The 562,042-nt window shown below is 42.0% G+C and overlaps 2 protein-coding genes and 7 non-coding genes across 10 annotated transcripts; 5 read left to right on the plus strand and 4 right to left on the minus strand.

Moving 5' to 3' along the window:
- Positions 1-57,122: 57,122 nt before the first annotated feature.
- LOC119940486 lies at positions 57,123-57,259 on the minus strand. Its single transcript, XR_005454964.1, has one exon. It is a non-coding gene; the product is annotated as a small nucleolar RNA SNORA7 (small nucleolar RNA).
- Positions 57,260-57,998: 739 nt separating this feature from the next.
- LOC119940468 lies at positions 57,999-58,136 on the plus strand. Its single transcript, XR_005454946.1, has one exon. It is a non-coding gene; the product is annotated as a small nucleolar RNA SNORA7 (small nucleolar RNA).
- A 23,171-nt stretch (positions 58,137-81,307) lies between these two features.
- LOC119940482 lies at positions 81,308-81,443 on the minus strand. Its single transcript, XR_005454960.1, has one exon. It is a non-coding gene; the product is annotated as a small nucleolar RNA SNORA7 (small nucleolar RNA).
- A 55,481-nt stretch (positions 81,444-136,924) lies between these two features.
- LOC119940526 lies at positions 136,925-137,062 on the plus strand. The gene has a single exon (XR_005454999.1). It is a non-coding gene; the product is annotated as a small nucleolar RNA SNORA7 (small nucleolar RNA).
- Positions 137,063-199,002: 61,940 nt separating this feature from the next.
- On the minus strand, positions 199,003-470,716 carry CFAP47 (cilia and flagella associated protein 47). Its single transcript, XM_038760124.1, has 64 exons — positions 470,564-470,716; positions 467,268-467,419; positions 465,389-465,504; positions 462,590-462,728; positions 453,629-453,857; positions 451,308-451,468; positions 449,245-449,375; positions 448,438-448,667; positions 447,471-447,663; positions 444,384-444,594; positions 441,388-441,540; positions 440,295-440,484; positions 440,079-440,175; positions 436,348-436,564; positions 434,898-435,142; positions 432,152-432,282; positions 429,128-429,250; positions 428,220-428,351; positions 426,862-426,939; positions 424,943-425,087; positions 424,018-424,112; positions 420,462-420,630; positions 415,788-415,888; positions 414,272-414,431; positions 411,744-411,939; positions 409,377-409,586; positions 400,818-400,918; positions 398,130-398,264; positions 395,020-395,272; positions 393,889-394,101; positions 387,714-387,795; positions 384,914-385,045; positions 383,361-383,556; positions 370,794-370,891; positions 370,341-370,457; positions 364,235-364,369; positions 362,049-362,161; positions 360,337-360,487; positions 354,253-354,341; positions 344,696-344,782; positions 339,059-339,129; positions 337,839-337,984; positions 330,006-330,114; positions 326,453-326,679; positions 323,023-323,206; positions 308,919-309,115; positions 306,570-306,713; positions 305,729-305,902; positions 303,517-303,628; positions 295,661-295,798; positions 289,274-289,377; positions 285,238-285,413; positions 282,015-282,122; positions 281,036-281,141; positions 279,238-279,342; positions 276,939-277,095; positions 260,153-260,248; positions 239,524-239,683; positions 236,883-236,977; positions 233,872-234,039; positions 224,230-224,401; positions 222,204-222,365; positions 216,545-216,713; positions 199,003-199,275 (listed from the first exon to the last, which is right to left on the minus strand). The coding sequence occupies exons 1-64, from the start codon at positions 470,714-470,716 to the stop codon at positions 199,063-199,065; spliced, it is 9,552 nt and encodes a 3,183-aa protein (XP_038616052.1). The 3' UTR covers positions 199,003-199,062.
- LOC119940519 lies at positions 200,120-200,257 on the minus strand. The gene has a single exon (XR_005454992.1). It is a non-coding gene; the product is annotated as a small nucleolar RNA SNORA7 (small nucleolar RNA).
- LOC119940540 lies at positions 215,935-216,072 on the plus strand. Its single transcript, XR_005455012.1, has one exon. It is a non-coding gene; the product is annotated as a small nucleolar RNA SNORA7 (small nucleolar RNA).
- LOC119940445 lies at positions 383,639-383,776 on the plus strand. Its single transcript, XR_005454922.1, has one exon. It is a non-coding gene; the product is annotated as a small nucleolar RNA SNORA7 (small nucleolar RNA).
- Positions 470,717-501,586: 30,870 nt separating the features above from the next.
- On the plus strand, positions 501,587-553,712 carry PRRG1 (proline rich and Gla domain 1). Of its 2 annotated transcripts, none has more exons than XM_038760319.1 (4): positions 501,587-501,617; positions 525,009-525,058; positions 535,615-535,775; positions 550,241-553,712. In XM_038760319.1, the coding sequence occupies exons 2-4, from the start codon at positions 525,049-525,051 to the stop codon at positions 550,763-550,765; spliced, it is 696 nt and encodes a 231-aa protein (XP_038616247.1). In that variant the 5' UTR covers positions 501,587-501,617; positions 525,009-525,048; the 3' UTR covers positions 550,766-553,712. The 2 variants fall into 2 exon arrangements, with proteins under 2 accessions (XP_038616247.1, XP_038616248.1); XM_038760320.1 differs by lacking the exon at positions 501,587-501,617 and adding an exon at positions 510,886-510,923.
- The last annotated feature ends 8,330 nt before the right edge of the window (positions 553,713-562,042 follow it).

Here is a 562,042-nt window from a genome sequence, read left to right on the forward strand (position 1 = left end):
TTGCTGCTTGGAGAAGGGGTTGGAAAGTTACCTTGCCCTTTCGTTCTGCGTCACTTTTAACACAGCCTAAGTAAACTCTCCACTCAAGATGGGCACTCTGACGTTTTTATCTGCCATCTTCCTGCCTCATCAACCCCTTATACTCCCCTCCTTCCAGGCATTAGTTCATGCTAAAATAGCTGGCACCCTCTCTGACGTTTACCTTGCATGCCTTGTGTTCTTTATTTATTTGCATACCCAAAGCTGACCCTACTTGTGAATGTATGTAAACTCGCTATGGGTAGGGAAATGTCTGCTAATTCTGTTGTCCTGTACTCTCCCAAGCACTGAGTACAGTGCTCTGCACATACATGATTGTTGGTTGATATGTGTACGTTTGTAGTTTTTCACGCTTGCCTCTCTTTCCATCTTTCTTCTTTTTTCTTTTCGTCTCCTTCCTATCTTTTTTCCTCTGTTTCCCTCTTCCTCTCTCTTTTTCTTTATCTCTTTCTCCTGCTCTCTCTGTCTCTGTCTCTATTCATTTCTTCTTGTCTACCTCTCTGTTTTGCTTCTTCTGTTTGCCTCTTCTCCCTCTGTAAGCCGCAGAAAATATGGGCCACACTAATGATGCTTCCTAACCTCTTGAAAAAGGAAGAAAAAGTGCTAAGTAGCACCTAATTTTGATTCTCTTGCCTAAAACTATATCCCAAGTGAATAAAATGCCCGATGATAAAAATTGCCTCTGCCTGTTAGATCTGTAACTTACAAAAATGGAGATAAAAATAGAACAGCAATAAAGCAACACACCCGAGTTTTAGGAACTATTTGCTGTCATTTTGCCTCACATTCGGCTCTCACCAGGGGCCACGTAAATTCTCGTCTTGGGATTTTTAGTTGGTGAGTGCCTCGAAAAGCATAAACCCGAAGACAAACAGAGATTAGGCTGTCACTAAAGCATCGTGAACTGTTTTTGGAAACTCAGAATGGTTCTAGCAGACTATTATTTTCTTCTGCTTCAAAGATTCAGGATGTTTTAGACATGCCGAAACCTGGACCTACTGATTTCATACACCATTTGGTGAACGTAGTTTACAACTGACATCAGCTGAACATTATCTGCCATAAGAACCAGGCCATTCGGATAAGAAATAACAAACCACAGATATTTTGGCCTTGTACCTATCACTTCACCTGCTCCTTTAGAAGAAAAGGTGCTTATTTCCCAGAGACCTCTTTCTTTCTGGTACTCTTAAATTACCCACTGCAGAGGCAGCGAACAATCTAAATCTAAAGAGACAGTGGAGCAGAAAAGTGAATTTACTGCAAATCATCCAAAAGCTGTAGCACCGAATCAATGAACAAGAGAAATAACACTTGACCTCTTTCCAATTTCCTTTTCATGATGACAGGAAGCTTTGGAGGGTGATCTAAAATGAAGCAAGCCATGTAAGCAAATACCGTCGTAGGATTTCTTTCTATCACTGCTCTCCCATTTAGGAAGTCCCATTCAAGCAAACAGTTTTATAACTCTTGAGGAAGAGGGGCACAGAAAAGTTTTGCATCACAGAGCGAAGAGTTTGCGATCTAGTCAGTGCTTAGAGGTTATCAGGATGTCTCTTCTCATTGGGACCTTTCGATTCAATCATACAGATGAGGTAACTGGGCCTCATTTACAGAGAAGTTAAGCGACTTGCCCAAGGTCTCATAGCAGACAGAGTCAGGATTAGAACCCATATCCTAGGACTAGGTTCCACTAGGCCATACTGCTTCCCCAGCTTGGGTTATTTATGATACTCACAAGTCAGCAGGCTTCTTTGCATACCTAACTGGTGTTTGGAAAGTGTGGTAATGTGTTGTAATTTACTCTGCAAAAATTATTAGCCTCGGATACTAGTTAGAGTCCAATTGCCTAGCCATTATAAATGGTCCGATTCTTCCATTTTGCATTATTCATATTCTCAGCACTTTCTCACTAATAATTTAAGGATTCAACATTCCTTAGCCTTCATTTAATAATCCCTCAATCCATCAAAGTGAGAAGTTATCTATCGTATCTTCTATAAATCTATAATAATATTGTGTCATTAAATCTATTCAATGGTAATGATAAAGATTATTGTTATTAATGATACCAAGCATCAATAATATATTGAAAAAGATGCTCTTAATTCCGACTGCACTATAAAATTAAACATGCATAAGCTGCTGAATAGGAGAGATGGCAACCTTCTTACATCATATCTGCTTCGTATTTGTGAAGCATAATTACCATCACTGGCTAGCTGATACCTATACACTATCCACTCAGGAGGGTTTTTGTTTCCCCCTTTTCTTCCGCTGTCTCCCTCCTTCTCATCTCTTCCTCTCCTCTACTCCCTCCCTTCAGTCTTCCATCTGAATACAACCGGAAACTCCATCTTCACTTCTCCCCTGGTCTGGGGATCTTGACCTCCATTCCTTCCCAACCCTGGTTTGACCTGCTTCAGTTTCCCTTGCCCCCTAAGTACCTCTGTCAGCCCATAGTGCTTCAGGGCAACCCAGCTGCTGCCCCACACACTTTCAGACTTCCTTGACTCCAGTTCATGCCGACTCTAGGCCTAGTTTTCCACACTCACAAACCACATTTTCTCCATTCTGTTCCACCCCACTGCCCTGACCACTCTCCGTTTGTGATTGTCCCAGTTTCAGTTGACTCAGCTGTCCCAAGTTCTAACTGCCTTCATACCTTCCGAACTCCCTTCCCTGTCACCCACATGCAAGACCTACCACTTATCTGGTTCCTGCAACTTTAGAAATACAAAGCATATCCCCGTGAGCTGGGAGAAGGGTAACTAGTATGACCTGTCATATTGGACTGAGACAAGGCATCCACTCTTTCTTACCTAATCTCCCTGGAACGAATAGCACATGTTTTGAGGCATCTGTTTTAAGGGTGTAGTTTGTGACTGTGGAAAATGCTATTTTTGTTTTTAAATGGTGTTTGTTAGGTGCCTGCTATGTGCCAGGCACTGTTCTAAACGCTTGGGGTAGATACAAAGTAATCAGGTTGGACACAGTCCATGTCCCTTGTGAGGCTCAGTCTTAATTCCCATTTTACAGATGAGGTAACTGAGGCACAGAAATGAAATGACTTTCCCAAGGTCATACAGCAGACACGTGGCAGAGCCAGAATTAGAACTCAGGTCCTTCTGACTCACAGGCCTGTGCTCTATCCATTAGGACACACTGCTTCCTAAATAGCAATCACCCCTTCATCCTCATCTACTTCATGTATTGTTACTAAGCATAGCACCTCTACTAGGGGAATTATTCAAATTTTTGAGGTAACCTGTTTACATAAGACTAGAAATATGGTTAATATGGTTACTAATAATGAGATTTGAGAGGAAGGAAAAATAAAGGAAGAAAGCTGGTGTTTTCTTCCTGAATGGAAATTTTTGGAACAATTATCCTTCACTCCCCATATTTCCCTTCCCCTACAACTTTATGAGCTACTAGGAATGCCATGAAAAATAAATAATTTCACAGTACTCTGTGGCGCTAATCTTTTTGTATGTGAAAAGTACTTTATGAAGATTTATTTCCATTTCAGTAACTGGGAGAAGGTAATTCAAGAGTATTCTTTTCAGTTCTTAATGGAGGTTTCCAGTGCTGATAGTCAGTTACAGTTTTCTAAAGCCATGAATAGTTTTAAAGTAGACATTTTTAGAATGTTTCTTGCTAAATGTATAGCAAGAGATTTCTATTCTGGTGTTCAAATGCAATTTATTTCTTTGCTGTCATCAATTACAGGTATTTCATGTTATGATTAAAAACATAAAACATGGAAAAGCAGCGCAGCCTAGTGGAAAGGAGCAGGGGCCTTGGTTCTAATCCTGGAGCAGGGGCCTTGGTTCTAATCCTGGTTCCACAGTTTACCTGCTGTGTGATCTTGGGTGAGTCCCTTAACTTCTCTGTGCCTCAGTTCCCTATTCTCCTTCCTCCTTACTCTGTGAGTTCCATGTGGGATCTGATTACCTTGTGTCTATCTCCGCGCTTAGTACATTACTTGGTATCTAATGAGCATTTAGCAAATACCACTGTTAGTAGTAGCAGTATTAAAACATCAACAAAAAGAATGAAGATAATAATAACTTTATTTGTTAAGCAATTACTCTTTGCCAAACCCCTGGGAGAGATGCCAGATAATCAGATCAGAAACATCCCATGTGGTGCAAGGGCTTACTGACAAAAGGGGAAAGATGACAAGCATTTTCTCCCAATTTTACAGATGAGGAAATGAGACACAGAGAAGATAAGTGACTTGCCTAAGGTCACACAGCCAACAGGTGGCCAAGCTGGGTTTCATATCCAGGCCACCCGACTCCAATTCCTCTGCTCTCCATTGGATGTAGTTGATAATGTGAGATCGTCCATAAATTCACTCAACACTCGATACTTCCCAAAAAGAAATTATTAAAGACCTATCCACTAATGTAAATTAGCATCAGAAACATAGGATAGGTAGCTTAATTATGTCTGAGGCTGTTAGAATCTTATTGTCTTTATGATGTCTTTGGCATCATAAGCAAAGTACAAGAGCAAACTGAGGGAAAAATACAGATAAGAATCATATAGAAAAATATGGTAGCACATTAAAAGGCAAGATTTGGGTATAAGGCTGGAATTCATGAGCTCAGCTACACAGAATTACCGGGAATTCAATTATATGCAGTGCTAGACAAATAGGTTCTTTTAATTTTCACTTCAAACAGGAGTTGATGGATGTAAAGAAAACAAAATAGAGTTGATCTGTAGAGTGGTGAAACGGATTCTGTTTGGATTTCTGGGCTATTAAAGTCAGCTTCCAAAAACATTAGCATTAGTAGACTCAAGTCCTCAGAATGCAAGTGGAAACTTGTTTTTTAGATATTTGCTAGCTCTACTGAAACTAAGGAACTATTGCAAACTAAGATTTTTTGGCAGTTTTTCAAAACTTTATGAAATATTATATTGACCGAGCAGCTTAAGTTCTGGAAGTGGGATTCTGGAAGGAGACTATCTTCAAACAAAGGTTATAATATAAAAAGATTTTGAAGTTGACTATGTGACTATAGGATAATGTTTCCCTGCTCCAAAAAACATATGATAATTAAAAAGTGCCGAGTAGTCTGGTTACTTTTTCTTAACGATCTTATAGAACCCATCAACTCTGGCAAAATAAGTGTCACTAGTATCATAAAGACATTGGCAGAAACAAGGATGCAGGAGGTAAACAGCACTGTGAAAGCTGAGTTATTGTCAGATAACAAAAATCACAGGCAATTCAATTAGGATTCTGATGCCCTCCATCCCCCCATTATTTACTATTTCTGGGTCTTAGTTTCTGCCTGAAATTACTGGTAAATGTGGCCCTTTAAGGAATTAAATTATTCCCAGATTGGTTCTTTGGCTCCTGGGAACTCAAGATTTATATTTCACGCATCTATATATACATCTATACATATGTATAGGTATGCACTTATATACATGTTTTTAAAGGTGGAGAGATTCTGAAGTCCACTTTAAAAATGAATTCATAGGTTATTTTCCCTATATGCACTACTATTGTGATAGCTGAATGTTTCAAAAAGCTACACTGTTTAATCATTTTCTTAATCATTTGAGGTAGCTTCCTAGATTTTTCAACATGGAAAATGAACATTTACATGGGCAGGAGCTGATAGATATTGTTAATCTGAGACACGTTAAACTGTGTAACAGCATGAGTCTTATAATAACGTATCTAGTATTTCCCCCAAAAGGACATATTCAGTCTTTGGGCTTGAATTGGGTCATAGAATCTGTCTTAGTTCAGTTTTAATCTACAGCTATCTAAATTAACTTTGAAAAAGGAGCTGTGATATTTCAAACAGTGCTTTTGTTGGCTAGAAACTGTTCTGTGTTTCACAGTAAACATTTTATTTCAGCTTGGACCCTGATTGGAGGCCACAAGAAGCGCTTAGTACAGTGCTCTGTACACAGTAAGTGCTCAATAAATAGGATTGAATGAATGGTGTGCTTGATCTATAATGCCTTTGTATATCTCTTTAGATCTAGCCTGAGTGGTAAATGTATGAAGTTTTGCCAAACTCTATTCCCATTTTATAAGCCTGGTTATTTTTTTATGTTCTTTGGAACCACTTTAAACCAAACACTCACCATTCCTTTTACATATTGTCCCAAAAGATCATTGAAATGTTCCTTCATGCCACTTGGAATATCAAATATTTATTAATGACACTAAGGGAATCTTCCAAATTCAATTCACCTGTAATTTCGAATAGCAGTTTGGGGAAATATAATTGGTTTTCACAATTGTTTTCAAACCAAATTCATTAGCATTAAGTATTATTGGTTGAGAAGTAATCTGTTTAACTATCCTAAAATGAGGCTAATAAACATCTCACCCACCATCCTATAAGGCAGAAGCACATTATTGAAGATTTTTGAGGTTCCTAGCAAATTATAAAATCACAAAATGTTTTATAAAACAAAAAATATTACTAGCGAGATTGTGGAAGCGAGGAATATTCACTGACTTTTGTCCTAGATTCAGTCCTGAGAGGCCAGATTTAGTGGATCTGGAAAAAACCTGGCAGAGAATAAAGTTTATTCAAAAAGAAAAAAAAAGAGCCTAAATTTTGGCTTGCAGGTCTTGCTGGACATTGCTTTCTGCTCGAGCAGAAGGTGCATTTGAGAGCGCCTCAGGGATCGTTCTTGTGCATAGCTACTGCTGCTAATGTGTTTTATCAGCGCTTAGAACTGTGCTCAGCACATAGTAAGCGCTGAGCAAATACCATTATTATTACCCAAAGTGCCTTCATGCTGTCCTGGTGGGTGATAAAAATAACTGGAAACTAAGTGCTTAGCACAGTGCTCTGCACACAGTGAGTGCTCAATAAATGTGACTGATTGATTGGAAATTTGGGGGCTTTTCAAATGAGGTTTATTTGCCTTTTCAACAGCCCTTGGATAGAGGGATATCAGCTTTTTCTGTTTACCTCAGGAGCAAAAACCTTCAATGGTTGCCCACCCATCTCCAAATCAAACAGAAACTCCTCCCCATTGATTTTAAAGCACTCAATCAGCTCCCCAACTCCGACCTTACGTCACCGATCTACTACAATCCAACTACTACAACGATTACAACAACAACAAACAGCTTGGCCTAGTGGAAAGAGCACGGCCATGGGAGTCAGAAGTAAGTGGGTTCTACTCCTGGCTCTTGCTTGCTGTGTGGCCTTGGGCAAGTCTCTTAACATCTCTGTGCCTCAGTTTCCTCAACTGTAAAATGGAGACACCTGTTCTTCCTCCTACTTAGACTGTGAGCCCTATGCGGAACAAGGACTGTGTCTAACCTAATTAACTTGTACGTACCCCAGCACTTAGAATAGTGTTTGCCACATTCCGTGCCTCCAGCAGGCTCATGGTATAGAGGGGGAGGCAGACATTAATATTAATAAATAAATGAGGGATAGGTACGTAAGTGCTGTGGGGCTGAGGGAGGGGTGAATAAAGCGAGGAAATCCAAATACAAGGGTGATGCAGAAGGGAGTCAGAGAAGGTGAAATGAGGGCTGAGCCAGACAGCCAGATATAAATAAGGACAGTGGCTGGAGAGAGGATGTGGACAAGGAATTGGCAATGAGACAGGTGAAATGGAGGTACAGAGGGTAAGTTAGTGTTAGAAAAGTGAAGCGTGCAGGCTGGGTTGCAGTAAGAAATCAGCGAGGTCAAGTAAGAGGGAGAGAGAACTTGGTTGAGTGCTTTAAAAAGCCAATGGAAAGGAGTTTCTCTTTGATGCGGAGCTGTTTGGGCAACCATTTAGGTTTTCAAGTCTGCTTTGGGGTTCTTATCAAGGAGCTGCAGACGGATGGAGAGAGACTTGGAAAAACTGTTGGGATTGTGGAGGCTAGTCCTCCCTTTGGTTCCTTAAATTGAGTTTCTGTCCAGTCCTCTGGGCTCCTCTCCCCTAAGCTACCCCTGTCCAGCAATTCCTGGTTGTCTTTCCTACCCACTTTGTAGTCACCACTGCCTCTGTCTGTCCATTCCCATTGCCAGTTCGAACAATTGTGGTATTCATGAAGCATTTACTGCGTGCCAAGCACTGTACCAAGTGCTAGGATAGACGCAAAATAATCTGATCAGATACAGTCCTATCCCACAAAGGGATCTGGGGAGGGAGAACAGGTATGAAATCCTCATTTTACAGACAAGGAAACTGAATAATAATAATATGGTACTTGCAAAGGACTTACTGGGTGCCAAGCACTGTTCTAAGTGCTGAGGTAGATATAAGTTAATTGGGTTGGACACAGTCCCTGTCCCACATGGGGCTCACACTCTTAATCCCCATTTTATAGATGGGGTCATTGAGGCCCAGGGAAGTTAAGTGATTTACCCAAGGTCACCCAGCAGTTACGTGGAGGAGCCGGAATTAGAACCCAGCTCCTTCTGACTCCCGGGCCCGTGCCCGATCCATTAAGCCAAGCTGCTTCTAGTGACTTGCCCCTGACCACACAATGGGCAAATTGCATAGTGAGATTCAAACCCAGATCTTCCGATTCCAAGCCCATACTTTTTCCAGTAGGCCACATTGTCTCCTCTACTGTTGTTCCATCTTTCTCCTGCTCCTTTCTCTGCCGCCACCACCCTCTGTCATTAGTTGGACGCTTAAGAATATCACACTAAATAGTTGCCTCTTGGCCCTATTGAATTATCGGGCCTCACTAAGAACTTGCCTTATTATCATGGAGTTACTTAGATATTAGCGGTATGGCATAGTCGATAGAGCATGGGCCTTGGAATCAGAAGGTCCTGGGTTCAAATTCCACTCTGCCACATGTCTGTTGTGTGACCTTGGGCAAGTCACTTCACTTCCTTGTTCCACAGTTGCCTCATCTGGAAAATGGGGATTGGGACTATGAGGGGACAGGGACTGTGTCCAACTCCATCTGCTTGTATCCACTCCGGCGCTTAGTACAGTGCCTGGCACATAAAAAGCACTTAACAAATACTATCATTATTATTATTATTAGAGGTTAATACTCCTTGGGAGATAATTGAATTTCTTTCTCCTAAAAGGGCCTTCCCCAGGGGACTCCAGAAAATCTGGAACAAAGTGCTTAAAACAAACAATAAATCCAAGTTATTTTCTCTACTCTCAGTCAACTCCCATCCCTCTCTCTTGTCGTAAGAAATAGACTTGAAAGACAAAATATCCATTTCTGCTCCCTGGAATACACTCTCTGTCATTTCGGCTGCTCATTGTACCATTCACTTTTCTCTTTATCGGAAACTGTTGTAGATTAAAGCGATTTGGGCCAGAGAGTATTGTATTAACTCCAGTAATCCAACTGAGAAGCCCAACTGTTTTATCTGATACAGAATCTGAGCTCTCGGAACCCAAGCTTAATTGTGGCTCAGTGGAAAGAGCATGGGCTTGGGAGTCAGTGGTCATGGGTTCAAATCCCAGCTCCACTGCATGTTAGCTGTGTGACTTTGGGCAAGTCACTTACCTTTATGTGCCTCAGTTACCTCATCTGTAAAATGTGGATTAAGACTGTGGGACAACTTGATCACTTTGTATCCTCCCCAGCTCTTAGAACAGTGCTTTGCACATAGTAAGCCCTTAACAAATGCCATCATTATTATTATTATTTTCATGAGAAATGCAAGGGAAAGCTTTCTGGGAGATGGGATTGGGGCATACAGTAAAACTACTGTTGAAAAACTGTCACCAGTTCGCTTCCTTTGTTGCTCTCGATCTAATAATAATAATAATAACAAATACAATAATAATTATCTGCAAAAAGATGTATTTTGCTTACTTCTCTGTGGGTTTTATACCTTCCACAATAATTTCATTTTCATAATGTTTACTACTTGCTATAGAGTAGCAAAGAGAACAGCAGAGAAGCAGTGTGGCTTAATGGCAGGATCATGAGCTTGGGAGTCAGAAGTCTTGGGTTCTAATCCTGACTCCACCACTTATCAGCTGTGGGACTTTGGGCAAGTCACATAACTTCTCTATGCCACAGTTACCACATCTGTAAAATGGGGATTAAGACTGTGAGCCCCAGGTGGGACATTATCTTGTATCTACCCCAGCACTTAGAACAGCGCTTGGCACATAGTAAGGGCTTAACAAATGCCATTATTATTACTATTATTATTATTACTTACTGTGAACCAAAGAGGTATGGTAAGTAGATAAAAGATACCAGATGAAAATCAATCTGGCCTACATGAGATTCACAATCTAAGATCATAGAAGAGCATGCATTTTATTGCCATTTTAGGCATAAGGAAAAGACCCCTTGTCATTAAATAGCTTTCACAAGGTGATACACCAGACTGGTGACAGAGCCAAGATTAGAATTCAGGTGTCCTTGTCCCTAGGTGTTCACTCTTTTAAATACCATCATTATTATTAAACTTTGTTTCCTTTTCTCAAAGCATCTATAGGTTGGTAATGCATAAATTCATATAAATATAAAAATGTTATGGTAGATTAAAAAACTGGGTGTTCCATGAGTTTGGAACACAGGGAGATAACATATGAACTAAACTGCTCACTACACTGTCCTTGTGAGAGGAATCTTCATCTGGGAGATCTTATTAGGAAGAATAATAGTTCTCATTGCTTAATTTGCCTGGACGATTTTCACATAACTGGTCTTACCGTCAATTGGCAAATCTGCTGGAGACATAAAATTGTTCCATTAGTGGAAAATATCTGCACCAAACATAGATATTCCAAATGTGCCATACTTAGGAAGTCATTTCTCCTAATTCTTTAAACATTCTGCCTGAATCATCTCTTTCGTGTCTAATGATTTGAAAGATTTAGTAAAAAGCGGCAACGATTCATTCCGATTGAACCATGTTTATTGTGATTGTGAAGCATCCTACCTGATGAAATTGATACCCTCCTCAGAGAGATTCCAAAAACTCACAGTCCTGCTTTAGTTTAGAAAATGTCAGCATTTTCATTAGAAGCCCCCATGAACTGGGAGATTAATTTGACTTTGGAAATCCAAAGATTTTTAAACTCTGAAAAGTGTTCTACATGTGTGCATGTCTTTGTGAGTGTATAACTTAGTGGAAAGACCTTGGGCCTGGGAGTTAAAGGACCTGGGTTCTAATCCTGGCTCTGTCCCCGTGTGACCTTGAGCAAGTCTCATAACTTCTCCATGCCTCAATTATCTCATATGCAAAATGGGGATTCAGTACCTGTTCTTGCCCAAAGTCACACAGCAAACAAGCGATGGAACCGGGATTAGAACCCAGGTCCTCTGACTCCCAGGCCCCTGCTCTATCCACTAGGCAACACTGCTTCCGTGGTTCACGGTTTCCACCTGGAAATTCATTCTCTACCCATTTTTACAGCTTGGATAAGAAAGACGTAATGGCCCCAGGAGTGATGAGCAGAGGAGCCTGAAGGAGTCGTGTTTTGAATGCAGTAAGCGCTCAGTAAATACGATTGAATGAATGAATGAGGACACACACTTCTTGACAACAGGTAAGGCAGGTTTTCCAAACCCTGGAAAGTCACAGAGTACATTTCTGCACACTGCATACAGCTAACCTTGTTGTGGGCAGGGAATGTGTTTGTTTATTTTTCTGTTGTACTCTCCCAAGTATTTAATACAGTGTTCTGCACATAGCAAGAGCTCAATAAATATGGTTGCCTGCCTGACTGACTAAGCTTTTTTAGCCCTCTTCCTTCAAAAGACACATGGAAAAGCTTAGGAAAGTTTCTGAATTACCCTTCCTCTTTGTGCCCCCTCAAGAAACAAGTCCCTGGGGTGAATAAAATTGAGGAATATGAGTTTCAACCATTGTTAGAACAAAGAATCAATATTTCAGAAAAAAATATTCAATCTTGAGGGCTATTAAAATATCACACTTGGGCTTCTTCTGTTTAACTCCTGTCCTTGGTCAAATTTTGGGAACAAATTTTTCTTTTCTTTTGTTTAAATGGTATTTGTTAAGTGCTTACTATGTACCAGGAAGAAGAAGCAGTACCAAGAAGCAGCACCAAGTACCAAGAAAAGCAGCATGGTTCAAAGGAAAGAGCACGGGCTTGGGAGTCAGAGGTCATGGGTTCTAATCCCGACTCTGCCGCTTGTCAGCTGTGTGACTTTGGGCAAATCACTTAACTTCTCTGGGCCTCAGTTGCCTCCTCTGTTAAATGGGGATTAAAACTGTGAGCCCCATGTGGGGCAACCTGATTACCTTTTATCTCCCCTAGTGCTTAGAACAGTGCTTGGCACATAGTAAGCGCTTGACAAATGCCATTATTATTATTATTATTATTACCAGACACTGTCCTAAGCCCTGAGATAGATGCAAAATAATCACGTTGGACACATCCCTGATGCACATAGGGCTCACAGTCTTAATCCCCATTCTACAGATGAGGTAACTGAGGCACAGAGAAGTGAAGTGATTTGCCCAAGGTCACACAGCAGACAAGTGGTGGAAATGGGATTAGAACTCAGGCCCCATGACTCCTAGACCTGTCCTCTTCCACTCAGCCACGTTGCTGCTCATAGTTTTAGGTGACTATACTGTTGGAGATGCATAAAGGTAGTTATCTACTCGGTTTGCAGCATTCAAATAATACCTGCAGGATAGAGGAATATTTCTGATAATACCTGGCCATCTGCTTCTCTTCTTAGGCTATTTTGGAACAGAGAAACAGTGGTATTGAAAGACACAGTTTTCTCTTGGCTCCGTATAAGAATGTGTCCCCAGAGGCTTTACCAACTCTATTGCTCTCCCAAGTGCTCAGTACAGCGCTCCACACGCAGTAAGTACTCAATAAATACCACTGACCGATTGATTGATTGATACTTAGGATTATCAGGAGTCCCAAGTTCAGCAAGGCAGTACCAGATTCAAAAAGCTAGCCCAAATGTTACTCACTGGCTTCCTGCTCAATCAATCAATCAGTCAATCGTATTTATTGCTCACTACCCTGATGTCCACCGCCACCTCATCTTTCAGATTCGTTCTGCCTACGCTGCTTGATATTCTTCGGCTAGGAAGAAGCAGTGTGGCTTAGTGGGTAGAGCAGAGGCCTGGGAGTCAGAAGGACCTGGGTTCTAATCCCGGTTCCACCACTTGTCTGCTGTGTGACCCTGGGTAAGTCACGTCCCTTCTCCGTGCCTCAGTTACCTCAACTCTAAAATGGGGATTAAGACTGTGAGCCTCACGTGGGACGGGGCCTATGTCCAACCTGATAATCTAGTATCTACCCCAGCGCTTAGTACAGTGCTTGGCACAGAGTAAGCCCTTAAGAAATACCATTAAAAAATAGGAAGTGTTCTGTGAGTGCAATAAATGATGAATTATAGTCTAACTATTGGTGATAAAATTCACTGATCCTCCCACTTTGTCTTCAAGTCTGCTTTACATTTCCAATGGCCGGGGTGAGGATGTTAATTTTTCATGAAGTTCTCATTGCACATTCAATTAAAAATACAATTTCATACCGACTACTTCTGCCTAGCATAGATTTAAACAGGAAGTGAAGAAGACCATAGTCTTTTAAAACTATAGCATTTCTAATAGAATACAAATGCCAAAAAATGATTCAAATGTTGTAGTCTCATTAACACATCTATTCTTGCAAAAAATATTTTTGGAAATTCTAATTAACAAATATGATAAGGAATGTTTTATAAAGTTGACTCAAACTCTCGGTCTTAAAAATGAGCCGTCTTTATGAAACACATTCAAATAGTTGGGAATAATATAGGGGATTGTAACTATATGTCATTGTCTTCATTAAATTGCTAATACAGTAAAGCAACCAGAAATTATAAACTCTCTAAAGCGATTTTAGTTCTTTTTTGAAAAAAAAGAATCAAGTAATAATGTTGTTTCTTTTAGCAGTTCAATCATTTCTTCACTTTATATGGCTTATAATATTGGATTTTTCATGGGTTAATATCTCAACTTTGTGAAGTCCATTTATTTCAAATATTGAAAACACATCCAAATTTCTGTTTTTATGCTTCTTCCAAGTGAGCAAAACAAGAACCTCAAAAAGGAATGAACCCATAGAAAGGCTATTTGTTTTCTTTCTAAAAGCAAAAATAAATTTTCATTTAAATCCTGAAAAGAAAATGAAGTGTTGTTTGCTGCCAACGTTCATCAATAAATTAGGTTTAAGAAAGGTAGTCATCCCAGAGAAATCACTACAAAATTAAAATATTCAAAATTCTAGCAAGGAGCCCCATAAGACTGAAATTCTTTTGTCAATCACTTAATCTTGTCCTTCACTTCTTTCAATATGTTTTATCACTCTTCCTTTTGTTTTCCCTCACTGAAGTAGAAACAAGGTAATTGGGTTGGACACAGTCCCTGTCCCACACAGGGTTCATAGTCTTTATCCCCAGTTTACAGATGAGTTAACTGAGGCACAGAGAGGTTAAGTGACTTGTCCAAGGTCACACAGTAGAGAGGTGGGAGAGCCGGAATTAGAACCCAGGTCCTTCTGACTCCCAGGCCCCTGCTCTATCCACAAGGCCACACTGAAGTCTGCCTACTAGGAGCTTACAGTGTACTTCTGTGGTTGCCACTTCAGGATTAATTCGGTCAGACCCGTGGTAGGAGTAGATGAACTCGCAGTGGCAGAAACACATCTGAATTCCAAAGAAGGCGATGTGAATGAGAGAGGACTTTTGGCCTTTTCTGGACCCTTTTCCCAATCCTGTCAATCTATCCTTAAGCTCTCCCTTTTTGAAAGCAGGAATTTAATGGAATCCATTTGCTGAAACCCACTCCATAATTGAAAACATCCCGGCAACAGGATGAAATAAAAGTTCCACATTTAGCATGAAGACTTCTTATGAGGCAGAAATTCACTTTTCTCCCCTTGTACCTTTCCATTCTCTCCTTGTGGGCAAGGAACGTGTCTGTTTATTGTTATGTCGTACTCTCCCAAGCGCTTAGTACAGTACTTTGCACACAGTAAGTGCTCAATAAATATGATTGAATGAATAAATGAGATACCTCACTGCATTCTCATCAGAACATTGGTTGTCTGGTTTTGGTAGTTGCTCTAGAAAAGCAGTGATTGTATGGGCAGCTTTTGCAAATGGCAAACACATTGCATTTTAGAAACAGATATTTACATCTTCCTTTTTTTATAGGCTCTGTCCATCTCCTCCAAAAATACCATGTTCTGGGAAGGCAGTGAAGTTTTTGATATGGGACAAAGTTTTTCTCAGAAACGTTAGTGAAGTCAGGAATGAGAACACGTTCTGGGGGAGAAAATCCTGATATTCACCCTGCCAAATACCAAGATTAGATCTGGCTTCCCCAGCAGCTACCATTTCCAATCTCAGAGGTTGAAGCAATTGGAATGGCCACTGAAGTATGCTTTGGTTCTGGTCTGTCAGTGGAGGGAGTGAATGTTCCATTATAGTCTCCTCCCTTAAGGGGTTTTAAATAAAAAACGACAACTGATCTCATGCTCACATAGAAAACTGTGTTATGGTTTGTACCTTCCAAACCACTATAAAATGATAAGGTCAGAGTACAGAAAAGTGCAAAGAATTCTGCTGTTCCAGATTTATTTCTGGACAATCTATCGAATCTCTTAAGAAAACATTACCTAGAAAAGGCAAAGTCTTTGTAACAGAGCTCAAGTTGGATTTGACGAGATCATATATATTGAGCACTTGCTGTGTGCTGAGCACTGTACTAAGCACTTGGGAGAGTACAATATAACAATAGACACATTCCCTGTCCACGACAAGCAACTCAGGCCACTATGAAAGATCTAAACACAAAACAATAATGACATGAAACTCAGAAAACAATAGCTTAAAGCCTGTTAAAACTATTTGGTTTATGTGGTTTTTTGTAATCTCTGACCTTGCATTTAAAATCAGCATCACCCGCTAACATTCCAAAGGAAACACAACACATTATCTATCAGTAATCTTTGTAAGTACATCACGTTTTTCTTTACTTTGTAGCAGAAGTTACTCCTTCAGAAACAGCATTGCTTTTTTCCCTGCCCTTCAGGGGGCTCGCAGTCTGAAAGGACCCTCAAACATAGAGAGACGGTGAAGAGACTGATAAATTGAGGATTTTTGTCATCAATTCCATCCAGGTACAGATGAGCCCATTACATTTGTAGTTGGGATGTGATAGTGCATTTTAAGGTATATAGTATATCTAGATTAGATATTCCTTCATTCATTCAATTGTATGTATTGAGCGCTTACTGTGTGCAGAGCATTGTATTTAGTGCTTGGAAAGTACAATTTGGCAACAAATAGAGACAATCCCTACCCAACAATGGGCTCACAATCTAAGAAGGGGGGAGACAGATAACAAAGCAAAACAAAACAAAGTAGACAGATAAAACTGCCTTCCTGGGTAGGTGACCATTGTTTGTTTAATTTTTATTTTTGTGGAGTGGTGTGCCATACCTATTGGTAGCATCAAAAATTAATGTGGTTGACCAAACCAATCCTTTCCATATTTCGTACTTCTTTTGTATTATTTAACTTTTAAAAACTTAATGTATTGACTATAGATATATTAATAAAAATGACAGTATTGAAATGGGCTATGTTACCCCTCAAACTTGAGCCTTTCTTCTTAGACTGTGAGCTCATTGTGGGCATAGAAACTCTCTACCAGACGCTTAGTAGAGTGCACTGCACACAGTAAGCGCTCAATTAATACGATTGGGTGATTCCTCTTTCCTTACCTTGAAACCTCAATGCGAAAATATAGTCTCTCCCACCAAATGGTGAACTCTGTGAGGGCAGAGCTAATAATAATAATGATAATGATGGTATTTGTTAAGAGTTTACTATATGTCAGGCTCTGTACTAAGTGCTGGGATGGACACAGGCAATTGAATTGGACATGGTCCCTGCCCCAGATGTGGTTCACAGTTTCAATCCCCATTTTACAGACGAGGTAGCTGAGGCACAGTGAAGTGACTTTCCCAAGGTCACACAGGAAACAAGGAGTACCTATGAAGATTGAAATTCTTTTGTCAATCAACCTTGTCTTTCACATCTTTCAGTGTGTTTTAACACTTTTATTCTCCCACCAAATGCTTTAACTTTTATTTCTAGTCCCAATTAGAAGTGCAAGGGAATATTCTCCCCACCATAAATGAAACAGAACATGAAAAGAACAGGAACAGGGTGATAGAGAAACCAGGCTAGAAGAGATTGCATTTTCCCAGACTTTGTGTCTTGTTGCAGTTTGAGAGTATGTACAGAGCTTGGTTGGATTCAGAACTGCACAGAGAAGGTAATGATGATAATAATAATTGTGGTGTTTGTTAAGCGCTAACTATGTGCCAGGCACTGTACTAAGTGCTGGGATGGATACGGGCAAATCAGGTTGGACACAGTCTGTGTCCCATGTGGGGCTCACAGTATCTATCCCCATTTTACAGATGAGGTAACTGAGCACAGATAAGTGAAGTGACTTGCCTAAGGTCACATAGGAGACAAGTGGCGCTTACTTCCTCCCTTTTATTGTCTTCTCGCAAGTTCTCAGTGCAATGTACCACAAAAGGCAAATTCTCAATAAATATTTATTGATTGCTGGAAGGTGGATGGAAAAGTGCTCTTCACACAGTAAGTGCTCAATAAATACGACTGAACCAATGAAGTACAGGAAAGAAGAAGCCAGATCGGCCTTAGTGCCCTTTCCTGCTGCATTTCATGATTCATTCAATCGTATTTATTGAGGGTTACTGTGTGCAGAGCCTTACTATGTGCATGATATGGTCAGTGTCCCCAAAAGCAGGGACAAGAAATGAGGTTGGGGCCAGAGGATATGGTGGCCAAAAAGAAGTAATTGTAGGAGCTATCAGCAAAGCATAATGGATAATACCCGGGCTTGGTAGTCAGAAGGTCGAGGGTTCTAATCCCAGCTCTGCCACTTGTCTGTTGGATGGCCTTTTCGGGCTGTCCATGGTATTCATGAAAGCCTTCTCCAACACCACATTTCAAAAGAATCAATGTTCTTTCTATCCTGTTTTTTCACTGTCCAGCTTTCAGATCCATACATTGTCGCTGGAAACACCATAGAGTTGAAAATTTGTATTTTTGTGGTAATTGTTACATCAGCACGTTTCATGACTTTTTCCAAGCTCTTCGTAGTAAGCCTTCCTAACATTAATCTTCAGCGTATTTCTTGGCTACTAGTTCTTTTATTATTGATAATCCATCCCAGGAGAGAAAAATAGTCAACTATTTCAATCTTCTCTCCATCTACTACAATTTGTGTTTGATACTAGAAAATATTATTGGGCAGGAAAGCTGCATAGTACTCTCCCAAATGCTTAGTACAGTAAGTGCTCAATAAATATGATTGATAGATTGATGATGATGGTGATTAATATGGTATTTATTAAGCACTCACTGTATTCCCAGCACTGAGCTAAGCATGGTGGTGAATACAGTATAGCCAGGACAGACACAGTCCCTGTCCCTCATAGGGCTCACTGTCCAAGGGGGTGGGAGGACAGGTATTAATCCTCCTTTTAAAGATAAGGAAACTGAGGCACAGAGAAGTGAAGCGACTTGGTCAGGGTCACACAGCAGGCAAGTGGTGGTGCAGGGATTAGAACCCAGGTCTTCTGACTTGCAGGTCTGTTTTTTTTCCACTAGGCCACACTGCTTCTCAGTTGACTGATTGATTGAGAACTACTGGAAAGAGTGCAAGGCTGGGAATCAGGAGACCTGGATTCTACTCCCCGCTCTGCCACTTGCCTGCTGTATGACCCTGGGTAAGTCACTTAACTTCTCTGTGCCTCAGTTTCCTCAGCTGTGAAATGGGGATCAAAGGCTTAAAATGTGAGCCCTTTGTGGGACCAGGATTGGATATAATCTGATTTCATGGTATCTACCCCAGAGCTTGGCACATGGAAAATGCCTAGCAAATATCACAATTATTATTTTTCTTCTAAGCACAACCGAAAACATGCTGGGTGAGAAATTGTGACCAACATCTTGACCTCCCCTTCTCTTTCTCTCTAATGATGTCTTCAGCACTTCTGCCCCACTGTTTTTTCCACTAGGCCACACTGCTTCTCAGTTGACTGATTAATCAGTCGATTGATTAATTGATTGGGACCTAGTGGAGAGAAGGCACCTGATATCCTTACAGCCAATCATAGCACACCTGTACCTAGTGATTTACACACCTTATCATTCCAGCCTTTAGCTCATATTGCTATCACTTCTCCTTCTCCTTCCTATCTAAAGGATTTTGGCTCCTGCCTCCCCATCCAGAACGTAAGAGAGAATGGAGAGGGAGGAATTTTCCTCCCATCAGGTTTGTGTAGAGAACACAGCGATCAGCATTCTCCAAGAATTTCCTGAGTTCACTTTATATAATAATGTTCAATTAAGGAAGACAACAAACAAGCTGAAGGAAAAAGAAAAGGAAGAAAATTATAGCCTCGGAAATTTCCAGCCAATTTGTTTCTAAATAGCTTTTACAGAAGCCTGTCACCTTGGGGTTGTCCTTGACTCCTTACAGTGCTTCAGCTTCCACGGACTTCCTCCTGAATATTTCACAGATTTTCCTCTTGCTCTCCACTGAAACAGGTAGCACCCTAGTCCAACTCCTTGTCACATCCTGGTTCATTCATTCATTCAGTTGTATTTATTGAGCACTTACTGTGTGTAGAGCACTGTACTAAGCACTTGGAAAGCCTCCACTTTGGACTTCTAGCCCTTATTCTCTTCCCTCTTCTACATTGCTGCAATGGATCATCTTCTTGCAGCATAACTCAATATGTATCTTTCCATTCCTCACATGTCTCCAGTTTTCCCTCCACATCAAGGAGAATCTCCTTACCATCTGCTTCAAGTCTCTCCAAAATAATAATAATAATAGTTGTGGTATTCATTAAGCACTTACTATGTGCCAGGCATTGTATTAAATGCTGAGGTGGATACAAGCAGTTCAGGTTGGACGTAGTCCCTATCCCACATGGGGCTCACTGTCTTAATCTCCATTTTACAGATGGGAACTGAGGCCCAGAGAAGTGAAGTGACTTGTCTAAGGCCATACAACAGACAAGTGGCGGAGCCGGGATTAGAACTCATGACTTCTGACTCCTAGGCCCCTGCTCTATCCACTATGCCATGCCGCGTGGACAGCTCCAACAGCTCCCTCCTTCTAATATAGAGGCTCTTGACATCCGCTATTTCCCAGTTCACTGTCCACACATCCCAAGTTGCCTTTGGAAATGCTCCTCACTCCCTCCTCTCCAAACATCCCAAGGCTCTTGCAGTTCCATAAGCCTGGAATTCAAGCCTTCCAACCTTTGAAGCCCTCCAACACTCCTACGTCCTTAATAATTCACAATACCTTAAATAGGACCAGTTCAAAACACACCCTCACTGGTTTCATTCAGTGGCATTTATTGAGCACTTATTTTGTGGGGAGCACTGTACTAAGCCTCTCTCAGGGTCGCCCCTGGAGAGTTTCCAGGACTCCACCAGTCTTGACTACGGGAGGGAGAGTCAAGCAGAGGCCTGTCCATTTCATTCCCTTCCTAGCTTGGCCAGTGGCTAGCAAGAGGAAGGTAATCTGCTCCCATCAAAACTCCCCCATGCTGGGCAGCAGTGGCACCAGAGAGAGTCGAGGGTGGAGACTCAAGTTGACTGCACGGAAGGAGGCAATGGTAAACCACTTCCGGATTTTTACCAAGAAAACTCTGGATACACTACCGGAGCGATTGCTGTTGGAGGTGGGGCGTTCTGGGAGAGTTGTGTCCACGGAGTCACTATGGGTCAGAAAAGACTCAGCGACATAAGACTGTACTAAGAGTTTGGGGAAGTACAATAGAGTTTGGTAGACACAATCCCTGCTCATAGGAGGAAAGCAGCATGGCAGAAGGGAAAGAGCAAAGACCTGGGTGTTAGAGGATGTGGGTTCTAATCCCAGCTCTATCACTTGTCTGCTTGTGACCTTGGGCCAGTCAGGTATCTTTTCTGTGCCTCATTTTCAACTATAAAATGATGTTCTAATCTCTGTTCTTCCTATTTAGACTACAAGCCCCATGAGGAACAGAGATTACATCCAACCTAATTAACTTGTATCTACCACAATGCTTAGAACTGTGTTTGATGCATAGAAAGCAATTTAACAAATACCACTACAAAAATAAAGACTTTACAGTCTACATCGTTCATGTTTTATCCCTAACCTCAGTACTGATGAACGTGTGTGTACTTTCACTTATTTATATATTGATTTCTATCTTCAGTTATTTGTTCAACTATTTCATTGTCATGTATTTGGACTTTTGCTGCTCTACCTTGTTATTCTTCAAGCTTTCATTTTCTGCATATTATTTTTGTCTGCCTCCCTCGTCAATTCATCAATCAATCAATCATTTATTTAGCATTTACTGTGCAGAGAACTATACTAAGCACTTGGCAAAGTACAGTATAACAGAGTTGGTAGACCGTTCCCCATGATTATCATTTAGTTATAGTTGGGAGGATTTGGTCAGAGCCTGAAAATAGAACTGAACCTAGAATCCTAGGAAGAGTGCCAAATCTAGGGGTAATGGAGATGATCACCCTGAGAAGCAGTGTGGGCTAATGGAAAGAGCATGGGCCTGGGAGACAGAGGATCTGGGTTCTAATCCACTTGCTTGAGTGAGTCACTTAACTTCTCGGTGACTCAGTTTCTTCATCTGTAAATGGGTATTAAGTACCTGTTGTCCTTCCTTCTTAGATGGCGAACTCCACCTGGGACGTGGAAGTGACTTGCCCATGGTCACATAGCAGACAGGTGGCAGAGCTGGGATTAGAACCCAGGTCTTCTGATTCCCAGGCCCCATGATGTTTCCACTAGGTCATGCTAGTTTGCTCAAAACCTAAGCAGCTCAGGGATCACCATTCATGAGAGCCTGGGAGCCAAGGGCGAATGTCCTCCGATCAATTTCACTGTGTTCCGATAACTAAGATTTCAATTTTATTTGCCTCCCGGAAATGTGCTACCCACGGTAAAGTTTTAAAAATAGAATCTAACAAATCACTTCTGTTTCTCAGAATATCCTCCTCCACAAGGGAGACAAGGCCAACCTTTGGCTTCAAACCACGTGAATTGAAGGATTAGTGCTAGTTTAATGCATGATTTATTGTGGACCTTTTGCCCCCTTCTGAATAGATCAGATTGCTGCCAAAAGAATATTAAGTGGTAGGAGCAAAAAGAGAGAATAATAAACACTAGTTCTTATTAATTCTTCCCCAAGATGAAGTTACCTGTGAAAACTTAAGTATTGTCATTTCCGTTCACTTTCAAAGGCCATGACTGGAGTTAATCTGTTATGTTCTTCGGCACTATTGTGCCTCTTTCTGACGTGAAAACGGTGCCAGGATAATGGGCTTTGTTTACTGGGGATACGGATGGAGTTGCAATACTTTGGGGCTTTTGGAAATCTTCTAAAAACAGTTTAGCAAAGAATAAGGGTGTCAACACATCATTATCACCTGCTATGCTATTTTAACTATTTTAAGGGTCACATGTAATTAGCCCTCTCTCCACTGTTAACGAATACTCCAGGTCCACAGAACCGTGAAGTCCTTGGTAGGAGGAGGCTGCTGACAAGTGATAACAAATGAACAGTTTGTTTTTTTCATCTGGACAAATAGAACCAGCACTCTCTGGAGAATTGCATTGTCTTTCCAGAAGCCAATCGGAAAGCAACCAAGTTCTTCCACACCATCTTTTCTCATTAATCCAGTTCCAACTTTAAAGCACTCTAGAGAACTCCAGTTCAGCTTTAAAGCACTCGATCAGCTCCTCCTACCTCACCTCACGGATTTCCAGTATAACCCAGTCAGCACACTTTGCTCCTCTAATGCCAACCTTGCTCTTTATCCCTCTTGCCGGCAACCCCTTGACCTTGTCTTCCCTCTGGCTTGTAACTCACTCTCCCTTCATATATGACAAAGCACTAATCGCCCCGCCTTCTAAGCCTTTTTAAAATCACATCCCCTCCAAGAGGCCTTCCCTAACTATGCCCTTATTTCCCCTATTACCTCTCCTTCTGAATCACCTATGCACTTGGATCTGTCCTGTTTAAGCTCTTGATGCTTACCTCAGCCTGGCTGTGGCTCTTGATTTCCTTTGTAAAAGGAAAAGGTACGTTGCTTCGTGATGACAGAGAAAGCTTGAATTTAGCAACGAGATCCTGGTCTTTTTTGCAAAGCAAATCACCTTCACTGAGACTTCTTTATACTACCAGTGATGGCATTTGTTAAGCACTTCCTAAGTGTCAAGCACTGTTCAAAACGCTGGGGTAGATACAAGTTAATCAGTTTGGACACAAGTCCCTGCCCCACGTGGGGTTACCAATCTCAGTAGGAGGGAGATGGAGTATTGAATCCCCATTTTACAGATAAGAAAACTGAGGCACAGAGTAGTTAATGGACTAGTCCAATGTCACACGGTAGGCAAGTGGCAGTGCCAGAATTAAGAACCCAGGTCGTCTGACTCCCAGGCCCTTTGCTCTTTCCATTAGGCCATTCTGCTTCAGAATCCATGCGTACCATGAAGAAATGAGCTCATTGCACCTGTTTTCATATATCTAGCCAAAGATACAGTTTAGCAATTAAGTAAAAATCTGGAGAACAGTGAAATAGTTCCATTAGGTCATTAAGATTAGAAAACAATAATTCAATCCAGAAAAAAAGGTTTTCACTAAATAAAATGACTGTATAAAATGTGATAGATTTTACCCACATTAAAATAAGAGCTCCTTATGTGTTCATGAAAGGCGGAAAGAAAGAAAGGAGAGCAGAAACTTAAACGGTCATGCCATCTCCAAACAAGACAAGGTTGAGACATACTCAACAATAACAGCATTTGCCTGAGGAATTAAACCTTGAAATAGTGTATGACCAAGATCAGCCCTACATATCAAGCAATCAAATTTAACTATATTAGTAATTCTGTGTTCTTCACGATTCTGTGCAATCGTGTTATTGCATGTCATCTAGAAAAAGAAGCAGAAATAGCAGTGTTCAACCCAGAGGATGAATGTTCGGAGAAGTGCAGACTGTTAGGGAGGCAGGAAGAGAAAGGCATCATGGGAAGTATTAATCATTTTCATCATCCTCTATCTTCATATAAACAGATTTCCATCAATCAATCTGTCCTCTGTACCTTCTTACCGAACCTCCATCTTGTCTATTTTGCCTCTGATCCCTCACCCGTGTCTTGTCTCTGGCCTGGAATGCCCTCCCTCCTCAAATCTGACAGTCAGATCTCTTCCATCTCCTCCAAGAGGCCTGACTAAGCCCCCTCTTCTCTTCTGCATCGCCCTGACTTGCTCCCTTTGTTCTTCCTCCCCTCCCACCCCCACAGCACTTCTGACCCTATCTGCCATTTACTTATTTATATTAATGGCGTCTCCCCCACCTCTAGACTGTAAGCTCTTTATGGACAGGGAATGTTCCTGTTTATTGTTGTATTATACACTCCCAAATGCTTAGTACAGTGCTCTGCCCACAGTAAGCATGCAATAAATCTGATTGAATGAATGAATTGTCCCTTGACAATTGTCCTTGAATGAATTGTCCTTGAACGAGTTGTCTACACGCGCTGCCTAGAATTCCTCAACAACAACTCTCCCCTCGACCCCCTCCTGTCTGGCTTCCGTCCCCTTCATTCCACGGAAACTGCCCTCTCAAAGGTCACCAATGACCTCCTGCTTGCCAAATCCAACGGCTCATATTCTGTCCTAATCCTCCTCGACCTCTCGGCTGCCTTTGACACTGTAGACCACCCCCTTCTCCTCAACACGCTATCTGACCTTGGCTTCACAGACTCCGTCCTCTCCTGGTTCTCCTCTTATCTCTCCGGTCGTTCTTTCTCAGTCTCTTTTGCAGGCTCCTCCTCCCGCTCCCATCCTCTTACTGTGGGGGTTCCCCAAGGTTCAGTGCTTGGTCCCCTTCTGTTCTCAATCTACACTAACTCCCTTGGTGACCTCATTTGCTCCCACGGCTTCAACTATCATCTCTACGCTGATGACACCCAGATCTACATCTCTGCCCCTGCTCTCTCCCCCTCCCTCCAGGCTCGCATCTCCTCCTGCCTTCAGGACATCTCCATCTGGATGTCCGCCCGCCACCTAAAGCTCAACATGTCGAAGACTGAGCTCCTTGTCTTCCCTCCCAAACCTTGTCCTCTCCCTGACTTTCCCATCTCTGTTGACGGCACTACCATCCTTCCTGTCTCACAAGCCCGCAACCTTGGTGTCATCCTCGACTCCGCTCTCTCATTCACCCCTCACATCCAAGCCGTCACCAAAACCTGCCGGTCTCAGCTCCGCAACATTGCCAAGATCCGCCCTTTCCTCTCCATCCAAACTGCTACCCTGCTCATTCAAGCTCTCATCCTATCCCGTCTGGACTACTGCACCAGCCTTCTCTCTGATCTCCCATCCTCGTGTCTCTCTCCACTTCAATCCATACTTCATGCTGCTGCCCAGATTATCTTTGTCCAGAAACGCTCTGAGCATATTACTCCCCTCCTCAAAAATCTCCAGTGGCTACCAATCAATCTGCGCATCAGGCAGAAACTCCTCACCCTGGGCTTCAAGGCTCTCCATCACCTCGCCCCCTCCTACCTCACCTCCCTTCTCTCCTACTACTGCCCAGCCCGCACCCTCCGCTCCTCTGCCGCTAATCTCCTCACTGTACCTCGTTCTCGCCTGTCCCGCCGTCGACCCCCGGCCCACGTCATCCCCCGGGCCTGGAATGCCCTCCCTCTGCCCCTCCGCCAAGCTAGCTCTCTTCCTCCCTTCAAGGCCCTACTGAGAGCTCACCTCCTCCAGGAGGCCTTTCCAGACTGAGCCCCTTCCTTCCTCTCCCCCTCGCCCCCCTCTCCATCCCCCCATCTTACCTCCTTCCCTTCCCCACAGCACCTGTATATATGTATATATGGTTGTACATATTTATTACTCTATTTATTTATTTATTTATTTATTTTACTTGTACATTTCTATCCTATTTATTTAATTTTGTTGGTATGTTTGGTTCTGTTCTCTGTCTCCCCCTTTTAGACTGTGAGCCCACTGTTGGGTAGGGACTGTCTCTATGTGTTGCCAATTTGTACTTCCCAAGCGCTTAGTACAGTGCTCTGCACATAGTAAGTGCTCAATAAATACGATTGATTGATTGATTGATTGATTGAATATTTATTGAATGTCATCAGTGGTGCATTCCACAGCTGAAGCTCACCAGAAAGGCTTTACTTGAGGACGACATTGGAAATAGTGGAAGATGAGATTTATATTGTGAATCTCCTTAAGGGAGGACCGCACGGTCTAGAGGGGTAGGCAGACATTAAAATAAATTACAGAAATGCACCTAGGTGCTGTGGGCTGAGGGTGGGGTGAATATTGTCTTCTTGCTTCTTTTTTTTCCCCCCCCCTCACTAAAATTTGAGAAATGGATCAGCCCCTCCACTAGATGGTAAGCTCCATGAGGACTGGTTTATGTCTAAAAATTCTGTGGCTTTGGGCTTTCTCAAGTCCTAGTACAGTGCTCTACACACATAGTAATAATAATAATGATGGCATTTATTAAGCGCTTACTATGTGCAAAGCATTGTTCTAAGTGCTGGGGAGGTTACAAGATGATCAGGTTGTCCCACGGGGGGCTCACAGTCTTAATCCCCATTTTACAGATAAGGAAACTGAGGCACAGAGAAGTTAAGTGACTTGCCCAAAGTCACACAGCTGACAATTGGCAGAGCTGGGATTTGAACCCATGATCTCTGACTCCAAAGCCCGTGCTGTTTCCAATGAGCCACGCTGCACTGAGTAAATACTATTTTTTTACAATTCTCTTTGTCTCCAGGAATGAAAGCTAATGTGGTTTTTTTTTTTTTGGAGGCTTAAACTTCCTTTCTGGCATGGGACTAGTAATTGTGGTATTTGCTGAATGTTTACTAAGTACCAGGCTCTGTACTAAGCGCTGGGGTGGATACAAGCAAATTGGGTTGGACGCAAGTGACAGAGCCGGAATTAGAACCCAGGTCTTTGTGACTCCCAGGCTTGTGCTCTATCGCTGGAGATAATTTGCAGGTGGCCGAATCTTCTCCGCTTTTCTATTTTTCTTCTCCCTTCAAGGTTGTTTGGAAAAAAACAAATGCATACCAGAGACTCAAATCATGAATATTAGGGTTGAAACATTGTTTTCCTCCCATTTTGTTCATGAGCCCATGTGGGACAGGGACTGTGTCGGGTTTTATTGCACTGGATCTAATAATAATAATGATGGTATTTGTTATGCGCTTACTATGTGCCAAGCACTGTGCTAAGCACTAGGGAAGATACAAGGTTATCAGGTTGTCCCACACAGGGCTCACAGTCTTAATCCCCATTTAACAGATGAGGTAACTGAGGCACAGAGAGGTTAAGTGACTTGCCCAAAGTCACACAGCTGACAAGTGGTGGAGCCGGAATTAGAACCCATGACCTCATACTCCCAAACCCATGCTCTTTCCACTGTCACACTGCTTCTCTATAACAGTGCTTAGTAATAATAATAATAATGATGATGATGATATTTATTAAGCGTTTACTATGTGCCAAGCACTGTTCAAAGCACTGGGGGGGATACACGGTAATAGGTTGTCCCACATGGGGCTCACAGTCTTAATTCCCATTTTACAGATGAGGGAACTGAGGCACAGAGAAGTTAAGTGACTTGCCCAAAGTCACACAACTTACAAGTGGCAGAGCCGGCATTAGAACCCATGACCTCTGAATCCCAAGCCCGTGCTCTTTCCATTGAGCCATGCTGCTTCTCTCATACAAATACCACAAGCATTATTGATCATGATTATGACTGTGATGATTATTCATATTAGCAGTAATAATAGTAGTGGCGTTAGTAGTTGTAGTAATGGACTGATAAAAAGCTTGGGAGTCCTCCTGAAATGAACTGATCTAAACTGATAAATGGTTTAGGAAGTGGGCCTTAGAGATGGTCTGAGCTCACTGAAGCCAGAGGAATTTTACTTTTCCTAAACATTATATTGCAGAATCTAGATAATTTTATTCCTTGGGCTGTAAGATCCAGACCTAGGGTAGCAGGGATCATTACTTCTGTCATCTCAGTGGTCTCTGAAATGTTTATCTCCTGCCTAAAAAATTCACAAAATGGCATAAACATTAGGAAATTGAGAATAATTTTGGAGTCCAGGCAGAATCATTTCACTCCAGTCGAGTATGCATCTGTCAGAGGTCACTCAGTGAAGCCACTGATGTATATTAGCTTATGACATCTAGACATTTCACTGGGGGAAAATGCGGGTGTCAGGGAGAAATGAAATAAAGCGATGACACTGTAGATGAAAAAAATCAAGAAAAACACAAATGATAGATGCTTATGTGGTTCCGTGCTCTTTTCCAGTCCAGAAATATGTTATATCCTTAAGCGATGCTCTAGGCAAGCATATTTTGTTCATGTGCATTCTAGGCAAGTCTGTGAGGTACAGATGGTTATATGCCAATAAGAAAGCTGCCAATGGAAATTGGAAGTGAGAAAGAAAAAAATGTAAATAAGAGTTCACACTGGGAACACTTAAAAAGAAGATAAGGATGGCATAAAAGGTAAAGGGAACAGGAGGGAAAATATTTGCTCTAGCTACACACAATTAGCATGCAAACATTATCCACAGGCAAACTCCTGGATCTATTTTGCTCCTCCTAGTTATCTGACAGTTAGGCATGAGATGTTAGAGTCTCCCCCACCTGATTTTAATCCGATTGCCCCATTTGCCTCTCATGTGACCTTGGGAAAGTTACTTAGTCTCTCTGTGCCTCAGCTTTCTCATCCATAAAATGGGGATTAAACACTTGTTCTTCCTCCGCTTTGGATTGCAACCCCAGGTAGGACAGGGATTGTAGCTGAGATTATTGTAATGTGTCTTCCCCAGTGCTTGGCATGTGGAAGGGGCTTAGTGAATATTGTTATTATTGTCTTTATTGTTATCTTTTCAAAATCAGGAGTAGGTATGAATGGAGTATCTAGGTGCCATTTTTCATGTAGAGGTGACAGTGACAGGCCAGGGAACAGAGGCAAGATATCCCAGGTAGAGGTAAAAAGGTGAGAGGCAGTGTGGCCCAGTGGAAAGAATGTAGGCCTGGGAGTCAGGGGGCCTGGGTTCTAATCCCAGCTTGGCCAAGTGGCTACTATGTGCCTTGGGAAAGTCACTTCACTTTTCCCTGCTTCAGTGGGAACTAAATCATCCTTCCTCCTACTTAGACCTTAAGCACGCAGATCCAGAGAGTTTTCTTGTTAAAAATTCAGAAGTGGCTTACCATTGCTGCCTTCCATGCAGTAAACTCGAGTCTCCACCCTCGAACTCTCTCCCAGGCTGCTACTGCCCAACATGGGTGAGTTTTGACTTGTAGCAGATTGCCTTCTGCTCGCTAGCCACTGGCCAAGCTAGGAATGGAATGGGTAGGCCTCTGCTTGACTCTCCCTCCCGAAGCCAAGACTGGTAGAGGACTGGAAACTCTGCAGGTGCTACTCTGAGAGGGGGCTTGACTCATAGTTGGGGATTAATAAATTCCTTAAAGAAAAGAAAAAAAAAGAAAGGCTGAAAAGAAAAAAAATGCCACCATGTGCCCCACCATAGGAAACAAAGCCCAAAGCTAGAATGATAACCACAGCAAACCCCACCCCTAGAGACATTTACAGCCCCAAAGACCCAGTAGGAGATGGGGCACAAATGCCAGCTGGAGAAAGAAGAGAATAACAAAGATATAAAAATAAAGAGAGAGAGAAAGAGACATAGAACAGAGGCAGACTTAGCTGCTCTTCCTTGTCGCATCCACATGCAGATTGGGCAGAATGTGTGTGCTTATTGTTATGTTGTATTCATTCAATCATATTTACTAAGCACTTACTGTGTGCAGAGCACTGTACTAAGCGCTTGGGAAAGTACAATAAAACAATAAAAAGTGACAATCCCTGCCCACAACGAGCTCACAGTCTAGAGGCCGGGAGACAGACATCAATACAATTGTACTCTCCCAAGCGCTTAGTACAGTGCTTTGCACACAGTAAGTGCTCAATAAATTTGACTTACTGAATGAATGAGTCATTTAAGCTCGTTGTGTGTAGGAAGCACTTCTTTCGATTTTATTGTATTGTACTCTCCCAAGCACTTAGGACAGTGCTCTGCACACATTAAGACAGTCAGCTTTTACTAAATAGCAGTGATTGATTGGGAAGGGGGCTTAATACCATTATTATTAATTATTATTATTACTCTCCCAAGTGTTTAGTACAGTACTCTGCACATAGTAAGCATTCATTAAATACCATTGATTGATTCCTTTATTGGAGTTCTATATCCTGCTTCTAACTACTAAAAAAAAATCAAAAACTGATGAGAAGGGAGAGTCAGTACATCTAACTGAGGAACAGATATGCTGATTTTAATAATAATAATGATCATTATGATATTTGTTAAGTGCTTACTATGTGCCAAGCACTGTTCTAACCACCGGGGTAGGTACTAGGTAGTTAGCTGTCCCATGTGGAGCTCACAGTCTTAAACCCTATTTTACAGATGAGGTAACTGAGGCACAGAGAAGTTAAGTGCCTTGCCCAAGGTCACATAGCAGACAAGTGGCAGAGCCAGGATTAGAACTCACATTCTGTGATTCCCAAGCCCATGCTGTTGTCACTAGGCTATGCTGTGTCTCGTAATTCATGAGGCTCAACTTTGCTTAATGTAAAAACTAAAGGAAGAGTCCCCCAAATTCATCCTCAAACTTTCTGGCATCTATATGTTGAACTACCTGGTTCATTTGCATCTTTTCAATAATAGTGATAATACTTATGGTATTTCCTAAGCACTTATTATGTGCCAAGCACTATACCAAGTGCTGGGGTGGATACAAGCAAATCGGGTTGGACATAGTCCCTGTCCCAGGTGGGTCTCACAGTCTCAATCCCCGTTTTCCAGATGAGGTAACTGAGGCCCAGAAAAGTGAAGTGACTTGCCCAAGGTCACAGAGCAGATGAGTGGCTGAGTCAGGATTAGAACCTGTGACCTTCTAACTCCCAGGCCCGGGCTCTATCCCCTCTGTCATGCTCTATAATAGATCCTCTGCACTGAATCCTATGTGTTGAGAGATCCTAATTAAGATAAATGTTACCTACAGCTATAATTACAGAAAAGAACAAACTTGTTGAGGGACAGTGCTTTTACTTCAGTAATTAATTAGTCATGGATTGATCTGGCCTAATAACTGCAGCCAACCTCCAATTTTTTTCCTAATCACTGATTCAGATAGTAATTTGCATCATTAGTTGTAATTTATTGAAAAACAAATATCCTGCTGTACCTTTTTTTCCTAGGTGGTATTGTGTTTATATGGGACTTCTTTACATGGGACATTTTGACATGGGACTGGGAGTCAGAAGGGTTTGGGTTCTAATGCTGCCTGCCCCACTTGTCTGCTGTGTGACCTTGGAGAAGTCACTTTACTCCTCCGTGCCTCAGTTCCCTCATCTGGAAAATGGGAATTGAGATGGTGAGCCCCATGTGAGACAGGAACTGTGTCCAACCCAATTTGCTTGTACCCACCCCAGCGCTTAGTACAGTGCCTGGTACATAGTAAGTGCTTAACAAATGCCATTGTTATTATTATTATTATTATTAAGGGAGAGATTTGGGATTAGAACCCAGGTCTTCTGATTCTCAGTCCTGTGTTCTTTCCTCTACATGCTGCTTCTCCAGATTTCAGTGATGAGGGTCAAGCAGAGGGGAATCTGAAATTGGCTGCAGACCCTGGCTATGGCAAAGGGAGAAGAAACATCCCCACAAAATGAGAAAAACCTATTTTTATCTTTAGTACTAGTTATAGGAGGAGTGGTATTTATCCAGAACCTCCTGAAGGCAGCACACCATGGTATTTGTTAAGCCCTTACTATGTGCCAGGCACTGTACTAAGCGCTGGGATGGACACAAGTAAATCAAGTTGGACACAGTCCCTGTCCCACATGGGGCTCACAGTCTCAATCCCCATTTTACAGATGAGGTAAATGAGGCACAGAGAAGTGCAGTGGCTTGCCCAAGATCACACAGCAGGCAAGTGGCAGAGCTGGGATTAGAACCCGTGACCTTCTGACTCCCAGGCCTGTGCTCTATCCACTATGCCATGCTGAAACACAAGGCTTGTTCCCTGCTCATAAGGGACTTATTCTCCAGTGAGACTTAGATTCAAAAAATACCCTTTAAAGCATACATTTAGTGCAGTCCTCCTTGAAAGCAGAGAAGAAATGGATTTTCCTGAGGACATCTTCAGACTTATGATGCTATGATACAGCTCTTTTTTCTCATATTGGGCTGTAGTTAAAAGGGATATGTATTCATCAGTTGAGTAATCTTTTTTCTAAGGAGTCTTAGACACGAGCACACAGCAGGAAAAAAAATTAGGGTGCCGCGAAGACTGCATTCCCCAGCTTTACTGCACCCTGGAATTCATGGTTGCTCAGTGCATTCTCTGCTGATTGCCAAGGACTAGATAGAGGACGCTGAAAAGCGGGAGTCTTATATTTCACTCCATTCTGCATTTACAACCGTTGACAAAATAAAAAGCTGTGAAATGGCTGTCAGGCGATCAATCGCAATAATGGTATTTTCAGATCTGCAAACCTGCCCCTCGCTGAAGCGGCCTTGACCTTTGCATATTTGCATTCCTTCTGCTTCACGCTCTGATGTGCTCCAGGACGGAGAATAACCCCGTCCCATCAATTAAGGTAGATTTTCCCGGCTCCCAATCTGCCTCCCCGTTTCCCTGCTTGAATGCGATACATTTTCATTTTATGCAACATGCCAGTTCGCATTAGTTCAGATGTCCTCGTGACACAATTTGACTTGAATCTATGCAAATAGCTTTTTACCAGCTACCTCTGATTAGCCGGAGAAAACACTTCCTAATTAGTTCTGAGATCATCAGTGAAAAGAAAAATCATACTTGATTATATCCCTAGCACTGTCTTCCCCAAGATGAACCCCAGCATTTCCCACTACGGGATTATGGAAGCAGTGAGATGTCTTTCTCCTTCTGCCCCCATTCTTCCTCTCCTTGCAAAACATGTCAACTCTCCACTCTCCGATGCTCCAAATCATAGCTTCCCAGTAACATCCGTAGCCTTATCGACAGCTAGTGATCTCACTTGGCATTATAAGTAGAATGCCCACCAGGCGAAGGACTGATGCTGAACCTTCCTAGAGATGCAAAATACTCAGTGTAAATGTGTAGGTGTCAGGGCGCTTTAAATGGCTTCATTGGATGGTGTCACCAGTAGAGATGTTATGATTAAAGGGGCACTTTGAATGAGTGGTGAAGAGAAAATTATGTCAGGTGACATATGGTGCATTATTTATAGGGGACTGGAGCTTAATTGAGCTGGAGAGAGAAATGCTGTGATAATGAACACTTTATCCTAAATGCTAGATCCCCCTTTACACCCCTCTCTGTGCTTATTTTACTCGTTTTTCTCCATTCTCAGAGTGTAATTATTTGACCCTAATAATAATAATGATGGTATTTGTTAAGCGCTTACTAAGTGCCAAACTCTGTTCTAAGAGCTGGTAGATGCAAGGTGATCAGGTTGTCCCTCATGGGGTTCACGGTCTTAATCCCCATTTTACAGATGAGGGAACTGGACACAGAGAAGTGAAGTGACTTGCTCAAGGTCACACAGCAGTCAAGCGGCGGAGCCAGGATTAGTACTAAGCGTGCGGGAGAGCAGAGGAGAGTTAGAGGACACATTTTCTTCCCTTAGGGACCTGACAATCTAATGGGAGAGACAAATAATATAATTTGTAGATAGAAGAGAAAGAAAAATGGAGAAGTAGATGAGTAAAGGCGTAAATGGAAGGGGATGTAAGATGCTGTGTACAAAAATTCTATGGGTGAGTGTGTTTTAGGGCCTTTTTGACTCCAAATGGGACACTTCTGGGTTTAAAAATAATAGTAATTGTGGCATTTGTTAAGCACTTACTATGTGCCAAGCACTATACTAAGCACTGGAGTAGATACAGGGTAATTGAGTTGGATACAGTCCCCATCCCACATAAGGCTCACAGTCTTAATACCCATTTTACAGATGAGGTAACCGAGGCACATAGAAGCAAAGTGACTCACCCAAGTTCACACAGCAGACAGTTGATTTATACTGATGCCTGTTTACTTGTTTTGCTATCTGTCTCCCCCCTTCTAGACTGTAAGCCCAGTGTGGACAGGGATTGTCTCTGTTTATTGCTGTATTGTACTCCCTAATCACTTCCTACAGTGCTCTGCCCAAAGTGAGCGCTCAATAAATACGACCGAATGAATGAATGAAGTGGCGGAGCCAGGTTTAGAAACCTGGTCCTTCTGACTCCCAGGCCTGTGCTCTATCCACTAGGTCGTGATTCTGAGTTATTTCCTCCTCCCCAGATTAACCCTTAGAGTGGTCTTAGAGAGTCCTTTACAAAACTTCCTTCTTCCCATCCCCTAAGTAAGATTGGCTTGCAGTTTGGCCTTGCCTCTGTGCAACGAGGTAGCAAAAACAATAAGGAAAGTCTTCAGGGGATTTCACAAGCTGTTGTTTCCCAGTTCTTTACGTCGAATCATAAGGCCTTCAAAATAAGATCCAAGGTTCTGCAATCCAATACAGTCTCTGGGATCCTCCAAAACTGAAGTGAGGCCAGGGGTTTTGTGGAGTTAACTACCAGTAGGGCTAGCAACACAGAAAAAAAGAATATGCAACTTCCACTCAGGGTGGCCTGTCAATTAAATCAGAGGGTCGGGGTTAAGCTGTGAATTTGGATAGCCGTGGCTCTCTGGAATTTGGATAATTCGACTAAAATAAAATCTGCTTTCGCATCTTTCAACTGGATTGGTTTTCCAGACAGACTCACATTTACTGGAAAAATATATGACCTTCTGCCATACTTTGGCTGTGTCTGAATGATTACTGCCAAATATGTCAGTTTTATTCTGAATGAGTTACTAGTATCCAAAAGCGAACCACTGTTTAGATTTGAAAATCTCTAAAATAAGTTCTAAATTGGATTGTTTTTAAATGAGTCTGTAGCTAAAATAAAGCACAGGCCATGTTCATTTGAGGAGAGAAGGAACAAAAGAATGGAAAGATTATCAATCTGAAGCTCCACTAATCCTTTCTGCTTAGAACTTGATAAAAGTAATTGTCTTTCATAAATATCACCCATCTAGGATTCAAAAGGATAAATTCAGTAGTGTTTATTTGGGAAATTTGAATATGCTTTAGAACTCTTACAAGGACCGACTATTTAAAACCGAATGCATCTGGCTTTCAAGTTATTCAGGAAGACTTAATTTTCAACTTAATTTTAGTTTCATTTCAAAATCCTATCGTGACTGTAGACACCCTCATTTTTCTTCTATAGAGTAGAAAGAACCCCTCTGTCTGAAATAGCACGGAAGAAAGCAAATGATTCAGGGAGTAGCCAAAATATAATTATCGGTAGCACGACTGTGGGAAAGCTGGTCATGAAATTAAACTCTTTCCCTCAGCCCTGCCTTGGTGTGTGTTTTCACTATGGTATTTTGGCAGAACATTATTGGGGGATTAGAAGGAGCATCAGTGCTTAACTGTGTAGTCATGGGTAGGGAAGAAGTAGCACCAGAACAGGTGAGTAAAACAAGCAGAAATTTTCCCCAACACTGGATTTTCCAAGATCTCAACCCCTCCATTATTGTGTGCTCCTTGAGGGCAGAGATATTGCCTCTCTACTCTATTGTGCTCTCCCAAGCACTTAGTACAGTGCTCCATGTAGAGTAAGCACTCAGTAAATACCATTAATTGATTGGTTGACAGCAAGAGAATGGGATATACTGTTCAAAGAGGTGAGTAATTCACCAGTATTCCCAGGAAGCAGCATGGCCGGGTAGCAGCATGGCCAGGAAGCTGCATGGCCTAGAGGACAGAGCATGGGCCCGGGAGTCAGAACGACCTGGGTTCTAGTTCTGGCTCCTCCACGTGTCTGCTTGTGTGACCTTGGGCAAATCACTTAACTTCTCTGGGCCTCAGTCACCTCATCTGTTAAGTGGGGATTAAGAGTGTGAGCCCCATTTGGGACGTGGACTCTGTCCAACCTGAATATCTTCTTGGCTCAGTGGAAATAGCACAGGTTTGGGAGTCAGAGGACGAGGGTTCTAAGCCCAACTCCACCACTTGTCTGCTGTGTGACCTTGGACAAGCCACTTAACTTCTCTGTGCCTCAGTTACCTCATCTGTAAAATGGGGATTAAGATGGTGAGGCCCACGTGGGACAAACTGGTTACCTTGTATCTACCCCAGCACTTAAAATAATGTTTAATAATAATAATAATGGCATTTATTAAGCGCTTACTATGTACAAAGCACTGTTCTATGCTCTGGGGAGGGTACAAGGTGATCAGGTCATCCCAGGTGGGGCTCACAGTCTTAATCCCCATTTTACAGATGAGGTAACTGAGGCACAGTGAAGTTAAGTGACTTGCCCAAAGTCACACAGCTGACAAGTGGCGGAGCTGGGATTTGAACCCATGACCTCTGACTCCAAAACCCGTGCTCTTTCCACTGAGCCATGCTGCTTGGCACATAGTAAGTGCTTAACAAATACCATAATTATTATTATTCTTATGATTATCTTGTATCTACTCCAGCACTTAGAAGGGTGCTTGACACACAGTAAATGCTTAACAAATAGCATCGTCATCAATATTATTCATAAAGTTTGGGAAATGTAAACGCATATCAGAATTCCTCTTCCCGTCCAAATCCTATCCTCATCCTGAATTTCCCATCACAACACCATCTTCTCCGCCTCTAAAACTCACAATTTAGTATCGTCCTTGACTTCTCCCTCTCTTTCAACTCTCACATCCCCCGCTCTTGCCAAATTCCGATCCAAATTCTTGCCAAATGAGCAGGTGCCCTTTGGAACCAAAATGATGCTGCCCTCCTTCATTGGACAAATGAGAGTGTGCCGGACTCTTAAAATAATAAAATGTTCTTTCTAGGATCCACCCAGTTTCTCTCCATTCCAACAGCCACTATGCTGGTCTGGGCATTTTTCACGTCCTGTCTTGATGACTTCCTCATCCACCTCTCTGATCTCTCTGCCTACAATCTTTCCCTTCTCCAGTTCATGCTTCTCCCAGCTGCCCATGTCATTTTTCTAAAATGTCCTTCTACTACACATCTCTCCGTTCTCTAAAAACCCTAATATGGTTACCCATTCCTCTCTGCCCTCGATCAGTTCTCTCCTTCCTATCCACTGTCTTCTCCCACTGCATCACAGCTCTCACTCTTCACTCCCTTCAGCCCACATCAAAGGATGCATTAAGACTTTATTTTAAAGGGCCAAGTCCTGGTATCAATCTTTTTATTCCCAAGAAAATTTTATTGGCTCAAGTTTAAATAGTCCCACCAAATGATGTAATATCATTAATGAATAAATTCTAAATCATAGGTTCTTGGTATTTACAATGAACAGTACTTAGTCTTTGCACGAGTGGATTGTCAGAACCGTGAAATGTAGGCCATTAAAGTTAAACTCTCAAATCTTCTCTTCCTCCATTCTCTCCCCTCACCGGTTCATACTTCACAGGTTAGGATTGTTTGGTATTCCAGCTTGTTTCCTGCATTTCTATTTCAAACTCTGTAAAATGAACCACATTATTTTCTACTGTAATAGCAGTAGTTTCAGCTTAGGGAAGTGCCTCAATTTACTTTCCAAGTGCTTCTATTCAGTCAGTACTTGACCAGATGAAACATTTAATAGACACCCAAGATTACCCATCAGAGTTATGGATTACCTGGCTGGTTTTAGAATGAGTTAAGGATTCCTTGGAACCAGCATGGCTTAGTGGTAGAACCTGGGCCTGAGAGTCAGAAGGACCTAGGTTCTAATTCCTGCTCTGCCATATGTCTGTTGTGTGACCCTGAGCAAGTCACTTCCCTTCTCTGGGTCTCAGTTACCTCATCTGTAAAATGAGGATTAAGACTGTGAGTCCTATGTGGGACAGGGACTGTGTTCAACCTGATTAACTTGAATCTCCCCTGGTGCTTAGAATGGTGCTCGGCACATAGTAAGCTCTTAACAAGTACCATAATTATTATTATTTTACGAGTCCAACACACTCTTGTTTATCCAGTGAAGGAGAGCAGCATCATTTTGCTTCCAAAGGGCACCTGATCATCGTCCAAAAAAGGCAAAATGGGAAAGTTGGGTGCTTGTTAAATAGGCAAACTTTGCAAACCTCTGTGTCTGCAAAACTGGGCTGGAAATGGTGCAAAAATAAGAGAATTGTGAAATTTCCTGACGCTGGAAATACTAGGAGGATGATGTAGTCTGATTCTTACACTTCGGGCCAAAAAGAGAACTGCAGAGGTATGTGAAATGTCAGCTAGAGTGAGGGCTAAAATATACAGAATGAACTTTAGCAATTTCAAACATGATTCAAAAAGCATCTGTTTAAATTGTTGTATAAAACGGAGCTTGCTCGTCTATTATTAAGGCTGCTTGCTGTTTTAGAGATGGAGGATGGTCAGAGGGGCTGACCAAGACTGTTTCTACCTTGGCAAAGTGAAGCACATTATTCAAAATCTCCGGCTGTAAAACCAACCATTTGGGCTTCTGCATTCGCAGCAGTGTAGAATTTCAGGGTATTTTTTTTTTTACCTCATTTTGGCAGCCCCCGTGCTGTATTCATTCATTCAATCATATTTATTGAGTGCTTACTGTGTGCTGCTTTGGGGGTGCAACCCTAGCCCACCCAAATGCTGTCCCATATCCAACATCAAACACACTGCCTTCTCTCCAGATCCAGACAGTTTCAAATGCCCTGACTCCCAATTGACATAAAATTTCAAGTAAAAAGACTCCGCAGTGCGAAACCGAACATCTCCGGAAACATTTTACAAAATCGTACACTACCCTTGGCCAATTTGCAAATAGTTTCAGGGCTAGAATTCTTGTATCTGATCTCAGTGTTGGACGCAGAAGTGACTATTTAACCATCAGTCTTCTCTGTAACTTCTGGGCAACAAGACCTGGAGAGTAGATGCATTAAGTACCATGTGCTTTAGCCAGTGGGCCATTCCAGTATAAATCCACTTTCAGTGACAATTCTTGATCCATAGATTCGGTTCTGAGGAGCGATGGTTGGATTAAAGGCCTGGGAAACGAGACAAGCTATGAATAGGGCAGGGTTTAAGCACGCAGGCTCCTCTCAGATGTAGCTCCGTTTGACGGATCCCACTAATAATAATAATTGTGGTATTTGTTAAGCACTTACTGGACTGTGAAGCTCGCTGTTGGGTAGGGATTGTCTCTGTTGCCGAATTCTACTTTCCAAGTGCCCTGCACACAGTAAGCGCTCAATAACTACGATTGAATGAACGAATGAATGTGTCAGGCACTGCAATCGATGCTATTTATTGAATGCTTTCTATGTGCAGAGCAATGTACTAAGCACTTGGAAGAGCACAATCCAACAGAATTAGTAGATGCATTCCCTGCGCATAATGATCTTACGGTCAAGTAATCCATCATTTGATCAGTGGTGTTTAATTAGAGGCTTGCTTTGAGCAGGCGATTGTGCTCAGCACTTGGGAGAGTACAGTACGATTGGTAGACGTGAGCCCTATCCACCAGGAACTTACTGTATATTTGGAGATTGTGGGATTACCAGAAAGAGATGGAAAGATGGGGTGAGTGAAAGCAATGGAGACATCATTCTTAATAAGCTATAACTACTTTCACAACTTTCTACCCATCTTAATTACTTTTAATGCCTTAATTCCTCTTAATCAAATTTCCGTTTCCCTTTGAAACGCCTTAAGTGTCCGGCCTAGTGTTTTTTGCTTTTGCCCTCACGTAATTATGTCGAAATTCAGCTGCAGGTAAAGTAGCGGGTTAATTCTTTCAATTGTCAGCTCGGTCAAGTTTTCCCAATTTTCAACCTTGGAAGTTGACCCAGACTATCACTGCCCTCGACACACAGATGAGCAAAGTCAACAGTGCAGTCACGATGTGGGTTTCTGTAAGCCATTCTGCTAATGTCCTAAAGCCCTCACGCGTTGGGATCGCTTCCAAAGGGCCTGAGGATACTGCATCATATCCCGTTTCCGGAAGCTGTCAGTGAGGTGCCAGTTGGAATTGCCGCTCTGGGGATCGACTGCGTTAGCCACACAGAACAAAATTTATAAGGGCTTCCCAGCAGCTAATGAACACCTGTTGTAGGTTAGAGAAAGGATTCTTTTCAGGAATAGGAGAAAGCTAACTGTGTTGGAAAAACAGAAGGGAAAGGTTAAATGAGCTGTGAAGGGGGGAATTCTCCCGAATCCTGCTTCATGTTCCATGCTAAAGCTACGCAAGACACCCACATTCCCACTGCTGGCCTAAGAAATCTCCAGCTCCTGAGGGGTCCCAGCAGGCTGTCACCCAACCACTCACCTCCCCTTGCTGTCCAGCCTCTACTCTCCACCCTGAACCCCCTACTCTATATGACCCCGGGAGATGACAAGGAAGTCGGTGTGGAAGGAGGGAAACTGGTATCAGATCAAAAGAAGCTGCATGGCCTAGTGGATAGAGCCCGGGCCTGGGAGTCAGAAGGACCTGCGTTCTAATCCCTCTGTGCCACTTGTCTGCCGTGTGACCTTGGGCAAGGCACTTCACTTCTCTGTGCCTCAGGTTCCTCATCCGTAAAATGGGGATGAAGACTGTGAGCCTACGTGGGGCATGGACTGTGCTCATATCTACCCCAGGACCTGATACACTGCCTAGCATGTAATAAGTGCTTAACAAATGCCATAAAAAGATCATCAATTTGTTTCTTATTTGTTGCTATGCTGTTGAGTCCAGTGTTTGAAATGCTTCTGAGTTGAGCAAGCCAACATGACTACTTAACAGCTTGTCTGAAAAGATTTCAAAAAATTATTTACTAAGAGCTTTCTGAAGCTAGTTCTTTATTTTCATTGAAACCATCAGAATAATATTTTTCTTCAGTTGCTTAAATGGTTTCAGATGCTTCCTGCGAAGAAGAATGAACTTTACCTTTATTTGCTATTGGTGGCAATGGCTTTGTTTGTAATTCTTCTAATTCACATTAGAATTGGCCAAATTAGAATCTGGCAAATCTGATGCCAAATCTGATAGCCTCTACATTATCCTAAATCTCCTAGACCTCTCAGCTTCCTTTGACACTGTAGACCATCCCCTTCTCCTGGAAAGATTATTCAAAATTGGATTCACTGCCACTGTCCTCTCATGAGTTTCTTCCTATCTCTTTGATTGCTTCTTCTCAGTTACTTTTGCAGGCTCCTTCTCTCCCTCCCACCCTCTGATTGTTGAGGTCCCTCAAGGTTAAATTCTAGTTCCCCTTCTATTCTCCATCTACGCCCCTTGTCCACTGGGAGAGTACAACAGATTTTATTGGCACACATTCATTCAGTCAATCATATTTATTGAGTGCTGACAGTGTGCAAAGCAGTGTACTAAGTGCTTGGGAGAGTATACTATAGCAACAGACACACTCCTGCCCACAGTGAGCTCTCAGTCTAGAGAGGGAGACTGACATAAATATAAATGAATAAATAACAGATATATATATATATATATATATAAATATATATATATATATATATATATATATATATATATATATATATACATATATATGTGCTGTGGGGATGGGAGGGAGGATTTTCAAGGAACACATCAGACCACCTTGGCACACAGAAATGGCATCTTAGGGCAGAGACATTGGGAAGATTATGATCCTGGTAAACCAAAACAAATTTAGCAAATAACAGCACACCAAAGGTTGACCTGTGTATAGTGTAGAAGGATAATCAGTTTAAGCCTCACCTGCCCTGAGGGAGAAAAAGCTCATCGTCTTTATCCCCAAAGATCAGTCATAGATGTAGTTGTCGTTGGTGAAAACCCAAGGAACTTTCTCATGGTTTCTAATGGACCTGATTGTATGGCGAATCAAAGGATTCTAGGATGAACTCTCTCTCTTTGGAGGTAAAGTATGTTTTTCTGGGCTTTACATCACACATCACTATAACTACAAGAGGTATTTTAATTGAGGATCTGAAACACTTTTATGGTAAGATTAGCTCAGTCACAGAAGAATCAGTAGTATTAATGGAGGAAGGGAAAATCACGGTTAGTTTTAGGCTGTAAAATCCCTTCCTTGCCCGAAATTTCAACACAATCTGTTACATTTTAATTGAATATCAAACGTGGATAATGTCAATTTCGCTAGTCAAGCATACCTGCTTCATGAGAGACTAATGTACCTAAGGAAAGATTATCAGTACATCTTTATCTTTTTAATGGTATTTGTTAAATGCTTACTATGTGCCAGGCACCATTCTAAGCGCTGAGGTACATACAAGCTAATCTGGTTGGACACAGTCCATGTCCCACATGGGGCTCAGAGTCCTAGCCCCACTTTACGTCTGAGGCCCAGAGAAGTAAAGTGATTTACCCAAGGTTACATGGCAGATAAGTGGCAGGGTAGGGATTAGAACCCAGATTCTTCTGACTCCCAGGACTGTGTTTTATCCTTCTCTCTATCCCCACCCCCACCCCCACAAATGAACTGTTAGACCGAAAATTAATTACCAAAGGATCTAACAATAAGCTTGAATGCCCTAAGTCTCTGTAGTTCTGACCATTAATTTTCAAACAGATCATCTTGGGGTCTTCCAGCCTAAATGACACACAAACCTTGGTCCTCTCGCAAAGACGTGGGGATTGAGAACTAGTAGTTAATCCTTTTTAAAAAGTCACCATGTATGTCTGCAGGTGAATTTGTTTCCTTGGCAGAATCTCTCCAAACATTATTTTGTGTAGAGTGGGAAAACTGAATTCTCATAGGGTTGATCACTATAAGGAAACAACAGTAGACATGTTGAAGTCATGATAGAGTGTTATTAAAAATACACCAGGGAAGGTGATTTCTTAGCTGCATAAATTGTGCCCTCTGCCCTCCTGTATTTTTTACTTTAAGCATTGAAAATATTTTGTGTGGAGACATGGTAAACCACCTTTGTGTAGCTCTCTTTTAGTGCAGATGTCATTAATCGTGTAATGAACCAATTCAGAATAAAAATCTCCTCTGGAAATGGCCAAGCTCCTTTTCCACTTGGTGGGAGAATAAAGACTTTCTGAAAAACTGTATCACTGAAAGCAAACACCCAGCTTGATTTGTTCTTTAACCAATCAATCAATCAATAGTGTTTATTGAGCATTCACTGTGCACAGAGCACTGTACTAAGCACTTGGGAGAGTACAGTACAACGAAAGATGGTAGACACATTTCCTGCCCACAACAAGCATAGAGTGTAGAGCTTACGGGTAGGGAATGTGTCTACCAATTCTGTTATGTTGTTTTATTTACTCTCCCAAGCACTTAGTATAGTCAGAGCTCAATAAATACCTTTGATGCATATGGCAACTTTTCTGTGGAAAAATAAAGCAATATCCAACTTTTTGGGTATCTTTTGTGTTAAAATTGTAAGCATTTAATCCACAGTGTAGATTCTACCAGTCAGTCAGTCAATCACATTTATTGAGCACTCACTGTTTGCAAAGCACTGTTCTAAGTGCTTGGGAGAGTACATTATAACAATGAACAGACACATTCCCTGCCCACATTAAGCTTACAGTCTAGAAGGGGAGACAGACATTAATATAAATAAATAAATGACAGATATGAAGCAGCGTGGCTCAGTGGAAAGATCCCGGGCTCTGGAGTCAGAAGTCATGGGTTCACATGGCGGCTCGGCCAATTGTCAGCTGTGTGACTTTGGGCAAGTCGCTTAACTTCTCTGTGCCTCAGTTACCTCATCTGTAAAATGGAGATTAAAACTGTGAGCCCTCTGTGGGACAACCTGATCACCTGTAACCTCGCAAGTGCTTAGAACAGTGCTTTGCACATAGTAAATGCTCAACAAATACCATTATTATCGTTATTATTATTATTATAAGTGCTGTGGGGGTGGGAAGGGGGGATGAATAAAGGGAGCAAGTCAGGGTGACACAGAAGTGAGTGGGAGAAGAGGAAAAGAGGGTTTCGTCAGGGAAGACCTCTTGGAGGAGATGCAAAATGCCTTGAAGTTGGGGAGAGTAATTGTTTGTCGGTTATGAGGCAGGAGGGAGTTTCAGGCCAGAGGCCCGACATGGGTCAGAGGCAAGAGAGGTGAGATCGAGGTACAAATGAGAAGGTTAGCTTTTGAGGAGCGAAGTGCACAGGTTGGGTTGTAATAGGAGAGTAGTGAGGTGAGGTAGGAGAGGGCAAGGTGATTGAGTCCTGCCAACGGTGAGGAGTTCCTGTTTGACACGGAGGTGAATGGGCAGCCACTGGAGGTTCTAGAGGAGTGGGAGATCAGCAAGGAGGTGTTACAATAATCAAATCAGGATAGGATAAGTGGTTGGATTAACATGGTAGCAGTGTAGATCAAGAAGAGAAGGTGGATTGCATATCAGGCAACTTTAGGGTGGCATAACAAGAACATTTACAACAACAACTAAGTTTTCAGGTATTCGTTTCAAATGGACTAGCAAAGGCACAACAAGTTTATGAAGCCAGCATGGTTTTTTTTTTTTAAATGGGAACACATGAACAATTGAATGAGTGTTACTTGAACAGGCCTAAATACGCATTATAGTAAATGTCCATATTCATTGTTGTATTTATTGAGCGCTTACTGTGTGCATAGCACTGTACTAAGCACTTGGAAAGTACAGTTCAGCAACAAATAGAGACATTCCCTACTTAACAATGGGCATAAACATTCAGATTCACTTTGAGATTTACTTTTGGAAGGTCAATCTGAGTGTGCAGTTCTCAGAAGTGATGCTAAAAATACAGTGTTTAAAACAGTGCTCTGCACACAGTAAGCACTCAATAAATACGATTGAATGAATGAAAGAATGAACATATATAAATACATATATTACCTGAATGTGATCTCTTCTGTGATCACAGATACCCATTTAAATATTTGGATTCAAGACTTATGAAAGGTAGTAACAGTAGCATTAGTAATAGTCCTAATTGCTATTAGTAATTACTATTACAGGTCAATCTTCCACTTGACATGCCCCCTACTCACAAGGAGGTTACACTCTAATGGGTTGAGACAAACATTAATTCATTCATTCAATCATATTTATTAAATGCCTATTGTGTGTAGATCACTGTACTAAGCAGTTGGGGAAGTACAATACAACATTAAAGAGTGACAGTCCCTGCCCACAATCAGCTCACAGTCTAGAGGGGACACAAACATATTCACAACTTGTAAATAGTTCACAACACAAAACAGTAAACCTTGAAGTGGATTATTCAAAAAACAAAAATCAACTAATGGAATGACTTTTGTTCTATTCTATTTGAATACCTGATGCTGTATTTACAAAAAAGTGCCCTTCCACCATTTCAGGTTTTTGATCTGACATCTTTCTGGGGGATGAAAATAATGATCCAAATTCCCTTACGGACTACATTACTCCCTATTCATGTTATGTTGTATAATTCATCTTCCAAATATAGCTCACACCTATGTCACATCAGCCTGACACAATATGCATAGTTGGAGGCTGGGAGGTGTACTCAATGCAGGTGGCTAGACCAGAGAGACAAAACTACATGTTGCTCATTCTTGGCAGTGAAATTTTATAAAGCTCTGAAACTCAAAAGACAGGGAAGGCATGATTCTCTCAGGAAATGGCTGACAGAAAAGTCATCCAAAAGTCTGATTCCCAAGTTTTAACCAGTCTAGCTTCCTTTCTTTTCTCCCCATTCTAATTTTCACATCATTAAAAAAGAACTGGTTCACATTATTAAAAAGACAACTGGAAAAATCCATGATTATGCTCAGAAATAGGTTTGCAGAGAGGTACTTATAGACACAGAAACAACCAGTGAGAAATAGATTTAATTATGAAGTGGTTAGGAAAAAATTTGTATACCCCGTAAACCACTGATTGTTTTACTGCCTAATTTATTTATTTATTTATAATTATTCTACAAGCAAACTATTACTATATGCTTTGGTGAAGATAGTAACTCTTCATTCCCCCTTTCCAGCCCCACAGTACTTTTACACATATCTGTAATTTATTTATTTATATTAATGTCTGTATCCCCTCTACACTGTAAGTTCATTATGGGCAAAGAATGTGCATGTTTATTGTTTTACTGTACTCTCCCAAGTGCTTAGTACAGTGCTCTGCACACAGTAAGCACTCAATAAATACAATTGATTGATTGATTGATTGAATAAATGCAACTGAATGAATGAATAGTACAGTGTACCCTGAGTACATTGTACAGCACTTAGTGCAGTGCCTGGCACATAGTGAGTGTTTAACAAATACCATAAAAACCCTCCCTCTGGTAAATAAGAGAAGCAATAATTTACTGGTTGCTATCTTCACACCTCTACTTTAAAAGTAAATGATTAATAAAACCTCCAAATTAAATCTCTTTCAGTAATATACTTCATTAAATCGGTAGTCCAGATCCCAGGGTTTAGCACAGGGCTTGGCACATAGTAAGCACTTAATAAATACCACACTTACCATTAGTAAGAAAAGTGACAACCTAAGAGACCAGCAAAGTTTGGAGCATAATTAGGAAGGACATAAGAATCAAAAGAAAAATACAGTTTTGCCTCTCTACAAAGCCAAAGAGTCCCTGCATTTGGAATACTGCCTGTAATTTTGGTCTTCATGTTTTAAGGAAGACGCAATAGAGCCGGAGAAAATACGGAGAAGGATAACCAGGAAGATCGAAGTAATGGAGGCAATTCCATATCTAGATAGATTGAAAACATTAGTATCTGAGTGAAGTTTATAAAATCATGAGGCTGTGATTAGGGCAAACATCAAATTATTGTTCACGAAGTCTCAAGAGAGGAAAAAGAGGCAGCCATTGATTGAAAAATGCAGGAGATTGGTTGAAAATGCTAAAAAGTAAAACGCAGCTGTCTGAAATGTAATTCTTCATCATGAGGCAGAAGGCACAGTGCAAAGAATTCAGGTTTGCGAGTGAGGAGAACCACATAGTATGCATCCAAGAAATACGATTGATTGAGAAACAGCCTGGCTTAGTGGCAAGAGAATGGTCTTGGGAGTCAGAGAACGTGGGTTCTAATCCCTGCTCCTCACTTGTCTGCTGTGTGACTTTGAGAAAGTCACTTAACTCCTCTGGGCCTCAGTTACCTCATCTGTAAAATGGGGACTAAGGCTGTGAGCCCCATGTGGGACAGGGACGGTGCCCAACTCAATTTACCTGTATCCACCTCAGTGCTTAGTACGGTGCCTGGCACATAGTAAGTACTTAACATATGCCATTATTATAATTATTATTATTATTGGGCTCACAATCTAAGGAAAAGGACAAACAGGAATTTAGTGTCCATTTTACAGGTGTGGAAACTGTGGTACAGAGGAGTTAAGTGACTTGCAAAAAGTCACACAACAGACAAGTGGCAGAGCTGGGATTAAAACCCAGGTTCTCTGACTCCCTGGTCTGTGGTTCTTTCCACTGAGCCAAGCTGCTTCACAGTTGCATTTAGCGGGTGGAATCTAGTGCAAAATCGTCCATGAATTGAACATTCATTCTGTCAGGGATCTGACAAATCTCTTTCATAAAGAGAAGTAAAAATAACAAAGTAAAACTAATTAAGAGGAGTAAAACTAGGAGGATTTAAACCGTTGGGCTGAGAAAAGATTCCATGCAACAATCACACCTTAGATTCAGAGTGAAAAAGTTAAGGAAAGTGTGCTAGAGCATTAAGGTTTGCCAGTGTTTTAGAGTAACTCTTTAGTCAGCTTCCTGTAAGTAGGATATTTTTATGTAATGCTGAGCAAACAGAATTTCTGAACTATTTACATTTTGCTTTTCATGACAGATTAGTCATAACACCAACATTAAAATGGAAAAGACTACCCAAATGAAATTAAATCCAACAAAAGAAAAAACCATTTCTGTTTGCAGTTTGTTGTCATGAGTTGTTTGAAGCATAACAGTTTTGGGTAAGAGGACTATATTGAAATTCTAGGAGCCAGCGGCAAATCAAAATAAGCAAGGATAGAAAATATAATATCTTATACTTAAAAACAGAGCAATGGCAGCAGACATCTATTTATCACATTCAGTCCCCCTCCCGAAAGTAAAATGTACCCATATTATTCCTTTCCCTTCCTCCTCTGAAAACGAAGTCAGAAAGAAATATCATATAGCAAGATTTCATTGCTATTGCTAAGTATTTTTTTAAAAAACTGAAATTTCAGAGCTCAGCCAAAAGTTGTTGATCATTCTGTCAATCAGTTTCAAGGGGTAGATGTCACTGAGAAGATCAGGCTGGAAAGGAAATCTGAATGACCCTCTTCATATCTGCATTTCCCTTTCTTCCTTGCAGCCGCTAGACCTGGACTGAGCTAATGAGACCTTAGATTCTAGAAATTTCACTTTTCCAGAAGGAAAACTCTTTTTTGGACAACTTTTCAAGCCTACTAAAACAATCTTTTTCTAGATTTGCATTTGGATCTGAAGTCAAACCTTACAGAGGGCTCAAAAATCCCAAATAAACCCCACGGACAAATCTTGCCAGTCTAATGCATATTTCATTCCACTTGCCTGGCCACATGCCGTGGAAAACAACATATCCTGTGGAAAAAAATTAAAATATATTTTTGAACGGCACGAGGTTTACTGCTTCCTTTCTAAATTTCCTGTCAGAGAAATGTTTTAATACTTTTGTGGACCGTGGCCACTATTAACTTCCTGAGTATGAAATGTGAAGGGCCTACAACTATTAACCTCTTTTTCATTTGTTCCACCTCTGATACGTCAGCCTTGTTCACAGAGTTGACAGGACCGGTTCTGGAAATAGCTAAGCATAACCCAAGGCTTTGGCAGCAAACCTTTCAACAAGGAATTGGCTCCCTCAGCTTCCTTTCCTTCTACTGATATTACTTGCATGCCTTTTTTACACAGTCCTTCTTTGTTGTACACCACGATGGTTACGTTGAGTTTCCACTCAGTAGTCAGGCTTAGAGAGGAAGTGTTATGTTTTCCGTCATTGTCCAGTTGGTATTATAGGCACAGCAATGCAGGGCATGAACTCTGACCTTCTGATGCCACTCGGGTGGGCAAAATGATATCATTTGCCTGGAAAGCAAATGATAATAATCGTAATTATGGTACTTGTTAAGCACTTACTATGTGCCAACCACTGTTCTAAGCCCTGGGGTAGCTACAAGTTAATCAGGTTGGACGCAGTCCCTGTCCCACTTAGGGCTTGTAGACTTATCCCCACTTTACAGATGAGGGAACTGAGGCACAGAGAAGTGAACTGACCTGCCCAAGGTCACAAAGCGGACATGTGACAGAATGGGAATTAGAACATAGGTCCTTCTGCCTCTCAGGCTGTGGTCTATCCACTAAGCCATGCTGCTTCTGGTAGATATGAGGTAATTGGGGTGGACACAGTCCATGGCCCATGCGGTGCTCACAGACTTAATCCCCTGGGGCAGGGAAGCAATGTGGCCTGGTAGAAAAGGCAAAGCCCCAGATGCTAGAGGATCTGGATTCTAATCCTGCTGTGCCATTTTTCCCGCTGTGTGACCTTTGGATAGTCACTTAACTTCTCTGGGCCTCAGTTTCCTCACCTATTAAATAAGGATTAAATACCTGTTCTTCCTCCCCCTTAGACTGGAAACCCTGTTGGGATGGGAACTGTGTCAGATCTGCTTGAAATGTAAATACCCCAGCTCTTAGTACAGTTCCTTCCACTTGGTAAGCATTTACCTCAGCAGGTTCTGTCCATCAAATCCTAATTAGCCTAATCATGACAATCCCATTCTTCCCTGATTATCTTATACGTATCACTGTGCTTGGTACATAGTAAGCACTTAACAAATGCCACAATTATTACTTGAACCTGAGATCACACATAGAGTTTCAAACTTACTCTTAGAATTGAAGGCAAAAGAGGGTTTTCATGAAAGTAACAATAATAATGATCATCATTGTTATTGTGGCATTGGTTAAGCACAGGTATTATGTGTCAAGCACTGTACAAATATTCTCTTCTGACACGGACTCGCTGATTTAAGATTTTTATCTTTTCTGGTTGAGGCCAGGAAAATGCTTCATGGTAATGTTGGGCTGCTAATTTCTCTTGATTCTATTGTCTACGAAGCTGTCAAAAACAAATGCTAGTAAATGAGATGTCAGATAATCATAGGCCAATGTCTGCATACTTGCACATGCTCAGTTATGAATTTGAGAAAATACGGGAATAAACCTCCTATTAAATAAGAAAAGATTTCTGATTCTAAGCCAAGGTAGCAGCAGGAGACAGACAAACTGTCCTGTTTAAGGAATAAAAAGGAGAAAGTCTTAAAAGTTAATAACCCTCTCCCAATCCCATCCATGTAAATTGATCAAGCTACTCAAGGCTAGCAACTACGCTAGTCATAGCATGTTTCCGTAGTGCAGTGGCTATCACGTTCACCTCACTCTCAGAAAGTACCCGGAGAAGTAACCTGACTTGGAAAAGAGCACAGACCTGGCAGTTAGAAGACCTGGGTTCTAATCCCAGCTCTACCATGTGTCTGCTGTGTGACCTTGGGTAAATTACTTAACTTCTCTGGGCCTCAGTTATTTCATCTGTAAAATGTAGATTAAGACTATGAGCCCTGCATGGGACATGGACTGTCCAACCTTGTATCTCTCCCAGTGCTTATTACAGTGCCTGGCACATACATAGTAAGCATTTAACAAATACCAGAAAAAAAGCATGAACAATTATTTCTGGTTGCTTTGTCCTTTGTAAAAAAAAAAAAAAACAACAAACAAAAAAACACATTTCTGTAACAAAAACTTAATTCCTTTCTGTTCCCATTTCTAGGCTTCTCCTGGGTTAATCTGGAGTTAAATAATAATAATAATAATAATGATAGCATTTATTAAGTGCTTACTATGTGCAAAGCACTGTTCTAAGTGCTGAGTTTGTAACCTAACCTCAAAGTGTCCATCCAACAAATCACCTTCCTTCCTTTCTCCTGCAGATTCCTCATTAAATGGGATTTCTTCACAAGGGGCTTCCTAAACCATCTGAGCTCCTGTGTTTATTCTGTTTTTATCCAGAACAGGAGGACAGTCCAGACCTCTCTTTCCACTGCTGTATTTGCACCCTCCTTCATATCTTGTTCTCTAACTTAAATTTTGAGATACTCTCTAGTTATCACCTCTAGACTTTACGCTCGTTATGGGCAGGGAACGTGTCTGTTAATTCTGTTGTGTTGCACTCTCCCTAAAGCATAGTACAGGGCTCTGCACATAGTAAGCGCTCAATAAACACCACTGACTGATTGATTGACCTATCCTTGAAAATATGACTGGTAAGTAAATCATCTTTCCTAACATTTCTCCCACTGATAACTGCAGGTCACTAATAATATTGTCCTGTCAAATTACATGGAAGCAAATAACCAGTACATCACCTAAGAGTTCAGAGGAAAGGGCTATATTTTCATTAGCAGGATATTAATCAGCCTCCTGGAAGCTTGAAGTTAGCATTTTCCACATACTGATAATGTTTTTTTGACAGGGATGGTGGACTCAATTAATGAATAACTTTTAATTTAGATTGGAAGTAAAAAGTCCTTAAAGTCAGGGCAGAATCCAAGCATCTGTTAAGATAGAGGATGTACTAAGCACTTAATACAGTGCTCTGCACACAATAAGCACCCAATAATTGTCATCGGTTGATTGATATGGGAGAGACAGACATTAATATAAATAAATGAATTAGAGATATGTACATTAAGTGCTGTGGGGCTGGGAGGTGGGGGGGGGGGGTGTTGGGCAATGAAGGGAGTAACAGCAATGCGGAAGGGAGTGGTAGAAGAGGAAAGGGGGGCTTAGTCAGAGAAAGCCTGTTGGAGGAAATCGGCATTCAATAAGGCTTTGAAGGCAGGTAGAGTAACTGTCTGTCTGATTTGAGGAGGGAGGGCATTCCAGGCAAGAGGCAGGAAGTGGGTGAGGGGTTGGCGGCGTGACAGGAGTGATTGAGGCCCAGTGAGATGAGTAAGATAGTATAACATCATACACGGATCATATTTAGTAAGGGATTGGGGAATGAAATGTTTTTAACACTCATTTTCAGCAAAGAAACAATGATTTTGAAAATGAAATTCCTGTAATTATTCAGAAGCCATTAGTCTTTCCTAAATTCAGTATAATTAGGAAATAGAGGACTTCTTTTGTCAAATCACAAAATTACTCAATAGCAATATGTTAGGGTCCATCTTCGCCATTCATTCTTGCAACTTTAGACCTATAGCTGTGATACTGGCACCTTTTTCTGATCATTCACCCAGAGGCATGAATTTTAATGCCATTGTCCAGGAGATAAATAAATGAGTACTTTCAAAAACTAGAAAGTGATCGCCAGTAGCTCATTGGAGAAGCTAAAAATATATTTCCAGGAATGTGTAATGGAGAAATTAACTCTGTCAGCAGAGTTAAATTAAGAGAAATGTAATCACCCTGCACCTGCAGATAATAGTATTTAACTGGCTGTCATTCCATTTCTGTGACACAGAAGGTCAATTCTCGTAGAACAGTGCTTGGCACATAGTAAGCGCTTAACAAATACCATCATTATTATTATTCTCAGGATCAACCTAACATTAGCAGAAATTGTCCAGAAAAGGGAAAGAGGGCTAAGTCAGAGAAGGCCTCTTGGAGGAGATGTGCCTTCGATATGGTTTTGAAGGTGGGGAGAGTCATTGTCTGTAGGCTATGAGGAGGGATTGGCATTCCAGGTCAGAGGCAGGATGTGGGCGGGAGGTCGGCGACGAGATAGGCGAGATCGAGGTACAGTAAGAAGGTTAGCATTAGAGGTATACGTTACTATAGCTGGGAAGTTAGGACCAAGAGGCCAGGAGAAAACAATGGAGTTTTCTTTCTACATATGGTTCTTTCATCCCTTGGCATATGGGAAAAGAACACTAGAAGGTCTGAAAGTGAAAATGGAGTCTACAGTTATGTCAGCTCTGGCCTTTAAGCTCCGTGTGGGCAGGTAAAGTGCCTTTTACATTATATTGCAATCTCCCAAACGCTTAGCATAGTGCTCTGCACACAGGAAACACTCAGTAGATTGATAGATTCCATTGATAGATTGATATGAAATTCCTAAACATAAATGTGACCTTTGGACATTTGATATTCGCCTTATCCTTAGCGCCATAGTTCTTCTGTAAATATCTTTCAATTATACATTATAAATTACTTATTTATATTAATGTCTGTCTCCCCCTCTAGATGGTAAACTCTTTGTGAGTAGAGTACATGTCTGTCAACTTTGTTGTACTCTCCCCAGTGCTTAGAACAGTGGTCTGCACATAGTAAGCACTGAATAAATACCACTGATGTTGATGATGATGATGATATGTATGCCCTAATAAATGCAGCCTGAAACTGAAGTGTGAAAATCCTAGGAAGATCAATTGTCTACTCCCAAATTAAACTGAGAAATTCATTTACAAAATTGACTGAGCTTCCTGGGAAGAAATTCAGAGTCTGGCTCTGATCCGAACTCCCTAAAATGTTCAATGAATATATCTATCAATCAATCATATTAATTGAGCACTTACTGTGTGCAGAGCACTGTATTCAGCGTTTAGGGTAATTCAATATAGCAGAGTTGGTAGACATGTTCCCTGCCCACAGTGAAATTACAGTCTGGGGGAGTGAGGGTGGACAGACGTTAATATAAATAAATAAAAGTTTTGATGAGTAACAATCACGCCTACTTAATCTATTCTATTCTACTACCCCAATCACTTAGTTCTCTGCACACAGCCCATGTTCAATAAATACTATGGTTTTATTTATTATAATAATAATGGGATTTGTTGAGCCCTTAAATGTGTCAAGCACTGTTCTAATTTCTGGGAGAGACATAAATTAATTAGGTTGGACATGATCTCTGTCCCACGTGGGGCTCACAGCTTAAATAGGAACGAGAACAAGTATTGAATCCCCACTTTACAGTTTAGGAAGCTGAGGTACAGAGGTGTTGAGTGACTTGCCCAAGGTCACACAGGAGGCAGGTGACAGGGTTGAGATTAGAATCCCCTAGGCCACGCTACTTTTCTCCAAATTTGAATGATGCCTCAAATTTACACAAAGATGAAAACACTCTGATGTGTGGGGTTTTCAGAAAATCCTTATCAACTGGATTGTCGCATTTTTTCGTGGCATACTTCCATTTTCTCAGGAAGGTCTGGGAAGAGACTCCTAATTATTTCACAGTTGAATGACATAAGCTTTGCCACTTTGGAGTAGCAGAGGATGTGAGGACCAAGACTAGAGCCAGAGTTTTGAACTCTCCAAATTGAAATATTAATATATGCAAGTGTGTATTTTATTATAAGCTTCATATTTTTTTCTGTAAAAATCTCAAATTGTTGAGATTGTACTCCTTGACGAGGAACATATTCACCAAACTCTAAAATGCGTTTTCCTCTGTAAATGCACTTTACAAGCGAGGGATAGAAATGTGACAATAACACAACATCCCTATGACATTATTCTATAAGAAAATGGGTAATATTTCCTTAAATGCTCACCTATCAAGGAGATGGTAAAATATGAAAATAGACGATTTAAAAGAATGTACTCCTGAAAAGGGACACTTGGACTATTTTTCAGTAAAAAAAGACATGTTATTCATTCTACTTTTGAAGATATTTTCCTTAACAAATTTCACCTTACCATAAATAGGGTTCAACACATGAATTTAAATGGGATTGTTTTCCTATTTAATTTTGGGAGTTTATATCTCCAAGGTCAAGGACCGACAAATAATAATAATAGTAATAATAATAATGGTATTTGTTAAGCTCTCACTGTGTGCCAAGCACCATTCTAAGTTGCAGGAGTAGATACAGGATAATCAAGTTGTCCCACTTGGGGCTCACACTTTTAATCCCCATTTTACAGATGAGGTAACTGAAGCACAGAGAAGTTAAATGACTTGCTCAAGGGCACACAGCAGACAAATGGCAGAACCGGGATTAGAACCCACATCCTCTGACTCCCAAGCCAGGGCTCTTTCCACTAAGCCTCACTGCTTCTAATTTATAGTAAAGTAGAATCTATGAGGAAAGTCTAAAGGACCTAGGGAATTATTTAGCTAGAGAACAGATAGCTAAGAGGAGTTTTAATAACAGGATCTAAGTATATTAAGGGTTATTGTTAAAAGGTTACTGTTGCATCCTTCCCCAGGTACACTGAGGACAGAATGAGTTATGATACTTGAACTGTGGCTAGAGTGATTTAGATGAAATATAAGGCTAAAATTGCTGTCAGCCATCAAGGTTGGAAACTGGAATGTGTTACTGATGGTATCGCACTCTCTGGAAGTCTTTTAAAATAGTTTAGGTGTAGTATCTGTCATGGTTGATGTCTGCTCTTGCGAAAGACAGGAGGATGGAAAAGATGACCTCTCGTGATTCCATTTTTCCACATCTGTTATTCTACTGATCAACCCTCTGGGCCACTGTAATGTAATACTCTGTGGTATATTTAGTATACTATATGTTAAAATCAAGGAGTAATGTGGTTCCCAAGAGTATCATTTTTGCTTTTAAATACTCTTCTCCTTGTTTCCTCCCCTGAGAGGCGGCCTGCTCTGATGCAAATCTGAAAGGCGGGCAGAACTACTTAAAAGTTATTCGTTGTAGGCAGGAAATGTTTCTACCAACTCTGTTACCTTGAACTCTCCCAAGCGCTTGGTATAGTGTTCTGTACACAGTAAGAGCTCAATAAATATGACTGAAAGATCGATCATGTGTATCAATCAATCGAGCAGTGAACCGTATTTATTGAGCACTTACTGTGTGCAGAGAACTGCAGTAAGCACTTGGGAGAGTACAAAACAATATAACAGATGCATTCCCTGCCCACAACAAGCTGACAGTCTAGAAGGGAGCTTCCAGCCTACCTAGCTTGCTGGCAGCAGAATCCCTAAGAATTTAGGAATGTTCTCTTTGCATAACACTGGCAGGTAAGCTGATGCCAGAAGGAGGAATTTATCACCCACAGGTGTTTTAAATATGCTCACCATGGCCAACTGAGGGCTCCATTTCCACACACAAAAATGAGATCTGATCCAGACCAGAGAATATCAATTTCCTTCTTCTTCCTTTCTCAGAACCTGGTTCATAACTCTACTGTCATTTGATGGGTTGGTTTTCTGTTTTTTTCTATTTTATAATCTCCTAGCTAGAGAAAAAAAATTGACCACCAAGTAATTAAAATAATACTTTTTTGCACATATATTGATGTAAAAACATGAGGCTGTACCTAGAAGTAGAACTAGGACTCACTTTCCAGTGATAGGGTCCATTTTGCATAGTTTTCCTGTTATTTCCTCCATTTTCCTCCGAGTGGTGAATAGAGGACTCTATAATGATTGTTCCTACAACCTCTTAGATTGTAGGACTCTAAGTCCCCTTTTAGATAAGGACTACATTTTATCTCATTATCCCGTGTCCACCCCAGCACTTAGCACAAAGCTTGGCACCTAGCGAAATGTTTAATTAGTGACCATAATTAATCGCTCAGCTAAAAGTGCCTCATTAGTGTAGCAGTATTAGTAGTTGCAGTAATTGTATTTTTTAAGTGCTTTCTCTGATCAGAGCACTGTGCTGAATTCTGGGAGAATAACGACAGTGTTTAGTGCTTATTGTTTCCAAGCACTGTTCTAAACACTGGAGGCTTATCTTATGCCATTGTTTCTGATCCACAGCGATGCCACGGACACATCTCTCCCAGAACGCCCCTCTCTCCATCTGCAGTCGTTCTGGTAGTGGATCCAGAGAGTTTTCTTGGTAAAAATCCAGAAGCGGTTTACCATCGCCACCTTCCGCACAGTCAACTTGAGTTTCCGCCCTCGACTCTCCCATGCCGCTGCTGCCCAGCACAGGTGAGTTTTGACTGGTAGCAGATTGCCTTCCACTCACTAGCCACTGGCCAAACTAGGAATGGAATGAGTAGGACCCTGCTTGACTCTCCCTCCCATACCAAGACTGGAAGAGGACTAGAAACCCTCCAGGGGCGACCCTGAGAGGGGAAGCACTTGAGTAGATACAAGTGAGTCCAGTTTGATACAGTCCCTGTCCTACATGGGGCTCACACTCTTAATCCCCATTTTACAGATGAGGTAACTGAGGTACAGATAAGTGACTTGCCCAAGGTCACACAGCAGACAAGAACATGAACAGTTGGAAATTTGGGTCCCTCTCACTCAGGGGCTTACAATCTAAGAATAGAAGTGGGTAAAAGCAGCGAAACAGCCCTCCATTGAAGCAGCGTGACTCAGTGGAAAGAGCACGGGCTTGGGAGTCAGAGGTCATGGGTTCTAATCCCGGCTCCACCACTTGTCAGCTGTGTGACTTTGGGCAAGTCGCTTAACTTCTCTGTGCCTCAGTTTCCTCATCTGTAAAATGGGGATTAAGACTGTGAGCCCCATGTAGGACAACCTGATTACCTTGTCCATTGTTGGGTAGGGACCATCTCTATATGTTGCCAATTTGTACTTCCCAAGCGCCTAGTACATTGCTCTGCACACAGTAAGCACTCAATAAATACGATTGAATGAATGAATGAATTGTATCCCCCCAGCACTTAGAACAGTGCTTGGCACATAGTAAGCACTTAACAAATGCCATCATTATTATTATTATTATTATTAAGAAGCGGCTGGCGTCAGTCACATCAGGAGTGACTATACTATGGGGATTAAGAGTGTGAGCCCCATGTAGGACAGGGACTGTATCAAACTGGACTCACTTGTATCTACTCAAGTGCTTCCCCTCTCAGGGTCGCCCCTGGAGGGTTTCTAGTCCTCTTCCAGTCTTGGGTATGGGAGGGAGAGTCAAGCAGGGGCCTACTCATTCCATTCCTAGTTTGGCCAGTGGCTAGTGAGTGGAAGGCAATCTGCTTCCAGTCAAAACTCACCTGTGCTGGGCAGCAGCGGCATGGGAGAGTCGAGGGCGGAAACTCATAGTATAGTACAGTGCTCTGCACATAGTAAGCGCTCAATAAATACGATTGATGATGATGAGTGAGGAAACATTAAAACACAACACAGACAAATCCACGGAGTGAAAACATTCAATCATTCATTCAATTGTATTTATTGAGCACTTACTGTGTGCAGAGCACTGTAATAAGCATTTGGGAAGTACAAATTGGCAACATATAGATACGGTCCCTAGGGCTTACAGTCTAGATAATAGAATCGATGGTGTGAACAGAATGATCATGAATATGAGTTCTCGTATTTCACAGGGCTTTGATACTGGCCCAGAAAACCTTGAATTTATTGGTTATAGGTTCCCTTCGGAGAAAGAAATAACACTTTTGAGGTCCTACATTGTCCAGGCCGGGAATTCTGGCATACGTAAATAGGTTAAATGCATTAAAACTGTTGATAATTATTTCGTATCTTTAATTGCTGTTCACCAGTCCTGAGTGGTGGATGCCACAGTGAACTAATCCATGATTCTGGTATCGAATCAGGTGGGGATCTGGCTAAGGGGATGGCTTAGTGCAGTTTAAGAGACGACTCTGTCTGTGTCTTGGAACGAGGTTGGATACACACCTGTGACTCACTGAAATTCAGCCAGACAGCCATGCCAAACCTTGTGGCATTTTGGAGAGCCCTGCTGATTTTACCTCATTCTTCTTTCCAAACATATTCTTCTCAAGATTTGACTCCTATTTCTGAGTTGTTTCTGCATAAAATTGGAACTACAAGAAGGCTTGTCAGCACAGCAGATAAACTGCCAGGTTCATATAAAGGCACATTACGTCCAGACCACAGTAGAGTCCACCTTGATTTTAGAAAATAGCCTTTGAGATGACACACTGAAGGACGGGGTCAAGAATCATTTCACCCAAAGGGGTATTTGAGCACCAGCTCTTTGGTAATGGGCTGGTGACGATTTGCAGTGAAACGTGAACTGTGGCAAGAATGAAAGATGACAGGATCGGAATACTTGCTCTTCCTCCTAAATACCACAGGTGCCTTGAATAAAGGCACATTCTACCACATATAAGTGAGTTGTTGAACAAAGTGCACTTACCTGAATAGAGGAAACTACTAAAATCTCTGAAAAGTCTGTGTTTCGATAAATGGAAAAGGGGTATATTTTCTCTCTAATTTTTGTTGGTTTCGCCTACTATGCTGTACAACAAAGAGAGGTATTTTGGTGAGAAATGTGTGTGTTAGGATAGAAGGTGTTTTGTTTCCTGTGGGGGAAAGTGAATGTCTGCAACTTCTTTTTATTTATTCATGTATTTATTTATTGTATTTGTTAAGCATTTACTATGCGCCAGGCACTGTGCAAAGCACTGGGGTGGATACAAGGTAATTAGTTTGGACACAGTCCATGTCCCACATGGGGCTCACAGTCTAAATCCCCATTTTAGAGATGAGGTAAGTAAGGCACAGAGAAGTTAAGTGACTGCCCCAAGGTCACACAATAGGCAAATGATCCTTCATTAAGAGAAGGAAAGTGCAGGCTAAGTGATTTGTCCCAAATTGTACAGCAAACAAGTGGAGGAGCTGGGATTAGAACACAGGGCCTTCTAACTCCAAAGCCTGTGCTCTGTCAGTTTATTAGTGATCTCAGACAGTTGGTTCCATGGTCTAAATGCAATTATTTACAAAAAAGCTGTGGCTCTTTTGGTTTTACACTGAATTGAGTTCATTTTTATATCTTTATCCTCTTGCAGTTTCTGTTCTCCTCTTAATATCTGTCTGTCTCTATTTTTTTTTTCAGTGCTTACTACGTTCCAGGCACCATACTAAGTGCTGGGGTAGATACAAGCTAATCAGATTGACTGATTCCATGTCCCACATGGGGCTCACTGTCTTAAACCCCATTTCACAGATGAGGTAACTGAGGCACAGAGAAGTTAACTGAGTCACAGAGAAGTTAATTGACTTGCAAAGTCACAAGACACATAAATGTTGGAAACGGGATTAGAATCCACAAGGCCAAAGCTGCATTTCTCCCACTCCCTTCTGCATCACCCTTGCACTTTGATTTGTACCCTTTATTCATTCCTGAGAAGCAGCGTGGCTCAGTGGCAGAAGCATCGTGGCTCTGTGGCAAGAGCCTGGGCTTGGGAGTCAGAGGTCGTGGGTTCTAATCCCGACTCCGCCACTTGTCAGCTGTGTGACCTTGGGCAAGTCACTTCACTTCTCTTGGCCTCAGTTCCCTCATCTGTAAAATGGGAATTTAGACTGTGAGCCCCGTATGGGACAACCTGATCAGCTTGTGTCTACCCCAGTGCTTAGAACAGTGCTTTGCACATAGTAAGCACTTAACAAATGCCATCATTATTTTATTTTATTTATTATTAATATTCCTCCCTTAGCCCCCAGGACTTATGTACATAGCCGTATTTTTGTTGATTCATATTGTCTGTCTTCCCCTCTAGACTGTAAATTCACTGTGGGCAGGGAATGTGTCTGCCAACTCTCTTGTATTGTACTCTCTCAAGCACTTAGTACAGTGCTCTGCACACACAGTAAGTGCCCAATAAAAAATTGATTGATTCATTGATTGGTTGACTGAACCACTTATGAACAATTTAGCTCATTGTCTGAAGCACCCCAATCTATCACTGGCAATGCGACCAGTATTGCCAAACCAAACCATCAGCTCCAACACCAGGTTTCTGGAGAACCCATAGCCCTGTGGTGACTTCCATAGTAACACTGAGAAGTAGCGTGGCTTAGTGGATAGAGCACAGGCCTGGGAGTCAGCAGGACCTGGGTTCTAATCCTAGCTCTGCCATAAGTCTGCTGTGTGACCCTGGGCAAGACACTTCACTTCTCTGGGCCTCAGTTACCCCATCTGTAAAATGGGAATTAAGAGTGTGAGCCCTGTGAAGGACGAGGATTGTGTCCAACCTGATTAACTTGTATCTACCCCAGTGCTTGACAATAATAATATTTATTATTATCATTATTAACATTCCTACAGCCCTTTCATCACTGAGATTTATTTCTGTGAAATAGGGACAACTTCTAAAATTTTGCCACCCGCAACCAGAGAAAACAATACCCCCTACTCCTGTTCCATATAACGGTCCATATGTCAAGCTGCATATAATAATAATGATGGCTTTTATTAAGTGCTTACTATGTGCAAAGCACTGTTCTAAGCGTATGATAGTGGTATAATATTGCATTACTATCACACTAGAGAAAACCCAGTGCTCTCTAGTATTTTCTAATTGGGTTCATTGGTTTAAAAAGTTGCTTATGGAGAGGGAGATTGATATAAATGTACATAAGAAGATTTTGGGTCCACGTTAGTTGAAATTTTCATTTCTGAATAATAATACAAAAATATACTTCTTTTTAATTTCTATTGTATCTAATAGGCCTATCTTGAATATTGCCTGAGTTGCTAATACTTGTTTCAGTAAGACCAGTAGTTTAGGAAATGTGTTAAAGGTTAAATTTCTAGAATTATAGTTCTAATAGAGCATCATGTTGTTTTCCAATAACTACGGGGAGAACAACTAATGACTGAAGTGAAAAACTAAGGTAAAAGCTCATAATTACATGATGGAATGTGTTGGTTCAGCAGTAGACTTATCCTTTGTTTCAAAGACAACACTGTTGATGGTGAGATTATATTCATTTTTTTATTGGTATTTGTTAAACATTTACTGTATGCCAAACAGTGTTCTAAGCACTGGGGTAGATACAAGATAATCAGGTTGGATACAGTCCAAGTCTCACATGGGGTTCACAGTCTTAATCCTCATTTTACAGATGAGGTATCTGAGGTGCAGAGAAGTTAAGTGACTTGCCCAAGGTCCTATAGAAGGCAGATGAAGGAGCCAAGATTTGAATTCAGATCTTATGACTCCCAGGCCTGTGGCTCTTTCACTAGGCTATGCTGTCATCTTCTTTCTCTGCCATCTACCCTTTAGACACTTGATAGTCACCCCACAACATTTATATACATGTCTTTAGTTTATTTATTTTAATGTCCATCCCTCCCTCTAAACTGTAAGTTCCTTGTGGGCAGGGAACATGACTACCAACTCTGTTATTTTATCATCTTCAAAGTGCTTAGTGAGTACCCAATAAATACAATTTATTAATTGATTGAAAGATGAGCAAGAATCCTGTTGCCAGAGAACCTTCTACTGACTTTCACACCTGTGACTACCAAAATACAGTTGTTCACCTTCATAATCCTTTGTTATTGGAGTGGAGTATCATCTTGATACCAGTGAGGTGAATATGTCATAACGTGAAATCAGCGGTGTTCTCGGTTTGTTTTTGTTGTGGTGTTGTTGGTTTATGATGAGTCATCCCCACTCTCTGAGCTACTAGAGTGGCTTAGGAATGGAAGAAAATGGGTTGGGAAAAATAGAATTAAAATATACTGACACTTAGGGGTCATCGTGACACAGGGAAACCCCCTTTGCCAAAGCCCCTTGTCTGGATTAGTCAGTGGAATGGCAGGGATGTTGAATCAATCAATGATATTTGATGAGCATGTACTGTGTGCAGAGCACTGTACTAAGCTCTTGGGAGAGTTCAATACACAGAGTTGTACCATCTCTGCCAAACAAAAGTGAGGGATGGTAGCCTGTTTTCTCCTTCAAGGTCCTAGGTCTTTTTTAGACAAATATTATTCAGTTTTAAATTGTTTTTGCTAACATTTTCATAGACTACCATTACAACCATATTTACATGAGGAATTTTTTTAAAAATTTCTTTATGGCATTTGTTAAGCACATACTGTATTCCAAGCACTGTACTAAGTGCTGGGATAGATACAAGCTAATCAGGTTGGACACAGTCCATGTCCTATGTGGGGCTCACAGTCTCAATCCCCATTTTACAGGTGAGGGAACTGAGACACAGACAAGTTAAGTGATTTGCCCAAGGTCAAAATCAGACAAGCGGCAGAGGCGGAATTAAAATCTAGGTCCTTCAGACTCCGAGGCCCACGTTTCATCCTCTAGACGAGGCTGCTTCTTTTCCATATCTGGTGCTTAATCTCCTCATGTTGCAAAGTTCTTTAACTTTAACTGTTCAAAACAGATGATAGTTTCTGAAGAATATAAAAGGCCTTTAGGGAAGACCGTTCAATTGTTCTCAATAAGCTATTTAATGATGGTATTCATAGGTCTAACCAAAATCTTCCTGGAAGTACATTTTTTGGTATACTAACTCTCAAAGAAAAGGAAAATCCCCAGTTGGTCACTGCTTTCATATGCTTATTAATCATATGTACTAGGTTCTGTACCTCTTAAGCACTTGGTATTCACCCCATCCTCAGACCCACAGCACTTAAATATCCGTAATTTATTTTAAAGTCCCTCTCCTACTCTGGGCTGTAAGCTCCTTGTGGGCGGGGGATGTGGCTACCAACTCCATAATAATGTATCCATAATAATGTATTCTCCGGGAGAAGCAGCATGGCTCAATGGAAAGAGCATGGACTTTGGAGTCAGAGGTCATGCATTCAAATCCTGCTCTGCCAATTGTCAGCTGTGTGACTTTGGGCAAGTCACTTAACTCTGTGCCTCAGTTACTTCATCTGTAACATGGGGACGAAGACTGTGAGACCCTGTGGGACAACCTGATCACCTTGTAACCTCCCCAGTGCTTAGAACAGTACTTTGCACGTAGTAAGTGCTTAATAAATGCTATTATTATTATTATCATTATTGCTGATACTCCCTAAATCTCATTATATGGAAGTCATTTTTGTGGAGTATTTTAATTCCTTTCCCTTTCCCTAAAACTCTAACTAGAGAAGCTAAGGACGCCCTTTAAAAAAACAATGGCATTTGTTTAGCCCTTACTATGTGCCTGGCACTGTACTAAACAAGGGGGAGATATAAGATAATCATGTTGGACACAGTATCAGTCCCACATAGGGCTGACTATCTTAATCCCCATTTTACAGATGAGATAACAGACACAAAGAAGTGAAATGACTTGCCGAAGATCACACACAGGCAAGTGGCGGAGCTGGGATTAGAACCCAGGTCCTTTGACTCCTACGCCTGTGCTCGTTCCACAAGGCCAAACCTCTTTGCCCTCTCTTCAGTCCGTTACCCAGTGAAATTTGGTCAGTCTGGTATAGGGATACAAGTATTCTCAAGTCTAAAGCACATCTTTTACCTAAACTAAAATTGTTTTTGTCTTGTTCACCTTGGTGTTTTCAGCTTTCAGAAACTTGTAGAAATCAAACAATCTCACCGGCATTGAGCCTTGTGCTGCTTAGATTTGAAGAACAGGAAATGTAAACACTCTTTAAGGAATGGAGTTGCCTGTAGCAGAAAGAACTAAGTGGAACCGAACTTTGAATTTGTTTGTTTGTGTTCTCACTTTTTTTAAAATTCCTTATTTTGTCATGTTGCCATAGAAATGAATCCAAACAGCAACCATTGTTATTTTCTGTTGCCCTGAGGCCACTCTTCCATTTAACTCAAGATATTCGGACAGATTATGGGAAGGTACAGAAAGAAAAGTTGTTTAATAAAAAGGACTTAATTTGCAGAGGGCAGGGAATGAGTCACATATGAACAGTGTGAAAGGTGGCTCTTTGCCCTAGAAGATTGCATGCCCTATCCCGTTATTAGTATAAAAATAGAATGGCATTTGTAAAATGCTGCTAGTTCCATCTCTGGATAACCCGACAGTTGGCATGAGGATGCAGGGTAAACTGTCATGATATTTAGAAAATTAGAGTCTTGGAAACAAGGAGACCTCACCCTGTTTGAAGGTTAAAAGAAAAGGGAGCGAAAAAAAAGTCTTTATTAAGGGCCGTTAGGGTACCGGATTCATTCAGTCCGGATGACCTAAAGGGAATGTACCATTCAGACTACTTAGAAAAGCATTTTTTACAAGATCGTTTACACTTTATCTCTCTACATCAACACGCTATGAGATATCATGAATCTCATTTGTGTTGTGGAAAAGATTTAAGTGAAATGGACCTTATACTTGTATGAAAGGAGGAATTGCTCATCCCATGATCCAGTTTGTTTTTTCAATAAACTGTTCTGGGTTTAAGGGTTTATCAGGTACCTGAAGGAAGGGACCGGTGGTAATACTCGTGGCTCAGTGGAAAGAGCATGGGCTTTGGAGTCAGGGGTCATGGGTTTGAATCCCAGCTCTGCCAATTGTCAGCTGTGTGACTTTGGGTAAGTCACTTCACTTCTCTGGACCTCAGTTACCTCATCTGTAAAATGGGGATGAAGACTGTGAGCTCCCCGTGGGACAACCTGATCACCTTGTAACCTCCCCAGTGCTTAGAACAGTGCTTTGCTCATAGTAAGAGCTTAATAAAAATGCCATCATTATTATTAATACTGGAGGGCATCACGGTGGAGGTGTCAGGAGACAGCCCCATTCAGAAACATGTCAGGGAGCATGGGAGAGGAAAGGTAGAATGAGAACTTTCTGGGTCTCCAAGTTAGCTTGAGTCTTCCCTGTCTACCCGCGCCCCCCCCCGCCACCTCTCCCTAAACTTTCTTCTGAATCAATTCTCTGAATAATTGTCTATGCCAAGCTCCGGGGTAGGTACAATGCATTCAGCTCAGGCACAGTCCTTGAGGCTCTCTGTCTAGGCTCAGAGAAGCAGGATGGTGTGGTGGCTAGAGTAAGGGCCTGGGAGTCAGAAGATCCTGGGTTCTAATCCCGCCTCCACCACTTGTCTTCTGTGTGACCTTGGGCAGGTCACTTCACTTCTCTGGGCCTCAGTTCCCTCATCTGGAAAATGGGGATTGAGACTGTGAGCCCCATGTGGGACAGGGACTGTGTCCAACCCTATTTCCTTGTATCCACCCCAGTTCTTAGTACAGTGTCCGGCACATAGTAAGCACTTCACAAATACCAGAATTATTACTATTATTAGACTGTAAGCTCCCCACTAAACTGTAAGCTCCTGGTGGTCAGGATCATGTCTTCCAATTCTGTTGTATTGTAGTGCTTGGCACACAGTAAGCACTTAGCAAATACCATCATTATTATTATTACTATTATTATTACCCTCCATATCACTTAGTACAGTGTTCTGCACACAGTAGGCACTCAATAAATACCATCTGTTGATTGATTGAGTATGGATAACAGGTGTTTCATCCTCATTATACCGATGAGGAAACTAAATAAAAATAATAATAATTCTGGTATTCTCCTCAAAAATCTCCAGTGGCTAGCAATCAATCTGCGCATCAGGCAGAAACTCCTCACCCTGGGCTTCAAGGCTCTCCATCACCTCGCCCCCTCTTACCTCACCTCCCTTCTCTCCTTCTACAGCCCACCCCACACCCTCTGCTCCTCTGCCGCTAATCTCCTCACCATGCCTCGTTCTCGCCTGTCCCGCCATCGACCCCTGGCCCACGTCATCCCCCGGGCCTGGAATGCCCTCCCTCTGCCCATCCGCCAAGCTAGCTCTCTTCCTCCCTTCAAGGCCCTACTGAGAGCTCACCTCCTCCATGAGGCCTTCCCAGACTGAGCCCCTTCCTTCCTCTCCCCCTCGTCCCCCTCTCCATCCCCCCCATCTTACCTGCTTCCCTTCCCCACAGCCCCTGTATATATGTATATATGTTTGTACATATTTATTACTCTATTTATTTATTGATTTATTTTACTTGTACATATCTATTCTATTTATTTTATTTTGTTAGTATGTTTGGTTTTGTTCTCTGTCTCCCCCTTTTAGACTGTGAGCCCACTGTTGGGTAGGGACTGTCTCTATATGTTGCCAACTTGTACTTCCCAAGCGCTTAGTACAGTGCTCTGCACACAGTAAGCGCTCAATAAATATGATTGATTGATTGATTGATTGGTATAAGTTTAGTTCTTACTGTGTGCTGGTCACTGTACCAAGTGCTGGGGTAGATACAAGCAAATCGGATTGGACGCAATTGCTGTCCCGCATGAGGCTCACAGTCCTAATCCCCATTTTACAGATGAGGAAACTGAAGGCACTGAGAAGGGAAGTGACTTGCCCAAGGTCACACTGCAGACAAGTGGCGGAGCTGGGATTAGAACCTTCTGACTCCCAGGCCCAGGCTCTATCCGCTGCACCACGCTGCTTCCTAAGGGAGTTGCCCCACGACACATAGTAGGCAAGAGGCAGAGCTGGGATTAGAAACCAGGTCTCCCAACTTCTAGATCTCTGCTTTTCCTACTAGGTCATGCTCTTAGACTACTGATTCTGAAGAGAAAGAAATAGGATGAATGTTGACTGGCCAGAATCTGATGTTGACTGAAGTGCAGATGGTTCTCAGAACCAGCCAAGATCTTTTCTGGGCTAAAAGAATATGTCTGAGGAATCTGATAACGTTTTGTAACCAACACTACCAACCTGGCTAAGCATTACGAAACCTGACCCTTCAGAAATGTACCAAGGCACAGTTTCCTTTAAAAACCTTTTCCATTTTTGAACAGCTCTTGGAAAGCCACGATTCCTATTTTTCTTAGCCATCAAATCTCTCTTTAAAGATACAGACACTTATTCTTGGAAATGAATGGCCCTAAAAATGCATTTTAATATGCCAAGAAGGCTAAGTGGAATTGGTCATCTTGGAAAATTTCCCATCTATCCCTTTGGTGCAAAAAGAGCCAGCTGGAAGCAGAGGAAAAGTAAACTGCACTACAATCACATCACATGCCTTGTTTATCCTTTCTGTGAAGGCCTGGTGGAGAGGAGAATGCTGGAATCACAGTGGCAAACTTACCTCAGTCAATGAGGCTGCATTCCTCTGATTCCCTCCATGTGGAGTTCACCTTCAAGGCACTCAGCTCTCGACCCACTAGAGCTATCCTCCTGTCCTCACTCCCCTCCTACCCTAACCCAATCCACACACTTCACCTCTCTAAAACCAACCCACTTGCTGTCACTCATTCTCCTCTCTCTTGCCATCAACAATTGTTTTCATGCCCTCCTTCCTGCCTGCAACTCTCTCCCACTTGACATCCAACATATCACTATTTTCCCTCTCTTCAAAGCCGTTTTAAATCACATCTCCTCCAGGCATCCTTCCTTGATTAATCTCGCCATCCAAAGTGCACTTATCTTATCCCACCCTGACTAATATATCGCTGACCTCCTTGCCTCCTGTCTCTCCCCACTCCAGTCCATACTTAACCCTGCCGCCCAGATCATTTTTCTACAAAAATGTTCAGTCCGTGTCTCCCCACTCCTCAAGATCCTTCGGTGGTTGCCTGTTCAATTCCAACACTCCATCTCCTCCAAGAGGTCTTCCCCAATTAAGTCCTCTTTTCACCACCTCTGTCTCCCTCCTACAACATCCATGCACTTGGACCCCTGTGTGACCTTTGGGCATTTGATATTCACCTCGCCTTCAGCCCCACTTGTGTACATACCTATAAATTATATAAAAGAATCTGTTTACATTAATATCTGCCCCTCGCTCCCAGGCTGTAAGCTTGCTGTGAACAGGGAACGTGTCTGCCAACTCTCTGATATTGTACTCTCCCAAGTACTTAGTACAGTGCTCTGTGCATAGCACTCAGTAAATACCTTTGAAGATGATGGGCAGTGTCTGATCTGATTATCATATAGCTATCTCAGCACTCAGAATATTGTTTGAGAGTAGCAAGTGCGTGACAAATGCGATGATGATAACAATGATGATGATGATGATGATATTTAAACGGACAATTTCCCACCCCTCTGACCTATTTCCAAAAGATTTTGTAGTTCAAATGAACTACTCATTAGGCTTTGTTGACTGGGAAATCATCCAAATGAAAATAGTTGCCAACTATTAATCTAGCTTTTTTCACTTTTCCTCCCATATTCTTATTTTTTCTTAGTGTACAAATGGATTTGGTTCTGCTGAAGTCTCAACCTTTTCATCTCTCTTTAAAATCTTGACCTTTCCAGCCTTTTCTTACAATTTTTCCAACTACAAAAACATATGTGCCCACTAGAAAAGAAAATCCAATGTATCCTTTTTTCCTCTGAGTTAATTGTTGTATCTTACAGTGGTTTTCCATTATGCATTCACTGGAGGGCAAAATGGAGTAGGGTTTCAGTTGACATTGCCCCGCTATAAAGCAACCAGTTATACAAAGAACAAATCACTTTTCGAGGGGAATTGGAGAGCTGAACTTCGGTTCAGTGGGATTTGAAGGAAAATAAGGCAAAATGAAACTAGGAGAGAGGAGAAGGAAGTAAAGAACTGAGCTGAATGCACATGAACATTTTCTATGAGAAAAAATATATCCCCAAGTAATTTTCAAAGCAACAGATACTGCTATTTCTCTGTATGGTTTTGGTATGATTACCTTACTACCACCAATTTTTCTCTTTCTCTGCAATCTCACATCTCCTACTCACTCCAGCATATATCTTCATAGACGTCGCAATATGCCCGAAGTTGAAATCTTCATCTTCCCTCCCAAATACTCTCCTTCACTTAATTTTACCATCACAGTTTGGCTCCCTTTCCCCCATCCCAGCCCTGCAGCACTTATGTACATATCCGTAATTTAATTTAGTATTTATATTAATGTCTGTCTACCCCTCTAGACTGTAAGCTCATTGTAGGCAGGGAATATGTCTGTTTATTGCTATATTGTACTCTCCCTGGCACTTAGCATTTAGAACCATTATTAAGGATGACCTACAGTGAACATTTGACCAGTATGTTGCACAGCAATATTGAAAATATCCTAGGAGATTTTATTTCATCCAACAAACACACAGTCCAAGAACAGCATCTTTAACCATAACTAGTATGTAAAATTGTTTCTAAAAGGGAATGTGATCATCTTAACATTAGAACTCTTTGGGGAGAGCTAAGTACCGTCATTTCACTTTACATTGTAATTGAGGTGTCAAATGCATAAATAATTTCATACTTAATCAAACACGTTTGCCATTGATGAATTATGATGGTAATATATACATAATGTTTCCCAAACTGATGTGGTTTGAGATTACATTTTGTTCTGAGATTCAATGTGTTTTTGTTCTCCATTTAGACAAAGGACAAGATAAAATTTGAAATTAGTATTTGCATTCTTCCAGGTGGATTATTACACCCAACTGCTAAATACCGCAAAATTCCCTCAAGCTATTTTCTTCTGAAAAGCTTAATTAGCTTCTGAATATCTCATGCCAAAATCATGGACATAAACCATAGGCCTAATATTAGAATAGTGATGTTACCTTAATGAGAGCAAGGCACATATGTACTTATTTTTCAGTCAAGAAGAATGCCTAATCATAGAAGAAGCCTTTTTAGTAAAAAGCATTTCTGATATTTGGGAGGCACTGAGACTTTTGTAATGATTTCCATAAAAAGATTTTAACACTTAAAGTGTTACCTGACACATTTTAGAAATTAGAAGATATTTTGTATGCATTACTCAGCCAGGAGAACAAATGTTGGCTCAACCTGAAGTAAATCATAGCTAGTCCATGATAAATCAGTAGGAATAATGAAAAATTAAACCTCTATTTTAATCATTTTTATGATCAATATTTCATTAAATAATAATTGATATGAATGATGGCATTTAATTACCAGTGCTCACTCTGTGCCAGAGTAGATGCAAGATTATGACAATGAAAATAGTCCCCATCTCATAGCGATACTTTTCCATCTATCAATCCAGTTTTACAGTTGAGGAAACTGAGGCCCAGAGAGATGAATTGACTTGCACAAAGTCACACAGAAGATCAGTGGTGGAGCTCAGTTTCAAACCCCACTCTTTTGACTCAATGGATCACATTTTTGGAGCACTTCCTTTGTGCAGAGTTCTGTACTAAGCACTTGGGAGAGTACAATATAATAGAGCTGAGAATATAATAGAGTTTATTCCCCACAAGGTCCTTGTACTAGGCAATTTCCACTCAGACCCACTGCTTCCTGCCCATCCCCTTCTACTTTGCTGGGAAATGTCTCCCCAGATGAAAATTTCCTGTCTCTCCCCACTCCAGTCCATACTTCACGCTGCTGCCTGTATCATTTTTTTCTAAAAACGTTCAGTTCATGTTTCACCACTCCTTAAGAACCTCCAGTGGTTGCCCATCCATCTCCATATCAAACAGAAACTCCTCACCATCGGCTTTAAAGCACTCAGTCACCTAGCATCCTCTTACCTTACGTCACTGCTCTCCTACTTCCAGACAGCCTGCATGCTTCACGCCTCTCATGCCATGAAGCAGCAAGGCTCAGTGAAAAGAGCACGGGCTTGGGAGTCAGCGGTCGTGGGTTCTAATCCCAACTCCACCACTTATCTGTTGTGTGACCTTGGGCAAGTCACTTTACTTCTCTGGGCCTCAGGTCCCTCATCTGTAAAATGGGGATTAAGACTGTGAGCCCCACATGGGACAACTTGTATCTACCCCAGCACTTGGAACAGTGCTTGGCACATAGTAAGTGCTTAACAAATACCGCCATTATTCCAGCGCTTAGAACAGTGCTTTGCACATAGTAAGCACTTACAAATACCATCATTATTATTATTATCCTACTTATTGTCTCTTGATCTCATCTATCTCACCACCTGCCTCTCACCCACATCCTGCTTCTGGCCTGGAATGCCCACCCTTTTCATAACCGACAGACAATCCCTCTCCCCACCTTCAAAGACATCTCGAAGGAACATCTTCAAGAGGCCTTCCTTGATTAAGACATCATTTCCTTTTTTCCCACTCCCTTCTGCCTCACACTTGCACTTGGATTTGCTCCTCCCTCAGCCCCACAGAACCTATGTAGACATCTCTAATTATTTATATTAATATCTGCCTCCCCCTCTGGACTTTTAGCTCACTTTGGGCAAGGGAATGTATCTACCAACTCTGTTGTATTGTACTCTCCCAAGTGCTTAGTACAGTGTTCTCCGTGCAGTGAGGGCTCAATAAGTAAGATTGATTGAGTGACTGATTTCCTTACCAAAGGCAGTTGTCCTTCTGGGCAACCATCCGAATTAGTAGGACAGATATTCCCACACAATCACAGAGAGGCGAGATTTCCTATCTTCTCTGGATAGAATTGATGTGACAGCATGAGACGCAGATAGTTGAGAAGCAACATGGCCCATTGGAAAGAGTCCTGGCCTGGGAGCCCGAGGATCTGGGTTCTAATTCTGACTCTGCCATTTGTGTGCTGTGTGATCTTGGGCAAATCACTTAACTTCTCTGGGTTTCAGTCACCTCATATGTAAAATGGGTACTCAATATCTTTAATAATAATAATAATGATGGCATTTGTTAAGCGCTTACAATGTGCAAAGCACTGTTCTAAGCGCTGGGGAGGATACAAGGTAATTAAGTTGTCCCACGTGGGGCTCACAGTCAATCCCCATTTTGCAGATGAGGTAACTGAGGCTCAGAGAAGTTAAGTGACTTGCCCAAGGTCACACGGCAGACATGTGGCGGAGCCGGAATTCGAACCCCTGACCTCTGACTCCAAAGCCGATGCTCTTTCCACTGAGCCATGCTGCTACTCCCTTCTACTTAGACTGTAAGCCCCATGTGGGACATGGACTGTATCCAACCTGTCTACCCCAGCACTTAGCACATAGTAAGCACTTAACAAATACCACTGAAAAAAGAAAAGTGTCCTGCGAAATAATCACCCTGAATTTGCTCGTTGGCCTCTTTGCATTCACTTGTAGTGTAGAAGTCCGCAGTCCAGTAAATGCATCCACAGGGAAGTGACTCTTGAGTTCTGTCCTAATGGTGTTTGCTTAGCGGTTACCCCTAACAACACTAAAGAAAACCACATAGTATGCATTCAGATGGCCGAATATCCCCTGACAGTTCCTCACTTTTCTGAGGAAGTTGTTTGAGACCTGTAGCTTCAATAGCTTGAGGAATAGTAATGCTGTAGAAAATTGAAACGTGTGTACAGTGGATTGCTTTTAAACTTCCACTTGGAACCTGAGCCTTATAATCTTCGATTCAGTTAAAAGTTTGCTCATTAAGAACTATAAAATTCAAACCCTAAAATCAGTCAATGGTATTTATTGAGGACTCTGTGCAAAGCACTTTACTAAGCATTACATGAACACTTAGTGTTTCCCCAGTGCTAAGATAGGAATAACACCCCTAAGAGTTGTGTTAAATTAATCCTTTAAGCTTTATAGTCAGGAAGAAAGAGAACTCAGTATTTATGATCTTTATCTTTTCCCATTTTGTGCATTTTCCCATTACATAATGAATCTTCAGATGTTTCTTTTTATTTAAAAACAATAAAATCAAGGGCTTGCAAAGAATGATGGCACATAATAAGTGTTTAACAAATATCATCAATTATTATTATTATTTCAGTCCAGCCATTCCCACTATAATAATAATAACAATGTCATCTGTTAAGCGCTTACTATGTGCAAAGCACTGTTCTAAGCACTGGGGTGGATACAAGGTGATCAGGTTATCCCATGGGGGACTCACAGTCTTAATCCCCATTTTACAGATGAGGTAACTGAAGCTCAGAGAAGTTAAGTGACTTGCCCAAAGTCACCAGCTGACGAGCGGTGGAGCCGGCATTAGAACCCATGACCTCTGACTCCCAAGCCCGGGCTCTTTCCACTGAACCACGTTGCTTCTCTTATTATACGTGTTATTGCATAATTTTTCACAATAAGGCAGGACTAAAAATGATGCATTTCCTAATAAGGATCTAAGAATAGTTATATTATTTCTTTTGTATAAAACCTATTTGTCAAAATGGCTCTTTTTTCTCTGTATATCACTTTAATGCTTTTATATCAATTATATCTTTTTATCCTCACACCACCTCTGTGACATGGGGAGAGATGAATATCATTGTCCCCATTTTAAAGCAAATGAAACTGAGGCTGAAAATGGTTAACTGACTTAACTAATGCCACACAGCAGGGCAGAATAATAATAATTATGGTATTTGTTAAGCACTTACTATGTGCCAGGCACTGTACTAAGCACTGGAGTTGATACAGAAAGTGGGGTTGGACACAGTCCCTGTCCCACATGGGGCTCACAGTCTCAATCCCTGTTTTACAGATGAGATAACTGAGGCACAGAGAAGTGAAGTGGTGGAGACAGCAGACAAGTGGCGGAGCCAGGATAAGAACCCTGGTCCTTCTGACTCCCAGGCCTGAGCTCCTTCCACTGCATCATGCTATTTGCCAAGAAGCAAAAGTGCCACTTTTGCACATGCAGAAGTGCCACTAAAACCCACGTCTGTTCATTCCCAGGCAAATGCTCTTACCACTGGGGTCATATTCCCTCCCTTTAAGCCAAATAAATCCAACAGTGGTATTTGTCGAGCAGTTGCTCTGTGAACAGCACTGTGCTAAACACTTGGGAAATTACAGAGTTGGTTGAAGTATTCCCTGCTCATAAGGAGCTTAGAGTCTGGAGGGGGAGACGAGCATAAAAATAAATTTTGGGTATGTTATACAAATGTTATTGGGTTGAGGGTGTGGTAAATAAAGGATACAAATCGAAGGGCAAGGGTGACAGAAGGGAGAGAAAGAAGGGGAAAATGAGTCTGGTTGGGGAGGGCTTCATGAAGAGACATGACTTTAATAAAGTTTTTAAGGTGGAGAGAGAGTGCTGCTCTGTTCAGTCCTTGTATATGAAGCGGGAGGGAGTTCCAGACCAGAGAGAGGTGGCGAGACAGTAGAGAAAGCACAATGCTAAGTCAAAAGATATATAGCCAGCACTCTTGAAGAGAGCTGGCCTATATTTAATGAAGAGTATTCCCATTAGTCCTTGCCCATATAAGAATTGGCTATTTTCAATTATAAGTTCATGAGAAAGCACACGTTTTACTGTCACTTCAGAATAGTGCTAGTGCAGTGCTCTGTGATTAAATTGGTTTGGGATCTAGAGAATGTGATACACAAACATATCGCATTTTGCAGATGTGGGAGCTGAGGCACAGAGAAATTAAGTGACTTGTCCAAGGTCTCACAGCGGGTATGTGGCAGAGCCGGAATTAGAACCCAGGTCATCTGACTCCCACGTTTGTGCTGCTTCAACTCACCTTATTGTTCTCTCCCAAGCGCTCACTAGTATTTTTGGGCACAGTAGACTCTCAAACAATCAATCATATTTAGTGAGTGCTTACTGTGTGTAGAACACTGTATTAAGTGCTTGGGAGAGTTCAATGTAACAGAGATGGTAGACACATTCCCTTTCCATAATGATAAGTACTATTGATCGATTGATCACTTAATTATCATGCTTATTTCCAAACTAAGTCAAAATCATCAAGCACTTGTTTCTATAATCACTTCTGAGAAGTCAGAATCAATGAATCAAACAATCAGTGGCATTTACTGAGCACTTACTGTTGCAGAACACTATACTAAGCACTTGGGAGAGTACAAAACAACAGAGTTAGTAGAAATGTTCACTACACACAAGTAGCCTATGGATTAGATGGAGTGATGGACATTAAAATAAATCACGGTGATGTACATAAGTGTTGAAGGAATGGATCCAAGTACATAGGCGATGCAAAAGGGAGAGGGAATATGGGAAATTGCGGTTTATGATGGGAAGGCCTCTTGGAAGGGATATGATTTTAATAAGGCTTTGAAGGTGGGGAGAGTAATGGTCTGTCATATATGAAGAGAGAGGGGTTATGGGAAATGAGGGCTTGGTCAGGGGAAGGCCAATTGGAGATGTGATTTTAATAAGGCTCTGAAGGCGGGGAGAGTGGTGGTCCGCTGTATAGAAAAGAGGAGATAGTTCCAGGCCAGAGAGAGGATGTTGGTAAGGGACAGGCAATGGGATTGAGGTACGGTGTGTAGTTTGGTGTTAGCAGAGTGAAGCGTGCAGGATGGTTTGTAGTAAGAAATCAGTGAGGTAAGGTAGGAGGGGGCAAGGTGATTGAGTATTTTAAAGCCAATGGTGAGGAGGTTCTGTTGGATGTGGAGGTGGAGGCAACCACTGGAGGTTCTTGGGGAGCGGGGAGATATGGACTGAACATTTTTGTAAGAAAATAATCACCTAGGCAGCAGAGTGAAGTAAGGACTGGAATGAGGAGAGACGGGTGACAAAGATGTCAGCGGGGCGGCTGAAGCAGTAGTCAAGGCAGGGTAGGAAAAGTGCTTGAATCAGCAGAGAAGCAGTTCAGATGGAGAGGAAAGACCAGATTTTAGTGATGTTATGAAGGCAGAACTGACAGGACTTGGTGACAGATTGAATATGTGGATTGGATTGAATGAGAGATGAGTTGAGGATAATGCCAGGTTATGGGCTCAGGAGCAGGGAGGGTGATGGTATTTTCCAATTCCAATTTCCCTAAATTGATTGAACTTGGTTCTAATATATTCAGTGCCCAAAATGAGCCCCCAAATTTTACAGTTGCATTTCACATATCTGCGCACATTATTACAACTCTGACTTTTTTTTACTTCCCTTGCACACCATCATTAAGATTTGAGAGAGGAAATTCAATAACTCAGTAATTATGGCATTTAACTTCCTGAAACTCCAACTACATTATATTGTGATAATAGCTCCAGGTTTAGTGCTTTTCTTATAAAGCCAACAAAGATTACAAAGCGGGGAAAGTTGTTGCTTCACAATTGTATAGTTCTGTTATGCTTCCAGAGCCAGTACCTGCTTTTCAGATGTGGACATTGTGCTCAGGAGGCTTATTCTATTCTGGAAAGTTTCACTGATGAAATTCATCCCTTGTAAATTTGAGATTTGAGGTAGAGATCTAGTTAGAGTAAGTCACCGAGAAAGTGTGACATCTTTGCTAGAGAACTCAAAGCTAAAATCCAAATGATAGTTCACAGATACAGCCCTCTCCTTTTCATTCTATTAGTCAGTGACCTCATTATCACATGTAAATTTTCATTGGCTTTAGAATGCTAGTGTTAAAAACTGGGTGTCAAGACCTTAGAAGGGAACCAAACTCTGTTACCTCATCTGTAAAACATCAATTAAGATTGTGTGTCCCATGGGGGACAGGGACTGTGTCCAACTGGATTACCCTTGTATCTACCCCAGGGTTTAGAACAGTGCTTGGCACATAGTAAGCACTTAATAGATACCATGTATTTTTTTTTTTACTCCCATATCCAGAACAATGAAGATGTGTGATCCTGCATCTAATTTGGGGTCATTTGCAGCCCTATGATAGCATATCTGTCAAGGCCAATGTAGGAGGAATTGAAGTGCCTGGTCTGTAGATTTTTCTTGTTTTGGGACATGTTCCGCAATGGAAACTCAGTGAATGTGAGTGAAGTCACCCTTCTATTTTCGCACACAAAGCACCATCATTTAAATATAAAAGTGAGTTCATCATAAACCCTGTTCTCTCTTGCCCAAGGTCACAGTTCCATTAGGCTCTGTTTACCTTATAACCAGCCAATTATTTGTCCTGTCTTATGCTGTCGAGTCGTTTCTGACCCAAACCATGGACACATCTCTCCCAGAACGCCCCACTCCCCATCAGCAATCACTCTGGTAGTGTTCCGAGAGAGTTTTCTTGGTAAAAATCCGGAAGTGGTTTTCCATTGCCACCTTCCGTGCAGTCAACTCGAGTCTCCACCCTCGACTTTCTCCCATGCCGCCCCAGCCCAGCATGGGTGAGTTTTGACTTGTAGCAGATTGCCTTCCACTTGCTAGTCACTGGCCAAGCTAGGAATGGAATGAGTAGGCCTCTGCTTGACTCTCTTTCCTGTATGAGACTGGTAGAGTACTGGAAACCCTCCAGGTGTGACCCTAAGAGGGGGCAAGCCATTACTAATGCTGATTAAATGACTTTCCCACCCCTGAGTTCTACAAGCCCAGGGACGCTCACTGTTTGAGGTTGTGACTAAACAGAATAATCCCACCTTCCCCTGGAGGTGATACCCAATGTTTAAAACAGTGGTCACATCTTAAAACTACTCAGAACCCAAAGTTGCAGAGGCCTTGAGACTAGATAAATATCATCCACGACCGCTGAAGTACATCTTTCCTCTTCTCTTCCAATACAGCATCTGAGTAGCACTGAAATATCCTCAAGAATAGCAGAAGCAGTGAGAAGAGATTATTCCAAAACCTAAACCAGTCTGCTGGTTAAAAAAAACCACCACTCTAATTAGAGTTTTTAATAAATAACATCTATTTGCATTGTCCTCTTACTCTAATTATAGGAAATAAGGTTTTGGGTAAGCTATTCATTCATCCATTTTTTTTAAAAAAAAGAAATGGGATTTGTTAAGTGCTTAATATGGGAGAGGCACTGTCCTAAACACTGGGGAAGGTACAAAATTGGACACAGCCCATGTCCCACATAGGGTTCATTTTACCGGATGAGGTAACTGAGGCATAGAGAAGTGGAAGTGACTTGCCCAAACTCACATAACAGACAACTGGTGGAGCCAAGATTAGAACCCTTGTCCTATGACTCCCAGGCCCATGCTTTTTTCATAGGGCATGCTGCTTCCCATTCTTATACAGACCCAGATGACTTCAAGGCTTTTCCCATATATCTTGATTAAAAGGACAAAGCAACAAAATGTAAAATAGCAGCTAAGCCTAGAGTTTCAGATATCTACCCTATAAGGTCAGTATTCTTTATGAGTCCTTTTTTTGTCAGTTCTTTCCTACACTAAGTAATGTGGTTTGCTGCAAGTGTTTATTTTCTTTTTCTTTTAAATTTATCGATCTACACCCTACTCAAAAGGCAACTAAATGGACTATTTCAGAACTAATTGCTAAAAGGAGACCAGTAAGATTGTTTTAGAAGATAAATAGCAATGTTATTGGCAAAGAGGAGCAAGAAACATGACCACAATAAAAGCATTTCTGTAAGTCACTTTTCCTCTGACAACTCCTTCCTCCTGGCCCAATTTCAGGAAGTGACAAAGGCATAGCTGAATTGGTGTTGAAGGCCTCAGACTTCTTAATATGAGACATTCAACTGTTCCTATCAAAGTATCACTTTATGGGTTACTCAGTGTTTCAGCATTGTTATCATTACTATTAATCATTAGCAGTTTATTATGAGTCTAAGCTCCTTGTCCATTCATTCAGTCAGTCGTATTTATTGAGCACTTACGGTGTACAAAGCATTGTACTAAGGGCTTGGGAAAGTACACTAACCCTATTGTACTCTCCACTCTGTAATATGCACAGAATTAAGAGCTCAGTAAGTCCTACTGACCGATTGAAATTAAGGCATTTGAGAAGCATCATGGCGTAGCGGCTAGAGCATGAGCCTAGGGATCAGACTTCTCTGCTGCATGGCCTCGGAAAAGTCATTTCACTTCTTTGGGCCTCAGTTACCTCATCTGTAAAATGGGATTGGGACTGTGATCCCCACATGGGACAGGGACTGTGTGTAATCTCATCTACTTGTATCTACCCCAGTGCTTAGTACAGTGCCTGGCACATAGTAAGCGCTTAACAGATAGCATTATTATTCTTCTTAAAGTCCTGTCCATATGCTTCCAGTTTTGGTCAGGAGTAGAACCGGTTGCTACGGTAGCAGTTGTGATATTGTGAGCTTAGATTAGGCCTAAATTTTGTACGCACACGTGAAATGTAGGTAGCCCCTGTGGATCTCGAGGAGAGGCTGTGACACAATAGTTATGGTACTTGATAAGTGCTTACTATGTGCCAAGCACTGTTTTAAGTGCCTGGGTAGATACAAGTTAATCAGGTTGGAGACCTTCCCTGTCCCATGTGGGGCTCCCACTCTTATTCCCATTTTACAGATGAGGTAACTGAGGCATAGAAAAGTTAAATGACTTGCTCAAGGTCATGCAATAGAAATGTGGTGGAGCAGAGACTAGAACCCAGGTCCTTCTGACTCCCAAGGCCCATGCTCCATCTACCAAGCCATGCCACTTCTCCAGATAGGTCAACAGCCAACTCCTTCCTGCCAATCCATCAGTAGGTGGTATTTACTGAGTGCTTACCATGTGCAGAGTACTACACTAAGCGCTTGGGAGAGTACAATACGAAGTCAGGTAGCAACAGGGACTGGTTGTGATAGTCATTTTATCTCTACTGCCTCCTCCGGGGGTGGGTCCCTGGCTCTCCACTGCCACTATTGCTCTGTAGGATAATAATGATGATGATAACGGTGGTATTCATTAAACAATTACTACGTGCTAAGTGCTAAACTAATGGCCGTCTTGGGCAAGTCACTTAATTTCTCTGGGCCTCAGTTGCCTCATCTGTAAAATGGGGAATAAGAGTGTGAGCCCCATGTGGGACAGGGACTTTGTCCAACCTGATTAACTCGTATCTATCCCGGTCCTCAGAACAGTCCTTGTCATATGGTAAGAGCTTCACAAGGACCATTATAATTATCATTATTAGTAGTAGTAATAGTATTACCTCATCTGTAAAATGGGGATTAAGACTGTGAACCCCATGTGGGACAGGGACTGTATCCAACTTGTTTAGTTTGAATCCACCCCAGTGCTCAGAACAGTACTTGACACACAGTATGTACTTAACAAATACCATAATTTCATTTTTATGACACTGGCATAGATACAAGAAAATTAGGTCAGGTGCAATCCCTCTACCAGATGGGCGCACAGTCTAAGGAGATGGAAGAACAGATATTTCATCCCCATCTTAAAGATGAGGAAACTGAGGCCAAGAAAATGCCCAAGGTCAGACAGCAGGCCAGTGGTGGAGCCGGGTTTAGAACTCAGCATCCCTGACTCCCAGACCTGTGGTCTTTCCATCAGGCTGGATGTAGCAGGAGGCTTCCTAGATCCCTGGATTGCACGATCCCTGGATTACACTCCCCACACCTCTGTCTTCCAAAGTGGTATTGGCTGGGTCCAGCTGGGTAACTGAGTCAGGCAAGGTGGAAGAAAGGATTGCGAATTGAATGGCAGCAGTGACCTTAAGCAGAATCAGGAGTGGCAGTAACTCTAAAGAAGATTGTCTTGTCTTAAGCTGTCAAGACGTCTCTGACCCATAGCAACGCCATGGACACATCTCTCCCAGAACGTCCCACCTCCATCTGCAATCAGTCCGGTAATGAATCCCATAGAGTTTTCTTGGTAAATATACAGAAGTGGTTTACTATCACCTAATTCCACGCAGTCAACTTGTCTCTCCACCCTCGACTCTCTCCCGTGCCGCTGCTGCCCAGCACAGGGGCAGATTTGCCTTGTAACAGATGGCCTTCCACTCACTAGCCACTGCCCAAGCTAGGAATGGAATGGACAGGCCTCTGCTTGACTCTCCCTCCCATAGCCAAGACTGGTAGAGGACTGGAAACTCCAGATGCGATTCTGAGAGGGGGTTAAAGAACATAGCAAAGGTTAAGTTAGAAAAGCTGAGGCAAAATAAGCAGGGGGTCTTAAGATGGGAGGTGGTATTTGGGAAGGTAGGGAAGGGGCAGTTTGGGGGTTCAGAGATGGGGGACATGAAAGCCAAGAGAAGTATAGCTTGCTGAGCAAGGAGACATGCAAAAGCTAGATTTATGCATCTGGACAAGAAAGAGATCATGTTCTCCCTGCTTCACTCCACAGAGCAGAGAAAGCTGCTGAGTTGTTCGATCATTATCACAAGTAGATAGCTTACCCAGAACAGCTCAGTTAAGCTCTGGCATAGGGATGAACTGGATTCAGAGAAAATTCTGCCCATTAAAGTAGTAGACCTTTGACTAGAAAGACCATTCCAGAAGGATAGGAAGTGCTGTGGGAGCAAATATAAGCAACCAAGCCTCAGAGCAAGTTAAATCCGACAACACGTTATTCATTTCAATCACTAATATTTATTGAGCATACACTGTATGCAGAGCACTGCATTAACAGGGTATAAGACATGTTTCCTGCCCACCAGGACCTCACAGTCTAGAGGGGGAGATGGATATCACTATAAATAAATTATGGTTAGGTACATAAGTGCTGTGGCCTGAATATCAAGTGCTTAGAGGGTAAGGACATAGGTGACACAGAAGGGAGAGGGAGGAGGGGAAATTAGGGTTTAACTGGGGAAAGCCTGTTGAAGGAGATGTGATTTTAATAAGGCTTTGAAGATGGGGAGAGTAGTTGTTGGTCACACATGGAAGGGGAGAGAATTCCAGGTCAGAGGGAGGATTTGGGTAAGGGGTTGACGGAGAGATAGATGAGATCGAGGTACAGTGAGTCTGTTGGTTTTAGAGGAATGAGGCATGCGGGCTGGGTTGTAGAAGGAAATCAGAGAGGTAAGGTAGAAGGGGGCAAGGTGATTAGGTGTTTTACTTTAGTAAAATACGCTACTCATCAGGCTTTAGAGAAGCGGCATACCTTAGTGGAAAGAGCACGGGCTTGGGAATCGGATGTCGTGGGTTCTAATCCCGGCTCCTCCATTTGTCATTTGTCATTTGTGTGACTTTGGACAAGCCACAAGCCACTTCTCTGTGCCTCAGTTACCTCATCTGTAAAATGGGGTTTAAGACGTGAGCCCCGTGTGGGACAACCAGATTACCTTGTTTCTACCCCAGAGCTTAGAACACTGCTTGGCACATAGTAAGTGCTTAACAAACACCATCATTATTAGTATTGAAAGATGAAAAACTTTCAAGGTCCTAGAAAACTGTTATGCTTTAGGTTTTAGACAACAGTAAAAATACTCAAGGATTGGACTAAAACCCACAGCTTTTTAGTCATTTCTGTACAAAATAATCCAGAAATGATTAGGGTATACCAACAATCGTGCCTCAGTTGTATGAAAGGAATAATATTTTAATGGATAAAAGTTGGGACTTGGAATGAATAGACCAGGGAACTTTATATTAATAATAATAATAATGGTATTTGTTAAGCGCTTACTATGTGCCAAGCACTGTTCTAAACGCTGGGGTAGTTACCAGGTAATCAGGTTGTCCCATGTGGGGCTCACAGTCTTAATCCCCATTTTACAGATAACATAACTGAGGCACAGAGAAGTTAAGAGACTTGCCCAAGGTCACAAAGCCGACAGATGGAGGAGCGGAATTAGAACTCTGACTCCCAAGCCCGTGCCGTTTCCACTAAGTCACTGAATATTCACTGTGAACCTTGGGCATTATCTTTGTCTTCTATCCCTTTAGGGGGCCTGAACTCTACTTCCTTATGATGGAGCAGTGTGGCCTAGTTGAGAGAACATAGTCCTGGGAGTCAAAGGACCTGGGTTCTAATCTCAGTTCCACCAATTGCTTACCTGGGCAAGAAACTTCACATCTCTGTGCCTCACTTTCCTCATTGGTAAAATGGAGAATAAATACCTGTTCTCTCTCCCTTTTACATTTTGAGCCCTATGTGGGGCAGGGACTGTGTTGTTCTGTTTGTATTGTATCTACCCCAGAGTTAGTTTTCATTCTAAGCCCTTATTAAGACTGTGAGCCCCACGTGGGACAGGGACTGTGTCCAACCCGATTTGCTTGTATCCAACCCAGCACTTCGCACAGTGCGTAGCACATAGTAAGTGCTTAACAAATGCCATTACTATCATTATTATTAACAAATACCATAGCTATTTTTATTCTTTTTGCTTTGCAAAGGAGAACTCTTCTTGTTGAGACCAGATCAATTAATTTGAAGATGATGTCCATTGTTTCTCTATATTTCCATCACTGTGTACGATCCAGTTTCCTTAATGCCTCCAGATATATCTGCTTTCTCTTCTGTTCTGACCTTGGTCAGTTCTATCACTGCACCTCATCCTTCTCACCTTGATTCAAGTTGAACAATTTCCTCCTTTGTGAACATTTCATCTATCTTCCTGTATCTCTCCCCAACCTATTGATTGGCTCTCAACCAAGGAAATTCACTGCTAAGCGAGGGAGCTGAGTGGTGAAACGCAGCTGATGGAGCTCTACAATTTGCAAATGGATTAGTTCGTTGAAAGTGCTTACAGAAATGCAGCATTTAGTCACTGTTAATAATTGGCATTGACAGTAATGCCAATGCACCCATAGTAATGTGGAGAAGGCTCAAGTAGAAAAATAATCTAAGGTTACAGAACACCTGGTCAGATTTAACATCATTTCTATAACTGCATCCTTTCTCTTTCTTTGACCTCGTCTTCCTCCCACACGAACACACACGAGATGTGTTGATGGTAGATTTAAGTGCTCTCTGCTTCCAAAATTGCTTTTTTCTTTCAGTCTTTTAAAGCGTTGAAGCAAAGCTATTCTTTTGTAAATACTCTTGTGCTTTAGAAGCAGGGTCCATGAATAAATATTGTCTTGCCAGTGTGACACTAAACTCTAGGGACTCTAATTGTCTCTGGCGGTAGGCAACAGAATGTTCCCTCAAAAGCGGCCCAGAAGGGTCAACGAAGGTTGCAGAGAGCATCTGGTTATTACAGAACCGCTTTAAGAACTTCCCAAGTTCCCGATTGCAGTCAACAATGCCAGAGCTGAAAGCAAGAGCAGGAGGTGCTTTGCAAACAGTTTGACCACATCCAAGATCCTGAAATTCATCTGCCTTCCTCTGAGTCATGAACCGAAACGTAACAGAACACCTAGAAACTAGGTTTGATTTCACAAAGGCCAAGTGAGAGTCGAGTCTGCCTTTCTGAACAGAAGAAGCGATGAGGTTACCCGATGACTAAGCAATACAGATGAGTCACTTTGCTTTGGGCTGCTTGTCAGGTGCCTTGAGTCAGGTTTGATGTGATGACCGGTAATAAATGCCATCTAGGGATGTTTGGAAGCACAGGTGTATCTGTGAGTGCCCCTGGTGGGGAATTCATCTGGTCAGACACAGTCCCTGTCCCACACAGGGCTCACAGTCTAAGTAAGAAAGAGAATGGGTTTTGACTCTCCAATTTACAGATGAGGTAACCGAGGTACGGGGAGGTTAAGTGACTTATCCAAGGTTACACAGCAGCCATGTGGAGGAGCTGGCATTAGAAACTAGTTCCTCTGACTCCCAGGTCTGTGCTCTTTCCACTAGCTCATGCTGCTCTTTTTTTGAGCCAAAATCATGTTCTGAGCGAGACTGGATTTTCCCAGCTGCCGCACAGAGAATAATTTGGTGAGCCTGTTGAAGGGTTTCAGTTTTTGGAAAGACTCACCATCTGCAAATTATTTACTGGAGATAGAAAGTCCAGTTTCTCCCAGGCAAAAGGTAGAGATCTCTATAATCTATTTATAATAATGTCTGCCTCCCCCTTTAGACAGAAGGCTCATTGTGGGCAGGGAATGTGCCTGTTTACCCCTGTATTGTATTCTCACAAGTGTTTAGTACAGTGCTCTGCACACAGTCATTATTCAATAAATACGATTGACCGTTGGACTGGATTCTCTGCTGCCACGACACCATGGCAGTTCTATGGCCCGCCAGGAGATACTTAGGTTTGCAAATCTCCCTGCTGCAAGGGGCCAGTAGCACCTGTAAATCCCCAACACAATCATCGGATCATGGTTTTTTGTGTTTTTTTATGGTATTTGTTAAGCACTTATGTGGCAGGTGCTATACTGAGCACTGGGGTAGATATAATTTATTGGATTGAACACAGTCCCTGACCCATATGGGGCTTACAGTCTTATTCCCCATTTTAGATATGAGGTAACTGAGGCCTAGAAACTAAGTGATTTCCTCAAGGTCTCACAGCAGACAGGTAGCAGAGCTGGGATTAGAACCCAGGTCCTTCTGACTCCCAGGACCATGCTCTATCCACCAGGCCATGCTGCTTCCCTTCATAGTGTGAACTCTGGGAGTAGCTGAGGGCAACTCGGATTTTCCTTCCTCCATCCACCTGTCGCTGTGGAACAACAGACCCCATCCTTCTTCCCGCACTTGAGAAGCTGGAAGCCAGAGACATCTGATGAAAAGCAGTGTGGCCCAGTGGAAAGAGCAAGGGACTGAGAATCAGGGGGCAGGGCTTCTAATCCTGACTCTGTCACTTGTCTGCTGTGTGACTTTGGGTAAATTTTTAAATGTATCTGTGCCTCAGCTTCATTATTGATAAAACAAGGATTAAATACCTGTCCTCCCTCCCCTTAGACTGTAACCCCATTAATAATAATTGTGGTATTGGTAAGTGCTTACTATGTGCCAGGCCCTGTACTAAGCGCTGGAGTGGATACAACCATATTGGATTGGACACAGTCCCTGCCCCACATGGGGCTCCCAGTCTCCATCCCCATTTTACAGATGAGGTAACTGAGGCACAGGGAAGTAATTTGCAGGTCACACAGCAGACAAGTGGTGGTGTCAGGATTAGAACCCATGACTTCTGACTCCCAGGCCCATGTTCTGTCTACTACACCATGCCTGTTCTCTTTAAAGACAGCAACTCTGTCCAAAGTGATCATCTTGTCTCCTCAGGAATGCCTCTCTAAGAATAGAGAAGCAGATTGATTTGGGCAAGTCACTTAACTTCTCTGTGCTTCATTTCCCTCATCAACAAAATGGGGATTCAATACCTGTTCTCCCTCCTCCTTAAACTGTGAGCCCCATATGTTACCTGATTTTCTTGAATCTACCTGAGTGCCTAGTACATGGCTTGGCAAATAGAAAGCATGTAACAAATACCACTAACATTATTATTATTATAATCTTTATTCTTATTATTAGCATGAGTAGTTGTAGTAGCAATAGTTTACTTATCTTTGCCTTCGGGTATTGATTCTAGCTTTTCTAAATGCTTTTATTTCTCTTTTCCATTAATTTATCTTCTCTTTTCTTCCCCCCATCTAGATCTTGAGGGCTTTGTCAGGCAAGGGATCATGTCACCTATGAAAACCCTAGACAACTGGCTTGGTCAGATCTTATGTGAGAATCTCAGTCACGCAATACGTACATTCACTTACACTATTGTGCCTTCATTTATCAATATAAATGCAGAATTTTGGTGTGTATTTTCCAGTAAAAAAAGGAGAATAAGTTGTCACATGAGACAATAATTGTAATAATTTTGGTATTTGTTTGGTGCTTACTATGTGCCAGGAACTGTATTAAGCCCTGGGATGAATACTGATAATTATATGCATGGTTTATAGCTTTTGTTACTAGGCTAAATTACATATTAGGGAAATTTAGCCCTAAATTCACAAAATAACGTTTCTGTGAAATATTTAGTAAAACCCAGTCTGATTTAAAGTTATTCACATTTAGCCACTTCATCCAGGGGCTCTTGTTGAATGACATACATTTTTCATTTTAAAATCTACTTTTACCAGAGTTGGAAAAACCCCAAATGAGCAAAAATCATCTGGTTTGCCCTAAAGTTAAGTGGAAAGAAATCCCCATTTTGGCCAGTACCACACCATTTGAACACTGCTTTGCTTTTAGCTCTGGTAAATTATGTAAAAAATGCTTTCAAGTCTGATGGAAGCTTAGTGCTCGGTTTAATTCAGGGTAATTGTTTTGCCCATTGAGTTTTCTTCGGTATGCATTCGGTGAACATCAAACTTAGTTGTAGACTGGATAGCTTATCATCTTCTGTACTGAATGTGGTTTAATGATGTTGCCCTTACTGTGATGTGATGCCTAGCTGTCTGTATGCCATATCCATAAACCCATAGTGTTCTTGACAGATATTTGTCAGCATTATTATTTTTCAACCCCTGTGGGTTGGCTTCAAAGTGTTTAAAATGCAATGAATTAGAAACTAAGAACGTAGTGGATGAGCAATCAAAAAGTAACAACAATTAGGCCCTCAGCCAATCCCTCCTACAGCCTAGGATATTAAAATCTATTTAAATGAAGTAAAAAGTTGGTGAAAATTCTGGAGGGGTGATTCTCTTCTCAAATCCTGTCAGGGGATCTTTAACTTTCATCCCTCTAACTAGTTAAGAAGTGGGAGGGAATTCACCTCAACAGCTTAGCTGATTTAAAAGTATTATCTGATGTCTATAAAGCCTAGAATTTCCAGATGTCTTCAGTTCTCTCAAAAATTTTTGATTAAACTAGCATATCGAAATTCTGACGGATGTGGGTTTTCTGGATGTAAATTCATCGTGATGGATTCCCTGTTTAATAAACAATATATTTTACGGTTGTTATGTTCTTGCCAAAACTTGATTTTTCCATCTGGTAATTGTGTGAGAAGAAGAAAGTCGTGCCATTTGTCTGCTGTGTGACCCTGGGCAAGTCACTTTGCTTCTCTCTGTGCCTCAGTGATCTCAGCTGTAAAATGGAGGATTAAATGCCTATCCTCTCTCTGGCTCAGACTGTGACACTAATGTGGGATGGGATTGTCTCCAATTATCTCGTACCTCCCTAGTGTTCGGCAAATAGTAAGCATTTAACGGATATCAGAATTAATATTATTATTAGCACGGGCCTGGGAGTCATTAGCAAAAGCAGGACTTAGAGTGTCTGGCGCATTGTAAGAGCTTCACAGTTAACAGTAAGAAAAGCAGAAACATCAGTGGAATTAACTTGGATTGTATTCCTCTTATTCTTTTTTCAGGAGAGTTTGACACCTGTCATATTTATTTTTCAATAGATTCTCACGCCTGAGATTTGAAAAATAAAGTGGAGAAGACCTTCACTCTGGTAAGCTGAGTCACAAATAACTGATTTTGTTCAAATACCAGTTGCCATGGTCAGTTTATGCCATTATTATTATTTAAGGACATCGATAATGTGTAAGCAGCGAGGAAAGAACTCTTATTTGTAGACTGTAAACTCCTCGAAGGCAAGGTCATGTCAACTAACTGATTATGCTCTCCCAGTCAGTCAATCATATGTATTGAGCACTTACAGTATGCAGAGCACTATACTGAGCACTTGAGAGAGTAAAATACAACTACAAACACATTCCCTGCCCACAACGAGCTTACGGTCTAGAGGGAAGCGCTTATTACAGTGCTCTTCACAGAGTAAGGGCTCAATAATTGGTAATGATTGATTGATTACATCCAGCCAAGAGCATTGACTATTCAGAACAGATTATTTCTCTTCAGCCCCAAATGAGGGGAATAATTTGGTGGCATTTTTTTCATCTTATGGGAAGGAATGAACCCTAACTGCCTCATCTGGATTTATCAGAGATGGTGTGTCTTCTGGATTCTCTGCTTTACTTTCAGAAATAAACTATCTGAACGTCTCCAACCCTGTCCTCTTTCCTTCTCTGCATGGCCTAGTGGATAGAGCACAGGCCTGGGAGTCATGAGGTAATAGGTTCTAATTCCGGCTTCACCACTTGTTGGCTGTGTGATCTTGGGGAAGTGATTTCACTTCTCTGTGCTTCAGTGCCTCAACTGCAAAATGGAGATTGAGACTGTGAGCCCCGCATGAGACAGGGATGGTGTCCAACCTGATTTGCTTGTATCCACCCCAGTGCTTAGTACAGTACCTGGCATGTAGTAAGTACTTAAAAAATACCATAATTATAAATATAACATCTCATCTTCTCACCCAAACCCCTTCTCTCCCCTTTTCTTTTCTATCAATCAATCAATCAATCAATCAATCGTATTTATTGAGCGCTTACTATGTGCAGAGCACTGTACTAAGCGCTTGGGAAGTACAAATTGGCATCACATAGAGACAGTCCCTACCCGATAGTGTAGACAGCACTACCAACCTCCCTGCTTTTTTAGGCTATTTGTTAAGCACTTACTATGTTCCAGGCATTTTACAAAGTGCTGTCTCGCAAGCCCCAAACCTTGTCCTCAATGAATCAATTATATTTATTGAGTGCTTACTGTGTGCAGAGCACTGTACTAAGCACTTGACATTATCCTCGACTCATCTCTCTCATTCAACCCTCAGATTCAATCTCCATGGCATCCTGTTGGTTCTGCCTTCACAGCATCTCTACAATGAGCTCTTCCTCTGCATCCAAACTGCTTCCAAGTTCTTTCCCACCTTGGCTACTGAATCAGCCTCCTCGTTGACCTCCCTGCCTCCTATTTCTTCTTTCTCCAGTCCATACTTCACTATGCTGCTTGGATCATTTTTCTGACAATCCATTCAGTCCATATCTTCTTACTCCTTAAAAACCTCCAATAATAATAATAATAATAGCATTTATTAAACACTTACTATGTTCAAAGCAGTGTTCTAAGCGCTGGGGGAGTTTACAAGCTGATCAGGTTGTCCCACGGGGGGCTCACAATCTTAATCCCCATTTTACAGATGAGGTAACTGAGACACAGAGAAGTTAAGTGACTTGCCCAAAGTCACACAGCTGGCAATTGGCGGAGCCGGGATTTGAACCCATGACCTCTGACTCCAAAGCCCATACTCTTTCCACTGAGCCACGCTGCTTCTCCAATGTTGGCCCATCCACCTCCACACCAAACAGAAGCTCCTTGGCATCAGCTTTAAGTCACTCTCCCTCCTACCTAACCTCGCTGATCTATTACAACCCAACCACACACTCCACTCTTCTATCACAACCTACTCACTCGATCTCATCTATTCCTTCAATTCAATCATATTTACTGAGCACTTTCTGTGTGCAGAGCAGTGTACTAATCACTCACCCACCCTGACCCCTTTCCCACATTCTCCCTCAGCCAGGCGCTCTCTCCCCCTTCATGTCTGTTAGTCCACTGCTCTCCCAACCTTCAAACCCTCCTAAAATCACATCTCCTGCAACTGCACTCAGTCCTCTATTTCCCCATTTCTCCTCTGTGTCAACTTTGAACTTGACTGTGGACACCTCAAGCGCTATGATATTCCCCCCCACCCCACAATACTTATGTAAATATTCTTAAAGCCTGGACCTAGGAATCAGAGGACTCTAGTCCCGGCTATGCCATGTTCCTGCTGTGTGACCTTGGGCAAGTCATTTCACTTTTCTGGGCCTCAGTTCCCTTATCTGCAAAATGCTGATTCAGTATCTGTTCTCCCTCCTACTGAGTCTGTGAGCCCCATGTGGGATCTTGCATTTACCGCAGTTCTTAGAACAGTGTTTGGAACATAGTAAGTGCTTCACAAATACCATGCTTATTATTACTGTTATTATTATTATAATTTCCCCTATCTGTAATCCATCTTAATGTCTGTCTCCCCTGTGGACTGTAAGCACCTTGTGAGCAAAGATCACATCTCCCAGTGCTGTCATATTGTACTTTCTGCAGTGCTTAGAGCAGTGTTCTGCACCCAGAAAGTGCTCAGTAAATACCACTGATTGATCAATAGGTACTGAGAAAGAAAACACTGTCCAGAGTTTGAATAGAGAACGAGAGATGCCAATCACCCTTGCCAAATGCCACTCAGAAGTTATCAAGCATTGGAACCATAACAAAGTTGTGGCATTCATTCATTCATTCATTCAGTCATATTTATTGAGTGCTTATTGTGTGCAGAGCACTATACTAAGCACTTGGAAAGTACAGTTCGGCACCAGATAGAGACAATCCCTACCCAACAATGGGATCACAGTCTAGAAGACTCCCAGGCCCATGCTCTATCCATTAGGACACACTGCTTCTCACCCACTAATTCATTCTGCTTCTCAATTCCATCAATCAATCCATCATATTCATTTAATGCTTATTGTGTGCAAGGCACTGTAGTAAGTGCTTAGGAGAGTACACTACAACAGACAGTAGAGATGTTTCCTGCCCATGAGGACTTAGAATCAATCAGTGGTATTTCCGGAATGCTTTCGGTGTGCAGAGCATTGCACTAAACACTTGGGGGAGGACAATGCAATACAGTTGAGAGACATGATCCCTGCCCACAGGTTCTTACAGTCATGATGGGCAGACAGACATTAAAATACATTCTAGAGAGCAGAAAGTGATGTGGTATTGAAGATGGGGTAAGAATCAATGCTTAGTAGGTGCAGATAGGTAATGCAGAAGGGAAGGAGAGTAGGGGAATGTAGGCTTAAGTAAGGAGCTGTGATTTTAGGAAGGTTTCAAAGATGGAGAGAGTGACCGTGTGTCCGAAATGAAGAGGGAGGGTGTTCCAGGCCAGAGGGAAGATGTGGGCAAGGGGTTGGCGGGTGAAAGATGCGACGGAGGCACGGTGAGTAGGTTAGCATTAGAGCAACAAAATTTTCAGGCTGCATTATCGTAGGACATTAGAAGAAGGGAGAAGGAGAGCCGATTGAGTGCCTTAAAGTTGACAGTAAGGAGTTTCCATTTGATAGGGAGATGGTTGAGCATCCATTGGAGGTTTTTGAGGAGAGGGGAGTTGTGGACTGAATGATTTTCTAGAAAAATGATCCTGGCAGCAGACTGGAGTAGGAAAGACAGGAGGCAGAGAGGTCAGTGAGGAAGGTGATGCCTTAGTCAAGGAGGTGTAAAAGAAGTACTTGGATGGAAGGAGGATTAGAGAGATCTTGGGAAGGTAAAATTGACAGGATTTGGTGACATATTGAATATGGAAGTAGAGTGTATGTTGGAAGCAGCCTGGCCTAGAGGAAAGAGCACTGGCCTGGGAGTCAGACGACATGGGTTCTAATCCCGATTCTGCCACTTATCTGCTATGTGGCCCGGGGCAAGATAATTAACTTCTCTGTTCCTCAGTAATTTCATCCATAAAATGGGGATAAAGACTTTGAGCCATATGTGGGACAGGGACTGTGCCCAATCCAATTATCTTGTATCTAGTCCAGGGTTTAATACAGTGCCTGGCATATAGTAAGACCTTAACAAAAACTAAAAAAAAAAGAATGAGAGAGAAGTCACAGATGATGCCAAGGTTACAAGCTTATGATGGAGTGAGTATGGTGGTGTTGTCTACAGCAGTGGGGAAGTTTGGGTGAGAAGACCCCCAGCTCAGCTCCTTCCTTCTCCCTTCTTCTCCCTGCCTTCCAGCTTGATGAGAAAATGGTTAATGAAAATTATAGCAATGATTATTAGTTACCCTGTTTTTTTAGGTAATTGATCAGAGCCTACAGAATCAATATTTCTAAGGCATTTTATCTCTCTCCCTTTCTCCTTTCTCCCTCCTACCCCAATCTCCCAAAGCAAGTCTCATGCTCAGAAGCTGACAGTGTGGGAAACTTTCATGTAAGAAAAAGAAATTGCCACAGTAGGTTGAATTCTCACCTGGGTGGACGGATCACTTCAAATACGTAGGAAAGAAAGGTCTGAGATATGAAAACGAATCCCCAATATACTGATCAGCAGTTGCCTGCTAGTCTCCATTTCCTCTGTGGTGCAAACAGCCCTGATGTATGAACCTATCATCACATTTAAAGCTGATTAAAAGCAAGATTAATTGATTAATCATGAAGTCATTTCAATTTTCAGGAACAGGCTTTTGGAGTTCTGAAGGTTACAAGTACAAATATGAGAGCTAGGATGGTGCTGTCAAAAAGAAAGTCTAGTAGGCTTCAATCAAACAGTCATATTCATTGAGCACTTACTGTGTGCAGGGCACTGTACTAAGTGCTTGGGTGAGTGCAACAGAACGGAGTAGGTAGACATGTTCCCTGCCAACAGCAAACTTAGAATTTAGAGGGGGAGACAGACATTAATATACGTAGATAAATTACGGATAGCTACATCAGTGCTGTGGGGCAGAGGGAGTGGTGAATAAAGGGTACAGATCCTAGTTCAAGGGTGGCGTAGAGGGAATGGGAGAGGAGTAAATGAGGGATTAGTTGGGAATGGCCCTTTGGAGATGTGCCTTCAGTAAGAGAGAGAGGAGGAGAACCAGGAGAGGACAGTGTCAATGAAGCTGAGGTTGGATAATGTTTCCAGGTGAAGGGGGTGATCGACAGAATAGAAGGCAGCTGAGAAGTCAAGGAGGATTAAGATGGAGTAGAGGCCGTTGGTTTCGGCAAGAAGAAGATCATCTGTGATCTTCGAGAGGGCAGTTTCTGTGGAGTGATGGGGGAGGAAGCCAGATTGGAGGGGGTTCAAGGAAAGAATTGGAGGAGAGGAACTGGAGACAGCAGGTGTAGATAACTCACTTGAGAAGCTTGGGTAAGAATGGTAGAAAGAAGATGGGGCGATAAGTTGTGGCATCAAAGGAGGGTTTCTTTTTAGGATAGAGAAGAAATGAGCATGTCGGAAAGCAGTGGGACAGAAGCCATTGGAGAGCGAACAATTGAAGATGGTGGTCAGGGAAGGAAGGAGGGAGGGGTCAAAATGCTTTGTTATGGTTTGAAGGGATGGGGTCGGAGGTGGAGGGGCTGAATTTTGAGAGAAGGCAGGAGAGCTACTCTTGAGATACTGCTGGGAAAGATGGGAGATTTGAAGAAGGGGCAGGACAGATTTGCTGGAAGGAGGTCATATGGGAGAGAAGGCAGACAAGGAGGTTGTGATCATTTGCGTAAACAGGCAGCTGTCCATGTTGTAATAGGGAACTTCCCAAGACAGTCTAGATCCAGTTCAGATCTGGGCCAAGATGAGAGAGAAAGAGGCAATTATTCACCGAGCATCAAAGAGCCAGTGATCACTTAAATTAAAGGCAGACACTGGTGTTGCCTAAGTGCCCGTTCCATTGCATTTTCCAACGTTTGATCAAACAAAAATCTGATGGGATAAGCAGGCAAAGATCTCTCTGCAGTAGCACATTAAAGCCGGCAGACTGCCAAGAAACCAAATCAACCCTGAATATCAAATTAACATTTAACAATATCATCTTGCCTTCCTCCAAAATCATTTCCATTTTAGCATCATTTCTGGGACAAGAAATTCCCTAAGCTCCAGTGCTATAATATAATTTATCATTATCATTATATAGATAGAAAAGTCATTGTGCTGTGTGACCTTGGGCAAGTCAGTTCACTTCTCTGGGCCTCGGTTACCTTATCTGTAAAATGGGGATTAAGACTATTAGCCCCATGTGGGACAGGGTCTAGGTACAACTTGATTTGCTTGTATCCACTCCAGCGCTTAGTATAGTGTCAGGCACATAGTTATCACTATTACTGCCACTCTCCCCATCTTCAAAGGTCTCCTAAAATTACACCTCCTCCAAGAAGCCTTCCCTGACTAATCTCTCTTTTCCCCACCCTATTCGCCATCCCATCTTTGTTACCTATGCACCTGAGTCTGTGAGCCCCTTTAGCTGTTTGATGATCGATGGATCAACAGTTCATATTTTACTGAGTGCTTATCCACTCTTACAGCACAGATATACATATAAGCATTTTAGTACAGTGCTTTGCACACAGTGGGTGCTCAATAAATACGATTGAATGAATGAATGCCTATCTCCCCCTTCTCCAATCTGTAATTCATTTTAATGTTGGTCTCCCTGACTAGATCATAAACTCCTTGAGTTCAGGAATCCTGCCTACCAACTCTTATTGTATAATCCTCACCCAAGCACTTAGTACAGTGCAGCCACAGTAGGCACTCAATAAATACCATCGATGTGTGGTTGGTTCTCTTCTATTCATTTTTGCCGTGAGATCATTAGAGCATTAGAGCAAATTTAATTTTGGACTGAATTAGAGGAACCATCGACACTTAGAGATGAGGAAATCTCTAAATGAATTTGAAATTATACTGGTTTCTGCTTCTCTTTCCAACACTCTCAATCGACGGTATTTATTGAGCCCTTTCTGTGGGCAGACCACTGCACTAAGCACTAGGGAAAGCATAATACAACAGAGTTAGGAGATATGATCCCTTCCCCCAGGAAGCTTATGGATTAGAGAGGAAGTTCTTCTCACACTGCAACATTTTACTGTGTCCTTCCCCATCTCCAGTCTCTCTCTATATATATTTCAATCTCATTGCTGCAGCTAAATGTTTCATATCACTCCTTTCTGCAGTTCCTTCTTCAACTCTCCACTGTCAGGTGTAAAATAACGCTAAACCATTTTGACTCTAAACCAAAATGATCATGAGTCATTGAGTCAAAGGATCTGGGTGTTTTGTTTATCTTAAGGTATTTGTTAAATACTATGCACCAGGAACTGTACTAAACCCTGGAGTAGATTCAGGAAAATAAGGTTGGACACAGTCCCTGTCCCACATAGGGCTCACAGTCTTAATCCCCATTTTACAGATGAGGTAACAGTAGCAATAATAATAATAATAATAGTCTTTGTTAAGTGCTTGCTGCGTGCCAAGTACTGTACTAACTGCTGGATTAGATACAAAATGATCAGTCTGGATACATGGGGCTCACAGTCTAAGTACAGAGAAGAACTGCTTCTGACCCTCATTTTAGTCAATCAGTTGATGGTATGTATTGAGTGCTTACTGTGTGCAGATGAGGAAACTGAGGCACAGAGAATTTCAGGGACTAACCCAAGATCTACAGGTTGCAAGTGACAGAACCAGGAATGGAACCCAGGTCCATTGACTCTCAGGTCCATGCTTGACTGCTTCCAATCTCATAAGCTTGCATCTACCCCAGAGCCTAATAAACAGAAAGTGCTTGATAAGTGTCACTGCTATTGTTATCATTATTATTAATTTATTATTATCGTCAATTATAATGAAACCTGATGACTGACAACTCAATTCCTAGCTGATCTTGGGCAACCACAGACGAGCCAGTCTCAGCAGGACTCTGCAATAGTAATTACTACTAATAACAATTATTATTATTATTATTATGGTACTTGTTTTAAGCCAAGCACTGTTTTAAGTGCTAAGGTAGATACAAGTTAATCAGGCTGGACACAGTCCCTGTCCCACACGGGGCTCACACTCTTAATTCCCATTTTACAGATGAGGTAACTGAAGCCCAGAGAAGTTAAATGACTCGCCCAAGGTCACGCAGCAGACAAGTGGTGGAGCCGGGATTGGATCCCAGGTCCTTCTGATTCCCAGGCCCATGCTGTATCCACTATTGCCATGCTGCTTCTCTTTCCCATTTAACTAGGATGAGGAAGAAATGGAATGATGGAGTCTGGCTCCTCCTAGCCCCAGCAGAACATAAATGATTTATCTTCTGTCTAAGGTGGTATTTGAAGCTCAAGTTTAATCCTTAGAAGAAGATCTAAGGATTAAAAATTTTCCTTCATTGACTAATCACCCTGGACAATAGCACCCACCCACCCACCCACACACACAGTCAGAATTTGTCAATTCCGTAGGCTCCTTCTTTCCAGTTCCCAAATTTCCTCAGCTTCCAGGCTTTAACATATCTTCTTACCTTCTTACTTTATCTCTCACCCCTTCAACTAAAAAATGCATTCCTAGATTGTGAGCCCATCGCTGGGCAGGAATTGTCTCTCTTTGTTGCTGAATTGTACTTTCCAAGTGCTTAGTACAGTGCTCTGCACACAGTAAGCACTCAATAAATATAATTGAATGAATGAGTGCATTCCTCAAAATGTCTTGTTACTGAATGGGAGAGAAATATCGATGTGGAAACTTGGCCAAACGAGATGTGCACTTGAAAGAAGTGTATAACTTGGGTTTTTCATATTTTGAAAATTCTTTGGTAGAGCTGTTTTGCCTAGCCTTCTGCATCATTTCTATCTAGATTAGAGGTATTAATAATTGCAGGGAAAGTGAATTAGAGGTTCATTGTTATAGCAGAGAGGCAGAAAATGGGATCAACAGGGAGACACAGACCAGGGTAATGAAGCAGGAAATAGAGATTTACCAAGTTTTAGATAAAGGAGAAGGCCAGGCTAGCTTCAGTAGCTTCAGAGGACTGATTATTGATAATATCGTGTATTATGATTATCATTATCTTCGAATCAATCACATAGGAGATTTGTTCTACCACAGATGTCAACATCCAGCTTTTTGAGCCATTTATCTGTGTTTCTTAAATGCCATCCATTAGCTTCCAAAGGCAAAACAGATTTTCAGACACGGTAAGTCCTGTGAATTTCTCAGCTTCCAGCATTACACCTAGGAACACAAATATTCTGGGTGAGAAACATGAATGTTAATAGTAATATTCATAATAATAATGAATTGTGGTATTTGTTAAGTGCTTACTATATACCAGGCACTGTACTAAGAGCTGGGGTAGATGCAAGGTAATTGGGTTGGACACAGTCCCTGTCCCACATAGGACCCACAGTCATAATCCCCATTTTCCAGATGAGGTAACTGATGCACAGAGAAGTGACCTGACTTGCTCAAGTCCACACAGCAGGCAAGTGGCAGAGCCGGCTTTGGAACCTGGCTCCCAGGCCCTCGCTTTATCCACTAAGCCACACTGCTTCTCTAGCCATACCGATGTCTCCTCCAGGAAGCCCTCCCTGACTAATCTCTCATTTCCCCATCCTATTTCCCCTTCTTTCTGCCTCACCCATCCACTTGCTTCCAAACCACTAAGCACTTAAATTGTCACCCCATTCTACAGCACTTGTATATATATCTTTATGCTGGATTTCTTCCCTTACCTGTAATTTATTTTAATTTCTGTCTTCACTCGATTGTACAATTCTTGAAGGCAGCGATCATACCAATTCACTCCACTGTACTTTCCCAAGTACTTACTTAACAGTTCTTGGCACACAGTAAGAGTTTGACCAATACCATTGATTGATTTATAATTGAAATGGATGACCAAGAACAGAGATAAAAGACATTTCATCCTGTAGGAAAATAGTAAAGCACAAGTTAATCATCATAATCATAATGATGATGGAATTTATTGAGCACTCATTCCAAGCACAGGGACAGATAAAAGGTAATCAGATCAGAAACAGTGCCTGTCCCGCATGGAGTTCAGAAGTAGGGAAAACACGTATTTTATCTCCATTTTATGGAGAAGGTAATTGAAGAACAGAGAGCTTAGGTCATCGAGCAAGAAAATGGTGGAACAAGGATTAGAACTTGGCTTTTAGATCCATGCTTTTTCCATTAGGCTACACTGCCTCTAATTCTGTCTATGTCAGCATAATAGCCCCTATAAGCCTTGGCTTAGAGCAAAATATTCACCAGAGGGAAGAGGTCAATTTCAAAGGGAAAAAAATACCTACCAATATTAATAATTCAAGATTCCTGGATCAGTTACTTTAATTGCCATTTACCCCCTAGAAAATATAAGTGCAAATTGTAATGAAATAAATAAGGCGGTTCTATTCCTTAGGTGACCATGACAGCCGGATTGGAGATCACCTCAAGAAGCAGTTTTTTTTTTATTGCATTTGTTAAGTGCTTACTATGTGCAAAGCACTGTTCTAAGCGTTGGGGAGGTTACAAGGTGATCAGGTTGTCCCACGGGGGGCTCACAGTCTTAATCTCCATTTTACAGATGAGGTAACTGAGGCACAGAGAAGTTAAGTGACTTGCCCAAAGTCACACAGCTGACAATTGGCAGAGCAGGATTTGAACCCATGACCTTTGACTCCAAAGTACGTGCTCTTTCCACTGAGCCACACTGCTAGCCGTGTAAATCAGAGTGTTCAGTCTACTGTCAAATCCTGGCAGTTCTTCAATCAATCTATAAATCAATCAATGGCATACATTGATGCTCCTAATGATAATATATATCCTGAAATAGCATGGTCGAATGGAAAGAGCATGGACCTGAGGACCTGGGTTCTAATCCTGACACCTCTCCTTGCCTGCTTTGTGATCTTGAGCAAGTCACTTAACCTCTCTGTGCCTCAGTTTCCTAAACCAAAAAATAGGGATACAATACCTGCTCTGAATTGCGATTTGATACCTGTATCTATCTTGTTTATCTTGTATCTCGCCCAGAGCTTTGAACAGTGTTTGACACATGGTTAGTGCTTAACAAATACAATAAACCCCTCCTCACAATAAAAATGGCAATGGCCAATGCACTAGGTAAAGCCATACACTCTTCTTGGCTGTAAGCCTGGTGTGGGCAGGGATTGTCTCTCTTTATGGCTTAATTGTACTTTCCAAGCACTTAGTACAGTGCTCTGTGCACAGTAAGCACTCAATAAATATGATTGAATGAATGAAATAAATGAATGGTGTTCCTATCTAAGGTGGAATACCTTGCTACCAAAGAGGAAGATTCACCACACAGTAGATTATGTGATTCCTCCCCCAAACTCTTCATTTTTTAAGATTTTCCAGTTATTTTCTTTCTCTTTTTATAATCATAATTAGAGTTTGAATGGGACGTCTTTATGTGTTTCTGGGGATTACTTGCTCTACATTGCCAAAAAGCACAGCTTTATTTAATGGTTTCTTCTACAAGAGTGTTGAAATCATAGAAAACATAGATAGTTTCCATGCCACCACCTCCTACCCGATCATCTGCAGCGAATCCGTGTTGATTCAGGAGACATGTGTAGGAGACGGGTAGGAGATAATCAGTGACAGTTTCTTGTCAGAAAAACCCCAATTTCCTCTTGTTAGTGATTTTGGTAAATAATTTAAAACAAAAACGAGAGTCCCTAAAAACACAGCTGTAGCTTACAAAGCATCACCCAACTGCTGTGGATTCTACCTTCACCAGTCAACTTCAATTCAGACTTCTCTCAAGTGCTAGTACAGTGCTCTGCACAAAGTGAGCACTGAATAAATATGATTGAATGAATGAATAACCCTTCCGGGCCTTTTGAGGCATGGCAACAAACGAACAGCCGCAGGAGTTACCTCCCTTCAGAGGGTGTCTCGGTTCTCTCTTGCAAACTTCAGTTCGCCTTAGTAAATACATCTCTTTAATGGTGTTTCCAAAAACAGAACTGGGGGCAAGTGAATGGTTGTTGACCCTGACATGTCAATCAATCAATTGTATTGACTAAGCGCTTACTGTGTGTAGAGCACTGTACTAAACACTTGGGAAGGTACAGTGGCCTAGCAGTAGCAGCATGGCCAAGTGAGAAGCAGCATAACTAGTGGCAAGATCCTGGGCTTGGGAGTCAGAGGTTGTGGGTTCTAATCCCGGCTCCACCACTTGTCTGCTGTATGACCTCGGGCAAGTCAGTTTGCTTCTCTATGCCTCAGTTAATTCATCTGGAAAATGGGGATTGAGACTGTGAGCCCCACATGGAACAGCCTGATTACTTTGTATTTACCCCAGCGCTTAGAACAGTGCTTGGCCCATAGTTAGTGCTTAACAAGTGCCATAAGAATTGTTTTATTATTTACAATTTTATCTTCAGAAGACATAACGTAAGACATGCAGGAAGGGCAGGGATCCTGTTTGCTAACCTCCAACTGCTTAGTAGAGTGCTCAACATACTGCAAGTGCTCACTAAATTCCCCTGAATGATGGTAGGCTAAGAAGTACTTTGCCGGTAGAAGAAGCAAGACAATATACATCCTTGAAGACCCAATATATACCAGCCAAATCCACCTGTGCATGATACCCTTTTCTCTGACTGTTTCAACCTCACCATTTTTAATAGACTTTGTTAAGTTCTTACTATGTGGCAGACACTGTACTAAGCATTTGGGTAGATTCAAGGTAATCAGGTTGGACGTAGTCCATGTCCCACATGGGGCTCACAGTCTTACCCTCATTTTACAGATGAGATAACTGACGCACAAAGAAGTTAAGTGACTGGCCCAAGGTCACACAACAGGTAAATGATCCTTCATTATCTTTTAGTTAAGAAGAAAGCCCAGGCAAAGGAAAGGAATAAGCTTCCCAGGATACCTTTCAGTCCAACTGCAGAGTTGTCAGCCCATATTTTCTCACCCAAAGGAAAGGTTTGGACAGTCTGAAGAGACTAGACAAATGAGGTCAATACCACCACCTATCTGTTCATCCATCATTCATCTCAGCTTGACATCCAGGCCATGAAATTTGGGACTTTTCATTGTTTCTAATTAAAATCGTCCCCGAATAGTATTTGTCCTACACTTACCCCAGATCTAGATGAAAAAACAACAAAACAAAACACAGTTTTCCTCCTTTCCACCCAGGCATAATAATAATAATAATAACAATATTTTTAATTGCTTACTATGTGCCAGGCACTGTACTAAGTGCTGGGGTGGATATAAGCTAATCAGGCTGGTCACAGTCTCTGTCCATATGGGACTCACAGTTTCAATTCCCTTTTACAGATGAGTCAGTTGAGGCATGGAGAAGTAAAGTGACTTGCTCAAGGTCACACAGCAGACAAGTGGCGGAGCCGGGATTAGAATCCATGACCTTCTGACTTCTAGGCCCGTGCTCTGTCCACGATGATAATAACAATTAGTGATTTTTCTTAGGCTCTGACTCTGGGCTGAGCATTGCGGTAGATTCAGGATAATCAGATCAGACCCAACCCCTGTCCTGTATAGAGAAGCAGCGTGGCTCACTGGAAAGAGCACGGGCTTTGGAGTTAGAGGTCATGGGTTTGAATCTTGGCTCTGCCACGTCTGCCGTGTGACCTTGGGCAAGTCACTTGACTTCTCTGAGCCTCAGTTACCTCATCTCTAAAATGTGGATTAAGACTGTGAGCCCCACGTGGGACAACTTGATCACCTTGTATTCCCCCCCGCCCCAGCTCTTAGAACAGTGCTTTGCGCTCACTCTCCACTGGTTCCTTCCCCTCTGCCTTCAAACATGCCCATGTCTCTCCCATCCTAAAAAAACCCTCTCTTGACCCCACCTCACCTTCTAGTTATCGCCCCATATCCCTCCTACCATTCTTTCCAAACTCCTTGAACGAGTTGTCTACATGCGCTGCCTCGAATTCCTCAACACCAACTCTCTCCTCGACCCCCTCCAGTCTGGCTTCCATCCCCTACATTCCACGGAAACTGCCCTCTCAAAGGTCACCAATGACCTCCTGCTTGCCAAATCCAACGCTCCTACTCTATCCTAATCCTCCTCGACCTCTCAGCTGCCTTCGACACTGTGGACCACCCCCTTCTCCTCAACACGCTATCTGACCTTGGCTTCACAGACTCCGTCCTCTCCTGGATCTCCTCTTATCTCTCTGGTCATTCATTCTCAGTCTCTATTGCAGGCTCCTCCTCCCCCTCCCATCCCCTTACTGTGGGGCTTCCCCAAGGTTCAGTGCTTGGTCCCCTTCTGTTCTCGATCTACACTCACTCCCTTGGTGACCTCATTCGCTCCCACGGCTTCAACTATCATCTCTACGCTGATGACACCCAGATCTACATCTCCGCCCCTGCTCTCTCCCCCCTCTCTCCAGGCTCGCATCTCCTCCTGCCTCCAGGACATCTCCATCTGGATGTCTGCCCGCCACCTAAAACTCAACATGTCCAAGACTGAACTCCTTGTCTTCGCTCCCAAACCCTGCCCTCTCCCTGACTTTCCCATCTCTGTTGATGGCACTACCGTCCTTCCCGTCTCACAAGCCCGCAACCTTGGTGTCATCCTCGACTCCGCTCTCTCATTCACCCCTCACATCCAAGCCGTCACCGAAACCTGCCGGTCTCAGCTCCGCAACATTGCCAAGATCCACCCTTTCCTCTCCATCCATACCGCTACCCTGCTCACTCAAGCTCTCATCCTATCCCGTCTGGACTACTGCATCAGCCTTCTCTCTGATCTCCCATCCTCCTGTCTCTCCCCACTTCAATCCATACTTCACGCTGCTGCCCGGATTGTCTTTGTCCAGAAACGCTCTGGGCATGTTACTCCCCTCCTCAAAAATCTCCAGTGGCTACCAATCAATCTGCGCATCAGTCAGAAACTCCTCACCCTGGGCTTCAAGGCTCTCCATCACCTCGCCCCCTCCTACCTCACCTCCCTTCTCTCTTTCTACAGCCCACCCCGCACCCTCCGCTCCTCTGTCGCTAATCTCCTCACCGTGCCTCGTTCTTGCCTGTCCCGCCATCGACCCCCGGCCTACGTCATGCCCCGGGCCTGGAATGCCCTCCCTCTGCCCATCCGCCAAGCTAGCTCTCTTCCTCCCTTCAAGGCCCTACTGAGAGCTCACCTCCTCCAGGAGGCCTTTCCAGACTGAGCCCCTTCCTTCCTCTCCCCCTCGTCCCCCTCTCCATCCCCCCATCTTACCTCCTTCCCTTGCCCACAGCACCTGTATATATGTATATATGTTTGTACATATTTATTACTCTATTTATTTATTTATTTATTTATCTTGTACATATCTATTCTATTTATTTTATTTTGTTAGTATGTTTGGTTTTGTTCTCTGTCTCCCCCCTCTAGACTGTGAGCCCGCTGTTGGGTAGGGACTGTCTCTATGTGTTGCCGACTTGTACTTCCCAAGCGCTTAGTACAGTGCTCTGCACACAGTAAGCACTCAATAAATACGATTGATTGATTGATAGATAGTAAGCGCTTAACAAATGCCATCATTATTATTAGGAGAAGCAGCGTGGCTCAGTGGAAAGAGCACGGGTTTTGGAGTCAGAGGTCATGGGTTCAAATCCCGGCTCTGCCAACTGTCAGCTGTGAGACTTTGGGCAAGTCACTTCACTTCTCTGGGCCCCAGTTCCCCCATCTGTAAAATGGGGATTAAGACTGTGAGCCCCCCGTGGGACAACCTGATCACCTTGTAACCTTCCCAGCGCTTAGAACAGTTCTTTGCACATAGTAAGCGCTTAATAAATGCCATTTTAAAAAAACAAAAAAAAACAAATCCCATTAAAAAAAACATCTAATTTACTACTAGGAAGTCAGGTTAGATAGACCAGTAGTTTCATAAGAATAGATTCCCTTTGCAATAGAAATTCCTTGGACTTGTTTCAATTTTTGTCGAAGACGAGAGATGCCTAAATATACTTCATCTCTTAACTTAAACCTGAGATTGTAAAGAAGTGGGCTCAGCATTTCAACGTTTCAAGTTTTCGGCAGTTTGATGCCAAATTCTCCCAGCTAATTAGGAAGAAAGGTTGGTAAGATGTGTTAGCTTAAAAGTAATTAGGTTTGGAACTGAGGAAGGTTATGAATTTCATGTATAAGTTCAAAGTCATGATCATCTGAGTATAGTGTATAGAACTTTAGGGAATTGAATGTTTCTTCTTTATTTCTCCAATTAGTGCTATGAAATTTCTTTGTCCATTATGATTCCCTCCTTTAGGACCTTCAAAAAATGGGCAACACTTGTTTTTTTATGTTGTTTTTTAAGTACTTACCAAGAGTAACTCTAGGGTAGATACCAGTCTATTAGACACAGTAAGCACTCAATAAATAGGATTGAATGAATGAATTCATAGAGAATTCATGAATTCACAGTCTCTATCCCACATATGGCACAGAGTAAATACGAGAGGGGAGGATTTAATCCCCCTTTTACAGATGAGGAAACCAAGGAATGGAGAAGTTAAGTGACTTGCTGAAGGTAACACAGCAAGCAAAAAGCAGAGCCAGGATTAGAACCCAAGTCCCCTGACTTCCAGGCCCATGCTCTAGGCCACTCTGCTTCTCCTAAGTCTTCTATATATTGAATGGCAGCACGCTTTTTTGCAGATTTAACTAATAAAAGCAAATTCAAATTTGACAATCACATAAAAACCACTAACAGTCGGAAAATAATACAATTACAGCTTTCCCCCATGACAGTTTAGATCATTATAATGCACAGCACAAATGTACGCCCACAACTGAAAAATAGCCTAAAATTCTTCCTCTCCTTCCCCTCAGAAACAGCCTTAGTTCTAATGGAAATCCACCAAGATTGTCAGCTCCATGAAAATGTGGAATGTCTACCAATTCTATTCTGATCTCCAGTTCTTGGTAAAGTGCTCAGCATACAATAAACGCTCAGCACACAGAATCAATAAATCGAACCAGTCATGCCCAGTGCACAGAGCATGCGCCCCGGAGTTAGAGGACCTGGGTTCCAATGTCGGCTCTGCCATTTACCTGCTGTGTGACCTTGGGCAAGTCATTTCACGCCTCTGTTCCTCAGCTACCTCATCAGTAAATTGGAGATTAAATCCTACTCCCTCCTTCTAAGATTGTGAGCCCCATGTGAGGCAAGGATTGGGTCCAACCTGATTTTCTCGCATCCACCCAGTACTTAGTACAGTGTTTAACACTTAGCAAGTGTTTAGAGAAGCAGCATGGTATAGTGGACAGAGCACGGGCCTGGAAATCAGAAGGGCATGCATTCGAATCCAGGCTCTGCCCCTTTTTTACTGTGTGACCTTGGGCAAGTCACCTAACTTATTTGAGCCTCAGTTACCTCTTCTGTAAATTGGGGATTGAGACTGTGAACCCCACATGGGACAGGGACTGTGTCCAACCCGATTAGCTCATATTTATTCATTCATTCATTTGATCATATTTATTAAGCACTTACTGTGTGCAGAGCACTGTACTATGTACTTGGGAAAGTACAATACCCCAGCATTTAGTACAGTGCCTGGCACACAGTAAGCGCTTAACAAATACCATAATTATTATTAACAAATACCATAGTAGTTTCCTATGGCATTGACAAAGTTGTGGTCACAGTGCTGGAGTAATAAATTTTAGTGTCTGACAGACAGATTCCACCTCTGGACTCTGTTTTTCTTTAAAATGTTTGGAAATGATTTTTATGGGATAAACTGAAATGCAGAAATATACCAAAGTATACTTTCCACATGAGCATTTGTGGGAAACTTTGCACGGCACAGAATCATTCAGGGCTGGTTAGCCCAAACTGAGTGTCAGATTGCTGACAAGCAAGCAGTCTCTGTCATGGTTGTTTCTGACCATGATTCATCAGAATATTTTCTGAAGGTTTTCACTTTTTAAGCATTAGGGGACACTGGGGTCAGACAGGAATCGGATGGAAATCAGGTGAAGAGATTTTCTTAGGGTACAGTAGCAGGATAGTTAGGGAAACTACCTCTTCTACCTCCCCTAATCATAATCAAGCACCATGGCATAGTGGATAGAGCATGGGCTTGAGAGTCAGAAGGTTGTGGGTTCTAATTCCAGCTCCTCCACTTGTCTGCTGTGTGACCATGGGCTAGTCACTTCACTTCTCTGGGCCTCCATTCCCTCATCTGCAAAACGGGGATTGAGATGGAGAATCCCATGTGGGACATGGATGTGTTCAACCCGATTTACTTGTATGCACTCCAGTGGTTAGTATAGCACCTGGCATATAGTGAGTGCTTAACAAATATTGTAGTTATTATCATTATGATAGCTGTGGTATTAAGTGCTTACTATGTATCAAGCACTGTAATAAGCTCTGTGGAAGATATAAAGTAATCAGCTCAGATACAGTCTCCGTCCCATGTGGGGCTCAGAGTATTTAATCCTCATTTTACAGATGAGGAAACTGAGGCTCAGAGAAGTTAAGGGACTTGCCCAAGGTCACACAACAGAATAATGAGAGAGCCAGGATTAGAATCCAGGTCCTCTGATTCCCAGGCCTCTCCTCTTTCCACTAGGCCACACTGCTTGTCATTAGATTGTGACTCAATTTCAGTAAATAAGGGAAACCGACATAATGAAAGTAAATGACTTGTTCAAAGTGACAGAGTGAGAGTAGCAGAGTTGGATAATCTCCCAAATTCAGACCTCTTTCTTCTTGTTCTCTAGAGGTAGAATTTCCCATATCTCATACCCCAAATCTCGAAATACTTCATTTAATTATATTAATGGCCGTCTCCCCCTCTAGACTATAAGCTCATTGTAGGCCTGGAAATGTGTATGTTTATTGTTATATTAAACTCCCCCAAGCTCTTAACGCAGTGCCCGTCACACAATAAGTGCTCAATAAATACAACTGAATGAATGAACTTGTCTGATCTGGGAGAAATGAACAAAAGCAGAAGCAAAGCCAATTGGAATGAGCCTGAAAAAAGAAACTCTTAAGAGGCAAATTAAAATATTTCGAGAAATTGCTTCACCGATAATCAGTCCTTCAAAATAGTGGTGCATTTTACTATGATTAACTGTGAGAAAAGGAATATTAACTAATCTGTGAAGCCATTGAAGTACTGCTTGGCCTGTTTCTTTTGTTACTGTGCAATATTGTTTTTCATCTCTCTCCAGTGCAGTATATTTTAGTCATCTTTTGAAGATCAGTTGGCTTTTTCCTTGGGCCTGTAGGAAAAAATTAGAAAACAAACATCATATCCCTGTTCTAATCCTGCCTCTGCCATTTTCTGGGTGACCTTGGGCAAGTCACTTAACTTCTCTGTGCCTCAGTTACCTCATCTGTAAAATGGGGATTAAGACTGGGAGCCTCACATGGGTAAATCACATGATTTGCTTGTATTCATTCTTTCAATCACATTTATTAAGTGCTTACTGTGTGCAGCAAGAAACAGTGACATTCCCTGCCTACAACAAGCCACCCCATCGCTTAGTACAGTGCCTGGAACATAGTGAGTGCTTAACAAATACCACAATTCGTATGAAAACCTGCTTTCATGCCTACTGCTCATTCAAATTAAGAATAGCATAAAGAAGGGGCATGGCTGGAAAATAATTATCCTCCTGTCTCCTCTGCAGTTTTCTGGGAGGTGAGTCTGCACACATCCTCATTGGCATTCATTCATTCAATCGTATTTATTGAGCACTTACTGTGTGCAGAGCACTGTACTGAGCGCTTGGAAAGTACAGTTTGGCAACAATCCCTACCCAACAACAGGCTCAGTCTAGAAGGGGGAAGATAGACAACAAAACAAAACAAATAGATAGGCATCAATAGCGTCAATATAAATAAATAGAATTATATATATATACATATCATTAATAAAATAAATATAGTGAACTAATTGATATGAACATATATATACGAGTGCTGTGAGGTGGGGGAGGGTGGGTAGAGCAGAAGGAAGGAGTACGGGCAACGGGGAGGGGAGGAATATGTTGCCACCTTGTACTTCCCAAGTGCTTAGTACAGTGCTCTGCACACAGTAAGCGCTCAATAAATACGATTGATTGATTGATTGAGGAATGGGACAGAAACTGTGTCCAACTCAATTTGCTTGCTTCCACCCCAGCACATAGTACGGTGCCTGGCACGTAGTAAGCACTTTACATATACCGTTATTATTATTATTATTATTATTATTAGAATGTTCAGTGTTTAGTATGGTGCTCAGCATATGCTCAACCAATACCATTGATGGTGCAAAAACCTGTGATTCAACAATTATGGAAAATTCACAGCCTTTAGACTATAAGGTTAAAACTAGGTTTTTCTCTACCGAGTAGGGGCTCAATACATGCTGGCAAAGACCATAATAATGATCAGGATCCTAGAAACATGTTTCTTTAAAAGGTTGATAGTAATATCTTGGGAGCACGTGACTTTTGGCACATATCCAATTGTGTGTGCATGTTTAGGCTGCAAAAAAAAGGATTTCAAAGCCAATGCTAAAATATTCAGCCAAATTTACCGCAGAAATCCTGCTGAATGTTATAATATAATGGAAGAGATGTAGGCCAGCATGCAACATCACAGCATAGTCAACAGAGCGTAACTGAAAAAAGAGTAGTTGTCTAGAAATGGGGTGAAGTGAACTACGGTTTTCCAAATACTGCTCCTTCGAGTTCATTTTTATTTCACGTATAAAGATGATGATACACATTAAATTCAGGAATGTTTTCCAAAGGCACCAACACCCCAGAGGTTTTATAAATGATATCATCTTCAAGACAAAATGCCTATCGAATTCTAAGTGGAATATGTCTGGGGTGTGAAATATAGAGCCGTCCTCCAGTTCCAGGAAAACATAATCAATCAATCAATCAATCAATCATATTTATTGAGCGCTTACTATGTGCAGAGCACTGTACTAAGCGCTTGGGAAGTACAAATTGGCATCACATAGAGACAGTCCCTACCCAACAGTGGGCTCACAGTCTAAAAGGGGGAGACAGAGAACAGAACCAAACATGCCAACAAAATAAAATAAGTAGGATAGAAATGTACAAGTAAAATAAATAAATAAATAAATAGAGTAATAAATATGTACAACCATATATACATATATACAGGTGCTGTGGGGAAGGGAAGGAGGTAAGACGGGGGGATGGAGAGGGGGACGAGGGGGAGAGGAAAGAAGGGGCTCAGTCTGGGAAGGCCTCCTGGAGGAGGTGAGCTCTCAGCAGGGCCTTGAAGGGAGGAAGAGAGCTAGCTTGGCGGATGGGCAGAGGGAGGGCATTCCAGGCCCGGGGGATGACGTGGGCCGGGGGTCGATGGCGGGACAGGCGAGAGCGAGGTACAGTGAGGAGATTAGTGGTGGAGGAGCGGAGGGTGCGGGCTGGGCAGTAGAAGGAGAGAAGGGAGGTGAGGTAGGAGGGGGCGAGGTGATGGAGAGCCTTGAAGCCCAGGGTGAGGAGTTTCTGCCTGATGCGCAGATTGATCGGTAGCCATTGGAGGTTTTTGAGGAGGGGAGTAATATGTCCAGTGCGTTTCTGGACAAAGATAATCCGGGCAGCAGCATGAAGTATGGATTGAAGTGGAGAGAGACACGAGGATGGGAGATCAGAGAGAAGGCTAGTGCAGTAGTCCAGACGGGATAGGATGAGAGCTTGAATTAGCAGGGTAGCGGTTTGGATGGAGAGGAAAGGGCGGATCTTGGCAATGTTGCGGAGCTGAGACCGGCAGGTTTTGGTGACGGCTTGGTTGTGAGGGGTGAATGAGAGAGCGGAGTCGAGGATGACACCAAGGTTGCGGGCTTGTGAGACGGGAAGGATGGTAGTGCCATCAACAGAGATGGGAAAGTCAGGGAGAGGACAAGGTTTGGGAGGGAAGACAAGGAGCTCAGTCATAACATAACATAACATAACAAATGATAAGATTTTATTCACATAGGCAGAAGTGACTCGATTCATGACTGCCAGACCCTTTACTATTCCAAACATGATTAACCGATTCGCTACAGCATTTGCTACGTGCGATGCTTGGTACAATCTGTACTTGCCTCTTGCTATTGACTGGAAAGAGAATCACGTGTGCGTGTGCGTGCGTGCGTGTGTGTGTGTGTGTGTGTGTGTGTGTGTGTAGTTGCTCTTCATTTTCAAAGGGGACACATTTAATGACCAAATCCTATCCATGGGTGTGAGTGTAGTTATAAAGTCTGATGCGAAGTGGACCCAGACTATCAAATTGTTTTCCCCTAAAGATCATTGTTTTGCTACTGTTTTTGAGGTCGACTCCTCTCCCAATTGCGGATCTTTCTACCGCAGTGCTGTCCTAAGAATCCACCTAATTGTCTTTAAATTGTTTCACTGTGTCTTCAATTATTCTGCTTTTCTGGCCGTTTCAGGTCATCATCCCATAGTTACTTAGGACTCTTGCCTGTATCCATTCTCCACACCTGTCCCGCCCAATGTCATCATCATTCATTCAATCATGTTTATTGAGCACCCCATTCTCATCAGGGACAATTACTGAGTGCTTACTCTTTGCACAGCACTGTACTCAATGCTTGGGAGAGTACAAATACTCTCAGCCCCCAAGTACTTCAGTACAGATCAATAATTTATTTATTTTAATGTCTGTCTCCCCATCTAGACTCTAAGCTCCTCACGGATAGGGAACATGTCCACCAATTCTCTTCCAAGTGCTTAGGCTCTGCACGTAGTAAACACTCAATAAATACTTTTGATTGGTCGATTCCCCTTCTATTTCAACACACTGTGTTTGGGTTTCCTGTGTATTCTCCTCCCCTTACCACTCAGCCAAGAGTTGACATGACAAAACTTGTTTCAAAGCTGGTAGTCTCGCTCTGTGATCTTGGACACATAGATGACGATGTTGGAAATTAATTATCATCAACCGTATTTATCGAGTGCTTATGGGGTGCAGAGCATTGTACTAGGTGCTTGGGAGAGCACAATACACCAGAATCAGAAGACATGTCTCCTGCCCACAATGAACTAACAGTCTAGAAGATGAGCTTCTGGGCTAGAGGAATTGCTCCAAAACTGGATGAGGAGATTGTGTTTAAGATTAAAACTCAGTGTGGAAGGCTGGCAAATAGAAACTGGTCCTTGTCACCTCCTAATTTGAAGCCCCCTCACCCTCTGACTCTGGGGAACACCACCTATACACTTGTTCACTGACCTGCCGTCATGGAAGCAAAAGAGATGAGCTTGGTTAAGCTACTCATGAAGGCCAGGTGCCCTGCCTATTTGGTTTTAGTGTAGTAACTAATCACCAAACTTGGAGAGGTGATGAAAGGCAGCTTTTCAGGGATTCTTGCATCAACTCTTCCTGTGTTTAGCCACTGAAAAGCACTCAAAGAGCACCAGATAATATTTTTTTCTCCCCTCTCCCCATTGCTATCTGATGGGGACAGGCTTGGTGGAAAGCAGCATGGCTTAGAGGAAATAACACAGGCCTGGGAGTCACAGGACTTGGGTTCTCATCCTACTTGCCATTTGCATGCTGTGTGACATTGGGTAAGTCACATAACTTTGTCAAGCCCTCATCTTCCTCATCTGTAAAATGGAGATTAATAACCTGTTCTCTCTCCTCCTTAGACTGTGAGCCCCGTGTGGGACAGGGACTGTCTCCAATCTGATTGTATCCTGTCTAACAAAGCACTTGGCACATAGGACATGGGTTCTAATCAATCAGTCAATCAATCATATTTATTGAGCACTTACTGTGTGCAGAGCACTGTACTAAGCACTTGGGAAGAACAAGTTGGCAACATATAGAGACGGTCCCTACCCAACAGTGGGCTCACAGTCTAGAAGTGGGAGACAGAGAACAAAACAAAACATATTAACAAAATAAAATAAATAGAATAGCTATGTACAAGTAAAATAAATAAATAGAGTAATAAATATGTACAAACATATATACCTATATACAGGTGCTGTGGGGAAGGGAAAGAGGTAAGGCGAGGGGTGGCGAGGGGGAGGAAAGGGAGAGGAATGAGGGGGAGGAAGGGGAGAGGAAGGAGGGGGCTCAGTCTGGGAAGGCCTCCTGGAGGAGGTGAGCTCTCAGTAGAGCCTTGAAGGGAGGAAGAGAGCTAGCTTGGCGGATGTACGGATGGAGGGCATTCCAGGCCAGGGGGATGACGTAGGCCGGGGATCGACGGCAGGACAGGTGAGAACAAGGCAAAGTGAGGAGATTAGCGGCAGAGGAGCAGAGGGTACGGGCTGGGCTGTAGAAGGAGAGAAGGGAGGTGAGGTAGGAGGGGGCGAGGTGATGGAGAGCCTTGAAGCTGAGGGTGAGGAGTTTCTGCCTGATGTGCAGGTTGATTGGTAGCCACTGGAGATTTTTGAGGAGGGGAGTAACATGCCCAGAGCGTTTCTGGACAAAGACAATCCGGGCAGCGGCGTGAAGTATGGATTGAAGTGGGGAGAGACAAGAGGATGGGACATCAGAGAGGAGGCTGATACAGTAGTCCAGACGGGATAGGATGAGAGCTTGAACGAGCAGGGTAGCGGTTTGGATGGAGAGGAAAGGGCGGATCTTGTCAATGTTGCGGAGCTGAGACTGGCAGGTTTTGGTGACGGCTTGGATGTGAGGGATGAACGAGAGAGCAGAGTCGAGGATGACACCAAGGTTGCGGGCCTGTGAGACGGGAAGGATGGTAGTGCCATCAACAGTGATGGGGAAGTCAGGGAGAGGGCAGGGTTTGGGAGGGAAGACAAGGAGTTCAATCTTGGACATGTTGAGTTTTAGGTGGCGGGCAGACATCCAGATGGAGATATCCTGAAGGCAGGAGGAGATGCAAGCCTGGAGGGAGGGGGAGAGAGCAGGGTCGGAGATGTAGATCTGGGTGTCATCAACGTAGAGATGATAGTTGAAGCCGTGGGAGCGAATGAGATCACCAAGGGAGTGAGTGTAGATCGAGAACAGAAGGGGACCAAGAACTGAACCTTGAGGAACCCCCACAGTAAGGGGATGGGAGGGGGAGGAGGAGCCTGCAAAAGAGACTGAGAATGAATGATTGGATAGATAAGAGGAGAACCAGGAGAGGACGGAGTCTGTGAAGCCAAGTTTGGGTAGCGTGTTGAGGAGAAGCGGGTGGTCCACAGTGTCGAAGGCAGCTCAGAAGTTGAGGAGGATTAGGATAGAGTTTGAGCCGTTGGATTTGGCAAGCAGGAGGTCATTGGTGACCTTTGAGAGGCAGTTTCCGTGGAATGTAGGGGACGGAAGCCAGATTGGAGGGGGTCGAGGAGAGAGTTGGTGTTGAGGAATTCGAGGCAGCGTGTGTAGACGACTCGTTCAAGGAGTTTGGAAAGGAATGGTAGGAGGGAGATGGGGCAATAACTGGAAGGTGAGGTGGGGTCAAGAGAGGGTTTTTTTAGGATGGGAGAGACATGGGCATGTTTGAAGGCAGAGGGGAAGGAACCAGTGGAGAGTGAGCGGTTGAAGATGGAAGTTAAGAAGGGGAGAAGGGACAGAGCGAGAGATTTCATGAGATGAGAGGGAATGGGGTCAGAAGCACAGGTGGCTGGAGTAGCAGTAAAGAGGAGGGAGGAGAGCTCCTCTGAGGATACTGTTGGGAAGGATGGGAGAGTAGCAGAGAGTGTTGAGAGCCAGGGGGTTGGAGAAGGTGGGGGAGTGACTTTGGGGAGGTCAGACCTGATGGATTTAATTTTATTAATAAAGTAGGAGGCCAGATCGTTGGGGGTGAGGGAAGGAGGAGGGGGAGGAACCGGGGGCCTGAGAAGGGAGTTGAATGTACGGAAGAGCTGATGGGGATGATGGTCATGGGTGTCAATAAGGGAGGAGAAATAGTTTTGCCTGGCAGAGGAGAGGGCTGAGTTAAGTCAGGAAAGGATAAACTTGAAGTGAACGAGGTTGGCATGGTGTTTAGACTCTAATCCCGGCTCCGCCACTTGTCTGCTGTGTGACCTTGGGCAAGTCACTTAACTTCTCTGTGCCTCAGTTACCTCATCTGTAAAATGGGGATTAAGACTGTGAGCCCCACATGGGACAACCTGATAAGCTTGTATCTACCCCAGCGCTTAGAAGATTGCTTGGTATATAGTAAGCACTTAACAAATACCATTATTATTAGTAGTAGTAGTAAGACCTTAACAAATACCATTATTAATATTGTTAACTACAGTACCTCTAAAGACCTTTGGTGTGATTCATTCATTCATTCAGTCGCATTTATTGAGTGCTTACTGTGTGCAGAGCACTGTACTAAGCGCTTGGGAAGTACAAGTTGGCAACATATAGAGACGGTCCCTACCCAACAGTGGGCTCACAGTCTAGAAAAGGGAGACAGAGAACAAAACAAAACATATTGACAAAATAAAATAAATAGAATAAATATTAAATAAATAAATAAATAGAGTAATAAATACGTACAAACGCTTTGCTGGCCTTCTAATAAAGCACCATTTTACAGCCTCCACTGGTTTGCAAATTTCAGCTTCCTGTCACCTTTTAAATGATGGGGAGGTGAGACATCTTTACATCTGTTAAATTATCAGCATCACTTGACCCGATCTGGTTGCTAGGCAGAGCAGCGAGCGAGTTACAAGCCAGAAAAAATTCGCTCCTGAAGTCATGGGAACCAGTAGTATATTTTCCCCCAGAAATGGCTCCTCCCCCCAGAGGCCCTATCGCAATGCAGGCAAGGGTAACATCACTGTAATCGGATGAAATTCCCCGTGGCACAAAATACCTTGAAATATGATGCTGAGCCTGGAAAAGTAGATGAGCACTCAGAGACCTGGCTACAGTCTTCACTTTACCTGCCAAAGAAGGAAGACATCTGCTGAAGGGCCCATTAGGATTCATAGGGGAAATGTCAGAAGAGTGTAAAAAGAGCACTTTTATATATATATATATATATATATATATATATATATATATATATATATATAAAAGAGAGAGAGAATATATTTATATATATATAGAAAGAGAGAGAGAATTTGTTAAATGCTTTCTATGTGCCAGGCACTGTTCTAAGCGCTGGGGTCGATACAAGCTAAATCAGATTAGACACGGTTCATGTCCCATATGGGGCTCACAGTCTTAATCTCCATTTTACAGATTAGGTTACTGAGGCACGGAGAGGTTAAGTGACTTGCCCAAGGACACATAGCAGACAAGTGGCAGAGCTGGATTAGAACCCAGGTTCTTTTGACTCCCAGGCTCATTCAGTTTTCATCCTCATAGGTTCAGTGGACCCCATTGTCAATCCTAGCCTATATGGTAGTGTCTGAGGACTGCAAAACAAGTTCCAGCTTTGAAAAAAATCCAAAAAACCCCCTCTTGATTGTGAAGTCCTCCATAAGCTTCAATATTAGACAGTTTTGTTGGTCTGGCTGATTCAGCTGTGGCATTTGAATGAGCCAATTGTGTTTCTTTCTCACAGTATGCACTCAATAAATACCAGTCAGTCAGTTTTACTTACAGAGAGCTTAGTGTGTACAGAACACTGTACTAAGCACTTGGGAGAGTAGACTGTAACAGAGTTGGTAGACACATTTCCTGCCCACAACATCAATGATGGATTGATGGACTTTTTTTTCTTATTTAGTTAGAATAATTCACCTGGTGCTGAATCTACAGAGGATAAATCTGATCTTGTGTGCCGATAAATCAGTCAATCAGTAGTATTTACCAAAGGCCTACTGTTTGCAGAGCACTTCATTAGCCCTTGGGAGAGTAGCAAAGAGTGAATAGGTTGTAAGTACAGGCAGTGCTAACACTTTTGAGGGAAGCTGCAGTACATAAAGGATAGAGCATAGATCCAGAGGTCATGGGTTCTAATTCTACTTATGCCACTTAATAATAGTAATAATGATGATATTTGTTAAGTGCTTACTATGTGCAAAGCACTGTTCTAAGCGCTGGGGAGGATACAAGGTAATCGGGTTGTCCCAGAGGGGGCTCACAGTCTTAATCCCCATTTTACAGATGAGGTAAGTGAGGCGCAGAGAAGTGAAGTGACTTGCCCAAAGTCACACAGCTGACAAGTGGTGGAGCCAGGATTTGAACCCATGACTTCTGACTCCAAAGCCCGGGCTCTTTCCACTGAGCCATGCTGCTTCCCCATGTATCTGCTCTGTGACCTTGGAGAAGTCACTTCACTTCTCTGTACCTCAGTGACCTCATCTTTAAAATCATCATCATCATCATCATCAGTATTTATTGAGCACTTACTGTGTGCAGAGCACTGTACTAAGTGCTTGGGAAGTACAAATTGGCAACATATAGAGACAGTCCCTACCCAACAGTGGGCTCACAGTCTAAAAGGGGGAGACAGAGAACAAAACCAAACATACTAAATAAATAGAATAGATATGTACAAGTAAAATAAATAAATAAATAGAGTAATAAATATGTACAAACATATATACATATATACAGGTGCTGTGGGCAAGGGAAGGAGGTAAGATGGGGGGATAGAGAGGGGGACGAGGGGGAGCGGAAGGAAGGGGCTCACTCTGGGAAGGCCTCATGGAGGAGGTGAGCTCTCAGTAGGGCCTGGAAGGGAGGAAGAGAGCTAGCTTGGCGGATGGTCAGAGGGAGGGCATTCCAGGCCCGGGGCATGACGTGGGCCGGGGGCCGATGGCGGGACAGGTGAGAACGAGGTGAGGAGATTAGCGGCAGAGGAGCGGAGGGTGCGGGGTGGGCTGTAGAAGGAGAGAAGGGAGGTGAGGTAGGAGGGGGCGAGGTGATGGAGAGCCTTGAAGCCCAGGGTGAGGAGTTTCTGCCTGATGCGCAGATTGATCGGTAGCCACTGGAGATTTTTGAGGAGGGGAGTAATATGCCCATAGCGTTTCTGGACAAAGATAATCTGGGCAGCAGCATGAAGTATGGATTGAAGTGGGGAGAGACACGAGGATGGGAGATCAGAGAGAAGGCTGATGCAGTAGTCCAGATGGGATAGGATGAGAGCTTGAGTGAGCAGGGTAGCGGTATGGATGGAGAGGAAAGGGCAGATCTTGGCAATGTTGCGGAGCTGAGACCGGCAGGTTTTGGCGACGGCTGGGATGTGAGGGGTGAATGAGAGAGCGGAGTCGAGGATGACACCAAGGTTGCGGGCTTGTGAGACGGGAAGGATGGTAGTGACTTCATCAGAGGTGGGAAAGTCAGGGAGAGGGCAAGGTTTGGGAGGGAAGACAAGGAGTTCAGTCTTCGACCTGTTGAGCTTTAGGTGGCGGGCAGACATCCAGATGGAGATGTCCTGAAGGCAGGAGGAGATGCGAGCCTGGAGAGAGGGGGAGAGAGCAGGGCCAGAGATGTAGATCTGGGTGTCATCAGCGTAGAGATGATAGTTGAAGCCATGGGAGTGAATGAGGTCACCAAGGGAGTGCGTGTGGATCGAGAACAGAAGGGGACCAAGCACTGAACCTTGGGGAACCCTCACAGTAAGAGGATGGGAGGGGGAGGAGGAGCCTGCAAAAGAGACTGAGAATGAACAACCGGAGAGATAAGAGGAGAACCAGGAGAGGACAGAGTCTGTGAAGCCAAGGTCAGATAGCATGTTGAGGAGAAGGGGGTGGTCCACAGTGTCGAAGGCAGCTGAGAGGTTGAGGAGGATTAGGACAGAGTATGAGGATCGAGACTGTGAGCCCCACATAGGACGGGGACTGTGTCCAACCCGATTTGCTTCTAACCACCCTGGCACTTAGTATAGTGCCTGGAAAATAATAAGCACTTAAAAATAATAATAATAACAATAATGGCATTTATTAAGCACTTACTATGTACAAAGCACTGTTCTAAGCACTGGTGAGGATACAAGGTAATCAGTTTGTCCCACAGGGGGCTCACAGTCTTAATCCCCATTTTACAGATGAGGTAACTGAGGCTCAGAGAAGTGAAGTGACTTGCCCGAATAATTAAATAAATATATTACAGAAATGATTTGATGGCCTGGGAACAAAAGGGGAGCAGATTGAAAAGTGTTTGGGATTTTGCATCTCTTTAGTTGTAAAAGGCATGAGTTTTTGCTACAAAGGTTTGCATCTGCCAGATTTGCTGGAAAAAAACCCGTGATATTTACTGAGCTCTTACTGTGGGCTGAGCCATGTAATAAGCCCATGGGAGAGTCCAATAATAGTAATAGTAATTGTGGTATTTGTTAAGTGCTTTCTATGTGCCAGGCACTGTACTAAGTGCTGGGGTGGTTACAAGGAAATCAAGTTGACCACAGTCCCTGTCTCTTGTGGGACTCACAGTCTCAATGCCCATTTTCCAGTTGATGTAACTGAGGCCCAGAAAAGTGCAGTCCCTTGCCCATGGTCACACAGCAGACATGTGGTGGAGCTGGAATTAGAACCCATGACCTTCTGACTCATTAATTTCATTCAGTCATATTTACTGAGCACTTGCTGCTTCTCTGTAAGCAGGACAACTCTGTTAGTAGAGCAGATCAGTTGAAACAGCTTTCACAGTATAAACTGAGGCATGTTTTCATATTTTCCAATGAGTAGGTAGGCTGAAATGAGATCACACTGGTAAGATGAAACCCTTCCTTTTCACAGGGATAGTCTTTCGACATCAATGTTAATATCCTAAATTGAGAATTCCAGCTTCAATTTTTTTATGGTATTTAGTGAACGGCTTACTATATGCTAGGCTCTGTACTAAGCACTGGTATAGAAACAAGATAACTGGATTGGACACAGGCCCTGTTCCACACAGGGTTTACAGTCTTGATTACCATGTGACAGATGAAGTAACTGAGGCACAGAGAAATGAAGTGACTTGCCCAAGGTCATCCAGCTACAAGTGGTGGAGTGGGATTAGAACCCAGGTCCATAGACTCCCAGGCCTGTGCTCTATGCACTAGGGCATGCTGTTTCTAATTTATCGGATGACAATTTTATTATTACAAGTGTAAACCTGTGGCAGAGGGCAAATGATTCAACTATTTCAAAGTTGTTTAAAGTAGAGCTCTATTTTCCTCCATGTTATAGTAAGTGCTTAATAAATACCATCATTATCATTACATAAAATATATTAAGAGTCGGGCCAGGGCAGTTTCTAAGAAAATTCTATAAATTAATGGCTTCTAGTAACGGTGATGGTTTATACGCTTCTTGTTCCTTGCCTTTCAATCGTATTTTTTCGGTCAGATATATTGAGCAATTACTGTGTGCAAAGCACTATACTAAACGATTGGCTGAGTACAGTATAACAACAAACAGACACATTCCCTGTCCACAACGTGCTTGCAGTCTAGAGAGGGAGACAGACATTAATATAAATGAATGGATACATAAATAAATTACAGATATATACGTATGTGCTGTCTTGATTCCACATAGCAAATAGCTCCATCAGAGCTATTGTAGCCTGTTTCCCCCGTTAGACTGTAAGTTCACTATGAGCAAGGAAAATGTCTAGCAACCCTATTATGTTATACTCTCCCAAGCGCTTAGTACAGTGCTCTGTACACAGTGGGTGCTCAATAATTACTATTGATTGATTCCTCTTCTCAGTGGAACATTACCAGATCTAATACTTTTGCCTTATCAGATCATGTTTGCTAACTTCTCTGTATTCAGGTACTTAGTACAGTTCCCTGCCCAGACTAGATGCTCCATAAATACTACGGATTGAATATGGGAATGAGGAAGAAGTGCAAGAGCTTTTTAATGCTCTCCTCCCTCTATATACTCCATTTTCAAAGTGAAACAATTTGGTGAATGAATTGTCCGGGGTAAATCGGGGGAAGAACTTTCCGAAAACTGTGAGGAAAGATGAGGCCAATCCTGTTTTCTTGGGAAAAACAAAAGATACCAAATCCTCAAATAGAAATTTTAAATAATTAACAAAGGCCAAAAAAATTCAAGTAAAATCCAGTGTCCAGGCTAAACCAGCCTCATCAAAAGCTATTTCCACTGTATAGTATAATGATAATAATAATTACAAAAATAATGGTATTTGCTAAGTGCTTACTATGTGCCAAGCACTGTACTAAGAGCTGGGGTGGATACAGTAAATTAAGTTGGATACAGTCCCTGTCCCATGTGGGACTCACAATCTCCATCTCCATTTTACAGATGAGGTAACTGAGGCACAGGGAAGTGAAGTGACTTGCCCAAGGTTACACAGCAAGCAAGTGGCAGAACTGGGATTAGAACCCATGACCTTCTGACTCCCAAGCCTGTGCTCTATATAGTGGGAGTAGTATAGAAGGATAGAAGCAAGGAGGCCATGCATTAGGAATTGCTTGAATTGCTTCTTTTTCTCCTTGATGGAAGTTTTGGGTACTATGAGCAACTTTGAGAGACATCCTGTAGGGTTTATGAATGAGATCTCCCTAGTAATTTATCCTCATCCAGCATCGTCAATGGTATTTATTCAGCGCTTACTTTGTGTAGAGCACTGTACTAAACTCCTGGGAGAATACAATACATATTTCAGGCTGAAACATTTCCCTAAATAGGAGATAAAAATTGTAGTCTTTTTCCCCACTCTCCACTGAAAGGATCTTCGACTACTGGAGCTCTGTTACCCACCCCATCTAGACAGAAATATTAACGGGTTCTCTCACCTTGTAACGAAAGACCCGCAGAGCAAAGAGGAAAACAGAACAAGAGAAAGAGATCTGGGATTGAGGGAGGCTCTAAGCAACTGTTCATACCAATATTTATTGTGTTTATCCAAATAAAAGAATCCTCCTAAGTATGCTTTAAAAAGGATATATTGCTTATATAAAAATTTAACTTTCCCTCAGCCATAGAAACATTTTCCATTTCTACCCTAGATGTTTTTCTCTTCTAGGTGATGGCCACCATTAAGGAGAAGAATCACAGAGTAGTGGGCAAGATTAAAATGTGACCGGTGAGATCAACAATAAGACACCAAACCGTGCCAGAGTTTCTACAGGTAATCACCAAATACTATCACTAAACATGTTCTCCTGGCAGCCAACAGAAATATCAGATCTGACTTGAGTAGTAAATTTTTTGCACATCTCTATTTCTGTGACATAACTTTCCAGAGCTTTCCTTGGGCTCATTTTGATGTCAATCTGAAAGGGTGCATGCATGTTACTCTATCTGTTTGTGTTTGTGTGTGTGCACAAATGTGTGTGTGTGTGTGTGTGTGTGTGGTTCTTTTTTAAACAAAATCAATTCCTGGAAGAAAACTGCTGTTAAAAAGTCCATTATTTTCTAACCAATCTTACCCTTCAGCTATTCTCGGATGATGTTAAAATAAGGCAGATTTCTCCCAGTTAACACAGTAATCCTTCTTGTCTATCTAGTAGAACAGAGATGCATCAGTTTCGAGATCATGATAAACTTCACCTAAAGATGTGATTTGGGTTTTGTTTTTGTTTTTCGCCTGGGTATGTGTTAAAATTTCCACTGTGCCATAAATTCTAGGAAATGCGTTGCCCACCTGAAAACACAGAGCAATTTGTTTAGACAGTCCGGCATTGGGAACAAATTTAAAATGTGGTTTGCGCCCCGAAATTCTGCAGCAGAATAAAAGAAGTTCTAATCTTTGAGAAATCTATACGATCAAGCCGAAGGCCAGTGCTGACAATTGCAGTGAATAAAAAGGCTGCCATGTCTTTATAACCAGATTATGTTTCAAAACAATTTATTCAGCTGAGGGTGGTGACATTAATGTTATCTCCGAGTTGGAACAATACCTCTTTGGTCTCCAACCTGTGGCTAGTGCTTTTGTCATTGGCGTTGAATGGAAATTCTGACATTATTCCCCCGCCTAAAATTAACTCACGTGACTCTCATCACCACTCTAAGCTTGCTGTGGGCAGGGAACCTGTAGAAGCAGTAATAGCAGTAGAAGCAAGAGGAGAAGCAGTATGGCCTAGTGGATAGGGCACAGGCCTGAGAGTAGGAAGGACCTGGGTTCTAATTCTGGCTCCGCCACTTGTCCTCTCGGTGATCTTGGGAAAGTCACTTCACTTCTCTGGGCCGCAGTTACATCATCTGGAAAGTGGGGATTAAGACCGTGAGCCCCATGTGGAGAGGGAGAGGAATTAAAGGTTCCTGACCTGTTGTGACCTGTGGTCTTTGTGTCCTCTGTGCCCACCTCACCAGGAGTGACATTAATTAGTACAGCGCTCTGCACCCAGGAAGTACTCAATAAATATGATTTTGATCACTATTAGTGTCAACAATAGGGTCAGGGAAGCCATCATCATTTAGAATCACTCTGAGGGGAAAACAGAGACATTCGCATCAACACCCTTTGGGAAAACGAGTCGAAAAAATATTAACCATGTGTTCATGCTGACAGCAATATTGATACGTGACAGGAAGGAAATGACTTCCAAGACATCAGCATTCCTAGAGAGGGCCAGGGGCTTTGTACAAAAGCCTCTTTATAGATCCTGTCACAAAACCAAAGCTCAAGGAAGGTGAGATGTTGCATCATTTATCTCCGAGGGATGTATACAGCTTTAGGAGATCATAGAGTTTGAGAAAAAACAAGTCACTCAGAGAGGAAAGAGAGCCATTAAAAATCAGTTCCTCTTACCGAAGATGTAAAGACCAAATTCCTGTGTAACACTGGCACAAGGAACTAACCTCCTGAAAAAATTAACGAGGCTTTTTCTGATGTTGACATGGCTCCTTTGAAAGGAGTCACAATCATCCATTTATATACCAAATCTGGTAAATCCTATTGTGTAGAAACTGATAAAAATGTCTACTTTTGTGAATCTCATGAACTACTATAATTCTCATGACCCCTACTTATTTTTTCATCATACCATTTCATCTAACACCTCTCTCCTGCAAAACCTATGGTAAATTATATTGAATAGCCCTGCCCAGAAAAAACAACAGGATAGTAGCTAAGTCCTTCACGCCTACTATCTTTCCTGAAGAGACTATTGTCTAAATACTCCTTTCTCTCAGATAGTCGGAGGTTTTGTTCACAGTCAATCTCAGGGCATCAAATCCTTCCCCTGAGTCAGAGGAGATAAATTGATCCATTCCTCAGGCCAGAGAGGAGCTTCCTCTGCTACCAACACCAGCCTGCTTCCTGTCGTAGAGTTCTGTCGTTCCAAATTGATTCATTCAGTCGTATTTATTGAGCGCTTAACTGTGTGCAGAGCACTATACTAAGTACTTGGAAGGTACAGTTCAGCAATAAAGAGAGACAATCCCTGCCCACAACGGGCTTAAACTCTAGGGGCTCTCGAGAAGCAGTGTGGTCTAGTGGAAAGAGCATGGGCCTGGGAATCAGATCTGTGTTCTAATCCTGCTGTGTGCCCTTGGCCAAATCACTTAACTTCTCTGTGACTCAGTCCCCTCAAAAGCAAAATGGAGATTTAATATCTGTTCTTCCTCCTACTTAGGCTTTGAGTCCCATGTGGGACTTAATTGCTGTATATCTACCCCAGCGCTTAGAACAGTGTACCTAGTAAGTGCTTAACAAATGCCATAAAAAAATTCACGGTTATTATTATTCATTGAAATAATTTGTCAGAATGAATGCCATTAGGAGTGCAACTTTCTTCTTAAGCTCTTTAAATAACCCATAATTCTGCTTAGTTACACTGAGTCAAAATAAGACTTGGGCAGGACACCTTTTGGGGGATTTCTGTTGCACCACAGTTATAATTGTAACTCATAAGGACCATGGGAGGGATAAAGGAATAGCTTTACCCTCAAAAACACCCATAGAACAACATGCCCATCCCCTCTCCCTGCCTGCCTCAGTCCCCCAAATCCGTTCTTGGTAGTAGTGGCTTGGAATCATCTGGGATTGCTTGCTTTGTGGCATCCTGATGGTCAGTGAAAATAATATAGTTAGATTTCTTGGGCAGGACATTATCGGAGACCTCTAAAACCACATCCCAGGACACCGCATAATCAATATTTCACATGAAAAGATAGTCTGATATTTCTCATGTTTCCTTTAAAGCCAAGATGGAATAGTCTGGTGTCTTGTATATGTGCTTAGGACAGTGCTCTGCAGTTACTGAGAGCTCAATAAGTAGTTGATTGAGTGATTGAATAACGAAGACTGTTGATATTATTACTGGGAGAACTGGGATTTCAGTCACCATCCCTAGCTTATGGACCTCTCTCCTTCTGGGGCAACTAAATTATGAATATTCTGAAGGATCTAGATGAAATATGGATATTCAGATATTCAAACTACTAAATCCGTGAGCCCCATGTGGGACAGGGAAGTGGAATCCTCCCCAGAGCTTAGAACAGTGGTTGACACAGAGTAAGCGGCTAACAAATACTAGGTATTATTTAAATTAAACAAGAGTAAGTGGCGGTGGGTGCCATTTTGGATAACCTGGTTAGCTCAGTTGGAAGCGCATGAGACTCTTAATCTCGGGGTTGTGGGTTTGAACCCAACTTTGGGCAGATAAAATTTAAAAGCAGTTTGGCCTTGTGGAAAGATCCCAGTCCTGGAATTCAGAGGACCTAAGTACTAATCCCGCCTCCGCCAATTTCCTGCTGGGTGATCTTGGGCAAGTCACTTAACGTCTCTGTGCCTCAGTTGTCCCTCGTTCTTCCTCCTACATAGACTGAGAGCCTCATATGGGACAGGGACTAGGTTTTTCCTGATTGACTTATATCTACCCCAGTTCTTAGAACAGTGCTGGACAAACAGTAAATATTTATCAAATACAGTTTCCTACCCTACATTGAATTTTCAGAATTACATTAGAGAACCATTGAGGCCTAGAGCAAAGAGCCCAGACTGGGGAGTCAGAGGGCCTGGGTTCCAGGCCTGACTGCTACTTGCCTGCTGAGTGACATTGGGCTAGTCACTTAACTTCTCTGTACCTCAGTTCTTTCATCTGTAAAATGGGGATTAAATCATACTCCTTCTACTTGGACTGTCAGCCCCATGTGTGTCAGACACTCTGTCATGCTACTCCCCTAGATAAAAACCAAGCACTGAGTACAGTGCTTTGCACACAGTAAGTGCTCAATAAATACAACTGTATGAATAAAACAAAAGAAAGGGAATCAGCTAGTTTTCAGTTTTATGGAGCCCTGCATTCTTAATTCCGCAAGAGACAAAATTCCTTGACCAAAACATATTGCAGTCGTTTGCCGCCACCAGGAGGAAATGTACCCTAAAAATATGCTCTGGCACATTGCTGCCTTTTATGATGCATTACAGCATTCATCTTCATCAGTGGTATTTATTGAGCGCTTACTACGTGCAGAGCACTGTACTAAGTGCTTATTCAGTAAAATCATCGCAGAGACCACTATGAATCAATCAATCAATCGTACTTATTGAGCGCTTGCTGTGTGCAGAGCACTGTACTAAGCGCTTGGGAAGTACAAGTTGGCAACATATAGAGACAGTCCCTACCCAACAGTGGGCTCACAGTCTAGAAGGGGGAGACAGAGAACAAAACCAAACATATTAACAAAATAAAATAAATAGAATAGATATGTACAAGTAAAATAAATAAATAATAGAGTAATAAATATGTACAAACATATATACATATATACAGGTGTTGTGGGGAAGGGAAGGAGGTAAGATGGGGGGGATGGAGAGGGGATGAGGGAGATAGGAAGGAGGGGGCTCAGTCTGGGAAGGCCTCCTGGAGGAGGTGAGCTCTCAGTAGGGCCTTGAAGGGAGGAAGAAAGCTAGCTTGGCGGATGTTTGGAGGGAGGGCATTCCAGGCCAGGAGGATGACGTGGGCCAGGGCTCGATGGCGGGACAGGCGAGAACGAGGCACAGTGAGGAGATTAGCGGCAGAGGAGCGGAGGGTGCGGGGTGGGCTGTAGAAGGAGAGAAGGGAGGTGAGGTAGGAGGGGGCGAGGTGATGGAGAGCCTTGAAGCCGAGGGTGAGGAGTTTCTGCCTGATGCGCAGATTGATTGGTAGCCACTGGAGATTTTTGAGGAAGGGAGTAACATGCCCAGAGCGTTTCTGGACAAAGGCATAAGACCACTAGACCATAAACTCCATGAGGGCGGGGATCACACTGGGGAGAAGCAGCATGACGTTGTGGATAGAGCATGGGCCTGGAAGTCAGACGGTCCTGGGGTCTAATCCCAGCCGTGTGGCCTTGAGCACGTCACTTCACTGTGCCTCTGTTACCTCATCTGTAAAATGGGGATGGAGACTGTGAGCCCCACATGGGACAGGAACTGTGTCCAACTCGATTTGGTTGTATCCACCCCAGTGCTTAGTACAGTGCCTGGAACATAGTAAGCACTTCACAAATACCACTATTATCGTTATTGTTATTATTATTGTTAAGAAGGGTAACCTAATGGGAAGCAGAGTTTCTAGTGGATAGAGCACAGGCCTGGGAGTCAGAGGAGCTGGGTTTTAATCCCACTCTACTAATTGTCTGCTGTGTGACCTTGGGAAAGTCACTTCACTTCTCTGTGCCTCAGTTACCTCAGCTGTAAAATGGGAATTAAATCCTACTCCCTTCTACTTAGACTCTGAACCCCATATGGGACGTGGATTGTGTCTATGTCCAACCTGATTATCTTGTATCTACCCTCTGCATTGTGTGGTAGACACACTTAACAAACATCATTTACTAAGAATACAGTAATGTCTATTAATTTTCCTCAATTCTCCCAAGTATGGAATTGTGTACACATATTATGGATCGGTTGACCTTTTACTAGTTAAGTGCTTGTTTCCTGATTTAGATACTGGAATTTACATGCAAGAAAATAGTCATCTTTGTTGATAAAGACTTTGGGGATTTTCACACTCTACTATATTTTAATCTCTGTTGACACATCACAAGGGTAACCGAGTCTATTTATTCAGTACAATGCTCTATTCAGCTCTGGATGACAGGTTGATAGATTTATCCAGGGAAGTGAGAAGGTCTATTACAAATCTTTTAGCACCAATCCTTACTGTTTTTGTGCAGGATTTTGCATCGATTTTCAAATTGGTGCTTGGAGTGCAAGGGGGGAAAAGTCACTAATAATACCCTTTTGCAGAGATGAGAAGGGGTGTATAACCTGTTAAACACCAGTAATAATTTCAGGTCCCGGCTGGGGAATTATTATTATTATTATCATTGTTATCATTATTGTGTTTGTTAAGCACTTACTATGTGCCTGGCACTGTACTGAGCACTTGGGTGGATACAAGCAAATCAGGTTGCACGCAGTCCCTGTCCCACACGGGGCTCTCAGTCTTAATCCCCATTTTACAGATGAGGTAATTGAGGCCCAGAGGAGGGGAGTGGAAGGTCACACAGCAGATAAGTGATGGAGCCGGGATTAGAACCCATGATCTTCTGACTCCCAGGCCCCTGCTCTATCCACCAAACCACACTGCTTCTCTATTGGAGTACCACACCTTTTTAAGAGCTGCAAACAACAGAGGCGATAATAATAATAATTGTGGTATTTGTTAGGCACTTACTGTGTTCCAAACACTCTACTAAGTGCTGGGATGGATCCAGGATATTTAGAACAAAGCATTTGGGCTGGTTTGTCAGGATGAGGACTGGTCAACCATTTGAGGATTTTGAAGAATGGGATGGCATTGGAGCTGCTAAAAAAAGTTCAGCTAAAGGGAGAGCAAAGACAGGCCAGGGAGGGGAAGCAGGAGGACTCAGTCAAGGCCTAGGAAGTTTAGCAAGCGATGGCTCTCCTTGCTATGCTGTAAGCTGTTGGGCAGGGAACTTGTCCACCAACTCCGTTATATTTTATTCTCCCAATCACTTACTGCAGTGCTCTGCACCCAGTAAGTGCTCAGTAAATATGATTGATCAATTGATGGATTGCTCGCCTCTACCAGCGTGACCTTGTGAAAAGGGCACGGGCCTGAGTGTCAGAGGAACTGGTTTCTAATCCCGGCTCTGCCACTCTCCTGCTGTGTGACCTTGGGCAACTCACTTAACTTCTCTGTGCTTCAGTTCTCTCACCTGCAAAATGGGGATTCGATACCTATTCTCCCTCCTGCTTAAACTGTGAGCCCCATGTGGGACCTGATTATCTCATCTCTTCTCCAGCTCTTAGTACAGTGCCTGGTACATAGTAAGCACTTAACAGATACCACAATTATTAGAGAGCAGAGTTGGTGAATAATCAAAAATAGAAAGTCCAAGAGCTGTCACTTTGAGAGAAAATGGTTTCGGCCAAGCTGTTGGAACTGCACAGTCAGTAGGAAATAGCAGCTCCCGGAAGATTGTTTTAAATATTTTTCTATGATATGCTCAGACTGCTGAGTTGGAAGAATTACTCAAAATGTATTTTGACAGCAACATCCAGGGGTTCAGTCCACCATCACTGGTTTCTCTGCCACTTGCCTGCTGTGTGACTTTGGGAAAGTTGCTTCACTTCTCTGGGCCTCAATTTCCTCACCTGTGTAATGGGGATTCGCTACCTGTTCCCCGTCCTTCTTAGACTGTCAGCTCCATGTGGGACAGGGACTGTGTGCAACATGATAACGTCATGTATCTATCTCAGTTCTTTGAACATTGTGGACTTATGTCACAACTCTGAGAAGCAATGTGACCTAGTAGATAGAGCCCAGGCCTGGGAGTCAGAGGACCTGGGGTTCTAATCCCAGCTCCGCCACTTCTCTGCTATGTAACCTTGGGCAACTCACTTCATTTCTCTGGGCCTCAGTTACCTCGTCTGTACAATGGGGATTAAAACTGTGAGCCCCATGTAGAACAGGGACTATATCCAACCTGTGACCAGCTCCAACAGCCCAGGACCAAATAGACCCCAGAAGATACTGGAGCTTTTCAATGCCAGATACACAGTTCTAACTATCTTATCACCCCTGTCCATGTATAAAAATGAACTAAGCACTGAAATGTCAAGTAATCATATTTATGATAGCAGTGCTAGATCTAAATGGTTAGTTTGAAAGCTTATCAATGTCACACCTAGGAAAGCCATTTTTTAAGATCAGAAATAGTACTCACGGTCCGTCATCTAATGAAAATCTTCATTAAACTTTGCATCAGAACAGCACGGTAGTTAAAAGAATGAAGTTATCAAGACAGGTGGTGTCAGAAAGCATATGATTCAGACTTGGGAGAAAGGAAGACTAAAGAGAAAAAGGAAAATGAAAGAGAGAACTAGGAAGCAAATGTTTCTGATCAGTTAAATCATTTATAGCTAATCCTCAAGTCCAATATAGACCAGGTACTTCCAAATGGATGCCATTTGAAATTCAGATTTGACGAAACTCAGTTTTAAAGTTCTTCTAGTGAACAAAGAAGGGGCTAAGAGCAGTAATTATAGTTTTTCTAAAGTGCTTACTATGTGCCAAGCACTGTTCTAAGTGCTGGGGTAGATACAAATTAATCACATCAGCACAGTCCCTCTCCCTTAGGGGCTCATATTTTACAGATGAGGTACCTGAGGCCCAGAGAAGTGAAGTGACTTCCCAAGGTCACTTAGAAGCCAGGTCCTTCTGACTCCCAGGCCGGTGCTCTAGGGAAACTACAAAACCCACAGGGCCCCAGTCACTCCAAACTGTTAAAAATCTCACAACAGATGAGTACCTAGTGTTGATTTATGCATTTCATAATGGAGATATAAATGGGAGTAGGTCCCAAGGAAAATCAACCCAAATGATTTCAGATATGAAAAATAACTCTTTTATTTTTGGAAAGGTTAAGAAAGTAGCAACACTAAAAGAGAGTTGAATAATTACTTTTAAGCAGTTGAAAGGTTATGTGGAAGGTGTTGGCCAATTCTCCACCTCCCTTAATAGCAGAACTAGAAGACAATGGCTTCATTAGCAGGAAGAGAATTCAATGGAGAAAGAACTCATCAAAGGTAAGGGTAATTAAATACTGAATCAGCCTATTCAAGGAAGACCTTTAAAAGTAGGATGGACATGTATCTGCCTCCTGGGAATTATTAGCTTGCCAGTGATAATGCTATATGAGCTGTTATAGTACAGGGATCATTCAAGAATTCCCTTCTCAAGTAATCGATGGTATATGCTGAGTAGTACTGTGTGCAGAGTGCTGAACTGTTGACTTTGGAGAATCCAATATAACAGAGTTTTTGTCTTTTTTCTTGGTATTTGCTAAGTGCCTACTAAAGTGCAGGGACAGGTTCAAGATAATCAGGTTGGACGCAGTCCCTGTCCCATGTAGGGCTCACAGTCTTAATCCCCATTTTACAGATGAGGTAATGAGGCACAGAGAAGTGACGTGATTTGCCCAAGGTTACCCAACAGACAAGTGGTGGAGTCAGGATTAGAACTCAGGTCCTCTGACTCCCAGGCCCATACTTTTTCCACTATGCCATGCTGCTAGTTAGACATAATTCTTGCCCATAAGGAGTTCATAATCTGTCACCATACCGGTTTCTATAACTATCCAGTTGAAATTTCTATTTGAAAAAGTCTAAAGGAAAATAACAGAATTAAATCAATATGCCTTCTGCTTCCATTTCACAGTCTTGAAGAGTTATCTAGTGCTTCATTCCGTATGAAAAATCTGACTTGCATGGGATTGAGATTTTACTGAAACCCCATGTCTATTACCTAAAATATCCTAAAATTTAAACCTGTTTTAGAAAAAAGAATCCTATAGCTTGTGATGGTCTAAAAACGGATCGGAGATAACGTCAAATGGAGCAGACACTCTGTCCAGTTTAATAGCACTGCAACTACTTTCATGCTTCCAAGCTCTTGGTACAGTGCTTTGCACACAGTATGCGCTCAATAAATACGATCGAATGAATGAATGGAATGCTTCTCTCACGGGAAATGCGTAATACATACATACATCATCACAAATGATGTAAACACTAAGCGCTTGAGAAAGTACAATAAAACAGAGTTGGAAGACATGTTCCCTGCCCATAATGAGCTTATGGTCTAGAGGAGGAGACACGAACTCTATCACTGAGCTTATGTCCTCCTTTTTTTATGGTATTTGTTAAGCGCTTACTATGTGCCAGGCACTGCTCTTAGTACTGGGGTAGATACAAGTTAATCACATTGGACACAATCCCCATCCCACTTGGGGCTCACAGTCTTCATCCCCATTTTGCAGATGAGGGAACTGGGGCACAGAGAAGTGAAGTGACTTGGCCGAGGTCACAAAACAGACAAGTGGCAAAACTGGGATTAGAACCCAGGTCCTGTTGACTCCTAGACCCAGTTAAAATGAAACGTTGTGATTTTAATCATAGCTAAAAGAGGCATTTAAGGGGGGAAATCACAGAGCAATGGAATGGAAATATGTCAAATAAAAGTGATACTGTTCATCTTAAAACATTTAAGGTCAGTGGGAAATAATGAATATTAATTTTCTCTATCCTAATGGATTTTTGTCATGCGTTTATAGGCAGGGTGAGAATAAACATGCCCTATGCATCACCTCTGAGGTTTAAAAGCAACCTAAACTAATTCTAACCTACCAAAATAACATTTTTAGTACATTTTAATCCCTCATTTTCATTAGGAACAAATGACTCAATTTGCATTAGCAATCAGGCTTTCTCTAAAATCACTGTAATGAATTCAATACACAGGCTGACTGTATTGATACCTCTTGAAGATATCTCTTCAAGAAGGGAAAGTGGAAGCAAAAGGCATATCTCTTTAGTTACAGTAGTTTCCTTTCGACTTTTTCAAATGGAGATTTCAATTTGATCATTATAGGAAACAGTGTGATGAGAGATTGTGAGTTTCCTGTTTTGGAAAAGGCTAAGTGGAATTGTTACTTTGACAGATTTTGAATATAACGATGTACACCCATAAGCAAGGAAAATGAATGCCCTCCTCCTATTATCCAATCATCCAAAAAGTAATTGTTTCAGTATTAAAGAGCTGCAGAAGGCAAAATCTGCAACAGCACTGACAGAGATAGTGGAAAGAGCAAGCGCCTAGGAGTCACAGGACTTGGGTTCTAATCCTGGCTCCATCAGTTGCCTTCTGTGTGACCTTGGGCGAGTCCCTTTTCTGTGCCTCAGTTTCCTCATCTGTAAAATGGGGATTCAATACCTGTTTTCCCTCCTAATTAGACTGTGAACCCTGTGGGACAGGGACTGTGTCTGACCTGATTGCCTTGTGTCTACCTCAGTGCTTGACACATAGTAAATGCTTAAGAAATAGCAGGGGCTCTTCCATTCCTCTGTCCTGGCTAGATGAACAAAGCCAGCTGCTCAAGAGAGTAACTGCCTTTTGTCCTACCCCAAAAGGAGAGTTCATAACAACTGGTAGACACCCACCTTGCCCACAAGGAGAGATATAAAACGTGACTCACAAACCAGCTCAGTTCCGCAGTACTTCATGTTTTCCGTATACGTCTTGGATAGAGTGCGGTTAGGGAAGTAGAGAACATTCATTTCTCAGTATCATCATTCATTCATTCAATCGTATTTATTGAGCTCTTACTGTGTGCAGAGCACTGTACTAGGCATTTACTGTGTGCAGGGCACCATACTGAGCATTCAGGAAAGTGCCACAGAATTGGTAAACGTGTCTCTGCCACAATGAGCTTACTGTCTAGAGGAGGAGATGGAAATTAATATGAATAAATTATGAATATATACATATAATTGTGGGCTCTTAAACAGAACTTAGCAACCTTGTGCTAGTTACACTCGTTAAATGCAACCCCCTGCTACCATGGAGCAGATAAAGCTCTTTAAACTATTCTGCCAGCTTCTCAACTTCATGCCTCTCTGTTTTTTCTCGCTCAGCTTTTTGTTGTCCTTTAAACTTGTGACAGGAGTATTATGTGAGTCTCCCTTGCTAAAGGCAAGCTGGCACTTGCAAATTCCACTACCCCAAACCATTTCCCATTCTTTTTAATTGAACTGGCACCTGGTTTTATCACTTCTGCTCCCAGCATTCCCCACCAGCATCCATTCCATTTTCAGAAAATAGGACAGAATGGAAGTTCAAACTGAGGTGCTCTGGTTATAAAATTCCCTTAAAGACTATCTAGGAGCTCTTTATTCATAGTGTAGAAAACATGAATGGCAACTGCGATCTAGGGTTTCAAAGATTTTAGTTGGAGAGAGTGGATTTTTTTTTCTTTTGGATGTGCTTGGTGCATTTCACAAGAACCGAGTGACAGAAGAAAGTTACATAATCCTTAATAAATGATTTGCCAGAGGTCTATTTATTAAACAGTACTGGTGTCACTTCCCTGAACAATCAGTCCAAAGAATACTGCCAACATAATCTTGCCTCTATTCTTCCCACTTCTCCTTTATGCCTTTCACACATACTCTTTGGAAGCAGTATGACCTAGAAGAAAGAACACAGGAATGAGAGTCAAGAGACCGGGGTTTGAATTCCAGCTCCACCGTTTGCCAGCTGTGCGACCTTGGACAAGTCACTTACCTTGTCTCTCTTTCAGTTTCCTCATCTGCAAAATGGGCTGTGAGCCTAATGTGGGACTGTGTCTTATTTGATAATTTTGATAATCTGAATCTAACTCATTGTGGACAGGGAATGTGTCTATTTTATTGTTAATTGTATTCTCTCCCAAATGCTTTGTACAGTGCTCTGCACGCAGTAAGGGCTCAATAAGCATAACTGAATGATTGAATGAGTGAAAGAAGCCGCATTAGGAGAAGCAGTGTGGCTCGGTGGAAAGACACCGGGTTTGGGAGTCAGAGGTCATGAGTTCTAATACCGGCTCCGCCACTTGTCTGCTATGTGACTTTGGGCAAGCCAATTCACTTCTCTGTGCCTCAGTTCCCTCATCTGTAAAATGAGGATTAAGACTGTGAGCCCCATGTGGGACAACCTTGATTACCTTGTATCCCCCCCCAGCGCTTAGTAAAGTGCTTGGCACATAGTAAGCACTTAACAAATACCAACATTATTATTATTACTATTACTACTGGGTAGCGCTTGGATCTGGGAGTCAGAAGGACCTGGGGTCTAATCCCAGCTCAGCCACTTGTCTGTAATGTGACCTTGGGCAAGTCATTTCACTTATCTGTGTCTCAGTTAGCTCATCTATAAAATGGGAGTTAGGGCTGTGAGCCCCATGCGGGACATGGACTATGTCCAACCTGCTCAACCCCAGTAGTTGGCACATAGTATGTACTTAACAAATACCATTTTACAAAATACTATCATTAAACAATGCAAGTTCTATGTTTTGTGGGTATCTGGATTCTTCTACCTTCATTCCCTGCCAAAGAACTCTCTCAGCTGGTAACCTTTAGAAAGCTTCTTACCATGGGTTCCTTATTTTGCTGAGGGATAATAAGGGAATGTTCCCAATGGTAATGCTTCTTAGAATCTAGTGGCTGTGAGCTAGTCAGAAATCCACATAAATGAAAGCTTCCCAAATCCTCGGGTTGCCCGGCATCAGTCGCAGGTCTAGAAGCCGTCATGCTAGGGATCAGTCACTCCGTGCCATGACAATCACTGACACCACAACAGATTGGAAAATAAATCCCCATCTTTCCCTTGCAGCGGAGTGAATTTCTTGATGTCCTGATGATAGTGTCCTAGCTCGTAGTCCTAGGAGAAATGGTGGGCTCCCAGCTCTCCTTTCTCTCCCTGTCTTGTCTTCAGACAAACCATTCTTATCAACAGAACACCCCGTGTCAGAGCAGTTGTTTTTTTAATGAACAATGATCATCAAAATGGCAAATATCCAACTCCACCCCACCCACACCCACTGGAATGATGATTAACAAATAGCAAAGAGAGGACTCTCGGTTTGTGACAGTCGCCTAGGGTAAACCCCAAAAGCTGATGAAAGAAAAGCGGCATGAGAAGCAGCGTGGCATAGTGGAGAGAGCACAGGCCTGGGAGTCAGAAGGTCATGTGTTCTAATCCATGATTGTAATGGGGCTTACAGTCTAAAAGGGATGGTAAAACAGGTATTTAATACCCATTTTACAGATAAGGGAACTGAGACACAGAGAAGTTAAGTGCTTTACTCAAAGTCACCCCTTAGAATAGAAAGCTCCATTTGGACAGAGAGAGTGGGCAAAATTCTCAGGAACAGAGTGAAAGCTAAATTTCACCTTGGAAAAGGAAAATCCAGTTCCCTCTTTGAGTGGGAATTTGGACCTTTGAAATGTAGAGAAGCGGAGTGGCCTAGTGCATAGAACATGACGCTGAGATATAAAAATCAGTCAGTCATATTTATTGAGAACTTACTGTGTGCAAAGCACTGTACTAAGCGCTTGGGAGACTACAGTATAACAATAAACAGACACATTCCTTGCCCACAATGAGTTTACAGTCTAGAGGGGGGAAACAGACATCACACACAGACACACACACAAACGCACACAATCAGCAGCACCTACCTCTAGACTGTAAACGCATTGTGGACTCTTAGATTCTTGAAACAGGAAACAGTGGCCAATTGGATTATCTTATACTTACTCCAACCCTTAGCACATAGTAAGTACTTAAATTTCATCACTATTATTACAAAAAATAAATTTCCTGCATTCGTTTTCCAGGTGACTCGACTGCAGATATTGCCATTTTCTTCAATCTTTTTATATAGCAAGATTGCCTCGCTTTCTAGGCAGAAAACTTAGGAGAAAATAATATGGAGTGCAATTCCTCCTACGGTACTTAAAACCTCTCCTTAACTAGCTGCTTGTATTGAATTACACATGTAATTAGAACTATCACTCTCTTTAATTACCTCTTTTAATTACTACCTCCTTACTGATACAGTCTTTTATTCCTCTGGGAATCTTTACCTGTTAGTAATAAGAAGCACCACCTGATCATGCTGACACATGAGTGGAGCAAAAATATCATTCGTGACTGCCATTTCATGCTTCATCACATCAGTCTATCTCTCAAATAATCATTTCAATTAGCAAGCTGCCTCGAACAAAGCGAAACTTGGGCAGGCTGAGAGAATCCAACCATGGAAACCATAGAAAAATCTTTCAGGAGGGGCTGTGTTTTTCTTCAATTCCTTATTCTTTCAGAAGGCCTGTCTTCAACTGTTTTGCTTTTTTGCTTCCAGAATAAGTCATAGGCAGAACTCAACTCTAAATAATTCCACTGGAATGTAAGACTTTCTTTTAATTCTTTTACTGTATGTTTGCCATTGACAAATAAGGATTGCTCTGGTAGACTCAAGATCCTCCTGACTCCTATACAGTACATCTACTGTAAGCTCTTTGTGGGGTGGGAATGTGTCTGTTATATTGTTTATTGAACTCTCCCAAGCACTTAGTACAGTGCTCTGCACACAGAGAGTGCTCAATAAATGGGATTGACTGACTGACTTAGCTAACAGTCATAGGTAATATTTTCACCCAGAATTTATTTAGGATAACCCCCAACAACACCAGACTTCATTTTCTTGCTTTTTGCCTGTTTGTTCAGAGACAAATCCTTATCAAATTTTTTTCCCTGCTACCTTCTGAATCCCCTTTGAGGGTTGCACCTGGAGAGTTTCCAGTCCTCTACCAGTCTCGACTACGGGAGGGAGAGTCAAGCAGAGGCCTATCCATTCCATTCCTAGCTTGGCCAGTGGCTAGTGAGTGGAAGGCCATCTGCTACATCTGCTACAAGTCAAAACTCACCTGTGCTGGGCAGCCGGGACATGGGAGAGAGTCGAGGGTGGATGCTTAAGTTTACTGTGTGGAAGGAGGCAATGGTACACCACTTCTGTATTTTTACCAAGAAAACTCTCTGGAACCATCACCAGAATGATTGCAGAAGGAGGTGGGGAGTGAGCCCGTTGTTGGGTAGAAATTGTCTCTATTTGTTGCTGAATTGTACTTTCCAAGCACTTAGTTCAGTGTTCTGCACACAGTAAGTGCTCAATAAATATGACTGAATGAATATTAGTAGTTGTTGCATTAGAATATAAGCTCATTGTAGGCAGGGAACAAATACTATTATTATTATTAATATTATTATTGCCCAATGTCGTATTACCCTCTCCCAAGCACTTAGCTCAGTGCTCGGCACAGAATAAGTGCTCAGTAAATAACACTGATGAGTCTCAAATTTGATGTTTCCTTTTATATACTAATGTAATGTCAATTTTTGTCATTTTGCATTTAACTGCTGCAGTTAGGACAATTCCCCTTTTAGTGCTGTGATCTGTTGTGTAGTTTTCTCAGCTACTCGTTGATATGTTTGCTTGGCCTGAATCACACTTGTAGCAACCTGTCAACCTCAACTCTAACCACCTCGTTTCCAGCTTATTCTGCATTCAGCTTCACAGACAGTCTAGATCTCTTACTTCTAGATTCTTCACAGACAATATGGTGTGAAATGAAAATCACTCAGGTCTCAAGACTGGTTTCACTGTTTCCTGTCATAATAAGAATAATTGTGATATTTATTCATTCCACCCTCTAGACCATGAGCTTGTTGTAGGCAGGGAATGTGTCTACTAAATCTGTTGCATTGTACTCTCCCAAACACTTAGTACAGTGCCCTGCACACGGTAAGTGCTCAATAAATACCTTTGATTGACTGATTGTTAAATGTTTACTATGTACAAAGCACTGAATTAAGTACTGGGTAGATACAAGATAACACAGGCCCTGTCACACGTGGGACTTGGGAGGCAGAACGGGTATTTCATTCCCATTGTACGGTTGATGAGACTGAGACACAGGAAAGCTAAGTGACATGCCTAAGGTCACATAACTGTCAAATGAGAAATCTTTTGACTCCCAGGCCTGTCCACCTCTTCTTCCCCACTCCGCAAATATCCATACTGGCTAATTTGATGGATTTCTTACAGAAAATGACTATTTCCCAAATGTGTTTTTGGATTATTGTTGCCTCTCTTTGTTCCAATAGAAATCCTATTTCCACCGTTCACCCTAAGTGGACTGTTTTATCCTGAATGGGCTATTAAAATATTGAAAGCTGTTCCCATCATCCTAATTATGACGAAAACTTCAAGATACAGTTCTGCTCAGCTTGCAGTCCTTGCAAGAAAATTTAGAGAGAAAAACCTCAAATTGAAAGAACATGTCAACAAGAATATAGGCAAAACAAAGAAGCACTGTATTGTTGCTGTTCTTTAAGGATGAGAAGAAAAATACAATTTGATCCATATCTAGAAGGAAGACAAGTAGTAAACATTTTTATATAATATATTCCATTTTATTTGGTTATATAAGCCTGACAGGTAAATAAGCATAATCATGCTCATGGCTTAAATCAGATCTTTTTCATCACTTGTAAGCAAAATGGATGCCCACCTAAATCTGAGAAATAAAGAAGTGTGGCCTAGTGGAAAGAGCACAAGCCTGGCAGTCAGAGGTCCTGGGTTCAAAACCCAGCTCCGCCACTTAACTGCTGTGGCCTGGGGCAAATTAGTCGACTTCTCAGGGCCTCAGTTTCCTCAACTGTAAAATGGGGATTCAATACCTGTTCGCCTTCCTACTTAGACCATGAGCCCCATGTGGGTCAGGGACTGTGTCTGACCTGATTTTCTTGTGAATCCCCAGTGCCTGCCACGTAGTAAGCGCTTAACAAATGCCATAATAAAATGACCTGGTTCTTCTTGTTTAACTTCTAAAATCTTCCACATGTTTTACTTCTTCCATGAAAAGTCATGTAATTTCCCCACTTATTCCCACCTATTTCTAGTCCACATCTCGCTGGATTGTAAACTTCTTGAGGGTAAAGATTGTGTCTACAAGCACTACGGAATACTCAGAAGCACTTAGTACAGTGCTCTGTGTACTCTAAGTGCTCAAAAAATAAAATCGGCTGATATTCCAATTTTCATTCCTCTTCTCGATGTCTATTTTCTTCCCCCATTCATGGCCCGTGCACCGTCTTCTACAAGTCCTCAGGAAAGCACTGACTTCACATGCCAGCCTCCTACAAGGCCAAAATGAGATAGGTCACCATGAATTAATTTTTTATGGTATTTGCTGAATGCTTACTATGTGCCAGACACTGTTCTAAGCGCTGGAGTAGATACAAGATTACCAGGTTGGACATAGTCCCTGTCCCACATGGGGTTCACGGTCTTAATCCCCATTTTACAGAAGAGGTCACTGAAGCATGGAAAAGTGAAGTGACTCTCCTAAGATCATAGAGCAGATCTGTGGCCGAGTCAGAATCAGAACCCTGGTCCTCTGACTCTCAGGCCCATGATCTATCCACTAAGTGACATTGCTTCTCAATTTGAGACTTTAGTTTGATGTACATGTTCTGAATCTCTAAAACCTTTGGCTCTTAAGAATTTCAAGGAATACATTTTGTTGCCACAATATATCTCTATTTTATGCCTCATTGTGCTCTTTGTAGCAATTGAACTTGTTTGCTTAAAGAGGGGATTCTGAAAGAGGACAGCCTCAACTCTTGAAGCCCAGCAAATTTATTCGTACATCAAACAAACACAGAGTGCCATGCAGAACAGAGAAGGCCAGGCCTGGTGCCAATTGCTTGAAATAAACAGCCTCTTTCTGCCTTTGAGATTCCTTGATCATTAAGGGAGGAAATGGAATTGCATTTCTTCCTTTCTAGGCATTCCCGTAGGATTTCTGAAATTCTTTCCAAGTGTCAAGAGTTTATTTTGCATCTTGTCCTGTGATACTGTGAATGGTTAGACAACCCTTCTGCATAAAAAATGTAATTAACCCTCAATAAATGTGAAGCTATATTTCATTTTCTGGTTAAGAAACGCTGGAGACAAGGTTCCCTGGCAGAAGATATGACCAGAATTTCACTGACAAATGAATTCAGAAAATAAGAACATTGTAATGCTATTTTCTTTGTGAGATGTAAAAGAGAATCTGGTTTTCTTCTAATGAAATTACAAGCTGGAACTCATCTACTGATGAAGAAAACATATCTTTCAATTTTCTTGGTCATAAGTACCTACCTAGGAGAGTGGTGGATAATTGAAATCCACAAGTAATCCAATAGAATGAATAGCGAAGCAGTCAATCAATTAATTACTGAGTGCTTACCATGTGCAAAGCACTGTACTCACGCTTGGGAGAGTTTAATACAACAACAGGCACACTCTGCCCAGAATGAGCTCACATTCTAAAGATAACATATATGCATATCAGACCCAGACCCTATCCTATATGGGGTGTACAGATAATGGGGGAGGAGGGCATTTTACAGTATAGTAAATTTGAGGCACTGAGAAGTTAAGTGACTGCCTAAGGATATCCAGCAGGCAGAAGCAGCATGGCGTAATGGATAGCGGGTGAGCCCGGGAGTCAGAAGGTCATGGGTTATAATCCCGGCTCCGCCATTTGTCTGCTGTGTGACCCTGGGCAAATCACTTTACTGCTTGGTTACCTCATCTGTAAAATGGGGATTGAGACTGCGAACCCCATGTAGGGGACAGGTACTATGTCCAATCTGATTATCTTGTAATAATAATAATAATGATGTTATTTGTTAAGCGCTTACTATGTACCAAGCACTGTTCTAAGCGCTGGGGTAGATACAAGCTAATCAGGTTGTCCCAAGTGGGGCTCACAATTCTTAATCCCCATTTTACAGATGAGGTAACTGAGGCCCAGAGAAGTTAAGCGGTTTGCCCAAGGTTGCACAGCAGACAAATGGCAGAGCCAGGATTAGAACTCACGTCCTCTGACTCCCAGGCCTGTGCTTTTTCTACTGAGCCACGCTGCTTCTTATATGTATATACTTTCTATACTTAGATACGTATATATTTATGCATATATGTATGCAAGTCTATGAAAACATATATGTACATATATTTGAAGAGTCAATTGTACAATCAATTATTTTTTCTCATCACTCTATTTTTAAGTATTGCATGTCTGGCTTCCCCCATTAGAATTTAAATTCCTTGTGGGCAGGGAATGTGTTTCCAATTTCTGATTAGTTTTTTCCCCCAGTGTATGCTGAGTATACACTACTCACAGAATCAGAGATCTTAGAGCAAGCTCTATATTCTCACCTCCATAAATCTCTTAAAATTCCTCACCAGACCTGGCTATTCCCAGATAAAGCTTCTTGCATGCAGTTTGTGCATTTTAAATGAACTTTTGTGACCTCACCAACTGTCTGCAAAAAAAGGTGTTTATATAAAAGCCTTAAAGTCTGGAGAGCTAACTTTCACATCTTAAAAAAGACATCGAAAGATAAAATTCAGTTATGTGATGTAAAAATATATTAGATGTACTAATATATATGTGTTTTGTAAAAGATGAACTAATATATTTTTTTTGGAGATGCACAAAATGTTCATAGTACATTGTTTCTTTTTCTGAAGTAAATGACTTTCCTTAGCATATTATCCTGTCTAAATAGAGAGAGATCCAGGCAGTCTTAAAAAGGAGAAGTGCCTTGAACTTGGGTTTTCAATGAACAAGCTGAATAACTACCCTTAAACTACTCTTACACTACACTGGTCATGGGTTCTAATCCCAACTCCGCCACATGTCTGCTGTGTAACCTTGGACAAGTCACTTAACTTCTCTGAGCCTCAGTTACCTCATCAGTAAAATGGGGATGAAGACTGTGAGCCCCACGTGGGACAACCTGATCACCTTGTATCCCCCCCAGTGCTTAGAACAGTGCTTTGCTGACTGTATTACTGCATCAGCCTCCTCTCTGCTCTCCCATCCTCCTGTCTCTCCCCAGTTCAATCTATACTTCATGCTGCTGCCCGGATCATCTTTCTGCAGAAATGCTTTGGGCATGTTACTCCCCTCCTCAAAAATCTCCAGTGGCTACCAGTCAACCTATGCATCAGGCAAAAACTCCTCACTCTCGGCTTCAAGGCTCTCCATCACCTCGCACCCTCCTACCTCACCTCTCTTCTTTCCTTCTACAGCCCAGCCCGCACCCTCCGCTCCTCTGCTGCTAACCTCCTCACTGGGCCTCGTTCTCGCCTGTCCCGCCGTCGACCCCCGGCCCGCGTCCTCCCCCTGGCCTGAAATGCCCTCCCTCCACACATCTGCCAAGCTAGCTCTCTTCCTTCCTTCAAAGACCTACTGAGAGCTCACCTCCTCCAGGAGGCCTTCCCAGACTGAGCCCCCTCCTTTCTCTCCCCATCCCCCCCACCCTACCTCCTTCCCCTCCCCACAGCACCTGTATATATGTTTGTACAGATTTATTACTCTATTTTAACTGTACATATTTACTATTCTATTTATTTTATTTTGTTAATATGTTTTGTTTTGTTGTCTGTCTCCCCCTTCTAGACTGTGAGCCCGTTGTTGGGTAGGGACTGTCTCTATATGTTGCCAACTTGTACTTCCCAAGCCCTTAGTGCAGTGCTCTGCACACAGTAAGCGCTCAATAAATATGATTGAATGAATGAATGCTTTGCACATAGTAAGCTCTTAACAAATGCCATCATTATTATTATTATTAAAAGCAGGATAGCCTATGTTGCTGTCTGGACTTCTAGAAAGTTTGGTGAAAGAAAAAGAGATTGGTATAATCCCTAATAATTGTGATAGTCATTAGGTGCCTACTATGCAGTGGACTGTTCCCTGCTCGTTGGGCCTTGGCTGGTCCTTTGCCTCCCCCGCCTCATGCCGTGCCCCTGGTGCTGCCCGGGTCGAGGGCAACTGGGCCCAGCTCGGCCCTGCGATCATTCACTCGGGTTTATGGACCACCTACCTTGTGCACAGCACTGCGCTATGAGCTCAAGTTCATTAAAGGCAGCGCCCCTGTCCCCCCCATCCCCCCGCCCCCAACCAGCCACACCAGGAACCCGTGCCTTTTTTGAGGTAGAAATGGCCCTTTCCGTGTCGGGCAAATGGGAGCCCTGGTGAGGGGAGATGGACAAGCTGGTAGGGAAGCAGCAGGGCGCAGTGGCAAGAGCCCGGCCATGGGAGTCAGAGGGCATGGGTGTGAATCCCGGCCCTGCCACTTGTCCGCTGGGTGATTTTGGGCAAGGCACTTTACTTCTCTGGGCCTCAGTTCCCTCATCTGGAAAATGGGGATTAAGACTGGGAGCCCCCCCCGTGAGACAACCTGATCATGTTGTAACCTCCCCAGTGCTTAGAACAGTGCTTGGCACATAATAAGCAATGCCATCATTATTATTATTATTACTATGGGTTCAAATCCCAGCTCTGCCAATTGTCAGCTGTGTGGCTTTGGGCAAGTCACTCAACTTCTCTGGGCCTCAGTGACCTCATCTGGAAAATTGGGATGAAGACTGTGAGCCCCCTGTGGGACAACCTGATCATCTTGTATTCCCCCCCCCACACACGCACACACAGTGCATAGAACAGTGTTTGGCACATAGTAAGCGCTTAACAAATGCCATCATTATAATTCTCTGGGCCTCAGTTACCTCATCTGTAAAATGGGGATTAAGACTGAACCCCACCTGGGACAACCTGATTACCTTGTGTCTCCCCCAGCGCTTAGAACAATGCTTGGCCCTGAGCCCGTTGTTGGGTAGGGACCGTCTCTATATGTTGCCAACTTGTACTTCCTAAGCACTTAGTACAGTGCTCTGCACACAGTAAGCACTCAATAAATACGATTGAATGAATGAGTGAATATGTGCTAAACATTGGGTGATGTGCTAGAAAAGATGCAAGATAATAATGTTGGACACAGTTACTGTCCCATATGGGGACATGAGAAGCAGCGTGGCCTAGTGAATACAGCATGGGCCTGAGAGTCAGAAGGACTTGGATTCTAATCCCAGCCCCACCACTTGTCTGCTGTGGCCTTGGGCAAGTCACTTCACTTCTCTGTGCCTCAGTAACCTCATCTGTAAAATGGGGATTGAGACTGTGAGCCCCATGTGGGACAGGGACTGTGTCCAAGCTGATTAACTTTTATCTACCCCCGTGTTTAGAACAGTTCTTGACACATAGTAAGTGCTTAACAAGTACCATAATTATTATTCTTATGGGGCTCCTGTGGGAGGGAGAATGAGTATTTTAACCTCATTTTACAGATGAGCAAACCGAGGCACAGAGCAGTTAAGTGAATTCACCAAGTTCACGCAGCAAATAAGTGGCACAACTACTTGCGTGGCTTAGTGGAAAGAGCCCGGGCTTGGGAGTCAGAGGTTGTGGGTTCTAATCCCGGCTCCCCCATTTGTCAGCTGTGTGACTTTGGGCAAGTCACTTAACTTCTGTATGCTTCAGTTACCTCATCTGTAAAATGGGGATGAAGACTGTGAGCCCCACATGGGATTTCCTGATTATCTTGTAATTACCCCAGTGCTTAGAACAGTTCTTGGCACATAGTATGTGCTTAACAAATATCATCATTATTGTTGTTACTATTATTATTATTAATAATAACCAGCATTAGAACCCTAGTTCTCTGACTTAAGGAGCCCCAGTAGACATTAAACTTCTCATGGGCAGAGATTGTGTCAACCAAGTCTATCGTACCATACTTTTCAAAGAGCTTGATACAGTGCTCTGTACACAGTAAGCGCTCAATGAATAACATTCATTGATTGATCACAGTCTTGACTTTGTCCACTAGACCTCGCTGCTTCTCTGGTAGCCAGTAATAAGCATTTACTGTGTGCACTGTTCTAAGCTCTGGGGTAAATACAAAGTAACCCGGTTGGACATGCTCCCCTGTCCCACCTTGGGATCACACTCTTAATCCCCGTTTTTTACAGATGAGGTAACTGAGGCACAGAGAAGTGAAGTGACTTGCCCAAGGTCACACAGCAGAGAAGCTGCAGAATGGGGATTAGAACCCATGACCTTCTGACTTCCAGGCTCATGCCCTTTCCACTAGGCCACTCTGCTTCTCCAGTGCCACATGGAATCATGTAGCTGCACTGAAGCCACTTCCTTGATTCGCAAAGGTCTGTGTTCCACAGAGTCTTTCACTGAAAGACTCATGACTTAAACGGCTATTAACTTATTAGAGAAGCAGCGTGGCTTGGTGGAAAAAGCACGGGCTTTGGAGTCAGAGGTCAGTGGTTCAAATCCCAGTTCCACCAATTGTCAGCTGTGTGACTTTGGACAACTTCTCTGGGCCTCAGTTACCTCATCTGTAAAATGGGGATTAAGACTGTGAGCCCCCTGTGGGACAACCCGATCACCTTGTAACCTCCCCAGTGCTTAGAGCAGTGCTTTGCACATAGTAAGCACTTAATAAATGCCATTATTATTATTATTATTTTACAATTCCAGTCGCTGTCCTAGATTATCATGAAACTTTGAAACTGCTCTCTTTAAACTATCAGGACATCCTGAGTTGTCATAGAACACTGAATGTGCAGCACCTGACAATTAAACACAGAGGAATATAGATGAAATGACATTTCTAAACCATGCGATCACTCTCAGGGTGTTGGATGAGTCTAGACCCACAAAAGAAGAGGTCCATCAGAACACATATAATTCCAACCATTTTGCAGAATTACCTATCTAACAGGATCATTGATTAGCAGGGCTATGTCAGATGACAACAATAGCTTGTCTCCTCTGTTTACAAAAGCTGTGTTAAACTGAGCCTTGAGGTTTCCCGAAATCTGATTTAGTGGACTTGAACTTCAGAAGCTAGACATTAGACAGCTGTTTCTGTAACTCTGAAGGTCTTTAGTATTCTCCCTTGTAGTTGATTCTGTTGCTTTTTCAGACGTCCCAAGAATGTTAACAAGCAACTCCTTGGAATGTAAAGGAGTACTGCTATTGCTATTGACATAGTAATGCAGGCCATTCCCTGTTTTGCTGGCAGAGAGCTTGCATCTGCCATCTTGCTAGGGAAGTGTTGGTTTTCTCTCTTGGCTTGAGTCAGTCAGTCAGTTTAATTTACTGAGCACTTACTGTGTGCAGAGCACTGTACTAAGCACCTGGAAGAGTACAATATAACAATAAACAGGTACATTCCCTGCCCACAGCAAGCTTACAGTTTTTGACCCCCAGTTTACAGATGAGGAAACTGAGGCAAAGAGAAATTAAATGACAACTCTTCCAAGCACCTTAGAGAGTGCTCAGGCCACAATAAATGCTCAGTAAATACCACTGATTGATTGATTGGAAGGTGATGTGAGCTGCGTGGAGTAGTATGGAAGACTGTGAGCCAGTTGTTGGGTAGGGATTATCTCTATTTGTTGCCAAGTTGTACTTTCCAAGCTCTTAGTACAGTGCTCTGCACACTGTAAGTGCTCTATAAGTTTGATGGACTAAATGACGAGAAACAGCATGGCTCAGTGGAAAGAGCCCGGGCTTGGGAGTCAGAGGTCATGGGTTCTAATCCCGGCTCTGCCGCTTGTCAGCTGTGTGATTTTGGGCAAGTCACTTCACTTCTCTGGGCCTCAGTTATCTCATCTGTAAAATGGGGATTAAGACCATGAGCCCCACATGGGACAACCTTGTATCCACCCCAGCGCTTAGAACCGTGCTTTGCACATAGTAAGTGCTTAACAAATGCCATCATTATTGTTATTATTATTAAACTTATTTTCTTTTTGAAAAAGAAAAAGAAAGATTACGTGGGGGCGGCGGGGATGTCTATTGACAAATCCTATGTAAAAAAGCAAAAGTTGACAAAGAACAGTCATTTATGAGTGAAAGAAAACCCGAATTTCTCAACTTTAACAGTTTAGAAGGATTTAAGGAGAGCGCTCTTTGGATTGTTCTCCTAAAGTGTTTACGATCTCCAGAGACCACGGCACCATCTGTCTCTGTGCACAAAGAAAAGAGAAACCACACACTTCTCTAACACTTCATGCTTGGGCTGAAATGCTTTATTGAAATGCTCTGTTAAAATTTAAACACAGTCCTAGGCTGCCAAGCAGCATTTTTTATCTTCTCAGTATACAGATTTTCATTGTCTTGACCAGGGACAGTTGTTTTTTGAATTTTATCAGTGGGAAAGGTTCAAAATAATACATAAGACTGGCAAGAAAACATTGGCATTAAAAAATGAAATTTGTTTTCCTTTCCCTGGTAACCTTAATCGGTGAACAGATTTTCTTAAACCTACCGGAGCTGAAATACCAGTATTACATAAGGGAAATCAAAGGTGTTAGCTTGGTCTTAGAAGATTTCCAGAAGTTGGTTTGTTCAGAGACCTGTCTCACTGCTGCCTGCACTGAAGTAGCTGTTGCAATCACTGACTCCTGAGCCATTCAAGATGACATACTTCTCAAGGTTGATTGGGGAAAATGTCAGTATCAAGTTGAATAAAGTCATTTTGAGTTATTTTCCAAAAGCTTGGACTAGACCTGGAGAAGAGGAAGAAAAAAAGAAATTATGCTCTAAGTCAAAAAAAAAAAAAAAAAGATGAGATTCAGAGTGTTAGCCTAATCCAAAGCTTCTAGGGGAAGCGTTCAATAATTCCAATCATTGCATTCTGTTACATTTTATGGACAGGAGGAATACAATGGGGAATGGAGAAACCAATTTAAATAAAGCAATGGAAACGATTTGCGGAATAACCAACTGTGACATTTGTTCAACTTGTTGGGTATGAAGTGTGTATTTAAAGATAATGGTGTTTTCTTCCTTTGTTTCGCTGGCCTGTTTAGATTGCTGAGAGGTGGCATGACCTAGGAGAAAGAGCTAAGAACTAGGTTCTAATCGCAGTTTCTTCATTTGCCTACTGTGTGCATTTGGGAAACCAGTTAACTTCTTTGTGCCTCAGTTCCCTCATCTGTGAAATGGAAATGAAATAATTGTTCTCCCTCCCTCTTAGACTTTGAGTCGTACGTGAGACAGGGACTGTGTCTGGTCTTATTATACGTTTTCTACCCCAGCACTTAGGACAGGGCTTGGCACCAAATAAGCATTTTACAAATACTACAGTTATTATTATCATTAAGTGCCGTCGAGTCCTTTCCGATTCATAGTGACTCCATGGATATACTTTCTCCAGAACGTCCCATCCTCTGCCATAATCCGAAACCTTTCTAATGGTTCTTCCATTTTCGTTGTTATGGTTTCTATCCATCTAGCTGCCGATCTGCCTCTTCCGTGTTTTCCCTGGACTTTTCCTAGCATTAGTGTCTTCTCCAGAGAATTAGTCCTCCTCATTACGTGTCCTAAATATGCTAATCTAATCGAGTCATTTGGTCTTCCAAAGACCACTTTGGTTTAATTTGCTCTAAAATCCATCTGTTTGTCTTTCAGGCAGTTCATGGTATTGGCAAAAGCCTTCTCCAACACCACATTTCAAAAGAATCGATGTTCTTTCTATCCTGTTTTTTCACTGTCCAGCTTTCAGATCGATACATTGTCACTGTTACAAATTACTATTCTGTCCCTATGCGGAACAGGAACTGTGTCCAACATGATTTCCTTACCTGGTTTTCTTCCCAGTTCTTAGAACAGCGCTTGACACATACACAGTAAGTGCTTAAAAAATACCACACCAAAAAAAAAAAAAAAACCCCAGGGGCTGACCAAAGCTAAAACCTCCCTGAAGTAACATTCTAAATAAAACCAGTGATCAGTGTGGTTTCATGGTCAGTGTCAGTATAAGACAGCTCTTAATTTCAAGTGTAAATTGAAATGCCTCAGTAGAGGACTCTGCACAAAGTTAGCATTCAGTAAATGACTGTGCAGATAACCGAGATATAACAGTAACAACAATCAGTTGACCATCAAAAGGCAAGGGAGATTAAAAGTATCTTCACTTGAGAAGAGGTTAATCCTAAATCCTGTGGAATCAACATCCCTAATGTTCTTCCTCCCACCAGGATCAATCAGTTATATTTACTGAGCACTTATGTTGAGCAGAACATTGTACGAAGCACTTGGGAGAGTGCAGTACAACAATATTACAGACATATTCCCTGCCCACAATGAGTGTACAGTCTACAGGCATTAATACAACTAAATAGATAAATTACAGACATGTTTGTAAGTACTGTGGGGCTGGGAGGGGGATGAATAAAGTGAGCAAATCAGGATGATGCAGAAGGGAATGGGAGGAGAGGAAAGGAAGGCTTAGTCAGGAAAGGCCTCTTGGAAGAGATGAAGTTTTGAAGAGGGGGAGGGGAATCGTCTGTCAGACATGAGGACAGAGGGCATTCCAGGCTAGAGGAAGGATGTGGGTGAGAGGTTGGTGGCGTGATAGTTGAGATTGAGGTAGACCTGGGACTAGAATAGGGAGTCTCCTCATTCCCAAAAGGGGGTCCATTCCATTGGCTCACCTGCTGCTACCCCTTCCTCTCTTCATCTCTCTTCTTGACCCTCTCCTATTGGATTTGTGCCCTCTTCTATGCTCTGAGAATAATCAGATATCTCCCTTCATCTGAACTCTCCACGAAATTTACTCCAGTGGTCTACTGAGGTTGAACTTTTTAGAAGCAGTGGGGCCTAGTGGATGGAACACAGACCTGGGAGTTGCAAGGACCTGCGTTCTAATCCCCGCTCTGCCACTTTTATGCTGTGTGACCTTGGGCAAGTCACCTCACTTCCCTCATCAGTAAAATGGGGATTAAGACTGTAAGCCCTATGTGGGGCAGGGACTGTGTCCAAATTGATTATCTTGTATCTACCCCAGTGCTTAGTACAGTGCATGGCACATAGTAAGTGCTTAACAAATATCATTACCAAAAACAAATGAACTACCTGGATAATTTGGTATGGTTTCCTTCACCTCAATTTATAGAACCAGATTTTGAAGGATGGTCACCTAACAAAAAAAAAAAAATAACAACAAAAACGGGCAGATTGTGTGAAGAAACCTGATTAGATTGTGTGAAGAAACCTGACACCCTGAAGAAAGAAACCAAGTAGGAACCTGAACCATGAAGAAATAAGAAGATAAAGGTGACAAAATCAGCAACCAATGCTTGTCAGAACCCTGAAAGGATCATGGTATCACTCCACTATAGGTGTCAGATAAACTGAACAGAGAAACAAATGATCATGTTTTCCTTTCATTCTCTCTATCCAGTAACCAGGGCAGTGTGTTAAATGGATCAGAATGAGACCGTTCAACACATTTGCATTTCAAGAGGATTTAATGAGTAGATAGCATGGATGCTTACTGAAAGTGTGCTCTAAGAAGAACTGGAGAACTGACCACCTCAGTGAAATATTTGCCATTTGCATAATTAAGCATTAGAGATGAGCAAAAGCTTACTGGAAAATGAACATTCAACAGGTGATAATTAGGTCTTCGTGGGTAGGGAATGTGTCTGTTTATTACTATATTGTACTCCCCCAAGTGCTTAGTACACAGTAAGGGCTCAATAAATACGACTGAATGAATGAGTGAATGAATGAATGCAGGGCATTGTACTCGGCTCTTGGAAGGGTACAATGCAATAGACTAGGTAGACATGATCCCTGCCCATAAGGAGCATAGAGTCTAATAATAACAATGATATCTGTTAAGCACTTACTATGTGCCAAGCACTGTACTAAGCAATGGGTCTAGAATGCAACAAGGCTGTAAAGAGATCAGGAACAATCAAGGAACAGGTAATTTCCATTTTCAGTGGTTCTTACTTGAGCACAGTTGTTTATAGAATTGTCTGTGTGTGTCAGGAATCAATGGGTAGTAGTGGAAAGGTAAATTCTCCCAGCAGCAGGAAATACACTTGAGTGTCTTTGCAATGATAATGATAATAATAATTGTCATGTGTTTTGCACTTACAATATGCCAAGCAAGAACTGTACTAAGCTAATCAGGTTGGATGTGGTAATAATAATAATTATAGTAATGGTGGTATTTGTTAAGCACTTTCTGGTAGCCAGGTGCTGTACTCAGCACTGTGTGGCATGCAAGCACATGGGATTGGACACAAGTCCTGTCCTACATCGGGCTCACAGTCTTGATCCCCAGTGTACAGGTGAGGTAACTGAGGCACAGAGAAGTGAAGTGACTTGCCCGAGGTCACACAACAGACAGATGGCAGAGCTAGGATTAGAAACCCAGTTCCAGAACAAGTATTTAATCCAACAACCAAATCAATTTATTACGCAAAGCAGGAAATGCACCTCCATCTAGAACTATCTAGTTGATCTATTGTTTTAATTTTCATTTTAAAATTTTTGCCTCAGGAGCAGTAGATTCTCACCACGTAGAATCTTTGACCCATATAGAACCAGGAACACTGACTGTGGAATTAATTTGTTTGGTTCAAAACAAGCCTACAGAGCAGATCAATTCAGTAACACTGAAGACATCAACATTATTAGAGATTACTATATTTGTTTCCAACTAATACTAGGAAACATCAGAATCGCGTTTCGGGAACAGTTCGTTCTGGTTGCCATGGTACCCAGTAAATCTAGACCTATCACTTAAGCAGGGCTAGATAAACATCAAAAAAAAAACCATAGTAGAAATGATTCTTGGGTTCCACAGGAACCCACCAGTTCCTGTGCCTTAGCTGAAAGATGAGCAGTCATATCTCCAAGTGAAGACAACAGAGGAATAGTTGTGTTTTATTTTAATCTCCCAAGCACCTAATTAATACAGTGTTCTGCACACGGTAAGCACTCAAGAATTAGCATTGATTTATCAATTTCACCACCTCCACCACTTCCCACCCTGGTAGGCTGATTCTATCTTAGCCCAGTCTCTAGAGTGTGTTAGTCCATGAGGGCTTTTTTTTTTAAATTTTTAAAGGTATTTGTTAAGTGTTTACTATGTGCCAGGCACTTTACTAAGTGACGGGGTAGATATGAGTTAATCAGATTGGACACAGTCCATGTCCCACATGGGACTCCTAGGCTCAAAACCCAATTTACAGATGAGGTAACCGAGGCACAGAGAAGTGAAGTGTCTTATCCAGCATCACACAGGAGACAAGTGGTGGAGTCAGGATTAGAACCCAGGTCCTTCTGACTCTCAGGCCCTTGCTCTATCCACTTAGCCACACTGCTTCTGAGGAATGCAGGGTTAAGGTTCCTGGGCAAAATTCTGTCTGAAGGAACCCAGCCTAATTTGGGTCTGGATTACACTTTGGCAAGACCAGATCACAGATAATGAAGTGCTGGAACATTGCCAGCCCAGATTTGGGAGTCAGAGGACCTGGGTTCCAATTCTGACTCTGCCACTTGCCTGTTGTGTGTCTTTGGGCAAGTCACTTAATTTTTCTGTACCTCAATTTCCTCATCTGTAAAATGGGGCATGAATACCTCCCTCATACGTAGACTGTGAGCCCCAGGTGAGACAGGGACTATGTCTAACCTGATTATTTTGACCCTGTTCCGGTGCTTAGTACAGTGTCTGGCACGTAGTAAGCGCTTGATACCAAGTATGTTTGGTTTTGTTCTCTGTCTCCCCCTTTTAGACTGTAAGCCCACTGTTGGGTAGGGACTGTATATGTTGCCAACTTGTACTTCCGAAGCGCTTAGTACAGTGCTCTGCACACAGTAAGCGCTCAATAAATACGATTGATTGATTGATTGATTATCCTCCTAGCATTGTAGCTCTGTTCGCTCTAACACGGCCATGCTCCGTGGGACACATGACGAGAATGAACAACTGCAGAAAACAACAACAATAAAATTGTGGTATTTGTTAAGTGCCTACTAGGAGAGTAAACTGGTACAACTCAACTAGTCACCTCAAGAGAGAGGGAAGTTTTCTGGGTGTGTTTGCCAAACTAAACATGGATCAGTCTAGCTAGGTGGTCTTGGTCTCCTTTCTTAGCAGAAAAAGATCCCAAAACTTCCTTTTGGGGGTATTTTCAAACAGGTACTGAAATTGAGAAGGAAAGCGTGTAGGAAACGTTTTAATGATTGGGTAAAACAAAGCCTCAGATGAAAACTGGGAGTCTGTTAACAAATGCATTTAAAAACCGTTTTCTTTTCTGCTTCCTTCTGCTGTATCCATTAGAAGAGTTGAATAGAAAATATCTTCTGGAAAAAAGCCCTCATTAATCTAGCAGTCAAGAGCACTGTACTAAACGCTTGGGAGAGTAAAATACAACAGAGTTGGTAAACATGTTCCCTGCCATCATTCAATTGTATTTGTTGAGCACTTACCTTGTATAGAGTACTATAATAAGCACTTGGAGAAGTATAGCATAACAGAGTTGTTAGGCAAGTTCTCTATCCAAGGATGAGTTTAAAGTCTAGCGGGGAGTTTATGCAGGATGCAGCATTACTGCAAATAGAGCAAATGCTAGATTTATCCTACATTTCTTTCCCCCATACTCAGGAAATCCACCATTTGGCAATGCTTATATTGTTCCCCAAACAATTTCAGCCATGTTGACTTATATTTCATCATCTTTCATGACTTTACGCCCCTGACATTATGAAAATAAAATGGCAGGGAAAAGCTGTTTTCAAATTGCTTGGGAATTTCTACAAAACTACAGGGATTTTGTTCTTCCAGCCAACCTAGATGGAACTTTAAGAGCAGTTAAAGGTCCTCTGAGCTCAGCTCATCAGAAATCCAGTGTGGATTACCAAGAAGAAGCCCTTGGGGCTTTCCACTATTTGATTTCTTTCGGTATAGAGAAGAGCTGTCAACCCTTTTTCAGGCCCTTGGTTATTACCTTTATTCACTTTGAGTAGTGCCAAGAGCCCTGATTTTTCCTTTTCATTTCATGACATTCAGAAAGAATAAAATCAAGCTTTTAATGTCCAGTCTTCTCTTCTGGGTATTTCCTTTCTTATGGGCCAAGTATAACTAAAGTTTGTCTTTCTTCTATTCCTGATTTTCTGAAATTAATTTTCTTTTCATAAGACACATGTATGGCAAGAACAAAGAAAATTAAAAAGAATTGTTTTTATCCTGGTCAAATCATCTGCATTATTTTGTTCACATTAGGGGCCTTTCATGGAAAGTCAGTTGTATTTTTACCTATGCTTATTCGATATTCATTCATTGGATCGTATTTATTGAGCACTTACTGTGTGCAAACCACTGTACTAAGCGGAGTTCTAACCCTGGCTCTGCCACTTGTCTGCTGTGTGACCTTGGGCAAGTCTCTTAACTTCTCTTAGCCTCAGTTCCCTCAACTGTAAAATGGGGGTTATGGCTCTGAGCCCTATGTGGAACAGGGACTATGTTCATCCCCATTACCCCAGCACTGAGAACAGTCCCTGGAACATAGTAAGCATTTAATAAATACCATAGTTATTATTACTATTATTACAATAATATCCAAATGTTTTCTTCAGAATGAAAATGACACACCATGCAAAAATTCGTAACATTAAAACTGTACATTGTGGAATCTCATTCCAAGATCATTTTGGCAAGCACAGCAAAGCAATAAATATTTCAGTAGTGTAATAATAAAAATTGTGGTATTTGTTAAGCGCTTGCTATGTTCCAAGCACTGTACTGAGCACCAGGGGAGAGACAAGGCAATCAGGTCAGACATGGTCCCTGTCTCTCAAGGGGCTCACAGTAGACAGGGGAAAGAAACAGGTATTAAGTCTCAATTTTCCAAATGATGTAACTGAAGCACAGAGAAGTTAGGAGACCTACCCAAGGTCACACAGCAGGCAAGTGGCAGAGCTAGGTTTAGAACCCAGTTCCTCTGACTCCCAGCCTGTGCTGTTTCCACTGAGCCACCTGCTTCACATTAATACCATGATATGGACACTTACACTGTATATTTTTCTCAAATTAAATTATCTCATTTCTCCTTCCACTTCACTTTTGTTTAATTATCTAATCAGTGTTTCTACTTTTGTCATGAGAGCTCACCTCCTCCAGGAGGCCTTCCCAGACTGAGCCCTCTTTTTCTTCTCCTCCCCATCGCCCCCCGGCCCTCCGCCTCCCCACAGCACTTGTATATATTTGTACATATTTATTACTCTATTAATTTTACTTGTACATATTGACTACTCTATTTATTTTATTAATGTTGTGCATATAGCTATAATTCTATTTATTTTGACGGTTTTGACACCTGTCTACTTGTTTTGGTTTGTTGTCTGTCTCCTCCTTGTAGACTGTAAGCCTGTTGTTGTATGGGGACCATCTCTATATGTTGCCTACTTGTACTTCCCAAGCGCTTAGTACAGTGCTCTGCACACAGTAAGCGCTCAATAAATATGATTGAATTGAATGAATGAATGCATTTTTCTTAAAGCCCATTTTTTATGGACAATATTAGAAGCAGAGTGGCCTAATTGATAGAGCATGGGCCTGGGAATCAGGAAGACCTGGGTTCTAATCCTGACTCCACCACTTGTCTTCTGTGTTACCTTGGGCAAGTCACTTCATTTCTCTGTGTCTCAGTTGCCTCATCTGTAAAATGGAGGTTTAAACTGTTTGCCCCACGTGGGACATGGACTATGTCCAACCTATTACTTTGTAGTTACCCCAGCGCTTAGAACAGTGCCTGGCACAGAGTAAACTCTTAACAATTGCCATAAAAAAAAACAACACAATAAGTTTTGCAAAAATATCTTCATTGATTCAGCCCTTTATAGCTCAAAGCTATGCATCAGAGAGCAAGTCCCTCAAGCTCTGGGCAAAAAACTATTTTCTTTTTAAATCATCTAAGGCATATATCTTCTCAAGATAAACTCTTTTAAATAGAAAAGCAGAATACCATTGCAAGACTGCAAAAATGGGAAAGCAGAATAACACTGTAAGACTACAGTGCTAATACAAGTTGGTAAGAATAAAAGAAAGTGGAAAAAATATGAATAAGTGATTTACCCAAGGTCACACAGCAGACATGTAGCGGAGCCAGGATTAGAACCCACATCCTTCTGAATCTTAGACCTGTGATCTATCCACTGAGCCAGGCTGCTTCTTTAGTGGAATTATATGATAGTAGCCCTTTTTAATATCCATCCTAATGTTTAGATGTGCAATCTAATAAGAACTTAGTATAGTGCTCTGCACATGGTGTTTAATAAATACTATCAATTGATCTCTAACTTTTTCTCCTCTTCATTTCTCATCTCCCTTGTAACCCTTAATAATAATAATAATAATATAATGATAATAATAATAATAATGATATCTGTTAAGCACTTACTGTGTGCCAGGCACTGTTCTAAATGCTGCAAGATAATTGGGTTGGACATGGTTCTTTTCCCACATAGGGCTCAAATTCTTAAACCCCATTGTACAGAAGAGAGAACTGAGGCACAGAGAAGTGAAGTAACTTGGCCAAGGTCACACAGCAGATAAGAGGTGGAGCCGGGATTACAGCCCCAGGTCCTCCTAACTCCCAGGTCTGTGTTCTATCCACTGTCATGCTGCTTCCAACTTCACATGGGAATGAATTAATTTGTTTACCAACCTCTTAGTGAAGTATTTCCTTTTGTTTGTTTTAAAAGTGTTTATAATCCCAGAACTATATTTTAAGTCAAACTATAAAATAAAGTTTAATGCCGATCTACCATATTTTAGGATGTGAATGGCTCAGCTTAATTCACCTAGTGAAGTTCTGAATTCATATTAATAAGGAAATTAGTTTTTAATGGCCTTCATCATCTTCTTTAGTTCAGAACTATTGTCCTTCAGATTCAAAGTTGACAGGATGAAGAACTAACAATGTACTATGTAATTAATGTACTTAGATTGCCTTCAAAGAGTTCCAGGGTTTTTCAAATGCAAACTTAGTATGTCTCTCAACTCTAAAGTCACTGTAATTTCGAAGTGGAAAAGTGGTCCAAAAATAATCAGTCAATCAGTCAATCGTATTTATTGAGTGCTTACTGGGCGCATAGCACCGTACTAAGCGCATGGGAGAACACGGTATAACAATATAATGGACATATTCTCTGCCCCCAGTGAGCTTGCAGTCTCAAGGGTGAGACAGACATTAATATAAATAAATGAATAAATTGTGGATATGTACCTAAGTGCTTTGGGACTTGAGGGAGGGTGAATAAAGGGAGCAAATGTGGGCGACACAGACAGGAGCTGTAGAAAAGGAAATGAGGATTTAGGAGAGGTCTCTTGGAGGAAATGTGCCTTCAATAAGGCTTTGAAGGTAGTGAGAGCAATTGTCTGTGGGATATGAAGAGGGAGGGCCTTCCAGGGCCAGAGACATTGTGTGGGCAGAGGTTGGTAGCGAGATTGATGAGATCAGAGATCAGGGAATAGGTTGGCATCAGAGGAGAGAAGTGTGCAGGCTGGGTTTTAATCATGATGATGTTGGCATTTGCTAAGCGCTTACTATGTGCCAAGTGCTTTTCGAAGCGCTGGGGTAGATACAAGGTAGGAGAGCAGTGAGGTGAGGTAGGAGTGGGCAAGGTGATTGCTTTAAAGTCAGTGGTGAGAAGGTAACCACTGGAAGTTCTTGAGGAGTGGGAAAACATGGACTGAATGTATCTGTAGAAAAATGATCTGGGTAGCAGAGTGAAATATGGACTTGAGTGGGGAGATTCAGGAGGCAGGGAGGTCAGCAAGGAGGCTGATACGATAATCAAGGCAGGAGAGGATAAATGCTTGGACTAATGCAATAGCAGTTTAGATAGAGAGGAAAGGGCTGTTTTCAGTCATTCAATAAGTGGTATTTATTGATTGCTTACTATGTGCAGAACACTGTTCTAAGTGCTTGGGAGAGTAAAATAGAAAAGAATTAGCAGATACATTCCCTGTCCATAATGTGTTTACAGCCTGGATGGCAGAAAAAGGTAGGAAAGGGAAAATACTGTGTCATGCTGCTTCTGTACTATTATCATTATCATGTTTTCCAGAACCTTCACTAAAATAATCTGATGATCTCTCCTGTCTCTTGGGACTGTTTGGATTCCCTCAGACTTGGTTATACCCCCTTTCTTCTTCTTCCTGAGGCTTCTGTACTCCTGTGTGCTTGCCCCACTTCTGGACCTAGCAGTTTTGATCTTTACTCAGATTCCTGCTCTAGTTTTTTCATCCTTCTCAGGCTTCCCTGCCTCCACTCTCCATTGCATATCTCTACCAGCTTTCTTTCTTAGGGCCCATCTCCATATTTTTCCCTTTACTCTAGTCTCTCGGATTTCTTGCTTCAGTATGCTCTCTCTTACCTCCCACTTCTCGGTGTCTGCCCATTCATACTCAAAGCTTTCACAGACAGTTGCCAAAGGCTATTTTTACTTTTGATAGCAGGGCCCTTAATTTGAAATATTCCTGGATGTCAAACATTTTCCAAAAATCGATAGCTTCCTTAATGAGTTACGTGTGTGAGAAAGTCAGCGGTACTTTTCTACAGCTCCACAGAAAACGTATGTACTTTAAAAAACAGGCTCAATAGAGCATGCACTATAATCAGCATATGTAAATATATACTATTTCCCAAATGCCACTGGATAATTAGTATTGCTGTTGAAATACTTTTTATTCATCTTCATCAATAGTTCATGTCATATCTGCTGTTACAAAGGAGAGCTTAAAATTATCTTACTGTAAGAAATATGACAGAAACATTTGATTTCAGACTAAACACACCAACAAATGGGAATTTGTATGTTTGGCTCACCGAGTTTAAAAATTATGGTCCCATAAAGAATAGAAATTCAAGCACTTCAAAAAATCAATTTAGATGAGCTATCTTTTATGCATAATATTTTCACTTCATTGCCAAATTTGACAGAGAAGCCAAAGCTGAACTGAAAACATCAATAAATTTTAATAAACTTTGAGGCCAATCTCTCTATCACAAATACCTTTTAGAGAACCCCCGTTCACATTTTTGAAATTAGTGCAGGAGCTAGAGGAAAGGAAACACAAGAGGTCCCAGTAACAGCAAATATAAAATAAAATCAAATTCCCGTGAATGTTTTGTGAGTCTTGACTCTTCCCCATAATTCCAGGATTGTTGGCAGAATTCGTAAGTAAAATTCAAGTAGTCAGTTTTCGGGAGTCTGTTATTGGATTTTTTTGCCCCTCAGTTCTGCTAGCTCACTTACTTGGGACAGAAAATTAGAGGCAGTTGTTTAGTTTTAGTTCCCTAGGCTGCTATGATCTTTTAGGTCAAGTTGTGCCCTTTTTTATATATATATTTTGGTGACCAATTACTGTAAAATGCAGCAGATGTGGATTTAATATGGGCAAGAGATGAAATTATGCTTGCTACTTTTTGACTCCGGCTGTTGGGAGAATATTCAGCCACTGTGTGATTCCTGCAAGGACATAATGCCTTAGTCCTAGGAGACAGAAAGGGATTTGGACGTAGGTGCCGTGAGGCTGGGGATAGTCTCAAATTGCTTAAGGGGCTACAAAGTCAAGTGTGAAGTTGACACAGAAGAGAGGAAGGCGAAAGGAGAGGAGAACTTAGGGAAAGTCTCTTGTAGGAGACGTGACATTTAGAGACACTTGGAAGAGAGAAGAGGGGTGGACTGTCAGATATAAAGGGGGAAGGAGTTCCGCACAAGATGAAGGATTGTGAGCAAGTGGTCAGCGGGGGGTAGACAAGATGGAGTTACAGATTAGGTCGGCATCAGAGGAGTGAAGTATGTGGGTTAGATGTTCAATGTTAGATGAAATATGTGGGCAGTTGGAGATCAGCTAGGTAAGGTAGGAGGGAGAATGCCATAAATCTGAAATTATGTTTGATGAGAAAGTTTGGGGTGATCATTAGAGGCTTCTGAAGAGTGGGAAGCTTGTACTGAGCAGTTTTTCAAGAAACTGATATGGACTGCAGAGCAAAGTATGGATTGGAGAGGGAGAGACAGGAGGACAGGAGGTCAGCAGGAGGCTGATGTGGAAGTCAAAATGGGAAATGATAAGTTGTTGCCTCACTGTGACCTCAGCAAGTAGAACAGTGCCTGACACATAGTAAGTGCTTAACAAATGCCAAAATTATTATTTCCCAGACTCCCATTGGATCTGGCCCCATCTGGGATGAAGGGTTGAATTTTACTAACAGGGAACAGAGGGAAAAATGTGGTGCTTCTCTTCTAGTTTGTTGACATTAAAGAGTAATTGTGATGGTCTTTCTAGAACTCAAGGCTTATCTGCTCAAAGTTCCACCTACAAAATAGTCCGAATAGTTACCCAGCAGCGTTATCTATCAAAAAACAAACTGCGGTCTTACGAACTGCAAAATTGGCAACTTTTATAAAAACCATCCTGTGAATCAAAAACAGAAGGTCCTAATGACAGTAAGACGGATGTTTCAAACTTTGCAGGATTCTTGCTGTGATTGGAACAATGTATTGGATCTGTGCTGATCGCTCTAGGTATATCCGCTGTCATTGGAAAAAGTCTTACTTTCAGAATCCCGGTCCTGTTTCCCCCCCACAGAGATAGAGCTCTGGTGACAAGTCAACCTAATGGAGTCATCACTGTCTAATGGAAGAAGTTCAGCAGCTTACCGAAAACCTCAAGGCTAACTCAGTGGGAGAGAAAACAATCTCATATCTGCTGGCAGACTTTTTCTAAGCAGTGATCCATGGTGTGAAAAATATATATTCTACTCTATAACGATCAGGAAGTGCTACACCCTAGAAAATTCACCCCAGTTCCAGTAGAAAGAACACAAAGAGTCTGGAGACCTGATTCCACCTCTTGCCTGCTGTGTGACCTTGGCCAATCCACTTAACTTTTTTGTCCCCTCGGTTTTCTCATCTTATAAAATGGGGAATAAAATGTCATTTGCTCACTCTTTTTAAAAAAAATGCATTTATTCATGCACTTACTATATGCCAGGCACAGTAATAAGCACTGGGGTAGCTACGGGATAATCTGTTTGTACACAGTCCATGTCACAGTCTAAATTTCCATTTACCCAGGTGAGGTAAATGAGTCACAAGAGTGAAGCAATTTGCCCAAGGTTAAGCAGCAGACAGGAGGGTAGTAATAGGGATTAGAAAACCCAGGTCCTCTGACTCCCAGGGCCAGTCTCTTTCCACTAATCCCACCACTGTTCCTCTATGTCCTCTAAAACTATAAGCTCCCTGTGGGAAGGGAAAGCACTATCTACCACGGTTGTTACACCGTACTTTCCCAAATGCTTAGTACAGTATCCTGCCCACAGTAAGTACTCAATAAATGTGGTTGATTTGGGATTGTGTCCAATCTGATTCAATCCATCAATCATATTTATTGAGAGTTTTATTGAGAGCACTCTACTAAGTGTTTGGGGGAGTACACATAACAGAGTTGGGTTGTTTCATTCCTGCCCACAACGAGTATTACAGTCTAGAGGACAAGTTTTACAGTCTAGAGAAATATTACCCCAGAGCTTTGTATAGTGCTTAATCAATTCTATAATTACTAGTACAGTATCTGTCAATGGGGGATTTGATAAGGAACACATTTCCAAAATGGCCTAGGGGATTCTTGTGGTAAAAATTCTATGTGGACAAATGCAGCAGGAAAATGAATTTAAAGAGGGGGTATGGGTAGTGATTGTATTGGCCTACAAGATGGCTCCAAGATCTTTCTGAGTTTATTAATGGGGTGAGATCCAAGGTAGGAGTCACTCGCACACTCCTTCGATTTTGCCTTCCCTGCCTCTACTTTTCCAAAATCTTAACCTCACTGTCCCTTCTGAGGGATATCTCCCAGGGAATGAGTTTTTATTTAAAGTAGGCACCTATATACCCATCTTTAAACTCCATTGCTTCCCCACCTGCATTTGTGCATATTGAAATGTCAGCTTGTTGAACAGGTTTGAGCTTAGCTTAAAATCAGACTTGTTTGAAGGCGTTTTTGTTCCTAAGAAAGTTCTCTTTAATCCAGAGGTAATTTTGTTTCTTTGTAGAAATAGTAGGGGTTAACTGTCTTGTGAGGGCTTGGCACATAGTGAGTGCTTAATAAGTACTATAATTATTATTATTACTCACTTCCTGAGAGAATTGTACTAAGATTTGTTGAGGTCTTTTGTCTTTTCTCCAATAGCTTTTTTATGCCAGCTGATTTTTCAGCTCTTCAGTCAGCACTGAAAAAATTTCAGGCTCACAACAGCATTGGGTTTACAGAATGTTTGCCTTTAATTTCGTTCGCTGTCTTCAACCTAATTAACATCCCCTGTCCGAAACTTTTGTGTAGACTTAATAGCCTGCCTCCTGTCATGCCTCTTAATCAGTGCTGCTGTGGGTATGATACCTCCCCACTCTGATTGTATCCCACTTGTGTCATATTATCCAGAGTTTAGAACAGTGCTTTGCACATAGTAAGCACTTAACAAATACCATTACTGTTATTATTATTATTATTATTATTATATTTTATTTGTGGGGGAGGGAGGGTGTTACCCTCTTTGTAACTGGGCCTTCCTAGGAAAATGCCTAGAAGTATCGTGGCCTAGTGGATAGAGCCCGAGCCTGGGAGTCAGAAAGACCTGGGTTCTAATCCTGGCTCCGCCATTTGTCTCCTGTGTGACTTGGGGCAAGTCGCATAAATTCTCTGTGCCACAGTTCCCTCGTCTGTAAAATGTGGATTAAGACTGTGAACCCCATGTATGGGACAGGACCCTATCCAACCTGATTAGCTTGTATCTACCCCAGTGCTTAATACAGTGCCTGGCACATAGTAAGTGCTTAACAGATACCACTTTAATTTTATTTTTTTTAAATGTGGGTTAGTGGAAGTTCACATCATATTTCTTTTGTCAAGTAGCAACTCTCCGACACTCCCTCCCCTTCCTCCATGAGGAACAGCAAAAAGTACTCTTAAATCAATCAGTGATATTTATTGACCAGGCATTGTGCTGCAATGCCTTGTACTAATTGCTAGGGAGAGAACAATATAACAAAGTTGTTAGACACACTCCCTATGCTCAAGGAGTTTATTCCAGTCACCAGTCTTTGAGTATATATAATAATAATAATTATGGCATTTATTAAAGCACTTACTATGTGCATAGCACTGTTCTAAAGTGCTGGGGAGGTTTACAAGATGATCAGGGTTTGTCCCACATAGGGCTCACAGTCTTAATCCCCATTTTACAGTATGAGGTAACTGAGGCATAGAGAAGTGAAGTGAGTTGCCCAAAGTCACATATCTGACAATTGGCAGAGCTGGCATTTGAACCCATGACCTCTGACTCCAAAGCCTGTGCTCTTTCCACTGAGCCACGCTGCTTCTCCAGTAGATATTCAACTAGTTTGAAGTTTGATTCCCATATAGCCGCATTATAATACTAATACTAATAATAACTGTGGCATTTGCTAGGTGCTTATTTTGTACTTAGCACTGTACTATGTGGGAGGGTAAATACAGGAAAAGCAAAGCAGACACAATCCCTGTCCACACAGGGCTCAAAGTCTACGTAGACAGGAGAACAGGTAGGTATTGAATCCTCCTCTTTACAGATGAGGAAACTGAGGCCCAAAGAAGTTAAGAAACATGTTAAGAGGCAGCAGGAAAGTAGCGGATCCAAGATTGGAACTCTGACCCCTCTGATTTCTAGCCCCTTTCTCTTTCCACTAGTTGAGACTGCATTCTCTTTTGCATTCCGCTTCTACTTATCTGATATTTGAAAAATAAAAAGAGATATCTAAAATGGTTTTACTATAAGTATTGGGATTCTGATTCAAGGATATACTTTCTCGCAGGGGTTACAGGGAAGACATGAAGCCTAGCAGAAAGAGACATGGACCTGAGGTTCAGAAGGTCAGGGCTTTAATTATTTCCCACTGCCTGCTCTGTGAACTTCAACTAATCACTCAACTTCTCTGCTGTCTTCAGTTTTCTTCATCTGTAGAAAGAGGGAATGAAATATGTTATCCCTCTTGCTTGGACTGTAAGCCCCATCTGAGAACAAGGACTGTGTCTGGTCTGATTATTTTTTTACCTACCCCAGTCCTTAGAACTTGTAAGCAAGAGTTTACACATATATCCATATTCTTATTATTACTAAGTATCAGATTGTGACATGAAAAGAATCTCAGTGATATAATTACTTTCTTGCTTCAACACTTTTCATTTTCTAAATGACCCCGACCTTTTAAACAACATGGTATGTTGCCTTTCTTGGCTATTGCACTAGCAGTAGAAATCTAATGTATGGTCTATTATATGAAGAAATTTATTTGTTCTACGCCCTCTTCTTCCCTTTATCCAGTATAATATATTTGGCAGGGGTCGGATGTATGAAGAAAGTGGGCTTTAAATTCTGATGAAAGTGACAACATTTCCTCTCGTTCAACTTACCATGCTTTCCGTGTTTTGGTAAACTATCAAAAATTATCACCATCACAACTTAAAACACCCTATTCCTTTGCTGTGGAAATCTTTTACAAGTAATCTATCCTTCCTTTTTTTTTAAGTATTTGTTATGTACTTACTATGTGCCAGGGCACTGTACTACATACTAGGTAGATACAAGATAATCAGGTGGGACAAAAGTCCCTGACCTACATGGGACTCACAGTTTTAATTCACTCATTGCGGATGAAAGTAACTGAGTCAAAGAGAAATCAAGTGACTTGCCTGAGGCCACACAGCAGACATGTAGCAGAGCCAGAATTAGAACCCAGGTCCTCTGACTTACTCCCAGATCTGTACTCTTTCCATTAGGGGATCTCTGTCCAAACTGTCTCCACTTTGCTCATTATGTGTGGGGAACATGTCTGCTAATTCTGTTGTATTGTGCTCCCCCAAGTGCTTAGTATAGTGTCTGTGCATAGTAAGCACTAAATAAATACCATTGGTTGACTGATCTGAGAAGTTCTGCTACCTTAGCAGTTCATTACCACTACAACTGAAGAAAGCAATTTTAGTGGAATCCAAAAAGGAAATAGGTCAATCAATCAATCAATCAATTGTATTTATTGAGCAATTACTGTGTGCAGAGCACTTTACTAAGCACTTGGGAAGTAAAAGTTGGCAACATACAGAGATGGTCCCTACCCAACATTGGGCTCACAGTCCAGAAGGGGGAGACAGAGAACAAAACAAAACATATTAACAAAATAAAATAAATAGAATAGATATGTACAAGTAAAATAAATAAATAAATAAATACGTACAAATAAATAGTACAAACAATACATATATACAGGTGCTGTGGGGAAGGGAAGGAGGTAAGGCAGGGAGGATGAAGAGGGGGAGGAGGGGGAGAGGGAGGAGGGGGCTCAGTGTGGGAAGGCCTCCTGGAGGAGGTGAGCTCTCAGTAGGGCCTTGAAGGGAGGAAGAGAGCTAGCTTGGCGAATGTGGTGAGGGAGGGCATTCCAGGCCAGGGTGATGACGTGGGCCGGGAGTCGACGGTGGGACAGGTGAGAACAAGGCAAGGTGAGGAAATTAGCGGCAGAGGAGCAGAGGGTGTGGGCTGGGCTGTAGAAGGAGAGAAGGGAGATGAGGTAGGAGGGGGCGAGGTGATGGTCTTTGGAGTAGCTAGAAAAATGAAACCTTGCTTTGATAAGGCATTGAAATTCAGACCAGAGGAAAAGTCCAGAGAAATGGCATGATCCAATTTCTTAAGCAGCTTGCAAAGCTTGGAACTGGATTAGCTTCAACAGCAACATCTATGAGCCATAATCAATATCAAATGGGAAGACAAGGTAACAAAAAATGAGCTCCCGGAATACAGTCAGTGTGAATCAGCTTCAGTAAACCAGTCATGTAAGAAGATGGGATGACATCATTGATAACCCAGGTCATTGGTGCTAAATGAGTTAAAGTGAAGAAATTGGGGCTGCCATCCCTAAAGCTACTAACACTTTTTCTGAGAGATGTTTCAACCCCAGAGAATGGTACCTCCCCTACCATTCTCCCCTAGGGTTGAATACATCTCCCTGAAAAGGAGTGCCGACCATGAGGTGATTTTGGATGTGAAAGGAATCCAAATCAGAGAAGCGGGTATGGCCCTATGTTGGAAAGAAGCAAGGGACTAAAGGAGTCCAAAGACTTTAGTTCTAATTCCGGCTGTTCCTTATGACTGCTGTGTGACCTTGGGAAAGTCAACTTAACTTCTCTGGGCTTCAATTACCGTCCATCTGTAGACAATGGGACCGTGTTCATAGTTCATAGAGGGAGGATGATTTATCCCCAGATTTATAGATGAGGAAACTGAGGCACAGAGAAGTTAAGTGGCTGGCACCAAGGTCACACAGCAGATGAGTGGCAGATGCTGAGATTAGAACCCAGGTCCTGCCGATTCCTAGACTTGTGCTCTTTTCCATTTGGCCACACTGCTTTCCCTTCCTAATATTCTTTCTTTGGAGTAGATTCTCCTTCCTGCTTCCCCTCCCAACAAATCACAGCATAACTCATCCTACAAGCTGTGTCTTTAGTTGCAGCAATTATGGTGATGTGAAAGATAAAGCATTACTCACTGGGAAGCAGTGTGGCCTAGTGGGAAAAGAGCACAGGCCAGGGAGTCAGAGGGACCTGGGTTCTAAATCCCGGCTCTGCCACGTGCCTGCTCTGAGATCTTGCGGCAACTTCTTCTGGGCCATAGTTTCCTCAACTATAAAATGGGGATTCTATACCTCTTTCTGCCTCCTGTGTAGACTGTCAGCTCTATGTAGGACTTTGATCATCTTGTAGCTATCCCAGAGCATAGTAAAGTGCTTGGCACATAGTAAGTGCGTAACAAATTACCACAATTATTATATTATTATTTTTATTGATGTTTATGTATCATTGGTAGCATTATTATTATTAAAAAAATAACAATACCCTGCCATATCAACAAAATCAGATTAGGCCTTTCCTTGGAGTTCTGGATAAACTGGCAAATAAAACTTCTCCTGATGAAAAGTTAGAAAGGTAAACTGAAGGAACCAAATCCCTGAGGGAATACAATTGGGATCGAACCTAGGAATTTTCAGTGGCAAATTAAGCAATCCTAAATAATAATAATGATGGGTATTTTGTTAAGCACTTACTCGGTTCCAAGCACTGTTCTAAGCACTGGGGTAGATACAGGGTTATATCAGGTTGTCCCACGTGGGGGCTCTCAGTCTCAATCCCCAATTTACAGATGAGGTAACTGAGACACAGAGAAGTGAATTGACTTACCCAAAGTCACACAGCTGACAAGTGTCAGAGCTAGGGATTAGGAGCCATGACCATTTGACTCCCCAGCCATTCTCTTTCTACTTCCATTTCTCTACTTCCATTTTCCACTTCCCATTTGTCCACTTCCATTCCACTTTCCATTCTCTTTTCTCGCTTCCATGAGAAGCCATGCTGCTTCTCAATCATAACAGAAGATCAATAAGGACAAAACTAGAGCAGGGGATGGTGGGTATTTGTTAAGTGCTTCCTATATGCCAAACACTGTTCTAAGCAATGGGATAGATGCAAGGTAATCAGGTTGTCCCACGTGGGGCTCTCAGTCTTAATCCTAATTTTACAGATGAGGGTAACTGAGGCACAAAAGAAGTTAAGAATATAGTTCTGTGCTCATGAATCAGTCTTTCCTGAGTTTAGCTTTAGTATCCATTTATATCTGATGGGGCGTTCAGTAGTTGTGTGCAGTAGTTTTCAGTTTTAAAGAATATAATTATGCACCAGTTGATATATAAAGTAGCCCAATGTTGCTATTCAATAAGAACTCAGTGAATTTGCTCTTAATCACTCCCCCACACCTTCTTTTCTTACCTACTCTGAATTTTCTTAGGCTCAATAAAGGAAACGTCCCATTCCCAAAGGGCTAGCCCAGTTTTTGTTGCTGTTGTGTCTTGTTGTTGTTGTTTGTTTTTTTAGGTTTTTTTAAAAGGTAATTTAAGCACTTACTATGTGCCAGTCACTGTCTAAGCACTGGGGTTGGATACAGATACTAGGTTGGACACAGTTCTTTTTTCCTTTAGGGGCTCACAGTCTTCATCCCCATTTTACAGATGAGGTAACTGAGGCACAGAAGAAGTGAACATGACTTCCCCAAAATAAACAAAGGCGAACAAGTGGCAGAGCTAAGAACTCAGATGCTCTGACTCCCAGGCCTCTGATGTGTTATCACATCCCTACCCTTCTCTTCCTCTTCCCGTCTTGTTCTATTACTGTTGCTTGCGATTTATTTGCACCAAAATTCCATCTTTTTATATCCTCCTAAAAAAATCAGGGTGGGTGACAATTATGTAGTATGAGGGAATTTACGTGAGTAGATATGGTGTATATATGTATATAAATTATGCATATATAATTCTTTTTTTTCTTTGAAACACCACCGCAGATCTTGGTTTTTGATGGGGGTTTTTTTTCAATAAATGGACGAGAATATATCAGAAAGCCCCAAATACTTAGTGTTCCAAGAAGAGAAGATGGGTTGGTTAAACCTACTTCTCTTTCAAAGAGGACTCTAATTAAGCCACTCAGTTTATAGAGAAGCTGCTGCCAAGACTGTGGAAAATGGGAGGTTCGTTTCCTTAGGAAACTACACACAGTAAGGGTCAGTGCAAGTTAGCAAAAATCCTGGAAGGGCCTCAAGCTGTTTTGTCTTTCTTCTAAAGCATTCACTAAAATTAGATCAAGGGGAAAAAGACCTGGTGCTTTGTTTTGGGGCAAGAATGAAGGGTATTTTTGATGTATCTATACTCCCTTGATTTTAAGTGCACCCTGTGAAAGAGAAGCTACCTCAATTGAAGAGTACAGGACAGCCCCGTGGCAACGAGATGGGGGAGTGTTATGGTTGAGTATTGGAAACCGAAGGGGAGGGTGTTCATTCCCCTCTTTCTGAACCTGGAGGTCTGAATGATGGTGACGAGGAGAAGTCCAATTCCTTCTTCCCATACAGTCCCGTATCATCTCCATGTAGCCCAAGCTAACGTGGTAAAATTCGCCTCTCCATTCTTTAAGTAAGGAAAATAAGAGATTAATGGGAAACTCATCTCACCACAAGCACCTAAAGTAAGTCTGTGGTCCAGGAGAGAAGGAATTGAAAAAGACGAGAGAGAATTGAAAAGGAAACAAAGCCTGTCTTTTTTTATGGTATCCGTTAAGCGCTTACTATGTGCAGGGCACACTACTAAGTGAGGTAGATACAAACTTATCAGCTTGTGCACCATTCATGTCCTACATGAGGCTCGCACAGTTTTAATCCCCATTTTACAACTGAGCTAACTTAGGCACGGAGAAGTAAAGTGACTTACCCAAGGTCACATGGCAGACAAGTGGGGGACCTGGGATTAGAACCCAGGTCCCTCTGACTTTCAGGCCTGGGCTCTGCTGCTAACGGAGTAGAAGGGACTGTGCAGATCTGTTTTCATTTGTGGAAATGTCTTTAAAGGGAAGCTCGTTGGTTTTCCATAACAATTGATAGAACAGGAAAGAAGTGATGGAAAGGTGGCAGTGAGGGGACTTGAAAGGGGGGCGGGGTGGGGGTTAGCAATGGATGAATGATCTTTGACCCAAAAACATAAGCTCTATTTAATTTTGGTTTTGCAATCACTTTGCGCCCTGGTCTTACCATAAAAGCCAAAGAGCAGGGTGACCCATTCACAAAAATATACTTTGCAGCCAAGCATCATTTCAGACACTCAAATAGAGTGATAATCAGTCAACACAATTAAAGAAGAAATAAGTAATTTATTAAAGCAAAACCATTATTTCCCGCAGGTTCAAAATGAGTTCTCCTTTCCCCCCACACATACTTTTTCTCTTAAATAAGTCATTCTGAGACATTTTCTCTTTGTGGGTTGCTGTGTCAAGCTTGAGATAAATTGCATTTTTGTTCAAACGATGATCTGAGGGAAGAGAAAAAAACAGTTTTTTTTCAAACTTATTTCATTAAGAACGTTTGAGAAAGCGTGGCTCAGTGGAAAGAGCACAGGCTTGGGAGCCAGAGGTCATGGGTTCTAATGCCGACCCCACCACTTGTCAGCTGTGTGACTTTGGGCAAGTCACTTAACTTCTCTGTGCCTCAGTTACCTCATCTGTAAAATAGGGATTAAGATTGTGAGCCCCACGTGGGACAACCTGATCACCTTGTATCTCCCAGCACTTAGAACAGTGTTTTGCACATAGTAAGTGCTTAACAAATACTATTATTATTATTCTTATTCTTCTTATTATTATTATTATTATTTGTCTTCCACATTCGGGATAGAGAAAAGCAAAAATCAACCCAACCAAAAGTTTGGAATTAATCTTTAGGGTTAAAGAAGATTCGAGATGAATGTTTATTTCTTCAAACATTCTGGAGAGTTAAAAGTGAAAGATAGGCTTTCAAATTTATTTGAAAGATCAGAAAGATCTTTCCGAAGAGCTTTTAAGACACTAAGGTGTCAAAGGTGATGAAAAACAAGCATGTGAATCTTCCTCAAAATGAAGCTGGCCAGTTCAATAAAAAGACAGCAGGTTACTGGAGGAAAGAAATAGCTGCCAGATTCTGCTACCCAGTCAGAGCATTGCCTATCAATGTGTGGATCATCAAAAAATTGGAACAAATGACTAAGAAGGAAAACCAGTGAAGAAGGCTAGCATGTTGGATTGTAAATTTCTCCAAAGCAGGGGCTATTTGGACAGTGCCAAAGTAGAATGTCCACATGAAGACTGACCCTTATCCACTCTGACCCAGGAGACTCCCAACTCATCAACATATTAACCACACTCCTTAGGCAATCGTGAAAGGAGCCACTGCATAAGAGTGAACTATTTGGAAACCATTTCTCCAATGGATTGGACACAAATACATTGTGCCCAATGTACAATGTACAGGAGAAGCAGCGTGGCTCAGTGGAAAGAGCCCGGGCTTTGGAGTCAGAGGTCATGGGTTCAAATCCCGGCTCCACCACTCGTCAGCTGTGTGACTTTGGGCAAGTCACTTAACTTCTCTGGGCCTCAGTTACCTCATCTGTAAAATGGGGATTAACACTGTGAGCCCCATGGGGGACAACCTGATCAACTTGTAAATTCCCCAGAGCTTAGAACAGTGCTCTGCACATAGTAAGCGCTTAATAAATGCCATTATTAAATACGATTGTTTCGGCAGTTGAGCTTATAAGCCTTTGCGGTCCGCCACTTCTTGTCTTGAACAAATATTATTTTTGTAGGAAATATACAGCTTGTATCAGTAGGAAAGAGAATCATTAATAATAACAATAATAATAATGATGGCATTTATTAAGTGCTTACTATGTGCAAAACACTGTTCTAAGCGCTGGGGAGGTTACAAGGTGATCAAGTTGTCCCATGGGGTGCTCACAGATGAGGGAACTGAGGCCCAGAGAAGTTAAGTGACTTGCCCAAAGTCACACAGCTGACAATTGGTGGAGCTGGGATTTGAACCCATGACCTGTGACTCCAAAGCCCATGCTCTTTCCACTGAGCCATGCTGCTTCTCAATAGTTCTTAATGCTTCTCATTACTCAGCCAGCTGACTGAGCTGCTTGAATTAGGCTTCTCCGTGAGTCAGAGAAAGACATTTCACCAAGAATACTCTTTTCCTTCAACATACAAACCCCAGGGGCATATCTTGCTCCCAGAGACGGGTAATGGGAGACTGGAAATGCTGTCCCACCATGACCCAGGCCTGTAAATCCACGCTCTCTCTGGGGGCACCATCAGGGAAAATTTCACTTCTGGGTCCAAATCCCGGATCCACTAGTTGTCTGCTATGTGACCTTGGTCAAGTCACTGCACTTCTCTGTGCCTCAGTTACCACATCTGTAAAATGGGGATTAAGACTGTGAGCCTCATATGGGACAGGGACTGGCCTAAACATTTTTCTTCATATTTTGGCATCACTGTTAACATCATGAGTTGACATTTTCCATAATGCTTGTTTCTCCAGGCTCATTTCGAATCAATTGTTTCCATCATTAGGAATCTTTAAGGTGGGATCAATATGAAGTGGACATCCAGACAATTATCTGTAGAATTCAGCCCATCCAGCCCCAAAAAATATCCACGTTGGCTGTCTATGTTGGCTGCATTTCCTGGGTTTTTCTCAAACCTTCATTTTACTTTGGCCAAGAGACAAAGAAAATTTGTGAATGTTTCTAAATGTGGAGTTACATTTCCTTGTGTATTGGGAAAAAATGATAATTGTATGGAGATGCTAGCCAGAGGCAGCAGATTTGAAATTGGGACCATTTTAAAGAACTGTGGCTTTTAAAAATTTAGCTTGATACTAACACATATCCATTGTTCTGAATAACCCCGGAAGGTAAAAACCCCAGTCCACTTCCCCATGGGGCATGGCTGTATCTGAGGAGATAGTCTGTTTACTCCTTGAATCTCTACCTTGCATCAGCCCCTTTGTTTGAATGAAGAAAAATGAAAATGAGACTGGAAAGGCAGAGGTTTTTGTGATTGTAATCGATGGCAAGAAAAAAAGGTGCATAAATGAGGGAAATTTTCCCAGGAATGAGGGCAAAAGCAAGTGTCAGGAAGACTTAGGTTCTGATTTTGGCTCTGCTGCTTGTCTGTTGTGTGACCTTGGACAAGTCACTTAACTTCTCTGTGCCTGAGTTACTTCCTCTGGAAAATGGGAATTAAGACTGGTGGCCCCATGTGGGATGTGGTCTGTGTCCAACCTGATTACTGCGTATCTACCCCAATGCCTAGAATAGTGCCTGGAATGTAGTAAATACTTAACACATATCATTTTTTTAAAAAAGCAAGTACATGAGCCGGATTCTGCGTAGGTTCAGCTGAATCATTGGCTTACAGGTGTGTCTAATTACTCCGGACTGTAAATTCCTCCTCTTGACTGTAAATTCCTTGTTGCCAGGGAATGTGTCTACCAACTCTGTTAGATTGTACTCTCCGAAACACTTAGTAGAGTGTTCTGCATACAGTAAGCACTCAATAAATACAATTGCTTGATTGATTAAATTGACTTGAAGGATGTCTATTGGGATTTTTTTAACAAAGCATATGCAGCTGTAAACAGTCACTGTGTCTGAATTGATAGTATTTTATCTATCTCAGTTCTTAGCAAAAGACAACATAATAAGCACTTAATATATGCCACAATTATCATTATCATCATTATCTACTAGATTGTAAGCTCGTGTTTACCAACTGTAGTGTATTGTACTAACTGAACTGGTTAGTACAGTGCTGTACATACCATAAGCACTCGATAAATTACATTGATGGACAGATTATTCCAGTTATGAAGGATTTTAGCAAGTTCATTTTGGACTTACTGTGATACCAACTGTAGTGTATTGTACTAACTGAATGGGTTAGTACAGTGCTGTGCATACCATAAGCACTCGACAAATTACATTGATGGACAGATTATTCCAGTTATGAAGGATTTTAGCAAGTTCATTTTGGATTTACTGTGATGCCAACTGTAGTGTATTGTACTAACTGAACAGGTTAGTACAGTGCTGTGCATACCATAAGCACTCGACAAATTACATTGATGGACAGATTATTCCAGTTATGAAGGATTTTAACAAGTTCATTTTGGATTTACTGTGACTTAGTGACTTCTCTGCTTTGTGACCTTGAGGAAGTCACGTAATTTCTCTGTGCCTCACTTACCTCATCTGTAAAATGGGGATTAAGACTATGAGCCCTCTATGAGGTAGGTAGGGACTATATCCAGTAAGCCCTCTAGACTGTAAGCTCGTTGTGGGAGGGGAATGTCACTGTTTATTGTTGTAGTATACCGTCCCAAGCGCTTAATACAGTGCTCTGCACACAGTAAGTGCTCAATAAATATGGCTGAAGGAAGGAATGAATGAATGAACTCAACTATGTGTCCAACTCCCTCTAAACTGTAAGTTCGTTGTGGGCAGGGAATGTGCCAGTTTATTGTTATAATGTACTCTCCCAAGTGCTTAGTACAGTGCTTTGCCCACAGTGAGTGCTCAGTAAATACAATTGAATGAATGAATTAATGAATGATGATCTTGTACCTACTCTAGCCGCAGGGAATATTGGGTAAAGCACGAGCCTGGGAATCAGAATGTTATGAGTTCTAATCCTGACTCTGCCACTTGTCTGCTGTGTGACCTTGGGCAAGTCACTTTACTTCTCTGGGCCTCAGTTACCTCCTCTTATTGAGACTGTGAGCCCCATGTTGGGTAGGGACTGTGTCCAACCCAATTTGTTTATACCCACCCCAACACTTAGTACAACTCCTGGCACACAGTAAGTGCTTAACAAATACCATTATTGTTATTATCATCATTATCATTATTATTACAGTGCCTAGTAAGCGCTCGAGATGCCATAAAAAAATCCCCAAAAGTCAGTCATCTATAAGGACTGCAACTTTTCATTTCAGAAACAATAATGAACAAAGCATTTTACCTAAAACAACAGCTAAGAAATGAAAATTGTGCATACACTGGCTAGGTGGTGAGATGCCTCCCACAATCTATATGAATTTAATTCTTCCTTCCGAAATGTCAGTTAAGCTTGGGGCCGCCACTATCAAAAGCTACTTAGTATAAACACTAAGGTGTCCTCCTTTAACTCGGAGTGGTCTGTTTGCTAAAAGGAGACCTGATATCTTCATCCCCTGGAGCAGCGGAAGGATGCAGAATAGAGCCTACTCTCCGTGGGGCAAGACAGGCTCTATTTCGGCCTGCTGCCCTCTGAATGATGGTTGATTCGTCCAGCCAGTTGAAAACAGAGGATGAAAGAAAAGAAAAATCGATAGTGCTAAATGATTCTCTTCATCAGAAAGGACATTCCGGCATCTGAATTTAAATGTTAAGAAAGCAGCTTCTGATTCAGGGTGAAAGGAAACTGATGACCTCTCTCCCCCAGCTGATGCAGAAGTGAAGCGTGAAGCTACAGTTGTTGATTTCCCGGTTACAATTGATTGGGATCTTCCATGGGATAGTTCGGATGTCTCGAATGGGTGATTAATAGCCTATTGTTCATAATTATGGATGTCGATAGAGTGCTGAGCAGGAACAAAGCTTTCTCACTGGTTGTTAGTAATTGTTACGGTCGTATTGATAGCGCTTGGTGAGTGGAAGGAGTATGGCATTTCCTTTCATTTTTGTTCATAAATTCCTTTTTTTAAATAGCCATAATGTGTCCTCATGATGGATTTGGGTTGAATTTGATCACCTCTTAGCTCCGGGTCTTAACACACCCTGCGAAGAGCAAAATGATACCTATCACAGAATATTGGACTTTTGTTATTTGTAATTTGGGTAAACCACCTCTCAGCTCACCCAGTTCCTATCCCTTAACAGATGATGTTCCCGATTCCTTCAGGAGCCGGGTTTACTTAGAGGTATTATCTAAAGAGAAATTAAACCCTTAAAATAGTTCTTTCCAGGTGCTGATCCTAAAGAGAACATTTTCAATAATAATGAATCCATCAGTGGTATTCACTGAGCGCCTACTGTGTGTACATAGGACCATACTAAGTGCTGGGGAGAGTACAGTCTATCAGAGTTTGTTAACACCTTCCCTGCCCACAGAAGCTGGCTTAGTGGAAAGAGTCTGGGCCTGGAAGTCAGAAGGACCTGGGTTCTAATCCTGACTCTACCATGCATGTGTCTTCTGTGTGACCTTGAGCAAGTCACTTCACTTCTCTGGGCCTCGGTTTCCTCATCTGTAAAATGGGGATTAAGACCATGAGCCCTTTTTCGGACAGGACTGTGTCCAACCTGATTAATTTGTATCTACCTCAGTGATTAATAAAGTGTCTGGCACATAGTAAATTCTTAACAAATACCTTTAAAAAAAAACAAAAAAAAAACCAAATGAGCTTATATCTCTTTATTGCTGCATTATTCATTCATTCATTCATTCAATTGTATTTATTGAGCGCTTACTGTGTGCAGAGCACTGTACTAAGCGCTTGGGAAGTACAAGTCAGCAACACATAGAGCCAGTCCCTACCCAACAGCGGGCTCACAGTGTAGAAGCGGGCTCACACTCTAGAAGCGGGGTCAAAGTCTAGACTCTCCCAAGGTCTTAGTACAGTGCTCTGCACACAGTAAGTGCTCAATAAATACGATTGAATTAACTGTATGAATGAAAGCCTGATGGATATAAAGAGTTGAGGGTGTTCCAGGCCAGAGGCAGGACACGGGGCGAGAGAGGCGAGATCGAGACACAGTGGGAAGGTTAGCATTAGAGGAGTGAATTGTATGGGCTGGGTTGCAGTAGGAGAGAAGTGAGGTGAGATAGGAGGGGACAAGGTGACTGAATGCTTCAAAGCTGATGGTAAGGAGTTTCTGTTTGATGTGGAGGTGGATGGGCAATCACTAGAGGTTCTTGAACAGTGGGGCAACACAGACTGAATGTTTTTGTTGAAAAATGATCTGGGCAGCAGAGTGAAGTATGGACTGGCTGGAGAAGAGACAGGAGGCATGGAGTTCTGCAAAGTCAACTCTCTTTCTCTTCCTTTTTCCCTCTAATAGAAATACAGTAAGCACTGCAGATGAGTCCTGATTTCTTCCCAAAAGCAGTGTTGTTTTTTTTTTATTTTAAACTGAAAACAAAAATATAGAGTAATAAAACAAACTTCTGGTAATGCTGGAACTATTTGTAACCTGCTAGGGAATCTATTTCATAGGGAAAATACTTTTTTTATAAAAGAAAAAATAAAACTGAAAGAGAGTTTTACGTATGACTTTAAAAATCCTCCTCAGTGGATATCCATGAGATATATGAGGAGAGCGTGTAATTAGCTCCGTCTTTTCTGAAAGGTCACACTGAAAAACATCGGCTCAAGGAATTGCCTTGGGGCTGTTCTGGGATGTGTTTCGCTGTGGCGGAAAAAAAAAAAAATGTCCCTCTGCCTTTTCTTCATGCCATTTTGTCAATTCAGTAGACCTATGGAATTGGTCCAATTGTTTTACCCTTGGGGTGAAGGTTTAGGGGTTCCTGGGGAGGAAATTAAACATCAGTGGCTCCTTTGGAGGAAGGTGAGTTTAACTTAGGAGGATCGTAATCAAGATGCTTTGTGATTTTAAACTAGATCTTGCAGTTTGCTGTGGCCAATCTTATTTCCCCCCTTAATGGAAAAATATCCTGGAACTATGTGAAATGTCCAGCAAAAGGGTTCAGAAACACCCTTCCCCAAGAAGGCATCAGCATAATTATAATGGCGATATTTGCTGAGCACTTCATGTCCAAACATGACTCTTCATTTTCCCACCCAAACCTTGTTCTTCCCCTGATTTTTCCATCACTGTAGGCGGCACCATCAACCTTCCTGTCTCAAAATCCTGTAAACTAGGCATTATCCTAAACTCATCTCTCTCATTCGACCCAAATATTCGATCTATCGCTAAATTCTGTTGGTTCCACCCTCCCATCGCTGAAATCCACCCTTTCCCCTCCATCCAAACTGCTCCCACGTCAATCCAAGTGCTTATTGTATCCTGCCTTGATTACTTTATCAGCCTCCTTGCTGACCTCCCTGCCTCCTGTCTCTCTCCGCTTAAGTCCATACTTCACTCTGCTGCCTGATCTACACCCAGATCTACATCTCTGCCCCTGCTCTCTCCCCCTCTCTCCAGGCTCGCATCTCCTCCTGCCTTCAGGACATCTCCATCTGGATGTCTGCCCGCCACCTAAAACTCAACATATCCAAGACTGAACTCCTTGTCTTCCCTCCCAAACCCTGCCCTCTCCCTGACTTTCCCATCTCTGTTGACGGCACTACCATCCTTCCCGTCTCACAAGCCCGCAACCTTGGTGTCATCCTCGACTCCGCTTTCTCATTCACCCCTCACATCCAAGCCGTCACCAAAACCTGCCGGTTTCAGCTCCGCAACATTGCCGAGATCCGCCCTTACCTCTCCATCCATACCGCTACCCTGCTCATTCAAGCTCTCATGCTATCCCATCTGGACTACTGCATCAGCCTTCTCTCTGATCTCCCATCCTCGTGTCTCTCCCCACTTCAATCCATACTTCATGCTGCTGCCCGGATTATCTTTGTCCAGAAACGCTCTGGGCATATTACTCCCCTCCTCAAAAATCTCCAGTGGCTACCAATCAATCTGTGCATCAGGCAGAAACTCCTCACCCTGGGCTTCGAGGCTCTCCATCACCTTACCCCCTCCTACCTCACCTCCCTCTCTCCTTCTACAGCCCACCCTGCACCCTCTGCTCCTCTGCTGCTAATCTCCTCACCGTACCTCGTTCTCGCCTGTCCCGCCATCGACCCCTGGCCCACGTCATCCCCCGGGCCTGGAATGCCCTCCCTCTGCCCATCCGCCAAGCTAGCTCTCTTCCTCCCTTCAAGGCCCTACTGAGAGCTCACCTCCTCCAGGAGGCCTTCCCAGACTGAGCCCCTTCCTTCCTCTCCCCCTTGTCCCCCCTCCATCCCCCCATCTTACCTCCTTCCCTTCCCCACAGCACCTATATATATGTATATATGTTTGTGCATATTTATTACTCTTTTTATTTATTTATTTTATTTGTCCATATCTATTCTATTTATTTTATTTTGTTAGTATGTTTGGTTTTGTTCTCTGTCTTCCCCTTTTAGACTGTGAGCCCACTGTTGGGTAGGGACTGTCTCTATATGTTGCCAACTTGTACTTCCCAAGCACTTAGTACAGTGCTCTGCACACAGTAAGCGCTCAATAAATACGATTGATGATGATGATGATGATGCCTGGATCATTGTTCTACAATAATGTACAGTCCAGGTTTTCCGACTCCTCAAGAACCTCCAGTGATTGCCCATCCACTTCTGCATCAAACAGAAACTTGTTACTATCGGCATCAAATCACTTAGTCACCTTATCCCCTCCTACCTCACCTCGCTGTTTTCCTACTATTCCCAGGCTGCACAATTCACTCCTCTAATGCCCACCTAATTCACCGTTCCTCAATCGTATCTACCTCGCCGCCAAACCCTTGTCCACATCCTGCCTCTGGCCAAGAACTCCCATCCTCTTAATACCCAACAGGCATTCACCGTCCCCGGCTTCAAAGCCTTATTGAAGACACATCTCCTCCAAAAGGCCTTCCCCAACTAGAATCCTCATTTCCTTTTTCCCCACTCCCTTCTGCATCGCCCTTGAACTAGAGAAGCAGCATGGCTCAGTGGGAAGAGCACAGGCTTGGGAGTCAGAGGGTTTGGGTTCGCATTCTGGCTCTGCCATTTATCAGCTGTGTGACTTTGGGCAAGTCACTTAACTTCTGTGGGCCTCAGTTACCTCATCTGCAAAATGGGGATTAAGACTGTGAGCCCTCTGTGGGACAACCTGATTACCTTGAATCTACTTCAGTGCTTAGAACAGTGCTCGGCATATAGTAAGCGCTTAAAAAATACCATTATTATTTGCATCCTTTATTCACCCTACCTCAGTCCCATTGCACTTATGTACATATCTGTAATTTATATACTTATATTAATGTCTGCCTCCGTCTTGAGACCTTAAACTCATTGTGCACAGGGAACTAACCTGCCAACTCTGTTATATCATACTCTCCCAAGTGCTTAGTACAGTGTTCTGCACACAGTGAGCGCTTAGTACAGTGTTCAGCACTCAGTAAGCACTCAATAAGTACCAATAATTGATCAATTGATCACTTTGTGCAACTCCTGGATAGACACTGTACAAGCAGCTGTAGCTGTCCTTATCTCACGTTGCTTAACAGTCAAAAGGGGAGGGAGAAGCAGCATGGCCTAGTGGAAAGAAAACATGTCTGGGAGTCAGAAGACTTGAGTTCTAATCCTGGCTCTGCTGCTTGCCTGCCATGAGACCTTGGGCAAGTCATTTAACTTCTCTGTGCCTCAGTTACCTTAGTGGTAAATGGAGATTAAATCCTTGTCCCTCCAACATAGTCCCTGACCACCAGGGGGCTCACAGTCTATGTCCAACCTGATTGTCTTTTAATGTTTAGTCCAGTGCTTGGCACACAGTAGGCACTTTACTAGCACCTTGATCATTAATATTATTATTTAATTCATTCATTCAGTTATAATTACTGAGTTTTTATTGACTTCAGAGCACTGTACTAAGCGCTTGGGAGAGTACACTATAACAATAATCTGACACATTCCCTGACCACCTATGCTTGTCACATAGTAAGCACTAAGCAAGTACCATCAAAAAAATGAAATGGAAAAAATGACAGATACATTTTCACCATTGAAATTGCAGCACAGAGAAGTTAAGTGATTTGCCCAAGATAACACAGCAGGCAAGAGGCAAGAAGAGACGGAATTAGGACCCAAGTCTCCTGACTCCCAGGCCCATGCTCTGGTAAAAAACAATCATTTCTGATGTCACTTAAGGCATACTGATTTCTGATTTAAATTTTGTACTTTTTCTATAGTGATCAATTAACCAGCATTTTCAATTAATGGCTTGGTACCAGAATCTTCAGTCCAGGGGCTCTGTCCTGACTCCATGAAATGCTGTCTGTTCTGACCATGAAATGCTAATGCTTTTGAAAGCTTCATGCGTTATTTAACCAATAAGCCTTTAAAAGGCAAGAGAGATTGTTAGGCATAAGGAGAAAAACCTAAAAAGGCATCAGTTCTTGAGCTCTTACAGGCAGGGAACATGTCTACCAACTCTGTTAGATTATACTCTCCCAAACACTCAGTACAGAGCTCTGCACACAGTAAGCTCTCAATAAATACCATTACTTGATTGATTGACTAGGGAATTCAAGGTATTGAGGACAAGCAGAATGTCTGCTAGTAATAACAATAATAATAATAATAATGATACTGTAATTTCCTGAGCACTTACCAAGCACTGTACTAAGTATTGGGATAGATGCAAGATAATCAGTTTGGACACAGTCTTTATCCCACATGGGACTCACAGTTTATGTAGAAGGGAGAACCAGGAGTGAATCCCTAATTTACAGATGAGGAAACTGAGACCCAGAGAAAGTAAGTGACTTGCCCAAGGTCATGCAGCAGGGAAGTGACAGAGTCAGGATTAGAACCCAAGTCCTGTCAACTCACTCCCTTACAACAGAGCAACTTTACAGTTGGGCCAAGGCAATGAACCCAAACAATCAACCAATCAATCCATCATATTCATTGAGTGCTTACCATGTGCAGAGCACTGTACTAGGGCTTGGGAGAGTACAATAAAACCAATTCATTAGGTGCATTCCCTGCCAACAATGAGCTTACAGTCTAGAGGGGGAGACAGGCATTACTATAAACACAAATATATAACTAGAGAGATAGATTCATTCATTCATTCAATTGTATTTATTGAGCATTTATTGTGTGCAGAGCACTGCACTAAGTCTTGGGAGAGTACAGAACAACAATACACAGTAACACTCCCTGCCCACAACAAGGGAGAGAGATAGATGTAAGTAAATATAAATAAATAAATTCCCTCTTGGCTGGGGGAAAGGAGAGAAAAAAGAAAATGGGATAAGGGCATAGGAGAGAAGAGGGAAAGGACAGATGGTTTCATATTTCATTGTTTTGGGGAGAGTGGGAATCGATGGCCAGATATGCAGAAGCTAGAAAATGGATGAAGTCCAAAACCTCAGCCCAATCTTCATCTGGAATGGACACATTGATCAGGATGTGCTAAACAGACTAGAGGAAGGGACAAGGCTGTGATAGCAAATGAATTGTGGATAAAAACAGAAATAACCAAGGAGCAAAGGCAACCGAACCCTCTATCTTTCAGGTACTGTGCCGACTCCAGAGGATTATGGTCGAAGAGAAAATTGAGCACACGAAGCAAACACCCATGCAAGATCACAGATATGTTTTTTTCCCGTTTTCCCGCTTCCTTAAGCTGTAAGCCCCATGTGGGACAGGGGCTGTGTCCAACCTGATTTTCCTGTATTTACCTTACTGCTTAGTACAGAAGCGGCATAGCCTAGTGAAAAGGACCTGGGTTCTGTCTCCAGTTCTGCCGCTTGTTTGCCATGTGACCTTGGCCAAGTCACTTCACTTCTCTATGCCTCAGGGACTTCATCTGTAAAATGGAGATGAAGACTGTGAACCCCCCAGAAGACATGGACTGTGTGCACCCCGATTAGCTTGTATAGTACTTATTAGAGTGCCTGGCACATAGTAAGCACTTAACAAATATGATTTAAAAGAGTGTACTGCCCTAGAAGTCAGTACTACTCCCAGGGGAATTGAGCAGCTATCCAAACCTCACTCCAGCGGTGAATAAATGTGTCCTGGCCTAGTTCTAGGTGGTAAATCTCCATGAGCACCACAGGGGAAGGGTGAGAATCTTAGTGCTGCCTAGTTGCGGTCTTTACTGCCAAATCCTTCTCGAGAATTCCCCCAAAGCCAAGTACTGCTCTTTTCTCCCAGGCTGCTTAAATCTGAAAACAACAGGCAACTCTAGCCACTGAAGTATCTTTCCCACAGACAAGTGCGTAGTTAAATCTGTGCCTTTTCCTCCAACCCTGGCTGTATCTGTCTCCAAAGCTCCTGGACCTGTGATTGCTGTGTTTCTTAGGTTTCCCTTTCAATAATTTTTAAATGGAGATTGAGCGGGGAGGAAGAGAGCTGTGCACGTGATTTTCCAACCGCATCAAGGCTCCACTTGGCACTGTCGACCATCTTGGTTGTCACTCTGCAGTGCTACATGGGTGTTTCCATAGCAAGGTTATTTTTAGCCCAATAACTCCTAAGAAGTAAATAGCATTTTGGCGTCTCCTCTGTGCTTCTCAATTCTGCCTCCTCTGGCTTTTTGTTCAGGCCGTTTCCTCTCAGACATGCTTTATTTTCTTCATTATGCAGCTCGCATTGTCCAACTCTAGGCCGTGCAAAAAGTTGAGGAAATCTGTGGCCATGCCCTGTGAACATAATTCCTCTCCCGCTGTCTGCCATTAGCCAGAGAGCTTTGGATAAGAGTGGCAGGCTAACCTCTACTATTTCTCAACTCTCCATTGGAACTGGAGAAGTTAAGACAGAATTGCTCTCAGCTCCCATATCATAGGGAGGCTTTTTCAGCTGGCCTTCAATCAATCAATCAACCATGCTCTTATTGGGTGTAGAGCACTGTATTAAGTCCCTGACAGAGTACGACAGAATTGGGAGACTCAAGGAGCTTGAAATCTAGAGGGTCAACAATTGAAAGCAGAGGAGAAACTGAGGTACAGTTTACTATTCTTACTCTACACTCTCTTGAGAACTGAACTGCTCCCGTGACTTATCTACCATCTCCATGCAGCTGAATCCAAAATCAATATCTCTAACCCAGTCGTCTCACGAAATGTAAAATACGTCTTCTTTTCCTCTTTTTTCTTTATTTATGGTATTCTCGCCTTCCTTCTGAAACTGAGTCCTCCTCCTGTCTCTGCCAAAAACAGATTCTTTGCTCACCTCCCTTGTCCCCAGCCTCTTCCTGATCTTCTACTACAACCCATCTCTCAGACTTTATTTGTCTAACATCAGCCCCGGGAAGCAGGGTGGCCTAATGGATAAAGCACAGGGCTGGGAATCAGAGGATCTGGGTTCCAGTCTTCGCTCTGCCACATGTCTGCTGTGTGACCTTGGGCGACTCAGCTTCTCTATGCCTCAGTTACCTGATCTGTAAAATGGGGATTAAAACCGTAAGCCACCATGTGGGACATGGACTGTGTCCAAACTGATTAGCTTGTATCTACTCCAGGGCTTAGTACCGTGCGTGGTACATAGTAAGCACTTAAAACATACCTTACTAAGAAAAAAATTCTATTCACTCTACTCCTCTCTCTCTTTCATCAACCCTTTGCCCATAACTTCCATCTGGTATGGAACGCCCTACCCCTTCCTATCTGATGAACGACCTTCCTATCATCTTCAGAGCTTTACTAAAATCATATTGAGGAGCAGCGTGGCTTAGTGGAAAAGAGCCCGGTCTTTGGAGTCAGAGGTCATGGGTTCAAATCCCTGCTCCCCAATTGTCAGCTGTGTGACCTTGGACAAGTCACTTAACTTCTCTGTGCCACAGTTACCTCATCTGTGAAATGTGGATTAATACTATGAGCCCGCCATGGGACAATCTGATCACTTTGTAACCTCTTCAGTGCTTATAACAGTGCTTTGCACATAGTAAGCACTTAATAAATGCCATTATTATTATTATTATTATTATTACATCTACTTCAAGAAGGCTTCCCTGACCATAACCTCTCATTTCCCCATCTCATTTGCCCTCCCTTTTGTGCATTTAGGCTTGTACTCCTTAAGGCAGTCAATCAGTCATATTTATTGAACACTTATTGTGCATAGAGCACTGTACAAAGCTCTTGGGTGAGGATAATATAACAGTTGCATTCCCTGCCCACAAGGAACTTACAGCCACTTAAACAGTCATCGCACCCCCAGTCTTACCACCCTTTATATCTATATCCTTACACTTTGCTACTTCCCCCCCCACAGTAATTTATTTTAATGTCTTTCTCCCCCACCGGACTGCCAACTCTTTGTGGGGAGGGATCATGCCTACCAATTCTATTGCGCTGTGCTCGCTCAAGCGCTTTATTGCAATGCTCTTTCCCCACAAAGCGTGCAATAAAAACCACCGATTAAATGATCCTTTCCCAGAAACAAACTGGCTTTCTTAGCCTTCTCATTCTCACATTCATTTCCCTGCTGAATCCAGCCAATTCTTCCTCCACCTCATTTTCTGGATCCATCCCTTGTTCTCCCCTCTAAACAGTTACCATATTGGCCCACACTCCTGTCATATAAAGACCACAATATTATGTATTGTCACCCATCCTGGTGGTACTATCTTCACAACATTGTTAACGCCCCCTTTCCTCTTCATCCAAATGAGAATTACACTGATTTGTTCTTTCAGTGGTATTTATGGTGCACTTACTAAGTGCAGAGCACTGTACTAAGCACTGGGGAAAGTGCAACACACAATTAACAGACATTCCCTGCCCACAAAGAGTTATCCTATCCTGTCTGTATCAACTGCCTTGCTGACCTCTCTGCCTCCTGCCTCTCCCCATTCCAGTCCAAACTTCACTCTTAATGATAATAATAATTTAAGTGTTTACTCTGTGCCAGGCACTGTACTAACTGCTACTAAATATACATCAAGAAAATCAGGTTGGACACAGTCCACATCCCACATGGGGCTTTCAGCCTTCACTCCCATTTTCCAGATGAGGTAATGGAGGTCCAAAGAAGTGAAGTGACTTGTTCAAGATCACAAAGCAGACAATTATTAAGCACTTAGCACATTAAGCACAGAGCCAAGATTCTGCCTAGATCTTTTTTTGTTTAAAAAAAAAAATTTCAGTCCACATCTCCCCACTCCTCAAGAACTTTCCACTGGTTACCCATCCACCCCCACATCAAACAGGAACTCCTCACCATTGGCTTTAAAACACTCAATTAGCTCGCCCCCTCCTATCTCACCTCGCTGATTTCCTATTACAGCCCAGCCCACGCATTTCCCTTCTCTAGCATCAGCTTGCTCTCTGTGTCCCAAATTTCTCTGTTTTGGCACCGACCCTTTTCCCACGTCTCCCTAGCCTGGAAATCACTCTCCTTCCATATACCCCAGACCACCACTCTCCTCATTTTCAAAGCTTTATTAGGGTCACATCTCCTCCAAGAGGCCTTCTCCACTTGAGCCCTCTTTTCCCCAACTCTCTCTCTCCCTTCTGTATCATCTATTTCCTTAGATCTGTACCCTTTGGGCATTTGGTACCAGTGCTTAGTACAGTGCTCTGCACACAGTAGGCACACAATAAATATGATTGAATGAATGAATTTGGTATTCACCCCACTCTGTCCCCCATTACTTATGTAACTTATTTATATTAATGCCTGTCTCCACCTCTAGACTTGTGAGCTCGTTGTGGGCAGGGATTGAGTCTGTTTGTGGCCATACTGTACTCTCCCAATCACTTAGTACAATGCTCTGTACACAGTAAGCGCTCAATAAGTACCATTGATTAATTGTTTACCTGCTCAGTGAGTAGATTTTCATAAGTGGAATAACGTGCGCAAACTAGGGTGGAATTGAAGTGGAATGAGGCTAAATAGCAGAGGTAGAACAGGTTGCCTTAAAGACAGTGTTAAGCTTCTGCTTGATAATTATGGTACTTTTAAGCCCATACTATGTTGTTCTAAGCTCTGAGGTAGATACTAGTTAGTCAGATTGGACACAGTCCCTGTCCCATGTGGAGTGCACATTCTTAATCCCCATTTTACAGATGAAGTAATTGAGGCACAGAGAAGCTTAGTCACTTGTGCAGGGTCACACAGCAGACATGGGGCAGAGCTGGGATTAGAACCCAGGTCCTTCTGACTCACAGGCCTGTGATCCTGATGAGAAGAAGACTGGGCAATCACTGGAGGGATTGGAGGAGTGAGGAGATATACACAGTCCAGTGTTCTAGGAAAATGATCCTGACAGTGGAGTACAATATGAACTCGAGATGGGAGAGGCCAGAGGCAGGGGGGTCAGCGAGTAGCCTGATGCGATAATCAAGTCGGGTTAGGGCAAGTACGTGGACCAGCGTAGTAGCTAGAGCAGGAACCTGGGAGTCAGAAGGTCATGGGTTCTAATCCCAGCTCTGCCCCTTATCTGCTGTGTGAACTTGGGCAACTCACTTCTCTGTGCCTCAGTTACCTCAACTGTAAAATGGAGATTGAGACTTTGAGCCCCACATAGGACAGGGACTGTGTCCAACTCGATTTGCTTGTATCGGCCCTTGTGCTTAGTACAGCGCCTAGCACATAGTAAGGGCTTAACAAATACCATCATTATTATGGAGTTAAAAGGTATTAAGATCTAGTGAATAATTGGTATACGATTGATCTACGTCTTCTGAAAAAGGGTGAAATAGCTTTATCATGGATCATTGTGATCATATATATTTTGGATACCAGTGCAAGATCAGAAGGGGAAAAAGGGTGAAGACTTTAAAAGAACCTGAAGAAAAATCCCATATTAGGTGATTCACAAGAGCCCAAATAAATCAAAGCTTCCAGTAAATCAGAGCTCTCGTGAATCAGCTAGACAAGTGCTAGCCAGTTTCTCATAGCTGATGGATTTATGCTGAGCTCGGTGTATGAATGGTGATTCAGTGTGATTTATAGTTTTATTGGAACAATTCACAGCTACACAATTTGCGTTCCTTTCTGTGCCCATTTGCTTGCTTTAAACATCAAGTACAACACAGCATCTACATAGTTAATCAGTTTAATATCACAAAGTTACCACGTCACATTGAAAGTGTTTTTTCCTTAGCCTTACAAGAGTGAGGTAGGGTTATACAAGTCATGGCATTTGTTAAACACTAGCTGTGTTTTAAGCACCGTTTTCTAAGTACTGGGAAGATACAAGTTAATCTGCTATGGACACACAATCGCTGTTCCACATGGGGCTCAATTCTATTTAAGAGGGGGGGACAGGTATTAGAATCCCCACTTTTCAGTTGAGGAAACTGAGGCACAGAGAAGTAAAGAGAATTGCTCAGGGTCCCCAAGCAGGCAATCGGCAGGGCTGGGGATTAGAACCCAGGTCCTCTGACTCTTAAGAGCGGGGAGAGGGTCCCAGGCATGGAGAACAGCGTAAGCGAGGGGTAGGGGAGGGGGAGTCAAGAGTTTGATCCTCACTTCATTTCTCCCAATCATAAGCCAGGGAGTAACAGGTGAAATCATATGGAATCTTGGGATGATGGAAAAGAAAATGATTCAGTTGTCACTCCTTTCTTTTCAGATTTGGCAATAATGGCAGCAACGTCTTTGAAATTCAGAGGCATATCAAAATCAGTCATATTTATTGAGCGCTCACTCTGTACAGAGCACTGTACTAAGTGCTTGGGAGAGTACAGTCTAATAGAGTTGGAAGACATGATCCTTGCCCACAGTGAGCATACAATCCTCGAAAAAGAACTGAAGGGAAAAACTGAATTATGAGCGGAGGTTAGAGCTTGGGTCTTCTACCTCTCAGTCCCATGCTGTTTCCATTAGGCAGCACTGCCCATTTATAGCTATTTTTCACCGAGTGATGGAGGGATTAATTTTTCCACGAGGCAATTGTAAAAATAATAACCATTTCCTTTCTCCCAGCAGGAGATGGAGTGGTATTATACTGGTGTTATCCCAGATGCAGACGTTTTAATCAATTTACCAACCCAAATTAGCAACTGTGTAGATTTTTGAGCAGGGGTTGAATCTACCCCAGCTCTATAAGTGGTTAGTACAATGCTCGGTAAACTAAGTGGTCAACAAATACGTCTGATGACGAGGTTGAACCCAAAGATGGTGATAGTCTTTAGTCTGGATTCAAGTTTGAGATGTTTTTATAACTAGCTTTGCAGCGAGACAATGTATATATATTGTCACAGAAAATTCAAAATAAAGAATACTTTGCAAAATGCTCCCAAATTATTCAGGAAGAGGTCAGTGAGCAAGTGGCATCAAGGGATCTGTCTGTGTAGAATTTATTAATAGATTAAAATAGAGCATGGACCTGGAAGTCAGAAGATCTGGGTTCTAATCCTTGAACTGCCACTTGGTCTGCTGTGTGACCTTGGGCAAGTCACTGAACTCCTCCTCATGAAAAACCCCACAGTCATGGAGTGTGTCCAACCTGGATACCTTTAATCTACTCCAGTGTTTAGTACAGTGCCTGGCACATAGTGAATGCTTTTAACACATACCATTAAAAAAGGAAAAAAAAGTTATGACTTTCCCTTCCTTTGAAATCTCTGTTGACTTTATCTACTTAACTTTTGGACTCCTGAAAATAGTCACTTCTTCTTCCCTGGAGGAAATTTTGCACCAGCGATTGTGTGTGAAGGATGTTTTTTCATTTCTAGACTGTGAGCCTGTTGTTGGGTAGGGAGTGTCTCTATATGTTGCTGATTTGTAACTTCCCGAGTGCTTATTACAGTGCTCTGCACACAGTAAGTGCTCAATAAATATGATTGAATGAATGAATGAATGAATTTGGAGACGTTGATATGCTATTAATGGGCTTTGCTTGACCATTTAAAGTATCCCATGACAACCCAGGTGACATTCTCAGCATTTTAATGATGGAAACAAGTTAAAATGAGAAAGAGTATGTTTCACATCCCTGGAACCGGTGCAGTCAGCAGATGAATTGGATTCCTTTTCCATGAATCTTTTATGGATCAGCAGATTTATTCAGAGTTATTTAAAAAGCAGTTAACATTCCATTAGTAACAGACTGTGATCTGTGTCAGCGGTACGACACTATTCAGTCATTTATTTTAGGGCAAGAAGTCCTTGCATGGGGAAATGCAATTATTAAATATCTAGGAGGCAAATAAATACTGATCTAAATCAGGGCATTTTTCTTTCTTGGAATCTTAGGTCTATTTATCTGCCCCTTAATATCCTAGCAAAGCAGTTGGCTACTTATTTTTTCCAGCCACTGCCAGTGGTGATTAGGAAAAGGGAGAACGATTTTAGGAAAATATCATTTAGGCCTAGTAGACTGAGATCTGTGACTCTTCCAATGCCCGATCTCCATTCCTCTGTGGCAGGAATCTTTTGGCAGGAAGCTTTATGGCAGCAGTAGAGGCGAAGCACAAATTACCCTATGTACCATCCAAAAGATGTCCTGGTGACAAATTTGTGAGCATTTTGAAAACTGCCAAGACAGTGCTGAAAAATGAACAACCCCAAAGCTACCATCTCTGAGACGTCCAGGCTGTCTTGTCTTCCCTTTGTTGGGATCACTTTTTTAAAAAATTATTCGTTAAGCAACTTACTTTGTGCCAGGCACTGTACTAAGTGCTGGGGGTAGATACAAGATTGTATCTATATCTTGTGTACTAAGGTTGGACAGAGTGACCCATGAGGTTTGGAACTAAAATGTCCCATATAGGGCTCACCACAGGTCTTAATCCCCATTTTACAGATGAAGGAACTGAAGCACAAGAGAAGACAAGTGACTAGCCAAGGTCACATAGCAGCACAAGTGGCCAGAGTGCGGGATTAGAACACAGGTCCTTCTGACTCCCAAGCCTGTGCTCTTTCCACTAGGCCATTCCTGCTCTTACACAGCCATTCTGCTCTTACACAGATCACTTCACAGCTCATTTACAGGACATCATGTCTACCAACCTCAGTTAAATTATACTCTCCCCTTAGGTACAGCTGCTCTGCAATGTAGGAAGTACTATACGTAAATACAATCAATTGATTCTGCTTTAATATGGTAAACATTTTCTTACTTTGAACATTTACTGTGTACAGAACGACTGCCACTAAGCGCTTGGGAGACTGCAATATAAAAAATAACAGATCCATTCCCTGCCCACAGTGAGCTTACAGTCTAGAGCGTTATAATGACTATCCTCAGTAAATGTGAACCAGCCAATCAGAGAAATGCTTTGGGTGACAGGAAATCATTTTGAATGGCAAATAAGACACTTAGTTGCTATTCTCAGCATATTCCATTAAACAGTCTTTTTTCCAAGGAATTATTTCATCTGAGATCCAAAATTAACTTTTCATAAAATTCGTATGACTACAGTACCTCATTATCATAAAAAATATTCTCCAAACTCACCAAACCCCAGGTTGTTTTTAAAAGCAAAGCTAAAGGAATTTAAAAGAAGTCACCAAAACTCTATCTTCCTTTAATAATAATGGTTTAGTTCAAGTTATTTCGTCCCAAATCTTAGTTTAGTAATCCAGTGTCACCAGGATAGCCACATTAACAGTGAAACTAAAACTAAGTATATCTTCTTAGTTCATTAGCTGACGAGGTTTTTAGTTTTAAGCTTAATTTGCCAAAGCATCTCTTGAAGTGGAAACCAAGTATCCTATGCAGATGTCTTAAATGTGCTCATTTGAATCATTAGCCCTAAAAAGTGAATACTCATTCCCCTCAGATGGAGTTAGATTTTGTTCCTCAGAGATGCTAGTAAAGGTGAACAAATTAGAATTCTTAGTTCCACAGTATTACGAGCACACTAACCATTTCACAAAATGTCCAATGAGAAAAATTCATTTCTCACAACAACAAAATCTTTTAGGGAAAACTTAAATTAAAATTCTACCACGTAGGCCTTGGCTTCACCAGAGCAGTCGGCTTTGTGGTGTGATGGCTGAATGCCGGACTGCCAGCCAGGGGCTCTGGGTTCGACTCCAAGCTCTCCCACGGGCCTGCCATGTGACTATGGGAAAGTCAAGTTTCTCAGTCAGTATCTCAGTTTTTCTATCTGCAAAATGAAGATAAAAACAACTGCCTTGCTACGTGCTTAACAGGGTTGTTTGTGCGGCGTGAACATTAGATGCTATCAATCAATCAGTGGTATTTACTGAGCACTTACTAGAGGCACTGTACTAAGTACTTGGGAGAATCCAGCACCACAAGAGAGGTAGACACATTCCCTGCCCACAACGAGCTAACAGTCTAGAGGGGAAGGCAGACATTAATATAAATAAATTCTGGATATGTATGTAAGTACATTCGGGGCTGAGGGAGGGGGGAATAAAGGGTGAAAATCCAAGGGCAAGGGTGAAGCAGAAAGGAAGGGCCTTCAGGGAAGGCCGCTTGGAGGAGACAAGCCTTCAATGAAACTTTGGGGGTGGAGGAAGAGTGATCATCTGTCAGCTATGGAGAGGGAAGGCATTCCAGGCCAGAGCCAGGATGTGGGTGAGAGTTTGGTGGTGAGATAGATGAGAGCGAGGTACAGTGAGTAGGTTGGCATTAGAGCAGCGAAGTCTGCCACCCGGATTGCAGTAAGAGAGTAACAAGGTGAAGTAGGAGGTAGCGATGAGATTGATTGCTTTAAAAGCCAATGCTAAGAAATTTGCACCCAAGGTAGATTCATTCACTTATTCAATCATATTTATTGAGTGCTTACCGTGTGCAGAGCACTGTACTAAGTGCTTGGAAAGATGAGTAGCCACTGAAGATGTTACGGGAGAGTGCTTTAGGATTAAGGTAGTGTTGTTATTAAAGGACCTAACCACGGGTCACAATTGGAATTATGACAGCTTTTAAAGATAAAGGGCTTTTTATTGTGTCTTCAAGAGGAAATGGAAAGCTCACTAAATGGTTAACTTAAGCGCGTCTTGGGTGGTTTCACCCCCCTGCAACTCTATGGGACTTTTCAGAGAAGGGAAATCTGGATTTCAGACAGATTCCTAGAATTACTAAGAAATATAAATGGGAAATCCTTCCTTATCTTCCCCATAGAGGTACCTTTTTGGATGAGTAGAATGGGATTGGAGGTAACTGGCGTGGTGGTATTTCAGCACATCTATTCCGGATGAAATGTACGCGAATATTCTATGCCCCAAACTTCCAAAGCCGTCTTGTAAATACCCACACTGACCCACAGACTCCCGGTGAAGAAAAAAAAGCAGCATTTCATTCCTGGAAAACTCTCAGTGGCTTATTTTGAACAGCGATTGCAACAAACCATGCTAAAAATGTCTCGGTTGGGTTAGAAATGCATTCCAATTAAGAAGGGGAAATCTGAGGCCCTCAGATGTGGGTGGGAAAACATTAGTAATTATGCACTTCTGGCCTCTTATGATGGAATTAAGAATTCCATCTCCTCACGGATTCTCATGGTGTCCAGCTGCAAGAATTTGCTCAATGTTAACCTTGAACTTACTAGACCTTTGATACCTAAAGTCGTTGAATCTAGGTTGATTTTTCTGTTGTTAATTTAACCTATTTGTGTAAACACTTTGGAAATGAAAGGGTCATTGGTTAAAATAAGGAGGAAAAAAAAGATAGAGATTTGAAAACGTGACATTCTCCTGCATCACACTGAAACGAAAATAACTTCCCGACTGAGATGATGGGAGTCCTACCAAGTTCGCCCAATAGAAGTTGTTTGACTCCAACAATCATGCTCCAAATAGGCATCAAAATTTTCTGGAAGAAAATCTTTCACCCAGAATAATAATAATAATAATTAATCATAGTACCAAGGGCTTACTAGGTAACAAAGAACTGTACTATGCCCTGGAGTAAATATGAGGTAATCAAATCGGGCAGTTCTTTTCCCTCAACAAGGTCATGTAGGGAGAGCAAGTGTCTTATATCCCACCTGACCCACCTCTTTTCCCAAGTTTTATTCCAGTGGATTCCTTCCAATATCAATAAGTTCCAGAGGACAGGGATCATGTCTACAGAGAAGCAGCGTGGACTAGTGGGAAGAGCTTAGGCCTGGGTTCTAATTCCAGGTAAGTGACCTTGGGTGAGTCACTTAATTTCTCTGTGTTTCAATTTTCTCATCTGCAAAATGGGAATTCAATAACTTTGCTTCCTCTTACTCAGACCGAAAGCTCATTGTGGGCAGGGAATATATCTGTTCATGGTTGTACTGTACTCTCCCAAGCACTTAGTACAGTGCTCCGCACACAGTAAGTGCTCAATAAATGATTAAATGAATGGACAGAGAGTCCCATAAGGGACCTGATTATCTTGTATCTACCTCAGTGCTTAGTTTAATGCTTAAGCACTTAGTAAGTGCTTAACTAATACCACTACTACTATTACCATTATTATTATTCATTATTATTACCAACTCTATTGCATTCTCCCAAGTTCTTAAAGCAGAGTAAGTGCTTGGTTAACACAGTTCATTTATTTAACACTAGGATTCAGACCTCTTTTTATCCTGGGTAATTAGCTGGATCTGAGTTTGGCAAGTTTCTACTGTTTTCCCATAAATCGTCCGCACTACCCCTGGATCCTAGGCCTTTTTGCTCACAAGAGTAATATTATTCTTGATGGCTCTGCTATTGAGAAATGGGTGGAATGCATCTGTCTTTCTTATTTAAGAAGAAGCGAGAACGTGAATGATTTCATATTCCTGCTGTGAATTGAAAATGTGAAAAGTGCATAGCGCTTGAGAGAACTTCTAGACTCGGTCCCAGATATACACAACTATCCAGGGTTAATGTCACAAAAATGTCAAACTCTTATTCCCAGTTCTCACTGGAAAAAAAAAAACTGCAGACAGCTAGAATGAGTCAATCTATGCAATAGGTTTTTTTTTAATAAACATGCTGATTTGGGTCTTATTTTTACTTAAAATACTTCTAAAAATCAGCACTTATATAGTTTGTAGCCCTCTGCAACCTTTTGCCTCGGCAGTGATCCCCAGTAGCTTTAAGCACAAATTAATTCTCTGGTCCACTTCAAAATCTCAGGCCTTTGACAAGGACAGGAAAAATATTCCAATTACATAGTTCAAGAAAGTCATTTCAGCTACCCTATGGAAATTATGATTATGAAACTAAAAATAAAATTGTATTATTTTTTCAAGACCAGAGGAGGTCAGGGAAGCCCACTAGATGAAGATCTTTGGGAATGTTTTGTTCAAGGAATAATTACATTCAAGGATGGCTTAATTCTTAAAAGGAGAAATAGACAGGTTTGGCTATCAGTAGTATTTGTTGAGCACCTACTATATGCAGAACACTGTAATAAGCGCTTGAGAGAGTGCAATGCAGCAGAGTTAGTGCACAGGTTCCATGCCCATAAGGAGTTTACAGTCTAGAGGGGGAGACAGATATTAATATAAATAAGTAATTTGTAAGTATTAGAACTTACATACCCTGGGTTGTACACTTATGTTCATACCTTTAAATAATTTATTTATATCAATATCTGTCTCTCCCTCTAGACTTTAATCTCATTGTGGGCAGGGAAGGTGTTTACCAATTCTGTTGGATTATACTCTCCCATGTGCCTAAGCATTATATTGTATTCTCCAAGCACTTAGTACAGTGCTCTGCCCTCAATAAGTGCTCAATAAGTACCATTGATTGACTGATTGTATAAAAGATTAGTCTGCAGTTCTGTGGGGGCACAGAACAGGAGTTGCTAATTATTTCATTTGGAGGGCTATCAGAGGAGTTCACAAAACTCTATAGACAAGGCACTTTTTCCAGTTTTATCAGTTGACCTACTGTATTTATTGAGTACTTATTATGTGCAGAGCACTCTACTAAGCCCTTGGAGAGTACAGTATAATGGAGTTGGTAGACATGTTCCCTGCCAACAACAAGCTTACAGTTTTAATGTGGCAAGAGGGAGCCTTATGGGAGGGTTTTATAGTAGTATAATAACTGTGGTGTTTATTAAACAGTTGCTAAGTGCCAAGCACTGTATTAAGTACCATGGTAGTTTACAAGATAATCATGTGAGACATCATCCCCCACTTACACTGGGATACTTGTCTAAGTATCCCTTCCTCTCCCCCTCGTCCTCCTCTCCATCTCCCGCATCTCACCTCCTTCCCTTGCCCACAGCACCTGTATATATGTTTGTACAAATTTATTACTCTATTTATTTATTTATTTTACTTGTACCTATCTATTTCATTTTGTTAGTATGTTTGGTTTTGTTCTCTGTCCCCCCCTTCTAGACTGTGAGCCCACTGTTGGGTAGGGACTGTCTCTGTATGTTGCCAGCTTGTACTTCCCAAGCGCTTAGTACAGTGCTCTGCACACAGTAAGCGCTCAGTAAATACGATTGATTGATTAATTGATTGATTAAGTCAGTCAGTCAATCGTATTTACTGTGCGCAGAGCACGGTACTAAGTGTTCGGAGGAGTCCAGTAGAACAGACAGTCACATTCCCTGCCCTCAACGAGAGGTGGTTGAAGAGGTAGAAGAAGCCACATTTCTACACACACTCAGGGTCCTACCTGGTTCCTAGCCAAAAACTCAGTCCTCCTGCCCCGGCTGGGATGATAATCAATTAACAGGTGGAACCACACTGCAGAATTCCTGTTTCCACCCCTGGAGTGGAACAGATTATGCCGAGTTCATGCCAGTAAGTTTAGGAAAAGCAGCCAGCTCTAGTTTAACTCTGTCAACAGGATTGAGTGAGCCATGACAGACTGTTAACTTTGAACTAGGTCTCATAGTTGGGCATTGAACTATTGAAATATAAATTGTAAACACCATTAAATTGTACCCTCCTTCAGGGCAGGTACAGAGACTTCTACTTTTAATACATTCTCCCCAAAGTGAAGTGCTGGCGTACTTGGATTTGCACACTTTATTCAGCCCTCCATCAGCCCCACAGCACTTACATATCCAGCACTTAGAACAGTGCTTTGCACATAGTAAGCGCTTAATAAATGCCATCATTATTATTATTATTATCCATTATTTATTTATTTATATTAATTTCTGCTTCCCCCACTAGACTGTTAACTCACTCTAGGCAGGGAATGTATCTATCAACTCTGTTTTATTTCATCTCCCAAGTGCTCAGTTCAGGGTTCTGCACACAGTAAGAGCTCAGTAAATTGGATTGATTGGTAAAGGTGTCACTAATTATTATTATTAAGGTATTTAAGAGCTTTCTATGTGTCAAACATTGTTCTAAGCGCTGCAGTGCATTCAAGTTAATTAGTTCCGTCCCAGTCCCTGTCCCCCATGGTGTTTGCAATCTCAGAAGTAGAGCAAACAGGTATTGAATCCCCATTTTACAATCGAGGAAACTAAGGCATAGAGAAGTTATATGACGTGTCCAAGGTCACACAACAGGTAAGTGGTGAAGTCAGGATTAGAACCCAGGGCCTCTGGCTATAGGTTTGTGCTCTTTCCACTATGCCACACTGTTTCCCTACTTATGACTTTGAATGTATCCAACATTCTTATGGAATCACTTAAAATTTGCTGGTGATTCTGAGTCGATAATTCATATTTTTCCAGGCAGGAGTAAATTTTTTAACTTATTGGCACAGTCATGAGAAGCACTGCGGTCATGAGGAGCAGTGTGGTATAGCAGCAAGAGCCCAGGCCTGGAAGTCAGAGTACGTGGGTTCTAATCCTGGTTCTGTTGCGTGTTCGCTATGTGACCTTAGGCAAGTTGCTTAACTTCTCTGTGCCTCCATTACCTCATCTGTATAAAGGGAGATTAAGACCGTGAGCCCTATGTGGGACTGAGACTGTGTCTGAACCGATTACACTGTATCTACCCCAGGGCTTAGAACAGTGCTTGAAATGGATCGCCAAGAATCACAAGCAATTTTTAGCCTTATTGCTGGCATTGGTTTTCTTGATAGAGGACTCAAATTTTGTGAAACTCTTCCACATTTACAGAAGAGGCTATCCAAAATTAATTTCAATAACTCACTCTCCACAAGAAACACATGTGTAAAAATGGGTTGTTCTTCACAAAACCAAAGAATTAATGAGGAGATACAGTTAAAATTTTCAGTTTTAAATATAAATGAAAACATCAGGTAACAATTTGGCCTTTCCGGATAGACTTCCTTGCCGATAAATAATCCTCAGTACCTTTTTGGTAAAGATCAAAGCAGGAACTATTATGTCCTAGCTCCTGGTAATCTGGCACTAAATATGTCTTTTTATTGTTAAAGTGTACTCTCCCAGGAGCTTAGTACAGTGCTCTGTCCACAGTAAGCACTCAATAAATATGATTGAATGAATGACAAATTTGAAGACAAGCTAGCACCACTCTTTGGGATGTAGCAAAATAGCAAACTCAGTCCCTCAATCAACGATATTTATTGAGCACTTCCTGTGTGCAAATCACTGTACTAAGTGCTTGGGAGAGTGCAGTGTAACAGAGGGTAGACACATTCCCTGCCCACAAGAGAAGGCAGAGTCTAATAAAAAAAATTACTAACTGTGGTATTTGCTAAGTGCTTACTATGTGCCAAGCACTGCATTAAGTGCTGAGGTAGATACTGTATCACAGGTCCCACCTGGAGATCACTGTCTAAGTAAGAGGGAGAACAGGTATTGAATCCCCATTTTAGCAGATGAGGAAACTGAGGCACAGAGAAATGAGGTGATCTGCCCAAGATCTAGAGGGCTGACCTGTGCCTCAGTTTGCTCATCTGTCAAATGGGGATTGAGACTGTGAAACCGCACACGGGACAGGGACTATGTCCAACCCAATTTGCCTGTATCCACCCAAGTGCTTAGTACAGATCCTGGCATATAGTAAGGGCTTAACAAATATCATAATTATTATTACCTAATAGCTGTTCTATTCTCCCAAGCATTTAGTACAATGCTCTGCACTCAAGAAACCCAATTGATTGATTTATTATTCTGTGTGAGCTCGTTGTGGGCAGGGAATATGTCTGTTTATTGTTATATTGTACTCTTCCAAGTGCTTAGTACGGTGCTTGGCACACAGTAAGCGCTCAATAAATACGATCGAATGAGTGAATCTCATCCAGGCTATCCAGTTATTCCAGGCTTTCAGATACTCAGCTGATACCAGACCCGGTGGTTTAAAGTTATTTAAATATTAAAATATGCACCCAAATCTAAAAGCAATTATGTCTCTAAGCAAGTACTGTAGAAAGCAATTTAGCTTTATTAAGGGATTTGAGTGTTTTTATAAAGGCTTAAACATGAATAGGCTCAGAAATCAATCTTCATCTCGACACAACAGCAAAGAGTGATTGATTGAACACTTAGCAAAACACCCTGCACTTAATACACTGGAGGAGCAAACTACTTCTTTACTTGCAGAGACTTTCTGAACATTTCTCCAAATAAACGTCATTCACATGCCTTCACGTACAAAAATGACATAAGACCATAAAAATGCCTCTAGAATATAAGCTTGTTGTGGGCACGGAATGTGTCTGTTTTATTGTTTGTATTTTTCCAAACACTTAGTACAGTGCTATGACCCAGTAAGTGCTCAATAAATCTGACTGATGGACAACTGTGATTGACCGACAAAAATGAATTTTTACAAGTGAGAATCCTTCAAATATGGTCTCGGCAATGTGGTATTTTGGAATGTGTCTGTTTATTGTTATATCGTACTCTTCCAAACACTTAGTGTAGTGCTTTGCACACAGTAAGCGCTCAATAAATACGACTGACTGAATGAATGAAACGTCCAAACAATCATCAGCCATTTCAGTGGAGACGATATGGTTTGAAATTAATATAGGCATGAGAGAGACATTTCCTTGGCATCATTTTCATTTTCAATAGAAACTATACCAAATCACTTTAAAAAAAATCGACCTCAAATTATTTTCAGAGGATAGTTTTATTCATGAATATCCATTTTTTTTAGTGAAAAGGAACAGAGGAGACGTGTTGGAACTGATCCTTATTTGGTTCTCAGGACCAAAGGGGCACCTTTGATGGGTGAGGATACGCCGGTGGTTATCAAATTGACGTTTTCACGGAGAAAGTTGCGTTGGCGTCCAGCTGAGGGTCTGCCGCTGCTGTTGGTGGAGACGACCCTAGCTTTTACATTGCCAGGAGGCTCGCTGTGTGGAGGCAGTCCATTGATTTCATACATCCATTGGGTCGTTGCCGTCTGAAAATGGAAGAGACGAGAGGTCTTATCTCGAGTCTAATGGACTATGGCAAGTCCCCAAGTTTAACCCGATGGGTAAATTAGAAAGCCATTTTCCCCTCTCCACAGCAGGAGCGATAATAATAGTAATGATTATAGTATTTGTTAAGCGCTTACTCTGTGCCAGGCACTGTTCTAAGCTCTGCAGTAGATACAAGTTATCAAATGGGACACAGTCCCTTGTCCCACATGGAGCTCACGGTCTTCACCCTCTTTTAAACTGTGAGCCCACTGTTGGGTAGGGACTTTCTCTATATGTTGCCAACTTGTACTTCCCAAGCGCTTAGTACAGTGCTCTGCACACAGTAAGCGCTCAATAAATACGATTGATTGATTGATTGATTGATTTTACAGTTGAGGTAACAGAGGCACAGAAAAGTGAAGTGACCTGCCCAAGGTCACACAGCAGATAAGTGGTGGAGCAGGGATTAGAACCCAGATCCTCCTGATTCCCAGGCCCGTGCTCTATCCACTAGGCTAAGCTGCCTCCCCTGCCACTAAATTACTATTCACCCAAGTGCTTATTACAGTGCCCTGCACACAGTAAGCGCTCAATAAGTACAATTGAATGAATGAATTTGTCTTGTTTTATGCTTTTGCGTCATCTCTGACCCGTAGCTACTCCATGGACACAGCTCTCCTAGAATGCCCCACCTCCATCTGCAATCATTCTGGTAGTGGATCCAGAGTTTTCTTGGTAAAAATCTGAAAGTGGTTTACCATTGCATTCTTCCACGCAGTCAAGTTGTGTCTCCACCCTCGACTCCCCTCCCATGCTCCTGCTACCCAGCACGGGGGCATTTTGACTTGTAACAGATTGCCTTCCACTCACTAGCCACTATCCAAGCTAGGAATGGAATGGGTAGGCCTCTGCTTGACTCTCCCTCCTATAGCCAAGATTGGTTGAGTACTGGAAACTCTCCAGGTGCGATCCTGAGAGGATCAAATTTTATTAATGTAATTTAAAGCATAAGATTACAATTTTAAATAAATGAGACTTGTAGTATGATTACAAGTCTTTGCAGAAGGCTGGAGTTGAAATTCATGATGATAATAATAGTGGTAATAATAATTGTGGTATTTGTTAAATGCTTTGTAGACAATAAGCTCCCTTCTAGACTGTAAGCTCTTCACGGGCAGAGAATGTGTCTGTTTATTGTTTCATTGCACTCTCCCAAGTGCTTAGCAAAGTGCTTCGCACACAGTAAGCATTCAATAAATACAACTGATTGAATGAATGAATAAAGTGTGAAGCACTGTTCTAAGTGTTGGTGTAGGTACAAGATAATCAGTTTGGACACAGTCCTTGTCCCACAGAGGGCTCCCAGTCTTAACCCCATTTTACAGTTGAGGTAACAGAGGCACAGAAAAGTGAAATGACTTGCCCAAGGTCACACAGCAGACAAGTGGAGGAGCTTGGATTAGAACCCAGCTGGACAACAATTTCTCTGAATGAGAGGCACTTAACTCATCCATTTATACGTCTCCAAGTCAACAGCATCTTTAGTTATATCTGCTCAGGGATTTTTTCAGGGCTTTGAAAATCTGACAGAAAGGGTGGGCAGAATTCCTCCAGGATCCATTCATTCGGTCAATCGTGTGGTGTATTTATTGAGCACTTTCTGAATGCCAAGAACTGTCAGAACAAAGTGTTTGTGAGAATGGAACATAAATAAGATCTATGTTCTTTTCCTTTTATCAGGGAGTGGGACAGACAGATAAAATTTATGCTCTGCATGGATGTTGGATCGACTATCTCCCAGCAGGGCCTGGGGAGGGACGGCCCCCACCCCAAAACTCCTGCTCATCAGTGCCAAGCCCTGGCGCATCATGGGAAGATTAGAACATGGGCATGCATGAATAAGGCCTTTTAATGGCATGAATAATAAAATGAATGACTAAATTTATCTAAGGACAATAAGGACATTGGTTACCAAGCACATGCCTTAGAAAGTACAACATCCCTGAATTTGTTGTACTTTCTAAGGCACCTGCTTCGTAACCAATCAAGAGAAGCAGCGTGGCCTAGTGGATAGAGCACAGGCCTGGTATTCAGAAGGACCTGTGTACTAATCCCGGCTCAGCCACTTGTCTGCTGTGTGGCCTTGGTCAAGTCACTTCACTTCTCTGTGCCTCTGTTCCCCCATCTGTAAAATGGGGATTAATCAATCAATCAATCAATCAATCGTATTTATTGAGCGCTTACTGTGTGCAGAGCACTGTACTAAGCACTTTGGAAGTACAAGTTGGCAACATATAGAGACAGTCCCTACCCAACAGTGGGCTCACAGTCTAGAAGGGGGGAGACAGAGAACAAAACCAAACATACTAACAAAATAAATAAATAGAATAGATATGTACAAGTAAAATAAATAAATAGAGTAATAAATATGTACAAACATATATACATATATACAGGTGCTGTGGGGAAGGGAAGGAGGTAAGATGGGGGGGGATGGATAGAGGGGGACGAGGGGGAGAGGAAGGAAGGGGCTCAGTCTGGGAAGGCCTCCTGGAGGAGGTGAGCTCTCAGTAGGGCCTTGAAGGGAGGAAGAGAGCTAGCTTGGTGGATGGGCAGAGGGAGGGTATTCCAGGCCCGGGGGATGACGTGGACTGGGGTTCGATGGTGGGACAGGCGAGAACGAGGCACGGTGAGGAGATTAGCGGCAGAGGAGCGGAGGGTGCGGGTGTGGGCTGTAGAAGGAGAGAAGGGAGGTGAGGTTAGGAGGGGGGCGAGGTGATGGAGAGCCTTGAAGCCGAGGGTGAGGAGTTTCTGCCTGATGCGCAGATTGATTGGTAGCCACTGGAGATTTTTGAGGAGGGGAGTAACATGACCAGAGCATTTCTGGACAAAGACAATCCGGGCAGCAGCATGAAGTATGGATTGAAGTGGGGAGAGATACAAGGATGGGAGATCAGAGAGAAGGCTGATGCAGTAGTCCAGACGGGATAGGATGAGGATAGGATTAAGACCATGTGCCCCATGTGGGACAGGGACTGTGTCCAACCTGAATAACTTGCAACTACCCTAGACCTTAGTACTGTTCCTGGCACATAGCAAGCACTTAACAAATACCATTAAAAAAAATCAATGGTATTTGGGTGCAGAATACTAAGCAGCTAGGAAACGAAAAATGCAACACAGTTGGTAGACCTGTTTCCTGCCCACAGCGAACTTACAGGTGTTTTCAGTAGGTGCTCAAAAAAATACCACTGCTTTACCAGTACTATTGATATTCAGAAAGGGCTTGCAGAAAGCTACAGAGGCTTGTCTTTGGCTTTACATAGGGAAAACCTCCATTACCTTACTGAGTTCTTTTTCATTTTTTCTTTTTCTTGTTTTTTAGTGGTATTTGTAAAATACTTATTATGTTCCAGGTACCCTACTAGTAGAAAATAGCACTGAGTCAGCCTTGGAAATTATGCCTGAAAGCTGTTTCTGCCCATCAAGCAATGCTCCACAGTAGAAGCGCTTTCAGTCCCAGAAGCTGATGGGGCATAAGCACAACCACAAGAGAAAAAGGAGAGAGAAGGAAAAGGGAAACAGAGGTTTCTTTCTCTTTGCTCCCTAGAAGTGCCTTTATTGTCGGGGGGAGGGGGGTTTAGTGCCTCGTCTAGCTAAGCCTGAGTAATTTAAATGCTCTGCAAAAGTGAAATACAGGGGCAGATGCATAAAGTGATGCTTATCAGATACAAACTTCTAGTTACTATGTACGTATATAAACTAATGGAAATGAAATCCCACGTCTCAGCACAGCACTTATCTGTGCAGATTCACATTCTTGTTGGCTGGACTGAAAATGCATTAGGAAATCTTTCTCAACTGCGATTAAATTGAGAATCACACATATCAAAAACATCCTGTAATAATCATACCAAAGGTGTCAAAAATCACTTCATTCCTTGTCTCCCTAAATTTAGCATTAAAATGATTTCAAGTTTGAAAATGACATGACTCATAGTGCAGCTGTGATAGAATACAGTAGGGCTATCAGGGGTTCTTTCCATGATGTTCATGTGGAAATGCTAATCTTTTTGTTGCCGCTTGATAGTTACGATGTCTGGGGCCATTTTAGACTCTGTCCTAACCTATTTAGTCAATTTGTAGCGTTTAAGAAGAAGCAAATCATTCCAGGTTACCAAATACATGACCCCTTTGCCTCCCAACTACTTATATCTGCCTCACGATGTTTACCGAACCAATAAGGCATTTATCAGAGAAGCAGCATGGCACAATGGATAAAGCACAGGCCCGGGAGTCCACAAGTTTAAGGTTTTTAATTCTGGCTCTGCCACATGTTGGCTGTGTGACTTTGGACATGTCACTTCACTTCTCTGTGCCTCAGTTACCTCATCTGGAAAATGGGGATTCAGACTGTGAGCTCCACATGGGACAGGGACTGTGTACAAACCGATTTGCTCAAATTCACACCAGTTCTCAGTACAGTGCTTGGTACGTAGTAAGCGCTTAACAAATACCACAATTATCATTATTATTATCATCCTTCTTAAAATCTGTCCACTTGAATTTACCATACAGCTTCACTCTGGGTAAACATGTGCAGAGAACCGTAGACATTTTGCAAGCACGCGTCACTGTCAATTGCGTGACTGTGTTCTGAGACTTGATAGTTTGTGATCCTGAGCTATCATTTCATTTCAACTCCAATAACGGCTCGTAACAGCACTGTTGTAATTGCTCCAAAATCTAGATGGGCTGTATCTGATGAATCCTTATCTTGCAGCCCTAAGTTTGGCTTGAACTTGAATCTGAGTTGGCACTACACTCTGTTTGGAAGCTTCCCAAAGGACATGCTGACCTCCTTAATTCAATTCTCTACTTCTCTTTCCATTGGGTAAGTACACTCTGAGGTAGTCCAATTCAACGATAGTCTTCTGTGTCAGCAAGAACTTTTGATTAAGTGCTGGACTTAGATAAGCAACTCGGTTTTATTGTACTCTCCCAAGTGCTTAGTAGAGCACTCTGCAACCAGGAAGTACTTGATATTTATTCATTGATTGATTAAAAAAAAGACTTCCCTGGCAGAGACTGGGCATGGCCTTTCATTCATTCATTCAGTGGCATTTATGAAGAGTTTACTTTGTGCAGAGCACTGTACTAAGCATTTGGGAAGGTACAATACAACAATAAACAGACACATTCCCTGCCCATGAGTTTGCAGCCTAGAGGGGGAAGGCTCCATTTCTTTCAAGCTTAATGCTAGTTCTTCCATCTGTCAGCCTGAAGTATGGCCGTGTATTGACACGGCCAGGCAATTCTAAAATCTTTTTCCCACGTTTGTCCGTGTGTAGTTCTAGAGCACATTTGTTAGCACAGTGCCAGTTCTGGAACACTCTCAACATGCAATCTAGAAAAGTGGCTGGGTCCAGAATGGTTTTTACAGCTTTTTTTTTCCTTTCATGCATCAGAGCCCAACCAATTTTAGAAGCAGTGGTAGTCAGTGTTTTTTGAGCATTTACTATGCACAATGCTCTGTACTGGGCACTGGGAAAGAAATACATGGACCCTGTCCACAAGAAGTTGAAAAATCTAAGAATATGAGGGGAAAGAGGAGTAGGGACAGACAAATAGGAGAAGCGTCGCCTAGTGGATAGAGATTGGGTGTAGGAGTCGGAAGTGATTACCACTCTGCTGTGTGACCTTGGGCAAATCACCTAACTTCTCTGAGGGCCTCATTACCTCCCCAACAAAATGGGGATTAAGGATGTGAGCCCTATGCAAGGCAGAGATCCCTCCTGATTAAACTTGTCACCCCCAGCGCTTAGTACAGTGCCTGGTATAGTAAGCATTTAACAAATTGCATTTTAAAAAAGCAAGGAGAGAAACAGGAACTATAAAAATGGCAAAGGATGGCCAATACATTTTAGGAAGAAAGGGCATCAGATGTGATACTCATGATCTGATTCAGCATGGAATTTCATGTTTTGAATTTCTACATTAGCCTTAAAATTCACACCGAGTTTATCTAAAACAATTCCCTCCAGGTCAGAAACAGAAATCTGAATCAAAATCCAGAAGATAAAGAGAATTAGGCATCCATAATATAGCTAATCCTGGTTCTAAAACCTATCTGACGCTGCTTTTTGATGGACTTTCTTCTGTGGAAGATAAATGCATCCACGACAAGGTGTTGACATGAGACAGCATTAGTAGCTTATGTCCAAGTAGATAACAGTGCCATTTAAAAAAGGTAAATCTTCCTCAAAGGTTAGCTAATTGCCTTATTAACTTCAGCACAAGTGAAACAGTTTATCATTCTTTAATATATCAGATTAGCAGTTTAGTTTGAAAGAAGTTTTACCTTTGGGTCACATTTGCCATGTACATTGATTCACTGAAAATTTCAAGGTCAGAGAAACGATCTCAGGGGTTGAGAGCGCTATATTTCCCCTGAGGTCTTGAAGCTCCCAAAGAATTATTCCTCATCTAAAAGCCTTATCTTCTTTACCTTTTCATATTGGAGAATTTCTTTTCTGTACAGGAGTTTGTGGAATTTTTCTAGATTAAACCATTAACTTATTATTAAATAGTAATGTAGCCTCAAATCCTAATGCATTGCTTTGCACACCTAACATCTTATTTTGGCATGTTTTCCTAGGGTTGGCTTTGGCCATTTGGGCACTTTGGGGAGGGGGAAAAATTGACCACCTCTCCCTTTATGTAAAACAATGATGTTAGTTGAGCACTTACTATATACCAGGCAGTGGGGTAGATACAAGCTAATCAAGTTGGACACTTTCATTCATTCATTCATTCATTCATTCATAGTTATTGAATGCTTACTGTGTGCAGAGCACTGTTCTAAATGCTTAAAGTACAATTCGGCAACAGATAGAGACAATCCCTACCCAAAAATGGACTCACATTCTAGAGGGGGGAGACAGACAACAAAACAAGTAGACAGACATCAATAGCATCAAAATAGATAAATATAATTTATATACACTTCATTAATAAAATAAATAGAATAATAGATAAATATGTACAAATATGCACAAGTGCTGTGGGGTGGGGAAGGGGGTAGAGCAGAGGGAGGGAGTAGGGGCGATGGGGAGGGGAGGAGGAGCAGAGGAAAAGGGGGGCTCAGTCTGGGAAAAAGGGGGGCTCAGTCCATGTCCTTCATGGGGCTCCCAGACTTAATCCCCATTTTACATCTCAGGGAACTGAGGCCCAGAGAAGAAGGCCACACACAGCAGACACATGGCTTTCCATTCTTCATTCAATGCCCCCAAAATTTACTTCATTCACTGCTCCCCGACGCCCCACAGCACTTACGTACATATCTGTAATGCACTTATTTCTATTATTCATTCATTCATTCAATCGTATTTATTGAGCACTTACTGTGTGCAGAGCACTGTACTAAGCACTTGGGAAGTACAAGTCGGCAACATATAGAGGTGGTCCCTACCCAACAACGGGCTCACAGTCTAGAAGGGGGAGACAGACAACAAAACAAAACATGTAGACAGGTGTCGCCTCTACACTTTAAGCACCCTGTGGAAAGAGAACATGTTTACCAACTCTTTTATATTGTACTCTCCCAAGTGCTTAGTACAGTGCTCCTGCACACAGTAAGTGCATAATAAATATGATTGATAAAATATGATTAACATTTGGTGGAGCTGGGATTAGAACTCAGGTCCTCTGACTCCTAGGCCCATGCTTTACCCTGTAGGCCACAGAGTTTCTTCTCAGTCTTTACGATGCTTTATGATGTCCTGCTATAGGTTTCTTATGGAATATCACCATAAGGAACAGTGCAGGCATACAGAGCAACATGTAGTGAGCAATAATAATGATAATTGTGGCATCTGTTAAGTGCTTACTATGTGACGAGCACTGTACCAAGTGCTGAGGTAGATCACCAGGTCCTAAGTAGGAGGGAGAACAGGTTTCGAATCTCCATTTTGCCGATGAGGGAACTGAAGAACAGAGAAGTTGAGTGATTGCCCAGAGTCACACAGCAGGTAAGTGGCAGAGCCAGGATTAGAACCCAGGTCCTCTGACTCCCAAGCCTGTGCTCTTTTCATCAGGCCATGCTGCTTTTGTAGTGCACGAGTCTGTTGGAATCCCCAATATTGGAGTATTTCTTAGGGGCGGTGGAGAGGGAATATTGGCTCCACCCTGCTCTGTCTGGTTCCAAGGATATTGCCTTCCTCCTTTTGGTTCCTGTTCACCTAGGCCCCACCTCCAATTTGGGCAGAGCGAAGCTGGCTGCTTTGTCATTTTTAACTGTTCTGTGGTGGTTACTTAGCTGTTGACCGTCTAAAGCTGAGCCTGCTATTTCTGTGGTAGAACATGGCTAAGTACTTAGTACAGTGCTCTGCACGCAGTAAGCGCTCAATAACTATAATTGATTGAATGAATTAATGAATAAATGCCAAAGAGTGGAAACATTTAGCAAAATGGCATATGTTTATCACTTTAATGCTCCGTCTTTGGCCTCAAAGTGGTTAGAAGCCTATGATCTGAAGAGCAGCGTGGCCTAGTGGAAAAAGCTGTGGCCTGGGAGTCAGAGGACCTGGGTTCTAATCCTGCCTCCACCAGCTGGCTGACTTTGGACAAGTCATTGAAATTCTCTGGGCCTCATTTTTCTCATTTGTAAAATGGGGATTGAATGCCTGTTCTCTACCTATGACTCCCAGGTAGGATAGAGACTGTGTCTTGATTTTTTTGTTTTTCATGGTATTTGTTAAGCACTTACTACGTGCCAAACACTGTACGAAGTGCTGGGTAGATTACAAACTAATCAGGTTCATTGTCATCATCATCAGTGGCTTACTGTGTGCAGAATGTTGGGCACAGGTCCATGTCTCACATGGGTGGCCTCGCAGTTTTAATCCCCATTTTACAGAAATGAGGTAACTGAGGGAACAGAGAAATGAAGTGGACTTGCCCAAGGTCACACACGCCAACAAGTGGTGGAGCCTGGATTAGAACTGAGATCCTCCTGACTCCCAGGCCTGTGCTTTATCCCCTGGGCCATGCTGCATTTTTTTGTTTTCTTTTTTTTAAAAAAAAATGGTATTTGTTATATGCTAGGCACTATACTAAGCCCTGGGGTAGATACAAGATAATCAGGTTAGACACAGTTCCTGTCCCACATAGGGCTCACAGTCTTAATCCCCATTTTACAGATGAGGTAACTGAGGCATAGAGAGTAATAATAATAATGATAGTAATAAAAATAATAGCGGTATTTAAGTGCTTACTATGTGCCAGGCACTGTACTAAATTCTGGGGTTGATACAAGCAAATCGGGTTGGATACAGTCCCTATCCCATGAGGGGCTCACAATCTCAGTCCACATTTTACAGACGAGGTCACCAAGGCCCAGAGAAGTGAGGGGACTTGCTCAAGGTCACACAGCCAACAAGTGGCGGAGCTGGGATTAGAATCCGGGTCTTTTGACACCCAGGCCTGCGCTGTGTCCACTAGGCCACACTTCTTGATTAATTTTAATCTCTCTCGGTGCGTGACACAAAGTAAGCACTTGAAAATACTATAATAATAACAAGTTGAAGAGAGCCCTTGCTCTGTGCTACAATGCCATCTACAACTGGAAAAAAGGTTGGGACCTCTTTATGAGTTGAGAGTCCACTGTGACCAGGCTTACATATTATACCTTCATTAGAAAAACCAAGAACAAATAGACTAATGATCTTTTCTAGTGGATTGTTCTTTTACTCTAAGCTCTTTTTAAAGTTTTAAATGAAGCCAGTGTTCTGAGCTTTGAGTCACCAATTACGGTCATTCCTCAAAAGCTGAGGTAGGCATTTTGGGCATCTGAAAGTGTATATTTAAACAAGAATGGTGAGAGAAATGGTCTAAAGCTGAAAAGACTTCCATTATAAGTTATTCAATCAGCCTTGAATAAATTTCTGGAGGAGAGGAAGGAGGTGATTTAGTTGATTGAAGAGAGGGCAATTTTCTAGATTCACAGAATGGCCAAAAAAAAAAGGGGGAGCAAGAGAAAAAAAATGAGATATATAAAAATTTTGCTTGCCTAGAGAAAGGGAGTATGGAAAGATTAAAAAGGTAAATAAGGGAAGTGATAAACTTTGAGGCAAGCAGTGTTTTACTTGAAAAACCAGGATGTGGAAAGTTCAATGTTGATAGCAATGTGGGAATGTCTCCAATAAATTAAACCTGCTTTGCCAGAATAATTTTTGGAATAATCTTATTCTCACAGGCAATTTGCCTATAAAAGGAAAAGAAGCATACGCTATTAGCAGAAGTCCTATTAACCCCATGATGTAGCTTTATAAACAGAATTGCACTGGCTTAATTTTTTTTGGTACTTTTTAAGGGCTTACTATAAACCAGGCACTGTATTAAGCTCTGGGCTAGATACAAGCTTAACAGGTTACATATCGTCCATTTCCCACATGTGGCTCACAGTCTTCATCCTCATTTTACAGATGAGGTAACTGAGGCACAGAGAAGTGAAGTGACTTGCAAAAGGTCACACAGCAGACAAGTGGGGAAGCCAGGATTAGAACCCAGGTTCTTCTGACTCCCAGGCCTGTGCTTTATCCACTAGCCCACACTGCTTCCCTAATACTAAAGCTATACACACACACACATATAATATACATATATATATGTACACATACAAACATAAATTGGATTATTTAACATAAATCAATCGTATTTATTGAGTGCTTACTGTGTGCAGAGCACTGTACTAAGCGCTTGGGAAGTACAAGTTGGCAACACATAGAGATGGTCCCTACCCAACAGTGGGCTCACAGTCTAGAAGGGGACATGAGGAATGCCCTTGGAAAAAATTTTAAAATGACACTTCTACAATACAGTTCTTGATGATCCTTGTAGCATTGTAAATCCATATTATCATGACCTGCTTGCAAATGTCTATGGTATTTCCTATTTGGAGTTAGAAAAATTGTTAATTTAGTTTTCAGAGAAAATATTCCTATCATACTTTGATTTTCTACAGTCCTGATAACCCATGGGAAGACAGTACAAATACAGAATGAAAGAAAGTACCTGCAATACGACGTTATTCAACTCGAGGGCAGTTAAATGTAGCTCTCATTTATTTTTCCAGAATGGCATTCTACTCTTCTCTGAGAGTACAAATCAAAATGGAATTAGGGAGACTCCCACAATTCCAATGGGTAAAGCATGATGGTTCATTTGAAACATAATTAATCCATGGTATCTACTGAGCGCTTACTGTTTGCAGAGCACTGTACTAAGCACTTGGGAGAGCACTATAAAACAGAATTGTTAGACATGTTCCTTGCCCATAAGGGGCTGACTGCTTAATAATAATATAATAATAATAATAATAATGGCATTTATTAAGCACTTACAATGTGCCAAGCACTGTTCTAAGTGCTGGAGAGGTTACCAAGGTGATCAGGTTGTCCCTTCATCCCCATTCTACAGATGTGATGGGGAGACAGATATTAATACAGATAAATCAACTCCAGGAAACTGCCTTGAGGAAACATGAGATAATAATATTGTTACTATTCAAGCCTCAACCCATTCTAATAATAATAATAATAATAATGATGGCATTTGTTAAGCACTTACTATGTGCTTAGCTGTTCTAAGCTCTAAGCACTGTTCTAAGCTCTGGGGAGGTTACAAGGTGATCAGGTTGTCCCATGTGGGGCTCACAGTCTTAATCCCTATTTTACAGATGAGGGAACTGAGGCACAGGGAATTTAAGTGACTTGCCCAAAGTCACCCAGCTGACAATTGGCAGAGCTGGGATTTGAACCCATGACCTCTGGCTCCCAAGCCTGCGCTCTTTTCACTGAGCCACGCTGCTTCTCTAATGTGTTAGAGATGGGATGTGTTGGTGTAATTTATCAGTGGTATTTGCCCACCTGACCTCTACAATGAGATGGAAAAGACAGGGTTGAGGAATGATCCCTGAGTAGAAATTTTCTCCTACCTGTCTTAGAGTATATATCGCGTACCTTGCTTTCTAATCGCGGATGAAGCTCAGATATCTTAGCATTGACTGTGAGCCCACTGTTGGGTAGGGACTGTCTCTATATGTTGCCAACTTGTATTTCCCAAGCGCTTAGTACACTGCTCTGCACACAGTAAGCGCTCAATAAATACGATTAATGATGATGATGATGATGATTGACTATAAGGAAACTCTACTGAGTGGAGTTGGTTGGCTAGCTGGGGAGGGCCTGGTTTCGGGGCTTTTTAAGCTATTTTACCAATGAAGTGACCCTCACCCACATCCTGCCGCTGGCCTGGAATGCCCTCCCTACTCAAATCCGACAGACAATTACTCTCCCCTGCTTCAAAGCCTTATTGAAGGCACATCTCCTCCAGGAGGCCTTCCCTGACTAAGCCCCCACTTTCCTCTTCTCCTGCTCCCTTCTGCGTTGCCCTGACTTGCTCCCTTTGTTTCCCCGCCACAACCAAGCCCCACAGCACTTATGTCCATATCTGTAATTTATATATTTATATTACTGTCTGTCTCCCCCATCTAAACTGTAAACACATTGTGGGCAGGGAAAGTGCTGTTTACTGTTGTACTCTCCCCAGAGTTTAGTACAGTGGTCTGCACACAGTCAGCACTCAATAAATCCGATTGAATGAATGAATGGATTTTCTGTTAGGAAACATCTAACGTGAGTATAGGAATATTATTTGCTATTTCCAATTATCCGTGCTTCTCCTCGTCCGTATTAGAAGAGATGATTGAGTGTTTTCTGTATTGCTATTGATACGTGATGGTTTATTTGGATGTCTGAATTTTAAGGTCTCGATGACATGATGGAATTTTTGGTTGTACCGACAGATATTTTATCCCTTTAGTAGACATAGACATTTACAAGGATCTAATGTCTCCCTAAATTAAAAAGAAAGGAATACAGATAGAAGCCGCTAAAACAGTCACTTTAGAAACTGTTAATTTCATTTTTATTACACTTTTGATGGTGCTTAGCTCTGAAAAACAATCCTCCTGGCAACATTCCATTTGTAGAAATTCACAGTTTTAAATAAGAACTGGCTTATCCATCCAGCGCTATGAACGCTGAGTTCCACAACAAGCTCTTTGAAAATAGATAACCCATAAACCATATTACTATATTGCTTTTTATTTACTTTTCAGAATGGAGGAAAAGACGTATTCATTTTTCCTCACTGGGCCTTTGGCTAAGGTTATTTTTTCATTTAAATCATAGTAATTTATGTATTCTAAAATGTCATGCATCCCTTTGATAAAACGGTTTCTTTATGGGTGCTGAAGGAGACCCTTATTTCATCAAAGGATAAATTACCCACTTTTTGTAATGTCATTAATCGCCCCATTATTATGTATAATTTTGCAACCCAAGAATAATAAAGGAAGCAGGAGAAAAAAGAGAAGAAAAACATGGAGGAGGAAAGGAGGGGAGAAAGAGGGAGGAGAAAGGTTCAAGTAGGCACTTCTTTTGCACTCTCCCGAGAAGCAGCGTGGCTCAGTGGAAAGAGCCTGGGCTTTGGAGTCAGAGGTCATGGGCTCAAATTCTGCCTCTGTCAATTGTCAGCTGTGTGACTTTGGGCAAGTCATTAACTTCTCTGTGCCTCAGTTACCTCATCTGTAAAATGGGGATTAAGAGTGTGCGCCCCCCCGCCCCGCCACATGGGACAACCTGATCACCTTGTAACCTCCCCAGCACTTAGAACAGTGCTTTGCACATAGTAAGCACTTAATAAATGTCATCATTACTATTATTATTACTGCATACAGTAAGCATTCAATAAATTATATTAACTTCCCCACCTTCTCCTTTTTTCCCTTGGGATAAAAAAAAAATACATTTTCTCGGCTTGAGCTTGTATCCCAGAAATTCTGAATCAGCCCCTCTTCCCATCCCGACATATGATCTTATGGCTGCTTATAAAAAGAATCTCTTAAAATCGGGGTAGGGAAGAATTATGCTGCCGTGGCAATTATGCGAGTAAATACGGTAGGTGCTCAACAAATGGTAATTGGTCATTTTCTGTTAAGCATCTTAATTGTGTCTTTTCATTTTAAGCACAGCCTATACTAGTCTATATTAAAAGATAAACTACAAAGCCACTTATATCATCATTTCAGTATACTTTATGCTAATTAAATGCAGAGCTAAATTGGCTGAGAACACAACCCGATTATCCTGTGCTAATCAACTAAACTGGCAATTGTATACAAGTACTTGCAGATATACAGCTTTATAGTATTTTTAAAAACGTTATGTCCTTTCTTACCACAAAACTGGGTGAACATGAGTTTTTTGGTTTAGTCTGTCCATGTTTAAGTTGTTGGACAGAATACCTGTCACGTCAGGGCGAAGCAAGAGTTTTTGTGGGCTGGAAATTGAACTTCCTAAAATGCATATAGAGCTAGTGCATAGGTTAAAATACACTTTAGCATTGGAACAAGACTGTAAGACTGTTGTTGGGTAGGGACCGTCTCTATATGCTGCCAATTTGTGCTTCCCAAGCGTTTAATACAGTGCTCTGCACACAGTAAGTGCTCAATAAATGACTGAATGAATGAATGAACTTTAGTGATAGACAGATAGAGCCAGCGTGTCAAACGAGAATGGAATCGCTCCTTTACAGCAAAAACTTCTGGAAGTCTGTGCAATGAGTCCAAATTGAGAAACTGCAAAACCACAATGACCTGGCATAGCGAAAAATAATCTTTCCATGTAAGCAACGTGAAAGGAGATGCATACAGACAAAATGGGGATTACCTGCAGTGGTCTTATTTAACTCTGAAGGGCATTGTATGGAATGATGATTACTTCAAGCATTTCACAATCATATATCTGTCAACTCTCTCAAATTTATTTTCAACCTGGCTTTGCACTGAAGCTATCTACTTGAGAGAAGCAGCACGGCCTGATGAAATCGATCAATCGATCAAATTTATTGAGTGCTGGTTCTGTGCAGAGCACTGTACTAAGCGCTTGGGAGAATACAATACAACAGAGTTGGTAGACATATTTCCTGCCCACAGTGAGCTTACAGGCTAGAGGGGGAGACAGACCCCAGTGGAAACAGCACAGGAAACAGATCAGGAGACTTGAGTTCTAATCCTGGTTACCCAGAGAAGCAGCATGGCTTAGTGGCAAGCGCACAGGTTTGGGAATCAGAGGTTATGGTCCTAATCCTGGCTCTGCCACTTATCAGCTGGGTGACTTTGGGCTAGTCACTTAACTTCTCTGGGCCTCAGTTACCTCATCTGTAAGACTGTGAGCCCCATGTGGGACAACCTGATTACCTTTAATCTACTCCAGCACTTAGAACAGCGCTGGGCACTTAGTAAGCGCTTAACAAAATAGCATTATTATTATTATATTATTAAGTACTTACTAGGTGCCCAGCACTGTTCTAAGTGCAGGGGTAGATACAAATTAATTAGATTGGACCCAATCCCTGTCCCACATGGGACTCACAGTCTTAGGAGGGAGGAGAATAGCTATTTAATCCCCATTTTGCAGTTGAGGAAACTGAGGCATGGAGAAGTTTATTGACTTGCCCAAGGTCACACAGCAAGCAATGGGCAGAGCTAGGATTAGAGCCCAGCTCTTTTGTGTGACCGACCTGCTATGTGACCTTCTAGACTGTGAGCCCGTTGTTGGGTAGGGACCGTCTCTATATGTTGCCAACTTGGACTTCCCAAGTGCTTAGTACAGTGTTCTGCACACAGTAAGTGCTCAATAAATACGATTGAATGAATGAATGACCTTGGGAAAACCAAATTTCTCTGTGCCTCAGCTTTGTGAACTGTAAAATGTGTCTGTAATTTATTTATACTGTCTGTTCCCCCTCTAGACTGTACACTCCTTTTTTATAGTATTTCATTCAATAATATTTATTGAGCGCTTACCATGTGCAGAGCACTGTACTAAGCGTGGTATTTGTTGAGCGCTTACTATTAGCCAGGCACTGTACTATGTGTTAGAGTAGGCACTAGCTAATCAGGTTGAAAAAGTCCATGGTCCCCAAGGGGCTACCAGTCTTAATCCTCACTTTACAGATGAGGTAACAGAGGCACAAAGAAGTGAAGTGACTTGCCCAGGGTCACACAGCAGACAAGTGATGGAGCTGGGATTTGAACCCAGGTCCTCTGACTCTTAGGCCTGTACTCTTTCCACTAGGCCATGCTGCTTCTCTTCATGAGAAGAGAACCTGCTTACAAATTCTGTTCTATTGTATTCTCCCAAGTGTTTAGTCCAGTGCTCTGCACAGAGTAAGAGTTCAGTAAATATGACTGAATGATTGATATGGGTCAGGGGCTGGGGGTGATGTGATTACCTTGTATCTACCCCAGTGCTTAGTACAGAGCATTACACATACTATGGGCTTAACAAATGATATAATATTATTATGTACTACGGTTATTGAATCATTTATTGAGAATATTTACTGAGTACAAAGCACTGGTACGTAATACTTGTACTTGTAACTTGTACTTCCCAAGCTTTTAGTACAGTGCTCTGCACACAGTAAGCGCTCAATAAATACGATTGATTGCATGAATGAATGAATGAATACAGTAGAGTATAATAATATATAATATTATATAACGATATATAACGTAGTAGAATATATAATCCCTCTCAGGATGGTACCTGGAGAGTTTCCAGTACTCTACCAGTCTCAGCTACAGGAGGGAGAGTCAGGCAAAGGCCTGTCCGTTCCATTCCTAGCTTGGCCAGTGGCTAGAGGGTGGAAGGCCATCTGCTACAAGTCAAAACATCCCCATGCTGGGCAGTAGTGGCACGAGAGAGAGTCAAGGGTGGAGACTCGAGTTGACTGCTTGGAAGGAGGCAGTGGTAAACCACTTCTGGATTTTTACCAAGAAAACTCTCCGGATCCACTACCGGAACGATTGCAGATGGAGGAGGGGCATTCTGGGAGAGACGTGTCCACGGAGCTGCTACGGGTCGGAAATAACTCGACGGCATAAGACAAGGGAAAGAGATGTAACATTAAAGTATATGGTAATATGATAATTATAAGATACTAGACTGTGAGCCCATTGTTAGGTAGGGACCGTCTCTATATTTGCCAACTTGTACTTCCCCGTCTCCATGTGTTGCCAACTTGTACTTCCCAAGCGCTTAGAACAGTGCTCTGTACACAGTAAGTGCTCAATAAATACGATTGAATGAATGAATGAATACTTAAGTATGATTCGCATTTCGCTCTTGAAGGACTCACGTGGATGACTAATGTTGCCTTGTGCTTCTTGCCGTACATTCTGGGGCTGAACCCAACTCTGATCAATGTGCCAGCTGTGTCCAGAGGAAGAAGCTCTCCATCTCGGGGCACAACTGAAAACTCTGGGTCGCTGCCAGGTAGAAAGAAGGCACTGAACGGCTCTGGACACCTACAGCAGAGAGGAAAACCGGCCCATTAAAGTCGAACTTGGAATCCTGTTGAAATGGGCCTACAATTAAGCGCTAATGCAGCCAGGCGGCTGTGAGCGCCGATGGTTATTTGAAAGAATGCTTCTAGAATGATAACAGGAGGTCTGTTTGGGGCTTTATTTTGTTTTTTCCTCATTAAAGAAAAAGAGACATTTTTTGAAGGGGAACAGAGTAAACAGAAAAATTGCCATGACTTTTTTGTTTTTAATTTCCATTTCAAATTATCAGCAGGGACTTTGACTAGATTCCAAAGGTCAAAGCCCATAATGATGCATTCAGCCTTATCCAAAGTGACATATCACATCACAACTGCCAGAATAATTTTCTCAGCCTTTCTCGTGGTCGTAAGAGGATTTGACCTTAACGAGCTGCTTTGGTCAAAGCTTAATTCTTGTTCCCCATCCAGGGAAGCAGATCACAGTTTTCCTAGGACCAGAAATGGAATCTAAACCTATCTTCACTCCTCTGTTCTTCTGAGCAAAGGGAACTTTCATTTGTCTCCATTTCCTATCCCATGGGGGGCAGGAATGGAGTCCGGTGGGACCGCTTTTCCCCACCCAACAGTAATCCCGGCTCTGCATTTTGTCTGCTGTGAGATCTTGGACAAGTCATGTAACTTCTCTGTGCCTCAGTTAACTCATCTGTTAAATGGGGATGAAGACTGTGAGCCTCACGTGGGACAACCTGATTACCTTGTATCGACCCCAGCACTTAGAACAGTGCTTGGCACATAGTAAGCGCTTAATAAATACCATAATAATAATTATTATTATCATTTTAAAAAGGGATTAAATCCTCAAGACAAATAAGGACACTTTCATTTATTTAAATTATTTTTTTTTCTAATTGGGTAACTAATGTTTGCAATTTATGGTGCCATTTCGTATTTAAAAATATTAGTTACACACTCTTCCTCACAAGAAAACTAGTACATTTAAGATCTTGTGAAATACCATGGTAAGATTTTTTATAAATAATGATTCATAGAAAAAAAAAAACTTTAAAAGAAAATGTCTTCTAATTAATGGTTTCCTTTTAAGACAAATGTCCGTTGAACGGTTTCACTCTCTATCAGAGCGAGACAAATATTTCAAGGAAACTCAGGTGACAGATATCTCTTAATGCAGTCTCATTCATGAAAACGGAAATGCACAAACATTAGAAAATTGCTTCTGTTCGCAGGGTGAGATTTTTTTTTTAAGTGTTCCATCTCTTCAACTACATAACATATTGTCTGAGAACAAATCTATTATAACAATTCTGCATCCCAAACCATATACTGTAACTAAGATTTATAAATACAAATTAGTTTGTCAGTGCCTCCTTTATAAATGCTCCTTTATGGGCATTTAAAGTTACACCGTGTGCAATGTACCCTGAAAACAAAATGGAATTGAGTCAGTTTCTAGTCTTTGTAATATGCCATTAAATGGGGAAGAGGAAGTAAGACAGTGGAAGGTAGAATATTTGCATCTGTGAATCATTCGGCAATTTGAAGAAAGTCATCCATTAGTGTGGCTGGAAGAGACAAAGAAAGCAGAATATGAGTAAAAGTACTCTTCACGTATCAAAAGTATGAAGAAAATGCCTTAATAATAAAGTGGGAAAAGATAATTGGGTAGCATCGATCAATCAGTGGTATTTACTGAGCATTTACTGTGTGCAGAGCACTACGGTAAGTATTTAGGAGAGTACAGTGCAACAGAGTTCATTCATTCAATCGTATTTATTGAGAGCTTACTGTGTGCAGAGCACTATACTAAGCACTTGGAAAGAGAGACAATCCCTGCCCACAGCAGGCTCACAGTTTAGAAGTTGGCAGACACAATCCCTGTCCATAATGAGTTTAGAGTTGAGAATACATTGTGTGTGTGTGTGTGTAAACGTAACCTTAGGTACAAAATACAGACAGAACAGAGAAGCAGCACGGCTCAGTGGAGAGAGCTCGGGCTTTGGAGTCAGAGGTCATGGGTTCAAATCCCGGCTCTGCCACTTGTCAGCTCTGTGACTTCAGGCAAGTCACTTAACTTCTCTGTGCCTCAGTTACCTCATCTGTAAAATGGGGATTAAGACTGTGAGCCCCATGTGGAACAACCTGATCACCTTGTAACTTCCCCAGCACTTAGAACAGTGCTTTGCACATAGTAAGCACTTAAAAAAAGCCATCATCATCATTATTATCATTATAAACATATGATATAGATGTAGATCTATTTGTCTTCCATTTTCAAAGATAATGCTACAGATGTTTGGGTCTACCAATGCATATAAATATGGCTAAAAATGTGGCTCCCACAGTATTTACAAGTAAGGATGAATTTTGGGGGGGTTAACATGTGTCGCATATTAGGTTTGTCTCAGTTTTTTAAATTTTGCCTCATTATTACTAGTACTGTGTAAAGAGAGACAGAAAGGTGGTAATAGATTTCTAGAGCTTTCTAGAGATTTCTAGAGCTGCTTAACATACTTTTGGTTGTATATCAGCCACTGGATTAAAAAGACAAAAGACAAACTATTGGGCCAAATTAACAGAAGCTTGAATAATTTTTTTAATTCTGCTTGTATGAGCGATCTGATCCCCCCTGTCGTTAGCAATTAAACGTGGAGAAACATGTCATTTTCGATACAGATGACTAGGTTTCAGTGCTTTGATCAATATTATTCACAGGATTAAATTACAATGATTGAATGAAATGGGAGGTGACGTCATTCTTACTCTGAATTCTACATCTATGAGTGGTTTTGCTTTGTTACCAATAAAAACCCAAGAACAAAGATACTTTCATCCATCGACCTCTTAGTACATTCAGTTCAGTTTCTGATGTTTTAGTTGGAAGAATGTTGGGCCATAATGAGGTACGCCTCACATCTGAAACCAGAGCTCAGTATAACCCTGATAAAAAAATATGAAGAAGAATATTTGTGGTATTTGTTAAGCGCTTACTATGTTCCAGGAACTGTACTAAGTGCTGTGGGAGATACAACCAAATCAGGTTGGATACATTTCCTGTCCCACGTGGGGCTCACTTTCTCAATCCATAGGCATTCTGGAAGCATAAATGAGCTGCAAGGAAGATCGATTTATCGAAGACTGGAAAAATCCCTATAAAATTCCTCCACGAGAGGTACATTTCTTTTGGAAAAGCAAGTAATAGGTTATGAAATCAAACTGTACTGATTTTAAGACAAAACCCGCTGAAATTCCTTATTGAGCTGATAATTGTAAAGGGGATGCAGAGTTTGAACCCTGACCAAATTTGCGAAGATGTTTAATTAGTAAAGAACATTTAATCAATGAGAGAAAAAGCAGGGGACTCATTCATGCCCAGGATTGAGTTTCTTTGCAGGTAATTACTGCAGAGAGGCCTGTTGATTGCAAAGTACATTTAATTTTAAAAGACCTAAACATATTTATCATATTTTATAATGAAATACATTTGGTATCCCTTGGGTTTGAAAAGGCTGCTAATGGTGAGATTTTTATCCGTTTGTTAATGTGGCTGAAAAGACCAAGGAATGATTAGCAATTCTTTTTTATGGTATTTGCTAAGCGCTTAACTACGTGTCATTTGTTAAGGGCTTACTATGTGTCAGGCACTGTACTAAGTGGTGGGGTGGATAAAAGGAAATCAGGTTGGACACTGCCCCTGTCCCATGTGGGGCTCACAGTCTCAATCTCCATTTTACAGTGGAGGTAACTAAGGCCCAGAGAAGTGGAGTGACTTGCCCAAGGTCACACAGCAGGCAAGTGGCAGAGCCGGGATTAGAACCATGACCTTCTGACTCCCAGGTCTGTGCTTCAATCCACTCTGTCATGCTGCTTCTCACATGACATATGTTAAGTGCTTACCTTATGGTATTTTTGACATTTGTTAAGTGCTTACTATGTGCCCTGCACTGTACTAAGTTCCGGGATGGATACAAGCCAATCAGTTTGACACAGTCCATGTCGTCCATGGGTCTCACAGTCTTAATCCTCTTTTAATCCCCATTACAGAAGCAGTGTGGCTTAGTGGAAAGAGCATGGGCTTGGGAGTCAGAGGACATCGGTTCTAATCCTGGCTCTGCCACTTGTCTGCTGGGTGACCTTCGGCAAGTCACTTAACTTCACTGTGCCTCAGTTACCTCATCTGTAAACTGGGGATTAAAAGTGTGAGCCCCACGTGGGACAACCTGAACAGTGCTGGGCACATAGTAAGCACTTAACAAATACCATAATTATTATTACTATTATTATTATTATTATTATGCAGACCAGGTAACTGAAGCACAGAGAAGTTAAGTGAATTGCCTATGGTCACAGTACAGACAAGTGGTGGAGCCAGGATTAGAACCCAGGTCCTCTGACTCCGAGACCCATACTTTTTCCCCTAGGCCATGCTGCTTCTCCTTTTTACAGTACAGGCATGTGAAGAATGACCCTTCCTGCATTTTCACGTTTTGCATTGTTGCCCTTTTTGTTTCTCCCTCTTGCTTCTCCCAGAACCTCTGTCAAGTTTAGGGTGGCCATTCGTTCTTTCATTCATTCAACCAAAAAATATCAGACATATAGAAGCATGTTACAGAGAAGCAGAAGAGCAGCTTGGCCTATCACAGAGCCCACCTGTGGTCTGGAGGGACTCTCTAGTAGTAGAAAGTGGAAAAAAAAATGCTATCTGGAAAGGAATTATGCCCAAAGGCTAGCGACCTGCTCAGCACCACAATCATCAAGCTGAAAACTCCCTATCTCCAGGCTTCTTCTAAGAAAATGAAATTACTTACTTTCCTTTTTATTATCAATAATAATAATTATTATTATGGTATTTGTTAATCACTTAACTATGTGCCAGACACTTAACTTAGCACTGGGGTGGATACAAGCAGATTGGGTTAGACATAATCCCTGTCCCTCATGGGGCTCACAGTCTCAATCCCCATTTTACAGATGAGGTAACTAAGGCCCAGAGAAGTGAAGTAATTTGACCAAGGTCACAAGCAGATAAGTGGCGGAGCCATGACCTTCTGACTCCCAGGCCCGTGCTCTATCCACTACACTATGCTGCCCCTTTTTAAGAGGGGATAGGGTCTCTGTTATCATCGGGGTGGGGAAGCAGGTCAACTATCTGCTGAGCCATTGTGACAACTCATCTTTCCCCAACTAACCATCCTCAAAACTGGCATTACGGGTTGCTGCTATCACAAAACGGTATAGAACATATTCAATAAAGCCAATAAAATCCTCTGACATGCTCAATGCTAGCTAATGATCCTTATTAGTACTTTTGGGTTCTATTCTCCATCCCTAGCAAGGGGAAGAGCACGGCTGTTAGAATTAAATTAAACGTTGAAATTCTGCGGGGTATAATTTCATCGAGGAAAAGATCTGATTTTGAGCTTTCATTTTTGTTTCGTGGTAGAGTCTGAAATTCAGCCACTAGAAGTGGATGGACACGTTTTCTCTGATATATTACCGTGTCTGGCTTGTCAGCCTAAAGCCAACCATGGCTTCCTTGAACAAACCAACGGCTTCTATATTGATGATGTCATCTACTTCAGGCGCAGTAGCAACTAAAGTTAGTGGGAAATTCCAGACACCTCCCGTACGACATTGCACCTCCAAAACTGCTGGAATTCTGAACAAAATAAGATGTACAAAAACTCATTAGGAAGCAGGCATAATGAAATATAGCTCAATAAATCAACATTCGAAGTGTGAATATAAACTAGTAGTTTTTCAAAACTACAGTGTATTATAATGGAACTATAATTGATTCTAAATTGGACTGTACAATTACATTTTAGAGTCTGTATTACATTCTTATTCTTACTTTGTGACTTCAACTTAGTAAAATATGCTGTCTTTTCCACGTCTACACCGCTAAGAACTGAATTCCTCGTCTATGGCTGATTCTGTTAATACAGTCCCCAGAAATTCAAACTGTCAAAGTGTAGCCAAGTGTTTGGGAATTAACTTGGACTTTCATGCTTCATAAAGGCCCTGGGATTATGATGGATATGAGGAAAAGACTTGAGAATTTTTATGGGCAAAAGGGTTCTTATCATAGTGAATTAGCGTGGCTCAGTGGGACGAGCACAGGCTTTGGAGTCAGAGGTCATGGGTTCGAATCCCTACTCCACCCCATGTCTGCTGTGTGACCTTGGGCGAGGCACTTCACTTCTCTGGGCCTCAGTTACCTCATCTGTAAAATGGGGATTAAGACTGTGAGCCCCACGTGGGACAACTTGATCACCCTGTATTCCCCCTCAGCGTTTAGAACAGTGCTCTGCACATAGTAAGTGCTTAACAAATGCCATTATTATTATTATTATTATTATTAGATTAGAGCAACTCATTTTAACACAACCCTTTTGTCGTGTTCAAAAATGGCATATTTTATGAGCAACCCTAAAGCCTCATGAAAGTATGTGAACAAGGACAATTAAAATATAATTTTCTATCCCTTCTCTGTCACTTTTTAAAATCCATTGCTCCTACTCTCTTCCCCTCCCTCATTCCCATCTTCACCGTGGTACTCTCCAAAAACTTCTCCTCTGCCTTCAAACATGTCCCCACAATTTTATAAAAGTTCTATATTCTGAGCTCCATCTATGGCATATAGTAAATGCTTAACAAATACCATTAAAAATTATATTTATCGAGTGCTGATTGTTAAGAACAGTGGCATAAACTGATGATAGCCCCTGAAATTTAGGTAATGGACTTTCACTTTGAGGGGCTCACACTCATCTTTCCTCTAATCTTGTATCCTATGGAGAAGACAGGTTGAGAGGAAGAGGATGGAGAAACAGAAGGAGGAGACCGGGCCTATTGCCTTCTGCCGCACAGTAAACTTGAGTCTCCACTCTCGACTCTCTCCAGGGCCGCTGCTGCCCAGCACGGGTGAGTTTTGAGTTGTAGCAGATTGCCTTCCACTCTCTGAACCTCTGCCCAAGCTAGCGATGGAATGGGTAGGCCTCTGCCTGACTCTCCCTCCCTTAGCCGAGACCGGTAGAGTACTGGAAACTCTCCAGGAGTGATCCTGAGAGGGAAATTTCAATACAAGAGGGCAAGATGGAGGGAGAGGATTTGAAATTTGTTCCTACTATGGAAGGCATGAGGAGTGAACTCAAAAAGAGCAGATAAATATTGGAGAAGACCTGAGGCTAGAAGAAGTGTGGCCTAGTGGAAAGAGCATGGGCTTTGGAGTCAGAGGGCCTGGGTTCTAATTTCAGCTCTGCCACTGATCTGTTGTGTAATCTGGGGGAAATCCTTTAATTTCTTTGTGCCTCAGTTTCTTCATATGTAAAATGGGGATTAAATACTACCCCCTCCTACTTAGACTGTGAGCCCCCTGTGGGACAGGAACTTAATCCAAACTGATTATTTCATACCCACCCCAGCGCTTAAAACAGTACTTGATACATAGTAAGTGCTTTAACAGGTACTGTGATCATTATTATTATTATACTTTTGAAAAGAGCAAGTCACGGGCTTACCTCATTGGCTTTTGAGGGGCAAACACAATATTGAAGATCAGGGTGATAATTCCAGAATTCACATTGCGATCTTTTTTGATCAAATATAAAGCTACACAAGATTCCAAGCTTGATTTAGTGATTTCAGATTCAAATTTAATTTCATACAGAAATTCATCAACTGGTGTATAACCTAGAAAGAACAAGATTTTCCAAAACCCTCATTATTTAGGATACAAGTAATAACTTGTTGTTCTATTCTTAAAATAAATTCCTCATTTCAATGTATAAACTTTACTCATCTGTGAATGATAAACCTAAGATTCCTTCTGAATTCAAACTCAATCGAAAGAAAGAAGGGCACATTAATCAAGCTCTCTCCTTTTTCATTTGGCATGTTTGGACAATGACTGACTTACAAGGTCAGAATTTACTCAGCCCGGATTTAATTTTTTTTAACTTTTTGAAGTCTGTCCTATTAATCAGTCAATCAATCAATCGTATTTATTGAGCGCTTATTGTGTGCAGAGCACTGTACTAAGTGCTTGGGAAGTACAGGTTGGCAACATATAGAGACAGTCCCTACCCAACAGTGGGCTCACAGTCTAAAAGGGGGAGACAGAGAACAAAACCAAACATACTACCAAATAAAATAAATAGAATAGATATGTACAAGTAAAATAAATAAATAAATAAATAAATAGAGTAATAAATATGTACAAACATATATACATATATACAGGTGCTGTGGGGAAGGGAAGGAGGTAAGATGGGGGGGATGGAGAGAGGGACGAGGGGAAGAGGAAGGAAGGGGCTCAGTCTGGGAAGTCCTCCTGGACGAGGTGAGCTCTCAGTAGGGCCTTGAAGGGAGGAAGAGAGCTAGCTTGGCAGATGGGCAGAGGGAGGGCATTCCAGGCCCCGGGGATGACACCGGGGGTCGATGGCGGGACAGGCGAGAACGAGGCATGGTGAGGAAATTAGTGGCAGAGGAGCGGAGGGTGCGGGGTGGGCTGTAGAAGGTCCTAGACAGGAGCTCCTCAGTCAAGCAATCAATAAATAGTGTTTCCTGAGAGCCTACTATGTGCAATTAACCAAGTGCTTGGGAAAGCACAATAATGATATTTGTTAAGTGCTTAGTAAGTACCAAACACTGTACTCAGCAAAGGGGAAGATACAAGATAATTATTGTTATATCCTACTTTTACTGTTATGTTATACTCTCCCAAGTACTTAGTACAGTGCTTTGCACACAATAAGCGCTCAATCAATATGACTGAATGAATTAGGTCAGACACAGTCCCTTTCCCAAATGGGGTTCACAATGTACATTGGAGGAACAATGGATATGGAATCTCCATTTTACAGATGAGAAAACTGAGGCACCGAGAACTTAAATGACTTGCCCACGGTCACAGAGCAGGCAAGTGGCAGAGTTGGGATTAGAACCCAGGTCTTCTGACTCTCAGGCCCATGCTCTTTCCACGAGGCCATGGTGCTTTATGATAGAATTAGTAGACATCATTCCTGACTTCATGATCATGATGGGGTACGTGCAAACCTTCAAATTCTCTCTTTTGGGTTACAGTTGATGGTCCAATTTTTAACAGGTCCAACTCACTTGAGGGACCCCAGAAAAGTATCTAAATTCAGCTCCTCTCATGGAACTCCTAATAGATGACTTGTTTGTCTCAATAAAACCCAGATCTAATGTCCTATGTCAGAGTGGAACTAGTCGAAAGCTTTCGCTTTCAGACTGTTGCTTCCATTTTTGCAGGTAAAAAAACCTTTGTGTGAGCTTCTCGATGTGTTGAATCCCTGTCTCAATGAGAGACACACACAGTAACCACTTAAGAAATACAATTTTTTATTTAAAAAAAGACTCCATCATCTCTTGAACAGGACTCTTATATAGGTTTTCCCACTGACAGAAGAGCATGCACTTGAGTTTCTTTTCTGATTGGAATGACGGGATGTGCTGAGAAACCTCTGCTCACTCTACAGACAGCATTGAGAGATAAGAGAATCCCACAGGGGAACCAGTCTGTGGCCTTGGACCCAAACTTTTGCATGGGCCTGGGAGTCTGAAGGACCTGGGTTCTAATCCCAGCTCAGCCACTTGTCTGCTGGGTGACCTTGAGCAAGTCACTTGACTTCTCTGTGCCTTAGTTACCTCATCTGGAAAACGGGGATTAAGATTGTGAGACCCATGTGGGACTGGACCTGTGTCCAACCCAATTACCTTGTATCTACACCAGTGCTACTTAACAGATAATACTATTACTATTATTATTATTTTATTATTACAACTGTATCCCCATCCACATCTAATGCCTAAGTTGAATAGGTCACCTCTTATACTATAAACTCTCCGAGGGCAGGGAATATGTCTACCAACTCTTTTATATTGTACTCAATGCTTAGTACAGTGCTCTGCACAGAGTAAATGCTCAGTAAATACAATTGACTGACTGCCCACCCACCACAAAACCACAATTCACATTTTACAGTGGATTAGAACTTTAGTCTATGATTCCCCTGTTGTTTTCAGTACTGACATGAAGAAAGAAAAAATAACACATATGGAATTATAAAGTAATACCAGCCATTAATTTATCAGAAAAAAAATGCTTGTAAATTATACATCATGCTGTACTGTCAGTTTTAGAAAATGTGTTTGTCTAGATTTAATGTTTTCCTTGAGTCACAAATGATAGATATTCATTTTGAAGCGTAGGTATAACCGCTTTCTATAGCATTCAATGTTCATGTTAAAATATTTACAACACCTGAGGATAAACAATGTGTTGGCAATGTGTGTCGAGAACAATTGAGAACATCTCTTGGTATCATCTCTTAAGCTAGTTGAGGATCTGCACTTGGAAATCTAATTTTGAGCTGCAGAAAACAGTAAAATGTAATTAGATTTACATCAGAGCTGAAAGCCCAAAAGACTATCACATTATCATATTAAGGAAACCCTCTGTGAACATGGTGATATTGGTTTCTAGGCGGTTCCGTCAAACAGATGACATTTAGAGAAAGTTGCAATTGCTAATGGCAAAGTAACTTATGCATCATAATCAGCGCATAGTTAAAGCTTGGTAACTAAATCAAATTACCATAGTTCTTTGAGTACATCAACTCCTAGTTTTGATTGAGAAGGGCAAGACGATAAATAAAACAGGAGAAAAAACAAAATGCAGAGTGGCTTGCGTTTAAGGCCCTGTCATAGAAGATAGTGTCTCAGTCTGTCAATCAGTGGTATTTACTGAACACTCACTGAATCCAGAACACTTTATTAAGCACTTAGGAGAGTACAATACAGTTGGTAGCCATGTTCCTCCATCCTCAGGGAGCTTAAACTCTAGAGTGGGGGACAGACATTAAATAAATAATCTATAAATACATACAGAAATGCTGTAGGTTTGAGGGTGGTTACAAATGCATAGGTGACAAAGAGAGGGAATAGGGGAAAAGATGGTTTAATTCGGAAGGCTTCTTGGAGGAAATGTGATTTTAATAAGGCTTTGAAGGTGGGGAGAGTGATGGTCTGTTGTATATGGAGAGGAAGAGAGTTGTGGGCCAGAAAGAAGATGTGGGCAAGGGGTTGGCAGAGAGATACATAAGATCAAGTTAGGTACAAATTTCAAAGCTCCTCAAACTCACTTTTTACAACTTATTTTAGAAAGGTATGATTTTTTATAAGGAAATATTGAGCCCAAATCTCTATAATTCCTTCAGATTTCAAGGTAGAAAATATAGCAGCAAGTAATAATAATAATGATGGTATTTGTTAAGCACTTTATATGTGCCAAGCACTGTTCTAAACACTGGGGGAGATACAAGGTTATCAGACTGTCCCAGGTGGGGCTCACAGTCTTAATTGCCATTTTACAGATGAGGTAACTGAGGCACGGAGAAGTGAAGTGACTTGCCCAAAGTCACATATCTGACAAGGGGTGGAGTGGGATTAGAACCCACAACCTCTGACTGCCAAGCACTGCTCTTTCCTTTAAGCCATGCTGCTTCTCTAGTAATGCCTCAAGCTTACACTGGTGACTCCTCCTCTATTGTTCATCATCTTCCTGAATGTGAAAAATACTAAATGGGGACATTTTCTTGACCATCTGTGCCTTCAGGAGATGCAACATCCACAATTAGGGAATGTACTTAATAATAATAATGGTATTTGTTAAGCACATGCTATGTGCCAGTCACTGTACTAAGCACTGGGGTGGATACAAGCAAATCAGGTTGATCACAGTCCCTGTCCCACATGGGGTTCACAGTCTTAACCCCATTTTACAGATGAGGTAACAGGCACAGAGAAGTGAAGTGATTTGTCCAAGGTCACACAGCAGACAAGTGGCAGAGCTGGAATTAGAACCCAGGTACTTCTGATGCTCAGGCCCCTGATCTATCCACTGGGTTATGCTGCTTCTCATTTAGATAGGTGAGTTCCACATTTGTTTCCACTTAACCAATCAAGGCTCTTTGGAGAAGTGGCTCTGAATTAAGAGAGGAGGAATGGCACAGATGTTCTTTCTCCTCATACTAACATCCTTAATGAGGAGCCATTTTGCAAAACTGATGTCACCTGGGACCCAAGGCTATAGTAATACTGTTTTTTCAGAGCACAGTAATCCAGCCCCTAAAAGTAATAAATAAGCTTTCAAACTATAAAACTGGTCATCTATTCTCATTACCCCATGTGTGTATTATTCTAATTAATATCACCTGCTTGAGAAGAAAATAGATAATTTTATAATTAAGGCAAAGCGGGAGCAGTAAATTCATCAGGGAGATGGTGCTTAAATTAAGATGTGGGCTTTGCTATCACCTGTTTTATATTCTGCTACAAAGCAGTCAGGCTTTTCTAAATGGGGTGAGGCTTTATTGTATTTTTGATGAGCTTTCTATGTATCTAAAACATCCAGAGGATCCTGTTGAAGGGTGGTAAGGAAACGGCAGAGCAGGAAAGGAGGAAATACATTTCCCAGGATGCAAGGGTCCTCACACCTGTATTCTTTCCACCACAATTAAGAGATCGTGCTGGATAGAGCTACCCTCACTGACTTCTTTTGGTGTGTGGGGAGGAAGTCCTCTTTCTCCTCCTTTTTTAGTGTTGGAGGGAGTTTGTTTTTATTCATCTATCTCTGAAGAACTGGCACCTCACAGGTAAGCCTATAATCTTGAATTAAGCTGAGGAGAGCATAGGCCAGGGAAATGGAGGTTGATGATTAAATTGTGGGCAAGGAATGTGTCTACCAACTCTGTTATATTGCACTCTCCCAAGTGTTTAATATAATGCTTTAAACACAGTAAGTGCTCAATAAGTATGATCTATTTTGGAAGGTGTCTTGTAAATCTTAGTTTGTGGTTTTAAATATTGGAATTTATTTCCTTGCTTTTCAGCTTTATCTCTGATTAAAATATGTGGGGGTAGGTAAGTGTTATCACAGTTATTTAGTTCTGCAAAATATTAAGACAGGTTTCCTCTTCTGATACTGGCCAGGTCTCCTCATCGCTCTTATCCCTTTTGAAGGGCTAGTTTGGTGTAGGGCTTCTAGTGTTTATTACTCTAAGCCATTTTAACAGAAGTGGCTCCTAACAAGTGTTGGAAACTTAAAATAAACCTGGAAGATGTTTTAATAAAGTAGATTTTTCTTAAGAATTATAAAAACCATTTCAATATAATGCCATTTTAAGTTGAATGGACTGGGGAGTCTAATGGGAAGTCACTTTCACAAGCTCTCTGTTTCAACTCCCAAGATCTTTACTGAGAGTTCATCTCTTACATAGTCATACACAATGTCAACCTTAAAATGGAGGCAAAATGCCATGGCTGAGTGTAACATGGACATTCAAACCTATCTCTTGACATACAAAAAATAATTTTGAATGTGAGTTGAGGACAGGGTATTTTTGAAAGAAAAATAATTGCCAACTGGCTATGAGTGGCTCAGATTGTTTCAAGTTTTTGTTACCTCTATATAAGTGGCCCCAAGCACTCTAAAATTAATTCAGCTCATAAAAATTCCATAAGAATCTAAAATCAGCTGAAAGTAATGAATTACAGATTAATACAGATTATCCTTAATTTGCATCTAGAAAATAGGTGTGTTTCTGCATTAACTTTTCAGGGACACTAATAACACAGTTGCCGCCTTTCTGCTTTCCTAAAATATAATGAAAACAAAGGAAAAAGGTTACGACACACCATTAAGGCTTGGAAAAGTAAAATCCAAGTTCCTAATAAATGCTACAGCTGAGGGAATTCTAGAGCTTCAGGAAAGATTTGGTTACCATCCTGTAAGGAAAGCCTTTCTACTAAGTGCTATACTGGAAGCTAGTTTTTATATATCTATGGAAATATATTATCTCTCTCCCTGTGAAAACAAAACAGATACGATGATGGGTGAGAACTAATATATTGACTTATAAGGATGACCAGGAACCATGCAAGGGTGTCCTTTAGGCAGACAGGAGTTAATCAAAAGCCATGCTATATAGAAGGTATGGTAAGAGAAGCAGTGTGGCCCAGTACATACAGCACAGACCTGGGAGTCAGCATGGCTTGGGTTCTAGTCCCAGCTTTGCCACCTGTCTGCTGTGTGACCTTGGGAGAGTTATTTCACTTCTCTGTGCTTGAGTTACCTCATCTGTGAAATGAGGATTGAGACTATAAGCCCCACGTGGGACATGGACTGTGTCCAACCTGATTAGCGTATATCTATCCCAACACTTAGAACAGTGCCTGGCATATAGTAAGCACTTAATAAATACCATAAAAAAGCAATCGCAAGGGGAAAATAGCTGATAATTTTCAAGTAATATAAAAATTACACCAAGATCAGTTTGCCACCCACCTTTTCATTTAACGGAAGATGAGGCCCCTCTATTGCACTCCTAAGAAATATGTGGGTTCAGTATTTTTAAAGGGCTTTTACCTCATGTAGATGTGGCTCATATTGCCATAGAAAGTGGTAGTCTCAAATGATGCCAATTCAATCAAAAACAAATTTTTTATTGAGTCTTTACTGTGTGCAGAGCACTGTAGTAAGTGTGAGGAAGAGTACAATACAATCAAGTTGTTATAGTCCCTGTCCACAATGAGCTTACAGTGTAGAGGAGAAGATAGACAGACATCAATAGAAATAAATTACAGATATCTACATAAGTGTGGAGCTGAAGGAGGGGTGAATAAATGGGGCAAATCCAAGCACAAGGATAGAATCAGTTAATAGTAGCTATTCATTCATTCAATTATATTTATTGAGCACTTACTGTGTGCAGAGGACTGTACTAAGCACTTGAGTGCTTGCTGCAAGCTAAGTACTGTACTAACACTTCGTAGAGTTAAAAAAAAAGGAAGCAAGATGCATGTTCCCTGCCCGGGAGGAATTTACAGTAGGAGAAACAAACAAAAATCAATCAATCAATCAATCAATCGTTTTTATTGAGCGCTTACTGTGTGCAGAGCACTGTACTAAGTGCTTGGGAAATGCAAGTTGGCAACATAAAATCATGGGCAAATAGTGGAAACTGGAGGAAGAAAAAGGATATAGCAGGTGGTACTGCCAATATCAGGATGAACTAGCCAAATAAGAGAAGTATTGTGGCTCAGTGGACAGAGCACAGGCCTGGGAGTCAGGCTTGCTTCTAATCCCAGCTCCGCCACCTATGTTCTGTGTGACTTTGGGCAAGTCACTTCACTTCTCTGGGCCTCCGTTATCTCATCTGTGAAATGGGAAGTGAGACTGTGAGCTCCACGTGGGACAGGGACTGTGTCCACCCTAATTAACCTTTATCTACCCCAGTGCTGAGAACAGTGCTTGGCACACAGTAAGTGCTTAACAAGCACCATAATTATGAAATAATTGAATATACAAATGATGGACCCCTCGTTTTTCCCCAACTATTGATACTGTTTTCAAATTAACCACCTCGCTATTTCAGCAGAATTATCGCTCACTTTCTGGATGCCATTCACTAGTACTTTGGACTGTTTTCTCTAATTTGATAAATGTTGGACAAGATCACTGTGGGGAATTGTTTTCAGGCATCTCTCAAGATCACATCTCTGGGATTTAGCTTTGTCCCAACATTTCAGATATAAAAATATATAGTCCTAACTGTTTAAATGAGGTCTTCATCTACTTATAATACTCTAACTTTGAATAGAAAACTTGCTTACTGAACTCCATACACCCACACTGAAAAAATCAACTCTTTTAGAAAGAAAGGAAGCACAGCTTGCCGTGTTATCTGTCTGCTTCATGATTTTACTTATATTATTACTCGAATCCTTCAGAACACTAAAATAGGAGCATTCAATTTGATTTCCTGACAGGCATCAAATCCATCTAAGGAAGAATGGCATTATAATGTCGCTGACAGCATTATGAAAACTGTCAGAAACATAAATGATCCTGATATTCTTGATGTCAAAGCATTTCATTACCATACCCCTTGCATGACAAGCTTGCATTGTTCCAAATCAAGATCTTAAAATTCATGCAGAAGCCAGGGTTAATAAACATGAAATATTATTCCCAATTACAAAACAGGCACTTAGATCAGCAATCTGTGAGTCTTCTTAAATGCTGCCTCTGTGATGTGCTGAAGGCATATTATTCATTTTCATTTAAATGCCTCACTATTGGGGAAATTAGATGAAATGATGTTTATAATATATTCATAAATATGCATTTTCAATATGCAAAGCCAGATAATTACATTATTCTAACACCTGCCCCATACTTGGGCACCTGTAAATTATTTCAGGGTCAAAAAAAGTTAAATGCTAACTATTACAAAGATATCTCTTTCATTTAAAGCTTTTGTGTCCCAAATTATGGACAGCTTTAGGCAGAAATGATGCCAGTGAGAAAATCAGGAAGCCACTTCTCACCACACGTACATCTACCAATTTTTGTGCATAGGTATTCTAGGTCAATAACTAAAAATAGAGGGGGAAAATCACAATCTTAACTACTAAAGTACCTACTTTGTGCAGTTTGTAAGCACTTAGAACAGTGCTCAAATACCAGCAGTTAGAGAAAGAGCTATAACACCGTCTCTCCCTTTAAGAATGAGGGGGAAACAAGGAGTTCTGTAGTTATCATATTTTTTCTTTTTTTATGGTATTTGACAAGCACTTACTATGTGTCAGGCACTGTACTAACCCCTGGAGTAGGTAGAAGCTAATCAGATTAGACATAGTCTATGTCCCGCTTGGGGGTCACAGTCTAAACTCCCGTTTTCCAGATGAGGCAACTGAGGCACAGAGAAGTGAAGTGACTTGTCCAGGGTCACACAACGGACAAGTTGCAGAGCTGGCATTAGAACCCAGGTCCTGCTGACTCCCACCTCCGAATTCTATCGGAGGATTTCTTCATTCCCTTTCTCACTAATCAATGCTAAGTTTTTGTTTCTATAAAAAGGGTAAAATGAGAACCTTCGCTGTGCTGTCACACTTTTATTTAATTCCATGCATTGAATATGGGCTTGTCACCAGAGGTATGAAGTAAAGGTTAGCAATCGTCTAAGATATTCAACTAGACGAATGATTTTTAGGAGAAATCCTGCTGGATACAAAGGCCTGATGCTTTTGAGAATCGAGGATAAATCTCGTCCAGTTCATTAGCGTGCTATTCTTACCCTCAGCAATCTGCAGTCGGGTTTGGATGTCAAGTTTGGGTGAGAGAGTTTTGGGGTGCACAACAAAATCTCTTGGCTCTTGCTTAGCTCTCCCTCCTGGAACGACACCCGTAAGCAGCACCTCCATTCTTTCCTCCACACGCCTTCTGGCCTTGCAAGATATGATGGCTAGAAAAGATGAAAGAGACTTTATCACATGAATTCAATGTTTTGGTTTAGCCGATCATCACAAGTTACCCAGTGGCACTAATCCTTACCACTAAGGACGCTGTTTTACAGTGGCATTGGGGGCTGTTTGGATTGGGAAAAGATTCAGGATAACTGAGATGACTGAATCTAGGGAAAAGTACCCTGTTTTCAGGCAATTAGGGTGTGTCAATAAACCCTCCAATCTATCAATGATATTTGTTGAAGACCTACAGTGTGCAGAGCACTGTAGTAAGCACTTAGGAGAGTGCGTTACAACAGAGTTGGTAGGCATGTTCCCTGCCCACAGTGAGTTCAACAGTTTTGAGGAACCGAGAGAAAATCTTTGAAAATATAGAATTGATATTTTCTCCATTTTTAAATTGCAAATACGTTTCAGGCAGAAGTCATCTTAGAGTCTGTTTTTAATTTCTGAAAAATAAAAAAGTAAATATCTAATCGGGCCAGAAGTTATGATTGAATATACAGTTACTTTAATGGACGTCTCTTGTGTGGCAATCGTTTGGTAATCTTTTCCGGAATTTAGGATGACTGCTTCAAAATGTATTTCATTCGTGGCGTTATGTGACCAGTTAAACATCTGAAATTGGCAGTTTCTCAAATCTCAGAAGTGGAGATTCCAGCAGAACAGTTTCTAATAACTGTAATACTTGTTAAACACTGACTTTGGGCTAACCACTGTTGTAAGCACTGGGATACATGTAAGATGATCAAGTTGGACACAGTCCATGTCCCACAGGGGGGCTCATAGTCTAAACAGGAGAGAGAACAGGTTCTTGTTTTACATTATGAGGAAACTGAGACCCAGTGAAGTGGCTTGCCTAAAGTTACAGAGCAGGCATTAAAACCCAGCTCTTCTGAATCCCAGGTCCATACTTCTTCCAGTAAGCCACACTGCTTCTCTGGGTTCACTAGGTTATTAATTTAAAGTAGCACAGTTTCTTCTGAGCTCATTTTTCTGCCCCTCCCACTGCTGTAGAATTTCAAAACTGAGTCTGTGGAGCAGTTTTCTCCTACGGATTATATCTTCGTAGGCAACAGTCTACTACAAAGTGGTTTCATTTTAATCGTGGGAAGATGTTTGAAATGTCTTTTTTCTGACCTTCCCTCAAATATATACGGAATGGAGTCAGGCAAGGAAAACTTGCTTTAGGCATCCAGATTCAAATATCAGGAACTGGTGGGTTACACGGAGTTGATTTTGGAAAACTGTCATCTTAATCATGGTAATGGATTCTTGTTTAAGAACACAACTGTTAGATTGTTTAAGGATGATTTCTCTCTTGGCAGTTTTATTCCAGTCCCTTTCCCCTGATGGGTGGGGGGAGAAGAGATGCAACACGTCTATTTTTCAAGTCAGACATTTCATTTGGAAATTTGAAGGGCATTTACATTTGATAGCTCTACACGACATCACTAGTCGCTTAAGAATGTTATATTTCCTCATTTCTTTGATGTATGATTAATAAAGTTCAATGTCTGCCATGCAAGAAGCATATTTTACTTTTTAAGGGCATATAGCCTGATTAGAAAAAACTTTGAAACATGGAACCTTTTTTGTAACCTCTCTTTATTGTATAATGTAAAATATGGATCATGGGGGGTGGGAAAAGGACTTTATAAACAATCTAATGCAAATCTAGGCTTGAAGTGATTGTATACCCTTTAAATATGCATTTAATAACCTCAACAAAGTGAATTAAATAATAATTGTATCTGAGCTCACTAGATATCAAGCACTGTTCTAAGCACTAGGGTGAATACAAGAAAATCAGATTGGACACAGTCCCTGTCCCTACAGTCTAAGTAGGAGGAGATGAGGAAATGTTACAGATGAGGAAACTGATGGACAGAGAAGTGAAGTGACTTACCCAACAGCAGACCAGTGGTGGAACTGGGATTAGAACCCACGTCCTCTGAGTCCCAGGCCTATGGTCTTTCCACTAGGCGATGCTGGTTCCTAGCTTGAAGAAGCTAAACTTGTTCTCATTCTCCTTTCCCACCTCCCCTCTGCTTCTGGGAGCCATGATGGTGGGTTGCAAAGATAGTGAAAGTTCTATTTGTAAGCTCCTTGTGGGGTGGGAATGTGTCTACCAACTCTGTTGTACTGTCACAAGCACTTAGCACAGTGCTTTGCACTCAGCAAGCGCTCAACAAACATCACTGATTTATTGTTACCTCACTTATCAGGACCTCAGTTTCCTCAACTGAAAAACAGAGATTCAAAACCTGTTCTCCCTCCTACGTTAGACCATGAACCCCATGTGCGACAAGGACTGTGTCCCACTGAATAACTTGTATCTACCCAGTGCTTAGGACATTGTTTGGCACACAGTAAGCACTTAACAAGTACCATCCAATAAAATAATAATTCTAGCACGAGGGGTTGAGCTGATGGGGGCCTTTAGGATCTTGCGAGGGCTGAGGAGGGGGGTTCATCTGCATATTGCCACTAGACATTGTGACTCTAACTCCCATTCCCTGCAGAGTGGAAAGCAGGTGGAAGGGAAGAGTTGCCCTTCCCAACTTCTAGAATTACGGGAAGGATGTGACTGTTTGAATTATGAATGGTCTTGCATGCAGCTTTGAGGCGCTTAATGACACTTCCCTCCCAGCAATAATATATAGCAAAAACTCTATTGGTCTTACTGAACTGTTGTTAGAGGAAGTACGAGTTATTCCTAGTGACAGGGAATCTTTCCTTTATGAAATTTAATGCCGCTCTGGGCCACCAAATTTATTCTTTTACCTTTCCAAAGTCAATGGCTCTGAGCTGTTAACTGCAAAAGCAGAGAAAAACATACTTGGGGATGATTTTGAGGGCGGAGCTTCAGGGATTCCATGAATAGGGTAGATCCAACGTATTCCACGGATTTCTCCATTCCTGGCTCTCGTGATGCTATTTGGAAATTCAAACAATCTATATTGTAGTAGGTGTAGTATCTGAGGACCCTGTCTTGGATATTTGGGATGTACAGAAAATTGAAATAACTCGTTCGCTGCACATAAGCTGCTTATACTCTAATGGGGGAGACTAAAGCATAAAAATATCTGCAGAGTGGACAAATTTAAACGAATTGAGTAGACATATAAATCCAAGCGCTAAGGAGAGGGGGTAAATAAATTATGAAAGGTCAGAGTTGGCTGAAGAAATGATGTGGCTTGAGAGGGTGGTGGAGGAGAGGAGAGCAGTGGTTGGGAAAGGGTAACATTGCAAAAACCGGAAGGAAATGGCTGGGAAAAAGAGCATGCATAAAGATGGGCAAACAGCTTTCCCTTTTTGTCTGCCAACTCAGTACTGCACAATGCTCTGCACATAGTAAGTGCTCAATAAATCCCATTAATGACGCTAACCAGTTGGAAGAGAACAAGGGTGAAATCAAATACTTAGTGAAGTGCCATGAGTAGTGGGGATTCGATGGGTTTTGAGGGAGTTTTGTCTTTGTTTTTGTGGTATAAGTGCTTACTGTGAGACAGGCACTCTACTTAGCACTGGGTTCTTGTCTTCCTCAAGTTGTCTCTGACCCATAGCGACTCCTTGGGAGAATCTCTCAGAACGCCCCATGTCCATCTGCAGTCGTTCTAGTACTGAGGTGCAAGATAATCAAGTTGGACACAGTCCATGTCCCACATGGAGCTCACGATCTTTATCCCCACTTTCCAGAGGAGGTAACTGAGGCACAGTTAAGCTGGGGAATTCATGGCGAGGGGGGTGGGGTGAGGGGGAGAGAAGAAATGGGAAATTCTCCAAGGCTGCAGTAGTGAGTGGAGCTCTCAGGATGAGGGGAAATTAGGGAAGATGGGAATATGGAGAGAAGGGCAGGGAAAGTTTCAACTGTTAGCCTGATTGGCTGAACATTATACTTATTTGTAAATTACTGACTTTTGAGAAGCAACATGGCCTAATTGGGTGTGGGGGGCGGGGGGAGCAAGGACCTGGCTTCTAATCTCGGCTCTGTAACTTGCCCGCTGTGACCCTGTGACCCTAATTTCTCCATGCCTCAGTTTCCTTATCTGTAAAATCAGGATTAAATACATGTCCTCCCTCCCTCTTAGACTGTGAGCCCCAGGTGGGACAGGAACTCTGTCCAGTCTGCCTATAACTGTGTCTACCCTGATGCTTCGCACATAGTAAACTCTTAACAAATGCCGCTATTATTATTGATAAAGCTTTCATAAATGAGCATAAGGGGATGGAGGCAGCCCTGATCATAGAACCAGCGTGGCTCAGTGGAAAGAGCAGGGGCTTTGGAGTTAGAGGTCATGGGTTCAAATCCCGGCTCCACCACTTGTCAGCCGTGTGACTTTGGGCAAGTCACTTAACTTCTCTGTGCCTCAGTTACCTCATCTGTAAAATGGGGATTAAGACTGTGAGCCCCACATGGGCCAACCTGGTCACCTTGTAACCTCCCCAGTGCTTAGAATAGTGCTTTGCACATAGTAAGTGCTTAATAAATGTCATCATTATATGGCAACAGGGCAAAAACAAGGGATTAGCGTTATCCTGAGCAGTAGGTTCCCAGAAGTTATGGGGAGGGCCTATGGCTTCTTCCTCAGTGGCAAAAGCCAGTTACACCAAACATTAGCCATATCAGACTGAGGCAACGTGGATTTGTTTCAGAAAGGCGAGACTTCTTCTCTTTAGCCCCAGTATCTACATTATTCATTCATTCATTCATTCAATCGTAGTTTTTGAGCCGCTTACTGTGTGCAGAGCACTGTACTAAGCGCTTGGGAAGTACAAATTGGCAACATATAGAGATGGTCCCTACCCAACAACAGGCTCACAGTCTAGAAGAGGGAGACAGACAACAAAACAAAACCTGTGGACAGGTGTCAAGTCATCAGAATAAATAGAATAAAGTTAGATGCATATCATTAACAAAATAAATAGAACAGTAAATATATCTCAATCTCTCGTTTGCTTGGTTATAATCCAGTCAGAGAACCCCATCTGTCTCCACTGATGAGAAGTAGCTTTTTGTAATGGTTAGAGCATGGGCCTGGGAGTCAGAAGACCGTGGGTTCTAATCCCAGCTCCGCCGCTTGTCTGCTGTCTGACCTTGGGCATATCACTTCACTGGGCCTCAGTTCCCTCATCTGTAAAATGGGGATTAAGACTGCGAGCCTCGTGTGGGATAGGGACCATCCAACCTGATTTGCTTGTATCCACCTCAGCGCTTAGAACAGTGCCTGGCACATAGTAAGCTCTTAACAAATACCATCATTATCATTATTATTTCACTGTTGACTTTGCTTGTGCCTGATTTGATCTGAAAGTCGACTGTGGAGATCAAATTCACTCATCCTTTGCCTTTCCGCCCCAGCCCTGCATAGTCCTTTTTCTAATACTGGAAGTTTGTGAGAGGTTTCCTTTTTTAAACGTAATACATGGAAACAGTCCTAATAGAATGAATATTTTTCCATTACTTTATGAAAAATTACCTCTTCATTTCTGTGTTCAATTCAGCAAGATTGCTATAAGGCCAGTTTTCACCATTGGCCTTCACCATATGGACGACCACTAGCGCTTCGTATAATTTCATAATGTCAGGTTTAAAGAGGACTGGGATATCCAACTTCCCTCTAGGAGATAATGGGATTCCTGTAAAAGACATTATCTTTTGTTACCAAAGTGGTGAAAATTCATAGAATAAAAGCTATTTGGGGAGATAACTAATAGGATTCATGGCTTTCTCAAAGTTTTAAATTGGAAAATAAATCTCACGATTACGCCTTCAAAATACTTTATGAACAGGTACTTTAGAAAGCATTTTAAATCTTTTAGAAATGAAACTTACCAAAGCTCAAGTTCTAAACTAACAGAGGGTTCATTTGAATCCCTCAGAGCCAGTGAAACTGAAGCAGAGCAATTCCAACCTGTAGTAAAAGCAGTGACTTCCATGATGACTTTTCCCACCCTGGGGAACATCCGAGGTCACTTCACTTCTCTTGGTTTTGAGAAAAGTGTTGTTTAGGAGGGGTCCCTCATCTCCCTGACTATCAGCACCTTCTCCCACTCTGGGGCTGAGAAAGAGGGATAGAAATGGAATCGGGCAAGGGCAGAGGTGGAAAAAGCTGGGAAAGGGAGCATAAAATGCCATTGTAAGCTTCACAACTCCCCTCCAACAATGAGGCCTTTGGGTGGAGGGAGAAAGAGAGATTTGCTAAAGCCCCTAATCTGGAAGGTGGTATTTTTAATGTCTGTAATTTAATTTTTTTATGGTACTTGTTATGTGCCAGGTACTGTACTAAGTGCTGGGGTAGATCCAAGCTAATCAGATGGGGACACAGTCCTTGTTTTTTTTTATGGCATTTATTAAGCACTTACTATGTGCAAAGCACTGTTCTAAGTGCTGAACACTGTTATAATAATAATAATGGCATTTATTAAGCACTTACTATGTGCAAAGTATGTTCTAAGTTGTTTCACATGAGGCCCTCCACACTTACCCCCATTTTAGAGGTGAGGTAACTGGGGCCCAGAGAATTAAGCAACTTGCCCAAGGTCACCTGGTAAACAAGTGGCAGAGCCCCGACTAGAACCCAGGCCCAATCACCTTCCACTAGGCCACACTGCTTGTCACAGAGAAACCGAGCTTCAGGATATGGAGACTGCTACCCCTTCTTTCTAAGGCTGAGAAGCAGCATGGCCTAGTGGATAAAGCACAGGCCTAGGAGTCAGAAGGACCTGGGTTCTAATTCCAGCTCTGTCACTAGTCTGCTGAGTGACCTTGGACAAGTCACTTCACTTCTATGCCTCAGTTACCTCATCTGTTAAATGGGAATTGAGACTGTGAGTCCCATGTGGGACAGGGACTGTGTCCAACCTGATTTCCTTGTATCTAATCCAGTGCTTATTTCAGTGCCTGGCACTTAGCACTGAACAAATACTTCTTATTATGCTGCTGTCTTATCTTAGATTAGTTTCCCCTTTACCCATGTTATAGCCCTGTTAATGTTTTTCACACTACCCTGTTTTCATCCCTGGAGACCAGTTTCGTATTCCAGTTACCAGAAAGGCTGTCAGTTGTTCTCTGGGCTGGACAAAAGCTCACAGATTTTTGTTGTTGTTTGTTTCATTTGACATCTACATTCTGGGTCAAACCATGACAAAGAGAATCGTGTTGAAGTGGTTGTGGGACTTTATGCCTCTTTGTTACCAGCTGTCAGGTCTAAATTGGCATGGCTATAGTAAGGCACTTCAGATCAGCTGTAGAAGGATCTCAGCTGCAAGCCTAAAATGTGTCCCTGTCAACAAGATTTGCATAGCTTGGGATTGAACTAGCTCTGGAATTCACCAGACAAGTTCGGCTTCCTGGAGAAGCATATCCAAACCCCAGATCAATTTGATGAGGTGTGGGTCAGAGATGGGCAGTGCCTTGAATGAAGCTTTTGCCCATCACAAAGAAAGGCTGTGAAAGGGACTGTTCTCATCCAATCAATTCGACACAGCCATGCTTGAGGGTGCTACGGGGAATCTGACATGAAATTACTGTCTCTGAAAACTCGTCCAATTCTGGAACTACAAGCGGCCAGTGAAAGTTCTGGAACTGCGGGATGGTGTTCCCGGAGAGAAACAAAAAAGGTGTATTTTTCAGAACAGGCGCAATCCTCAAAGCAAATGATAATTTGCTGAAGGCTGAAGTGACTGGCAAACTTGAATACTAATGATGGTTTTGTTATGCACTTACTAGGTGCCAAGCACTGTTCTAAATGCTGGAGCGACTCCACACACATCCTACCAACTCTGTTATAGGGTACTCTCCCAAGGGCCTAGTACAGTGCTCTGCACAGAATAAGCACTCAGTGAATACGATTGATCCTAGGCTTTTCTTGGTGAAAGAGTATGTGTTATAATAATAATAATGGCATTTATTAAGCACTTACTATGTGCAAAGCATTGTTATAAGCGCTGGAGAGGTTACAAGGTGATCAGGTTGTCCCACAGGGGGCTCACAGTCTTAATCCCCATTTTACAGATGAGGTAACTGAGGCACAGAGAAGTTAAGTGACCTGCCCAAAGTCACACAGCTGACAATTGGCGGAGCTGGGATTCGAACCCATGACCTCTGACTCCAAAGCCCGGGCTCCTTCCACTGAGCCACGCTGCTTCTCCAATTCAGTGTTGACACTGAATTCTGCTACCTCTGGAGTGTGAGAGCATGGCTGATTGATATTTACTGAGTGCTTATTCTGTGTAGGATATTCTTCTAAGAGCTTGAGAGAGCAATACAACAGAGCTGGAACTAGACAAGGAGCTCACCATCTAGAGAGGGAGACAGACATGTAAAATAAATTCCATATGAGCAAAATAGCAGAGTTTAAGGCTATGTTCTTAAGTGCTGGGGGGGCTGGGGGGAGGTGGTGGTATCAAAGGGTTAGGGGGCCCCTAGCCAAGACCACAGGTAAAGAAGCAGCATGGCCTAGTGGATAGAGCACAGACTTGGGAGTCAGTAGGACCTGGGTTCTAAACCCAGCTTCACCACTTCTTTGCTGTGTGACCTTGGGCAAGTCACTTTGCTTCTCCATGCTGCTGTCCCCTCATCTGTAAAATGGGGATTAAGACTGTGAGCCCCATGTGGGACAGGAACTGTGTCCAACGTGATTAGCTTGTATCTATCCTAGTGTTCAGAACCCTGCTTGCCACATTGTAAGTGCTTAAAAAACGCCATCATTAGCATCGTTATTTATTCTGACTATTCTGTTTGTAAATAGTTTGACATCTCTCTCCCTCTTTTGATTGTAAGCTCCTTTTGGGCAGGAATGCTTCCCATACATTCCTTCTGGCAGTCAGTCATTCGGATTTGAGTGCTTACTGTGCAGAGCACTGGGCTAAATGCTTGGGAGAGTACACTATAACAATAAACAGACACATTCCCTGCAGGGAACAGATCTTTGGCTTCTGTTGTACTCTCCTAGGTGCAGAATTCAGTGGATGTTCAAGAAATACTTCTATTAATAATAGTAATAGTAATTGGGGTGTCATTAGGGATTATCATTAGGGTTATTTAAGGATTTATGTACCAACCACTGTTTTAAGCAGTGGGGTAATGATAATTATGGTCTTAATGATGGGTAGATACACAGTCCCTGTCCCACATGGAATTCAGTCTTGAACCCATTTTACAGATGAATTAACTGAGGCACAGAGAAGTAAAGTGACTTGCCCAAGGTCACACAGCCGACATTCATTCATTCAATTGTATTTATTGAGGGCTTACTGTGTGCAGACCACTGTACTAAGTGCTGGGAAAGTACAATTCAGCAACAGAGACAATGCCTTCCCAATGGGCTCAAACTCTAGAAGTGGGGAGACAGACATCAAAACAAGTAAACAGGCATCAATATAAATAAATAGAATTATAGCTATATACACAGCATTAATAAAATAAAATAATATTAATAATAATATAACAAGTGCTGTGGGGAGAGAAGGTAGAACAGGGAGAGCGAGTGGGGGCGATGGGGTTGGGGGGAAGCAGAGGGAAAAGGGGCCTTAGTCTGGGAAGGCATCCTAGAGGAGATGAGCTTTCATGTGGCAGAGCCAGGATTAGAACCCACATCTTCTGACTCCTCGACCTGTGCTTTTTCCACTAGGCCACGCTGCTTCTCTGTTCTTCTCTGCTTCACTATTACCATTACCATGAGGCTCAGGAGTTACTTCTCAGGCTGTCCAAGGTGGGTAGAATCTGAAGCAATTATAAGGGTAAGAAATAATTTTTGTCTGTCTTGCCTTCTGGTTAATTTTCCTTTTCTCCTTGTCCAGCTCGGAAGATGGTCATGGCTTAGATGCTTAGATGGTATGCCAAGGTCCTAAATACCTGGCTAATGAGGTGGAATAGTGTATTCCCTTTAGGCAGGAAGGTAGCTTTAGTTTGGTTATTTTCTTTCCAACTTCCTTCCCCCAACTCCCCTCCCTTGGATTGTCCTTTGATTACCTCCTGACTCACAGGTAATGGGCTGTAAACATTTATTCTGTGGGTATGGAAGGCCTCATTGGTGTACAAAGTGGCAGAGAGACCAGAATCTGGGCTCTCTGCCACCTGATGGCGAGGGTATGCGGAAAAGTTTTGTTCTCTGGCTATAGGTTGAGCCTCTATGCCATATAACTGGTTCACCGTGTACACAGTGTGGGCTGCCCGGAGACCCTGTGTGAGAGTATGGTGGCTCATGGCAAGCTATCACTGAAATTGGAAAAATAACCCATGCACATCCTTTTCAGCCTCGGGGGCTCCCCTCTGCATCAAACAGGAACTCCTTGCCGTCGACTTTAAAGCACTCAATCAGCTCACTCCCTCCTGTCTCAACTCACTGAAAAGCAGCATGGCCTAGCATGGCTCAAGCACGGGCCTGGGAGTCAGAAGGTCACGGGTTCTAATCCCAGCCCTTCCATGAGCCTGCTGTGTGACCTTGGGCAAGTCACTTTCAGTTCTCTGGGCCTCAGTTCCCTCCTCTGTAAAATGGGGATGGAGACTGCGAGCCCTATGTGGGAGAGGGATTGTGTCCTACCCAGTTTGCTTGTATCCACCCCAGATCTCAGTACAGTGCCTGGTTGGAGCCTAAAATCCCCAGCCTCTGTAGTTCATTTTATTTTTTTAATATGATACTTGAGTGCTTACTATGTTCCAGGCACTGTCCTGAGCAAATCAGGATGGACACATTCTATGTCCCACATGGGCCTCACAGTGTTTGTTCCCACTTTACAGATAATAGAACAAAGGCACAGTGAAGTGAGAAGACTTGCCGAAGGTCATATAGCTGGCAAGTGGCAGAGCCGGGATTAGACCCCAGGTCCTCTGACTCCCAGGCCCGGGCTCTATCCACTAGGCAACATTGCTTCGTGGGTGTAAGATGGGAGGGGAGAATACTACAGGTCTGTAGTTGATCGGACGAGAATATCATCCTGCCAACAAGGTCCATCTCTCCTCTTAGACTGAAAGCTCATTGGTGGGCAGGGAATGTCTGTTTGTTGTACTTTCCCAAGTGCTTAGTACAGTGTTTTGCACACAGTAAGTGCTCAATAAATATGATTGACTGACCTCCTTGGTTTGATTTTTTTTTTTTTAATTCCTCATCTTTCATTGTACAGTATTAAGTGCTTACTATGTTCCAAGCACTGTATTGACCACTGGGGTTGAGTCAAGATTATCAGGTCCCACATGGGGCCCACAGTTTAGTAAGGAGAATAGGTATTGAATCCCCATTTTGCAGATGAGGGAACTGAAGCCCAGAGAAGTTAATTGACTTGACCAAGGACACACAGCAGGTGAATTGCTGAGATGGAATTCGAACTCAGGTCCTCTGACAGCTGCCCTCCTCACAACCTGGGTTCTTTCCACTAGGCTATACCGCCTCACTAGCCAACATACTACCACAGCAATGGAATTCTATGATTGTATTTCTCCCCATGTTGTCAATATTAAAGTTTTGTTTGGTGTATTGTTTACCTGTTGCATGCTGCTAAAATTCCTGTGTTTTCTTTAGATTGATCATGAGTTTGTAATGCCTGGGTTGCTTCAACAAAGTTTGCATGCTTTTAGGGGTTTTATTTCCATAGCTTGATGTCTTCTGTTTGTAGTTACTTTTGAATTATCATCTCTGGAACTTTGGATAATTCTTCAAGTCAATCTGTTGAGTTTCCTAGAGGAGTTTGTAATGCCTGGGTTGCTTCAACAAAGTTTGCATGCTTTAAGGGGTGTTATTTCCATAGCTTGATGTCTTCATCATCATCGTCATCAATCGTATTTATTGAGCGCTTACTATGTGCAGAGCACTGTACTAAGCGCTTGGGAAGTACAAATTGGCAACATATAGAGACAGTCCCTACCCAACAGTGGGCTCACAGTCTAAAAGGGGGAGACAGAGAACAAAACCAAACAACATAACACAACACAACATTACTAACAAAATAATATTATAATATTTGTAGTTACTTTTGAATTATCATCTCTAGAACTTTGGATAATTCTTCAAGTCAATCTGTTGAGTTTCCTAGAGGAGTGGATGTGTATCAGTTTTTTTTTATTATATTATGTGCTTACTCTGGCAACCACTGTATTAAGCACTGGAGTGTTGCACACAGATCTTTTGCCACATCTTCCTGCATGGCAGTGAAGGATAAACTGAATAAGACCAGGCCCACTACACATCCCTGCTTGATTCCTTCGGTGAGGAGAAATAGATAACCTTTGGATCTGCCACGCCATTAATCAGCAGCCCAAAATCTTAATTTACTTCTCAGGACAGACCTATAAGTAGTCTGTATTGCTAGTTACCATTTACTGATACTGTCAGATAAAGTATAGAGATCTCAGTATCACTCCCTGCCTTTCTCCTTCATCTCTAGATTGTAAGCTCTTTGTGGGCAGGGACTGTGTCAGTTTATTGTTGCACTCTTCCAATTGCTTAGTACAGTGTTTTGCACTCAATAAGTACAATTGAATGAATGAATGACATGCTTCACAGCTACTCTACCAAGCTGTGATATAATAATAATAATAATGGTATTTGTTAAATCCTTACTATGTGCCAAGCACTGTTCTGAGTGCTGAAATGAAGCTACATTGTCATCCTAGGAGTATCTGTTAATTGATATCATCAGTCCCTGATATTTAATGAGCACTTGCTGTGTGCAGAGCACTGAACTAGGCATTGAAAGTACAATAAAATCAATAGGTGTGATCCTTGCCCTCAAGGAGCTAACAACCTTGTGGAGTAGACAGACACTAGAATACATTTCAGATAGGAAAGATGGCAGAGAATAAGGATATGTACCTATGTGCCCTGGGGCTGGGGTGAGTGAAAATTGAGAAATGGGCCTCACTAAGCTTTTGGGAGAGTATGATATAAGGGAGTTAGTAGACAATGTTCCCTGCCCAGAAGGAGCTTACAGTATAGATGAGGAGACAGACATAAAATTAGATGAATAAATTCAAATAGGTACAAAAGGGCTGAGGGGTCTTTCCGCTAGGCCTCACTGTTTCTCTGGTAAAGCCTTATTCTTTTCAGTCACACCCAGACCAGAAGAAAAAACTGGGCATCAGTGGCTATCTCTGAATAGAAAATATTCCTGTTATTACTAACAGTTATTTTCTATAATTATTTTTATAACTATTTGTATATGCCACTCCACCTTTCTGTTAGTTTTCCCTTACTCTTCTCAAAGAAGGCTATTATAATTATAAAAAGCGTTATAATTTCTCACTATGCCTCAAATTTCCACAAATACTAACAAAACACTATAGTCTACCCAAAAAGAAACCTGGAGGGGGAAAAAGAAAATCCTGTAGCAGTTTTTCTTCCTAAATTCTGGCTTGCTCAATTTTACTGTAAAATACATTAGTATATTTCAATCCTTAGGGATGTCATATATAATTGCATAAATGGCTGGTCATACTTGAAGATAGTGCTCTCATACCATGTTTTAAGCTTAAATGCTTTTAATTCCTTAATCATGGAGTATGTTCAATCTATGAAGAAACTTTACTTGCCTTATCTTGAAATGAGGTTGGGAATATAAATTTTTTTGAACTTTGTATCCCTCTTAATATTTTTATTACCTCTTATTATCATTCTCAATACATTTATACTGAATTAATTGAAGATAGAAAAGACCCTTTGTATCTAATTTAATACCTATATATTCCCTTGCATGGTAATGAAAGATTATATAGTTTAGTGGGGAAAAGTATCTACTTCGTATTTCAAAGGTCATGAATGCAAATTTTATTAAAGGTTGGATTATACTTTTTTCCTTTCTTTGATAATATTGCCATTTATGGATGAATTCTTAACACATCTGTGGACAAAGAATTGAATTAAGAGAATTCAGCCAAACTCTAGTGGAAAAATATAATTCAACTATATAAAGATATGCTCTCCCTAACCGATGACTCATTAAGGATAATGAAATTGGCTAAAATGAGCGTGAAGCTCGTTTCTCACACATTTTAAGAAGTTAGATCTACTGGAGTATTAATGTTTAAAGAAAATTGAACAAAATATTTCCTGACATAGCTCACACATATATCTGACATGGACAGAATCAGTCCATGTGGGTTATATTTAAGAAAACATTTCACTCAGCTCCACACTCCTAGGATTATGCAGTTTAGTACAGTGTTCCGCAACCTGTAAGTGCTCAATAAAAATGATTGCATTACTCCCAGGGAGCACTTCCCCCTCTAGACTGTAAGCTCCTTGTGGAAAAGGAAGGTGGCAACAAACTCTTTGGAATTATGCTCTCACAGCACATAGTATAGTGCTGTGCACACAGTAAGCACTCAACTGATACCATTGATTAATTACTGCTTATTCAATCATATTGACTGCTTAGCAGAGCACTGTACAAAGCACTCAGGAAAGTACAAAACAACAATCAACAGTGACATTCCCTGCCCTTAGTCTAGAGGGGGAGAGACAAATCAATACAAATAAAATGACAGATATGTACGTAAGTGCTGTGGGGCTGGGTGAGGGGGAAGAGAAAAGGGAGCAAGCTGGGGTAATGCAGAAGGGAGTGGGAGGTGAGGAAAAGTGGGGCTTTGGGAAGGCCTCTTGGAGGAGAGACACCTTCAGTATCAACCTTCAGTAAGGCTTTGAAGGGAGGGAGAGTCATTGTCTGTCAGATTTGAGGAGGGAGGGAGTTCCAGACCAGAGGCAGGATCAATTATGTTGTATTGTACTCTCCCAAACACTTAGAACAACATTCTACAAATCAATCATTTTTGAGTGCTTACTGTGCGCAGAACACAGTACTAAGCACTTGGGAGTGTACAATAATAATAATTATAACAATTATGGGTTCTAATCCCAGCTCTGCCACTTGTCAGCTGTGTGACTTTGGGCAAGTCACTTAACTTCTCTGTGCCTCAGTTACCTCATCTGTAAAATGGGAATTAAGACTGTGAGCCCCATGTGGAACAACCTGATCACTTTGTATCCCCCACAGCACTTAGAACAGTGCTTGGCAGATAGTAAGCACTTAACAAATAGCATCATCATGAGCATTATTATCATTATTATTAATTATGGTATTTAAGCGCTTACTATGTGCCAAGCACTGTTCTAAGTACTGGAGTTGGTAGACATATTCCCTTCCCACAACAAGCTTATGCTCTGATTGAAAAAGACATGTAATTTGGAACTTTTGGAGCATACAAGACTCCTATATTTTTACTTTTTCAAAGGAAAAATAGTAACTTGGCGGGGGTGATTTAGGAACATCTGTAGATATTTTCTCCTTAAAATGGAGTTTAGTTTAGGGTATTTACAAACATTATTTTTGATGGCTCTTTTGATTAAATGTCAGACATGTTTACCCACCAAAATTCTATTTGAAATTTAGAAATTGTATGGAGTTTTAATGGCGATGAGTCCTGTCTTCCCAGAAGCAAATCTTCTCAAGAGAATAAACAAGCAAGACCTTCATTTTAATAAGGGAAATATTGTATCCTGGAAGATTTATTTTAAACACATCAGCGGTATGCCATTTCCATTCCACGCAACACAATCTCTGCAGCAAAGCCATTAGGCACAGCCTAAACCTAACTATCAGAGGAAACAGGAAATAGATGCAGTCAAGCTATGGAAGGTGTTTTTTGGGACAATGTGGCTAAAACCTAAGTTATGCTTGTATTGTTTTTTAATATTTATAACGCACTTACTGTATACCCAGCATTGTACTAAGCACTGGGGTAGACACAAGGTAATCAGGTTGGATACAGTCCCTGTCCCACATAGGGCTCACAGTGTGACTCCCCATTTTACAGGTGAGCTATCATAGGCCCAGAGAAGTTAAGTGATTTGCCCAAAGTCACACAGCAGACAAGTGATGGAGCTGGGATTAGAACTCAGTTTCTCTGACTCCCAGGCCCTTGCTCTTTCTACTTGACCTTCTACTTGACTGCTGCTTCTCAAGGTTTCCTCGAGAAGTTTACTTGAAGTTTCTTTTTTTAAAAAAGGTATTTAAGAGCTTCCTATGTGCCAGGTACTCTACTAAGCAATCAATCAATAAATGATATTTATTGAGCTTCTACTATGTACAGAACACTACTGACTGCTTGGGAGAGTAACAATACAACAGAATTAGCAGAAACATTCCCTGCCCATAACCACTGTGGTAGATACAAGATCATCAGGTTCAACACAGTCCCACTTGGGCTCACAGTGTTAATCCCTATTTTACAGATGAGGTAACTGAGGCACAGAGAAGTGAAGTGACTTGCCCAAGGTCACACAATTGGCAGAGTGGGTATTAGAACCGAGATCCTCTGACCCCCTCCCAGGCCCAAACTCTATCCACTACAGCATCTGTATGCATTCATTCATTCATTATGATTCATTCAATCAAATTTTTTGAGCGCTTACTGTGTGCAAAGCATGGTGCTAAGCACTTGGAAGAGTACAGTACAACAACAGACACAATCCCTGCCCACAATGAGTTCACAGCATCTACCCCAGTGCTTAGTGCAGTGCTTGGCACTGGGCAAATATTATCATTATAATAATAGTAATGGTATTTGCTAAGCACTTTCTAAGTGCCAAGGACTGTTCTTGCCTCAAAAAAGGGTAAGAATTTTGGAAAATGCTTAGTCCAAGTGAATAGGATCTGACCACAACCACATTCAAGGGACTTAGGAAATGTGTGTCATTAATTCAAAGGGTTTCATCCAAACTGTGACTCTTTTTGCCATGCCTATCTGCCTTACCAGACATATTTTACACAAGAATAGCCACCTGTCAGCATCTCATCCCTCCCCTGCTCTGTACTCAGACTTCCTCTTGTCATTATCAGTTCCCCTTAAATGGAAATTCTTTTACTCCAGTCATGAGTTTTGGGTTTTTTTCCCTTTTTCTTTCATTGTTCTCTTTTTGTGAGGCTGAATGGTCACCGCCAGAGTTCTGGGAACTTTGCGGGGGTTGGGGGCAAGCTTTCACATCAAAAGGCTTTGCTGAAAGGGGACTGGCTCTTTATGTCTTTCTCCTGTGCCTTTCCTCCAAATAAACCTCCTGTGACTAGGTGAGGGAGAGGGCTATCCAGGGCTAACTCCTTCCTAGTGGACATTCACAAATGATCACCCCCACCATCTCTCTCCCCTGGGGAACCACTTTCCCTTTCTTCTCTTCCCCTCCCACTGAGATTGGAGCTGAATATAGGTTGGTGCTTGGAAGAAAGGAGCTCTGATTTTTTTATTTCTGTTCCAGACACTGCCTGATAAAGCTAGTGGTAATCTACTAAGCATCTGGGAGAGTTCAACAGAGTGGGTAGATAAATTCCCTGCCCACAAAAAGCTTGCAGTGATAGCAATGGTATTTATGGGGTGCTTACTGTGTGCAGAGCTCTGTGCTAAGCACTTGGAAGAAAATGCTACAATCGGGTTGGTAGACACATTCTCTACCCACAAGGAGCTGACAGTCTACAAGGAAAGACAGATATTAAAATATATACAAATAGAGGAAATGGGAGAGAATGAAGATGAGGATACAAGTGATAGGGCAGTGCTCTGGAGAAACAGCATTGCCTAGTGGATAAAGCACAGGCCTGAGAGAAGATCATGCATTCTAATCCCCGCTCCACTACTTATCTGTTGTGTGACCTTGGGCAAGTCATTTCACTTATCTGGGCCTCAGTTCCCTCATCTGTAAGATGGAGATGAAGACCGAGAGCCCTATATGGGTCAGGGACTGTGTCCTACCCAATTATCTTGTATCTACCCCAGCGCTTTAAACAGGGTCTGGCGCATGGTAAGTGCTTACCAAATACCATAATGATTACTATTATAGTAAGTGCTCAATAAATACTATTGATTGAAGGGCTGTGGGGCGAATATTCCTAGAATTCCATATGTCACTGGGATTAGCTGTTAGGGAATGTGTCTCTTCATTGTTATATTGTACTCTCCCAAGAGCTTAGTATAGTTCTTTGCGCACAGTTAAGCGCTTGATAAATGATTGAATGCCTGATATGGTACTTAAGGGCTCAGTGGGAAGAGGAATTTAGGGGGAACAAACTCAAATTCAGGGGTGTTGCAACAGGGAGGTAAAAATAGGGTGGGGGATTGAGAGATTAGTCAGGGAAACATCCTGGAGGTGGGATTTTAGTAGGGACTTGAATCGTGGGGCTAGTTGCAACCAATGCAAAATAACTTTTATCATCATCTATTACTATTATTACTTTATGACAAACACTGTTCTAAGCACTAGGATAGATACAAATTAATCAGGTAGGACACAATCCCTGTCCCACACCGGGCTCACAGTCTAAGTATGAGGGAGAGCAGATATTGAATTTCCATTTTACCATTGAGGAAATCGAGGGCCACATTATTTAAGTGACTTTCCCAAGGTCACACAACTATATCTGCCATCAGGAGGAAGGAGAGGAGACGGGTGATAGCGGCTTTACCTTGGTTGCCTCTACAAAGGACCTTTTTTTTTTTTGTCTGATTTGTACTTGGGTCAGAAGCATGGTTTATTGTCACGATAGCAAAACTTGTGGGTTTATAATAAGAAAAAAAGATGTATGATGGCTAGGGAGGGAAGGAGTCATCAGTGGGGAGTGGCCATGATGGCTCATGATGGAAGGAAGGTAAGGCAAGCGATTTTAGAAAAGAAGAGGGAATAAATGGGTTGGCACAAGTATAGAGGAGATAGAGTTAATAAGCCAGAAGGACAGTCAGTGAGGAAGGATGAGAGTGAATTTCATTCATTGTCGTATTTGAGTGCTTACTGTGTGCAGAGCACTGTACTAAGTGCTTATGAAGTACAATTCAGCAACAAATAGAGACAATCCCTGTCCACAATGGGCTCACATGAAGACTGTAAATGCATTATGGGCAGGGAATGTCTACCAACTCTGTGTTATTGCACTCTCCCATGCATTCAGTAATGATGATAATTGTGGTATTTGTTAAGCACTTACTATGTGCTAGGCACCTTACTAAGCGTTAGTAGATACAAATCTGTTGGGTTGGACGCAGTCCCTGCCCCACATGGGGCTCAAAGTCTTAATCCTCATTTTCTAGATGAGGTAACTGAGGTTCAAAGAGGTTAAATGACTTGCCAAGGTCACATGGCAGACAAAGTGGTGGAACCAGGATTAGAACCCAGGTCCTTCTGACTCCCAGGCCGACACTCTATCCAGTAGGACAGAGTTCTGCACACAGTAAGTGCTCAATAAACAAGATTGAAGGGGTTGGAGGGAGTTAGATGGGTGAGGACTTTGGGAAGGTCACATCTGATTTCAATTTTATCAACAAACTAGTGTCTGTGGTCATCAGAGGGAGTGGGGGCACTTGAAGCTTCAGGATAGAGTTATTCATTCAATCATATTTATTGAGCACTTACGGTGTGCAGAACACTGTACTAAGCGCTTGGGAAATACATGTTGGCAACACATAGAGATAGTCCCTACCTAACAACGGGATTATGATAAAAGTGAATGATAGAAGAAAATATCATGTTTCATAACATGTTAATTTTGAAATAGTTGGTGACAGCAATGGTCATGGAAGATGAAGGAAAAGAAATAATACAGCTGAGCTGAAGAAACAATAGCCGCGTAGCCAGAGCAGGGAAATCTGAAATGGCAGAAATCATCCTGGGGTCTGGATTTTCCCATGCTTCCCCACTCCCCAAGAACCTCCAGTGTTTTTTTCATCCACCTCCATATCAAACAAAAACTCCTCACCGTTGGCCTTAAAGCAGTTTTGCATCCTCAGTATTCTCCAACTGCAACCCAGCCCACATACTACACTCCTCTAGGGCTGACTTACTCAACGTGCCTCAAATCTCATCAATGTCGCTGACCCCTCGCCCACATCCTACCTCTGGCCTGGAACGCCCTCCCTCCTCAAGTCTGACAGACCGACAGACAATAATTCTTCCCCTCTTCTAAGCCTGTTGAGGGCACATCTCCTCTAGGAGGCCTTCCCTGACTTGCTCCCTTTCATCATCACCCCTCTCAGCCCCACAGCACTTATGTACATATCTGTCATTTATTTATATTAATGTCTGTCTCCTCCCGCTCTGGACTTTAAGCTCATTGTGGACAGGGAAAGTGTCTGTTTATTGTTGCATTGTACTCTCCCAAGCGCTTAGTACAGGGCTCCACATGCAGTAAGCTCTCAATAAATTTGATTGAATGAATGAATTGATTTCCGCTAGGAGCAATAAGGTGGGAGTGTGTGTGCGATCCGTACCTGGGGTCTGAGCTTGAGACAGATTGCCAGGGGTTGAGGGAGGTAAATTTGGTGGACGGGGTCATTTGAAGGTGTGGATTTGGACATTAGGAAGTGGGAAGTCCTGTATTCTTTTCGTAGCCTGTCTTGAGCTATTCCATAGATCTTTTTTACAGAATTTTTCTGCCAGAGATGCCTATTTGCAAGTACATCTTTTGCTTTGTATTTTACTGTACCTTCAAGCTCTGCATTAGAATTGCCATGAAACCTACCTGTGTTTTTTTCATATAAATGATAATCCAAACCTAGATTGCATCCTGAGCTCATTTTGGTGGAAAATTGGTCATTAAACATCATATAAAGGCTAATTTTATAATACCATGGCTAAATTGTAATGCAGCTGCTAACAGTTTTTAATCAACCGTTCTCTTATTAGAAGCACATTCTGACAATACCCTCTTGTAGATCAGGTTTATCTCTAGATGACACTAAACTGCATATCATTAAATGCCAGAATAGGCCGATATCTTAAAAGCCTTTTTCCAATCAATAAAAAGATTACATGATATTATCCAACACAGCATGCCCTTGTGGATAGAGCCCAGTAATGGAAGTCTGAGGACCTGAGTTCTAAACAAATTTCACCATTTATCAGTTGAATGACCTCGGGTAAGTCGCTTAACTTCTCTGTACCTCAAGTTCCTCATCCTTATAATTAGGGCCGATACCTATTTCCCCTCCTACTTAGACTTTGAGCCCTTTGTGGGACAGAGATTGTGTCTAACCTGATTAGTATCTACTCCAGTGTTTAGTACAGTGCTTTGCACGTTGTAAGCACTTAACAAATGCCACAATTTATTCAGTCAATGAATGGAATTTATTGAGCACTTACTGTGTGCAGAGCAGTGTACTAAGTGCTCAGAAAAGTATACTACAACAATAAACAGACACATTATCTGCCCACAATGAGCTGACAGTCTAGAGGTGGGGAGTAAACACATTAACATTCAAATACCATTGTAGGTTGATTTTTTTTTTTTTTGGTGGGGGGCGGTCAGAAAATGAAAAGCATTTAAGACATTTCAGTACAGCACAGCAACAAAGCAGAACCTTATAGGATATAACATTTCATCATTTATTTTACTGGTCAGAGGAATACAGAACTGATTCGGCATTCAGAGGTTCTAATTATTAATGATAAATAAAAACTCTAACAACTGTATTTGTAGCCATTTAATGAACCTCTAATATCATATTGCAACTCTTTTTTTCCTACCCCTACATACACTGATATTTTTTTTATGGTGTTTAAGTGCTTACTTTGTGTCAAGCATTGTTCTACGCACTGGGATAGATGCAGAGAGAGATGTAGGTAGTAAAGCAGCATGGCTTAGTGGAAAGTGTACGGGTTTGGGAATCAGAGGTTGTCGGTTCTAATCTCGGCTTCGCCACTTGTCTGCTGGGTGACCTTGGGCAAGTCACTTAACATCTCTGTGCCTGTTACCTCATCTGTAAAATGGGGATTGAGACTATGAGCCCCACATGGGACAATCTGATTACCTTGTATCTACCTCAGTGCTTAGAACAGTGCTTGGCACATAAGTGCTTAACAAGTACCATAATTATTATGATTATTATGCAAATCAATCAGGAGGGAAACAGCCCCTTCTCCAAATGAGGCCCACAGTCCAGGTAGGAGGAAGGACAGGTATTCAATCCCCATTTTATGGATGAGGAAACTGAGGCACAGAGTAGTGAAATGACTTATCCAGGGTCACCCAGCAGGCAACAGAAGGAGTCGGTTTAGAACTCAGGTCATCTAAATCCCAGACCCATGTTCTTTCCACTAGGACATGCTGTTTCATCTTACTGTGTGAGGAAATTATATCCCTGAGAACCACTAAAACTGGTAATCATTCGTTCATTCATTGTCGTATTTATTGTGTGCTTACTGTGTGCAGATCACTGTACTAAGCACTTGGAAAGTACAATTGGGCAACAGAGACAATTCCTACCCAACAATGGGCTCACAGTCTAGAAGGGGGTAAATAGACAATAATAGTCAAATCATTAAAACTCCAGCAATTGTGTTACATTGAAATGCCTTCTATTTCCTGACTGGTAGAGAGTAAAACTCTTGCCCAGGATCTTTCCACTTAGTGTGAAGATGCAGTTTTATCTTATAATTCAGGACACTTTCCTGAACATGCAGTGACTGGATGTAATTGAATAGGTAGGAGGGTGGAAAGTGAAAACGTAACACGTACAAAGTTTCATCTTTGGAAGAAATGGCTTCTGGTTTTCTTCTTTCTAGACTCCAATGCCAATTTCAGAATGAAGAAAGGAAAAATGACCTCCCCCTCTACATCGTAAGCTTCTTTTGGGCAGGGAACATGTTTACCAACTCTGTTGTATTGTACTCCCCCAAGTGCTTAGTACAGTGCTCTGCACATAGCGCTCAATGAATACCATTAATTGATCAGTTGAAAGTGATTATCCATATACAAATAGGTTGAAGCCATTGTTTGACTCTATTTGGAGCATATTGGGAAAGAAGGGAAGTAAAGCTTTTTTTCTAAGAAAAATAAGTATGTTGCCTCTTAAAAATTAGTCAATAATAAAGATATGATGTATCTTGTACCCTGTATAAACCTTTTATTTTTCCAGAGCTTTTTCCTACCATTTACCTTCCAATATCCCTGAGAAGTAGGGAAAGAGTCTAATTGTACCCATTTAATAAGCAGGACTTGGTATTCATTCAGTCATATTTATTGAGCACTTACTATGTGCTGAACATTGTACTAAGTGCTTGGAAAGTACAATTCAGCAATAGAGACAATCCCTGCCTACAATGGGCTTACAGTCTAGAGGGGAGGAGATAGACATCAAAACAAGTAAACAGACATCAATATAAATAAATAGAATTATAGATATATGCATATATGCCAAAGTACTGTGGGGTGGGGAGTTGAGGGGAGAATTCTGGTAGAATTCCAGTCCATTCCAGTTTTTCATGGAAAACTCAACTGGTTCAAGGGAACTATAGAAAGGTAATTTGGAATATTTTTACAGTACTATCTCGAGATTGCCTCCTGGGTCCCTTCAGTTTGGATGGGATAACACATGATTAAGGCTCCTACATAACCACAGCTTGTAGACTCTCTTGATAAGATTTTTAAAAAGTTACATAGGTAAGGATAAGTAGTAAAATCCACCAGATAAGTTTTCTTTTAATAATTAGCTCCTCTGTGCACAGTGGCCAGGTTTCCAAGATACCTTTAGGGAGCTTTGGTTCTGTAACTACCATTAACATCACTGGGGCTTCAGAATTAAAGACTGGAGTAAACTGGAAACTGTACCACTTGATGCTGAAATATATTGGAGCTGTTGCAAAAGAATACAACTTTCCAAGTTAAAGCATTCAGATGGGAGCGGCAGATCCATCTTGGAAAGGAAAGCTCCCACAGAGCTTTCATCATTTTGCTAGAGGTGGTGGCACGTCTTCAGCTGTGAACAATCACACTATACATTCGGGTGTTGTTTTCATCAAAGAGAAAAGTCATTGCCGGAGACCAGAAAATCCGAGAGGATTCAAGATGACAATGCGCAATTAAATGGTAATAGAGGGCAACCGATAGCAATGACGTAAATCATTAGTGCTAGGCTATCTTGAAGATTGTTGCTTTTCCCAAGATGATTGAAAGTTTGCAGTGAGGAAAGATTACATTTTATAGGTATATGGTGCACTTTAGGAAGACTTGAGCAATTACTTAGAAATCTTCCTGAACTAGGCTCTCATTTCCTCTTCTCTTCCGCCCTTCTGCATCACCTTTGTACTTAGATTTGCTCACTTTATTCACCCCTCCCTCAGCCTCAGAGAACTTATGTGCTGTGCTTACATCATAATAATGTACCATAACAAATAATGGGGATTGAGACTGTAAGCCCCATGTGGGACAACCTGATTATCTTGTATCTACCCCAGCACTTAGAACAGTGCTCGGCACATAGTGTAAGCACCTAACAAGTACCATAATTAGGTTCCAGTAGGTCATACTGCTTCTGCCTGTCCATTGGGTAAGCCCCGCGGGCCGGAATGAATTAATTTGCTGGCTGGGCCTTGTTTGCGGGTTGCATTTAGCTCTAGCCACATCAACGACCATGTTCCACCATATATCCAGCACTTGGAACAGTGCTTGGCACATAGTAAGAGCTTAACAAATACCATCATCATCCAGGAACCCTAGGGCTCACTTGAAAATGTCCATATTTACATAATGGATCATTGTAGCCTATCGTGGACACACAGTTTATCTCACAATCATTTCTCTTATAAAGTGTTCATGTGATTTGGATAGACTGGAATAGAAGAATAGAGGATCATTAGTGACCATCACCCAGCTGTAAATTGACCGTGAAATGCCTCAAGTTGTGTCAGGAAGGCTGTCTCAAGCATATAACAGCATCTGTGACTGCTTTCTTATCAGTTCTTCATTAGCACTGCCACTCAGTCATACTGACTGAGTGCTTACTGTGTGCAGAGCACTACAAAAAGCTTGAGAGTGCACAATATCATACAACACAGACATTTTCCCTGCCCACAACAAGCTCGCAGTCTAGAGAGCAGCTGTTCACAACCATTTGAAATTCACTGCTTACTAGAAACTGATTTTTAAGCAGTTCAAACTGACTCATCTTGAGATACTAAGGGCCACTAACAAGGACATTAGAAATGCCAGAGAAACAAGTTGGGGGGAAAATCCACTAAGCCCTTTCTATGTACACAAGCACTGTACTGAGTGCTGAGCGACATACAAGACAAATACAATAGTTATCTCAGGTTTCACCTAATGCAGTCTTCTTGAATTTCATCCAGTAGGATAGCAAACGTGTATTATTTTAATTGTTTTTCAACCATTTTCTCCCTCTCATCGTATTTCCCACTGAAACAGTGCAATCTTTGGATAATATGGGGATTTTCAGGAAAGCAGTTTCCATGTCTTAGGAAAGTTGCTTTTCCAAGTGACAGAAACTCCTGGTATCTGCAATTACTTAGATACAGTGCTCGGCACACAGTATGTGATCAATAAGTATGATTGAATGAATATGCTTTCTAGTTCAGCAAAATCCAATCTATTTTGGAAATCTGATTTCTGTGCAGGAATAATAATAATGATAATGGCATTTGTTAAGCACTTACTATGTGCTGAGAACTGTTCTAAGCACTGGGGTAGTTACTAGGCAATCAGGTTGACCCATGTGGGGCTCACAGTCTTACTCCCCATTTTACAGATGAGGGAACTGAAGCACAGAGAAGTTAAGTGACTTGCCCAAAGTCACACAGCTGGTCAGTGGCAGAGTCGGGATTAGAACCCATGACCTCTGACTCCCAAGCCCGGGCTCTTTCCACTGAGCCATGCCGCTTCTCAAGGAAAAGGTTAATCTGCCAATTTAGTATCTGATAAGGGAATAGCATGTGTAATGTTCCCTTTATTTACTAGGAATGTGTCTTACAGTTTAAATTGCTTCAACTTTTAGCTCATAGAAAAAACAAGGCATTGTACCCACTTCAAAGAAAGCACTGTAGCCTAGTGGAGAGACCATAGAGATTCTCATCTCCGCTTCACCACTTGTCTGCTCTAGGACCTTGGGCAATCACTTAACTTCTCTGTGCCTCAGTTCCTTTACCTGTAAAATGGGGATTAAATCCTCCTCCCTCCGACTTGGCCTGTGAGCCCTAACTGAAACAAAGACTCCCTCCACCTGATGCTCTTGTGTCCCAGCACTTAGAACAATGCCTGGAACATAGTAAGCTCTTGAGGAGTACCATTAGAAAAAAACAAAATTGCAACTTCTTGCAGCTGTGGAGTATAAAAAGGGCATCAATGTACCTTGCATCTGCTTGAGAGGAAGACAGAAGACAGATTCCTTGGAGATAGAGCGACGCAGGGCGGCAGCATTGAGATGATGCATAATCTGTTCTTGGTCTGTTAAAAAAAAAAAAAGCAGAGGGGAAAAATCCTGCTTCACTTCAATGTCACATTTGAGGAAAATGATTTACTAGAGGTTGAAATATGACCATAGGCCTTTTGTTTTTTTTTTTTTTCCAGGTATATTTTGAAGTAGGGGATGACAACATTTTGTTTATCAAAGACCACGCCCCAAACAAAGGGCTTCCTAGATAGAGGAATACACTAAAAAAAAAAAGAATGTAGAATCCACCCAGAAATCCTACTTCTCACTGTTGAAGCTGGACTGTATTGTGTTCCCTGTGTCCTGGAGATAATAGGATTTTACAGTCCTCTCTTCTCCCTACCATGTGACTTGACATTGTTATATGGCAGGGCAATCGATGGTATTCATTGAGCACTTACTATGTGCAGAGCACTGTACTAAGTGTTCGGGAGAGGACAGTACAGTAGAGTTGGTAGACAGCATCCCTGCCCTTAAGCAAGTTATAAACTAGGTGTAAAGACTTCTTAAATTATGGTTAGGGGAAGCAGCAGAGAGTCTGGATATGTATATAAGTGTTATGGGAGTAGGGTGGAGAATCCATGAGAAGCGGCATTAGTGTAGCAGGTAGAGCATGGGCCTGGGAGTCAGAAGGTCGTGGGTTCTAATCCCGGCTCCCCCACTTGTCAGCCGTGCGACCCTGAGCAAGTCACTTCACTTCTCTGTGACTGTTACCTTATCTGAAAAATGGGGATTGAGACTGTGAGCCCCAAATGGGACAAGGACTGTGTCCAACTGGACTTGCTTATATCCACCCCAGCACTTAGTACAGTACCCGGCACCTAGTAAGTGCTTAACAAATACCGTCATCATCCAAATAGTTGGGTGGCATGGACCCGAGGGCATAGGCGGCACAGAAGGGAGGGTGAATAAGGTGAGGAAAAGAGGTGTTAGACTTTGGCGATGTCCTCTCAGCATAATTAATTTGAGGCAGTGGAGGAGCACTGCCCCTCAACTTGCCAACCAATGGGGCTGTTAGCATTTCCGCCTTGGAGCAAGTGGATTCTGGAGACTACAGCTCATTTGCCCCCCCCACCCAGATCTGCTTGCTCTGAGCCAAAAGTTTTGGGGGCAAAGAAAAGAGAGGATAGGTAAGAGGAGTGACCCTCTTGACATACTTTCTCCCTCCAGGTCTTAGAATCACCACAGTCCTGATTCACTGAACCTGAGCCATGACAATTTTTTTTTATGGTATTTAAGTGCTTACTTGAAGCAGCATGGCTCAGTGTAAAGAGCACGGGCTTGGGAGTCAGAGGTTGTGGGTTCAAATCCCAGCTCCACTACTTGTCAGCTGTGTGATTTTGGGCAAGTCACTTCACTTCTTTGTGCCTGTTACCTCATCTGTAAAATGGGGATTAAGACTGTGAGCCCCACGTGGGACAACCTGATCACCTTGTATCCTCCCCAGCGCTTAGGACAGTGCTTTGCACATAGTAAGTGCTTAACAAATGCCATCATTATTATTATTATTACTACTTGCCAGGCACTGTACTAAGCACTGGAGTAGATACAAGCTAATCAGGTTGGACACAGTCCACATCCCACGTGGGGCTTACAATGTTAATCTCCATTTCATGAATGATGTAACTGAGGCACAGAGAAGTTGTGACTTGTCCAAAGTCACACAGCTGATAAGTGGCAGAGCTGGGATTAGAACCCATGACCTCTGTCTCCCAAGCCCATGCTCTTTCTGCTAAGCCACACTGCTTCTTGAATCAGCAGGCCCCTAATACCGCAGTTATTATATATGTACCATTGGGTTGACCAGGTTATAAATATAGATGACAACAGAACTTCACACAAACTCAATCTGTTTGGGTATGAGAAACCAGTTTAAGAAGAGGTAAGGAAGTGGAAGGTAGTTTAAGAAGGGGTACAGAAGTAGAAGGGAGTTTAAGAAGGGGTATGGAAGTAGAAGGGAGTTTAAGAAGGGGTACAGAAGTAGAAGGGAGTTTAAGAAAGGGTATGGAAGTAGAAGGGAAAAGATGGGAAAACAAAATAAAGCAACATTTGAAGCAGGGTATGCCAACAAAATGCTTTGTGTTTGGGTTTTTTTTCCCCTGGGTACATAGCATTCAATAAAGGAGTGAATTCCACTACATTCTAGCCAAGAGAAAGCTAAATTTAAGCTGTTTTTCTGCTGATGGAGTGTCCCATTACAAAATTACAGAAGATTCATGGTCCTGAGATTTCCAGGCCTGTGTTCTGTCCACCAGGCCAAGCTGCTGCTCCTTCCTGTTGCTCTGAACAAGAATTTGTACAGAGCAACTGATTATAGTGTTCGTGGTTTGCATAGTGTCCCTTCATGCTCTGTAAGTCAGTGATATTGAGTATTTACCATACACAGAACACTGTACTTAGCACTTAGGAACATACAATAGAACAATATAATGGAGATATTCCCTGCCCACTGTGAGCTTACAGCCTAGAAAGGGAGACATATTCCCACTGGGGCAGAGATTTCAATGGAAGAGGAGGTGGATTGTGGTGCACTGGAAAATATACCTGCAGTCTTCACTCATACAAAAGCCACCCAATGGGAGAAGAACTCGGCTTTTATAAATCCTAGAACAGTGACCATTCTGCTGGATCAACAGCAAGCCTGGATATTTATCGGACATCGCAGTAAAATATTTAGCGGAGAGATTTTGTTCCAACGGGGTGGTTTTCCTTCCAGATACAGAAACCAAGCACTAGAATAACAGAGCAATATTTGCAAGATTTCTTGATTATGCTGCCAAGGTATTGCTGTGTGAGGAGATGGCCTTTATTAAATCCAGGCACTGTAATGGAAGGAATTGACTTGTGAAACCTTATTCTTGGAAATTGTTTAGCCGTGAGGAGTTTTCTGATTCTCTGAGACCCTAATGCAATAGAGTGATTACTGTGTATTTCCCATTTGAAACCTTACCACTCTGTTTGGCAGTTTGCAATGATCACAGGTTACTTCCCATAAATATTCAGCATCAAAAGTAGTTCCCCAAAGTTCTTAAGAGTCTCTGGGGATTTGGCTATTATAATTTAATTGTGCCATGTAAAATTAAAAGCGATGGGCTCTGCCTTGCACTGGCCAGGAAATCAATCAGTCGATGGTATTTGAGTATAGACTGTGTGTGAGCACTGTTCTGAGTTCCTGGGAGAGTACTGTACAAAAGCAGTGTTGCCTAGTGGATAGAACACTGGCCTAGGAGTCCGGAAGTCAAGGGTTCTAATCCCCGCTCCACACTTGTCTTCTGTGTGACCTTGGGCAAGTCACTTATCTTCTCTGTGCCTCAGTTCCCTCAACTGCAAAATGGGGTGTAAGACTGTGAGCCCTATTAGGACAGTTTATTGTTGCATTGTACTTTCCCAAGTGCTTAGTACAGTGCTCTGCACCACAGTAAGCACTCAATAAATATAATTGAATGATTGAATGAATGTACCCTCCCAAGTGATTAGAAAAGTGCCTGGCACATAGTAAGCACTTAACAAATATTATTATTGTTATTATTATTATTATTATTATTAATCCCTGCTCAAATAGAGCTCATCATCTTATCATACTCATGCTCTCTTCTGCTTTTTTTTTTTACTTCAAATTGGTAGTTGACTCAATAGTCCAAAACTTAGTCCAATGTGCCTAAATTGGTCACAGGAAAATATTGAATATTCCTTAAACAATTGAAATTAAATGACATATCTTCAAAAGTAATATTATACAGATGTTCAAGCGCACTGGAAATTATGGTGCTGTTCAAACTTTAATTTGCTATCTAAGAGCAATCAAAATACTGCTACTAGATCAGAGATTCGGTTCTCTTTTGTTTGATTTTATCATCCAAGATTTGAGATGGGATTTGATTCCCACCCAACCGTGAATAATTTTTCAAAGCCCCAACTGGAGCTGGAGTAATATCCAGGCTTTAAAAAGGAGTCCACTTGGTTTCTAGGCAATGCAAATGATGTGTTTAAATCAGTTCAGGGGAAAAGAGAGTCTAGCCAAATAGTGCAGTCAGAATGAGAAGGAAGTACCCGGGTAATGAGGTGTTTTCTGAAGGATAATCTTGGTGCCGCCATATAGCAAAGTCATGTTATAATACAGGTCAAAGGGCATAAGATTGCCCTCTCTGCATAGTCCTCCTGTCTTTATTTCAAAAGTGATATTCCCAATTTAGATAGAAGGATTCTGCTCAAGATTTTGTGCTTGGATTTGCACCCTTTAGTCCCCTCACCCCCACAGCACTTTTACACCTCTCTGTAATTTATTTATTCATATTAATGTCTGTCTCCCCCTCTAAACTGTAAGATCCTGTGGGCAGGGAATTTGTCTACCGACTCTATTGCACCGTAGTCTCCCAAGGGCTTGGTACAGTGCTCTGCACACAGTAAGCACTCAGTAAGTATGCTTGATAAAAGGTACTTTGTTGGTGTTTGGTTCATTGAAGATGAACAAGGAGAAATGGAGAAAATCTAATAGCTCTTTTAACTACTAAGGTACAAATACTACATGCTCATCAAGAGATAATCACCTATTTTGGTAGGTTTGAAGGGAGAGCTGCCTGGAAGCCGGGGACTAGTTTAGTTGAACACTCCATCTATCGATCAGTGGTATTTATTGAGCACACAGTGCAATAGAGTAACAATAATAATGATGATGGCATTTGTTAAGCACTTACTATGTGCAAAGCACTGTCCTAAGTGCTGGCGGGGATACAAGGTGATCAGTTTGTCCCACGTGGGGCTCACAGTCTTAATCCCCATTTTACAGATGAGGTAACTGAGGCTCAGAGAAGTTAAGTGACTTGCCCAAGGTCACACAGCAAACATGTGGCAGAGCTGGGATTAGAACCCATGACCTCTAACTCCCAAGCCTGTGCTCTTTCCACTGAGCCATTCTGTTTCTCATAAGTAGAAGTAAGTAAGGAGTAAGTAGATACAATCCCTGTCTTCAAAGACCTTGCACTCTACCTTCCATGTCTAGGATTCAAAAATGAAAAGTTAAAATTAGAAACAAAAGTAATGCGTTATGCCACAATGCAGTGCACGTGAAACATAAATATTGAACGTGAAGTGCTACAATGGAAAATGAATAGGGCTTTGCTTATCTAATATCGAAAGAATATGACAAATACGTTTTGGATCTGCTCTAAATCATATCTTATGGCCTTTTACCTCCGAGTCTAACTAATTTCACTTGATTTCAACTAATGCAGGGAAGTAAAAAATGCAAAATGTGTTCAGCTAGTGTTCATAATTTGCCAAAGGTGCTACTAAATTAGCTTATATTGCTTGTCTTGATTATACATTTCATGCCTGATAATAATAGAGTCTTGATTTAATGGTCCTGTTAAATGTACTGTTTTCTAATCTTACTACATCTAACTTACTATTCAAGAATTACTCCTGCCTCTGATTGTTTCAAGCTTATTCATCTTCTCTATATTTCTCCATTTGCCATATTTAATTTTCTTAAAAAGTGAATCACAGTCTTACATTCTGTGTATAAAGAGAACAGTTTAGCCATCATTTCTGCATCTGTTTCTAGAGAAGCAGCATGGTCTAGAGGCAGGAGCACAGGCTTGGGAGTCAGAGGATGTGGGTTCTAATCCTGGCTCTGGCACTTATCTGTTATGTGACCTTAGGCAAGTAACTTAACTTCCCTGTACCTGTAAAATGGGGAGTAAGACTGTGAGCTCCAAGTGGGGCAGGGACTTTGTCCAACCTGATTTACCTTGTATCTATCCTTGCACTAAGAACAGTGCTTGGCACATAGTAAGCACTTAACCAATACTATGATTATTATTATTACAATTATTATTTTTGGTCAATTTTTCTGTGTTACAGCCAATTCGGGGAAATGAGCATTTAATATATGGATGAATGCCAGCAATATATTTAAATATTAAAATATTGCTAAAAGACCTGTAGATGTTAAGTGCAATCTCGCACGTAACTTAATCAACTGCAGAAAGTTGGATATTATTCTTATTCAGGGAGGCACATTTATTCGAAGACTTCAGCAGGTCTAATTTATTTCCTCTGTCAGAGAGCAGTCATTTCTTAGGTTTAATATAGTTCAAGAAAATAAAAAGTTTCAGGCTTCAGTGGGACATGTAGCTGGTATTCACCTCCAGGGATAACAATAATTAGGCCTCATTCTGATGTCATTCAGGAGATTGTATTGCTGGGCAGAATTCAGAAAACTAGTGAGTTGATTTGTTTTTAGTATAGATTTCAAATAGGGCAGAAATGCCTCCCAGTATATGCCCCAGAACAGAGAGCCTTTTAAAATTATCTTTATTTTGATTACAAGAGGTTAAATCTTGATCCAGAGGAGAGAGGCTTGTCAGATGTCATTCAAGATAATGCTGCATTAATGTTATTTCCCCTAGCACATAAGAAAGCATACTAATAACATCTAAACTTCTATAACTAAACAGGAGAAAAAAATCTTCCATCTGGGTGGTTTTAAAAATATCCGAATCAATGTCACTTCACCTTCTTTCCGGTACATTTCCACAAATTAGCTGGTCAGAAATGCTAAAATTGAAATCATTCTAGATAAGAGGCTTCATATCAAACTAGAGAGTTTTTTGCCTTTGAAATCGTTTAGAAACTCTAGCTCCAGCCACAGAGAAATGGACACTTTTTTCACTAAATGACAAACAGAAAAACTAGTTCAAAATCGGCAGAGATGCAAGAGATGCAACTTCTCTCTGATCTCCCATCCTCGTGTCTCTCTCCACTTCAATCCATACTTCACGCTGCTGCCCGGATTATCTTTGTCCAGAAACGCTCTGGACATATTACTCCCCTCCTCAAAAACCTCCAATGGCTACCGATCAATCTGCGCATCAGGCACAAACTCCTCACCCTGGGCTTCAAGGCTGTCCATCACCTCGCCCCCTCCTACCTCACCTCCCTTCTCTCCTTCTACTGCCCAGCCCGCACCCTCCGCTCCTCCACCACTAATCTCCTCACTGTACCTCGCTCTCGCCTGTCCCGCCATCGACCCCCGGCCCACGTCATCCCCCGGGCCTGGAATGCCCTCCCTCTGCCCATCCGCCAAGCTAGCTCTCTTCCTCCCTTCAAGGCCCTGCTGAGAGCTCACCTCCTCCAGGAGGCCTTCCCAGACTGAGCCCCTTCTTTCCTCTCCCCCTCGTCCCCCTCTCCATCCCCCCGTCTTACCTCCTTCCCTTCCCCACAGCACCTGTATATATGTATATATGGTTGTACATATTTATTACTTTATTTATTTATTTATTTATTTTACTTGTACATTTCTATCCTACTTATTTTATTTTGTTGGTATGTTTGGTTCTGTTCTCTGTCTCCCCCTTTTAGACTGTGAGCCCACTGTTGGGTAGGGACTGTCTCTATGTGATGCCAATTTGTACTTCCCAAGCGCTTAGTACAGTGCTCTGCACATAGTAAGTGCTCAATAAATACGATTGATTGATTGATTGATTGATAGCAAAAGTTGTGATTTATTACCAGCTTAACTAGTACCATTATATACACCCACATACACACATATGAAGATTCAGTTTAACCATAAAACTGAAGAACTCTGTTCTCGTCAATAATAATAAAAATAATTGTGCTATTTGTTACGATAATAATAATAATTGTATTTGTTAAGCACTTACTGTGTGCCAGGCCCCTTACTAAGTGCCGGGGTAGATACAAAGTAATTAGGTTGGACTCAGTCCTTGTCCCACACGGGCTTCACAATCTTAAACCCCATTTTACAGATACGATAGCTGAAGCACAGAGAAGTTAAATGACTTGTCCAAGGTCATACAGCAGACAAGTGGTGGAGCAAGATTAGAATCCAGGTCCGTCTGACTCCCAGGCGCATGCTCCATCCATTAAGCCAGGCAGTGCATGCACACCAACTGTTATTTAACAGGTTCTTCAAGGATCTGGGCAGTCCTTCTCCAGCGGAGCCCAGATATACTTGGCGAAGGTAGATATGGTTTTCTTCTTTGATTTTTTTTTGTCTATCTACATGAATGGATCCTTCCCGACAAGATTTGTTTTTGATCCATTAAGCCTTTGATAAAATAAATTCTAGCTCCTGTGGTTACATCAGCTATTTTTTGCATTTTCCTCTTCAGTTCTGCTATCTACTGCAAGCCTAAAGCAGTCAATCTCAAAGATGGGTATTCTGTTTTCACTTTCAGTACTGGTATTTCAGGGGGGCTTATTAATCAGCTTGGTGGGTGGGGAGCAGGGGAGAGCCTCCCTGCTTTTCTTCTTAGGTTTATATAGGACTCATTTTAGATGGGGAACATATCTGCTAACTCTGTACTTTAAAGAACTCAATCACCTTGCCCCCTCCTACCTCGCTTCACTACTCTCCTGCTACAACCCAGCCCACACACTTGGCTCTTTTAGTGCCAACCTTGTCACTGTACCTCAATCTTGTCTGTCTTGCCACTGACCTCTTTCCCCACATCTTGCCTCTGGCCTGAAACGCCCTCCCTCCTCATGGCCGACGGACAATGACTCTCCCCACTTTCAAAGCCTTATTGAAGGCCCGACTCCTCCAAGAGGCCTTCCCTGACTAAGCCCTCATTTCCTTCTCTTCCACTCCCTTCTGTATCATCCTTACTGGTCCCTTTATTCACCTCCCCCAACTCCCAACCCCATAGCACATATATACATATCTGTAATTTATTTATATTAATGTCTGTCTCCCCCGTTGGACTGTACGCTTACTGTGGGAAGCGAATGTGTCTGTTACATTGTCATATTGTACTCTCCCAAGTGCTTAGAACAGTGCCCTGCACATATTAAGTGCTCAATAAATACGATTGACTGATATAGGGCACAAGGAAGTGTGAAGCTTTCCTGCTTCTCCGTTAGTATCACTGGCCAGAAGAAAATCCAAAGCTGCCATTTCCCCTGACCCCAGCCCCTCATTTTACCATCTCCCCAGTGACTCGGGGCCCATATTTTTTACATATTTGGGCTGGGGTCCTTGTGGTGCCAGTTGTGGTACTTAAGTGCTTACTATGTGCCAGGCACTGTACTAGGCTCTGGGGTGGATACAAGCAAATCGGGTTGTCCCATGTGGGGCTCACAGTCTCATCCCCATTTTACAAATGAGGGAACTGAGGCACAGAGAAGTAAAGTGACTTGCCCAAGTTCACCCAGAAAACAAGTGGCGGACCGGGGATTAGAACCCTTGACCTTCTGACTCTCAGGCCTGGACTCTATCTGCTGTTGTGTCTGTTAGACTCTGAATAGCCCTGTCTAAGTGATGAAGACCTAAAGCTGTAACCCAATCAATCAATCAGTAGTATTTCCTGAGCACTTACTATGTGCAAAGCACTGTACTCTAAGCTCTAGGGAGAGTATACTACAATTGAGTTAGCAGAAACTTTCCCTGCCCACAATGAGCTTACAGTTTAGAGATGAGTTTACAGAATGCTTATAATAATGATAGCATTTATTAAGCGCTTACTATGTGCAAAGCACTGTTCTAAGCACTGGGGAGGTTACAAGGTGATGAGGTTGTCCCACGAGGGGCTCACAGTCTTAATCCCCATTTTACAGATGAGGGAACTGAGGCCCAGAGAAGTTAAGTGACTTGCCCAAAGTCATACAGCTGACAAGTGGTGGAACTGGGATTTGAACCCGTGACCTCTGACTCCAAAGCCCGTGCTCTTTCCATTGAGTCACGCTGCTTCTCTTATGGAATTTATTCTTCCTTTTGAATGTTTTTGATAGTTTTCCCTTCCTTATGTGTCTGTGACCAACCTTTCCCGTCCCCTGCCCCAAATTCCATCTCAGCCCGTGAGTCCCTTGCAGTACTGGATCGTAGGAGATCTTTAATCTATGCCTTTTTCCCAATGCTTAGATCAGTGCTTTGCACATAGAAAGCACTTACTAAATACTGTTACTAAGAAGGATTGGTGACTGATTTCCACTATGCAAATGCAGTACCCTTCCTCCTCTGCTGCTATCTATATATGTGGAACAAGGAACACTGCATTCCACCGAGGTGGGCTTTTTAACAGGAGACAACAGTGAAGCAAACTGCAGTTTGGCTTTCGCTTCCTTCTCCAGTTAGCTGAGACCAGTTAGGTCGTGTGCAATAGTTGATTGGTTGAAGTAGAATCCATTGTGTTCTTGGACATTTTGCACTTTAAGACTATATTTCATGGTGAAGAGTTTGCGTATTTGTGTGGAGAAAATTACCGATTGGTACGTTAGACCTTTGGAATCATCTATATTAACAGAATTGCCTTTTTCTTTTCTATGAATTTAGAGGGTAATTGTTCACAATAGTACTTAGTATAGTGATCGTTATTATTATTATTGTTGTTACTAATAACAACGATAAGATCAAGGGTATATGTTAAGCACTTATGATGTGCCAAAGACTCAGATACCTTACATTCAAACTTGGACACAATCCCTATCCCAACAGGGATTCTCAATCTCGAGGTAGAACTGGTATATAATCCCTATCTCACAGATGAGGAAATTGAGGTTCAGAGATTCATTCATTCATTCAATCATATTTATTGAACGCTTATTGTGTGCAGATCACTGTACTAGGCACTTGGGAAGTACAAGTTGGCAACATATAGAGATGGTCCCTACCCAACAACAGGCTCTAAATGACTTTATGGAAGTCATGTGGCAGGCCAGTGGCAGAACTGGGATTAGAACTCAGGACTCCCGACTCCAACTCATGTTCTCTTTCCACTAGGTCAAGATGCTTTTTCTCAGTTAAACAAAAGGAGCTTCTCAGTTACACAAAAATACCCTGACTATGTTACACCCTTACTTTGAATTCAGTAAACCTCCAGTTTTGGGCTATTCAGAACATTTCTTATCCTTGCCTGGCACTTTCCACATGCCAAATTGTACTTTCCAAGTGCTTAGTACAGTGCTCTGCACACAGTAAACACTCAATGAATACAATTGAAGGAATGAAATGCCATAGTCATCTTCATCCCAAATTGCTTTCAGAAAGGGTTTGGTGTTGCTCTGGGGTGACTGCTATTTTCTAAAACTTTAGATGAATAAAAGATGTTTTGAGTTTTGAACAGTGTTGTCCAATCTACATCCCATTGGTTGTCCTCTCTCAAATTTTATTTTTCAGTAATAATAATAATAATAATAATAATGTTGTTATTTGTTAAGCACTTACTATGTGCCAAGCACTGTTCTAAGCGCTGGACTAGATACAAGGTAATCAGGGTGTCCCATGTAGGGCTCACAGTCTTATTCCCCATTTTACAGATGAGGGAACTGAGGCTGAGGCACAGAGAAGTTAAGTGTCTTGCCAAAAGTCACACAGGAGGCAAGTGGCAGAGCTGGGATTAGAACCCACGACCTCTCCCAAGCCTGGGCTCTTTCCACTGAGCTATGCTGCTTCTGGATAATCCATTTTAGTCTCGTATATCTCTGTTATTCTCCTCAATCACTCTATCTTTCAATGGGACCCCCCGAACTTCTCTCTGTACTGTCTGCCCTCTTCATAACCATTTAAAATCATTTTCTGAATGTCTTTACACAGTTCCCTGCACTCATTTTTTTTTTTTCCTTTGGCTTTCATGTGATTCTTTCTCACCATCATTCAGCATCTCCACCTTAACCTTCTATTTCTTCTTTGGTAGATACAGGCAAAAAAAAAGGACAATCAAACTATATTACACACACATGCACATATGTATTATACATATTCCCTGCCCACAGTGAGCTGACTCCCAAGCCCGTGCATTATCCGCTAGGTTATGATGCTTCATCACACCTCCAACTCTCCTTCCCTCCTGGTCCATTTTCACAGGCAAAATTCATTTCTGAGAAATTATTTTCTGGCACCTTCTGGAAGCAATCTTGTTTGGGCAATTTGGAGGATTGGGGAGAAGGTAAAGATGAGGTGAGTAGCCCCAAATAAGTTTCCTATTGGCAAATGAGAATCATTTCTGTCACTTGGATTTTCTCTCTGTCCTTGTTTTCTTATGTGCTTGTTAACAGCCTTTAAATTGACAGGGTGCAGTCACTCCTTACTATTTTTACCCATTATTTCACTGCTCAATTATCTTTGCCATTACTGAGTTGCTTCTTTTGAAGCGCAGTCATTGCTCATGAGGTAGTAATAGTATTTATTAAGCAATTCCTATGAGCAGAGCACTGTACTTTGTGCAAGTTGCTTAACTTCTCTGTGCCTTGTTACCCCATCTGGAAAATTGAGATTAAGACTGTGGGACACCCTGATTACCTTGTATCTCTCCCAATGCTTGGCACATAGTAGGTGCTTAACAAATACTGTCATTATTATTATTATTATTATTACTAAGTGCTGGGAGAAAATACGCAGGTGGGAATTAAACATGCTCCGTGTCCTATCTCTCAGGGGGCTTATAATCTAAAAGTGGTTCCTTAATGTCCCTGGGTCTCATTTCAAGTTTTCTAAGACCCCCAGTAACTGCTTTGAAATGCAGGTGCAATAGGTGGTTGTCATAGTACTTGGTTTCATTCTTGGTGATTTAGAACGGTAATTAATGCAAGCTGAAAAGCATCCTAAATTTCCAAATAATTTTATTTCCTCTATTACAGCTATTAATATTATAATTACATTTTTCTAAAGGAGAAATATAAAAATGTAGCTCACTTTTGGATGGTTATGTGGCATTTTATTAGCTATTAGGACTAAGCCTTCTCAGGTCATAACTGCTTGAAAGATTTATTTGAGATTAAGCCATTAACCAAGCTATTCTAAAATTGAGCATTCAAATACATGGCATTTTAACATGTTTAGTGGTTTATGTCATTTAGTGAATGGAGGTTTAGACAGGTGTCCATTAACTCAAGTCATAAAGTATGCTAAATCTGAAGGAAGCCTGGATTTTTGTTGTCATATTTTGCATTTACTCACTGAGCTATGAAGATTTACCTAATGACCTGCATGTAAATAATTTGAGTCTGATTAAAGAAAAGACAATTTTCAATGAAAACACAAAACTTGGAGTAAATCAGAAGGAACAAAAATAGGTGCAAAACAATTTGTACAATTAAAGTATGTAATCACATGCTCTCATAAATTTCTAAAATTAATTTAATGATGCCAGTTTATGTTCCCCTGATTTCTTTCAGCTGAAAATTTCAAATTTTCTTCAAAATGCTTCCTGAATAATTTCTAGAACCTTCCTGAGAGGTAAGAAATTCTAGTAGGGACACTGAATTTGTTGTAAATGGTGGGGAAAAAAAGTTTCAACACAAGGTATGTGTGTGTGTGTATATATGATGAATCTATAGATGGATATGTACATTTATTCTGATGACTTGACACCTGTCCACATGTTTTGTTTTGTTGTCTGTCTCCCCCCTCTAGACTGTGAGCCTGTTGTTCGGTAGGGACCGTCTCTATATGTTGCCAACTTGTACTTCCCAAGCGCTTAATACAGTGCTCTGCACACAGTAAGCACTCAATACGATTGAATGAATGAATATATCCATCTACCCATCTATATAATCTATATAGATATTTGAATAGATCAATCTATTTAGATACAAGTTAATCAGGATGGACACAGTCCATGTCCCACAGTCTTAATCCCCGTTTTACAGATTGGGTAACTGAGGTACAGAGAAGCTAAGTGACTTGCCCAAGGTCACACAGCTGGCAAAAGGTGGAGGTGGAATTAGGACCCAGCTCCTCTGACTACCAGGTATGTGCTCTTTCCACTAGGCCATGGAAAAAATAGTGAAAAACTCATGTAACAAAACATCTAAATCGTTCTCCATTTGCCAGGTTTTATGACAGGATCAACCAGTTGTATTTATTGAGCACTTACTATGTGCAGAGCCCTGTACTAAGTCCTTGGGACAGTACAATATAACAGAGTTGACAGACAGATACCCTACCCACAACGAGTTTACAGACTGACTAGAGGGATGTCCCGATTGGAACATCTTCAGCCCCATCACTGACTCCACCAATATCTGAGTACACTGTTTTATTCATCATATTTCTTGAGCACTTACTGTGATCAAAGCACTGTACTAAGTGCTTGGGAGAGTACAATACAGCAATGGACACATTCCTACCCACACCGAGCTCACAGTCTTATAGGGGAAGATAGACATTAATATAAATAGATAAATACATTACAGATACATATGTGCTGTGGGGATGGGAGGGAGGATGAATTCATTCATTCAATCATATTTATTGAGCGCTTACTGTGTGCAGAGCACTGTACTATGAATGAAGGAGCTAGTAAGAGCGGCGCAGAAGGGAATGGGAGAAGAGCAGAGGAGGTCTTAGAGAGGCTTTTTAGAGGACATGTGCCTTCAATAAGGTTTTTGAAGTGCGGGAGAGCAGTTCTCCGGGAGCCTGTATTTTTCGATCAATGATTTCACTCATTCATTCAATCATATTTATTGAGCGCTTCCTGTGTGCAGAGTACTGTACTAAGTGCTTGGGAAGTACAAGTTGGCAACATATAGAGACGGTCCCTACCCAACAGCGGGCTCACAGTCTAGAAGGGGGAGACAGACAACAAACCAGAACATGTAGACAGGTGTCAAAACCATCAGAATAAATAGGATAATAACCATATGCACAACATTAACAAAGTAGAGTAGTAAATATGTACAAGTTTTACAAATATGTACAAGTACATAGTGAGTATGTACAAGATTTGGATAAGGTCCAGTGATATAACTGGAGAACAAACTTCTCACAGCAGTAGTCAGTTCTGGCATAAAACAATTTGCCACTTGACGCAAGTAGATTTGGCGGTTGGGGGCAAAGTCTGTTGGTACGTACATGGTTTTAACCGAGGTCTGGTATCCATCTTTGACATCTATAATTTATCTGTACTGATGACTTTTTTTCTCCCCCTCTAGACTGCAAGCTCACTGTGGGCACGGTACATGTCTACCGCCTCTGTTGTACTCTTCCAAGTAGTTAGTACAATGTTCTACAGACAGTAAGTGCTCAAAAAATACCTTTGATTGGGGTTCAGTGCTACTTTTGGGTACTTGGAGTTAGGTTTTACTCTTGTTTGCCCCTGCTGTTTTAACAAGCGAGAAGCAGCACGGTGTAGTGGACAGCACACCGGCTGGGAAGTCAGGAGGTCATGGGTTCTAATCCTGACTCTGCCACTTTGCTGTGTGACCTGGGCAAGTCTCTTAACTTCTCTGTGCATCAATTTGCTCATCTGTAATATGGGGATTGAGACTGTGAGCCCCATATGGGATAAAGGAATGTGTCCAACCTGATTTGCTTGTATCCAATCCAGCACGTAGTACAGTGCCTGGCACATAGTAAGCTCTTAAATACGATAATTATCATTATTAAACAAGGTTTCAAGATGGGAGACCTGGATTTTAGTACCAGCTCAGTGTGACTTCAGGCAGTGTGCCTCAGTGTCCTCATCAGGAAAATGAGGTTGATACCTGCTCAACAAGGCAAATGACCCTCAAACTAATTTGTTCAATTTGTAACGTGTGAGAAAAGTTTAGACCAGGCTATAGGGATTGGAACTATTTTATTTTCTCTCTTTTCAGTTAATTCCAGGGTTCTGATACCTGGGTTCTAATCCTGGCTCGATCACTTGTCTGCTGTATGGCCTTGGGCAAGTCACTTCACTTCGCTGTGCTTCACTTTCCTCATCTGTAAAATGGGCGTTAAGACTGTGAGCCCCATGTGGGACAGGGACTGTGTCCAGCCCAATCACCTTGTATCTACCCCAGTGTTCAGTACAGTGTCTGGCACATTGTAAGTGCTTCACAAATACCACAATTATTGTTACTTTACAGTTGAGATAACTGAGGCACAGAAAAGTGAAGTGGTTTGACCAAGGTCACACAGCAGACAAGTGGCAGAAGAGCGATTAGAACGTAGGTCCTCTTACTCCCAGGGCCATGCTCTTTCTAGCAGACACAGTGCTACTGTGGAAGAAAAATAATTTGGGACATAATTGGTGGGAGATTTTTGGTCTGAAGCAGTATGGTGTTGTGCATCTAAACCCTAATATGTAATAAAAACATACTCTAAAGAAGGGGTATCTTAAATGCTCCCCTCCCCAACCCAGAAATGCAGCAGTAGGTAGTCAGTGGTGAATGAAAAAATTACTTTCTGAATTTGTCCTAAATTACACACTTTATTTTCTATTCACTAATAACATTTTGCCTGGTGTGTCCACAGAGTATAATACAAGGAAATGCAGTAAAATACTGATGATGGTATTCGTTAAGTGCTTACCATGTGCCAGACACCGTACTAAGCACTGGGGTGGATACAGGTAAATTGAGTTGGACACAGTCCCTCTCCCATGTGGGTTTCACAGTCTCAATCTCCATTTTCCAGATGAGGTAACTGAGGCCCTGAGAAGCAAAGTAACTTGCCCAAGGTCACACAGCAAACAAGCGGCAGAGTCGGGATTAGAACTCATGACTTTCTGACTTCTCATTTGGTAAAAACGACTGTATCTGTAAATTTTTTTTGAATGTCTGCCTCCTGGTCTAGAATGTAAATTCCTTGAGGCAGGAATCACTTCTACCAATTATCGTATTTGTACTTCCTAAGCACTTCAGTGCTCTGCACATACATTAAGTGCTCATATACCCCTGACTGATAAATATACATCTTTGAAAACCATTTGAAATTACATATCCTTACATTGGTGTCTTTCCTGTAACAGAGAGAATTACCTGTCAACAGCACGTCGACGAGAACATTTTCTAGGGTGGGATTTCTGAACGAAATGATGACAGAAGAATGTCGACCAATGCATGAGCTTATGCTTGCTGGTTCCATGGGCTGGGGAATTAGGCCGACTCCAGACAGGTAAAATATCCATTCTTTAAACTGGAGAAGAAAGTAGATGTTTCACATTTTTGGAAATGAACTGTTTGGGGACCTACTTCAAGTGATTTACAACATCTGTAGCCTGCTTTTGTAGCTTAAAGATTTTTACATATCTTGATGTTCATGATCTAGTTTTCTTGTTCCCGTAAAACATCCTACTCACTATAAATTCTGTTGAACTCTGTTTTCTGACTTTCCTTACCAAAGCTGGGAGAGAATAGTTGTGTTTCCTTAAGAGTCAAAATATTTCTTATTCCCCTAATTTGGTTTGGGATTTGGGGATTCTTTTATACTTTTCCATTTAATAAGACTGATCAACTACTAAGTGCTGTAGCATTATAAAACTCACATCTGGCAGGCGGCTCTCTAAAACAGATGTCCCAGCATTCCTTAAAAATACCTTGTTGGCATTAAACTGGGTACAGCAAGCAAATAAAATGGCAAACTGTTACATAAACAAGTCACACGGTGAGAGAAAATCAGTGTCTCTGTCTCAGTCTTGGACTTTCTCTTTCAGAAAAAAAGCTGAAATCTCTAAAGATCCAAATGGACTCTTTCTGAAAGGTAAGATAAACTAGAGGTTGAATTAACTGTCATTTGCCCATTGAACACAACACAGGAGTCATCTAAACTGCCTGAGAGTCAGAACTACATCCTCCAGACACAGATAGAAATGATTCCAGCCCCGTGCTTTGTTTACAAAAGTCACATCAATCTTCACTATTATGCTTTCATTTCTGCTACTGTGATATTTAGGTAAAAGAGTGCCAAGATAGTCAAAGAAAAATCAGGCGAAGAATAGCTACTGCTTGGGATAGGATCTAGGCCACACCAAAGCAAATAAAAATCCCAGTCATGGCTCATTTGCTCAGGCTTTGCTTCCTATTTCCAGACCTCTGTTCAAATAGCCTCATAATAATAATGGCATTTGTTTAAGTGCTTACTATGTGCCAAGCACTGTCATCTCACAGTATTTATGTTGCTCTAATAAAAGAAACAACCAGTATGTTATACCCTATATCCCATATTATAGACCCCACATTATATACCCTACATTATCTGGTATCGAATGTGGGAAGTAGTATGGCCTCATAAAGAACATGGGCCTGGGAGTTAGAGTTCATAGAACAGTGCTGGCATCTACTTAGCACCTAATAAATACCATCCTCATTCTAATCCCAGCTCTGCTACTTGTCTGCTGTGTGACTTTGGGCAAGCCATTTCATTTGGGGCCTCAGTTATCTCATCTGCAAAATGGGGATTAAATCCTACTCCCTTGTACTTAGACTGTGAGCCCCATGTGGGATAGGGACATCAAAATTAACTTTTATCTACCCCAGCAGTTAGAATAGTGCTTGCCACATAGTAAGCACTTAACAAATCCATAATTATTATTACTATTCTACATTAATTTCTCACCATTCAGCATAAATGAGCAACCTCAAACTCTTAAAGGCTTATCCCCTAAGCACTAATTTTAGATTAACAAGCTACTCGGTGATGAGGTAGCTTAGACTATCAGTTTAGTTGCATTTTGTCAGTCAAACCAAGGGAGGGGAAAAAAAATCAATGACTTTAAGGTGAAAATTTATTCCAAAGTCCTAGATGTAGGAGAAAAAAAATCTGAAGACAGCTTTCAAAAGACACACTGATTACCATTAAATTTGTACACATGTACAATATCTGCTCTATTTCTTTTCTAAAAATTTCCACACAATTACTGCCTTAGAATGATCTGGCATACATTTGGAAAGTCAAGTCGAGAGAGATGAAAAGAGCAATAGAAAACCACAAAGGTTAAAGCAATACATTGAAAAGGTTGAACAATCTAGACAAAATGAATGAAAGGATGTTATTGATTAAAGCAGAGCTCTAGACAAAACTCTGGAAACTTTCCACTTGTTAATGGTTGATACACAAACCGACATCAAGGTAGACATCATATTTGTTCTCTTTTGTCCTGAAGGTATCAAAATATCATTAGCAAAGTGGAAGGACTACTTTTACTTTCCTAAATTCTGGGCCTCCAATTAGGAACATAAAACCAATATCCAGATTCATGTGGAAAGCCAAAGAGTTGTCAAGAAAATATGTATGAGAAGGGCATACAGCACTCAGGGTATAAAATAGACGGTATCATACTTGCGGACATTTGAAGATGACTGAAGTTTGGTGATTAGCTCTGCCCAGAGCTGAAGGGCAAAAACGAACAGGGACTTCTGTTGTAGAACGAGGAGGCACAATCAGCTGTGCAGACAAGAAAGCAAAAGAGGAAAAAAAAAATCAATCCTTTTGTTTGAGCTGGGATTTTTTTGTGTGTGCCTCTATCGACATTTTGATGTTTATGTGATTAATGTGTCCCACCCTCAGCATGCCTGGACTGCTAAGGCAGATAAAGCATACTGCAGTAAACAGTATTTAGTCACAGCATGTTTCTTCCTGAGACACTAACAATACCATGGTACTAACTGCTCTGGAAAGGAAGCCTAGCTGAGTTTTGTAAAGATCTCAAAACCCTGATGAAAAGAATATTATTTTTATCTACCCCAGTGGTTAGAATAGTGCTTGCCACATAGTAAGCACTTAACAAATCCATAATTATTATTATTATCCTACATTAATTTCTCACCATTCAGCATAGATGAGCAACCTCAAACTCTTAAAGGCTTATCCCCTAAGCACAATTTTAGATTAACAAGCTACTCGGTGATGAGGTGGCTTAGAATATCAGTTTAGTTGCATTTTGTCAGTCAAACCAAGGGAGGGTGAAAAAAAAAATCAATGAATTTAAGGTGAAAACATTCCAAAGTCCTAGCTGTAGGAGAAAAAAAATCTGAAGACAGCTTTCAAAAGACACAGTGATTACCATTAAATTTGTACACATGTACAATATCTGTTCTATTTCTTTATGCTTTTTGAGGGCTGGGAGTCATTCAGTCGAGTTTATTGAGCACTTTACTGTGTGCAGAGCACTGTACTAAGTGCCTGGGCAAGTGCAATACTACAGTACAATAAACAGACATGTGACTATTTATTGTCATTGTACTTTTCCAGGGCTCTGCACATAGTAAGTGCTCAATAAAGGCATCCCAATCCAACATCTATACATGTAGCCCAATACTGTGCTAGTTTCCTTATCTATAATTCATTTTCATGTCCCTCTTCCTCCTCAAGACTCCTTGTAAATCGGTAATATATGTGGCTAGCAACTCGACTGTATTCTCTCCCAGGTACCTAGATCAGTGCTCAGTCCATAGTAAATGCTCAATAAATACCACTGATTGAAGGGGGAGGTGTCCTAAGCCAAGGGGATTTGGCTCAGGAGAACCTATATGATAGAATGGAAGAGTAGGTGGTGAGCCTTGAAGTAAACTGTGGAGAGTTTTGGCTTGATGGAAGAGAGGAGCCATTGGTGATTTTTTAGGAATGAGTGTGTCAGTTGAGGCCAACTATCATGGGTTCTTCCAAGCATCTCATTGCTACTGTTGGAAACAGCATACTGACCCAGTAATGCAAGGTTGATGTCTATAACAATCAATGGTATTGAGTGCTTACTATAGGCCGAGCACTAAGCACTCGAATAAATACAGTGCTATTTATAGATCAACTGGAAATGTAAAAATGTCTAAAGAAGGGTTCACTTTGATTAGTAAACCTTTAAATGGTTAAATGGTTACAACATATCCCAACATACCATTTTATTACAAAGGTAAAACGATTTTTCCCATCATCATCACCACCTCCCACAACATCAAAAATCATTATTTTTACTTTAAGCACTTAGTACAGTGCTTTGCACACAGTAAGCACTCAATAACTACAATGGAATGAATGAATGCCATTATTTCTCAGTGGACAGCAGACTGTCTAGGATTGTGCTAGGCATTAGGACCTTTAGTGCTTATCAAAGGAAGGACATTTATTTTCTGAACAAACTTACCTTCTGATCGATTTCTACTAAAAAGTTCCCAGGATTACTATTGACAAATTCCAATTCTAGGGTTTCATGTGTACGATTAACCAAGGGAATCATCTGAACAACCCACCTGTAAGAAATAAAACTTAGTTAAGGACCTGTAAGTGACTAACTACCTCTTTTATTGTTCAAGAAACCCAGGACACTTACCAGTTTCCCCCAAAGAAAAATTGAGTTTACATGCAGTAATACTTTATTGCATTAAATAAGCTTCTATTTAACTTCAGATTTCACATTTGACATGTGAAATTTCACATTCCACCATTCGGTCTGTGATTCTGTTGTAGATTCTGTTTTAGAACCAATTCTGGCATGTTATTTTTCAAATGATCAAATTCAACCCAAAGATTGAATGGCAAAAAGTAAAGCGCAATACATCTATCCAGTATTATATACTTACTGTTCACAAATCTAACAAAGTTACCAGGATCTAAATCAATAAACTGTGGTCTAGTGGAAACAAGTCACAACTGGGACTGTGGACAGAGCATGGGCCTGGGGTTCTAATCTCGGCTACGACACTTTCATTTGATCATATTTATTGAGCACTGTACTAAGCGCTTGGGAGGATACAATATAACAATAAACAGACACATTCCCTGCCCACCATGAGCTTGTATCTCTCTGCTGTGTGTCCTCGGGCAAGTCACTTAAATTCTCTGTGCCTGTTACTTCATTGGTAAAATTGAGATTGAGACTGTGTCCAAATTGATTAGCATGGGTTGGAAAACCTTCTTTACCACTTCAACAATTACTTATCCACTAAGAAATTTAAGTATGAAGTAAACCTGAATCTGGGGGTTTGGAGAAGTTATTTTAACAGCAAATTGATAAGGCCAACTCTCTGGCTTCACTCATCCTCCCAGGAGGACTTCTATTATAAGTTAAAGTTGTGCGATGTCTTAGCAGAATTTGAAGCTATTAGGTATGTCACCCTACTTACTTTCCAAGATCACATTGTAACTCTTGCATTTTCATTGGGGTTGGCTTCTTTGCGGTCAGTTTCAGTGCATACCAGAATTCTCCAACTACATCAGACTGGAAAATGATACTGCAGGAATAGAACAATTTAAAGTGAGGCCAGGTTTTATCTACCACACTGCTCTGCAGATTTACAAAACATGTGAAAAAAAAAATTAGATGTTGTATTCTACGCCTCTCCCACTTACTTAAGCCGTGAGCCCCAAATGGGACAGAAACTATGTTCAACCTGATGAACTTGTATCTTCCTGAGGCAGCAGGGGACACTGGTGGGAGACGTGTGTGTGAACGGCCACCGGCCGCACCCCGACCAGTTTCAGGATTGCATCTCCTATGCCCTGCAGGTGGGGACCCGCATGGCTACTGGGTGTTTTCCCGGGCAGGCAGTCTAGGTGCCGCAGCGTGTGTGCCATCTGTGCGGTGTAGGCACTGCCGTGTGACTCCCTGGCCGGGCAGTGTCCACTGCAGGGAGGCATCCTGGCCAGGCAGCGTAGACACCCCAGAGTGGCATCCCGGCCAGGCGGTGTAAACACTGCAGTGCGGTGTCCTGGCCGGACAGTCTAGCTGCTGCAGGTCTTCAGTGTGGGGCTGGACTGACTTCAGTGTCCTCTCCACCGCTGTTGGAGGAGGATACTTTTCTGGGCTACCTCCCCGTCCGGGAGACCCAGACGTACGCAGCGCAGCTGGCCATCGGCACTGGCTCCCCCTTCTGCAGGAAGGTAGAATCGGAGATGGTGGAGCTGAGCCTCAGCCACGTGGCGGACACGCTGATCAGGAGCCGTGCGACCGGAGGCGTTTCTAATGGCGAAAGGCGTCCCGTGTCCATCGCGGCCCAACTCCTCCGGGATCCAACCCAGCCCACACCCTCTGCTCCTCTGCTGCTAATCTCCTCACCGTGCCTCGTTCTCGCCTCTCCCGCCATTGACCCCCAGCCCACGTCATCCCCCGGGCCTGGAATGCCCTCCCTCTGCCCATCTGCCAAGCTAGCTCTCTTCCTCCATTCAAGGCTCTACTGAGAGCTCACCTCCTCCAGGAGGCCTTCCCAGACTGAGCCCCCTCCTTCCTCTCCCCCCCCCACCCCCCTCTCCATCCCCCCATCTTACCTCCTTCCCTTCCCCCCAGCACCTGTATATATGTTTGTACATATTTATTACTCTACCTTACTTGTACATATCTATTCTATTTATTTTATTTTGTTAGTATGTTTGGTTTTGTTCTCTGTCTCCCCCTTCTAGACTGTGAGCCCGCTGTTGGGTAGGGAATGTCTCTATGTGTTGCCGACTTGTACTTCCCAAGCGCTTAGTACAGTGCTGTGCACACAGTAAGCACTCAATACGATTGATTGATTGATTACCCAAGCTCTTAGAGCAGTGCTTGACACATAGTAAGAGCTCAACAAACTAAACATTATTAGGAACAGAAATGTATGAAAAATACCTTCAAATACTTCATTTCTCAACATTACTAGAATCTTTAGCACCTTAAAATTTGTTATTTTGAACTTGTCATGAAATTTTAGTCCATTTTTAAAATCCTTCAAAATATGTCCTTCTGCTCTGGAAACAATTTCAGAAATGTAGTCATTTTGAATGCTAGTATGAAACAATAGCATATGGTCATCTGAAAATGTAAGTTTGCCTTATGAAAAGGAAGTATTTTTGTTTCTTTTCCTCTCAAAGAGCAAGGTATACCATTTCCTATTAAATGTTTAGTCAGTCGTATAAATTGAGCACTTACTGTATACAGAGCATGCTATTAAAACACTTGGGAGAGTACAGTAACAATAATTAATAATAATGTTACATTATTAATCATCCACTCTTAATGTTAATAATATTGTTAATAAATAATGAAACAGCATTAAGCCTTCAAATCTAAAAAGGCAATCTAAAGCTTTTATGAAGCTCGAGAAATATATTTTGTACCAAATACTGAGTTTACTTCCCTAGTGCTCGTCCATATACCAAAAATATCCAGTCCAATAAAGTCCAGCAAATTATTTGCTGCTAGGTGAATGCTACCATATGTGCTTTGGTGACAGGACATCATAACACATTCTACACTTCCTATAAATGCATTTGGTCATTTTTCTCACAGAGAAAATTCAATCACTTTGTCATCAGATTAAATAAAACATGTTAAAACATTTGAAGCATGATTAAAAGCACATTGGGTAAACAATGGTAAAAATGAACTTCTCCATAACAAAAAGCCATTCTTCTGATGTGTATGTCTTGAACAATGGCTCTATAGCTTGTCTACTAGAATGAATGTTTTCCATCATGTGGAAAACACAGCAAAAGAAAAGCTTCAATAAGGCAGTCAGTTCAGAAAGTGCATTCTTATTTTCACTGTTCAAAGATAATAAAGTCATATTTTACAACTCATGTTTTCACAGTAACATGTAAAAGACTACCATGAGTAGAATTAAAGTGTAAGGGTTGCCTAGTGGATAGAACACAGGCCTGGGAAGCAGAAGAATCTGGGTACTAGTTCTGGTCTTGCCATTTGTCCACTGTAACACCTATGGCAAGTCACTTCCCTTCTCTGGACCTCAGTTACCCCAAAATGGGGAATAAGCCTGTGAGCCTCATGTGGGACATGGACTGCGTCCAACTTGATTACATCATATCTAACCCAGCACTTAGTACAGTATCTGGTACATAGTAAGTGCTTGACAAATACCACAGTTATTATTATTACTGGGAAAGGATAACCAGGTGGGATTTAGTAATGGCCCCTGTCACACAATGGAATAAATACGACCCTGAACTGGGTGTAAATATAGGCTTATTAAATCCATTCTAGGTCATATGTTGGTGGATACAACAATGAATGCATGTAGTGGTAAATTTTGAAAGTTAATGGATTTCCATAACTTGGTCTGAAGGATTCTCCATCTGTTCTTACTGAAGTAATTTTAGTTCTATTCCCTTTTTGTTCTGAAGCTTTGAGTCATATTCTTCATGGCACGACAAAATTACCCACTGGAAACAGTCCATTAAAAGTTCAAGACTGTGTTTAAAAAGATGAAATGTCTTACACTAACACAAGGTAACACTAAAATCCTTCATAACCATAAAATATTATCTGTAATTTAACTATTGAATAATGCATGTAAAAAAGGTCAACATGAAGATGCAAAAACATTCTTAAAACTGTGCTTGCAAAGGACCAAATCCTACCTTCCATCTGAACAGCCTGCCATAGCTGGGGAATATTCTGCTACATAGGCAACTGTTTCTTTTGGCTTTATAATTAATTTGGTGGCTCCATTGAGGGCAATGTCCATTAATAGCACATGAAAATGAAGAACTTCATCTGTTGGATTAGTGATGGGAATTTCAATGCCGATGGTATCCTAGAATCACAGAATAAATGGCGAATAAGTTTCAGTTTCTACAGTTTCCGATGATTTTCCCAGAATGAATTGAAATCAAACTGTTACAATACACCTATGCCGTTACAGTACTTGGCTTTAGTACTATTCCACGTCATTGTGGTTGCTGTTTAATATCGGCATTCCTTCAAGTATTCTCACACTGTAATGAGGTTCTGGTTTTCCCAAGGAGGCACTATAAATAGCCCATGTGCACTTTGTGCATTGGGCTTACCCAGTCCAACGAATTCCTTCATTCAATTGGATTTGAGCGCTTACTATGTGCAGAGCACCTTACACTAAGCACTCGGGAGAGTACACTATAACAATAAACAGACATATTCCCAGCCCACAACAAGCTTACAGTCTAGAGGGGGACTGTAGACTGAATACCACCATTATCACCATCTACAAATGCTGTGTTCTGCACTGAGTTACTTAACCCTCAAATAACTACAGTTCAACTTGGCATGATCTCAGTTGACCTCAATGTGAAATAGTAGCAGGCAGCAGGGAGGTCAGCAAAGCGGCTGATACATTATTCATTCATTCTCTCGTACTTATTGAGTGTTTACTCTGTGCAGAGCACTGTACTAAGCGCTTGGAAAGTACAATTTGGCAACAGATAGAGACAATCCCTACCCAACAATGGGATCACAATCTAGAAAGGAGAGACAGACAACAAAACAAGTAGACAGGCATCAATAGCGTCAAAATAGATAAAACTATAGATATAAACACATAATTCATAAAATAAGTAGAATAATATGTACAAATATACACAAGTGCTGTGGGGTAGGGAAGGGGGGTAGAGCATAGGGAGGAAGGGTGATGGGGGGGAAGAAAAGAGGAAAAGGGGGGCTCAGTCTGGGGGACTGATTGGATTGGATAAATGCTTGGATTAATGTGATAGCAGTTTGGACGGACAGGACAGGGTGGATTTTAGCAACATCATGGATGTAGTGTCAGATTGATTTTGTGGGTTGAATGAGAGTAATGAGTCAAGGGTAACACCAAGGTTATGGGCTTATGAGACAGGAAGGATACTGATGCCATCTACAGTGAAAGCCTGGGGGAGGACAGGGTTTGGGCTGGAAGATAAGGAATTCTGTTTTGGACATGTTAAGTTTGAGGTGTCGGTGGGACATCCAAGTAGTGATGTCTTGAAAGCAGGAGGAAATGCAAGACTGCAGAGAGAGGGAGATCAGAGCTGGAGATGGAGATTTGGGAATCATCCACCTGGAGGTGGTAGTTGAAGACATGGGAGAGAATGAGTTCTCCAAGGGAATGAGTGTAGATGGAGAATAGAAGGGGACCCAGGACCGAACCTTGAAGGACCCCCACAGTTAGAGGGTGAGAAGCAGAAGAGGAGCCAACAGAAGAGACTGAGTGGCCAGAGAGATAGGAGGAGAATCAGGAAAGGAGCGTGTCAGTGAAGCTGAGGTTTAAAAAAAACAAAACACAACACAACACCTATTACGCCTATTTAGGGTACTTTGGAATCTCTAATTCCTGGTGATTGGAAGTAAATCCATTATTACCTTTAAACTAAAGAAAACTTCACATATAAGTTTAACATGTGAATGTGAATCTCTCCTGTATATTGTGTTGGTTTGAAATCCTAGAGCAAGTTTGAATCGAGGAACAGGCACTTCTGAACAATTTCAGTGTATTTCATTTAGACAAGTTGCAATAATTATTAAATATCAACAATAAGAAATGCAGCATACCCTGAAATATTAAGAATTATTCTATGAATTTTAAATGCAAATTCCCTCACTCTCTTCTGGGTGTAAAAAGAAAAATGATATAGTGGCCAAAGAATAATATTATAGATGATCACAAAGTAATAATTGTTCAGGACAGGCACTGGTCCAGTGAAATATGTCCTACCCATTATTTTCTTTTACAGAATCACTTTAAAGGTCAGTGGAAGTTTGCAATTTTCACATTTCCAGTCATCTAACATTGTAGAATGCCACGAATAGAGCATTTATTTAAAAAAATCACAAAGGAATTCTCAAAGAAAATGAAGCTTTCTAATTTACAGATAACTGCTCAATTATTACTCCAGCTTCATGTATCTTTCGTAAAATTAGGCTCAGTGGTAGGGTTAAGAGTTTTCAATAGTTAGCACTGTCTCCTAAAATGCTGTTGATACAAAATAAACAACTGTGGTTAGTGGAGAAGGCCAATTACTAATTCAAAGCTTCCAAGTATTTGGATTGATAGTTCCCTAATGGATGTTGCAAATATTAAGAGAAGAATTCTCAATGTTTTTTGAAAACTTGAAAATAGCAGCGTGGTTTAACGGAAAGCGCTCAGGCTTGGGAGTCAGAGGTTGTAGGTTCTAATCCCAGATCTGCCACTTGCCAGCTGTGTGACTTTGGGCAAGTCACTTCACTTCTCTGTGCCTCAGTTACTTCATCTGGAAAATGGGGATTAAGACTGTGAGCCCTACATGGGACAACCTAATTACCGTGTATCTCCCCCAGTGCTTAGAACAGTGTGTGGCACATAGTAAGTGCTTAACAAGTACCATCATCATTATTATTATTATAACTACAAAATTCCTCTTAAAAAAGGCCAGGTGGGAGGAAGCAGATACTTTAGTAAACCAAGCAAATGCCTTCTATTAAATGAATCCTCCTCATAAATTTCTTCTAAGTTCGTTTCAAGGCAAACTGAAGATCTTACATGTTGAACATGCTAGAAAAAAACAAATCAGAATGGAATGCCTTCAGTCAGGGCATTTTTGAAGATTGAAAGGGGCTTTCACAAATAAATCTCACTACCATCTGTCTGCTTCTGGGTTAGGTCCTATTTCAAGCCTGTGAGAAGACTTAAATAACTCTAGAAATCACTTTTACACCCTAAATTCAGTTTTATCGAGAGCCTGGTATCTGAACTGAATTTTTTTCTAATCCTCTATGTCAGAAGTTGGTGGGGACTATTTTGGGAAAACAATCTAACCATTTTGGGCATTATGAAAACAGCAACTGTTGCCAGAACCACAAAAGTGTTTTACCCGATGGGGCTGAGAATTAAATTGGACACAGACTTATCAGTAACAAGAGTCCCAATCAGGTTAAGTCACACCAAAGAATAATTTCAGTAAAACTTTTTTTCCAAGGTAGTTCATTGCGGAAGTTGCTTGCTAACATTTTGTCACTATGTAGATAATTAGACCAATTTGGGGTTCACAGGTATTGAATCTCCATTTTTCAGATGAGGGAACTGAGGTACAGAGAAGTGAAGTGACTTGAAGTGTCACCCAGCAAATAAATGAGATGGAGTCAGAATTAGAACTCAGGTCTTCTGACTCCTAGGCCCACACTTTTCCCACTAAGCCACGCTGCTTCCCAAAACTTGACAAAAAATGTGTCCAGGGAGAACATCAAAATCGATTCATTGTTAATTGCTCATTTTCAGCCAGTTAAGAAAGGATTTTACTGACCTGTGGGCTGATCTGACAAAAACTTGGGGTAGTCCATCAACATCATTCAGGTTGCACCTCCCCTGTGTGCTTGTATCATGGGGTGATTGTAACCTGGGGTAAGTTTGCTCATCAATCACCTTGTTACCATGGTCTGTGTGTTGGCTCCAACCTGACTAGCTTGTATCTATCACAGCACTTAGAACGGTGTTTGACACACAGTAAGCGCTTAACAAATACCATTAAAAAACTACTTAGATCTTGGGTGCAGCCAAATGGAATTAACAACTACCATAATAATATTTAACCATAAAAATAATGGGCAAGATCACATTCTCAGAAACTGTTTAAAGTGAAATTAAGATTTACTTGCACATAGTACAAGTATCTTAAGTATGTATCTTACCAGAGCGGCACATTTTACTTCAAGTGTTTTTTCTGGTGGTGAAGCTGCACTGTTAATCTCCAGTGAAAACCAGACTTGGAAATGTGAAACATTCGCTTCCTTTTCTGGAAGAAAAAAAAACCAAACAACCCTTTAAACTATATTCATTATCTCCAAAGTTTGGAAGGGAGCATTTTCTGAGCACCTTCATCATACAATAAAAAAGAGTCCCAGAAAAAATTTGTGTGGTTTATATTTCCTGAAGTAATCCATGTCTCCTTAAGCGTTTTCCCACAGGAAAAAAAAGGGGGGGAGACAAAGGCAGTGGAGGAAAAGGAGTAAAGAAAAAAGAAAAAGGGCAGAATATATTGAATCAGACTAGACCTGATCTATAGCCGATTCCAGGCCTCCTTAATTCTCATGCAACCAGTCACATTACCATGGAGTAATTGTAGAATTTTGATAACTACTCCGAGGCAGCAAAACTCTTTTAGTAGTTGCCCGAGTTCAAGTCTGCAAAAGTTGTCGAATGCTTTCAAAAGGTTTGCAAACGCCTGGAACATACTTTGATGTTGTTTCCTGTTCTTTTCTTACTCTTGAAATGCAGCAAAAGGCATGACTCTCCTGATCTGTTGTCATCTGAAGCCACATTGGTTCTAGGCCCGCTTGATTTAATGAAATTCTCTACTGACAAGCTTCAGAGGACTTAGTTTCTGCTAGGATCTTGCCAAATGGTGAGATGAATAAGATTTCCTGAACACCCAAGCCCTTTTTTTTTTCTTTTTGAAGAGGGCAGCTTTGAAATCTTGTGGCATTTCCACAGTGTTCCCCGTGTTCAGAGAAAGCAAGTGTAGACATCTAACAGCACCTTGTCACTTATATATCCAAGGAACTTTGCATTATTCATCTTGGCTCTGACCGTAGAAGTACACACTCACTAAATATGACAATGAATGAATACTCTGCACACAGTAATAGCTCAATAAATACCATACATATTGGTTTATTTCCAGCATTAATGCATTTGGGAAGCAGGGTAGCCTTGTGGGAAGAGCACAGACCTGGAAGTCAGTGGATATGGGTTCTAATCCCAGGTCCACTACTTTTCTGCTGTGTAACCTAGGGCAAATCGCTTACCTTCTCTGTGCCTCATTTCCTCACCTGTAAAATGGGGATTAAATACCTGTTCCCCCTCTTTCTTCAATTTTGAGTCCCATGGGACCTTATCTATCTTCTCCAGCACTTTGTACAGCACTTGTTACATAGTAAGCCCTTAACAAATACCACAATTATTCGTACAATGGACAACCTTTTACATCATTTTACATCTACCCTCACACTTCTGTTTCTGTTTGCAATTTGGATCCATTGTCTCCCCCTTTAAATTGAAAGCTTGTTGAGGGCAGAGACCGTATCTTTAACTTCTATTTTATGTTCCCAAGTCCAGAATCACAGAACCACAATATTCCCTAGACAATGGATTAGATCTGGCCACATTTCACAAACCAGGGATGGGTAGGCTGTAACAATAAAGGCTGCTGTGTTTGTAGATCTTAAAAGAGGATAAGATACCAATAGTATACCTCGGTCTGGCAAGTACTAAATGGTTTTGGTGGCTCTGAAAATTTTATCAAGACCCTAAATCTGCTCCCTAAGGGCATGACTGTCACATCACTGTTAGTGCTAAGTGCTTAGAACAGTGTTTTACACACAGGAAGCCCTCAATAAATATGATTGAATGAATGAAAAGTAAACTCTCTCCTCATCCCCAACTCAATAAAGCAGTGCTACGTAGAAGGCTCAGTCATATTTAACTTTTTCTTCACCATCACGATTGACAACACAATAATGGCTTGTGTGCTGGGGATAGGGTTCATTTTTAGTCTCCTGGGAAATTCTCCTAACTCTGAGCCAACCAACATCATCGAGCAGCCTTGAATCTCAGGACCTGGCTTGACGTAGCTTCTCAGGGATGGAGTTGGATTCAACACTTTACTGGTCACCTTTTTTTTTAAAAAAAAAAGCACCCCACTATTCAAAAAGGTTATGAAATCTGTAGCCCTTAGAGAAAAGACAAATAAAGCCAATGCTCTACATTACTGATCTACCAGAATTTATCTTCTGGCCCTCTGGCATTCGTATATCTGTGAGGTTGAATTAGAATGCTTATGTTTGGATGGCGTTATATAAATATAAGCATTATAATAACTGCTGAAGTAAATTTAGCCTGTCAGCAAACCTATTATTGTACCCTTCCACCTTTCCTACAAATCTCACAATTTCCTGAAAATAGATGGCAAGGAAAACGTATCCCTGATACGAATGCTTCTTTTTTCACATAATTCCTTTGATAATTTCCCATTTCTTAATCCATCGGAGATATTCCCTTTGTTAGTGGTAGCAGGCTTCTGTTGCATGGCCTTAATTCTCACAATGGATTTTGGGGGTACATAAATGAAATATCAAAACCTCATTGAAGCACAAAATACCAAGACTTTACCGTCACTCCTGTGCCAGGAACAAGAAAACAGAATCATAAATCTTTAAATACGCAAGCTAGCCATCAAAATTACGGAAACTGCTAATTGCTTTTTCAGAGTGCACGTCATGCTAATTACACTATGGCACCCAGATTTCTTCGTCTATGGTTCTTTATCATATGAATGTTTTCTAGGACATGGAAACATTTATAAGGGTGCATTCATCATCATATTTATCCTTGAACCTGTATTTTGCTGCAGCTAAATCTGCATTTAGCCTCTGCAAATAACAACTTTTTTGTATGTCAATAAAGAAGGAGAATTCCTGTTCACTTTCCTATTTTTCAGTGGGGGCATAAAATCATGATAGGTGTGAAAATATTTGGAATTATTTGGCAAAAGGGTCCCAAGCCAACCTTTGTCTGTCTCCCCATTTAAAATGTGAGTTCCTGGAGGGTTGGGAATACGTGTTTTACACCATAATCTCTAAAGTACTCAACCAATGCTGCACACTCATAGAGAACTCTATAAATGCTAACGGACTGTCTGATAATGTTTTTTTTATAGATGACTACAGAATGCTCAGATCCAACAAAAGGAAATATTTCTTCACACAACAGAGGGCAAAACATATGGAATTTAATATGCAGGCAGGAAACACCAGAAGGGAGATTGTTTAGTTTGGACCTACTGCATGCTTAGCTCAGTGTTCTGCACAAGGTAAGCACTTATGTAGCATGACCAGTTGATGAAGGATTAGGTCATTGTCAATAATAATAATAATGGCATTTGTTAAGTGCTTACTATGTGCAAAGCAATGTTCTAAGCACTGGGGGGTGGGATACAAGGTGATCAGGTTGTCCCACGTGGGGCTCACAGTCTCAATCCCCATTTTTCAGATGAGGGACCAGAGACCCAGAGAGGGGAAGTTACTTGCCCAAGTTCACACAGCAGACATCAGTGGCTTCTGGGAAATGTCTATAGCCTCTCCCTCTACTTCCTGAGCTGTGTAGTTTCTTCCATTCCTTCCCTGCAATCCCCCTGCCAGACCCACATGGAGACTTCAAAAGCACACCGCATTTTCCAAAAGAATGGCTTATGACCCAGCCACCTAGCAGCTTCGGGAAATCATTTTCCAAGTCACGACTAGTTGCCTTCCTTCGATTCTGCCTTCGCAGGATTAAAACAGAATGCCATAATGAGCATAAGTATGCATGAAGTGGGCAGTTTGTCAGAAAACCAACAGTGGTAGCAAATGGGAAGTATTTAGAATCAACAGCTTGCACGCAAATGGAATTGGCAACATCAGGCCAATCAGCATAAAAGACTGTGTTCACTCTGATTCCCTTCACATTCCAGATCTCCAGGGCCAGAAATTAGATAATATCTTTGTTAGGAGAATTCTGCCACCTTCATTTACAGATGCACAGTTTTGAACTGCAGTTGAACTTAGACCCTCTCAAAGAATCAAGAAAGAGTTGGGAGTTTCAAGCATATCCAGATTTGGGGAAACCTCGCATGTATAGAACTGAAAATAAGTCTACTCCCCTCAAGTCCTTCATCCATAAACCTGGAATCCAGGTGTTTAGCAAATACGTAGCATTCATTTCTTCATTCAATCATATTTATTGTCCGCTGACTGTGTGCAGAGCACTGTACTAAGCGCTTGGGAGAGTACAAGATAACAATAAACATATGCCCTGCCCATGATAAAGTATTAATCTTTTTAGGAAACCTATCCCCCCAATTTCACTTATGGAGAGGAAAATTATCAATCAATCGTGCTTACTGAGTGCTCACTGTGTGCAGAGTACTATACTAAGCACTTGGAGAAGTACAATACAGTAGAATTGGTAGACACAATCCCTGACCACAAAGAGTTTACATTCTACAGAGGGACACAGGCATGAAAATACATTACGGATAGGTGGAGATAATAGAGTATAACGATGTGTCTCAGAGTTATTAATGCTTTAATTCTCATCATTCATGGTTTTTGCCACCCAAAATAGAGATCTGAAGCAAAAAGTTGCAAGTGGTTGGCTAGGACTTGAGCCCAGAATAGCTGGACAACATTTGATCACAGTATGATGATAGCGGGATTTTTTAAGTGCTTACTATGTGCCAAACACTGTTTTCCTGATGGCCAACCTCAATGCCTTCTGGGAAATGTCAATAACCACTCCCTTCACTTCCTGAGGCATGCAGTTTCTTGCTTTTCTTTCCCGCAATTCCCCTGCCAGACCCACAAGGAGGGTTTGGAAGTACACCGCTCCTTCCAAAAGGCAGGCTGGGATCCAGCCGCTCAGTAGCTTCGGGATACAAGATAGTTACAAGATAGTCACATCAGATTCAGTCTTTGTCCTCCATGGGGCTCACAATTTAAGTTGGAGGGAGGACAAGTCTTGAATCCCCATTTTACAGATGAGGAAATGGAGGCAAGGAGAAGTCCTCTAGACAGACTGTGAGCTTCTTGTTGGCAGAGACTGTTGCTGTTTATTGTTGTATTGTTCTTTCCCAAACAGTACAGTGCTCTGCCCACAGTAAGCACTTAGTAAATTCGACTGAATGATAGTTAAGTGATTTGCCCACAATCACAAAGCAGGCAAATGACAGAGCCAGGAGTAAAAACCAGGTCCTCTGTCTCCCAGGCCTGGGCTCTTTCCATTAGATCACCCTAGTCACAAAATCACTGCAGATCAGAAATGGGGTGTTGATAAATAGTCAGATAAAATAATACTTACTCACATTTTACCAAAGAAGAAGGGAAAAATAAAGCTGGCAGATGGGAAAATCTATTATTTATCTTATCATTGCCTCATATTCCTAAGAAGCTTCTCAGCAAAACATACCAAGGCCATTTGCTTTGGTGAATTATTTTGCATTGTATTCTTTTAATAATTCAATTACAACCGCCAACTAGATTTTTAAAGAGAATGGCAAACTTTATTTATAAATACTTTCTTCTTTAGCTTATGGAGTTGAAGTTTGCCTTTGGTTAGGAAGCATTACAAACCAAATGACAGAAATGGTGGAAAAATTCAACACTCCAAAAGTAAACTTTGAAGAGTAGCGATTTATTTATTTAAAAATCTTTAGAAGCAGCATGGCCTAGTGGAAAGAGCACGGGCCTGGGAGTCAGAGGACCTGGGTTCTAATCCCAACTCCGCCACCTGCCTGCTGTTTGACCTTGGGCAAGTCATTCTCTTTGTCTCAGTTACCTCATCAGTAAAATGGGGATGAAGACTGTGACTGTGGGACAAGGATGGCATCCAATCTGATTAGCTTGTATCCACCCCAGTGCTTAGAACAGTGTTTGACACATAGTAAGAGCTTAACAAATACCATGATAATTATCATTACTATTATATTAATGCCTGTCTCCCATCCAGACTGTCAGCTCACTATGGACAGGGAATGTGTCGGTTATATTATTATTTTGTATCTCCAAAGTGCTTAGTACAGTGCTCTATAATAATGATGGCATTTGTTAAGTGCTTACTATGTGCAAAGCACTGTTCTAAGTGCTGGGAAGGATACAAGGTGATCAGGTTGTCCCAGGTGGGGCTCACAGTCTTAATCCCCATTTTACAGATGAGGTAACTGAGGCCCAGAGAAGTTAAGTGATTTGCCCAAAGTCACACAGCTGACAAGCGGCAGAGCCGGAATTTGAACCCATGACCTCTGACTCCCATGCCTATGCTCTTTCTAGTGAGCCACGCTTTTTCTCTACACAGTACGCACTCAATAAATATGATTGATTAAAGAGTAAAAGGAAATAAAATAGAAATCTAAACGGCAAGGATTTAGTTACTCATGATTCACAGGCACATGATATGACACGTAAAATGTGCATTTCACTTAAAAATGAGTAATGGCCGAGTTTCACGCAGACCGATAATGAAATGATCCATACTAATAAACATACCATTGTTTGCTGAATCAACAGTTTGTAACGTCTCTGCTGACAAATTCTGAAGCTCCTGTTCACCATCTGTCTCCTCCGGTGAGCTGTTATATGGTGACTGCTGTTGTTTTCTGTCTTCAACAACAAATGAAATGGCACCTAGAACAAATAAGTACCAGATGTTAGATTCACAGGAGCATCCGTTTTAGAAGATGGACGGCCAGGCTCATGTGTCATTGTGACTTTGGCTATAAACGAATAAATAAGAGGCAAAACCTGAATTCCAGATGTCCGTTATCCAATTAAAATTGACAGGGGTGAAAAACATTTCTTGGCGAAGTACAAACGAGGGAAAGAAAATTATTCAAGCAAAAGGATAATTCTTTTATCAACTCACGTAAAACAAGTAGAAGAGGCAAGCCCTGAAAATGAATTAGCTCTTGGAATGTGTCTGTTTCATTGTTATATTGTGCTCTTCCCAAGCGCTTAGTACAGTGATCTGTATAGGGTAAGTGATCAATAAATATGATTGATTCATTTACTCCAGTGGGAATTTATACCATGGCAACTCAATCTGAATTGAGGGGGACACCATTTGAATGGAAAGATGACTCTAAAGACCACTGGAAGTCATTGAAATCTTTTTAAAACGCAGAGCCTGGATTTAAGTAACAACATTCATATCAGCATAGAGAAGCAGTGTGGCCTAATGGATAGAGCATGGGCCTGGAAGCCAGAAGGTTCTAATCCTGGCTCCACATCTTGTCTGCTCTATGACCTTAGGCACATCACTTCACTGGGCCTCAGTTACCTCATCTGTAAAATGGGGATTAAGACTGTGAGCCCCATGCGGGACAGGCATTATGTACAAACTGATTAGCTTGTCTCTACCCCAGCGCTTAGTATAGTGCCTGGCACATTGTCCGTGCTTAACAAATACCATTAAAAAAAAATATGAGTGTATGTTCTTGCCTGCCTGTTGATAAGGAAATGGTAAGAGGAAGAAACATGTTCCAGTTTGACCAGAATGAATAATTGTTAGTGCTTGAATTGCTAAAATGTAAAATTGATTATTGGTAAAATCTACTAGTATGGAAGTACAGTTTTCTTTCCTCTTCAGTGAATGTCCTGTTGAGAAGCAACATGGCCTAGTGGAAAGAATACAGGCCTCAGAATCAGAAGACCTGGGTTCTAATTTGCTGTGTGACCTTGGACAAGTCATGTCAGTTCTCAGTGCCTCAGTTCCCTCATCTATAAAATGGAGGTTAAGCCTGCAAACCCCACGTAGGACATGAACTGTGTCCACCCTGATTAGCGTCTATCTACCCTAGCACCTAGTACAGTGCCTGGCATTCATTTATTGTCGTATTTATTGAAAACTTACTGTGTGCACAGCACTGAACTAAGCAACTTGGAAAGTACAGTTCAGCAACAAATAGAGACAATCCCTGCCCACAGCAGGCTCACAGTCTAGAACTGGGGGGGACAGACATCAAAACAAGTAAGCAGGAACAGAGTAAGTGCTTGCTCATTTAGATATAAAGGAAGGTTTCCATGTTATGAAGGCTATGAGCTGAACCAAAGAACCTCTTTTATTAGTTCTTTCTGAAGTGATCTTCAGGGTTAGATTACTGCATCTGCCTTCTCACGGATCCCCCTTCCTCCTACCTCTCCTGATTTAAGTTCATTATTCCATGCTTCTGCACAACTCATCTTCTTGCAAATGTCACCCGAAACACATTTCTCCATTTTTTAACAGTCTCACCTCCCTCCTCATCTCACAGAAACTCATTACCATTGGGTTCACGGCCCTCTGCCTTACCTATCCGCTGGCTCGCTTCTACTCCTGTACAGTGCCTGGCACGTAGTAAGCTCTTGAAAAATGCCATGAAAAACCAAAACTCTGAAAACTGTGCACTTAGCTTAATGTCTAATTTTATCCTGTAGGAAGAACTGTGGCCTAGTGGTTAGAGCACGGGCCTGGGAGTCAGAAGGACATGGGTTCTACTCCCACCTCTGCCACTTGTCTGCTGTGTGACCTTGGACAAGTCACATGGCTTCTCCATGCCTCAATTACCTCATCTGTAGAAAACCGATCCACTGTGGGACAGGGACTGCGTCCAACCTAATTATTCATTTATTCATTCAATCAAATGTACTGAGCGCATACTCTGTGCACAGCACTGTACTAAGTGCTTGGAAAGTGTGATTCAGCAACAAATAGACAATCCCGGCCCACAACGGGCCTACCCCAGCTCTTAGTAGAGTGCCTGGCACATAGCAAGTGCTGAACAAATACCATAAAAAAAACCATGTTAAGAGCCTGCATTCATGTTTTAGACTAAATATTAGTTCTTCCATCAATTCTATTCCAGTTTTTATGAATATTTATTGATCTGGGCAACGAGCAAGCAGAAATCAAGAATGCGTGCAACCACCATGGACACTCACAGTTAGTACTGAGCATCTCAAATTGAACTGCTCCCGCTCCAGTATGCGAAGCAGCTAAGTGTATAGTGTGTATGTGCTACTGAAGAGGGCACCCAGAGATGATGTCCCCACAGCATGGGACACCACAGTGATTTGCCCAGTGGACGTGACCAGCTCCCCAAGAATTGCATAAGAAACAAATCAGGGCACAGCAGCATTCTTCTGTTCAGAGGATACACAGAAACTGATTGGAAAGGGTTCAAAGAAATTTACTACTGAGCATTTTTAAGGTAAGATAGGCCAACCTTCTCTCAAGTGATGGCGATGAGAACCATTGACCAACATAAGCTCTTTGAGGGCAGAGATTGTGCCTATCAACGCTATCATACAGTATTCTCCAAAACGTTTAGTACAATTAGTACAGTGCTAAGTGCTTAGTACAGTGCTCTGCACACAGTAAGCGCTCAAGAAATACGATTGAATGAATGCTTTACACACACACTGTAAGTGCTCAAGAAATACAATTAATTGATATCGTTGCTCCATCACTTTCATCTTCTAATATAGAGCAACAGATCATGCGACAGGAATTTGGGTCACACATCCAGTTTTTGGTTTCAGCCAGTACTTCCAAAGAGTAAATTTACCATTAGTAGCTTCATCATTGGATATGACAACAAAAAAATGCAGTGACCATCACAGACTAACAAGCCATATTTCCAATCCAACGGAAACATACAGTCGTTAACTTTCAAAAAAGAGCTGGAATGGATCTGAAATGCACATTAATGTGACGTGGAAGTACCCGGCCCTATTTCAATTTTTTCAATTTAAGCTCACTCCAACTGATAGAACATGCAGTCTTTTTCAGGAGATTTAATTAGACTTCCATCTCTTTTCCCCATTACGTTTATGTCTGGTAAGGAAAAGATTATGTGCTGATTTACAAAACAATCCAATCTACCTCTCAAGAGCCCTACATGAATATTTCAGGTGAAAATATTTTGAACCAAGTGGGGTGACTGAAGAACCTGTTCATCTTAAGGAAATGGGTGAAGAGAGCTGTGGATATAATTATATTTCAACACCGAAGCTTTTGTTATGACAATTATTGAGAAAGGTGTCTTAGTTGGAATGCTTTGGCAATGTTTACATCCTAATCCTTTATGATGATGATCACTTTATATTAGATAACGCACTGTTTCAAATTTATTTTGTTTTCAATGAACATTCTCCTACAGAGATAATATATCTGATTTGCATTTATGTTTTGAAAAAGACCATGCTGAATCTTTTGTTGTGTTTTAAAGCAACACCTTTTAGAGTCCCCAAGATCAAATGATTTCCTTTAAAACAAAATACAATACAAATCTAAGTGGGAGCGCTGCACCTTATAGTTTCCTTCTGAGGAAAAATAAATCCTGTAAAGGGCTCATAGAATTCCAAAATTCAAGCTGAATACAACTGAACCCAAGAAAAGGTTGTTTTGTGGTGAAATGAATCACCCCTAATCTGAAGAGTTTTAGAACACTTGAGAGGGGCTTAAATACACTGGACGCATTTGTATTGAGTGTAATTGTTCTGTGAGACATAGTATAATGAATGACCTTAACACAAATCTTCAATGTGAACTTGTCTGAAGAAAGTTCAGGGAGACCTACAAGTTAGGAGTAGTAAATATGGAGTTGCTCCAGTGTGGTAAAATGAGGCTTTCCTTTGAAAAACTCCAAAGAGTAGTTCTCTGTTCTGCTTCTAAAGTGAAACTGATGTGTTTTTAAAGTCTAAAGGAAAGGTCACCAGTAAAATAAGTCACTCTTTTGCTAGAGCTCACAGTTTAATTAGAAGGGAGAATTCCCACTTTTTCAGTTGAGGCAACTGAGGCACAGAGAAATGAAGTGACTCGTCCAAGGTCACACGGCAAACAATTGGTAGAGCTGGGATTAGAACCCAGATCCTTTGACTTCCAGGCCAGTGCTCTTTCCACTGTGCTATTCTGCAATTTTTTGAATAGTGAAAGTAAAATATGCCTTTCTAGTAGTTAGAAAATAACTATGTTTATATAAAAGATGAAAGAGCAAAATTACCTCACAAAAAATTTCATTTCAAAGAGAAGAAATGCAAGTCTTCCCTTGCAGTTCAGAAATAATTTAATATTTTAGAAAGTAATATTGGAAAATTGCACTGTAAAAAATCAAAGTGGAATGGGTTTATTATTTAAGAACACTGAGATGGAATTACTCTTTCCAAGTCTAAAAGCTATCACCCTTATTGTCTCTTACATTAAGAAAATGGATGATGGAAATCAATTGGAGTATGTGATATTAGTCCTATCTTTGAATGCTGCCAAGGGGATATATTAAAGGAAGTTGAGAGGCTCAACTTTTGAATCTACTCCCTTTTAACACAATAATGGTAAAATAACATGCTGAAAAGCCTAAGAAATGGAATTTAACGGGCCAGTTTTGTGTATACGATAGTAGATTCTCAAAAAAAAAGGAAAATAAAATGCAAAAGACAGTGACGATCTGCATAACACACTGAAAGTTTATCTGGAGGGAAGCACTTTTCATCACCTATGCTAGGAATCAAAGTCTGCACTGAATTTGTCATTTCTAAGTTGGCCATTCACAATAAATATCTTGGGAAAGAGTGTATCATTTTATACTTTTAATTAGACATTAAGTATTAGTTCTTTTGATGCCAAGCTTCTACTAGCTTAGGGTGAAAATGCATCTACCAACTCTATTATAATGTACTTTCCCAAATGCTTGATACAGTACTTTGCACATGGTCAGTGCCCTGTAAACATCGTTGTTGGACAAAAATGAGCATAATAAAATAATAATAATAATAAACAATGGCATTTATTAAGCACTCACTATGTGCAAAGCACTGTTCTAAGCACTGGGGAGGTTACAAGGTGATCAGATTGTCCCACGGGGGGCTCACAGCCTTAATCCCCATTTTACAAATGAGGTAACAGGCACAGAGAAGTTGAGTGACTTGCCCAAAGTCACACAGCTGACAATTGGCAGAGCTGGGATTTGAACCCATGACCTCTGATTCCAAAGCCCATGCTCTTTCCACTGAGTCACGCTGCTTCTCATGGATGACAGACTCCCTTACCCTTAGAATCACAAGGTTTCAATCTATGCTACTTATTGAGCGCTTACTGTGCGCAGAGTGCTTACCATGCACAAAGTGCTGTACTAATATAACAGAGTTGGTAGACACGTTCCCTGCCTACAAAGAGCTTACAGTCTAGAGGTAGGGACAGACATTAAAATGAATTATGGATATGCCTATCACTCAATTGCCATAGTTTTATAACACTTTTCACTGCATTAATTTCTGCTGTGTTTCACTGAATGAATCGGGCTTATAGGTTTAGTCCGTGTTGAATTAATACTGGACACCCTGAAATTACACACTGATGCTTAGCGCAGTAGTAGGAAAGTAGTAGAAAGAAAGTAGAAGAAAGAGAGAGAGAGAGGAAGGAAGGAAGGAAGGAAGGAAGGAAGGAAGGAAGGAAGGAAGGAAGGAAGGAAGGAAGGAAAGAAGGAAGGAAGGAAGGAAGGAAGGAAGGAAGGAAGGAAGGAAGGAAGGAAGGAAGGAAGGAAGGAAGGAAGGAAGGAAGGAAGGAAGGGAGGGAGGGAGGGAGGGAGGGAGGGAGAGTGAAAGCATCATTGCTTAGTGGAAAGAGCATGGACTTGGGAGTCAGAGTTCATGGGTTCTAATCTGACACCACCACTTGTCAGCTGTGTGACTTTGGGCAAGTCACTTAACATCTCTGTGACTCAGTTACCTCATCTGTAAAATGGGGATTAAGACTGTGAGCCTCACATGGGACAATCTGATAAGCTTGTATCTACCCTAGTGCTTAGAACAGTGCTTGGCATATAGTAATCGCTTAACAAATACCATTATTATTATTAGTAGCAGTAGTGCTTATGGAATACCTGCTATGTACCTGTACATAAGCACAAGCCAACCTGACTTGCAATTAAGCTCCCCTTCTACACTAAGATCATGTCTATATTGTATTGTGCTCTCCCAAGCCCTCAGCACAGTGCTCCGTGCACAATAAGCATTCTATAAATACCACTGATTGATTCATTAGGGTCTCTTAGCTGTCATCTTCTTTAAATTATAACTCAAATCCCATCTTTTTTTTTTTAACATGCTATTTGTTAAGCTGTCAACATGTGTCAGGCATCGTTCTAAGTACAAGCTCATCAGGGTGGAAACAGTCCCTGTCCCACATGGGGCTCAAGGCAGACAAGTGGCAGAGCCAGGATTAGAACCCAGGATTCTTCCGACTCCCAGGCCAAACTTCTCTATCCACTAGGTCATGCTGTTGTTCTGACCTCTCATCTTCTCTGAGATCTCACATTTTTCCTCTGGCCTCCAGAACCCCTCCTAGTGGATGTCCCAATGATACCACAAGTTCAACCTATTTCCTCCCAAACACATTCTTCCACTTGTCTTTTCCATCACAACGGATAACCCAAAGCATCCCCCCTGCCCCAGTGACCCACAATCATGGTATTACCCATGACTCCTCATTGAGTTGCAACTCCCTGAGTTATATCCATTCAGACTGTCTCTAAATCCTGCCAATTTTTCCTGGTCCAGATGCTTGTCATATCCCAGTTCGACTACTTTGTCTCCCCATTTCCATCCTCTTGGCTGTAAGCTTACTGTGGGCAAGGGACATGTCTAATAATTCTATTGTGCTGTACTCTTCCAAGAGCTTAGTATAAACATCACTGGTTAACTGCTTTTCCAGGCCCACGCTTCTCTGCTACCCAGATCATTTTTAATTATTATTATTATTCTCAAATGTTTTCTCCTCCTGTTTTCCTACTGTTCAAAAACCTCTCAAAATATCCCATTCTATTCTGCATCAAGCAAAAACTTCTGAAAATTACCTTTTAGGCATTCCATCAGCAATCTCCCTCTTACGGTGAGCCCCATGTGAGACAGGGACTGTTCCAACCTGAATAACTTGCTTCACAAGTGATGGAGCCAGGATTAGAACCCATGATCTTCTGACTCCCAGGCCCATGCTCTATCCACTACGCCATGCTGCTTATCCTTCTTCCGGCCCAGACATCCCTTCCACTTCACATCCACCAGACTGGTACTCTTCCTCTCTTCAAAGCCTTCTGGAAAGCCAACTTCCTCCAGTAGGGAATGAATTCAATTAAGTCCCAGGTTGCATCCATCCATTCAATCATATTTACTGAGCATTTACCATGTACAAAGCACTGTACTAAGTGCTTGGGAGAGTACACTATCACAATAAACAGACACATTCCCTGCCCACAGTGAGTTTACAGTCTAGAGGGGGATACAGACGTTAATATAAATAAATTACGGATATGTACATAAGATTACAGGTATGTACATATACACCAGAGCCCTTACACATATTCTCAACTCACCTTTAGTTACTCCTCTCTTCCATGGATATATATGCAGAGTGTAAGGAATAATTTCTCCAGGCTCTAAAATAATTGTTGGAGAGCCCCCCACCATTGGAAGATCTGTAGTGACCTAGCAAAAAAAGGTGAAGTTCAATTATAAAAATGGAACTTCATTCTAAAACTGAATGAATTGGTATAGCAGATTTAGAATCTTAAATTAATGCAAATAGTACTGTATGAGATGACTCCCTTTTGGGACTACACTTAGGGACAAATCGGATAAGATGAATGATGACTATGAGAGAAAAATCGTGCTTGTAAATAATAATGATAATTGTGGTATTTGCTGAGTGCTATGTGCCAAGCACTGTTCTAAAAGCTGGTATAGATACAAGTAAATCAGGTTGGACACAGTCCCTGTCCCACAAGGGACTCACATTCTTAATCCCCATTTTACAAATGAGGTAACTGAAGCCCAGAGAAGTGAAGTGACTTGCCCAAAGTCACAGAGCAGAACCCAGGTCCTTCTGACTGCCAGACCCGTGCTCTATCCAATAAGCCATGCTGCTTCTCTAAAGTAAGTTATAGGAGGGAGAAAAGCTGATAATTAGCTTGCATCTACCCCAGCTCTTAAAAAATATCATTTAAAATACAAAACAAAAAAAACAAGTCCTTCCAAAGCCCAAAAGATTCTGCACAGTGCTGGCAACACAGTAAACTCTGGTCATGTTTCTGTTTCCATATGAGAGCCCGACTTTTGGCTACTCAGCTTAGGAGATGACCTCAGTGCCGAAGCTGTAGAGGGAATGTACTGTTTTCTCATCCCATTGGCAGAATAGAAGCAGGAGAGGTCAAAAAGCAGTGGGGAGAAAGGAAAACACTAATAATTCCCACTGTGGGTTGCAGTTGTGAGTTCATGCTATCCCCTCGTGCCCAATGCAACATGGCAAGTATGGTCTCCCCCTCTCGGGTCACACATGAAGTGTAGTACTGTTCAGGTCTATTAATCAATCCGTCATATAGAGCATGGACCTGGGAGTCGGGAGAACACGGGTTAATAATAATGATAATTGTGGTATGTACCAAGCGCTTACTATGTGCCAAGCACTGTTCTAAGCACTGGGGTAGATACAAGCCTCACAGTCTTAATCCCCATTTCACAGATGAGGTTCACAGAAGTGAAGTGACTTTCCCAAGGTCACTCAGGAGACAAGTGGCACAGCCTAAATTAGAACCCAGGTCCTTCTGATTGCCAGGCTTGTGCTCTATCTACTAGGCAACACTGCTAGCCCTCCAGCACTTAGGTACATAGCTATTACCATTCCTCCTATCAGTAATTTATTTTCATGTCTGTCTCCCCCTGTAGAGGGAGAGCACTTAGTACAGTGCTCTGCACACAGTAAGTACTCAATAAATATGACTGACTGAATGAATGAAGGTAGACTGTAAGCTCTTTGTGGGCAAGGATTGTGTCTACCAAATTTATTGTATCATACTGTACTCAAGTGCTTAATAGATTCCTATTATGCATATGTGCATTCGTGCCTGTCTTCATGTGTCTCTTCCTCTGTGTATTCACAGGTGCATTCCATTTTAGCCGGCTGCTTTCTGGGTCCTGGCAGAAGTTCAATTGCGGCTGGGGAGTGGGGGGTGAGGAACCAAATGGACTTTTAATTCCATCAGCACTCTTTCTTCAGGCGCCTCTCTGTCAATTATATCATTGCCCAGGAACTGGTGCCATGGGAAAGGTTAGCAAAAATGGGCAATTTCAAAAGTTTTTCAGAAAATCCTTCACAGACTTGATGGTCTGGGTGGTTACTCAGTGACTGAAAACATCGTTCAGAAATATCCAGTTAATGTGCGCCAAACTAGATCATCCTAAAAAGTAGGCGACCTATTAATAGTACAATAATATATATTATTGAATTATGCATATTAATGTCTGCCTTCCCCCTTTAGGCCGAAGCTCATCATTCTGTTGTGTTGTACTCTCCCAAGGGATTAGTGCAGTGCTCTGCATGTAGTAAACACTCAGTAAATACCACTGATGGATCGATTACAGCTCAACATACTCTAAGGGCATAACAGATACCGTGTTATTGATTGTTATAATTACTCTGCTCCATTAATATCACTGGTGATACCATTTCCTGTTTCCCATGATTCTCTGAGCACCTTCTCCACACCCTCAAGTGACCAAAAGCACCTCCAAGCCTCCAACCACCATCACCTGGTATGTCAGCTTGCTCTTGGTATAATTGGGCACCATGAGGACTTTGTGGGTCATCTGTCTCACTTGACAGTCGATCACAACATGGTCTAAGGCCAGAGGTTTCTTCCCAGTCCCCTTCAGGCCAAAGATGTGTTCCGTCCCATCTGTTTCATTTTGGAGGGTCAGCTTGCCCTGGAACAAGAAAGGAAATGGGGTTTTGCCTTCTCAGGAGTCTTGCCTGGCTGTCAAATAACTTCTTCCAATCTATTAATCCCCAACCCAACTGGCGAAGTGAGATTTCAAAAGACATTTCAAACCCTCTGACCTGGGCCACTGTGTGTGCACATGATGCTATTCGATCAGGGAAGACAAAATTCCTCGAGTTTTTGTCCTCTTTACGTTTTCTAAATTAGCTAGCATTAGGGCATCGTCGTGCCTTTTTTTATTAGATGCATGTTTACTGCATCAGAATCAAATTTATTGAGCACTTATTGCATACAGAGCAATCGACCTATCAATGCTATTTATTGAGCACTTACTATGTGCTGTACCAAGCACTTGAGAGAATATGACATGAGAGTTCAACGAACTTACAGAAAAGTACTAGGCTTCTAAGAAAATTCTTAATTAATGGGAAAAATTTGAAGATAAAGAAATAAACCTTTTCTTGTTTCTTGTTGCTATCAAAAAGAATAATGCCTTAAAATAGGACATATGGTCGCATTAGGCTGGGGATCCCATCACTGTAGGGTGAGTAGTTTTTACCTGAGAGATGCCAATAAAACTGACATTAAATTTATCCCAGAAAAGTTGTATAATTGGCACCGTTGTTATTCATGATAGGACAATGGACTCTTACCTCTGTCTCACATTCAAAAATAGGTTTGAACATCAGAGGGTACTGTGTGGTTTCACCTGGTCCGACATATATCATTGGTGGTCCATAAAACCATTTTCCTTCTAAAATAGCTTGACATTTCCAGTCTTGATTTGTTCTATTGTTCTGGAAAAAATAACCAGTAGGAGGTAAAGAATCGCATTAAACATGACAAGTAAAATGTTGACGCTGAATCACTAACTGGAACTGTCTGGAGAACATGGCTTCAAAACTTCCTAATTTGGAATGATGGATAAAAAAAGTATCATTTGATCAAAATCATTTTTATTACTAATAATAATTATGCTTGTAAAGTACTTACTCTGTGCCAAGCACTGTTCTAAGCACTGGGATTGATATAGATTAATCAATTTGGACACAATCCCTGTCATACACTGGGGCTCTCACTCTTAATCCCCATTTTATAGATGAGGTAACTGAGGCACAGAGAAGTGAAGTGACTTGCCCAAGATCATACAGCAGACATATGGAGGGGCCAGGATTACAACTCATGACCTTCTGACTGCCAGGCCCGTGGTGCATCCACTAAGCCATGCTGCTTCCCGAATGGATGCTCTCATATTTTAAGGGAACAGGATGATTGGAAAATTATGATTTTTTTTCTTTTCACACCACAGCAATTAGTCTTATTAGTCTTAGTGACTGTCAATTAGCATTGATACACGCATTATGATATAATCCTCCTGGATAAGCACAAATGATATCAACCTATCACTAAAGAAAATTGTAATAGAGATACTGGCAGAAGCTAATTAATATTTTTCCCACCACCTACCCACGGAATAATTTACATCTACTGATATGTATCAAAGTGACCTATCGTAATGCTTAAGGACTCAAATTCTCCAAAATGTGTATTTCAAACTACTCAAAAAAAATTACCAGAGGGAATTTAATTTATCCTTGGAGCACTGAAGTAAAAAAAAAAATGTGGTCAAGAAGAAACCTAATTTTTCGAGGAAAACAACCATTTCAAAAGTGTAGCTACCGGTAAGGGCAGAAATCTAAGATGGTCTCAATGGGCCAACCCTTCACAAAACAGCTATTTCTGCCACTTTCTTAGTTCTCATTGAGGCTCTGTGTCTTGGTCTCTTTTCCTGGCAAGGGACGACTTGGTTTCTTCTCAAGGTCAGGCTGGGGATTTTGTCCCAGTTAGTTATAAGCAAGAATTCTGCCAATATAGACCCCATTTTTTTTCTGTACACCAAACCAACCTCCCTAGACAATGCTTGTCTGAATGAACACAGTTTCTGTGGCAAAACCTACTCAGGTAATTGGTTCAGAGGTCAAATTCCAGATTCGGCCAAGGGCATCACTTTCAATCTTGACTTACTAGAGAGGTGGCAGGGCCTAGCAGTTAGAGCACAGGCCTGGGAGTCAGAAAGTCATAAATTCTAATCCCAGCTCTGCCACTTGTCTGCTGTGTGACTTTGGGCAACTCCCTTCACTTCTCTGTGCCTCAGTTACCTCATCTGTAAAATGGGGATTGAGACTGTGAGCCCCATGTGGGATGTGGACTGTGTCCAACCTGATTATCTTGTATCTACCTATCTCTCCCAGCACTTAGTACAATGCTTTGTATCCACCTCAGTGCTTAGTATGGTGCCTGACACATAGTAAGTGTTTACCAAATACCACATGTATTAGTAGTAGTAGTAATAAACACTATATGCCAAATACTGTACTAAAAGCTGGGGTAAACACAATGTAATCAGATCCACCATGGTCCCTGCTTAACATGGGGCTCACTCTTTAAAGGGGAGGGATTTAATCCCCATTTTAATAATGATAATAATAATAACAGTAATAATTGTGGATTTGTTAAGTGCTTACTGTGTGTCAAGCACTGTTTCAAGCATTGGGGTAAATATAAGATCATCAGCTGCGATTAGAACCCAGGCCCAAGCGCTTAGTACAGTGCTCTGCACACAGTAAGTGCTCAATAAATACGATTGAATGAATGAACTCCCAGGAGAGGATGCTGAGACACAGAGGGTTCAAGTGACTAGCCCAAGATCACACTGCAAGCAAGTTCCAGAAGGCAAGGACGCTGAGACACAGAGAGTTCAAGTGACTTGCCTACGATCACACAGCAGCCAAGTGGCAGAGCTGGGATTAGAACCCAAGTCTTCCACTTCCAATCTTGTGCTCATTCCACTAGGCCAAACTGCCTCTCACCGCCTTACTGGATTTTCAGAACAGAATTCACCACCGTCTTTTTGGACTAAATCCCGCCGCCATCTCCGAATAGGAATGGTTACCACCAGGCAAGCAGCTCAGACGGACTTTCAAGCACAGGGTGAAACGTACTACTGGAATATCCTGAATCAGTGCCTCACATGCCGACGTTACAAACTCCAGGTCAGTATCTGCAGTATCTGTGTTCACTATACACTCTATGGCATAGACTCGGATATCGTGGGTCGATTGCAGTAAAATCTGGCAGGGATAGCGGCCAGCATGTAATGGAACGAACTTGATAGGAAGTACAATTGCACCACCTGATTCTATAAAAAAAGAATTAAAAAAACAGATTGTAAATTGTATGAAAAGTCAAGAAGTCAAAACCAAATGTGTCTTGAAAACAAATACGAATGTGAAAATTAGAAGACATTCTGCTTGGTTACCATTTCCTCTACTCTGCTCCTACTCTATCTTTGCCCACTTTTTTTTCATGATGTTTGCTAGTTCACTATGGGCCAGGCTGGGGTAAATACCAGTTAATCAGGTAACATGGGCACAGTCCATGTTTATTGTTATACTGTACACTCCCAAGCACTTAGTACAGTGCCCTGCATGCAGTTTGAGTGCTCAATAAATATGATGGTATTGAATGAATGATGTCCCACATGAGGCTCACAGTATTAATCCTCATTTTACAGGTAAGGGAACTGAGCCCAAGGTCATACAGTAGGCAAGTGGCAGAGCCAGGATTAGATCCCAGGTGCTTCTGACTCCCATGCCCCTGATTTATCCACATTGCTTTCTCACATTACATTTCTCCCTACCACTTTGTTGTATCTCAAGATCTCGAAAACTTCCAAAAGTATCCCTCCTATCTGAAGAATAGGCACCATGTTTGATTCCCACCTCTGTGCCTCAGTTTCCTATAAAATGGGGAATAAGACTGTGAGCCAATTATCTTGTTTCTACCCCAGTTCTTATTACAGTGTCTGGCACATAGTAAGCACTTAAATAGTATTATCATTATTATTATCGTTCTTCTTATTATTATTGTTGTTACTTCTCCCTAGCCTCAGGAAAAAAAAATACAGAAAGGAGTAACAGCCTCTAAATCAAAATATTCATCATGTCACTGGTTCATCTAAGCCAGAATTCCCAGCACCCAGTCACTGATATTTACTGAGCGCTTACTGTGTGCAGAGCATTGTACTGAGTACAATACAACGTAGTTAGCAGAAACGTTCCCTTCCCACAATGATAAATAGGGAAGCAGAGGAGCTTAATGGATAGAACACAGGCCTGAAAGTCAGAAGGACTTGAGTTCTAATCTTGGTTTCGCGCTAGTCTGCTGTGTGAACTTGGGCACGTCACTTCACTTCTCTGTGCTTCAGTGACCTCATCTGTAAAATGGGGATTATGGCTGTGAGCCCCCATGTGGGACAGGGATTGTGTCCAACCTGATTACCTCATATATATCTCAGCACTTAGAACAGCGCCCAGCACGTAATAAATGCTTAATACTACACACACAAAAAAAAAACCAAAACAAGCTTACATTCTACAGGCACCAAATCAATAAAGCACATTATCCTTCAAGCAAATGGTAGTAGCTGTCTCCAAATCACGATGGGACTACCCAATAAATAAGCTTTTGCACTTAAATTTTCCAGAAGACGCTATACTTGGTAGTGGGCCGGAAATGTGACACCTCTTTGTTGTGTACTTCCCAAGTGCTTAGTAGAGTTTTGCAACCAATGCATGCTCAAAACACTCTACTGCTACTACTATGATCACATTCTCTGTAGCAAAATAAAGGATACATTGTTGTTTAATAAAAAGCACCACTGTCTAGGAGTCGGGGACTCAGATTCTATTTTCATCTCTAACACTGACAAAATATGTCCTCCAGCAAATCATTTAACTTCCCTGTAACACTGTAAAGTGGGGAGAATAATGCCTACACACGTAACTACTTCTCAAGGCCGCTGCAAGGAGAGAAAAATAAATAAGAAACCCCCTTCGGGATAAAGTTCTGATATAAATAAAATAAATTACACTTTATAACACCTTCTATCTTTGATGAATGCTCCTCAAACTTCCCGATATTGGTTTTTCAGTGCTGTTCCATAACACCGGTATGAACGCTCCATTATTTCATAAACCAGTTTCAAATTGGAATATTATGTCATTATATAATGAGCGTCTCAGCATTAATAGGCTCACATGGTTTTTAGATTGCTCTTTGGATTTAGCCTTCTTTGAACTAAATTACCATGTACTTTATAGACAAAATGAATGGCCTCTCAATTTATGAGTTATTACTATTGTACTATTTCTCTACCACCTAATTTTAACAAACTACTTCCCAGCTTTGTTAGTTGTTAAGAACTATAACCGCTTTTCCTTTCCCAGTGAAAAAGTAAATTTTCTATGGAAATATGTAAATGAAGACCAAATACACACAAGTAGCTAATTAAATCTTAATATATCAATGACTGCATAAATAATTACAATACTCTAAACCACTTTCATTAAGCGAGCCACTGTATTAATATGTTTACAAACAAAATTTAACAGCTGGCACTTATTGATCCCTGAACAGAGCAAGGTTCAAAAAATAAGCCAAACTCCATATTTTGGCTGTGCAACTTTCTTAAGATGTAATTCTAAATTTGGAATTTAACATCAAACCATACACTAGTCAAATGTACCTTATTAATGTGAAATCAGTCATGGATTTGTTCATGCTAAATGCCCTAATCGGCAAATACATCTTTCCACGCTTTCATAGGTTTATACAATTTAGTCGAAGTTTGCATTAAAATATCTGCACTAAAGATGCAAAGGGAATTTGAGAAATCTAAGACGTTTAAAAATGTTCTAAGAGAAATAGAAAGCAGCATGGTATTACAAGTTTCATCCATGTTTTAGAAATATACCCTTAGAAGAAACTAAGGCTTCAAATCACTTTGTTTAGATTTCAAAATTGGTTTTTAACCACTACTGAGAATTGTGTTTCTCTTCCTTCTTATAGACTGCCTTAAGCGGAGGGAGACTGAGTGTTTTCAAATGTTAGTCAATCATACTTATTGAGTACTTACTGTGTGCAGTGCACTGTACTAAGCGCTTGGGAGAGTACAATAGAACAATAGAACAGACACATTCTCTGCCCACAATGAGCTTGTAGTCTAGAGGGGGAGACCGACATTAATATAAATAAATCACAGATATGGGCCTAAGTAATGTGGGGCCAGAGGGAGGAGGACAAACAAAGGGAGCAAGTTGGGGTGACGCAGAAAGGGGTAGGGGAAGAGGAAAGGAGGATTTTCAGGTTCAAACAGTGCTTCCTGACTACCTTATCCATGCCTCCCGCCGCCAAACACTTTCTTCTGCCTCCCCAGCCTGTGATACAAATAATAATAATTATGTTATTTGTTAAGCACTTACAATGTTCCAGACACTGTATTAAGCACTGGGGTGGTTACAAGCAAATCGGGTTGGCAAAAGTCCCTGTCCTCAAATGGGGCTCACAGTCTCAATCCCCATTTTACAGATGAAGTAACTGAGGCCCAGAGAAATACAGTGACTTGCCCAAGGTCACATGGCAGACACGTGGCAGAGCCAGGATTAGAACCCTTGACCTTCTGACTCCGAGGCCCATGCCCTATCCACTACGCCATGATGCTTTTCCAAGTGCACTCTGATGCTTTTCCAAGTGCACTCTGACCTCTGCTTGAAGTCGGCTTCTGGTTACATGGCCAGATTTGGCGGGAACTACCCAAAGTGATGGAAACGAGGCTCATTTGTCACTTTGGACCTGTGACTCCATCACTTCACCTCATGGGGACTTAGGTGATTTGGGAGCGAGGAGGGAGGGAGAGAGCAGGGCCAGCAAGTTCTTAGTCTGCAAGCCTGGTGGAGGCTACATCTGGAGAGTGTCCTCTACACTGTAAGCTCGTTGTGGGAAGGGAATGTGTCTGTTTATTGTTATATTGTACTCTCCCGAGAGCTTTGTACAATGCTCTGCACACAGAAAGAGCTCAAATATGTTCGAATGAACTCACAACCACATTCCCCAACTCTGGGGCCAGAATGGGGCTTAATAAAGATGTCATACCATAGATTGTTCCCCTCCCTACAAATCTCCTGCCCTTTCCGAGAGTCTGGAAGTGAAAGACGGGGAGAAAGCTTTCAGGCATAGTCCCCAGACTCACCCTGCCCACCAAGCGCTCTCCTTCAAAGATCTTCGGAAATTTCCGCAATCCCAGAAGATCTTCCCCGACTGAAGGGAAGTGAAATGCTCTGTGCATTCCCCTTACCCAATTCCAAAAAGTGTGCATTCCCCAGGCACTAAATAATATATAGCAAGGCTGGGATTCAATGTGGGCCCTGGGTCTCTTGTGTCTCAACTTTTGCCCTCCCTCTGCTCCTATGAGGGAGGGGGCTTTGCTCCCAATTCTACCAATCAGTCAATCAACTGTTTTTATTAAGAGCTTGCGGTATGTAGAGCACTGTACTAAATGCTTGGGAGAGTAAAATTCCCTGCCCACAACGAGCTTACAGTCTAGAAGGGGACAGTGCTCTGCACACAGTAAGCACTCAATAAATACGATTGAATGAATTCTTTTAAAAAAAATTTGGATTAAACACACAAAAAACCCTGAATTAAAGGGTATTTGATCCCCTCCTTCTTCACCTTTCATTCTGATCTACAAAATCCTTTTTGCGATGAATGAGACAAGAACGAGTGAAGCCTTCTAATGTAATTTATCTAAAGAATCCTACAGAGTGGAAGGAGAATCAGGAGTAAGGAAAAGACATCATCCCAAATTCTTTCATTTAAGATCTGAGACTACAGCAGGACTGAATACGGAGTTGCATCGACTGGACTGTTTTGAAAGGTCCATGCACTTGGCATCACTCCATGAAATGACTATTCGTTTGCAAAGGAACCTCAGACCTTAGCACAGAACAGAAAAATGAGACACTCAAGTGCTGAATAGAGACTTAGAAACACCAGAAAAGAGCCCTTAATTCTTTACTTCAGTGGCAAAATCTCAGTGCAAATACTAATAGGTTCTGCCTAGCCATCCATCTTTGCCCGAAGATGGTGTCTCCCATCGAGAATGACAGATGAGCTTGGTCTGTCCCAAGCCTACAGGACCAAAAACCGACACACAGGAATTGATTATTGTGCCCGTGGTATGAGCGATGTCATCCCTGACAGTCTTTTGCCTATGAGGGCAGAGTATAAGGAACATAGAGGTAGGCAAGGGAGCAACACACTGTGAAGAGAACGACACACTGTGAAGAGAACGTAATTCTTTTTTTTTCCCCCACAGACAGTGGTCTTAAGACCCAGTAGTCTTAAGTGACCTTAAGGGGTCACTTAAGTGACTTAAGTGGTCTTAAGTGTCCAGAACAAAGTGTTGATATAATACTGTAGTGCCAAAACCTTTCCAGATATGACACAATGCTGGGAAGCAGCATAGACCAGTGGAAAGAGCTTGGGCCACTTGTTTGCTGTGTGACCTTGGCCAAGTCACTTAACGCCTCTGGGCCTCAGTTCTCTTATCTGAGAAAAAAAATGGATTCAATATCTGTTGGCCTTCCTACTTAGACTGTGAGCCCCATGTGGGATCTGATTATCTCATATCTACGCCAGTGCTTAGTACAGTGCTTGGCATATAGTAAGCACTTAAATACCAAGATTATTATGATGATTTTATTATTATTATTAGCCACTCTAGTCTTTGCTACCCAGCTATTTTTCAAAATCCCAGCTGGGCCTGTCAAACTCACTGAACATCTTATCGATCAATGGTATTTACTGAGTGCTTACTGTGTGCAAAGCACTGTATTAAGCGTTTGAGAGTGTATGATATAATACAGTTGGCTGAAGCATTCCCTGCCCACAAGGATTTTACAGTCTAGAGGATGCTTCAATTAAAAAAAAAACAAAAAACTTTCCTCCTGACTGCGGAGTTCCAGCAGACAAATCAGAAAAAGACTTCAGATCCCCTGATTTCAAGGCCTGTGCTCTACACAAATAGATGATGTCATCATTTCCCAAACCAGGAATATTGCCTGTACTTCTGCTTAGACTGGGAGCCCCTTGGGGGTAAGGATTGGGTCTCTACCTCATCCATACATTTCTTTCCTAGCACTTACCCCAGTGCTTTGCACACAGTGAGCACTTAATAGATACTATTACTATTCTGTTATATTTTTGGAGAACTGGACATAAAGCAATCATAACAGCTTTTCTTTCTTTTGCCATATTCTGAATTTGAATATAAAACCTCTATTCACTTTTAGAAGATTGTATAACTAACTTCAGGATAACATCATGAAATGATCATCCTTTATATGTCATAAAATGGTGAACTCTAAACTCTTCCATAATTTTCATAAACAGAGCCAAGATATTCTACTTCAATTCCATTGATTTAGTCATGTAATTACCTTTTGGTCACAGTAAAAAGAAAAAAACTAACGATTTTGGCTTCATTTGAAGATTCCATATGATTTAATGGAAATCTGGACAAATGAGTTGTAAAGCAATATATGGCTTGAAATACTTCCGACAATATTTTAATAGAAAGAACCTCAATTAGACAGTTAAACCACAATATTAGTAGGACAGCATAAACAAATCTGAGTAATTTGAGGCTCTTATTGGTTTTTGATTCAGAATCTAAATTGGATATCAAAGTAACAGAATGTGTTTCATTTTCAGAGCAGTTTTTTCTCACATTCTCTACTCTTCCATTTTCTCCTAAACAATTTGAGTGCAAAAATAATTTCCAAAGGGTCAATTCAAAAGACTAAAACAAAATGCTACTTAATGCCACAGTACTTTTCCTTTTTCCTACTTTACTTTAGGTTTAATACAGTCAATGAGGGTTTGTCTCTCAGAGCACATTTTAAGATTAACAAGTTTATGTACATTGACTTTGTCACTAGTTTTTGAACTGCCTTATTTATTAACCAAAAAATAAAATGTGACTATAAACTTCATGGAACACTGGGAAAAATAGGTGCTATCTTCATTCTTGCACTGTTTCCCACATCAGGAATACTGCTTGTATTTCTGCTTAGATTGGGAGCCCCTTGGGGGAAAAAAAAAACTGTGTCTATACCTCATCTATGTATTTCTTTCCTAGCAATTACTGCAGTGCTTTGCACATAGTAAGCGCTTAGTAAATATTATTACTATTCTGCTATAATATTTTTGGAAGGACATTATAGAGCTGGAGAAGTGGCAGAGACAAACTACAATGATTAGAGGAATGAAGACGCCTCCATGAAAATATCCAAGCGCTTAGTACAGTGCCCTGCACACAGTAAGTGCTTAATAAATACGATTGAATGAATGAATGAATGAAAACTCTTCAGCCTGGCATGAGTAAGGCTGAGGTCAAACATGAAACTAACAAACCCATCAGGAGTGTGGACAGGCAAATATGGATTTTCTTTTGGCATAACCCTCAAGAAAAGAGTGAGGGAACCATCATTGTTGCTTGGAGATAGTAGGTTCAAACCAAACAAAAAGACCTATTTTTTGATCTATTGAATACACTATAGAGCAAAATCAATCATATTTACTGAGTGCTTACTTTGTGCCAAGCACTGTACTAAGTGATTGCATGAGTACAATATAACAATATAACAAGAGTTTGTAGACACATTCCCTGCCCACAATGAGGTCATGGTCTAGAGGGGGAGATAGACATTGATATAAAAAAAATTACAAATATGTACATAAGTGCTGTGGGGTTGGGAGGAGGGGGTGAATAAAGGGAGGAAGTCAAAATTACGCAGAAGGAAGTGGGAGAAGAGGAAAGGAGGGCTTAGTCAGGGAAGGCCTCTTGGAGATGTGCTTTCCATAAGGCTTTTAAGCTGGGCAAGAGTGATCATTTGTCGAATATGAAGAGGGAGGGCATTCCAGGCCAAAGGCTGAACATGGGTGAGAAGTTGGCGGTGAGATAGACGAGACTGGGGCACAGTAAGAAGGTTGGCATTAGAGGAGTGAAATGTACAGGCTGGGTTGTAGTAGGATAGTACTGAGGTGAGGTAGAAGGAATTAAGGTGATTGAGTACCTTAAAGCCAAAGGTGAGGAGTTTCTGTTTGATGATGCCTAATGCTGCTTTTGCTAGAAGGCTCACTGAGGCCAGTGAATTTCATTCCCCAGGGAAAGTACACTCCCCACTCCACCAGCTCTTATTAATAATAATAATAATAATAATGGCATTTATTAAGCGCTTACTATGTGCAAAGCACTATTCTAAGCATTGGGGAGGTTACAAGGTGATCAGGTTGTCCCACGGGGGGCTCACAGTCTTAATCCCCATTTTACAGATGAGGTACTGAGGCACAGAGAAGTTAAGTGACTTGCCCAAAGTCACAGAGCTGACAGTTGGTGGAGCCGGGGTTTGAACCCATGACCTCTGACTCCAAAGCCTGTGCTCTTTCCACTGAGCCACGCTGCTTCTTTGCTCTTGGTAACTTCTGCTGCCACCATTGAACCCTAAATCCCAATCACCTGACTACCCCCTTCCCTCACCAGATAAGTCCCACACCCATACCCACCTCCCTTTTTTTTTCCTTTTTAAACTTTTCTCATTGCCATCAGCACATTCACTTAGAAGATACACATTAATCAGGTTGGACAAAATCCCCGTTCCACATAGGGCTTGTAAATCTTAATCTCCATTTTATAGATGAGGTAACTGAGGCTCAGAGAAGTGAAGTGACTTCCCCAAGGTCATTTCATTCATTCATGCATTCAATTGCATTTATTGAGCGCTTACTGTGTGCCGAGCACTGTACTAAGTGTGTGGATGAGAACAATACAACAATAAACAAAGTCCCTGCCAGGAGATGAGTAGCAGAGCTGGGATTAGAACCCAGGTCCTTCTCACTCCAAGGCCTGTGCTCTATCCACTAGGCTACACTGCATCTCGATCGTATTTCAAATGCAATTTTCCTGCAGCAAGCAGAAAGAAAATTCAAAATCCTCCACCCCAAGTCTTATAATATTATGTCCAATGACATTCCTTAAAGAATGCAACAGGGAACTTAAGGTGGCCCAGAAATCCAGATCAATCCATCAATCGTATTTATTGAGTGCTTACTATGTGCAGAGCACTGTACTAAGCACTTGGGAGAGCACACTACAAATATGATTCTTAGATCTCTAAGACCTGAAGAGAACAAAGCCTGATTAAGGAAAGAGCATTTTAGTATGTTGCTGTTTTTCTGGAGCTTAGATTGAGTTAATAGATTCATAGCTTTTGAAAGTAGTAACTACTTATTAGCCTCTGGGCATATTTTAAGTGTGATATTCAAGGAGACAACTTGCCATTCCAATTTTACAGTTACTCAGAAAACAAGATTTTTTTTCCAATACAACCATTCTCAAAAGTTCATTCTAACCACTATTTAGAATGACTCCCAGGTTATTTGACCTGGGGGTGGGGGGGGGGGAGGACAGGGAGGAGAGTGAGAGAGAAAGTTGTCAGAGTTGTCTTTTGTAGTATTGCCTAGTGGCTAGAGCACGGGCCTGGGAGTCAGAAGGACCTAGGTTCTAATCCCAGCTCCGCCACTTTTCTGCTGTGTGACCCTGGGCATGTCACTTCACTTCTCTGTTCCTCAGTTACCTCACCTGTAAAATGGGGATTAAGAGTATGCGCCCCAGTGGGACAGACTGTGTCCAACCTGATTACCTTGTATCTACCCCAGTGCTTAGTTTAGTGCCTGGCACATAGTAAGCGCTTAACAAATACCACAATTATTTGAAGAAGACACCACTGACATAGGGAAATTCACCCTATGAGGTGGGGAGGGCAGGGAAATGCTACTGTGGGATCCACAATCCTGGCTATCAGCACTTAGAACAGTGTTTGACAAAAATTATCAGTGTCAGTCAAATCCTACTGATTGAGCGCTTACTGTGAGCAGAGCACTGTACTAAGTGCTTGGGAGATTAAAATACAATAATAAACATTCCCTGCCCATAACAAGCATAACAGTCTGCCCTCTGACTCAATTATTCAGAAGATAAGGCATTTTTCTAGACCTTCCCGATACTGTCCTATGTGATGGTCTGTTAAATGATAGGATTTATTTCTTTACTAAGATGTAGGATGAGAAACGGTGAATTAGTGGATAGAATACAGGCCTGGGAGTCAGAAAGACCTGGGTCCTAATCTCTGCACTACCACTTAAATGCTGTGTGGTTTGGGGCATCACTTCACTTCTCGGTGCCTCAGTTGCCTCATCTGGAAAATGGGGATTAAGCATGTGCGCCCCATGTGAGACATGGGCTGTGTTCTGCTAATTAGCCTGTATCTGTCCCAGTGCTTAGTACAGTTTGTGGCACACAGTAAGTGCTTAAAAATACCATAAAAATAGGATTCAATTATTCGCACCCACCTTAGAATTTGTTACAATATTTGGATGAGCATGAGGAGAAAAACATAAGAAAAGAGAATCAAGTACATTGTGGAACTAGCATAGTCAGAGACCAGAATTGGTGTTTCCTCTGGATTTAAAAGATAGGTCAACAATTTACAGTATACAAAATTAAGACCACTAAATTAGTGATGTCAATTTACTGTTGCACTAAAAAGCAGTGACATAAACTGTTTTTCCCAAACTTCAATTTTAAGAGCCATTAACTTGCAGTCTGATAATACCTATTTTTCTTTGCTTAACACCCAGCATGAAATAGGGCTTTGTAGCTGAGAGAACCATATCAGAGAGGAAGATGGTGATTGTTTGAATTTGAATGGAACAATTGAATATATATATATATATATATATATATATGTATATATAGATATACATATATATCTTAATCAGAATTACATTTTCCTAATAGTACTCTGCACATGTCTTTGGAAATCACTGCAATGGAAACTTCATTATCTTGAGCAGAATTTAGTTAACGAAAGTTCATAGCAGTAATCTCAATGCGTCATCCCTAAATTCAGTCATATCTACATTGAAAGAGAATAGTCATTTGATAATTTGCCTCTCTTCTACCTAATGGAGGCTGCATGTAACTCCAAAAATTTGAGAAGCAGCATGACATATGGGATAGAGCACAGGCCTGGGAGTCAGAGGGTCATGGGTTCTAATCTCAGCCCTGTCACTTGTCAGCTGGGTGACGTTGGGCAAGTCATTTCACTTCTCTGGGCCTCAAGTTATCTATAAAATGGGGATTGAGACTGTGAGCCCCATGTGGAACAGGGACTGTATCCGACCCAATTAACTTGTGTCCACCCCAGCGCTCAGTACAGTGCCTGGCACATAGTAAGCACTTGAAAAAAATATTATAACTATTATTATGAAAAGGCTAGAAATGCATCTATTAAGTACACTACAGCACTTATCACAGTGCTGATAAACTATCTCAGTATCACACTATCACAGTACATACCTGTAATTTACTTATTCATATCAATTTCTATCTCCCCTCCTAGACTGTAAGCTCACTAAGGGCAGGGAATGTGTCTACCAACTGTCAGACTGTACTCTTTCAAGAGCTTTCAGTGCTCTGCACACAGAAAGTGCTCAATAAACATCACTGATTGATTGATATTTGTTTAGACGCTTTGGCAAAATAATGGTAGCAAGTGCCTCCTTGCCTAGAAGGAAATAGCTCAAAAATCCCTTTCAGCCCCACAAATGTCTACGAAAATCAAATGACCTTTAATTAAATTAAACAGACAACTTGATAAAATAAATAATATACAGTATGACACCTGATCAGTAAAGCAGCATGCACACACACACACACACACACTCTCTCTCTCTCTCTCTCTCTCACATATGAAAAATATCCTAAAGAAAACCAGTTTCCACAGTGCTTAGTAAATAGTTCTTCAACTCAAAGTCACTCTGGATTTACATGTGGTTTAGTATGTAAAAACAAAAAATAAATTTCTAGACCAACAGTTGCATTATATATTTGGGAGGAAAATGCCATAATACTTGTAATTAATATAATTTTAAGGAAACACCTGTAATTTTAACCAACCTGAAGCCTGAATAAAAAAACAAAAACAGTGGTTCATGAGGACTTCGAATGACTGTGATGAAATTTGGCCCAGAATGTATGATAAAAATGTTATAAGAATTCAGTGGCTCCCCAAAGAAAGAAAAATACATGAAAAGCATGGGAAGACACTTCTATGAATAAGAATTTGATGACAGACACAAAAATATCCAATCAATTCATCGTATTTACTGAGCACCTACTTTGTGGTGAACATGATACGAGCATTTGGGAGAGTAAAATAGAATTAGAATCCCTGCCCTCAAGCAGTATACAATCTAGTAGGAAAGACACACACAAAAACATTATGAATAAGAGGAAAAGGAAAAAATAGATATGTGAATGAGTAAGTACTTAAAATAGTAGTAGAGTACATCTACATTTATGTAAGTGCAGTGGGTGGTTGTGAGAGCAAAACTGCATAGTTGGCAAAGAAATGTTGAGGAGGTTGCCGGGTGCAAATGATTTGGAGGGACAAAAAAATAATAATAATAATGATGATAATAATAATAATAATTTTGGTATTTGTTAAGCTCTCACTATGTGCCAGGCACTATATTAAGCGTGGGGGTAGATACAAGCTAATCAGGTTGGACACAGTGCCTGTCCTACATAGGGCTCGCAGTCTTAATCCCCGTTTTCCAGATGAGGTAACTGAGGCACATAGAAGTGAAGTGACTTGCCCAAGGTCACACAGCAGACAGGTGGCAGAGCCGGGATTAGAACCCATACCCATGCTCTTGCCACTAGGCAACGCTGCTTCCCTAGTGAGGTTTTGAAGATGAGGAAAGACGTGATCTACCAGATGTAAAGGGGGAGTGATTTCCAGGCAAGGGAGAGGACGTGAACAGGAGTCCTATGGCAAGAGAGATTACAGTGCATCACGGTGAGTAGATTACTATCAACTGATCCAAAGTTTAATTTACAAAATTATTGTACCTGCAGAGAAAAGAATCTTCATTACATATAAGAAGACTGGGCAAGAGGAATTCCTTCCCAGCCTAACATATCAGTGGTATTTGAGTGTCGTACTGTTTGCAGAGCACTGTATTAAGCATTTGAGCAAGTACAATATAACAAAGTCGGTAGCCACATTCCCTGCCCACAACAAGCCCAGGTGAGTTGAAGCTGAATTTGTTCCAGATCTCCAAGTTGCTTAATAGTAACAAAAACCATAATGATAATAATAATAATGACATTTATTAAGCGCTTACTATGTGCAAAGCACTGTTCTAAGTGCTGGGGAGGTTACAAGGTGATCAGGTTGTCCCACAAGGGGGCTCACAGTCTTCATCCCCATTTTACAGATGAGGGAACTGAGGCACAGAGAAGTGAAATGACTTGCCCAAAGTCACACAGCTGACAAGTGGCAGAGCTGGGATTTAAACCCAAGACCTCTGACTCCCAAGCCCGGGCTCTTTCAACTAAGCCATGCTGTGTGGCTGTATTTTAAAATTTTGACTTTTTTCACTTCTATGGGTCACAGAGCTTTTCTTTTTCCTTTATTGTTATTTAGAAAATTTTTTAACCTTCAGTTTTGGAACACAGCAAAGCTAAAGAGATTACTGGGCAAGTCAATGAACTACTCTGGGCCCCAGTTGCCGGATCTGTAAAATGGGGATTCGATATACCTGTTCTCCCTCCTACTTAGACTGTGAGCCCCACACGGTACAGGGTCTGGGCTCGACCAGATTACCTTGTATCTCCCCCAGTGCTTAGAGGAGTGTGGTGACCCACAGCAAGCAAATAAAATCATTAATAGATAGGTAACCTCTTAAACCACTGCAGCCTATGGCATTGTGCTAAATAAGTTTATACTTTAAATCACAAATCATTTTTTACTTTTTCCACTCTTGCTACATTTCCAAATTCCTAAAGGGAGTACTGAAAGGACAACTTTTTGACAGATAATTTTAAATCAACTAAGTTTTTCTTAGATGATTTTAATCAGACATGTTAGAGCATGAACATCCAAAAGCAATTTTTTTAAAAGTTAATGAAAAATCTACTTCAGTCCAACAGAAAAAACAGAGATGGAATGAAAGCATTATACGTAGCGACACACTGCTGATATATAGAGCAAAAACATGACTTCAGGAATCCAAAAAACAGCATAATGAAGGTCCACATATTAGGTAATAAAATAATCATTAATGACCAATTACCTGAGCTTTTAATGACTTGATATCGTTCCTGTTGAGTAGCTTTGGAATTAGGTCTGCTTTTAGGAAATTGAGGAATGGAAAGTTTGCTAGGGACTTGAAAATGTTCTGGCATGCTCACTTCAACAGTGTAAGAAACAGGTCTAACTTTCTTTGGATATTTTGAGGGCATATGAAGTGTCTGTGCCTGAAAAGAAATGAACATTTGAAAATTTGAGAATTTTGTCACAGGCAGCCTTTTGTATTCATATCCCCATAGGGCAATTCAAGAAAAAGTAACAATTCATCAATCGGGGGTATTTAGGTGCTTAATGTGTGCAATGCACTATATGCCTTTTGGATAGAATTTCCACCTGCATAGGGGCAATTATGATTTTTCAATTGACAAAAAAAGAATGGCTTTTCATTTTAAATACCTCCTAAATTATTGCGGTATTTGCTAAGCAGGTACTATGCACCAGACACTGCATTAAGCGTTGGGGTGGACACAAGCAAATCGTGTTGGACACAGTCCCTGCCCCACATGGGGCTCACTCAATCCCCATTTTACAGATGAGGTGATGGAGGCACAGAGAAGTGAAGTGAGTTGCCTAAGGTCACACAGCAGACAAATGGTGGAGCCGGAATTAGAACCCATGACTTTCTGGATGCAGGTAAATAAACTACTGCCACTAAATTTTCAGAATCATCCCCGCTATGAAAGGTTTTGAGGAATTCCTTCCCATTGCTTGTCATGTTGCAGAGAATTTCATTGCTCTACCATCAGTAGCTTACAGGCCACTGAAAAAGCTTCCCTGTCTTCCATGCCTTAAGCTAATTTGTCTTAAATCCTTTTTCATTTAGCTTAATTTAAGGTGTAGCCTGAATGGAACATTCAAATCATTCTTCTCGACCCTGCTCTCTTGCCTGTGTTATCTTTCCATTTATTTTTGTCATCCAAAGTTAGAAGAGAACTTGAGAATCACTTATTTAGTCTTCCCTTGCCTCCAGTTAGAGTGATGCTTAAACGATATAGTACTAATAATTATTGATCCAATCTTAGTACTAGCTGGGGATGAGTACTGCCTTACCCTTGGTAACCTGTCCTTATGTTTAATCACCCCGGTGGGTAGGAAATATTTCTGTAAACCAAACCCAATGGGCTGCAATTTAACCCCGTTTCCTCTAGGTCAACTGTCTATGGAGAAAATCTCGACAGTCTCCTCACAAACACATTCCATATACCTCTTTCTTGTCCTGGTTAAAAATCACTTTAAATTCACCTCAGAAGACGTGTATACTCATTTCACTGCTCACCTCAGAAGGCAATCAAATTACTGTACCTTTTCAAAACTTCAACTCCCCAAAATGCCTTCATAGGGCCCTGTGAAGGTTAACTTGATTTTTCCTGCGTACATGTATTTAACTGTTATTATTTATCTTCACAGAGGCAAATTGGCACTGCATATTTTGTTGAACAACAAATAACAACATTCTGTTCTCTGCACAAACTCTTGTGGGATTCTTCTGAGAACCACTGCAACCAAAACCCTAGCCACAATCATCGTGGGCCAGCTATTGAAGAACACAGCTAATCAACCATACATGACCAGAACCTTTAAATGGCTTCATACATGGCACAAGGCGGTCATGTTTTCTGCTGTATGTCAGATACAAGAGAATTTAGGGGAATAATGTCATGACTTCTCCATGATACTTGGAGTGAACATGATACTGGCATCTACTAAAAAAAGTTTGCTTGTTCTGAAAACTGAGCAATAGGCTAAGCATACTCAACAGTGAGATAGTGAGCTATCTCATTTTTGGGGGTCCTTTTTGAATTCTTTCCCCATCACTCATGGAGTAAACCATGGCTGTGAACTAGGTCTTCTACCTAATTAAAATATGTCTTTTAGTGAGAACATTCTGAAGACCTTATGAGTTTCATCTCTAAAGGAGAGCAACTTCACTCACACCCAGTAAGCCACAGCGCTAGCAAAACTTTTTTTTTAGGATATATTGAAATATTAGTTGAAATGATTCAGTTATTTAAGTATGGATTCTAAAAATAAATGACAGTGCCTAAAGCCATGTGAAGATAGATGGAAAATGTATCTGTTGAGCACCTTTTATATGCCAAGTGCTGTTCTAAGCATTGGGGTAGAAGATAATCAGGTTGGACCCAATCTCTGGCCCATATATGGGACTAACATTGTAGGTAAGAGGGAGTAGGATTTAATCCCCATTTTGCAGAAGAGGAAACTGAGGCACAGAGAAGTGAAGCAAGCCTGTGTCTGAGAGCCACTTGCCTCTTTGGTTCTATTCCCCGCAACCTCTGGAATCCAGAAAGAGTTTCTCCAGCCTACTGTATTCCTCCATCACCTTTTCCCCTTCCCTTGTTCCCTCTTTCCTCCTCCTCCTTTCTCTTTCCCCTTCCCTACTCCTTCCCTAGAGAACCTGTGAAGTCCAGTGGAAAGAACACGGGCCTAGGAGTCAGAGGATCTGGGTTCTAATCCCATCTCTGTCAATCGCTTGCTATTCGACTTTAGCAAGACCAGCTAATCAGACTGGAACCAACCCAAGTCCCCCGTGGGGCTCACAGTCTTAATCCCCATTTGACAGGTGAGGTAACTGAGGTCCAGGGAAGCGAAATGACTTGCCCAAGGTCCCAAAGCAGACAAGTGACTGAGAAGGGATTAGGACCCACGTCTCTGATGCCCAGGCCAATACCGTACCCAATAGGCCATGCTGCTTCTCAATACTTTACCAATGACCACAAAAGTTAAGTCTTGACAATTTCCTGTGTCACTTTAACATACTAAAATAGAGGGTTGAAATAGGGTGCCACTCAGTTGAAAAATGGAAATACGATTGTTAGAGTTCAAGAAAAATTCCCTGATTTTCTATATGAATCAGTTGCTTTTGTGCTTAATAGTAGCAGTTAAATGGATGAAATCAATTAATCAGCAAAGAGACAGTGATGAAACAGATGCTACATGTCTTTAGTTTTTATTAAGACTGTGAGCCCCACGTGGGACAGGAACTTTGGCCAACTTTCATTCATTCATTCAATCGTATTGAATGCATGGCCTCATCAGGCCAACCTGATGAGCTTGCAGCTACCCCAATGCTTGAAACAGTACTTGGCACGTAGTAAGCATTTCACAAATACCACCAGAACCAGCATGACCTAGTGGATAGAACACGGACCTGGGTTCTAATCCTGGCACCGCCACTTGTCTACTGTGTGACCTTGGACAAGTCACTTCACTTCTCTGGGTCTCAGTTACCTCATCTGGAAAATGGGGATTAAGACTGTGAGTCCCATGTGGGACAGGGACTGGGTCCAACCCAATTTGCTTGTGTCCATCCCAGTGATTAGTTCAGTGCCTGGTACACAGAAAGTGCTTAACAATACCACAGTCATTATTATTATTACCATCATTATTATTACCTCAACTCTGGTCAGCCCTAATACTGCGATGGCAACTCGGACACTGCTGCTCTCTAGGGTCCCTGTGACCTTTCTCCGTTCATATTCAAGAGCAGACATTTGCTGCTGTGCTGCAATGGCCAGAGCCCTTTCCCTGGCTTCGTTAACCAGTGGGATCTTGAGGTTTTCTTCCAGAGTTTCGTGGAGCCCACACTTCAAATATAGAACTTGGGCTCTTTTGTTGCTCTCTAGGACAAACAAAAACAGCATTTATGATTAAGATCACATTCATGTTAAAGCTCAGTAAATCAGTTCAATTTATTAAGTACTTACTATGTGCAGAATCATTCATATTTATTGAGCATTTGCTGTGTGCAGAATTAATCAAGTATTGAGCACTTTGTTCAGAATTAATCATATTTATTGAGTGCTTACTGTGTGCAGGGCACTGTACTAAGGTTTGGGAGAGGACAATTAATATAATGGGCACATTTCCTGCCCACAGCGAGCTTACAGTCTAGAGGAATACTGTAATAAGCGCTTGGGAGAGTATAATATAACAGAGTTGGTAGACATGTTCTCTGCCCACAGTGAGTTTCAGTCTAGATTAAATATGAGGTTAGATTAAATAGGTTAAAGATTAAATATTTTCAGACCACTGTAAAACATGGCTTATTTTGAGTTTCAAAGGTCATTTGAGTTTGAAACTGTTTACTAAAATGTATTTCAGTTTTGCTACAATCTAATTTAAGGTAACAAAATACATGAAAAAGGCATCATAGCTCATACATCTAACAAAAGGGGTTGAAACGTGTCATTTCATGATAATTGAGACCAGGAATGCCAAGGCTGAAGATTCCCAAAATTAAGGAGAGATTGTCACCAAGCCAAGAATATCTATACATCCTGAAAAATCTATACTCTCTCATGCACAAACCATCCCAAATCCATCACTAGCTTCTCCAAAGGTAGTGTGCGATTCCTCTAACACTTCATTAATCTTCTCAATTCACCTTTCAAGGATGGGGCTTTGTGAAGAGTAGACCATGGAGCTTTTGAAACTGTTCCTCACCAAAAGCTCATTTTTAAAATCCTGAACAGTCTTGGGAATAAAAGGAATGCTCTGTCATTGACTGAAAAAACTGCTGAAAGGAAAGAAAGAGTGGGGAATAAGGGGGAACTTTTGGGGATGAAGAAGTGTAAATAGAAGGATTTTTTACTTGTTTGTCTTATGGTATTTGTTAAACCTTACTATGTGCCAGGCACTGTACTACGTAAGCGTTTAATCCCTTTTCCACACAGGGCTCACAGCCTTAATCCCCATTTTATAGATGAGGTAACTGAGGCATAGAGAAGTGAAGTGACTTGCCCAAAGTCACCAGGCAGAGAGGTGGTGGAGCCGGAATTAGAACCAAAGTCCTTACTGCCAGGCGTGTGCTTTATCCACTAGGCAACAATGTTTCCCTAGAGGATAAGGGGAATGATGCAGCTTTTATATGAGGAGCAAAGATGAGATTGAGACCAGTTTGGGAAGACACAGTCCAAGAGGACATGATTGAAGTTGATCAAACCATGAAGAATGGATAGAGTGGATAGGGCAGAATCCAGGACAGAACCCAGAAAGACAGTCTCTTTTGTGGGCTCCTCCTCTGCCTCCCATCTCCTCCCACACCCACCTATGGGTGTCCCTCAAGCTCCCCTTCTATTGTCCATCTACACTCACTCTCTTGGAGAACTCATTCGCTCCCATGGCTTCAACTACCATCTCTATATGGATGATTGCCAAATCTTCATCTGCTGCCCTGATCTCTCTTCCTCTCTGCAGTCTCACATTTCCTCCTGCCTTCAAGACACCTCTACTTTGATTTCCTGCCATCACCTCCTCAAATTTAACATGTCCAAAATAGAACTCCTTATCTTCCCACCCAAACCCTGCCCTGCCTGACTTTCCCATCACTGTAGACAACACTACCATCATTCCTGTCTCACAAGCCCATACCTTTGGTGTTATCCTTGACTCCTCTCTCTCATTCAACCCACATTTTCAACCTATCACTAAATCCTGTCAGTTCAACCTTCACAGCATTGTTAAAATCCCCTTGTTTCTCTCCATCCAAACTGCTGCCACGTTGATCCAAGCACTTATCCCCACCCACCTCAATTACTGTATCAGCCTCCTTGCTGACCTCCCTGCCTCCGGTCTCTTCCCACTCCAATCCATACTTCAATCTGTTGCCTAGATCATTTTTTACAAAAATGCTCAAGTCTACATTTCTGCACTCCTCAAGAATCTCCAGTGGTTGTCCATCCACCTCCTCATCAAACAGAAACCCCTCACCATTGGCTTTAAAGCAGTCAATCACCTTGCCCCCTCTTACCTCACCTCCCTAATCTCCTACTACAACAAACCCACACACTTCACTTCTCTAATACTAACCTTCTCCCTGTAACTCAATCTCATCAATCTCATTGCCAACCTCTCACTCACTTCCTGCCTCTGGCTTGGAATTCCCTCCCTCTTCATATCTGTCAGGCATTTATTCTCCCCCTCTTCAAAGCCTTATTGAAGGCACATCTCTTCCAAGAGGCCTTCCTTAAGTCATTTCCTTTTCTTACTTTCCCTTCTGCATCACTCTGACTTGTTCCCTTTATTCGTCCTTCACCCCCAGCACTCCCCTACTTATACACAATTCATTTATTTATATTTATGTCTGCCTCCCCTTCTAGATTGTAAACTTATTGTGGGCAGGGAATGTGTCTGTTATATGGTGTACTGTACTCTTTCAAGTGCTTTGTATAGTGCTCTGCATAGTTACTGCTCAATAAAAGATTGGTTGAATTTCTCTGTGCCTCTGTTTTCTCATCTGTAAAATGGGGATTCAATACCCATTTCCCCCTCTTACTTAGACTGTGAGCTCTATGTGGGACCTGATTATTTTATATCCACCCCAGTGCTTGGAACAGTGCTTGACACATAGTTGGTGCTTAATTAAGGGTATGAAATGATTCAATTGGTATTATCCCTATTCTACAGAGTCGCATAAATCTCTTCAAAACTGGTACTACAATACTTCCCTCTTGAGGAGCTTCATCAATAACCCTTGAAGTAGTTGTATAGGAGGATATGAAGATGATAATGAATTATTGTGCAGAAATGATGACTGTGCTATGGCCTGAGAAAAGGATCGATGTAGACCAAAGTAATGTCCCTGGAAATCCTTACACACCAAGAGAAAGAGAGAAAGAGAAAGAGAGAGATGGATAGAAAGAAAGCAAGGATAGAGGAAAAAAATAAAGGAAGAGAGTGAGGTGGTGGGGAGAAGAGGTAGCGAGGAAGAGAGAAAGTGTGATAGATTTCCAGATAGATTAAAATTATAAAAGAAATATATAACTTGTAAAGAAATAACTAAATGCACTCTAATTCAACACCCAGCAGTGAAGCTGATAACATCCACTCTGCTTTCCTAGTGCATTATTATGAAATCTTACTCCATTCTTTCTACATTCTATCCTAACAGTATAATCTCATGACTTTTAAAAAAAGGATTTCTTCTTTTGAATACTATCTCCTTACCTGCAGCACTATTGATGATTTGCAGGACATTTGGGCTGTCCATGGTAAGTAAGTGTGAAGACAGGGGAATGGTGCTCGTTCCATCAACCATGCATAAAAATTCTCCAATCTGAAAAACAAGATGTGTGCCTTTTAATTTCAGGTATTGTTGATGAACTATATTTAAAGCAGCGTTGCCTAGTGGAAAGAGCATGGGTCTGGGAATCAGAGGACCTGAGTTCAATCCCGGCTCTACCACTTGTCTGCTGCGTGACTTTGGCAACTCACTTCACTTCTCTGTGCCTCACTTCCCTCATCTGTAAAATGAGGATTAAGACTGTGAGCCCCATGTGGGATGGGGACTGTGTCCAACCTGATCACACTGTATCTACCCCAGTGCTTGGCGCATAGTAAGTGCTTAACAAATGCCACATTTAGCATTATTATTAATTACCTATCCTTTCCTAAAAGATACGTCTTAGCACTCAGAGTGCTATTTTCAAGAGAAAAATCACTTGTCTTGCCCAGAAGGAGCTAGCATACTTGGATGGCCCTGAAACCAACTTGCTCTATTGGGTATTCCCACACCTCCTGGGTTTTGGGGGGGATTAATTGTCCACTAGTTGATTAGTCTCTTCGGGGGAATCTCCAGATTTGACCAGGGGTCAGGGTTTGCAGAAGCAGAGGAGGTAGACAACTGCCAACTGATAGTAGACCAAAATGTAACACAACTTCCTTCTCCAAAGATCTTCATCATTAATTGAGCACCTGCTTTGTACAGAACACTGTACTAAGCACTTGGGAGAGTACAACAGCGTTGGCAGATACGTTCCCTGTCCACAGAAGTTGCTGCAATATAAACCATAAATAATGACATTTTACAACAATAATCACTTTAAGCATTAAAATTAGACCTGCAGAAGAAAAAATAGCTCCTCTAAGTGTTATTATCTATTATTTACTCAACCCTACTGCAGAAAAGTACAGTTTGTGCTCTGAATAATAATGTATTGTGCAACTAAAATGAGATTGAATTTCATAATACATAAATATACTTTGGAAAGCCTATCTTTTGATTTTGAAATTCATAGCCTAATGGTTCCCCAGTGTTATACTGTAATGCAATAGAAGAGGATTATATCTTTCATATGCTCTGTACAAAAATCAAAAAAACACTATTAGTCACTTATTTGGATTGTATCTGAATATAACTTTCTAAATACCAAGCAACTCTCACATCCATACTTAACTTTAAATCAATTGATCATATTTATTGAGTGCTTACTGTGTGCAAAGCACTTAGGAGAGTATAACAGAATTGTGGGCATATTTTGCATCCACAAGAAGCATGCTATGTTGCCAACTTGTACTTCCCAAGCACTTAGTACAGTGCTCTGCATACAGTAAGTGCTCAATAAATATGACTGAATGAATGACTACATGTATTAAGGCTGTCATCAATTATGTGGAATTCAGTCCTTCACGTATTGTATGAAAAAGATTCAGGTTTAGTTTTCAGAACAAAGGTTTTTTGACAGATTATGCACAACGTCTTACTTCACAAAGAGGATAAAGATAATTTCCTAGTCCAGAAAATATATACCCTTCTTGATTTGATTTTAATTAACAGGGAATCAATCAATCAGTCGTATTTATTGAGCGTTTACTGTGTGCAGAGCATTGTACTAAGCGCTTGGGAAGTACAAGTTGGCAACATATACAGTCCCTACCCAACAGTGGGCTCACAGTCTAAAAGGGGGAGACAGAGAACAAAACCATACTAACAAAATAAAATAGAATAGATGTGTACAAGTAAAATAAATTTAAAAATAGAGTAATAAATATGTACAAACATATATACATATATACAGGTGCTGTGGAGAAGGGAAGGAGGTAAGATGAGGGGGATGGAGAGGGGGGCGAGGGGGAGAGGAAGGAAGGGGCTCAGTCTGGGAAGGCCTCCTGGAGGAGGTGAGCTCTCAGTAGGGCCTTGAAGGGAGGAAGAGAGCTAACTTGGCGGATGGGCAAAGGGAGGGCATTCCAGGCCCGGGGAGGGGAAAAGACATCTTGGCTTGAGCTGTCATAATATATTAGGATTCTAGATTTTAAGGAAGGAAGAAAAGAGGCCAAAAAGAATTAAAAAAATGAAAATTAAGAAAGTAAATTTCAATAAGCTTAGGGTTCTGGAAACAAAACTGAGAATTTCCTCAAGGGAATGTCAACTTAACTTGAGACTGGACTCTCTTCAAATACAACATATTCCCTCTTCCATATTCAGAATATTTCTTTGAGATCCCCAAATCATTTTCAACTCTTGCTGAAAATATTACCCCAACAGCCAGTTTTTGAAAAACGTAATTTAAATCTACATCTTAAAAATTAGCCAAGCAACAATGCACTACATTGTCTTATTTTTATTATTTGCAAACATTCTTAATGTTTCTCTCCTCCTTTAAAGTGGAAGTTCCTCGAGGAAAGGAACTTCATTATTTGGTACTTCCCAAGCACTTAGTACAGAGCAGCACACCAAGTGAGTGCTCAAAACCTGTTGCCACTACTACTATTACTACAACTAAAAGAAAAAGCTGTACACTAGAGAAACATCTTCAAATTCTAATTTTTTATGGCAGTAACAGCTGAATAAGCAAGGGGTGGGGGAAACAATGATATAATAAAGGTTGACATCAGGGAAAGACTTAAAAAATATTTTTCAATTTGGTTCAAATTTCTATTATTCCAAGTGGCCCTAATTTACCTTTTATTTGGGGTCATGACCTTCTAATCTCCCCCATAAGTACAAAAACTACCATGCTTAACAGCTTGCATTTATGAGAGCTAATAAAAGCAAGATTATTACAATTTTATGGCATTTTTATTTCTTTTTCTAAAGCTAAAACCATTATTTACTGAATGAAGAAATTTCTGAGGCCAATCTCATCTGCTTTCCTCAAATTAATGACACCCTGAAGAGTCAATATGAACAGAATAGAATATTTCTGTAAAACTTTTCCCCAGTTATTCTGTTTAATACCCTCGCTCAATATGACCCAATGTCATTGAAATCTTAGTTATTAAAATTTCATTCAATTATAATGTGATCTTCTAAAAGAACACTGTTCTCTCAGTTCAGGTCAATTCAGCCAATTGAAAAAACACAACAAACATTAGGAAATTAATCTTGATTTACAAAACTAATGTGATGACACAAAAAATGGAATATATATTGACAGTCCACCCTAGTATGAGGGAAATGAAGAAATTACTTAGCAGAAAGCTCTATCACAATTTTTACTATCCAAACCAACTGTGCAACATAAAACGAATCAGCCAAGATAGACCAATATCAATAATGGTATTTATTGAAAGCCTATTCTGTGCAAAGCACTGTACTAAGTACATTGGGAGAATTCTATAGAGTTGGTAGATACAATTCCTGCCCTCAATTTAGTGGATACAGGACTTGTATATTAGGAATATTATATATAAATTATAAATATATATATATATATATATATCAGTGGTATTTATGAAGCACTTGCCATGTGCAGAGCACTGTACTAAGTGCTTGGAAGAGTAATATACAACAATACAACAGAGTTGGTAGACATGTTCCTTGCCCATGAGGAGATTACAGCCTACAGTTCTCTCCTTTCCAGTTCTCTACTCCTTCTCGCCCTAACTGAAACATGGCTGTCGCCGGACGACACAGTCTCTTCTGCTGCTCTCTGCAGTGCAGGCCTCTTCTTCTCCCACTCCCCCAGACTCACTGGAAAAGGAGTAGGTGTCGGTTTCCTTCTCGCCCCCCAATGTCGCTTTCGCACTATCCCTCCTCCCCCTTCCCTTTCCTTCCCTTCCTTTGAATCCCACATTATTCGCCTCTACCACCCCCTCCAGATTCTTGTAGCCGTCATCTACCACCCTCCCGGCCCCACTTCCAACTTCTTTAACGACTTTGACCCCTTCCTCACCTTCCTTCTCTCCTTCTCCATGCCCACTCTGATCCTCGGAGACTTCAATATCCACATGGATATCCCTAACGACTCCTCTGCCGCCCGCCTTCTATCTCTCCTTGACGCTGCCAACCTCTTCCTCCACCCCACCTCGCCCACTCACCAACTTGGTCATACCCTCGACCTCATCATCTCCTACCGCTGCACTGTGTCCACCCTCACCAACTCTGTAATCCCTCTCTCTGATCATAATCTTCTCACCTGCCTCCTCACTCACACTCCTTTCCCCTGTAAATCCGTATTACTCCCTCACAGAGATCTCCGCTCTCTGGACCCCACCCATCTTTCGGAGCGCCTCACACCCCACCTTGCCGCCCTCTCCTCTCTACCCAGTCTTGATGATCAGATTACTGCTCTCAACTCTACCCTTTCTACTCAGCTAGACTCACTCACTCCCCTTTCCCTTCGCCGCTCTCGCACCACTAACCCACAGCCCTGGATCACTGCCACTGTCCGCCTCCTTCGCTCTTATGCTCGAGCTGCCGAACGCTGCTGGCGAAAGTCTAAACACCATGCCAACCTCGTTCACTTCAAGTTTATCCTTTCCTGCCTTAACTCAGCCCTCTCTTCTGCCAGACAAAACTATTTCTCCTCCCTTATTGACACCCATGCCCATCACCCCCGCCAGCTCTTCCGTACATTCAACTCCCTTCTCAGGCCCCCGGTTCTTCCCGCTCCTCCTTCCCACACCCCCAACGATCTGGCCTCCTACTTCATTAACAAAATTAAATCCATCAGGTCCGACCTCCCCAAAGTCTCTTCCCCCCTTTCTCCATCCCCCCGGCTCTCAACACTCTCTGCTACTCTCCCATCCTTCCCAGCAGTATCCTCAGAGGAACTCTCCTCCCTCCTCTCAAGTGCTACTCCGGCCACCTGTGCTTCTGACCCCATTCCCTCTCATCTTATGAAATCTCTCGCTCCATCCCTTCTCCCCTCCTTAACTTCCATCTTCAACCGCTCACTCTCCACTGGTTCCTTCCCCTCTGCCTTAAAACATGCCCATGTCTCTCCCATCCTAAAAAAACCCTCTCTTGACCCCACCTCACCTTCTAGTTATCGTCCCGTATCCCTCCTACCATTCCTTTCCAAACTCCTTGAACGAGTTGTCTACACGCGCTGCCTAGAATTCCTCAACAACAACTCTCTCCTCGACCCCCTCCAGTCTGGCTTCCGTCCCCTTCATTCCACGGAAACTGCCCTCTCAAAGGTCACCAATGACCTCCTGCTTGCCAAATCCAACGGCTCATATTCTGTCCTAATCCTCCTCGACCTCTCAGCTGCCTTTGACACTGTGGACCACCCCCTTCTCCTCAACACGCTATCTGACCTTGGCTTCACAGACTCTGTCCTCTCCTGGTTCTCCTCTTATCTCTCCGGTCGTTCTTTCTCAGTCTCTTTTGCAGGCTCCTCCTCCCCCTTCCATCCTCTTACTGTGGGGGTTCCCCAAGGTTCAGTGCTTGGTCCCCTTCTGTTCTCAATCTACACTCACTCCCTTGGTGACCTCATTCGCTCCCACGGCTTCAACTATCATCTCTACGCTGATGACACCCAGATCTACATCTCTGCCCCTGCTCTCTCCCCCTCCCTCCAGGCTCGCATCTCCTCCTGCCTTCAGGACATCTCCATCTGGATGTCCGCCCGCCACCTAAAGCTCAACATGTCGAAGACTGAGCTCCTTGTCTTCCCTCCCAAACCTTGTCCTCTCCCTTACTTTCCCATCTCTGTTGACGGCACTACCATCCTTCCCGTCTCACAAGCCCGCAACCTTGGTGTCATCCTCGACTCCGCTCTCTCATTCACCCCTCACATCCAAGCCGTCACCAAAACCTGCCGGTCTCAGCTCCGCAACATTGCCAAGATCCGCCCTTTCCTCTCCATCCAAACCGCTACCCTGCTCATTCAAGCTCTCATCCTATCCCGTCTGGACTACTGCACCAGCCTTCTCTCTGATCTCCCATCCTCGTGTCTCTCTCCACTTCAATCCATACTTCATGCTGCTGCCCGGATTATCTTTGTCCAGAAACGCTCTGGGCATATTACTCCCCTCCTCAAAAATCTCCAGTGGCTACCAATCAATCTGCGCATCAGGCAGAAACTCCTCACCCTGGGCTTCAAGGCTCTCCATCACCTCGCCCCCTCCTACCTCACCTCCCTTCTCTCCTTCTACTGCCCAGCCCGCAACCTCCGCTCCTCCACCGCTAATCTCCTCACTGTACCTCGTTCTCGCCTGTCCCGCCGTCGACCCCCGGCCCACGTCATCCCCTGGGCCTGGAATGCCCTCCCTCTGCCCCTCCGCCAAGCTAGCTCTCTTCCTCCCTTCAAGGCCCTGCTGAGAGCTCACCTCCTCCAGGAGGCCTTCCCAGACTGAGCCCCTTCCTTCCTCTCCCCCTCGTCCCCCTCTCCATCCCCCCATCTTACCTCCTTCCCTTCCCCACAGCACCTGTATATATGTATATATGGTTGTACATATTTATTACTCTATTTATTTATTTATTTATTTTACTTGTACATTTCTATCCTATTTATTTTATTTTGTTGGTATGTTTGGTTCTATTCTCTGTCTCCCCCTTTTAGACTGTGAGCCCACTGTTGGGCAGGGACTGTCTCTATGTGTTGCCAATTTGTACTTCCCAAGCGCTTAGTACAGTGCTCTGCACATAGTAAGCGCTCAATAAATATGATTGATTGATTGATTGATACAGGAGACATGGGGGTGTATTGAGGTAGGGTGGGGGTGTATAAACCTATAAATGTATACAGCAGTGAGAAGAAAGAGCCTGTGCTTGGGAGTCAGAGGTCATGGGTTCTAATCCCGGCTCCACCACATATCTGCTGTGTGACCTTGGGTAAGTCACTTAACTTCTCTGAGCCTCAGTTACCTCATCTGTAAAATGGGGATTAAGACTGTGAGCCCCACGTGGGACAACCTGATCCCTTGTATTCCCCTCGCCCCCCACACTTAGAACAGTGCTTCGCACATAGTAAGTGCTTAACAAATGCCATCATTATTATAGGTATATACACACACATACACAGTCTTTTAGACTGTGAGCCCACTGTTGGGTAGGGACTGTCTCTGTATGTTGCCAACTTGTACTTCCCAAGCGCTTAGTACAGTGCTCTGCACACAGTATGCGCTCAATACGATTGATGATGATGATGATGATGATGATACAGAGAGAGCCCTCCTCTCTATATTCTATATATATTTAAATATAAGGAACAATAGTGCTTCCAGTTGTCATCTCAGGAAAGGGAAGGGTGGCTACCCTAAAAATACACAACTATTTAGTTAGGAGAATATCACATGCCATAGGATATTATTCTCCCACATTTTTACAATGTGAATTTCCCCATTGGTGACAAGGTAGAAGAGACTGAGGTACAGTGAGAAGGTCAGCTTTAGAAGAGCAGAGTGTGTGGGCTAGGTTTTTGTGAGGCAGGATGGGGGCAAGGTGCTTGACTGCTTTAAAGCCAACAGAGTAAGGAATTCCACTTGGGAATAGCTCATCCTGAGGCCAGACTCGGGAATAAGGAGGGAGATTGCTCATTTAAGCTTGCTGTCGGCAGGGTACATGTCCACCAAACTCTGTTGCACTGCAGTCTCTCGAGCGCTTAGTACAGTGCTCTGCACACAGTAAGGGTTCAATGAATACCACTGATTGATTGACTGATTCAGAGACTATTATGGAAGGCAAAGGGATCTAGGCATTGGGTATGGAGGCTCCCAAAATTCCTGGTCATATATAGTCTCTGCTAGTACTTAGTGTTTGGCTGGTAATTTCATTCCATTCGAATAACACCACATCAAAGAGAGAAACCAAAGATTGTATTCTCTTCTTACCTCGTTGTTGCTCAGAATGATGCCACAATAGCGCTTTTGTAGATCAAAAGGAAGAAAGTAAATATCTAGCACTGAAGAACTTTCGGCTTCCAGGAATAGTGATTTCACTGGGCAGAAGAACTCTTTTAGAAAACCAGATTGATTTGCTGACAAAACATGATTTAGAGTTTGTTTGTATACAGTATCTTAAAGCTGGTAAAGATAAAATAGTTGTTCCAACTAGAGATTAAGATTTTTAGATTACAAGAAAACCACACACTACAGAAAAAGAGATGTGTCGCTAAATTTGAGCTTCCAAATTAATTCTTTTTGCATTTCTAAGCCTGATGAATGAAAACACCACATTTTGAACAGCTTTAAAAGTGAAAAATCTAAAAAGGAAATTCTCGATAGTGATGGCTTCTCTTCTGGATCTCTGAAAACATAATTTAATGCGCTCAATACCTATGTAAATGAGCCTTAATAGAGACCAAATCATGGCCTGGTGGAAATCAGATGGTATTGGGAGTCAGAAAACCTGGGTCCTAGAGCCAACTCCATCACTTGTCTGCTGTGTGACCTTGGGTCAGTCACATAACTGCTCCGGGCCCCAGTTTCTCATCTTGGACTGTAAGTCTTATTGAGGGCAGGAACTGTGTCTGATCTGAGGATCAATCCCAGAGCTTGACATGTAATAACTGCATGATAAATAGCACTATTCTTAATATTAATACTATTATCATTGTTGTTACTAAGAAAAATAGAGTAAATCACTTTTAATGTGTTTCTCTACTTGCAATGTACTTCCAGGTATTGTTAATTAAACTAGGCTGGTTTACAGTACAGAGAGAAGGCTCTGACCATGGGAAGCTCGTTGTGGGGAGGGAATGTGTCTGTTTATTGTTTTCTTGTACTCTACCAAGTGTTCAGTATAGTGCTCTGCAGCCAGTAAGCGCTCAATAAATTTGACTGACTGACAAGGGGTGGAGGTAAATCTCAATCCATTCCCAACTCCAACCTGCTTCCTGCCACCATATTCCCTGATTCTAGGGACCACTACCCTTTCCAAGCAGCAAGATGGGTTTGGAAAAAAAAAAAATGATCTGAATGAAAAAATTTCAAAGAAGTACTTTCATTCCATTAAAGTAGTCAATATTTTATGTAATCTAAAAATTAAATGTCTGAACCACAGATTTGGGCTTATGAAATGCATTGATATATGTTTTATTAAAGATACTTACATGTTTGGGGGAAGGTTTCTTGGGTATGAGACCCATATTCATGTCTACTAGTATTTATAATGGTTTCATAACTGCAAAACAAGAGAGGGGAGGGGTTCCAAATTAGCAAAGGAGCGTGCTCTAGAAGTAACAATAACTTCATTACTGTATCTGTACAGAAAATCTCCTGGACAAGCTGAAATTTCAAAAAGGTTTTGTAGACGGACAGACCTGGGATCACCATCATCAGTGCTATTCATTAGGCACTTAGTATGTACAGAGTACTGTACTAAGCACTTGGGAGAGTCCAATCCAGAGTTGGCAGACACATTCCCTGCCCTCAGGGATCTGGGGAATCTGAAGCAGGAAGGGAGCTCCAGGGGGGAGGAAGCGTGCGAATCGGAAGAGAAGGTGGGAGAGGCGAGAATGTGATTCACTGAGAAGGTGATCTTGGAAGGAATAGAGAGAATATGTATAAAGCAATACAACAATATACTTCACTTTCAGCTCTAATATTCTCTTTATTCCTACTAAGATATATATGCTAAAAACGACATATAGTAAGCATTTAAGAAATACCATCATCATTATTATTATGTATGTATATGCAGGTATAATAGTAATATATCATATAATGATAATATTGTTATGTATGCATATATAGGCATACATAGTAATCATAATGATGATGGTATTTCTTAAGTGCATACTATGTGCCAAGCACTGTTCTATGTGCCCCAGCAGGTTGTCAGGTTGTCCCACGTGGGGCTCACAGACTTAATCTCCATTTTACAGATGAGAGAACTGAGGCACAGAGAAGTGAAGTGACTTGCCCAAAGTCACACAGCTGATAAGTAGCGGAGCTGAGATTAGAATACATGACCTCTGACTCCCAGACCCATGCTCTTTCCACTAGGCAATGCTGCTTTAGGAGCCGGGATTAGAACCTGTGACCTCTGACTCCCAAGCCTGGGCTCTTTCCACAAAGCCACACCACCCTGCTTCATCAAGCTCTACTTCTAATATGCAACATGGATATCACGCAAGGAAATTCCACTTGCTGGAAGCATTGGAAAGGTATGCAGAGCTTTCAGAGCATGCTGAGATTAGATTGTACACATGGGAGATGTTGTATACTGTATCTTATCTGGACCTTGGCCCAGAGTTTGCAAAACTAATAAATGAATATCCACAATAAAATCATGCACTTTATCATCACCATCAGTGGTATTAATTGAGCGTTTACTGCGAATGAATATCACAATGAAAATATACACTTTATCCTCATCAATTGTATTTATTGAGAGCATACTGTGTGCAGAGCACTGTACTAAGCTCTCGGGAGCGTACAATACAAGAGTATTGATAGACACATTCTCAGTCCACATTTTATCTTCTATTATCGTTGATACAATATTATTATTGAAGCAGCATGGCCTAATGGAAAAAGCACTGGCCTGGGAGTCAGAGGACCTGGGTTCTAATGCAGACTCTGCCACATCCCTGCTGTGTGACCTTAAGCGAGTCACTTAACTTCTCTGGGCCTCAGTTACCTCATCTGTAAAATGGAAATTAAATCCTGCTCCCTCCTGTGTGGGACAGAGACCGTATCCAACCTGGTGAACTTGTACCTACCCCAGTGCTTAGAAGAGTGCTTGGCACATAGTAAGTGCTTAACAAGTACCATAATAATAATTATTATACACATTTTCAAATTTCTGGTGGGCTCTCTATTGCATGATCTCAGCCTGTCAGGACTCCTCTCTACATATTAATCTTCATGGGGCAAATCCATGGGAGTACAACTAGCATGAATGTCAGGCTCAGCAGAATCCAGAATCAAACAATAGGCTTCGTTCTGCCAGTGGATAATTGGAATGAAAAGAAAAAAATCACATATCTTCCCTTCAGCAAGACTATTAATAATAACGATGGCATTTGTTAAGCGCTTACTATGTGCAAAGCACTGTTCTAAGTGCTGGGGGGGATACAAGGTGATCAGGTTGTCCCACAGTCTTAATCCCCATTTTACAGATGAGGTAACTGAGGCACAGAGAAATTAAGTGACTTGCCCAAAGTCACACAGCTGACAAGCGGTGGAGCCGGGATTTGAACTCATGACCTCCGACTCCCAAGCTCGTGTTCAGCAGCACTGAGCCATGTTGCTTCTCAACATATACCTAAAATTATAATGATCTCGTGACAGCTATTAGAATATTTCTGCCTGACAAATCCATAGGGAAAAAGAAAAACACGTAGTCAAATATAGAGAGTTCATTCTAGAACCATTTTGGAAATTCAAGTGGAGCAAATAAATTAACTCCTCCTGGAACTATAGTTAAAAATATCCATGCTCAAAAAGAAATGCTGAACAGAATTCATATTTTTTCCCCTAAAATGTCTGATAAAAATCAAAAACCTGATGGTTATCTGAACTGATTCAACCTTTTGGTGAGGTAAAATCATCATGGGCACCTAAAGTATTGATTTGGTGTTAAAAATCATTATGCCTTTCATTTAAAAGAGCAATATTTCGCAATACTCTAATTACAGCATAAACTATTGCAGTGCTGTTGAGGGAAATGTTGGTTCAAACAGGAGCTACTTACTTCATCAATAAACTTAGCAAGATAAGAAGCAAGGGACTGAATTATTTATTAGGGAAAAAAAGAATTCAGGAAAACTGCTTATTGATGCATTCATGAGCAACAAGTAAAGAACTAAGCAAAAATTATTTGAAATCTTCTATTCTGGAGGATGTTGTCTGTGCTACCAACTCAAAACCCAAGGTACTGATTCATGAAAGCCTAAAATAATATTTCAAAATTTTCAGGGCCCATTTTACCACAGATTGAATCTCCCAACAGAGTTTTAATTACACTAAACAAGTCTGCAATCGAACGACTGACAAGAAAATTGTATACTGAGTTCATAGCGAAAGTTTAATTTCTTTATTTCCAAATATATTGACTCCCCTCTGAATCAACGCTTTATCACGGCAGGAGAATTTGTGTACACTGATGAAGCTTAGAGCTATGCCATATAGAGCTACCCATAATGAAATGAAAAGCCAAAGGTCAAAGTTGATTCAACTGTGCTTAGCAGCAACAGCATGGGAAAGAGTCAAAGGCAAATGATCAAGTGATCAAAACAATGAACAAGGACGGAGGAAGAGACTCAGGTTTTCACTGCATGGAAGAAGGCAGTGGTAAATCGCTTCCGTATCTTTACCAAGAAAACTCTATGGATACACATACCAGAATGACTTTATGACAGAAGAGGGGACCTTCTTAAGAAGGGGGAGTCCATAGAGTTGCTACAGGTCGGAAACGACTCACCGGCGCTTGAGGAAGAAATATATTGAATGTGATTGAATCCAGTGCTGAAATCATTATTACTAGTATTTTTGATGTTATGCGAACAGTATACCCCGGATTTTTGGTGTTGAGGCAATCAATTGTATTTATGGAGTGCTTACTGTGAAACGCACTGTCCTAAGCAATTGGAAGACATAAGACTATGCTTTGTTACTATAAAAGTAATTGAATCATACAGCCTATACAAGAAGCGAGTGCTTGGACACTTTAAGGATACATTTAAAATTATACTTAGAGTCACTGAGTGCATTTTCTAATGATACTCAAACTGAAAAGAATGGGTTCATGCAAATACAGAGGTATGAATCACATCTAATTATGGTCTTCCCTTAATCCATAGTATATCCACTGCCAGCTACCGATATTTCTTTTCACTTTGAAGTCCTCATTCTCTTCCAGTACCATAGTACTTCTTAAGGCCTTAGTACAAGTGCTTAGTATAGTGCTCCGCACATAGTAAATGCTCAATAAATACGATTGAATGAATGAAAGGTCCAAGGTTTCTAAGCAAGCAAATGTGAGAATCTACAATCCACAGGAGGAAAAATAACAATGAAAATAAGCTTGTTGACTTGGATTCAGAGAACTGGATAACTAACAACTCATAGCAACTAGGCCACACAGAAGCAAAAATCCTCAAAAATCCTCAAAAATCTCCAGTGGCTACCAATCAACCTATGCATCAGGCAGAAACTCCTCACACTCGGCTTCAAGGTTCTCCATCACCTCGCACCCTCCTACCTCACTTCCCTTCTCTCCTTCTACTGCCCAGCCCACACCCTCCACTCCTCTGCCGCTAATCTCCTCACCGTGCCTCGTTCTCGCCTGTCCCGCCGTCAACCCCCGGCCCCCATCATTCCCCTGGCCTGGAATGCCCTCCCTCCCAACATCCACCAAGCTAGCTCTCTTCCTCCCTTCAAGGCCCTACTGAGAGCTCACCTCCTCCAGGAAGCCTTCCCAGACTGAGCCCCCTCCTTTCTCGCTCCCTCCTCTCCCTTCCATCCCCCCCGCCTTACCTCCTTCCCTTCCCCACAGCACCTGTATATATGTACATATGTTTCTACGTATTTATTACTCTATTTATTTATTTATTTTACTTGTACATATTTATTCTGCTTATTTTATTTTGTTAATATGTTTTGTTTTGTTCTCTGTCTCCCCTTTCAAGACTGTGAGCCCACTGTTGGGTTAGGACTGTCTCTTTATGTTGTCAACTTGTACTTCCCAAGCACTTAGTACAGTGCTCTGCACACAGTAAGCGCTCAATAAATACGATTGAATGAATGAATGAATGAATGAATGAAAGCAGTGTGGTCTAGTGGCTAGAGAACAGGTCTGGGATTCAGAAGGACCTGGGTTCTAGCCCCAGCTTCACCACTTGTCTGCTGCGTGACCTTGAGCAAGTCACTTAATTTCTCCATCCCTCAGTTACCTCATCTGTAAAATGGGGATTAAGACTGTGAGCCCCATGTGGGACAAACCTGATTAGCTTGTACCTACCCAGAGCTTGGTACAGTGCCTGGTACAGAGTAAATACTTAAATACCACAAAAAATAAAAAAAAATAAAAAAAATTCAGAGTTCACACTACTTCAATGTTTCAGTCATAAATCATCCATGTCTTAATTCAGTGGTCTTTACATTCCATTTTCTTTTTTGCCAGATGATTTACAGTTTAATAATAATAATTATTATGGTATTTGTTAAGTGCTTACTATGTGCCAGGCACTGTACTAAGCACTGGGGTGGATACAAGCAAATAGGGTTGGACACACTCCCTGACCCATGTGGGGTTCACAGTTTCAATCCCCATTTTACAGATGAAGCAACTGAGGCACAGAGAAGTGAAGTGATTTGCCCAAGCTCACACAGCAGGCAAGTAGCAGAGCACATCTTAACAAGATGAAAAATGTAAAAAGAAAAAATATTTATTGTTAAGACCAAGTTACTGCATCCAGGTTGTCTCTAAAATGCTTATTGCAAGGACAAATTACAACCTTTGAATTCCTCAAATATAAAACATATACAATCATTCTGGCTTTATCTGTATACAAATTAATATGTGCAGACTGTACGTGCCTTAAGGGCAGGAATAGTGTCTCTAAATAGTCTATTGTATTGCACTTTCCCAAACATTATTACTCTGCTTTGCACACAGTAAAGGCTCAGTAAACACCACTGATTGATTATACCAACCTGGGAATAATTTTCTTGGGTGAAAATGTCACAGAAGTACACTATATTCTCCCATAATCAATAACTTTGAAATGAAAATAGTTTACCTGATTTGAGGGTCTTGAGTCAATTGACTGACTTCAGTTAAATGGGACGGCTTAGATAAAAAGGTTGAAGATTCCACCAAAAGGACTCTGAAATAAATACAGCAACAAATATTATAATACTAGAATTTTCTATGGTTTTAAAAAAATATCTTATAGATGTTAATGACCACCACAGTTATTAGTTAGCCTCTTCATCTATAAAAGATAATTTTAGAAATACCATTTTCTAAAAGTTAAAATATATGAAGGAAAATGATCTCATTTCACCACTTTCCCAGGTGTATTCTTTAGAAATGGAGGGAAAGACAATATTTCAGATCTGTGGAAAAGTTGAATAACTAAAGTGTCTTTAGGAGGTAATTAACTATCGAATTTTTTTAGTCAAACCTAATTCATCTCAGGTACAAAGCTCTACTAGAGACTTTAAAAAAAAAAATGGTGTTTGCTAAGTGTTTACTATGTGCCAGGCACTCTACTAAGCACTGGAGTAGATACAAGGTTGTCAGGTTGGACACAGTCCCTGTCCCACATTCAGGCTGTCCCACGGTCTTAATCCCCATTTTACAGATGATGGAACTGAGGCCCAGAGAAGTGAAGTGACTTCCCCAAGGTCGCACAGAAGCCAAGTGGCAGGGCTGGGACTAGAACCCAAGTCCTTAGCCCTGGGAGTTAATTCCGCCTCCGCCACCTGGCTGGTCTGAGACCTTGGGGGAGTCACTTAACTTCTCTGGGCCTCAGTTTCATTATCTGTAAAATGGGGATTAAGTACCTGTTCTCCCTCCCTTGTAGGCTGTGAGCCCCATGTGGAACAAGGACTGTCAGGCCTGATTATTGTGTTTCTCCCCTAGTGCTTAGTACAGTGTCTGGCACATAATAAGCACTTAATAACACAATCATTATTTTCCAGTGGACTGTTGTTCCTGACAGGTTTACTCAGCTAGGACACATCCATCAACCAATGGTATCAACCTTGCACATTGTGGGCAGGGATTGTCTCTATTACTGTATTGTTCTTTCCAAGTGCTTAGTACAGTGCTCTGCACATAGTAAGCGCTCAATAAATATGACAATGAATGAATGAATTGAGCACTTACTGGGTGCAGGGTACTGTACTAAGCGCTGGGAGAGTACAATATAACAGACACATTTCCTGCTCACAGTGAGCTTACAGTCTAGAGGGGACACATGCCACCCTCTCCTTAGTCCATTGCCTTTGAACAGTGCTTGGCACATAGTAAGCGCTTAACATTTACCATCATTATTATTATTATGCTTTTGTAGTTTTGTACACCCTGTACTTACATGTCTCACACTAACATCTGCCCCACTGTTATTTTTAGATTATGAACTCCTCCAGATAAAGGGCCGAGAAGCAGTGTGGCCTAGTGGATAGAGCATGGCCATGGGCCTCGGAAGGTCATGGGTTCTAATTCCGGCTCCACCACGTCTTCCAGGAGACAACTCACTTCACTTCTCTGTGCCTCAGTTACCTTGTCTGTGAAATGGGGATTAACACTGTGAGCCCCGTGTGGGACGGGGACTGTACCAGCTACTGAAGTCTAAGAGGTCAAATGTTGCAAAATAAAGCAACAGCTATTTGATACCAAGCGCAGGGCATGGTTTAAATAGGTGTCGGTGAAATGGATGATTATAGTTGGAGATATTGAAGACCATTAAAAGATAATCATCTTAGATATCATGAGTGAAAGATAAGCATCCAAAACAATACTTAGGAAAATTAAAGAAATCAATTATTGGTATTTACTGAGCACTTACTGTGTGTAGAGCACTGTACTAAGCACTTGGGAGAGTACAATATAACAGAGCCGGTAGACACGTTCCCCATCCATGGAGGGCTTACAGTCTAGAGTTATAGCATCATGGGTCGACAACACGATAAAGAGAAGTTGAGAGAAAATTTGCCGAAAAAAAATGAGTTTTTTATATTGAATGAAATTCAGTGGTTTTCACCTGGTTGGCCACTTCCATCCTCTCAAAGCTTTCTACTTGCAAGATTTTTAGGAAAAGAACAGCTGTTCATTTATAGAGCAAAGTTAATGGTAACAAAATGATGTACAAAATTCAGGCTTTCATCAGAATTATCTAAATATGCTATCCTGGTGTTCCAAAATCCTAATGTTCTAAAGGCCATTGGCTAAATCTCCAACTCACTTCCTTGCATTGCAAATACAGGCCCAGCGTGAATCATTAAACATCCTAATGGGTTGATAACACAGCAGTTGCTACACGCCTGTATTACCAGCAGACACTTCTCATTATCAGCAAAATTCAATGCTAAATAATTAGATCTGAATACAACCAAGGTCATGAAGCAGCCCCTGTACAATATAAATCCTATACAAAACTAATGATCCAAGGATTGACAAGATTTTCTAATGGATACAGCACAGTTCTGGGAGTCAGAAAGACCTGGGTTCTAATCCCAGCTCCACACTTGCCTGCTGGGTGACCTTGGGCAAGTCACTTAGCTTCTCTGTGCCTCAGTTATCTAATCTGCAAAATGGGGATTAAGACTGTGAGCCCTGTGTGGGACAGGGACAGTGTCCAACCTGATCTACGTGTGTGTATCCCAAAGCTTAGTACAGCGCCTGGTACATGGTAAGCGCTTTAACAAATATCATAGAAAAAAAAATAAGGAAAGCTAGAGTTTTTATTAGGTTCAAAGATAGAGCCAGACAGAGATTTAGACAGAAAGGAAAATACATCGGGGAGTTGAAGTTTCCAAGCTTCTTTATGGCTGGCAGACTTGGGCTTAAAATAGATGTCACATTTGACTTCTAGAGCAGTTTTTATCTCTGGCCTGGAACTCTCTCCCCATCAATATCTCCTCATCTCCCAAGTCCTTCTGAAATTCCACCCCTTCCATGAGTACTCTCCTGATTATTTTTTCTTCTCTCCCATCATATTCCCAGCTTCTATCACCTCAGTACTCCCATGCCAAATAATAATGATGGCATTTGTTAAGCGCTTACTATGTACAGCGTACTGTTCTAAGCGCTCTTATGCACTCTAGGACTTCTGTATAAAATGACCACTCTAGACTCTTTGGGTAACTGTTGCAACACTATGGCAGAGAGCCACCTTCACATGCATAGGATGCAGAAAGGATTGATAATCAGCCATAAAGGCGCACACACACACACACGCACACACACACACACAACCCTCACCATCAGTAGCATTATCTCCAAATTCAAATATACATATTTGAATTTTAAGATATGAGTGTGTGCATATATATTAATACCTGAAGAAGGAAAATGTGTCAGAAAATAGAAAAGGAAAATTGAAAGCTAATTTACTAATTAATCACTGATACCCAATTAATACCTGAAAAAGGAAAATGTGTCAGAAAATAAAAAAGGAAAATTGAAAGCTAAATTACTAATTAATCATCACTGTGGTATTTGTTCACTGCTTACTTGGTGTCAACCACTGTTCTAAGTGCTGGAGAAGATATAAGATAATCAGGTCAAACACAGTCCCTGTCCCACACAGGGCTCGCAATCTAAGTAGGAGGGAACAGGTATTGAATCCCTACTAAAATAAGGATTATCCTTAAATTAAGGATGTTTGACCCCTAAAATTAACGGTACAATCTACAAGAATAGTTTTTATTAAAGACCATTACTCATTTATAAATATCCCCAAGGAGACAGTGTCATAGATTAAAGCAGTTTTTTTAAAAAAGCAATTCATCCCAAATCAATTAACTCAAGGATAAAACACAAAGAAGGTCCTGGGAAACTATCAGATTCACAGAACAAGAGGAGAGAAGCCCTGAAGTCACAGTTCTGCAATCAAAATTCCCGCTCTAAAATGTAAGAAGAATTAAAAATGACATTACAGTAGCTCCATATGAGTAAAAGCAATTCAGTAACTGATAACAAGGCTTTCTTTAATCTTGTGTCCTTCTAGACAATGAGCTTGTTTTCGGCAGGGAACTTTACCAACTCGGTGGTATTGTGCTCTGCCAAGCGCTGAGTACACTTGCACAAAGTAAGTGCTCAATAAATAGCACTGAATGATTAACTGGTGCCAAATTCCCAGGTTCTTCCCCACTCTTGGAAAGCGGGAGATGGGGTGATCATGTATAGTGCTGTATATTTCTCATGTATAGAGAAATATATGTATATTTCTCCTTTATAAAGAAGTAATAATGATGGAATTTAAGTGCTGACTATGCACCAAACACTGTTCTAAACGCTGGGGGAGATACAAGGTAACCAGGTTGTCCCACATGGGGCTCACAGTCTTAATCTCCATTTTACGGAAGACGTAACGGAGGCATTGAGAAGTTAAGTGACTCGCCCGAAGTCACACAGCTGACAAGTGGTGGAGTCAGGATTAGACCCATGACCTCTGACTCCCAAACCCGTGCTCTTTCCACTAAGCCATTCTGCTTAAGTGCTTAAAAAGTACTTGTTAAGTGCCTATGTGCTAGGTACCATTATAAGCACTGAGGAGGATACAAGTTTATCAGGTTGGACAGAGTCCCTGTTCCACACGGGGCTCACACTCTTAATCCCCATTTTACAGATGAGGTAACAGAGACCCAGAAAAGTGAAGTGACTTGCCCAAGCTCACACAGCAGACAAGCGACAGAGCCAGGATTAGGACCCAGATCCCTGTGACTCCCAGGTCCATGATCTTCCCACTAAATCACACTAGTCTAATGTTCCATTCTCATTCACCTATACAGAGAAACACTTTCCTAGTATGCATGAGTATTTCAGGATTGAGTCTCTGTTTCATCTAGATTGCCTTCAGCTGGGGCTTATTTCAACATAAAAAAAGATCCTTCAGGGCAAATCGGAAACCTAGCTAAGCAGAGCATTAGACTAAGCATTTGAGAGAATACAAAAAGGTAGATAGACATTATCCCTGCCCTTGAGGATCTTACACTCCAGTACCGAAGAGTAGCAGGAGGAGCTTGTCTGTGAACTCTAGCTTCTCCTGGCTCTCGCAGGCCAAGAATGGCCAGGGTGACCTCAGGGCTCTCTCTGGAGTCACGGGCTTGGAATCCCAGCTCCGCCACTTGTCTGCTGTGTGACTCTGGGCAAGTCGCTTAACTTCTCTGTGCCTCAGTTACTTCATCTGTAAAATGGGGTTTAAGACTGTGAGCCCCATGTGGGACAGAGACTGTGTCCAACCCGATTTGCTGCTATAATAATAATTGCAATTTTGGCATTTGTTCAGCACTTATTATGATGATGATGATGGTATTTGTTAAGCGCTATGTGCCAAACACTGTTCTAAGTGCTAGGGTAGACAGAGGGTAATCATGTCAGACACAATCCCTGTCCCACATGGGGCTCACTGTCAATCCCTATTTTACAGATGAGGTATACCTGAGGCACCAAGAAGTTAAGGGACTTTCCCAAGGTCACACAGTAGACATCAATCAATCAATCAATCGTATTTATTGAGCACTTACTGTGTGCAGAGCACTGTACTAAGCGCTTGGGAAGTACAAGTTGGCAACATATAGAGACGGTCCCTACCCAACAGTGGCTCACAGTCTAGAAGGGGGAGACAGAGAACAAAACAAAACATATTAACAAAATAAAATAAATAGAATAGATATGTACCAGTAAAATAGAGTAATAAATACGTACAAGCATACATATATATACAGGTGCTGTGGGGACGGGAAGGAGGTAAGGTGGGGGGATGGCGAGGGGGAGGAGGGGGAGGTGGAACAGGGATTAGAACCCACGACCTCTGACTTCCAGGCCTGTGCTCTTTTCATGAGGCCACACTGCTTCTCTTGTATCCACCCCAGTGCTAAGTGCAGTGCCTGAAACATAGCAAGTGCTTAACAACTATCACAATTTTTAATAAGCAATAATCCAGGGGGGAGAAAAAAGAGAACGAAATGCTTTCAGGAATCCAGAAATCCCAATTCAATCTCTCCCACTTTTCTGGCCTAAAATAATCTTCAGAAAATGATACGTCACTCAGGTAAGCACTTCTAGTAAAATGCAGAACTCTCTGTTTGGATCTAGATGAGGGTGTTCTTTCAGTAATAAACATTAGAGATTTGAGTGTTTAGTAACCCCAAGGAGTATGTTTTAACCAAGACTTATGGGGTCCCCTTCAGGCACAACCCCAAAAAGCAACATTGATCGTCTCTTCAGTCTGCTTTTTCCTCTTAGAGCTGCAACTATTTTGGCCATTTCAGCTGATTCCCTTCAGCTGTTTATACAACTGTCTCAGAGATTAATTTAACATGGTCGGGCCTTTCCTAGGTCTTCATACTCAGCTTTAATCCTTGAAAGGAGCAATAATTCTCTCGGGTAATGGGAAGCAGGAAATCACAAGCAACAGATTGACCAAAAAGCGCATAGGAAATCAGAATCATTTGAGAACACGTGCTGTTCCGTTCGCCATTCATTTCACTTTGCCGTCCGAGGCAGAAACTGATAAAGTACTAGGACTTCAGTGGTTAACAGAAGTGTCAACGTGGCAGATGGCGACGTAATTAGCCTGGGAGATGACTTCCACATCTCAGCTCAGTATATTTTTATACAGCGATCGTTTCTGAAGCCGGGGAAAGGGAGTATGTGCAATTCACATCTTCGTCACTTTAAATGGATAAATGAACCAGGGGGAGAAACCATCATTAAACACTCTTCTTTCTAAATCTGTCATCTTTCTTGGGCCCTGTTATCTTTCAGGTCTTCTTCCGATGTTTAGATTTGGAATTCGCACTAAACTGGAGGAAGAACGAGGTCAGGTTTGGCAGCAGCAAAAAGGTCCCTTGCAGTTTGGTAGATGTTCAGAGAGGGATCAGTATTCCCCCACAACCCTCACCATGGCTTGAGAGTGAAGGGCTGGGATCATGGGTGACACCCACCTAATAACTTATCAAAACATTTGCCCCCTCCTTTCCTTTCCTCCCTAACAGCCAGTTTTAACTGTTTGTTCTCCCATGGCTTCTTCCCCACTGCTTCCAAACATGCCCTTTTCTCCCCTAACCTAAAAAACCCTCCCTTGACCCCACGGCTCCTTCCAGTTATCACCCCACCTCCCTCCTACCACTGCTCTCCAAAATCCTGGAGTGAGTTTTCTATCCCCACTATCTCAAATTCCTCTCCTCCAATATTCTCCTTCACTCTCTCCAAACTGGCTTCCTCCCCCTCACTCCACAGAAACCACCCTCTCAGAGGTCACCAATCATCTCCTTCTTTCCTAATCCAAAGGCCTTTACTCCATTCTAATCCTCCTCAACCTCTCATCTGCCTTCAACACTATTGACCACCCCCTTCTCCTGGAAAAATTATCCAACCTTGGCTTCGGTGACACTGTCCTCTCTTGGTTCTACTCATCTCTCTGGCCGTTCATTCCCAGGCTCCTTCATGGGGTCCTCCTCTCCCTCACACCCCCTAACTTTGGGGGAGTCCCTCAAGGTTCAATTCTGGATCCCCTTCTATTCTCCATCTACAACACGCTCTCTTGGAGAACTCATTCACTCCCAAGGCTTCAACTACTATGCAGATGATTCCCAAATCTACACCTCCAGCCCTGATCTCTCTCCCTCTCTGCAGTCTCGTATTTCCTCCTGTCTACGTGACATCTCTATTTGGGTATCCCTCTGTCGCCTCAAGCTAAATATGTCCAAAACTGAACTCGTTATCTTCCCACCCAAAGCCTGTCTTCCCCATGACTTTCCCATCACTGTAGATGGCATCACCATCTCATCACCATCACCTGTCTCACAAGCCCGGAACCTCAGCATTCTCCTTGACTCCTCTGTCATTCAACCCACGTATTCAATCCATCACTAAATCCTGTCAGTCCCACCTTCACAACATCGTTAATATCTGCCCTTTCCTCTCCATCCAAACTGCTACTACATTAATACAATCACTTATCTTATCCTGCCTGAATTACTGCATCAGCCTCCTTGCTGACCTCCCAGGTTCTTTTCTCTTCACACTCTAGTCCATACTTCACTCTGCTGCCCAAATCATTTTTCTACAAAACCGTTCAGTGCACATCACCCTGCTCCTCAAAAAACTCCAGTGGTTGTCCATACACCTCTGCATCAAACAAAATCTCAAACAAACAAACCTCAAACAAAATCAAACACCTGTTGCACTTTTCCACTTTGCCTAGCAGGGGTTTTCCCCTCACTCTGCCCCAACAGGTACTTTCCTGACTCAGGGGTCGGGGCGGAAGGGGGAAAGGAAGCTAGGACCAAGATAACCCAATGTCTAGCCTTGATCAAACTGGCCTACAGTAGTTTCAACTCAATCAATCAACGATATTTATTGAGCACTTACTGTGTGCAAAAGCACCTTGGAAGAGTACAATACAACAGAATTAGAAGACACGTTCCCTGGCTATAGCAAGCTCACAGTCTAGAGGACTGTTGAACTCAAATTCACTGCTTCACTGTGTGGTAAGTAGCATTTCTCCTTGGGGACAGAGATCTCGTCTCCCAACTCTATAATAATAATAATGGTATTTGTTTAGCACTTACTATGTGTCGAGCACCATTCTAAGTGCTGGGGTAGATACAAGGTAATCAGGTTGTCTCACGTGAGGCTCACAGTCTTAATCCCCATTTTACAGATGATGTAACAGGCACAGAGGAGTTAAGTGGCTTGCCCAAGGTCACACAGCAAACAAGTGGCAGAGCCGGGATTAGAACCCATGACCTTCTGACTCACAAGCCCGTGCTCTTTCCAATGATCCACACTGCTACCATACTCTCCCAAAGGTTTAGAACAGTAAGCCTTCAATAAAAACCACTGATTGATTTCTAAATATATATCTATATCTATACATATGTATATATTCATTAACACTTGAATTTATCTACCAATCAATGGTATCTATTGAGTGCTCACTGTGTGCAGAGCACTGTACTAAGCACTTGGGAGATCATAATACAACTGAGAGGGTAGACTCGTTCCCTGTACACAACAAGCTAGTCGAGTAGACACTTTACAATCTGTAAATAGATTTGGATCTGCTCTCTCAACCCTCAAAGGCTAAATTCATATTAGGAAATTTTCCTTTAATCTTAACCTCCCAACACGCATGGCTCTCATGAGAAACATATAAACTTACATGTAATTTACATACATATATTTAGCATGACATTAGGTCATCCATTATATGACAGTAAGCCCTAGTCAAAAGTTATTTTCCATTTTACATGAATATTTCAGTTGCATCATTTAATCAGCAGGGTAAATCAAATTAAAAAAAGTATTAATGTGATTTGTTAATCTTGCAAAGTGTGCAACACAGGCCAAAGAAAAGATGCAGAAAGGGTCATGAACACTATTTTCTCAAACCCACAATGCCATTGCCCGCATTAAAATGTACTTCAATTACAGCTGATTTATCCTTTTCGTTTTTATATTATAATCTTGTAACAGTTTCCCAGAGTAAATAAGATCTTCAATATTGAACCAAAAATTTGCAGTCGGGAGGGGTGGAGGTTTGTACAGATAGAAATTTGTGTAATTCCATTAGTACTGGAAATATATGAAATGAAATGGTTTTAACAAATTACCTACCGGAATTCTCCACCAGTTTTGAAAGGATTTTTAACGTCCACATTAATTTCTTTCAGTTCATAACATGGAGATTTGCACTTCACTATCTCCTAAAAGAAAAACAGTGACATAAAATGAGGCTTTTTTTTTCCCAAAGGGCAACTCGTTTCCCATTCAAAGATTCAAAAATATTAATAAATATTATATGAGTAAAAGAACATTATGCATTACATGTGGACAAGTACACAAAGTGCTGATAACTGAGATAGAGAAATAAAATACCCCAAATTTGGAGAATTCCGAAAAAACTTTTTAATGTTTTCTTTGTAACTTTTGCACTGGCCTACTCCCAAGCACTTAGTACAGTATTCTGCACCCAGTGAGCACTCAATAAATACAATTGACTGATTGTCACAGATTAGCATTTTGGAAATTAATGCACCATCCATACTACAGAATACATCAACTGGGGTTATTTTCTCCAATAACATGTTAAATGAAAGATTTCAGCTGCAAGCAGAAAATGAAGATATTCTTAGCCTGACTGAAAACTCTTCTGGAGACTTCAACACCATCACATCTTTAGGTCATCTGAGTCACTAATGCACTATCCAAAGCCTGCAAAATGTCAGTCTGAAGAGTTTATAACACATTCATCTCACAACTTAACCAATCATTCCAAATTAGCACCTCTAGAATGTCTCTCCCTTTCCTCTAAACTCTGATTAGCATCTAATTGCCTCCACATTGTAGAGCTTGTAAAGATCGTCATGACAACTGAATGAAACCTGATTGTTGATTGAATTTAGTCTGTTTCCTTATTTTTGGCCACCTTTGACTATATCAATATCCTAAGCTTGGGGAAATCAGGAAGAGAAAGATCTCAAGTGTCAGTGAAAAGGGTAGATTCATTCATTCATTCAATTGCATTTATCGAGCACTTAATGTGTGCAAAGCACTGTATCAAGCTCTTGGGAGAGTACAATATAACATCAGACACATTCCCTGCCTGCAACAAGCTCAGAGTCTAGAGGGGGAGACAGACATTAATAGAAATAAATAATTATAGACATATATAGATCTATATACACATCTGTGCTGTAGGGAATGGAGGGAGGATGAATGAAGGAGCAATTATGAGTGGCACAAAAGGGACTGGGAGAAGAGGCAAGGAGAGCTCAGTCATGGAAGGCTTCCTGGAGGAGCTATGCCTTCAATAAGGTAGATGGGGAAGGAGTTTGAAAACAATCAGAATTGAGATATTTAATTACTTCTGGTTTTCATTTACCCATACTAAGGCTTCAGTTAGCGCTCAATAAATACAACAAAGAATGAGAGAATGAATAATTTGTATATTTCCCTTTTTTCTCAGAAGTCCCTCACCAATCCCACTAGTAGTCTGCTGTAACTGTTCAGTACAGTTTCTTCAGATCATTGTGCTATAAAGATCTTCCATAAAGATGGAAGCAGCATGGCTCAGTGGAAACAGCCCGGGCTTGGGAGTCAGAGGTCATGGGTTTGAATCCCAGCTCTGCCACATGTCTGCTGTGTGAACTTGGGCAAGTCACTTAACTTCTCTAAGCCTCAGTTCCCTCATCTGTAAAATGGAGATGAAGACTGTGAGCCCCACGTGGGACAACCTGATCAACTTGTATCCCCCCCACAGCGCTTAGAACAGTGCTATGCAGTGCTTTGCACATAGTAAGCGCATAACAAATGCCATCATTATTATTATTATCATCTCCTATTTACAGCTTGCTCAAGAGTATAAGCTCATTGTGGGCAGGGAATGTGTCAGTTGTATAGTTATACTGTACTCTCCCAAGTGCTCAGTACAGTGCTCTGTACACAGTAAGTGCTCAAATGTGTCTGAGAATCCATTTGATCATAAGCCTTACCTTCAGCGCTGATATTTTTGTGGCTATTATTGTCATTCATTCATTCATTCAGTTGTATTTATTGAGGGCTTACTGTGTGCAGAGCACTGTACTAAGCTCTTGGGAGAGTACCTACAACAATAAACAGACACGTTCCCTACCCACAGTGAGCTTACAGTTGGGGTGGGGAGGAACAAATATATAAATAAATAAATTACAGATATATACATAAGTGCTGAGAGCTGAGCTGAGAGCTGAGCTGAGAGGGGTGATGAATAAAGGGAGTAAGGTGGGGTGACAGAAGAGAGTGAGAGAAGAGGAAAGGGGGGCTTAGTCATGGAAGGCCTCCTGGAGGAGATGTGCCTTCAATAAGGCTTTGAAGAGAGGGAGAGTCATTGTCTGTCGGATTTGACATCTCTGCCCCTGCTCTCTCTCCCTCCCTCCAGGCTCGTATCTCCTCCAGCCCTCAGAACATCTCCATCTGGATGTCTGCCCGCCATCTAAAACTCAACATGTCCAAGACTGAACTCCTTATCTTCCCTCCCAAACCCTGCCCTCTCGCTGACTTTCCCATCACTGTTGACGGGACTTCCCGTGAGACTTCCCGTCTCACAAGCCCGCAAACTTGGTGTCATTCTCGACTCTGCTCTCTCGTTCACCCCTCACATCCAATCTGTCACCAAAACCTGCCGGTCTCACCTCCGCAACATCACCAAGATCCGCCCTTTCTTCTCCATCCAAACCGCTACCCTGCTCGTTCAATCTCTCATCCTATCCCGATTGGATTACTGCATCAGCCTCCTCTCTGATCTCCCATCCTTCTGTCTCTCCCCACTTCAATCTATACTTCACACTGCTGCCCGGATTGTCCTTGTGCAGAAATGCTCTGGGCACGTTACTCCCTTCCTCAAAAATCTCCAGTGGCTACCAATCAACCTACGCATCAGGCAAAAACTCCTCACTCTTGGCTTCAAGGCTCTACATCACCTCGCCCCATCCTACCTCACCTCCCTTCTCTCCTTCTACAGCCCAGCCCACACCCTCCACCGCTAACCTCCTCACTGTTCTTCGTTCTCGCCTGTCCCACCGTCAACCCCCGGCCCACGTCCTCCCCCTGACCTGGAATGCCCTCCCTCCGCACATCCACCAAGCTAGCTCCCTTCCTCCCTTCAAAGCCCTACTGTGAGCTCGCCTCCTCCAGGAGGCCTTCCCAGACTGAGCCCCCTCCCTCCTCTCCCCATCCTCCCCCTCCCCATCCCCCCTCCTTACCTCCTTCCCCTCCCCACAGATCTGTATATATGTATATATGTTTGTACATATTTATTACTTTATTTATTTATTTTACTTGTACATATTTATTCTACTTATTTTATTTTGTTAATATGTTTTGTTTTATTGTCTGTCTCCCCCTTCTAGACCGTGAGCCTGCTGTTGGACTCAACATGTCCAAGACGGAACTCCTGGTCTTCCCTCCCAAACACTGCCCTCTCCCTGACTTTCCCATCTCTGTTGACGGCACTACCATCCTTCCCGTCTCTTAAGCCCGCAACCTTGGTGTCATCCTGGACTCCGCTCTCTCATTCACCCCTCACATCCAAGCCATCACCAAAGCCTGCCTGTCTCAGCTCCGCAACATTACCAAGATCCGCCCTTTCCTCTCCATCCAAACCGCTACCCTGCTCGTTCAAGCTCTCATCCTATTCCGTCTGGACTACTGTACCAGCCTTCTCTCTGATCGCCCATCCTCGTGTCTCTCCCCACTTCAATCCATACTTCACGCCACTGCCCGGACTGTCTTTGTCCAGAAACGCTCTGGGCATGTTACTCCCCTCCTCAAAAATCTCGAGTGGCTACCAATCAATCTGCACATCAGGCAGAAACTGCTCACCCTCGGCTTCAAGGCTCTCCATCACCTCGCCCTCTCCTACCTCACCTCCCTTCTCTCCTTCTACAGCCCACCCTGTACCCTCCGCTCCTCTGCCGCTAATCTCCTCATCGTGCCTCGTTCTCGCCTGTCCCGCCATCGACCCCCGACCCACGTCATCCCCTGGGCCTGGAATGCCCTCCCTCTGCCCATCCGCCAAGCTAGCTCTCTTCCTCCCTTCAAGGCCCTCCTGAGAGCTCACCTCCTCCAGGAGGCCTTCCCAGTCTGAGCCCCTTCCTTCCTCTCCCCCTTGTCCCCCTCATCTTACCTCCTTCCCTTCCCCACAGCACCTGTATATATGTATATATGTTTGTATATATTTATTACTCTATTTATTTATTTATTTTACTTGTACATATCTATTCTATTTTATTTTGTTAGTATGTTTGGTTTTGTTCTCTGTCGCCCCCTTTTAGACTATGAGCCCACTGTTGGGTAGGGACTGTCTCTATATGTTGCTAACTTGTACTTCCCAAGCACTTAGTAAAGTGCTCTGCACACAGTAAGTGCTCAATAAGTACGATTGATTGATTGATTGATAGAAGGGGGCAAGGTGATGGACTGCTTTAAAGCCAATGGTGAGGAGTTTTTGTTTGATGTGGAGGTGGATGGGAAACCACTGGAGTTTTTTTGAGGAATGGGGTGATGTGTCCTGAACATTTTTGAGGAAAAATGATCTGGGCAGCAGACTGAAGTATGGACTGAAGTTGGGAGAGGCAGAAAGCTGCGAGGTCAGCAAGGAGGCTGATGTCATTGCTACAGAGCATGTTTTGGCTGGGAGGTAATGGTATTTTACATTAAAATGTCTGTTGAAAATGTGCTAATTGTAGGTAGGGAACCAGTTCAAAGTCAGATGGAGCCCAGATGAAATACAGATCGGCAAAATTGATCCAGATCATCACTAAGCCAAACATGAAGTATACACTGTAATTATGAAAAATGAATACTGGTTCTGAGTCATAAAAAAGTCACTGCTCAGTAGATACATATGCAATTTCAATATGCACTAATGTGCAAACATAAATATCCCTATAAAAATATATTTAAGGATATGATTACATTCAAAATTATTATTGCTTTCTTATAATTTACTAACATATCATCAGAACTGATTCGTTGAATTTTCAAGAGTTACGTGCATTTCTAGAATTCTAGTAAGTACAACTTCTTTGTGCAAAGGCAGGTAGAGATGACAAAACCTTAAGAGATTCCTTTCACATAAAACATAACTTTGATAATGGCATCTAAAGAAGTCAGGAAAAATGAGTCAGAAATGCAGAGTTTAAATTCACATTCATATCAGAGAAGCAGCGTGGCTTAGTGGAAAGAGCATGGGTTTGGGAGTCAGAGGATATGGGTTCTAATCCCAGTTCCGCCACTTTTCTGCTGTGTGACCTTGGGCAAGTCACTTAACTTCACTGATCCACCACTTTTCTGCTGTGTGACTTTGGGCAAGTCACTTAGCTTTTCTGTGCCTCAGTTCCCTCATCTGTAAAATGGGGATTAAGAATGTGAGCCCCATGTGGGACAACCTGATTACCCTGTGTCTCTCCCAGAGCTTAGAACAGTCCTTGGCAAATAGTAAGCACTTAAATACCAACATTATTATTATCATTTTTATTATTATCAGTTTAGCAACGTGAGGTTAAAAGTTTATTAAGATGTTGTCTGAACTTTGCTTAATTAAAATTCTGTGTTCACCTCTCAAGGTCACACCTGGAAAGTGTCCAGTATTCTACCCATCTCAACTATGGGAGGGAGAGTCAAGCAGAGGCCTACCCATTCCATTCCTAGCTTGGGCAGTGGCTACCGAGTGGAAGGTAATCTGCTACAAGCCAAAACTCCCCTGTGCTGGGCAGTAGCGGCATAGGAAAGAGTCGAGGGCGGAGACTCAGGTTTATTGGGCAGAAGGAGGTCATGGTAAACCACTTCTGGATTTTTTTTTTACCAAGAAAACTCTCTGGATCCACTACCAGAATGATTGCAGATGGAGAGTTCTGGGAGAGATGTGTGAGCCCATTGTTGGGTAGGGACAGTCTCTATATGTTGCCGACTTGTACTTCCCAAGTGCTTAGTAAAGTGCTCTGCACACTGTAAACACTCAATAAATATGACTGACTGAATGAATGAATGTATCCATGGCATCACTATGGACACGACTCGACAGCATAAGACAACAACAAAATTCTGTGTTATTCCTAATGAAATCACTTTGAATTTATTTACCCTTGTCCCCCTGATGAAAATGGGCATATTTGGGGGAAGGGGATATGTATACACCGGCACATAATTCAGTTTACTTACAAGAGGTTCAATACTGAGGACTTCAGTCTTCAGGGAAAAAGTTACTGTAGTTCCCACCATTCCACTACTTGTTTTAGGAACCAATAGTAGAGTACCTTCTGTTGGTCGTATGAAGCGACTGGTGAATTTCAGATTGATAATTACCTGGCTTCTAATTCATGAAAAAAAATGAAGAAAAACATGACTTGTAAAGACTTATATAGAGCTACTTTCTATATTACATATTACAATATGGTTTTCTTTTACATTGTAGTCACAAGGATTCTCGGAATGGAGAATTTTTTTTCTTCCAAATGTCTATGAATTAAAATAGAGATTTAAAAATGAATAGATGATCTCAGTGACATGGATAAATTCAGAGGACAAAGGGTCAGTCACAGCCCCAAAATATTTGCAATTTAAAGGAGTAAAAAAATGACATCTTTACACAACTTCCCCCGCTTTCTAATTCTGGAAACCTCCTCTTCCCTTCTCCCCTTCCAATATTCAATATTTTTGACTGTAAGGTAACGAGGAGAGAAGGAATGGAATGCCTCCTTAGGAAGAGAGCCTGAAAAATAATGGTACTATGAATGCTAGAGCATTTGGACTTTAATGGTTTTGAGGCTTGGCTTTTGGCTTCTAACAGAGGCATAGGTTGACCCAAGGAAAATCCCATTTAACGTTCGTTGGCTTCTGGTTTTAAATATGCCATTCTGTTTCCCAAAGGCTAGCCCTCTCACAGAATTCTCCTACTACCCTGAGAACTTGTTCCATAATGAGGTGGATGAACCAATCTCAGTAGAGGAATCTCCTCGCTAACATCTAAGTATCCTAAATTGAAACAGGACAGATCTAAATTAATTCTGAGGAATAACTGCCTAATAGAATTTTTGTTCAACACTGGAATGGCATACTGATAAAGGCTGTAAGGTCTCCTTCTTTGAAGGACTTTAAAAACAGAAGAGAATATCATGTGTCAGGGATGAATGGGGAGTGATACTGGCTAAAGGCGAATAGACTAATTCTATGTATTTAGAATTTCTCAGCTCAATTTTCATTCCTTCCTTTGGGATACAGGATGTTTCCAGTAAAAATACAGTTACATTTCCATACAGCTTCATGAGCTGATGGAAAAAGTGCTATTTACTAATCTCTTTATTCTGACATTTTATTGCCACTGTAACAGTAATTCACAGTCATCCAGGTTACCCAAAATGGATATAAAAAGCTAAGCTGTATTAGAGTATTCTTGAGTGCCTAGAATCTCCCCCTTTTGTGGATTGTTAGCCTAATCCAAAGGCTTGACTCAAAATATTTTTCAACATCATAATCCTAAGACTCAAAATTTACATTTAAGGATAGACAGCTTGAAAATCAAACAGTAGCTGTTTTTATTTTAAAAAAAACAATGAAAAGCATTATGCATATTCATTCATGCATATATGCTTACAACAATAAAAAGCACAAATCAAAGCAGAGAACTCACACATGTAACAAATCTAACTCCAGTGCCACTGCTGAATAAATAGAAAATAAAAACTTACATTGAGAAGTGTCTAGCAAATCAGTTTTCAAAACAAAGCATGCGACTCAAAGGCATAAATATTTGTAGTCTAAACAGTCTGCTTGCTTGAAAATGAAAATTTTTTTACTGTGTTTCTAGAGATACCCTCAAGTTATTGTTTTATACGAATGGTGTAAACTAAACTCTGGGGGCAAATGACACTTACTTTGGGGCTATCATGACTGTATTCCCTTTAGGCAATGAGAAATCCGCAGAATCGATTCCTACAATTGCAGCATTATATACCAAACTTTTTGTGCTTGGGTTTTTCAATCGTACCTACAAAATAAAGGAAAAGGATATATTGGTTTCAGAAGAAAAGCGGATTTGGGGGCTGAATATATATATTCAGGGAGAGAGAGAGAAAGAGAAAAGGAGGTAGGGAGGGAGAGAGAGATGGGGAGGATATTTGGGCCATGCAATGCCTTGGTAAAAGAGCTCAGTGACTGCTTTAAGATCTATGATGTTGATGCACCTTTGGTTGTGTACAGAATTTCACAGATCTATGCTGGTACGTGACTTTTATGTTACATGAGCTGTATGTGGGGCATAGCACTGTGCTGAATCTGTTCTTTATATACATATATACATATTGATATATATATATTTTATACACATACGTCTTCTCAGATATGCATGCTACAAAGAATCATCAGTTTGAAAAAAACTGCCACTAAATTAACTGGCTTGAATATATCACGTGCTTTCAAAAAACAACTGTAGCTAGATGGCTGGGGAGTGGCACTCGTTTTGAATTATGCTATAAGTAAATTAATAATCCATTTAATGAGGAGTCACCGTATACGCTTTATAGGTTCAAAGAATAATTCCCTCATACTTGGTGGTCTGAGTTCTGTAAATGCATGGATTACATATAATGCTGTAATATTTGAAACAGAGGCGACGTTAACCACTCCTTACCGCAGAAACACTAGAGACTAAAAAACTGAAATGGAAATACCCCACTACCCTGCCAAATTTCAAAGATTCCACCAAGGAGGCCGAGGCAAGAAATGTGTGATCAGCCAAAAAAAAAAAAAAAACTACTTACAATAGACCAGTCACTGACTGTCACATGGCCAGGGGTGCGGGGAGGGAGAAAGAAGAGGGAGGGAGGGAGATGGTTCAGGTGTATGTGTGTTTCTATGAGTGTGTGAAAGAGAGAGACAGACTGAAAAGACTGATACAGGCTGACATTCTCCCATCTTGTTTACAAATAAGGGTCAATCCTTTAGGGGCTAATGGGTTTTCCCAGTCAGCGAACTTAACCGTTTTCAGCTCGATCCTGGGCTGGCCAAATCATCACGGAGCCTCTCTGCTATAACGCAACAGCTTCTTTCCCTTCTTTTCCCTCGAGCCTTGCTGTCTGCTGCACACTCTCCTTGTCATCAACTGCTATGACACACCACGCAATGTCTTTTTCTTCCTCGTAGGATTCCACGTAACGCCCTTCATTTTGTTTTTATTGGTGTTTGTTAGGGGCTCACTATGTACCGAGCCGAAGTACTAAGTACTGGGGTAGATAATCAAATTGGACACCGTTCCTACCCCATTTGGAGCTCCTGGTCTAAGGAGGAGACAGAACAGATATTGAATCCCAATTTTACAGATGAGGAAACTGAGGCGCAAAGATGTTAAGTGACTTGGGACTGTCACACATCAGGCAAGTGGCAGAGTTGGGATTAGAATCCAAGTCTCCTGAAGCCCAGGACCATGCTCTTTCCATTATGCGACACTGCCTCTCCATTAAGGAGAAAAGTGCCCAAACTCCATCCCCTAAAACCTAGCCTTCCATCAGGCACAGTTTTTGAACATTACAGTTCAACAGCTAATTCTGCAAAACATGGAATGACCATTTTACAGTTCTGCAACTCCTGCTACACAAATTTAAGATCAAATGTAAAAGGTCTTTTCCCGTAACTTCAGCATGACGATGCACGTCTCGCTAAATACCCCTGCAAAACTATATTGTACAAATGTTTTTATATTCTTTTTAAACATGGAAGAAATGTGTGGGGCATTCATCAGCCTATATAATAATAATAATAATGATAATAACAATGGTATTTGTTAAGTGGTTACTGTGAGTCAAGCACTATTCTAAGCACTGGGGACGATACAAGTTAATCAAGTTGGACACAGTCACTGCCCCATACGGGGCTCACAGTTTTAATCCCCATTTTCCAAATGAGGGAACCGAGGCCCAGAAAAGTGAAGTGACTTGCCCAAGGTCACACAGCAGACAATTGAAGGAGCTAGGATTAGAACCCAAGTCCTTCTGACTTTCAGGCCAGTGCCCTAACGAGTACGCCATACTTGGGCCTTGGATACTTTTAATAATTATATACATACCTGCCTAAAAATGCTGGCATGGAGTGGGCCAGAGAACTCAACGGTCTTCTTGGGCAAATAATGAGGCAGTCGTTCATACATATAAACGCAGAGCATAAGCATCATGATAGGATTTGGATCACAGATGTCAGTTGCCTGATAAAGAACATAGAAATCAACTAGCAGAACATTCTGATAGCCACATTTTTATCTTCACATCTTTACTCACCTGAGGGGTTGTTCTATACCTTGGCTGTCTGAGAGAGCCTGATTTGCTACAGGCAGGGCATTAGCTAGCCAGGCCCTGCCAGGCAAAGTAAGAAGAACACTATCTTTTCCTCACTGAAAGTTGTAAAACAGACTGCTCCTTTCATGTTTTCGGCCTGCAGCTCTTCTCAGTCCCATTCCCACAACCTGAATTCCTCCACGCTCTTAGTTTTTTCTATTCTACCACTATTGCACTTGGATCTATGACCTTTGAGCATGGCTCCACAGCGCTTATAAATAATTATAAATCATTTATTCATTCATTGATTCAATTGTATTTAGTGAGCACTTACTGTGTGCAGAGCACTGTAAGAGCTCCTTATCTTCCCACCCAAACCCTGCTCTCCCCCTTTCTCATCACTGTAGATGGCACTACCATCCTTCCTGTCTCTCAAGCCCATAACCTTGGCGTTATCCTTCATTATTACAATGGCATTTGTTAAGCACTTACTATGTGCAAAGCACTGTTCTAAGCGCTGGGGGGATACAGGGTGATCAGGTTGTCCCATGTGGGGCTCACAGTATTAATCCCCATTTTACAGACGAGGTAACAGGCTCAGAGAAGTTAGTGACTTGCCCAATCTCACAGAGCAGACATGTGGCAGATCCAGGATTCAAACCCATGACCTCTGACTCCAAAGCCCGTGCTCTTTCCACTGAGCCACACTGCTTCTCCCCTCTCTCATTCAATTCACATAGTCAATCCATCACAAAATCCTGTCTGTCCCACCTTCACAACATCGCTGAAATCCGCCCTTTCCTCTCCATCCAAACTGCTACCACGTTAATCCGATCACTCATCCTCTCCTGCCTGGATTGCTGCATCAGCTTCCTTGCTGACCTCCCAGCCTTCTGCCTCTCCCCACTCCAATCTATATTTCACTCTGTCCCCCTGTATTAAATGTCTGTCATCCCCGCTAGACTGTAGGCTTGTTGTGGGCAAGGAATGTGCCTGCCAAACCTGTGGTACTATGCTCTCCCAAGTGCTTAGTACAGTGTTCTGCACATGGTAAGTGCTCAATCAATACAACTGCTACTGCCGCCACCAATCTTTTCCACAGACTGCAGCTGTCACCAACTGGGACTGTGAGAATGATGAGGCCAGCCTAGACCAAAGCGGAGGTGGGAAAGGGTCAATATATTCGTGAATGACAGTTCCAGGATATGTTATTAGAGGGAAAATGTAAGGGACATCAGTAGTTTTATGACATCACCCCATTTCCCCAAAGATTGCTTGTCACTTCTGCCGATTCCAGTGATTCTGGGGGCCGAGTGCCTAAAATGTCAGGGGAGTTACAAGTTTTATGAAGAAAGACAGTCATCATCCTGTCCCTCCAAGGATTGTTCATCTCCTCTGCAGAAACCACAGTTATGAGGGACCAGATCATTGGACTTATCCAATTTAGAGTTACTTTTCACTCATATCTGAACTATAAACTACCCAGTTACAACAAATGCTTAAAGTCACCTTCTGGCAATAGGATCATCCTTTCAGAGAGTGCAAGTTTCATAGCATCCAGAAGTCTGCCTGAATCCCCAAAGGAAGTTTGCAACCTCTTAGCTGCCAGAATCATACTTGCAAAATGTTAGCTGGCCATTTTTCAGCAGCTCCGGTGTTTGCTAAGATTTGGCATCTGCTGTCAATAGTGCAGTTTTGAGAGTTAAAAGAGAGACTCTGGGCTGTCTCTGCAGAATCTCTAGACTGTAAATTCTCTGTGGGAAGGGAAACACGTCTTCCAACTCTGTAATACTGTACTGTCCCAAGATCTGAACACTGTAAGCTCTCAATACCCCTGTTAGCTCACTTGAATCTGTATTAGCCCCACCTCTTTCCACTCCCCACTTCTGAAACTTCTAGTTCTTGGAAGAGGGAGAGGACTCCTCTCCCCTCCCCACTTAAATTAACTCAAAGCAGGTAGGAGAAACGTTCAGAGGCAGCTACAAGTAGGAAGAGGGGAACAGCAAGTAGTCACGTGGGACAACCTGAACACCTTGTAACCTCCCCAGCGCTTAGAACAGTGCTTTGCACATAGTAAGTGCTTAATAAATGTCATTATTATTATATGGAAAATTGTAACAATACGATTTTGATTATTTATCTAATCTGAAACACCAAACATAATGATGGTGATAATAGTACTTATTAAGCTCTATGTTCATTCAACCATACTTATTGAGCATTTACTGTTTGCAGAGCATTGTACTAAGCGCTTCAGTGCCAGGCACTGAACTAAGCGCTTGAAGTATATACAAGATAATCAGGCTAGACACAATCCCCATCTTCACTTGGGGCTTACAGTCAATCTACATTTCACAGACGAGTTAGCTGAGGCACAGAGAAGTTAAGTGACTTGCCCAAGGTCACACAGCAGACAAATGGTGGATCAGGATTAGAACCCAGGTCCTTCCGATTCTTAGGCCTGGGCTTTTTCCAATAGACCTGACTGCTTCTCTGATAGTTTACTCCTTGATCATCATTTAGCCACTTTAGAAGGATCATTAACACTTTCAGACAACTAGATGACCATTTCCTAAAATTATGCCCTGATAGCTGGGTTAGTAAAGTTATAGATTAACAAATTCTGGAAATACAAATCAATAGTACCTTACTAACTCATTTATTCTTAATCGGAACTGAAAAAATATTATGGCATTAATTTTAACGTGTATATAATTTAATAAGTCTATTGCCATTGACCAAAACAAAGAGGTATTGCCTTCGAATGTCTGTTCTATGATATAGCTCTTTCAGCTATAACTATTTTCACCATTATTTTAAAAAGCATTTGAAGAGAATTTTCTCTGTGCACAATTTCTTTGATTTTTTTTTTTTACAAAACAAAATGAATAGCCTAGCATAAAAATGATTTACGAGAAATGTGGCAGAGCTATTTGGGATAATTCACCTCCCTTTTTCATTCATTCAATCATATTTATTGAGAACTTACTGTGTGGAGAGCACTGTCCTAAGCGCTTGGGAAGTACAAGTTGGCAACATATAGAGACGGTCCCTACCCAACAGTGGGCTCACAGTCTAGAAGGGGGAGACAGAGAACAAAACAAAACATATTAACAAAATAAGATAAATAGAATAAATATGTACAAGTAAAATAAATACATAACGCTTTCGCAAAACATTTACAAATTCCTCATGGTGACCTGGAAACCTGAGATGACTTGAGGGAGAAACAGTTTAAAGGAGATAGTGGAAAGATTTTAAGGCAATTCAGAGCTCAGCATGTCAGTGCTCTCTTTGGCAAATAAAACTAAACTTCAGGGTTCAGTTGTTATGTTGCTTAAATCTCCAGTATATGCTGGTGATACATCAATCAATCATACTTATTGGATGCTTAATGCATGCAGAGCACAGTACTAAGCTCTTGGAAGAGATGCTTAATGCATGCAGAGCACAGTACTAAGCGCTTGGAAGAGTACAGTGTAACAAAGTTGGTAGTTCCCTGCTCACTAGAGGGAGTGAAGGACATTACTATGTTACAGAAACATACCTAAATTCTGTGGGACTGAAAGTGGAATGTAAATCCAAGTTCAAGGGTGAAAAATTCTATCCTCTGTGCTAAATATGTTTTCATAGAATCAACTTGTATAGACCTACCTAAACCCTAGAGAGCACATCACATTATTTTTTTACACTTAAAATGTACAGCCTAACTCTCATTGCAGGCAGGGAATGTGTCTGTTTATTGTTGTATTGTACAGTGCTCTGCACACAGTACATGCTCACTAAATACCATTGAAGGGTTAGTGCCTCCCTGGCGGGAAATTATTCTGGGAAAGATACCGATTCTTTAAGATGAGTAAGATCATTTTTAGTGTATAAATCCTCCAGAGCATGGAGTGAATGTCACTCCCCAAATGTCAAACTTGCAATAGGGAATCACTTTTGAACACCAAGAAAATCGGGTTTGAGATAAACTTCAGCTTTATTTATTCAGATTATTCATCTATCAATGGTAAGTAATGACTGCTTGCTTTGCCCAAGGCACTGTACTAAATTCTTGGGAGGAGACTATAAGTGCAGTTAGTCCCGACTCTGCCAACTGTCAGCTGTGTGCCTTTGGGCAAGTCACTTAACTTCTCTGGGCCTCAGTTACCTCATCTGTAAAATGGGGCTGAAGACTGTGAGCCCCCCATGGGACAACCTAATCACCTTGTAAACTCCCCAGCGCTTAGAACAGTGCTTGAATGTGAGCCCACTGTTGGGTAGAGACCATCTCTATATGTTGCCAACTTGTACTTCCCAAGTGCTTAGTACAGTGCTCTTCACACAGTAACCGCTCAATAAATACAATTGAATGAATAGTAAGTACTTAATAAATGCCATTATTATTATTATTATTATTAGTTAGTGGATCTGTTCCCTGCCTTCAGAGAACATACAATCTAACTGGAAAGACAGACACTAAAATAAATTTCTACATTTATATCAATCATGCAATTAATGTAAAATGACTGATGGCTCAGGTTATTAAATGTTTTCTTTCCTTTTTCTTCATTAAATATAGCTATCAACCTCATTTATCTTCATTATGTTGTCTATCAAAAATTGTAGTTCATCCTAATAATTTAGCAGAAATAATCGTTTCTACAGGTGAGCCCTGAAAGACACATACTCGGTCTAAAGAGATTATCTTACATCTAGCTCAGTGCTTGGTAAATGCTTAATGGAGGCTGTTATTAGAAGACGTTAGTGACAATCTCAGAAAATAGTTCGTATTGGGAATGACTCGCCATCTTCCTATAATGCTCTTTGGAAGGCATAAGTCCTCTCCTTTTTCTTCTATGGTATTTGTTAAATGCTTACCATGTGCCAGGCACTATACTAAGTGCTAGGGTAGTACCAAGCTAATCACATTGAACATAGTCCCCGTCCCACTAAGCGCTCACAATTTTAATCTCCATTTGACAGATGAGGTAATAGACTCAGAAAAGTGAAGTGATTTGCCTAAGGTCACAAAGCAGACATATGGCGGAGCTGGAATTAGAACCCAGGCCCTTCTGCCTCCCAGGTCCGGGCTCTATTCCATAAGCCTTGCTGCTTCCCTCCTCAAAAATCTCCACTGGCTACCCATTTCCCTCCACAGAGAACAGAAACCCCAAATCCCAAGGAGCTCGGGGCTCTTCCTCCAGCTCTCTGTCTTTCTGCTACTTCTACCGCTCCACTTGGTTTTGCACACTTTACTCCTCCCAACCCAACGGCTCACTCTTAATTCAACTTAATTAACACCAACAGGGACGTTGGATGGGTTTCATGGTCACAATTCCAGGAGATTTCCTAGAACAATCTATACAGTATAATATACCATTCACAATCTACACACTCTAGTTGTCTCCATAACTTGTATTATTGATTTGAAAGCCTAAAGTGGAATCTTAACTTGGAAGTCCACATGCATTGAAATGTATTACCTCTGCTGAAATCTCTCTCAGTCTATTTATTTTAAAGCTAAGATGAGAAATTGGAAATTTTTCATTTCACTACTGCATTATAAAAGGATCGTAAAAACTGCACATACACAATGCAAGGTCTTTAATTCAACGTTGGAGCTCCGGTAACATTAAAAACCCTCAAGCTTCATTCCTGCGGTTTATGATGCATGAGTTTCTCAACAGAATTACTGTCTTATTATGCACAGTTGGGTTGTACATAATTCTACATATTAAAATAATGCAGTCATTTTATATGAGTCATATTTCAGTTCCTTCTCGGTAACAATTTACTGTGAAAAATCTGTTTCCATTCTTTCGTCTTAAAATTTTGTATGAAATGAGATTTCTAGTGTGTAAAATGCAGAAATATTCATAAAATGTTTATAAGAGTGCATCCTGTCTAGCACTTCACCTGTACATCCATATGAAGGCTGATGGCATGAAAAGCTTGAATAACAATCAAGCAATTGTGCAGACACTGTTCAGGATTGCTTGGATTTGTATACATCTTCACAAAATGCGTAGGGATCTGCAAAAGACAAAGTCAAACTTTTTTTTCCCAATCAAAGGGAAAGAGAAACCTGCAGCTTCATCAATCTCTTCTCTATCGCTCTTCCAAGCAGCATCGCAAATCTTCATGTACACCTTGGGGCAGACATTCATTCCCAAAATACTCTCTGCGGCCAACCAAACGCAAGCTTCCTTGGATAAAACTTACCGCTTTCTGTCTTTCAAACTGCAAACTGAAAAGTATCCTCTGAAGCTCCTACGACATATTCGTAGGCAAAAGAAAAATTGATAGCTGGGGGCTACTGAACCAAAATTTGAAAAGGGAATGAGAAGCTGAGAAGAAATCAGGTCTTACCAAGAACGGGCAATATGCTGCCATCTGTGCAGCCAGAACTAGACCATCCGAAAGATCTTTATCAAAATTGATTATCCATCTCTTTGGGGGCACGTCACCTGTTTGTAAGAAACGGGGGGGAAAAAGAAATTATAGATTAATCTGTCTGTGCTGGGAAGCTCTCTGTAATAATAAATAATGATAATGATGGTAATTGGTAAATTCTTATTGGAAGCTATTGTTATATTATTATTAAGAGGGTAGTGACAATCTCAGAAAATAGTTTGTATTGGATAGGACTGAACCATCATTCATTCATTCATTCATATCATCATCAATCGTATTTATTGAGTGCTTACTATGTGCAGAGCACTGTACTAAGCGCTTGGGAAGTACAAATTGGCAACATATAGAGACAGTCCCTACCCAACAGTGGGCTCACAGTCTAAAAGGGCTCACAGTCTAAAAATTCATATGTATTGAGAGCTTACTATGTGCAAAGCACTGTACTAAGTGCTTGGGAAAGTACAATATAACAACAAATAGACAAATTCCTGCCCACAATGAGCTCACAGTCTAGACAGGGAGAAAGATATTTATATAAATAAATTACAGATATATACAATATATAAAGGTATATATCTTCCTATAACAATAATAATTATAATAATAATTGTATTTATTAAGTGCTTACTATGCGCCGGGCACTGTACTAAATGCTGGGGGATACAAGCAAATTGGGTTGGACACAGTCCCTGAGACACATGGGGCTCACAGTCTTAATCCCCATTTTACAAATGAGGGAACTGAAGCACAGAGAAGTGAAGTCATTTGCCCAAGGCCACACAGCAGACAAGTGGCAGAGCCAGAATTAGAATCCATGATCTTCTGACTCCCAGGCCTGTGCTCTATCCATATGAGGCAGACAGATGAGGTCAAACTTCTCTGTCACCCAAACCCCTAGTATGGGCGACAGTTTCTGCCCCACCTGGGGTTCACAGAAAGAAGATTAATCTAATCCCCATTTTACAGATGAGGAAACTGGGACACGGAAGCTATGCCCAAATTCACTTGGCAGGCAAGTTGTGGAGCTGGGGTTAGCCCACAGTGATCGATCATGGAGGAGTTGTGGGGAAAATGGTCTATAATAGTCAAGAATTAAACAATTGGCATGCACTGATTGTCTGCTGTGTGACCTTGGGCAAGTCGCTTCACTTCTCTGGGCCTCAGTTTCCTCATCTGTAAAATGGAGATTGAGACTGTGAGCCCATGTGGGACAGGGACTGTGCCTAATCCAATTTGCTTGTACCCAACCCAGTGCTTAGTACAGTGCCTGACACATAGTAAGTGTTTAATACCATAATTATTATTATTATTATTAGCAGGGAAATGCAGTTGAAGTGATAAAAGCTAGGAGAGCTGCTTCAGCTGAGAAGCAGAGCATAGTTGTAGCAGAGGAAAGCAAGTAAGCAACGTAGTCAATGATGGAAATTTAGCTTGACCATGATTTTAGGCACAAGAAAGAGTTCCTGTCCTTTCACCTTTCTCCTGCAACTCTCCTCTTCTCTCTCATTCTCCCTCCTGAAATGAATGCACTGGAGGGTGAAGGTATTCCCGAGAGGCCTAAATCCCCCTAATCACAGTTTCCCTAAATTCAGCAAGTGTTTGGTTTTTTTGCCATTCCCATCCAAAATCACAGTTGAACAATCTTTCACACAGGCCCAATCTACCGCCTGTTGACTCTGTTACAAGTTGCGTAGCTGTCTTCTTGCCACTCCAAACACTGCACAAAGTACAGCAGAACAAATTACTAATCACTTGAGAGTACAACCCAACAAAATAACAGGCATTTTCTGCCCACAACGGGATTACAGTCTAAAGGGAGAGGCTCTTACTCCCCGTGGTATAGTCCCTGCAGGCAGGCAATATGTCCATCAACTCTGTCATACTGGATTCTACCAAACACTTATATCAGTGCTCTGCACATGATAAGGGTTCAATCAATACACCTGATAGATGGACTGACTTTACCATGAGGAAGTAAATATTTCAGAGATGATATCTGCAAGTTGAAGCATAGAAATTGGCAAATATAATTCTGGAAGCAGGCTAAAATAAACATAGGTATAAACTAGGTTGTATTGACTTTTCCTAGACAGAAAAATAGAACAAATTTGATTTGAAGCATGTTAGAAGCCCCTCCTCCTTAACCATTTTCAGCAATACTGGCAATTACTTTGCTACCGAACATTTCCTTTTGAGTTGCTTTTTCAATGCTGGTAATATCTAATGACAATAATGCTTGAGAGGAAACTAATTAATAAACTCACCCTTAGACAACATAACAGTAAACATAAGGGTATTTCTTACGAACACAAAGCTTTATAATTTACTATTGTTCTAGCTGCAAATTTCAATATGATCTTACTGAGTTGTTTGGTCTGACCTAAGTTTTACATGACATTAAATTGATTGAATGCTTAAAAATTTGCTTTGACTATAACTTGAAATATATACTGTTTATGAGGCAGTAACTGTAGAGAGAGATAAATGCTTTTGCTTTAAAATTTAATAGCTACAGAATTCTTTTATTACCAAATTCACATGCAGTCCCTAAAACTGTAATCTTAAAAATATTTATCTACTAGAGTTTTGGTACTACATCATTAAATTCAAAACTATGTTTATTTTTAATTGAAACCTATGGCAGAATGGTTTGGAATAGCATCAACAGGATATCTTTTAACTATCATTTTGCCTAACCATTAATCTACATCTAAATTATTTGAAAGTACAAATGAGGTTTCTACAGCTTGTTACAAACACATGGATGAACATTTCTGGAGGAATTAATTGAGGTTTTGAGGATTTTATTTAACTACATAATTCAGAGAATACCTGTGATCTATCTGGAAGTGGTGTGGTGATGCACAGAGTCCACATAGAGCCACTATTAATAATAATGATGATAATAATAATGGTATTTGTTAAGCACTTACTTTGTGCCAGACATTGTACTAAGCTCTGGGGTGGATACAAGCAAACTCTTTAGACTGTCAACACGTTGTGGCCCGGAAATGTGTCTAACCAAATTGAACTAAGCGCTGAGGTAGATAAAAGCTAGTTGCATTGGACACAGTCTCTGTCCCATACGGGGCTCACAGTCTTAACCCCATTTTGCAGATGGCGTAACTGAGGCCCAGAGAATTTCGCACAGCAGACAAGCGGTGGGGCCAGGATTAGAACCCAGGTCCTTCTGATTCCCAGGCTACTACTACTACTAGTCCCTGGCACATAATAAGCTCTTAACAAATACCACAGTTATTAGTAGTACTGGCCCTCTCTTCTCTTAGTGACCTCTGCTTCTTCTCAAGGTTCAACAGCCTTTTATGCCTCTCCCTTCGGCCTAGGTGTCCAAATGTTTTGAGAGGCATAGTGGTCTACAAGAAACAGCCCAAGCCTGGATGGGCTAATCTGGACTCTACCACTTGTCTGCTGTGTGACCTGAGGCAAGTCACCTGCCTTCTCTGTGCCTCAGTTCCTTCATCTGTAAAATGGGGATTAAGACTGTAAAATCCATGTGGGATGTGGACTGTGTCCAATCTGATTAGCTTGGATCTACTCCAGCGTTTAGTATGTTGCCTGGCACAGGGTCAGCATTTAACAAATTTTATAAAAAAAAAAAAAATCAGCAGGGCTTTGTTCCTGAATGCAAATAGCTCCACCTGATTTAGTAATTAGCTTTCATTCCCAGGTGATTCTGGCTAATGCAACTCCCAAGCAGCTGGTACCACAGGAATAAGTTTCCTATTTCCTCTTCAGTCCTAAATATTGTCATAATGACCATCTGCTAACAGTCTGTGAACAAGGAAGCTGTTGCAGCTGTTTGGGGCCAAGAATAGAGCAGGGTTTGTGGGACATTTTGGAGGAGTAATACATCAGAAAAAATGAAAGAGACATACAAATTCAAAGTGCTTTTATATCAGTTACCTGATTTTATTCTCAAAATTGGTTGTAATCTTTAGAGTCATCCTTGATTAAATACTACCACCACTGGTAAAATGTATAATTTTACTGGTGCTTAGTAATATTAACTCAGAGTCCTAAGGTAATTAATCAATTAATGGCATTTGTTGAGCACTTTGGACAAAGCAGTGTATTAAATACTTGGGACAGTAAATAATAATAATAATTGGGGTATTTGTTAAGTGCTCTTTATGTGTCAGGCACTGAACTACGTGCTGGGGTAGATATTAGCTAATCAGCTTGAACACAGTTGATATCCCACATGGTCCTCACAGTCTTAATCCCCATTTTACAGATGAGGTAACTGAGGTACAGAGACATGAAGTGACTTGCCCAAGGTCACACAGCAGGCAAGTGGCAGGGCGAGAATTAGAACCCAAGACCTTCTGACTTCCAAGCCTGTGCTCTATCCACTAGGCCACGCTGATGCAATCCCTGCCCTCAAAAGAGTTTTTGTAATAATAACTATTATGTTATTTGTTATAGTCTAGGGGAGGGGTTTATGCTAGCAATAGACACAGAAACTACAAGTTCATATTACAAATGTATTGTTATCTCCTCCTGCCTTCAGGACATCTCCATCTGGATGTCTGCCCGCCACCTAAAACTCAACATGTCCAAGACTGAACTCCTTGTCTTCCCTCCCAAACCTTGCCCTCTCCCTGACTTTCCCATCTCTGTTGACGGCACTACCATCCTTCCCATCTCACAAGCCCGCAACCTTGGTGTCATCCTCGACTCCGCTCTCCCATTCACCCCTCACATCCAAGCCGTCACCAAAACCTGCCAGTCTCAGCTCCGCAACATTGCCAAGATCCGCCCTTTCCTCTCCATCCAAACTGCTACGCTGCTCGTTCAAGCTCTCATCCTATCCCGTCTGGACTACTGCATCAGCCTTCTCTCTGATCTCCCATCCTCGTGTCTCTCCCCACTTCAATCCATACTTCATGCTGCTGCCCGGATTGTCTTTGTCCAGAAACGCTCTGGGCATGTTACTCCCCTCCTTCAAAAATCTCCAGTGGCTACCAATCAATCTGTGCATCAGGCAGAAACTCCTCACCCTCGGCTACAAGGCTCTCCATCACCTCACCCCCTCCTACCTCACCTCCCTTCTCTCCGTCTACAGCCCACCCCGCACCCTCCGCTCCTCTGCCGCTAATCTCCTCACCGTGCCTCGTTCTCGCCCTCCCTCTGCCCATCCGCCAAGCTAGCTCTCTTCCTCCCTTCAAGGCCCCACTGAGAGCTCACCTCCTCCAGGAGGCCTTCCGAGACTGAGCCCCTTCCTTCCTCTCCCCCTCATCATCCCCCTCATCTTACCTCCCTCCCTTCCCCACAGCACCTGTATATATGCATATATGTTTGTACATATTTATTACTCTATCTTACATGTACATATCTATTCTATTTATTTTATTTTGTTAGTATGTTTGGTTTTGTTCTCTGTCTCCCCCTTCTAGACTGTGAGCCCACTGTTGGGTAGGGACTGTCTCTATGTGTTGCCGACTTGTACTTCCCAAGCGCTTAGTACAGTGCTCTGCACACAGTAAGCGCTCAATAAATACGATTGATTTATTGATTGATATGAATTCTATAACTATTCTCCTCTGTATTTGACTAATGTATATTCTAGCTTTGCCAACAGTCTAGGAATTCCCATTAATTGCCACAGTTGACCTCTTTGGACCTCTAATGCCTATAATGTAAGGGAAAAGGGATACATGAGCCAGGGATTTGGGAGGTATACAAAATAATGAATCTCCATTCTAACCAGCCTACTTTCCAGAAGTGAGGGACCCCCCCCCCCCCCCCCAACCTCACTCGCAGGAGCCCAATTCCAGGCACCTGAGCCACTTGCATTATGAAAAAAGTGGAGGCGCATGGCAGAACCTATTTCCTAATCAGCTACTAACCCTGGCCATGGAATTATTGCTAAAACAAAAAACATTAAGATAGCATATCCCTCTAGAACGTAAGCTTATTGTGGGCAGGGAATGTTTCTGTTTATTGTTCTATTTTACTCTCCCAAGCACTTAGAACAGTGCTGTGCACACACAGTAAGCGCTCAATACAGTTGAATGAACATCCAGTACACTACTCTAAATCACAGTTGAGTGATCAGAGTCCCACACACTGAGTTGGCAAGGGTGGAGACAATCTTCCTGTACCTCCCTTAGATGGTCACTTCATTATGGGCCAGGAATGGGTCTGCTAATTCTGCTGTATTGTACTCTTCCAATCACTTAGAACAGTGTTCTGCACATAGTAAGCACTCAACAAATACCACCATCAACAAATACCACCATCAAATACCACTGATTACTTGAGGGGCCAGTGGAAGACATTGCTTTGTCTTCCCAAGATTGACAAGTAATTTCCAAGATTGACAAATAAAAAATATTGCTGATCATCGAGAAAATTCTGAAATACTGAAAAGGGGCTGAAGATGAGTGGTAAATGGTGATGTGGACACACACACGGGGAGAGAGGGAAGAAGGGAGAGAGAAGGAGAGAGGAGAGGAGAGGAGAGGAGAGGAGAGGAGAGGAGAGGAGAGGAGAGGAGAGGAGAGGAGAGGAGAGGAGAGGAGAGGAGAGGAGGAGGAGAGGAGGAGGAGAGGAGGAGGAGAGGAGGAGGAGAGGAGGAGGAGAGGAGGAGGAGAGGAGGAGGAGAGGAGGAGGAGAGGAGGAGGAGAGGAGGAGGAGAGGAGGAGGAGAGGAGGAGGAGAGGAGAGGAGAGGAGAGGAGAGGAGAGAGAGAGAGACTGTGAGCCCACTGTTGGGTAGGGACTGTCTCTATATGTTGCCAACTTGTACTTCCCAAGCGCTTAGTACAGTGCTCTGCACACAGTAAGCGCTCAATAAATATGATTGATGATGATGATGATGATGGATTACAATAGAATTGAAGGTGGTTATCAAGTTAAGATCCAAGAGTTCAACTTGGGAAGGGAGACCATATTTTTCATTGCACTGGGTAAATTACTGATGGACTGTGATTAGACTGAGAGACTGATAAAGATTGAGTGACAGAAAGCTAAAGCAGAAAAAGAAAATCTATCCTCTGAAGTCTTCTGACTTCTTGTGAACAAGTATTGGAGCAATTTATTCTAAAGTCATTTCACCAGTGTTTCAAAAAGTAGACAATCGACCAAAGATGGGCAAATGTTTTGCTGAATTGATCAAAATTTCTCACAAACATCAAGGTAAACTATACACTTTGTTCTTCATAAAGGAAAGCTTGTTTCTTCAAGATAATGAATTTTACCCATGGTTAACAGTTTGAAAAGTGATTATACTGTCCTCTGGTAGATTCAATTACTTTATTCCTTATCATTGTTCACATTATAAAGAGTACTGAAACAAAACAGGTTTCTGTGCTAGAAGAATTAAGAAATTAATTTGAAACAATGTTGGAATTTACCAGCAAGTCCAAAGGTAAAAGTTTAAACTATATACAAAATGGAATTTTGCTTCAGTTTATGGTTGGGGGTGGGGCTTAATTTAGTGAAAATTGAGTATTGGGCACAGTAAGCACTGAACTAAACACTTGGGAAAGTAACAATGTCAGTAGATACAATCCTAAATCTTACAATCTATCTGGGAAGACAGATGCTAAAATAAATTACATTCAGGAGGAAGTAACAGTTTAAAAATACATACATGATGGCACTCTAATGGGAATTTATACTCAAATGGAAATTATTATCATTATGTCTTCTCCCTGACTCTCCATTCACTGTAATATTAATAATAATTATGGTATTTTTTAAGTGCTTACTATGTGTCAGGCACTCTACTAAGCACTGGGGTGGATACTGGTCAAATCGGGATGGACACAGTCCTTGTCCCACATGAGGTTCACAATCAGTCCCCATTTTACAGATGAGGTAACAGAGGCACAGAGAAGTGACGTGAGTACGCTCCCTGTCTCACTAACCCATAGCCTTGGCACTATCCTCAACTCATCTCTCACATTCAATCTGTCACCAAATTCTGTAGACTCAACCTTCACAACATCGCTAAAATCCACCCTTTCCCCTCCATCCAGAATAAAGTACAGAGAAACAGGAGGCAGGGAAGTCAGCAAGGAAGCTAAGTTTGAGGTGTCAGGAGGACATGCAAGTAGAGATGTCTTGAAGGTGGAAGAAAATGTGAAACTGCAGAGAGGTAGAGCAGTCAGGGCTGGAGATGCAGATTTGGGAACATCTACATAGAGGTGGTAGGTGAAGCCATGGGAATGAATGAGTTTCTCCAAGGGAGTAGGTGTAGATGGAGAATAGAAGAGGACCCAGAACTGAACCTTTAAGGGACACCCACAGTTAGGGTGGACTGGGAATGAGTGGCCAGAGAGATAGGAGGAGAAGCAAGAGAGGGCAGTGTCAATGAAGCTGAAGTTGAAAAATATTTCCAGGAAAAGCGGGTGGACTGCAGTGCCAAAGGCAGCTGAGAGGTCGAAGAGGATCAGGATGGAGTAGAGGCAAGAAAGGAGATCACTGGTGACGTTTGAAAGGGTGGTCTCTGTGGAGTGAAGGGGACAGAAGCCAGATTGGAGGGGGTCAAAGAGAGAATTGGAGGAGAGGAACTTGAGATAGTGGGAGTTTGGAGATGAATTGTAGGAGGGAGGTGGGGCGATAACCAGAGGGAGCAGTGGTGTCAAGGAAGGGATTTTTTAGGCTAGGGGAGACATGAGCATGTTTGAAAGCAGTGAGGAAGAAGCCATTGTAAACAGTTGAAGATGGAAGTCAGGGAGGGAAGAAGGGAGGATCAAGGATTTTGACAAGAGGTGAAGAGATGGAGACAGATGCGCAGGTGGAGGGGGTGGATTTGGGGAGAAGGCAGGAGATCGCCTCTCGAGATACTCCTGGGAAAGATGGGAGAGTTGAAGAAGGGGCCAGAGGAGGGAGGAACTGGAGAGGAGCAGGGGAGTTTTTAAGGAAATCAAGCCTGGTAATTTCAATTTTCTCAATAAAAGTAGGTAGCCAGGTCATTGGGGCAAGAGATGGGAAGGAGGAAGAGGTATAGGAGTTTGAGGAGGGAGTTAAATGTCTGGCTCCCCGTTAGACTGTAAGCTCTTTGTGGCCAAGCGATTAGTACAGTGGTCTGCACAGTGTAAGCGCTCAGTAAACACTAGCAATTAATTAACTTTTCTCTGAATTAAGTCTTTCCCACCTGCATAGAACTGACAGACAGTTCCACAAAGACTTCCCCAAATTAAATCTGTTACGCTCGTTTTGGTATCACGAAGATGGGGAAATGTTTTCCTGATTTAAATAGAAATCATTATAAAATGATATTTACGATACTAAGCCCAGCTCCACATTATGAATGCCTCTCAGTCAAATCAACATATAAATAATGCATAAAATCATCCTCTTCTTAGCATTTACACTGGATATACTATTTTATAAATGCAATAACCCAAGTATTTTTTTTTCCTAAGAGATTGCTCTATTTCTCAGGTGATTAATAGTGCTTGCTGTCAGTCTTTTGGCTCCTATTTCCTCCCAAAGTGTGAAATAATCATCAAGATATGTGTTTTCTGTCAGAGTTTATTGCTTATTTGAAATACTACCTTTAAAATGAACTGCTTTTAATATGATATATTTATCCAGGGGTACTTTTGATAGTTTAGGTAAAACTAGAGCAGCAAAAATGAGCATTTTATTCTTTTGATTTAACTAATTTAAAAAATTTTTCATTAATTTGCTGTGATAGTATCTCATGTTTTTTCTCTATAGATGCTATTCTAAGAGTTTACTACACCCAACATATATTAATACACTGACACATTTTAATGGTTTCACAATCAGAATCCTATTCAATTTAAAATAATTTCATTTTGAGATTACTTGAAGTTTAAAATCAAATCCAAAATCTCCCTGAAGAATTCTGAAGATAATCTGGGACTAAAATATAACAATAATTATCAATCAATTCATGGTATTTAATGAGTACTTAATGTGTGCAGAGCACTATACTAAGCACTTGGGAGAGGAAGCAGTATGATGGAGTGGATAGAACACAGGTCTGGGAGTCAGAAGGTCATGGGTTTTAATCCCAGCTCCATCACTTGTCTGCTGTGTGGCCTTGGGAAATTCACTTCACTTCTCTGTGCCTCAGTTACCTCATCTGTAAAATGGGGATAAGGACTGTGAGCCCATGAAGGACAGGAACTGTGTCCAACCCTATTTCCTTGTGTCCACCTTAGAACTTAGTACAGTACCTGGCACACTGTAATCACTTGACAAATACCTCAATTATTATTATTATTATTGTTATAATAGTTAGTAGACACATTCCTTGCCCCCAGTGAGCCTGCTAACCACTGTTACCTTGGCATTATCCTTGAGTCCTCTCTCTCATTCAATGTCACTAAATCCTGTCAATTGAACCATCATGATATCACTAAAATCTGCCCTTTCCTCTCCATCCAAACTGCTACCACATTAATCCAAGCATTTATCCTATCCTGCCTTGTTTACTGTATCAGCCTCCTTGCGGACCTCCCTGCCTCCTGTCTCTCCCCACTCCAATCCATACTTCACTCTGCTGTCCGGATCATTTTTCTACAAAAAAGTACAGGCCATGTTTCCCCACTCCTCGAGAACCTGGTCCAGTGTTCAAACTTCCGCTTCAAATAGAAACTCTTTACCATCGTTTCAAAGCATTCAATCACCTTGCCCCTCCTACCTTACCTCACTGTTCTCCTATCAATCAGATTTATTGAGCTCTTACTGTCTGTAGAAAACCATACTAAGCGCTTGGGCGACTGCAACACAATATAACAGACACATTCCTACTACACACTCCTACTACAAGCCAGCCCACACGCTTCACTCCTCTAATGCCAATCTACTCACTATAACGCCATCTCCTCTATCTCTCTGCCGACCTCACACCTGCGACCTACCTAGATCACCTTCTCTCTTCTTACCCAACAGACAATAATTCTCCCCACCCTCAAGATTTTATTAAAAGCACATCTCCTCCAAGGGGCCTTCCCAGACTAAGCCCTCATTACCTCTTCTCCCACTCCCTTCTGCATCACCCTTGCATTTGAATTTGTATTTATTATTCACCCCATTCTCAGCCTCACAGCACTTAGGTACATTTATTTACTTACTTCAATGTCTGTCTCCCCGTCTAGACCATAAACTCGTTGTGGAAAGGGAACCTATCAACTCTGTTATATGGTACTCTCCTAAGTGCTTAGTACAGTGTTAGAAATACAGTAAGCGTCGAATAAATATGATTGATCACTGGGGTATATAAACCGCAACCAGGTAAGAGAAAGTTCCTGTCCCACATGCAGCTCAAATCTAAAGGGAAGAGAATTTTCTCCCTATTTTACACATGAGGAAACTGAGTAAAGGTAAAGGACTTATCCATAATCACACAGCTGGCAGGCTTAGAACCCATGTCTCCTATCTCTCTCTCTCTTGCCCTGTGGAGTTGTCACTAGACTATCCCGCTTTCCAATATATTTATATTCCTCTAAGCTCTCTGGATCCACTACCAGAATGACTGCAGATGGAGGTGGGGCGTTCTGGGAGAGATGTGTTCATGGAATCGCTATGGGTCGGATACAACTTGATGGCATAAAACAAAAATATCCTGCATTTTGGTTGAATATGTGTTCCACTTAAATATACTTGGCTAATAACGACTTTAGCCTAAATGCATTAATTAGAAGGCATTTAAACCAATCCAAATATAATTAACATTTTATGGCCAAAACCCTGCAGTGAAATTCTCTCAAATGGACTGATATGCATTACTGTATAACTTGTCACAGAGAGAACACTGTATGTGTGTATATATGTTTTAAGGGGATAGAGTGTGAGAGTGTGTGTGTGTGTGTGTGTGAGAGAGAGAGAGAGAGAGAGAGAGAGAGAGAGAGAGAGAGAGAGAGAGAGAGAGAGAGAGAGAGAGAGAGAGAGAGAGAGAGAGAGAGAGAGAGAGAGAGAGAGAGAGAGAGAGAGAGAGAGAGAGAGAGAGAGAGAGAGAGAATGAACATGCTGAATGTTTAAAGGTGATAATACTGATGGTTGTTCTGTAGCTATGTGTGTGAATCTGGCTGAAGAGAAGCAGCATGGCCTAGTGGAAAGAGCACGGGCCCGGAAGTCAGAGGACCTAGGTTCTCATTCCAGATCCAGCTCTTCTCTGCTGTGTGGCCTCGGGCAAGTCACTTAACTTGTCTGGGCCTCAGTTACCTCACCTGCAAAATGGGGATTAAGACTGTGAGCTCCTTGTAAGGCAGGGACTGTATGCGACCCAATTATCTTGTATCTATCCCAGCAGTTAGTACAGTGTTTGGCACATAGTAAGCACTTAACAAATACCATTTTTTTAAAAAAAAGAGGTAGCAAGAGCAGAATAGTAATCTTTCCATCACTGAGTGGGTGTTCTGGCTGTTGCCCGTACTCCTGGAATAGTTTTTGACTCTGCCTCAGGTTATTGAGGCTTTGGACAGTCCAGCAATCTATTTTGGTTCTGCGGTCCATCAATCTAGGTCCACCCTTCAAGGGAACATAAAAAAAAAAGTGAACAAACAACATAGCCTCACCTTTTTGGCAGTCTTTCCATATAATTTTTCTGGTATTCTCATATTGTGTATTCATCCAAGTAAGTAGGAACTTTTCAGGTGGAGAATATATGTTACTAGATAATGTATCTGGATTAATCCCCAGCATGCTTGTTACATCATCTGCACTAGACTTATTACTGCAATTGGATGGGGATACACGGCAAAGTATTAGCACCTGGAATGAGGAGAAAAAAAGGTTACCATTTAATGAACAATAATAAAGGACAAGATTATTGTATTATTTTAGTAATTTGAATCTCTTCTCAGGGTCGCACCTGGAGAGTTCCAAGTACTCTACCAGTCTCAACTATGGGAAGGAGAGTCAAGCAAAGGCCTACCCATTCCATTTCTAGCTTGGGCATTGGCTAGCGAGTGGAAGGCAATCTGCTAAAAGTCAAAACTTGCCCATGTTGGGCAGCAGCAGCAGGGGAGAGAGTCGAGGGTGGAGACTCTCCTTCTAGACTGTGAGCCCACTGTTGGGGAGGGACCGTCTCTATATGTTGCCAACTTGTACTTCCCAAGCGCTTAGTACAGTGCTGTGCATACGATTGACGATTGATGAATGAATGACTCAAATTTACTGCACGGAACGAGGCAATGGCAAACCACTTCTGGATTTTTACCAGGAAAACTCTATGGATACACTACCAGAACAATCTTTTAGACTGTGAGCCCACTGTTGGGTAGGGACTGTCTCTATATGTTGCCAACTTGTACTTCCCAAGCGCTTAGTACAGTGCTCTGCACACAGTAAGCGCTCAATAAATACGATTGATGATGATGATGATTGCAGATGGAGGTGGGGAGTTCTGGGAGAGATGTGCCCATGGCATTGCTGTGGTTCAGAAACAACTCCACAGCATAAGATGAGACAAGTCATTTGAATAGTAAAAATCACAATGTTTTTCAAAAGACTTGCTGCAGTTTGCAAAGAATAATCATACCAAAATCGGTGGTATTTATTAAGCGTTAAGTATCAAACACTGTACTAGGCACTGGGGCAGATGTAATACAATCAGAGCTGACAGTCCTTAACCACATGATGTTCACAGTCTAAGGGAAAACAGAAATTTAATCCCCATTTTATTCATATCAATCTTTGCCTCCCTCTCTAGGCTGTAAACTCGTTACGGGCAGGGAATGTATCTGCTATCTCTGCTGTATTGTACTCTCCCAAGTTCTTAGGACAGTGCTCAGCACATAGGAATCGCTCAGTAAATACCATCGATTGATTGACTGAGTCAGAAACAGGTGAGATGAGAACACACCCCAAGTAGGCTAGCTTGAGAGGAACAAAGAGTATGAGCTGGAGTTTAGTGGAAGAAGAGAGTGGGATAGTGGCTTAGCCAGTGAGTGATGGGCTCCATTTTATGGACTGCATGATCAAAGAGAAGTAAGAGAAGCAGAAGCATGAAAAGGAGACTGGTTAAAGCGATCATGGTTTTACAACAAATTTCTCATTTTTATGAGAAGAACAGGTGCAGGGTGGGGGGGAGAGGTGTCCCAATACGTGACCCTAAACAGAAATTTACCTTATATGTCTGAAGTAACACATCTGTCCAAACATGTCTGCTCAGGGTCTCAAATTCCCTGTCATCTACCACAAAATAATATTTCTGCTCAGTTATATGAGCACTTTTCTCCGATCCTGTAGTTCTGTTGCCCTTAAAGAGACAAAAGTGAAAATGACGATGGTATTTTTTCAGCACTTAACTACTTTGCTAACATTGTACTAGGCGCTGGGGGCAGATACGTGATCATCAGATCAGATTTTTGCTTCCCCAGATGAGGCTCACTATGGGGGCAGGAGAACAGCCATTTAAACCCCAATTTACAATTAATCCATCAATCGATGGAATTGATTGTGCATTTACTGTGAGCAGATCAGTCAGTGAATCCACTGCATTTACTGAGTGCTTACTGTGTGCACAGCATTTTACTAAGCACTTGGGAGGACACAATATAACAGATTTGGTAGACGTGTTCCCTGATCAGTGGCAGAGCCGGTATTAGAACCCACAACCTCTGACTCTCAAGCCGTGCTCTTTCCACTGACCCACGCTGCCTCTCTAGAAAGTGGAAGAGTAGGAAGTGGAGCTTGGGGGATTTATGTCCCTTCGAGAAGTTTCTCTGAAAATGGGAGTTTTCCTCCATCAAAAGGGTCTTCAGGATGGGAAGTCACTTCACTTCTCTGTGCCTCAGTTCCTTCATCCGTAAAATGGGGATGAAGACTGTGAGCCCCATGAGGGACAAACCTAATAACCTTGTATCCCCCCAGCGCTTAGAACAGTGCTTCGCACATAGTAAGCGCTTAACAAATACCAAAATTATTATTATTATTACTCCAGTGAGTTCCCCAGAATGAGTGATTTCACTGCACAATTTAAAATATGTTTTAATTTAGCACAGGACCGTTTTTGCAAAATCGTTATCATTCTTGCGCATCCCTGGCCTTCACAAGCCACGAGGGTTAACCAAGAAACCGGAGAAAATATCTTCTGAAAAACTAAGGCCTGTTCTCCCTACGAAACTAAAAGAACATGTAGGCAAGGAGCCTCCCATATTGCTCTGGACTATACTGCCACCACCTGGCTATCTACTGCTATAAAGGGAGTAAAAGGGTTGTTTCTCCTGTCTTCAATTTAAGAGTTCCTAAATATCCCCTTGCCAAATTGTTGCATTAACAGTATTTGCTACTAATCTGTCTTTCTTCAAGATTGGGGAAGAATATAATTATATCACAGTGCATTCTTCAAGATTGGGGAAGGATATAATTATATCACGGTGCATTTTACACTTGCATTTTGAAAACTGACTCAAAGACCACAGACTAAAAAGCCATTAGACTGCAAACAGCCCCTGTCCCAGCTGGGGCTCACGGTCTTAATCCCTGTTTCACAGATTCATCTGTCTTCTGACGCAGTGAAAGTCGGCTACCATACTGTGGAACCTCTCGACTCAATATGAATGTTTTCATTTTTTATGGTACTTGGTAAGCACTTACTATGTGCGACTGTGTATTACTAGTATTACTATGTATTACTTAGTACTACTTTACTAAGCGCTGGGATAAATACAAACTAACCAAGTTGGACACAGTCCCTGTCCTACATGGGGCTCACAGTCTAGGCATAGTAGATGGAGCACGGGCCTGGGAGTCAGAAGGTAATGGGTTCTAATTCCAGCTCCACCACTTGTCTGCTGTGTTACCTTGGGTAAGTCATTTCATTTCCCTTTGCCTTCGCTATTTCATCTGTAAAATGGGGATTGAGACTGTGAGCCCCACAAGGGATAGGGAATGTTTCCAATTCGATTTTCTTCTATCCACTCCCAATGTTTAGTACAGTGCCCAGAACACAGTAAATCCTTAATACAATAATTAGTATTATCATTATTATTAATCCCTATTTTACAGATGAAGTAACTGAGGTCCAGAGAAGTGAAGTGACTTAACCAAGGTCATACAGCAGATAAATTGGATGAGCTGGGATTAGAGCGCAGGTCCTTCTGACTCTCAGGTCCATGTTCTACCCACTAGGCAAAGCTACTTCTCTCTTGTCATATAATTATATCAATCAACTACAGTTATTAGCTCACAATTTTGGTTAATTTGGGAAAAAAATAGGGTATTTGATCTGTTAAAGAATCAGTCCCACATTTATAACTTTGTTACAATGAGAAAATTGGTTCTGACTATGTCTCAATTGAAGACACAGTTTTCAGGAGTCGCTTCTGTCATAAATCCAAGGATGGCCTATAAACTCCTTGAAGAGATAATCGCCTTTAAAGATTAGAGGACAATACAGTTTTTCCATTCTTTTAGCCATCAACTGAAGCAGCATGACTTAGTGAAAAGGGTATGAGCCTGCGGGGCCCAAGGACCTGGTTTCTAATCCTGCCTCCACCACTTGTCTGCTGGGTGACCTTGGGCAAGTCACTTCATTTCTCTGTGCCTCAGTTACCTAATCTGCAAAATGGGGTTTAAGGCTGTGAGCCTCATGGGAGACGTGGAGTGTGTCCAACCTGATTAGCTTGTATCTACCCCAGAGAACAGTGCCTGAGACATAGTAAGTGCTTAACAAATGCCATTAAAATAAACCACAAAAACCTCCCACTCACTGATGATTCTCCATCCCTTCTTTTTAATTCTCCACATCCCTTTAACTCGCTGGTTTTCATCACAGAAACTGAAACAGGGAAGAGTTCATTCACAGTACTCTTCATTTTTGATCATTTTTTCCCCATATAAGTTTCTCCTGCTCACAACCTCAGGAGGGGGTAATTTTTCTATGGAAACAATCTATTTTCTATAACAGTGAAAATTCCACTTACTCTCAGTCCAGCCCACTTCTTGTAATCCTGTGGTTCAAGCAGAAATTCAGGTAGAACGTAAGGGAGAAATGCTCCTTGGACTCTAAAACCAAAGCAAATGAGGCATGTAAATATCAACAGCACCAAGCTTTTATAAAGAAAAATGGCTTTTACTAAAAACTTTAACTAAAATTTTCACTAAAAATTTCACTAAAGTTGGCTGTAGTTGGACCTCATATTTTTCAAGGACACTATTGCCTTTTGAAAAGCCTTCCTTTAACAGGAATCATCTAAATATTCATCTGAAAAGTAGAGAAGCAGTGTGGCTCAGTGGAAAGAGCATGGGCTTTGGAGTCAGAGGTCAGGGGTTCAAATCCAGGATCCACCACTTGTCAGCTGTGTGATTTTGGACAAGTCACTTCACTTCTCTTTGCCTCAGTTCCCTCATCCGTCATATGGGGATTAAGACTGTGAGCCCAACCTGATCACCTTGTAACTTCCCCAGCACTTACAACAGTGCTTGGCACATAGTAAGCACTTAAATACCAATATTATTATTATTATAAATTATTATTATTTATATTATTATAAAATTGTTAATCTGGAGAAGTAACACTATACCTATAAGGGAAAACAGATAAAAAGTGAAAATTCATTCATTCAACCATATTTCATTCAATCATATTTATTGAGTGCTTACTGTGTGCAGAGCACTGTACTAAGCACTTGGACAGTACAATTCAGCAACAAAGAGAGACAATCCCAGCCCACACCGGGTTTACAGTCTAGAAGGGAGGAGACAGACATCAAAACAAGTAAAACAGACATCAATATAAATAAATAGAATTATAGATATATATATATTTACATAAGTGCTATGGGACGGGGTGGGAGAAAGAGCAAAGGGAGCGAGTCTAGGTGATGCAGAAGGGAGGTGGAGCTGATGAAAAGGGGGGCTTAGTCTGGGAAGAGAGCCGATAACTTTGACCATCCACAGGATGTTTGATTTCATATGTATTCTTAAACTGAATTGAGAATTAGTCACACTATAGTTTCCTTTAGTTATAGTATATGCTTCCATCAGAGTACTTTTGATAGTAGTAGCCCGTAGGAAGCATTTTTAATCTGGCCTGCAAAATTTGATTTGGTCCCGAGAAATAGCCTGGCCTGATGAAGGAACATAGGACTGTAAGCTCATTGTGGACAGGGATTGTATCTAGCAACTCTGTTATATTGTCCTCTCCTAAGCTCTTACAGTGATCAGCATGCAGTGAGCGCTCAACAAATACCTCTGATTGATAGGCCTGGGAGTCAAGAGATTTGGGTTCTAATACCAGCTCTGACATATCACTTTCACCCCACCCTCAGCTCTGGAGCACTGATGTTCATATCCATAATTTATTCTAATGTCTCTCTCCCCCTCTAGGCTGTAAGCTCATGTTTTGTAAATGGTATTTGATAAGCACATACCATGTGCTAGGCACCATAGCAAGTGTAGTAGATAGAGCACGGGCCTGGGTGTCAGAAGATCATGGGTTCTAATCCTGGCTCTGCCACTTGTCTGCTGTGTGACCTTGGGCAAGTCTCTTCTCTTCCTTGAGGCCTCAGTTCCCTCATGTAAAATGGGGATTGAGACTGTGAGCCCCACGTGGGACAGGGACTCTGTCCAGCTTGATTTGCTTGTATTCACCCCAGTGCTTAGTGCCCGGCCCATAGTAAGCACTTAAATTCCATCATTATTATTATACAAGCTAATCAGGTTGAACACGGTCCATGTCCCACTTTGGGCTCACAGTCATAATCCCTATTTTACAGATGAGGTAACAGAGAAGTGACTTGCACAAGGTCACAGAGCAGACAATTTTCAGAGCTGGGATTAGAACCCAGGTCCTTCTGATTCCTAGGCCTGGACTCTACCCTCTAGACCACACTGTTTCTTTTTGACTCCTTGTGGGCAGGGAATGTGTCTACCAACTCCATTATATTGTCCTCTCCCATGTGCTTAGTACCATGCTCTGCACACAGTAAGTGTTCAATAAATATGATTTTGAGGCTACCCATTCATTTCATTCTCCCGAGACTATGGATATCAGGATCAAAAATGTGAGCACATCTTGAATTAATGAACCAGTTTTATTAACCACATTGGCATTTTCTAGATGTTAAGGATTTTTATCACACGCAATATGGCCTAAGAGGGCTCTATTTGCTGCTAAAAGAAATAAATCTGGGCAACCTGCCTTTACTGCAGGAATTGCTCTTCCACACCAGACACAAAACACCAAAACAGAAACCACTCATATCAACATCAAAGCCACTGGGCTCACAGCCAACAATAATGTTATAATAATAGCACAACAATCAAGGTACTAAGGAACTCAATGATGCTCTCTCCGAGTTTGGCTTTTCACCTGGAGCGTAATCACGCTCCCCTCAAGGGTGTGAACCCTGTGAGCTCACTGTGGGCAGAGAATGTGTCTGTTGTTGTATTGTACTCTCCCAAGTGCTTAGTACAGTGCTTTGCACACAATAAATGCTCAGTAAATGTGATTAAATGAACTGAATGAACCACTGAAAACTGTGCAGCTGAGAGCTATTTCAAAAACAATCAATAGTATTTAGTGAGTGCTTACTATGTGCAGAGCACTATACTAAACACTTGGGAGATTAATAATAATAATAACAATAATAATGGTATTTGTTAAGCGCTTACTATGTGCCAAGCACTGTTTCTAAGTACTGGGGTAGATACAAAGTAATCAGGTTGTCCCACGTGGGGCTCACAATCTTAACTCCCATTTTAGAGATGAGGTAACTGAGGCATAGAGAAGTTAAGTCCCTTGCCCAAAGTCACACAGCTGACAAGCGGCGGAGCGGAATTAGAACCTACGTCCTCGGATTCCCAATCCCTTTCTCTTTCCACTGAGCCATGCTGCTTCTTAAAATACAAAAAACAGAATTATCAGACACTGCATAACATCACAACACTGCCTAATAGGCTTTAAAGGGCTAAAAAAAAAAAAAGGATCTGATGTTCTAAGTAAATTTGTTTTTTCACTTAATGTGCAACCCCCACAGAACATAATTGATCAGACCTCTAAAAATTCTACTGTGCTTCTCATTAAAACAAAAAACCTCCTGTTTCCTTCCATGTTCAGAAATATTTTCAGAGTACTTGTCATTTGAAACTAATTAGTGGTATGCTCACTTTTTTTTTCATGAATATCTGATTTGCTTTAAAGGGAAACTCCTCTCCGGTATGAGAGACATCTCAAGTCCTGGCACATGCACCAACCCCATGAGCAATGGGGTACATCAACCCAATAGTATTGACACCCATAATAATAATAATGACGGCATTTGTTAAGCGCTTACTATGTGCCAAGCCCTGTTCTAAGTGCCGGGGTAAATACAAGGTGACCAGGTTGTCCCACGTGGGGCTCACGGTCATAATTCCCCATTTTACAGATGAGGTAACTGAGGCACAGAGAAGTTAAGTGACTTGCCCAAGGTCACCCAGCAGACAAGCAGCGGAGGCAGGATTAGAATCCACGGCCTCTGACTCCCAAGCCCGTGCTTTTGCCACTAGGCCATGCTGCTTCTCTGCTGGGATGAAACCACTAGCTTCATCTCTTTTGGGACAGAATGGACAATCATGGCTGTTTCTCTCACCTCTTCTCACTATCATGTGTTGCTTGTTTTTATGGTATTTGTTAGGTACTGTACTAAGAGCTCAGGAGAATACAATACGACATAATTAGTAGACGCTTTCCCTGCCCACATGAGCTTGTGGTCTAGAGGGGAGACAGACATTATGAGGAATAAATAGGTCATTTATAATATATAATTTAAAGATATGTACACCGTGCTATGGGGTTGGGGTGAATATCAAATGGTCAAAGGTCACGATATTTACACCTGCACTAGAGAATTGTCCTTATTTCTGGTCCCCACCTGCTCCTAGGCAATTATTTTATTGGAGTGGAAAGTGTATGTGTGGGTGTGCCTGTCACCCACCCCCCTGTCCCTGAAACACTATGGCATAGTGGACAGAGCACGGGCCTGGGAGTCTACTGTGTGACCCTGGAGAAATCATTTTACTTCTCTAGGCCTCAGTGACCTCATCTGTAAAATGGGGATTGAGACTGTGAGCCCCATGTGGGACACAAACTGTGTCCAACCCAATTTGCTTGCATCTACCCCAGCGCTTAGTACAGTTCTTGCCACATAATAAGAACTTAAATACCACAATTATTATCATCTCTCTCTGTTTCTATATCTCTGTCTCCCTTTCCTTCATTCCCCTCCTCTGCTTCCCCGTAATAGGAAGCTTTTTCCTGCTTTCTGGAAAGAAAGCAACCTTGGCTTCACAGGCTCCGTCCTCTCCTGGTTCTCCTCATCTCTCTGGCCATTAATTCTCAGTCTCTTTTGCAGGCTCCTCCTCCCCCTCCCATCCCCTTACTGTAGGGGCTCCTCAAGGGTCAGTTCTTGGTCACCTTCTGTTCTCTATCTACACTCACACTCCCTTGGTGAACTCATTTGCTCCCACGGCTTCAACTGTCATCTCTATGCTGATGACACCCAAATCTACATCTCTGCCCCTGCTCTCTCTCCCTCCCTTCAAGCTCGTGTCTCCTCCTGCCTTCAAGACATCTCCATCTGGATGTATGCCCACCATCTAAAACTCAATACGTCCAAGACTGAACTCCTTATCTTCCCTCCCAAACCCTGCCCTCTCCCTGACTTTCCCATCACTGTTGATGGCACTACCATCCTTCCCATCTCACAAGCCCGCAAACTTGGTGTCATCCTCTACTCCGCTCTCTCGTTCATCCCTCACATCCAATCTGTCACCAAAACCTGCTGGTCTTATCTCCGCAACATCGTCAAAATCTGCCCTTTCCTCTCCATCCAAACCACTACCCGGCTGGTTCAATCTCTCATCCTATCCTGACTGGATTACTGCATCAGCCTCATCTCCGATCTCCCATCCTCCTGTCTCTCCCCACTTCAATCTATACTTCACGCTGCTGCCTGGATCGTCTTTGTGAAGAAATGCTCTGGGCATGTTACTCCTCTCCTCAAAAATCTCCAGTGGCTACCAATCAACCTACGCATCAGGCAAAAACTCCTCACTCTCGGCTTCAAGGCTCTCCATCACCTCACCCCCTCCTACCTCACCTCCCTTCTTTCCTTCTATAGCCCAGCCCGCACCCTCTGCTCCTCTGACACTAACCTCTTCACTGTGCCTCGTTCTCGCCTGTCCCACCGTCGACCCCCGGCCCACGTCCTCCCCCTGGCCTGGAATGCCCTCCCTCTGCACATCCGCCAAGCTAGCTCTCTTCCTCCCTTCAAAGCCCTACTGAGAGCTCACCTCCTCCAGGAGGCCTTCCCAGACTGAGCCACCTCCTTCCTCCCCCCCCTCCCCCTCCCCATCCCCCGCGCCTTACCTCCTTCCCCTCCCCACAGCACCTGTATATATGTTTGTACATATTTATTACTCTATTTATTGTACTTGTACATTTTTACTATTCTATTTATTTAATTTTGTTAATATGTTTTATTTTGTTGTCTGTCTCCCCCTTCTAGACTGTGAGCCCACTGTTGGGTAGGGACCATCTCTATATGTTGCCAACTTGTACTTCAAGTGCTTAGTACAGTGCTCTGCACACAGTAAGTGCTCGATAAATACGATTGAATGAATGAATGAATTAATTTGCCTATTTTTAAGATCAGTAATGGAGTCTGTAAGGTGTCCTTAGACTAACACTTAAACTCGAATTGATATCTGGAATTGATTTAATGCATGTCTCCCCCATTAGAATTTAAGCTCCTTGAAGGCAGAAAGCTTGTCAATTACCTCTATTGAACTCTCCCAGCTCTTAGGATTGATTACATACAGTAGATGCTCAATCAATATTTATCAATCATTATCGATTGAGTGGTTGATTGAGGTTCCCAGATAAATGGAATCCGTGTTTAATCAGTATTTCAATTGGAAAAGCTACAAAAAAGAGGTTCAAATGGACAAAAGCTTAGCTCTGTCCCTGTGGTGGACATAGTTTTCTACTCCTGGAAGTGAAGGCAAATTCTTCCCCAAAAGCCCTAAAGCCTTCTTGGAAACATAGGTAAGAAGCCCCTTGGCTTTTTGGGTCCTATAATTCCACATGTAATTTTCACGACAGAATATTCTTACTTGAGAAAGGTGAGGAGGGTCCGGTGCTGCGAATGGAGTTGTCTCACTCGTTCGGAATCATCATAGGGTATCGACTGACTTGCTGAAATTCCAGGAAGCATCTGACCACTCAAATAGAGCAGCATGTCATAAATAGTTTTATTGTATTTGGCGAAGTTGTCCTGCTTGTGACCCTTTTTGTCTGATGAAGCGAACTGGAGTTTATACACATCGCTGAAAAATGCAGAATGTTGTAAGATACCTTTATCTTACACTTAGAGCCAGCCCTAATCTAATAACAGGAAGATGGTTTCAGAGTAAGAGAGAGCAAGAAAGCGAGAGAGTATCGACAGTTTCAAGAGAAGAGCAGTAGAGATAGAGGGAATGGGGAAGGCAAGATCAGCAAAAATGTTGGGGGGAAAACTATAAGGAGAAGGTGAGAGATGGTAGTGTTTACAGGAAAAAGGAGGAATAAAATGTCACAGTTGTGCCCCTTGCCTTACCTAATTTTGAAAATATTTGAATTATTTTACAATGGCTTTTCTTAGTATTAAATGGCCTTTCATGTATGTTATACTGCTTACAAATATTCATAAATTTGGCCCAAATTATCCTTATGTAAAGTATTGATTTACTTTATATAACTAAAAAAGACTTGAATATGTTGAGACTACCCTGACTTGCTAAAAGATTAATTACAATGTTCTTCAACAGAAAACATATTTTCTTTTGCATTATGCATTTTAATCTACTTAAAGACTGCCTACTGACTTCTTTCAAACACCTGTTTGAAAGTCGTTATCAAAATGTTTCTAGTTGGTTGCAGAATTCCTGAAATATTGGCCACTTGTCTGCTGTGTAATCTTGGACAAGTTACTTAACTTCTCTGTGCCTCAGTTTCCTCATCTGTGAAATAGGGATTAAGTCTGTAAGCCCTATGTGGAAAGGGAACTGCACCCAACCTGGTTATCCTGAATTTACCCCAGTACATATTCTTTGGATATTATTTCCGTTTACATAGATTTGGCTTATAGATTATGAGACACATTAAATACCTGCAATGGACTCTCTGTAGACAGGGTTTGTAAAACCATACTGGGAACTATTAATTGCCTAACAAATACAGGAAGAAAAAAATCATATTATTTTTACCTTCTCAGAGACTGTGGAATAGAAATAGGGTTAGGTCCCTTAGGCCAGCCAAAAAGGCTAAACCAGGTTTGCACTGCATTGACAACTTTTTGAAAGTAAATATATTCCTCTGTGTCCTCGTGAGGAAAATAAAACTGTCTTTGTTTCTCTGTTCTATCCATTCCTGGATCTCGACCATCTTCCTTACTGAGCCTTCTGCTTTCCACAACTCTGTCGCTCATCTGAACGTATGTGCATGTTGTACTCTCAGCACCTAAAAGTTCATAAGGGATGGTTAATATATAGTTCTCTTCCTATCTCCCTGCCACTCATTCTCAGTCTCTTTTGGGGGCTTCTCCTCTGCCTCACACCTCCAAACTCTGGGGGGTCCCTCAAGGTTCAGTTCTGGGTCCCCTTCTATTCTCCATCTACACCCACTCCCTTGGAGAACTCATTCACTCCCATTGCTTCAACTGCCACCTCTATGAGGATGATTTCCAAACCTATATCTCCAGGCCTGATCCCTCTTCACAGTCTCAGATTTCCTCCTGCCTTCACAACATCTCTATTTGGATGCCCTGCCATCACCTCAAACTGAACATGTCCAAAATGTCTTCCCACCCAAACCCTGTCCTTCCCATCACTGAAGATGGCACCACCATCCTTCTTGCCTTACAAGCCCGTAATCTTGGCATTATCTTTGACTCCTCTCTTACTCAACTCACATATTCAATCTATCACTAAATCCTGTTGGTTCAACCTTCATAATACTAAAATTCACCCTTTCCTCACCATCCAAACAGCTACAACATTGCTCCAAGCACTTATCTTATTCCACCTTGATTACCATATCAGCCTTCTTGCTGACCTCCCAGCCTCTCATTTCTCCCTACTTCAGTCAACACTTCACTCTGCTGCCCAGACCATTTTGCTACAAAGATGTTCAGTCCATGTTTCCCTGCTCTTCAAGAACCTGCAGTGGTTGTCCACCCACCTCTGCAAACAGAAACTCCTTACCATTGGCTTTAAAGCAGTCCATCACCTTGCCCCTTCTTACCTCACCTCAACCCTCCTACTACAAACCCAGCCCACACATTTCACTCCTCTAATGCCAACCTACTCACTCTACCTCAGTTTCATCTATCTCACTGCTGACTTCCCACCTACATCCTGCCTCTTGCCTGGAATGCCCTCCCTCTTCATATCTGACAATGACTCTCCCGACCTTCAAAGCCTCATTAAAGACATCTCCTCCAAGAGGCCTTCCCTAACTAAGCCCTCATTTCCTTTTGCCTTCTCTGTAGCCCTGACTTGCTCTCTTTATTCACCCCCATTCTCAGCCCTACAGCACTTATGTCCTTATCCATACATTTATTTACATTAATGTCTGTCTAGACCATAAGCTCGCTGTGGGAAGGGAATATGTCTGTTATATTGTTATACTGTACTCTCCTAAAAGCTTAGTATGGTGCTCTGCACACAGTAAGCATTCAATACGACTGATTGACTTTTCCACCATCTCTAAAAATATTTTTCATCTCTTGAGTGCAATTTTTAGCCTACTTGAAAAGTGGTCAAGAGCAGAAAATTTGGCAGAAATAAAGAAAGCACTAAACATTTCTGAATTACAATATTCAACTCAAAATAGTCCAACGAAAGCATTCCTGATTGAGTGTTCCCAATTATAGTTGAAGCGTCTGACCGATTAGAAACGTTTTTGGATCTGACCCAATCAAGCGTTTTCCAAAGTTGTGACCCAATTAATGACTTTAAAGGTGGCCCTTGATTAAAAATGTTTTCTGTTTTTGTACACAGTTTCCAGTGCAACTTTCTCTAGACTTGCTAGTAATGGGTTGCCAAATGTCACCCGTTTCTTATCAATTGTGAGTCACTAGCAGCCTGACCACTCCAGAAGTGTTCAGATTTGCCTTCTAGGCTTACAAGGCCTAAGACTCATAAATCTTGTCATCCTAAGACTTGTAGGCTTTCAGGTCGACTGCTCAGCATGAAGGACTCAATGAGAGGTGACTGAAGAACTCTTTCTGATTCCCACTGATGCCATTCCTGGATAACTTTCTTGAATTGCATTTGATTATATCCCAGGTCTTTCTGTATGTTGCTATATAGATGCTGGATGCTATTTTCTCTCCCAGAAAATAGGCGGACCTAGCAGCTATAGTGGGATTTAACCAGTCAGTCAATAAATCATTTTTATCGAGCGCTTACCATGTACTGGGCACTGTACTAAGTGCTTGGGAGAGAATGACACAACACTATACCAGAGCCTTTCCCTGACCAGAGTGAGTTTACAGTCTACAGGCAGTTCACCTTCCCCTTCCTCTTGCTTAAGAGGGAATGTTCTCTTGGTTAGAATGAAGGACACTCCTTCAAACTTTTAGAGTAATTTGTTTTCACTTGTAAACAACACAGTTCATTCATGGGTTGTTTTCTTTGTTAAAATGCAGGTGCTATTAGGATACTGGTTCAGACTGCTTTATAATATTTTGTTTTCCGTTGTAGACAAAGCAAGCAATTCAAGGATTGCTTTCTTTGTTAAAATGCATGTGTTATTTGGACACTGGTTCCAACAGCTTTGGAGGATTTTGTTTTCACTTGCAACAAAGCTGTTAATTCACAGGTTTTCCTGAGTTGAGAAGAACTGAGGATAGAAAGGGGAGGAACTCAATTCTGAAAGCCCTTTGCCCTATTGATATAGAAATTATTACAAAGTATGCAGAAGATTTAACAATGACTGGCAAAATTCCAATGATTCCTAAATCAATACTCATGTAATTACCTGAAAATCCTAGAAAACTAATTTATTAATTCTAATGAATGTATTGAGTGCTTATTGTGTGCAGAGCACAATACAACGATAAACAGATACATTCCCTGCCCATAGTGAGCTTACAGTCTGGGAGTGGGAGGGGAGACAGATATTAATATAAATAAATAAATAAGATCAAATAAAATGAGAAAACATATCTGTTTAATAGTACCTCAGCGTAAAGATGAAATTGGAGAAAGTTAAAAACACACTAGAAAAATTACTTTGCCAAATAATATTATTTGGGCATGATTTCAAGGTGTATAGATTTGGTTTATAACATATGAGATACGTTCATAAATACCTGCAATGGACTCTTCGTAGACAGAGCTTGTAAGATCATATTGAGAACTAGAAGCAGTACTAGTGGAGACAGTACTTGGAGTGTAAAACTGATGCAAAGCAGCCTCTTCTAGATTGAAAGATGTTCCATTCTGATCTGAAAGATGATACAGAATAATAATAATGATAACAACAACAGTGGCACTTGTTAAGTGCTTACTATATGTCAAGCACTGTTCTAAATGCTGGAGTAGAAGCAGCGTGGCTTTGTGCATGGAGCACAGACCTGGGAATCAAAATACTCCATATCCATTAGGATATTATTACTATCCCCACTTGATATCTAGTTTTCATGCTATTATTTTTCAGGGTGAATCTCATTTTCTTTCCTGCTTTCTCTCCTCTCTAGCTCATAAATGTTCTCAATTTGTTTGCAAATTTTAAAATTTAGAATCTAATCTAAATCTAATTATGATACTGATTGGCTGCCTTTCTTATTATTAACCATGCTTAGGAAAAATGAGTTGAATGCCAATCTCTGCAGCACTTCCCTGAGTTCTATGCCTCATCTTGAAGCATTATTATTCATTTTCTCTAGTTTGAGTAACACTTTATCATCTCTCTGGAAACTCTCATAGTCTAAATTTATATTACAGAGTACATATACCCCTCCACCACAAATATGGAGTTATACATGCTCTATGATGAAAATTATTCTCTGATAATTTCCTCAGTTCATGTTTCATGACTCTCTACCTTCAGAACATTTACAACTGACTTACATAATATTTCCTCTCCATAGATAAAATACGATATTCCCAAAGGCAACTACCAGGTTTTCATTTTTCCCTTCTAAAATGATTGTTGTGCTGCTGGTCTCTCGCTCTCTTTCATTGATTATTATCCTCTATCCATACATAAATATTATGAGGGATGCTGTGAGGTCATTGAATAACTTCCATTAAGACATTAAACTAGATTATAGCTAGATTTTACGCTAAAAAAAAAAGAAAAAAAAATTAGGTCCTGACCACATCCAGTTTAGAATCATCACAGAGTCATTTCCCTTCTTAATTATTGATGTTTTTGCCTTGTGCCCAATTTTTTTTTCCCCCCACAAATGTCAGGCTTGAATCCCCTCCTACTTCTTCCTAAAGGTCTGCCTGGGCAACCAAGTGAGAGAGTGTGGATGGTTCAATGCAACCCATTGCTACTACTGCAAAAAATATATATCGCATATTCTCTGATGGTTGAAGCTCTACCTTAAACTAAACTTTAAAAGCAGACCACCTTTCAATTTTAATATGTCCACTGTGGAACAGATTCTCTCAAAGACGCTCTCACACACAACTTATCCCGTATATAAGTAGTAAGAGTACGGGCCTGAGAGTCACAGGACCTGAGTTCTAATCCTGACTCTGCCCTTATGTCTACTGTGGGACCTCAGACAAGTCGCTTCACTTCTGTGCCTCAGTTACCACACCTGCAAAATGAGAATTAAATCCTACTCCTTAGACGATAAACTCCGTGTGGGACAGGGACTGTGTCCAACCTGATTAAGTTCTTCCTACCCCAGAGTTTAGAACAATGCTTGGTACGTAATAGCATTTAAGAAATATCATAATACATATAATAGAAATCCATATGAAAGATACAGAATAATGTTTTATGAAGAACACCTAAGGAAGCCAGTCACCCCCAACCATTACCACACACCCATCTATGTTTATTTTTACACACCCATTCCTTGGATTCTACAAATTGCTTTGTCAACATGATCATTCTTTCCCAAATTACTCCTATCATTTATGATGGTATATCTACACTTTCAATTTGGTCTAAAAAACTGTCCAATCCTAACTAAACAAGAAGGTATTACTGCACTTTCAGTACGGTTTTAATAGCTTCTGAGGTGAGCTTGTTGGGTAGGGATTGTCTGTTACCGAATTGTACTTTTCAAGCGCTTAGTACAGTGCTCTGCACACAAGAGCTCAATAAATATGATTGAATGAATGAATGAAGTAATTTCGGATTATCTGAACGTGTTTTCATGATAAAGTATTTATAGTTTTACTTTTTTTAATGGTATTTGTTAAGCACTTACTATATGCCAGGCAATATTCTAAGTGCTGAGATTTAACAAGCTAACCAGGTTGGTCACAGTCCATTTCCCACATGAGGCTCGCAGTCTCAATCCCTATTTCACAGATGAGGTAACTGAGGCCCAGATAACTAAAGTCACTTGCCCAAGGTCACCCCAAAGACAAGTGGCATAGCCAGAATTAGAACCCAGATCCTTCTGACAGCCAGGCCCATGCTCTAAGCATTATGCCACCTTGCTTCACCTGACCCTAATAGTGCACTCAATATATCCAAATATATCTGGAATAAACCAACACCACAAATATCATTTTTCAAACTACAGAATCGTATTTAAGACAATTAATGAAATAAACAAGGATTATTTAGTATTCATTTCTACATTAATTCATCTGCTATGACTTCCATGAAGGACTCTAGATGGTAAACTCACTGTGGACAGTGAATGGGTTTACCATCTCTGTTGGACTGTTCACTCCCAAGCGCTTAATCCAGTGCTCTGCATACAATAAGCACTCAATATACACCACTGATGATGAAGTCAACATGGTGATAGCTTCTGGTGCTGGCAATAGGTTTAATATGAAAGCAGAAGGCACCGATATCTTACCGCTTCTCAGGATAACTTTATGATCTAAACAGTGAAGTGCCATGTACGGATAAACAGTAAGAATGCAATTCTCCGCTGCTGCGGCAACCTGAAGTGAAAACCTAAATGAAATGAAAGTGGCATTAAAAGAACATTTTCAGAGACAAGTGAATAAACTTTGTGTCTTTTGTTCCTCAAAATGTTATGGTAAAAATATCCACCGTTAATATGAATTATTTGAAAATATTACTGAAAGTAACTAATTATAAAATCTTATTTATTCTTATCTTTAACTAAAGACATCAAAAGGATCAAGGCTTGTAGTTGGTTTGAATGGCAGAATTGCATTCTTCTCAATAAAAAAATACAGTACATCACACTTTCAATTCCATGTGCTATGGTAGAAGCCATCTAGATCATTCTAGATCACTGATGGCTTCAAATCATTTTTATCTGAATTTGATTTAGATTGCAAAATCTTGGGGAGGGGGAAGGGGGGTCTTTGTCTTCAACTTCTATTGTTTTCTCCCATAGGTGCTCAACAAGTATGAATGAATGATTTATTTCATGCTTAAATACAATTCACAAAACTTTAGGAAAAATGTGATCTAGTGCCTAATAAACCCAGATTGATTTCTCAAAGCTTCTGGATCCTTTCTATCCCAATTCTTGCCCATTTTACAGTGTGAACTTGGGTTTTACCACATGAGCACTTTAATACTCCTAATCCTACTCCTTTATCACCTTGACTTGCTCCCTTTGTTCTTCCCCCTTCCCAGCCCCACAGCACTTATGTACATGTCTGTCATAAGAGAGATATGATACAAGATAATCAGCCCATTTTCCAGATTGGAGCTCATTGCTCCAATCTATACTCCAGCTTGTGGATGAACCAGTTTCTTAAAGCATCACTTTGTATCTCTCCACCTCTCAAAAACCTCCCATCAAACAGTGGTATTTATCTAGTGTTTACCACAAGCAGAGCACTGTACCAAGTGCAGATATGTTCCCTGTCCACAACAAACTTAAGAGTCGAAGGCTTCATAATATCCCCCTACATCAGGCCAAAATTCCACCCGCTTGGAATTGAAGCTTTTCACCAGCTATCTCCAACTCCCCATCTTACTCTCTTGATTCCACTCAGCTGACCATCCAACTCTACTTCTCCCTAATCTCTCTTCTCTTCATTCCATTCCTCGAGCTGTTCACCCCTCTGACAGACCAAAAACCTTTCTCTAATTCTCCTGACAGCTCTTACCCTTCAACATGCCTTCCCCGAATCACTTTACCTCTCTCTGCTTCAGTTTCCTCCTCTGTAAAATGGGGATTAAGACTGTGAGCCCCACATGGGACAGGGGCTGTGTCCAACCTGATTAGCTTGTAGCTACCCCAGTGTTTAATACAGTGCCTGGCACGTAGTAAGTGCTTAACAAATACCATAAAAAACCCAACTGCGGTATTTTTTAAGCACTTACTAATGTCCAACACTGCACTAAACTCTGGGGTGGATACAATGTAGTCAGCTTGTACACAGTCCCTGACTTGCACGGGCCTCACAGAGGGAGGGAGAAAGGGTACTGAATCCCTATTTTACAGAAGACATAACTGAGGCACAGAGAAATGAAGGATTTTCCCAAGTCACATAACAGGCAAGTGGTGGGGCTAGCATTAAAACCCAGGTCCTCTGTCTCCCAAGCCAATGCCCTAAAAGTAACAGCATTTTCACATTCTCTATAAAGAATCACCCAAACACAGAGGTAACAAAACCTAAATGCCAAAAGGTACATTGGCCGTGACAATAATAATAATGATGGTATTTGTTAAGTGCTTACTGTGTGCTGGGCACTGTTCTAAGTGCTGGGGTGGATACAGGCAAATTGGGTTTGACACAGTCCCTGTCCCACATGGGGCTCACAGTCTCAATCCCCCTTTTCCAGGTGAGGTAAATGAGGCACAGAGAAATGAAATGACTGGCCCAAGGTCACACAGCAGACAAGAGTCAGAGTCGGGATTAAAACCCATGACCTTCCGACTCCCAGGCCCATGCTCTATCCACTAGAGAAGCATTACAGAAGCACGTGGTTCAGTGGAAAGAGCACGGGCTTTGGACTCAGGGGTGGATTCGAATCCCGGCTCTGCCAGTTGTCAGCTGTGTGACTTTGGGCAAGTCACTTAACTTCTCTGGGCCTCAGTTCCCTCATCTGTAAAATGGGGATTAAGACTGCAAGCCCCCGTGATCTCCTTGTAACCTCCCCAGTGCTTAGAACAGTGCTTTGCACGTAGTAAGCGCTTAATACATGCCATCACTACACTACGCTGCCATATAAAGTGTTCCTTAGATGCTCAGCGTGGGTTTTCAGTTACCCAAAGGAGGACCCCATGAATTCACAGCTGCAGAAGTTGCCTTTTAAATTTTATGCATGGAAAGAAAATTATTTATAAGTTTCAGCACAGCTCCCCTTCAAATATACCGAACAATTTGGTAAATGGTAATGTTCTACCCCCTAGCCCTTCAAATGTAGAACTACTAAATATGGGAGATTGCTGAAGTAATGCAATCAGCCTTATAATGCCTAATAAAGCTGAGTCCAAAATTTATTTGTTCGCTCTATGAACCATTAGCTAGTCTGCAGTTTGCATACTTATGGCCTTAATTCTCATTTACCAAGAACCTCGAAAAGAGGCAATAGCCATTAAATATATTATGTGAATGAACATTCTCAACCTGCTGGCAGCTGAAACGAAAACTCCAACTGGGCTAATAAAAACCCATGTAAAAGCAGAAAGCTCATTTTCATTTAACTGTTTCAGAGATCCGAAGATCCATTTTGCCTTAGAAGGCGGCCACAATATTCCTAAAAGGACTGTGCATTTTAAAAATCATTTTTTTGTTTTTAAATCTTGGTGTGTTTCAGGGAATTTTCTTCACTGTGTGCATTTTGCACATGATAATAATAATAATACTAATGATGATAATTATGGTATTTGTTAAGTGCTTACTATGTGCCAAGCACTGTTCTAAGAGGTGGGGTAGATACAAATTAATCAGGTTGGATGCAGTACCTGCCTCACATGGGGCTCAATCACCTTGACCCCTACCACCTCACCTCAATATTCTCCAACTACAACCCAGCCTCTAATGTTTGTTCCTCTAATGCTTTGTTCCTCTAATGCCAACCTTCTCACTATACCATCATCTCATCTATCTCACCGCCGACCTCTTGCCCACGTCCTGCCTCTGGCCTGGAATGACCTGCCTCTTCATATCTGTCAGACAATGACTCTCCCCCTTTCAAAGCCTTATTGAAGGCCTCCAAGGCCTCCAAGAGGCCTTCCCTAATCAAGCCCTCTTTTCCCCTTCTCCCAACCGCTTCTGCATCACCCTGACTTGCTCCCTTTATTCAGCCTCCCTCCCAGCCCCACAGCACTTATGTACATAACCATAATTTATTTATATTAATGTACTTCTCCCTCTCTAGACAGTAAACTCATTGTGGGCAGGGAATATGTATTTTATTTTGCAATAGTGTACTCTCCTGAGGGCTTAGTTCAGCGCTCTGCACACAGTGAGCGCTCAATATGATCGATTGATCTGTCAGTTCTACCTTCACAAAATTGCTAATATCTGCCCTTTCCTCTCTATCCAAATTGCTGCCACGCTGATCCACACGCTCACCATTCCTCACCTTGACTTCCACCTCAGCCTCCTCGCTGATCTGCTGGCATCCCATCTCTCCCCTCTCCAGTCGATACTTCACTCTGCTGCCTGGATCATTTTTCTGAATAACCATTCAGTCCCCATCTTCCCCCTCATCAAAAAACAGCCAGTGACTGCCCATCCACCTCCACAAACAGAAACTCCTCACCATCAGCTTTAAGGCAGTCAGCTCTCTTCACACTACTGATTCTCCCTGATCTCCTGCTCCAGTCCACACAGCACATTCTCCTCCTTGAACCCCAATTTCCACACTGTACCTCGATCTCATCTGTCTCATCACCAACCCCTTGCCTACAGCCTCCCTCGGGCCTGGAACTCCCTCCCTGTTCATTTCTGACAGTCTACCTCTCTCTCCACCTTCAAAATCCCCCAGAAATCACATTTCCTCTAAGAGGCCTTCCCAGACTATGCAGTTTGAGGGTTGAGTACCCCCTCAAGAACCCCAACCCTACAACACTTAGTAAATATTCTTATACTCCGCAATTTCCCTAATCCTGAATCTATTTTCATATCTGTCTCCCCACTGTAAGCTATAAGCTCCTTGTGGTCAGGGACTGTGTCAACCAACTCTTGTATTGTACTTTCCAAAGCACTTAGTACAGTGCTCTGCACAAAGTGAACTCTCAATAAATACCACTGATTGATTGGCTTTCTAATGGGATATAAATGATTCTCTACCTCATTCCAATGAACTAAATCTATAAAAATTTACCAAAATCATCTATGAAAGGGAAAACATTACATTAAAATTATAATGTGGAGGGCTAATTATTGCAATTTTAAATGAAAATTAGTTTGGCTCTTGATTCATTATTTAAGGAGGAGGGAAAATTGATATAAAATGGCATCTCAAATGCTTTCCATCTGTTGTTCTTCTACATTTGTATTCAGCTATATTTTCTCCCCAATTATTGGAGAGCTAACCAATGCTAAGAGTCTATAATTTTGTGAGTAAATGAACCATTAAAATATTTTTTTCTTACAGAACGTTGACTAAAAAAAATGAAGAAAGATCTTGTCACAGCAGTCCAGTGCATTTATTGAGGGCTTACTGTGTGCAGAGCACTGTACTAAGCATGTGGGAGAGTACAATAGAATGATAGACACATTCCCTGCCCACAGTGAGCTTTTAAAATGGTATTTTTCAAGTACTTTCTATGCTTCCATTGTGAGCCCCTTGAGTCATAGCGTCCAACCTCGTCATCATCAGTGGTGTACTTAAGGAGCGCTTACTATGTGCAAATCGCTGTACTAAGCACTAGGGAGATTTCCGACGGAGTTGGCGGATACGTTTCCTGCCCATTGTGCACTCTTTCCCAGAGTTTATTACTGTGCTCAGTACCCAGTAAGTGCTTTTTTTATGGTATTTGTTTAGCACTTACTACACACCAGGTACTGTACTAAACACTGACGTAGATTCAAGCTAATCAGGTAGGACACAGTCCCTGTCCCCCATGAGGTTCACAGTCTTAATCCCCATTTTAAAAATGAGATAACTGAGGCACAGAGAAGTGAACTGACTTGCCCATGGTCACATCAGAGACATGCTGCTGCTAGTACTTCCACTACTACCACCGGGATCTGCCTTCCTCTTCAGAGTAAAAGCGTGGCCTAGTAGATGGAGCACTGGCCTGGGAGTCAGAGCACCTGGGGTCTAATCTCAGCTCTGCCACTTGTCTATTGTGTGACCCTGGGCAAGTCATTTAACTTCTCCGTGCTTCAGTTAACTAATCTGTAAAATGGGGCTCCAATATTTATTCTGCCTTCTACTTAGACTTTGAATGCCACAGAAGCAGCATGGCTTCATGGATAGAGCACAGGAGTCAGAAGGACACGGGTTCTAATCCCAGCTCTGCCACATGTGTGCTACGTGACCTTGGTTAAGTCACTTCTCTTCTCTGGGCCTCAGAGGCCTCAGTTACCTCATTTGTAAAACGGGGATTAAGAGTGTGAGCCCCATGTGGGACAGGAACTGTGTCCAAGCTGCTTAATTTGCATCTACCCCAGTGCTTAGAACAGTGCTTGGCACATAGTAAGCATTTAACAAAATACCATAATAAATACTTTGTGGATATATTTAATGCTGACATCAAAAAAGGTTAATGTTTTTGCCACTCTAAATTGCAGAGCTAGATAGAGCAAGGTGAAGTGTCTGCAGTAGAATCCAATTAGTTCAACAGCAGGTTGTAGTCGTGTCCCGACATCACATACTCAGAAGATGCCAGGTTTCATGTGGGAGTGAATTGGTTCCCAACCCAATGACTCAAAATTGCCTCCTCCCATGAAAATCCGGCTCCTTATTCCATGAATTGAAATCTAGACTTTAAGGCTTCTTCAGGGCAAGCCTCTTTTTATTCAATCATTTTGTAAGGTTATAATTTCCACCCAACACTGGTGCCCTTCCCATTATTTTAATGATAGAAAGGATCACAAGGTTGATTGTACAGTAAAAGAGATTTATGACTCCATATCAACGCTTGATAAGCTGGTACTGCATTACATGAAAACAGTCACTAAAATTAAGTACTGTACCTTCTCTTTTAAATATTAGCCTATAAGTTTTATAATATCTGCTTTCCACATCAACATATGGTGCAGTATGAGAAAGGTATATCTCGAGTATTTCCTAAAACTTCAAATGAGTTTGTTGTAATTTGGTGTGCACTGAAAATCCAGTCAATTTTAATTATTTTTAAAAAATATCCTCTAGAAAATGATAAAATTAATCCCCAAAATTTCCAGCATTCACACCTAAAAATAATAACTATTTAGAATTCATTCAGGTTGGCAATTTGTACATTACACTATTATATTGTTCTCTCCCAAGGGCTTAATACAGTGCTCTGTGCACAGTAAGGGCTCAATAAATACTATTGATTGATTGATACTACCGTTCCCAGTGTATGCCAACTGCTTTGAACATTTGAGTTAAGGAGAGGGAGAGTACAATATAACAATAAACAGACATTCCCTGCACACAATGAGCTTACAGTCTAGAGGGGAGACAGACAGAACATAGATAAATTGCAGATATGGACATAAGTGCTGTAGGGATGGGAGGGGGATGAATAAAGAGAGCAAGTCAAGGGATGCAGAAAGGAGTGGAAGAAAAAGAAAGAGGGGCTTAAGTCAGGGAAGGCCTCATGGGGGAGATGTGCCTTCCATAAGGCTTTGAAGGAGGGGTGAATAACTGTCTGTGGGATTGGAGGAGGGAGGGTGTTCCAGGCCTGAGCATTACCTGCCCACAGCGAGCTTACAGTTTAGAGGGGAGTCTACAGTCCAAAGCGGTGAAGGCAGCTGAGAGGTCAAGGAGGATTAGGATGGAGTAGAGGCCGTTGAATTTGGCAAGATCATTGGTGACCTTTGAGAGGGTGCTTTCTCTGGAATGAAGGGGATGGAAGCCAGACAAGAGAGGGTTAAGAAGAGAACTTTAGGAGAGGCACTTGAGACTGCGAGTGTAGACAATTAGTAAATACTAAATGTCCAAATACAAGTACCAGTTGAAACTATACCTCATTTTGGAACAGAAAATGTCTTCCCTAAAAACTATCTTTCTATTTAGTACCCTCCGATCAAATGAAATGCTTTTGCTTCATAGGATTCCAACATCAGCCACTTCCCATTTCAATCCTCATTCAGAGAAATGTGTTTTTTTAAAAAAAACAACAACAGTAAGTTTGATCAATACAGATAAAGGAGAGGTTACAGCCCCAAAAGTTATGGAAACAAAGCATTTCAATCCCACCTGCTGTGGCACCACTATTATAGAAAATAACAAAAACAGACCCTAGAATCCCGTTCGTCTTACAGAGAGAGCTACTGCCAGGGCAAAGATCAGTAAAAAGATGAGAACTATCAACAGATGCAGCAAAGGAAATGACTTAGGGTAGGGAACCATTTAAGAGCCAGCCAAGAGTGCAAAACACTCCTTTTTTGTCGTACAAAAGGCAGGTAATGAGTCTTTCTGGGAGCAGTGCATAACATACTATCAGTACTGAGTGGCTGGGAGACTGAGAATGGCTGGATTCGTAATTAGGGAACTTGTTGACAGAGCCTGATTGTTATAAGTAGTTATGCAGAACAGAGACCAAAGGGTTCTGATGTTTTAGTCAACACAGGGTAATGATATCATCAATTTATGAGGGGTTCAGCCAGAATGGTATCACACATTATGAGTGGACTGCACAAAATGGCATAACCCCAGGGCCCAAAGGTGGTTGACTCTAGCCCTGATTTTCAAAGTGATTTGAAAATGTCTGAAGCAATCTATCAGTGGTACTTACTGAGCATTTCCTTGATACAGTGCACTGTACTAAGCACTTGGGAGGATGTAATACAGTTTGTAGACCCATTCGCTGCCCTGGAAGAGCTAACAATTTTGAATTTCTCCTCCATTCCTCTACCACTTCAACTTGCAAACCACTATCCAGTGGTTTGGAATCATGATACGTGAAATTCTGAACCCCCGAAAGCTAACAGAATTGTATTTTTCCATCTGTGAGGCGGTCTGAAGGAAGAGCAAGCCCACATTGCTAGACACTGCACACCAGAATTACCATTTCCTCGGGATGCAAATCAATCAATAAATCAATGGCATTTATTGAGCACTTACTGTATACAGAGCATCGTATTAAGCGCTCAGGAGACTACAATACAGAAGAATTAGCAAGTGATGGACAAGGAATTTAAACCCAAGTAGCCCAGAGCCTTTTAAGATCAGTAGTACCAGATTCCATTACATCATTCTCAAGGCTGTTACACCATGAAATTTAAAAAAAACAAACACAAAGAACACCTGATGATTTTCTTTTACCTAAAAGTGGAACCTTATATCCCCATAACTTCATGTTCAAACTTCTTACCTGTTGTTGTCTTCATCGATGAAATCTACAGTCACTAGAAATGACACTGGCTGAGCTGACTCAAAACTGATGTGACAGAGGAGTTCTGCACTTGTTCCAAAGAGTGAAGCTTTGATCACTTGATCATTTGGGAAATTTACAGAAAGGGGCTTTATCTTGTCACCATTTTCCAGATCAACTTCTGGGATGTGCACTTGCAGTTTTGAACATCTGTTTTAAAATCAATCATGACATGGAGAGTGGGGAAAGGCTACAGCAAATTAATTACTTCAACATCTATCTCACCCTCAACCTCTCGCCCACATCCTGCCTGCCTTAGAACACCCTCCCTCTTCATACCTGATAGACAACTACTCTCCCCACCTTCAAAACCTTATTGAAGGCCCATCTTCCCCAAGAGGCCTTCCCTAAGCCCTCATTTCCTCTTCAACCATTCCCTTCTGCATCACCCTGATTTGCTCCCTTTATTCACTCATTCAATCGTATTTATGGAGCTCTTACTGTGCACAAACTACTGTACTAAGCGCTTGGGAGAGTACAATACAACAGACAAGTTCCTGCCCACAACGAGCTCACAGTCTTTATTTAACCTCATCTGGCTCAGTGGAAAAAGCCCAGGCTTCGGAGTCAGAGGTCATGGGTTCTAATTCTGGCTCCGCCATTTGTCAGCAATGTGACTTTGGGCAAGTCGCTTCACTTCTCTGCTCCTCTGTTACCCTCATCTGTAAAATGTGAGCCTCACGTGGGACGACCTGATCACCTTGTATCCCCTCCAGCACTTACAACAGTACTTTGCACATAGTAAGTGCTTAATACCATTATTTTCCAGCACTAAGAACAGTGCTTTGCACATAGTAAGCGCTTAACAAATGCCATCATCATTATTATTACCCTCTCCCTCTAGCCCCAAAGAACTCATGTATATATCCGTAATCTATTTCTATTAATGTCTGTCTCCCCCTCTAGACTGTAAGCTCACTGTGGGCAGGGTATGTGTCTACCAGCTCTGTTCTAGTATTATATTGAAATCTCCCAAATGTTTAGTACAGTGCTTTGCACACAGTACACACTCAATAAATTGATCTATTTTTTCATTAGATACTTGGGATAGAAAACATTATTTTCAGTTTCCTTACCCAGGGAGTACAAGTTTTCAATGCCTTTTCATCGATTGGCTTCCACCCACAAGCCCATTGTTGGGTAGGGATTGTCTCCATCTGTTGCCGAATTGTACTTTCCAAGCACTTAGTATAGTGCTCTGCACACAGTAAGTGCTCAATAAACACTACTGAATGAGTGAATAATCAATCAAGGGGATTTCCTGAGCACTGACTGTCGGCAAAGCACTGTACTAAGTGTTTGGGAGAGTACAGTCGAAATGGTAAGATGCTATCCCGTCCTTCAAGGAGCTTCTTCACTTGTCCGCCAAGTGACCCTGGGAAAGTCACTTCATTTCTCTGTGCCTCAGTAACCTCAGCCGTAAAATGGGAATTAAGACTGTGATCCCCATGTGGGACATGGACTGTGTCCAACCTAATTAACTTCTCTCTACTCCAGCGCTTAGCACAGTGCCTGGCACTTAGCAAGTGCTTAACAAATACCATTTTTTAAAAAGGATCTTACAAGACATACTACCTTTTAGGACTAGCCCAATTAAACAAGCATTCCACCCTATCCTCAGTCCCATAGCTCTTTCATTCATTCATTCATTCAATTGTATTTATTGAGCACTTACTGTGTGCAAAGCACTGTACTAAGCTCTTGGAAAGTACAATAACTGGGAATTATTTAGTTGTATTAATATCCATCTCTGCTCTGCATGGTAAGCACTCAAATACCACTGATGGATGGAATCTTTCTAGAATAATAATAATAATGGTACTTGTTAAGCTCTTACTATGTGCCAAGCACTGTTCTAAGCACTGGGGTAGATGCAAGGTAATTAGGTTGTCCCATGTGGGGCTCACAGTCTTAATCCCCATTTTACAGATGAGGGAAGAGAGGCACAGAGAAGTTAAGTGACTTGCCCAAGGACACACAGCAGACAAGTGGTGGAGCCGGCATTAGAACGCACGACCTCTGACTCCCAAGCCTGTGCTCTTTCCACTAAGCCATGCCGCTTCTCATGTGCATTTTTGGAAATTCCATTTCAAGGCAACCCATAGGGACCCTTCAGACACCATAAACTAACTCTGTCATCGAGAGAGAATTAAGATTGATAATCCCAGTGGGTCCTGTCTATAGCCAGCACCATCGTCCGCTTTCAGAGGTCACTGAGTGATTTTCCACCGACAGCCTGCTAATTCATTCCAACTCTGGCAGAGCCAGTAAGGGCTTCGTGGCTGATTTTCACTAAGTCTTCATTACCTGTAATAGTTCAGTGGAGTAATGTAGATATCCGTGCCTGTCGTCACACCCAGAGGAACGGGAGTCAGGATAACAAATGGAGGGTCAAAGGTTAACCTGGGTGATTTCACAGCTCCAGCCAAGCGTAACACTCGATAGTTGGCCGGATTATCATTCAAATGCATGGGAACTTCAGCAGCATATGTCCCAGGGTTTGCTAATCAAAAAAAAAAAATCACAGGAAAATGACATCTTTCTCCAGGGTGTTGCATCATGAGAGTAAAAAGAAAACAAACCTTAAACCTTACCTTAAATCCCCCATAATTCCATGTTTAGACATAATAATAATGTTGGTATTTGTTAAGGGTTTATTATGTGCCAAGCTCTGTTCTAAGCACTGGGGTGGGGGGAATACAAGGTAATCAAGGTTGTCCCACGTGGGGCTCAAAATCTTAATCCCCATTTTACAGATGAGGGAATTGAGGCACAGAGAAGTTAAGTGACTTGCCCAAAGTCACACAGCTGACAAGCGGTGGAGCCAGGATTAGAACCCATGACCTCTGACTCCCAAGCCCGTGCTCTTTCCACTGAGCCACACTGCTTCTCTGACATCTTACCAGGTGAAAACTTCACCAGTGAAACCAAGGGTCACTGGAAATGACACTGACATGCTTATTTTAAAACGGGACAAGACAAGTTGTTCTTTAGTGAACAGCCGCCGAGCCTGGGGATTCCTTGACAAAAAGGGGGCACGTCTGCCCCTCCCTAGGAGGTGTGACAATCCTCAGAAGCTTCAGTCCCATTCCGAGGATCTGCTTAGGGGCTCAGACTACAGTGGAAGCAGCAAGGCATAGTGGATAGAGCCTGCTCCTGAGAATCAGGTCATGGGTTCTAATCCTGCTCCGTCACGTGTCTGCTGTGTGACCTTGGGCAAGTCATTTCACTTCTCCCTTTGCAAAATGGGGATTAAAACCAGAAGTCCCACATGGGACGGGGACTTTGACTCGATTTTCTTGTATCCACCCCAGTGCTTAGTACAGTGTTTCGCACATACTAAGAGCTTAAGAAATACCATCATTATTAGGGTGCCAGGCAGCCATGTGGACAATAAATATGACAGTGAATAATAACGGCTCAGTTTGGGGTGGGTGCCCAGGTGGAAGGTCCACAGAAGGGTCAGAGGACCACCAGCCCACCAGGTCCTGCTGAGCCTGTCCTTTCGGCTGCCGGGTGTGTGTCTTCAGGCCCAGCTATTAGGACCCAATAAAACATCCAGAAGTTCCTGTTGAAGGTAGGCAGGGGAAACTGAGAGGAGAGGTGACCATTTCCCAGGAAGCCATGGGGCTGGCACGTGACCTTCCTCCCCTCAGGAAGAGGTGGTCCTGGGCTAAACCAAGTATCTTGAGCTCTGTTGGTCAGGAAAGAGAAAGAACTCTTTCTTGTTTCTCCTGAGAATCCCCCTGAGATGACCTCCTTTTCTCTCCAAGTACATCTGCACTTGGGCACCTCGTTTTCTCCTAATTAAAGGTGAATTCCCCAACCCCTTAATTAAAATTCTTCTGGGCCTCAGAAAGACTTGGGTTCTAATCCCGGCTCCATCACTTGTCAGCTGTGTGACCTTGGGTAAGTCACTTCATTGGGCCTCAGGTACCTCATCTGGGAAATGGGGATTAAGACTGTGAGCCCCATCTAGGACAGGGATGGTGTCCAACCTGATGAGCTTGTATCTATCCCAGTGAATAACTTCAAGGGGCTCACTAGGAAAAGAACTCTGGTTTAGCAGTATCAGAAAATGATGCTTACAGTTTGCAAACTGCATAGCAATAAGAGAGAATGACTTGGAACAGCTTCAATCATCCATTTCTCCTGACACCGAATTAAGAAATGATCATCTCTAAATTGTAAATTTTATCCTCCACAGCAAATGATTTCATATAAGCAATTACCCAACAAGGTAAATACTGTCTAGGCTACAGCTCAAGGAAACAGCCTACTAGTGCTTATAAACACTTTCAGAAACAAGTAGCCAGCCCAAGCCCCCAAAAAAGTCCAACAGATTTAAGTATTTTCCCCACCTCTATATTTTATAGTAGTTGAGTGGAGCAAGAATAAACTTTAGCCATACTAAACCAACTGCTCTTTTTTCTGTCCTAAGTGCTGGGGTAGGGGTAATATACGCTAAGCAGGCTGGACACAGTCCCTGTCCCACATGAGGCTGAGGCTCACAGTCTTAATCTCCATTTTACAGATGAGGTAACTGAGGCACAGCTTTTCTGTGCTAGTCACAAATAATAGTACATTCTTCTACAATAATTCCATTACCAAATTATAAGAATTGCCAGTAAAAATGATTAAACATAGAGCAATTTCTCTATGCAGTGTATTCTATAAACATATTACTCATCACATTCTTAGTTCAAGAGAGTCAGTGCCGTTAGGGAAATTCTGAAGTTTGGAAAAATAATGATTTCATGGCTTAAAATGGTGCAGACCTAGTAAAATTAACTTTCACTAGAGAATTCACCAAAAAATCGGAAATGAATACTCACTAGGACAGAAGCTGATGATGATACTGTGCTCTTCGCCAGGTTCCAGAGCACCAGAATTTACATTAAATCTGAAGATGCTATCTTTTATTCTTTTGCCCATGTGATCAATGTCCAAATTCCAGGTCACTTTTTGCTTTGAGGTGTTCTTCAGGGTAAGTGTCTGGTAATGGTTTGAGAAACACGGCAGTTACAAAATGTAGCAAAGAAGGCAGTATGCAATAGGTCAGGGCCTTCACCACATATGTTAGGGGTTTTTTTCCTCCCAAATTAGTTCATGGGCACTTCATAGAAAGAAAAAGAAAAAGAAAAAAAAAATGAAATGAAATGCCACTAGCCACAGGCCATATTCTCAACTGGGGGGTCAATGAACTATCCATTTATGAGGATTACAGTATTTAAGCATTTACTATGTCAAGCACTGTTCTAAGTGCTTGGGTAGATACAAGCTAACAGGCTGGACACAGTCAGTGTCCCACATGGGGCTCACAGTCTTAATCCCCATTTTCCAGATGAGGTAATGGAGGCCCAGGGAAGTGAAGTGACTTGCCCAAGGTCACACAGCAGACAAGTGGAAGAACACTGTACCAATCACTTGAAAGAGTATAAACCTGGAAAAGTACATTATCAGACGAGGGTGCGGAGGCATTCTCAGTGGGGCATTGTAGGAAGACAGGCAAGACACATGGAAGAGACAGTGGAGGGAATCTCTTGCCTCCACTGGGAGAGTGAGCTCTAATGCTAGGATTTAATCCCTTGGTGTGAGAATGATCCAGGTCTCCAGCAGTTTGGCCTAGTGGATAGAACCCAGGCCGGGGAATCAGAAGGATCTGGGTTCTATTTCCAGCTCCACCACTCATCTGCTGCGTGCTCACTTCTCTGTGCCTCAGTTACCTCATCTGGAAAAGGGGATTGAGACAGAGCCCCGTGGGGGACAGGGACTGTGTCCAACCTGATTTGTTTGTATCCACCCCAGGACTTCGTATAGTGCCTGACACACAGTAAGCACTTAAATACCACATACCACAACAGATTATAAACTCGTTGTGGGCAGGGATCGTGTCTACCAACTCAGCGGTACTGTCTTCTCCCGAGAGCTCAATACAGGGCTCTGCACATAGAAAGCACTCACTGATGATGATGATGAAGAGATCAATGTTGGACCCATTCATTTATTCCTTCAATCATATTTATTGAGCACTTTCTGTGTGCAGAGCACTGAACTAAGCACTGTACCCACAGTTCGACTACACCATGCACCCATTAAGACTATTCGTTTTTCCTTGAGTCCTCGATCGCCATCTTCTCTGGCCTTTCTTGAGCATCCCTCTTCAACTACAAGCTTCGAGCCATGTTAGTAGAACCAGAGTCACTACAAGACACACTCCTCTTCCATCCCTCTGTAATTGTTGGTTAAATATTTTCACATTTGCTTTTAATCCATAATTTGAAGTTTTGAAAATTGCGCTTAATACTACCAAGAGGAAAGGACACGTTCATATCATTTCTTTTTATGTACCTGAAATATGGGGGTTTCAGCCATGCTTCCCAATTGTATGCTTTTCAAAGGAAGTTCAAATGTAAATTCTGAATGGGATAGTCTCAGTGGTGGCTGCAATACTGAGAGACACAAGGAACACATTACAAGGAAAGCATTCAAGGTACCATTTCCCAATACATTTCATCACACTTTCAGATTTATTTCAACTTTCAACAATGGATGTCAAACACTATTTGATATTCAACCATAATAAACCAGTCTGGTTATAACTGTTTCTAGTCCTTCCTATATTTATAGCTCTGCAAAGTAAATCAATTTTTAAATAATTATTTCCCTAATTAAGCATACCCAGAATACCCATTTTTTTTTTTTATCAACCAACCAGTGGTATTTATTGAATGCCAAATGTGTGGAGAGCACTGTACTAAGCAGTTGGGAGAGTACAATACAATAGGATTGAGAGATGTGATTCCTGCCCACAAGAAACTAACAGTCTATAATGTTTCACCTTTAGGGTGATATGAATTCAAAGCACAATAGGATGTCCGCAGCATAAAGCTTCATAAAGTCAAATTAAACTGGATCATAGAATCGAAGGGAAAGTACCCACCCAATGAAAGACAGTAAAATTCTTCTATAAAATGTTTCCATATATAAATTACAGGATCTGTTAACATGCTTTGAACTATTTCCATCATTAGAAGTTATGTTCCCTGGTTAAGATAACTGTACCAGGACCACTGTAAACCTTTAAAGGAGATTTATTGCACCTATTTTCCATTTCAATTTTCCAGTGTTACTTATTGATTTCCCTTCTGTGTGCAAAGAACTGTACTAAGCTTGGAAGAGTACAACCTAGTAGACATGATCCCTGCCCTTGAGGGATTTATAAGCTAGCCTAGGAGGTAGACACTAAAATAATTTAAAGATAGGACAAGGAGAGAAAATAGACTATGTGCATGAGTAGCATTTAGGAAACAGAGTCTTCACAAGATATGTCCACAAATGTTATTGGGAGTTTGGGGGAGGGAAATTGGGGAGAAATTGATTGTTGAGGGTCTCCTGGAGGCCTCACTGAGGGCACATGCCCTCCAAGAGGCCTTCCCCGACTAAACTCTCCTTTCCTCTTCTCCCACTCCCTTCTGCATCATCCTGATTTGCGTCCTTTGTTCACCACCACCCCCCAGAGTCCCTCAACACTTGTGCACATATCCGTAATTTATTTATTTATATTTGTGCCTGTCTCCCTCTCTAGACTGTAAGTGGACTGGAAATATATCAGTTTACTGCAATATTGTACTCTTCCAAGCACTTAGTACAGTGCTCTGCGGACAGCAAGTGCTCAATAAAAACGATTGACTGATTGGAGGAAATGTGATTTTAAGATGGCTTTCAAGATAAGGAGGATAGCCTCCTGGATCATCGCAACAATTTGGCGTACTTTTCTGCTCTGGCACCCTAACCATAAATGCTTACTTCCTAAACTAATAATCTTATTGTAGGCTGACATTTTGGATTGGAAACAAAGTCCAAATAATCAAATCCACCCATTCTTTGGGCTATCTCCCCCAAGACCAATCTGCTAAAATGGCCTTATGCCACTTCTCAAGTGGAACACATTTTTTTTTCTTAAAAGCTCACTTTATCAATAAAGAACAGGTTTGGAATAATAGTTCAGAACATATAAATAATAATAATAATTGTTGTATTTGTTAAGCACTTACTTTGTGCCAGGCATTGTTCTAAGCACTGGAATAGCTACATGATAATGAGGTGGGACACAGTCGCTGTCCCACATAGGTCTCACAGTCTTAATCCCCATTTTACCAAAGAGGAAACTGAGGCACTGAGAATGAAGTGACTTAACCAAGGTCACAAAGCAGACAAGTGGCAGAGCCAGGATTCGAATTCAGGTCCTTCTGATTCCCAGGCCTGTGCTTTACCCACTAGGCCATGCTGCTTCTAGGAAAAAGAGCTGAGCTCTAACATCCTCCTTACCAAAAGAAAAATATAAATTAGGGACTAATGCCTTATTTAAGGGTTCTATATGGGATTATGGTTACAAGCAGGTGTACTTCTGGATCAACTTAATACACTAGAGGGAATTCTTAATAGTAAAACAATTCATCCATTACAATATTTTAAAGAAACATGTTAAAATACATCATATGCTTATTAACCAACATGAATAAAGCCTGGGAACAAATGTGATCATTAGGGATTTCTGGAGAGTGTCCAAAGAATTTACGATATCTTAAAACTGCCGAAATAACATTTCATCATCAGGTAATAATACTCAGTTAGAAACAAAAAAGCGTTCTGAAATGTAATCCAAACCATATCTCGACAAGCCCTAAGAATCAGATACCAGAATATTACTCCCAGTAAAACTTTCATTTTCATCAGTATCGCCCACAAAAATTTAGATTTAAAATGTACCCTTATTTTCACAAATACCAAACAAAATCTAAGTATAGGCAACTATTCTGACCTATGATTTTGCTGTATGCTAAAATTGCAGTTTAATTAAAGACACTATTATCTGTAATAAGCTTGTCCATTTCAGTGTAAAACTGTTTACCCTTTGTTTTTCTGCACAACCATTAATTCCTAATAAACTAATGGTGCACTAAGAAGTGGTTAGGTCCATCTCCTACATTCACCCTGCACCCAGATGAAAATATAACCAATGATCCCTTGAAGGAAATTTATTTCTTAATTTTGGATTCAAGATGAAAGTCTGCTACTTTTGAAACAAAATATTTTACTTGTCATAAAGGTATTATTGATGTCGAGGTGGATGGGCAACCATTGGAGGTTCTAGAAAGCGAGGATATATTAACTGAATGTTTTTTTTTAAGAAGAATGATCTGGGCCGCATTGTGAAATACTGCATTTGCTCCCTTTATTCAGACTTCCCTCAGCCCCACATCACACATGTACATATCCATAATTTATTTATATTGACGGCTGTTTCCCACAGCCGGGAACGTGTCTACTAACTGTTATATCTTACTCTCCCAAGTGCTTATACAGTGTTCTGCACACGGTAAGTGCTTAATAAATACTATTGACTGTTGATTGGCTGAAGTATAGGCTGGAATGGGGAAAGATAAGAGGCATAGAGGTCAGTGAGGAGGCTGATGCAGTAATGAAAGGCGGGATCATCATCATCATCAATCGTATTTATTGAGCGCTTACTATGTGCAGAGCACTGTACTAAGTACTTGGGAAGTACAAATTGGCAACATATAGAGACAGTCCCTACCCAACAGTGGGCTCACAGTCTAAAAGGGGGAGACAGAGAACAAAACCAAACATACTAACAAAATAAAATAAATAGAATAGATATGTACAAGTAAAATAAATAGAGTAATAAATATGTACAAACATATATACATATATACAGGTGCTGTGGGGAAGGGAAGGAGGTAAGATGGGGAGGATGGAGAGGGGGACGAGGGGGAGAGGAAGGAAGGGGCTCAGGGAAGGAGGTAAGATGGGGAGAATGGAGAGGGGGATAGGATAAGTGCTTGGATCAGTTCAGTAGCAGACAGGATGGAGAGGAAAGGGTGGACTGTAGTGATGTTGTGAATGTAGAACCTACAGGATCTTGTGACAGATTGAATATGTGGGTTATATAAGAGAAATGAGTACAACCCTTGTTTGCAGGCTTTTAAGATAAAGAAATAGATGTGTGAATGTCTTAAATCACAACTATGTATAAAATAAAGTTGTGATGCGTCTATATTTAGGGAAGTTTTAAGAATAGTTCTTCAAAAATGCATAAAATATATAATAAAATATACCTATTTGGAGTTGTATTTTCTACTCTAGTGAATAGTAAAATGCATAACATATTCTTCAAACACTATTTCTACAACCATGCACATACATGCATTATAACCCTGCATGCATTATAACTTCTAGCAACAACCCTGCTAGATGTCAAGATTATAAAGGCATGCTAATCTTTTACTGAATGTTGTACAGAAAAATAGTAGACAAACACCAAAGCCATAAATGCTTCAAAAGTTAAGTAAAATTGTCTTAGATGATTTTCTCAATAGGGCTGGCTCGATAGTCCAATAACTTATGATACTCAATATCCACTTGGGAATCTTGGTACATTGTTGACATAAATGATTCCTTTGGTATTAAAGCCACGGTGCTCAAACATTGATTTTCACATTACAATCTAAACTACCTTCTAATCTTTTGGACAGAATGCCTCGACTTCCTCATTTTCAAATACTGCCAATCGAAATGCCAAATTTTCTTTCCAATACCAAGCTATTTATAAAAACACATGTAAATAATGACCTTGGGCCAAACTGCTTGAATTTCATCTCCAACCGTTTTGCTTTTAATGTAACTCTTCCTAAACTGATCGTATAGCTATCGTTATTTGTATTTAAGTTGCTTAACTTCCACTATGTGTGTGTGTACATATATATATATATCCTTATATTTACATATACATACACACACACACGAGATATTCATTCATTCAATTGTATTTATTGAGTGTTTACTGTTTGCAGAGCACTGTACTAAGCACTTGTATGTATTTATGAATATGTCTGTTTGTTGTATTGTACTCTCCCAAGTGCTTAGTATAGTGCTCATTCACTGAATGAATGAAATACTCTTTTCTTTTCTTTTTTTTTGTGTTTTTTTTTTAAAACATACCAGTGGCTTGAACAGTACAAAATGGTGTAACGGCCATCTTTTGGGACCGAGGAACTACAATTTGTTTCTCAGAGTTCACAGGATGTGGACTTGGACAATGATGAGGTTGACAAATTGAAGTCTCGATCAAATTAACTTTTACTGGAAGAGTAAAATCGTACGCCGCCACCTAAGGGACAAAGACAACATTAATGCTGAACTAACAGCTCAGCTGTATACCGTCACTAAATATTAGTTTTCAAAAAGATTGCCTTATGATGCTGAATAATTTACCACTTCAGCGTTTCCATCTTTCTCCAAGACTAATTATGTAAGAGGATTTTTGGAAAACCTTCTATTTTTAATCAACAGTATCCCAGCAATTACATATGCAAAATCTACAGCCAGGGATATCAGCAGAAACGGATTGAAACTGGTCAGCATTAGTAACAGTAGTAGAAGTAGCTGCCATAAAAATTAGACGCAGTTCCTGCTCCCCTAAGGACTCACAATCTAAGAGTAAAAGAGAAACTGGCAATAGACCCCTAAGAAGAAACAAGATTACACACAAAAACATGTATGTGAGACAAAATCTGCCCCTCTAGATTGTAAGGTCACTGTGGACGGTGAATGTGTCTGCTTACTGTTATACTGTTCTCTGTTTATCTATTTTGATGCTATTGATGCCTGTCTACTTGTTTTGTTGTCTGTCTCCCCCATTCTAGACCGTTGTTGGGTAAGGACTGTCTCTGTTGCAGAATTGTACTTCCCAAGCGCTTAGTACAATGCTCTGCACACAGTAAGTGCTCAATAAATACAATTGAATGAATGAATGGATACAAGGTAATCAGGTTGTCCCACGTGGGGCTCACAGTCTTCATCCCCATTTTACAAATGAGGGAACTGAGGAACAGAGAAGTGAGTTACCTAAGGTCACACAGCAGAGAAGTGGCAGAGTCAGGATTAGAACCCACATCCTCTGACTCAAAAGCCCAGGCTCTTTCTACTAAGCAACACTGTACTAAGCACTGAGGTAGATACAAGCTAATCAGATTGGACACAGTCCATGTCCCACATGGTGTTCACAGTCTTAATCACCATTTCACAGATGACATAAATGGGGCACAGAGGATTTAAGTGATTTACTTAAGGTCACACAGCAGACAAGCAGCATAGCCCAAAATAGAACCCATGTCCTTCTGATTCCCAGGCCTGTGCTCTAGCCACTAGGCCATGCTGCTTTAGACCCCAGACATTAAACCTCCCAGGGCAACCCAAAAGTCTTAGGGTGATACAAACTGGTCAGCGAGTCTGTTCAAGTAAAGCACCCAGGAAAGGGAGAGATAGGGGGTTGGGAAAAATCTGGACTAATACTGTGTATTAAGAAATGGGCTCCAAGTGGCAAGGGTACTCTTTTTAATCTCACTCATATTTAGGTTAAGTTCATTTCCCCAAGCTATGGGGGGTCGGGGAGGAAATGGATTTTTAAGAATTCAGGCAATTTAAAACAGATTTGATTGTGTATTAATCAACGTGAATTTTTTCTATCAGCCACCACATTATAATAGCGTGTTAATCTTCAGTGCACTACATGACCTTTCATCAGGAAAGATTTTGAGAGAAAATTAAAATAATTCAATTTTGTGATACATTTGTACATGCCTGAATTAAAGCCAAGAAATCTTTCTGGGAGGCTCACTGTAAATGACCCTCCTCTTTAAAAAAAAAAAAAAAAGTCAAAATCTCCATTTCCTCTGGAAATAATCCCAGGCGATAGAGTTATCAAACAAAGGTTTGAATACTTGAATTGAGGTTAATGAGAGAGGAAGAGGTCCTTGGACTTTCTGGTCCCACTGATGCTAAAATGATTTAGCCATGCTCAATAAGTACTTGATGATGATGATTTACAATAATATATCAGAGTTATTGAAGTAATTAGATTCTAGTTCCCCCCCCCCCCCCAGGGAAAATGAAAAATATATTTGTTATTTCGCACAAAATGAGGCGGTGATTAAAATTTCGGCAGGGTAATGAAATGGCCATGAGGTCTCTTTTAAGTAAAAATGGTAAGAACAGCCTCTGAAAAATAACAATGGAGAGTTCAACCGAAGATTTGTAAGAGAAGATATGAAAGTATCACAGTGCTGTATTCACATATGAAGACTGCCAGAGGCTTGGCCTGATAAAATATCTCCTTTACACTGCATTTTGGAAATAAAGGACATTAACCGGAAGAGAGGAGTCATCCAAACAATGTTTGAGTAGTTAAAGGGCAAATACTAAGAGTCTCTGTCCCACTAATGCCAGAATTGGCTAAGGTAGAAGCAACTTAATGGGGAAGTAGCTGTGGCCTAGCAGACAGAGCCTGGGAGACGTGGGTTCTAATCCTATTTCAACCATTTGCCTGCTCTGTAGTCAAAGTATTTACAATGCGCTCCGTGTGTGACCTTGGGCAAGTCACATCACTTCTCTGTGCCTCAATTTCCTCATCTGTAAAATGGGGATTCAACACCTGTTCTCCCACCTACTGAGACGCTGAGCCCCTTATGGGCGAGGGACTGTGTCCAACTTGATTGTCTTCTATCAACCCCAGCACTTAATACAGTACAGAAAGGCTTAAACAAATTATATGATTATTACTATTAATAATAAGAGGACATCCAGGGATAGAAAAAAACCTGAAGAGATCAGGTGAGAGATTGTAGAAGGGCCAAAAAATAAATAATTCTTTCATAGGTGTTCAATGTCTGATTCAATGACTGATTTCAATGTCCGCCTCCCCCTAGAGAATGGAAGCTCCCTGAGGAAAGAGATTGTGTCTTCCAACTCTATGGCTTTATACTTCCCCAAGAGCTTAGTACAGTGCCCAGCATGCAGTAAATGCTCAAAAATTACCACTGATTGATAGGGACCATGATTTATTTTCACCTATTTCTTCCAACACTAATACAGAGCCTTGCATAAAGAATTCAAATATAGGTCATAATTTCAACGATTCCCACACTATTTTTCCACAATATGTGAATGGCTAATTAGGCAATAGCTTTGTATTTGTACAAGTTGGTACAAATATTCTTGAAAACATTTTCTCAAATGCTCTTTTTCTGTCTCAATAATTATCATAAAGAAAACAATATCCAAAATGCATTATCATTTTCAATAACATTCAAATAAGTGTTAAATGAAATCCTTTTCCATTTATAATTGATTTGACTGTTAAGTTACTTTTTGTTACTTGAACCTAATTGATGTAACTGGCTGGCTCATGGATATAAAGACAGAGGCAGAATTTTTTTATGCAAATAGTTATGATTGTTTAGGAGCCTCTCAATGAAAGGAATATGTGTTTTAGATCATTCATAGAATATCAAATATACATTTGATTTTATCTATTATACATATGTATTTAATATCCAAAGCCATAATAAACACTAATTCCTAAAAGTATTTTGTCACCTGGAAAACAATAAATTATTAAAACCAATAATGGACTGGCGACTTTTAATGGTATTCACTATGGTTTTGAATTTTTAAGGTTCTGTTTTTTTCTTTACAGAACATGCTATTATAAATTTACCTCTTTGGGAGAAAATGACAATCCACATTTCAAAGACATCTTTTCCAGTAATTCCACAGAATACAGGTAAGGAAATGAAGGGTTATAATCAACCACTAAAAGGAAAAAGTGTACAACTTAAAATGCATCCAAGAAAAGAAATCAAAATAAAAATAAATGTATGCTGCTATTTTTAAAATTGCCTTTTCCTAATAGTTTAATTGAATATTGTGGCCTAAAACTTGGCCTACAGTGCTAAAAGTGACCATTGAAATAAAATTTCCATTATTTGATAGCACAAAAAGGTTTTGAGGTGGTTACAGAAAGTAAAAGATTATTTAAATAATTTTGGTTTAGAGGTTTATTGAATCTTTTTAAAAGAATCCATTGTAAGATGGCTTAATACGGGTTTTATTTTTAAGAAAAGGAGTCTTCTTATTGCCACTAGGCCACACTGCTTCTCTCCTTCCTCAAGTTCATCTCCATCCTCTAAGCACTTGGGACTAATTGCAGAACATGCCATTCTCTAACAAGTATTATTTCCCCAAATTAGCTATCAAATCTATGCTGACATGAAAGGCACTTGTGTACAAATTTCAATAAAGCCATGAAGTCTATTGCCACAATTAAGGTATACATAATCAAAATAAAATGTTGTCAAACTATCAAATCTGTGCTTACATGAAAGACAACAGTGTACAAATATCAATAAAACCATTTAATCCATGTCATGGTAAGAAATAAATAGCAAAAATAGAGTTTTGTGAGAGAATAGGCAACTTTTAAGCACTTCAGAGTGTTGGCAACATTAACTATTTAAAACAAACATGAATGTTTCAGCTAAATCCTTAAAATAGAATACTTGCAAATTGTTTTACTTTAATATAGCTATTTGGCAGCTCACACACTAAGCTAATCATAGGTCTCAAATGGAAGAAAGGAATACCTGCTTCGTCTTTAAAATCCAATGCAAAATCCTTGTACTTTGACAGGTCAAATTCCACTCTGGCACGTGTTAAACCTTCATTCTGAATAACAAATGGTACCACTTGGGTGGAACCAACATAAACACCCTGGAAGTTAAATAGTTCCTGGAATTTGAAAAAAGAAAATCAGCATCAAAAAACAAACAACAATAAAATTACGGATTAGCAAATTGGTAAAATCTTACATAGCTTTCAAGCAACAGTGGCCTAGTGGATAGAGCATTGGCCTAGGTGTCAGAGAGACCTGAGTTCTAATCCCAGCTCCATTACTTGTCTGCTGAGTGACTTTGGGCAAATCACTTAATTTCTCTGTGCCTCAGTTACCTTATCTGGAAAATGGGGGTTAAGACTGTGAGCCCCATGTGGGACAAGGACTGTTTCCAAACTGATTAGCTTGTATCTACCCCAGTGCTTCATACAGTGCCTGGGGCATAGGAAGCACTTAAATACTACTGAAAAAAATTGAAGATTATACAACAAATAACGCTTCCTCAGGCTTGCAACAAAGTCTGGATCTTCACTGATATGCTAGAAAGGCAATGAAGCTTTTTTTGGCAATAATGGCATAGTAAGCATTTACCAAATACCATTAAAAAAAGGGTTGGAGACACTAAAGCATAGGGTAATTTCTCTGTTGCCAGCAGGGAAGACAATTCCCTATAGTAGTACCCCAGGGGGGTGGAGATTAAATAATTAGCACCCACGAAGAGCCACTATTTGCCATTTCCTGCAGCCCAGCAAGAATATAGATTAGTGGCACTGGGCTACAGCTCAATTGCAGAGGGTAATTTTCAGTTTACAATCATTGCTTCACTGAAGCAATCAGGCATTATTGGCTGACACTAAGTCTAAAGGAAACAGAGGTGCTGTAAGAAACTGCACCTGGGAATACACAAACACACTCCTCCCCTCCCCAAAAAATATTAGCAAAAAATATTGACAATACAAAGCTAAATGCTGTCCCAGAATTCTGCTATCAAGGCAGCACACACAAAAGCAACAACAGACCGTAGACACCTCCAGATTGTAAGCTTGTTTTGGGCAGGGACCTTGCCTACCAACTCTGTTATACTGTAATAATAATGGTATTTGTTAAGCACTTACTATGTGCCAGGCACTGTTCTAAGCACTGGGGGAGATACAAGGTAATCAGGTTGTCCCACATGGGGCTCACAGTCTTCATCCCCATTTTTCAGAAGAACTGAGGCCCAGAGAAGTTAAGTGACTTGCCCAAAGTCACAGAGCTGGAAAGTGGCGGAGTCGGAATTAGAACCCATGACCTCTGACTCCCAAGCCCATGTTCTTTCCACTGAGCCCATGCTGTGTACTCTCCCAAGTGCTTAGAACAGTGTTCCACACATAGTAAGTGCTCAATAAATACGACTGACTGATTAATTGAGTGAGAGACAAGGAAATAGAAACCTAACTCCAGAAGGCTAGTACACAGTTTGGCAGCCAGTCAAACAGTATGGTGACAGCATGGTATCAGGCCCAGAGAAATGAAGTGACTTGACTGAGGTCACTAATTGAAAAGATTTAAGCCCCTAAGAATAAATGTGAATAGTGGAATAAAAATTAAATTGATGTTTATTATTTAGAGGAAGATAGTTGGAAAATATACCTGAAGAGAGGCATGTTCTAGGGGACAAGAAATACTGTAACGAAAAGCAAAGCAAAGAGTATAAAGCAATGGAGAGGGCACATGACAATCTTATAAGTGGATCATTTGTTTCTTAAAATTTATCCTACTTTTCTGGCTTCTTAGTGAATACATACAAACAGCCCATAAGTAAAGCAAATGTAAAGAAAGAAAGATAAAAAGTATCAATTAGGGAAATGACATCAGAGTCCAACCTCTTTGATCAGAGGATCTACTCACCAGATTGATATCGACATTAGGAATCTCAATCGCTCCACCAATCCGAAATTCTAGAATTTTGCCATGGCGCACTGCTACCTACATTTCAAAATAAAATTGAAACTTCTGAAAAAAAATCAAATCATCAACATTGAGAAAATAATGCCCTTTGCAGTTTTGAAGAGTCTTTCAAGGAATCTCACCATTTTTTATCTAAATTGAGCTTCCTAATAATGTTGAGAAATGCCAAAAATATTTCTCTTTACACTTTAGGTGACCGGTAGAGGTGGGTAGATAAATGTCAAACCAAACATTTATAAAAGAAAGTGGTAGTCTAGTAAGGAAAAAAAAGGACCCAAAAAGGCTGAGCTGAACAAACTCACTCAATCATTTCAGAAATTAGGAATAATTTGGGATTTATGACCAAGATAAACTTAATCCAAGAAACCATGCCTCCATTGTACTTTTAGTTCAAAAAAATTTTGACAATCTCTTCTATTCATATTTGTTGTTTCTTGCAAGTTAAGCTAAACAAAAGCCTTAATGAAACCCTCCTGCACTCTTCTCTTCCCAAATAAAATCAATCAGCTGAAAATAAAAATATGAATTGTGGGAGATGGCGATTTGCATTCTCCACAGCAAACTGAAAAGTACTGATCAGATGCATAAGTAGATTAATGATATTATTTTTGCTGAAAAATGGGGGCCACGGAGATGTTAACAAGTTTCCTTCCTGGTGTTCAGTAGAGATAGCCAGAAGGAGAATAAAGGGCTGGAATTCAAAATTCCGTGGGACCTCTTCAGACCATATTAAGTACTGTTTGTCTAAACATCGAAGTCCAAGCTTTTTAAAAAGAACAGGAGAAGCTGTCAACTTGTGCAACATAGGCTATTTTAATAATCTCCCATCATCCAAATTCTGGGTAATTTATATTTTCCTTAAATTTGCACTTTCCAGTCTCCAAAAATGTAAGGCTGCCCTGATTAAACTAAAACATATGGTTACCATATGTAAAATACCACATCTTGAGTGAAATGTAGCTAAGACTACAAAATCCCCAAATAAAATTCTTAGTAAACTAACACATAGAATTTTGCATTAATGAAAAATAAACGGCCAAGACGAAGACTAAAACTCAAGTCTTCAAGTGGTACTTTAGATTTATCTTCCCAACAGAGAGACTCTATTATTATATCAGCTTTATAATTTTTATTTTACAGTGGCTCTTTCTGAGGAGTTAAGGGTAAAATTAACCCAACTGACATTTCCCTAGCAGATGTCTAACATTAACAGAAATGCAAGTAAAAATGTCCTGGGGACATGAAAAATGTATGAAAGGGGTATTTTAAGTTCTACAATCCTTCACATGTTCACATACCTTGACTCTTGTATCAAACTTGATTGCAACTTTTGATGTGCAATAAATTTTCAGGGCAATTCGACCTCCCACTGGGATTACACCATTTGATGGAGTAATCGTAAGCATTGGCAAAGGATTCACCTCACAAACCTGAAAGCAAAAATTTGTCACAGAGTCACTGTATACCAGTTAAAGAAAGACTTGGAATGTCACAACTTCTCTGTCGGTTCCCTCATCTGCAAAAAGGAGACATAGTAAGCACTCAAATATCATTGATTGATTTACCCCAGTGCTTAGCAGAGTGGTGGCATACATTAAACACTTAAATATCATAAAGAAGGAAACAGGATCAAACTAAAATACAATGGAAAACGTTTAATGTATAAATGAGGAGGGCTTCCAAGTCTAAACTTCAATTATAAGCAGTAAACGCACAATTATAAGGCATGCACTATAAGGTAAAACATCCAAATTTTGGGTAGCAGTTCTTGGGTTTTCCCTTTCCCATATCCTGAAGCTTATAATTATTATTATAATTGTGGTACTTGTTCAATGCTTACTATGTCAAGCACCATACTAAACACTTGGGTAGATACAGGCACATCAGGTTGGACACAGTCCCTGTACTACATGGGGTTCACAGTCTTAGTCCCCATTTTCCAGAGGAGGGAACTGAAGCCCAGAGAAGTTATGTGAGTTGCCAGAGGTCACACAGCAGACAAGTGGTGAAGCCGGGATTAGAACCCAAGTCCTTCTGACTCCCAGGCCTGTGCTCTCTGCACTAGGCTACACTGCTTCTCTAATATTTGTGGAGAGCAGATATTTGTGAAGTAAATTAAATGCATATCAAAAATGGGTTGAACCTAAACAACAGAATTTTATTAAACCTACTAAGGCGTGAACAACCAACCACCAGTTCAGATTACCTTGAAGTAAGCATGATGATGGCCTGTATTTAAAAGAAAGGCCTTCTTGCAGGTTGTTAAACCTTGAGGTGTATTATTGAAGAGGATTCTCTGCTCCAAAAACTGAACACTGGTGTGACCAAGCTGGAGAGGAAAATAAATTTATAAATGACTGACTCAAAAATAAACGATTCAACGTAATTCTATTCCCTTTAAACTACCTCAGCAACCATGGGGAGATGTTTATTAAAATGAAGAGTCTTTTTTCTGGTTAATCTTCATCTGAACCCTGTCATATTTATTTTGTAATCGTTAAGTTGTGTTGAGCTGTTGTGAAAGTTTTTCATCATGAGAAATGTTAAATGAAGAAATATCAGACATACAGTGGCACCATGTTTGGGGTGTTTTTTGGTTTTGGGGAGTTTTTGATGTAGAAACTAGCTGTACTCAAGGGGAAAAAAGAAAAGAAGAGGATAGCAAAGAATTTTCATTTCCGCCCCTTATTTTCAGGAAGCAAGTAGCAGGAAATTTCCACTCTGCCTCTCAGTCTCCTCAGCTTTAGCCCATCTGCCCCAGACCTGACTAGCTAGCAGAAAAATGGATTTATTTTTATGAATTTCTGTCACCCCTTCTATACTGTAATCTTGTTGTGGGCAGGGATTATGTCTACCAATTCTGTTGCATTAGACTCTCCCAAGCACTTAGTACAGTGTTCTGCACACAGTAAGCATTCAAATACCCTTAATAACAATGACAATAAGAACAGTATGTGCTCCCTTCCTTACCCTCAGATTGTAAGTCTCTTATGTGCCTAATACCTCATCCAGGTACTTCTTTCCCAAAACTTACTACAGTGTTGTGCACACAGTAGATGCCTCATGAATACCATTCCTACTACTACTAATTATTTCTCCAGTTCTCTTGTGAGGTTGCAAAAGCAAACAAACTCAAACCAGCCAGTTTTGATCATTTTGACCCAAGGTTTGATGAGTAAGGAGGGTAAAATTATTGGCTAACATGAGGTTCTGGGATCAATTGTACTTTTACAGGTCTACTCTCTCTGAGCTCCCTATTTCCGCAAATAAGTCGGACAACATAAAAATGCGATGGTCCATTTTGCAGTTGAGGCACCGGCTGAATGTGAAAGTCTTATAGCCTCTTGTCCATAGCAGACACTGGAGCTCCCAAGAATTGAGTTGTTGCTTGGGTCTTATGATCTTCGTTAAAAATTGCATTATTTGCTAATAATTGTGGTATTTGTTAAGCACTTACTGTGTGTCAAGCACTGTTCTAAGTGCCGGGGAAGATACAACACAGCCAGGTTAGACACTGTCCTTGTCCCAAAGAAGGTTCACAATCTAAGGAGAACAGGTATGGAATCCCCATTTTACAGACGTGGTAACTGAGGCACAGAGAAGTAACTTGTCCAAGGTCACCCAGCGGGCACATAAAGGAACCTGGATTAGAGCGCAGGTCCTCTGACTCCCAGGCTCGTGCTCTTTCCGCTAGGCTATGGGAATGAATGGGAATAGCTGTGAGAGCCTGTTTTCTCCCCAAGCTGGGTGCTGAAAGGGTCGGTGAAGAGTAGGGGGTGGAGGGAAATGTGCCCTCATTCCAGAACACAGAGGCAGCTACTGTTTCTCCATGGTTCGGCATCACAAAGAATTAAGTGTGGTGATTTTTGTGTTTGCGGCGTACTACTGGATGTTTGTAGAATTGTAACAATTGCTTAAGTGAGATTTCTCGACTGTCAGCTCTTTGTAAGCAGAGAACACTGTACTCTCCGGGAGCTTAGTACAGTGCTCTGCACATAGTAAAGCAATCAATAATTACCCCTGACTGATTTCCCTTGCCAAACAGTTTCCCCAACTACTGTCTGCTCAGTTTTTGGCATTTCTCCCTCCCAACACACACCCCAACTTTAAGCTTCTTGTGGGCATGTCTACCAGCTTTATTGTATTGTACTCTCCCAAGTGTTTAGTACACACACAGTGAATGCTCAGTAAATACTACCGATTGACTTTTTGGCTGCCAAGGTGAACAGTTTTGAGGAGCCTTGTTCTTTCACAGCCACAGTGAACAGAACTTCCCACAAGTTAAATCTAGAATCATATTGTACTTCTCCCTAGCATCACTAGCTCATTAGACCTACAGTGTAGCAGTAGAAGCAGCAGTAGTAGTAACAGTGGCATTTACTGAGTGCTTACTTGGTGCAGTGCACTATACTATGTGCTTGGTAAATGCAGAATAAGGAAGGGATATGTTTCCTGCCCACAAGGGGCTTACACTCTAATGGGAAAGATAAATTAATGGATCTTAATCGTTATTTAAAAATCATTATTACCATATTTAAATTTCAACAATTACCATTAAGATCCCTATGTAATTCTTGTATATCTTTCTTTATGGTATTTGTTGAGTGCATGTGCCAGGCACTGTTCTAAGCACTGGAGTAGATACAAGGTAATCCAGTTGGACACAGTCCCTGTCCCATGTGGGGCTCACAGTCTCAATCCCTATTTTACAGATGAAGGAACTGAGGCACAGAGAAGTTGAGTGACTTGTCCAAGGTCACACAGCAGACAAATGACAGTGCTGGGACTAGAACCCAAGCCCTTCTGATTCCCAGGCCTGTGCTCTATCCACTAGGCCATGCTGCTTCTCTTCATATGTATCCTATGGCTTGGTATGGTGCCTGGTACATACTATGCGCTAACAGGTGTCATTAAAGAAAACAATCTTATTTATTGAGCACTTGCTGTTAAAAAGCACTGTACTAAGTTCTTGGAAGAGTACAGTCTAACAGAATTGTCAGACACATCCCCTGCCCACAACAAGCTTACAGTCTAGAGGGGAAAAAAGACCCAGTATGGGTCTTTCCCTTCTAGGCATTTTATTCTAAGTGGTAGAATTTCCTTCAGAGGTCTAGAATGAAACTGTGAATGAAAGACAGGATGATCCAATGTTGTCTAATTCCACAGGAAACAAATACTTGCAAGTCCTGAAATTATCCTCTTAGTCACTAACAAATATATTTGAAACTACCTTTGCAAAGCAATGTAACTTAATGGTGTTCCCTTGATGAACGTAGAGGTCAAATTCTCCTCTTTCGGGAGATGAGAAACCTGGGTGCCATACCACTTCACACTCCAGGTCTGCATAGGCTTCCACAATGCCTGTATAAACATTTATAGAGAATTTGCTATTTCAATATCTTGACATTGCTAGCATTCATGTTAGTGACTTGGATATTGACAACTCAATAGAAGTAAAAATCTAACAGAGAATTTTTAAATATCCACAGAAACTATATGCACTATGGAACTAAACCCAAATGAGGCTTAATTAATGTAACCTTCAATCAATCAATCATATTTATTGAGCGCTTACTGTGTGCAGAGCACTGTACTAAGCGCTTGGGAAGTACAAGTTGGCAACATATACAGACAGTCCCTACCCAACAAGAGATGTTTCATTCATTCAACCTTATTAATTGAGTGTTTTCTGTGTGCAGAGCACTGTACTAAGTGCTTGGCAGAGTACAATATAAACAGACACACTCCCTGCCCACAACAAATTTACAGTCAAGCACTTAGTACAGAAAGCTTTGCACAGTAAGCGCTCAGTAAATATGACAGAATGAATGAACAGAAGGAGAGCTTACAGTCTAGAGGGGGAGTTTCAACAGACTCATTACAAATCCTGTTTTCAGTTTTAAATGACAATGATGACCTTATTCTATAACCTAACTGGGCAGAAAGACATTAAATTACAGAAGGTAGAAACAGCATAATATTAAGGACATGTATATAAGTATTACGGGGGAAGAGAGACCTCATTCGCTCCCACGGCTTCAACTATCATCTCTACGCTGATGACACCCAGATCTACATCTCTGCCCCTGCTCTCTCCCCCTCTCTCCAGGCTCGCATCTCCTCCTGCCTTCAGGACATCTCCATCTGGATGTCTGCCCGCCACCTAACGCTCAACATGTCGAAGACTGAACTCCTTGTCTTCCCTCCCAAACCTTGCCCTCTCCCTGACTTTCCCATCTCTGTTGACAGCACTACCATCCTTCCCGTCTCACAAGCCCGCAACCTTGGTGTCATCCTCGACTCCGCTCTCTCATTCACCCCTCACAACCAAGCCATCACCAAAACCTGCCGGTCTCAGCTCCGCAACATTGCCAAGATCCGCCCTTTCCTCTCCACCCATACTGTTACCCTGCTCATTCAAGCTCTCATCCTATCCCGTCTGGACTACTGCATCAGCCTTCTCTCTGATCTCCCATCCTCGTGTCTCTCTCCACTTCAATCCATACTTCATGCTGCTGCCCGGATTATCTTTGTCCAGAAACGCTCTGGGCATATTACTCCCCTCCTCAAAAATCTCCAGTGGCTACCAATCAATCTGCACATCAGGCAGAAACTCCTCACCCTGGGCTTCAAGGCTCTCCATCACCTTGCCCCTTCCTACCTCACCTCCCTTCTCTCCTTCTACTGCCCAGCCCGCACCCTACGCTCCTCCGCCGCTAATCTCCTCACCGTACCTCATTCTCGCCTGTCCCGCCATCGACCCCCGGCCCATGGCATCCCCCGGGCCTGGAATGCCCTCCCTCTGCCCATCCGCCAAGCTAGCTCTCTTCCTCCCTTCAAGGCCCTACTGAGAGCTCACCTCCTCCAGGAGGCCTTTCCAGACTGAGCCCCTTCCTTCCTCTCCCCCTCGTCCCCCCTCCATCCCCCCATCTTACCTCCTTCCCTTCCCCACAGCACCTGTATATATGTATATATGTTTGTACATATTTATTACTCTATTTATTTTACTTGTACATATCTATTCTATTTATTTTATTTTGTTAGTATGTTTGGTTTTGTTCTCTGTCTCCCCCTTTTAGACTGTGAGCCCACTGTTGGGTAGGGACTGTCTCTATATGTTGCCAATTTGTACTTCCCAAGCGCTTAGTACAGTGCTCTGCACATAGTAAGTGCTCAATAAATACGATTGATGATGAAGAGTGAGTTGTGGCCTACTGGATAGAGCACGGGCCTGGGAGTCAGAAGGACCCAGGTTCTAGTCCCAACTCAGCCATTCCTTGGGCAAGTCACTTCACTTCTCTGGGCCTCAGTTACCTCATCTGGAAAACAGGGATAAGAACGTGAGCCCCACTGGGACCGAAACGGTGTCTGACCTAGCTTGTACCTACCCTAGTGCTTAGAACAGTGCTTGGCATTTGATTTTCACCCCACCCTCAGCTCCGCAGTGCTTAATTCATGAATTATTTACTTATATTAATGTCTGGTTCTCCTTCTGGATCACTGAGGGGAGGGATTATGCCTATCAACTCTGTTCTGTTGTACTCTCCCAAGTGCTTAGTATAGAGCTCTGCACACAAGCATTCAGTAAATACAACTGACTGATTACCAACTCAGCTGTATGTTACTCCTCCAAGCTCTTAGTACAGTGCTCTGCACACGGTATGCACTCAATAAATATCACTGATTGATAAATACTGACACTGTGAGCTAGTCTTTGAGCTCGTTGTGGGCAGGACTGTATCTGTCTTTTATATTGTACTCTCCCAAGCGCTTTATACAGTGCTTTGTAAACAGTAAGTGTTCAATAAATACAATTGAATGACTGGAACACTATTCCTATTAAAAACCGAAAACAAAGTTCCTTCAAAGGAGAGGCAAGAAGAAAGATATAAAAAAGATCAGAGGATAAAAGATTACAAAACATATCTATTAGGCTACTGTGGGATAGCTAGAAAATAACTGCAAAAATACTGTACCTTTAGCTGGCCTTATGGAAAATGCTATCCCCTTGCCTGTATTAACTGGCTTCCAGCTAAATTCAGCGGAATAGTTTCGGCGATTGTACAACTGGACTGTTCCTCTAAATTCTGTGTTTGCTAAAGAGCCTGGAATCGGTCTTAGAATCAGTTCCGTGGTAGACAACTCCAGAGCAACGGACATGGCTTCTGCAATGACTAAGACGTGGCCAGTGTGTAGCTTGTTCACTGTAAAAGTGAAACACCTGTAACACACCAAAAAGATGTAATATTCAACTGCCCATAATGCCTACTACAAATTCAGCATGTTCTACGCTTATATAATGTTAAGTAGCAAAGTACCTGAAAGTAAAAAGGTGTCACTATGCTGGAAAAAAAAATCATTTAGCATCCTTATGAAAGGGAGCTATTTTACTTTTAAATAGCACCAAATAACTCGATTTGTTTTGTTTCAATGTGGTATTCATTAAGCATTGACTCTTTTCCAGGCACTGTTCTAGGGTTAAGTTTTGTGGCGAGCAGTTTTAATGGAGGTGTTTTGTTTTTTGGAGGAAACGGACATGGTTTAGCAAAGAGAAGTCAAATGGGCATTACATCTCTAGGTAGGGGAAACTAAGGACTGAGAAGCAGAAGGATCCCACGCAGGGGATAGTAAAGAAATAGTGTGACCCAGCGGAAAGAGCAGAGACCTAGGATTCAAAAAAAGGTTCTAATCCCGGCTTTGCCATTTATCTGCTCTGTGATCTTGGGCAGAGTCACTTAACATCTCTGCACCTCAGTTTCCTCATGCATAAAATGGGGATTAATACTGTAAGCCTCATGTGGGACAGGGACTGTGTCCAACCCGATTTGCTTGTATCCACCCCAGCACTTACTATGTGCTAGGCACTGTACTGAGTGCTTAAAAAATACCATAATTATTATTATTCACAAATACCAAAAGGAAAAAAAAATAAAGATGGATTGACAAGGTGGAGAAACTGGAGGTGAGGAGGCCAGGAAACTAGCTAATCCTTTTGGGTAATCCAGCCACCAAACTGATTCAACCCAAATCAAGACTGAGCATCATGGCTTAGTAGAAAGGTCACAGACTTGGGAGTCAAAGGTTGTGGGTTCTAATCCTGGCTTCACCACTTGTCTGCAGTGTGACCTTGGGCAAGCCACTTTGCTTGTCTGTGTCTCAGTTACCTCTTCTATCAAACGAGGATCATGACTGTGAGACCCATGTGGGACAACCTAATTACCTTGTATCTACCCCAGCACTTAAAACAGCATTTGGCACATACTAAGCGCTTAACAAATACCATCATTATTATATGGGAATGTCAGTGAAGGGATGAGTTTACTAAAAACACGTGCACAGTGGATTTTATGAATACAGACCTTTCCATATTAGCACCAAAATTATTTCCTGTACCAATATAAATCAATAATTTTTTCTTAAGCTTACTTGCGAAATTTTCCCAGTTTGTTGGTCTCAAATACTACTGGAATAAAAGTACTTGACATAGGTGGCATCACATGAGACAATCGGCTGGTCTGCTGCAGCTCTTCGACTTCCGTTTCTAATTGTACCCAAATGTGCAACGACAGATTATTGACCACGTGCAGTTGTCGAATGGATGTGGAGAGCACGCACACCTCGCCGAAGTCAATGATGGAGGGTCCTGGAATTATAAAATTTCAACGAACAATTGTTAAGCACGTTAATCAGTTCAAATGCACCTATATAAATCTTCCCAGAAACTCATTTTCTCCAGGAGACTTTCCCTGATGAATTCCTTCAGTTACCTCAGCACTTCAATATTTCTGTTGATGTATTCATTTGTAACATCTATTTTCTCACTCCAATTACAGTAGATTTGTCAAATTGACCCTAATCTCTCATTAAGAGAGAGGACCATATCACTCCTTCCTTTCACATGCTTCCCCAGCACCTGATACAGTGCCCTGCACACAGAAGAAATTTGGCAAATACTCTTGATTCTGACAATTTCACCAATTCTCCACTTCTCTATTAGGGCCCAAAATGGAACTTCCTCTCGCTATCTCCTCCAACTTTGTCAAAAATATTTACATAATATTCTGTTTCATTTTCTACTTCAAAAGAATCCCATCGGGTTGAGATTTTTCCAACGTAATATGATTCCTCTCAGTCTTTCAATAAAGCTATTCTACTGCCCTTCAAAATTCTTTATTTGAATTGAGGTAGCAACTCAAACAAATGTGCTTTCCCAAGGGCTAGGAATATTATCAGTAAATAGAACTTTCCCTTTTGCTGCTCTTCTCAAGATGTTCCTTTAACAAGTTCCGTACATCTCAAAAAATATTGCCTGAAGACATTGTATGACTCAAGATGCCTGTCAGCCTGCACGGACTGATAAACGGAAGATCGTTTCTAGAGATGTAGATTCAGAAGAAGTGTAACCACGACTTACAAGCAGCTCTCTGCAGTGCCTCATTTCAGAGCATCAATGGGATTGCATCGTCAAAAACTGGGATGTAGAAAATTGTTTACATGGTAAGATCAGCTGTTATATTCCCAAACCCTCCAGAATTGCCCTGGGAGTTCAGGTTGGGTCCCAAAGCAATCACTGAGGACTTGCATTTACCAGCAAGCCAGAGGACCTGCCTTCTAAATCAGGCAGAAACTCCTCACCCTCGGCTTCAAGGCTCTCCATCACCTCACCCCCTCCTACCTCGCCTCCCTTCTCGCCTTCTACAGCCCAGCCCGCACCTTCCACTCCTCTGCCGCTAATCTCCTCACCATGCCTCATTCTCACCTGTCCTGCCGTCGACCCCCGGCCCACGTCATCCCCCTGGCCTGGAATGCCCTCTCTCTCCCCCCACATCCGCCAAGCTAGCTCTCTTCCTCCCTTCAAGGCCCTACTGAGAGCTCACCTCCTCCAAGAGGCCTTCCCAGACTGAGCCCCCTCCTTCCTCTCGCCCTCTCCATCCCCACCGTCTTACCCCTTTCCCTTCCCCACAGCACCTGCATATATGTATATATGTTTGTACATATTTATTACTCTATTTATTTTACTTGTACATATCTATTCTATTTATTTTGTTTTGTTAATATGTTTGGTTTTGTTCTCTGTCTCCCCCTTCTAGACTGTGAGCCTACTGTTGGGTAGGGACTGTCTCTATATGTTGCCTACTTGTACTTCCCAAGTGCTTAGTACAGTGCTCTGCACACAGTAAGTGCTCAATACGATTGATTGATTGATTCTAATTCTGGCTCTGCCAGTAGCCTGCTGTGTGATCTTGGGCAAGTCATTTAACTTCTCCAGGCCTCTGATTCCTCATCTGTAAAATGAGGATTCAATGGCTGTTTATTCTTCTTAGATTTTCAGCCCCATGTGGCACGTGATTACCTGAATCTACCCCAGGGCTTAGTACAGAGCTTGGCATATAATAAGGGCTTAATAATAATAATAATAGTAATAACACTACTAGTTCAGGGAGCTTTGGCAGGGTCATAAGGTTAAGCAAAGGTCTGTGTGAAATAACCTTCCCTGGCAGCCTACAGAATTCCTAAGATCAAGCAATCGTATTTATTGTACACTTACTGTGTGCAAAGCACTGTACTAAGTGCTTGGGAGAGGATAACAGTAAACACATTTCCCTGCCCACAACGAGCTTACGGCCTAGAGGGCAACGAGTGACGCCCCTAGCTTCCCCCCTCTGCTGAGGCTGCCTCGTGACTCCTGGGCCCAGCTCAGAGCCAAACCAAATCTGTGCAGTGATTCCTTAAAGGGTGGCCAATCCCAGCTGCCACTTGGAGGGCTTCTGCCAAGGATGGATGGAGAGCTCCTTGTCCTGGCAACAGGATTCCATCCTTTTGGTAACTTCCTTCAATCATCTACATGCTCCAAGGTAAGGAAGTTCTCCAGAAAGTCTGGTGGGTTAAAATTTCCTCCACTAAGAAAATTTATCAAGGTGCTCTATAACTTCAAAATCCAATGGAAAAAATGTGGAGGTCAAAAGCAAGTGCTTTTTCCCTAAACCTTCTGTGTGAGGTAAAACTGTGCTGAAAAAGTACAAAGAATTTGGTAATGGAAAGCTTTGGTTCATTCGTCCTCTGAGGCATTTTACACAAAAGCAGCCTCTGTGTAATTAATCAATCAACCTATTGAGAATATTTATTGAGTGCCTATGGTGAGCAAAACATTCTACTAAGCACTTGGAAGAGTACAACAGGTGTTTAAAAAAAATATATATATATATATATATCCCTCCCCTCCTGGGCATGTTACTCCCCTCCTCAAAAATCTCCAGTGGCTACCAGTCAACCTATGCATCAGGCAAAAGCTCCTCACTCTCGGCTTCAAGGCTCTCCCTCACCTCTCCCCCTCCTACCTCACCTCCCTTCTTTCCTTCTACAGCCCAGCCTGCACCCTCCGCTCCTCTGCCGCTAACCTCCTCCCTGTGCCTTGTTCTCACCTGTCCTGCCGTCGACCCCCGGCCCACGTCCTCCCCCTGGCCTGGAATGCCCTCCCTCTGCACATCCGCCAAGCTAGCTCTCTTCCTCCCTTCAAAGCCTGAGAGCTCACCTCCTCCAGGAGGCCTTCCCAGACTGAGCCCCCTCCTTCCTCCCCCCCACATCCCCCTGCCCTACCTCCTTCCCCTCCCCACAGCACCTGTATATGTTTGTTCAGATTTATTACTCTATTTTACTTGTACATATTTACTGTTCTATTTTATTTTGTTAATATGTTTTGTTTTCTGTCTCCCCCTTCTAGACTGTGAGCCCGCTGTTGGGTAGGGACCGTCTCTATATGTTGTCAATTTGTACTTCCCAAGCGCTTAGTACAGTGCTCTGCACACAGTAAGTGCTTAATAAATTCTACTGAATGAATGATTAATGTCCAACCTTCTGAACCCTAAGGTCAGAAAGGACCCTGAGAGAACCATGTAAGCCCATCCATCTGGCAAAGACACACCTAGCCAATTCTAATTAGGCAGACTCTATCCAATCTAGCTATTCAGAATACTTTCATTCATTCAATCATATTTACTGAGTGCTTACTGTGTGCTCAGCATTGTACTAAGCGCTTGTTATATTGACTGGCTATTTAAAGCAAGAAAACCAAATGCTAAATAATTACATTCCTCGGTGTGCACACCTATAAAAATATTTTACCGCAGATGCACGCAGAAACTTCTGTGGAATCTTACCGATAATTATCTGATGAAGTTGTTTTGGGGTCAGAATTAAACTACAGTCTTCTTTTTCTTCTGGAGAAAACGGCTCAGCATTAAGTCCATCACTGATCTGTTTGTGGTGGGGGGGGGGGGGGAATTGTTTTAATAATGTGAAAATTGGTCTTTGCTTGGCAGCCCAGGTTCATTTTTTTAAATATATTTAAGGGATCACTGTACATTAAAGCTTACCTCCCTCGTCAAGGACCATGATTCCTTCGCTGCGAGATTTCGAGTACTTAGCAAGCGATCTTCCTTTAAAGGAGAAGTTTTGGGCTTTAACTCCTCTTCATGCAATTCTGTAACTGAAAGCCACGGAGGCTTCAGCCCTGCTGCTGGTTTTATGCCAATGTCAATAGCATTGTTTAAAAGAATAAATTCCCTATTTGAAAGAACAAAATTCCCTATTTAGAAGTTACGTCCAAACATGGGGGGGAAAATAATTATCACATTAACCAGGAGTACTCAGCATTTAAAGAATGAAAAGCACTGAAATGATAACAACAATAATAATGATGGTATTTGTTAAGCACTTACTATGTGCCAAGCACTGTTCTAAGCACTGGGGTAGATACAGGGGGATCAGGTTGTCCCATGTGTAGCTCACAGTCTTAATCCCCATTTTACAGATGAGGTAACTGAGGCAAAGAGAAGTTAAGTGATTTGCCCAGAGTCAGAGGTGACAAGTGGCAGAGTAGGCATTCAAACCCACCACTTCTGTCTCCCAAGCCCATGCTCTATTCACTTTGCCATGCTGCTTCCCATATTAAGCCCATGTGCACTAAGCACAATTGAAGCAGAACACAGGTTCCCTCTCCACAAGGATTTTTCCATCTGATTTTTAGTCCTAGAATGAACCCAATTTGAAAATTTTACCAAATTTAAATGAAAAAACCCTTTAGGCTCAGTGGCAAGAGCACAGGTTTGGGAGTCAGAGGTCAGGGTTTCTAATCCCAGCTGCACCACAAGTCTGCTGTGTGACCTTGGGCAAGTCAGTTAACTTCTCTGAGCTTCAGTTACCTCATCTGTAAAATGGGGATGAAGACTGTGAGCCCCACATGGGACAACCTGATGACCTTGTATCACCCCCAGTGCTTAGAACAGTGCTTTGCACATAGTAAGCGCTTAACAAATGCCATCATTATTATTTTTACTATATGAATGTAAAAAATTTATCTCCATAATAAATTTAAATTCAATTCAAATGCTTCTACTTTAACAACTATTAAAAATCTACTAAGTATAAAAGCATCTTAGGTATAAGAGTTTTAGAAAGGGAAGTTACCTGGCTTTTTCTTTCTGCTGGCGCTGACTTCTTAAACTCTGAATATACTTGAGATAGATGTCCTGGTTTGCTTTCCTTTTGATTTCTTCACTGTGAGTATATGCAAAACTGGGATCCACATAATTATATCTATCAACATTTGTGAAAATAGTCCTAATAATCAGGAGAAATCAGAGTCAACATACCTTCATAGTCATCTGGTTTTTTACGGTTTCTGATGAGTGCTTACCATGTGCCATACTAAACATGGGGATGGTGTAACCCCATTGCGGGAAGGGAATGTGTCTGCCAATTCTGTTATATTGTACTGTCCCAAGTGCTTAGAACAGTGCTCTGCACACAGTAAGCACTCAATTAATATGACTGATTGATAAATCAGGTTGGACACAACGCCTATCCCACATGAGGTACACAGTCTAACGAATAGGATTTATTCTCCATTTTACATGAAGTAACTGAAGCCCAGAGAAGTGAAGTGACTTGCCCAAGATCACCCAGCCGACAAATGTCAGAGACAAGATTAGAACCCAGTCCCGACTCCCAGGACTGTGTTCTTTCCACTTGGACATGCTGCTTCCCTAATGTTGTAAACCGAAAAATGTGAAACCTCTGAAGGAAAAATAAAAACCTCTTTAAGTTCTATTGTACTTTTACCTATTTAGGTGTTTAGAATTGGAATCTCGGCTATGCTTCAAGAAATCATAGCAAGAGCCATGCCAACATAACTCTGCTACAGTCCTCATTCGTACCAAAGTTTAATAAATCCTGATGTCTGACGGTTCTAATCCCAGCTCTGCCACCTGTCTGCTGTGGCCTTGGGCAAGCCACTTCACTTCTCTGTGCTTCAGTTACCCCACCTGTAAAATGGGGATTGGGACTGGGAGCCCCTTGAGGGACAGGGACTGTGTCCAACCCAATTTGTGTGAATCTACCTCAGCGCTTAGTACAGTGTCTGGCACATAGTAAACACTTAACAAAAACCACAATTATTATGAGGCTTATCCTATGTTTACAACTGAAGACCCCAAAACTATCATCGCCATAATGAACAGTGCTCTGCACACAGTATGTGCTCAATAAATATGACTGATTAGTTGAGCACCACTGGCACATCACAGACTATGGTACAAGACCTTACAGGCGTAAAGATGGTTCACTCAAATAGTGCCAAAAGATTTTTCAAATATAAAAGAGAATACATTATGCCCAAATTTTGTAGCAAGGTTAACCTGTGTTGAGATTCTTCAATTTTTCTGTCAAAAAAAGAGCAATAAATGCAAATAGGAACTTCTTTATGAGGTAACTTATTGTCTCTAGAATACATGAAGCAAGGAATAAATGGGCCCTCTTCCATGTATGTGCATAGGAAGAAAGATTACTCAAGGAAAAACGTAGAACCCAAACTATAAAAAGCTTATAACAATTGCTGGCAACAGACCCAGCATTATAGAAGGAACAGGTTCTCTCAGGTAAATTGAAAAATGCACCGAGAAAAATTGAATGGATTCTATTTAATAAGTATTAGTAATGATGCGAAAGTATTTGTTAAAACCTTATTTCCTCATCTAGTCTGCCACCAAAATGGAACCTGTCCAATCTAAATTGAACTGCCTTCTTTTACAGGGAAGCAGCGTGGCTTAGTGCATAAAGCACATGCCTGGGAGACAGAGGATTTGGGTTCTAATCCCAGCTCTACTACTTGTCTGCTGTTTGACTTTAGGCAAGTCACTTTACTTCCCCGTGCCTCAGTTACCTCATCTGTAAAATGGGGAAGACTGTGAGCCCCATGTGGGACAGGGACTGTGTCCAACCCAATTATCTTGTATCTACCCCAGTGCTTTAGTATAATACCTGGTACATAAGAAGTGCTTAGAAATTACAAAAAAATATGTAACAACAACATGATAATCAGAAAATAGCATGCTGATGGGTAATTTTATAGTACTTTCTAAAAATCTCCCCCAAAATCCAGTTCCCAATGCCCTGAGGGGAAGGGAAACCACCAGAAATGGGGGTGGGTTTACAAGTCTTCTACCAGTGCTGAAGGTCTCTGGCGCAAGAATCACCTAGGGCATCTTTCAGGGTGGATAGGATTCAGGTGAATCCCAAAAACAACTGGCTTGCTGGATGGCGAGGGTCCCAGTAGCTACCAAGGCGGCTACTCAGAGAGCCACCGGCTGGTCTTTGGGTCTCCAGAACAGCATGCCATTATTCAATCGTATTTATTGAGCGCTTACTGTGTGCAGGGCACTGTACTAAGCGCTTGAGCACTGTACTAAGCACTTGCCATTATGCTGAAGCTACTTTGGCCAAAAGAGATTTTGCAAATTAAATGCTGGGTCACTCTTCCCAACGTGCTGCTCTGTTCACCACCTATCCATCTGGCGCACCCTCTGCCTCATATGGAGACAGAGTTGGCAGGTAGGACAGAAGTCTATTATTGAGCTCTTACTATGTGCCTGGCACTGTACTGAGAGCTGGGGAAAGATACCAGCAAATTGGGTTGAACGTAATCCACCTCCTGCATGGGGCTTAACCCATGAGGGAACTGAGCCCCAGATAAGTGAAGTGACTTTCCCAAGGTCACACAGCAGACAAGCGGAGGTTTACAGGTTTTCAGTCCCATAGCCTTTGTGTTTGGACCAAGGCTCATCCATCATTTCATTTATTCTAGTAAGCGCTCAATAAATTCATTCATTCATTCAATATATGATTGAATGAATTTATTCAATTGTATTTATTGTGTGCTTACTGTGTGCAAAGCACTGTACTAAACCCTTGGACTAAGCTAAGTTGTTTATGTTGGGAGATTCCAAAATCATCCAGAGTATCATTTTTGCTTCCAAAAAAGTAGACCAACGCTGCAAGATTTTGCAAACACGATATTTTGGCAACAAGTTTTTTTTGTTAATAAAGACAATGGTAAATACTTATGTACCATTTTTACAAGGCTTCCCTTTGTTTTCGATTTGGTACTTTTACCTTCAAGTAATTACCTGAATGTTTTATATCGTTCACCACTCCTGATGCTGCCGGATCGGTCGTTAGGAAAGGCTATCAACACATTTTTGGACTCTTTTCTTCTCTGGTGACTGTGGATTTTTGTTTGGGCCGCCTGAAGAATTGCTACTGGTGCTAAGTTCTTGTATTTTTCCATTTCATCAAAAAAAGCCTGTCCAGTGGTATTGAAAGTCAATGGTGCTAAACCTTGATAGAAATTATTTTTTAAAAAAAGTTCATTTGTTTGACCCAGAGATTTCCAATTAGTGCTTGTCATTTCAATTTTCCAACCTTTATTCAATCGCTTACCTCAGATAAAACTGTCCTTTGTGAAGGGCCAGTTATTAGGTATTTAACAAACGTCCTGTTTCCCCTGCACCTCCAGAGATGTTGCAAAATGGATTTAGATTTTCTTTAAAGCCGATCTCGACAAATTAGGTACCTACTCCTCATTTCTTTCCTCTCATAAGTCTGACAATAGCAACAACAGTAACCATGGCATTTGTGAAGCATTTACTCTCTACCAATGCCTGAACTGAGCACTGGGGTATAGTCAAGATAGGCGAGTGGGACACTGCCCACTCTAAGAGGGAGGGAGAGCAGATATTTAATTCCAGATGAGGAAACTGAGGCCCAGATGAGTGAAGCGAGTTGCCTGAGGTAAAATGGCAGCAAGTGGCAGAGCTGGGATTAGAACCCAGGTCTCCCAATTCCTTAGCCCCTGTTCTTTCCACTAGGCAACTTTTTAACAGAGAAGAAGCCTAGCCTAGTACTAAGCACATAGTAAGTGCTTAACAAATGCCATTAAAAAAACACTATGTACTAAGCACTTTAAGTGCTGGAGTAGAAACAATTTGAAACAATGAGAAACAGTAGAAACAATGAGAAGAAGTGTGGCTCAATGGAAAGAGCACGGGCTTGGGAGTCAGAGGTCATGGGTTCAAATCCCAGCTCCGCCAATTGTCAGCTGTGTAACCTTGGGCAAGTCACTTAACTTTTCTGTGCCTCAGTTACCTCATCTGTAAAATGGGGATTAAGACTGTGAGCCCCCTGTGGGACAACCTGATCACCTTGTACCTCCCCAGTGCTTAGAACAGTGCTTTGCACATAGTAAGCACTTAATAAATGCCATTATTATTATTATAGAGATATAGGCATTATTATTATTAATAATCAGGCTGGACACAGTCCCTGACCCACATGGGGCTCACGGTCAAAGGTGGGGGAGAAGAACAGGTATCTGTTCCCATTCTACAGATAAGCAGCAGCATGGCACAGCAGACAGAGCCTGGGTCTGGGGGTCAGAGGTCATGGGTTCAAATCCCATCTCCGCCAATTGACAGCTGTGTGACCTTGGGCAAATCACTTCACTTCTCTGGGCCTCAGTTACCTCATCTGGAAAATGGGGGTCAAGACAGTGAGCCCCACATGAGACAAGGACTGTGCCCAACCCGATCTGCTTGAATCCACCCCCGTGCGTAGTACAGTAGTACAGTAGTAGTACAGTACCTGGTACATAGTAAGCACTTAAATACCATAATTATTACTAGATGAGGCAACCAAGAAGTTAAGTGACTTGTCCAAGGTCACTCATTCAATCATATTTATTGAGCGCTTACTGTGTGCAAAGCACTGTACCACACAAGGCAAGTGGAAGAGCCATAATTAAGGCCCAGGACTCCTAGGTGCTCGCACTTTCCACTTGGGCATGCTGCCTTCTTCGACTATTGTACTGTTCTCTCCAGAGCACTTAGTCCAGTGCTCTGCACACAATAAGCATTCCATAAATACTACTGATTGATTGACTGATCTGGCTATGAGGAAATTATTGGAGAGACCTGTCTTGGTGGAGTGAAGGGGTCAAAAGCCAGAACACAGAAGACTATTGGTAGCTGGAAATCAAGTCAGAGGCAAGATATGATCCGTTCTAGGAGTGAGGATAAGAATAAGAGGAAGAGGAAAGAGTGGTTGGTGGACAGGATTGAGGAATCGGGGGCATTTGGGAAAATGGGGGAGAATTGCAGCTTGCCCTCCTCATTCCTCTCAAGTTAACCTAGTCACTCAGCATCGGCAGGGAATGTGTCCATTTATTGTTATATTCTACTCTCCCCAGCGCTTACTACAGAACATTTGCACATTGTAAGTGCTTAATAAATGCCATCATTATTATTATTACAGCACTTTGCACAGAGAAAGTACTCAACAAATACGATTGCATGAATGAGTACTCACTGTCTCTCATTTTCATTTCAATTGATTGTACTGGCTGAGTGCTGACTGTGTGCAGAGCACTGTACTAAGCACTTAGGAGAGTATAATAAAATATAGCAGAGTGGGTAGATACATACCCTACCCACAAATGCTGACCTTTTTTACTCTTTCATGTCTTCCTCTCTGCCTCTCACTCCTTCCACACTTTTATCTGAACAAAAGTTCTGTAGATGGGCATCTACAGAGCTTTTCTGACATCGTACTGTTTCCAGGAGGGCATCTCTGATTAATCTTTCATCTTCCCAGGCTCTCTCTCCACCAACTGCCCCTTAAGCATGTCTCTGCAATTTTTTGAGCATATTTTGCCCTGCTATCAATTGAAGAATGGTATTTATCAAGTGCTTACAGTGTGCATAGCACCATATTGTGTGCTTGGGGAAGTGAAATACAACAGACTAAAATCCTTGAGAGTGGATATCATGTCTATTAAATCCATTGTACTTTCCCAACCACTTAAAACAATGCTTTTTCACCTAGGAGGCACTCATTAGATACTACTGACTGCCTTGTACATTTTTACTATTCCATTTATTTTGTTAATATGTTTCGTTTTGTTGTCTGTTTCCCACTTCTAGCCTGTGAGCCCGCTGTTGGGTAGGGACCGTCTCTATATGTTGCCAACTTGTACTTCCCAAGTGCTTAGTACAGTGCTCTGCACATAGTAAGCGCTCAATAAATACAATTGAATGAATGAATAAGCCTTAATTACTATTAAAAATAATATTGCTTTAAATACAAATATTTCCACAGGAACTGCATAGGTATAAAATTATTCCATATTCACTTCAAAATATTGGGGAGAGTCCTCATACCAGGGTAGATTTTCAGCTCAATTTTCTGGGTTACAGGCCGGCACACACCAGTAAAACACAAATGTATCTGATGAAAGGGTTTCATCTTCAAACATGGTGAATTATCCTCTGTAGCCACTGATCCAATAATATCTACCACTTGCTTCACTTTAAAGATTCCTACTTGATGTGGTACAAATGAAAACTGCACATCCTAAAAGAAAGAAAAAAGGTGAACACAGTTCTAGGTATAGAAAAATGAACATGAAGGCAAAATATATTTAAACATGCTCATAGCTACTTTAGAAATACTATTACTGCTACTATTAATACTAACTCTGCCTTTATGAGGACAAGCACAAAATACAGTAACTCAGAGACACTAAAACGGTTACCCAACCGTCATTTAGGGCCCAGATAAATCTTGATTAATCAGAGCCTCAATTACCAGTTTGTGGGTTTAAGTAGGCCTCTTGCTTCCTTCTTTTCCCTAAGACTTTCAGGGCTTGGTAATTTTTTTTTTTTTGGAATGGTATTTCTTAAAAGCACTTAAATGTACCAGGCACTGTACTAAGCACTGGGGTAGATACAAACTAATCAGTCTGGACACAGTCCATGTCCCACATGGGGCTCGCTCTCAATCTCCATTTTACACATGCGGGAACTGAGGCTCAAAGACGTGAAGTGACTTGCCCAAGGACCCACAGCAGACAAGTGGCAGAGACGGGATTAGAACCCAGGTCCTTTAACTCCCAAGTCCAAGTTTGATCCCCACATTTTAAAAAATGATGAGAGAAACTAAATAAGGCCCAGAACAGAACAACAACAACAAAAAGATATGATAGGAATTTGGTACTTTGATAAATACAGGTGATAGCAAAGCCTTTTCTGCACGGCAGAAAAAATAATTTTCCCAGTCTAATGATTGTTGCAATGTATTTGTACGGCAGTGCTATGTAGACTATTATAAAAGGTATAATTACATTACCTGTGTATTTCTTATCTCTATCTTTCCTTTCTCAGGATTAGTTTTAAAATGTGCTATCTTGTGGAAATTGAATATCACAGGGAGCGAATCAGATTCATTTTTGAGCACTCCGAAAATCTCTGAGCATTCACCCATATAACAAGGCACAAAGTTAAGGATCCTTCCTGGTATGAAATTTAACAAAACAGGAAGTCCAGAACCCATCAGTGCTAATTCCACTTTATGACAATCTGCAAAACAGAATAATGCCGAGCATTTAAATACGCTTGTGAACTCAGAATAACATGCTCTGGTCCAATGAAAGTAAGAGCCCTTAAAAACATTTCCCCCCCTTTCTGTTACTCCAAGTACAAAATTACATTTCCGTTCAAAGTCCTACTAAAGTCACATCTCTTTCAAAAGGCCTTTCCCGACTAAATCCTAATTTCTCCAATTCACCCGCCCGTCTGTCTTATTGGATCCATAGGCCTTAAGAAGTTGATATTCACCCCACCACCAATCCCACAGCATTTTTTAATGTCTTAAGGACTTACTATGTTCCAGACACTGTATCAAGCACTGGAACAGCCACAAGTTTATCAGGTTGGACACAGTCCCTGTCACAAATGGGCTCCAGGTTTTATTAGTATAGGAGAACCTTCCATTTTAAGTTGAACTGTCGAAATAGAAAGGGTCACTTAAGAAACACAGTCACCCATGCCCCATAAATCCCATTTTTAGGGCCCTGGAATATCAGATGAGTAAGTTCGGCAAGTTGCCGTTTCAACAGCATACACACTTTGAAGATTAACTTTATTTTACACTTACTGTTGGAAAGCTTGTCACCATTTGAAGATTTCAAAAATCCATCCTTACTTCCTACTGCCTCAAACCTCAAAAACAGAACATAGTCCTGCCGACTCGAAGGTTCATTCCTCCTGACACCACAGCTCAAATGTCTGGAAAAATACGAAAGTCAGATTCACCTTCTGAATGAAATGAAGTACATAAAAGGCCTATACAACAACTTTCACATGCAGAGTCTGTCCAGCCTAAGTCTTGGCCCAAAAATAAATTAATGGATGTCTAAATTCTGCTATCCATTGCTGAATCTATTTGAACAGTGAGTGGCAACATTAACAAATACCTAAATTCTAACATCTATTGAGAGATATTAAAATTGGGGTCTATGGATTATTACTATTATTATAGTATTTTTTAAGCTCTTACTCTGTGACAAGCAGGGTTCTAAGCGCTGGGATAGATACCAGTTAACCAGAATGGACACAGTCCCTGTCCTACATGGGGTGCACATCTAAGTAGGAGGGAAAACAGGGATTAAATCCCCATTTTACATTTGAGGAAACAGGCACAGAGAAGTTAAATGACTTGTCCAAGGTCCCACCGCAGGCAATTGACAGAGCCAGGATTAAAACCAATGTCTTCTGACTACCATGTTTTTTCCACTAGAACATTCTGCTTCCTGCTGGATTCTATTAAGGTCAAACAAAAACCTCTCTACAGCTTTAGATGAAAACAAATTAGTCATCAGCATTATCCTTTAATTCCAAGAGAAAACAATTCAATAGTAATATTGCTTCCCCTTCTACTCTAAGAAGTTTCATGCAGAGATGATACAAGTCACTGCGATGAGTGCCAGGCTGGCAGACTTGCCTCATTTATGCCCTGCCGGGCAAAATTATCTGCTCTCTCTCCCCTCAGCAAGCAATGGCATTAGACCTCAAGCCTGAACTTCAAATCCCACCCAGCCTGAATTCATGGAATGAAAGGCCAACATTTCTGGGGAAGCTGGAGTAATGATTTGTCTCTCTCTTTGTGGGGGTCTTGGGTGGTCACTTTCCTCTAGACTGTAAACTCGCTATGGTCAGGGAATGTGTCTGTTGTATTGTTATACTGTACTCTCCCAAGCGCTCAGTACAGAGTTCTGCACACAATAAACACTCAAAGGTTGAATGACTCAATCTGGGATGATGATCCTGATTGACTTGTATCTACCCCAGTGCTTAGTACATTTCTTGGCACACAGTAAGCACTTAAGTACCACAGCTATTATTATTATTCAACACAAACCTTTCTACTTAGGTGCTTCCCCAATGCATAATATTTTGTAATGTCTGTCTCCCCTGCTAGATTGAGAGTACTCTATTGGACTCCCCCAAATACCTAGTACAGTGCTCAGTATACTGTATGCACTCAATAGCACTTATTGATTTTGAGTTTGATAAATTTTACTTACATAATAATAATAACGATGATGGTATTTACTAAGCACTTACTATGTGCCAAGCATAGTTCTAAGCACTGGGATAGATACAAGGTTATTAGGTTGTCCCACTTGAGGCTCACAGTCTGGATTCCCATTTTACAGATGAGGTAACTGAGGTCCAGAGAAGTTAAGTGACTTGCCCAAAGTCAAACAGCTGACAAGTGGCAGAGTGGGATTAGAACCCATGACCTCTGACTCCCAATCCATGCTCTTTCCACTAAGCCAAGCTGCTTCTCAATACATTTTAATGCATGATATTAAAATAACAGTTTAAGCTCTTACTATATGCCACGCCCTGTGCTAAGCTCTGAGACAGATACAAGGTAATTAAGTTACCATAAGGATAATGTAAAATGAGGCAACTATCCTGAAATAATAATCTAATAATCAAGAAAGTATTTGTCCAAACCTACTTCATTCAAGTGTTTTTATTGAGTGCTTACTATGTCCAGAGCATTGTATTAGGCACTTGGGAGAGTACAATATGACAATAAACAGACACATTCCCTGCCCACAGCAAGTTTACAGTCTAGAGGGGGAGATTTGAGACATTCATTTTCCAGAAGAAATCATTTCAATTTCAATGATAACAGGGCAGGCTTACTTTGGACTAAAGCACAGTGTAACCACGGTTTTTTGATACGGTAACAAAGTTCCTTGATTGGGAAAACAGGAGATTAAAGCAGTAACATCTACATCTCTTGTCCTGTTTAGGAAGCATAGATCCTGTAAAGCTGCATCTGTATTTTTCTGAAGATCTATCCCCTGGAATATTAGCACAGATAAAAAGAAAAAAAAAATCAAAGAGTTTAAATCAGTTTACAAAACACTACAGTTTTAGAATTTATAAGTAGAATGAGCCTTCCTCTAAACTGTAAACTCATTGTGGGCCGGGAACATGACTACCAACTCTGTTGTACTGAACTCTCCCAACTGCTCTGCACACAGTAAGTTCTCAATAAATACCACGGACTCATTCACTCCTTTAAAGGATCTTGAGTACGTATTTTTGCAAACTATACTGTTCTCTTAAGTGCTCAGAATAGTACTCTGAACTCAGTATATGCTCAATAAATACCATTACTTGAAGGAAAGCGTGTCTCAGATGAGAGGTATGTGGATGAGGTAAGGGCCTACAGTGGAAATTATGAAACAGCAAAATGAGCAGTTGTCAGTCATTTCAATAATAAAGATTCAGATGCTTATGTAAATAACTCACACACAATGTGAACAGTAATTACGTGAAATTATCTGGAGGGAAAATCCAAACACCACAACAGTTCTGCAAACAAGGAATCAGTGCTGCCTTCCCCTCTAGATGTAAGCTCATTGTGGGCAGGGAACATGTCTATCAATCTGTTATACTGTACTCTCCCAAGCACTTAGTACAGTGCTCGGCCCACAATAAGCTCTCCATAAAGATCACTGATTGACCTTAGATAAAAGTCACTTAACTGAGTCTCAGTTTCCTCATCCGTAAAATGTGGATTAAATCCTGCTCCCTCCTATTTAGGAGCCTCATGTGGACAGAGACTATGTCCAATCTAATTACTGTGTATCTACTTCAGCTCTTAGTACAGTGCTTGGCAGAGAGTAGGTGCTCAAATACCACTGTTTGGGTTTTTTCAACTCCTAGAATGAGGAGTGGATTTGGGAGAGTCAAAACTGAAATACAAAGAGTGAAACCAAGGCAGCGAGTTGGCAAACAATGGGTACAAAAAGCAGATGGGTAAGGTGGATGAGAGAGTGGAAAGTCTTAAAGCTAACTTGTACTTCCCAAGCACTTAGTACAGTGCTCTGCACACAGTAAGTGCTCAATAAATATGACTGAATGAATGAATGAACTGGGAATATTTGATTGGTGCAGAGACATATAGACAGTGAGTCGAGGGAGAGTTTCGAGGAGTGGAGAGGTGTGGCCCGAGAACTGCTTCAAGAAGGTGATCTATGTGGCAGTGGAGAGTATAGACTGGATGGAGAGGGAAGCTAAAAACATAGAGGTAGATATAATAGGCTAACTCCATGATAGCCAGAGAGTTTCTACCAGTATGATCGTAGTTTGAGGTAGAGAGGAAGGGGATGATTCTGGAGATGATGAACTTGTAATTGACAGGTGAGATCATCCCTCTAATAATAATAATAATAATGGTATTTGTTAAGCACTTACTTTGTGCCAAGCACTGTTCTAAGAGCTGGCGTAGATACAGGTAGCCAGGTTGCCCCACATGGGACTCACAGTCAATCTCCATTTTACAAATGAGGTAACAGGCACAGAGAAGTTAAGTGGCTTGCCCAAGGTCGCACAACAGATAAGTGGCAGAGCTGAGATTAGAACCCACATCTTCTGACTCCCAAACCCATGCTCTTTCCACTAAATCACGCTGCTACTGGATTCTTTAGATTGTAACCTCTTTTTTATGGTATTTGTTAAGTGCTTACTATGAGCCAGGCACTGTACTAAGCACCGGGGTAGATACCGGCTAATCGGATTGGACACAATCCCTGTCCCACGTAGGGCTCACAGTCTTAATCCCCATTTTACGGATGAGCAAACTGGGGCCCAGAGAAGTGAAATGACTTGCCCAAGATCACACTGCGGACATGTGGCGGAGTCGGGATTAGAATCCAGGCCCTTCTGACTCCCAGGCCCATGCTCTATCCGCTAGGCCATTATTATTTGGTAGACAAAATCCCTGCCCAAGAATTAGATTGTATTGTACACACACTGTAATCTCCCAGGAGCTTAGAACAGTGTCCAGTACCCAGTAAGCATTCAATAAAATTGCAAAATAAATCCTTGCAAAAGCCATCTCCTGCTCTACAAATAAAACTCCAGAGAGAGTAAACAACTCTCTCACTGGCTAAACATGATATTAGCACTTGGAGACACGCATGCCAACAAATGGTAGTTATAACAAAGCTTACCAATTCTTCCCCAATTGCATCATCTTCTAGTACCGCTACCCACATCATGGGTTCTGGACTTTTATTGTATAGAACGGCTTGTTCGGTCTTCGAAGTTCCAAAGAAGACAGACCCAAATGATACACATTCCAACTTTTTATCATCATATACGTTTAACAGTTCGATCACTTGCTCGACTACATTGGCTTCGATCCTCAAAAAGCTGTCTTCACAACCCTGCAATCTCACCCTGATGGCAAAAATAGTATTGAACGGTCAAGAAAAATTTGATTACAAATGAATTAGCCTTGGTATATTTTAGTCCTTTTTAATAAAATGCCAAACTGAGCACAAATGAACAAAAATGGAACAGTGCTGAGAGAATGGAAAGCTGAGTTACAATTAACACAGGCTAGAGATTAGCAGAATTAGCTACATCAGTATTATTTAGTGAGCACCTATGGTATGCAAGGCACTGCATTAAGGCCTGAGAGACTTCCCAGAGAGGTACAAGAAGTGATTCCAGTCCTCGAGGAACTTGTAATCAACAGGGGAGACATACAGAAATAATATACAGATAATAATAATAATGGCATTTGTTAGGCGCTGGGAGGGGATACAAGGTGATCAGGTTGTCCCACGTGGGGCTCACAATCTTAATCCCCGTTTTACAAATGAGGTAACTGAGGCTCAGAGAAGTTAAGTGACTTGCCCAAGGTCACACAGCAGACATGTGGCGGAGCCAGGATTCAAACCCATGGCCTCTGACTCCAAAGCCTGGGCTCTTTCCACTGAGCCACGCTGAAAACTTAAACAAAACACTAAAAAAATAAATATGTGGAAAAGCTAGTAGTTAAATGGTGAAAAATGTACAAATGTTCTATGCAAAATATTGCTGAGGTGATTGTTGTAAAGACAGAAGCAGTGTGACACATCCAAGCCGTCACCAAAACCTGCCGGTCTCAGCTCCGCAACATTGCCAAGATCCGCCCTTTCCTCTCCATCCAAACCACTACCCTGCTCGTTCAAGCTCTCATCCTATCCCGTCTGGACTACTGCATCAGCCTTCTCTCTGATCTCCCATCCTCGTGTCTCTCCCCACTTCAATCCATACTTCATGCTGCTGCCCGGATTGTCTTTGTCCAGAAACGCTCTGGGCATGTGACTCCCCTCCTCAAAAATCTCCAGTGGCTACCAATCTGCGCACAGGCAGAAACTCCTCACCCTGGGCTTCAAGGCTCTCTATCACCTCGCCCCCTCCTACCTCACCTCCCTTCTGTCCTTCTCCAGCCCACCCTGCACCCTCCGCTCCTCTGCCGCTAATCTCCTCACCGTGCCTCGTTCTCGCCTGTCCCGCCATCGACCTGGCCCACGTCATCCACCGGGCCTGGAATGCCCTCCCTCTGCCCATCCACCAAGCTAGCTCTCTTCCTCCCTTCAAGGCCCTACTGAGGGCTCAACTCCTCCAGGAGGCCTTCCCAGACTGAGCCCCTTCCTTCCTCTCCCCCTCGCCCCCCTCTCCATCCCCCCATCTTACCTCCTTCCCTTCCCCACAGAACCTGTATATGTTTGTACGTATTTATTACTCTATTTATTTTACTTGTACATATCTATTCTATTTATTTTATTTTGTTAGTATGTTTGGTTTTGTTCTCTGTCTCCCCCTTTTAGACTGTGAGCCCACTGTTGGGTAGGGACTGTCTCTATATGTGGCCAACTTGTACTTCCCAAGCCCTTAGTACAGTGCTCTGCACACAGTAAGCGCTCAATAAATACGATTGATTGATTGATTGAACTCGTGGAAAGTACACAGGCCTGGGAGTCAGAAAACCTGGGTTCTAATCCTTGCTCTGCCACTTGCCTGCTGGGTGACTTTGGGCAAGTCACTCCACTTTTCAATTCCTCATCCACAAAGTGGGCTTTCAGTACCCATTCTCCCTCTCCCAACTTAGACTGGGAGCCTTATGTGGGGCAGGGACTGTCTGTATCTGACCTGATAATCTTGTGTTCATCCCAGCGTTTAGTACAGTGTGTGGCACCTAGTAAATATTTAATATATTAGAGAAGCAGCATGGCTTAATGGAAAGCACAAGGGCTTGGAAGTCAGAGGTCATGGGTTCAAATCCCAGCTCCGCCACTAGTCAGCTGTGTGACTTTGGGCAAGTCACTTAACTTCTCTGTGCCTCAATTACCTCATCTGTAAAATGGGGATGAAGACTGTAAGCCCCACGTGGGACAACCTGATCACCTTGTATCCCCCCAGCACTTAGAACAGTGCTTTGCACATAGTAAGCACTTAATAAATGCCATAAAATAAAGAACTGAGGGAGAGGGACCCGGCTCCCTTATTCCCCTCTCATCCCTCCATCCGTGCCTTAAGTACACGGTCTAGATGCACGAGGAAGGAATTTCCAACTCTCCATCCCACCACCCACACCCCCGCTGAAGAAGCAAGGTCAGAGACTCACCTGCTAGGCGATAACAAGGTGCTAACAATAAGGTCCTAACAACGAAGCGCTAACAAGGCATTAACTAAGCGCCACCAAAGACAACAACAAGGCACTGAAAATAAGTTATTAACCAGGCGCTAATAACTAGGCACTAACATGTCGACCGTGACCTTTACAAGGTGCTAACTAGGAGTTAACAAGGTGCTAACATTTCAGCAGTGACCACCCACAACTAAAGACTTACTAACAGCTCGCCCATCCCCTCCGAACAGAGGCTTTAATAAATCGCTAATCGCCCCTCCTAACGCTAATGACTCACTTCTGGGCCACCTGTGGATTGCCACAAACTGGGATCTGCTTGGCCACCCCCCTTCCCCCCCCCCCCCGGTTCTAGAAGAGCCTGCCCCAGCCCACGAGGTCTACGAATCAGCTGTAGCAACTCAGGACTTTATTTCTCACTGTACCTCATTCTCACCTGTCCCGCCGTAGCCCCCCTCCCCCCCGGCCCCTGTCCTTTCCCTGGCCTGAAATGCCCTCCCTCCACTAATAATAATAATGGCATTTATTAAGCGCTATGTGCAAAGCACTGTTCTAAGCGCTGAGGAGGTTACAAGGTGATCAATCAATCAATCGTATTTACTGAGCACTTACTGTGTGCAGAGCACTGTACTACGCGCTTGGGAAGTATAAGCTGGCAACATATAGAGACAGTCCCTACCCAACAGTGGGCTCACAGTCTAAAAGAGGGGAGACAGAGAACAAAACCAAACATACTAACAAAATAAAATAAATAGAATAGATATGTACAAGTAAAATAGAGTAATAAGTATGTACAAACATATATACATATATACTGGTGCTGTGGGGAAGGGAAGGAGGTAAGATGAGGGGGATGGAGGGGGGGCGAGGGGGAGAGGAAGGAAGGGGCTCAGTCTTGGAAGGCCTCCTGGAGGAGGTGAACTCTCAGTAGGGCCTTGAAGGGAGGAAGAGAGCTAGCTTAGCGGATGGGCAGAGGGAGGGCATTCCAGGCCCGGGGGTCTATGGCAGGACAGGCGAGAATGAGGCACGGTGAGGAGATTAGCAGCAGAGGAGTGGAGGGTGCGGGGTGGGCTGGAGAAGGACAGAAGGGAGGTGAGGTAGGAGGGGGCAAGGTGATGGAGAGCCTTGAAGCCCAGGGTGAGGGGTTTCTGCCTGATGCGCAGATTGATTGGTAGCCACTGGAGATTTTTGAGGAGGGGAGTAACATGCCCAGAGCGTTTCTGGACAAAGATAATCCGGGCAGCAGCATGAAGTATGGATTGAAGTGGGGAGAGACACGAGGATGGGAGATCAGAGAGAAGGCTGATGCAGCAGTCCAGACGGGATAGGATGAGAGCTTGAATGAGCAGGGTAGCGGTTTGGATGGAGAGGAAAGGGCGGATTTTGGCAATGTTGCGGAGCTGAGACCGGCAGGTTTTGGTGACGGCTTGGATGTGAGGGGTGAATGAGAGAGCGGAGTCGAGGATGACACCAAGGTTGCGGGCTTGTGAGACGAGAAGGATGGTAGTGCCGTCAACAGAGATGGGAAAGTCAGGGAGAGGGCAGGGTTTGGGAGGGAAGACAAGGAGTTCAGTCTTGGACATGTTGAGTTTAAGGTGGTGGGCAGACATCCAGATGGAGATGTCCTGAAGGCAGGAGGAGATGCGAACCTGGAGAGAGAGGGAGAGAGCAGGGGCAGAGACGTAGATCTGGGTATCATCAGCATAGAGATGATAGTTGAAGCCGTGGGAGCGAATGAGGTCACCAAGGGAGTGAGTGTAGATCGAAAACAGAAGGGGACCAAGAACTGAACCTTGGGGAACCCCCACAATAAGGGGATGGGAGGGGGAGGAGGAGCCTGCCAAGGAGACTGAGAATGAACGACCGGAGAGATAAGAGGAGAACCAGGACAGGACGGAGTCGGTGAAGCCAAGGTCGGATAGCGTGTTGAGGAGAAGGGGGTGGTCCACAGTGTCGAAGGCAGCTGAGAGGTCGAGAAGGATTAGGATAGAGTAGGAGCCGTTGGATTTGGCAAGCAGGAAGTCACTGGTGACCTTTGAGAGGGCAGTTTCCGTGGAATGTAGGGGACGGAAGCCAGACTGGAGGGGGTCGAGGAAAGAGTTGGTGTTGAGGAATTCGAGGCAGCGCGTGTAGACAACTCGTTCAAGGAGTTTGGAAAGGAATGGTAGGAGGGATATGGGGCGATAACTAGAAGGTGAGGTGGGGTCAAGAGAGGGGTTTTTTTAGGATGGGAGAGACATGGGCATGTTTGAAGGCAGAGGGGAAGGAACCAGTGGAGAGTGACCGGTTGAAGATGGAGGTTAGTCTTTTAGACTGTGAGCCCACTGTTGGGTAGGGACTGTCTCTATATGTTGCCAATTTGTACTTCCCAAGCGCTTAGTACAGTGCTCTGCACATAGTAAGCGCTCAATAAATACGATTGATGAAGTTAAGGAGGGGAGAAGGGATGGAGTGAGGGATTTCATGAGATGAGAGGGAATGGGGTCAGAAGCACAGGTGGCCGGAGTAGCACTTGAGAGGAGGGAGGAGAGCTCCTCTGAGGATACTGCTGGGAAGGATGGGAGAGTAGCAGAGAGTGTTGAGAGCCGGGGGGTTGGAGAAGTGGTGGGGGAGTGACTTTGGGGAGGTTGGACCTGATGGATTTAATTTTGTTAATGAAGTAGGAGGCCAGATCGTTGGGGGTGAGGGAAGGAGGAGGGGGAGGAACCGGGGGCCTGAGAAGGGAGTTAAATGTATGGAAGAGCTGGCGGGGATGATGGGCATGGGTGTCAATAAGGGAGGAGAAATAGTTTTGTCTGGCAGAGGAGAGGGCTGAGTTAAGGCAGTAAAGGATAAACTTGAAGTGAACAAGGTTGGCATGGTGTTTAGACTTTCGCCAGCAGCGTTCAGCAGCTCGAGCATAAGAGCAAAGGAGGTGATCAGGTTGCCCCACGGGGGGCTCACAGTCTTAATCCCCCTTTTACAGATGAGGGAACTGAGGCACAGAGAAGTTAAATAACTTGCCCCAAATCACACAGCTGACAACTGGCGGAGCCGGCATTTGAACCCATGACCTCTGAATCCAAAGCCCGTGATTTTTCCACTGAGCCACACTGCTTCTCTAGCTTCATCCGTCAAGCTAGCTCTCTTCCTCCCTTCAAAGCCCTACTGAGAGCTCACCTCCAAGACGCCTTCCCAGACTGAACCCCCTTTTCCCCTCTCCTCCTTCCCATCCCCCCTTCATCTCCTTCCCCTCCCCACAGCACTTGTATATATATTTATACAAATTTATTACTCTATTTTCCTTGTACATATTTACTATCCTATTTATTTTGTTAATGATGTGCATATAGCTTTAATTCTATTTGTTCTGACAACTTTGACACCTGTCTACATGTTTTGTTTTGCTGTCCGTCTCCCCCTTCTAGACTGTGAGCCCGTTGTTGTGTAGGGACTGTCTCTACGTTGCCAACTTGTACTTCCTAAGTGCTCAGTAGAGTACAACAATAAACAGATATTCCCTGCCCACGACGAGCCCTAGAGGGAGGAAGGACACTGTACTAAGCGCTGGGGTGGATACAAGCAAATCGGGTTGGAAATAGTCCCTGTCTCACATAAGGCTCACAGTCTTAATTTCCATTTTACAGATGAGGTCACTGAGGCATGGAGGAGTGTTCTCTAATTCTTCAACCCTACATTGATCCTTGGGGGACTTCAATGTTCATATGACTATCCACCTCCTCTCACTCCTTTACTCCAAAGACCCCCTGCTCCACCTCACAAACTCACTAAATTTGGGCACACACCTGTTCTAATCTCCAGTAACTATACAATCTCTACCCTCACCAATTCTGCGATTCCTCTAACCACAGCCTCCTCACCTGCCCTTTCCCCCATACCAGAAAGTCTGTCCATAATAATAATGACATTTATTAAGTGCTTACTATGTGCAAAGCACTGTTCTAAGCGCTGGGGAGGTTACAAGGTGATCAGGTTGTCCCATGGGGGTGCTCACAGTCAATCCCCATTTTACAGATGAGTTAACTGAGGCACAGAGAAGTTAAGTGACTTGCCCAAAGTCACACAGCTGGCAATTGGAGGAGCAGGAATTTGAACCCATGACCTCTGACTCCAAAGCCCGTGATCTTTCCACTGATCCACGCTGCCCCCCCCTCCAATATTCATTCATTCATACGTGTCTCAGTGGAAAGAACACAGGCTTTGGAGTCAGAGGTCATGGGCTCAAATTCCTGCTCTGCCAATTGCCAGCTGTGTGACTTTGGGCAAGTCACTTAACTTCTCTGTGCCTCAGTTACCTCATCTGTAAAATGGGGATTAAGACTGTGAGCTCCCCAATGGGACGACCTGATGACCTTGTAACCTCCCCAGCACTTAGAACAGTGCTTTGCATATAGTAAGTGCTTAATAAATGCCATCATTATTATTGAGTGCTTACTGTGTACAAAGCACCATACCAAGCCCTTGAGAGAGTATAATACAACAGACAGACACATTCCCTGCCCACAATGAGCTCACTGTCTAGAGGGATATTTTTCAGCCATCCTTCCCAGTTTGGTCTCCATACCTAAACTACCTTCTCCTGGTGCACAAACTGACACTCAGCACCACCCTCTCCACTGAACTCTCCTTGCTCCACTAACCCACAACTCTGAATCACCTCAAAAGTAGGTGTAGAAAAAAAAGGAGCAGAATCACCTCTGCTCCTTTGCCCCAATTGCAAAGAGCTGTGGAGGAAATCCAGACATCGCTCTGACTTTGTCCATGTCAAATTCATTCTTACCTGATTCAATTCAGCCTTCTCCACTATCTGACAACCGTCCTCTCCTTCCTAATTCACTCAAGTGTCCACTGCCTCCAGCAGCTGTTCCAGACATTTAACACCCTTCTCAAACCTCCTAGCCCCCACCATCTCTTTCCCCTAATGACCTGGCCACATACTTTATCAACAAAATTGAAACCATCTGGCGTAACCTCCCTAAAATTTCCTCAGGTTCTCTCCAACCCTTTTTTCCTCCACCCTCTTCAACTCTTACTATATTCCCTGCAGTAACTCAAGATGAAATTTCACCTCCTTTGTAAATATAGCCCCTCCCTTCATAGTAATAATAATAATAATGACGTTTTTGTTAAGCACTTACTATGTGCAAAGCGCTGTTCTAAGTGCTGGGGAGGTTACAAGGTGATCAGGTTGTCCCAAGGGTGGGCTCAGAGTCTTAATCCCCATTTTATAGATGAGGGAACTGAGGCACAGAGAACTTAAGTGACTTGCCCAAAGTCACATAGCTGACAATTGGTGGAGCTGGGATTTGAACCCCTGACCTCTGACTCCTAAACCCGTGCTCTTTCCACTGAACCACGTAGTAAGCAGTGTGGCTCAGTGGAAAGAGCATGGGCTTGGGAGTCAGAGGTTGTGGGTTCTAATTCTCACTCTGTCACTTGTCTACTGTGTGACCTTGGGCAAGTCACTTAACTTCTCTGGGCCCCAGTTACCTCATCTGTAAAATAGCGATTAAGACTTTGAGCCCCAAGTGGGACAACCTGATTATCTTGTATCTACCCCAGCGTTTAGAACAGTGCTTGGCACATAGTAAGCATTTAACAAATACTATCATCATTATTATTATTACCTTTTTAACCCACTCGCCCCCTCCTTGACTGCCATCTTCAACTGTTCACTTTTCAATGGCTTCTTCCCCACTGCTTTCAACCTTATGTCCCCACTTGGGAAGTACAATTCAGCAACAAATTGACTATCCCTACCCACAACGGGCTCACAGTCTAAAATCCTGTTGCATTGCACACTCCCAAGCACTTAGTACAGTGCTCTGTACATAGTAAGCACTGAAGTAATACAATCGATTGATTGACTAGTATGCCAATGGCCTGGAGATTCTGCTTGATGAGGAGAGGAAGGGGTAACCACCGATGATTTTTGAGGGGTGGAGATACCATGGCAAAATGAAAAAGGGAGTGAAGGGTGGAGTGAAGAAGGGAGAGGATGCAGGCAGGGAGGCCAGTGAAGAAGCTGATACCCTAGTCTATAAGAATAATAATGGCATTTATTAAGCGCTTACTATATACAAAGCACTGTACCTGGACCACTGGATGGGGAGGAAGAAGTTGTTCTGGGAAATAGAGTGGAGGGAAAACTTTAGTGACAAACCAAATACTCAAGGGGAGAGAGAGAGGAGTCGGGATAACAAGATGGCAAGCTTCAGCGACATGGAGAGTAGCAGAAAATGACAATATTGTCAACTGTGAGGGGAAAGCTGGGGGCGTGAGGAGTGGATTTCAGATGAAACACAAAGAGTTCAGTTTCAGATATAATTACAGTTAAGGCTCTACCTTTTAAATGAATCATAGAGATGTTGAAGAATAATAAAAAACACAAAGGATTTTAAAGACTTATGCAGCTTTAAGTCCTATTGTTCTAGAAATAACAATAAAATAAAGTCTTGAAGTTTGCAGACCAAGAGAGGTATATCGCACTTACTTTGCTACTTCATTAACCACTCGGGGAAGGTCCGTACAGATATCCACTTTAATGAACTCTGACAATTTAGGACCCACAATTCCTCCAGTCGGCTGTATAAAGATGGGTAGATTTCCCTTATATTCTACATGAAATGCACCTGAGAAAAACACCACATCCTGTATTAATACATCTGTAAAAGTTCTGCAATGCTCATGTATTTGGTAAAATTCTTGAAGATATAGTAAGGAAGGCTGTAAATAATTACACAAGCTGTGCATATTTTACACACACACACAGAGAGAGAGAGAGAGAGAGAGAGAGAGAGAGAGAGAGAGAGAATATCTGAGCTAGGAGCAAGAGGCTTCTTAGCCCAGTTCAGACTCAAATCTCCCTCTCAGGGTTGGCGGTCACATTTTCCAGGAGGGAGATGGGAAGTCGGGGAGAACCAGGAGAGGACATAAGGGAAGACAAGAGGAAGGTCTGGTCATGCTTGCTTCCTCTATTCCACTTGTCTGCTGTGTGACCTTGGACATGTCACTTCACTTCTCTGGGCTCCAGTTACCTCATCTATACAGTGGGGATTAAGACTGTGAGCCCCATGTGGGACAACCTGAATTGCTTGTAGCACTTAGTACAGTGCCTGGCAAATAGTAAGCGCTTAACAAATATTATCATTATTATTAACACCCAACTCCATCTTCACTAGTACAAGTGAAAGCAACATTTTAAAGGACATGGGAAAATAATAATAAATAATGTTAGTATTTGTTAAGCACTTACTATGTGCCAAGCACTGTTCTAAGTGCTGGGGTGGATACAAGGTAATCAGGTTGTCCCACAGGGGGCTCACAGTCTTCATCCCCATTTTACAGATGAGGGAACTGAGGTCCAGAGAAGTTAAGTGACTTGCCCAAAGTCACCCAGCTGACAAGTGGCGGAGCCGGGATTTGAACCCATGACCTCTGACTCCAAAGCCCAGGCTCTTTCCACTGAGCCACGCTGCTTCCCCAAGTGTCAAGTATCAAATGGGCCCACCACACGGGCTTCATGGCCCAAAATCTTTCAGGGATTTGCCAAATAGCAGCAACACTGTCTTAAAGGCACAGTTCCTTTATGGAACTTTCCAATGCTAACTGGGTTTTCAAGATCCATTCTTTTTTATTCTACCGAGCAATGATCTTTTTTCAACAGCACCTGGCCATACGGCATGCACTTTTCCCTTCATGAATATGTATTTTTTTCTCTTTGCAAATACTGATACTCTGTGATATCTGCCCATAATACATGGCAAAGTGTGCTTTCCAAGTGCTTAGTACAGTGTTCTGCACACAGTAAGCACTCAATAAATACGACTGAATAAATGAATGAATGAATAATCATCTTTTGGGAGTGCTACAGTTAGTAGAATACACACCATCAATTTCAGTTAGGGAGGAAAATAGTAATAATAATAATAATAATGGCATTTATTAAGTGCTTACTATGTGCAAAACACTGTTCTAAGCGCTGGGGAAGTTACAAGGTCATCAGGTTGTCCCACGGCGGCTCACAGTCTTAATCCCCATTTTACAGATGAGGTAACTGAGGCCCAGAGAAGTGAAGTGACTTGCCCAAAGTCACACAGCTGACAGCTGGCGGAGCCGGCATTTGAACCCATGACCTCTGACTCCAAAGCCCAGGCTCTTTCCACTGAGCCACACTGCTTCTCTGAGCTAACTCCAAGAAAGAAGACAATACGTGATCTAGAGAATAATTTGGTTCAGTTAATGAGGGAACGTAACACATCCTAATATTGGATTACTACAGCTCAACTCAGAAATGTTACATTGAGCCCAAGTCCTGCACATATAAAAATGAAAAATTACACAAACAGCCTACGTGTTCTCCTTCCCTCATCCCTAAAGCAAAAGCATAAACACATGTATCCACTTTAGTTTTATCCTTACTTATGTTTAATACAAGAATTAATATTAGTAGTACTAGTAGTAGGAATACCATTTAGGAAGTCCTTGCTATGTGCAATGTATTAAGCACAGAGTATTAAATAGTATATTTCCATTAAATGTTATATCAAATTGAATATTTTCTATGAACAATAGTAAAGAATACCCAATTCAATTTTGATTCTTCAATTGCTAGTGACATTACTATTAATAGCCTATTAAAAGTGTTATTAACAGACTCCCAAAACTTTACCTATGCTTGCCTTCTCTCATCCTCTGATGCCTCTCTCCTAGGTGTTACTCTCAGATGGACTCCCTCTTTTGTTTTTTGGGGTTTTTTACGTGGTATGTGTTAAGCGCTATGTGCCCAGCCCTGTACCAAGCACTGGGGAAAATAGGCAAATCAAGTTGGACACAGTCCCTGTCCCACATGGGGCTCACAGTCTTCATCCCTACTTGACAGATGAGGGAACTGAGGCCCGGAGAAGTGAAGTGACTTGGCCAATGTCACACAGCAGACAAGAGTGACACAGCGGGAATTAGAACCCAGGTCCTCTGACTCCCAGGCCCAGGCTCTTTCCACTCCACGCTGCTTCTCTCTCTTTGGACTCCTCTTCTTTATAACTTTTGGAAGACAGTGTCTGTAAAATACATTTAGACATGTTTCCTAAAAGAGAAGAACTGTGGCAAGTCTATTTTCACCCCCAAAGTATCTCAGGCTAATTTACAACAAATTGTTACCTAGAGATTTTAGACTTAAACCTTCCAGAAAATCACTGATCTTTCAAGAGGAACGGTACACTTTGGAAGTTATGGGTAAAAATCACTTTCTTACAGAAAACAAAGAAAATTAATTATGGCAGCAAAAATTTACCTGGAGCGGATCCATGGTTCATGATATGAATCTCCTTACAAATCACTTTGCTATTTGCAATCAGTGTGCCAAAATTAACTTTTGGCTCAATTTCCAGTTGGCAGCAAGGAATCAATCTATGGAGAAGAACATTTATTAATTACTTTTTATCTGAATTTTATTATTTTAATACATACATAAAGCTTGAGGTAGTGCCATATTTCATTTTAATTTCGGTTCCTTTACTAGTCACTGATAAAATAAAGGATTTCACTATGTTTTTTCCTCCTACTTAGACTGTGATCCTCACGCGGGGCAGGGACTGCGTCAACCTAATTAACTTGACAGGTTCCTGGGAAGCAGCATGGCCTGGGAGTCAGACGACCTCTTTTTTTTTTTTTCTTGTGATTTGTGGGGGGGGGGGGGGGGGAGGGTTGTTAAGCTCTCACTATGTGCCAGCCACTGTACTAAGCACTCGGGTAGATATAAGTGAATCAGTTTGGACACAGTCCATGTCCCACATGGGGCTCACAGTCTTCATCCCCATTTTCCAAATGAGGTAACTGAGGCACAGAGAAGTGATCCAACTTGTCCAAGGTCACACAACAGACAAGTGGCGAAGTCAGAATTAGAACTCAGGTCCTTCTGACTTCCAGGACCATGCTCTATCCACTAGACCACAATAACCTGGGTTCCAATACCGGTTCAACCACTGTTTGCTGTGTGGCCTTGGACAGGTCACTTCACTTCTCTATGCCTCAGTTCTCTCATTTAGAAAATTCATTCATTTTTTGAGCGCTTATTGTGTGCAATGCACTGTACTAAACGCTTTAGAGAGTACAATACACCAATAAACAGATACATTCCCTGCCCACAACAAGCTTTCAATCTAGAGGGGAAACCTGCATCCAAGTCACTTCTCGTGCATCTTCTTGCCCTCTCCTACCTCAACTCACTACTCTCCTACTACATCCCAACCTTCACACTTCGCTCCTCTGGTGCTAATCTTCTCACTGCGCCTCTGTCTCATCTACCTCACCACCAACCCCTCACCCATGTCCTGCCTCTGGCCTGGAACACCCTCCTTCCTCAAATCCCACAGACAATTACTCCCCCCTACCCCCCCGCTGCTTCTAAGCCTTACTGAAGATCCATCTCCTCCACGAGGCCTTCCCTAAGCCCCCCTTTCCTCTTCTCCCACTCCCTTCTGCATCATCCTAACTTGCTCCCTTTATTGATCCCCCCTCTCAGCCCCATAACACTTATGTCCATATCTGTCTTTTATTTATTTCTTTGGTGTCTGTCTCTCCTTCTAGACTGTGAGCTCATTGTGGGCAGGGAACGTGTCTGTTTATTGTTGTTTTGTACTCTCTCAACCCCATAGTCCAGTGCACTGCACACAGTAAGCACTCAATAAACACGACTGAATGAATGAATGAATGAATGAAGCATATGTTTGGGCAAATATTTTCTTGATATTAGATTATTCTTTCAGGATAGTTGCTTCATTTTACATTACCCTTACGGTAACTTGATTACCTTGTATCTACCTCAGGGCATAGCACGGTGCTTGGCACATAGTAAGAGCTTAACAAATGTCAAAATTATCATTATAATTAGCTATCCACTCTACTTGATTTACCCAAAGTAGCAATAATATATTTCTGAAAATGAGTGAATCTGTAATTTACAGTGCACTTTAGTGAATCGGCTAATCTGCTTTTAAAAACTAAACAAAATTTACATTAAGGGCGCTTTTTCTTAATTCGTCTTCAACGAAATGGGAAAAACAGCAGATGGGACAAATTGTGTTAACTAAAAGGTATTCGGTTGTTTTGGGAAATATATTCCTCTCTGGGGAATATTCAAAGCATCATCGAGTAATTTATAGATGACTTACCCTATCAGGGGGACTTCTATCACTTCTTTCTCTACCAAAACAAATAATCTGTCAAAAATGTCTTCCTCATTTTCAGGCCGATATTCCACAGTTGCTGTAATCTGAAGTCCAGAAGCAATTGCTTTATCTCCATCAGTCACAATCAACTTGAACTGCCATGAACAAGAAATGACATTTAAATCGTAAAGCAAACTTGTCAACACAATATATTGGTTAAAGTGAAATGGTAACTCGGCATTCCACTTCACTAAACACACATAACACCCTCCACATATTTCCTTCTTGCACCCAGAAATTTCTATCAATGATTTTCTGAGTGACTTATAACCCCAAAGGATATTTTGCTATATCCTTTCTACCTGTTATTTCTACCCATTCTCAAAAATCATCAATGAACCGTGCAATCAATAGTATTCATTGAAAACCTGCCAAGTGCTTAGAGTTAGAAGGCATAAAACCACACTCTCAAAGAGCTTACAGTTTTGTGGGGGAGACTGAGAAGCAGTGTGGCCTAGTGGAAAAAGTACAGGCCTGGGAGTCACAGGGCCTGGGTGAGATTTGGTGCACTCAAAAAAAGGAAAAAATGGATATTGGGAGGCAGAGGCAAACCATCTCTGAGGGGATTCCCCAGGAACATTTCCTTCCCCTTTCGACAACAGCAGCAATATCGCATGGGTAAGTCATTCGGTCAATCGAATTTGTTGAGCACTTACTCTGTCCAGAACACTGTACTAAGCGCTTGGGAGAATATAATGCAACAATAAACAGGCACATTCCCTGCTCACAACGAGTTTACAGTCTAGAGGGGGAGGAGACAAGAATATAAATAGATGAATCGGAAGGTTGAGTGGATAATGCACATTTGACTGAATTACCAAAGAAACCTAGGAGGGTGAGGGGTTCTGGGGAATGAAATTAGGCTGCACAGGGTAGGAAAGTCTTAAAAATAGTGGAGGGGAGGGCAGGGTGACAGGGAGTGTAATTCTGCCTTCTTTTTGCAGGGATTGGCTCTGACACAGGATTTAACAAACTGGTTGAAAGTCTGGGGAAAAACATACCCCACGATACAGCTATTTATGCTTTATCCATATTTTCAGGGAACACATCACAGCTAATAATAATATTTGTGGTCTTTGTTAAGCTCCTCTCCCTCTCCCTTCTACGTCGCCCTGACTTGCTCCCTTTATTCATCCCCCTTGCCAGCCCCACAGCACTTATGTCCATATCTGTCATTTATTTATATTAATGCCTGTCTTCCCCTCTAATAATAATAATAATGGCATTTATTATGTGCTTACTATGTGCAAAGCACTGTTCTAAGTGCTAGGGAGGTTACAAGGTGATGAGGTTGTCCCACGGGGGCTCACAGTCTTCATCCCCATTTTACAGATGAGGGAACTGAGGCCCAGAGAAGTTAAGTGACTTGCCTAAACTCACACATCTGACAATTGGCAGAGCCAGGATTTGAACCCATGATCTCTGACTCCAAAGCCCGTGTTCTTTCCACTGGGTCATGCTGCTTCACTAGACAGTAAGCCCGTTATGGGCAGGGAATGTGCCTGTTTATTGTTGTAATGTACTCTCCCAAGTGCATAGCATAGTGCTCTGAACACAGTAAGCGCTCAATAAACACGATTGACTGACCTGACTCACAACTGAGAGAATACAACAGACTTGGTAGACATGTTCCTTGCCCACCAACAGCTCAAGTTTGAACGATGGAAACTGCACAAAACCCAAAATCTTCACTGGCTACAAAGTGCTAAATGAAAACATTGTCAAATAGTTCAGTTCCCTAGGTATTCACGTTGGCCAACACTATAACAAGAGAAGGAGAAAATTAAATCAAGAAGGCTAGCACAACCTTTGGGGAACTGTCAAACAGGGCGTGGAAGCAGTGTGTAATTAATCTCCAAACTAAACAGAAACTCTACCAAACTGAGCTAAAGTGCTTTCCAATCTTCCCTATGTCAGCAAGACTTAGTTCCCCCCACCCCCCACCTCCTCGTTAGTGCTACAAAAACCTCCTTGAGCAGCTTCATCAGCTATTATTGTTACTATGATATTTGTTAAGTGCTTTCTTAAGTTAATCAAGTTGCCCTGTCACACATGGGGCTCACAGTCCAGGTAAAGTTATAAGCAACATTAAATGACAAGATGACAAAATACTATTAGCTGATTGATTGTGGGTCACAAACAATATATTCCTTAATTTGACAGTCTTCTAGCATTGAAATTCTGCTCAATTCAACACAATGTCAAAAGGTGGGGCATAGGAAAAGAATGGATGATAATAGTATATCCAAGAAGTTGCTGTGGTACAAAGCAATTTGGGAACGTACAATAGAGTTAGTAAGCACAATCCCTGCCCTGTTTTTTTCCAGGCACACAATAAGCGCTTAATAAATACTATTATTACAATCACAGATGATACAGTGAAAAAAATTTATAAAACCTCTCCTTTGATAATGCAATGTATCATATTAATCATTAGCTAAAACTAGCACTACATAGCACTATACCCAACCATATAACACACAAATTATTCAGTTAAAAATATCAAAATCTGGAAAACTGGCTTTGTTCCATCACTCTAGCTTAGCTTTTTAAAATAAGGCTATTGTTCTCTCCTTAGATGTTTCCTGATTTTACTCCAGTCCTGCTTCTAATCTTACAGTCTTAAGAGAAGTTTAGGCCTTCCCCTTGAAGAAAAAAAAATACATTATGGGGTTTGTTAGGAATTTAATATGAATTAAACACTATGCGCAGCACTGGAGTAGACACAAGAAAATCAGGTCAGAACAGTTCCTCACAGTTTAAGCAGCTGGGAGAACACGTATTGGAATTTCCAATTTAGAACTGAGGAAACAGGCTCAGGGAAATTTGGCATTTTGTTCAAGGACATAGAGCAGGCAAGTGGCAGAACCGGGATTAGAACCCAGATGTTCTGACTCCCAGGCCATGTCTTTCCACTTGGCGTTAATGCTTCCCAACTGTTTAATATAAAGTAATAATAATTATTATTATTATTAAGGTATTCGTTAAGCTCTTACTATGTGCTAGGCACTGTACTAAGAGCTGGGGTGGGTACAAGCAAGTCATATAGATGAGAAGCAGCATGGCCTAGTGGAAAGAGCTCGGACCTGGGAGTCAGGGGACCTGGGTTCTAATCCAGCCTCTGCCACTTGTCTGCTGGGTGGCCTCGGGCAAGGCTCTTCACCGCTCTGTGCCTCGGTTGGCTCATCTGTAAAATGGGGACTAAAACAGTGTGCCCTTGCCCCACCCCCCGTGGCTACCTGATGGGTGCGGGGCCCCTGGAAGCGAATGGCCTTGCTGCTGCGGCCCACGTTCTGCACAGTGAGCGCGGCGCGGTACACCTGGCCGACCCGCACGTCCGTGAACCGCACCCGGCCCGGGGAGACCCGCACCGACCGCTCCGCACGCTCCATTGCGGAAGGTGCCCGTTGCCGGTCCGGGAAAACCAGGGGGCTCCTGCGCCTGTAACCAAGGCAGTAACCAGGGCGGTAACCAGGGCGGTAACTAGGGTGGTAACCAAGGCGGTATCCACGGCCGTGACGGTAACCATGGCAGCGGTAACCATGGCGGTAACCAAGAGCGGACCCGGCAGGAGACTGGGGTCGGGGCCGTCGCTAGGCAACGCCCGGGGAAGCTCTCGCGAGACCTCCGAAAGCAGCAGCCCTTTAAGAGTCCGCCGCTCAGGCCGTTAGTCAGCCAGTCCTATTTATTGAGCGTTTCCTGTTGATGTGGTGGCGTTTATTAAGCGCTTCCTTTTTGCCAGGCACTGCACTAAGCGCTGGGGTGGCTACAAGCTAATCGGGTTGGACACAGTCCCTGTCCCATGTGGGGCTCGAACCCCATTTTACAGATGAGGGAACTGAGGCCCAGGGAAATGACTGTGTGCAGGGCACTGTACTAACTGCTTGGGAGAATACACAATAAAAATAGAACAGACACATTACCTGCCCACAGGGAGCTTACAGTCTAGAGGGGGAGACATTTTAATAGAAATAAATTAGAGGTGTGGACATAAGGGCTTTGAACAGAGGGAGCAAGTCAGGGTGATGCAGAAGAGAGTGGGAGAAGAGGAAAGGGGGGCTTAGTCAGGGAAGGCCTCTTGGAGAGATGGGCCTTCAATAAGGTTTTGAAGTGGGGGGAGTCATCCTCTGTCACATATGAGGAGGGAAGGCATTCCAGGCCAGAAGTAGGACATGGGCGAGGAGTCGAGATGGAGGAGATAATAATAATGGTATTTCTTAAGCATTTACTATGTGCCAAGCACTGTTGTAAACGCTGGAGTACGAGGTGGTGCTCAGTAAAGGAGCCTGTACCCGGCTACCACTGAGGCTTTCTTTCAAGAGGCCCAACTGCCCGATGGCTCTCTAAGTAGTAAACTCGTTGTAGGCCAGGAACCTGGTTTACCAACCCTGTTGGGCTGTATTCTCCCAAGCACTTAGTACAATCAATCAGTGGGATTTATTGAGCGCTTCCTATGTGCAGAGCACTGTATGAAGCGTTTGGGAGACAACAGAACTAGCTGGCGTAGTGGATAGAGCAACGGCCTGAGAATCAGAAGGTCATGGGTTCCAGTGTCCGCTCTGCCACTTGTCTGCTGACCTTGGGCAACTCATGTCACCTCTCTGGGCCTCCATTACCTCATATGGAAAATGGGGATTGAGACTGTGAGCCCCATATGGGACGGGGACTGTGTCCAATCCAATTTCCTTGTATGCCCCCCAGCGCTTAGTACGGTGCTTGGCACATAGTAAGTGCTTAACAAATGCCATTATCATTCTTATTATTATTAATTAGCAGACATGTTCCCAGCCCATAATAACTTTACAAAACTTGCCTCCTATTTTGGCCCAGCACATAGTAAGCGCTTAACAAATGCCATTATCATTCTTCTTCTTCTTCTTCTTCTTCTTCTTATTATTATTATTATTATTAATTAGCAGATGTGTTCCCAGACCATAATCCCAGACCATAACGACTTGACAAAACTTGCCTCCTATTTTTAAACCTAACTCTATTTTTTAAAAATGCATTTGACTTCTGTCTATAAAGCTTACATCAAAGCCCAGAAACTAATACTCCATCACAGTATGAAATGCTCCTTGGATCCTGCCTCAAAGAAAGTAGGCTTTCCAAATTGAACATTTGCATGTGGAAGTCCTTGACAGTTGTACAGTTTTTATCTGACAGTTAATGCCAAAGAAGGTCAAGCAAATCAGGACCGACTGTAATTGCTTCTTGCTTCTCCAACTAGCTTTCAAAATCTCGTCTGACAAAGGAATGTCTCTCAAGCAAAGGCATGGTACTTTCCTACTTTTGATTCAGATCAAAAAAACATTCCCTCTGATCATCCTTCCTGAATTCAGGCTTGAGATCAAACAGAAATCAACAGGCCGGAGAGTTAGAGCTGTGCCTTCAGAGAAAGGATTTAGAATCTAGTAAACACTTTGGACACTCGATTTTGTTTTTTTAAAATCTTTTCCATAATAGCAATAATAAGAATAAACTATTTCTCCCCTGTCCGCTTTGCTTTCAGGGGGGCTTTCTACAGGTAGAGGCTGTGTCCCTGTCACTGACGAAAAGATCTCAGAGGGGGCTGGTGGTGAAAGTTAATCTGCAGGTAGGGATCCTAGCTCAACTAGGCCATAAACCCGCCCCCCCAGGACACCCCGATTCCCCCAGCACCATCACCTCCACCCAACCAGAGACCCTGAGTTTGATGAGATTGTCTGGAATTTTAGGATCTATCCTAGTGTCCTCTGCAGATACTTTAGGATACATTTATGTCTTGAGAGACAATCTCAACAGAACTGGGGAGTGAGAATATCAGCTGGTTATTTATTTTATTTTATTTATTTTACTTGTACATATCTATTCTATTTATTTTATTTTGTTAATATGTTTGGTTTTGTTCTCTATCTCCCCCTTCTAGACTGTGAGCCCACTGTTGGGTAGGGACCATATCTATATGTTGCCAACTTGTACTTCCCAAGCCCTTAGTACAGTGCTCTGAACACAGTAAGCGCTCAATAAATACGATTGATTGATTGGTGGAGCAGTGATGGAGGGAGAAGAGGCCGTCTGCATGAATATGCATCTCATGCCAGTTGCTGAGGGTAATTTCTCCTCTCTCCCCTTCTCTTCTTCTTCCCTCTCCTCTTCTTGGCTGTGCTTCCCCCTTGAGCAGAAGCAGCAGCAGGGTGATTCTTCAATGGTCTCAGGAGGTGATAAGTCCTGGAATCACTTCTTGTGGCATTTTTAATAAGTGCGGGGAGCATCATAGCGTGATTTTTCCCGGTTCCCTCTTCCTTCTGCGTCATCTCCGAACTTCGATCTATGACATTTGGACATTTGCTATCCCCCCTCCCACCCTCAACTCCACAGCACTAGGTATATATCTTTAAATTATATAAGTTACTAATTTATTCATTTTAGTGTCTGTCTCCCCGCTCTAGTCTGTAAGCTCTTTATGGACAAGGAATGTGTCCACCAATTCTGTTGTACTGTCCTCTCCCAAGCACTTAGTACAGTGCTCTGCACATAGTAAGCACTCAATATGATTGATTGATTGATAAAGGCATCTAAGATATCAGGAATGTAGTCCATTAGACTTTGTTAAGAGGATTCTCTTAGGTAAATTTTGTCCTACCTGATTAATTTGTATCTACTCCAGCACTTGGAGAAATCCTTGACAAATAGTAAATGCTTAGTAAATACCATAATAATAATGATAATAATAAAACCTTAGTAAGGTGCTCTGCAGACAGTAAGCACTCAAGAAATACCTTCAATTTATTGATTATGCTATATACTGTGAGCTTTCCATTATCATTATCAATAATAATAACAATGGTATTTTAAGCACTTTTACTAATATTTGTTGACTGCCCCTCTCCCATATAGGATAAAATTGAAACAAATGGAAAAAAACCCAGAACTTTTTTCCTGAGTTTATGACCCAAGAAATTGGAAAACAGTCTCTGTCAGGAAATATTTGTTTCCTCAGTTTTGAACCATGTAAAATTGTGCTTCTCATGCAACATTTCATTGCCAAAGGGAAATATGTGTCTTTGTCATGATAAAGGCAGCAGGGTTGTTTCAAAAATTCTTGTACATTTTCCCTTCTATTCATCCATATTTTCTGTTTTCAAACACATATGGTTCCCTTCCCTTGTGGGGCTCTTGGAAAATAATAACAGCTTTGTAATTCTCCTGGAAAATATATTGTCTTTGGGTTTTTCTCCTTGTATCGATTTTTAAACCACAATATTTCTGTCAAATACACACTCTTTCTGCCTTAGTCATTCTGTAGCCGTGTTCCCTTCCACTTTGATTCATTGTCTTTCTCCACTATTTTCCAATTTAATATGTCTGATTCACTGGTTTAGATTGTCCCATTAGTTCACTCTTTGATTTTCTTTCAGTCATTTCTCCATGTTTTATCCTTTCCCTCCCATCCTCTGATTTCCCCTCCTTTCTCCTTTTTAACCATTAATTTAGACATACATTTAACTTTATTATCATTCAACAATTGAATGGGTGACTAACATAGACATACATTTAACTTTATTATCATTCAACACTTGAGTGGGTGACTAACATAGACAATAGTAATGTTTTCTACAGAGCCTAATCATGAGGCTTAGATCAAATTTTATCAGGTTGAGAGATATTTATTTCCAAAGTTACAAGGTGCTACCACCTCTCCCAAATTGGAATTTAACAAATGTATGCTGCCTCTAGCTGTGTCCCACATTAAAAGAACATGCCAAAATAGAATTTCTGAAGTGTTTCTTATCAAAAGATAAAAGATTTCTCTTCACAATTTCTTTCTCTCTATAGGATACTTAACTGCGCTTACTGACTAACCCACGTACTGGGCAAAATTCGTAGGGCTCAAGTGAAATAGAGTTAGAAGGACATTTCCCCAGGTCTTTATGAAGCCTTTAAATGAGATCACTTAAAAACATGTTTCCACAACCCCCGCCAGCTCCCAACCACCTAACTTCTAGAATACAGTACAGTATTGCAGAAATATACTTATTTGAAACTCATTATATATCCAGTAGTAAAAGTAATGGTATTTCTAGAGGACTTCAATGCAAGACACCGCACTAAGCACTTGGGGAAGCAGCATAGCTCAGTGGAAAGAGCTTTGGAGTCAGAGGTCATGGGTTCAAATCCCGGCTCTGCCACTTGTCAGCTGTATGACTTTGGGCAAGTCACTTAACTTCTCTGTCCCTCAGTTACCTCATCTGTAAAATGAGGATTAAGACTGTGAGCCCCACGTGGGGCAACCTGATCACCTTGTAACCTCCCCAGTGCTTAGAACAGTGCTTTGCACATAGTAAGCACTTAATAAATGCCATTTTGGGGGGGGGGGGGAATTCAACAAAAGCCGATGACATGTTCCCTGCCCACAACAGCTTACATTCTAACTGGGGAGAGAGGCATTAAAATAGCAATCAATCAATCAGTGGTATTTATCGAGTTCTTACTATGTGCAGAGCACTGTACTAAGTGCTTGGGTGTACAATACAACAGAATTAGCAGATGCATTCCCTGCCCATACCGAGTTCACAGGCCAGAGGAACTGTAAATTAAAAATGGAAAAGTTTTAATCTTAATGTTTTAAAAATATTTAATGTGACTGATTTTTATTTGACTCACAATGAGAATATCAAACATTTGAGAAGCCATAGATATTCTGCAAGTGTAGCATCCTCCAAAACATGAAGGCTGATGTCTCGGGATTAGAATATTGTCTAGCAAGGGTAGAGATGGGTTTGTTTCCTCTCCAGAGACCTAATAGAAAAGTATCTGAACCTGTATCCATCCTTTTCTCTATCCCATTCCTCATTCCTGCTAGCCTCTGTCTCTGAATTTCTCCTCATTTCCCTGTCATTGACCCGGTCATTGCCTGACTCTCTTTTCTCTTCTGAGTCTCACTGTCTCTTGCCCTCACTCCCTCTCCCTTCCCTCTCTGGCTTCCTGTCTTCACCCCCATCTCCCTCTGGGTTGTCTCTCTCTCTGTCTTTACTTTGGGAATCTATGTCTTTGTGACTTCTGTAGCTGGCCGGTTCTACCTTAGGCCTTTCTTCAAGTGACTTCCACCCTCCTTATTTTGAAATCCACACTTTAAAAAAAAAAAGGTTGGGGGAGAATTGAACTGGAAAGAACAATTGTTTAACTTGGTGTACACAGGAAAGTCTGGAATTTCAGAGGTGCTTCACCCGGAGTGGCTCAATAGGTATGAATCATATCTGATCAAAGGACATCTATTTTGCCTCAATCTGATTCAGAAATTCCCTTGGGAACATTAACTTCCCAAACTTCAATTTTTAAAGCACTTCCGCTAAAGCTGGGACATTTTCGATTGCCTGCTATATCCATCTTCACACCTCCTGTGACTCAAAATGGGCCATATATTATTAAAGGCTCTCATCCATTGCTGAACGTAAGTGGCGCACAATTCTGGGAATCATTTCAAACCGTTTCAAAAGATCTTTGCATGTCAGTGCTTTTCTGTCACCAGCATTGAGTGAAAAATCATCTCCACTCAATTTTCTTATGACCATAACATTCCCTGGCCTCTCTAGGCAAATGAGTTCACACTCCAAATCTTAGGGCCTGACAGAAACTAGGGCAGGCTGGAAGGAAATGGGACTTCGGGCTAGGCAGGATTGAAATGAAAATCAAAAACTGTACCCTCCATCTGTACTTTTCAGTCACTAGATAATTCATTGCTATGAAGTTGGTCATGGTGACAAGGGCTAGTGAGAATTCTTTATTTTCTAGGCCACTTAATTTGTCAGTAATACAGGAGTAGAATGAGTTATTGCAGATTTTTCACTTATCGTGGGCCTAGCCTCAGAATATTTTTTCACAAGCAGTTCTTTCCACAGCGTTATCCCTTCCTCTTAAATTTTGGAACTATGGTAACGATCAGAACCTTAGTTCCTCATCCCTGCTTCCACATTAACTTGATATTGTTTTGGTACCCTAGGGATTTTTATAAAGCAGTCTTAAGGAAGTAAAGCCACTCTTACTTCATCCACTTTATACTAATGTTGGTTCACTTTCCACTTTTTGAAAAAATACTCCAGAACATCAATATCTATACTACTGACCTTAAACCTCCTTCTGTCCCCTACTTTTTTTTTAAATGGTATTTGTTACACCCTTACTCTGTTTCAGATACTGTATTAAGGGCTGAAATAGGTACAAGCTAATCAGGTTGGACATAGTCCCTGTCCCACATGAGGCTCACAGTCTTAATCCCCATCTTTACAGATTTATTCTTTCCACAGTAAGTGGAAGCTGTGCTTAACAAATGCCATAATTATTGTCATTATGTACTCTAGCACTTAGAACAGTGCCTGGCGTATGGTAACTGCTTAATAAATACCATTTTAAAAAACAAACACAACAACAACAACAACAAAGACTAAACTCTTGGGGGAGTTCAATACAACAGAATAGGAATCCTTAGTCCTTATATTTTTCATTCTCATCTTCCCTTTTGTGTCTGTCCCTTCCTTCCCTGTATTACTCTTGGATTGTGAGCCCCTTGGGAGCCAGAGACTGAATCTGCATTTCACATTTGGACTCACCCAGCACTGAATATAGTGTTTTGCACATAGTAAGTGTTAAGTAAATTCCATTATCCATAACTTATTTACTTGGATTAAGGTCTGTCTCCCCCTCTAGACTGTAAGCTTATTTTTTTTTTTACTCTATTTATTTATTTAATTTATTTGTACATATCTATTCTATTTATTTTATTTTGTTAGTATGTTTGGTTTTGTTCCCTGTCTCCCCCTTTTAGACTGTGAGCCCACTGTTGGGTAGGGACTGTCTCTATATGTTGCCAATTTGTACTTCCCAAGTGCTTAGTACAGTGCTCTGCACATAGTAAGCGCTCAATAAATACGATTGATGATGATGATGATGATGGCCAGGGAACGTGTACTAGTTCTATTGTATTGTACTCTGCCAAGCTCTCAGTGCAATGATCCGCACATAGTAAGCACTCAATAAATACAATTGATGGCAATTTAAGGTGGAAGAAATTCTATAGTTCGGAAAAAGTTTGTCAGCAGTTGGTAGGGAAATAGCTCAAAGCAAAGACATGATCACAGACATGGTTGTTCCAAAAGAAGCAGTGTGACTTAATAGAAATGACCTGGGCCTGGAAGTCAGGGGACCTGAGTTCTTTTCCCGGTTCTGCCATTTGCCTGCTGGGTGGCTTTGGGAAAGACACTTAACTTCTCTGTGCCCCACTTTCTTCATCTGTAAAAATGGTGATTATATACCTGTTCTCCCTCCTCCTGAACTATGAGTCCCGTGTGGACCCACTTGTATGAAACGTCACTGGTTTCAGAACTACGAATAAGAATTTTAAAGAGCAGTTTGGGTGAATCACCTCCTCGATTACAAAGGATAAGCAGCTTTTTGTAGGCTATTTGCACAAGTTCAGACAATGCTGTGTCCCATATGAAAACTGGGAGACAATGGCCCAAGAAAGACCAGCAAGGCACACTGTCATCAAGAAAGGAACCAGCTCTTTTTGAGCAAAAACTCCTTAAGGAACAAGAGACAAGGAGACCGAAGCCAAAACATCTCCTGGAACTGGAGTCATCAAACATGACGCTACAAGGGCCAGCATTTATTGTGTGCCCAATTAGGACCGAAAATCTCACACGGGCCCTTTTTTTTGTAGGTGAATTTCACTCCTAGCTGAGTTCCCACCACCAGCGGTGTCCTAACATGGAAGGACAACTACGTGCTTGTGAAAACTAAACGGCAAAGAGCTTCAACTTACTAACAGTTAATACATATTAGGTATGTGTTTGTTTCTTAATCTGATTCATAAACAGTTGTCTGTTCTTTCTATCCACTCATGCAACTCTTTCTGGCCACTCATGCAACACCTAAGGTTGCGGTTATACACCATACTTAAAGAGTACCTCCCATTCCCCAAGCATGCCATGTAATAAAGATTTTATTATATCTGCTTAATCCTATAATGGAACAGCCTATTAGTTATTTCATAAAACATGCAGCAATTGGTTTAATTATCCAAGAAAATACACAGCCCTGCTACTGCCGGAGCCGTCAGGCTAACTGCAAAGACCCAACGGCTGGTAGAGCTTCTGGAGACTTTGAAGTTGTGGTAGAGGTGCTGGCATATACCACGACTGGAGAGAAAGCACTGGAAAGAATCGTCATTTTAGAATTGTTTTAGATTAGTTTTAAGAGCTAAGAGATTTTTAAGGCTAAGTAGGGAAGCAGCGTGGCCCAGTGGATAAAACAAGGCCCTGGGAGCTAGAGGACCTTGGTTCTAATCCCAGCTTGACTGCTTTCCTGCTGTGTGATCCTGGTCAAGTCACTTAACTTCTCTGTGTCTCAGTTTCCTCAGGGACAGGGATTGTGTCTGACCTGATTAACTTGTATCTACCCCAGTGCTTAGAACAGTGCTTGGCACATAGTAAGCACTTGACAAATTAAAAGTACATTGCTTCATTTCCCAGAATGCAAAAGGACTTTACCAAATGTTTTTCAGAGGTTAATCTTACAGTAATTGCTTAGTTATCCCCTTTGGGCTATTATTTCCTGAGTCTATTGTGCATAAGTACCAAAATATATTTTCTTAATATATTAGCATGAATGTTGAATGATTGCAAAAACCTCTGGTTCACGCCAGGAGAAGAATATGGAGTGAGTCTTTCCCAGCAAAGGAGTTTCCATAAGGATTCGAGATGACAGTGATGATAATAATAATAGACGTATTTGCTAAGTGCTTACTATGTGTCAAACATTGTGCTAAGTGCTGCCGTAGATACAAGATAATCAGATTAGACACAGACACAGGCAGGACAGAGGCAGAGACAGGCAGTTGGAGGGACAGAGAGAAAAATACACCATAAAGAAAGAATCCCAGAAATAGAGAACCAAAAGAAAAAAAGAGGGACACAGAGGGAGGCTGGGTAGAAATGGTATACAAACATACATACACACGTTCTCTCCATCTCTCTCTCTCCCTCAATTTCTCTTTCTTTTCACCCTCACCCAAACATCATCTTCCCTGTAACCGTTCCCACAAAACAGATACAAAAGCACGGGGAAGCAGCATGGCGGAGAGGATAGAAAACGGGCCTGGGAGTCCGAAGAACCTGGATTCTAATCTCGGCTCCGCCACTTGTCTGCCATGTGGACTTGGGAAAGTCACTTCACTTATCTGGGCCTCAGTTCCCTCATCTCTACAACGGAGATTACGTCTGTGAGCCTCATGCGGGACAGGGACTGTGTCCAACCCAATTTGCTTGTACCTACCCCAGCGCTTAGTACAGGGCCTGTAACATAGTAAGCGCTTCAAAAATACCACAATTATAATTGTTATTGTCATAATTATTAAACACATTGCCATTACTCAGTTTCCTGGGGCAGGTCCTGAGGGCTCCCAGCACTGAGTTTCCATTCCACACCTAATTTTAATGTGCTAAAAATCCACAGAAAAGAGACCGTTCTCTTTAGCAGAGGCAGCAGTGGCAGATATCTCTTCCCGCCTCCCTCCGTTTTTCCCTAATAACCGAAGCAGCATGGCGTAGTGAGTAGAGAGGTCATGGGTTCTAATCCCGGCTCTGCCACTTGTCTGCTGTGTGGCCTTGGGCAAGTTAACTCACTTCTGTGGGCCTCAGTGACCACATCAGGAAAATGGGGATTAAGACGATGAGCCCCATGCGGGACAGGGACTGTGTCCAACCTGATTTATCCCTTCTAGACTGTGAGTTCGTTGAGGGCAGGGAATGGGTCTTTTTGTTGTTGTAGCGTACTCTTCCAAGCGCTTCGTACAGTGTTTTGCACTCAGTAAGCACTCAATAAATGTGATTGAATGAATTAGACTGTTTTGTCCTGGCCTTCTTACCCCTGCAGCCTTGACCACTGCCAACACCCTGATCAACAGTAGATTTTGGAGGGCCTATTGGCCGTTTTTCAGATTGCAAGGTGGAGTAATCATTGTGGGTATTTGTTAAACACTTACCATGTGTTAAGTACCTGGGTGGACACGATACAGAAACACTCTCCAGCCCATATGAGACTCATGGTCTAAAAGGGAGGGAGAAAAGAGAACAGGTATTTATCTCATCTCCATTTTACAGACCAAGAAACTGTGACCCAGAGAAGTTAGGTGACTTGCCCAAGGTCATACAAGAGGCAAATAGCAGAGTTGGGATGAGGCCTCAGGACTCTTGACTTCCAGTCCCAAGGAGAAGCAGCATAGCTCAGTGGAGAGATCATGGGCCTGGGAGTCAGAAAGGCCTGGGTTCTAATCCTGGCTCTGCCGCATGTCTGCTGTGTGAACTTGGGGAAGTCATTTTGCTTCTCTTTGCCTGTTACCTCATCTGTAAAATGGAGATAGCGTGTGAGCTCCATGTGGGACAGGGACTGTGTCCAACCTGATTAATTTGTATCTATTCCAGTGCTTAGAACAGTGCTTGATACATAGTAAGCACTTAACAAGTACTATAATCATTATTATCATGCTCTTTCCACTAGACCGCACTGCATCTCAATTCCTGCATCTGACTCAATCAATCGATTAATCGTATTTATTGAGCGCTTACTGTGTGCAGAGCACTTTACTATGCATTTGGGAGAGTACAATACCACAGAGTTGGTGGGTAAACTCGTTTCCTGCCCATAAGGAGCTCACAGTCTAGAGGGGCTGTCATGTAGGTATTTTTCAGTTTTGAATGGATCTGTAAGAAAATTTTCCCGAAAATGAGACAGCCAAATGAATCATATTTTTTTTCCCCCACAAAACCCAGGGGAATGTCCATTGCAAAGCCTCACTTAAGTAACAGTGGATCAGTCAGGGGAATTGACCATGTATCCTGTGACCCATTCGGAGGTTTTAGACACTAATCACCCTTGTACTCAACAAGAGAGAGAGAGAGATCATTATCATTAATCGTATTTATTGAGCGCTTACTATGTGCAGAACACTGTACTAAGCGCTTGGGAAGTACAAATTGGCAACATATAGAGACAGTCCCTACCCAACAGTGGGCTCACAGTCTAAAACGGGGAGACAGAGATGGCATCATCCTTTCTCACCTTGAAGTTCAGAGTCTCTGTTTCAGGAATAAAAGAGTTCTTTAATTTGCTATTTCACTTACTATGTTTGCCTGGATTTGGTTAACATGATATCATGCAAATAGCCAGAGCCTTTCCCGCTCTCGCTGAAAACGGTGTCTGAAGAAAAATGAACCAAGAAATTAAATCGAGTTTCTCTGAAGTGAAAACATATTAGATGGCTTCCAGCAAATTAGTTTCTAAAACATATTGGTTCACACTAATATCATAACACCAAGAACTGGGATCCTAAAAGAATATGAGTCCATTTTTATAGGTGCTATATATGAGCAATAAATTTCTTCAACTCAGGGCTTGTCTCTGGGTGTTTATTTGTTTATGCTTTCTACACAGGAGAAATTGCATGTGTTTGAGTTAGCCAGCACTGAAAGGAAAAAAGAAAAAGAAGCCATTCAGACAGCTGAGAGGCCTCTGACACAGCGGCATCTCATCTTGTCTTATGCTGTCGAGTCATTTCTGACCTGTAGGGACTCCATGGGCACATCTCTCCCAGAATGCCCCGCCTCCATCTGCAATCATTCTGGTAATGGATCCAGAGAGTTTGGGATGAAGAATGGAGGATGCAGTCTGGTCTCCAATCAATGCTGCGGGTTCTTTCTCTGGCAGGGCATGTCTCCATGATGATGATGATGACATTTGTTAAGTGTTTACTCTGCGTCAAGCACTGTTCTAAGCGCTGGGGTAGATACCAGGTATTCAGGTTGGACAGAGTCCCTGTCCCACATGGGGCTCACAGTCTTAATCCCCATTTTACAAAGGAGGTATCTGAGGCCCAGAGAAGTGAAGTGACTCCACCCAAGGTCACCCAGCAGACAGGTGGCAGAGGCAGAATTAGAACCCAAGTCCTCCTCCTGATGCCCAGGCCCATGCTCTATCCACTAGGCTATGCCACCCCATCACTAAGGCTCCAGAGATTTGAAGCTGATTAGCTAAGAGGGCTTGGGACATTCAAATCTTCCACTCCATCCCTGGGGTAAGGGGATTTAGATCTTCAAGTAGTGTGAATGTACTTGCCTCTTCGGGGACATGGGTCCCCTCCCTGCCGCTGGCATCCCCCTTTCCATGACTCAGGTTAGATACTTCATGCTGTCCCCAGGGAAGATGACTGTTTGAACGGTGGCATGAATGGGGTAGCTCTGTGTTCATCCTCATAACAATTATAAGGAAAATTTGGATGTGTTAAGTGCTTACTGTAAGCCAAGTACTGTGCTATGTGCTGGGGTAGATATTCAGATCAGAGACAGTCCCCATACCACATAGAGCTCATAGTCTAAAAGAGAGGGAAAACAATCAATGATATTTATTAAGTGCTTAACTCTGTACAGAGCACTGTACAAAGTGCTTGGGAGCGTGCAATGTGACAGAGTCGGTTTAAACGTTCTCTGCCCGTAAGGAGCTTCCAGCCTAGAGGAGCAGGAACAAGAGCAAGAAGAAGAACAAGATTTGAATCCCTATTTTACAAATGAGGAAGCCGAGGCAAAAAGAAATTAAATGATTGATCTGCCTGAGGCCACACAACAGGTAAGTTACCTGACTTGATGTGGAGAATCCCAAAGTATTCAACTAAGGAGCAATGAGGAGCAAACTCTTGGAGCCCATTAAGCCCTAGACCCAGGCTCCCGACTCCCGGGCCTGTGCTCTTCCCACATGAGAAGAGAAGACAGCAACCAGTCATGCCCTTTTGAAAACTCCAAAATGAGACACAAACACCTAGAAACCCATCTACTGACCCCTGGGGAAACTCTCACAGACCACCCTGAACTGACGCCAAGAGGTGAGGGTTATCAGGGAATCATCATCATCAGGGATGATCTTCAATCATCTCTGCTGTGGGATACAGCACCCCACCCCTTAAAACTCAGGCCTGAGGGAAAGCCCAAGACAGTGGATCTCCAGGAGAGGTAGAGGGCTAACCTTCTCACTGTACCTCCATCTCGTCTATCTCACCACCGACCCCTCGCCCACCTCCTACCTCTGGCCTGGAACATCCTCCCTCCTCATGTGTGACAGACAATGACTCCCGCCACTTCAAAACCTTATTGAAGGCCCATCTCCTCCAGGAGGCCTTCCCTGAATAAGCCCTACTTTCCTCTTCTCCTGCTCCTTTCTGCATCACCCCAACTTGCTCCTTTTATTCATCCCCCATTCCAGCCCCACAGCACTTACGTACAGATCTGTAATTTACTTATTTATATTAATGTCTGTCTCCTCCTCCCGACTGTCAGCTCACTGTGGGCAGGGAATGTGCCTGTTATATTCTTACATCGTATTCTCCCAAGTGCTTATTACGGTACTCTGCACACGTAAGCGCTCAGTAAATACGACTGACCAACTGACTGACTTGATGTGGAGAATTCCGAAGGATTCAACTGGGGGCAACAAGGAGCAAATTCTTGGAGCCCACCCAGACCCAACCTGTGTGACAAAGACCTGAAAGTATTTTATCTCTGGAGGTGGGGAGCAAATCCTCACAGCACCTCCCCAAACTATGAGTCAGAGTCTATTGCTGACTTTTGCTGATTGTTTCCAAATACCTAGTTCAGGGCTCAGCACACAGTGGGCCCTCAAATCTGAGGCTAGGAAGGATGGGCTAATGATATTGTCACCATCGCTCTTCAGCCTCAACCATTCTGTTGGTGCCTAGAAGGAAGAAGGACGTATTCCGGAGGTGGACGTAATTTGCCATCCCTAGAGCCCTTTCTACCTGGTGTCATCCAGTGCTCAGGTGAGTGAATGTCACATGGGTTTGCTGCTACAAGCACCAAAACTAAAAAGGATTACAGGTCTTGGCTCCCATCAGGTTATCGCCGAGGAAGGAAAGCCATCAGGTTTGCCCCATTAGCTTTTTGAGGCAGGGCAGGAACCCTCTTGCCGCTTGGGATGGGAGAGGAAGCAAAGATGGCAGTAAGCCGGCCATGGCACTTTTCACCCTCCGCTGGCAGGAGGAAGGGGGAGGAGAAAGAGGCACCACCGCAGCCTCTCAAATCTTTTAGGTCGTGAGCCTCATGAGGGACGGGGATTGTGTTTCATTCCCACCTGCATATTTTCTCCCAGCGCTTAGGACGGTGCTCAGCGCACAGTGAGCATTTTATAAATACTATTACTACTACCGTTTTGGGGTCGGGAGAGGAGGACGCCATTTGTCCTCGAGTCCCATGGGGAGGGGTCATCCACCCACTTGGTCAAGGAGATCATCAGAGGATGGGGTGTGAGGCGGCCCTTTGGAGTCACCTGACAGGAGCACCCCATGGGGGCCACCCAGACACCACCTCCACGAGGCCAGAACCTCCTGTCATCTTGGGGCAGGCCAAAAGGCGGCACAGCAAAGCAGTCTCTGTTCTGGTCCCGGAGCTTGGTGGGGGAGGATGAGCCAAGCCCCCATCCTGGCCTCTGAGGACCACCAGAAATGGAACCGCCATCTTGAATGGTGCTAATGAGGGCCTATAGGGTGCTGACTAAGTACGGCTCAACAGAGGCAAGACCCAGAATTCCCTGCCTTGGAGAAGCTTACCATCCAATGAGAGGAGGGAAGCGGGGAGAGACAGGCCAATCTAAACAACCATAAGGTAGTGGGACCGGAAGGGGAACAAACAGGAATAAATACAGCCAGTAGCACAGGGCAAAATGCCAAATGTGCTCCTGGGAACAAGCCTAAGGTACCCACTGTTCTTTGGGGATTTCTTAGGAAGAGGTTCCTTCTTTCTGGGCTCAACCTTCTGGGGTCCTCTGAGTGGACGTGGCTCTTCGGCCCACTACTGGGGCTCCTGGGGAAGCGTCCTGGGCCCTGTCGCTAGGAGCTGGAATGGAGAGGTGGCCGGGCAAACCCCATCCACTCCACAGACCCCTAAAAAGTGGGGACAATGCCACGTGGCTCCCTAGGGACCCTTACCCTGTCATCAGCCACCACCACCCTAGGCCTATAAATCCCCCAGGCCCACGACCCCGAGACATGGGGGGCGGGGGATGGAGGGGACAGGGCCCGGAGAAACAGGCCAGAGGGAATTGACCGGGACTTTGAATCTCCTCCCAGTCCCAATCTCTGAGCCCCAGCCTCACTTCTGAGCCTCAGCCCTTTTCTGAAACAGAGAGTGGGTGCCCAGGGAGAAGAGAGGAAAGAAAGACAGGCTTTCATACGGTGGCCGAGGGCAAGGATCACCGTCGCTTCTATCCATGAGACTTGGTTTTTTCTAGGCCATCAGCACAAGGCCATACAGGTTCGGGGTTTTAGGGCGAGCCTTGGCTCCTCTCCCTGGGCCCAGCAGCCTTCATGCCCATCTTGACCGTGCTCTGGTTCCTGTGGTGGGCCCGGCGGAGGAATGGGCACTGAGCGCCAGCCTGGCACAGCGGCATCTCCCTGAGAGCACCCCATGCTGGACACGTGGAGCTTCCTCTTGGCCCTGGCAGAGTAGAAGGTAACGACCAGATGTGGGTGCTGACAGAAGAAACAGAAATAGATCAGTGGCTTTGAGTCCTGGTCACTTGAGAAGCAGCGTGGCCCAGTGGATAGAGCACGGGCCAGGGAATCAAAGAAGCTGGGTTCTAATCCTGGCTCCAACACTTTTCTGCCGTGTGACCTTGGGCAAGTCACTTCACTTCTCTGGGCCTCAATTCCCTCATCTGTTCAGTGGGGATGAAGACTGTGAGCCCTAAGTGGGACAGGGACTGTATCTAACTCGATTATCTTGTATCTGCCCCAGTGCTTAGAACAGTGCCTGACACATAGTGCTTAACAAATACCATCATTATTATTATTACTTTTCTTGTCCATTAGTATTATGCTCCCGATAGTCATTAAAAATGGCATAAGCAGTGATTCCCGGACATTCCGTCTCTTAAGCTCCTTCTAGACTGTAAGCTTGTTGTGGGCAGGGAACGTGTCTGTTTATTGTGATATTGTACTCTCCCAAGCGCTCAGTACAGTGCTTTACACACACACACACACACACACACACACGATTGAATGAATGAATGAATGAGTGAATGAATGAAAGTGGCACCTCGCTGCATACCCATTGAGGCCCAATCCACTGCTGCTTCTGCTCAAGGGGGCATCACAGCCAGAAGAGGGAAGAGGGACAGTGAGGTGGCTGAGGAAGGTGAGAACAGTCTCAGCAGCCAAGGTGAGATGCACACATCCTCCCTCACCATCCTGGCAGCGTGGCCTAGCAGATAAAACACAGGCTTGGGAGTCAGAAGGTCATGGGTTCTAATCCCAGATCCGCCACCTGACAGCTGTGTGACCTTGGACAAGTCACTTTACTTGCCTGGGCCTCAGTTATCTAGTCTGTAAAATGTGGATTAAGAGTGTGAACCCTATATGGGACAGGGACCTGATTAACTTGTATCTACCCCAGCACTTAGAACAGTGCTTGGCACATAGTAAAGTGATTAACAAGTACCATTATTATTATTTACACATTAATATATAATATTATATAATTATTATATACACAGAGTTGGAAGCACCTCCAGTTCCCTTGAGATTTTTTTTCAAGCCATAAATATGTCCCAGAGTATCTAGATCCTAGATCCTAAAATTCCAGACAATCTGGCCAAACTCAGGGTTTCCGGTCTGGTGGAGGTGATTGTGCTAGGAGGAATTGGGGTGCTCTGGTGGGGGGTGGGTTTATGGACTGGTTGAACTTGGTTCCCTAACTGCACAGCAGCTGTAGTCCCAGGCCTCGATTACATTTTCTTTTTGTCAGTGACGGTGAGACTCCCTCTACCCATAGAAAGCCCTCCTGAGAGCAAAGTGGAGAATTGAGAAACAGTTTATTCTTATTATTGCTATTACTATTAGGGAAACAAGACCACAAATCTAAACCCACAATATTCATTAGATTCAAAATCCTTTCTCTGAAAGACCAACCCTCTTGACCATTGATTTCCATTTTATCTCAAGCCTTGTTCAGGAAAGATGATCAGAGTGAAATCTTTTCTGATCTGAATCAAAAGCTAGATCTTTCCTTGAAAGAAACTCCTTTGTGAGACAAGATCTTGAAAGCTTGTTGGAGAAGCAATTACTGTTAGTTTTGATTTGCCTGACCTTCCTCGGCATTAACTGTCTGAATAGAAATTGCACAGCTGTCAGGGGTAGACATTTGACTTCCTCATGCAAAAGTCCAATTTGGAAAATTTACTTTCTGCAACGAGGGATCCAAGGAGCGTTTCATATTGTGATGGCATACTAATCTCTCGGCTGTGACGTAGGCTTTAAAGACAGGAGTCAAATGTGAAATGCGTTTTAAAATAACTTTTGTTTTAAAATAGGAAGTGGGTCTCAATTGACAGAGCCTCAGAAACTACGAACTATGACATTCTGCTGAATCAGCTGACTGTGGCAAATCTAACATGGCTGTATCTTGTATAATGTTTAGTACAATACCTTGGTACGCAGTAAGCCTTTTATAAATGCCACGATAATAAATAGCTGTAATGCACTAAGGGGGTTCTGTCCCCAGGGACTAAGTGGCAAAATTCTTAAAGTATCCTCAGAATAAGACAAATCCCCATAATTTAAACAATGGGATTGACTCCTAAGTGAATCAGTTTAACAGTATAGTTCAACATTAAAGAAATATTTGATATCCTTCTGTTATTGCCTTCTGTGAGTTGAATTTTAATTAGTTGAATGCCTGCCTTCTCTTGTGGGATGGAAGATAGAAAAATGGGGAAAAGACAGACCGATCCCCTCCCTCCTTCACCACATCCTTTTTTTTAGTGGTATTTCTTAAGCGCTTACTATGTGCCAAGCACTGAACTAAATGCTGAGGTAGACAGAAGCTAATCAGGTTGGGCGCAGTCCCTGTCCCCCATGGGGCTGACAGTCTTAATCCGTAGTTTACATATGAGGTAACTGAGGCACAGAGAATTTAGTGACTTGCCCGAGGTCACTTAGCAGATGAATGGCAGAGCCGGGATTAGAACCCAGGTCCTCTGACTCCCAGGGCTATGCTCATTACACTAGGCCATTCGGCTTCTCCAAAACCTAACTGGTATGTTCTGCCACCTGCACCCAACCCTGTGTTAGTTTTGTAATGTTTTATATAGTTTTATAGTATAAATTTTATAATGCACATATATGAGATTTCACAAAGAACTGCTTTTTTTATAATTAGGGTGAGAACTCGGAGGAGTTGAAAAAAGTGTTCATTTAGGGGAATAATTAATGGTAGTTTTTAAAAATTGGAGTAAAAATGGAATTTAAATTTCCAAAATTCAAGGTTTATTTTAGCTTTAATTAGCTCAGACTCTTATAATTCTCACAAAACCTCCCGGCTCTGCCACTTGTCTGCTGCGTGACCTTGGGCAAGTCACTTAACTTCTCTGTGCTTTAGTGACCTCATGGACTGCGTCCGATCTGATTAGTTTGTACCTACCCCAGCACTTAGTGCCTGGCACACAGTAAGTACTTAACAAATATCATTTAAAAGAAACTATTTGCTGATGGTATTATACTGTTTTCAAAATTTCTCCTTTCCATCCTGGCAAATAAGGCAAACGACAAAATGTAATGCTCTTCATCTCTCCATTGGTGAAACTAGAAATGTCAAGACAGCCTTGCTTAACTGAGGTTTTGAAAGTTCAGCATCAATCCTAAACTTATCAACAACCAGATTTTGGTTTAGAGGTGAAGACTCTCTATATTGGATATTCACACCACAAATAGGCAAAAACTGACCCAATTGCCATGCAGATTCCCCAGAAAAACCTACCTCTGACATTTAAAAAATAATTATCGAGCACTTCCTATGTGCCTCATCTCTGTGTTGAACACTGGGGAAGAGACAATCTTCAGCTCAGAATAATTAAAACTACCAAATCTTCCAGAATAATTAAATATTCCAGGAATCGCGTTCCAAAACTACTGTTTCTACTGACCTTATTGCAGAGTTAGGGTGCTTTGGTAAATCAATTTTAGACTATTCTACCAGTAAAAATATTTAGAAAAGCTTAGCAACTCTTTCTGAAGTGGAATTTCAATGCAATTTTTTTTTCCAGGATCAGAACCTATTAAAAAAAAAAAGTTTTGGGAAGGGTGCGTTGGGGGAGAAAATAAATTAAGTAAAAGCCCCAAAATCCATACCTTAGAACAAGATTGTCAAAAGAGTCTGTTGCCTACTTACTGAAAGAGCAGGAAGATGTTGTTAACTCCAAAGGTGGAGAGCTATTAAATGATTAACCCCTACTGTGGTAATTCCCACCAAAAAGTTTCTCTCAGGGGCTGTTCCCTCAGAAAAAATTCAATTAGCACATAGGCATATCGCAGCTAAGAGCAACCCAGGAGTCCACTGCTGAGCCTGGAGAGGAATTTTCTTTATGGTGCCTCAGCGATTTCCATTAGTTCGTTAGTTAGCCGTTAACTGCAGAGCCAGCGAGGGTCCGTTATAGTGCTCTGGGTGAGGCAATAGAAAAAAGCCAATCAGTAAACTGGATTCTGTGCTGTTTTTATTTTGGGGTAGCCTAATTATGGGGATTGGGTTAAAAACATCTGTGGTCCTGCTGGCCTTGTACACAAGGTTAATTATTATTATTATTAGCACTGCACATGGTATGCGCTTAATAAATACTATTGAATGAATGAAATATTGTTATTAATAGTACTAACAAAATAGTAATATTACTGATATTATTAATAGTAATTATAATAATAATGTTACTTTTAAATACTCACTATGTGCCAAGCATTGAGCTTAGCCCTGAAATACATACAAAATAATCAAATGGGACAGTCTCTGACCCCTTACATTTTAAGAGATGATATACCATTATTTTTGTCATTATTGTCATTATCAATGATAATAATGTTATTATTATTTATGGTCTTTGTTAAGCGCTTACTACCTGTCAAGCACTGTTCTAAGCATGGGGGTAGATACAAGTTAATCAGGCTGGATACAGTCCCCGTCCCCCAACTTGCCTGCTGCGAGACCTTGGGCAAGTCACCTAACTTCTCCATGTCTAAATTTTCTTAACTGCAAAATGTAGATTCAATACCTGTTCTCCTTCCTTTCTTAGACTATGAGCCCCTACTCATTCATTCATTCAATCGTGTTTATTGAGCACTTTCTGTGTGCAGCCCACTGTACTAAGCATTTGGAAAGTACAATTCAGCAACAAATAGAGACGGTCCCTACCCAACAACGGGCTCACAGTCTAGGAGGGGGGAGACAGACAACAAAACAAAACGAAACAAGTAGACAGGCATCAATAGTGTCAGTATAAATAATAATAATGGTATTTGTTAAGCACTTACTATGTGCCAAGCACTGTTGTAGAATTCTAGGTATATATACATCATTACTTTCCCTTCTGTTTCACTATATTTCTGTCCTTTTTAAGCACTTGATAGTCACCCCACTCTCAGGCCCACAGTGCTTATGTTCATATCCATAATTTATTTTAATAATAATAATGATAGCATGCATTTATTAAGCGCTTACTATGTGCAAAGCATGGTTCTAAGCGCTGGAGAGGTTACAAGGAGATTAGGTTGTCCCACAGGGGGCTCACAGTTTTAATCCCCATTTTACAGATGAGGTAACTGAGGCACAGAGAAGTTAAGTGACTTACCCAAGGTCACAGCTGACAATTGGCGGAGCCGGGATTTGAACCCATGACCTCTAACTCCAAAGACCGGGCTCTTTCCACTGAGCCACGCTGCTTCTCATTTTAATGTCTGTCTGTCTGTCCCTCTAAACTAAGCTCCTGTTGGACAAGGGACTTGTCTACCTCTTTTGTTGAATCGAACTCTCCCAAGCACTTAGTACAGTGCTCTGAACGCAGTAAGCGCTCAATAAATACAATGGATTGCTGGATAGGTTAAATACTATCTTTCCAGACCACCATCAAGCCAGTGTCTACCAACTCTATTATACTGCTATATTGTACTCTCCCAAGCACTTAGTACAGTGCTCTGCACATAGTTAAGTGCTCAATAAATACGATTAACTGATTGAGCTAAGGCTGCTCACTCTGCTTTATGCTCCCTTTATTGTGTGATTTGGGGCCCTCATTTGCTTAAAAAAATCATCTTTTATTTTTTTTCATTGTAATCATCCCAAGGAACAAGAAAGAGTACTCAAAAACCTAATTTTCTTTCACTTCAATTGGATTTAACTGCATAAGGAGCAGAGGATTCGATTCGAAACATGATATTTTGATTATGGAGCTCTAGAAGAAGACCTTATCTTAAAGATCCTGTTAGCTTTAATGGGAGTAATTTATTGTTTCTGACCAGACCCTGGCTCAAGGGAATTTGTGACTCACATTTTCACAGATGTTTTGACATCCCTTAGAATAATTCCTCTAATACTTGACGTGCATCATTATAGTCTTAATCGCTATTCGAGGTAATTAAGTAAATCGTGGCAGCTTTTACTTTTGGGTAGCAGTGAGCTATATACACCAAGAAAAACAAATGTAATTGACATAAGTACCCATTAATCATATGTTTAATTTGCCTTTTGTATTATGTTTGCATGGCTAACACATTCTCTTTGAACTTGTTCCTGAACAAATTCGTACATTTTAGATACTTTAAGAGATCTGATCTCCAAAAACCTTCCATTGCCTTCAAAACATAAACTCTGAAAACTGAATAGCGATACCAGCTTCTTCAATGCTCCAATATTTTAATATTGCTAATTCTTTTTATAATGGTATTTGTTAAGCACTTAACATGTGTTAAGCCCTGTTCTAACTTCTAGATAGAAGTTAATCAGGCCAGATATAGTCCCTGTCCCACATGGGGCTCACAGTCAAAGGCAGAGAACATATATTGAATCCCCATTTTGCAGTTGATGAAACTGAGGCTTAGGGAAGTTAAGTGACTTGCCCTAGGTCACACAGCAAGCAAGTGGTGAAGCCAGAATTATAACCTATTGCTTATTTTTGACCTCTCAAAACTCTCACTGTCTTAATTGCCCCAAATAAGAATTTAGGGTTCTTTATATAGAGCCATTTAGTAAAGTGCTCTGGACTCAATAGGTGCTCAATAAATTTAATTGTATTCATTGAGAACGTACTGTGGGCAGAAAACTAACTTCTCTGTGCCTCAGTTACCTCATCTGTAAAATGGGGATTAAGACTGTGAGCCCCCGTGGGACAACCTGATCACCTTGTAACCTCCCCAGCGCTTAGAACAGTGCTTTGCACATAGTAAGCACTTAATAAATGCCATCATTATTATTATAACTGTACTAAGCGCTTGGGAGAGTACAATACAACAATAAGCAGACACACTCCCTGTCCACAATGGGCTTATTAGTTCTACAAGGTCAATTATAGCCCTGGGGAAAAAAAAAATCAGTGTGTCAAGGAAAGCTGTTACAAGTAGGTTCAGTGAAGTTTGAACCTGTTTCAGAAATGCAACCAGATTCTTCCAGTGAACAAATCCTTTCCTGATAGGCTCTTTCAGGTAACCGATCAATCAGTCAATCAATTAGTGGTGTTTATTGACCACTTACTATGTGTCAAGCACTGTACTAAGCACTTGGGAGAGTACAACACAACAGAATTAGCGGACAAGTTCCCTGCCCACACAATACCCTTTGGTGAGGGTAGGGTCAAGGACAAAATGTTTATGTACTGGACAAAAGACAAATTAGATGATTAATTCTCAATGGTTCTTCACTAAAATTGGACTTTTTTCATATATTGGTCTGACATTCTATTATTTAAACTCAATTACTGTCATGAACAAGGTGGTATAGCTTGAAACATAATAATAATAATAATAGTGGTATTCGTTAAGCAATTGCTTACTAAGTGCCAGGCTCTGTATTAAGCGCTGGGATGGAGACAAACAAATAGGATTGGACAGAGCTCCTGTCCCACATGACACAATATTTAAGTATCCAATTTAAGACTGATCAGACTGGGCTAAACAGAGAGAAGAGCTTTTTCTTCCAAAAAATCCCCCCAAAACCAAATTGCTCAATTTCAAAGTTATTCCAAATCTGCTTGGGGAGACCAACTCTTAAGGGAGCTTTCCAAAAAAATCCAAATTTTCTCCTTAGAAGATTGTATGGATGCATGTGCTTTTAAGCTGATTTTTCCAAAACAAGTCATAAAAATGGTGTGGAAAACAGGAAATCATTTCAGAAACAGCAGTTCCAAACCGTGAGCTCTGCCCTGCTGGCTGGACTGTGGGTCTCTGAATAATCATGTTACAAACTCAGTCCGTCTATCATAACTAGAGCCCAATCCACGCAACTTGAGTGAGTTTTGATGCTTTGTGGAAATGAAAGCCAGATCGTGAGAGCTTATTTGGAATTTATTCCTTCCAGCAAACTAGATGCAGCGTGGCTTGGTGGATGGAGCCCACGCCTGGGAGTCTGAAGGACCTGGGTTCTAATCCTGGCTCCTCCACTTGTCTGCCTTGTGACCTTGGGCAAGCTGCTTCACTTCTTTGTGCCTCAGTTACCTCTTGTGCAAAATGAGGATTAAGACAGTGAGCGCTTTGGGGGATACGTACTGTTTCCAACCTGATTAGCTTGTATCTACCCCAACGCTTAGAACAGTGCCTGGGACATAGTAAGAGCTTAGCAAATATGATTAAAAAAACAAAACTGAAACAAATAAAAAAATCTAAATGAAGCCACAAGTCCAGAAAGAGTTGATAGGTTTTTCCCCTGTAAGGAGATCAGGCCCAAAAGACAGGCATTTATGCATTTAGCATACACAAATGCCAAATTGCCCAGACAGAATTAGGCTAAAGGACAATTTGTTTCATTCATTTATTCAATTATCAAAGCACTGTACTAAGCGCTTAAAGATGACTCACTGAACTTCAACATTAAAAAGTGAACCAGCGATAAAGTGGAAATTGCACTCAGTGGAAGCAGCGTGGCCTAGAGTAAAGAGCACGGCCTTTGGAGTCAGAGGACCTGGATTCTAATCCTGGGTCTCTGCTAATTGCTTGCTGTGTGACCTTGAGCAAGTCACTTAACTTCTCTGTGACTCAGTTTCCTCAACTGAAAAATGAGGATTCAATAATAATAATAATAATAATAATAGCATTTATTAAGTACTTACTACGTGCAAAGCACTGTTCTAAGTGCTGGAGCACTGTTCTAAGTGCAATATCTATTCTCCTTCCTACTTAGACTATGAGCCCCTCGTGGGTCAGGGACTATGTCCAACCTGATAAACTTGTATCTACCCCAGCTCTTAGAACAGTGCTTGACACAAAGTGCTTAACAAATACCATTAAAAAAAGGACAGATGGGTATACCCAGGCTATCTTAACTAATGATGGAGATATTCAGCCCTGAAGGAAACTTGAACTTACCCTTTTCAGAAATGCAATTCATGGGAAGTGTTGAAAATTAAGAAGCTCCAATGTCACACTTGGGAAATTAAGAATTGCCAGAAACCACTGAGGTGAACGCATTTTATTTCAGATCAATTAAACCATACTGCTGTGTTGAATAGGCTCTGGCAGTGGCCTTGAGGAAAATACATTTACCCGAAAACATGCATGGTTAATTCCATTTTGTGAGGCTTGGCAATTTACTTTTAAAATAATACTAGCCACCCGACAGCTTTCACTGTTAAATCTAACTGCTCCTCCCTGATGATAAATGTAATATTTGTAATGTGGGAAAATACTTCCTCCCCAATAGTTTTGTAAAGGCTAATCTGTAAGGTAAATAAATACAGGAACATTAACAGAGCTATTATGGATTTTGTCTGTAGAATAAGAGGAAACTTGGCCATAAATGATTCTGTGTCATTGACAACAATCGGATTTATTGAGCACTGGCTGTACGCAGAGCACTGTACTAAGCACTTGGGAGAGTACAACATAAAAATTCATTCATTCAATCGTATTTATTGAGTGCTTACTGTGTGCAGAGCACTGTACTAAGCGCTTGGGAAGTACAAGTTTGCAACATACAGAGATGGTCCCTACCCAACAGTAGGATCACAGTCTAGAAGGGGGAGACAGACAACAAAACAAAACATATTAACAAAATAAAATAAATAGAATAGTAAAGATGTACAACTAAAATAGAGTAATAAATCTGTACAAACATATATACAGGTGCTATGGGGAGGGGAAGGAGGTAGGGCGGGGGGATGGGGAGGGGGAGAGGAATGGGGGGCTCAGTCTGGGAAGGCCTCCTGAAGGAGGTGAGCTCTCAGTAGGGTTTTGAAGGGAGGAAGAGAGCTAGCCTGGCGGATGTGAGGAGGGAGGGCATTCCACAGACAAGTTCCCTGTCCACTAAGAGCTTACAGTCTAGAGGGAGTGGCAGACTTTAATGTAAATAAATGAGTTAAAGATATAAGCATTAGTACTCTAGGGCTGAAGGAGGGGTGAATAAAGGGAGCAAATCCAAGTGCAAGGGAGATGCAGAAGGGAGTGGCAGAAGAGGAAATGAAGGCTTAGTTACAGAAGGCCTCTAATGGTCTGATTTTTTTTTCAGGCTTTTCCATTTTCCAGATAACTTTCTAATGTAACCCTAGCTCTAGAAATAACACAGCCAGACTCTGAATACGGATCATGGATTGGAAAAGAAAGTCTAGGACATATAGCCATTGGCAGGAATGAATACAGTTCCAGAAAGGTAACAACTCAGGGACAGCCTGGAAATGAAGCACTCGGGCTATGTAACTCTGGGATAGAGGCAGTGAGGAAATAAAGATATCCCAACTGCCTGGTTGCCAATGTGGAAAGGAACAACATCACTGTAATACTGCCTTTAGCACCAATAACCTGATCTGTGGGAGCTTCTCCTTTAGAGATTTTGGAAGACTATAGTGTGTCAGAATGATGTTAATGCGCTCTTCCTAAAGCCCTCGATTATTAAGACGAAGCGGGTGGGATGAAGTAAGGCCAGTTAATCTAGTTTTATGGCCAAAGTTGGGAAAAGTGCAAATCAAGTCAGTTTCCCACTAGATTCAAGCAGAATGGCGTAGTGGATAGAGCACGGGCCTGGGAGTCAGAAGGTCATGGGTTCTAATTCCAGCTCTGTCATTTATCTGCTGTGTGACCTTGGGCAAGTCACTTAACTTCTCTGTGCCTCAGTTACCTCATCAATAAAATGGGGATTAAAAGTGTGAGCCCCATGTGGGACAACCTGATTACCCTGTGTCTACCCCAGTGCTTAGAACAGTGCTTGACACATAGCGCTTAACAAATACTATAATCGTTATTATTATCGTGCCTACCAATCCTATTATATTGTGCTTTCCCAAATAATAATAATAATAATGATAATGATGGCATTTATAAAGCGCTATGTGCAAAGCACTGTTCTAAGTGCTTGGGAGGTTGCAAGGTGATCAGGTTGTCCCACAGGGGGCTCATAGTCTTAATTAATTCATTCATTCAATCGCATTTATTGAGCGCTTACTGTGTGCAGAGCACTGTACTAAGCGCTTGGCAAGTACAAGTTGGCAACATATAGAGACGGTCCCTACCCAACAGTGGGCTCACAGTCTAGAAGGGGGAGACAGAACAAAACAAAACATATTAACAGAATAAAATAAATCGAATAAATATGTAGGAGTAAAATAAATAAATCTCCATTTCTCTCCCTCTAAGTATGAGGGAGAACAGGTATCGAATCCCAATATTGCAGTTGAGGAAACAGAGGTCCAGAGAAGTGAAATGACTTGCCCAAGGTCACCCAGCAGGCAAGTGGTGGAGGCCGGAACTAGACCGTAGGTCCTTTTGACTCCCAGGCCCATGCTCTAGCCACTAGGCCAAAGTGCTTCCCTAGCCCCCTCCCCTTCCCAGCCCCATGCCAAAAATGAGGAGGAGGAGGAGGGGGCGGCATGAGATTTCACAGTGGGCATCTCCCAGGACCCCCACCATCAGCAGTGGGCTTGCTCAGCCCATACTTCCCACTCTTTCCTGTGGATAAAAGCAGCTCTTGTCCTAGAGTAGAATTCCCCAACTCTAACCTAGCCATTCATCAGTTCTGATGGACAAAGAACTTTCTTCATACCACTAGAATATGAATAAACATGATTTTATGTAGCCCTTTTCATAGCAAAAATATCCTCTGGGACCTCTCGCATGTATCTGTTCTATTTTACTATGTTTACAGGTTTGACTTTGGAGTTACAAGTTCGAGTGATGGTTGGAATCAAGCTGTGTAACTGTGGTTGTAAATTTCAAATCGCACTCAGTTTCCAAGTTTTAGCAGGCCAAGCATCTATTGAGCACTTCCTCTGTGCTAAGCACTACACAAAACACTAAGGTGAATGCAAACTAAGCACATTCAGACATAGTTTCCAACCCTCAAGGGGCTCAAAGTTTAGGAATCAGGGACTGGACACTTTGAAAGGAGAACCACAGTCCTGACATGGCACAGAGGGTAGGAGCATTTAAAAAGAAACAATCAATTGCAAGGGGAATAGACAGGCAAATGAAAAAGCAGTCCTTGGAGAAGCAGCCTTGATATTCTTTCCTGCTCAATCAGTGAGTCAGTCAGTCAGTGGTTCTAAGCGGTTATCATGCACAGAGCACTACATCAAGTGCTTGGGAAAGCACATCACAGGACAGTTGCTCCAGGCAAAGTCTTTGGAACTAAACACCCCAATATTCCTAGTGAAACTACAATTCCCAAAGCTCTGAGTTTCCAAGTTCCTTCATTTGCCATATGGGGGTGGGGGGTGGGGGTGGATTCAAGGGTTGGGGTGCTGATCTTCCAGGTGATTGGCAAATGGAAGGAAGCTTTTTAGGGTCGAAATCCCCCAGGCAGTTCCTGTAAGCACACAGTGATCCTTGGGAAAGGCCGAAAATAATTTTTTAAGCCTGCCAGACTACACAAGTCTTCCAGTCAGCCAATCAATCCATTGTATTTATGGAGCCCTTTCTGTGGGGAGGGCACTGTACTGACCCCTTAGGAAAGTACAATAGTATACCATTCCTCCCCTCAAAGAGCTTACAATCTAGCCCGGGAGACAGATACTAAAATAAGTTACAGATAGGGCAAAGCATCTCCTATGAATTGACGCCTTTAGCGGCAGAAGGATTTGCATACCCTGATGAAGTTTAGAGCTAGGGCATATAGGGCTACCCACGATGGCAAGGTCTAAGCCGAAACAGTAAAGTCCATTCACCAGAGCTGAGGAGCATGGGAAAGAGCCAAAGGCAGATGATCAAGTGATCAAAACGTTGATCAAAGATAATGGCAGAGACTCAAGTTTTTACCACGTGGAAGAAGGCAATGGTAAACCACTTCTGTATCTTTACCAAGAAAACTTTAGGGATACACGTACTGGAATGACCTTATGACAGATGATGGGACGTTCTGAAGAAGGGGTCCGTGGAGTCGTTATGGGTCAGAAACATCTCGAAGACTTTGAAGAAGATCGTCTTCCACCGCCTCCACGGCCTTCACCAGGCTCCCATACTCCACCGCCCCCATGGCCTCCACTGTCATCACCGGCCTCTCAGCCTCCACCTGCTTCACCAGCTTCCCAGCCTCCATGGCCTCCACCACCTTAACCGGCCTCCTAGCCTCCACCGTTCCCACAGCCTCCACCACCTTCACAGCCTCCACCGTCCCCACAGCCTTCACAGCTCTGGATGGTCTCCAAAATTTGCTTCCTTCACTCCTGTGCATGAGCAACAGGGTGCTGCTGGTGGAATTCTAGCTACTAGGCTAACCTTGTCCACCTATAGTTCATCTCTACGTGCTTCATTGTCAGTCTTCCCCTCTGGACTGTGAGCTCATTGTGAGCAGGGAATGTGTCCGCTTATTGTTATATTGTACACTTCCATGCATTTAGAGCAGCGCTCTGCACATGGTAAGCACTCATTAAATATGATTGACTGACTGCCTGACTGTACTGGGCACTGGGAAAGAATAAATAATTTACTGTATTCACCCCAGTGCTTAGAACAGTGCTTGACACATAGTAAGCACTTAACAAATACCATCATCCCTTGGCCTCGGGGCTCTTGGCTGGGCTCCGGCCTGTACAGGCAGTGAAGGTGGTGGAGGCTGTGGAGTCCATGGAGGCTGTGAAGACTGTGGAGGCCATGGAGACTGTGGGGGCTGTGAAGGCCATGGGGACTGTGCAGTTTCTGAAGACAGTGGAGGCTGTGAAGACGGTGGAGGCTGGGGGGACTGTGGAGTCTGTGAAGACTGTGGGGGAAATGGAGGCTGTGGGGACTGTGGAGTCTGTGAAGACTGTGGGGGATATGGAGGCTGTGGTGGGGCGTGGAGGCTGGGAATACTGTGGAGGCTGCAGGGAATGTGCAGTCTGTGGGGATATGGAGGCAACAAAGACTGTAGAGGCCACGGGCATGGTGAGTGGCTGTGGAGGCTGGGAATACTATGGAGGCCGTGGAAATGATGGAGTCTGTGAAGACCGTGGAGGCTGTGGGGACGGTGGAGTCAGTGGAGGCCTTGGAGGCAGGGAACACTGTGAAGGCTGTGGGGGCCATGGAGGCTGGGAAGATGGTAAAGACCGTGGGTATAGTGGAGTCTGTGGGGGCCGTGGAGGCTGGGAAGATGAGGGAAGTCTGTGGGAACAGTGGAGGCTGTGGAGACTAAGAAGGTCGTGTAGGCTGGTGAAGGAGGTAGGGGTTGTTGGAATCTGTGGAGGCTGTGATGGCTGTGGAGGCCGGGAAGATAGTGAAGGCTGTGGGGACGGTGGAGGTTGTGAAGGTGGTGGAGGCTGTGGGTGCGGTGGAGGCTAGGTGGCCGGTTAAGGAGGTGGAGGCTGGGAGCCTGGTGAAGGCCGTGGGGGGCGGTGGAGGCTGGGAGGCCGATGAAGGCGGTGGAGGCTGTGAGGGCCGTAGAGGCCGATGAAGCTGTGGGGGAGGTGGAGGCTGGTGAAGGCTGCGGGGGCGGTGGAGGCTGTCGGGACGGTGGAGGCCGGTGAAGGCGGTGAAGCAGTGCAGGAGGTGGAGGCCGGTGGGAGCGGTGGAGGCTGGGAGGCCGGCCGTTGGAGGCTTGTGAAGGCTGTGGGGGCGGTGGAGGCGGTGGCGGCGCGCAGTGCGCAGGCGTAGCGCGGCCTCGGGCCGGGAGGGGGGAGAGGGGCGGAGGGTCGTCGCCCGGCCGGAAGGAGGAGGAGGAGGAGGGAGGAGGGAGGAGGAAAAGGGAGGAGGAGGGAGGAGGTGGTTGTTGTCGGCCGGGGGCGGCGGCGGCGGTGGCCGCCGGAGCGCGGAGCAGCGGGCGGCGCGCACGGGTAAGTGGGGCCCGGCCGGGCACACGGAGCGCGGGGGAGGGGAGGAGAAGGGAGGGGAGGGGCGGCGGGCACAAAGAGCGTCCTGCTTCTCCGGCCGGGCCCCCGGGACACGGGGATGCCCCCCGGGATGCCCCCCCGGTTGTGCCCCCGCTGCCGCCAGGGCGTTTCTTGGGCTCCTGGAACGATCCGGGTCTGGGCTGCCAGCGCCTGGTGAGCAGGGACCGCGCCCACCCACCCACCCACCCTGGCACACTGTCAGGCTGTACGCCCCCCCCCCCCCAACCCCCCAGCGCGCAGTACAGTGCTCTGCACACTGTAACCGCCCAATAGCTGCGTGGCTGAGTGGAGAGAGTGCGGTTCATGGGTTCAAATCCCGGCTCTGCCAATTGTCAGCTGTGTGACTGGGCAAGTCACCGCACTTCTATGGGTCTCAGTTCCCCCATCTGTAAAATGGGGATTAAGACTGTGAGCCCCCCCCTTGGGACAACCAGATCACTTTGTAATCAATCAATCAATCGTATTTATTGAGCGCTTACTGTGTGCCGAGCACTGTACTAACCGCTTGGGAACTACAAGTTGGCAACATATAGAGACAGTCCCTACCCAACAGTGGGCTCACAGTCTTAGAACAGTGCTTTGCACATAGTAAGCGCTTAATAGATGCCATTCTTCTTCTTCTTCTAGTCTGTGAGCCCGCTGTTGGGTAGGGACCGTCTCTATATGTTGCCAACTTGTACTTCCCAAGCGCTTAGTACAGTGCTCTGCACACAGTAAGCGCTCAATAAATACGATTGAATGAATGAATGAGTGAATAAACGCAATCAGATTCAGCGTTACCGCTTACTTTCCCAAGCACTTATTTACCCCGCTCTGTCCGAGCTAGACCGCTCAGTAAATAGGATTGATTCATTGTTACATTGTATTACTACCAATAACAATAATGATGGCATTTATTAAGCGCTTACTATGTGCAAAGCACTGTTCTAAGCGCTAGGGAGGATACAAGGTGATCGCGTTGCCCTGGTGCGGCTCACTGTCTCAATCCCCATTTTACAGATGAGGTAACTGAGGCACAGATAAGTTAAGTGACTTGCCCAAGGTCACATAGCTGACAGTTGGCGGAGGCGGGATTAGAACCCATGACCTCTGACTCCCAAGCCCATGCTCTTTCCATTGAGCCATGCTGCTTCTCAGTACTACCTTCCCAAGCGTTTAGTACAGTTCTCTGCTCGTGGTAAGCGCTCGATAAATGCCATCGGTCTGTCGTACCCTCCCAAGTGCTTTTTCTAGTGTTCTGCACACGATAAGCGCTCAATATAGACGATCGATTGTTATATTGAGAAGCGGCGAGGCAAGAGGCCGGGCTTGGGAGGCAGGACGTGGGTTCTAATCCCGACTCCACCACTTGTCTGCTGTGTGACCTTGGACAAGTCACTTCACTTCTCTGTGCCTCAGTTCCCTCGTCTGTAAAATGGGGATTAAGACTGTGAGCCCCATGTGGGACCACCTGATTACCTTGCATCTACCCCAGTGCTTAGAACAGTGCTTGACACATAGTAAGAGCTTAACAAATACCGTTATTGTTATTGTTATTATTGTTTTCTCCTAAGAGCTTAATATAGTGCTCTGCACACAGTAATCGCTCAGTAAATGTCATCAAGTAGTTGTTATAGTATGGTGCACACAGTAAGTGCTTAATATAGCTAGTTGATTGTTATATTGTACTCTCCTAAGTATTTAGTACAGTGATCTGCAAGCAGTACGTGCTCAATAGACCCAAATAATTGTTATATTGTACTCTCAAGCACTTAGTACAGTGCTCTGCACCCAGTAAGTGCTCAGTGAATCCGTTTGATTGTTATATTGTACTCTCCTAACCATTTAGTACAGTGCTCTGCAAACAGTAAGTGCTCAATAAATCCAATTGATTGTTATATTGTACTCTCTCTATCACTTAGTACAGTCCTCTGCACCCAGTAAGTGTTTAATAAGTCCTCAATAAATCTGATGCTTATATTGTACTCCTCCAGGTGCTTAGTGCAGTGCTCTGCAATCAATCAATCGTATTTATTGAGCGCTTACTGTGTGCAGAGCACTCTACTAAGCGCTTGGGAAGTACAAGTTGGCAACATATAGAGACAGTCCCTACCCAACAGTGGGCTCACAGTCTGCACACAGTAAGCACTCCTTCAGTACCATTGATTGATGGATTGTTGACGATTCATTCATTTGGTTGTATTTATTGAGCGGTTACTGTGTGCAGAGTACTGGACTAAGCGCTTGGAAAGTACAGTTCAGCAACAAGGAGAGAGACTCCCCACCCATCGACGGGTCATGCCACTGGCACTCAGGGAGAGGAAATTGGAGCAAAGTCCTAAACTGCTAGGTAGAGTGTTGAAGAGGCGGGCAGGAGACAAAATCTAAATTTGCAGGGCACTTAAATGATGGTGTAAGTGGCCCGGATTGGGGAGGGAGAGAGGCTCTAGGAGATGGAAAAATTGACCCGTTCCAAAGCTTCGCTGCTGATGGGAAGATTGTGTCTACCAGGTGAGAATGGGATGAGCAATAAAACCACCAAAAGAAAAGTAAGTCAGGAAGGCCCTCACTGAAAATGAAGCAGTGGTGGAAAGGGCCCAGACCCGGGAGCCAGAAGACCATACGATTGATGATGATGATGATGATTCCCAGCTTCGCCACTTGTCTACTGTGTGGCCTTGAGCAAGTCATCTCACTTCTCAGGGCCTCCGGTGCCTCATCTGTAAAATGGGGATTAAGATTGTGAGCTACGCTTGGGATAGGGACCGTGACCAGCCTGGTTGTCTCGTATCTACTCCGGCGCTTAGTACAGTACCAGGCTCATAGTAAGTACTAAGCAAGTTCCCTTAAAAAAGAAAAAAAAACAGACGCCCAGGAACGTTCGTAGTCCATAAAATGTGAGGAAATGCAAGACAAAATCCCTCCAAATTCCCGAGTTGACTGAGAATTCTTGGAAATTCCTGCTGCCCCTTACTTAGGTTTGACCCCACTCCCTAAACTATTATTGTCTGTGGGTTTTCCTTTGTTTCCGTTTAGTATAGCAACATGCTGAACTGTTTCCTCCCCCACCCCTTTCCCTTTATTGTGGAGCAGTGCTAAATAAACAGTTATCTTTAGATCTGAGGCGTTTATAAAGAGTCATTTTCTCCCCTGCGTGGAACAAACGGGATTGTATGGGTTTTTGCTTTCTAGAACAAACGTTGTTTTCGTTTAAGGGAATCAGTATTTTGTAACTGACAAGTTTTCAACTTCAAAAAACTATTCTTCCCTCAATAGCAACATATATGCCAAGTTGTAAAGCACTTTTTAATTGTCAATGCCAGGGCTTTAGAGCAGTAACTTTGACCCACCCCCACCCCAAAGCAGGAAATTTAGCAGAACCTGGATTTTATTTAATAAAATCTGACATTTGGAGAGATCAAAGTTTCTTATTCAGAGCCCACAGGGAATTAGTGAGGGTAGTAGTAGTAATGGTATTTATGGATCCATTTATTTACTGAGCACGTACTGAATGCATTGCACTGGTCCAAGTGCCAGGGAAGTTCAAAAAAATCAATTAATCATATTTATTGAGCACTTACTATGTGAGGAGCACTGTACTAAGCACTTGGGAGAGTGCATATAATGAGGTCAGCAGACACATTCTCTGCACACAATGAGCCCACAGTCTAGAGAGGGAAAGATATTATTATAATTAAATAAATTACAGATCTGTACATAAGTGCTGTGGGTTGAGGGAGGGGTGACTAAAGGAGGCAAATACGGGAGATGCAGAAGGGACTGGGTAAAGAGGAATGAGGGCATAGTCGGGGAAGGCTTCTTGGAGGAGATGGGCCTTCAATAAGGCTGTGAAGGTGGAGAGAGTCCATCGGATGTGAAGATGGAGGCCGTTCCAGGCCAGAGGCAGGACTTGGGTGAGAGGTTGGCGGTGAGATAGACGAGCTTGTTGTCTAGTAAGTAGGTTGGCATTAGTGGAGCGAAGTGTGCAGGCTGAGTTGTAGTAGGAGAGTAGCAGGCATGGTGATGGAGGGCTTTAAATAGAAACACAAATCTACCTCCTCCAGCTCTTAGAACAGCGTTTGACACTTGGCGCTCAGTAGAGACCATAAATATACGATAAAAAAAATCACATTCCCTTTCTCCTGTGTGGGGAGAGAGAAATGTTAGTACGCAATACAGTCAGAATAACTAAAACTAAATATTCAGTTGAATACACCTGAGCAGATAGCTGGAAGACTTGGGTCTAAGAACTTCTCTTCTCGACTGTAAGCTCCTTGTGTGTATGATCGTGTCTCCCAAATCTGTGTAGGTGGCGTAGTAGTGATAGTATTTATTAAGCGCTTATTATGCAGAGAGCTGTATTAAATGCTGGGAAGGAATGTGGGTGGGAATTGGACCTGATCCCTGTCCACCGGCGAGGGAGCTCTTTAAAGAAATTGTACGCTCTGTAAGTGCTAGAACAGTGCCCAGTGCTCAGACCAGTGCTCCAGCGCTTTGAACAGTGCTTGGCACGTAGTAAGCGCTTAACAAATACCATCATTATTATTACTACAGGGCCGTGCACCCAGGGTGCGCTCGATAAATGCCATTGATTGGTGTTCATTTCCAACTGGAATACCACGATCATTCCAAACTTTACTTTCACATTTGGCCTGCTAAATATTCCTAAAAGAAGGCCCATCTCCAAGAGCCTTCCCTGACGAGGCCCTCATTTCCTCTTCTCCCGCTCCCTCCTGCGTCGCCCCAGCCCTTGGATTTGACCCCTTTATGCCTCACCCCTCAGCTCTACAGCCCCTACATATCCATAACTTTTTTTATTTATTTCTACTCATGTCCGTCTCCCCCTCTAGACTGTAAACTCATTGTGGACAGGAATTGTCTTTGTTGTTGAATTGTATTTCCAAGTGCTTAGTACAGTGTTCTGCACACAGTAAGCACTTAATAAATACGATTGAATGAATATTGTACTCTCCCAAGAGCTTAGTACAGTGCTCCGCACACAGTAGGCGCTTGGCAAACACGATCGATCGACTGAGAGACGTAAATGTCACAGCCATAGGCCGCGCGTAGGTTGTGAGGCATAAGTCTGCTTGTGGATGATAATGTCAATCAGTTAATGGTAGTTACAGAACGCTCACTGAATGTAGAGCTTGTCCCTGCATGGAACTAGTTAGTGATGCAAATTCAGGGCCAGTCCCGTCCCCCCCCCCTTGTAGGTATCAAATTACCCGGAGTGGGTGTTAGAAGTGTAAGTGGTTGTAATTATATTTATGCTTTGAAATCCTCCGAGTAAAAGCGTCTTCGTCTTATCCTGGTACATATATTAGGAAATCAAATTTTCCGATTTCAGATGAGCTGTACGTGGCTGTATTGTGGATTTGATTAAAATGACTTACTTTTGCCTAAAGTTGATTTCATCTAAAATGTGGAGGTAATTAGTACAAAAGGCAAAGTTTTTTTAGCTCAGTTATTCCAAATTCAATTTAAATGATCCAGCTGAATTTTTTTACAGGAGCGATTGTGCCCTTCTTTGGAACAAGTTGACCTTTGCAAAAAGAGCTGAAGACAGATAATTTGTGTTTGGGTTTTGTAAATCATTATCTTTCAGTCAATCGATGGTATTTATTGAGCACTTACTCGGTGTAGAGCACAGTACTAAATTCTGGGAAAGGAAACAGGTGGGAATGTGATGTTGGCCTTGGGTGTGGGAGACTCACTATCTAAAAAATTGTTCTCTGTCACCTTAGTTTAGCTTTTAATAAAAACCATCGATTTATTGTTGATGACTTTTTTATGGTATTTGTTCCATGCTTACTGTTTGCTAGGAACTATAGGAAGCGCTGGGGTAGATACAAGCTAACCAGGGTAGGCACAGTCCAGGATTTCACTTCTGTATGCCTCAGTTCCCTCAACTGTAAAATGGGGATCAAGACTATGAGCCCCACGTGGGACAGAGACTGTGTCTCACCTGATTTCCTCATATCGACCCCAGCATTTAGTACAGTGTTTCGTACATAGTAAACGCTTAACAGACAGCACAATTATTGTTGGTATTAATCCCCATTTTACAGACGAGGTAGCTGAGACATAGAGAAGCGAAGTGACTTGCCCAGGGTGACTCAGCAAACAAATAGGGCAGATCCGTTGTTGTCTGTCTCCCCCTTCTAGACTGTGAGCCCGTTGTTGGGTAGGGACCATCTCTATATGTTGCCAACTTGTACTTCCCAAGCGCTTAGTACAGTGCTCTGCACACAGTAAGCACTCAATAAATATGATTGAATGAATGAAACTGGGATTAGAACCCAGGTCCTTCTGACTCCCGGGCCCGGACAATAACCACTAGGCTGTTCTGCTTCCTTGCCGTGCAGCTGTTTGTTTCTGTCTGGAACAACTTGATCATTCTAATCCGTATTTTCACATTTTCCTGAATTAAGTTTTCCAAAGATAAGTACAGTGCCTCGAGCTTCCAATCCAACAAATCTTTTATGGTAGTGATTGTAATAATAGTATTACACTGTCCATCCTACTTCGGAGGGATTTTTCAAGTTTAGTGATGTTCACAACCTACATGGTCATTTAGTTTTGAAGACTGTCCTGGAGTTGTGCTTAGCCCAGATAGTTTGTTAAAATATGATAGTTGTTAAGTAAGTACGAGGCAATCAAGTTGGATACAGTCCCCATACCACATGGGGCTCGCACTCCAAGTCTGTTGTTTATCTTTCTCGAGGTTCTATGTATTGTGTATAAATAGCAACATTCTTCACTGCTAGATTTTTCTCCTTTCTTCTCGCAAGACCTTCTATGCAACGGTGACTTTACAGGGCGGGAGGAAAAATAAATCCAGAAAATTTCTGGAGGGGGAAGAACAATCAGTGTTCTGATCTTTTCAGATAGGAACTAACTGCTTCTGTTGTGCTTTAATGACACTGTAGTACTTAATGAAGTAATGATCACATGATGGGAGAAGAGGCTTGCTGGCTCCTCGCCTTGTGGGTTGCAAGGCTTGTTTTGCTTAAATGCATTTACAGAGATTTTTAAGGTGCCTGGTTGAGGATGTAAAAATCTGTGAAAATGGACAATGTGTTCTGTGTGTTTTTGTCTTTGTTTAGTAATGAGAAAGGTGGGCAGAGTTTCCTGTTAGGACTTTAGGTAGGAAATGGGCTAAGGTTTTTCCAGGTAGGTAAATAATTCACTATGTTATTTTGCTCTTGTGTTTGCATCAGGAAGGCAGCTGCGTCAAATCAGCTAAGGCCACATACATGAAGATGGATATGGATGTGTTCTATTGTCGACTTCTATGGAGCTGAATCATTTCATCCTCTATGTCTTAAATTCAGCTTCTGCAAAAGACACTCTACCTCAGATGTTACGAGGAGCAATGCTGTTGGGAGAAGCAGCATGGCCTAGTGGCAAGAACACGGGTCTAGGAGTTAGGGGACCTGGGTTCTAATTTTGATGTCACCACTTGCCTTCTCCGTCACCTTGGGCAAGTCACTCAACTTCTCTGGGCCTCAGTTCCTTATCTGTAAATAGGGATGAAATATCTCTTCTCCCATCCATGTAGACTTTGCACACAGTAAGCGCTCAATAAATTTGATTGAAAGAATGAGTGAATGAATGTAGATTGTGAGCCCCATGTGGGACAGGAACTGTGTCCGACCGCACTATCTTGGTATCTACAGCAGCACTTAGCACATTGTGGCCCTGTAGTAAGCACCTAATGAATACAGTTACTAACAAAATAACACTGAGGTATAGTGGGTCCTGTATAAATGCCAAATGGAATACATCTAATCAGAGGCATTTCAGTTCCCAAAGCAGCATAGCCTAATGGAGAGAGCACGGGCCTGGGATTCAGAAGGACCTGGGTTCTAAACCCAGCTCTGCCACTTGCCTGTTGTGCGACCATGGGCAAGTCACCTCACATCTCTGGGCCTCAGGTACCTTATCGGTAAAATGGGGATTAAGACTGTGAGCCCCATGTGGGTCATGGACAGTGTCCACCTCGATTGCTTTGTGTAAACTCCAGTGCTTAGACCTGTGCCTGGCACATTGTAAGCGCTTAATGAATACCATTAAAAAATTTGCAGTAAAGTCTATTTAACAATGAAAATGCACTGGGATAGGGGGACTTTAAAGCATCCTAGGAGGTTTGGCATAATAAAGCCATCGGAACTTTAGCGAGGAACAGAAACTACTTCTATCTTCCAACTTGCTTAAGTCCCATGATTTAGAATGGCCAGTTTAATTTTAATTGATCAGTGGTATTTATTGAGCACTTACCTGTGTGCAGAGCACTGTACTAAGTGCCTGGAGGAATACAGTATAAGAGAGTTGGTAGACACATCCCCGCTCACAAGGAGCTTACCATCTAGAGGGGGAAACAGGCATTGATTTAAGTAAGTAAACAAGGTCTTGAAGGTCACTGCAGTGAATTCTCCAGGTTCCCTTTAAGCAGGCATTTGTCAATCAATCAATCAATCAATCGTATTTATTGAGCGCTTACTGTGTGCAGAGCACTGTACTAACCGCTTGGGAAGTACAAGTTGGCAACATATAGAGACAGTCCCTACCCAACAGTGGGCTCACAGTCTAAAAGGGGGAGACAGAGAACAAAACCAAACATACTAACAAAATAAAATAAATAGAACAGATATGTACAAATAAAATAAATAAATAAATAGAGTAATAAATATGTACAAACATATACATGTATACAGGTGCTGTGGGGAAGGGAAAGAGGTGAGATGGGGGGGATGGAGAGGGGGATGAGGGGGAGAGGATTTGTCATCGGTGGGACTCCATTAAGGTCATTCACCATTCAGTGAGTATCTTGAATGATTGTGGTATTCATTGGGTGCTTACTAGCTGCCCAGAACTGGGCTAAGTGTTGGGGTCGATACAGTAAAATCAGTTGACACCCCTACGTGGGGCTCATTGTCTGAAAGAGGGAGAACAGGTATTTTACCCCCATTGTACAGATGAGAAAATTGAGGTCTAGAAAAATGCATCTTCCTCTTGGCTCCCATGCTTCCTTTTTGTCCCCACCCTCATTCTCCTTCCCTTCCCCACCCCCTCGCACCCCGATCCGTGTCTCCCACTCGTCCTGCTGCCCAGGCTGCGTCCCCTCACCCCCCAATCCCTGGGCCATCTCTCCCTGACCCCATCTCCAGTTTCAGACCTGAGGGGGCTGAAGGGCTCCAGGGTCCAGGAGAGAATATGCCTCCCCCACCAACTCCCAGCTGCAGACTTCACAGACCAGCAGGACAGGTGACTCAATCTCCGTCTCTCTCTGAGTCTCTCTGTGTGTTCCTTGCCGCATCTTTCTGGGCATCTCCCTCTGTGTCTCTCTGTATGTCTCCCTCTGCATCGCTCTGTGTGTCTCCCTCTCCATCTCTCTGTGTGTCTCCCTCTGCATCTCTGTACCTCTCCCTGGACGTCTCCCTCTGCACCTCTCTGTGCGTCTCCCCCTGCGTTTCTCTGTGTGTCTCCCGATATCTCCCTGTGTGTTCTCCCTGTCTGTCCCTTTCACACACAGACCATCTGGCCCTTTGTTTTGCTCGATCCACCAGACAACACCAGTGCCTGGGCCTGAGCATTTTGTCTTTTTTACCCAGGCCAGATGATCCTGGGACTTGCTTCATTAGGGTTCAGGTCCCATTGAACCCGATCAATTGATCCATCAACCAGTGATCCTTATTGAGTGCTGACTGTGTGCAGAACACTGTACTAAGCGCTTGGGAGAATACAACGCAACAATATAACAGACACATTCCCTGCCCACAGTGAGCTTACAGTCTAGAGGACACCTGATGATACCTTAGCTTTACTCTTGTATTTCTATATTCAGCATTACCAGTCCTGGCTCTTTCTCCAGGGGCCACCTAGTGACGTCTCCATCTCCCATAGATGACCGTGTGACGCATCCTGTGCACTAGACACGTCCTGTGCACTAGACCACCCTGCCTTCCCTCTAGACTGTAAATCCCATCTGGGGTAGGGGTTGCATCCGATCTGACTGTTGTAACTACCCTACCACTTAGCATAGTGCTCAGGGCATGATAAACACTTAACAAATACCATTTAAATACCATTTAAATATTAAGTTTAATATTTAAGAACTGTTCCCATTTCTCTATATAACGTTTGCTGTTCTGTTTCTCTTTTCACTTTAGCAGACACATGTGTGGGCTGAATCTGTTTGACTAAAACAGTGCTTAAATTGTATCCAAACAGCATTCCTAAAAACAGACTTTGTTTCTAATGAATGTGGCAAAAAGAGAGGAAAAAAAGCAAACATCCCATTCACACAATTAGGGTAGAACCGATGAATTTGCAAAGATAGTGGACCACAATGGTTCACAAACAACTTTTTAACATTGTTTCCCATGCATTTTCCTATCTTGTGAATGGAAAGTAAGATGAATAATCACAATTAATGTCCCCAATTAGAGTACTTCTAGGAAAATGAAGACTAGATCTTGAAATAGGAAGCTCGAAGTGAAATGGATGATGACTATAATTGGGCTAATTTCATTAAGCACTTATGCACCAAGCTTCATACTAAGTGTTTGGGTAGGGTCATACACAGTCCCTGTCTAAGTAGGAGGGAGAACAGGAGTTGAATCCCTATTTTACGTACGAGTAAACTGTGGCACAGAGAAGTTAAGTGACTCTCCCCTGATCACACAGAAAGCAAGTGGCAGAGCCGGAATTAGATCTCAGGTCCTGTGACCCCCAAGTCTGGGCTCTTTATTTTCTTTTTTTCTTTCCTAATATGGTATTTTGTTAAGCCCTTACTATGTGTCAGGCACTGTACTAAGCGCTGAGGTATATACAAGGAGCTCACCGTTTTAACCCCTATTTTACAGATGAGGTAACTGAGGAACAGAGAAGTTAAGTGACTTGCCCGAGGTCACACAGCTGATAAGTAGCGGAGCCGGAATTAGAACCCACGACTTCTGACTCCTAAATCCATGCTCTTTCCATTAAGCCATGCTGCTTGTATCCACCCCAGCGCTTAATACAGTGCCTGGCATATAGTAAGCGCATAACAAATACCATAATAATAATCATTATTATCAGATGGTAGGTGAGAAGATAGTGATCAGAGAGGGATTTCAGAGGTGATGAGGTTCGGAATGGAGCAAAGGTTAGTGATGTTGAAATCCAGGGTCTGTGTAGATTGGTGTGTCAGCGAGTTGGGGTGAGGAAGAAGTGTTCAGAGGTGAGGAATGGGGGAATGTGAGTGGGTGAGGTGACCTCAGGGCATCTGCCTGGATGTCCCCGAGGTCAGAGGAGGAGAAGAAAAGGAGAGAATCAAATCAATCAATCGTACTTATTGGGTGCTTGGGAGTGGTATTTGTTAAGGGCTATGTCAGGAACTCAGTGCTTGGGAGAGTTAGCAGAATTGGCTGGCATATTCCCTGCCCACAGTGAGCAGCATGAACTAGTAGATAGGGCCTGGGAGTCGGAGGACCTTTATTCTAATTTCGGCTCCAGTGAGTGTCGGTTGTATGACTCTGGGCAAGTCATTTCAGGTCTCGGTGCTTCAGTTCCCTCATCTGTAAAATGGGGATTAAGACGGTGAGCCCCATGTGAGACATGGACTGTGTCCTACTTGATTAGCGTGCATCTACCTTGGCGCTTACCACAATGTAAGTGCTTAACAAATACTACTTTATCATTATTATAATTATTATCATAATTAGAAAAGCCAAGGAGCGAGAGAAGGGACAAAGATGACTGTGCCAAGGCTTTGCAGTGGTTGGTAGAGGCGGGTGGCAAGGGTTGCAGCCCAATTTGCTCATATCCACCCCAGCACTTAGTACAGTGCTTGCCACATAGTAAGCACTTAACCAATACCACAATTATTAATATTATTATTTTTCAAAGGAAGAGATGGTGCTGGGTGGAGAAGTTGGGATGGTGTGAAAGCAGCTTTGTGGGACATGGACCAGGTCGGCTCCTCCCCTTTCCCTCCTGGAGTCAAGAAGGTGAGGCCTCCTCAGGAGAGAGCAATCACAGTCAATCAATGGTATTGATTAGATGCTTACTACTACTACTAATAATAAGAATAATAATTGTGGTATTTAAGCGCTTACTATATTCCAGGCACTCTTCTAAAAGCTGGGGTAGATACAAGCTAATCAGGTTGGACACAGCCCTTGTCCCAAACAGGGCTCACAGTCTTAATCTCCATTTTCCAGATGAGGGAACTGAGGCACAGAGAAGTGAAATAACTTGCTCAAGGTCACCCAGCAGACGAGTGGCGGAGCCAGGATTAGAACCCATGTCCTCTGACTCCCAAGCTCGGGCTCCTGCCACTAGGCCACGCTGTTTCTTCAAGTGCTTGATGGACAAAGAAGGGAGGGAAAATAGGGTGGGGGGGATGAGAGGTTCAGTCAGGGAAGTCTTCCTGGAGGAGATGCAATTTTAGGAGCGCTTTGAGGAGAGCGGTGGGTATGCCAAATGTGAAGTAAGAGGGAGTTCCAAGCAGGAGGGAATAAAGAGGGGAGGGTTCAATTGCGAGAGAGAAGAGAGTGAGTTTCATTTATTCAGTCCTATCTGTTGAGTGCATATTGTGTGCAGAGCACTGTGTACCAAGCTCTAGGGAATGTACAATCCAACAATAAACAGATGCATTCACTGCCCACAATGAACTCACAATCTAGAGTGAGGGAGACAGACCAGTACAAATAAATAAATTACACATGTGTGCGAAAGGGGTGGGTAGTGAGTAGGTCGGTATGTAGGTACCGTGAGCTGACCATCGCGTGGGTGGAAATCCATCCCACACCGAATGCGCTTACAAACAGATGTTTGTCATCAAGGCGTTCTTCTTCCTCAGAGCCAACGATCTTTTAAAACCTGCTTCTTGGAATCCGGACCTTCAGGAAGACTCGGCTCAAGCCGAGTTTTCCACCCTGCTAATGGCTGCCTAGCACTGCAGCCACTCTCGACTCCCAAAAGCCCCGCTGCCAGGCTGTGTTACGGGACTCCGGGCTCCCACGGGATCCCCCTGGTCCGTTCTGCCCTTCCTCCTCCCCCTCGATTGCCGTCGGCAGGTGGGCCCGAGAATTTAGCTCTGTCTAACCATCTGCAAGCGACGGAAGAATACAGTCAGGGAATGCAGTATGAATCCTGGCCATTTTAACAAATACCCCGATTATTATTATTATTATTATTATGTTCCACAAGGAGTTCATGGTCTTAATCCCCATTTTACAGGTGACATCGGCCCAGGGAAGTGAAGTGATTTGCCCAAGGTCAGCAGACAAGTGGCAGAACTGGGGTTAGAACCCAGGTCCATCTGACTCCTGGACCTTTGCTCTGTCCATTAATTAGTTAATGATGGTATTTGTTAAGCGCCTACTATATGCCAAGCACTGTTCTAAGCACTGGGGTTGATAAAGGCAATCAGGTTATCCCACGTGGAGCTAACAGGCTTCATCCCCACTTTACAGATGAGTAACTGAGGCCCAGAGAAGTTAAATGACTTGCCCAAAGTGACAGATCTGAAAAGTGGTAGAGGCGGGATTAGAACCCACTCCCAAACCCGTGCTCTTTCTGTTGAGCCACACTGCTTCTCCAAGAGGCCTTCTCCAACCAAGTTCACACTTCCCTACTCCCACTCCCTTCTGCGTCACCCTTGCACCAGTTATTTTTAACTCTGAGCAGGTTTGGAAGATCGGATCTCAGCCCATATCTGACCAGGAGACAACCCACCATCAGCCCTAGTTGACAGAGAAGCGGCCTGGGAGTCAGAGAAGGATCTGGGTTCTAATCCCAGCTCTGCCACTTGTCTGCTGGGTGACCTCGAGCAAGTCACTTCACTTCTCTGGGCCTCAGTTCCCTCATCTGTCAAATGGGGATTGAAACCGAGCCCCATGTCTGCTGTGTGACCTTGGGCTAGTCGCTTCACTTCTCTGTGACTCAGTTACCTCAGCTGTAAAATGGGGATTAAGACTGTGAGACCTATGTGACAAAGGGACTATGTCCAATCCAATTTGCTTGTATCCACCCCAGTCCTTCGTACAGTGCCTGGCCCATAGTAAACACTTAACAAATGGCACAGTTATTATTATTGTTATGTGGGACAGCGACTGTCCAACCTGATTTGCTTGTATCCATCCCAGCGCTTAGTACAGTGCCTGTCACATAGTAAGCGCCCAACAAATGGCACAATTATTATTATTCTTATTATTATTATGAGGAGAGACAGCTCCAAAACCAGGAGGCTGCCAGCACCCATCTCTGGTTGCTAGTCCGCACCTGCTGGAGAAGCCTAGCTCCCAGCCAACTGGCCCGAGGGCTGAGTCACATGGTCCTTTTTGCGCACTGAAGGGTTGTCATTGTCACTGAGCCCTGTGGACAGAAATTAGCATTCTGCTCAATCGTGGAGTAGAACAAGTTAAAAGGGAATAGTCCCATGTTCTTCACCAGGGCCAGTCAGACACAAGGGACTGTCCCAGAAGCCCCCCTATTCTGGATCCGGCCAGGAGCAGAACCCCCCAAAAAGAGAAACAGTAACCCTGCTTGCTGCTCTTTTCCAGCTGGGCCTGTCTTTTCAACTGTCTGAGGCTCAGATTCCTCATCAGGAGAATGGGGATAATAATCATCGCCCCTCCATCCTTACAGAGGTCTTGGGAAGAGAGTAGAGGTAATGATTGATGGGAAAGAGCTTTGGGAAATGAAAGCACTGTATATTTTCAAGATGCTATTATAATGAGAGGCATATTATTCATTCAGTCATATTTACTGAGCACTTACTGTGTGCAAAGTACTGTACTAAGTGCCTAGGAAAGTACAATACAACAACAGACCCATTCCCTGCCCACAACGAGCTCATGATCTAGAGGGGAAGACAGATGTTAATAAATATGAGTACATATATAAATTTTAAAAACAACTGAGAAACAGCATGACCTATTGGATACAGCACCGGCTTGGGAGTTAGAGGACCTGGTAAACATTTCCCGTGGGGCCTTGGGCAAGTCACTTCATTTTTCCATGCCTCAGTTCCCCTGCTCGCCCTTCTCCGTAAACTGTGAGCCCCATGTGGGATAGAGACTGTGTCCAACCCAACTTGTATCCATCCCAGCTTTTCAAACAGTGTTTGACACATAGTAAGCACTTAACGAATACCATAAAACAGAACAAAAAAGCCAAAGCAAGGTTTTAGGGCCTAACCTTTTTCTTTCTTTCACCCCACTCTTGTCCATTTTGCATTGATCTTGTCCAGTTTCAGCTCCTGTTAATGGTCTAGCCTTTTCACACAAGCTTATTAAAGTTTAACACACAGACTAAAAATAAACAGCTAATGCCGTAGTGTATTTGGGAAACTCAGAAAAACTGCAAAACGTGGTGTGGGTTTTCCAGGATAAAGGTGAACAGGTGCACATGCGCCATGACAGACACTGGAGAGAAGGAGACATAATGGTTTTACTCTTCACCTGGGAGAAAGCAGAATCTGACCCTTTAACACTCCTTGGAATCTTACAGTTAATGTGATTCTTTAAAGTCCTGTTGCGGAGATGTACTGGGGATATGGAGTGTCACCTTGAGCAAGTCACTTAACTGCTCTGTGCCTCATTTTCCTCATTTGTAAAATGGCTGTTAAGACTGCGAGCCCCATGTGGGACAGCAACTGTGTCTAGCCTGATTAGTTTGTATCAACCCCCTAGCCTGGCACATAGCAAGAGCTTAACAAAGCACCACAACTATTATTAATTATTCTCATGATTCCCCTTCCTCAGGAATCTTTCTTTGGTTTCTGGTTTTCTCTTCTGAAGAAGGAGCAGGCACAATTGAAATCTTTCACCCCGGCCTTGACCTACCCTTGACTATACCTTTTTAAACAACATTTAAGCGTTCACTCTGTGCCAAGCACTGTTCTAAGTGCTGGTCTAGATAATCAGGTCAGACACAGTCCCTATTCCACATGGAGTTCACAGTCTAAGCAGGAGCTTTCCATGGAATCATAGAGACTTTTCATATGTGTCCTTCAGAATTCACCCAAATTCGCTTTTTAAATTGGATTCTCTTATTCAGAGAGTAATTGGTAAGGATTCTAAAATGATTCTGGCAGTAGTAGTTAATGGCAACTATCATAGTTCACTGAATGAAAGATTCTTCTCTGCCTCAAGCATAATTTATTTAGAGTTGCACCATTATCCATAATATTTTAGTGAACACTTGAAATATCTCCACAGTCATATAAAATTAATATTTATGGCTGGGAGTTATTAGTGAGATGATGGGTTTCTATCTGATAGCATTAGTGATATTGAATCTTTGGTTCTTTATCTGTGTTTTACTTATGCTGTGCTATTGATGGTAATGTATTTATTTTCTCTACATATCTGTGAAAATTCATGAAGCACTTTGATAGAATAAGGTAGGAAAGATTGAATAGGGCAGACTTTCATGATGATTCTGAATTAAAGGTCAATTATTTTTTAGTACATATAATCCTAGCCGCATACTATGAATGATTGCTAAGTAACATTTGTCCAATCCTTCCACAATGCATCTCTTCACTATGAGTTTTGGGTAGAATGCTGTTTGGAATGGACCAAATACTCAGATCACTCAAGGCTCACACAATGAAAATTCCCTCCCCGACACCAGTTTTCACACTCATGCTCTCTCCAACTACCGAGCCAGCAGTTAGTGATTGTGGTATTTGTTAAATGTGTACTATACTCCAAGCTCGGTGCTAAGTGCTGGGGTAAACACAAGTTAATCTGTTCCCACATGGGGCTCACAGTCCAAGTAGGAGGGAGAACAGGGATTTGCACAGGAGGAAACTGAGGCACAGAGAAGCAAAGTGACTTGCCCAAGGTCATGCAGCAGATAAGGGGCAGAGCCAGAATTAGCACTCTGCCCTTTCCACTGGACTATGCCCTGCCTCTGAATCAATCCATCAATCAATCGTATTTATTGAGTGCTTATGTTGCCAACTTGTACTTCCCAAGCGCTTAGTACAGTGCTCTGCACACAGTAAGCGCTCAATAAATACGATTGATTGATTGATTACTGTGTGCCAAGCACTGTGTAACAACACTATGTAACAACAGCAATATAAGAGAGTTGGTAGATGCATTCCCTGCCTACAATGAGCTCACAGTCTAGAGGGAAGAGCTCTTACCCTGCTGTTCCCACTCAAATATTTGATAGTATTTATTGCTTACTGTATGCAAAGCAGTGTACTTAGTGCTTGGAAGACACTGATATTAATAATGGTAACAATAATAGTTATGGTACCTGTTAAGTACTTACTATGTGCCAAGCGCCAAGCCCTTGTAAGTGCTGGGGTACATATAAGTTAATCAGGTTGGACACAGTCCCTGTCCCACATGGGGCTCTCAGTCTTAATCCTCATTTTCCAGATGAGGTAACAGGCCCAGAGAAGTGAAGTGATTTTCTCTACGTCACACAGCAGACATTTGGTGGAAGCAGGATTAGAAGGATTAGAACCCAGGTCCTTCTGATTCCCAGGCCCACGCTCTATCCACTAAGCTACACTGCTTCTGTTCTAAGTTCTGGGTTAGATACAATTTAGATAGGTTGGACACAGTCCCTGTCCCACATGGGGCTCACAGCGCTTACTGTGCACAAAACACTGAACTAAGCACTTGGGAGAGTACAGTGCAACAATATAAAAGAGTTCATTCAATCATATTTATTGAGCACTTTCTGTGTGCAGAGCACTGTACTAAGCACTTGGAAAGTACAGTCTGGCAACAGATGGAGACAGTCCCTACCCAACAGTGGGCTCACAGTCTAGAAGGGGGAGACAGACAACAAAAGAAAACAAAGAGTTGGTAGACACAGCCCCTTCCAACAACAAGCTGACAGTCTAGAGGATCAGTCGATCAATCAGTGGTATTTATTGAGCACTTACTGTGTGCAGAGCACTGAATTAAGCACTTGGGAGACCACAATGCAACAACATAAGAGAGTTGATAGTCTTGGGGTGGCGGGGGTGGTGGTAGATGCAACCATGATGGGGATGGCAGCAGGGTGCTCAAAAAAGCGGGACAGCTTCCCGGCCATAGGTGAATGGACAGAAGCAGCAGCAGCTTTGGCTGGTCTGGTGCCATAGCTGGTTTTTCAGAAGGTGTGTTCTGGGGTGACTGATAGAGCCCCATATTGCCTGCTGGAAACCCCCAGGGAGCAGCAGCATAGTAGGAGCAGGTCTGGCTTGATCCCTTCTTGTGGATCGGTGTGTCTCCGAGTGTCTGTCGGGGCTTGTGGGGGGGACCTGAGCACTTTTCCCCTCCTTCCCACTTTCTTCCTGCTCTTTGTGATCCAGTTTATCTAATACTGCTGAAACCGGCTACCCTGAGGATTCAGATGGGTGACAACTTCTGTTAGAGAGACACAGAGAGAGAGGCAGAGAAACAGAGAGAGGCAGTCAGATGGTCAGAAAGAGATTCATTCATTCAATCATATTTATTGAGCATTTATTAAGCATCATATTTATTTATATGATGATGATGATGGTTTTTGTTGAGTGCCTACTATGTGCCAGGCACTGTTCTAAGTGCTGGGATTGATACATGGTAATCAGGTTGTCCCATGTGGGGCTCACAGCCTTCATCCCCATTTAACAGATGAGGGAATGGAGGCACAGAGAAGCTAAGTGACTTGCCCAAAGTCACACAGCTGACAAGTGGCAGAGGTGGGATTAGAACCCACAACCTCTGACTCCTAAGCCCGGGCTCTTTCCACGCTGCTTCGCTTTGTACGTACGATGTGTGAAGCACTGTAACAAGTGCTTGGGAAAGGACAACATAGCACATTATAACAAGAACAATATAACAGAGACAGAGAGAAAGAGAGGCAGACAGACAGAGACAGGTAGAGAGGTAGTCAGACAAGGAGAGAGACAGGCAGAGAGAGAGAGAGACAGAGCTGGACAGGCAGAGACAGACCGAGGGACAGAGAGAGAATGTAGGGGGTGGGTGGGGTGCATAGGAGGGAAAGGAGGACTCTTCTCCTTCTGCCTCTTTCTTTCTCCCTGTAAAAAAGCCAATAGTTCCAAACTCATCCCCCTTTAAAGGCCAGAAAATCAGGCCTCTCTTCTTTTGCCTTTTAGGCCACGGAAATGTATTAAATGGAAAAGCTTAGATTCTAACTGCACCAGAGTCACTGTAGGCTTTTTCTGGGTATGTTCCTTCCCGGCCTTGAACACAGGCCCAGAAGTTTGTGGTTGCGTCCAATCTGGGCATCGGAAGGAAGCTCATTAATTTTAAAGTGGTGATGCAGTGTATTAGACAGGGAGCCAAAAAACATTTTAATGTCTAAGGCTGAAGTTTTGAAATTCTCTTAAGATGGTAATGTGTTGGAGAAGCAGCGTGGCTTAGTGGAATGAGCACGGGCTTGGGAGTCAGAGGTCGTGGGTTCTAATCCTGGCTCTGCCACTTGTCAGCTGTGTGACTGGGCAAATCACTTTACATCTCTGTGCCTCAGTTACCTCCTCTGTAAAATGGGGATTAAGACTGTGAGCCCCTCATGGGACAACCTGATTACCTTGTATCTACCCCGGAGCTTAAAACAGTGCTTGGCACATAGTAAGTGCTTAACAAATACCATTATTATTATTGTTATTATTATTCTAGACTGTGAGCCCATTGTTGGGTAGGAGTTGTCTGTTGCTGAATTGTACTTTTCAAGTGCTTAGTATAGTGCTCTGCACACAGTAAGTGCTCAATAAATACAATTGAATGAATGAAATTCCATTCTGCCTTCTGTATTACCCCATCTGACCTCACTATGGTATTGAAGGTTGAGTCCAAATGCTAGGAGTGTGTGTAATTTGGGTTTTCTAACTTCCTTTAAGACAGCAATTACATCTAGTTCCCCTATACTGTGTTCTTGTAATAAATAATAATATGTAGCACGAATAGCAATGTTAATAGTGGTTTTTGTTAAGTGCTTACTCTATGCTCAGCGCTGGGATAGATACACAATGCGACCTAATGGAAAAAGCACACGGTGCAAATTCTGGCTCTGCCTTTTGTCTGCTGTGTGACCTTGGGCAAGTCACCCACCTTCACTGGGCTTCAGTTCCCTCATCTGCAAAATGGGGATTCAGTATGTGGTCTCCTTTCTTACCCAAGGTCACACAGAAGACAAGTGGCAGAAGCGAGATTAGAACCCAGGTCCTGACCCCCAGGCCTCTGTGCTTTAACAACTAGACCACGCCGCATCTCAAACCACTCTTAAACCATCTGTGGTGTGATTTGAAGAACATCTCTTTGTTTAGAGACAGTGTAACATAGAAAAATCAACTTGGCAGCTATCTGACAGTAATAGCTTGTGTTGCAAAAACTTTGAGAGGAACTTTAAATCTATTTTTCTTCCTTTTTAATAATTCATAAAAGCATTGTTTTCTCTGTGCTTTTCTTTGGAGCACAAAGGGTCATTCACCACATCTCGAAAATACTTTACCAATGTGTTTCCACTTGTTTGTTTCTAAATGACTGAATCCCACTTTAAAATTAGAAACTTCCTGGAATTGAATAGTAAGTTCAAACAATGGACCGCTTGAAGAATTACTGTAGGATTCGGTAGTGCATTTAAAAAAGTGAATCCCTGATGTCTTAAATGAAGTCTAAATTTATATTTGTGTAAATACAAGTTGTTTCATATTTACCTGTTTCATCAGGTAAAGAATAGTGCTGGCAGAATTCACTGGTACATAGGACTTCATTAATTCTAGGTCCTGATGATTAAAGCTTGTAATGAATATCTGCCTCGGTTGGCTTTTCTTGAATAAACATAACAAGAATATTGCCTGCTTAAAAAAAAGTTGTCTTTACAGAAATATTTATGCATCTCTGGCTGGGTGGCAGGCAATCATCAGTAGCGTAGCTATTGTCTAGAAAAGAGTGATTCTTTGTACTGAATGCTAAACATTTTGATTCTGCCTGACTTGTCTTGTATTCAGTGGTATTTATTGAGCACTTACTATGTGCAAAGCACTGTACTAAGCGCTTGGGAGAGTACAATACAACAACAAACAGACACATTCCCTGCCCACAATAAGCTCACAGTCTAGAGGGGGAGAAAGACATTAATATACATAAATAAATTACAGATATATACATATGTATCTTCTCAAATGGTTGGTACATAGTAAGCATTTAAGAAAATATGAATATTGTTATCATATAGTAGACTTCTTATTTCTGTGGCTTTTCAGAAGACTTGCTCCATAAATTAATTTGGATAATGATTTTTCTGGGTATCTGGCTTTTGGAAAGAGGTAATGGCAAAGAGATTCCTGTTTTGTGCATTAGAACTTTTCAAGAGTGGCAGTGAAAATGGAAAGGGGGTGGAGGTTTTAGGACAACATCTAAGGTTGGGAAAATGATAGGAGGTCACTCAAAGACTTGTAGCTCAAAGAAACAGCCAAGCTTGTTTTTTCTTGAAAGATTGATTTGATTGATTGAAAGGCTTTTATATAACGGCATTTTAAAGACAGGTCTGGTCCCATGGAAGGCATGTACTGCAGAAGAAACCAAAGAAACATTTTTTAAAAATTTGAACAAAATGCTAACCTAGATGGATGTGATATGGCTTGAATAAATGAAAAACTAAGAGTAAAAACAAATATGGAGGTTGGGGACAGTGTTGATAAATTGTGCTTTAATCAATCATCTTTATTGAGCTCTTCCTGTGTGCAGAACACTGTACTGAGCGCGTGGGAGAGTCCGATATAACAAAGTTTGTAGACACGTTACCTACCCATAGTGAGCTTACAGTCTAGAGGGGGAGACAGATGTAAATATAAATAAACAGATGTATATTGCTTGGGAATAGATTGTGTGGAAATAAAAAGGGGAAAGCATCTGATTTAGGTAGCATATTAAGAAAGACTACATGATGCTTGTAAAACCCAGAATGATGAAGTGCAAGTTAAAGCCTGCTCCAGGGATGAAAGCTTTTAGGGGGTGAAGTTGCTGGACAGTCAGTTAGTGGTATTTATTGAGCACTTACTGTGTGTGGAGCACTGAACTAAGCGCTTGGAAGGGTACAATATAATAATATAACAGATGCATTCCCCACCCACATGATAGCCCTTGGTAGCGTGTACAGTGCCCCTCTAATCCTCTCGCCCCTCTGGTCATCTTCCCACAAAGGCACAGAGTCTCCAGCCGAGCAAATAGGTGAGCAGGGGTGCAACGCACTTTGAAGCGCTGGAAGAACTTCCTGAACAAAACCCATCTGTTGTGAAAGCCAACGCAGTATTTTACCGATATAGCTGTAGACTAGTAATTGTGGTATTTGTTAAGCGCTTACTATGTGTCAGGCAGTGTACTAAGCACTGGATGGGAATACAAGCAAATTGCATTGGACACGGTCCCCAGCCCACATTGGGCTCACATTCTTAATCTCCATTTTACAGATGAGGTAACTGAGGCACAGAGGATAATAATAATAATGATAATTACGGTATTTGTTAAGCGCTTACTATGTGCCAGGCACTGTTCTAAGCACTGGGGTGGATGCAAGCAAATCGAATTGGACCCAATCCCTGTCCCACATGGGGCTCGCAGTCTTATCCCCATTTTACAGATGAGATAACTGAGGCCCAGAGAAGTGAAGTGACTTGCCCAAGTTCACAAAGCAGGTAAGTGGTGGAGCTGGGATTAGAACCCAGGTCATCTGACTCCCAGGCCCTTGCTGTTTCTGCTATGCCACGTTGCTTCTCAGTGGCAGAACTAGGAAGGAATCCTAGACTTCCCAACTCACCTCTTCAAGTCTTCACTTGTTTGCCTACTGTGATGAGCCCGGATCATGGAGAATATGCCAAACCCAAGGATTCAATATTTGTTTATTATATTAAGGAATTTATATTCAATAAATGGGTACATATGAGCCAAGCACTATGCTCCACTCTGGGGCAGATAGACTACGCTCATTGTGGGCAGGGAATGTGTCTGTTTATTCTTGTGTCGTATTCTCCCAAGCACTTGGTACTGTGCTCCACACAGAGTAAGAGCTCAATAAGTATGATTGAATGAATGAATGGATACATGATAATTAGACCAGGCTCCCTCCCCTTTCTCCCACTCCCCCACCCCCAAACTTCCACCCAATAGTCATTATCCACAAGGTAGGGGGAACGAGCTGTAGTGTGATGGGGGTGACTCTATTGGTAGTAGTAGGATTTGTTGAGAGTCCACCTGGGACACTGCCCTGTACTAGATGCTTGGTAGGTACAGCTTACACTCTAACGGGGAAGACAAATGGTAAAATAGATTCTGTAGAACTAACTCCAGTAATCAACTCTGTCATCACAGATCGATAATCATTTCATATCTGTGGTTTGTTGTACAGGTAATTACCAGACAGCCCCAACCCTTGACGGAAGAAAACCATGGGAAGAGGTAAGTGACTCTTGGCTTTGATGGTGTGGAATTGACAAGGTAGCTTACTAGGAATTCAAAGACACGGGGATGTTTGTGCAAGACAGCCTTGTTCTCAGAGGTCTGAGTTACAATAGGAGCCCTCACCTTTGAAATCTTTATCACTTGGAAGCTAAATTGCCCCTCATAACTAGACCCATCTCACTGGCATAGGAACCATTCTTCCTCCCCCCACTTTTTCTTCCTTCCTTTCATTCTTCCTTTCTTTCACTCTTCCTTTCTTTCTTTCTTTCATCATTTTGTTCTTTCATCATTTCATCACTTCTTTTGTCCTTTCAACCCTTCTTTCACCCTTTCATCCTTTGTTTCACCCTTTCTTTCATCCTTTGCTTCTTTCTTTCATTCTTTCTTCCTTTCTCTTTCTTTCTTCCTTTCCCTTCCTTCCTTTCTTTCCATTCTCCGTTGCCTGTTCCTGCTTATTCCCAGCCATGTCCACTTCCCACTAGCCTTTCTCTTAGCCAGCTGCACACTTTGCCAGATAGTAAAAATAATCATAATCATTGTGGTATTTGTTACGAGTTTCCTATGTGTCTCTCTCTTGAGAGTGCCAGAGGAATTGCGTGATGATTTCCCTCCTGACTTAGATTGACAGCAAAAAGTTTACCTCAAAGAACAGCAAATGTCCATTACTGCTACCATTGCTCACCTCCAGCCTGCCCTTTGCTCTCTCACCTCTCCCCTCCTAATCTGATGAGCAGGTTCAAATAAAACCATCCTCATTCATTCATTCATTCATTCATATTTATTGAACGATTACTGTGTGCAAAGCACTGTATTAAGCACTTGAGAGATTGCAATACAACAACAAAGAAGACACATTCCCTGCACAAAATAAGCACACTTCTCACTGCTCTTGTAGAAGAGAGTGGGGCCAAGATGGTAGAAGTGACTTGGAGAGGGAGAGAAAGATTTTTGACTGTCAGATCTACTGAGGGCAGGGATTATATTTTCAAACCCTATTGTACTCCCTCAAGTGCTCAGTATAGTAGTACTCAGAACACTCAGTAAATACTGTTGATTGATAAGTTGAAAACCATTAATTAAAGTGTAAGAAACAACATTATGGAAATTACCTCAAAGTGAGCGAGGACAAATCATTTTCCCCCTTGAATGAGAGAAGTAGGTGAAATATTCATCAAGGCAAATATGGATACTTGTTCTACATGTATTATTTATTTCCGCAAACTAGTTCTCTCAGCCGTTCCATCCTAAAGTTGAGAAAGGGCGATAGCCAACCCAAATCTCTGTTCTTCTGGTGGGGTTTTTTGTAAGCCATTAACCAGTGCTGGGGGAAGTTTATGTTAAAGTATTCATTAGATTTTTAAAAAGATTTAAGTGACAAAATATTTAGCCCTTAGGTGAGGTACAGTCTTATTGTTTGTGTAAAATCAATCCTTAAACACTCAAAATGTTTATAACCAGTCTTTACAACCTGCTCTCTGTCATTAGAGAGGATTCAAATGTTCAAAGAAACCTGAAGCTAGGGTTAGTTGCTGAATGATTCAATTTCCATTGCTCTACCTTGTGAAGGTGATGTCCAAAGAGTAGAGGTCTTTGTTAATCCTTGGCTGTTGTTAGCTCTGCAGGCAGTAAGCGCTCAATAAATACAATTGAATGAATTAGGGGGGCATTTTGAGCTCTTTGGTCCTTTAAAGTTCCCCATAGAACCAGTTTCTTTTAAGAACTTGATCTCAAGGGAAACTTTCTCATTTACTTTCAAAGTTTTTATATACATTTTATGGTAATCCTTTTTAATGGTATTTAAGTGCTTACTATGTGCCAGGCACCATACTAAGCATTGGGGTAGATAGAAGTTAAAAATAATTAATAATAGTTATGGTATTTGTTAAGCACTGGGGTAGATACAAGGTAATCAGGTTGTCCCACGTAGGGTTCACAGGCATAATCCACATTTTACAGATGAGTAACTGAGGCACAGAGAAGTTAAACGACTTGCCCAAGGTCACACAGCAGAAAAGTGGTGGAGTTGGCATTAGAACCCACATCCTCTGACTCCTAAACCCATGCTCTTGCCACTAGGCCATGCTGCTTCTCAGATTGGACACTGCCTTGTTCCATATGGAGCTCACAGTCTTAATACTTATTATACAGATGAGGTAACTGAGGCACAGAGAAGTGAAATGACTTGCCCAGGGTCACACAGCATACAAGTGGCAGAGCCGGTATTAGAACCTAGGTCCTTTTGACTTCCAGACCCGTGGTCTATCCCCTAGATGACACTGCTTCTGATTCTTGTTAGTTTTAGAAGGAGTTTACCACTTTTCACTTGCAACCTCCTACACAGACTGTGTTTTCACAGGGGGGAGAGGGTTTTCTTGCATCCCACAATGAGCAGTCTGGAAAAGACCATCACATAGTTGGCTTTATTCCACAGTCAGGCCAACAGCTGGGAATATAATAAACACCCGGCCCCACACATATTCAACATTATTCAAAAGTAAAGGTAATCAGGCCCACAGTTGGGAAAATATTCCATTTTCTAGAGGGAAGCAACATGGCCGAGTGGATAAAGTATGGGTCTGGGAGTCAGAAGGACATGGATTCTAAACCCAGCTCTGCCATTCTTCTACTGTGAGACCGTGGATGAGTCACTTCGCCTCTCTGTGCCTCAGTGACCTCATCTGGAAAATGGGGATTAAGACTGTGAGCACCATGTGGAACAGGGACTGTGTCTGATCCAATTTGCTAGTATCCACCCCAGTGCTTAGTATAGTGCCTGGTACAGAGTAAGCACTTAAGAAATACTATAATTATTATTATGATTACTTAACTTTCCTGATCTGCAAATGGTCTACAAGAAAACACATGAAGGGAAGCCATATACAGCAATACAGTGACCCCAAGATGCCTCCCCCTTCTCTCCCCCCCCCCCCCCCCCCCCCCCCCAAAGAAGAGAGATTGGAATGTCCAGCTAGGCTGTGGAAGTGACACTTCTCCCCTGAGACCCTTTCCTTAGGACCCTTCCATGCCCTCCCCCAACCCCCCCCCCCCCCGTTGGTGTTCGGGATGATTATCCACCCACCTCTGCATCAAACAAAAACTCCTCACCTTTGGTTTTAAAGCCCTCCACCACCTTGCCCCCTCTTACCTTACCTCACTACTCTCCTACAAATCAGCCCATATACTTTGCTCTTCTAATGCTAACCTTTTCACTGTGCTTCCATCACGCCTATCTTCTCGCTGTCCCCTAACCCACATCCTGCCTCTGGCCTGGAACGCCTTCCCTCCTCAAATTAGATAAACAATGACTCTCCCCCTCTTCAAAGCCTTATTGCAGGCACATCTCCTCCAAGAGGCCTTCTCAGACTAAGCCCCCCTTTCCTCTTCTGCATCGCCCTGACTTGCCCCCTTGGTCCTTCCCTTCTCCCATCCCTATAGCACTTATGTACTTATCTGTAATTTATTTATTTATATTGATGTCTATCTCACCCCTAAGACTGTTAGCTTGTTGTGGGCAGGGAATGTGTCTGTTTATATTTGTAGCGTACTCTACCAAAAGCTTAGTACAGTGCTCTGCACACAGTAAGCACCCAATAAATATGATTGAATGAATGAATTGATTGAATTAGAGGCAACTCCCCACTAATACTTGTGGTGTTTGCAGGGCAAAATATTATTACAGTGCCTCTTTGGAGGTCCTGAATTGTCTGCTCTTCCTCTCCTCCCCTCAACCTTCCCTGACTGGAAATAACAACAGACACTTATTTCCTCGAGTCCCTGAGGACATGAATAAATGCTTGTGTCACCACTGAGCTACGTTTGTTACTAATCAGACAAAATGTGTTCTCTGAAAAATGGCCTTGATCTTTTTGGTTGATGACAGAGTGCATTTTTTTTGTTTTGTTAAGGTTGAAGGACACAGTGATCCATTCCATTGGTGAAGTTGTCTGCTATTATTATAGCAGAAAGAGACTTTGCTGTGGGGCTGAGAGCGAGGAATGAATGAAGGGAGAAAGTCAAGGCTATGCGGAGGGGAGAGGGAGGATAGGAAAGGAGGGCTTAGTCGGGGAAGGCTTATTGGAGGAAATGTGCCTTCCTTAAGGCTTTGAAGCCGGGGGAGAGTCCATTGTCTGTCTGATATAAGGAGGGAGGGCGTTCCAGGCCAGAGGTAGGATGTGGGCGAGAGGTTGGGGACCAGGTAGATGAAATGGAGGTACAGTGAGAAGGTTAGCATTAGAAGAGCGAAGTGTGTGGGCTGGGTTGTAGTAAGAGAGAATTGAGGTGAGGTAGGGGTGTTTATTGAGTGCCTGCCATATGCAAAACACTGTACTAAGCACTTGGGAGAGGTCAACAGAACCTAGTGCATGACACCAGGGACCAAATGGATGGCATTTAAATAATGGGTTTTTGGGGTTTTTTAATTTATGGTATTTGTTAAGCACTTATTGTGTGCCAGGCACTGTACTAAGTGCCGGGATATATGCAAGCTAATTGGTTTGGACACAATCCATGTCCCACATGGGACTCACAGTCTTAATCCCCATTTTACAGATGAGGTAACTGAGGTACAGGGAAGTGACATGCCCAGGGTCACAAAGCAGACAAGTGGCATAGCTGGGATTAGAACCCAGGCCCAGTCCTGTGCTCTATCCACTAGCCCACACTGCTTCTAGTGGCCTAATTTCTACTAGCCGTACCATCAGATTTCATCTGAGAGCCTATTTATTCTTGGCTTTGTGTTGAGCAAATTCCTGCCTTCTAGGAGATTATAAACTGATACTCACAGTGTTGGCATAGATTCCTCTGCCCTTTTTCTGGATTTCCAATCCCTGAGATTTGTGACAGTGGGCTTTATTTTTAAAATGTGGTACTTCATGCACTTTACTATTATTTTCACATTCTCTTTGAACTCTATTTGCAAAGTAACTTGTCTCACAATGCTCCCCCTTAAAAACATTCATTAACATTAGGAAAAAGTAGCTTTCCCTATTTTCAATTTCCTTCAATATTCTATTGTCATTTCTAATTTAGAAGCACTTGTGTATTTTTGATCTACATTTTAAAACTTCTGTAGAGTAAAATATCACCTTAAGAAGCTAACTATGGAAAGGTCTTAATTGCAAGAAATGAAGTTAACAGTGTTTTCTAATTAACAAAGAAAGGTGCATGTAGGGGTATACCACTCTTAAAGGTAATATATTGGGTTCTTAAAAAATTATCCACGGATGAATGTTAGCCATGCTCTGCCATTTATTTGGCTGACTCCAACTCTAGATGGTAAGGCAGGGACCAAGTTTGCTAATTCTGTTGTACTCTCCCAAGCCGTTAGTACAGTGCTCCATATAAAGTAGATGCTCAATAAATATCATTGATTTTTATTCCACCCTTCTGGAACTCGATAAAGTAGTGAACTATGCCCCTAGAATGGTTTCTCAAACCACCTGAAGGTGTTGTCAGGTTTTCTTTGCTAAAAGATTCTGGGGATAGGAAGTTTGGATTTGTGATTGCTGGTTTGCTTGTGAAGCGATGCGAGAGAGGTAAATTTTGTTGTCCTTTGCCTCTCTGTTTCATTTTCTGCCAATTATTTTGACTTGACTTCAAAATAACTGCATTGTTAGTGGCATAGGGTAGGAGGTTAATGGTGCACATTTTCAGGGATGAGTGTTTGTCATGAGAGTTGACATCTTCAAAATTTACTCAGTTATTGATGCTGATATTTGATGACTTAAAATAGGAGCAGGGCCAGCTTCAGAGAGCAAGCGAGGTAAATGGGCCACTGAACATGCTTGGAATCCCTGCTGGCTGTGTCCCTTCACCTCCTCACCCTACCCTATGCCTGGCAGCCATCTTTAGTTTTGCTTTCAATCAATCAGTTGTATTTATGGAGCACTTACTGTGTGCAGAGCACTGTACTAAGCTCTTGGGAGAGTACAATACAATGATAAAGAGACACATTCCCTGCCCACGACGAGTTCACGGTCTAGAGGGGAACACAGACATTAATATAAATTTAAAAAATTATGGATGTGTACATGAGTGCATTGGGTCTAAGGAGGGGGTGAATAAAGCATGCAAACGCAAGAACAAAGGCAACACAGAAGAGAATGGGAGAAGAGGAAATGAGGGCTTAGTCAGGGAAGGCCTCTTGGAGGAGATGTTACTTTGATAATAATAATATGGCATTTGTTAAGTGCTTACTATGTGCAAAGCACTGTTCTAAGCGTTAGATAAGGCTTTGAAGGTAGGGAGAGTGATCATCCATTGGATAAGCTCCCTCTAGACTGTAAGCTCATTGTGGGCAGGGAATGTGTCTGTTTATTGTTGTATTGTACTCTCCACGTGCTTATTACAGTGCACTGTCCCCAGTAAGCGCTCAGTAAATGCAATTGAATGAATGAATGAAGTGAGAGGGTGACAAAGTGGGTTCTGAGAGGTCAACAAATATCAGAAAAGCATCAAGCACAGTACCAGGGTACCTCTACTGTTTATACAAAAGTTTCTGACATTACCAACAGACCAGAACTCTGTCAACCACTGGGCAAATTTGGCTGCCTTAGAGGCTAACAGAGAAAAGCTACTCCTCAACAGCATGTTTGATCAGGTCAAAGACTTCTGGTCCTCCTCACCAAGAGTGTAAATTAAGGCCGTCTGTTAGATTCTCTATTTCCATGTTTGAGGACCTGAAAGCTGGAGTGAGGATATGCTTCAGATCCATTAGATACATTTCTAATTCAACAAAGCCATGAGCATCATCAAAACTCTTTGAGTTGTCACCCACGAACCTTAGAGTGCCAATTGCCTGTGGTTTTAGGAGCATGGCTTAATGAATAAAGCATGGGCCTGGGAGTCAGAAGGTCCAGGGTTCTAATCCCAGCTCTGCTGCTTGTCTGCTGTGTGACCTTGGGCAAGTCACTTCATTTCTCTGGGCCTGTTATGTCATCTGGAAAATGGGGATTAAGACTGTGAGCCCCTTGTGGGACAGGGACTGTATCCAACCCGATTTGCTTGTATTCACCCCAGCACTTAGTACAGTGCCTTGCACATAGTAAGTGCTTAACAAATGTCATTATTATCATTATTATTATTATTATTATCATTGAGGCACCAAAAGGAGAAGGCATGCAGATGATTTTGAGTCATTTTTAGTCCTGGCAGAGCACTGTGGAAGAGCAACACGCCTAGAGAAAATTTGGGATTATTGAACAAGAGTGCAACTGAGAAACCATAACCAAAGATTTTCATCAGTATCAGAACTAAATGCTATCCCCCCAATTTTTTGAAGTGGGATTAGCTCACTTGTGATGCCTGGTAGTAAATCAATCCACTCGGCTAAAAATTCCTCCTAGTGTAGACAGTCTTCTGTTGAAAATTCAGTGGCTGTTGAAAATTCAGGGGTTTGGCTTTCAATAACTCAGAGGAGTAGCCAAAGACCTGTTGCCTTGTGGATTTTATTTTTCAAGAGTATTGACTTTCAGATATATACTCTTTCCTTTAGGCTATGACTTAATAGCATTTTACTCACTCTTATTCCAAGAAACCCTTTTGCTGTTAACATATCATTTGGCTTGGCTGTTTCTCTTCTGCTAAGAGTTGGGATATTTTAAAAGTCTTGCATAATGGACCCTAAGCTTCACAGCCCTCTTGTAACCATAATTGAAGATAATAATCACATGGCCCTCCCCACCAACTTTTCTCCTCTTCTTCACAATGCTAATCTTTTGTACACGCACACATTTTTTAAGGTTGACACATGGTTAGGGTCATTTTTTTCAATTTTTACTCTACCGTATCAATTTTTTCTGGGCAAGGTGACAGGCTAAAAATATCCTTTTCTAAAAGTGAGTGGGAGTGGGGTGTGAAGGGGAGGGAATTCTGACTCCCAGCGGTCAGAAATGAGATCCAGAAGCCCACTCTTCTTGGGTCTCTGAAATATTCATGCAGCAATAGGTGGCCCTGTAAAGTGAGGATTTCAGCAAACTTACTGGATTGGATTCCTTTAAAATTAAAGTGAAAATTGGAAAGAATAACCTGGAATTTGCAGTAAACAAACAAAAAAACCTCATTCAAGTAGAAAACAAAGGATTCATGTTGCATCATTCCAGAAAGCCCAGCGCAGTTAGAACAGTAAAGTGCCTGGACTGGGCTATACTCTTTGAGACCTAATTCGTGATTCAATTTTCTCAATGTTTTCCTTTCTCCTTTCCCCTTCTTTGACCCTAATGCAGATCTCGAGGCTAGAAAAATACCTTCTTTCTCCCCACATTATCGCCAGCCAGTGAATATATTTGTTAGAAATATGTTTAACCCGACCATGGTGGTTAAATAACAGGATGAGGAAATGGCTTTTTTCCCTCTTTGTTCTGGAGGGATCAGGTGGCCTAGCTGGCTTTATTATTTCTCCACCCGTTTAAGGCAAGTTCCAGTCCAAGATCAACAGCAGCATTTCACAAGGAAAACACTGTCACAGCATAGCGAGACATCAGAAGCAAAACAATCAGAACACAGCTGGCCAGTGCTAACACGGTACTCTACATGGGTAAATCGGCAGCTGAAAGAGGAAATGTGAAAGATAATCATTCGATAATGTTCTGTCGACTTTAAGATTCCAGACCGTTGAGTGTATAGCCACTGATCTATGTTATTAATTGTATGCTTCATGGTTATCAGCCGGCATTTAGTAGTTTCCTTCCCCCAAATTTAAAATCACGTTTACTTTTTGTAACATATCCTCATGACATCTCTGTGAGATAAGGATGGTGAGGGAAGGCAGTCCTTGTTTTCTTTGTGAAGAAGAGTTTGGGATACAAAAGTAGATGCAGACAAGCCCTCCAATTAGCTATACTGTGCTAAGTGCTGGGTAGGTATAAAATACATAGCTCAGAAACAGTTTAATATTCTTCAGAAGGATTTGCTCCCTTTATTCCCTCAGCCCAAAACATTTTATGAGGCTCTATTCTGTAAGCACACTGTGGACAGTGAATGTGTCTATCATTGTATTGTACTCTCCCAAATGCTTAGTACAGTGTTCTGCACACAAGTGCTCGGTAAATTTGATGGAATGAGTACATATCCGTTTATTTATATTAACCTCTCTCTCCCCATCTAGACTGTAATCTCCTTATGGTCAGGGAATGTATCTTCCTACTCTTGTTATATTGTACTCTCCCAAGCGTTTAATATAGTGCTGTGCACATAGTAAGCGCTCAATAAATATGATTAACTTTTTGGAAAAGGGGGCACAATGGAAAGTGGGGGCTCACTGGCCAAAAAAGAGCAGGAAGAGATTACAATGGGAGCAATTTAAAATACAAATTATGCATATATGCATTCTTAAGTGCTGTTTCTCTCATACTGAGATTCATCTGTGCAGTTCTAGCAATGTGCTTAAACTAAAAGTGCTGAAGAGGCAATAGTGGGGAGGTGAGAAATTAACTTGAGGAAGAGGATTTGGTGTAGTTTTAGAGGGGCTTTAAAGATTTCTGACTATGATAGATGATTTCCTGGGCTTGGGTAACTGCACATAATAACGACTAGAGTTATTTTGACTACTGTATTGAAACTTCCAGCTGGACCGAACGTAGAATTAGTTGTGGTGCAGCCCCTGCCCAGTAGACTCGTAATTGAGGCGAGACACAAAATACCATCACAGACAGAGAGGGTCTTTCCTCAAGCTTTCATGGTTTAGAAATTTTTTTTTTTCCTCACATCTCCAGGCCTGCAGTTGGTTTCCTGCAAGAATTTTGGGGACTTAGGGGAAACTACAAATCATCACATTCCTGCCAAATAGCCCCTTTTCAAATGTAAAATTGCTCATTTTCTCTGCATTTATCTCTCCCAGCCCTTCCTCCCCATCTTAGATTGTAAACTCCTTGACAGCAAGGACTGCCTTTAATTCGTTGTATATTCCCTCTCTCATTGTGGGCAGGGAACATGTACTCTCCCAAGCACTTAGTACAGTGTTATGCACACAGTAAGTGCTTAATAAGTGCCATTGATTGATATTCTAGTACCGTAGTACAGGTATTGTAGGTGCTAAATAAACGCTAGTAATAGTGAGTGCCATAGCACTTTCTTTAGCTCTTATGAAGAGCTGTTAGGAGGGAGAGAATGTATTGCTTCTGTGATCCTGAGTACTTGACTGCTTTGCGCTCACTAACGTCTCAGTAAATACCAGTGTGGCATAGGGGATAGAGCATGGGCCTGGGAGTCAGAAGGTCATGGGTTCTAATCCAACCTCTGCCACTTGTCAGCTGTGTGGTCTAGGGTGAGTCACTTCACTTCTCTGTGTCTCAGTTACCTCATCTGGAAAATGGGGATTGAAACTGTGGGCCCCATGTGGGACAGGAACTGTGTCCAACCTGATTTGCTTATATCCCCAGTGCTTAGTACAGTGCCTGGAACATAGTAAGAACTTAACAAATACTGTGATTATTATTATTAATAATAATAGAGGACTTTAAAAGCAAACACCAGTTTATATCTTGAACATTACAAAAAATGTATCAAATCCATGTAATTTGTTTTTAACGTCCATCTCTCTTCCTTTATATTTTTAGTTTTCCTCAGCGAAAAGAGAGCCAACAATGTACTGAAGCGATATCCGAGAGCTAACACTTTTTTAGAAGAAATAAGGCAGGGGAACATTGAACGTGAATGCAGAGAAGAAGTCTGTAACTACGAAGAGGCCAGGGAAGCTTTTGAAAACGATGCAAAGACAGTAAGTGTTGTAGGAAAGCAAATTCGGGATCCCCCAGGGGCGCTTCTGTGGTTCCTCAAATTCTATGTTCTGCTGTGATAAATCATGACATCCTTCTTTAAAGGACTTCCTCCATTTTGAAACTTGAGGGAAAAGAGGGATGCAGAAGCCATCACTCAACACTCTGTTTAAGTGGGGTGAATCTGCTGTGAACTTGCTTGTTTGACTCACTTTAGTTTATCTTTTGCTCCTCTTCCTTACCTCAGAACAACAGCTAAAGAAAGTTGGGGGCGGGGTGGGGAGAAAGAAGTCTTTGTCCCTTCCTGGGACAAAGCTACAGTGCGGAGGCAGGAAGAGCTGTGGAAGGAAACCAACCTACTCACCAATAGGCAGCTATACAAGTACTCTTGCTTTACTTGATTTATGTATATTAATCTCTGCTTCCCCCTTTAGACTCTGAGCTCATTGTCGGTATGGAATGTGTCTGTTTCTTGTTGTAGTATACTCTCCCAAGCACTCAGTACAGTGCTTTGCTCACAGTAGGTGCTCAATAAATATGATCAAATTGAATTGACTGTACTGCTTTTCAAGTCGCTGAGGCTGGACTGTGGCTCAGTCTCTTTGGGAGATTTTTCTGTTCCACCATCACCTCTGAAGCTTCAAAAGGCCAGAAACTTGGAAGACTGAGTTTTGGAAAAAGGAATTTGAAAGAATAGCTATTTGTGCCAGTCAGAAAACATAGTCTCTTCAGCCCCTTCCACGTGAACAGAGCAGCATGTACGGAAGCTTTTAATAAGAGAAGCAGCGGGGCTTAGTGGAAAGAGCACAGGCTTGGGAGTCAGAGGTCGTGGGTTCTAATCCCGGCTCCACCACTTATCAGCTGTGTGACTTTGGGTAAGTCACTTAACTTCTTTGTACCTCAGTTAGCTCATCTGTAAAATGGGGATCAAGACTGCAAACACCACGTGGGACAACCTGATTACCTTGTATCCACCCCAGTACTTAGTGCTTGGCACAGGCTAATGTGCTTTCTCTGCATTATTATTATTATTATTATTATTATTATTATTAATAATAAGAGTTGTGGAGGTATAAGGATGGCTTAGGAAATTCTGTGGTGCAATAATAAGGCTGCATCTGGTGGGTTCACCAAAACTCTATAGTGGAGTGAAGTTTAGCTTTTCATGGTTCTTTTTAAAGATTTGTGCACTTAGTGGAAAAGGGAGTTAGCTCGCTCTGGGGAGTTTCCTTTGAGGTGTTGCCTGATTATCAAAGGCTTTGAAATGCATTTGGCAAAGAGGCAGCCAAAAATTTTAAGCAGTAATGAGTAAACTACCAACCTAAGCTTCAGTAAGGCATTCTAGACCAAAAGATTCTATTGCTTTTGTTTCTCATCCCTTTCTGGGGAAAAAAAGGGCACACTGCGTATGAATTCTGAACTGTGGCTTAACTTCTTTTTATGTCCTTTTGAGAATAAGTGATCATTTTGGTTCTTTTTTTGGTGACGTCCTGAGTGTCCCCCAAATAAGCTTTCTATTTGTCCATAATGGAGCCGAAAGGACAGTTTACCTTGTGGTACGTAAAAAATGTTGCTTGGTAAAGTGAGAGGGTGAAGGTGAGACAAAATTGAATGTCAGTACCTCTATTGTAATGCCTTCATGTGGAATGGCTTTTTAAAAAAGCATTGGGTGTTTGGGAGCTCCAGAGTAAAATTGTGCAGTCACAGATTAGCTGTCTAGACAAGGATATTTGGAAATGTCTGCAGGAATATAACAGCATTTTTGTCCTTTCATTACTGAGAAATGTATGGAAATTATTCCCCAGATCATTTTGTTTCTGAGTTTTTTAGACTTTGGGGATTCTTGCTCATTGCAACCCCTCACTCACTACCATGATTGATTGCTGAAACATAGCTGATTTAGAATATTAATAACTGATAATTGTGGTATATGTTAAGTGCTTATTATGTAACTGGCACTATATTAAGCTCTGGGGTAGATATAAGCAAATCAAGTTGGACAAAGTCCCTGTCCCTCATGGGACTCACAGTCTTATCCCCATTTTACAGATGAGGGAACTGAGGCCCAGAGATGTGACATGCCTTGCCCAAGTTCACAGCAGCAGCAAAGTGGTGGAGCTGGGATTAGAACCCAAGTCCTCTGACTCCCAGGCCCTTACTCTTTCCATTAGGCCATACTGCTTCTCAGTGGCAGAACTAGGAAGGATTTGCTTGTATCCATCCCAGCACTTAGTACAGTGTCTGGCACATAGACACTTAATAAGTACCACAATTATTATTATTAGTCCTCTGAACCATGACTTTGAGAAATAATCTAATTTCTCTCTACTAATTTAACCCATTTTAGACCTGCTTCGAATCAGTGAATAATGCAACCATCTGTTTTATAGAGTTGTCACATACCAAATACGGGTTATTTCATTCTACAGTTTTTGAGCCCACAGAATCCAGTAAACGAGAACTATTTTTCTGCTTGGATGATTTAAAGGAAAGTAAAACTGTACTTCACAACTGTGTATGTGAAAGCCATTAATGCTAATGTTCCAAAATAAATCATTTGCCAAAAGTACTACTCACTTATTGCAGTAATCAATCAGTATCAAAAAGAGCTGATCACAGCAGCAGTCATTGATTTTTTTTCTATCTTTGTGGCAGTAGAGGGAGTGTCCAGTGTAAATACACATATTTCCAATGGTATTTAAATGCTTACTATGTTCCAGGCACTGTAATAAGCGTTGGGGTAGATACAAGCTAATCAGGTTGGATTTGGTCCCTGTCCCACATAATAATAGTAATAATAATAATACATGTGGTATTCATTAAGCACTTACTATGTGCCAGTCACTGTAGTAAGCTCTGGGATGGATACAAGCAAATCGGGTTGGACACAGTCCCTGTTTCAAGTGGGGCTCACAATCTCAGTCCCCATTTTATAGATGAGGTCACTGAGGCACAGAGAAGTGAAGTGACTTGCCCAAGGTCACTTAGCAGACAAGAGGGAGAGCTGGGATTAGAACCCAGGGCTTTCTGCCTCGTAAACCTGTGCTCTATCCACTGAACCACACTGCTTCATAGTACATGTCCTGCTTCCTCTCCCCATTAAACGCAAAGAGCTGTTTGATGGAACAGGAAGTTGGTCCAGGGAAACAATGAGAGGTTGGAGGCTGCACATAACCAATAAATCAATCAATCATATTTAAGGAGTGCTTATGCTACGCAGAACACTAAATTAAGTGATTGGGAAAGTACAATACAACAGAATTAGCAGATACATTCCCTGCCCGTAATAAGCTGATAGTCAATCAGCCAGTCAATAGTATTTACCTAGCGCTTACTCTGTGCAGAGCATTGTACTAAGTATTTGGTAGAGTACAATATAACAGACACGTTCCTTGCCCACACATACTTACAGTCCAGAGGAAGGGAGACAGACATTAATATGAATAAAACCAGTCTGGAAAGCATTAGCAGAGATTGAGCCATGGCCACGGCCAACTTTTCACATATTTAAAAAAAGTGCACCATGAAGAGCTTAATTCCTGTCAGTGCAGAAGAAATGGGAGTTTTTAGCCTTCTGGAGCCTCAAGAAAAAAATACAGTACTCTCTCTTTCCTGGCAGCTTACCTTAGGAAGCTCTAGGAGGTCTCTAGTTTCTGGTTTCTCTTTTTCCTACCCTCCCTATCAAGCCTCACTCACAAATGGCCCCTTTCCCCCGCCTCCCCTCCTGTCTTGACCAGTCAGTCAATTGTATTTACTGAGCGCTTACTGTATGCAGAGCACTGTACCAAGTGCTTGGGAGAGTACAATCTAACAATGAACAGACACATTTCCCACCAAGGTCCTGCTATGGCCATATTTCTGATGGGTTAAATCTTCCAGGTCCCCAGACTCCCATTGTGCAAATTATGACTCCAGCAGTCACCGAGACAAATTAATCCCTGGAGCTGGCCGGGAAAGCCCAACTTCCTGAGGTTTAGATGAATCAGAGAGGTCAGAGGTTGCAGCAGCCTCTCCGCTTGCCCCGTGTCCTTCTCACACGCTCTCAAACCACAGGAAGTGAGGCCACTGCCTGAGGATGGAGTATACTGTAGGTTGCTCACCTCAGAAAACCATTAGTCACTGATACTTCCAGCGGTCAGTCGTATTTATTAGGTGCTTACTGTGTGCAGAGAACTGTTCTAAGCGCTTGGGAGAGAAGAGTGTAACAGATACATTCCCCGCCCAGCATCCTGAGACAGATTCAGTGTGGCCTAGTGGAAAGAGCACAGGCCTGGATGCTGGAGACCTGGGTTCTAATCCCTGCTCCTCCTCTTGCCTGCTATGTGACCTTAGACACGTCATTTAACTTCTCTGGGCCTTGGTTTCCTCATCTGAAAAATGGGGATGAAATACCTGTCATCCCTGCTGCTTTCTGTGATCCCTTTATGGGACAGGGATTGTGTCCCAAACTAATTGCATTGTATCCACCCCAGCGCTTAATAGAGTGCTTGGCACAGAGTAAGTGCTTAACAAATACCCCAGTTATTTATTAGTTGGCATACCTAACATGTCTGAGGGAGTGAGTGGAACCATTTGAGCTGACCATCTAGATTTTTGGCATAGGAGACATTGGTAGCTAATTGTTGAGGAGAATTCCACTAAGTGAGTGTCAGCAGAGTGTGTCCCAGCCTACCTTCTCTTTATCCATCTTAGATTGTAAAATACTTAAGGGCAGAGGTTATGCCTTTTTCTTCTTTCAATCAATCAATCAATCAATCAATCGTATTTATTGAGCGCTTACTATGTGCAGAGCACTGTACTAAGCGCTTGGGAAGTACAAATTGGCATCACATAGAGACAGTCCCTACCCAACAGTGGGCTCACAGTCTAAAAGGGGGAGACAGAGAACAGAACCAAACATACCAACAAAATAAAATAAGTAGGATAGAAATGTACAAGTAAAATAAATAAATAAATAAATAAATAGAGTAATAAATATGTACAACCATATATACATATATACAGGTGCTGTGGGGAAGGGAAGGAGGCAAGACGGGGGGATGGAGAGGGGGACGAGGGGGAGAGGAAAGAAGGGGCTCAGTCTGGGAAGGCCTCCTGGAGGAGGTGAGCTCTCAGCAGGGCCTTGAAGGGAGGAAGAGAGCTAGCTTGGCGGATGGGCAGAGGGAGGGCATTCCAGGCCCGGGGGATGACGTGGGCCGGGGGTCGATGGCGGGACAGGCGAGAGCGAGGTACAGTGAGGAGATTAGTGGTGGAGGAGCGGAGGGTGCGGGCTGGGCAGTAGAAGGAGAGAAGGGAGGTGAGGGCGAGGTGATGGAGAGCCTTGAAGCCCAGGGTGAGGAGTTTCTGCCTGATGCGCAGATTGATCGGTAGCCATTGGAGGTTTTTGAGGAGGGGAGTAATATGTCCAGAGCGTTTCTGGACAAAGATAATCCAGGCAGCAGCATGAAGTATGGATTGAAGTGGAGAGAGACACGAGGATGGGAGATCAGAGAGAAGGCTAGTGCAGTAGTCCAGACGGGATAGGATGAGAGCTTGAATTAGCAGGGTAGCAGTTTGGATGGAGAGGAAAGGGCGGATCTTGGCAATGTTGTGGAGCTGAGACCGGCAGGTTTTGGTGACGGCTTGGATGTGAGGGGTGAATGAGAGAGCGGAGTCGAGGATGACACCAAGGTTGCGGGCTTGTGAGACGGGAAGGATGGTAGTGCCGTCAACAGAGATGGGAAAGTCAGGGAGAGGACAAGGTTTGGGAGGGAAGACAAGGAGCTCAGTCTTCGACATGTTGAGCTTTAGGTGGCGGGCGGACATCCAGATGGAGATGTCCTGAAGGCAGGAGGAGATGCGAGCCTGGAGGGAGGGGGAGAGAGCAGGGGCAGAGATGTAGATCTGGGTGTCATCAGCGTAGAGATGAATCCTTCGAATCCTTCCTTGTCTAGTCCACCTCTAGTGCTTAGAACAGTGCTTGGCACATAGTATGCGCTTAACAAGTAGCACCGTTATTATGCAGGAAGTTCTCAATTTTATTCATTCATTCAATCAGATTTATTGAGCACTTACTGTGTGCACAGCACTGTACTAAGCGCTTGGGAAAGTACAATGCAACAATAAACAGACACATTCGCTGCCCACAACGAGCTAATAGTCTAGAGGTGGTGGGGAGACAGATAGTAATACAGATAAATGACAGATAGGTACATAAGTGCAGTAGGGCTGGGAGGTGGGGAGAACAAAGGGAGCGAGTCAGGGCGATTCAGAAGGGAGTGATATAGCCGCCGGCCTCTTTTCGGAATCCAGAAGGCCACTGGGAGAATCATTTTATCTTCTGTTGGCCAGTTTTGTGATACTGTTTTCCCCTAGTGATTGGGATCAGGGTAATTACTGTGCTCAATTCCTTTTTCTGAGAGAAATGGAGTTACTCAGGTCCCAGAAATGCTTTGGCCTTGGCCTCAGATTAAGGTAAAGAATAAAAAGCAAAAGAGATCTGGAGTTGGGAAATTCTTCCTAATCGTTTTTTTGTATTCTACAAAGCATTTCATTTTCCTAGCGATTATCCTGCCTCAGGGAAAATTCTAGCAGGGATAGTCTTTTCCCTGAGAAACAGTTGTCAGCTTTCTCCCATCTTGAAATTCATTTAGTAGACATTCGTGTTTTTTGGGTTAATTTTAATTTGGTCTTAAACTACTGAGCTCTTTGAGTGATGCTTCTTTCTGTTACATATTTTATGAAGTGTTCAAGACTTCTGTAAAATGTCATTAAATTGCTCTAAAAGCTTAATTATGAATTTAGATGTTTGTCACACTAGCATAATTGTTGTAGATCTTTTCACACTCTGGAAGCACTGCCGTGACATGTCTGACTCTAGAGTACTCAGTGTCTAGGAGGAAACCATGAAAGTGGGTACATTATGGACATACCGTACTTAACTGCTTAAAAGCCAGGGTATATTTTGCTTTTAGATGTGCTCTATTTGATTGGTTTTCTAAAACAGAAAATAGTCATGGTTCTTGAAAAATGAGGCTGTCGCCACTTTTTTATCCAATAAAGATATAACAATTGCTTGAGCTCTGACCTTATTTATCCTAATTAAAGACATTGTAACCTCCCAAGGAATGTGCTTGCTTGCTTCATTTTGGGAAACGGAGTGGTCTAGTGGTAAGAGTATGGACCTGGGTTCTAATCCCGATTCTGCTGCATACCTGCTGTGTAACCTTGGGGGAGTCACTTCACTTTTCTTTGCCTTAGTTCCCTTATCTGCAAAATGGGGATTCAATACCTGTTCTCATTCATTCATTCAATCGTATTTGTTGAGCACTTACTGTGTGCAGAGCACAGTACTAAGTGCTTGGGAAGTACAAGTTGGCGACATATAGAGACGGTCCCTACCCAACAGTGGGCTCACAGTCTAGAAGGGGGAGACAGACAACAAAACAAAACATGTAGACATACTAAGTGCTCGGGAGAGTGCAATGCAACAATTAACAGACCATTCCCTGCCCACAGTGAGCTCACAAGCCCACCAAGAATATACATAGAACATTTTCAAGAGGCAACTAGAGATTAGGAAGACGAGGGCAAGTTTAGCCCACACAGACACAAGTAAATATTACTGCCATGAGGCTGCATTATAAAGAGTACTTAAGCGATTCATTCTTCACTGATTCTGTAAATCTCACTTTCCCCTCTTTGGATTTGTGAGGTTTCATTGTTTTGGTTTAAATATTGTCTCTCTGCAATGGAACAGCTGTGAATTTTGTTTATCTCTGCTGCCTTACCAGCTTCATAGTATGCGGATTCTAAACTGTCAGCTTTAATTGTAAAAATAATATTCAAGATCATATACAATACTTGGAAAGAAGGAGTAATTAATTCTTGGCCTTCTATGCTGGGTCCAGGTTTCAGTTGGGTATGAAGGTTATAAACACCTGGTCACAGTTGTTTTTAATGGCCTCAAAAAAGATTGTGGCCTCGTTGACTTGGTTTTCCATATATCCTGTCTGGGCATGTAATAGACCTCACTGACAATATTAAGCTCTAGGTTCCCGGGTTGGCACATGACTCTGCTTTTTTTTTTAATTTATTTTTAGTGGTATTTGTTCAGCGCTTACTATGTGTCAAGCACTGCTGGAAGCCCTGGGATAGATACAACTTAAACAGGTCAGACATAGACCCTTTCCTACATGGGGCTCAGATTCTAAGTAGGAGGGAGAATGGGTACTGAATCCCCATTTTACAGTTGACGAAACTGAGGCACAGAGAAGTGAGGTAACTTCCCCAAGGTCACCCAACAGGCAAGTGGTGGAGCTGGGATTAGAACCCAGGTCCTCTGACTCTCAGGCCCGGGCTTTCTCCACTAGGACATTCTGCTTCCAGGCTGGTTGGCTATCAGTTCATAGTGACTCAACAAAGCCTCACCTGTAGAGTTCCTTGTGTGTTTGCCCAGAGAGTCCAGGCAGCAACACAGAGACACTTCTGCTAGACTATCCTAGGGATAAACAGGCATTACCTAGTTCTTAGATTGTGAGCCTTGTGTGGGGCAACAATGAGGTCTCTCATGATTTTCTTTTATCTACCCAATCAGTCTGATTTATTGAGCACTTCCTGTGTGCAGAGCACTGTATTAAGTTCTTGGGCAAGTACAGTATTACAGAGTCGGTAAACATGTTCCCTGCCTACGACGAGCTTGCAGTATAGAGGGGGAGGCAGACATTAATAGAAATATGCAAATTATGGTTGTGAGCATAAGTGCTTTGGGGCTGAGGGAGGGGTGAATAAAGGGAGCAAATCCAAGTGCAAGGGCGATGCAGAGGGAGTGACAGAAGAGGACATGGGGGCTTAATCAGGGAAGACCTCTTGGAGGAGATGTGCTTTAATAAGGCTTTGAAGGTGGGGAGAGTGATCGTCCATTGGATATGAAAAGGGAGGATGTTTCAGGCCAGTGGCAGGATGTGGGCAAGAGGTTGGTGGCGAGATAGGCAAGATCTACGGTGAGAAGGTTGGCATTAGAAAAGTGAAATGGGCAGGCTGGGTTATTATTATTAATCATATTTATTGAGCACTTGCTGTGTGCAAAGCACTGTACTAAGCACTTTAGAAGTAGTAACAGGAGAGCAGTGAGGTAAGGTAGGAGGGAGCACGGTGATTGTAGCACTTTAGTACAGGCATTTGCGCATAATGAGCACTCTATCATAATGATTATCAATCTAGCAATGCAATTTATAAACCACTTACTGAGTGCAGAGCACTGTTCTAAGTGCTTGGGAAAGTCCAATACAACAGAATTGGTAGACACACAATCCCTGCCCCTAACAAGCTTACAGTCTGCCAGGGGGAGACGGACAGTACAGTGAAATAAGGAAGGGGGAAATAGTCGAGTATAAGAATATTTGAATGTGGGGCTGGGATGAGAATCCAGATGCTTAAGGAATACGCAGTCAAGTTCATACTCAGCACGGAAGGAAGGGTGGACAGGGGGAATTAAGGGCTTAATCTGGGAAGGCCTCTTGGAGGAGATGTGATTTTTAGAGGGTTTTGAAGGTGGGATGAGTTGTGGACTGTCAGGTATGGGGGTAGTGAGCTCCAGGCTTGACGGCAAGTGGTCAATGGTGGGATAGATGAGATTGTTACAGAATCAGTTGGTATTAGAGAAGTGTAGTGTGCAGGGTTGGGTTGTAGTACAAATCAGAGAGGTTAGGTAAGAGGGAGAGAGCTGACTGAGCACCTTAAAGCTGATGGTGAGAAGTTTCTGTTTAAAGAAGAGGTGGATGGACAGCCATTGGAGATTTTTGAGAAGTGGGGAGAATGGTTTTTCATCAGAATGGTCCAGGCAATCGAAGTAGGTACTTACTGAAGAGAGAGATGGGATGCAGGTAGGTTGGTGAGGAGACTGATGCAGTAGATAATCAGTGGTATTTTTTGAGCTCTTACTGGATGTATAGCACCATACTAAGAGCTTTGGAGAATTCAGTACAACAGAGTTGGTAGACAAGTTCCCTGCCCACAACGAACTTACGGTCCAGAATTAAGCTAGGAGATGGCGAGGGCTTGGATCGGCATGGTAGCAGTTTGGAGTCAGTCAGTTGTATTTATTGAGCTCTTACTCTAGGCAGAGCATTGTACTAAGTGCTTGGGAGAGTGCAATACAACAATAAACAGACACATTCAGCAGTTTGGAGGAAAAGGAAAGTGTTGATTCTAGAGATGTTGTGAAAGTAAAACTGACAGGATTGTTAAAAAGTTTTTGTTTTTGTCACATAGCTCTAACTATGAACTAGAATATGAAGGACTTTCAGTGATGTTTACAGCTTGCTGAGCTGGAAACTCCGCAGTGGATATATAGTGTTCTGACGCAAGCTTCAGGGCCCTTTCTCATATAATGATGATCATTATGAATAATATCATGGTATTTGTTCCTATGTGCCAAGCAAGCGCTGTGCTGAACTCTGGGTTACATATCTGTAATTTATCTTAATGTCTTTCTCCTCTAGACTGTAAGCTCATTATGGGCAGAGAATGTGTCTGCTTTTTTTTATATTGTATTCTCCCAAGTACTAGTACAGTGCTCTGCATACAGTAAGCACTCAGTATGAATTAATGAATGAGGAATGAATGGGTAACACTGGACCCATCACTCTGAAGGAGGGCAGCGTGTCTCAGTGGAAAGAGCCCGGGCTTGGGAGTCAGAGGTCATGGGTTCTAATCCTGGCTCCGCCACTTGTCAGCTGTGTGACCTTGGGCCAGTCACTTAACTTCTCTGTGCCTCAGTTCCCTCATCTGTAAAACGAGGATTAATACTGTGAGCCCCACGTGGGACAACCTGATCACCTTGTATCCCCCCAGAGCTTAGGACAGTGCTTGGTACATAGTAAGCACCTAACTAATGCCATTAAAAAAAAAGTGGGTATTTTATCCCCATTTTACCGATGAGGAAACTGAGGCACTGGGAAGTTATATGACATGCCTGGCTAGAACCCAGGTCTCTCAACTCCCAGTCTCCTGGTTCTTCCCACTAGGCAACACTGCACTTTAATTGTGGAAGCGTAGAATGGTTTTACAGGCCTGGATTGAAAACACGGCCCTGTTCTGTTCTCTGTAAGTTCTAGACTGTGCGCCCATTGTTGGGTAGGGACTGTCTCTATCTGTTGCCGCATTGTAGTTTCCAATCAGTACGGTGCTCTGCACATTGTAAGCGCTCAATAAATACAACTGAATGAATGAATGAATGAATGTAAGAGCCGAGGTTCACTGCACTGGCCTTGTGCAAAAAGCGAGAGCCTTTCAAAAATATAGTGTCACAGGGTCGCACTGGTTCAAAGGTATTTTGAATTGCCATAGTTCAGTCTCAAGTGAAGCCTTTGTAGATGGAAAGCCCACATTCAGAATTTATATCCCTCTCCCACAAATGAGTCGAAGCATTGTAAGAAACAAAAGAAAAAAGCTTTCAGGCCCATTTGTGTATTCTTGCTACTGACCATGTCCATGACCAATTTTTCATCTTACCCCCCCAACCCACCCTGACTTCGGGGCGTTTTTGGGAAAATTAAAAGGATGCTTGTAAAGATCTTTGGGCTTCTGAGAAGAGAAATTGCATAAAAATAAAGTGGATTTTGGTTGTAGGGGAGGAGGGCGTTGTTGGCTGTGACTAATGAATTGTTGCAGTGCAAAACATCAAATTGCCTGCTCTGGGAGTAAGTGATGGATTTTTGGAGACACAATTCCTCCAACAAATCCCCATCTGATGCACTTCCGGGACAGTTTTCTACATGGGGAGGATGTCGCCCAAAAGAAGAAATTAGGTTCTTCATAGAAGCAGCGTGGCTTAGTGGACAGAGCCCAGGCCTGGGAGTTAGAAGGACCTGGGTTCTAATCCCAGCTCCGCCACTTGTCTCCTGTGTGACACTGGGCAATTCACTTCACTTCTCTGGACCACAGTTACCTTATCTGTAAAATGGAGATTGAGACTGTGAGCCCTACATGGGACAAGAACTGTGTCCAACTCGATTTGCTTCATTCCACTCCAGCACTTAGTACAGTGCCTGGAACCTAGTAACAAAGACCATGTTATAACAATATATAACAATATAACAAATACCATGTTATAATAAATGTTAAGCATTTGTTCTATGCTTAAAAATACCATTATTACTGTTATTATTATTATTATTAATAGAAGGCTTAATCAGGGAAGGCCTCTTGGGAGGAGTTATAATTTTAAAAATACTTTGAAAGTGGGGAGAGTGGTGGTCTGACATATATGAAGAGAAGAAGCATGGCCTAGTGGCAAGAGCAGGAGCTTGGAAGTCAGAGGATGTGGGTTCTAATCCCAGTTCCACAACCTGTCTGCTGTGTGACCCTGAGCAAGTCACTTAACGTTTTTGCACCTCAGTTACCACATCTGTAAAATGGGGATTAAGACTTTGAGCTCCGAGACAACCCAGTTACCTTGTATGTACTCCAGCGGTCACAATAGTGCTTGGCACAGTGTAAGCGCTTAACAATACCATCATCATCATCATTATTATTATTATTATTATATGAAGCGGTTGGGAGTTCCAGGCCAGAGGGAAGGAGTGGCCAAGGGGCTGGAGGAGAGATAGATGGGATCAAGGTTCAGCGAGAGTAGGTTGGCGGTAGAGTGAAGTGGGCAGACTGGATTGGAGTAGGAAATCAGTGAGGTATGGTAATAATAATAATAATAATGGTAGTTGTTAAGTGCTTACTTTGTGCCAGGCAGTGTATTAAGTGCTGGGCACCATGCTAAGCGCTTGAAGGTAGGAGGGGGTAAGCTGACTGAGTGTTTTAAAGCCGATGGTGAGGAGTTTCTGTTTGATGCAAAGGTGGACGGGCAACCAGTGGAGATTCTTGAGGAGTGGGGAGATGTGGACTGAACGTTATGTTTTTTTTTTAGAAAAATGAACTGGGCAGAATATTGAGCATACAGGATCAGTGGAAGGGGCTTTTCTCAAAGGACAGTTCTGTGCAAAAAAATATTACATGTCTGTTAACTCTGTTATGTTGTACTCTCCCAAACACTTTGTAAAGTATTCTGCACATAGGAAGCACTCAATAAATACCATTGTTTGATTGATAAAGATACCATGTTTCTGGAGCTCTTATCTAATTACACATATCAGTAAAAAATGCAGAAGTACACACTTGTGGATCATTTAAAGTAAAATATGCCGAAGCGATCCTTAATATATTGAATGATAGTGCTTGGACGTGTCCAACACATTTTACAATTTTTCCCAGGTCCGACTCATTAAGGTACTTAATTTTCAGCAACTTGTGGTGTCATAACTTGTGCCTTTTTCTGACGTAAGTCACTGTAAATTGCATTTAGTTCAGTGAACTAACCTGCATGCAAATATTGAGGTATATTACTAGCATGAAAGATAAACCTAATGGCTTCTAGTGTTTACTAAAGAGGACTGGAAAAGGATACTAAGCTTACCATTTTTTTTACTTTTTTTTAAAAAAAAGAATTCATAAGAATCCCCTATTATGTTTTCTTAAATTGTTTCTACATTGTGCCTATCTATTTTGTATATTAATATATAGTGTTCCCAAACTTCAATTTGCACAGTGAAGTTTCATTATTTTAAAAAATTAACTATTAATGACTTTTTCTTAATTAGAACAGCCAGTGTTATCACATGATGTTGGTATTTTGGATGAATATTTGTAAAATGAAAGCTCTACTTCAGACACATACTTGTGCTACTTTTTGTTCCTTTCCTTTTTGAAACCTATGAAAGGGGCTTGTGTGCCTTTTCAATGTGCACTTTCCAAGTTTGCCAAACATGTACAGATGGCTTAATTCAGTTTTGCCCTACTGTCGTGCACCAGGATCCCAAATAACTCTTATTAAACTGCTTTCATCCTTCCACTTTCCATTTCCTCACTTTACCATCACCAATGCCATTTTTTCCTCAGCTGGGGAGCAAGTCTGTAGGATAGGATCCCATAATTCTCGCTAATAGGGCACAAACGTGTGTCTATCATTTGAGAAAATAATCTCAACTAAGTGAAAAGACAATAGAACTGCTTGTTAATCAGTGGCTTGTGGTAATTATATGGGCATTTTAAAGGAAGCAGTTCAGATTAGAGATTTGTGTAGGGGTTATGGTAAGTAGAAGCGAATGTATTAAAACTACTCTTTGTGATGAAGGTCCCTTTTATTCTCCCAGTTTAGCTTTGTACTGCACAAATTTCCCTAATGGGTCCTTCCCAAATAGTAAGTGAAATGCAAGGAGATCAACAAGGATAATCATATATTTGTTAAGCGCTTAGTACGTGCCAAGCCATATCTATACTAAGCACTGGAGTAGATACACATTTCTGATTCCTCCCCAGTGAGATTAAATCTGGAAGACCTCGGTTTTGTCTTCATGGTGAAGATGAAAGGTAGGTCTCATTCATCTGTCCTCGTTACCCTCTTAGTTTCTGATTTATTCTGTCTTACTGTTTTTAGAAGGAGTTCTGGAACGACTACACAAAAGGACATCAGGGAGAGAGTAACAGAGGAAGTAACTGGTATCCATTTTACCTGGCATTTCCATTAATCATCGGTCTCTTCGTCATCCTCATTGTCATATTCGTAACCTGGAGGTACCTCTTAAGAAAGAAAACCCGCAGACAGACGGTGTACAGGCGTCAGGACGGCCTCGAAGCCATGGGGGAGGCAGCCCTGTCCGATAGCCGAGGACCCCTCCCTCAGCACCTTGGCATTGTTCACTCGCCCCAGGAAGACCTGTTCGACAGCAGCGGGTTGTCGCCGGGATTTCTGGGATACATAGGTGGGCGCTCAGATTCCATCTCCACTCGCCTCTCCAACTGCGACCCACCGCCCTCATACGAGGAAGCCACTGGGGAGGTGGGCCTGAGGCGCAGTGAAACGGAACACCATTTAGACCCACCGCCCCAATACGAGGACATCATGAACTCCAGCTCGGCCAACTCCATTCCCATGGTGCCCTTGGGCCACAGTGCCAAATGAAGGAGGGAAGAACCTCCATGTCTCTAGTTACTTTTCAAACACTAATGAATTTTGCCGCACTTTATCGTTGCTTACTCATGCATTTCCATATTTTATTGGACTCTTTGTCGACACACCAATTCCCCTTTGTGGGGGGCCCTAGTAATCTTCTTGGGTTTTTATTTTCATTTTAAGTACCATCTCCTAGGTGTATGTTTTGCCGGTCGAAGTCTAAGGGGCTGGAACACGGAAAGCTTAAGTGCGGATAGAAAAGTACCAGCAGAGTACTAGGCTGGATGCTCATCCTCTAGACTGGAAGCTCGCTCTGGGCAGGGAATGTGTCTTCCAACTCTGTGGCATCTGGACTCTTCCAACTACTTAGTGAGTGCTCTGCACACAGTAAGCACTCAAATACCATGAGTGATTAACAGAGAACTTGTGACCGGCTTGAGAGGTGATCATCTTCTATGGTATACCCAGCCTAGAGTTTAGGAGGTTTAGAACGTACCCCTAACAGTGTTGGCAAAATAAAAAGCAGTGACTAACCAAATCGGTTAAACATCCTAACTTCCCAAGGTGGCTGTCTTAATCACACTCTTCTACTCTGTCCTAACTTTTTTAAGGAAAAATGCATGTGGATATCTGGAAAGGTTTTGTACAGAGAGCAATGCATGATAAAGTGCTAACCATTTTGACATAGAAAGCAAAACAGTCACTGATCACATTTCAGATTTTTGTGGTTAAGAACCAGTGTTGTTGAATATTCTTTTATGACAATTCAATTATGTTCATTTTTTGGCTTTTGCAGAGGTCTAATGTGCTGAATGGATTTAGAGAGAAACCAGTCACACACAAACATTGCTGATTCACTGCTCAACTCATATTTTCCATCTTTTCCCCCTCTCTTCCCTTTGCCACTCGTTCTTTATCCCTCCTACCCTTTAAAAAAAATCTGGCAGGAATTCTGGAAGAAAATTATTTTTAAAACAGTTTTGGGGAAGGATGTTTTCTCCCCTCAAGATTGCTGTAGGTTACCTGCTTAGCTAAATGTTAAGGAATTAAAGCACTAGAATTTTTCTAGTGTATGCAAAATCCTGAATGCCAGGAGTAGGCTAAAATCCCACTATTAGCTCTGAGTGTGTCTCATGATTGGGGCTTTACTGGGTTTTTGTTATTTACATAGGGTTGGGTATAAATATAAAATAAGGGCTGTTGGGTATAAATATAAAATAAGGGCTCGTGGTGTATCGGGGCGGGGGGTGTGTGTTCCCATCCATCCCCCCGCCCCCCACTCCTCCCCATGATAGCCGAGAAAGGGAAAACTATTGCCAACTTCTCCCCCAGCAGCTGGGCTCTTTACTGATGGATGGGATTGCGTTTCCACGATGCGCTGACTGGAAGCTTTTTACACCCTGCTCTCAGGAATACCAGGAATGCCAGTTGTCCTCCCATCCCACCTCCCCGGCTTGGTGTCACAAGGAATGATTTACCAGGACTGAAGATATGTCTGCCTCTCATGAAAACTTGCCAAATTGGTAGATTGTCCCAGTAACTGAAATGTAGGTTCATTCACTGTCAGTTGTACTTATTGAGTGCTTACTGTGTGCAGAGCACTGTACTAAGCATTTGGGAGATCTCAATACAAAGTTAGCAGAGAGAGACTGCATGCTCTGAGGAAAAGCTAGTTGTTATTTATGTGCTCCACTCTAGGAAATGTCCCATAAATTCCTGGACCCAACCGGACTCACAAGAACCCATTCTGATGTTTTTTCTCCACATGGCAGGGGATTCTTAAAGAAAATGTTTGAAAAGGGGAACAAACTGCTTCAGGGTTTGGGAAAACATTTTCTAGAAGGGCCACACTGCTTTATCACATGGTCTACAAGTACAAGGTTAAGCCTTGTTACCTGTAACTTGGGTGGTCATCAAGCATTTTCCTTCTTAGCGTGATCAGTGAACGAAAGATTGGCCCAATCAGTTTATTCCCTCCAATTTGGACTTCTTGGAAGGGTAGCAATCAAAATGCCAATCTAATGACCACTCTTTAGGTGGAAGGGCAACCCGCCTTTTTGATTTGAACTTAATGACTGGCAGGACATTATTTGAACCAAAGCAGGTCTAAGAGTCAAAAGATTCAATATTGGATCACTAAATTCATGTCCAGTTAAATCTGTTCATGCATCTTAAGCATCTGAGTGGGTATCTACTTTCTCCCTTTCACAAATAACTTGTTTGTAGGCAAAATTAATGTTTGCCCTTTGTTTACACTGACCATTCTGTTGTCAAAGAGCCTTTCATTCTGATTAGTCAGAGAACTCAGAGAAGAAAAGTGGAAATTGGCAATGGGAAAATAAAAGAATCCCTGTTTGATGTAAAAAATGAACGCAACTATTTTCTTTTTCATGAAAGGTGTTACACGACCTATTCGGAAATGGAAGTACAGTTTTGTAGATTGGAGTTTACTGAAATTAAGGCGTGTCTTTGACTTGTGATATGTTTAATGTTTAATGTTTCTGCCTGTGCAATCTAATTGATAGTCCATTTGCCTCTTAATGGTTTTTATAAAGATTTATTTTTGCAGGATTCACTTCCTTTTTTAAAACAACTGTATCTAAAATGAATGAATTCTTTTGCGGTAAATATGAAAGTAGGATTAACAACCTTACCTCTGAATGCGTTTACCATAACTTCTGGGGACTACAGAATGGGCAGATTTTCAAGATGCGTGCTTTGAATGTAATAATGACTCATGTCTTGTGCAAACCAATAAAATGACTTATTTGCTGATAACCAGTGTGAACAGAGATAGAGCCCTTTATTAAGGTGTGATGAATAACTTGATACCTGTGAGGGTAGCTGTGTCCATTGCAAAAATTACCTGTATTGTGTTACAACGTTAAATATGTTTGAAGATTTGGTTTACATTAAATTATCAGTTAAACATTTTGCTGATAGTTATAAAATACAACTACTGTGTGTGTTGTATTTTTTTGTGATTTTTGAAACCCAACTTTGAGCTCAAGAAATATTTTCCACCACACGTCAGAACTGGTTCAGTTCTATTAGGGTAGCCAAGAAGAACCACCTTACAGTCTTCTCTCAATAAAGTTTCATTCTAGATCTTAAACTTGGACCAAGCGAGTCAAAGCAAGGCACTGACTTTATCTCTGGAATGTCCATTTTCTGGAGGTAGAAAGGATGGAATGAAAAATTCAGGACTTATCTGGGGTTGCAACCTCAGAGGACCCAGCAAAGAAAGTTTCCCCGTGTTTTCTTAGGGGAGGGTTGTAAGAACAGGATGGGGTGGAAACAAAATCACTCACTTTCTAGAGCCTGGATTTTGCCTTTTTGCCATATCGAGAGCAGATTCTGAGAAGCTGGTTTCTTGTCTGCTTAAAACAGGTAAAGAGCTTTGACAACTGACAGAGAAGGATGCAGAAGCGTGGCCAAGTGGATAGAGCACGGGCCTGGGAGTCAGAAGGTTGTGGGTTCCAATCCCGCTCTGCCACTCGTCTGCTGTGTGACCTGGGGCAAATCACTTCACTTCTCTGGGCCTCGGTTACCTCATCTGTGAAATGGGGATTGAGACTGTGAGCCCCGTGTGGGACGGCTACTGTGTCCAACCTGCTGGTCTCGTATCTACCCCAGAGTTGAGTACAGTGCCTGACACATAGTAAGCACTTAACAAATACCATTACTATTATCATTGCCGTTATATGTTGAAAACTGATGTCATAAGTGTGTTTCCTGAAGACCCCTCCCATCTTGCCTCCCTGACCACCATCTTCAACCATTTGCTTTCCAGTGGTTTCTTCCCCACTGCTCTCAAACATGCTTATGAGTCCCCTATCCTAAAAAAGCCCTTTCCTTGACTCCACTTCCTTTCTTCCAATTCCCTCCTTGATTTGGTTTCCGTCCCTTTCCCTCTACAGGAACCGCCGCCTCTAAGGTCACCAATGACCTCCTTGCCAATAAAAGGTACGTCTAGAGCTTATGGTCTTAGTCCTTCAACTAAGGACCAGAGGGGAACTCGGTCCATCTATCCCCTAATTCTTATCATTTTTCCTCACTCTCTTCTTCCCAGAACGCTGTCAGATTGTTTTTCCCTGTATTGGAGCTAAGTTGTCCTTCCTAGCAACAACAACTTGTCTCTAGGTGGGGTGACTAAGTGACTCAAAAAGCCCAACCTTGCTGTCTTGTGGTCAGTAAGCGCTAAATAAATACTATAACTACTACTTTCTGGCTCTGCCTTCTTTCACTCTAGGGAAGCAGTTTAGCCTCCTGGAAAGAGTACAGGCCTGGGAGTCAGAGGACCTGGGTTCTTATCCCATCGCTGCCTGCTGTGTGACCTTGGGTAAGTTGCTTAATTTCTCTGTGCCTCAGTTTCCTCATCTGTAAAATGAGGATTCAATATCTGTTTTCTGTCCTACTAAGACTGTGAGCCCCAGGTGGGACCTGATGATCTTGTATCTACCCCAGGGCTTAGAACAGTGCTTGGCACATAATAAACACTTAAATACCATCATCATCTTCATTATTATTATTATGCTTTCATTCAAGAAGCAATCCTGGGACTTTTGATTTCTTCTTCTCTGCCTCCTCAAACTAGGTTATTACAGTTATCCTGAACTATATTTCTCTAATGTCTTCATTTTATGCATATTCATTGCTTGTGGAATGTGTTGGTTTGATTCCTGGATTTCAGAGCAAAGAATTCTCTCTTGAAGACTTAGGTGAAATGGATTTATTGGGGGCTTGTTTCCTTTAACAACAATCGGAGTAAACTGAAGCTGAGAGCTCTTGCTAATGATTCATCATCAACACTAAAAAACATTTTACAGTGTTTTTTCCCCCCTCAACTAATCTCAGCAAGTGTCTTGATAAAACAAGATCAGCACAGACATGCGATGAAGCTGTTTATGTAAATTCTCTTCAGAAATGAGATTAGCAGGTGTGATAAATCTATTTTGGCATTCTGCCACATCCACTTTAATGTTGTTGTCAAATCAGTTTTTCTTAGGTGAACAATGAATTTATCTTCCCCACACTGGAAATGGCTGAGCCTACAGTTCTATTAAGGCGTCTTTCCTCTCCTCCCTCCTGTGTCATCAGTCACCATCAATGGTATTTATTGAGCGCTTACTACGTGCAGAGCAATGTACTGACCTCTTGGGAGAGTACAGCATGGTGCAGTGGATAGAGCGCAGGCCTGGGAGCCAAAAGGTCATGGGTTCTAATCCCAGCTCCACCACTTGTGTGCTGCATGACCTTGGGCAAGTCACTTTACTTCTCTGTGCCTCTGTTACTTCTGTAAAAGCGGGATTGAGACTTTGAGCTCCACATGGGACAGGGACTGTGTCCAACCTGATTTGCTTGTAATAACAGTGATGGTATTTGTTAAGTGCTTACTATGGGCCAAGCTCTGTTCTAAGTGCTGGGGTAGATACAAGGTGATCCGGTTGTCCCATATGGGATTCACAGTCTCAATCCCCATTTTACAGATGAAGTAACTGAGGCACAGAGAAGTTGAGTGATTTGCCCAGAGTCACACAGCAGAAAAATGGTGGAGGTGGGATTAGAATCCAAGACCTCTAACTCCCAAGCCCGTGTTCTTGCCATTAGGCCACGCTGCTTGTTTCAACCCCAGTGCTTAGTACAGTGCCTACCTCATTGTAAGCGCTTAACAAATACCATCATTATTATTACAATAGAATAGAGTTGGCAGGCACATTTCCTGCCCAAAATGAACTTATAGTCTAGATGGGGAGAAAAACTACATATTTGTATCTGAACCCATTGGACACCTGATATTCACCCCACTTTCAGCCCCACAGCACTTCCGCTAGACTGTAAGCTCACTGTGGGCCGGGAATGTGTCTGTTTATTGTTATTTTGTTCTCTCCCAAGTGCTTAGTACAGCGATCTGCATACACTAAATGCTTAATAAATGCAAATGAATTGAGTTGTGCTCTTGCCACTTGCAGGATAATTTCTACCTCCTGCAATATAAGTAAGCCTATTCTGAGGAAAAGAAAATTTGGATCCATTTTGTGTGACATGAATGGTGCCACCTCATTGATATGGTACTTGTTAAGCACTTTTGTCTTAAGCACTGTATTATGCACTGGAGTAGACACAAGATAAATAATAATAATAACGATGGCATTTGTGAAGCACTTACTGGTCATAACAGTGGTAGAAAGAAATAAATAAGGTAGTTGTTAAGAATAAGTGCTATAAATGAATTCAAAAATTTAAGGACAGGTCACTCAATTTTCCTCCTCTGGTTATTGACTGTGAGCCCCATGTGGGACAGAGACTGTGTCCAACATGATTAGCTTGTATCTACACCAGTGCTTAGAACAGTGCTTGACACAGAGCACAGAGGCTTAATATAATTATTCTTATTCCACAAAACTCTGTTTTGGATGTAGCCAATGCTGCAGTAAAACTGTCTTCTACAAATCCACACATTCAGTTGTTGATTACAACAATCCCTGCTGAGAAAAGGTAAGAGCAGTTATCAAAAATCATGCAGGGTTTCTGTTCATTAGGTATCTTCAAGGTTGGAGGAGTGTATTTCTTAGGCTTCCTATTTTGTTAGATCAACTTTCTTTCCCTGGCTTCCATTGCAAAGAACACATTTCCCAAAACCAGGGGAGATAAAGATAGATATTAAAATTCAACAATCTTGAAATAATGTCACTAGTCATTTCCCTGTATACTAATAGATACATGCAATATAATTGAGCCATTTAATGACACATCCCCATGACCATAAAATCACATTCTAAAGTAATAACTAGACACAAAAAGGGCACTTCTGAATTGCAAATTTTCTTTGATGTGGGGCTTACACCAATTTTATTTAACCTTGAAAAAAGGCCCATCTCAACAGACAGTTTTAAATAAAAGGGGAGAATATTCTGTCAAATACCACGAGTTTTTGAGTTTACCAAATTTTCCAATTTCCCTCAAGTCAAAACTGTTGAATTTATATGATCTTGACCATAATATGACTAATGGAAAGCGAGGTAATAAAAATGTATTTAATTACTTGAGGATTTTTTAACATAACAAATTAAGTTTGTTCTAAATTACTCTGGGATAATGATCAGGCTGAAGTTATTTCTGCTTACTTTAATGTGAGTGGGATGAAATCTTCACTCCACTCAAACTGATGAAATCATTTGTCTGCTGTTGGTAAACTACAGTTAAGAACTGCTGCACAAAGATAAATGAACATGCACAAATTCATTTCTAAATGATTAATCTTGCCTTTAATAGTGGTGACTATAATTTAAAAGTACAAGTAATGTTATTTGCAAGACGCCTAGATTCTTACCTGTGTTAGTACTCTTGTTGCTCTCCACCAGTTCATTGCTTGGGCTTGTCCCAAACTGACATCTGATTCTAAGTCTCTTGGGATAAAACAGCGTGGAAAAAGTTGTTTTGTGAAACAATCGAGGTCATGGATACTCTTTCCTTGCCAGAAGGATCCTGATAAAGATAGTTTAGGAAAGACTGATGCCTTAAATAAGGCACATTTTATTTACTTCATTCATTCAATATTTACTGAGCACTTACTGTGTGCAGATTACTGTACTAAACACTTGAGAGAGTCCAATACACCAATAAACAGATACATTCCCTGCCCACAATGAGCTTACAGTCCAGAGGGATAGTCTATTTAATAATAATAATAATGATGATGGTATTTGTTAAACACTATGTGCCAGGCGCTTTACTAAGTGCTGGGTGGATACGAGCAAATCGAGTTGGACACAGTCCCTGTCCCACATGGGGCTCACAGTCTCAATCCCAATTTTACACATGAGGTCTCTGAGACCCAGAGAAGTGAAGTGACTTGCCCAAGGTCATGCAGCAGACAAGTGGCAGAGCTGAGATTAGAATCCACGACCTTCCGACTCCCAGGCCTGTGCTCTATCCACTACGCCATGATGCTTCATCATCATCATTAGAGGTATTTATTGAGCACTTATGTGCAGAGAACTGTACTAAGCACTTGGGAAAGTACAATACAACAGAGCTGGCAGACACCTTCCCAGCCCACAGTGAGTTTAGAGGGGGAGTTACGGAGAAAGTTACAATTATTATTATGATTATTACTATTAATAATATTATTATTAATTTCCAAGCCTCATGTACGCCTAAATAACCCCATCCCATCTTACCAAACTTTTAACCAAGGATCTAGCAAGCAACATTTAACAGACCTATTCCTCCTCCTTTCCTTCCCCTCCTAATAGAAGTGGTAATGCATAGGGAGATTATGCGGAGAAAAGGAGGAAATAGCAAGAGGCCTGGATAATCCACAGACTGAATAACTGAGAATTGGTTGGACTGTGCCCTTAACAGATCTTGAGTGGAGCAGAAATTTCCACTCTAAGTAAAGATGGGTTTTGTAAAACGAGTGAATTTAATTGCAGCAGTATGACTTCTCCAGGATTTAAAGGGAAATTCCAAAGTTGTTCTGTTAGGAAAGTAGTTTTCAGTCATTTAAAATGAAGATGAGTTATATATAATAATGATGGTATTGTTAAGTGCTTCCTGTGTGCCAAGCACTGTTATAAGCACTGAGCACTGTTATAAGGGCTGAGCACTGTTCTAATGCTAGGAATAGTAATGTACGAAACCTAAGAACACTTAAAGTTCCTGACGTTGTCACTCAGCAAGCTTGGGTGGCTGGAAGAGATTTAATGCTGCAAAATCATTTGAGGATTTTTTTTCTAAAATGGTCAAATATTTTTAATTGCTCTTTTTGGACTCACGAGTGAAAGAGGACTTGAGAAAATCCTCTAGACTGTAAGCTCCTTGTGTGCAGTGAATGTGTCACTGTTATATTGTACTCTTCCAAGCACTTAGTATAGTGCTCTGCACACAATAAGCACTTAATAAGTACAACTGACTGACTGACTCATAAACTTGGAGGAAGGGAATCAGGCATGAAGGCCTGACAAGTGCCTTGAATCATATTTTGAAGGAAACAATTTTTGCCTTCTTGGGCAATGGGCTCTTCATGTAGTGATTAAATTGGAGTTTGGGTCAGTGGAGGTAATTCAAACTTCCAAAGTCAGAAACACTATTTACAAGCAATTGCAGCAAATGGGCCATAATGGTAAAACACTTATCTCCAACCATAGAAATAACTTTCTTGCCAAGTAAGCTTTTAGGAAAGTAACAACACCTAAGAACGATGCTTAGGCAGATGGGGAAGTGGTCCCCAGAGGTGGTGGTCACTGGGCAGTGAGGGGAAAGACAGCACTGTGTTCTGGAGAGTAAAGGACATAACTGGACCCGGCACTGAAATAGAAATCCGAGTGTCGCTGTCGTGGTACGGTTCCTGTCCGCGAGAAAGGATCAGAAAAATGATCTTCAGTGACCCCATTAATAAGACAGCTGTAATGGAATAAATCATTTTCATGTTATTGTTACTAAACTCGGCAAGATCGTCTTTCATCCCGTCCTCAAAATGCTGTGGTAAGTTCAGCCAGGTCTGAAATTTTGATGAAGAAGGCATAAATTTAGGAGAGGGGAAGCAGAAGGACACATCTGAAGCAGTCAAATTAAAGACCAGCCAAGCAGAAATTACGAGCCAGGAGTCCTATCTGGTTGAAAGAATGTTGCTTCCTATTAATTTGGTTTTGGCAGCTACTGACTCTAATATAGTGTGTGAATTATTTTAAAGTATTTGTTTTAAGATTGTGCTGTTTCACTTTTTTAATGGTATTTGTTGAGCATTAACTGTATGTCAAGCACTATTCTAAGCACTGGGGTAGATACAAAACAATCAGGTTGGACACAGTCCCTGTCCCACATGGGGCTCGCAGTCTAAGTAGGAGGGAGAATAGGTACTGAATCCCCCTTTTGCCACAGAGGAAACTGAGGCACAGAGAAGTGATTTGTCCCCTCAAAGCAGAAGTTGTTTTTATTATTGAATAGAGTCGAATGTTTTTTCCTGGGTGGGTTAATCTTCCCCTCCTGTTAGTTTGTGAACCTCTGGAGGCAAGGGTCTAAATCAAAACTCATAGATTTGCCATATAATTTAAGTACCTAATAAATATTGGTATGGCTACAATTGAATAGGCCTTGAGTCATCATCTAGCCCATCCTCCTGCCTCCACATGGGCTCCTTACCCAAAACATCAGAGATCCATGAGAAGCAGCACGGCCTGGGCTCTGCTGCCTTTTGTGTGACGGCCAAGTCACCTAACTTCTTTCTGCCTCAGTTTTCTCATCCAGAAAATGGGGGTTTAGTACCTTTTTTTTCCTAATGGTATGTGTCATGCGCTTATTATGTGCCAGGAACTGTTCTAAGCACTGGGGTAGCTATAAGATAATCAGGTCGGACACAGTCCCTGTCACACAAAGTATTTAAATTATTTAACACTGACATTTAGGTTAAAAGCATTTTTTCTAGCAGGTTACATTATTGTAGGCATTATTTGTCTATAAGTGATTATATTTTAAAGTATAACATTTGAATAAAAGATCACTCAGGATTCAGGAATGGGATTCAGAGATGTACCTACCGAGTGACACGAGGCTGACATTTCCTTCTGCCTCCTATGCAGGTAAAGATTGTTCTTTGTTTCAATGAATCTGCTATTGACATTTCTGCTTTATGTGTCAATGTTAGGTGGTGTCATTGTTCTAAGTGAATCACCCTCTAAAAGTATACCTCAATCTTGAATGGCCCATCTAGCATCTATAATGCATATCTTCCCCTCCTGCCCTTAATTCCCTCTCCCCTCAAAGCCTCCAAACCACATCCCTTTCCTTCTTCGAAGTCTTCCAACAAAAACAGTAGTGTGGCCTGCTGGAAAGAACACAGGCCTAGGAGTCCGGAGATCTGAATTCTAATCCCAGCTTCCCCACTTGCCTGCTGGACCTCCTGGGGCAAGTCACTGAATTTCTCTATGCCTCAGTTTTCTCATCTGTAAAACGGGGATTAAATACTTGTCCTCCCTCCTTTTTAAACCATGAGTCCCATGTGGGTCAGGGACTGTGTCTGACCTGATTATTTTTGTACCTTCCCCAACACTTAGTGGCTTCCCCAGCATGTGACTCATAGTAAGAGCTTATTGGAGAAGGAGGAGGAGAAGAAGAAAGAAGAAGGAAGAAGAAGAAGAAGAAAGATGGGAGAGAAGAAAAAGAAAAAGGAACTCAGTCTCGTGTGACATAGTAAATACTTATCAAAGAAGAAGAAGAAAAAAGAGATGAGGAAGAAGAAAAGAAGGAGAGAAGGGAGAGAAGAAAAAGAAACCTGTAAGAGGT

This window comes from Tachyglossus aculeatus, chromosome 18 (assembly GCF_015852505.1).
Source record: "Tachyglossus aculeatus isolate mTacAcu1 chromosome 18, mTacAcu1.pri, whole genome shotgun sequence".
In the NCBI taxonomy this organism is placed as follows: Eukaryota; Metazoa; Chordata; class Mammalia; order Monotremata; family Tachyglossidae; genus Tachyglossus; species Tachyglossus aculeatus.

Excerpts from the sequence above, each read along its gene's own strand:
- PRRG1 (XM_038760319.1), top strand. Across the intron at positions 535,776-550,240 it reads TTGAAAACGATGCAAAGACA|AAGGAGTTCTGGAACGACTA; the intron begins GTAAGTGTTGTA and ends TACTGTTTTTAG.
- CFAP47 (XM_038760124.1), bottom strand. The coding sequence starts at position 470,716 with ATGGAGCGTGCGGAGCGGTCGGTGCGGGTCTCCCCGGGCCGGGTGCGG. Across the intron at positions 411,940-414,271 it reads CATCATCAGCTTCTGTCCTA|CAAACCCTGGGACATATGCT; the intron begins GTGAGTATTCAT and ends TTTTTTGATTAG. Across the intron at positions 364,370-370,340 it reads GCCTTCATATGGATGTACAG|GCAACTGACATCTGTGATCC; the intron begins GTGAAGTGCTAG and ends GTTCTTTATCAG.